A 489603-nucleotide genomic window follows, 5' to 3' on the forward strand; every position below is an offset into this window, starting at 1 on the left:
AATTGGAGGGTAAATTCCTGCCAAAAGGGGGTTTTTAGCCTCCCGGAGGAGCGATGTCCTTGTTTTTAAGGAAGATAATAAAATCCTTCCATGTGAGCTAATTACCCACTTGAATCTGATTCCGGGAGCTGGGATTCAGTAGCGCCCCCCTCCTGTTAGCATCGTACCATCCAAGTGAGACTCCAGAGCGACGGGAACGCTCGATTCTTCCCGGTGCTGACTCATAATTGCTTACACACACACACACACACACACACACACACACACAGACGTGCTTTCCTATTATTCCGGGATGCTTCCGCACACACTGCCGCGTTTTCCCATTTTGCCGCATTAGCATACGCGCGGCAGCTAAGAGAGTTCTTGATGAAAGCGGTCTGATTAGAAGATGGCGGACGCGTGTGGAAGGAAGGCTGCGTTAATTCAGCTTTGAAGTGTTCCGTGTGATTGGGGCCCTTCCCGAACACTCACCCACGCGGTGGTGGGGGGGGGGGGAATAAAGGGGGGGTGCCGCTGTTTTACAGCTGGAACTTTTTAACTGTCCTCAACAAAATCGATGGGAAACAGCAAATCCGGGGACGTTTTAATCTGTGGTTTACAGCCGGCCGGAGCCGTTTTAGGAGCTGAATCATCTCAAGTGCTTTTAAAAATACATTTTAATTTATTGCTCCGGCTCTCCGTAGAGTCTCCGACTCCATTCCCATCAACTAAAACTGGCTCTTCTGGAACGTTCTCTCGTTTGGACCGCTGGGTTCTACCCTCAACGTGACCCTTTTTCCAAGATTGCTCCAATTCCAACTCTGGGAAGAATCCCGATTGTTCCATTTCAGGATGATGGAGGCCACAAAGCCCCGAGGAACCTTCCCGGGAGGTTTAAGCCCCGCCCACTGGGGGGCTGGCGAAAGCTTTCCCACACTCTCCTCTGCCCCCTACTGGCAGAATTCAGTGAGTCATTATGGGGCCAGAACTGATGTTGTTGTTCCTCATGGAGGAAGGTGAGATCCAGGAAGGCACCACTGGTCCCCCGAGCTGGATCTCTGGATCTTGAAGGTCAACCACGCGGATGGAGCCAGGTCAGGTTTGATGTGGGGAAGATAAAAACTGGGCGCTTGCGTCTGTAATTAGGACAGACCGGCGGGCTTCTTTAATAGCTTCCTCCGTATCTGAAGCTCTTCATCTCATAATGAGAGTTTCTGAGACGAGAATAAAGGTGCGTGTGATTCGGTAGAGGGCTGCAGACCAGCGCCGCCTCGGGACTCACTTCAAACGAGTCGGGAGCGTCAGCGGTACAGAAACTGCTTCTTTAAACCAGACGGAGGGCGGGGAAAAGGTTGGAGGCCTCGAGTTTAGCTCCGGTCCGATGTGGCATGGCGTGCGCCTTCAAAGGGCCCCGCACAGACAGGAGAATGCTGCTGGACTTACAGATAGCATTAGCATCCTGCAGCGTTAGCAACAGCCAGGCTAGCTGTCACATTCTACTGAGCCAGAAACATACCTCCGATCCCCTGACGCCTCAGTCTTAGCTAGCTGGCTCTTTCTGCCGCTAGCTGCCAGTGACCCCCGACTCTGACTACCTTCGTTATCATTTGGGTCATGTGACGCAGCTCTTCTTCCAGGAAGCCTCTAAGCTCTTTAGGGCCCTGACCCCCCCCCCCCGGTGGTTTTATGGGTCAGTTTAACATGTTTTAGCTTTACTGCCAACGTGGGAAACATCCAATTCTGATGGTACGAAGACGTTTGAGTCGACAATGGAGCTCCATCCAAAATGGCAGAGCAAAGGAGCGCCTGGAAGCTCCCCGTCACACAGACGCCGCTCCGGCCTCTCAACGAACATCTCACACACCAAACACGGCATCCATAATGCAACAGCAACACACTCCAATATTAATGTCAGATGAAATGAGGTAATTAACGATGGGGGAAGCTATTTTCAGCGCTTGTGTGCTAGCGGAGCGTCGCAGAATAATTCATGACAGAGAAAGAGAAAGAGAAAGAGATCCCGGCACTGGTGGGGGGGTGGGGGGGGGCGGACTGATGGCGTGACCGCGGGGTGACGGGGAAGCGGCGTTGGGTGTGTAAGGAACAACAAATGGTGACAAACGACGGCAAATTGTGGTGAAGCCCCCCGCTGAGCCGTGGGCTGCCCTGCTAGCTCCGGAGGGATGAAGACACCGAGGGGTTCTAGGCGCGGCGTGCATACGTGAACGCCGCGACAATGAGACGCTCGCAAAGGCGCCGCGGCGCTTTGATCCGGCGTCTCGCCGCGGAGGTTCCAGCCGCTGACAAAGGCGCCGTCTGATCAAAGTGATCAAAGCAGGCGGAGAAAGAGCTTCGACTTTTTCCACGCGGCGTCCGCGACAGTCCAGACGGGACGTTTACAGAACCGCCGACCACCAACGAGACAGGAAAATAGTCCCTTTAACGGGGAGAAACCCGGGCCGGGCTCATAAAGTCCTGGTTTCCCCTCAGGTGGACCACATTCACCTCCGCCTCCATCCAGAGGATATAAGTGATGTATTAGCTAATATTAGTCGCCCTTTTATTACTGGAACGGCGGCACGAGTGGATTCCATCTACAAAAGTGTCTCTTCCATTTAACCGGCTGGATAAGATAAAGGTTTTAATTTCCCCGGAGACCCGCCGTGCCAACTTTTGTTTTTCACGCCGCAGCAAAGAACGGTGCTCTGCACTTTCAAGAATTTTAGCGTTCTCTTTTCTTTTTTCCACGGGCAACGCTGCCTTTTGTTTCCTTTTTTCCCTCCGTCCTCCCGGAGCTCCGAATTTATTGGATTAATTATGCAAACGCTCAAATATCAACAGTGATCAGACCCGAGTGCTTCGGCTCTCTGGGCTCCTGGACGCCGCCGGGGGGCCGCCGCCCCCCCCCCCCCCCCGCCCTCCGGCACAGACGGGCCATTGTGAGCGGCGCACAGATGAGATTTGCACGCGTGTTAGCCTGGATTACACATGCCAGCTCTGGGAACCCGGACCCCAGCCGCCGCCCCCCTGGAACCCCCGGAACCTTTTGCCTTCTGCATCCCCAACAAGCCTCTCCGGCAGCGTCTTTGGCCCTCAGAACTTCTGTACCTCAGCGTCCTACCTGGCGCAGGTGCTACAGGGCTCCTCTGGAGTGAGTCATGTGATCCGAGACTAAAACCTCCCCGTGAGACGCAACGAAACAGCCCCCGATTGATTTCGAGTTCCTCCGTCGGTGTATTTATAGCCCGTTTATGGAATCGAGGATAAAGCGTCCGTATGCTACTCCATTTATTCACGTGCGCATTAGAGTAAATTGTCAGACGCTGTCTTCTTTAAGCAGCTAAACCCCACGGAGCTCCTCCGTTCAGCGGGATTATAAACGAGATAGGATTTAATATTGATCCTCGGCTGACCTCCTATGAAGCGCTCATCATTTTATGATGGTCTTCACGCTCAGCGGGTAATGAGATCACCGCGGGCCCCCTGACCTCCCCTCTGTCAGGCAACCATCAAGCCTGGTTCCGGATCACAGCTGGAAAGAGGTCCGTGACGAGTAGACGCGCCGTTACTGTGGAGGCGCCGGCTCAGGTGCGCGGGACCTGCAACGCGGGAGCTGCTCGTTCCACCAAGGTTTAAAAATGGGATTTTTGGATCCTCGTTCAGCTCCGCTGCGGTTTGACCCCCCAGAACCCGAACTGCGCGACGCCCGAGGCGGCGTGAGGCGCCAAAACCGCAGACGAACGCAGGAAAGAGCCTCTTACGTCGCCGGGAATCAGAAGACACGCTTTATTTGGGGCCGACCTTAAAAACGCTGCTGAAAATTCACTTTTTTATTTTATTTTTTTAAATCTTTTTTATTTTTTCTGCAGCACTTTGGCTCCGCGTGGAGCTTCAAAGAGCCAGACCGTGAAAATCCGCCTCATTTTACCTCAAACTGGAACCAAACCGGTTGATGAGCAAATTCTCTGCCGGCTCCGAGCAGAAACAAAAGTGCCCCCCTGCCCCCCCCCCCCCCCCCTCGTTTTTTTTTTTTTTTTTTTTTTTTTTAGCAAAGCAGGTTTATAAGTAAGCTACAGTCGCCCAAATGAGCCTCATAATTACCTGAATAAATTAGCGTTGTTGTTACAATAGGCTCCAATCAACGAGCGAGGCGGCTTTGAATTCATCTGTGGGGGTGGGAGGTGCGTGGGTGGGCGGGGGCGTTGATTCGGTGGATCCGAGGAGGTGGCGGGCCTGCAGAATGCAAATACTCAGAGTGGAGATGGAAGGAAAAGCTGCCTCCTGGAGGAGAGCACAGTGGCCTGGCGTGGCCTGGCCTGGCGTGGCCTGGCGTGGCCTGACCTGGCCTGGCCTGGCCTGGCCTGGCCTGGCCTGGCCTGGCGTGCACCCTTGATGCTGCAGGTCTGACTTAAAGAGTGGGGGGGGCTTCCTACCTGCTCTGTTAGAAGGTGTTGGACGGGAGCCACACCCTGACAATGACATCCAGAAGTCAAATTCTGAAGTCAGCAACAATAACGGCGCCACCATAAATCCCCCGGAGTTGGACGGAGACCAAGCGCGGTTCCTCGCCGCCACGTCCCCAACAAATACATTCCCGTAACCTCCAGTTAAATCTCTTAATAAATGACCGGCTGGGAGGAATCTTCCCATGCAGAATATCTAAAAGGCGAGTCGGGGAGCCTGATTTCATCTCCTCGCCTCTTTTTCGCCGGCCGATAACTCATCCATCATCCAGCAGCCGTTAACGACCATCTTCAGTCCAGCTAATTCCATCAGGAAGGAGGGAGCCGCCGCCGTTATCATCATTGTTATACTTTGGCTGCAGCTGCATGTTGGACCAATTAGCTCTATCTTTTTCAGATGACGCTGTCACTTTAAAACCGAGGCTAACGAGCAGCCGCAGAAGAGATTTAGACTTCCAACCGTGTAGATTAGCTGAAATCAAACACCATACGTGCAAATGCACATCATTTATTTGAATATTCGTGGGTTTTATGAACCCCTGCGTTCATTTCCTGGTTTCAGCTGCAGGGAGCTGTTGACTTAGGGTCATAAAATGTAGATTCATATCAGCTTTTTTGCTCCCATGTGGGTTTAACCACCATAAAAAGCTCCATTTTAATCCGATGCGTTGGGCTAATTAATAAATCAACTGACCCCACAAGGCCCAGGCTCCTTTCACATGACTGCGCTCTAAAACCTGTTACAAATATGTAAATTAGCTGCAGCACACTTTATTTTACACCGTAATGTAGAGAGCGACCGTGTAATTTTGCCACGTAAATTGTCCCAATGAAGGGATGACGTGGATGGAAGTGGGTCCGGGCTGCCGTATTCACGTGTGGTTTTAAATGGATCAGCTCAAATGGTCACGAAAACAGGACTTTCTTTCCATGCACGTGACTGTGTCCGCGTCAGGTATTTGTTGAATTGGGTTTAGGACGTTTGTGGGTCCCTCCAGTGCACCGCGGCTGTCCCACAGCCCGGCCAGCGCCCCCGTTTCTACTGTTACATAAAGTTAATCGTTGTCTCTTAACCACCTCCACCCCGCGTCTCCATGGCGACCAACTTCTCCACAATAATGGGTGTTCTGTGTATCTTTAAAATTTGATAACTTCGGTCTTTATCTGTATTTAGCATCCTGGGGCGGCTGAGATCCTCCGCCACCTCTATAGGCTGACAGGCGCTGAGTCAGCGCCTGGTCAGGATAACGATGCTGTGTTTCACGCCTCCGACCACGATGTCTCTCCACCATGGGAACTTCTAGCGTTACGCAGGATTTTACCCCAGTCAGGCCCAAATTCTTATACTGTGGTACTGCACAGAGCCGCACACCCAGTCAAAGGTAAACAATTGTCACAAATGATGAAACAGGAGATTAAAAAATACACAAATAACAATAGGTTGAACCTCACTCCAGGACCAGAAACCGGTTATTACAGTTACTGATATAAAAACCACGCAGGACTGAGGCCAGTCCACAAATAAACATAAACATATGCAACAGCATCCAATAAACACAATGCGTTTTAAAAATGTTTGTTTGTTTGTTTGTTTTTACCTTGTTGCTGCTATGAAGTCAAACTTCTGCGTATTTACATCCATCAAATTCGAATTTCTTAATCGCGGGGTTTGTTTGCTCCGACAACGCGGATGTATTTGTAAAATTAGCTGGATTACAAACTCTCGCAGGATCGCGCGAGAGTCTCGCTGGCGCGCACAGGACGCGACCGGGCGGGCTCACCCGTTACATCCGCGGAGAGAAAATACGCAAACTTCCATGTTCCTTCCTTCGAAAATGCGCAGTTTCACGAGACTTTGTGCTAAAGCAAATTCAACACAAATACCCAGTTTCTTGAAACACACCCGTCGGTCTTTTAGACCTAAAATATTAGGAAAGTTCCGTCCATTGCTGACCTAGCAGGCATGGTCCTGGTGGCAGTAATACCCTAAAGATACACATCATCATAATAATATTTAAAAGAAGACAAACAAAAATGAAGGAAACTCTTTTTTACAGTAAATGGAGGGACAACGAGGAGACTTTTCCCCTGGGAATGTTGGTGGCGTAGAGGCTAATGTAATGCCTATTTAGAAGGAGTTGTCAGGGTTTATCCTGCAACCCACCACTAGGGGTCGATAGAATCGGTGCCTTGAGCCAACCAGTGACTTTGCATCGGGGGTTAAGGTCGGGGGCTTCCAAACGCCGCGGCGAATGCACGAGTGTGTGTGTGTGTGTGTCCGCTCAAGCGCTTAACAAGTGCTCTTAAGTGCTTCAGTCATCGAGTTTTCTAACCTCTCGTTTTCACACCCTGGAGGTAATCCAGAGCGCCGCCATCGACCCCGTCAGTGGTGCGAGACGTGAGGCGTGAATGAAGGTCAAGACATGTGCGAGGGGACGTAAAGGTGTCCGTGCTGGTAACCGACACCAGACAGGGGAAACATGACACACATCTTCCCCAGCAGGTGAGACATCTTCAAGAAGCTCCAATGAGTCTGGACAACAACGTTACGCCAGGAAAGACTCCCTCCAACACAAATCATCAGATCTCGATCTCCTCGGAGCCGTAGATTTGCTTCGGGAACAGGAAAAAAACCCAGTTTGAATGTCGGTAAACTAGCCAACATTAGTCACCGCCGCATATCGGAGGATGCTCCAAACACGATTCCGTCCACCTCGTGACCCCGTTCTTTGCGTCCTGTTATCTCCTTTAAAATGTCAAGCACCCAAATGCGCCGATGGAGCCGTGAAAGCACTTCTGCGTGTCACCTCCTCGAGGCCCCGAGATTGAAATTTCCATTTTAGTTGGAGGAGCCAAACATCACAAGCTGAAACGGGAAACGGGAAAGGTTAGCGAGCCTTATCTGCAATTATGCAAAAGCAGCGTGGGGGGGGGGGCAGAGCCGGGGTCACCGGTACAAAGGGAGTCTGGAGCTGCTGGTTCTGTTGGATGCAGATGTGCATCCTACAGGAGGAAGAGTCCACCACAAATCACCCCTCCTCATCTCCTAAATTACGAATACCAGTAATTAAAGCTTAAATCCCCCCCAATCAAGAATTAATTGCTTTTTAAAAATGTGGTTTTAGGGGAGATACACAGAAGTAGCCTCAGACAGCATCGGGGTCCATCTCCAGCGCGCACGAGCCCAGCCCGCGCCTCCTGTCCTGCACCCATTGTGTCAACAGTCCCATTTTCAGACGGTTGTTTTTGGTTTTTCTTTCATCAAAGGGAGACAGAGAGGAACAAAGCGATGACGCGGTGGTGCACAGGTCACACGAGCACAAACCTGCTCCTTCATCTTTTAATAAACACCTGGGAATATAAATAACTCCAGTTTAAAAATAATTACTTTCATCTTCGATTGCCGCGCAGAATATTCAACACGAGAGCAATGCTGCCCCCTAGTGTCGGGGGGGTCCGGCGGCGCCGCGCATGTGAGACGCACTAATTAAATGTGATGATTTAGATTGTGCAGAGCTGGATTACCTCCAGGGCTGATGCTGAGTTACAGTGTGTGCTTTGTGCATTCTTTTTTCTACCCCACACTCAAATGGCTCTCTGCAGTAAACTCATATTGATTCTCTCAGAAGTGCCCCCCCCCCCACACACACACACACACACAAAGCCTTTCTTCTTCCTCCTCGTCAGACAGGCTGCAGTTCTAGCCTCCGCTGTCAGAGCTCTGAGCACGCTGCACTGCCCTGGGCTCCGCCAGCCGCCGGTACGACAGCGCTGTCAGAACCTGCAGAGACACACAGAAGGATGCAGCTTTGGAATGCAGAGGCTCGTCAAAGGCGGCGACTCGCGGGCGATTTGGGCTTTGGGTCGGTTTGCAGACAAAAGCGCACGCCTGATCGCGCACGCCCCTGCTCCTCAGAAGCAAGACCATACCGAAATAAGTGGATTTAATTGAGCACACATGGAATCACATGAGTCCTATGCACCACAATGGCAGGTTAGCTTAGCGCAGCTTGGCTAAAACCAGATCGCTTCGTCACAAAAGCCTAATTCCCGCCACCTTTTTTAAAAAAAACGTAACCTTTTTTGATTCACACTAATTTTGCATGATTTCTTGCACACATTCCGTACTCGGGGGTGCATTTCGCGTTCTGTCTTGGCCAGACGGTGGCGTATTTGAGTCCGAGCTAGCGGCGTCAGAATTGAAGTGAAATGGCTTCTCCGTTGATATTCAAACCGTCCCTAACCGGAAACTGGAGAGTGATTTATGCTGCCACAGATGCAACGTTTCAGAGCGTCAATCTTTAAACGAAGCTTAAGATCTGCTGAATGCGGCTTCGTATTTATCACGCCAACGTGGCGGCGGCATCGGTCTCCAAACATCATCCTTGGCGGGGATGAAAAATATCGATTCTCGTTCCGTAATTAATCATGCTACCAATCTTCTGTCAGCCCGTGGCCATCAATCCTCTAAGGAGCCGTGTTCTGCTCACCGTGATCATCAGGAGGAGGGCTAGCATCATGCCCAGCATAATGTACAAATTATTGGTCAATCCTCCAGCCCACAGCGGGCCCAGGATGGTGGCGAGGCCCCCCACCGAGCGCCTGACGCCCTGGCTGAAACCTGTGGGGGAGAACATCACAAAGAATCAAAGGGTGCTCTTTGGGGCGCCTTTTCTCCCACGTGTGCTGCGTCACCTTGGGTCTTTTCCGACGTGACTTTGGAGAAGAGGGACACCTGAGACACGGCCACAAACGGGAGCCCCAGCAGCTGGAGAAAGACCCCGATGACGAAGGCCGCCAGCTCCCATCCGTACCCACCTGGAGGAAGGACGGAGGAGAATCCTGACACATCGCTCCCATTAACCACGTTAATGCTGCAGCTTCTATTTCGGTGTCTGGATCTGAGCTGGATGGATCGAATCTGTGCCTCCTCTCTTCCGGGCCCCTCCCACAAAAACGGGCTGGCACCCAGATAGAGCCGTGTCCGCCGCCAAGCTGGCAGCGGCTGCCTTTTTTGTTCTCCGCAGCGTCTTTTGTGTCACGGCGCACTCGCCGAGATTGTTGGATGTCCCTGCGCCGGGCTGTAATCTCATAACCTTAATGCAATTGTGACGGCGAGGCAGGTATCTGCCGGGGCGCTTCGCCTCCTTTGTTGGGCTCGTTTTAACTCCAACAAATAGCAAACTGATGGAGGATATGCTTTAACAAATAGCATTTTTGTATAATCAGATTACTGTAATCTGATTATGTGTACTCAGGCACTCCCCGGCTGCAGCACCTGTCACTTGTAATCGGGGCAATAAATGCGACAAGCTGCACCAGACGCGGGCCAACACGAGAACACGGGATCCAGGTTTCCTCCAAAAGAGTCCTATCGGTTACAGCCGACGCGGCCTCGCGGGCCGGCCCGTAACCCGACACGGTCCGGAAGAGAGGACGCACGCATGCGCGTGTGTGTGTGTGTGTGTGTGTGTGTCGGGGGTGGGGGGGTTAACCTCGAGGGTTGCAGAGGAAGACGAGGCACCAGATGCAGGCGGTGCAACAGATGAGCAGGCCGGCGGCTAGCACGGCGCGGTCCGCTACCCTCCCGCTCAGCCAGCGCACAAAGAAGAAGCCCAGGATGACCTCCACCCCGCACAGGCTGTACATCAGGCTGTTGGCCAGCTCGCCGAAGCCGAAGAAGCGCTGCGTCATCGGAGTCACCATGGTCTGAGGTGGGGGGGGGGGGGAGTGATGAGGAGGTGGAGATTCTTATTAGAGCTGAAACCAAGGCTCCATCCATCCCAGATGAAAAGAATCGCTCCCTTTCTACATTAAAATGATAAAACGGTCAAATCCAGGTCAGCGCTGGGACTAAGCAGCCGCTGTGAGGGAAGAGGAAGAGGAGGGAGGCTCTTCATCCAGGGGACGCGGGGCGCCAATGTGAGCGCTCATTACATCAGTTTTACCTCCAGCATCTGCCAATATTTGATTCTTTTCTCAGTCTAACGGAGCGGTTCTTTCCAGGTGAGGATTTATGCAGCCCGGATCAAACTCCCAGCGTAATAGCGCCAAATGTTCGGGAACGCCGGCTGATGGATCTCAAGCGGCGGGCTGCTCTCACCTCCAGCGCCGTCTGATTGAAGAGAGTGATGAACTGAGCCGTGAGGAGAACCACCACCTCCTCTCTCAGGAACTCTGGGGGGGGAGACAGAGATAGATTCAGAGGAAAAGGCAGGAATCAGAGTGGGGAAATTTAAAAAGACAGCAACGCTGATAAAGATGCATCCCGGTCCAAGGCAGTTTGGACGGGGAGGGATCCAAACTCGGTGGTCACGGGGTCTAATATATCATGTCCAAAACACACGAGACGAGTGATTAAATCCAGATTTTGGTACCAAAACTCCCTCATGGTCTTGGAAGAGAGGATCAATGAGCTGGGCATGCTGCTAAATTTGGAAGTTTGTGCCAGATGGTTGCTGGAATGGTCTTATAGTACACTCTCAGATCCAAAAGCACTCATTTCCCTGCGAGCACTGATGTAACTGTTATTGATATTAACTATAGACGGTGTTTTAATCCACGCAGGGTTGATATTTAAACGGACTGTTGCATTTATTATCTCTCCATGGAGCCGGGGCGCTCGGAAATGAGCGGTTAAACCGGCGCACAGCAGAGCCGGCAGCGTGGCGATTACCTCCTGTGAGCATCCTACAACTCCCATGATGCATCTCTTGCATCAAATTCAGCTAAACGTGTCATTTCAGAGAGCTCAGGCTCCGCTCACAAAGGTTTGGAGGATCTAGGATACGAAAATAGCCGTTCGCGTTGGTTACCATCCACTGCAGGGTGGCAGCATTCGTATTATGGGATGTGTTGTTCTGATTACCACGCTGCAGAAGTAACCACAGCACAAACCGCACGCCGGCAGGTTAAATCATAATTATAGTGCGGCTGCAAATAGATTTGAGCTAATGTTTTTCGCTGCATTCTCTGGAACGCGAAAACTTCCATCTGAGGTCCGCTAAAACCTAAGGAATCGTAACTTCAAGGCTAAGAGATCTGGCTACATGCTTCAGCCGCGGGCATAAATTTAGCTTGGGCCTCGCCTCTCTCGCCCTCCTGCGTGTGTTGTTTGTAACGCGCAGCCGAAACCTCCGAAGGAAAAACTTGAAAGAAAGTGAAAGATCAGCCCGACGCGCGAAGATTCCTCCCTCACACATGAGAAGTAGAGGGAGATCAATAATTCAGCACAGCCAACACCAAACGCTGTACGAGCCCGGCGCCCCGGCTGTACGGGCCCGGCCGTTATTCCCGAGCTGGTGACTTTCCTCGGAACCAAAGGGAATCGATGAGGTGCGTGTTGGCCCGCCATCCCCGAGTCAGCCCCCGTCTCAGCCCCGAGTCAACCGCAGCAGGACAGTCGATGCAGAGGGAAGTCTGCCATCCATCCCTATACAGCCTCCTCAAAGAGTGAGAGGATCGATGCTAATGTTTGACAGGCACGCACGCATGCACGCGGGCGCCCAGGGCCGTGCACGCCACCAGTGCGCAGGAAGGGCGATCAATGCTGTCACCCAACGGCTCCTTGCCCCCCGGGTAAACTTGCTATGACACTAAGCCGATAAAACATACATGTGCACATAAAGCAGATACACGTGATCAATAGAGGAGCCGATCTGCCACGCCGACTTCCTGTCTGTGTGTGTGTGTGTGTGTGTGTGTGTGCGTCAACACTGTTAAACACCAAAGCCCCAACAGAAACCTGCATTTTTGAGAGAAAAGCCCAGAAGTAGCGTTGAAACCAGGACAGAACACTCATTTAGAGGCTCCTCCGTGACGTCTGACCCTGTTTTGTAGTTTTTCCTCATGATTCTACTTTAAAAAAATAAATTTAAAAAAGCCGAAACCTTTGTTATTAAGTAAACCAGCTCAGTTTTTCCAGTCGTGGCCCAAATTTCCCTCTAAACATCAACAAAAGATCAAATTCAGCTCATACTGCCTGAATAACATATTAGTACAGATGTTCTGTCTCTGGGGGGGGTCTCACCTCTGCTGGCGCTGAAGTTTCTGAAGGGGCTGGACGCCGCCGAGCCCCCGTGGACGCACCGCTCTCCCAGCGCCGCCGAGGTGTCGGCGGGGCCGCTGCTGCTGACGGCCCTGTAGGAGGGCGCGTTCTCCTCGTCTGACCCCATCAGAGGCACCTCTTCCTCCCGGGGCTCCTCCCGTTTCATCTCCAGCAGCACCCCCCCCCCCTCGGAGCCGATGGGCGGCACATCCCAGTACATGACCAGTACGATAAACTGGAGCAGCAGCCACAGCAGACACATAAAGATCTGAGAGCCCAGACAGGAAAGTCGGGTTATTGATGGATGACGGTTGGGGGGGAGTGGGGGGGGGGGGGGGGGGGGCAGAGGAATGAAGGGATGTGGGCTCTTAAACGATGCTGATAAATGGAAGCGTGCGTCCGCAGCTTTGGTCCAAGTTTGCTGTTTTATTCAGAACAAGGAAAATGGAAATAGATCGATATCTCTGCAGGCGTCCGTGTTGTACTTAGCAGAACAGGGAGCAGAAACGGGCTCCGACAGCCCCAGATGACGGAGTATCTGCATACGCTTTTACCCCGGGAGACGTGTACTTGTTCACCACAAACGGCCCCAGTTTGAAGTCGCACAGCCGCAGGAACAGGTTGAACGCCGGCCCTGGAGGGACGGGAGAGAGAGCTTTCAGAGAGGGAGCCGGATCCGGTTTCACTCCTGGCTGCTGCGGCCGCACATCAAACATCTCTGGGATCCAGAGATCCAGAGATCCAGAGATCCAGAGATCTGCCCGTGAAACTGACCCACCACCAGGCCGGCCTGTCTGCACGCCATCACGGCGGCGAAGATGCCGGCGCGCTCCTCGGGCCGCGTGCTGCGGGTCAGGAACCCAAAGATGGACGAGCCGGCTCCCGCTCCCACACCTGAGGTTGCAAAAGAGGAGCGCTGTGAGCCGGGTTAGCTCACGTGCGCGTGCGTGCACGTGCGCCTCACCTGCCACCAGACGACTGCCCAGCAGCAACCACTTGGAGTAGCCGACAAAATACATGAAGTTACCTGGAGACACACGCAAACGGGGGTCAGGCCATCGGGAATCCGAGGACGACATCTGCAACCGGCGTAGACAGCGGTCGCCTAGCAACAGGGTCGGCCGTGTCGCAACCCAAACAAAAGTCACACGGCGATATATCTGGTTGCTGAGCTGACTAATGAGAGCAACGGAATAAAGGGAAATAAGATCAGATGCTTCTTCAAGTTGACCTTTGACCCATCAGAACCTTGAGGAACAACTGCATATACATTATCAGTGACCATTCCGAGGGTCGCTTCCTGTCCCAGTCACATGATGGTCACATGATGGTCACATGATGGCTACACCGTTGGAACAGAGTCAGGGTCAAACACGACCTCCTGTCCTGGCAACTCACCGCCGATCTCAAACAGGTTGGAGAAAAGGACGATGGTCTTGGTCCTCCCGCTGCGGTCCGACCAGAACCCGAACAGCGGGCCGGTGAGGAGCCCGCTCAGGCTGAAGGCGGACAGACCCAGACCCAGGAAGTACGGCGGGGCCTCCAGGATCTGCAGGTACCTCCAGATGGTGGGCAGGATGACAGCTGGGGGACGAGGCGAGAGCGTGAGCGAGGGGCCCGTTTACCCAGACGGGAGCTCGGGAACGCCGCGGGAACGCCGCGGGAACGCCGGGCAGATCCGACTCTAATGAGATCATTAGAGGCGCGGTGACGAACTCACCGTACTCGATGCCGCTCAGGACGAAGATGAGTCCGATGGTGACAAACGTCAGAGTCCTCTTTCGGTGCTGATCCATCGTCTTCTCCGGGTTCTCCGGCTTCTCTCCCGGACGGACCGCCGGCTGCCTGTTTTCCTTCAGAAATGCTGCCTAATCAGATAACAGGAGACACTGTGAGTCCAATTACAGCCGCCGGCCTGGTTAATCACAGAAATTGGTCTCGCCATTGTACAAGGTCAGGATGAGACGGCGCTTGTGCGGAACGGCCTCCCATTAAAGGCACCGGCGCGGTCCAGACTGCACACCCAGCACTCCCAGGCCCGGTTCGGGTTACCAGGTGAGCCGAAGCAGCCTGAACGTCATCCATTTTTAATCCTGTTTACCCGGCCTCGGTGCAGCGATGGAGGCGCCGCCCCCGCTCCATCCATCACCGGCGGTAATAAAAACATAGAGGTAATGAAATGAAGCGGGATTGGATCCGGCCGCAGCCTTACAAGGGGAACGCGGGAATGATAAAAGGTTTGGGACGACAATCCCAGAACAAAAACCCAATATCGCAGCCCGGTGCCGTGGATGAACGAGGCGTCAGGCCGCTGTCAGTCTTATTGAACGAGGGGCCGCTGCCGTGTCCCCGCCCGGGGGCGTCTCGTATTAAACACAACTGTCACCGTGTTAACACCCCCATATGTTTTCTTTACCCAGCCACGCATGAATAATACAAAGACCCGGGATTATTTCAGCAGAGTCAGCACTTTCCTCCCCTGCAGCTCGGCAGGAGCAGGAAATGGTCCGGGGTGCGTTGTTTTTAGGTGGGGGGGGTTGTGAGTGACGGGGACGCGTGTTCAGAGTTGGATGCGAGTCATTAAAAAGGGATTTACTCGGGTGACACGACGCAGCTGAGGCTCCGCGGTCCGCAGAGAGGATATTAGCATCCTACCTGCCTCACCTGCGCGCGGTTCCCATGGCAACGTGCAGCAGGGCGGAAGGCGCTCGCACGCTCACCTTTGAGCCTCGGTAAACAACAGGGCGTTCCCAGGTGAGCGCGCCGCAATCTGGGCCAGTCACTCGGCCTTGGACCGCCATCGACCGGACCGGCTTCCAGACACAAGGTGGACAAGCGGGATCTGGACCGGGAGGGGGCAGGTAGAGGAGGGGCCATGTTCCTGAGCGCATCGACCCCCCGGAGGTCATTCAGCATCCCCGTTAACATCAACCTGCAGGGCGCGCGCAGGCGGCAGGGACGGTAAGAGGGGGGGATCGGGGGGGTACCGATGGCGCCGGTGGGGGGGCGTAATGGGGAAAACAGAGTTGGACCTCCAGCTCTGTGGAGAGACCCGGAGATTTTCCACCCAACAGAGTCCTGGAAGTGGCCTCGGAACCGAGTTCTAGCATGAATCTTGTATTAATCTTGAATTAGAATTGCAGTTTGATGATCAATTACTAATATTACAGATACTAAAGTTCATTTGTTAGCGATATTTGTGCAAATTTACAAGCTTCCTACGTGAATTTTAGGCCCCAGTCAAGGCTAAAAGTTCAGTATCATGAAATAGGTAATTGTAGAATGTAAAAACATTGAAATCGGAACTTTCTTTTTTTCCTCCTCGGAGTTTTTATTCCACCCATTTTCTCCCACATTTTCTTCACTGAGTAAATAGTTCTGATTTCATTACAGGACGAAAATACTTAATAACATCTATGAAATTGCTGGAGAGGAAAAACACGTCAAAAAATATAGAGGAATAAACAAACCAATTACATTTTGTTGATGCATCAAATCAAAAATCTCATTTTTTATCACCGTTGGATGTCATTTATGTGTGTGTGTGTGTGTGTGTGAGACACAGGGAGCTCTTTCAGGCAGGCTCCCCTCAGGAGCTGGACTGGAACCGAGGCCTGGATGCGGGCGGGGGGCAGCCATCCCGGGCCCAGCTGCTGGTGCCGAGCGTGGGGGAGGACCGAGCCATCCTGCTGGGCTTCAGCATGATGGCGTTCTCCGTGCTCATGCTGTTCCTGGTCGGCGTCACCACGGTCAAACCGTACCTGGGCAGGTACGGTGGTAAAGCTTTATTTTGAAAGGCTCAGCGAACGTCCCTGGAACGGAGACGAGTCCTCGTGCTGCTGCCAGCGGCTCCGAGAGATCTCTGGAAAACAAAGACCGACTGTTGATCCAGTCAATCTGGCAACCTGGCGCCGCCTTCTGCATGCTTCCACGTCTCTTCTGTAGATTTGTCCAGCTAACCAGGGAGGCGGGAAGTGTCAGGGTGTGTGCGCGGATGAGTTAGCGTCTCATTTAGGGGGGTTTGTTCCCGTCTTCGTAGGGTTCCCTGTTGTGAAATGAGATCTTTAGCACAGCAGATTCCTCAGAAGTTTTCCTCCTGTTTTCCAGCGACTGGGAGGAGGCCGGCTGCGTCCTGCTGAGGACGGAAATCCTGGAGGAGTGGGTGGACTGCAGGGGCGTGAGCACGGTGCCGTGTCTCAGGGTGACGGTGAACCTCACGGGCTCCAACCAGACGGCTCTCCTGCACTTGGATGAAGACCTGGTCCTCCGCGCTCTGGAGGTGCAGGTCCAGGGCACCAAAATTAACATCTTAAACACCGATTTCCTGATGTTTTCATGCGCCTCTCGTGTGCAAATGAGCAGTCGTGGTTAATGCAGCTGATGGAACCGGCCAAAACGAAGAAAAGGGAAATCGATCGCAGCATTTGGCAGCTATTGTGCGTTTGTGTCGCGCCAACAAAGCTAATGGAGGTTTAAAAAAAAAATAAGAAGAAGAATTTTCAGCAAAAGCTATTTGCCGCCACCACAGAGGGAGAAACTCAGCGTTCGATGGGCTCGGCTGATTTCTTTCTAAAGCACGTTTCTTGCTTTCAGTGTTTCTACATCCCCAAATGTCGGATGGGCAGAGCCGAGCTTCAAAAGGAGGTGGAGGAGGTGAAAAGCAGCCTGGACGCTCAGCTGGTGGCGCCGTCCTCGTGCTTCACCGACCACTCGCGGCACCCCCGGGACGCCATACTGAACAGGAAGTACACTCACAGCGAGGCTGCGCTGGCGCTGCTGTGGCCCGGACTGCTGCTGGGTGGCGGCGCTCTGCTGGTGGTCCTTGTTAAGCTGACGCAGTACTTGGCTCGCCTCTCCGCCGAGGCGTGCAGCGGGGCGGCGGGGGGCCGGCTGGAAGGGAAGCAGTACAGGCTGCTGAGGGGGTCCGGCACGCCGCCTCCATCCTGACGGCGCCACCTTCAGACAAGTGTCAAAACATCCCAGCTGCAATAAAAGTGATGCTCAGGTATATTTTTTTATTTAATAGTACAATAAATGCATACAGTTTATCAGACGGGAGGATGACGAGGATGTATGAAGAGAAGCCGACGAACATACAGGCTCTTTAAAAACATGCAGGGTAGTTTCCTTCCACCTTATTGTGCTTACAGACGTCCGCTCGGACAGACTGGGACGTCCCCGTCCTTTATCGCCCTCTCCCGTCATTCATATTGTTTCGACAACGAAGCGCCGTCTACTTCTGCGTGAGGATGGTGCGCGTTCATCTCTCTTTTGGTTAGCAGTTACATACGAGTTTGCTCACGTTTAAAAATACAAAAATATATTACCTCTGTAGTTATTCAAGGAAAGCGTTTCCACATATACTCGCAGTTATCCGCAGCGGTTGCCTTCATCGCGACTTTGTACCTCGCACAAGTAACAAGGTCAGTTCTGTACATGAAATTCAAGTAAACATCAGGTCAAACAAACAAAAAACAAACAAACGATATTCCAGGACCTCATGCATAAAAGAGTGTAAAAGAGGAGAAGGTCAAGTACAAAGGGCAATAGCGTCATTCTTCATTAAACTGAACAGGGGGGAGGGGGGGGGGGGTCCGGCCCGCCGCTCTGTAGCCCGTACAGAAGCACATGCATCTCAAAGGGATCCGCTTCATCTCAAAGGGATCGGTTTCAGACTCAAGGAACCGCCCGTTAGCGAAGGATTTGGTAAAGCTGGGACATTTATCGACCTCTCACGTCCGACCTGACGTTGCTGCACATGAGCAGCCACCACACGACACTTGGAAGGGTTACAGGGGGGTCGCTTGGGGGTTAACTTTCCGAACCGAATTGTCAGAATCGGGGAGCGTTTGGCAGAGGTGGACACGAGGAAACAGGCACAGAAGCTCGGCTGGGAGGACGAGGAGCGGCTCCAGCCCGGAGAGACGGGCTGAGCGTGCAGCTGTTGAATACAGTACATATAAGCATGGAAACTTGCATAGAGTAACAGCACACAGAGGGAACGCTGCACCAACTGCCCCCCCCCCCCAACTTCAGCGGCCCGTTACCGACAACTGACAGAATACTGATGGACCAAACAGAACAAACTGTGCAGCAAGTGCTCGGAGGAGAGACGAGACAGATGGGGTTTTTCCTTAAAGACGCGTGAATGCTGAGTAGTGCGGTTACACATGGAGAACTTTGGCTCAGTGGAAAATTAACTAAAGGAATATGTGCACTGGATGCATAGAGGTCTGTCGACACGCTGCTGTGCAGGGTTCAGTTCTCCGACTTGTCGTCGGCGCTGAACTGAGGGCACGTGGTTTGGAGGCTACAGATGAGCGTTAAATGCTAGCTAAGAGTTCTACGACTCAGTCCAGTAAGTGTTGGTGGGGGGGCGGGGGGCGCTATTGGAGCATCGGGGCTCCACGAGGCCGATCGCCGTCCCGTTCAGTCTCAGATGCTCCGCCTCCTGTGCGTCCGTTGGTTTAAAATAGGTAGTGGGAAAGCAGCAGGTGCACCCTGGGAGTTCATCGGGTGAATCCAGCAGCGCTCGCGTGATCCAGGTTCCCGTCTGGGTGCCGAGGGTTGAGGGACTGTGTCCGAAACGAAGGTATCCTCAGCGTGGTCAACGTGGAGGAAGCTGAAGTTGTCAGGTACATCGTAAATCCGAAGATCGGGCGGATGAGGAACGCTCCTTCGCGCCTGCTGAAGTGTGGACAAGAGGAGAAGTTGAACTGCCGTTAGAGCAGGAGCCCACGAGGACGTGGTCACCGGCTTCTTCCCACTTCTGTTTTGGTTCTCAGGTGGCAGCCGTCGACAGAAGCCGGCCTCGCTTTAGTTCATGGCGTGCTGGCGGATCGTGTGGAAGATCCAGTCCATTTTAGTAGTCCAGCCGCCGTGGTGAGCGTCGTTCATCTGCTTCATGAAGTAGTCCAGGGCCTCCTGCTCCGATTTGTCCAGGGCCAGAGTCTTTCTGATGTAGGCGATGTCATCGAAGGACTGCAGCTCGGGCATCCCGGAGCCCAGCATCATGGAGAAGAGGTTGATGAAGAGGTTGGCGTGCTGTCTGATTGCCAGGTACGCCTTATAACACATCTCCTGGAACCTGCGGGCGAAGGTGAGACGAGGCTCGTGATGGGCCGTGGATAAGACCTGCAAATCCTTGAAAACGCTGATGGAGCTGTATTTCCGTTACCTTTCAAACTCCCTCGTCTTGGTGCACTCCTGAGCTCCTTTACTAATAACAATCAGGAAGTCCTGCGTCAGCACGAAGGGCACCCGCTCCCTCTTGTACCCAAATTTCTTCTTTTTGTGGTCCAGAAAATGGCCAAAGTCGATATGGAACAGCTGAAAAAGAAAAAGGAGAGGACGTTTAACCAGGAACGAGGAGCATTCCATACATGGGGCCTACGGGACGCCCACCTGTCCGTCATCCTTGACCATGATGTTGCTGTTGTGTCTGTCCCCAATGCCCAGAATAAAAGTAGCGACGCAGTAGCCTGCGCAGGAGCGGGTGAACAGGTCTATGGCCTGGTCGTACCTGAATCCAACAGGAACGACGGGACGTTACAGCATAAACAAAAACAAGTCGTTCTTTTCGCATCAGCTCAGAAGACAAAACAATTTCAGCTTCCTCTCACATCTCTCCTTTGTTTTTATCCTTGAGCCACTGGTGTAACGTGTGGCTGTTGAACTGCAGCGCCCCCTTCAGGCCTCCTTTGCACTGGATCTGCATGATGGTGTGGGAGTTCCTCACCACCTCGATCAAGCCCACGCAGTCGCCGATGGACAGGCAGCCGTACGGCAGCATCCTGGGAGGGGACGCAGCAGAAACGTCAAGAGGGGCAGAGATAATCAGCATGCCGCTGACGGACTTGGCACCGGATGGCTCGCGGTGGCGAGCTAATCTGCATTCAGGTGTGCTGAGCAGAACATGAAAGCATCTGGAGCCTGTTAAAATGCACCTGCATGCTCGCTGTCACGATGAAGCGAGGGGCCTACCTGAGATCAAGGCCCTGGTTCTGCCAGATGTTCTCCATTATCCTAATTATCTGCAGCGTCAGCATGTCTTGTCTCAGATCTGCGGAGGCACGGGGAGACAAAGAGGCAGATGACAGTGAGGGGATTATTAGCCGCCGCGCTGTTCTTTGATCAGCTCCGTGATGCGTGAAAGAGCAAACCGTCAGTTTGGTCACAAACGCTAAAGCTAATTTACAGGAGCAGCCTTCTGCGCGGCGCGGCTGACATAACGCGACGCGTCCTTCCTGACGTGCGCAGCGTACGGGCGCCACAGTGCGTGCGCGGGCGCACCGAGTCGGGCGGCGGGGAGGAGAAGGAGAGAAGAATCTGGGGAAAACTCACCGTCACCATTTTTGAAAATGATTTCGTTGTTCTGGAAAAGCAGCTCTGACATCATATCTGGATTCTCCCAGTTCAGCCACAGAGGTCGCTTGGCGGATGACATCATCCTGCATTCTTCCAGGCTGAAACGAGCGATAGGGACACGCTCGGAAACAGGAAAACTAACGGAGGAATCTGCAACGCTTCCCCCCGAACGGACTCGGGGAAGGGATTTACTGAAAAATGTTAAAACAGCGGGTTCTGAACACTCAAACAAACGCTGCTATTGTGTCGAACGTCCTAAAGCCTCGGAGAAAGAGAGGGAAGCACGGGAGCAGCGGGAGGGAAAGCACAGTAAATGCCAGAGCAGATGAGAGCAGACGGGTGGGTGCGAGAGGGCTGATTTACCGGAGGTTGCCCAGCTGATGTGCTGGATTAAGTGGGGATGTGAAACTCTGCAGGGCATCCATGTAGTCGGGCCTTCGCATTTGCTCCACCAGGAACTTCATTTGAACCTTGAAACACACACATTTGTTTGAGCCACTCCGGTTTTCATCAAACACCACACCGCTGAATCTCTTTGGAGGGGAAAGAAAGCCTCTGAAAACCCAGCCGGGGCTCATTTTCATCAGGTTTAGTGTCACTTAAGGTTGTAATTACACAGTGAGGCAATTTAATGCAATTCGACTGTATTTACAATTAAGAGCGGCTAATTAAGGTTTTTATTGGAGAGCAGTTGTACTTTAGTTTAATACTCTTTAATAAGGAGAAGTGTTGCCTTCAGAGCTGTGTTAATTTAGTTCTGCAGCTCTAAAAAGGTTCAGCAACAGCAGCTTTGCACTAAAATCCCAATAAACAAAGTGATCGTTATGCTCAGAGTGTCTCACTGACATCATCGCAGCTCCCAGCAGCCTCATCTATTTCACTCTCAGCCTGCAGTGGCTCGTCTGTTACCTTCTGCGCCTCATCTTTCTTCTCCTGTTTGAGGAGATCAGTGAGATTGATGAGCTTCTCCATGGCCTCCACCTGCCTGCTCAGGTGCTTCAGATACATGCCACAGGCCCGGCAGTACGACTCCAGCAGCAGGCCGAAGCGCTGGCTCACCGTCTTGTTGTGCATCTCTGACCTGTCGACAGAAGCCGAGTGGCATCAACAGGAAATGCTTCGAACGGCTTTGAAAAAAAAAATAAAATAAAACCTCTCTGTGTCAATCGACTCACTTCAAATGCCAAAAGAAGAAATGTCCTATCCTCTGATTGGTTAACGCTCTTTTCAGAAGGAAGCGTGCGAGTGGGTTATCGAGGTACTGCTCGTATTTAAGAACCTGAGCGCACAAATTAAAAAAAAAAAACAGCAACTTGGGATCAAAAAACAGCAGCGCTGGAGATGAAGGTTCCCGTCAGTGGGACACGGACGCACCTGAACCAGCTGAATGAGGTACTGGGAGAGTTTGTCATCCGTTAGATATTTCTCAAGGCACTTTACAGCAAACTCTCGGATCATGGGGTCGGGGAAGTTACAGTCCAGCAGCTCCATGGCCTGTTCTGGCCTGATGGCGGGCCAGTCCTTCAGGAGGCAGTACATCTGGAACGGACAAAAGAGCCGCACGCTGAGCGACTGACCTCGTTTCCAGGGGGACTCCAGGTCGGGCTCGTGTTTCTCAGCGGGCAGGAACCCGAGCTTACCTGCGCGATCTCATCTCTGGAGTTCCATTTCACAGCGAGGAGGATCTTGGGAAGAATCTCTGGCATATTGAGGCAGTCTTGTCTAAAACAGTGAAAACGGTATTCTATTTTTTTTTCTGCTGCTGCATCATATGATGGTGGGAACTAAAACCCACCTGTGCCTCCACAGGAAGTCCTTCTCCTGCTCAGTGATCTCAGACAGCGGGTCTCTGGTGCACACCTGGCGGAGCTGGTCATTGTCAGCGTCGGTCACCGGGTTGTCGCGCGCTAATCTGCTGCTCTGATACCAAATATGAAGACGCAGAGATGAGGACTGCAGCTGTACTTAATAAGGGACACAAACGGGTTCCCCGTCTCTCACCAAACCGGTGTGGCAGTAGTTGAACCCCAGCTCTCTGGATATATTCCAGTTGGCGTGCTCTTCGATGATGGTCATGTCAGGGTACTTAACTGGGCAGCCGAAGTGTTCAAACTCCAGCTCCAGACATGGAGTTTCCTGTACATGTGGAGGGCGAAAGGGTCATTCAGGGTGAGTATGGTAATCAGAGAAATGTGCCTGTGTGTCAATGACTGATTAATCGGGACGATAAGAGGCTTGGCACAGAAATCTGTCACCATCTGCTTATAAACTGGGTCACGAGCTTGTTTTGACAGATCGGATTCAGCTTGGTCACGATAAATAAAAACATAAAATCAACAGTCTGTGTTTTCCTTAGCCACCTTGTTGGGGTTAGAGCCCGTGACGCCGATGGGGTTGAGCAGGTCTTCCAGGCCGTGAGGGACAGGCCACAGGTTGAGAGCCATTTTTCCTGCCACCAGCGTGTGGGTGTAGTCAAACATGTTGATGTTGCCCCAGGCCAGAGGACAGTGTTCCTGCACAGGAATGCCAGGGAAATCCAAGAGAAGGGCTGTTTATTCCGATCCAATCAATTACATAATCATAAAATCCAGGCCCAGGTGTTGTTGTTGAGCCTCGTGCATCCCCAGAGCTGCAGCACAGGAGCTATTTCACTCACGTCACCTCGTAAACCGCAGAAGTATTTACAGGACGGCAGAAGTGCGTGTGAAAAATTAACACAGCGGTTTCGGTAACCACCTTCCAAACAATAACAAAACAGCCACATAAATCTTAGATAAAGAGCGGCTGCATATTTCCGATAGCTCTCACACACTCCTCCCGGCGCTGCGTGGGAAAAGAGCTCACTGTGCCGCCTGTGACCAGGAACCACCAGAGCCTAAACCCAGTTTACTACTGACCTCTTTAGCTCCCTTCCTGCCTTTCACAGAGCAGATGGACAGGCAGAGCCGGGCGGCGCGAGGGATGTCTGGAATGTACATGTCGTAGCTGAGCCACTCGTTCCACCTGCAACGGAGACCGGAGACGTGAGCGGCGCCACTTCCTGCCGCCTCGCCCGGTGGATCCGCTGTGGAAGCTACCTGGGGTTGGAGCAGGGCACTCTTTGGGTGTTGACGTTGTCGCACAGCTGCTCTCCACCGTGGTAAATCCCAGTCCTCACGTAGATCTACAGCAGCCGAGCCGAGACAGGAGAGGATGAGGAACCCGACAAGAAGCAAGAAGTAACGACCCGACGGCGGCGAGCTGCATTCCTACCTTGTCGATGTCTCTGATGTTGACATTGACATAAGTGGCACAAAGAATCTTGATCCTCAGTGTTCCGTTGATCGTCCACAAGGCTTTGGTGGCCGTCTCGCCGTTCATGTAGGGCGTGGCTGTGGAGATCCTCCTGGCGTAGGACGGTATGGTGAAGATGTCCATGGGCAGCTGGGAATACAGGCTGTCTTTGGCCATCAGCATCAGGTTGGGCATGCGCCCCAGCATGATGCAGCTGCGGACATACTGAGGACAGACAGAGCAGAGTTTAGCACGCGTGTACAACCGAGTCGGCGCTTTTTCCTCCCCCGTTTCATTTCATCACAACAACAACAGGCACATTTATGATGGACGATGGCGAAGGATGAAGGAAATCTCTTCCGCTCGGAGCCCAAAGCCGCAGATGTTGCTGGTGTGAGATCTGATTACCTTGTACTGACTCAGAGGGTACTTCTCCAGTAAGTACTCATCACATCCGCACACTTTGAGGATGTACTTTCCCTGGTACTCCTGCACGCACATCTTCAGCTGTTCCTGGGACAGCAACATGCTGCGCGTCTTCTTGCGGATGGCTTCGGCGATCACCTGCTCCGGGACGTAATCGTGGTTGATCTTCAGGGTGTATTTCTGCTTGTCGTTGGTGGGCGACACAATGACCCATATGACCACAATGATTTGACCTGAGAAGAGGATAAACATCGAGTCAACAACGCGAGGGCGGGGATCCCGTCCTACCGGTACGCATGCACAGCTACCCGTGTCCCACCTTTGTCCAGCTTGTTGTAGATGTGCCTGGGAAGCTCCGGAGACGACTCCACGTTGGGAGGGTAGACGTACAGAGCTCTACTGTGGGGCCCGTTGCAATCTCTGAGATCCACCGCCTCTTTGCAAACATTTAAAATGTTGCGCCTGAAGTCCTGCACCTCTGGATCCTTCACCAGATCAAATTCGCATATCGGCATCCCGATGGCAAACCCTGGGAGACAAACCAGCGCACAATGACACCTAAAGAATGTTCTTGAACTTTAAATAATTCACTTTGCTTAGAAAGATCCTCATAATCGTTGCGTAACGTAGCAACGTCCATCACAGTATTATGTTAATCCCCCAATCACTGGAAGTGACATCGGGTCACGAGCGTCCTACCGATCTCTCTGTTGAGAATCTTCTCTTCCCTGTTGCCCACCGGCTCAATGACTTTGAGGAACGCCTGGAAGAGCCGCAGGTCGCACAACCTCCTCGTCTCGTCGTAAAACTCCTCCCGTTCTGCCTCTTGGGTGACGCTGACGAAGATGTAGGAGCTCTCCTCCTGCAGCAGATGGTAAAGAGGGTATTTCCTGGCCTCTTTGAAGAGCTCGTGCTTGACTGTGATCAACGTGGCCTCCCGGAGGCACTCCAACGTGAGAATCATGCCATTTGGCAGCAGGCACTCCACCAGGATGCTGGGGGGCATCAAGTGCATCCCCCATAGCTCTCCCGAGGATGGTCTGGGAGGCATGGTCCCACCAGAGAATCTGCTCTTATCACAGCCTGGGAAGTATCAGCTCGGAGATGTCAGCCCACTGTGGAAAACAGGAAGAAGAGCAGCGTGAGAAACGCTGACCTGTTTTCTGACATGTTTGACTAAATTAATGCCATTAAAATACACACAAGTTAACCAGAACTCTGAGAAGCAGCATTTCAATTCTAACATTGGAAACCTGCATCACAATATTGGTTCAACTCCACAGGACACGTCATTGCAGAGCAATAGAACATTACAAAAATGTAAAAGGGAACATATTCGTGTGTTTTTAAAGGCATCTGTAGACACGATCACCAACGTCCGGGAACGTCGATCAGAGGACTTAAACCGTCATGTAAACAAACTGCGGCGCTAAAATATCACGCTACCAACAGTTTAAAGCAGCCAACGCCGCAAACATTGGCCATTTATTGCGATCTTCACCACTCGTCCCGTAACTTTGGGTCAGGGAGTTCAAAAGGAGGTGTTGTGTCGGCACCAACAAGCTGACCATGCTAGCTAGCGCAGCTCACTGATCAATGTCAATAAATATACGAACGCCTCGCCCGATACTCCAGATAACACCGTTATAAGTTGCTACAGTAAACCGAGAAGAGCTTTTGGGTGAGGGACGTGGAATCTGGCCTCGCCGTCTAACGCCAACAAACCACAGAAACACGATGTATAAAGATACCTGAATCGTGTTAGCGGTTAGCCGCGCAGCTAATCAGCCAGCACTGTCATCCGCGGCGGCTAGCCGAGTACATTCCACCCGTGTCCGCTCGGGAAGTCCCAAGCAGCGGGGCTAGCTCCGCTGAGAGTCCATCCAGAAGATGCTTCTGCTGGGGAGGGGGTCAAGACAGACCCCGCGATGGTGGCGGAAAGGGGGCCTCTAGCACGCAGCGATGGTGTCACGGTGTCGTGGCGGAATTAGCCTCCAATACGCGCGGTTCTTCATCGTGCTGTCCCGAAAACAAACTACACGGCGGTAGCACGCTAGCCCGCCTCCGCTAGCGCTGTTAGCAGGCCGGCCCCATCATCGTAGACCGCCCTCCGACACACGCACACACACACACACACACACACAGGAATGCAGTTGTGTGTGTGTGTGTTTTACAGGAAACACGGACTTTCTCCGTTTTAGGCGAAATGACACGAAATAACTCCCAGCAGCACGTGGCTGTAATTTATTGCTCTGTCACGCGGAGCCAAAACTCTTCAGGAAGCTCATTATGGTGGAAATTTACTGCGACACGTGTTGTTCATTTTATTTATAGCACCATTTTGTTTTGTTCTTGTCATTTTGATGGATATTGGCTGATATTGATGCGGGCAGTCCTCTTCATCTGCGTGTGTTTGCATGGGTCTGACGTCACAAGCAAAACTCCCAGAATCACATTGAGTTTTATTCATGGGTCAGTCTCGACTTTGCTAACGGCGGTTGTTTATCACGGGGTTGTGGCCCCCATCCATAGAGGCTTCCTGTCTCCCCTGTTGGGGTGGTCACCTTATTCCTGGTCACCGGAGGTGCTGGTGTCGGTGCCAGTGGTCACTGGGCAAAAGGCCGGCGTGGACGGGTCACCGTGCAGCGTGGGGACACCCGCCATTGAGCGAAATACTCACAAGGAGGGGAAGTTTTGTAGTGAGTCTGCGGAATGTGGGAGGAGATGAGCGCGTCCAGAGAAAACCCACGCGTGACTCAATGTTCCGCACAGAAATGCCTCGTGAAGGGAGTTTAACCTCCCCGCGGGGCGGCGAAGCCCAAACAGATGGTTTTGAGGAAAACAGACTGGGATTCAGGAAAAGTCTGAGTCATTTCGACCGAACCGACACACATCATTGGGCTCATTCCTTTATTGCAGCCCACCACCAGGGGTGGTGCAGCCACTTCCTGTCAACGGCTGAGTCCCGCTGGCTTTTGGCGGAACGTTTCAGCCGTTCCGAACGTCTCAGCTGAAGCAGCAGAACCCGCCCCGTGTCCATGGCCGGGCCACCCTCCGCCCCGCGTTCACCTCTTAATCTTGTTAATCTCCTCGCACAGCCTGGAGAGATACTGCGTGAGCTTCACCATCATGATGATGAGGGCCCCCCCCGCCAGCATGCAGGAGGGCCACAGCAGCGAGTGGAAGAGCACGCCGTGGTCGTACAGGCGGGTCAGGAGGACCGTCTCCTGCTGCTCGCTGGGGTCGTAGTAGCAGGTGACCTGCGTGTTGACCTTCAGGCGCTCTGAGATGTTCATGATCACCACGTGCATGGCTGCGCTGTCCTTCTGGCACCGGGGCACGTAGAAGCACTGCGAGGACAGGAAGTGCATATAGGTGGGTTTCCTGTGTGTCTGCGCTCCAATATTGTAGCGTAATCCCGGTCGGAACAGCTCAATCCTTAATCCCACTAGTTTTAGTCATCAGGGTGACTCTCCCTCAGTTATAGACACTCTCTAAACATCACCTCTAGCTGTACTTGACAGGGAGGGAAAAGCAAATACAGCTGCACGACAGTCTCCAAATGTGGAGTTGGTCAACATCCACTGTCAACATTTGAGCCGGTTCAGCGATCCCCCCCCCCCGTACTCACTTCGGAGCTGCTGTCCTGCGTCTCCTCGTTGTGGGACAAGCGGCTGACTCGGCCCGTGTTGTTCAGGCTCACGTAGACCTGCAGGCAGGGGTACTTGGAGACTCTCCAGCAGTCGGAGCCGCAGCTGTAGGAGCAGTTCACGTCCGCCGTGACCGTGGCGTTGAGCACGACGCACACGCCCTCCTCCGTCCACACGCTGTGTGAACATTTTGAAAGAGAACCTGTTTAAGGACGCAAAGGCACTAAAGGAGCTCCGTGGCCGTCGTCTGGCTGCAGCTCCTGGAGGAGCTCGCGCCGGGCCCGTACCTCTCGGCGTAGGAGCGCAGGATCGTGATTCCCAGGACAAAGTAGAGCATGACGGAGGAGAGGATCATTCCCAGCCCCAGGAGGATGGCCCGGTCTTCACCCGGCTTCAGAGCAGTCACCGTTTTCTTCTTATCCAATAGGTCCACCTCACGGAACTTCTGGTAGATTGACCTTGATGCCGTGGGGGGAAAAGGAGCCATTGTTTATTTTTCCTACATTTCTCACCTGATCGACCCACAGATGCCCCCCCCCCCCGCCTTCCTGGGCCTGATTTAAACCCCTTTACCTCCTTTCACTCCCTCCACCGGAGCCTGCCGTGTTTTTGGCTCCTGCCACAAAGAACATTCTTCCCGATGATCCGCGTCCTCCCGTACTCGAAGGGGAACGGAGCGATCGCTGGAGAGACCTGGGAAATGTAGCCAGGTTAGCAGGGAAGCGGGAGAGCACGTTTGGAAAGTTTGGAAAGTCAATTCGCAAAAAATGCCAAATCATACTGTACCTCTGGTGCATGTTTTGGCTTTCAGAGCTCACACAAATACAACCAGGAGACAAAAAGTGTTACCCTTTAACCCTGCAACCCTACAGTTTCCCTTTATCTGGACATTCTGGTGCTCTGGGACAGGAGGCACCGGCGTTATAGAGGTCTCACAGGTAAACACGGCTATTTAAACACACCGAAACGCTACCAAGGGTACACGAGATGACAGATAGTCACGGATGAGAGGTGTCAATGCTGATGAGGCGCGTTTGTAAAACCAACCTGCTGCGTCCTCGACGCTTCTGCTGTCAACACAAAGTCATTGGCTCCTAGCAAGTGTGTTCCCTCTGCTGGACCCTGGGCCAAAACACAGCATTCAGCGGCTTTAGCGTAGCATTAGCCGCGATATGGGGGGGGTTAGCTGTCAAAGGTGAGAGATGCTCGTGGAAACGTGTATGTGCAGGTCAGGCAGCAACCAGGGCCTCCTATTGTGAAGCTGCTGCACTGTTTATAGATGTTTTAGTGCATTTATTAGCTAGCGCTAAATGCTGTGTGTGTGCTGTTGTGTGTATTTTCTCCACGGCAATGACTAATCAACAACTGATCATCTCCAGGGCTCTTCCACGACAGAGTCAGAGGCCGGCTGGTTTCGGTTAGCGGGGGACGACAACGTCAGCACAGCACAATGGAGGGGCAGCCAACAAGTTCCTCTCAGATGAGTAATTTCCTCATTGTCTCACTTTTCCAGCTGCCTGGGGAGGAATGTTGCAGCATCGGCGTGACAGAAGAAAAATGAAGGAAGTAGCGTTTGTTTTCTTGGAAACCGCACCGCTTGTTTTCACGCCCAAGCAGCGAAGAGTGACGTTTATGTGGATTTGTGGGCTCTTCTGCTGTTGTCGTGAAAGCTACAGCTTTTTAAAGAACGCGTGTTTTAGCTCTGGCTGGAACTCCAGTGGCCACAAATGGGAAGAAAGCATCATCCGTGAAATAACATCCACCTGAATCACCTTGTGTTCGAATGACTGAAACAGAAAACAGCTTCCAAATGCACCGAAATGTTCATTTTCACCCCCGACACTCGGACAATGGACCATAAACTGACTCCAGATTTCAATACTTACCGCAGATTTTTCTAATTGGTGGATTAAACAATCTGTCTGGACCGGACCGGTTGCCTTCACGGGTGTGTCAGAGGTTTGTGTTTCGTTCAGCTGCTTCTTGCCCAACTTGAGAGGCTAAAAATGTCCCTGGATGAATGATGAACCGGATCAGCTTCTTTCAAACTATCACACACACATTTATGAGGCCACACTGTGGCGGAGGGCCATGTTTAATGGTTATTACGGGTCAAAAAAGGTCAAGCCTCTGCTTTTTCTAACACTTCTTTGGAGCCCGGAGCACTAAATGTTTATTTAAAAGAAGAATTCTGCGTAACAGAAGCCTATTTACTTTTATTGTGTCCTCAAGAGGTGAAATTCTGTCTATTTCGCCGCCATTTTGGGTCACAGCGGAGGTTTTTTTGTCTTTAATTTGGAGAAAAGGTGCTCGCGGGAGGCTGCATCCTGCAGCTCTTCCCCTCCCAGACGTCCCAAAATAAACAGGTGTTTATGTTTATACGTGTCACGACGACAAAAGGACAGATCAAAGGTTCCCCGCGTGCTTTCCTGCAGGACGTCGTCCACAGTCCTGGCCTGCCATCAACACTCTCACTCATGCAGAATGTCTGCACGCTCCGTCCTTTGGGTGATCGCTTTCATCTCCGTCAGGTGTCCGGCAGTCACGTGGGTCCACGCGGGTTCAAAGCTTCTGAAGCGCGCCGCCACCGCCCGCAGCAAACCCGGTTGGGAGGCTCGCAGCCCTAAAAGCCACCGAATCATTGACGGCGAGCCAGGCGCTGCTGGTTAAAGCGATCCCGGGCGACCTGAACGTGACAACCGAACTGCAAATCCCGTCTAGATCGCTGCAAATGCGGTGATCTGTGCTATGACTGGATCGAGTCACATGACCTTTGCCCTTCCTGGAAAGAAGAGGCCGCCGCCGTGTCACCGGAACGTCCTGGCCGCTAATACACACAATTTGTGAAGTCTTACCTCTTGTCGCTCTGATAATCCCGACTTGGTTAAGAACTACAACTGTCACCAGTGGCTCTCCATTATGGTCTGGGCTCCCGGGAACAGCAGCTGGCCCCCTCTTATTTAAACTCAGAATGCCTCCCATGTCATGCAGGCCCGTGTTTGTAATACGAGTTCCCCGAACATTCCCGTCATTCTTAACACGAGTGGGACAATGCATCCGTGCCGGGCCCCCAAATAACTGGCTCCACCGTGGGCCTGTTGCTATGTTTGCCGGGGCCTCTGGCCCAGCAGGTGACGCCGGGCGGCCCCAGAGGCGTCTCCGCAGGCCGCCGCGTCCTGCCACAAGGTGTCTCTGCGCTCTCACAAACTGGCGGGGAACAAGCGGGGAATTGTCCGAGGGGACGATACAGATCAGATCGCACCGGTGGGGTAGAATCACGGGTTCGGATGGGAAGAGGCGCCCCCGCCTGATGCTTCCCGGCACTAGAACGTCCTCGACTCAAACTGTAGCCTCTTACAACTGGCAAGATAAAATCCCACCAGCTGTCCCGCTGTGACCCATCAGACAGTTTGGAATAGGGCAGAGACGGGTCGGTGGGCTCTGTTCGGATGCTGAGCCTCCCAGACGGGCTCCCTCCAGCTCGGCTGCGTGGCCAAATCACGGCGGCCCTGTTTTAAACACAGCAAAAGGGGACAGTGACAGGTGGAACTGCTTCCTTTTTTTAAAGAGTTGTGCCTAAACATAGCCAGGAAAATAGCGTCTTTCTTCAACTGCCACCTTTGGAGGTGAAAAACTGTTTCGGTGGTGGTGGGGGGGGGGATGAAAGACGATTCCGCTTCTTTATTTCTTGGGATCTAAAAATAGCTCATGCTGAGCAGGCAGTGAGGCCGCTGCAGTCTCCTCTCTGGCTCCTTTTTTCTGCGGCTCACTCTCTTGCCGATATAATCGTGTTAATGATGCACAAACGAGTAACAGCAGGTCAAGTTCAACTCCTAATTGTCCTGCAGACACGCACACACACACACGCACACACACATGCATTAACACGCTGCAGTGGAGAGAATCTACGAATCTCATTTTAATGGTTTTAATGGGGGAAATATTTGAACTGTGATTGCTCAGCCCTTATATAAAAATGACCTCCTTCTTAATAAAATGCTAATATTTACACCAACTGTAGCCGCGACGGAGATTTCTAGCGTTTCTTTTCTCTGGGCGTATTTTTCCACAGATAAGATCACTCATTTGTCAAATGTTTGCTTTAAAAAAAGATCCCGTGGTATTTTTAGTCACGGCTTGCATCTTTACGCCGTTGCCGTGGTGATCCCAGGCGGTAGCCCTCGCCTCGGATGCAGGCTTTCATTCCTTATTCTTTCTTAAGCTTCGCTACTCGATGCACCAAAATGCACACAAACATTTGGAGATGCGGCAGTCGTGTTGCTACGGCGACTGACGACGGCCTGTGCCCCCTTTTCTGTGGCTGTATCCAAGCAATTACACAACGCCAACAGGTCCAGCAGAGATTCACCAGCATCAGCACCGTTCTCAGGTCTGCAGGAACCTTCATCTGCAGATTCTAGTCCCCCACCCCCACAGAGGAGACATCCTTTATAGTACCACTTTCCATTTTAAGGTATAGTGCGTTTGAGTGATCCCAAAGGAAGAGGTGGGCCAATTCACAATATCGGCCCATTGTGTGAACCGCATCTTGTGTAAAAATTGGCACTGAAGACCAGGAATTTGCTTCACATTTCTTCATTGGCAGGCAAAACACGGTGCAGTGGGAGTGATGGAGCGCATGTTTCTGCTTCTGTTCTTCTGGCTCGAGGAGAAACAGGCGGTGCAGATCGGGGAAATCACCCGTGCGGGGACAAGCCGGAGCAGGACCCAGACCTCCTCTGCATGTTTTTACAGGTGGCATCAAAAGCCCATTGGCAGATAACAACCGGCGGCAAATGTATGATATCAGACGGGGAGGTCTCGGGTGCATTGTAAGCTTGCTGACAAAGGAGCAGATAAAGACTGGGATTATTGAGTTGGGGGGGATCAAACCGCTGAAATGCAGTAGTTTACAGCCTGCAGCAGCAGCTTCATCAAACTACACGAGCACCTTTATAGACACATGCAGCAGTATGAACCTGGCCCCTTCTCAATAGCTCATCTCCTCCCACCTTCTTTATCAAATCGCCAGCATTAGTAGTTGCTCTTTGGATTTCCTGTGTGTGTGGACAAATAATTAAGCCACGTTTTAAGTGCACGTGTACTCCCACTAGAGACAATTAGGCCAACGTTTTCCTGTACACAAATACCACCCCCCCCCCCCTCCTCTCCACAAAGGACTACTTGTGGCTGCTGTTTATACGGTGCAAAACGTCAGCATTTCATAAAGTGTCATCATCACCAGGCGGAGCAGAGCAGCCTTTTAATTAGGCCTGATTCTCATTGCATGCCTTTGACATGTAATAGGTTCAACGTGAATCTTCTTATCATCCTCGCCTCGGCTATTGGAGCGGTAAACATTGTATGGATTATGCATAAAGGCAGGAATTGTGCATAAACCCGATCGCGCTGATGACGTAAGCTTGTTGTTGACTTCCCCCGTCTGAATGACTGGGCTGGGGAGGGGGCGGGGCCGAGGAGGGGGCGGGGCCTCGCTAATCCACGGCCCCGTCTGACCGCGCAGGCGAAAAGGAGCTGCTGTGGGGGATGGGAGAGGACCCAGTTGTTATGACGGCTGCTTGGCCGCGGGACAAACTTCCTACGCCTCTGCGTTTTTTTCCCTCCGTCCCTTTTCATTGGTCGGTTGCAGCGCCGCAGCGAGGCCCGCTTTTAACGTGAAATCCGTCGACCCGTTCGCTGGATCGCCGCTCAAGGACGGCCCGTCTGCGCTCCCGAACCACGAGGAGTTGTTTGTTTCCTTTGGGAAAATAGGTTAGTGGACAGTTGGCTGGCGGCACGGTGTTAGCTTTGCTGCGTGGGTTTAAAGGGACCCGTTCGAGTAGATGCTTCTAATCTGGGCTTCCTATCGCCGAAATCAAGATGTGAGTCGCCGCCGTCACGAGGTAATCGTTACATTGAGCTGGCGGCTTGAAACAACAGTACTTACAGTCAGCTCACTTTCGCCTGGCGGGTCACACAGCACTGTCGAACGTCTGAAGCCGTTGCTGGCTTCTTAGCGCCTGGCTTTAGTTTAAAATTTATAACGCAATGATACTCAATTTATGTGCGAAATCGGCCATTCGTTTAGTCTTTTTTAAAACAGATAAGATGGTCTGATTTGAACTCGAGTGCCGCGGAAGGGATCGTCATTCGGGAGGTTTTGTCCAAGTAGGTACGAAATTATAGCAACACTGTCATTAGCTTAGCGTGCTACCGTTAGCCACCTAGCTAGCTAGCATGTTAGCGGGGTTTAACAAGCTCGCAGCGGACCGCCTCGTACTATACCAAATAAGCGGGCGATATGCCTTTACATTCACTCTTATAAACTGCTTAGAAGAACACCGATGTACGCAATTTTAATGCTAGCTTATGAACTTTTTGGCGACGTGCCCGAGCCGAAGTAGAATAAAGACATTTCCTGCCTCCTGGCATGTGTAGTCACCGCAAAGGCAAAACTAACGTGAACTCGCCTTTTAGCCAGTAAGCTAACATTATCCTGCTAATTACAACACCGGCTGAACACAGCACACCGTCAAAATAGCTCACTTTTCGGACATGTAAATAAGTACTGCAACACCAAATCTGCCATATTTCGGCACACTCCCCCATTTAAGTTGACATGACCCATGACGTGGACAATCCATATCAGTAGTTATGCGTTATCTCGGAATAGTAAATATTGCTACATTTAAGAGATAATCTATAGGACGTTGCTGGTGTTGATTGGATCTGGTCTATATTCGCAATGGGCCTTTCGGAGTTTCAGCCTCGTAAACTGGGGCTACTCCCGGTTATGTGCCCCATCCGGCATGTTGCTTTACACACACACACACACACACACACACACTGGAACACACTCCCATTCGGTCACTAGTGTGTGTGTGTGGGGCGGATGCTTTTACTTCCGAATGGAGCTTGCCAGGATATCGTGCTAGTTACCAACAGATTAGCACGGTGACATAATTTAAGTGAAACGAGGAGCAGCAGAAACGCCCAGGACCGATAGGGAAAGCCAGAATTCCCAGTGTGGCAAACAGGTGTTGGAGTTGGATCGCTGGCTGACGTTCCAGGCTGCAGAAATCACACATGCACGCTTTGCATTTTAAGGCGGGGGGAATAATGTGCGTTCTGAATCACCGGGGCTGTAGGTGACGCTAATGTGTGTAACACATGCTCTGGCCGTGCGCTTGACTTTTTACATTGCTGACCCAGTTTCTGCCTTGGTCAGGAGACGCCCCTTCTGTCCACGCTCCTTCCTCTGGCTGCCTTTCGCCCGCTCCGTGCCACAGTGCTGCAGAACCCAGCTGAATTAATTTGCCCCAGCGTCCACAAGATGACCCTTAGCACCGTCTACACGGTTAATATTGCAGTTGGGCTTTATGTACCTAGTGGTTGCCACGGCTCTGCAGAAGTCACTTTTAACAAAAGGAAACATTGCAACACCTCGGATCTATTTGCCCCCGGGGTTCTTGAACCTGCAGTGTTGAGCTTGAGTTAAATCGCGGAGCTCTTTGCTTTATTGTAGCTGGGAGGGGATCAGATATGGAGGCAGAAACCGGCTGTGGTCACCGGGCCCGATCGCAGCTGCCGGGCTGCAGCCACGGGCTCCACGTCGGTCCCACGACAGTTCAGCCGCTGCTTAAAGCCACACGGCTACACTAGGTCTCTGGGGAAACTACTGGGAATATTCACGAGGTAATCGGATGGATCGGCGTGGATTTAGGAGATCCCTGCCAGCGTCGCGCGGCTTCTGCAACTTTTCCGGTGGCTACGTCGCAATCCCCATAGTAAATATCACATTTATTTACCTGTAAATAGCATAAAAAAGACATTTGTCAGCTTATATGGGGGCTAAAAATATCCATACGCTCACCTGCTCCTGCGCAGGGAACAAAAAGCTGCGACTCTTTTTTTTTTCTTTTTAAAAGCATCTCGGGAACAGCGACGATAAATCCCACAAACGCCCGGAGATGCTGATATATGTAGGAAGTCGGAGGGAAGCGAACATTTCGAGTTGGGGCTGAATCCTACTGTGCTGCCGCGGCTCGGCTGGAGACTGAACATTCCTCTTTATTTCTGTCACAGAGGCTGCGGGTTCTCGCTGCGAGCCACGATGGTGCACATCTGAAGAGCTCCTGTCACATGGGTAACGTATAGAACTCGCTGCTAAAAACAATGTCCTCGGAAAAGGAGCGGAGCGGGCCGGGGCGGCGTGGTCGTGCTGACTCAGCGGGCTCCACTCTGTAATGAAGGCGTAGCTGAGGAACGGGAGGTTCTTGGCTGCTGGAGTCGGTCGTCCAGCCTCAGATTTGCCAGGACACATGTTGGTTCTCGTTGAGACAGTAGAGCGTCTATCCCCCGTCCAGACCTCATGTTTATTTCCACACTCTAATTTAAACAGCGAGGCTTCTGCGTGAATAAATATAGCGCTCGAATGTAAACACAGCGGGGGGTGTTTTCGCTGAGGTTTCAGGGCATCGATCGCAGGTATTTACGGCCCCGGAATTTCGTCCCGCTTCGAGGAAAGACCCGGTAATTATTTCCAGTTGTAGGTTAATGAATGGAAAGTGGTTCTCCGCCTGAAGCCTGGAACATTAAAGCTTCTGAAGTAGAGAGGAAAGAAGCGCCGTTGTCTCTAAAATGGCAGATCACAGCCTTTTCCCTCCTGAACCTGCCGGGTGTAGGTCAGGCAAGGTGAGAGGCTTCTCTACCGCTTCCTCTTCTCGGTTTTCTTTGGCGAGAGCGACACGCCGACCTGTCCCCCGCGCGTGAGCCGGCTCTTTTTATCTGCACGCCGCGACGCCTTTTACCACCGGTGAAATGTTAATGTGCTGGGAAGCCTGATCCCGGGTCTGTGGGGGGAACGGTGGGAATTCCTGCGGTAACCAGACTCTTTCCACAGGCTCCTATCCTGTGCCGACCCGATGGTTTAATCGCCAGGACTAAAAATGAGCATAAGCAGCGATGAGGTCAACTTCCTGGTTTATAGGTACCTGCAGGAGTCGGGTATGTCAGCGTTCTGCTGCAGTTCCAGTCATCCGGTAGAAGTGTATTCCCGCTGTGCTGATGAGCCGTGTTGCCACCAGGCTTCTCTCACTCGGCCTTCACCTTTGGCATAGAGAGCCACATCAGTCAGTCCAACATCAATGGAGCCCTGGTGCCTCCTGCTGCCCTCATCTCCATCATCCAGAAGGGCCTCCAGTACGTGGAGGCTGAAGTCAGCATCAATGAGGTCAGCCGCCTCCCGAAACCCTCTCTGCTAATTACGCTGACACCTCAGCGTCCGCTTCCTGTCCCGCCTCTCATTCCGCTTTGATTGACGGGCGTGTTCGTCTGCCCGCTGTCTCTCCAGGACGGGACCTTATTCGACGGCCGGCCCATCGAGTCGCTGTCTCTGATCGACGCCGTGATGCCGGATGTGGTGCAGACCAGGCAGCAGGCCTACCGAGACAAGCTGGCCCAGCAGCAGCAGCAGCAGCAGCAGCAGCAGCAGGCCACCGGCAGCAGCAGCAGCAGCAGCGGCAGCAGCACGGCGTCCCAGGGCAGCGCCAAGAACGGAGACGGCGCCGCCAACGGGGAGGAGAATGGATCCCACGCCTTAGCCAGTAAGCTAGCTCCCTGTTGTGTGCAGGGGCGGGCAGATTCGAGAAACAGACGATCAGATTAGATGGAATTTCCGAAGGCTTTTAAATGTTTACCACTGAAGAGTCATAGAAGCAGCCTTGAACGTCTTAAAGCCATGACCTTTCACCTTGTTGACCATGTGGGTGGGGCTACACGATGGCTCGATTAATTAGCGTCCGCTTTGTGCAGATCACCACTCCGACATGATGGAGGTGGACAGGGACGTGGAGATCCCTCAGAGCAAAGCCATGGTCCTGAGGGGCCACGAATCCGAGGTCTTCATCTGCGCCTGGAACCCAGTCAACGACCTCCTGGCTTCCGGGTCCGGAGACTCGACCGCACGCATTTGGAACCTGAGCGAGAACAGCACAGGTGGATCCACCCAGCTGGTGCTGAGGCACTGCATACGAGAGGGGGGCCAGGACGTACCCAGCAACAAAGACGTCACCTCACTGGACTGGAATGTGAGTGTTTGGACCCAGGCCGCGCGTTCCTCAGCTGTTTTTCTAATCGCAGCAGCGTGTGCAGGACAGGATAACCAGAGAGGGAAAATCTGTCTTTCAGAGTGAAGGAACCTTGCTAGCAACCGGCTCTTATGACGGGTTTGCCAGAATATGGACTAAAGATGGTATCTAGAGCTGATTCCTAAAGAGTTCCGTCGTGTTTCACTTGTATTCATCAGACCTTCTCTTGCAGGTAACTTGGCCAGTACTCTGGGCCAACATAAAGGTCCCATCTTTGCACTTAAGTGGAATAAGAAAGGAAACTTCATCCTCAGTGCTGGTGTAGACAAGGTATGCCGGTGGTGGTGGTGTGTTCAAGGGCACCTTTGACCTAAATGAAAGGGGACTTGTGTAGAAATGTTGTTGCATTGCGTTGAGACCATAACATCTGAATCATTGGCGCTCATCCTTCTCAACGGCGCCCTCTAGTGGCGCCACCGAGGAACACTTTTCAACACACCGCTGCCCGCGCAGGGCAACTTTTAATTTGTAATTTTATAGATTTAAAAAAAAAAAAATCTGCTTCTTTGACGCAGACTACCATTATTTGGGACGCCCACACGGGGGAGGCCAAGCAGCAGTTTCCGTTCCACTCAGGTGAGACTTTTCAGTAGAGATGTGAGGAAGGAAATGTGAGTGCGTGCAGCAGTCTTGAGGCTTTCGTCCCCGTCCCCCGACAGCTCCCGCCCTGGACGTGGACTGGCAGAGCAATAACACGTTCGCCTCCTGCAGCACAGACATGTGCATCCATGTTTGTAAGCTGGGCCAGGACAGACCCGTCAAGACCTTCCAGGGACACACGGTAAGGCGCCACACGCACGCGTTTTCAGCCCCGCCTCAGCTAAAACGCCCCTGCTGATGCCCCTGGGGGGGGTGACTTTGCAGAACGAGGTGAACGCCATCAAGTGGGATCCTACCGGCAGCTTGTTGGCCTCCTGTTCCGATGACATGACGCTGAAGGTGAGAAGAACGCGCCCAGGAAGAACCGGAAGGTTGTGACGTCTTTTGTGCTGAACCCCTATTGGCTGTTTGTGTGCGCGCCAGATCTGGAGTATGAAGCAGGACACGTGCGTCCACGACCTGCAGGCCCACAGTAAAGAGATCTACACCATCAAGTGGAGTCCCACGGGGCCGGGCACCAACAACCCCAGCGCGAGTCTCATGCTGGCCAGGTGAGGTGGCGTCGGCGCCGCTGCCGCCGCGATTCGGCTCGGAATCGGATCAAAACGAATCTCGGATGTCGTCCCGCTCTCCGCAGCGCGTCGTTTGACTCCACGGTGCGTCTGTGGGACGTGGAGCGCGGCGTGTGCATCCACACCCTGACCTGCCACCAGGAGCCCGTCTACAGCGTGGCCTTCAGCCCCGACGGCAGGCACCTCGCCAGCGGCTCCTTCGACAAGTGCGTCCACATCTGGAACACGCAGGTTGGTTCTTCCCGCCAGACTAAACGCGCACGTCACGAGCGGCAGATTCTAACCCGACATGCGTCGCGCGCCCCCTCAGACGGGCGCTTTAGTCCACAGCTACAGGGGGACGGGCGGGATCTTCGAGGTGTGTTGGAACGCGACAGGGGACAAAGTAGGAGCCAGTGCATCGGACGGATCGGTGAGTGGCGCCGCGGGCCGGTTCGGGCTGGGACGGCGTGAGCGGCTCCTTCAAACCCTCTTCTCTCTTTTCCAGGTTTGTGTTTTAGACCTGAGGAAATGACACTAGTGTGTTGGGGAGCCATGGACCGATTCTGAATGTGTACATAGCCAAAATGACTGACTGCCCCTGCCTGTCCACCACACTGCTGTAGCGCCCCCCAGTGGCCGTGGCCCGCCGTCACAGCCCCTCCCCATAGGTACACGCAAGGACCACACTTTTTGCCACACGTAGGAGGAAACCTGTCATTGTCGTCACACAGTACAGATGTGTTTGGACCCGTCTCGTACAAATCAGAACCGCTGGATCCTTCGACTTCTCTTTTTATCTTTGTACCCGAGATGGAAACAGTTTGGTTCTGCCGGCGTGTGCATATTGTTGGCATTTATTGTCCTGTGGACATTGTTTGTTTTTGAATTTGGAACTTTTGGGATTTTATATATTTCCAGGCAGGAAGTGGGGGGGGGGGGACCAGCAGACTGGGATATTTCTTCACTTACTCTCTGGCGCCCTCTAATGGTAAGGAAATGCAGTGACGTAGTCTAGAAGACAAAGAAGTTCATGACAGATTTTGACGTTTTTCTTAATTAGACCTAAGACGAAGTTTCTCGGCGGGTGACCTTTTATCCCCAGAAATGGCTTTTCAGGTGTGCACACTTCCAGATTCACCACATATCCTCAATGCTAAAAGCTAATCTGAACGGAGGATTAACCAGTCTAGGACACGACTGGAGAAGCTCGTCTGTGGGTCTTAGCGCAACTTCTGGGGTGTGACAAGGCCAGTGTTGCTTCATTTCTGCAAACAGCCAGGAAGCAGAACTATCGGTTCCTTAAATTAACGGCTCCAGCGCTGAATTATAATCCCAACGCATCTCTGGGCGCCCCGGTCCCGGCCGCTCCGACACCCTCGTTAACACGCTCGCATCGCATCGGCTAATTAACAACCCCGGAGGTCACATCGGCTACCAGTCCGGTGCGTGTGCTGCTCTCTCTCACACACACACACACACACACACACACACACACACACACACACACACCAGTGGCGTCCTGATTTCCACGAACCCACGCCCACCCACTCTGGGGAGTGAGCGCCCAAGCCTGTCTGCACCAGTAGGTGGCGCTGTTTGCAGAGGTTAAAGCGCCTGACCTGGTTTAACGCAGCGTCTGCACCCAAATATACGTATAGCTCTATATAAGATCTGTTGTGTACGCGGGGGGGGGATCTCCTCGTTGCTATTTGAAGATTCGTGGAACAGCTAATGTACATTAACGGGGGTCATGATGATAAACGGTCTTTGCTTTATAAAATACCATTAAACGGTCATAGGTTACATGAAAAACAGTCCTTCAAAAGGTGTTTTTTTCCTGCACTTTAGTCTAAAACGCTGACGCGAGGACGCGCGGTTTAAAATGTTACAGAATGAATCAATCGGTTGGGGTGGGAACGCGATCCGTCTGATCCGGAGCGAACTTCACGGCATTCCAGGTCTCATTTTTGATAATAAGAACTTGCTGCGGGACATTTCAGAGGCTTTGTTTGGAGGCGTTTTTGTACCGGAACCAAGGAGTCTTTTGGATTTTGCTTTAATGGGTTTGAAAACGCGGATGTCTATGACAGTGGAATGGTATTTTATAATGTTTTGTTTTTAGACGACGAGCTTTTTACACTGCATTTAAGCCTGTTTGCTTTTTTTTTCTCTCTCTGTTCCAATCAAAAGTACTAATGTCGATTCTATCTTTGCTATGTTGGAGAGCCCTCGAAGGTTTTGTACTTCTCCGAACTTTTGTAACTGATTTTATTTGTAGTTGCGTACAGGAAATGAACAAGAACTATAAAAAAAACAAAAAACACAAACAACCTGGATTTAATCGTTGTATTATAACAGAAAATGTAAATACAGTTTGCAGATTTTGTTTCCTTTTGTGTTGTCTTTGCCCTCACTTCCCTCGCTCACGCGGTTGCAGCCTTGTAATCTGACTGTTGTGACATCACTCAGATTTCAAGGTCTAGAATAAAATCTATTTTGATAATATCGGCATGTTTATTTCCCAGCGAGGCAGCGGCGGCGCCGGCGCTCGGGGCGGTACCGGGGGCGGCCACCAGGCGGCGCCTGTCGCCCGCAGCGCCCTTGTTGTCACTGTTGGCAGATTTTACACCACTGATAAAACGGGAGGAACCGTGTCAGCGGTGGCGTTCACGTGCACCCACGAGCGCGGAGTTAAAGATTGTGCTCAACCTTTGTGCTCAACCATGTGTGCAAAGGTCAACGTGGGAGAGTGTGGTCTTCAGAATAGTCAGCGAATTCTCTTATGTCCTGGCATCGCGGCGGCTCTCGGCGCCGCTCGGATGGCGTGAAGTGGGGTATTGTGCCGCCGCGGCTCCGACTACAAAGGAAACACGTTCCGAGATTGACATTGTGTGACTCTCGAAGCAGAAGAGGAAAGCGGAAGTTGTGTCTCTGCTCGTTGTGAGTTGCGTCACAGTCAGCAGACTTCCTCCCTCTTCCTGTATCGCACCTCCACCAGCCACAGACACCCCCCCCTCCCCTCCCTCACAGGGGTAGAAGAGGAGGGCAGGAGCAAAGAGAGGCAGCCGCCGCCAGCCGCGCACGGACGCCGGAACGCCCGGGCGAGGAGGATCGGAGATCAACCTGTTGCTGCCGGTGAGTTTCGGCGTTCTTGGGTTTCACATCTATTTATACAAGCGGCGACTCTGGGAGCACGCCGGCGGGGACGTGCTCGCCGGGTTTAGACACGGCTGAGGCGCTGGCATTAGTGCGCTCGGGGGGGGGGGGGGGTGGTCCGCGCCCAGAGGGGTTGTGGGGGGGGGTTCTGGTTAAAGTTCTGTCCGGTCTCCTGAACCTCAGGTTTTGCTTTGTGGTTCTAGCACCCGCTTGAGTGGAGGCAGCGGAGTCGGTAGTTACCAGGGAAACGGGGCCGCTCTGGGCCGGTGACCCCATCCGATGCTCCCGGGCCTCGGGCCCCCCCCGCCCCCCGGGCGGAAGTGGACTATTTTCTTGGCTCATTAGCGCTGAGCTATTTTGTTGGCGTCCTTTGTGTGCGGGCGTTTTCCACGGCCCTCAGCGGTTTCAGCCTGGACCTTAAACCCGTCCATTATGGGCCGGCACGCCGCGCCGCATTTGCTGCGTCGGCTGTTGCATTCAGCCGCCCCCTCGCTCTCGCCGGCCTTTGCAGCTAATGACGACAGGCGGGTCCGGGGACACCGCCGCACTGCGGGTCGTGGCCTTTTATTCGGGCGGCCTCGGGCGACGCGTGAGTGAGCGGACGAGTGGTTTCTTCTCCTTGCTCACCTAAAAGAACGGCGGTTAATTTTTAGCAACAGGAAGTGCTCGCAGACAGTTTTTGGGAAATGGCGTGGGTTTACCGTTTCAGCGTTTCCTCTTTCTGTAAAAAAGGAAGTGGACGTCTCACCTGCTCTTCCATGATTTGATGCCGTTTGTCCCCCCCCCCCGCAGCGGCGCTCCGGGACGGGTCCCCTGCTGATGGACGATGCCCCTCAGTGACCTTCAGCCCTGCCAATCCTAGCATGGGAAATCTGCCCCCTGCTGGTCTGAGGCACCGGAACGACGCCCCCCACCTCCCCCGACGTCACATCTGCTCCGCCGCCCTCGCCGCCCGATCACAGGTCCAGCGATGGTTCTGATGTTCCGCCGGATCCGTAAATACCAGTGCATGCAGCTGATGACCACCTGCCTGGTGGTGTCGGTCATGATGGTCTGCTGGGAGCAGCTGGATGACGGCGTGGTCAGCCGCGTCAAGTCCTACTCCTACCGCTACCTGGTCAACAGCTTCGCCGACGTCAACAGGAGCCTCACCGTCGCCCGCGAGGACGCCCGGGTCTTCAGCGGCTTCAGCTACCTGCTGGACCACCCGGACAAATGCGCGGACCAGGACGTCCTGCTCCTCCTCTTTGTCAAATCCTCCCCAGAGAACGCCGAGAGGAGGAGCGCCATCAGGTCCACCTGGGGGAACCAGAGCTACCTCCGGAGCGCGCTGGGAGCCACCGTCAAGGTGCTGTTCGCCTTGGGAGCGCCTCAACCTGAGGAGGCGCCGTCCTGGACCAGGAGGAGCCGGGCGGGCCTGCAGGAGCGGCTGGTCCGGGAGGACTTCCTGCACGGGGACCTGATCCAGCAGGACTTCCTGGACTCCTTCCACAACCTGACCCTGAAGCTCCTCCTGCAGTTCCACTGGACGCACCACCGCTGCGCCCACGCCCGCTTCCTGATGACGGCGGACGATGACATCTTCATCCACACGCCCAACCTGGTGCGCTACCTGCGGCACGCCAGCGGCGAGGGCGCCGCGGACCTGTGGGTCGGGAAGGTCCACAGAGCGGCGCCGCCCAACCGCAGCAAGCAAAGCAAGTACTACGTCTCCGAGGCCATGTACCCGTGGTCGACCTACCCGGACTACACGGCCGGGGCCGGATACGTGGTCTCGGGGGACGTGGCGGACCGCATCTACCACGCCAGCCTCACCCTGAACGCCTCGCTGTACATAGACGACGTGTTCATGGGCATCTGCGCCAACGCCGTGGGCGTGTCCCCGCAGGAGCATCCCTTCTTCTCCGGCGAGGGCAAAGCGCCGTCCCACCCCTGCATCTACGAGCGCATGGTGACCTCGCACGGCCACGTGGGGGACATCGGCGCCCTGTGGGCGGCGGCCACCCACCCGGGGGTGAAGGCGAGGACGTCGGGGCTCTGGGGGAGGCTGTACTGCGCCGCCGTGAAGGTGTCGCTGCTCTGTGTGCCGTACAACTACAACGCCTACCCCTGCAAGGCCGCCTTCCTGTAGGGGCGCCGCCGGCCCCAGCGGGTCATCGAGGTCAACCACGTTTGGCCTCGTTAGCTTGTTGTTGTCGTCTCACTTCTTTAAGAAAAAAAAAAAAATGTAGAGGATTTGATGCACAGAAATGTATTTTTAATGTGAAGAAAAGCCTTAAGAGGTGTAACCCCCCCCCACCCACCGAGGGGCGTGTTTGCAGCAGGTCTCGGCGTCGCTGACGTGAGCCAACGTTGGTCAGTGACGAGTCCTTAACTTATTGGCGTGTGTGAGGTGGGAGACGCGTGTTCACGTGTGTGTTCACGTGTGTGTTCACTTCTGTCACGTCGATCAAATAAAGTGGCTGAAAGCTGTTTCCTGTTCCGTGGATGTCGGATCGCCCCCCCAAAGTTCTGCAGAACGGACCCGGCCTCCGCTGAAAAGCACGTTGTGCTCATCTGCCGTTGCCATGACGACGGCGCCCTCCCCATCGCCTCGGCGGCGTGTTTGTCGATTAGATCAGAACTCTCGTTTTCACTCCTTTTGTTGCCGTTTTCTTCTCAGGGGTCGCGATCTTCACTCCTCGCCGCCGACCTTTCGGGGGACGCGCCCGCCCGTGTTTATTTACGGCTCCTGAGACGGGACGTGGCCTGGATTAGCTGTCCCACGGACAGCTGCTGCGTCTCCGGGGCGACGCAGTGAGGTCGACTGCACACCGAAGGGTGGAGAAGAGCACGAAAACACCTAGGAAAGGAAGGTTTACGATCAGGGCGCCGCAGTTACTGATCACTTCAGGAAGTGGGTTGTGTGCCAAGGGCGGCTTTAGTCTTATGATTAAAGTTTTTGATGACTTTGCATTTCAGAACTCTTGATGCGGCGCTACTGTAACGCTCGGCCCCATTTGTGCTGGAAACGGACAAAAAGGGCACGAAAATGTTTAAACATGGATGTATAAATCTTTCATTTTGAGGATAAAAATTGAATTCCAGAGCCATTTTGTTTGAATCTTAACGTCTGAAAACGTAAGAGGAAGAACCTATTTTGGAGGGGTGCAGTTCTGCAACTTCATCCTCACCGAGTTTGCATTTCCTCCTGCAGGCTTTGTTAAAAGCTTTCAATAGATGAAAGCCGCGCCTCTCTCGTTGCGGTCTGACGCGCTTCCACCCTGGCAGCACGCGACAGTTGGGGATTCGAACTTCTAAATGGGGCAAAATGCTCTCATTTCCTCCCACCGTCGACCGCAGTAACAGTCATCGCTGCGAAACACGCACGTCGACACAGAAAAGGGGACAGGTCGCGGCCTTCGTGTGGGCCACGGGGCCGGATGAGCCTTGCGGGTTCCACCGCCCCCGTTCAGAGGGCAAACGCGGAGGAGGTGGGCAACAGTTTCGGCCTCACTCGAGGCATCAAATGAGATATCAAAGTGCAATTCGTCGAATGTAGGCCACAGGTTGGTCGAGCTGCCGAGGAGGAAGAAGCGCTGCGGTTAGTTTCTAGCACCTTGCAAATGTTCCGAGGACCGCAGGCTGAACAGTAATGTCACCTCCCTGAAGAGTAAATCAAAGTGTTTTTGGCTTCATTTTCTTGTGATCGTCGTTTCTCTTAACCGGTTTCCACGCGGCGAGGTCTGACGGGTGACGTCTGAAGCAGCGGATGTTCAAACGGGCCAATCGGAGCTCTGCTGCCCCCTTGTGGCGCCGGCGCGGCATTACAGTTAAATGTCTGACTCCACTAAACGAGTTGTAGAATGTTTAAATTTATCAGACGGTGAACGCGCTTTATAGATGTATTATGTCTCGTGCTAATTAACCTCGACATGCGCTCGTGAATCAGACGATTTATCTGCATTTCCCGCCCCCCCCCCCATGAAGAACCTTCGACTGGGCTCTCCACACCTGGCTCTCCAGCAGGGGCCCCTCTCCCGGGGAAAAAGCGGTTGCACAGCCTCCTTACAGCGATTTCAATTTTATTAAGACATTCATACAACCTGGGGAGGAGTAAATCTGGTGGAAAAAAAAAGAAAACTCAACTCAAAGGGGTAAATATCAATAAACTCTGAGGGTAAAACCACATCTTGGCGGAAGATGGCCGCCCGGCGAGGAATTTGAGAGCCAGTGGGATTTTAAAAAAAAAAAAAAAGAAATATGGTACAATTAAATTAAAAGTCACAAAATATAACAAAAAGCAAGTGAATCTACAAGTTTAACATGACTAGTAAGCAGGCCCACAATACACCGTACATATGTTAGCATAACATAATTTGCAGACTTTATACAGCATTTATACCTTTTAGTCCACAAGTAAGTTACTAAATGGTGGAGGACATCAAACACACACACCTTAATTGAACATGGAAAGAAATACCTGATTAGGACCTTTACATTTACAGACCCCATGTCTTTGTATCTCCGACCAACAGGCTGTCAAGGTTCGAGTCTACGACAGTCCGAGAGGGACCAGCATAGAGCCGCCTCACTTTAATACATACCAAAATCTGATCCAAGGTTTAGCATTGAGAAGTTTTTTTTTCCCCCCTTTGAATAATATAAGCACAATGCAAGTGAACGATCGCTATCACTGTGTGTATTTTTTTCTTTTTTTTTCCTTTTTAAAAATCTCAGGGCTCAAATCAGGTCGGCCACATTCATTGGCATCTCCTCCACGGTTGTATTGTAAAACGTCTCGATGTCACGGAGAACCCTCCTGTCGTCCTCGGTGACGAAGTTGATAGCAACGCCTTTCCTGCCGAAACGACCGCCGCGGCCGATTCTGGGGACGAGGACGGGCGCGTTAGTCTCAAGGGGGAGGGAGAAACGGACCGGGAGCACTTGCAGCCTACCTGTGAATGTAGTTCTCTCGGTTTGTGGGGAGGTCATAGTTAATGACCAGGGACACCTGCTGGACATCAATCCCACGGGCCTGAAGACAAGACAGAACCCCAGTTAGGCGCCGGCCCCCCAGAACAGGCTGGTAATAAGTGTTGCTCGTTAATAAGTAACAGGCTCCCATTAGAGGGGAACCCATTGTGGAGAACGAGCCCTGATCTCCCAAAAAGGTCAGTCCGCTGGGTCACGTCAGGACGGCGGCAGGTCTGAAGACGTTTTTGGGTGGAAGGTCAGCACCGGGACTCACCAGGAGGTCAGTAGTGATCAGCACTCTGCTGGAGCCGGACCTGAACTCCCTCATGATCACGTCGCGCTCCTTCTGGTCCATGTCGCCGTGCTGCCAGCGGGGGAGAGATGAGTTCTGTGAGCGGGCGTCAAACAGGGAGGCGCAGAACACGAGAGCGGCGTCGAGGCGCCTACCAGAGCGGAGACGGTGAAGTCCCGCGCGTGCATCTTCTCCGTCAGCCAGTCGACTTTTCTCCTGGTGTTGAGGAAGATGACAGCCTGGGTGATGGTCAGCGTCTCGTACAGATCACACAGGGTGTCCAGCTTCCACTCCTGGAGACGGGAAAACAAGGCGTGTAAAGCAGAGGTCGAGGGGACCACGGTGGGAGTCATGTGACACAGGATCTTGAGGCAGAAGACACTGGACATTAAGAAAGAGGTCCCCCCAATGCCTCATCTTCAACCCTGTGCCTTTGTTCTCCTTCCCTGGTGTACCCGTGCTTACATGGCCACATGAGCTAAACCAGTGAGGTCCGGCTCCTGCAGTTCCAGCAGGGTGCTTTTGGAGAGAAGGCTTCCATTTCAAAACACACACACACACACACACACACACACCTCTCGTTCCACATTAATGTAGAACTGCTTGATACCCTCCAGGGTAAGCTCTTCTTTCTTCACCAGGATGCGAACAGGATCCCGCATGAACTTCTTGGTCACCTCCAACACTTCCGCTGGCATGGTGGCAGAGAGCAGAACCACCTGAGGGAAACAGGACAAGAAACAGGCGTCGATAAACAAAACAGACGGAGCGCTGCGCTAAATGTGGCACGGCACCTCGAGATGGACGCCAACGAACATTAAGAAAGAGGTTCGACGACATCTCGTGCTCGGTGCGGTGCGCGATCGTCTCCTTCCAGCCAACATTCTGCTAGCATGAACGTATGAAACAGGCCATCTGGACCACACGGTTATAGCAGACTTCTGTTCGTGTGGAAGGAGGACGGCGCCGCGAGGCCAAGGTCGAGTCCAAGACACTCACTTGGATGTTCGTGCTCAGTTTCTGGAAGATCTCGTAGATCTGATCTTTGAACCCTCGGCTCAACATCTCGTCGGCTTCATCCAGGACGAACATCTTGATCAGTTTCGAATCTGCAACGACAGGCCAGCCGCGTCATCCTCCACCCCCCAACCGCCTCCGCAGACCTTTACACCCCACCGACACTCACACAGATGCCCCCTGGTGAGCATGTCGAACACACGGCCCGGTGTGCCCACCACTATGTGTGGAGCCTCGGCCTGGAGTTTCTGTATTTCGTTACGAAGGTTGGTCCCGCCGATGCAGGCGTGGCACGCTGCCCCCATGTAGTCCCCCAGGGCGAGGATGACTTTCTGGATCTGCGGAGATGGAGGCAGGAGACTGAGGATGCGACTCAACCACATAAAAGGAGATTTACCACAAAAGGTTAAGTGATCAGTGAAGGTTATAGGCTCTCCATTGCAAGAGTCAGTCCCGAAAGATGGTGTGCCATCATATCACTCTCCTCATCGACGGCATTTGACTAGACCAACTTTTAAAGTCAACGTCGGTACTCAAATGCACCATTTATGCCTCCGACAGTGGCGCCATGGCATCAGGGTTACCTGCTGGGCCAGTTCTCTGGTGGGGGCCAACACCAGAGCCTGGGTCTCCTTCTGATCAATCTCCAGCTGCTGAAGGATTGAGATGGCAAACGTGGCCGTCTTGCCAGTGCCGGACTGGGCCTGGGCAATGACATCATAACCTAGTGGGAAATGAGGAGATCAAACCAAAATGCATCTCACATTTTAAACATAAAAGGCAAGAAAATGGCCTTAAAAATGGTGACAGATTAGAGTGATCAGTGGAAATTAAAGGTATCCCCATTGTTGGGTAAGTCCCGAAAGATGGTAAAGCATCACTTCACTCAAAACACAATCTAGTCAAGCTAGGGAGAGGACGTAAGCACGTACCTTTAATGCAAGGAATAATTGCCCTTTGCTGAATGGCAGAGGGCTTTTCAAAACCATATGCATATATTCCCCTGAGAAGACTCTCCTTCAGGTTCATGTCATCAAAATTGTCTGTAATTTCGGTCCAGTTGCTCTGAAATAAAGAACAATACGACCCAACCGGTCAGATATGCAAATTACAAACCCGAAATATACACCGGGCGATGAACGTACCTCGATGATACCATCAGGCTCCATTCCATCTGGCCCCCCATGGTCTTTTGAGCTGTAGGAGAGGGCAAATACCCCGTTAGCCGGCGGTAAATTTGACGTCAGAAGCGCCGTCATGGGGCCGTCGGTGGCCGCCCATGAGAGCGCCTCACTGGCGGCGAGCGCACGTGTCAAACGCCTCGAGCGGAGGGTTAAAACTACCTGCTTCGCCTCTTCCTGCCATTATATAACCCCGAATCGAGGGCACATCGACCGACACACTCGTCGCGATCCACGTTACCCCGGGAATAAGGAGCATTTTGGGGCCCACGTACACGTTCGGCAGCGCGTTCTCAACATGGAGTTCAGCTTCCCCCTATTAGCCAATATGTCCGACAATCAGGCCTGTGCCGCCACTCTTATAATAGAGCCGAGCTAGCATAGGCACGCCGGCACCCGCCGCTGAAAACCCGCTCCTTTCAGCAGAAATAAGCGTCCCCTAGAAGCGATATGCGTCTCGACGTGTATAAACCGGGCGATTTTAATGGAAAAATGGCCTTTAAGGGCGATTTAGACGCGCGATGACACGGTGCCAATCAGGTAGCTAACGGTCCTGACTAGGATAATGGCCGCGGCCTACTCGGCAGGACGAGTTCGTCACGAAATTCGGCCTCAAATCGCGCCTCAAATCGCCGTGACGGGTGTACAGACGCGGCCCGGCAGGGAATGGGTGAAAACGGGGAGGTTTGTGAGGTTTTTACCTGTTGTAATCAGCAGAATCGCTAGACATGATCCGTTCCCGACCTGAGCATGCGACTGGAAAGATCGTTGACTGTGATGCCTATTGCCTTTATGCGGCCGGACTCATTTCAATGTGGAACTCTGTGCCGTATTTGGGCCGCAATTTCCACTCAGTTGACCGGCGTGGTGTTTTAACGTGGTTATTTTTTTATTCACAACCGTATGTGTACAATTTTACCGTTCCATAACCGCTGAAAACGTTTAAAATTATTCAGCACTACATTTCTCAGCGGAGTAATGTTGCAGTAATTGATAGTACTTCGGTATCTACGGCGGCTCTGATAAATCAAAAAACAAAGGGCGAAATTACGCAAACGCATTTCAGGGTTCAAACGAGTTGGCGAATACAAATGGCTGGAATAAAAACGCTGGTAAATAATAATCTTCAGGCTGTTTAACACTTCCAAAATGCATTATAACATGGTGCTTAATCCACGTTGTCTTATATTACACATGGCTCTGTTCAGGTGTATTCACATAACATTGTTAATTAAAAAACACATGACTTAAATTATAAAAGTTACACTTTAACATGAACTGATTCAAGACTTTGAATTAACCTGAAGCTGTTTCTCAATATGCCGCACAACTGGTCTAACAACTTTATCTCATTTTAAAATGTGCTGCATTAAATAAGCATGATTCTAGTTAGCCTCCACTCCAGTGCAACACACAAAGGTTATTTAAACATGTTTATTGTTAAACTTCGTTGTGAAGCATTATAACAGTTAGGATGTTTCAATTTTTGGACACTAAAGCTCTACACTTTGCTTTGACTTTAATGCACAATAGTGTAATAGTTGGAGAAGAGTTCCTCCCCTGCTATAATGTCTCTGAGGGATACAAGGACAACGCAGCGCAGAGGAGCCTGCACCTCTTGCCTGAAGTTGACATTGGGCAGATACTGGCGGAGCTCAATGGGGAATTTATCCGGCACATCATACTCCTGGTAGCACACGTTAGCAGGACGCTCATTGGAGCAGTTGTTCACATACTGCCCAACAGCAAGTGGGTTCAGGGGGTCATTTGTGAGCCAGCTGACGTCAGACAGCATGAAGAACCCCACTCTGTCTCTGCCACTGCATGACCTGAAGACCATTTTGGAGATGCCCTTGTCGTTCCCATCAATCAGAACGCCATCAATACATCTGAACACAAAGGGGTTTCTGATGGACTGGAAGAAAATCGGTTCGTATGGCTGATAGACGGTGCCAGGGTACATGGCAACTATTGCCCCTTTGGGCACCAATCCTTTGGTGACAAACACCCCGGTCCCTGCAAAGGCTAAAGAACTTGGCTTCCGGTCAATGCAGAATCCCAGAGTTTGAAACATGGCATCATGCCCGCATATCAAGTCCCCCCTACAGTGATCCTCCTGACCTGTTAACCTTTTAAAGTTATTTTGAGCTCCCCGGGCGTCGCGGTGTTCAGCCCTGTCGAGCAGGACTCCGAAGAGCTGCAGCAGCGCCCGTGAAACCTCGGCATCCGGGGTGAGTTTGTCTTTGGAGCGTTCCGACACCTGCCGCAGAGTTTTCTCATTTTTGGACAGATTCAGTGCGATCCAGGGCACAAACCGATGTCTGTACGATTTCCATTTGTTGAGAAATCGATTTAACGTACTTCTAAACATCCAGACGGAAGTCTGGCAACAAAAAACGTGGAATAATCAAACCGCTTCCGTCATTTTACACCCAAACGACCATCGCCAGGTTCCTTCAAAATAAAAGTCAACGAACAAGTTCTAAAATTATGTGTCCGACCTCAAAGCGTTATTAAAAAAACAGAATGTTCTGATGATGTATTAGACTCTTTTTTTACACCCTGTTTCAACAACTTTGACGATATTGGCAGTGCAAGAGCAAGCAGCGCCTAAATGGGACTTTTATTTTCCATAAAGGGAAGCTAAAACCGGAAACACCTTTTCCGTGGCTTGTAAAAACTTTACAGGCGGTAGCTAGCTAGATGGGAGGAAACGTAGACGGGCAACAACAAATATGGTAAGATGTTTTTATTTTTATTGTTGAGCCTTGAGGATTAAGTAGCGCTTTTGAGTCACTAAGAGGGAGAGGGAAAATGTCGTGTGTACGGCCTTAGATTTATTTTGTCCTTGGCATGAAATACTACTACTAATACTTATCTTAGCCTGAGCTAACTAGCCGACTGTCAGACTAGTTAGCTCGCTAACATTTCTAACTCTGTTTGTCTCCAATGCGCTTGACAACACATTTATCCGTGCACCTTGCTACAGAGTAAGGTTTGTTCAGCTAAGGGTAGGTTATAGTTCATCTTAGTAAATGTAAATTCCAACAGTTTGGACCCAGTGTGCGCACAGCCTGTGTTGTCAGGTTAGCATTCATTGCTAGGAGTGGAATTGCTGTGAAATGGACGTGATATGACGTGTTTTTCTCAGTGGTGTAAAGTGTGTTGTTCAGTGTGGTGCATGTTTTGTATTTTCCAGAACAAGCTGAAGTCCTCACAGAAGGATAAAGTTCGTCAGTTCATGATTTTTACACAATCCAGTGAGAAGACTGCGTTGACCTGTCTGGCACAGAATGACTGGAAACTAGATGTTGCCACTGATAAGTTTTTCCAAAATCCCGAGCTCTATGTTCCTAATCTAAAGGGGGCTTTAGATAAGAAGAAGCTCGAGCAGCTCTACAACAGATATAGAGGTGTTTCTTGTGGCACATTGTTGTTGTTGTGGTCATTGTTTCCCTGTTTAACCAAGCTGATAACCATCTAATCTTTACCCACACGTTTAGATCCTCATGATGACAATAAGATTGGCATTGATGGGATCCAGCAGTTCTGTGATGACCTGACCTTGGACCCAGCCAGTTTAAGTGTCCTGCTTATAGCCTGGAAGTTCAGGGCAGCAACACAGTGTGAATTTTCCAAACAAGAGTTTATGGAGGGGATGGCAGCACAGGGGTGAGAATGTTTTTCCTGGGGGTTCATTTGGCCTGTGTGCCCTCTACATATGTGCGGTAATCCACTCAACAGTTTCAGTAGTCACTCTCTTATCTCTTGTTAGGTGTGATAGCATAGACAAGCTTAAAACTCAGCTGCCTAAGATGGAGCAAGAGCTAAAGGATCACGGGAAATTTAAGGACTTTTACCAGTTTACATTTAATTTTGCAAAGAATCCTGGCCAGAAAGGTTTGGGTGAGTATCTTTTCCTGGCTTTTCAGTGGCTTAAATGTTTGTTGTATGCTGACTATTTTCCCCTTTTGTATCTCCCAAGATTTAGACATGGCAATTGCATATTGGAATTTAATATTATCTGGGAGATTCAAGTTCCTGGATTTGTGGAACACATTTTTACTTGTAAGTTTGATCATTTCTTCCTAACCGTTGGTCTAGATTGTCAGAAAACTGGGACGTTGTTACTTCTCACTAAATTCCTTCAACATCCTTTGCAGGAACATCACAAAAAATCAATTCCTAAGGACACCTGGAACCTCTTATTAGACTTCAGCACAATGATCACAGATGACATGTCGAATTATGACGAAGAAGGTTTGTGCGTTCTGATGAAAGGTCTGTGAAGGCTCTTTATCCCTGTTACCGTTGTTACCTTTGTTTACCAGGAGCGTGGCCTGTCCTCATCGACGACTTTGTGGAGTTTGCGCGGCCTCACATCGGTACCAAAAGCACAGCAGTTTAACGGCCGCGTTCACAAAGGGATGGTCAAGGTGAAGGTTCTAGATAAACTGGGAATGAGTGAACGACACTGAGCTGAGAAATATGTTGCCTTTTCAATCCTCAGGACTGAAATATTTTACACAGCAGAGACTTTATATGTGCGTGCGTGTGTGTGTGTGTGAGCGCATGTGTGACTGCGAGTATTTACAGGTATAAAAAGGCATATATCTGTTGGTCAACTTGTGGTGGTTTAAACTTTTACCTGAAGTATTTGAGCTTCTGTGCGCGCCCGTAAGAGGAGCCGACGCACGAATCACCATTTTAGCAGATTGATCAACTTACGTCTGAATTGTAATCTAAACCATCAGGGCTCAGGAGGGCATGTTCTTTAAATAAATGATTTTAATACTCTTTTGTGCATTCCTGGTTTCTTGTAATACATTTGTGCATCAAGTCAGTATGAAATAATGATTGTAATTTTTAAGCATAATAGTGTTTGTTTGAATGCAAATGTTTAAAGTTAAGAATAAATGTTTCCGTTTGGTACAGTATCTAAAGCTTCCAGGCCTCTTTTTTTCTTGCTTTTTAATTTTGGGGGCTTTAGTATAAAATTTGCTTGTTATTATGGCTTTTTTTCCCTTTAGAAATAGGTTCTCTTGATTCCTGTTTCATGTTTTTCCTCATAACTGTGGTTTTGGCATTCATGTCCTCCAAACCAGTTATTTAATATCAACACATTCTTTAACTAATTCACTTAATCAGTGGTTAATAGAGGAATAATTGTTTTAGTAGAAAACTGTTTATTATGATAGAACTCTGTTTAAAAACGGCTTTTTTGCTAGAAAAATCCCGAACGGGCTAATTCAAAACTTGAACATGATAAAGTTATAATTTTGATGAATTTACAAATACTTTTCAGGTTTCTGGCTCATTTAACTGTTGTCGTCCATGTAATTTCATTTGTATGCTCAATATTTTAAGAAATCCTTTTTATAAATCTGTATCAATGCAGTGAACATTCTTTTCTGTTATTTCTTACATTAACATACAAGAGAATATGAGGTAAACAGGCCATAAAAATAACAAAACCTCTAATAAAAATAAAACCCTCCTTAAAAATGCTTTACTCAATACGCCCCTAAAGGTAGATAAACTTGATAAACTGTTTTTCTAAAAGATTAGATCGTTATTTGATCGATTTTGTATAAAATCTCCAGTTCTGCAACAGCACCAGCCTCGCGCTGCCTCCTCGCGGTGACCATGTGACACGGCACGTGCGGTTGCTAATGGAGACCGGGAGGCAACAACAAATAGACCAGAGCCGAGACTCAGCGAGAGAAAAGCCCCCATAATTCATCGGATTAAACATTTAGAACAACAATGAAGAACATTTCTGGGAAGATTCTGACGGAGTTGTGTTGGGACGATTCGTTCCACGTCCCGGAAGCGAACGCAGAAAACAAAACTTTGATTGAAGAGGTGCGTCCAAATGGTTGGGAATGAATTTTAGATGTGTGTGGAATGTCTCAGAGTTCCTGGATGAATGCTAGTCTAACTATGTGCAAACGATAAAACCCTCACAACTGAAGGTTAATGTGTGACAGAGATGGGTCCCTGAAAGAAACGTTATGACGTCACTGCTCCGTCCTGCAGATCCGTAAAGCAGAGCTGCAGTTGACCCAACTAAATAATGACCTGGAAAAGCATGAGGATGAACAGGACTATATGAATGGAATGCTCAAGAATCTTGGACAGGAGCTGAAAACCATCGACGTGAGTGCAGTTCATGATGTAGCTGCAAGTGGATTATTTTGCTTTTCTTGATTCTTGGTTTTGTTCTGCATCCAGGCTCTGGGACAGGCTAAAGAAAGAGAAGTGGAGTCGGTGAAACACCTCACAGCTCTGGAAGACAGAGAAATAGGTCACCTGACAGGGGAGAGTTCTAAAATCAATAAAGAGCAAAGATCTCTAGGAGACAGGAGAAGCACGCAGGAGGTTTGTGTGTAGCTCACAGAGGCAAAAAGAGAAAACTGGCTTCAAAAGTGTGTGAGTTATCCCTTGTCTGTATCTTCAGAACCAAATCTTCAGGGCCAGGCAGAAGCTAGATGAGTTCAGGAACCAGAAGAACTGGGATCGAGAGATCTTGGATGCCTTCCTAGAGGAGTCATCACGTCAAGAGGAGGACATCATGGTGATCATGAAGTATGCCCAGCAAGATGAGCAGAAGATCACGGTAAAAAAGAAAAGACAACACAGCCGCATAAAGTTGCCCATACCTCTGATTTCTGAGATAAACATTTAAATCTTCACTCACCAGGAGCTGTTTAAACTGTCTCTTTACAGTCGCTTACTCTGGCTATAGAGAAGAAGAATCTGGAGGCCAAACAGAAGCGGAAAGCACTCAATAAAGAATGGACGGAGACCCAATCTGTACAGGTGGTGTAAGAAAGCACTCATAATCTCAGTGTTGTGAACAGATGTATGAAAAGAGCCGATTGTCAGTAAATACCACAATCACTCAGCAATTTCCTTTGCTTCTCCTCTGAAGAGTCAGACCGAAGCGGCGTCTGTAAAAACACTGTTTTCCTTCCAGGCTGCGATGGATAAAATCACCGAGGAGGTACGCCAGACCATCCTGGAGACGAACCAGCTCACGCAGTGGTGGGAAAACATCGTCACGCAGATGAAGCAGCAGGATACTGACAGTCAGACCTGTGCCGCGGTAAACAAATGCCGTATATTCATCTGATACATCTGATTTTAGAACAAACCCAGGCTACAGGTGTTGCGCAATCCCTACTGTGAAGTCGCATTTGTGTTCTTTGTTCGAGCAGAAACTTGCGCAACACAGGCAGACCATCAGAGAAAGGAATTTCACCCTTGCGGAGGCTAAACATCTGCTGGACACGCTGTCGAAGAACAACAGGGAAACCGAACTGAGCCTGAGTAAAACCAGGCGGCAAGCTTTCCGGCTGCAGCAGGACGTGAAGGAGCAGGAGAAGAAGTGCAGCAGGCTGAAGGACGAGGTCAGGGCCACATCAGGAGCCTGGCGGAGGTTTTAGGTGTGGGGAGCGCTGAGGGACCGTTTCTGTCTTGTAGACGGAGAGTTGCAAAGCTACGCGGGACAGAGCGATCTCCGACGTGGAGGCCGGGAAGTCCAACATCTCCAGAATGAAGCGAGAGATGGAGGAGAACACTCAGAGGTGCGTCCAGTTCCACATCCCACCACCGTTAAGGCGCTCTGTGGTACACGAGCTCTGTCTGTTCGCAGGCTGGAGGACGTCGCCATCCATAACTTCGCCCTGGAGGAGAAACTCGAAGAGCTGACACAGAGCTCCCTCAACCAGGAAGACAGAGCCGCACGGATGGACCAGTTCCTCAATGAGGAGGAGCTGGCAATGAAGGTTGGCAGCCCAACAACGACAGCTTCCTGTCAAATAAAGACTTATTTTTCATCTTCAAATTACATGATGCCTTTTTTTTCTCTCCCCTCTGTTGTTCTTAGAGGTTAGAGGATCAGCTGCAGGAGCAGCAGGAGGAGCTTTTTTGCCACAAAGAAGAACTGAACACCCTCAGGACCCAGGAGAAGGATACTACAGCGCGGGTTTCAAGCAATAAAACGGAAATCACCAGGCTGGAGAAGCAGATGAGGAGCCTGGAGAACGAGCTATCTGCCCAGCGAAGCACCGTCGAAGGGCAGGTACGCTCCCACGGAACGATCTCACCACCGTCACCCCTGGGTGCTCCCACCTCTGTCATTTCACTGAACTTTCCAGGAGAACCAGCTCTCCAGCTTAGGACTGAAGCTCTCGCTGCTCAGAGGTGACGTACAGTCAGATGAAAAGCAAATATTAGAGGCCAAGATTGCCGAGCTGACCGGCGACGTGGAGGAGAAGAAGAAGTCAGCCGCCGCACTCAGCAGCATCCTGAAGGAGGCCGAGGTCGGTGTGGTCGCCACGGCAGCAAGGGTCTCTGTTGTCAGACAGTCAACACGTCCCGACCGTTTCACCGGCAGGATGAAATCCGGAGTCTGAGGAACAAGATGGAGAAGTCGGAGACCCGCAGAAGAGATCTGAGCAACACGGTGGAGGAGCTGATGCTGATCTGCGACACCAGCGAGAAGGAGCTGAACAAACTGGTCTGCGTGGAGCAGGTATCACACGGGTATCGTTCTGAATCAGTAGCAGTCAACAGTTTGAAAGCCCCGTGCTGAGCAGACACTGACCTCTCACGCTGGTCACCAGGACACCATGGTGGAGAACAACATCCTGAAGGTCGAGGTGAAGCGCGTCAGGGATCTGCTGTTCAGCCAGCTGGACAGGGTGTATTCTCTGGAGAAGAGGAAGCTGGACCTGCAGAGGACCATCAAGGAGAGGGAGGATGACATCATGATCTTCAGAAAAATGCTCAGCCAGCAGCTCAAAACCAGCGAGGAGGAAAGACAGAGACTCAGGTTTGTGTTTTTGTCGGGTTCTCGGAACATTATTGCAACATTTGCTGAATCTGACTGCAATCAATTGTGTCGTAGCCTGGAACTGAATGAGAAACTGACAGAGATCAAAGGGATGGAAAACTACCATGAGGTCATGATGAGCTCTACAGCGCCTCCTGGAGGGGAGCAGGACAGATCGCAGGCTTACTACATCACAGAGGTGTCAAGCTTGGACCTTAAACACAGAATTTAGATGAAAACTTCTCGACTCCTTGAGATTGAAGCCAAGTTTCTGACTAAAGTCCACTCGGCATATTTGTGTCTAACCATGAAAAGAAAAAGCGGATTTAAATCTGCTGAAACCTGCTGAATCTCTGCTCTTTCAACTTTTCATCAGGCCGCACAGGAGAGAGAGGAGCTCAGGCAGAAGGCGGATCTGCTGGACGCTAAAATCCACAAGATGGAGCAGGAAAACAAAGCCCTGCAGAACACCGGGCAGTTGATCAGCAGCTGCAACTCCGCATTTCGCAAATCCCTCCAACAAGTGGATGAATCCAGTAAGAGTGATCTGTTGATCAGGGCCCAAATCAGCCATCATCATCCCCAAGAGTCACACACTCCTCTATTTCCTTACTCAGTTTCAAGCACAAAGTAGGAGATATAATTCCACACAAAGACCATAAACTACAAATCCCAGAGTGCATTGCCACAGGGTTCAGCGTTTCTCATGCCCAGGGTTCATATAAGTGATGTCTCTCTTTTCTGGGAGCCGATCACAAAGTCATTCTCACCCTTTTCTTTTAGGTCCGGAGTCCCGAGGAGACGAGACAGTGGAAGAGCAGGTGAAGACGCTTGAGGAGATGTTGAATTATAAGAAAAGACAGATCCAAGAATTGCACCAGGACACAGAGGTCAGCCGAAGCAAAGTCCCCTCAAAGTCCTCATCTTTTATCAATATCACATTTCCTGTAATTAAGTGTGTGTGTGTGTGTGTGTGTGTGTGTGTGTGTGTGTGTGTGTGCCCCCTGCCTCCAGGATTTCAACAATCTATTGGAGAGTTCCCTGAAGAAAGAGCTGCAGGTGGAGGAAGATAAGACGGAGCACAAAAAGTCCTTCATCTTCAAGCTAAAGAAGGACCTTTCATCCCAGCAGGAGAAGATCAGCAGAACCACAAAGCAGGTCAGACATCAAACAAACGCTCACCGTAATGTTTTTCCCGCTCCTGTTTACCTTCACAGCCATGGTGGAGTATTTCTGCTTGTTTCCTGCCCTCCGCTTGCCCAGAAAGTGTGGTTAAATAGTATGAAACTGTGTAAAATATGCTCCTGGAGGCTTGTACATGTTAGCTTTAGGGGCCTCCTTCAACTGTTCCGAACTGTTCCAGTGCTCGAGGTTGTCCAGGGAGATCCACTCATCAGGCAGCGCTTGTGAGGGTTTGGACTCCGTGGCGCTGAGGCAGATGAAGGAATTCAGGAGGAGCAGGGACAGAATGTTGCACGAGGCCATGAAGGACAAACCTGACCTCAGATCCGCGTTCGAAAGTCACTACCTGGAGGTATGAAGAGCTGAGTGTGGGGGTTGATGATAGAAGTCCCAACGTTAACGTGTATTTGTTGGTTTCAGGCCAATCTGTCCTTTCCGTCTCTGCCCTCGACCCCCAGCAGCAAACGTAGTTCCCTGTTAAATTCCGCCCGCAGCTCCGCCTCTCTCAGGTCAGCCAGTTTATTTGAGCCCCCGTGTCATCGAAGTGTCGCTGCTGTCCTCCATCTTCTGCTGTGATCCCTCTCTCGGTCCTGAAGGTCCTCCCTCAGCAGCGCCGCCCGGGCCTCCGTGCACCCCTCCCTGGAGATGAAGACAGTGGAGCTTGGCCTGGAGCTGCCTGTGACTCCGCCCACCCCCAACATCTCTGGACGGTCCAGCTGTGTGAGCAGCAGCAGGAAGCTGAAGAGCCATTAATGCTGCTCATCCAAGACTCACCCCCTTCTCCCGCCGCTCCTCCAGCAGCTAAACGGGAGACCGGCAAAAGTGAAATATGAAATAAACTCGAATTGGTTTAAAACTGCAAAAGAATTAAAAAAATGTGGAGGAAGATTTGGTGCCTTGCGCGCGTTCTTTGCTCTAAAGGCACGTTTGCAAGTAAACAGGCGGTAAAAACCTGTTTTTAGAGGATGTTCTCCCCCAGGGGTGGCGCTCCTTCACACGGCTGTCTTGTCCCTCCAGGAGCTGGACGAAGACGCCATCGTCCCCGTCTTGAGACAGGTGAGTGAACCAGTCCTCCCAGTCTCCCCCACGGACACACAGAGATGACGGCTAGTCTGGTTTCAGGTGATCCAGCAGCTGCAGGTTCTGGTCATTATTTTTGTTGAATTTACGCTTCGCCGCTATTGGAAATCAAACAGGAACTTTCAGATCTTTCCTGACTGATTGGTGAATTCAGCCATTTTTTTAAAGGGAGGGTTTGGGACAAAAGCTTAAATTGGTGATTACAGGTGATCATTTCCAGGAAGTGTAAACCTCTGGGAGGGAAACAGGTTCTCCAGAATCCCCAGAGCTGTTCTCGGGAGGATAACGTTACAGGTGCTTGAGTGTTGGACCTGTTTCCAGGTCTTCCTCTCCCTGTGCTTCCTAAACTCACGGGCGTTCTCGGCGTTCTATTCACTGCTGGGTTGTTCCTCAAGGTCAAATTCAAGTCACGGTGCCAAAACAGCAATTTAAAAGTGACTTCCTGGTCAGCAGGAAACAGATCCTGTCCTGTCAGCACCCTTCTGCATCGTCATGGTTCCTCTGCTCAGGGTGGAGTGAGTCAGAACCGCCGTACGCCTGTAGACGCACGTCTTTATCAAGCCCAGAGACCTTCCCAGCAGGACAAGAGTGTTTCATTTTCCCAGGCCGCTGAGCCCTGTTGGCTGGTTCGTAACAAGGATTCAATCCAGAACCGAATCCGCGCTGTTCTTTTATCACACACACTCCACCCCTGCTGATCCGTGAAATGGGCAAAATTCCTGGCTGGATTTTTCCGATTATAGAGCTATGTGCTGAAGATGGATGGACCCCTGACAGCATCGAATCCATCCACCCAACATGGAAACATGATTTCAATAAAAAAATCATCTATCTGTGCACATCATAACTTAAAACTGTGTCTGTGAGAGGTTGTTTTCGGAATATTCTCAATTTTTCACAAAATAAAGCTGCTATAGGAGTCTCCCTCTAGTGGCCAACTTGTGGCACAGCAGGAAAGCGCCGTCTCTTCTATGACCTTGTAAAGGAAGCAGAAAATATATAAATAATCTCAAATAAATGTCTCCAAACAAGTTTCTGTCATTTCCTATCCGCGTTGTGGGGTCTCAGTGACTCGGTTGCTGGTTCAATCCCGGCTCCAGAAACATCCTGGAGTTCAGTAAACAGGTGATTTATAGCTTCTTGTTCGGCTCATGCGTGCAGTCCCACAGATGTCAGCGTGCTCTCACTGAGGAATAATTTAGTTCCGCACTAAAAATATGCGCGATTGTTCCATTTAAAGTGTTTCAAATCGGCGATGAAACCCATGGGAAAGTGCCTCGTATGCGTGGAACATATTAGCGGCGCCATCGGGGTAAATCGATGCGAGGACAGTGCGGAACGTCCACGCTCGTCCTCGTGACCTCCAGGTCCTCGTGACCCATGAGGACCTTTATAGTGCGGCGGGGCGAGGCCAGCGTTCAGAAGACGTCCAGACACTTGACCAGACCGGACTCATCTGAACCTTGGATATGGACCCGAGGCCCCTGCTCCTGGCCTGTGCCCTCGTTCTGGGGGCCGCGTTCAGGCCCTCGGAGGTGAACGATGTCTCGCAGTGCAAAGTCAAATGGTAACGTGGCCTTTTTTTTTTTACCTGTTAAAGTGTCAGGCGTTAAAGTGTGAAGTACAGGTGTAGAAGTCCCGGCTACAGTGTAGCTGCTGTTGCTGGGCGCCCCCCCACAACGGAGGAGACCCAAGGATCACAAGACTGATACTAAGTAATGTTTGGTTTCTTTGTGATGAGCTCAAATTTGCGTGAAATCCAGCGTGGAAAAAAAAGCCGAATTCCTGCTGAGTACGAGAGTTTCTGCACGGCGACCGTAGCTAATCTGCAATCTTGTGTAGGCTGTTTGGTATTTCATGCTCGGAGGTTTCTGAGAGGCTGGTGGGGCAGATCCAGGCCTGGCAGATCAAGGAGAGCTGTCAGGACGCAGGAGAGAGCTGCTCGTATGAGGTCAGACTGGAAATTGTGTTTAATTCTGTGACTGAGAGGCTGAATGGGGCTGAACCTGACGTGTGCTGCAGCTGGTGTCCACCTCTACGTACCTGGTAACGGCCACACACACGTCTCCGGTCACCAGGAAAGTGAGCAACCTCCAGTTCCTCCTGGAGCAGTCCACCGTCTGCAAGATGACCGTAAGTACCGCCCTCAGTCCGCCGTCACATGATCAAAGGTCAGGAGGGCGCCTGGTCCGCCGCTGAGACGTTTGATGTTCCCGCAGGGGGAGGCAGCGTCTGAGCTCACTAAACCTCCGGATGACAAGAACCCAAATTACTGCAGCCTCCAGAACCTGATAGACGGTGAATATCCCGATGCGTCCGGTTTATACGATCTGTTTTTTCTGATGATGGTTTTTTTGTTCAGGAAGTGACCTGAACAGTGCCGAAGGCTACAAACAGTTCAGCAACAAGTGGATCTGTCCTGGGTTTGACACCGCAAACTGCACCTTACCCCACAATGGCATCATATTTGTGTGAATACTTGGTATACTGTACATGTGTGACAGAACCGCTGAAATAAATACAAAAGTTGAACTCTGTCAGGTTGCATTAGACTTTAGAGCGTTGCATAAAGTTTCTACCTGCACACCCACTATTGTGTGTCTAATCTCAGAAATGTTGAGTCACATGGGTTTTATCACAAAAAAGTTCCTGGGTGTGAACATTCCATTGTATTTATTCAAAACCTGGAAAACCACAAAAAAGATTAAATGTAAAAAAAAAAAAAGAAGAAAAAAAGGCCAATCAGCGCCCTCTGCTGGACACCTTCTGAAAAAGGGTGAACGAGTTCATTTATTTTACACGACCTTTGAACTGCAGCCACATTACACTGAAAATAAGTCTTACAATTTCTTTTAATGTGTAAAACAAGTGTATCACGTATTCGGAGAGGACAAAAAAGATGAATGTCAGAATAAAGAGGACAAACACAGCAGCTTGAAGTGTCAATAGAAATATACAATTCAAGTAAGTCAAGATACATTTGTCAAAAACATCATAAAGTCAGCCAAAATTCCCAATTAAGACTGGATTTGTTCAGGCTCTGGTATGTTTTAGGCCTGGGAAAACATCAGTTCTGCCATCGCTTACAACAGCACGTGCCGGGGTCAGAGGTGAAGTTCAGAACCACGCTAATCCTGCAGGACCAGAACATAAGCGGGACAGATGAGGCATCTATTAAAGCTGAGGGGATGTTTTCACACTGGATGCTGGGTTTTCTTTTTTGTAAAATACTGATTTCACAGTGATTTGAGTGCTTTTAATGCTCATATAAAGTGCATTCCAAGGTATTTCCAGGAAAATGGGACCTGATCCCTTGAGACGAATCGTTTTAGATGATCTTTTTATAACTTGACCTGGTCAGTGTAATTCCCAAATGTCACCAGGCTGAGTTTCATCCTGCCTGTTTCATCAGGCGTTGTGTTCCTGCATCTGAGGCAGGAAGCTGTGGACTGCGGGCAGCTCAGCGCGTCTTACTGTCCCCTCCAGCTTCCGTCTCCACGTCCAATTCAGTCAGGCAGCAGTACAGAAGAATCTGGATGAATCTGGTGGCAAAGGCTGCAGGAGAACAGGAAGTTTTAAAGCGGTTCCTTTCATTTCTTTAATAAAACCACGCTGAAACGTGAATTCTGGGGCTCAAACCAACCATTTAGCTTCTGTATGAATCTGGGCCTCCTCTCCTGAGGCAGGTAAATGGCCACGTAGTAGACCGGCACCCCCGACAAAGCGATGCCGATTCCTATCAGGGAGTTTATGGTGTCTCCATACAGAGGGACGATGATTAAGAGCAGGCTGCACAGACAGTAGACGAAGGGGAAGAAGAGCGTCAGCTGTGGAGAGAAGACAAACACAAGCGTGGTCAGATAAACGTGTTCAGATAAACCCGTCAGTGCGCACCAGGCGAGTGCTGGAGCACCTTCAAGGGCCTGTGTCTGTCGGGCTGGGTGAAGCGCAGGTAGATGAGGCCGGCCACGGACAGTCCCACGTAGAGCCAGTAGCTGAAGCTGAAGTAGTTGATGAGCTGGAAGACGTCCTCCACACACAGGAAGATCAGACTCATCAGGCCCTGCAGCCACACAGCAGGACACAACTCACTGGTTCTGCTCCGCTCCATGACGATAACTGACATGCAAAGCGTAGCGAACCCCCCCGAACCACAGCGCTTGTCGCTGAGAATCAGCAGGTAGCGAATACGGCGGAACTGCTACGTGGGGCAGACGTCTGCAGGCGTGTCCGTCTGTCTGCCGCTCCCTCACAGAGCTGCGGACTCTCAGCTAACGGGGGTGGGGGGGGGGGGGGGAGTTAGTTACGCTCCGCGCTGCATAAACATGGCCCACGTTGAACAGCAGCGCCGGGACCGGCGTGTAACGCTCCAGGTGGATCAGGCTCAGGCTGTCGGGCAGGTGACCCTCTCTGGCTCCCACGAAAAACAGCCTGCAAGACGAAACGGTCGGGTCAGAGGCAGAGCGAGGGGAAGGCTAAGCTAAGCGCCGCTCATCAGTCCCTGGTTACCGCGAGGCCGCGATGATGGAGGCGTTGAGCCCTCCGTAGCAGGACATGGCCACGGAAACGGGGACGATCCAGCTGAAGGGGCCAAGGACCGCGTTCCCAAAGGTCTGCGGGGGGGGGGGGGGGGCACATGGATCACTGGGTTGCGCAACGTTCAGGCTGAGCGCGGGTATATTTAGCAGCAGCCGGACACCAATCTCTATCAAGTGACTGGAGGAGCCTCACCACAGCGACGGCATCGCTGGCCAGCAGAGACGGCGTGTCCAGGACCACGTAGTACGCCACGTTGGTCAGCAGGTAGATGATCGTCACGACGGGCATGGAGATGCCGATGGCCAGGGGCAGATTCCTACCGCAACAGTAAAAAGGTGACAAAGAAAATCACACACAGATCTGCGCGTGTGTGTGTGTGTCTGTGTGTGTGTGTTACCTCTCTGGAGTCTGGATCTCCTCGGTAACATAGTTGAGGGTGTCCCAGCCGGAGTAGGAGAACAGGGCTGAGTAGAGGGCCAGAGCGATGGCTCCGGGGTCCGAGGAGGAGCCCCTAAATGGGCTGTCAAAGTTCTTTGTTTCTCCTGCAAACAGAACCGTTTTAAGTCTCCCCGAGGGCTCGTCGGGCCTCCTCTCGTGCGCCTGCCTGTGATCTCACCGGATGACAGTTTCAGGAGTCCCACGGTGATGATGAGGAAGAGAGCCATCAGTTTGGCGTAGGTGAAGACGTCCTGAACCACGGTTCCCCACTTCACGTAGGCGCAGTTGATGAAGGTGAGCGCACCTGAAGAGACCAGAGGACCGAGGCGATGAAACAACCTCTGAATGCACAGTTAAGAATGAGGAACAGGCAGCACAGAAACAGAGGTTTTGGAAAGGAAGGTGGCTACAGAAATGGATCTGGGTCTGGGTCTTGGCTGCTCTCTGACCTGAATTCCAAACATCACTGTACAGTCGCACTGTGAACCACAACGGTATGTTTACAGGAAATTGACCAGCTAACTATAGCCGAGGACACACACATGGGAGCACGAGGCTGGGCCAGGAACATGCCCGGACCAGGCTGAAAACAGCAGAGGGTTTCTTACAGAGGCAGGCGGCGGCGATGAGCCGGACAGCCTCGTAGGGCGCCTGGCAGGTGGGGTAGAAGGCCTCCACCAGGTAGTTGGCGAAGGTGAGCGAGATGATGGCCTGGTTGGCCGGCTCGATCAGGAGGATGGACGTCCACAGCCGGATGAAGGCCAGGAAACCGCCGAAGGACTCCAGGATGTAGGCGTAGCTGCCTCCGGACTTGGTGATGGTGGTGCCCAGCTCGGCGTAGGACAAAGCGCCGAAGACCGAGAAGACGCCCCCGAAAGCCCAGATGAGCAGGGACAGTCCGTAAGAACCGGTGCACATGAGCACACCCTTGGGAGAGACAAAGATCCCAGAGCCAATCATGTTGCCCACGATGAGGCAGACGCCATTGATGAGCGAGATTTCTCTCCTCATCTGCATTTTCGCGCTCGGGTCACCTTGCGGGGCCTTCAGGTCCTGGTCCGACGAGGCCGGGGAACTCGGGCAGACGGCCTTTGACACGGCCGCCATCTTCTGCCTCAGATCCCCCATGAGACAGGCGCTGACGTCGACACGACGCTGGGAGGTCGAGTCCTCAAAGTCGAGCTTCTCTGGGTGCCGACGGACCGAGTGGTGAACGGGTGAATAAAGGAACTTACTTATGTGTTCGTCTGTGGCTCCGCGATCTCCTGACGTGCTGGGAGAACCAGCAGCACTCGTACGGCGTTGCAATCCCTCAACTACAACCACAATAAATGTTTTTCCAGTGCCAGCCCAGCTGCGATCTCACCCCCCCCCCACTCTGGACCCCCCGGGCTATTTTCAGAGACCAGCTCGTCCCTGCAACCAGAAAACCAACAACAACCAAGTCAACACACGGCTGCTGTGATTGGACGATGCACCAGATGACTTCATTTACCTCCTTTTCTTTAAATATTAAGGAATAGTGTAAAAATCCTCTTTATTAACTACTTTAGTACTTAAATGTTGGGTTTGGATACACTTGAAGGATATTTTGTCCTTTTCTCTGTTTAATTCTCTTCGTTTTGTCAAAAAAAAAAACATAATTGGACAGAAGAGGTTTACAAAACACAAAAAATACAATTTACTGAATCAGAATTTAACATAAAAAAACAAAACATTTTCTCAAATTATCCAGATAATCACAATGAAAGATTGTCAATAAATATGAAAAACAAAGATCACATCTTCATTTTTAATGGTCAAAGTTACAGTAAAAAAATAAAGAAAAGGGTCGTAAACAGAAACCAGTTTATTAATAATTTGATCCCGAATATGAAAAATGCTCCTGAAACCAGCAGCACAGCAACACATCCTGTAAAACGATAAACTGGTGTCACAAACATAGATTAAATTAAATTAGATCCCTATTTTTCCATAAGGCGGCTCTGTAATATACAACACACAATGATGTAACAATCACGTATAAAATATGTTGGACATATTTGAGCTATCAAAAGTTTTTACTCAACTCTGCTTCCACATGTTCACTGCTGACAAAAATAATTTAAAACAATTTTAAACCACATTATTCTCTATACAAAACGTGGAGACTGGGTACGCACGTATAAATTAAGGACCAATAAAAATGACCACGGCACGCACGGATGTCCCACGGTCCATGAACGCACGCTGGGTGAGCGCTACTGTTGTTTCTACGACTACTGCCACCGTTTGCCCTTCTGCACATCGCCGCCACGGTTGTTATCAGCAGGTATTAACAGTAATAACGGGAAGAAAGCATAAAAAATTAACCAAGGAGGAAACACGAGAACTTTTCTTTTCTGCACATCGCCGTCACGGTTGTTATCAGCAGGTATTAGTAACAGTAATAACGGGAATTAAGCATCAATAATTAACCGAGGAGGAAACACGAGAACCTTTCTTTTCTGGCTCTTGATGGAAAGCGCGACTAGTTTATAAATCTGAGCTTGTGTCCGAACGTAAAAGTTCTGGAAGCACTGAATAAAGTCGAGCGTTTAAAATGCTGACTTTTAACTTGCTGAGGGCGCGTCTCTGGTAATCGGAGTTCCCCTCTGCGTCGAGTGGTCATGTGACAATGGCAAAACCACAGCTGAGTGCAGAGGTGCAGCCGAGCGACGGCCAGTTAAAGATGATATAAATTATATAAATCGCTCCTTATTGGTTTTCCTGACAAAAACATGGAAACTTAGCAGAGCAGAGCAGACAGAAACCCTGAAATACGTCATTCAGAATGAAGAGAAAATAAATAAACGACCTCAACATCGTTCTGTCCAAAGCATCTAACCGGTGGGTTTTGTTTTGGCTGGTCACACGTTCCTGGTGATGTTGCAGGACAGGGACAGCGGCGGCGCGCTGGCGAGGGGGGCTGTGGGGGAGGCAATCTCCGTGGGATACGGCTTCAGGTTCATCTGCTTGTTGTCGTGCAGCTTCCGCACGACGATGCGGCAGAAGTCCTCGTTGTGCCTGTGACAGTGGTCCAGCAGCTGCCGCACCTTGGCCGTGCGCGTTTGCTGGTTCCTCACCAGCTCGTAGTCCTCTCTCATCAGCATGGAGCGGGCCAGCAGGGCGTCCAGGCTCTGGTTCAGGCAGGCCTCCGTCATCTGGGCCACGATCTCCTCGCGCTGCGTTGCAATCCACTCGGCAATGGGGCCTTGGCTGGGGGGGGAGTAGGCGCCTGAAAAGAGATCGTATCATCACCGCTGGAATCGTTGTGCCCGACCGGTGTGCGGTGCCCCACGGGGGCCAACCCTGGGGCTCATTTCGTTCTTCCTGTGCTAACTCTTGCCCCGATTGTTCAGTATGCTACCTTGTTGATGAGGCTGTGGCTTCAGCGGGACATTATCCTGTCTCGTTTCATAGTCGCAGTTGTTCGGACTGGTTTTCATCGGTATGTTCGGGTGCCAGGGACTGTAACCGTTTAGATTGTTGCCAGCACCTATGTCCTTTTCAGATTCGGGGATCCCCAGAGCAGAAGCCACGAGCGATGATGGAAGCCCGTCTGTGTAGGAGGGAGTCGGAGAGTTTATACATTCCGTCGTTATTAAGCTGTCATCTACAGAATGTATTACCATTTGAGGGTAAAGTCAGGGTGAGGGGGCCTGGCAGAGAAATGTCTGAACCAGAGCCTGAGCTGCTTTCCTGCGGGAGAACGCAGTTGTGATGTCACAAAAACAGGCATAAATGTACATCTGGATGCAATAGAATTGTTATGGTCACACTCACACTGACCGGCCCGAGACTGGGCCTCTCCTTCAGCCTGCCGAGTCCTTCTTCTCTCTGCTGACATTCTGACTGCACGGCACAGCAGCCCGATCTCCTCAGCAACTGCAACAGCACAAGACAGCAGGTCTGAATAAGCCAGAGTGCCTGATCACACCGACGCCATCGCCTTCACTATCAGCCCACATCGGCCGGTAGCTCGTTCATCTTCACTGGAAGCTTCACAGAACAAACAGGAAGAAACCTTGAAGAGAACCCATCTCTTAGGCACCCATAATGAGGCCAGGAAATGATCTCGTACCCTTACAAAATCAGCTTCAACTCAACTTTATTGATGCCCTTGGGATGACGCCTTCAGGGAAATTTAAAAATGAATAACGGACTGCTGCTACATCCACGCCAGTGCTACGTAAGAAAATACAGTTCACTTCTAGTCCAAAGAATCTCAGGCAAGGAAGGGCCAGCTGTTCCTGCAACCGTGGCAACAGCCTCATTTCTCGCTTTTAATATGTGACCCGTTTGAGAACTGGTCAAACTGGTCCGAGCGACAACCTCCCCACGTCCACGCAAACATCTCTAACACCGAAAAGAGGAAGCGCGTGAAGCAACATGAAGTCACACGTGAGCCTATTGGTGAGGTCACAATTATTACGTTTTGAAATTAGTCGTGTTTTAGGATGTGGTGACTATTAAAAGGCAGTGGCTAGTGAAGTACAGGGTTAAAGAAAGAAAAGTCACTTCCCCTTTTAAGAGGCAGCGTGATGGAATTCTGTTCATTTTCAGCAGCAGAAAACGACTTCTGCTCTGGGTGAAACGTGACCTCAGCACCGGAACCTGACTCACCTGTGACCTCTTGATCTCCAGCACAGCCTCCAGGAAGTCGATCTCATCATAGGCCCTCACCATGGGCTCCAGCTCCACCAAACACTCTGAAATGACAGTGAAGGCGTCACGACTTAACCGAGTTCAAGGGAAGAGCTTTCAAAATCCTGGCATGAAGTCGACACTTGAACGCGTCGCAACACGTCACCAACTCGTGCTTCAGTTGCGCAACATCCGAGGCAGCAAAAAAAACTGCCGTGTTTCGCAATATAAATGATCACACTTACTGAGGAAGGACGGCCGCTCGTCTGGATTGGACGTCCATCCGGTGGTCATCAGAGAAATGAGGGTGCTCCTACTGGGGATTTCAGCGGGCAGACTGTCCAGGCTGATCTCGGGACGCATCCCGCGCAGCACGCTGAACATGATCTGCATGGGGTTGGTCACCTCTGATGCAGCACACACACAAACACCAGCGTTACTCCAGACGAGCTGAATCCAAACAGAGCAGCGAGCGAGGAGAAAAAAAGAAAAGAAAAGAGAATTACCTTCAAATGGAATCTGCCTGGACAGGACTTCCCACATGATGATGGAAAAGCTGGGTTACCCAAAACACACAAACAGAAAGAAAGAGTTAAGGGGAAGGAGAAGTGACATCATGCTGTCCCGGTTCTCCCCCGCGGAGCCGAGGGACTGTACAACCAGAACTACCAGCTACAGAGAAAAGCCAAAACCTCAGCGCAGCGCCGGGGAGGTCAAGAGTTCTACATCAGTCCTCTCCGGCGGCCGTTGAGACGTGAAACCTGCTCTAGCGGGACTGAAGGGAATGAGGATTTGCTTTCCCTTCGTAAATAGTTTCTCTACCAGCTTTCAGTCCAGTTACCTTTCAGTTACCTTTTTACCATCACTCAAGGAGAACTCAGACATGCTGCGGGTGATACCACATCGCCATCGGCTTTAGAGGCTGAGAATCGACACTCTGAATCACTGTAAAGTGTCACGAGCACCTTTTTATTAGCCTGGGGACGCTCAGCTGACATAACAGAGAGTTTACTTACAACGGTTGTGCAAACCTGTCCGTCAAAGATCTTCTTCAGGCGTCCAGCTGTTTTTCTCAGTCACTGTTTAAAACACATCTCTGGAGCAGCGTCTCACCTGTACATGTCGTGTTTCACGTCTGCCCGATGGTTCTTGGAGGCATCGTATCTCTCCGGGGGCATGTAGATGACGGTTCCCCCCATTTCTGTGGGCTTGGAGCCCGAGCCCTTACTGACAGACAGCTGCCGCCACTTCGAGAGGCCGAAATCTGCGATCTGAACACACAAAATAATAATCAGCAGCCATAATTTGGACTTTTGGACATATTCATGTTCCTAAAGAAGGGGGCAAAGCTCATAAATGGAACATTCAATAAATCCTAATCTCCATATTTGAGCTAAAACAAGAGCTGAATATAAGAGTATGTTTGAGGGGTAAAACCATTTAAATCTATTTATTATTCATGTCCGGTTTGGGACAACAAGCTGTGTAACACATGACAAACAGCAACAGGCTCGTGCCTCCTTCATTTTACAGAGGTGCTCCTTCTTGTTCCTCTACATACCTTTACATGAAATTCCCCATCCAAGAGAATGTTCTGCGTCTTCAGATCATGATGGAGGAGGGGCGGGTTCATGTTGTGGAGAAAATTAACCCCCAGGGAAATCTCATACAGAATCCTGAGTCGCAAAGGCCAGCCGAGACTCGGGTAGACGTCTTTCTGCAGGAGGGGGGTGAAGGGAGAGTTTGGGAGTATTAACAACAACCTGGTCATTGTGTGCGGTGCGTTTACTTAAGGCTAGAGGCAGGGCACATACTGGGGCTTGTGTAGACACAAGACATGTACGGTAATCCCCGAACCAAAGACAAGGGGGGAATTCCCCTGATCTACGCTGCTAGAAAAAGGAGAAATAAATACTCCTGCTGATTACACTGGAATTCATGTCTCCAGTGACATCATCCCTCACTACCCTGGGCAGGTTAATGTCCTGCACGTGTCTCGCTGAACTCTTGAGCGGCGCAGCTTTTCCTTCCAACTCCGCTAAAGTTTCTCCGCTCGCTGTCATCATCGTTCGAACGATTTCAGTTTCGCTTTCCGCCCGACTGCACAAGCGGTGACGCAGCAGCAATATGTGCAAAGACGAGATCTGCAGGCTGTTTCAACACAGCAACAACACCTGTCACTCAGACGCTTCCTTTGGTTGAGCTTCGCACGTTACGGTTCAAATGGCGGGACAAAGTCAGAGGAAGCGCACGGGGCTTCCGCATGTAGCTACCTGGTGGAGCAGCAGGTCGAGGGAGCCATTGCTCATGTATTCTGTGACTATGCAGAAGAACTCGGGTTCGTTGCAGATGCCCAAGATCTGGATGATGTGGTTGAATCTGGCTTTGTGGAGCACCTCTGCCTCCTTCAGCAGACAGTTCCTCTCTCTGAAACGCAGACGGTTGGCAAGAGATCGGTTTCAACTGTGGCACATATGCAAAAACCATCAGTTTCACACTGTAGCTTCTGCAATTTGGAAACAATGGCACAAGAAAGGAATGCGCACAGGGAACTGTCATTCACAGCACTCACACCATCAATCATCGACAACAGGACTCATGGCGCCTCCTCGGCTGTATTTCTGCACTTAATGTGTCTCTGCATCTTCAAAATATGACGACACTTTTCAGGTTCCAGCCATCGATGACGCACATCTGGAGTCTGTCTTCATCTCACTTTGTCGGCTTAGATGCTCCTCCACACGGCATTCATCGCTTATCTTTGTGTCAGAACGTGGCTCGTCCCGTGTATCAGGTGTCACCAGCGCCGTCATTGACTGGTCTTCAGTTAGCGTGCCTCACATAACACACCCTTGACTGCTGATGTAGGACACAGATGTGCTCCTGTGCCAAAAGACCCAACACCAAACCTACATCTAACTATGCATATACATTCTGAGAAACAAATGGTTGCTCTGTACACCATAATATTACTATTATTATCATCACGGCTTTATCATGCGTATATACTGTAGATATAGGCATGTGTGTACTATTTGCATCTATTGCGTCTCTGTTAGTCGTACTGGCAAAAGTGTCTTCTAAAGACTAATACCCTTGCATTTGGGTCGTACAGGTCAACAAGTTTCCATATTTTCCTGCATATAGGTGCACGACGCTACTATAGTACTTTATGTTGCTCAAAGGGGGAGTAGGTCCTACTGTGGTGTCGACGCCAATTACCTTTCTCCGACGGGGCTGTCGAGTTTCAGACACTTGATGGCCACGGTGGTCCTCCAGTCGGAGTGCTGTGCCTTAAACACGGTGCCGAAGCCCCCTCTGCTCAGGTAGTACAGGTCTGTCAGCTTCTGGTAGGGAATCACCGGCAGGTTGCTGGTCAGGTTGCAAATGTTCACGCAGCCCATAGCCGCGGACGGCTCCATATCGGTTAATGAGCGCTTACGGGAAGTCTCTGGGGATTTATTCCTTCGGTTCACCAAGTGAAAGAGGAAGTGCCCTTTTCTGTAAACGCAGGGAGGAGCACGCGTCACACGCTGCTAGCAAGCTAAGCTACTGTTAATGTAGCACTGGCGACCGGCTGAAAAGTGCGATACAGAGTTACTGTACGCTCAATCGACGTCGCTTATTAATAAAAAATGTTCCATTAACACTACATTCCTTCCCGTTTATTCTAACCAGATGTCACGGGTCCCAGCGCCTGCTTTATAGCAGGTGGTTTGTTGTTGCTAGGACGACACACTTCCGGGTTTGTGAGACGTTCAAAGTCATGGGACTAAAATAAAAACCTAATGTATTTGGCGATGGGCCGGAATTTGCAAATATTTGATTCTTTAAAGTTTTACACGTCTATCTCTGATATACATACTGGGCGATGGCGGTGGTCAGGCCACAGCGATTGATTGTCATTACACCGTGATCTTAGCGCGTTCTCCAGTTTTCAACTTCCTGAACTAGTTTCCCTTTCAACACATACGAAGACCCCGAACATACTCTTTTTTTATACTCCCAGGAATTTCCCAAAAGTGGGATTTTCCCAATTTAAAAACACATTGTTTAAACTTATAAATATCCTATATCAAATGTTCCTAAACGTCAAATGCTGCACTGAACTCTTTATAATGTAAGGAAATTAATAACATCTAATTTGTGGGTGTTATCTAAAGAAGCAGTTATGAAAACAAACATTACTATATATTTTATTCCGAGTTGAGGTTGGGTAGAAAACTTTACAGGTTTCACAGATGGTTAACTTATACTGGGTATCAAAAGCCCCCTGGCTTGGGCCCCTTGAGGATCAAGGGATTACAGCGTCACTGGAATTCAGCCCGTATCAGCGACATGATTATTGGGGTGTATTTTCGCATCTGTCGCAGTTCGTGTTTTTTGACATTTTGACAGAAATACACATTTGCATTTTACTGTATTGTACATTTGTGGTGAAGTTTTCTATGAAGAAAACAAACTCAAAATCAAAATAGACTAGAAGAAAATAGAATAGAATCATAATACATATGAAAGGACATGGCTGCCTTCCACATGATAAATTGAAGCCAATAGCAGTGAGTTCTCAAGCCATCTCCCACATTATAAAAAGTGTGTGATTGTCTTGTAAAACATACCTTCAGTTTTTGATGAATCATCAAGATTGACAGACTCTGGAGTAGGTTAACTTTGAACTGGTTCATGTGGGCTGCTACACTGTATGTTCCAGTGTTGTATAAATGTTTAAAACTACTCAGACTTCACAAGGAGCACAATGACTACCTCATATGTTCCTGTGCCGTTCCCTACATGGAGCTGCAGGATTGGTACCAGGATGAAGTCCAATATTCCACTGGTGAGAGGAGCTGGACTTGTGAAAAGTGCAGGTCAGATCCCAGCAAATGACAGTAGGAGAACCAGAGGAGGTGTGCAGGATAGTACAACTACACTGGTGGAGAGTGAAGGCAGCGTTGGCCATAGCTGGACAGAGACACCACTTACCCTGAACCTGGTCGGCTATGAGATTCTGGAGAAGAGGTCAAAATTCACGGTATCGTTTTAGAATTATTTTTTATTTTCTGATTTCTTTATCATATCACTGATACACTTTGTAATTAAAGGCATGTTCGCCAGATTTTCAGGCTGAATGTCTCAGCCCAAACCTCAGTAACGTAATGTTTATGTCACACATAATTATGCGGAATTGTTGCATAATTTTGTACTGTTGCTGAGTTTTGACTTTTGGATTGTTTTACGAGTCCATGGAGAAGTCTGAAAAGTCTCTAAAGTGAAACCTTTATAATGTGTTTTTGGAGGTTTGTTTTTAAAGTGTTTTTGGAGGTTTGTTTTTAAAGTGTAGTTGATTAATGTAGGGTTTGCTCAAGGTTTCTGCTTTCCAACTGTTTTTTTCCTCAACGTGCTTCATCACCCCCTCCCCCCCGATTTATTGCTACAAGATTTTTGTTTGGTGTAAAATGGTTCTAAAACGCAATAATTCAATTAATATGGTGGGTCTTTACTTGGTGCCTGTCCTGTAGGTTTATAAGATTCTGGTAAAGGGGCATCAGAGTGACAGCTGGTTGATCTTCAGGAGATACAGCGACTTCTATAGACTCAGAAACGAGGTGAGATTAAAATAAATAAGGATTAAAATATGTGAATAGTGACAAGAACAATACATAAAGAGTTCTGTGTACGCAGTGCGTTCTTGATGTTTAATCATCATCAGAGCCTTTTAACCCTTCTCTTCCATGCTTGGCTGCAGCTCAAAAGGTTGTTCCCTAGCTTTGGCGTGACACTGCCTCCTAAACGTTTTATCAGAGATAACTACGAGAAGAGGTTTCTGGACGGGAGGCGGCTCGGGCTGCAGACTTTCCTGCAGAACCTGACATTGAACAAGGACATCGTCAGCAGGTGCGTGTCGCGGCGACAAGAACGTCCTCCTGCTGTTTATGAATTTGACCCTCATTTCCTTCCCAGTGAAGCTGTCAAAAACTTTCTGTGTGTGGTCGGTCGGCTGAGTCCCTTTGACAGTCTGGAGGACAGCAGGGTGAGCCTGCCTTCACAAAATAGGGCTTCAAGGCCTTAATAATCCTGTCAGGTGAGCTGATAAATGTTAATTACAGGCAGTTTGTGAGACTCTGGAGAAGAATAATCATCATCTTCGAATGGAACTGCTGGAGAACCAAAGAGAAATTGATACACTGAAAAGAATTCTGGAGGAGAAGGAAAACTATATCAGCTTCCTGGTGAAGAAATTCAGGTAAAGTCAAGTCTTTTGCGACAAAAGAAAAAAACAAACCGTTTTTGTCTTCCATATTAAATGTAACAATTTCTTTTGAAACAGACAGTCTTGCCCAGACACAACAAGGAAGTTTCACACATGTGAAAGGACCTAAGCACACACATGTGATTTTTTTGGACCTCTATAAAATATCATTCTAAAAATAATACAAATTTCTCCTTGCTCTTTATGACATTAAAGAATTTAATAATCTTTTATCTACTGTATGTATAACTGTAATTTGTTATAATCTGCATTAGAATAAGATATAAGAAAACCAGCTGCAGCCCATGCAGCTGTAGTTAGGTTCCTCCATAGGAGATGGAGCGCCCCCTGCTGTTCACCAACGGTGAACAGCCTGATTTAACATCAGCAAAACTGCTGATGTTAAATCAGGCCTGATCTCTCTATTTCGCGGAGCTCAGGCCTGAATATACCTCAAAAAATGAAGGAAATGATCCATTAAGTAGTTGGCAGACAAAGTCTGAAACTTTGAATAATGAGAACAACCATGTTCTAACATCTTTATCACATGTGGACTTCTGCTGGAATTAAATGATAATGATGCATTTAGCATGCATTAACATTAAATCCTGGGTATTAGATAAATCAGTAAAGAAACATTGAAAAAGCGTATAAAACAATTGCTAAAGGGGCTAGAGTCCAGAAACTGTCTGTCATCTTGGTAACATCTGAAAGCAATAAACTGACATTATTTTGCATCTTTTATCATCATTATTTTGCATCTTTTTGCAACTTTCATCTCCAATAGCTGGAAGCAATGATTTATGGACTATATCTCCACAGGGGTCTATGACCAAAAGAATAAGAGATAAGGATAAAGATAAAGAATATGTTCTTCATGCAACAGATGCTAATGCTGATTTTGTATCACTTTACCCATATTTTAAAACATCTTACTGGTGCATGTGTTTTTCATAACTAAGCACACATTTAGACCACTTGGACTGACCCAGCAGGAGACCTTGAGGTTCACCCAACACCCAGTCACCATACAATAAATGATTCTGGGTTCAAATCCCCACTGACTTCTGTAGGAGTGCCACAACATTTAGATATGGCAGAAATGACATGTGGGTCAAGCTCTGCCCCCGATGCCTACAGTCTACATGTCCTATCCTATGCCATGCTTTCCAACTTCAAAGTCCACGTGAGTCTGATTAAGAGGCTGATATCAATCATATGGAAGTTTGAGGTGAATATGAAGCACACCTGGTAGAGTTTATTCCATAGTTCTGTGCACAATTATCATTCCAAAACCATAAAATACGAAAACACTGTCTGAATCTATCAAGGGTGATGTGAGCGTTAACAAGCTAGTCCATTTGCACATTTGTTGTCATCAAACCACCACAAAGACTCACTGCGCTTACATGACACTCCATTCGTCAGTAATCGAATTATTTCCTCAATCGGACAATTCAAGTGCACATAAATGCTTTAGTCGGACTAATATCGATGCTCTCCGATTGACTAAGACATGCAGATAGTCCCACGGGAAATCGAATTACTCGGACGTGTATACCCCTTAATCGGAGTTCAACTAGACGACGCATGTGCGCATGCTGTAAAACCTGGGAAGAAATATATTCAAGAAATCTCTCTTTCTTCTCGTCTGCATTTTAAAATCAATATGTCAACGACGGATAGGGCGCATCGTATCCGCAAATAAGTAAAGTGTACATTACGCATAGCTGTACGAATATCCATATTAATTTTTTTTGTCGTTCAAAATGCCGATCTGCCACCTGATTCTATTACTTGACACAATAGCTCAACCGGAAAGGGGCTATATTAACCCACTGAAAAGACGCACATCGCCACCTAGTGTTGGATAGGAGGACCCTGTCAGTTAACCGACTTTCTCGGTTGCATGTAAACGGCCAAGGACTGAATTGACGAGGCGCCGACCGACCACACATAGGAAGTCGATCTTAAACAGTGCATGTACACGTCCTAAATGTGAACATCACAGTTACATTTGATGCCAGCTGCTGAAAGTTAAACTAAAATGTGAAGACTTTAAAGGAATTCCAGACTAAAAGTCTGATCAAAGAGGCAACCTTACAGATGTGGCGTACATGTAATTTATGCTTAAATGTTAGCATTGCCGTCATATGTTGTTAGCTTCTTCTTCTCTCAGCTTATTTTTAAAAAAAAAAAAAAAATCTTCTACAGACAGAAGTTGATGCAGGATTGGAACAGAAGAAGGAACCAAAACTAATGAGGCTCAGGTAGATGGCCTCAAGGGTGAAGCGCACGTCAGAGGACCAGGCAAAAATAACCAGATCAAAGGGAGATCTGTAAGCTAATTTAGACATTAAAGAAAAGAAAACCAACAATAAACAACATAAATAATCCCATCATGTCAAGCTCTGTCATGTAATCCAGATACCATGCCTGGGTTTGACCTGTGGAAAAAAGTGCATGACTAGTTTTAATCAGGTTGGAGGTCACACATGCGCTCAGTGGGGTTAAAAACATGCAGAGGTTAGCTCTTTACATGGCAACAAAAACTCTCATATTCACTGGCTTCAAAGAGAAACATGACCGGCTTTGTCAGAAGACGGAAACGTGTTTGTCAGATGTAACATGTGCATGGAGATCCAAAGGCCTCCTCTGCACTCCTGAAACACACCACCATCGGACCCTCTGCAGCCACAGACGAATGTGGATTTTAACTGAGCACCAAATAAATTAAGCTTGTAAATGACCAATCAATCAAATAGTAATATTACTACCTGACACTCTCACAGGGACCTTCATTTGTTTCATAAACACCTAAGAGAGAACTTTTCTAATCGAAACTTTGGTTTTCCAGATATAGAAAAGGCTAAATTGAACATTTCAAGAGCCTCACTGGTTTTAACTGGTCTAGGTTTTGGAGCATATGGATATGGCCGATTTCCCCGGATCTGCAGAGTATTACCATCACTCTGAGGACGTTCACAGGACTGAACTTCATTTTGACAGATGGGAGGATTAACCAGCAAGATAAATGAAGAACAAGGAAGGGTGACAGGTGAGATAACAAAGGGTGACACTGGGAGAACCCAGAGCTATAAACTACAATAATGCGCTAAAAAACTATCAATAGAAAAGGAAATAAAATCTGTTGCTGTTTAAAGGACACAAGAGCAAAGAAACGCACGACTGGGGAACGACTGTGTACAGCAATACACACAAAACAACAAAAAGGAAAATGTACTCTATTTTTTAAAGGTTAATTCAATTATAGACAGTATCAGACTGATTGCAGCCCTAAGGAGTCACATAAACAACAGCATTAGTTAAATTTGTTTGAAGAAGTTTGATGGAGAGATTCGACAAACAAGCGGCATACTCGCTGAATCCAAATGAATCCAGAAGTCTCCATTTCCAGAATTTAGACGTCTGCTTGAAGTCAGGCCTGTTGAACTCTCTGATACTCCCCAGCTTCCCGTTGGGTTTGGAAGGAGCACAGATTTTTCCTCTGGCTTAATCGTGAGTGTCAGAATAAATCTGTTTTTACTCACCATCAGAGGGAGCAGCCTTGCACGGGTCAGCGGCAATATGGTCTCTTGCAGTTAGGTCACCTTCAGTCCATCGTTGGGGTTTGTTGCCACATGCCGTCACTTCCTGCTCTGCGTGATCCTTCTGATCGCTTTGATCTGCCAGACGGGCTCTCCGTGTAATCACCTCACGTCGGTTTTTGGCCTTAAAGTTTGACCATAGAGCAAAGAGTTTAGAGTTTCTCTAAACTGTACAGATTGTTTGACAGTCACAGAAGTTGATGTTCTATAACCTGCTTCATCACTGTAATTCACGCTCATCCGCCTCTTCACCTGTTACCCCCCCCCCCCCCCCTTTATCATGTCCTTGTGTTGTTTCTGGGATGGCATAAACTTGCATGCGATTGCTTTCTTCCTCTTTGTGCCAGATGGGACAACATCAACAAGAGGCTGTGCAACATCAACATGTTGCTTTCATGACAACTGCTGATTGCTGCCAGACTGTGTTAGAGACAAATCTGGTGGATTTATGACAGAAGATGAGCTAAAGTTGTCATTTTCACCGAATCCCCGTCAAATCTGTAGCCTCATCGAATTGTAGTTCCGACTTGGATTTTCTCAACTCAATAAAAGTTTGGCACGTTCACATTTCCTACTGATCTGTTTGATCAGATTGATCAAAAAGGAAAGACTATAATCAAAGAATTAATAGCTAAAGGCAAGAATAAAGGCCAGAAAACACTATTTCCAGTAACCCCTCTTGACACAAATGTCAGATGACAGGTTTAAAATGTCTCTTTTAAAAGCTATGAAAGGGAAGCAGGAGCTGTGACAGAGACACAAAGAACCAATGTGGGTGCTTTGATGATGAAAGAGTGGAACTGGTGGAGAAGTAAACACACACAGCAAGACCATCAGACGGGAGACGATATATCCAAATAACGAAAAAAGAGGCCAGAACATTGAACTCTGATGTAAAAGACACGGAAAGGAAAAACAGAAGGATGGAAAATGGGAAGAGGCAAAGCAACAAGTGAAGAGTTTATACAACAGAGACCCAGGAGTAAAGTAGCAAATTACAGTTAACAGACCATCTGTGTCACAACAGTCATTTCACAAGGGCGTGTCCGTATGAGGGCAGTCAGACGCTAATTTGATCACAGATTTACAGTCGCGGGCTGAAGACACCTTTGCTTGGACGGATCCTGTCCATTCCTGACATACCTGGGAAACTGGAGCAGCCTAATGAAGCTCAGCGGTACCTTTATTGATTATGCCTCTGCTTTTGTTTGCATATGGAACTGTCCCGAAAGGCCTGTTTGTTTCCCTCGCTGGCAGCTATGCAGACGTCTGGAAACGGGCAGGACCAAATCTGTTTTGGATGCCCACTCAAACTGACAAGTCCAGTTACTTTCTCCTGGCTTGACATAGTTTGGGCATGACGAATTATTCTGCTCAGGCCTGGACAGTTTCTTTCCTGGGGCGATCTGTATGTCACACCAGCAGCAACCTGCTCAACAACAAATATTAACAAATTCAGTTTTTGTGCAGCTTAACGGCCACCTGTTGCTCAAACTTGGGCCATTCGTTTTGAAGTGGATTTGGCGCCTCCTAGTGTACACGGACAACACTTTACAGCCGCATGAAAGACTGGAAACACAAACGTAATTGTTGGCACGAGAAGGAAAGAAAATGTTCCACTCGGATGCTAAAGCTAAATTTATACATACATTCATACCTTACAAAAAAGACCTCTAAATTTAGAGGAAGCCTATGCTGTACTTCCCTTGACGCGTTCTCTGAAACTGTTGTCATGGGAACCGAGCAGCGTCACGTCGGGGCGGTGCGTCCTCGTTGCTTTGACTCGCGCGGCGCACACGCGCACACCTCCTGTTGAAGGCTGCTGGCAATATCGCTGGGAGACGCACCCATAGAGGAGACGCTCGTGAGTTATGGACCGTTTCTGTCGCTGCCTCGCGAGCCTCGTTCTAATTAATGGTGATTAATCTTGTCATTAGCAGATTTCCCGCCGGCGCCATGAGGAAGGCCACTGGTAAACACGTGCTGTGCTTCCTCCTGCTTTTCTTCCCGCTGTCCTGGGAGGAGGATGCAAAGAAAGATGCCAGAAAATCAGACAATAAAGGTAAAACTGTCACAAATGATTAAAATATTATTTTCGGCTTTATTATTATTTTTTTTTAAAAAATAAATAAGAACCTACAATGCATGTGCGAGTATACCGTGATAAAATGTCACTTGATGTTCATTGTTTTTGGTCTTTATTTATTGATTAAGAAGAAACGAAAGTAATTAAAGTTAATCAAAGAAGGGGTACAAATCCGTAGTTACCATTTAGTATACTATGAATTCCAAATATTGGGTACTGTAACTGATTGTGAAATCTCATGAAAGATTTAAATTCATGAATTAAATGTAATTTTCTTATGTATTAAATCTATTAATATATTAAAATTCTCAGTATTTTTAATCACTTTGGAGGTTCAGGTTATGACGTGAATAATGCTTTACCTTTCTTCTCTTCAGTCAGCAGTTGAAAGAATTGATTTAATATACAGTAGGTGTGATAACAGTCACGTATCTATTATTTATTAACGGTGAATGCTCCTCACACCTGTGAAGCACCTGGTTTGGGACGTTGCAGCCAGAACACACGTCCTCTATTTTCAGTGCTTTTCCTTCCTGTTGGTCCTTGTTGGCAGCTGGAGCCTAAACTTTGAAATCTGTGAAAATGCCATTTTAATGCAACTTTCATGGATCCCATTTATTTTGTGATTATTGTGCCTTTTCTATATGATTAAATAAGTGTGACTTTTTGAAAATTTGCCACAAATGGAGCCGGAGGAAGCGTTTAGCTGTTGCCTACCACAGTTATCTGGGCAGCAGAACCAGGTTTTGGTGATTTTTTATTTGAAACGGCTCAAATCTGGTTATTGTTGATTAGATCTAGTCCTAATCAGCGACAGATAACTGTTAAACTGAAAATATCACACCTCAAGTCTCATCAAATTAATTAAAGAACCACATGTTGACAGTTGTATATAGAGTATGTTGGACAAACTATTCTATTCTGTTAACAGATGCTTTTAAGATGCATTTTTCTGCTAATCAATTCTTCTGTTCCTGCTTAGTTTGCAGTTGTCTTGCATTCCACACCTGAACCAGATTAAAAATAGATCCACCCAATGCTCAGAAATACCTGTTTGCTCCCTACCATATATGGAATTCTCCTATACCTCTCGAACCCTTCTGTCCCGTTTCTGTCGGGATTTAACTCAACTGGACCCTCTGATGGGGTTTTTAGCTCCTCGTGCGAGCGGCCGTGCACATCTGCAAACTATAATACCCAATTTATCCTCTGATTGGGGTGGCAAAAAGGGTGGAAAAAATGTCTTTTTTATGTCTTTTTAGACACATTTAGTCATTTGTGTGACACAAATTTTTGGTCGTCTTCGACCAAAAACTTCGAGGTGCCGCGTTTGCGCCAACTTTGAGTTTTGCCGTCGCGTCTTGAGACGATCAAGATGGCAACAGCTGCGTGATCTAGATTTTTGAATGCTATTCCACCCAGAAAAGAGTCAGTGAGAGACATTATTTGTGCGTAATTTAAGAGAATCTCCTGAAAGTGAACCGGTGGAAGGATTTAAAGGAACGTATTCAGCTTCAGCACACCTCCATCCACTTTCTGTTCCTAATCGGGGTCACAGTGGGTGCTGGAGTCTCTCCCTGCATGGGGGAGCTGATGGGATCCACCTCAGCATACACGCACCCCTGGCACCATGTGGCACTTCAACAGTTTTCAAACAACAAAGTGTTTTTTAGGTGGAGAAGAAAAACAGGGACGACAGGCAACCCCCCCGCAGACAGGCTGAGAGCTGCTGATCGACCCTTCAGTTCAACTGCAGCTCCACCTGGTAGCGCCTGCACCTTCAGGATCACAGTTGTAGGATAAAGAAAAGATAAAAAGACACATTACAAAGGAAAATATGATGTATTTTCACTGTTATTGGATTATAAAAGCCAGTTGTAGTCCCGCTAGGTCGCGATGAAACATTGCAGACATCGAATGGAGAGTTTTGATAGGTAATTTATACTGTTGAAACACAAACATGTCATCCTGATTTAGCCTGTTTTCAGTATGGACATTCAGTCGGGTTGATTCATTCTTAGGGGAGGAAGTTGTTCTTATTACGCCGTCGTTCATGTGTTTGTTGGTTAAGCTCTTTGTGGTGCCGTGAATCCAGAGATGAAATCTCAGGATCGACGGTTGGCTGCATCAGCTCCCGCTGTCATGTTTTCCATCGTCCTCCTTATCTCGCAACGCTTGAGCCTCTCTGGTCTATCACACAGGCTGGGAAAGGTTATCGTCCCCCTGATCCGAGGGGCTCTGAGTGGGGTACCGTGTGACAGACAGAAGATCGGTGTGTGTTCTTGATTAATGTGGCTTTCGGGAGAAATCCCGAAAGCCACATTAATCCACATTTACAGTAAACGGAAATCCAGTTTGAAGCCAACCATCTGTGCTGATGTTTCTGAGAAACAAAAACCCTGCAGCCCTTTCAGACGCGTATCAAGGAAATGGAAGTGTCCGCCAACAAAAACAAATCCATCATATGGACGTGTCATATGTTGAATTGTGTTCATATGTAAACAATCATCCTCTTCTGTGTCCTACTGTAGTTTGTTGCCAAGGGAAAACAAGGGGACTATTTGCGAGGCGAAAGAATTATCTTCCACGAGAAAAACATATTCTTGTAAGTTTACCCTCACAGGATTCTACAATTGCATGTTTTCCCGTATAAAGGCTATGCTTGGGTGGGATTCAGCTCAGCACAGCGCACAGTGTGACTATGTCTATTGCACATTTGTTTGAATGTGTTTTAATGTGGATTTGGACAAAAACCAAAGCAGAAGAGAGAAAAGGAAAGGAAAGAAAAGATCCCTGAGGCTTAACTGCTTCCTGTGCCTTTTAGTTTGCAACTGCCCCCCCCCCCCCCCCTTCCCCTCTGTGAGCAGTTACATGTTTTCTGGATTTATAAAAAATATGAATACTGCTGTATCTGGGCCCACTTTACGTTGCAATACTCCGTGCATCCGCCAGAGAGTGCTGTTACGCCTGCGGTGACTGGTAGCCTCGAACGAGACATTTATTTATATAGTTTATAAAAACTAGTTTTCAAAAGAACTGCTGATCTCTGTACTGCTATTGTTTTATTAGTGCCTCATCCAGGAAACATCAGAAATAAAGCTCTAATTAGGTACCAACATTCAGAAATGAAGCAGAAATCAACCCTTGGTTGGCCTCTTATCACCTTCTTTGTCCAACAACCCCTCCTGTGAATGACCCATTGCAGTTTGAATGTAAGCTTTTCTGGATGATTTGTGTCCTGAGGCTCTTTCTTCTCTTTCTAATAGAAGAACAAGCTAAAAGTCTTGACCCCTATTCGCCGCTGCAGCCGCTTAATGGAGAGCTGCTCCCAGTACACGCCGTGCTGCGACCCCTGCGCCTCCTGCCACTGTCGCCTGTTCAACACTATCTGCAACTGCTGGAAAATGAGCTCCCTGTGCCTGAGGAAGACATAGACGACGCACAAATACACGCACGCTCGCACACACACACGCACCAACTCCTGTACTTGTAACCAGACGTTATCTGAGTTTTAGCACTTTCCAGCCTAACCTGTAAAAATATAACCTGAAGGGCGCCAGAAGTGAAGGGTTTCCATCAGAAACTGAGGAAAAAGGAGAGAAGCACAAACTTCCAAACACTCATAAATGTGCTAAGACAATCATATTTACATTATATTTCACTTGTTTCTTTTCCCTTTAGCGTTTATAGGCTTCTGCCACCCTAATCTTAGTTGAGCTTTATAGCAGGAATAGTACAACTAATAGATGTGTGTTGATACATATAGACAAAACTTTGCTGCTGTGTCTTACTATCTCCAAACACTAATTTCTATTTACGCCTCAATACCAGTTTTAACTGCTGAACTTACTTTTAATTTTGTATTTTTGCTATTAAATAAACATGCTGCAAGCTAATTTTGTCCGTTGTGTTTTTAGTCATTTCAAATCCAACAAAGACAGTCGGAGTAAATCAGAAGTCTGGTTCGAGGACTGAAGGCTGGGATTCTGACTCCTGAGTGCATCATACTCAGGGGTAACAAAGCAGTTGCTCGAGGCCAGCGAGAGGTGCAGATGGGGGTCTTACAGGTCGTTTCAAATAAACTTTTCCTTGCAGTCGATTCCTTCATCTGGAGGCAGTTTTAGTGGAATAAGCTAAATAAACAAATGCGTTTGTCTACAGCATGTTTGGAATCATTCTGTCATTCTGTGAGGGAATCTGTGGGGCCATGAAAGATTTAGTGTGTGCTGTCCTTGAGGTACGCATTCCTGCCTACAGCAGATGATGTATCTGCTGTCAGAGGCCACCTCATACTGAGATCACTCCCCGTGGGCAGTACGAGCCTTCATCATCACGGTGAACTCTTTCGGGAGCGATCCGAGCAATTCGCTCTATCCATCATGTGGGAAGCTTTATCCAGAGGAGCTGCCTGTGGCCAGCTGGGTTTGGCTTTAAGAACAGTAACAGTTACATGAAGTTATGTTCTGTTACAGGAGTCTAAACTCATTTTTGACGCCCAGGTAACGAGTTCTAGGAGTCAGGAGGACAAGAGGAAGTGAGTGACTAAAACATGACACCACCAGCTTTTGAGGATATTTATATTGTGTTTTTTACTCATAATAACAAATCTTTAAGCTGGACCGAACTATTTGCATCTGAGACGGTTTCATTCCTGCACAGTTGCACTCCGCCCACCCGGGATAGGATGTGGAAGATCGTCAGATGGGAAATTCACAAGTGCTGCTTTCGTCCAGGACGCCAGCGGCTGATTACGTAATCGACGGACCAGAGTCGTCGTGCTCCCGCTGCCAGTGGACGGCGGATAATGACCGAGCGTCAACAACCGTCTGTGTTTACGTCCTGCGGGATGACGAAGTGGATCGTGTCGTTGCGTCTCCCAAACGCTGCGATCCAAAGGCGTCTCCTCAGTGTCTGATGTCTCTGAACGCTCACCCCCCCACCCCCATTTCCATCACAACATTGCTAGCAATTTATCATACAGCACCAAAGTCTACTGAAGTGATAAAGTACAAAGAGAAAGTGGTATAAAAGTGTACATTTGCTTTTAGCAGCTAACAGGCCTGGAGGCCACCCAGTGCTCGCCGTCGCCGCGTCCTCAGAGTCTCACTGAAACCAAAGGAAAAGCAAAACCATAACTGCCGCCTCATCAGGATACTCGCGTGACACCTCTGCTTTATTTACACGCTCTAACTTACAGCACTTGGCGGGGAGCTCCAGCGGTACGTAGTTCTCTTGGCAGAGATGAACAAAAGCATGTGCTAATCTGCAGGGGGTTTTGGACGGGCTCGGCCCACACGCTGTCAAGAACTGGCCCGGATCCACCTGACAACACAAAGCCTTCCATGTAACTTCTGACAAATAATACTGCAGCTTTTGTCAGTTGTACTAAAAATACAAAGTGTCTTCCACAGCTAAGACGTTCCAGTTGGACACTTCTGTTTTTTGTTTTTTTTAAAAGCCGCCTTGATCTGTTGCGGGTTTCTCGGCACGATAACAGATATCGTATCTGGGCCTGGAGAAGCCCGGGGAGGTGAAGATTGTCTACCGGATTCAAACTCACACTGTCGATGGGGCAAAGCAAAGGGTGCTTTATTGCTCACCACTCTGAAACAGGAACTCAGCGGGGAATCGGGAGAAGAAAACAGAAAGCTGCAGCTGACGGGGGTTGTGGCTGCTTTGGGGAGCTGCTTCGCCACTTTCGTACAACCGGCTCCCTCCTGCAGAAGCAATAAAAGCAGCAGGTAGGAGGTGGAGACTTTAATGCCGGAACAAAATAGCAGTCATTTGGACCGATTTTATGGGGTATTTACCCCTCCTGCCACCCAGCTGTGCCAAAAACGGTCCTGATTTTCCGCTTGTGAACCATCAGGCAGCGGGGAATCGTTCCCAGCTTCGTTATCGTTGGTCCCAAACAGGCCGGCAGACCTGCCTGTGCAGATTAAAAACATCACGTGTCCGTCAAGCTGCACATTTGTACGGAAAAACTGTCTCACACGCAAAAACAACACATGTAAGTTATAAATCAACTGTATGAAGTCAAGATTTCTTAAATCTAAAGCAATTTCTATGTAACACCTACCATGTAACCAACCGTCTAGAGTGAAGCTGCACACCAGACGCAGCAGGTCACATGACACCGACACTCCATTCTGATTGGACAGCTGCATGACGTTGGCCCTGACTCGGACAGCCAGGCCTCTGCTGCCGTGAAAGGTGTGTGACACGGTGCTGTTGCAGTTGACCCTCACCTGGGAGACAAACGCTTTGTTTACGTTCAGCCGACGCCTAATGGAAATCTGCCGGAACCGGAAGGAGCACCTGTCCGTTTTTCTGAACGCTGACGGTGTCGTCGTTCAGTCCTATTAAAAGGAAGCTGTGGGAGTCGGCGTTGAGCAGCAGCGTGAACGACGGCTCGGCGCTGACGTCCTGGGCGAGCAGGAGGGGGCAGGAGCCCGGGAGCTCACGGAGGTGACCGTCAAAGGTGACGGCGAACTGATCGGCCACCAGAAGCGCCTGGTCTGTCGGAGAGAGAGACGAACTCTGAATGAAACCCTCCCCAGAAACACAGCGCGAGGAGAATAAAAGACGACAGTCTCACGCCTGAACGGGCTGTCCACCATCTTCCTTTTGAGGCGGTAGAATTCGGCCACGGGGCGGACGGCGGCCAGGGCCTGCAGGGGCCTCAGGAGCCACTCCTCCAGAAGGACCTCCATAAGTCCAGCCTGGGAGCCATCGGACCAGGGGAGGGCCGGGAGCGGCACCGATAGGACCACAGAGCACTCGCTGAAAAACCAAGTCAGAGACGTTTTCACTCCATTCATCGGCTCGTTTGGACAACAGAATTTCCATAAAAATCCCTCAGATCGGTTGGGAATGTGTCAAACCGCACTGTTGCCCCTTGTCTGAACTTTTTATTGGATTTCACGGAGGGTGGAGAGAGTTTTATTGCAGGCCAGAACCTGGGGGAGAGCTTGTAGACAGAAGCCAGTCTTTTCCGGACCCCCGACAGGGCCAGAGCCAGTCTGTTCTCCAGCCACTGGTACGTCCGCTGACCTGTCTGGATCACACATCGATGCGCACGTTTAAATATAAACGCAAAGAGACCGGGACACTCAGAAAACCCGCTACCTGCTCAGCGGGAGCGTTCACGCGTTCCTAATGTCATACCGCATCCAAGGCGCCGCCGAAGGCGCTGATGCTGGCCCGGGCCAGCGGCCTCAGCTGGGCGTTCCCCAGTAGATCGGGTATGACCTCCAGCAGCCAGCGCGTCCACATGGAAACGGCGTCCCTCCACAGCTCCTCCGGCTTCTGGCCCCTCACGTCCTGGTAGACACCCGCCAGAGTGGCCAAGGGCTCTGAGGACAGGACGAGACCAGCGTTCTCAATTCCATTACGGCGCTTTTTCACAACACGTTTTGCATAACGAGGTTTGAAATTCCAAGTGTAATATTAGATTCAGACACGGATCACTTGGAGGTGAGGAGCTTTTTTTCTGTGCAACAAATTTGATGTATATAATCGGATTAAGTCCAGACCGTCGTCTTTGAAGCGAAGCAGGAAAGAACAAGAGTAGACGGATTTGGACTCACTACGCAGTTCCTGTTGCCCCAGCAGAGACGTGCGTTGCAGCAGGTCGAGGAAGCGCGGAAGGGTTTCGGTTACGAGGCGATGCAGGGGAGCGTTCTGCCAGGGCAGGACCAGGCCGCCGCCCCGGCGCCCCAGGAAGCCCTCCAGACGCTGGGCGACACGCAGGGGCGCCGAGGTCAGAGCCTCCAGCAACGGCTGTCGAGCGGCTGGAGAGGAGGCGGTGGGAGAAGCAGAGGTCGGAGAAGGGACTTGTTTTGGGTTTTGGACGGGGGGGAAGCGGTTTCTACCTGCTGCCTGAGTTCAAGGAGGACGTCCTGGAGGGTTCGGAGTCTGTGCAGCAGCTTGTTCCCAACCTGTGAGCTGAACTGGTGAATCCGCGCCTGTGAGAACAGCGTTTAGAAGTTGAGCGCTGGTCGATATTCAGATGTGTTTGAAATGACCCCAACGACCTCTATAGCAGCGAGACCCTCCAGGCAGGCCTTCGCTCTGAGCGTGAGCCTCTGATCGGCTGATCCCAGGGACAAACCGCCCACCGCTTTGGGCAAACCGCCGCCGACTCGTTCCTGCACCTCCAGCGTCACACTGCCGTTTGCTGCCGTGCACGCCACCACGGTGAGGTCATCATCCAGACCTGGACCTGGACATCATACCCGTGCTTTAGCATCGGCGATGTTTGTGGTGCCGATGCACGTGGCGGTTCTTTACCGTTCCCGTAGCCCGCCGTGGAGCGGAGACATCGTCCCTCCAGCGTCCCGTTCATCCAGATCCTCTCTCTGTGGTCCAGACTGGCGTGCAGCAGGAGTCCAGAGCCCCGAGGCCAGGACACGGCGCTGGCCCCCACCTCCACACTCCAGTTGCCCATCCTAGACTTAAGAGTGTTACAAGCACCTGTGTTTGCAATTGTATACTTGTGAGGACCTTCTCGGTTATTTACTACTCACCAGCTTTGAAACTGGATCGTTTAATCAAAGAAAAAAAAAGAACATTTTTACTGCAAAATGTTATTTATACGTGAGTTCGTTGAGGCGCGCGAGACACTCAACAGACCCCCAGTTTCAAACATAATGGAACTCTGAGGCGCTCGGCTGGTGATGATATAAGAGCGGCAGTAAAAAGAAAACACTCGCAGATCTTTCCAAGACCCAAAATCTGCTGCAAAAACACATTGTTTAAAGGGATGTTTCTGATCTCTGACCCTCAGAACGCTGATCGTAGCCCTGGAGCTGTGCATTCTGACCTTTAGGACCTAAACGCCCTTAATTACAGATGCGTAGAGGCTTGATTTGGCAGCAGCAGCGGCTGCAGTCGTCCAGATCCCAATCCTGATACGTTTGGGAATTTCAGGTGATCCGAACTCACAGCCGGTCATATTCATACGCACCTGTCCTGTACTTTCCCCTGGATCCTGCTGAAAAAGACCAAAAGCTACAAAAATGAGCCATTGAGCCCACGAGTAATCAGAAAATAATGAATAATCAGAAAAAGGTCTTGAATGGGTCCGTAAAAACCCGCTGGGAGCCACTGGGAGGAGAAAGATGTTCTGGAGGAAAGTGCGGCGGCCCTTCCTGGAGCCTGCTGGCTGAGCTCTAATCCCTTTATTTCTTGGGTTTTCTATTCAACTGACGTTTTATTAGCCAAGGTTCGGCGCCACCGTGACCCCAAAACCCACTTGTGTGTGTGAGGGATTCAATTCTGGAGGTCAGAGGTCATTTCTTTTAACAGTATTAATGGACACACTGATGTTTGACCTCCATAAACAATTCTATAAAAAAAGACCTCCTCCAATCACAGGCCAGCTAATACAGAACAAATGTAGGGGCACTTTCCAAAACATGGGGTTGTTTAGCAGGAACGTTTCCAGAACTTCCCAGACCTGTTTGGGAAACATCCTTTAGCACTTGAACCGCTCTGCTTTCATTCAGTTCGAAGTATATTTTCCAAATCGAACTGGGCCAGGCCGGTCCTGTTGATGCAGTCTGCATTCCCACCACTAGCGGCCACCAAATCTCACACACTGGACCTTTAACACCCGTCTAGTCTGTGATTTGTGAGCAATAACAAAGATCTCAAGCTCGGAATGTGTTTGCCAGAAATGTCTTTTAACTTATTAATGAAGTCGTACTGCGGCTGATTTTACCATCATCGGTTTGTGTGACATCAGTCGGCAATGGTTGTTGGTTTACCTCCGAGAACAGAGACACGTTGGAGCCGCGGGGTGTAGCCGAGTCGGTCAGGACCAGGATAAAACTGGACAGCCGGGGACGTCCTGGCGTGGACAGGCGAGTCTGGGAGTAAAACACCTCCTCGCCGGAGTTCATTCTGTGTGATCCCGACCACAACAAAGCCTGAAACACACGCGCAGATGAGGGAGACGATGAGCCGTGGGAAAAAGGACGGGGACATCGTGTAAATCTGAGAACGCTTGAACGGTCGGACGCCCCAGCTACAAACTAAAGCGCATGTGGCTGACGTTAGCAGCCAGTCGGTGGGAGGCTGATGAAAGGAAGACAAATGAGGAATACAGGAGGATCCAGTTATCTCCAAGCCCCAAAGTCATATTTCTAATTCACTCAGCAGTGCGCCTGACTGCCATTCTTCATTTTGGGTCTTGAACTCGCAACCTCGCTTACTAGCAGCACGTCATGTGGCAATTCGAGGTGCCATAAATCATCTTACTGCTTCACACATGGTTACGATTTACAGCAAGTGGCAAATCCACACTGCATTTGAGGTATTCAGAGGAGGCCTGGACTCAAAGGATCAAAGAACCATTATACTAAAAATAGCACTTATAAATCCGCTGTGTAATTCCTCTATAATGCTACAGCATTACCCCAGCGTCTCTGCCAATTTTGGCTGAGGTGCTGCGAATTTCAGGGAGGGAAAATTCAACCATTTTTGGGGAAAAAGAAAGCTCAGCGTGAATGTTCCGTCCATTAACCCGAGGTCTGAATAACAAACCATTGTTAAAAAAAAAATGCTCAATGCATCTACAACCTGGTAATTTTTTAAAAAAAGGAAGAAAAATTCTTTACAGGTCTGCCTGCCATTATAAATCCAGAACAGAACATGAAAAAGCCTAAAAACAGAGTCTTTCCCAAACACTGATAGTCATGGACGACATCTGTGGATCTTGACAACCAAGGCCCGTTTCTGTACATAAGCTATAACATAAATTTTGCTACTAAGCCGGAGCCAAAATGCAAATGGAGGATCCACGATGGGCCCTCGCAAACACAGACCCAAGGATGACCTTCAACACGGTCACGATGCGTAGATCTGGTACATGAAGGTATGCTAGCAGCACAGTTCAAACGATGACAACAATTGGAAATTTATTACTCGGGATCTCTTGAACTGTACATCTACAATCCAGTGATTGTTGGGTCTGGTGCTCTGTATAATATCCTTTATCTAAACTTGGACCAGCTGACGGTTCAGTCAGGTGTGGAGCCTCAGGGCCATGCTTCCTCTCTATTTCCAGCAGCAGTACCCTTTCTATGCTATGCTATGCTATGCTAGTATGGGGCCATGAGGGTCATTTTAAAAATGAATGTGCTCACAGGATGCGGAGGGCAAATTCCCAAAAGTGCCGCGTGCTCCAGGCGGTCTCTGAGGTTGGTCTGGATCTTCACCAGGAGAGAGTGTGAGGGACAGGGTGCAGGCGACACCTTTTCCAAGCCCACAGAGAACTGAAGGTTGTGCATTTCCTGTTCAGCCCTCTGGAAACAACAGGCATCAGTCAGCATTTTGCTCCAAACGCCAACAACAACAACAACAGAGGGAGTCCCAGAGGTGAATACCTGGTACTTTAAGCCTTGCTTGATACTCTTGTGGTTCCATCGCAGCTCTGAATTTTGTGTGTATGAGTTTCCCTCCTGACTGACCGACACACAACCTTTAAGAGACGACACTTCCATCTGACACAAGAGGACAAGTATTTAGGATAACAATTGTATTCATGTGTCAATAATACACCAAAATACTTTTAAAATGCCGTGAATTATGGTTTTACAGATGCACAACTGTTAGATTAAAAATTAAACTCCACCAACCTGTGGCATTGAGAACAGAGCGCAAGCCTGCCCCCTGCTGGAGCTGTTCTGCCACTGTTTGTTCAGGGTTACGGACACGTTGACGAGGACCGTGTTTTTCCATGACAGATGGGTCTGCATGTACAGTGTAAAACATAAAAAAAATTCTAGCAAGACAGATGTTAATAATGCTATACAGATCGATCCATGGATGTACACGGACCATAAGAATGCATAACGATATTTGCCCATGGGTTTTTGAAAGGATAATAAAATGATTGCTGCAGTTTACCTGCTGGCTGCTGAAGTGGCCCCTCTGTGGCCGCTGTGACAGTGTGTGAAGAGACAACTGGCTGAGGGTGGAGGTGAAAGGCTGCCTCAGCTCCAGCTTGGTCTCGTTCATCTCCTCCCTTTGACTCCACCAGCTGAGTGCTTTGACCTTGTGGTGAGGTTAAATCAAGCTTCACAACAATGCTAATAAAACTTCTGAAGGGACAGTTTAGCCATAGGTTTGATATATTAAGACCTGCTCCTGCTGGCCGTGCCTCATCCAGCCCAGTGAAACGCTGTCCAGTCGGCCCCATAAAGACCTTTCCAGCAGTACTTCCACACTGGTCCGACGGGGAAGTGAACTTATCTGCACTGAAGTAATAAACAGGGTGATGTCAGAGATCTATACTCCAAAAAAAGTGAAGTTGTGACAGAGATGGGTGGTTTTGCGGGTTTACCCCGTAGGGTCTGATTCCCCATGTCCAGCGTTGGTGGCGCCGAGTAGAGACCAGACAAACTGAACTTCTGATTGCCCCACGCCGCTCCGTGTTGAACGTGGTAGCTCCAGTTCCCCGCGTCATACGCCGTCCTGACCGCCACAGTCCTGGGGAGGACCTTCACCTGCAGAGCACAGGCAGCAACACGGCTCTAGTTTGTATGTTCATTCAAGGTTTACAAGACCGTGATGGTCATAACAAGACATAAGTATGTAATAAATCTGTAACAGGTAGGGTCTACCCGTCCATCTGGAGGCATTCAGTGATATTAAATCTAACCCTAACTGAGAAGGGCAGTGATTTATTACTGCGTATAAATAAAGTATATCTAAAGTGTTTCATGTAATATCAAATAAACAGATGTTGCTTCTCATAAATACCTGTGGAAATGAGTGTCTGAATTCTACAGCCTGTCTGTATCCACCGTCTAGCGCCGCCAGTTCCCCCTGAGCCCACAGCTTCCTCTTCCTCCCCGACAACACCTCCACTAAAGCTGCCACGGCCGACCGGGACTGGTTCAGCTGGAGGGGAACGACAGTGGGTACAAACGAACTCGTGGGAACTCTCTTTGGAGGACGGGAACACACCTGCGAGGAGACGCTGAGCTGGGTCGGCAGGTAGAGCAGCACGGCGGGAATGTTCTGGGCCATCTTCACCATCAGGTCTTTGCTGTGGGGAAAAGGCCAGACGGGGTTTAAAACACGCTGATTTAAAAAGTCGTGGTCTGGTCGTGAGGCGGCGTGTGGCTGGCCTACCTGGTGGGAAGATGGTTCCCCTGGAGGATGAACGCCAGTGAGGTGCTGAGTTCAGGGTTCACGGCGACAGAGCACCTCAGCTGGGTGTCAGTCAGTCGTCCCCAGGCCTCCACCTACATCAGCACACAGATGTTAATGCACAGGAACATCCTCAAGGGAGACTTTCTGAGTGTGTTTCGGGTCACTTGTAAAGCAGGGCTAGCGTGCGAATGTAGGGTGTGTTTAAATGTGAGTCTGGCCTCCTTGGATCCCCCATATGCACCCCAACCCTGGATATCTCCCATCATCCGGACTCTCCAGGCGTGACAGTGAACATCTGCAGAGGCGCTCCTGAGAGGACCTGCAAAGAAGTCAAGGGAGACCCCTGCTGGTAGGTCTCAAGATTGCACATAGAAGGAGTCAAAACGCTCAATAAATTAAACCTAAAGACACATTTTTAACCCTTGTATTATGCTACGGGTCAATTTGACCCGTTTTGGTTTTTGTGTTGACCAAAGTACTGGTTATCTTTGGTTTTTCTTCATGAAATTTTGTGACTTTTCCTCATCTAGGGTCATGAATTGGTGTGTAAAATTTGGACACTGTGGTGTTTAGTGGAATGTCTGTGCAGAGTTTGAATATGAATATTATGTTGCGGGTCATTTTGACCCGGACACTTTTATGTGTGAGTAAGTAGCAGTAAATATCCAAAATAAACATGCCTTTTGATGTCCTTCTGATCTACATCAAAGAGTATTGTGCTGTGATGTACATTTAATTGTATTTTGACTGCCAGAGACCCAGGTGCATCGAGGAGGGACTTTCTCTCCCTTTTTCTTGTCACTTTTCTTATGCCATCTCTTTGACCAACACACCAAAAATGAGCTCCAGAACGTTTACAGCTGAAGAAGCTTTATCACAGATTTTGAACTCAAGACACTGATGCAGAGGAAGAGGTTTCAGAGACAGAGGATATTTCAGAGACCGAGGACAATGTAACTGATGATCCAGATTTTCAATTTTCTGATGATGAGGAGGATTCAGAGGACGAGCCTGCTGTTGTCTCTCCATTGGATGAAAGCCAAGGAATGCAGCAATCATCATCCGCAGAGGAGACATGGGCATCTAAAGATGGTAAAATAAAATGGTCAACATCACCACACCAAAGCCGAGGTAGACTGTCATCTTCCAATGTCATCAAAATGACTCCCGGTCCTACAAGATTTGCTGTCACACGAGTTGATGATATCATATCAACATTTCAGCTCTTCATATCCCCACCAATTGAGAAGATCATACTGGAAATGACCAACTTGGAGGGGAGGCGTGTATTTCAGGAGAAATGGAAGCCACTGGATCAGACTGACTTGCATGCTTACATCGGAATTCTGGTATTAGCTGGAATGTACAGGTCAAAGGGAGAAGCAACTTCAAGTCTATGGGATGAAGAGTATGGAAGGCCAATCTTTCGAGCAACAATGTCTCTGGAGACATTTCACATGATATCTCGTGTGATCCGATTTGACAACCGTGAAACCAGAGCTGGTCGTCGTGAAAGAGACAAACTAGCTGCAATTAGAGATGTATGGGATAAATGGGTTGAAATTCTACCTTTGTTGTACAATCCTGGTCCACATGTTACTGTAGATGAGCGCCTTGTTCCATTTAGGGGGCACTGTCCTTTCAGACAGTACATGCCCAGTAAGCCTGCCAAGTATGGCATCAAAATGTGGGCGGCCTGTGATGCAAAATCCAGCTATGCATGGAATATGCAAGTGTATACTGGAAAGCTACCTGGAGGAGCATCTGAGAAGAATCAGGGGATGCGTGTGGTGCTGGAGATGAGTGAAGGGTTGCAAGGTCATAACATCACATGTGACAACTTCTTTACATCCTACCGCCTTGGAGAAGAACTTCACAAGAAAAAGCTGACTATGTTGGGAACAGTCAGAAGAAATAAGCAAGAACTTCCCAGTGAAATTCTTAAGATGCAGGGCAGACCTCTGCATTCCTCAGTATTTGTTTTCACGGAGAAAGCAACAGTTGTTTCATACTGCCCAAAGAGAAACAAGAATGTTCTTGTAATGAGCACAATGCACACAGATGCATCTCTGAGCACAAGAGAAGACATGAAGAGACATGGAGAGCATTGAAATGTTGAATTTGGAAAATGTGAAAAAAGGGGCAAGTTAAATGGAAAAAAAAATTCATAGGGAAAAACTTGAACAAAATAGTTCCTAAATATAGTGTTGAAATTAAAATGTATTGTTATGTCTCTTTCTGAATGTTCATATATTCTAAAATAAAGTTGTTGTTGGTTTTAAACTGTTTTTTGTCTGTTTTGAATGGATTTACACAGTACGGGTCAAAATGACCCGCAACATAATTATTGTAATTTTTTTTCAACATAATACAAGGGTTAAGACATGTATAGAACATGTTCTTGTGTTGATTTTTTTCTTTTTATTTGAAATGCCAAAGTATTGAGGATTAAAGGTAAATAAGGGATTAAAAATGTAATATTTACAATGAACGGACCTTTGATTTGAGCGACCCAGGTGGTCGCCAGACTGGGCTGTGTCTGATTAGAAGGCGAGACGGAGAGCAGAAGCGAAAGTCGCCCATCGGGCGCGCTAACATTCAAGCCAGAGACGAGCAGACTGCGTCCATCTACGGCGACCTGAGCCTGGGACTGAAACTGAGCTAACATCCCCTGCACTGCGCACGTGACCTTTGACAAGAGGGGGGGTTGTAATAATTTAATAATAATTTACACATAAACCGAGATGATGTAAAGGAAACCTCGAGTTATGGGGTCACCTCGGCGCTGTGTGGAAGTCCTCTGTGGCGTAGCCAAGGCCAGCTGTGCCACATGGTTCCTCTCATCTCCTTGTTGACCTGGAGACATGTTAGCTTCAGTCTCACTCCCGCCTGTTGACCTCCAAACTCTGACTGCAAGGTCAAGGTCTTTCCCTCGGCAGAACCCAGCTCTACCTGCGCACACAGCTAAACGTAAGCAGCGGTGGGACCACGCGGCTCCTTCATTGAAGTCAAACCTCACACCTGAATGCTGTTGTTTGCAGGGATTCCCATTTTCTTCAGGTAGCTCACTGTGTGTTTAAACCGGCTCTTCAGCCTGAAGGTTTCAGGAATCTTTGTCACTGAGATTTCCTTATATATCTGCAGAACCATCAGAAAATGAACCCCGGTCGCGCCGGTATTGAAGGTTTTCGATCTGCCTCCCACCTTCTGGCTCCCTGCGGTGCCGTTGAACAGGTAGGAGTAGGAGCCGTTGCCGTGATTTGCTGAATTCACTCTTATTCCAGCCTGAGCAGGGAGACCCACCTTCCTCAGGAGAGGGACGGAGTGGCTCACGTTGAACCAGGCTTCGTTTATTTCCTAAAACACCAGCAGATAGGCTCAGCGAACGGCGAATATTGGGCGATTCTACAGCAAAACCAGATGGCTGTAGTCATTTTCCACACCTTGTTTCTCCTCAGAACCACTGATGTCTGCATTTCAGTATCATCTATCGCCACGGAGACTTGGGATTCAGCGAGAGCGGAAGAGACAGCCAAGAACCCGGAGGAGGTCACGCTGTCAGGAATGGCCCACTCCTAAGAGACAGGATCACTACGTCAGGCAGAAATGACGCTAACATGGCCGTGCGAACGGGTTTTTGGTTTTACCTGTATCACGGAGCAGTTGTTACGGTACACCAGTGACCCACGCAGGCCTCTCTGGGACTCCACAAGGCCCCTGCCTCGGACCGTGCAGCCCTCCATCTGAACCAGGGCCTCTGTTTCATAGCGCTGGTTCCCAGTCCTGGCGGTTAGCTTCACCCTGCTGTGCTGGGGAAGGATCTGGAGGGTGGGAAGACTGTGACTGAGCTCACATTCCAAACTCAGTTCCGGCCTGGCCTGTGCATGCAGCCTTAGGAGGACCTTTTTACCCTCCAGGTCAGAGTCTATCGAGGTCCTCCAGGCTCCACCTGGGTCCACAGAGACTGAACCATTTAGATGACCCTAGATTGGACAGAGCACCATTGTGATTATGGCCTGTGTCGGGTCTGTTTTGAAGTGGTTTCCTACTCACTATTGACAGAAAGATATACTGATATGATTGCTAATGCTTAGCCGTTGTTACCTGTAACACTGGGCACTTTGACTCGAGAGCCCAGAGCCACTGTGTCCCCCCATCTGATTCTGTGAACCTAGTGCTTCTAATGGAACACGTCCCGGCTTTAATAAACAGGGTCCCGACCCGCTCATCAGCTCCAGGAACTGTGGCCTGGATGGTGATCACCTGGGGCGCGCCTCTGCTACTTAGTCCAGGAAAAGAATGTGTGAGCGTCCCAGAGAGGTGGGGGGACCTGCTGGACTGGCTCAGCTCCAGGAGGAGTTCCTGGTTGTCTACCCTGAGAGAGCAAGTTATGGAACGGTGGGAGGGGATGGCTGACAGGTGACCATGAAGGGCGAGGGACACTGGGAGGATCGTCCCCTACAGTATATGGGAGACAACTGTTAGCATGGGAGGCTCTGGCTGCTCTCACTGCTAAGCTAAGGTATAATTATGAAAACCACAACACCAGAGGGCAGCTGTTATTAATATATCTCACCTGGAGAGCGGGGCAGTAGTTTGTCACATTTACAGTATAGAAAGAGGTCTCTCCTTCCCTGTGTGAAGATTTCGATAGTCCACAAATACCCCTGAAATGACAAGGTCCCAGCTCCACGCTAAGCTCTGCAGCAGGCAGATGTGCCGCTGAAACCTTCAGGATTATTGCTCCGTTGGTGGGAATTCCAAGAGTCGTTACTGCATCTATGGAGTGCTGTACAGAAGCTTCGAGATTGAGGCTTGGCTGACAGGACACGCGTAGATTGAGTTCTCCTTTCTGTTCCCCCTCAGCCTGGAGAGCAGCGCTGAGGCGCGTGGAGCAGCCGGAACGAGCGGCCGAGATGTTGGCTGAAGTCTGTGAGGGCAGCAGTGACTATGAGGAATCAGAAATGGAAAATCAGAATCACAAATTCTCCTTCATTGGTCATAAAACAACAGGAAGCACACAGAATCAGCCTCAGGATCAACAGAAAGACAAAAGTTATCTCCAAGATGAAGATGCCTCTTTTGCTTTCCTTCTGCTTGGAAACAAGTTTCCTCATGCTTGTTTCCCGTCTGACCTTCAGTAAGACACACTGCTGATGGGCTACAAGGTTCCAGGCTGTGGTCCTGTCCGCTCGGGTCCTCTGGTGAGTTGCCAGGATGTGCAAGTCGCATGCGTCACTCTCCACCTGCAGCTCAGCTTGGCTGGCTGTGGTCGCCAGGTGAACGGTCAGCTCCTCTGGCGCCCCCGAGGGGGCAAGGTTCTGCTGAAGCGCCACCCTCAAGCTGCCGAAAGGCTGCCAGGCGGCAGTGACGTTGACCTGAGCCAGGCGGGTGTTGACACAGACCCGAGCCGTGCCAGAAACGGATGCGTCGCTGAGCTGACCCGAACCCTGAAGGTCCAGTCTGTTTGGGATGACGGAGGCTACGGAGGCCCAGTGATGCTGGAGGGTGCAGCCAAAGTCTGCCTTTTGGCCCTTTAGCAGGGCAGAAAGTAGAATCTGAAGGGCGTCGAGTCCGTTTTCTAACCCCAACGACCCCTTAAGTCCATTTGCCCCTCTCTGACCTTGAATGGTTAAAGAGGTTTTCCGCTGTTCTCCCCCCTCGTCGCTGCTGTAATGCAACCACACCAGCCGCCCGACGCCTTTACATCGCGCTGACACTAAGAGAGTTGAACTGACTGAATTCAGCGTGACGCCGACATCTGCCCAGACGTCACACCAGCGTTCCAGCCTGAGTCGGCCTGTTATTTCTGCTTTACGCGATACGCCGCGAGTCCCGTAAGCTAGCAGCCCGTGCCAGCCATAAACCCCAGGCATCTCCAGCCTCAGCGCCATATTCAAGTCCATTACCCAAGAGCCCACGAGCAACCCGCCTCCGAGGCCCCACCGCTGAGGCCCAGGCCGGAGCAGGAGCCTGAGACTCCATTTATTGGGTATCCCCAGATGTGCCAGCATTGGAACAGCGGAATGAGTAAAGTTCACTCTGAGCTCTCTCTGCCCATTGGAGGTGCAACAGCCTTTAGCTTGGGCACTGAGGCCAGAGAGAGTCAGCGAGGCGCCGTAGCAGCGCCTGCTGTTCGGCCTGTGGGAGCGAAACACTCGTACCTCCAAAGGGTGACCTGCGAGGTTCCCGTAGCACTGAGCCGAGAGACGATCGGCGGCGGCGTCCCCTGTGCAGTTCAGCTGTCAAAACACACCCCGACGTTGGCAAACTTGTCTTTCAGATGAAACCCGTGAAGAAGAAACAACTTCTGGAAAACATACCTGCACGGACGTGGGAAGGACTCCCTGGAGCAGCCCCAGCTGTTGCCATAGTGACACTCCCAGCATAGCTGTGCCGTTTTTTGATCCCACCATGAAAAGGCCGTCAACCCTTCTGCTGTCTTCCATGGAAAGTGTCAAACCAGCTTCCAGCCCTTCAGTTTCCAGCTAACAGAGTGAGGAGAAGCACACAGAAATACAGCAAAACCACCATATTTATGGAATATTTATCCAATCAGAAACCAAAGCATGTGATTAATCCACACCTGGCAATGTGTTCTGGCTTGTATGGAGTTTGATATCCCTCTTTTCTGCAGGGCTTCGGCTTGATGCCGCAGCTTGAACCAGTACTCCCATCGTGCAATTGCCTGGGCCGCTTTGCCTCCGTTAAACTCGGCTCTCAGGCGTTCGCCGCCGGCCAGCAGTTCTGCCAGGGCGGACAGCTGGCCGACACCCCGGGCCCACCTCAGTTTCACGCTGTTGTCGGCAGGAACGCCTGCAGCCAAGACAGATGGACTGAGAGACGCCGCGGGGATCCGTTGCGCACGAGGCACGTGGACCGATGATTACCTGTGGCGTTGAGGAGGCGAGAGGAGTGAAACAGTCTGGTGTGGACCTCGCCCGTCCCCCAGTTCCCCACCTTCCTGCTCACGTTCACACACAAATGTTCCGACCCAAACCAGAGGCACAGCCAGTCGGCGCTCCCGTTGGATTTCCTTCTGGCGTCCGAGGAGACTGACGGATAATCGTGACGCCTCAGCTCCAGTCTGTACAGGGCCTCCATCACTCTGACTCGGATCTGTCCTGCAATGTCAAGACATAAAAACTCACCCCGGGTTCCGGCCCCTCCCCAGGTAAAGCGTGTCACGGTTTCATCGCTAAAGATCCGAAGCGTTACCATCCGTGAACATGTCAGACTGCTTCAGCGCCGCATCCAGTCCGAGGGCAGGGGGCAGGTGAGGGAAGGCAGCTAGGGAGTGCCTCAGGTCACCACGCACAGCCAACTGGAAACTGTGGCTGCTCTTCAGAGAACCTTGGACCTGGGCCAGCAGGGTTTCCTCTCCGTGTTGATAGAAGCCATGCAGAGAAACGCTGGGGCGACGGGGGAGGAGGTGAATTTCACTGCACGTCGGATGAGAATGAACTGATCAATTCTGAGCTCAAATATACACACTTTTCTGAGGACGTGTTGGCAGCCATGTTCAGATGCAGGTCAGAGGCGGAGGGCAGCAGGCTCTGGGATATGTTCACTGTCAGCCCGGCGGAGCTGTTGCCCCTCTGGAGGAAATGGAACGTGGAGGCGTCGAGCTTTACCCTGTCCATCCCATCAGCCCTCACCTGCACCGAGCTGCTCGCCTGACCAGCGGCGGCAGAAACGTCCGCGTTAGCCTTCACCTAAAGAGCCCAAAAGAACACAGCTAACAAAAATACCAAATGCATAAAGCATACTCAGAAGACACAATCAAAGACCCACCTCCAGTAATTTAGGAATTTTGGATTTAAAGGGATGTTTCAAGGAGGAATACAGACCAACTTTTCCTGGAGATCCATTGAGTTGCACAGAAATCTAGAAGAGGCGAGAATCACTTTGGAAACAAACGCACAGATAAAGCAGCCAATAGGTGAGAAAAGCAGAATCACCGACTCGGCATTCCTGGCGCTGGACTCGCAGTTTCCCTTTGGCCTGATAATTAAAGTCGCTGTTGTTTTTGGGGCTCCAGCACACATCTGCCTCCACCGCAGCGAAGGAGGGGAGCTGCAGCTGTAACAGTAATAACAACCAACCACAAGTCACACACCCTGTCCACTGCACCGTGCACGAGGTTAGGGAGGACTTTACCGTGAACCGGTGGGAAAAATTGCCTCTAACGTGGAGCTCACGCTGACCCGAGCGCCTGGAGTCCAGCAGAACTCGTCCGAAGACGTGGAGCATCTCTTTTTGGCCGACGTGTATCCGCCCTCTCACCTCTTTGTTGGTCTGGGAAGAACAGTTAAACGTGTGAACGCAGAGTGTTTTAGCTAGACTGGAGACCGTGAATATATTTGGACCTGGTTGCTGGTGAAAGTCACACAGATCTCTGAATCCGAAGGCACCGTGTCGGAGCCGAAGGGGTGAATCAGCGCAGAACAAACCTAAATATGAGCCCGGCAAATAGAAAACCCACCGACACTGAACAGAAGTTAAATAATCCAACTTTCTGTTTTATCCACGACGCTTTCGATGACTCACGAAAGGGCTCGGTGGGCGGTACCCCAGAGTGAGCACGTGGCTGATCTCTCTGTTGCCCTGGAAACGGGCCTTGGACTCCAGGATGTAGAGGCCTTTCAGGAGGTCCAAGGTGAAGGTCTCCCGCAGGAGGAGAGTGTGAGGGAAGGTCTGGAAGGGCTGTCTGTGTGGCACCAAAGTGAGCGGTGATCATCGTTACCAGACAGAGGAGATGCATCGGCGTTCGCGCAGACCTGAGTTGGAGCGTTGCCGATTTCTGATACATCCTGTCGTCCCTCCGCAGCACCTCGATCGCCCCCTCAAGCTCCAGCTCGGCGGTCGGACTCTTTGGCCTCTCGTGGGTTATCTTCAGCATCACTTGCCTCTTTGACAAACCCTTAGCAAATTTATTGCAGAGCAAATCAAAAACATATCACACCGGCGGGCCAGAACCCACCGACGGGCTGTCGCCGCTCACCTTGTCCACGTGGTTTAGAGCAGCGGAGAGGCTGAGGTTGTGTTTTCCATAGGCGGAGGCCACGTGTAGAGTGTGGCTCAGTTTAGAGTTCTCCAGAGAGATGTTTCCTCTCAGCGGCGGCGTCCACAGCGTGACCAAGGATGCGGAAGCTTTTACGTTTCGCTTCTCCGCGACGCCCCACCCTGCCGCCTGGAAGAGAGCAGGTGATGACCCCCCAACGTGATGACCTTTTAAACACAACTGCAGCAAGGAATGTAATGCTGTGTGAACGTACGGCCAATCACCCCCTCCCCTCCTCACCCTGATGTAGGTAACGGCTGGCGTGTAGATCTTCAGACGGGCCTCCTTCTCCCTGTCCCCGTCCACCAGGAAAGCCTCCAGGAGGAGGTGACGGACACTCAGCCATTTGCTGGCTGTCAGCTCCGACGTGAGCCTGAACGTGCGCTGCTGGAGCAGGCTGAGTTTGTGGGCGGTGTAGACGTGCAGCCACGGCGAGTCCATGTTAAACATACCTGCGGAAATTAGACACATTAGCCGGTTTTGAGTGTCTCACGACAATCCGGAAGGTTCCCCCGTCCCGCTGCTTTGTTCACCTTCCCATTTCTTCTGCGGGGAGTGTTTGTGGGGGCTTTTCCAGTGAATTCCAGCCACCAGCGGCATCAGGTCGTTGTAATTGATTTTGAGGTGAGTGCTACTCTCAGAGTTTGGCTGCCTGAGGTGGGAGTGCAGAAGCTGAGTCCTGTAGTTCAAATTCCTCTCTGGCACCTGGAGGTTGAACTGGAATAACGCAGCAAGATTTGAAAAAGCTTTCCTGAGCCATTCCGGTGAGCTGTAGTTGCCAGTGTTTACCTCGAGCGTGTAGCTGGTGTGGTTTTGCGTGGACTGGTTTTTGAAGGACTGGCTGAGAAAAAGCGTGCGCTTGTTGTTGATCTCGTCCCAGTGTTTGCCGTAGCTCACGTCCAGGGTGGATTTAATGTGGCTGTGGCTTTCCTCATGCCTCAGGTGGATCTGCAGGCAGTTGGAGAAAACCACAAAGTAACCAGGGGCAACAGGTTAGGACAGAGTGAACTAGCTTGTGTAGAATTTCTGTGACGCCTCGGGTCACCTTGTGGTTGACAGGAGCGGTGTTGGAGCAGTAGAATTCGTGATCTGCTCTCATGACATTGGTCAGGTTTGCATCCCTCTCACTCCTCACCCTCTGGGTGGTGTAACACTCCTGGAGCAGGTTCCGAGCATCACCTGCAGGGGAGTCAAAGGTCGTGGGAGCGATATACTGCATCACAGTGGAACATAAGAAACCTACAAGGGAAACTGTGAGTGCTGTGAGCTCAATAGTTGCCATGGCTAATTTATGCCCTCGTTTAGATAGACACACAGGAGTGGAGAAGAACTTCTAAGCACGAGTTATTTCAGGTTTAAAAGTGAATATTTCCTATTCTCAGAGACGGCAAAGCTAAACTGCAACAGGGTGATGGTTCCATCTGGTGGATAAATCGCGTAATAACACGTCATATATAATATACAAATTTCACAAAACAATACAATGATGCTCGGACACACGTGCTGACTGGAAACATTTAGTGTTAATGAGCCAGAATGTAGCCATCAGGCTAGAAATCCTCTGTTGGATGAGCTTCCCGTGTTTTTTTCTCACCTCCGAGGCCATATTTGAGCCTCAATGCAGAGTTCCACACTGAGCCTCTCTGCTCCATCAGTCCCAGCATCCTGGCACCGAGCATACCGGGCAGCAGGAGCTCTGTCTCCACCGAGTACTGCTTGCTGCTGCCATCACGCCTGCGCTCCAGGACCGCTGGAAAATTCAAACGCTGCACAGAAAGTGTTTGTTGATGAACTAAATGTGTTTGTGGGTTGCGTTGGTTAGATACCTGACAGCGAAGCCGTTTCACTGAACACGTTTTTCACGGTGGCGGCAAAACTGGTCTTCCTGCCCGGGCTGCGAGTGACGTTAACAGAGAGAATCATGGGATTTTCATCAGGAGCCATTTTGGCCTCAAAATGATAGCGCGTCCTCTGCTCAGCCGGGTGGTTCTGAGTGTCCACCAGACCCTGGAGAGAAGAACCTTTTTATTATTTTGATCTATTTCCTTAATATGGAAATCCAAATGAGGATTCACGGCACAGTCGGTAAATACCAGGATGTAATAGTGAACGCCATCGATCGACAGCTCCATCTTTCCCGACATGACGCTTCGGTCCTGCACAAGTTGCCCTGAGAGGAGAGCAAGGTTTCAGCTAAAACAGAAGTTGGCGGTTTTGTGACGGAGCTCCTTTGTGACGCACCTTGAATGAGGATGGTTTTCAGAGGATGAGTAATCCTCAGCAGCAGCCTGTTCGGGCTGAAATTTAGATCCAGAGACATGTCCCTGGGGATGGAGGACTGGGGAGTGGCCAAAAGGACGTGGAGGGAGGCCTCTCTGGGCAGCCAGCTGCCTCTCTGAAACATAAACGGAGAGATAAACTTGTCATTTTATTTTACTTCATAGACAAGATTACAGGCCCATATTTGTATTTCCAAGCACCTGAGCGAGGAGCGAATAGGCTGCCTCCAACACGTAGTAATGAAGGCCTCTGTCCAGCTTCAGCAGCCTCAGTGACACGCTAACTGGTCCTGGGGGAGGAAGTGAGAAATCCCCAGCAGAAAATGGGTAAGAGGTGTTGGAGCACAGCTGCCAGCCCACCATCTTAGACCCTGCAATAAAAAAGACAAAGCAACAATTTACTTTGTAGATAGAGAAAAGCTATTCTTTTTATAAGGCATGGGGACTTGCATGTTTTTGGTGTGCAGGTGGTCTTCTGCACTCGAGTCTTAGGGCCTCGGATCTCCTCCCTGTGGTCTCCGCTGAGCTGAAAGACTCTGGAGCTGGAGTAAGAATTACAACAACTCTAGTTTCATCATTCGCATGCTGCAGAAATGCTCATTCCTACTGTCTGTGACTCCTACAGAATTGAGTTACCTGATGGAGATGATGTCCATCACGTCCTCAGGTGTGTTCAGCGTCACCCTGAGATCCCGCCCCTCCTGCAGCTGAACACTGCCGTCTAGGCTGGTGGAGCTCCTCAGCTCAGAGACCCAGTCCACAGCAGCACAGCCCAAAGCACCATCAACCCCCATCCAGGCAGAGAGCCCCACGTGAGCGCTGGGAGGGAAAGACACCAGTTAGCCTTCAGTGGGCAGATGTGGATAAACATCTGATGTGGTGGCGCGGAGGTACTTCGGCTTGACGTATCCAGTCAGGGAGAAGTGAGACGTGTCTCTGTAGTTAACGTTGCCTTTCAGGCGCAGTGAAAAAAGGGAGGTCATGTTGATTCCCAGTTTGACAGGCAGACCAGACAGAGAAGGCAAAACCAGCTCCTCTGTCATCAGCGCCGCTCTGTGGTTCAGCTGAACCTCGTGACCCTGGAGGACAAAGAGGAACGATGGCTGACTGAAAAGGCCCAGATTACTGGCAGGCAGAACTGAAATACCTTTAGCAGCTTGACAGCGAGACCCGCAGCGCTGAGCGACAGCTGATCGATTTCTTTGTAGAGGTCTTCACATGTCAACACGCTGAGCTCATTCCCAAACACCTTCACACCTATCCAACACTTGGGCCTGTTGGCCTCCGTCCTCCTCCTCCCCAACAGCTGGAAAAGGCAAAGAAGAGTCTCTGCTGTAGACGACATTCTCCCTCTTTTTGATATCTAAAAACGTCAATCTTTATATTTTATACAATATCCTTAAATTGGCTATTCTCCATAGGTTCGAGGCCCAAATATTTTACACCAATTCAGGGAGATGCAGTGATTCTGGGAGCTCACCATGGCCTTGGCCTGGTCCAAAAAACTGCGGGCTCGGTTTAAACATGCCTCCTTTCCTTCTTTGTGGGCATCCTCTGTTCTTCTCCTCATTCTTCTGGGCTCTTTGCTTTGCGCAGCCTCGGTGTCACACTCGCGCTCCTCTTTGCCGAAAAAGGTCTTCACGAGGTGCTCGGCGTTTTCCACGTGAACGTCCACCTTGGCCGGGAGACAACGTGCTGTGACGCAATCTCAAAAAGAACGTGTTTTCAAGTAAACGTTGATGTCGAACTCACTTCCAGAAGATTGTAAGCTCTGCCGTGAAAATACACCGTCAGGTTCGCGGTGGCCGACCTCGGTAGGAAGGACTTAGGTGAAAAAACCAGAGAGGTTTCTACATTTGCAAGGCCCATGCCTGAAAAAAGACAAAATATGTGGATGCACACGATTATTTATGTGATCAGAATCAAAGGGTAGTTTGTGTCGCGTTGTTACCCGATGATACGGTGTAATCAGCATAGGAGGAGTATTTAAGAAACTCGGCTTCAAAGTCTCGACTGACAATATCGTCAGGCAGGGACTCAATCAGGGTCTGCTTCATGGGGTCTTCACTCCTCAGAAGATTGGTCAGGTGGCTCCAAACATATGAGCCCACTGGAGAAGCAGGAGAGTAATTCATCAAATCATGAGAAATAAATGTCTGTATTTGCAGCTAGCTTAGAAAAATATCATGTGTGCGAATTGGGTGATAACAGTGGCACAAGAACGGACCCCTGAGCCTCACCACGCCCAAGCTGTGCTTCCTGGGAACAACACGGCACCAATACAAAGTCTCCACTGACCAATACAGTGGTCTCTTTTGCCAACATACAGTATATCTGAGGTTTGGAGCCCAAATGAATGCAGAAGCTTTAACTGACGACACCTTGGCTGGACGTCTCGCTCTTCAGAGTCATCTTCACCGCTTCAAACACGTCCTGAGCGGGGCATCGCATGAGCTGCTGGTATGCAGCGATTCTGACCTCGGGATCCTCCAGGGAGGAGCGATACAGCTGCAACAGCACAGCTCTCTGAGGGAAGGAAACTGCTGTCAGCGACTGATGCTGGACTGACACTCACCTCTTCCCCTTTGATATTAGTGTCACAGAGGCTTCTGTGATACGGAGACTGCCGGGTCTGTTTGGACTTACGTCGACCGAGCAGGGATAACGCCTGAGGGCGTAGATGGCAGCGAGCCTCAGCTCCAGCAGCGATGACTGACTGAGCATAAAGTGCTCCAGCAGAGGAACAAAGACTGGAGCGGCGAGGCCAAGGTTTCCCACTGATTTAAGGGCATAAACGAGCTGCCAGGAGTCAAAATATGCACATATTAGCATATATTTGCACGATTGTTATTAGCTTCAGGTTGGAGCACCTACAGTTTGGACCTTTGCGGGGTTTTCTCCCTTGGTTCCTCCTTTCAGGATCTCCTCGAGCCTGTTTATGAAGGTCTGTACCTGAGGAAGTTCACCACAGGAGGTCCGCGACCTTTGGCACAGCTGATACACCAATGATGATCCGGATAACAGCGCCTTGGACTGCACCTCTGGGACCTCCAGCAAGACCTAAGAGATTCGATTGCGTTATGAGCTCGAAAGGACGGATCACATTTTTGACAGAATGATCCGGGCGGATTTTTAAAAGGAATTTTGCGATTAAGACGATCCTACGTTAATGGAGTCGATGATCTGTGGGGTCGGGCGAGGGACGAGGGCTATGGTGGTGAGAAAAGCCTGAGCCTGCCCCTCCTCCAGCTCTTTGTTCCTCATAAGGTCAGACAGCAGCACAACGCAGCTCTCAGACCCACAGGCTGGTAATGCATCCAACAAAGGCTGCCTGTTGGAACACTTAAGTCAACACTGGCATTGTGGGAGACAGTCGCCTCAATAATCAGTATTTACAGGTCAGTACAGAAAATACCAACCAGTCATTTCGGCACTTGAAGGAAGCTTCTTCCCAAAGTGTCCTGAGTTGGGGGAGACTCAAATCTCTGAGCTGGAACACCAGTTGAAGGAATTCTTGTGATACCTGGGAGCAGCCCATACACACATACGGACAGTTTTTATTGCCACACAGTCAGAATTGAGGATCTGGGTCCGGCTAGAATGTGCTGGAACGGACCATCTTTGGGTCTGAGGTGAGACTACACAGTGTCCTGATAGTTTGGCTGATGTCCTGCAGCGCTGATGTTCTGTCTTGTGTCTGCCTCGCAGCCCCCTCCTCCTCAAACCGCAGGTCCGTCCGCACGCCGCCACCGACGGAATCTGCGGGAGGGTTGACAGGATCGGGGATTAGTCTATATCCAGTGATCACCAACGGTTTATTCTACTCCTCACCTTGGCTCGGAGGAGTCGCCGGTTGGGCTCTGAGCAGCAGCAGAGAGGACACCGTCTGGGTCCTCATCACTCCCGCAGTTTTGGACCATGTTGTCATGGAAACGGCTTCAGTACAGTTGACCTCTTGCATTAGTGTAGAGTCGTGCTTCTGCAGACAGTGGAGCTCAGACTGCACTGACTAAATACAGGAGGAAATAAAACTGGTGTCACAAAAGCAAAAAGATTCAGGGAACGACATTTCTAAAGGAGGACGAGGGGCCAGCTCACTGTATCTTCAGTTATTAACACAGAATGGGGCCAAAAGTTTGCCAGCCTGGCCCGTTGGCACTCTGTTAGATCCCTGCTCTTCAGGAGGACAGGTCCTTGTCTGACGTACCTGCTCGTGCATGTCCCATAAATGTCAGTCTGGGGGAAAGGCAGAGGCGGTTAATCACGCTGTGACTAGGCAGTAAGATTATGTTAAGCACGTTTGGCACTGGCCTCATTTTCACACTTTATTCTGAAAGCTCCGCAAAATCAAAGTGAGGCGTTTTTGCAATCCTGGAAAAACAGCCCTCAACAAGCCTCACCTCCTGTACTAATTCCTGTTTGGAAGCCGTGCGGGAGGTCTGGAACATGCTCAGTAGAGCCCTTTTCATGTTGAGGGCCCACACCTGCTCCCCCTCCTGGAGACAGAGAGCCGTGACCTTTCCCCCCTGGAGGGAGAACTTGAGGCGCGCTCTTTCCAACGACTCCCTGGGAAACAAAAACACCAGATGAGCACCCCCCCCGAGACCCGGGTGCACAGACAAGCAGGAGCATCTGAACAGAGTATCACATTCATAAGACGAATCAGCGAAAAAATTCCAAAACGATCCAGAATTACACGGCTGCAGGTCGTATAGAAATGGCTATGTAGCAGGTATGCGTGCATTCATTAAAACTTTACCCTTGGAAAACACATTAAAGTGTAATAAAAAAAATACAACCCTACCTCAACTTCTTCAATCCCTGCACAGAGTGTTCCCTCTGATGGGAAAGTCGCTTTATCTGTGGATTCCTAATCTGATGGGAAAAAACTTGAGATTTTGCACACTTGTGTGTTGTTAAGAAAGACTTTTATCACATTTTTACCAACCTGCATCATGAGGTGACATTTGGACACCACCTCGATATCAACCACACAGTCTAAAGCGAGTCCATTCCTGCCAGTGCCGGAGCCCTGGAAGGCTGTGCTGATTGTCGTGCTGTACCTGTACGTATACCTCACTCCTCTCTGGTAGGGCAAGTCAGGGGTTAAAAACCCTATTAATGTGAAATTATACCAATTATAAACACAGCTACAGGAGAATCTTCACTGTACAGCATTGCATTGTAGTCATCCATCAATATGCATCTCAGAAGCAGAAAAATGGATTCTCACCAGAACACGTCGCGTCACAGAGGTTCGGTTCTGTTTGAAGGCAATCGCCATCTGCATAGAAAGCCCCCACCCAAAAAACACACAACTATTTGGAAGTAATTTCACAAGAACCTGAAAGAAAACCAGCCCAACGGCCGCAGTGTGACATCATTACAGCTGGGTATAGTTCTGCTTTCACTGAAACCAAAATAACTCAACAAGAACAATAACAAGTGACAACAAAAGCCATAAAACTCACCGCTTAACAGAAGAAAAATGAGTGCAACGGGGAGACAATTGAGCGGCGACATGGAAATAGCCATGGCAACCCAGAGTCACTGCAGATCCGGCTTCCTAAAGACCTCCACATGGAAGCTAGATGAAAACCAAGCAGTGTTCACGGCTTTCTGAATGACCACGTTTGTAAGGGAGCTTCCACAGGGTCTCATAGTGCTCGCTGCGACCAATCAGGAAATACCTTCCTGGCTGAAGCTACAAACACTCACTCAGCCAATCACTTCAGGCAGAATTTGGCTGCAGAAAAAAAGAGTTCTCGGCCCCACTGCTAACTTGGACATGCATAAGACTTAACCTACGTGTGATTGAAGACACAAATAAATAAATAGGCTCCCTGCATGGTGCATAACTGTTTAAAGCTCTTTGTAAGCACCATGTGAGTACAGAGGCGAGAGAGTGAAGAGTTTATTAATCAATAAACCTCATAACCAAACGTCCGCTCTAATTTATTATGTATTAATAACTGGTTCATAAAAGAGAACTATAATTAAAGGTGGGGGTATAAGTGCGGTGGCCCCTGTGTATTGTGGAGGAAAGTTCATGTATAAAATGCGGGAGGCTGGGAGCTCTTTAGAAAACCTAAAAATATCGATTATTAAAGTTGCTGGGACTCAGTCGTGTATCCTCCGGTTGACTAGACGCCCCTTCCATCCAGTTCCTTCCCCCATCATTACCCAGGCTGCCACCCACTTTCCACGATGCACCCGCGGCTGTGGTCCACGCCCGTGCTGCGACATCAGCCACCGAGGGACACTTCACGGTCAGGGGGAAAATCGTTTTCTAGACACTCCGTGAAAACGCCGTTAACACTTGACAGTTAACTATCAAATGGGGCATCAAATATTTGGAAAATCGTGTTTGGATACCATAATTCATTCAAATATGTCATATAATCAAAAGTTTACGAATTCTTTGAGTGCCTGTGAGCTAATGAAGCATTATGCGTGTTTGAGAACACGTTTTTACACGTATGTTTACATTAATTTTTATAAATGACAGGTTGAGGTATGTTTCTATGTTGACTGTGTCCTTTTATTACGCAATAACAAAACGTTACCAACCATAAGAAGATGCGTGTTGTTAACGTTTAGATAAGAGGGGATTTAACCGAGGGATGTGAACGCGTCTTCAGTCAGAACCAGGGGGCGTAGGTTTGACCGGCTTCTCTCCGGCTCAGACACAATGAACCATCAGAAGAAGAGAGCCACGCATGTCGCTTTAGAAGCAGAACCGCGGTTTTAATCCTTTATTTTTCTCAGTCGTGCCTTTTCTCTGACGTCCTGAGCCGCTCCCAAGTACCGATACACTGCATGGCGGTAACAAGACCCAAGTGGAATCGGTTGTTTCGTCGAGTTTGATGAAAACGAGGTCGGGACCAGACTGCTAGCCCCGCCTGCTGGACCTTTTTTTTTTCTCCTCCTTATTTTTAAGACAACGAAACACGACAGATAAAAATGTCGTTGACTGCTTCGTCTGATTACTTCGCGGCCGAATGCCTGGTTTCATTTTCCAGCGGCCCTGTGCTACACAGACCCACCCCGGTCGTCCCCGCCAGCCAGCCGGCCACCGTGGGCCTGCTCCCCGGGGAGCCCGACGGCTCCAGCGAGGACAGGGAAGTGCGGGAGACGCTGAGGCTGGAGGGGGCCAACATGATTGCAGTGGCCGGTATCCTCACCGACCTGCACGGTAAGTTCCGCCCCATGTCGGCCTACTCGGAGAGCAGCAACTCCTCGTGTGGCGGGGAGAGCGGCTACACCACGTTGTCCGACCCGACCACACCAACCATGACCCCTTCCGCCACCCCGGTCCCCGGACAGCAGCTGAGAGGGGGAGGAGGCGTGGGGCCCCCGCACTCCCCGGTGAAGCGACACCAGTGCACTTTTGACGGATGCGACAGAGTTTACGGGAAATCCTCGCACCTGAAGGCGCACATTCGGACTCACACAGGTACGCAGACGAGCCGATCACATGTCCCGAACCTCGGTCTGGTCGGGGACACGCACGCCCGTAGCGTGGCCTCAAGATCAGGCAAATTCGGGGGGGGGGGCGCTTTGTGGTTTTCCTCATTTACTAAGACCTCGTTACCAAACGTGGGCAGACAAAGAGGAGAACTCCTTTTCGGAGTCTGACAAAGAAGTAAACTAACAAAAGAACTGGGCTGGACGTTAAAACCGGTGACGAAGGTCTTCCTCCTGCCCGCATTTGCATATGAAATGAACGTAAGACGAAACCTTAACGTGGAAGGCAGAGAGTTCATCACCGGTCCAGTTGATGGCAGCAGCAAGTGCTCGGTGGTGTCCTGATGGTTCCGGGCACCGACGTGCGCGTAAAACGATCGATTATTTCGCGTAAAAGGGCGCGTTTTGGTGACTTTGGTGCGCCTGTTCCGACCTGACATGTGCTGCAAGTTGGGCCGAACAAAGGCGTTTTTAAATATCCATGCTTGTTTTTTGGGGTTTATTTCTTGAGAATAAGTGGGACTGACGTGTTGGGGGCGGGGGGGGGGGGGGTGGTCACGAAGCAGGCGCAGAGGGATTAGGGACAGGAAACGGCTGTAAGAAAGTTCGGTGGGAACGCCCAGAAAGAGGAGCGTGGACTGGCTTTGTGATCTCGAAAATGGCACCGAGCATCCCACTCGTTTAGCCCGGGTAAACCCGGGTTCCCCGCGGGAGATTAAGGCTAGTGGTAGCTCAGGGAGGCTAATCTGGCCCATCTGCAGCCTACATGTGCGCTGACGCGATATGATTATTTTTTAACTAGGAATGGAAATTTGTGCCACCGGATTGGACCAAAGCCGTAGAGTGTTTTTCTAATAATTAAACTGCCCCTTTGGGGTTGATTAGATATTCTAATTTTTAAAATAAGAACATTAAAAGTGTTCTTTAAACGCAGCTTGGTGGCTGTTGCTGAATCTGTGAGTAATAATTGGGGTGCTTAAATGGTCACGTGGTGATAAAATGTGTCCGTTCCGCAGGTGAGAGGCCCTTCCCCTGCACCTGGCCCGACTGTGAGAAGAAGTTCGCCCGCTCCGACGAGCTCGCCCGCCACACCCGCACCCACACGGGGGAGAAGCGCTTCCTGTGCCCCCTGTGCGACAAGCGCTTCATGCGGAGCGACCACCTGATCAAGCACGCCCGCCGCCACCCCGACTTCCAGCCGTCCATGCTGGCGCGCGGCAGGGGCGCGCCCTCCTCCGCCGCGGCGCCCGCCCGTTAGCGCGGGTTCCGTGTGAGGCGCGGATGGCTGGGGGGGGGACGCCGGAGGGTCGCCGTGGTTTCAAGCTAACCAGCAACAATCAGATCTGCTTAGTAGGGTTTAGCGTTACTGTGTTGTGATTTAAAAAAAGAAAAAATGCACATAACACATGATTACACAAGCTATCACAACCAACTGGGCGTGGGCCGGGAGCGCTCGGCTTTCTTCCCACACCGACGGGTCACGTGACCACTATCCTCCCCTCGCTGTATCAAGGGTCGGGTCCAGATCTTCGGGGCCCGGGGGGCCCGCTCCGGTCCGCTCCATCATGATTAAACAGCCAGGAGCTGCTTTTAGACACGGACACACCTCACTCCAGACTGAAGCGCATTTACCACGAGGGAGGGGGGGGGGCGCCCGCGCCTCGCCGCTGTGTATTTGCATTTTCAATTTCCTGTTTCATGACATATCGAATTCTGAAACCTTTTTTTTTAAAAAAAACACATCAATTCACGCGCTGTATTTTTTTTCTTTTGGAGTCTTCTGGGATCAAAGCGGGACACGTTACGGTACTTCATCACATTGATGGAAATTCTGGGGGACTGACACAAAAGCGTCTTGCTGGTCGACCCGGGCGCCAGTTATCGGGCTTTAATGGGAACCGGCGGGTTGATGCAGGTCGCCTTTCGTACGGCACAGCAGAGAATACTTTTGTCTTTTTAGATCATGAATATTTTTGTCTACGAAGCTCTTAAATTCACTCAGGATTCGATCGGATTGGAATCATCGCTCGGATTGGAATTGTTCAATCAATCCCAACCCTAACCCCCCCCCAACCGGAGTTCGTCTTAAACTGAAACACCTCTACAAACAGCAGGGATATTTCCTATATTCTGTTTTTACTCAAGCGGAGTTTTACCGGCTGATGTTTTTCTTTTGTCTTTTTATAGATTGTTGTGCTCATTGTTGTTTTTTTTTCACAAATAGCACAAAAATTGTGGTTTTAGGTAGCGAGGCGGCGCCGAGAAGTCGCCGTTGCATAGCTTCCCTTTCCCTTTAGCTTTGCAGACTCCGTATAAAAGTCTTAGCGGTGACACATTCCTTGATTTTTAATCGTTAGTTGAGGCAATATTGTCTATTTTTTTCTTTGTATATCAGACATAATTATAGATTTAATAGTAATTTTGCCAGAAACTGGATCAAACTTCACTGTAGGAGAGGTTTTTTTTTTGCATGTCACCCATAAATCTGGATCATCCAGGACATGACACATAATACACCGTAGTATTATGTCTAATACTAATGCAAATGTATATAAGCTTCAAGCTTTTAATATAGAGAACTGGTAATGCTACTAGCAGCAGAACTAATACACACGATGAAGTTTAGTCCTTATATTAGGGGTGAGAGTGTATGCTTGCCTGCGATTGCTGTTGGTATGTGATCTTTATTAATGAGAGAACTGGGAAAAGAGTGCGCCATGGTATCAATAATATTGGTGATCTGGAGAGATGGTGCTGGCTTCAGTGGTCACCACAACTCAGCCCTGGTGATAAGAGCGGCCCGGCCCGACTGGTGAGACCCCGGCGCCTCACTTTTCCACCATTAAACTGTTGAGCGCTGTGTGAAACGCTGCGTATTCGGCCTCTTTTTATGTGTTATCATGGTCTGGTGTTGCCCCTGTGAGGAAAAGTGATGCTAACGGGCACCTGGGGCGTCGCTCGGCTGTTAATTAGTGGAAAAATGGTCTTGGTGTTAAAAAATATTCTGAGAACTGGCACCCGATTGGTTCCAAATGCCAAAAATGGCGCAAGCTAATCAAGCTAATCAGACTTGGTTTTAGATATCTAGAGGCTTGAATCCACAGCGTCCAGGCGCATTTCTAGGGTCTTTTAAAACTATTTCCTGTTTCCACACTGTCCAGCTAACAGACGGGTTCCTTTTTCTCAGAGAACAACACTTCAGGAATATCTGAAAGCCTTAAATGTCATAACTACTTTGCACCATGTTTACAGTTGGATCATTGTATAGGTTTATATATATATCATGACCGATACTCATTATGCAATACCGCACTTTTTTCCGTACAGGTGTGTTTGGCTGGATGGTGTAACGGCTTACACTGTTTCTGGGCTCCTATGAGCGAGCACTGTGGAACTTTGCTAGTATTTTAATAGCCATTGGTTTTTAAAACTGCCTTTATGTCCAAGTGCTCTAGAAAACGTCATAAGATAACATGAGTAGACCCCCCCCCCCCCCCTTATTATGTTGTGTTGAGGATTTTTCTTTTTTTGGAATTGTTGTTTTCCCCTTGGAACTTGTTCCTGCATTCATCTCCTTCGCATCCGAATCAAAGAGGACCGCCGCCGCTGTCAAGCCATCTACCGCTTCACTGTCGATTCTTATTTTAATCAGAGCCGAGAGTTTTTGGGACGTTTGTACACGGATCTGTTGACAGTTTTGGGTCGCTGCTGGCAGCGGCCTCAGACAAGGACTGGACACGCAACACGGACAGTTTTCTCTGCTGGAGCTCCTCACAGGAGGGATTCTGCTCTGACCGGGTCTCAAAGCTATAAAACCACCAGAACATACCTCACTTTTTCTCCAAAATCCATCCAGTTTCTTTCAGGAATGTCTGTAATGCCACTAAACCTCGGAAAACCCATCTATCAGCAACCTGTCTGTCTGTTCCTCCTGTCTTGTACAGCATCACCGTTCCTTGTGTAGCAGGTTTTCCCGTTTCTCTGCCTCGGGTTTCTGTCCTGACAGACCACAGATGACAGCTGGTTTAATCCGTCGGACTCTTGTCACCTCACTGCAGAATAGATTATTCAGAGCTCAGTCGAAATCTCTTGTTCATATCACTGAATGTGGCTTGATGACAAATGAGCGTTGTTCACGTTGGAGTTAAATTAGTAACAATACGAAAATTTCTCTCATCACCACACTAATTCAGATATGCACATTGTACAGGAATGGGTGTTTTAAATCGATGCCTAATTTTTACATTAATTTTTTTTTTAAATCAAAGATTTAGTAAAGAAAGAACCCTGGAACTAATTGATTGCTACAATGAGCTGTTTTAATATTTATATTCTCAGGTGTCTTCGATTTTGAGCATTGGAGTTGCGATATTTCCTAAGTACACAAGTTTTTATTTCTTGTTATGCCGATTAATTTATTCCAAAATAATGTATCATTTGCGTGGTATAATTATTCTTTTCATAACTCGTTTTGTGATATGGAACAATACTAATATTGAATGGTTCCATTGTTTGCTTGACATGAACATACCAGTGCTTTTTAAAAAATAAAATACTCAAGCTGAGCTCTTCTCTGGTCTCTGGTGTCCTACAGTCACAAATAGGCCAGTTGTTAGTGTTTTAAAGGAGTAGTTCACCCAGAGTATGAAGTCAACAAGTCAAAATGTTTCCATAAAGCTGTGCTCTGTGTCTACCTTTTAACCTTTAAAATAGATTAATAATTAGTTGGCTCAGTTCAAATGCGAGTCATTAATTGGAGTCAAAGCAGATCAAATTCTAAGATGATGTTCCCGCTGTAATCCACCAGGTGGCGGCATAATGCAGCATAGAAAATTTATTCCATTTATTTATTAATGTCGAATATTTGTCCCAGGCGCGGATTGGCAAGAAGCTTTTGGTGCTCCCCCCACCCCCCAGTATATTCCATTTCATGCCATTTGAATTTCGCTTAACTGTATTCATCATCTAAGTTCTTCAAAATCACAATTTGATCAAAAATGTTTTAATGCAACTGCCCTATATACGTTAAGGCGAGTATAAAAGGATTTCAGATATGTTCTAAAACCCGGACACAATTATGCGCGCACCTTTCCACCCGGAAGGTTGATGATGTTACACAAAACTTAAAATTAAACCCAGACGTGCGGTGATAGAAGCGTCGCTGGTAACAAATTAGTTGCCTGCTTCTTTTTTCTCCCTCTCACTTATCGCGCAAGAAACAGTTTGACAACGTCATCAAAATGTGCGAAATGTCAGGTAAAGACGCGAAGCCGCTACGGGGAAACTGGATGCTACAACATCCGATGGTGAGTGAGGACATCGGTGCTTCACTCAGTTTCCGGTGCTCCCTTATTTAATACACATGCTTTTACCGTGTTTTAGTATCAGCTGATGAAGAGTTTGGAGGTTGAGGACAGCGAGCAACTACACGCAGCGTTCCTTGTGTACATGGACCTTAAAGAGGGTGAATTTGACAATACGTTATGGGAACATGATTGATGTGGCGAATGGAATCAGTGATTTTGGCTATCAGGTATTTAACGAAGCCATAAAATCTCTTTCTATCTTCCTGCAGTGCGTCAGTGGACAGATGTGTCCTGTGTCAAACACCCCGAGCTGCAGGTTGTTCTGCTGGAAGGGAAGGAGAAGGAAGAAACCCCCACCCAATCAATTCTTCCACTGCCTTCTCATCGATCGTTGAGCCACAAAAGGTAAGAAGTAACTGCGAAGGTTCATGAACAACTCAAGTTAACAGTGAGGTGAGAACATCGGACAAAAACGGTAACACAACGGGAGAAAAGACTTGGTCAATCAAATGTGCTGACGTTGTGGTTTTGTCTGGGGTGCAGCATACGTCAGGTGTTGGACAGAGGCTTCCCTGTGCTGCTGTGTGCAGTAGCTTCTGACTCCACCCTGGTCTACCAGAGGATGACTGATGGGCTGGTGACACCTGATCCCCCTGCAGGACCCTTTCAGGATGTGGGGCGCCGGCAACATCGGAAAAGAAAGCAGCAGCGTTGAGTGATGGCAGCGTGGACCCGCCCTGGCATTTACCACGGGCAAACCCATGATCTGAGACCGTGTTACCAAAAAACATCAATAGTAGCTCGTCTATAGCTATACCACGAGTGCTTATAATGTGTGTATGTAACTCCATCTCCAGAGGAAACCCAGGTTACTCAGCTGGTGGAATCAACAAAGAAAATGTGTTGAGATAGTGTAGAAGCTAACGGGGTTCTGAGCTTGTGCTAACCTCAGAAAACACCCTTAAAATCTGATGACAGCTCTTTGCTGCCATATTTGTTTTCATGTGTGGGTGTGATGTGATGCTCATCCACCTAAAACGTATTTGAATGTGTACTTTTATATTTTCGATGCCTTAACGGATGTATATAATGGAAGTTATAGAAAACTGAATTTGAGTTTGACCAGTTGTGCGGCACATTATTAAGGAAGCGCCGTGTTCTTGGATTTTTAAGCAACATACTGAAAACATGTTTTATTCTAGAAAAGCAAAATACAATCAACATAGGACACGACATAATACCTGTGAGTGAAACACAAAATGGCAATTTTGTATGTGGTTTTGGACTCCACCCTGTGTGAGTGTCGTGTTAATGATGCAGCAATGTGTTATTGAGAGGAAGAATCTGAATGCATGAGACAAAATAATACAACACTTCCGCCCTGAGCCTTATTAAACATAAACACTCGACAGCACAGCAGGAACGTACAGACAAACACACCAATGTACTGTAAAAAAGAGGTCCGTGCTGCAGGTTGGAATGCAGGAATCATCCAAACCCTTGACTTGGTAGAGAGAGATGAAATAGTCAAAACTGTTGAGAGCAGCAGCTACAAAATTCCTTGTTGCCTCTGCTCCTGGGAAATTGCACGTGCAGCAATTTCACTGAGAACACAGAAGTGGCGCCGGCTCCCAGATGTCCGTTATCGGTAATGGCATCAATAAAGGAGGAACCTTTAAAAACACACTAAGACGTGGTCGAGGAGGGCAACAAGGTGCTTAGTTCGTCCCCAGACACTGCGACACTTGGTACGGTCCACTGGTAACACTGGCCTGACAGTACTCTCCTATAACGATGGATGAGGTCATGGTGCTATGTCATGTCGTCCTCTTCCGAGCAGTAGTCTCTGCCCTAAAAAACACAGATAAACCGTGAGATACAGTTTACAAGACATCAGTAAACCCATCACACGATGGTAAATTCCTTATTTATGTGATATTACTGCAAAAACACCTTCAATTGCATAATATTGCAACAGGAAGTTACAGGTGTTTTGCAATAACTGTGGCAAGTTCCAGGAGGAACTCGACTAATTTTCACAACAAACAAATACGTAGAGTTCAGTAAAAGGTCGCACAAGCCGAGACAGCAATAACTGTAGAAGATCAGCACAAATAAATGAGGGCTATCAGCTAAATGCTCCAGTCCTGTGTTCTTTGACCCCCATGAAAGTGTGATCCAACACTTTAAACCCAAAATAAGGGCAATAATTCAGCAGCTTCGTTGCACCTGGATATTTCATAGACTAATAGATGCAACCTTCATTAGTTCCCAAAAACAAACACAATGCACTGTTCTCTTCAGACTACACCTATTCCATTATATGACCCCCCCAAAACCTTGATTATTATGAATAGTTAAAGCATGTTGAAAATAGCTTTACTGAAACAGGAGTTAATGCGCCATTTGTTGGTGGCTATTTTTAGCAGCAGCTCAGCTCACACTTGGTGCAATAGTGAGTTATTCAGGCAGCAAACAGGGCTTTTCGTCACTGTCACAGTGACGCTGCTGTGTCCTGAACATAATGTCGTGCAGACATCATTGCGTGTAACAACGACAGTCAGGGTTGTGTTTTAAAGGGCAAGATGCACAGGAGAGAGTCTGATTATGTTGCTCGGAAAAATCCATTGTTTTAATACTGGCAATCTGGAAAAAGGAACTTAATATTCCTTCATTAGTGAATAGAACAAGTTGCTTTTTTGAGCCAGCTCACAGTCTTGCTGGATAAGACAGGTTCTGCCTGTTTTGAGTTATCGTGACATTGTTTGTTGTGTCCTCACTTGCCACAGATTTGCTGGAGTGACGGGATTATCCTCCAAGCGAGTGTTTTGCGTTAAACATGAAGCTCCGGTGTCATTTCTTACTTTCTCGATTTTCTCGTCCAGCATCCTGAAGAACTCTTGCTGACTCTCAGAGGAGTGGATGCTCCTGTGCGCATAAGATGCAGCGGAGCAGATCAGAGACGAGGAGAGGAAACCATGCTGAGCAGCTTTAAAAATGACACAACTTACAGAATCTTCCCGTTGGAACCGGCCTCATCTAAGGGTTGGTCTTTACCGAGCAGTGCACTTTTTTCCTGCAGGAGAAACCAAAGTCAAAATCCACCTCCTGATTATGTAAAAAGCCATCAGAGGTGCAAGAGAGGCGCGCACCGTGCTGTCGGAGCCGTCCACTCCTCCCTCGTCGGTGCTGAGGTACTTGACTTTCTCCACTACTTTCATCCTGTACTCATCTGTGACAGAGCGAGAGAGGAGCGCACCTGTTAGTGCACGAGCAGCAGCGCACCTCACTCTGAGGTCAACCCGCTCTCGTCCTCTCTGATCAGAGCAGCTCTTCTGCTTTACTGAGAGTTCAGTACTCAGAAAAGCCGAGTGGCCTCCGTCTGGCCAGCACCTCTCAAACCAGCATGTTCAGATGAGGGGAATACACCTGCTAACCCCGCCAGAGGCTGCAGAACAGATATGACTCAGGTGGAGCCGCTGCAGCAGCTGCCACCATGATATGGAAGTTTGGGTCGACAGTTTATCATCACCCATGTTAACGTCCCGTTTTGCTGCCAGTTTCTTTTATCTGGATGCTCTAAAATGTACCAAAAAGCAGCTTTAAAATGTGAAACATAAATTTAAAAGAGAGGCACAAAATATCCACAGATCCAATCTGCTCTTAAATTACATTTTGATGGTATATTTTACTACCTCGGGGGTTGGAAGTCAGTCTTTCTGTTTGATAATAGAATCATTATTGGTAAGTTATTAACTTATTAACCATACAGGACAAGGAAAATGTGAAGAGTGTAAGCACACGAACCAGAAAGGAGGTCCCCATTGCTGTGAGCTTTATTCTGCCCCCCCTCCTCGCTGTTGGGCACGGCAGACACCTGCTTCGCAGAGGTGCATCCCATCTTCTCCTGCTCCTCCTCAGCAGTTCTGCTCCTCACTCCTGAACATTACTGGCAAACCTGGAAGCCCAGAGAGTCGAAAGCACAGTTCCGTGTGTGCATATCAGCTAGAAAGTTGCCAGGCTCAGATTACACAAAGCTTTGTGCACGTTTCCTCTCTTACAAATGAATCCAAAATAAACAATCAGTCCCGTTAGAATGGAGGCAGCGACGTAGTGATGGTTTTAGCAGAGGATATCCAATGAATATCAGCTTATGGACGACTATTTATTCATAATCAATTAGTCATGAAGTGCCCCACCCGACAGTTATATTCTCGTAAAGACAATAAAATAGACGCGTTAGTCAGGAACACACTCAAAAGTGCGCACGCCGGTGCCAGCTGCACCTCGACGACAATAAGGCCTTTCAAGCTGTTAGGGATGCCACTGTGCCAAGCAGCCCAGTCGTTATTACAGAATGGGGGTTTTCTGTGGTTCTCAGAGGATTAATCTATGGCTGCGCTCTGGCGCTCCATCGTGAAATCGCCATCCAACAGCACCCGCAGCAGCACGGATACGCCAGAATAAACACGTTTAAATTATGTGAACTGGTAGCAATTGGCTTGCACGTCTGGAAGATGTCAAGTAAATGATCCCCAGATTGCAGGAACCGTGCAAAACGACCAGCTGCGCCGCATCTACACCCGCCGTCGGGTTGTGCATTTAAAGGTACAAGCTGCAGTCAACAAACTGTGCATTTATCCGATCAATACGAGAGGTTGCACGCAAATATGCATTAAATGGCAAAATTAAACGCGAGAAAAGTGCAGCCGGTTCACATTGTAGCGTGATATCGCGTACCCGAGGACAAAACAAACGACTGTGAAATCTACAGAATTTGATAGAGTTACCTAGCAGGTTTGTCCATGTTATGGCTTGATCCTCTGGTTGTATTTCAGGTTGGATTCACCCCAGACGGAGGACCCAGACAGACCGACTGCAGCTGCAGCCCCCGTTCGGATAAAGCATCAGTGTGGGAGATGCAGTTAGTCCGTCTGCCAGCTGTCTGGGCAGACTGATGGGGCTGGCGTTCACCTCTTCCTTTAAACTCTTGAACAAAATAGTCACACCATAAAAAATAAAGAAATAGCGCGGTTGGAGCGAATTTCGAAAAGCGTTTGAAAATTACAGTGATTATGTTTCGAGCATACAAAATTTATTCGAAATTTGCTTTTACTCAGTTTCCGCCCGGAAGTATTTCGCTGGTGCACCTCCAACCTGGATCCGCCCACTTCATCCGGTCCGCAATTGACAACAAAAATATACAAAGTTTTAGAGGTTGACAGACTTTGTTAAAGTTGCCAAAACTGCCGTCTTCTCATCATGATTTTATTAACGATGATCGCTCGTGTGGCGGACGGTCTGCCGCTCGCTGCGTCCATACAGGAGGATGAGCAGGTATCAATGAAAGCTAGCTTTCATCAAAAGCTACGGTATAATTACTCGCATATGTTTTGTCTAACGAAAGAAAACACAATGATTTGGGTTTTCTTCTATTTTAATGACGGTAGCTATTAGTTTTAAAAGAACAATTGAGTTGAACATTGAATGTAAATTTTGCATGCTTACCACCGTGTAAACTAGCTTATATATCATAAGTATATGTAAAAACTGTTAACTTTATCAGTAAAAAAAATACACGGCAGAATAATTGTTATAATAAATCCGAGGTTTTTTTAAACGTCCTAAAGCTTTTAGAACTTAAATCTTTATTTCTCTTGACGTCACGATGCTTGACCTAACGAAACCTTTTTATTATAATTGACCACTTGTCTTAATGGTTCTAAGTCGGGGAGAGATCTCCAGCAGTACCAAAGCCAAGCTAAGCAGCTCTTCCGGAAATTGAATGCTCAGAGTCCGGACCGCTGCACTCTGGAGGCCGGTGACGTCAACTTTCAGTAAGTCCATAAATTACTATTTACTGTGTCCCCCTAATGACAATTCTGTAATTTTTTTTTGCTTTTTTAAAATACTTTAGCTATATGATTGCACAAGGCGTTTGTTACCTGCTCCTCTCCGAGGCTTCATTTCCCAAAAAGATGGCTTTTGCATACCTGGAAGACCTCCACACAGAATTCTTTGACCAGTATGGGAGAAGGGTGCCAACAGTGACGAGGCCATATTCTTTCATTGAGTTTGGTAAGACTGATAGTGACATGCTTGTGTGTTCAGAAATGGTTCAACACTTCTCCGGATATAACCTCGCACTGTTTCAGACACATACATCCAGAAAAACAAGAAGGCGTACATCGACAGCAGAGCCAGACGGAACCTGGGCAGCATCAACACGGAGCTGCAGGATGTTCAGAGGATAATGGTGGCAAATATTGAGGAGGTTCTGCAAAGGGGAGAAGCCCTTTCTAGTGAGTTCAAGAGTAAATGTTGCCACATCGTTTTCTGTATCAAATCACGGTTTGCACCTTTTTGCCCTCAGCTCTCGACACAAAAGCCAGCAATCTCTCTACCCTGTCCAAGAAGTATCGCAGCGACGCCAAATACCTCAACACCCGCTCCACGTATGCGAAGGTGGCTGCTGTCGCCGTGGTCTTCATCACCCTCATCATCTATGTGCGTTTCTGGTGGCTCTGATGGGACCTTTCATAGTTGAGACGCCAGATTGCCTTAAAAAGGTCAAATTCCAGCTGATTGTTGAAACGTTTCATTTGTGCCGTCTACTGTATAAGCAGAGCCACACGGCTGTGGTGGGATGTGAGCTGGCAAATATCTCCTTAACTGCTAGAGTCGTAAGAGAATGGTGGTGGTGAACCGATCCTTACACACTGGTATTCATGCATGAATGTGAAGAAAATGCTACACATGTAAAGACTTTTTGTTGAAAATTTTGAGTCAAAATGTTTACTTCTGAAAGGTTACACTGTCTAAATATAATGCTGAAGCTACTAAATCTATTAATAAACTTCATTGCTCTATTTATGAGAAACACTGATCATCTTTGTTGTACATCCACGCTTATATACATCACACAAACACAACTATGGAACACCACAAGGAGAGCTGGTTAAAGTGACTTCAGAAGAACAGTTCTTAGCTCAGAGGAACCAGTCTCTCCTTCCCAAAGTAAAGCAGTGATGTTTTTCACCAGGGATTCAAGTCTCGGTCTCTTGTTGTTGAACAGTTCCATCTTTTTGTCCTCCAGGAGAATCAACCAATGCGATTGTTCTTATTCCACAAGGTCAAAGTCATCCCTCTAAATAGGGTGACGGGGAAGAAAATAACGTCTTTGTTAGCCCAACAACAAATGATGTGTAACGCAGATGAAAAATCAAACCCAGAACTCACCTCATCATTATAATTCAGGACATGCTGTCTAATCTTGGAAGAATCTACCCAGGTGACAAAATCCTCCATATTTCTAAAGAAACCACAGGAGAGAAAACACAAATAATAAATTATCCTTTTGACAATTCTCATATTCTTGTCTTAAAACTGGTTAGAACGTACTAAAGAGGAGGCACTGACCTTGTGACTAAAAACGCTGGGTCTGTGACAATCTCTGGGCCGACACGCACATCTGAGTCCAAGTAAAGGACAGAACTATAATGTATGGATCTATATCTAGTTAACGTCTCTCCTGCAGTAAAAATGATCCACTTTTTTAACACTGTAGAACCAGTCAAATGAAATGTCAATTTTATGGATTGATGCAATGAAGGATACGGCCCTGCTCGATGAAGGTGATGGCTGCCTTCAGGTTTTGGGCCATACGAAGGCTGAGCATGATGCTGGGCAGCCTCCTCCTGCAGGAAGCATTAATGGGAAGCTCAGGACATTTACAGTAGACCTGAGACAAGGTCACAGCTATTAACCAAGGAAATGACAAATGACGTACCTGCAGAACGAAGACGCTGTGACTTTCTGTGTCAGGGACAGATTCTGTTTGGTGGGGATGAGTCCAGCACTGTAACTAAAGGCAAAAATGTCTTCCATGAATGTAACCACACCAAGTGTAAATGGTTAAACTAAACAACAGACACTGTCAATGCAGAATATTTCAGTTAGTTCTCATAAATCAACCAACAGCGTTTCACTGCTTTGGCACACAGTTACTTCTATCAATAAACGGCAGCATTCCATGTGATTAAAACTAAGAAAAATGAGAGAATCTCACAGTTTTTCCAGTAGTCGATGTGAGCTCTGAGCTCTGAATCCATCTTTCTCATCCAGGTCCCTGATTTTCTGGGCCAAATCTCTAATGTTGCGACTAAGCTTGTTGTACCTCAATCACAGAGCAGCATAAACAGTGTTATTGTTCAGTATACGAAATATCAAGGAAGTATGTCACGGCGAGCAAATTCATGTTACTAAAATAACACTGTAAAAACTCCACCGGGTGTCACCACAACACTAACAACACAGGCACCGATGCTTACTTCGTATAATCCTCCCGCTTCTCGATGTGGAATCTGCGCAACACTTTGACTTCATGCAGATTATTGTCAACCTCCCAGTTAATGAAGTCGACTTTCTTCAGCAGCTTCTGCTCATGATACTTTAATTTACGCACCATTTTGCTCTGACAACATCGAGAGGCTGAAACACAGGAAGCACGTGTCACTCTTCTTCTGCGGCCCAATTAGGTGTAGCACTACGTCGCTGCTTCCTACAGCGCCACCTAACGCATTCGCGAATATTTCAAAATATCAATTAAATTAACAATCAATTGTTTTATGAATATAAGAATGGCGACCATTTTCGCTGCCATCCCATTTCTACGCCTGATACACATGATGTACATTAAATGTGCCTTAAATTCTAAAACATCTCAGTGGAGTTTGGTGAAAATTTGTCTTCAGATGAACATATCAGTCTAACTTTCCGGGTTATAGCGATGTTCTAAAGGGTTTTATTTGCTTATTTTAATTTCCTGCTGTTTATTTCCTGGTGCTCCATTGGGATTGCATATTTTCTCGGAAATAGCGTGCCCCTTTGGTTTGTCCAGCAGGTGTCAGTCACTATGCCCTTGTAATATGCAGTAGTCCGTGTATTTTAAAGTTACCCGGCTACTAATAAGACACCATCCCTCCCCTGCCGTGGCCAAGCAGACTCAGTTACCGGCTCGCAACTCTGTGGAAGATTCTTTCCCCCTCGTTTTCGTGCGTGCGTGTCTTGGGCTTGTAAATGCGACTGTATGAAATAGTGCTATTTTGCAGATGGAAAGCTTTTCTGCTGGGGGGTGACACTATACTAGGCGAAGTATTTACCTTTCCGATCGAGAAAGTTTATTTGTTTTTCTTCCTGCAACGTATTTGAGGAGTTACGGCATCAGTTCATCCGCAAGAGCGATCTGGGAGGGGTGGGACATCTAATGCAGGTAACGCTTTTAACTTTTAGGTGGGTTACGATCGCGTAATGGGACACACTCAATGATCTTCCGGATCATGTTTAATATTTATTCTAAAAACAAATTAATATATTTTTTTGTTTGTTTTTTGAGTGAAGCCAAGTTATTTCTTGCTTTCACCAGAACTCTCTCACTGACAAGTATCCGAGTTTCACCATTGAGAAACTGTGAAAACGAAACTAGAGTTCTGAGATAAAGTGTGAGAGCCCGGCAGGATTATTACAGGGGAGACGCTGGGGCTTTGTTACATAATACCTTTACTTACCTTAAGTTAAAAAAAAATAAAAAAATGTGGTAACTTGCAGGAGGCTTCTTCTTACTGAAGAATTTATTTTATTTCAGGAACTCGAACAGGTAGCATTAATTTCAGTCAGCACACAGGTATAACTCACTTCCGCTCAAGTTTCTTCTACACAAGAAATTTCCCGAACAGTAAACAACACGTTGTCCCACCTAGTGGCCTGGAAGGCATTTAACATCAATAAACAGGTTTACCACACCCTTCCCCCCTTAAGTGCTTTCTACACCCTTCAATAGAACATTATGAACTTTTTTTTTTCTTAATCCAATTTAAAGTCCTTCAAGTAACTGGGCAACTTGATTTCCCTTCTTGAATGTCGCCTCAGTGGAGTTGGGGTTGTGACAGTTCTTTGTTCTGTCTCAGAACTTCCTACAGCTTCAGTAGTTGCAGGCTCCTCCAACTTCTCCTCACTGAGTACCACCTCCTCAGCTTCCAGCCAGGCTTCACTTCCTTGATCCGTCTGACTGAGTGTCATAGAGGCCGTCTGTGGAAGGTTGTTGCGTTCTTCTGGTCTCCGGTGGTGGTGTGTGAATCTGATCCACATGTCTCCTCACCACTCTCCCATCACCTAGCATCACTTTGTATGACACTGGTCCTGTCACTGACTCAATGAGTCCTGGGATCCACTTTGGTCCGAAACTGAAGTTCTGGATCAGCACTGAGTCTCCTGTTTTGAACCAGCGTTCCTTCGCCTTTTTGTTGTGATCTTTTGTCTGTTGTTCTTGTTTTTTTTCACTTTTCTGCTTAGATTTGGGTGAATCGAGTCCAGGGTGCAACGAAGCTTCCTCCCAAGAAGTAGCTCTGCAGGTGATAACCCAGTAGTGGTGTGAGGAGTCACTCTGTAGCTAAATAATACTCTGGCTACTTTAGCTGTCAGTGTTCCCTCGGGGCATTTTTTCATCATTCTCTTGAAAGTTTGTACAGCCCTCTCTGCTAACCCATTACTGGCAGCATGATAGGGTGCAGAGGTCACATGACGAATACCATTTTTTTTCAAAAATTCTTTGAATTCTATACTGGTGAAACAAGTGCCATTATCAGACACTATCAATTCCGGCAGTCCATGGTTACTAAAGCTGGTACGCAGGCACTCAATTGTGGTGGTTGATGTTGCAGAGTTCACGGGATACACATCCATCCATTTGGAATGTGCATCAATGAGCACAAAAAAACATCTTCTCCATAAACGGTCCAGCATAACAATGAATGCGGCTCCAGGGTTTGTCTGGCCAGTCCCACGGGTGTAATGGGGCAGGTGCAGGGACGTTGCGGTATTCTAGACAGGTCATGCAGCTCTTAACAGTATCCTCCACCTCTTTGTCCAGCTTTGGCACCACACATAACTCCTCGCCAATGCTTTCATTCGGGACACTCCTGGGTGGCACTGATGAAGCTGTCTCATGACATTTTCCTGTCCTGCTTTTGGCACAACCACCCTTGAACCCCATAGCACACATCCATCTTTGATGCTGAGTTCATATTTTCTCACCTCATAGGGGCCAAACTCCTCCCTTTTTTCTTTTGATGACCAGCCGTTTTGTACCATCTCCCGCACTCTTGAAAGTACTGGATCTGCGTCTGTCCATGCTTTCACTTGGTCAGCTGTCACCAGTGTGATGTCAGAGCTCTCCAACATGAGAACCCTCTCTTCCCGCTCCTCCTCTGTTACCTCTGGTAAAGGAAGGCGACTTAAGGCATCTGCATTACAGTGATACCTTCCTTCTTTATACACTATTGTGTATTCGTAGGCTCTCAAGGTTACCGCCCACCTCTGTATTCTGGGTGAAGCCATTTGTGGCACAGCTCGCATCTCACTGAAGAGTCCCAACAAAGGCTTGTGATCTGTCACAATAGTGAATTTCCTTCCATAAATGTACTTGTGGAATCTCTTTATTCCAAACATCACAGCTAGTCCTTCCTTGTCCAGCCGGGAATATTTTTTTTCTGCTGGGTTAAGTGTTCTTGAGGTGAATCCAATGGGTCTCTCGGTTCCGTCCGGCAATAAATGCGACAACACAGCACCTACTCCATAAGGTGATGCGTCACATGACAATACAAGGTCCTTTTCTGGGTCATAGTGCACAAGAACCTCGGCAGACTGCATCAATTCCTTTGACTTGTCAAAAGCAGCTTGTTGAGCATCACCCCAATGCCACCTTGTCTCCTCTTGTAACAGTTTGTGTACTGGTGCAAGTACAGTTGAGAGATTGGGCAGAAACTTGTTATAATAGTTTAACAGTCCCAGGTACGCCTCAACTCTGTTACATTTGAAGGTGTGGGTGCCTCTTTGATTGCTTGTACCTTCTCATGTACTGGGTGCAGTCCTGTCGCGTCCACCTTATGACCTAGGAACATCACTTCCTCATTCATGAACAGGCACTTGCTTCTTTTGAGTCTGAGACCTGCTTCTTGTAGCCGTTTCAACACCCTAGCCAGTGTCTGCAGGTGCTCCCGGTCGTCTTCCCTGTGAGGAGGATGTCATCCAAAAAAATGGTCACATGAGGGATGCCCTGTAACAGTCCCTCCATTGTCCGTTGAAATATTGCTGGGCTTGATGAAACCCCAAAAGGTAGCACCCTGTAGGTGAATAACCCCTTGTGAGTATTTATGGTCACATACTTCTTTGCTTCTTCGTCAAGGAAATCTGGTGGTATGCATGACTGAGATCCAATTTTGAGAATTTCTGTCCACCTGACAGTGTGGCAAACAGATCCTCATTTTGGGAATTGGGTACTGCTCCAACTTTGAGATCTGGTTTACCGTCAGTTTATAATCTCCACATAGCCTTACTGTATCATCAGGTTTCAACACGGGAACCACTGGAGTAGCCCACTCTGAATGTTTCACAGGTTCTATGATTTTCTGTGCAAGGAGTCTGTCAAGCTCCGCCTCTACTCTTCCTCTCATGGCATATGGTACAGGTCGGGCTTTAAAAAACCTGGGGGCTGCTTCCTTGTCTACATATATTTTCGCTGGGGGGCCTTTAAATCTTCCAAGTTCATCTTTAAACACTTCTCCATACTCCCCCTACCTCATCCAACGTCTCTTCTGCCACATTGTGGATTTGGGTTTCGGGTCTCATCTGGACTTCCTCTGCAGTCTCTACCCGGACGTGATGGACCTGGGGTGTTTCTCTCCACTGTAAACCTAGCCTCCTAATCCAGTACCTGCCTACCAAACTGGGGCCTGCACCTCCTACCACAACCACAGGTAAGTCTAGGGCTCGCCCTTGGTTCTGCACCTTAACTACAGCGGCTCCTAAGACTTTTACCTTGTGCCCTGTATATGTTTTGAGCCTGACTCGACATGGGCATAACTTTGGTGTTCCTTTTCCCCTGAGAGTTTTGAAAACTGAGTAGTTAACTACTGTAACACCACAACCTGAATCCATTTCAAACTGTGTGTCTGTCCCATTTACTGTCAAAGTCTCTATAAATGGAGCTTCTGCTGGTATGTCAAGTTCGTCCAATTTGTACAATGTGTACATGACTTCCTCTGAGTCTATGTTTATTTTCTCCTTCCCCCTGGCTGACATAATTTGCTCCCTGAGCTCTCCCCTGTTTGCCTGTCTGCACTCCACCTCCTTTGGCCCTCAAGTTCTTTGCTGAGCCCTTAAACCTACACACTTTTTGAATGTGGCCAACTTTCCCACACTTGTGACAGGTTTCCTTAATAAATCTACAGTCCCCAGCCATGTGCTGGTCACTACCACACCTGTAGCAAACTTTACGCTGGTTCTGCTGGGTATATGGGGTCTGCTTTGAATACACCTTATGCACCGCCTGGGGTGCCCTCATGTGTACTGGGGCACGAACTCCGGAGACTGCAAGTCCTTCACATCTTTGCACGCCGTCTCAATGGCCTGCGCCAACTTCAGCGCCTTGTCGAAGGTCAAATCCGGCTCCGAAAGCAGTCTGCGCTGTATACGATCATCCACGATGCCACAAACCAGCCTATCCCGGATCATTTCCGACAGCTTGTCCCCGTAGTTGCAGTCTTGAGCCAGTTTCCTCAGCACAGCAACAAACTCCATAACTGTCTCCCCCTGCTTCCTGTATCTGGAGTTAAACTTACAACGTTGCACAATCTCGCTCGGTTTTGGGTTGAAATGATCCTTCAACAACTTCACCAGTTCATCAAAAGTCTTGTCACCCGGTTTGGCGGGGCTGACTAAGTTCCTCATGAGACTGTAAGTCTGACTGCCCACTGCACTCAGCAAAATATCTTTACGTCTACCTGCATCGTCGATCCCATTAGCTCTGAAAAAATGGTGGAGTACTTCACAATATTCTTCCCACTTCTGGATTGACCATCAAAGGAGCGGTGCTTCCAATCATAGCCGCCATGTTCTTTTTCCAACAGCCACAGAGTCCGGTCTGCAAGGTTTACTTAGCCACTCAGCAGCCGCTTTCATTCCTCTGTATCCATCCGAGGCATCTGTGGTGACTTTATCCTCGTCGCCATTTATGTGGTAACTTGCAGGAGGCTTCTTCTTACTGAAGAATTTATTTTATTTCAGGAACTCGAACAGGTAGCATTAATTTCAGTCAGCACACAGGTATAACTCACTTCCGCTCAAGTTTCTTACACAAGAAATTTCCCGAACAGTAACACAACACGTTGTCCCACCTAGTGGCCTGGAAGGCATTTAACATCAATAAACAGGTTTACCACACAAAAAATAAAAAAAGGGGGCGGGAACTAAAGGTTTTTGCACCTTGATCTGGGTTTATAGCAGTGGCGGTGTTGTTTTGGCCTAAACTGCTTTACAACGATGCTGTCAGTTAAACTGGTTCAGAAACCCACTTTTGCTACAGAATGTTTGCACCAATGATCTGTTGTGTTATATTAGTATTAGTGTTATATTTATCCACGCCTTTGGATAGAAACAACATAAAATGTTTGATGAATCTGGAAGGAAAGATTGAGGAACTGCAAGTATGGTAATTACCAGTTCCAATAAACACAAACCTTTGAACAGTTATTAATGGAATCTGGGGTTTTTTTAACTCAAAAGCACAAAATACTATAATAACCTGACAACATTCACTGGCCGTCTTTTCTTTTTAAACTTTCATCCCTGCATTGCCGTTGTGATCACGTTTTTGTTGTTTTTTTTTAAATGAGATGAGCTAAATTGCAACTCTTATGGATAATTGTTGCACACATTTTACGTTTACAAGAAGTGTTATTATATTGTTATATATTATTTGCTAATATATAATATTGGTCCTTGGGGGTCTGCAGCGGCTGGAGGAGGCTATTTTTCTTGGCCTTGTTGGATACTGGCCGGGTGTTTTGCGCCACCTACAGGATGGGAATGTTTTAGCTCGTTAAAAGTAAAAATGATTACGGTTGGTTTAACGACTGAACTCACGTTATCTGATAAAGACAAAATGTGTAAATCCAGTTATCAACGATCCAATAATACATATCGCACATCAGTAATATTAATATTCTGATGTTCTGCCATCTTTTGACTTGGCATTGTATACCCATAATCGCTCTCGCTGGGCCATGCCTACATTTTATTGAAGCGTCACACCTTGGATTAAAATAGAACCTGCTGTTTTGGTTTCCCAGCATTCCTTTACAGTAACTGAAGAACAATTTTTTTTTTTTTAAAACAGGTTGATTACTATCTCCTATTCAAGTTTTGATTCCACCTCACCTTCATACTTCTGTTGCTCCTCTGCTCAGTTGCCACACATTACACACAACGTTGCGTTCTGGCCTGGTAAATATTTGCTTATACTTTATGTAAATAGTTGTTCCTTGTGTTCGTTTCCTCTAGCTGTGGTGTCCGAGTGGGTTCCTGGAGATGTCATTGATGGGTTAGAACCTAGATAACAGAAACTAGGTGAACGACCCGACCAACGACCCTGCTAACGACTCTCAGGTGACCACCCAGATCATTAGCATGCAAATGGTCCACAGGGGCTATATTTTCAAGCTCTCTCCCCAGCGATTTCAGAACTGAAGAAGCCTTGTGGATAGAAGGCGAAACGTCTTCAAGAGAAGAAACCCAGTCCAGTTGACAGAGAAAACTACCTTGGAAACCTAGATAAACTAAGAAAAAGATGTAAAAGAAAGGATTCAAGTCCTGGTTGCCCTTGTAAAGTTGTCAGTGTGACTGGTTCTGTTCCATGGCTCCTCAAGTCGTTATCACACAACAACTTTAAAGTAACTGCTTTTTCACAGGTCACTAGAAGGACAGTAGCTTTGAACCTTATCTGGTTTAAGTGTCCAGGATGAGTTGTAACCTTGTAATTTGATATTGGGGCCAAAGGTTCTCGCAAATGCTGCTCACTGAAAGTAAAAGAGAGCAGTGTTCCTAAAATTTGCCTAAGGAGGGGGAGGGGGAGTTGGTTGGTCGTGTGGGAGCGGGATTGTGTACATATGACCCTCAGACATAAGGAGGTTTGTGTGTTAAACCCAAAGATAGATTTTTTCTGTGAATACTGCTCTGGCCTTCGTGGTTGCAGAGCAATCCTTTTTTTCTTGACAGCGGAGTACTTCTACCACAGAGTTTAACTGGAAACCCCTGATCAGCCGGCAGTGAGTTAAAAGAAATGTACAGTACAAAGAAAAAGAAGGCAAGACAAAGCTGCACCTGGCATTAAAGCTTTAATTACCTTGCAGATAAAGGAGACTCTTGTTTGCTAAAAGGCGTGTGAGCCATAATTATCTAGTGATCTGTCAAGGGTGTTTCATGCAGGCACGGACTGTTAAAGACAAGTGTCGCTCCGGTGGAGATACTCCACCGTACATGTAGATACCAGGAGTGGAGTGACTCCTGGTATCTACATGTACATATCCACATCTTTTACAATGATATTCAACTTCAAAATAGCTCCGGAAACCGTGTCTTCGGGATGAATGTGTCATTTCTAATGAGCCTTCTGTTTACTCTACACTACAGCAGGGCTAAAGGGTTAAATTCTCTCTCACTCATACTCTCAATGTTTTAATCATTTTCCCAGTGATTGACTCACGCACGAAATGATTAACTTTCCACCTGTAACAGAGAGGGAAAATGTGCAGGTAAATAACAGGCTGCTCTCCTCTTTATGCGGTTTAATAATAAAAATAGAAGCTAATTGTGAGACAGCCGAAATTGTCTTGATGGAAAATAGACGGCAAAGTTTAATGTTTCTGAATGATTTGGTAGTCTGGCCCCCCCCCGATCTCTTTCCTTTGACCATCTTTTATCGCTTTATCCTTTTCCTCATGCCCCTCCTGAAGATCCTCCTGAAGACCGCCTCCATCATGCCGCCGGCCTCCTCGCACTCGTACATGATCAAGTACATGTCTCTCGGGGTGTTGGTGCTGCAGACCACTTCGCTGGTGCTCACCATGCGTTACTCGCGCACCCTGATTGAAGACAGCCCCCGTTACCTGGCGTCGTCCGCCGTTGTGTCCGCCGAGGTCCTTAAAATCGTGATCTGCACTCTCCTTGTTTTCACGGAGAACGGTAAGCAACATGTCAGAGAGGGGTGATGTAGGTCCACATTCAGTCTCCTCTAATATACTCCAGTGTTCCTGTGGGCAGACTGGGTGCCCTTTGTCCCTCTGCTCTTTCTGTGGGTGGTCCTGTGGCTAAGTTACCAACAACAGGCTCTCTGTCAGGTTTCAGCGTGCGGGCCATGTACCAACTGCTGAGGGAGGAGATTGTGAAGAGGCCTGGAGAAACCATGAAGTTGGCCATTCCTGCAGGCATCTACACGCTGCAGAACAATCTGCTCTATGTTGCCTTGTCCAACCTGGACGCAGCCACCTATCAGGTACAAGAAATGGGTTCAGGTTCAATCGGGCGGGGGGGCTTACGTGGGCATTTCTCCCAAAAAGAATAACCCACAACAGGATTAAATAGGAATTTAAGCTGAGACCTACCCCTAAACTCTTAGTCCAATTTATCTGTTCTGGTCTAGAAACACTTTAGCACCAATGAGGGGGATACACTCAATATTTATACATACTTTTGAGATGAGTGCATTGCTGTGGAATGAAAAGCCTACAAAGGCTCGTTTAATCTGATTTGTGGTTATCGTACTGTAAGTACAGCTCTTAATTGCAGTGCTGAAGCAGATGCCCATATATGCTCAAACACAGATAGATAAGCTCCTTCATTAAATCCAGGCACGCTTTAATCCTCAGTCAAACGTTTTAGGACCGTCTAACATCCGGTTCGCTGTAAAAGCTTTTTAGTTTGCTGCCTTCTGCTCTGATGCTGTGGTGATATCTGTGGTTCCCCACCCCCCCACATGCAGGTCACGTACCAACTGAAAATTCTCACCACAGCTTTGTTTTCTGTCTCCATGCTGGGGAAAAAGTTGAGTTTCCACCAGTGGCTCTCACTGCTTGTCTTAATAACTGGAATCACTCTTGTGCAGGTATGACGTTTTAACCAATGTCTGTGGTCTGTTTTCATCCATAATGTCACTATCACCACTGAATTTAGCATCATTCACGATACAGTGCGTCTGTGTAACCCCCGCAGTGGCCCTCAGTGGTTAATAACGGTACCGAGCGACAGGTCCTGACTGCAAACTCTCAGTTTGTGGGACTGATGGCCGTCCTGATGGCCTGTGTCTCCAGTGGCTTTGCAGGTGTTTACTTTGAGAAAATCCTTAAGGAGACAAGACAAAGCATATGGGTCCGTAATATACAGCTGGGTGAGCAAGACCTCTGTATATTTAATGGGGGTGGAAAGATGTGTAACACATGTATATCCGTGTTTGGTTTGTGTTCGTGTTTACAGTGGATTATGGCCATCAGTTATCTTACACTCTATTTACCTATAATTGGAAGTAATGTGCGTTCTGTCATATGTGTCATCCTTAAAGGAGGTTCCACATTCTACCAGACAATTTGCACACCGTGTGACTGCTTTTTCTTGTATTCTGAGTGAAAACATCAAACATTTTGCTAATTTTCAATCGATTTGGTTTAATCTTGACATACAGTGACCTCTAGCGGCAGATGTTTGTAATTAATCCTAATCCATTAAACGTTATTCTGCTTCTTAACGGGGCATTTAGAGTCTCCCTCCTCTTTGCAGGTCTGTTTGGCTTCGTGCTTGGCTTTGCTGGAATGATCATTCATGATGGACCACTTTTGAAACAGTCGGGGATGTTTCAGGGATATAACACCATCACCTGCATTGTTGTTGTGCTGCAGGTTTTTAAATGATTCTCTCATTTGTTTTGGCTGTATTTTGTGTTCATTGAGCTGTAAAACACAGTGTTCTCTCTCCGCAGGCTCTGGGTGGCTTGGTGGTAGCCATGGTCATTAAATATGCCGACAACATCCTCAAAGGCTTTGCCACCTCTCTGTCCATCATCATTTCTGCCCTCATTTCATATTTAGTGTTGGACGACTTTAGCCCCACTAGGTAGGTGTAATTCCTGATTTTCGTCTTATTAAATAAAGCATTCCTACTTTACTGCTGACACACCTGGCCTGCCTGCCTGGTCTCTGTAAGTCTAGTCACTAAGTCTCTATTGTCTGATTTGTTTTAACAGCTTCGCTGTTCTTCTGTCAGGGTATTTTTTGCAGGGACACTCTTGGTTATCCTTTCCACATTTCTTTATGGATATGAGGGTAAACCTGCCAGCAGCGGAGTCGCCAGTGTATGAACTGGAACCTCACAAAGACGGACTGAGCAGGACTGTGATGACTGGCCAAGAATGGGTTTGGGAGGTGGAAGCAATAAAGCACGTTGCTGTCAAAAATACACTGCAGCTGGAGGAAAGAAATGGAAGGAGGAGAAGCCAATTTGCACAATTTTTGCAGTCCAGCTTTATCTTAAAAACTGTAGAGCTTCAAGCTACAGTAAAACGCGTGGGAATGCTGCGGTCAAACGTGACTCAAAGGCAATTTACGAAGAGAATTCATGTAATTTGCAGCAGGAATGGACGTCTTTCTGTCAGATAACATGGAGAGTAGCCATGGCGACGAGCAGAACCAACTGTAAGACCAACAGGACATAGAAGCTGTAATTAAGCTGGAAAACACAGGTGGCTCTGATGAAACTGTTGGATATATTTAACCAGCTCCTTACTCGGTAATCAACAGGGATGCCTCCTCTGTGCCAAACTGCTGCCAGATTCAGGTGCTGCCAGCGTGTGACGGTGATCTCAGAAAATACACTATCAAACATGCAGCAGCCTTATAGGGTTTGTTAAGATGTAGCCTTGTTGGGTTATTTATTGGTCATTGTGGTTTTTTGTTGTTTGTTTCCAAACATGGAAATAACATAAAATGTCTATTTGGAGTCTCTTCATCTGTGAATGGGGGTGAGCGCCTCCTGTTTTGCCTCTACAGTAGCTGAAACACTCCTTTTTATACCTAAAAGCATTTTTAAAACATCTGTGTACATTCAAACTGCACATTTAAGACCTGTATGTCTATTTTCTGTTTACTCAAAGATCCACTTTCATAGGAGACACGGCTGCATTAACCTTGCAGAACATGTCATGGGTAATGGGTAACTAATTTTACTGTTATTTAAATGCAAATATAAGGTCTTTTTTTATAAGAACAAATCAGATGTATAAATGAATTCTTTATTACAGCCTTTGGTAGTTTTTTAATACTTCAAAGTGAAACAAATGAATTAGATCTCTGTGTATGTGTGAATGAGACACACCCATGAATATTTGGAGCTTTTTTTTTTGATGGTGCCCTCAAAAACATCAGACTGGTCTCTATGGAAACGGATGGCTAAATGAAGTGCAATGCCACAATAAGCAGGCCACTTAAGTGGACAAAAGCTTCAGCTCTGAACATCCTTGTCTGTTTTATATGTCAAGGGTGTGTTTTATTCTGGGGTCCCTGCAGGACATTTAGAGGAAAATGAACCAAAACAACACGTTTGTCAAACATATTTTATCAGGATTGTCAGCCACAGCCAACCTTTGCATAGTCGTGGAATTTATGACCTGGAGAGAAGCACAGATGGAGGATGAGTCATGTGACCTGTGCGTGGCGTCGCTGGCAGCCACTTGGACTGAGCCCAGGATGAGGAAGCGGACAGAGCTCCACATGGGCACGGACCTTTCTGCAAAGCATCTGATCGAAGCGGCTAATTGATCCTCCGCTATCTAATACTGGTTCAACTATATGATAGTCCTTCGTGGTTCTCACCACCATATTGCCACTGCAACATTTATATGCTGTGTGTTTTTGCCAATAGAAAAATAGCACAGTAACGTGCTAAGTGTCAGTATTTAGACAGAGGAAACACCAATTGCTGAATATCAATGAATCCTTTTAAAATGCATAGCTTGATTTAAAATTTGCTGTGTGGCACTGTGTCAGTAGGATAACCATTATTATAATTATTGTAGCTCTGGCTCAATAATTTCTGACAGTGGAGGAAATAAAGAACACGTCTGTATTGGTAAAACCCGAGTGAAAGAGCAGACTTGTGTTTCTTCCAGACTTTTATGCAAGGTGGGTGCTCTCAATACAATCGGATGCATGAATTAAATTAGAAAGACTCAGTAATATCTCCCTTAAACATCCTTAAACTCTGCTTTGCTGGGGGGACAAAAAAGGTCTTTGCAAATTTGACCATTATGCATGTTTTTTTTTTTGTGCTGATCTTTCGTTTTAAAATGTCTTCGGATATCAAGTAATACAAAACAAATGCTATTCATAAACTTCTCAAAGGTTTTTATGTATCTCTCTCATGCAATGAGATCTATAAGAATGAAGGATACAGTTCTCCTCGTGGTTTTAATACTTCTGTGTGATAGGATTTTTTTTTAAAAAAACCTTCCTTCTGGGGTAAAAAGCAGGCAGAAACAAGTCTCAGCACAAACGAGGGCCTTGATACCATTTTCTTGAAGACATTCTGTTACCAAATCGATCCAGGAAATAATATCCACTCTGGTTTTATTGGTCCGTTTAGAACGTTTCAGGCATTAGCATCCTGGAAACCACAGAGTCTCTCTCTCTCTCATTTGGCTTCAGAACCTCTTTTAGTTACTCTGCAGGAGGGATAAACGACCGTTTTCAGCCATTCCTTCTTATTTGGGTGGGATGACCACAAGCGGCGCTCCTCTCCGCGGCCTCCACATCAGAACCTGCGCGTCATTGGCGTTGGGACGGCCCAGCGCGTTGGGAGGGATGGGTTCCTGATAGTTGAGGATGTGCGGTTGCTCCTGGTAGGGAGGACCTGAAAGGGAGGCTCGAGAGCCCAGAGGCATGTCTGGGTCCACTGCGATGTCCACCCTCATCCGCCAGCGCACAGTCTGCAACACGATACGCTCCTGGAGGAGCGGAGAGCGTGGCGTCACGTTAGTGTGGAAGCACCAGAACTGAGCGTCATGGCCTCTCCAGACCAACATTTTCTATTCTGGATCAGCGATAAAAGGATAATATTGCCATAGTAAACAGGACAGGCACCTCCTGACTGTTGCGCTGCCTCCAGACAAGACACCACAGACTTTATTCAATGTGTAACTTAACACCAGATGAGAACGTGCAGGAGGAGATGATTACATCACTCCATCGCTGTGCTAAACCCGAACAGCGACTGTTCCTCATTTAAACTGGGCTAAATGTATAAATATATTCCTGAGTGCAGACTTGGGGAGGGGTGAATAACACTGGTAACTATTAAAATGCCAGACTGTGGAGCGATTTTGCCCTACCTTTGTGACAGAGTTCATGGCCACCAGCCAGGTGATGAAGCTCTGGTCCCTGGTGATGTGGGTCAGCATAGGTGTGTTGCTGTTGCTGATGGGCACCGCCCAAGTCACACTCGGGTAGAAGTTGTCATTCATGCTGACTGTCAGGCGCGATGGTTTGGAAGTGGGCCCAGTGAGGGTGACCGTCTCTGTCGTGTTTCCGTACCAGGGATAGCTGACGCCGTCTGAGTCGCTGATGGCCTTGACCCGACCCTCGCGGAGCTCTGGTAGCTCCCAGCTGGACCTGTGGTAGTGGACAGAGGACAAAAGTGACAGGATGACGTTCGCATTTGAAGGTAAAAGCAAACACCCACAGTGTTTATTTGTGAAAGAACGATTTAAACTTACATTCCAATATCGCCATATGTGTTGTAGAACTCCATTTGGGTGCAGGCCTGGATCCAGCCCACCACCCAGGTTTCGTTGCGTGGCACTGGTGGCATGACGACCCCTGCGGAGGCTCTGAAGTAAGGCGTCTTGTAACGCAGCACAATCGGTGAGTTCTCCTCGATGATGGTGGGACACTGGTCAATGGAGGCCGACACCTCATAAACCACAATGTTCTCCCGCCTGATGCGGGGCTTGCATGCGATGCTCTGTATACAGCCCATGGTGCAGGCCACCAGCAAAATGAGAAAAACCAGAGAAGAAGGGAGAAAATGATACCTAGCCAATATGCACATCGGTCCCCTTGGGGTTCCACCCTTGCTTGAAGAGCAGATTTATTCTTTTAAATGCACATCGCTGGCGGAGGAGGGGGGGCAGGACTCTCAAAAGTAACCATTAAGCAAACGTGACAACATCCTTCATATTTTCAGAATGGAGGTGAGGGCGCAGTGGCGACTGGGGGGAAGTATCACAGATTTCTGCAGCGTCCTCCCCCCGGTCTGCCTGCTGACTGCCGCACTGCCCTTGGCCGCTCGTCCCCAGAAACTGCAATTCGGCCTCCCCTGGGCTGATGCTTCTGCTCCTCCGTTCGTTCGGAGGGTCCCCCGCTCCCTGTCGAGTCCACGCGTCCAGCTGCACGTCGGTGCGCCTTGATCCTGCTGCCCTGCCCCCGACTCGGTGCTGTCATGTCAAGTGGCGACAGGGCAGCCAGGTGTGTTAGAGGAGGCTGGATGCCTTTTGTTAGATCGGCTTAGCTATATAAGCCCTACATTCGCGTCAAAAGGCAAAAACGAGCTCCTCATCACCCTGACCTACATGAAACGAGGCTCCGCCGAACGAGCTAGAATCCGTCTTAATACAATGCCAAGTATCGCCGTTATAACCGTCTGCTTTAATGTTTTCCTCGCCGTGCGCTTCCATTCGGTCGGATGCATGAATGGTGCATCATGAATGGAGCCAGCGAGGCAGCAGGAATATGCAGAGAACCGTCACTATACCCAGCGGCTTCATCGTCTCTCGGCTCCATCGTTTTATTTCCCCGAGCTGGTAAGCATCGCGGTCCAGAGAGCATCCTTTCCGATGAAGCCGAGTTTGGTATGGAGGTACGGATGCTGAAGAGACTGGGGAGGGGCGTCACCCGACCCCTGCATTGGAAGGGGGGGCGGGGGGAGTGCATGTGGGCGGACTCACATAGTGGCGTCACTCTCGCGTATATTCCCATTGGTCGCTGAAAGACATGGGCGGGGTCTTAGTCTGACGTCACTCTTGTATTGAATCCCATTGGTCGCCGAAGTCAATAGTGGGAGTGGTGTCGTTGCATTTGCTCCCGACCGATCCGGAACCACATCCACTGAGCCGCGTAGTCGGGTTTTTTTTTTTTTGTTGTTGCCTTCACCCCGTTGAATTACGTCCGGATCTGCCAGCCTTGGTTTATGATCAGTCGTTTGGTCGGCAACGTTTCTCAGAAGCTGCCGAGCTTGTTCCACCGAGTGTCGCTGATGATGAAGCCGCAGGTTGTGTTCGTGCTGGGCGGGCCTGGCGCCGGCAAGGGAACCCAGTGCTCCAAAATCGTGGAGGTAAGACGGATGGGGAAAGACGGGACAATGAAAACTACAAGTTTTGACGGTTATTTTCTCACGTTCTTTGATGTTTGCATCTTTATAGGGCAAATTATAATGCTCTTGTCGTTTAATATAGTGCCATTTACAACTTAATGTGACTATTACATCGACTTCCGGTTGTCCTCTAAAATTAACCTGTTAGCCGGCTTGCTAGTTAGCAAGACATGATAAACGTGTACAGATAGAAAAGAATCTGCTGTCATATACGAGACAAATTCCTTTATTCTTATATTTTGCTACTTATTTTGATTAAATTGAACTCAAATGCCCACGACAAAAGTAAAGTATCAGGCAAGGTTTTTCTGATAGCATTTATTTCTCTGCCTGCTTTTAAATAATAACCAGAACATCGGATGATATTGTCCTGTCTATATTTAACAATTCTTTACCGATCGAGCACATTAAAATGATAAAACGTAATTATGGGACGTTAAGTGAAATATCAGAATGAAACTTAGGATACAATTAATGACCGCCTTCATCCAGACCAAACAGATCTAATCAAACTTGTTGGCATTTGCTCCAGCAGCTGCCTACATTTATCATTTAGGTTATGTAATATATCCAGTCTGGAGACTACTTGTCACTTCAGCATGAACTTTGAACAAATACTAATTATGCCAGCATATTTTTCTTCTTCAATATGTTATATGTCTGCATTTATAAATGTCCTCGAACTCATGAATTACCAGACCATGGTGAGGAAAACATGCTACCATCCCACTGCCAGTTATTTTTAGTCTTTTAGAATAACGGTATAAATGAAAGTTGACACAGGAGTCTGAGGATATTGCTTTTAAGAGAATTTTATGAATATTCTCCTAATCTTTAATGAACTGTAGCTGTACTCTGGGCTGATCGGGGTTATTTGACTTGTGTGTTTGACTAAGACGTTTCCTTACTGCCTCCGTTCACGGATCTTACTGGGTGTTGCCTCACATGCTTCAAGCTTTGAGGTAGGTTGGGACTGAATGATGGGTATTCATAGCGTTTCATTTCATTCAGCCCAGGGAGTGACTTTTTTGGGCTGTGACTAAGAATAATTTGTGCTTTCCGTTAGGGCGGCCTGTGTTAGTCAGGATAAACATGGAAGTAAACATGGAACTCTTTTGTTTGCCTTGCATGGAATTGTGCTCATATTGTTATTTTGTTTGTTATGTCAGAAATACAGTTTTACACATTTGTCTGCTGGAGATTTGCTGAGAGAAGAGCGAGCCAGAGAGGGCTCAGAGTATGGAGGGCTCATCGCCACGTACATCAAAGAGGGGAAAATTGTCCCCGTGGAAATCACAATCAGTTTACTCAAAAAGGTACGCACCAACTACACCCTCTAAAATCTCTGAATATGACATCATTCTTAAAGAAAGTCAGTGTTCAGAGGAAGTTACAGGCTGCACTTCTGAGGGAATTTAGTCAACTTCCAAATGACGGGTGGCTTTGAAGTAAACGACACCAGCATGTTTCATGTCTCAATCGTGTGTGTTGTGAGGCCATGGAAGACACCATGAAGAAAGATGAGCAAAAGTTTCGTTTCCTCATCGACGGATTCCCTCGCAATGAGGACAACCTTCAGGGCTGGAAGAAGGCCATGGACGACAACGCAGATGTCAAGTTTGTGCTCTTCTTTGACTGCAGCAACGAGGTGCGTTCCGGAGGCTCCTGAAAGGCTGCGTTGGACCCATGCCTTATGTTTGTGTTCTTTGTGTGTTTTTAAACATACTAAGACCTTCTTTGTCTGCAGGTTTGCATTAATAGATGTCTAGAAAGAGGGAAAAACAGCGGCCGCACGGACGACAACAGAGAAAGCTTGAATAAAAGGTGCAGTCCTGCAGCACAGACACAGCAGCAGTTTTCATGTGCGGTCCTATTGCTTTCTGACCCATTTAGCTGACTGCAGGATACCTGCTAGTCTGCTTTTGACCTAATTTGTGTCTTGTTGGGGTCCCCCGAGTGGTCTGACCTCAATGGCAGTACTTGTTTTCCTCTACTATTGTGTTTAATTGATGCAGGATCCAGACCTACCTGCAGTCTACAAGACCAATCATTGACCTATATGAGAAACAGGGCAAAGTGCGCACCATCGATGCCTCTCGTTCTGTTGAAGAGGTGAGTACATGTTCACACATGTTGTCATTGTTATTATTAGCTAGCAGGTTTTGCTTTAAAAGACACGTCATCCTTTTCTAGTTATCTTCACACTGAAGTGTAATCATGAACACTACGTAAGGAGACATGAATTCACACAGGGAATTTAAAAATAAGTCAATATATCTAATAAGAATAAGGCTGCATTCAATAGTTAATGATAGTTAATAGTTATTTTTGATGCCATAATGGGATTCAAAGTCAGTTCTCTTTAAACATCCAGGGCAAAAACAAAGATAGGAGCTCAGAGCAAAGTACAGGGTTGTGTCTAATAATTAACTTGAACTAATGGAGGAGAGAGTGAAATGTGCACGTTCATAATCAAAATTTGTGGGGAAAAGGTCAATTGGAGTTTTATTTCATTTATTTGCTGGGCCTGAGAGAGCTTCAAGGACATGCATCTGAGAAGATAAGTGCAACCAAATGAATGGTTGCATTCATCTGTTACGCCCTGTGTTCCGAGGCTCTTGACTCGATCTCTCAGCCTGGGCTAATAACTTGATATAGGTCATGTTTGAGATGGAGTCTGTGCTGTTTGCTCACACTTTCTTGGTCCCGTTTCAGGTGTTTGGTGACGTCAAAGCCATCCTCGACAAAGAAGGTTGATCCTCCGCAGCTGCAAAATACTCTTATTGACATTTTATTCGATTTACATTCTTTTACCAATGCAAGTATAAGTTAATATGTCCATTCGTGTGACTTTTTACTTTGATTTATCTTTTGTAAATGCTGCACTGTGTGCGCGAGCGTGTGCGTGTACATTATGTATTGTATGACTAAGAAGCGGGCTTGCTCTGCTGTTGGCTCCTTCAGAAGATGTCGCAGCACCTCTGTCGTCATCATTGTGGGACTCCGCATAGGAACAAAACGGATCATTAGTGGGATGAAGGCACTTCTGAGGCAGGAGATTTCTGTCAAAGCCACGCTATAAACTCAAGGGAAGCAGCTGTGTCAGCTTGATGACCATTGTGGAAGGCGCTACACAGGCATACTGGGTTTCTTCTGTGTCTGCACATTACTGGGTATGTTTATCCGAAAGGCTGTTTCATCCACAAATGTCAGGACCCCTGCCTCATCACCGCTGTTAGAGCAAAACATTAAGACAAACTGAATATTCTGTATAACCTGTACTGTATATCACTGAAGGAATCATAAAACAAGTAAATCAATCTGCCTATTTCATTTCTTGTGGTAAACAAACTGAACCGTAATCCAACGCTCAGATCGATTTATTTGAACGCGTTGCCTGCACTGGTCGGTAGGGGGCGCCATTAAAGCGGAAATGAATTTGCTGGTAACTAGTCAGTGATTATATTTCCTGCTGGATAATTATAGATTTTCAAATGTAAAAATTTGAATTTTAGAGAGTTTTAGAAGGATAATTGACTAAAATGTTTAGTCCTGATTTAAGTCGTTTCTCTTGTATTTGAGGATATGTGTTTAATCTTTAAATCCATGGTTAGTGACACCAATAATAAAAAAATAAAGCGGCGCGTTGTGTTACATAATGTACCTTTTTTATTTTCATGTCACAGACCGTATATTAAAGATATATTTCACCTGCGGTAACAAAGACATTTGATTACATTTAATTAATATTCCTGAGCATTTTTTTTCTTTAGCTTGAGGCTCGGTGTACCTGTACATATTATATACACAGCAGATTAGCAACGAGCAGCACCAAACATGCACATATCACAAAAGCAGTGATAACCATCGTGTTGAAAACATGTCATCTTTATGTAAGGCACATTTACTGTAATATACCAGGTCAATAAAATCTTTCTGGGGACCCTGGGTCGCGTTAGAAATTAAAAATAAATTTCTTTTCCATGTATAACACCAAAAGATATAAAGCGTACCACAAAAGCCTAAAAAGGCAAAGTCTTTGCCGATGTTCTGCCAGCAGATGGAAACCTCACGTTAGCGTGACTGAAAATAGCAGAAACCACTTTGCTTCACATCCGTAAATGTCCGAAGCACAACTGTAACAGTGACTCATCTCAGAAGGTGAAACACATTCAGTTATTTGCAAAGAAAAAGCAAATATTCTTTACATTCAATAATAAACATTCACAGCCATAGCACTTTCTACAATATTTAAATACCAAAATGCTTACAAGCACTGTGCATTATATACAAACATAGAAATAGCATATTTATACATCTTGTTCATGAAAAATTCTGATTTTCCACAGTAGGTTTGCAGCCTCAGCAGGAGCTGGCCAGGCCTGTGGTGACGTCACCGACGCTCCTGCGATACTGAGCCTTGGTGTTGGTGACGGCGCCGTGCTTCTGACGGAGGTGCAGCCGCAGCTGACTCTTGTGTCGGAAGTGCAGGTCACATTTTTCACACTAGGGAAAAGAAAGAAACACGAATGAGGCGCTTCGTACTCAGGGATGGCTCCATCTTTAGGAGGCGGCCGCGCCCGACCGGGCCGACGGGGAAGCTTACATGGTAGGGCTTCTCTCCTGTGTGAATGCGCATGTGGCTCTTGAGCGTCTGGAGGTGGCGGAAGTGCGTCCCGCAGATCTCGCAGGGATATGGCTTCTCTCCAGTGTGGATTAACACATGGGCGCGAAGATGGGCCACCTGGAGTAAAAGGACACAGCCAGTTGGTAACTGTGCGCCGGGGCACCTGCCAAAACCCGCGAAGCCTCATCCTACCTGGACGAATCTGGAGCCGCACGTCTCGCACTTGTACGGCTTTTCTCCCGAATGGATGCGGGTGTGAGTCTTGAGATTGGCCGGTCGGTTAAACTGGGCGCCGCAGATGTTGCAGTGGTAAGGCTTCGCACCTGGAGTTTTAACATCAGGAGGCAGCGCTTTCAGAATCCAGATCCGTAAGGTCCATGTCGGGTTGTTATAGCAACAGTAATCTCACCTGTGTGGACAGTCTTGTGGCTGGCTAAATTGCCCTTGTAGCGGAAGGTGGCCTGGCAGTAGTCACACTTGTAGGGCTTGTCCCCGTGCACCTGGATGGTGTGGTCCTTGGGAGAGTCCTCCTCTATGAACTTGGAGTCGCACCCATTGCAGAAGAAAGTGTTGTTTTCTGTAGGAAAGTTGCACTAAATCAGTGTAAACCTGTACTTAATGAAAATCTCTGCATGAAAAAAAGGGGGAAATCCTTGACAACTGGATAAGTTGTCGTCAAAATGAGAAAGGAAAGGGGAGAAAGTGGTCTATTGCCTGTCTGCTTACCACAGCCGGAGGGGGGGAAGTCCGAGTGCAGCTTGGCGGCATCGTCTCTGCTGCATGAGTCAGTAGACACGTGACCCACATTCACGCACGGAGGGCTTTCGCAACCACACGAGGAGCATCTGTTGTTGCTGCAAACGCAGGAACACTCACTGGGTTGATGCGAGCCCTTGTTTTTGTCCGTCTATAGTTCACAGATGTCAAGGTGAGCAAAGGTTTTTACCTGATGCCACAGCTGTCGGCACTCGGAGACTTTAGGCTTTCTGGTCTGTGCTCGCTGGCTCCCTCATCTGGACGGACCTCACCATGTCCACCTGTTGCGTAAGTCCTGCAGGGGCTCTGCGAAGGGGACATGGCTGAGGCTTTGACGCTGCCCCCGTGAGCCTCCATTTCATTCTCATCAGAAGATTGGTTCATAATGATCAGCTTGTACTTCTTCCAGTTGCGCACTTTGAAATCCTTGAGACAGTCTGAAGAGTGTTTGGTGCTGAGGGCCGCATTTCTGCTGCTGTTGGACTCAGTGGGCGAGTTGGGCTGGCAGTCAGATCTCAGGGGACTTTGGGGGCTACAAATGACACCTTTAATCAAGTATGGGGACATTCTCGGGCAGCTGCTCTGTGGATGCTGGATACCGTCTTCCACCGTGGGAGTGCCAGACCTCTCAAGGCTCTCTTGGGCTCCTGATTGGATAATAGGGGCGGTGTAACAGGGGTGACATGATGACACTCGGTGGGGGTTGATAGGGTCCTGACTGTGAGCCACACTGGTGCATGGTACCTGAGAGCATCGCTTTGAGGAGAAGTTCAGCCCTCTGTGGGTGTCACCAAATTTAGGAGACTCGTCCAGGTGCCCATATGGGGCTTGGGTGTCACCGTAGATGTGATATGAACCAGAGGTGTTGATGCCCCTGAAGACATTAGGTACATATTTTCTGCACTCCTGCAGGGGAAGTGATGATGCCATGTGGTTGCTTTGGCCCAAAGCAGGAATCTTGTCGACCAGATATAATGAGCTGGGCTGCACCTCTTCCACATTTGCAAACAGATGCCTGCAAAACACGCAAATAACACGTTAAGGTTGTTCCGCTTTAACCTGGATCTCAAAGCTCTTTCTGTTTCCTTTACCTGGACTTGATGAACCTCTGACAGGTGTCGACCACATGTTCCATCTGAAGGAAGATGGCCGTGTTCATGATGGCCAGGACCAAGTTGTCCTTAAGGTTAAGATAAGATGAGTACATGAAGTCCAGCAGGATGGATAAACCCTTCGGATCTACTTTAGGGTCCAAGCTGATGGCACTAAGATTTTTGTTCTCGGGCTCCATGAACACTGAATAAAAGAAGCCACTGCAAGAAAACCAGGATGAGGTTCAAGCTTCAGCTCTGTCAGTGCAGGAACAGGTATTCAAATGTCGGGTCGGGTCTTGTGGTACCTGCAGGCCACCAAAATGGCCTTGTGAGCTGGGAAGCACTGGCCCTCCACCTGTATGGTGACGTCGGTCAGCATGTTCCTGCTGCGGAGCCGGTTGAAGTTGAGCAGGATGTCGCCCGGGTGGCGCGTGAATTGAATACAGCCATTTGTCGTCGTGGCCATTCTGTCAACCTGGGCAGAGGCAGGAGCCACAACGGGAGTCATTCTGGTTACTAGCGGTGGTAAATAGACAGACGGATGAACATGCTGTAGGAAATACTGGCACTAAAACAGGCACGTTAATAATGCTAAATAATAACAGATGCATGATCACAAACAATACCCTCACCGGTGATACCTTCTTCCATGGAGAGATGGATCCTATATCTCTAATTACAATGAACATAGAGGTATTGCTAATGTTGATGTTCTCTGTATTTGTGGGATCTACTGTCCCAGGGAGAGGGATCCCTCATCTGTGGCTCTCCATCAGGTCTCGTCTCTAAAAGACTTTTAAAAAAAGTAGTTTTCCTGACCCAGGTCGAGGGACTAAGTACAGATGGTGTCACAACTGTCCAGATTGTAAAGCCCTCCGGGGCAAACTGTGCTTGTGAGTTTGATCACAAATTTACATAAATTTGATATGACGTCACGCTGGTGCACTGGGATAATAATCTGACTTAATAACGCAGTGCTAAATCTGTTTTAGTACATCACAAGTCTTGATTATGTACCAATAGTTTACATGAGTGTCCACAGCAAAATAAGCTTTACTTCCTCTGAACAGAAGGGGGCGCCATTGAAAAATAAGGGAAAGTAGATTTATGAAAACCTTGATCCACATGTGTCTTATTTCTGGTTGTAACGGATCACAGTGGCTTTTATACCAAACAGCTGCAAATATTTACGTCGGTGTTACATAAGATGCGTTTAAACATTTACAGCCCCGAGCCTCTACGCAGATCGGGAAGTCCAAATGCACAGAAAACTCAAAATGAAACCGGACAAATGAGACACAACAACCCACGAATGAAATTCTATCGTTGTCCTCCGTCTCGCAGCCTGCAAACGTGCTTGACGTTGAGCACATTCCATCCTGGTTGCGCAGATTAAGTTGCCAGTACACACATGCACACGCAGTGGTTTCCTGTTCTTATTTAACCCATTAGAAAAATCCCCTCTCCTAAACTGACACTGATGGGGAAACTTTTTAACATTCATTTCGGCACGACGTGAGTTCAAGGAGTGGTTCCCTATTGCTGCATAACTTTGGCTAAAAAACCCCGAGGAGGCCAAAATAAGACTCTTTAAAACGTAAAAAAAGAGAATAGGACGTAAACGGCGTCTCTTTCATGTTGCGCTATTGTTTCCAGAATGACTCGTTGGAACGTCTCAATCCTCTGTGACCGCTTCTGTCCGGGTTTAAAATATTGTTTGTCGACAAAATAGGACGCGCTCGACCAAAAGCCAGACCGACCGAGCCTGTTGCGCCACTTTTTTCTGCGCCACGGTTTCGAGATCAGCCAGCGCGACTACCGCATCAATAACCATTAGAAAATGCAAATAAAGCTCAAAACGGCCGAAGGCTGAAGTCTGACAGCTCCCGAAGCAGGCGAACAAATAAACACACGTCCTGTCTAAAACACAAGGAGCTGTCAGAAGAATTAGATACTTTTAAATCTGTCACTCTGGTTTCTAGATAGAGACGTAAATAACTAAATAAACCAGTCCTGGATGTGATTCTATAGGAGCATCATCAGCACACTCCTGACCTAATGGTGAGGGGGGGAAAAGAAAGGAAAAAAAGTCACCTTGTAAAAGTTTCCTCGAAACTCAGCACATCACCAGTTCTCAGAATCCAGTTCTAAGAAACACAACAGCTCAATTCTCGGAATTTAACCACAGGGCTGTACCATTACGGCCGGTGGGGGGGTGTGCGGCTTGCGACAAACGGTTCCTCGGCCGCTTCTGTGGAGTTTTGTTTATTATAACACTTTAATATGTCACAAATGAATCAACATTATAATGCGGCTGCCGGACCCGTGCGGAATACCTATGAATCTTTCCGCATACTTCTCTCCCCCCCATGAGCTTTCTTCCACCCCGGTGGTTGAGTCCAAGTGCAAGGTCAGCTGACCAAGTTATAAATACCGTGGGGAATATGAGCGCCGAGCACGCTGCGGCTCAAGTTTGAGAGGCGAAAAGTCATCCAAATTCTCTTGAAAAGACCAGCAGCCTCTGAAACCAGGCAGTACTTTAATCATTCCTTCTGCGACAGCGCCTGAATGTTTAAACTGTCCCGTACTGATTATTTCCGGCTCCGCTAAGCGTGCGCAGCGTTCTCATCTCCCCAGAATCAATGTGTCTTCCCATCACTTCCACTTCTGCTTCCAGCATATCAGTAATCAATGAAGGAGGCAGCGAATCAGGAACTCGCTGTTGATTCAAATGTAAAATTTTACTTTGCTTTGCACGTTGAAAGATAATTAGGATCAGCCTCACCCCTCCATCCTCAGCTGACCCTGCATGAGGCCTGGACGTGGACGCTGTTCCACAACATGACCCAGGCACATGGCTGCCTGACAGGGGGCAAAGGTCGCGTCCTTAAAGAGGAGTTGTGCAAAAGCAGCTCGGGCCTCGGCGGACGTGGCTGCTTGGAGGAGGTGAAGGAACCAGTTCAACTCGGTTCGTGCACTTGAAGTTGGAAATCAAGCGCGCTGACGATACCGAGCTGTTTTGCACATGAGAAACAGCAGATGGAATTCTTTCAGAATTTAAAAAAAAAAGAAAAAAAAGATCTGATGTTTGTGAGCCTGCAGATATTTGCATCGCCCCCCCCCCCCCCTGCGGGAATAACCACAAATAGATGTTTGCGATCGGTGGCGCACGTCTGCTGGGTGGAATTTCCTCCTCCACGTGCACCGTTCGCTTCAGCTTTCTTCAAAACATTTGCACTGGACCGAGGTCAGGAATTTCATTTGGAGCCGCCGGACCGAGAGCGCCGTCCTTCTCCTCGAGGGCGCCCATCGGGCTTCAGCTGTGTTTCGGCGAGGGTTTTATTTTATTTTATTTTTCCTCCCGTTTCAAAAGTTCTATTTCGGTCTGTCCTCAAGACATTTGTCCCCCAGGCTTGGCCTCATGATGAGTAGCGATCCAGGCTGCGAACAGCAGGTCTCTGGGGACGGTTCAGAGAGACCGTCTCGGTGTGTGTCATTGGTTCAAGTCAAAACTGGGGGGGCATTTTTAATCCCCGACCCGTTGACCTCCCACCTTCCTCTGACTCATATTCCAGCCTCAACCAGGCTAAAAGACTTGATTCTGCAGATGTGTCTGAGCTAGCATGTGCGGGATCCGATTGAGCCCTGCAGCCGCTCTGCCCCGTCCGTGCAGCTGGGGCTTACCTAAATTTGACTTTGGAAACCTGCCTAATCCGCCGCAGAGACAGCTGAAAAGAAGAGGAACCGACCATTTCATAATCACCCGTGAGTTGTGTCACAACAGCAAAGGCAGTCAAGCGTTAACACGCTTCCAGCTCGCTTCTCTGGGGAGGCGTCTGCATGAATCTTTTCGAAATGCTTTTTTTGGCCGCGATATACGTGAAGACAGTAAAAAAGAACACCGCAAGGACAAAAACAAGAGCGCGGTTTGACTCGAAAGCAGCGTCAGGCGGGTTCGGCTGCGAGCACACTCGCTCGAGCTCACCACAAAACCCTCCAGAGATGAAGTGATAGCAGCTCGCCAAGTTGCGCTGTAGACATTTAAATGACTGAAGCCGACCAGCGCCACCACTGCAGCGGAGCCGCGTGCAAATCTGACATGATGCGCCACTGGATTTGACCTGAAAACGAGCCTTAAATTCTGTTGCTCAGCCATTAAAAGTAATAGAAAGGAGCAGCTCCGGGCAGCGATGACATCAAAGCCAACGCTCCCGGAATCCAGGAGTGACACGTGAATGTTTTCAGCGTGCATGTTGAGGAAATACTAACGGGCACAGCCTTCTCGCGTAAGGTGCGTCCAGCAGGAAGTGACACGCTGTTCCACGTGTCTTTCACGTGTTTTGAACTTTCTCGGGTTTCAGGTCTCCTGCTTTGATTTCACGGCCGCTCTTTGATCTTTCCTGGATACAGCATTGTCAGGAAACCATAACCTAAATGGACCAAAGCTTCTTTTTTGGGGGGGTGGGGTGGCGTTTGAAGTAAGGTCGACGCCGCCTGCACAGAATGCAGAGTCAACACGGACATGTGTTGCAACACTTTACCTCTCGCTGGATGTTATCTGTGGAAAAGTACCAGAGTACGTCAGGTCACCATGGCAGATTCCCCTGTTGTTTTATGGCAAAACCCCCGGGGAGGAGGACAGGGGGAGGGGGCCAGGGGGCAGGTTCAGCACAAAAACAAGAGGGCTGTACGTGCGCGCGAGGGAAAGTGAGCGAGAAAGTGAGGTTTAGAATTAAATGTCTCTCCAGCTCGTCTCCCTCTCGACCGTCAAAATGGTTTATAATGTAACCCCCCATGACTGGGGGGGGGTTCTATTTCCAAAAGGGATCAGTCGCTCAGTCCCCATTCCCCAGCACTCTTTCAATCACTGACATTTCATGTGTTTGTGTGTGTGTGTGTGTGTGTGTCTTCAGAGCTCAAATGACTGAATGTGGAAGGTGGCTAAAGACATTAAATAAGCCTAGGGAACATAGTGTACGCAGAGCTAATGCTATTAGGTGTCTATCTGAGCTAATTTGGCGTAAACACCACTGATTAGTGTGCATTACATAACAGGGGCCCAAGATCTTCTTATTTTCGGAAGCCAGGGAAACGGCGCATTCCGGATTTCTATACATTTCAACGCCAAACCGTCACCATATGTGATGCATAAAGCCACGCGCTACATCTGTGTAATTAAAGGACGCACAAGCCGAGCTCGCAGCGTTCCGAGGCTGCAAACGCTTCCCCTGTCGCCCTCTTATATCAAAAATTCACAATCTACTTCAGTTCAACGGCCAATCAGTACAATGCCCCGTCCTTCCATCCAGAACTTCTGCGTAATCCTGCTAACAAACGCACCGACCCGCTGAGAGGGGGTGAAAGAATTCTCGGGGAAGAATTTCTTTACGTTTAAGCTTTAAATATGACACAGGAGGAAACTTGACTTGTTTTGTGCAGCACAGAATTGGTTGAACCTGATCAGTGTTGCGTCAGAGCTGCTCCCGCGGGATAAAATCCCATTTGCTTTACAACGGTAATAGATCATTTATTAAGTGAGAAACACCACAGTTTTATTTGGAGTGCAAGCTAGCGTAGCATTGGCACTGCAATCAATCTCGCTCTTGCCTCGGGACGGCTGTTTTAAACTCTGATCCCAGCGACAACATCTCCTCTCATTGTGGCTTTTAGGAAGCGACCATTGGTTTAACCAGAAGGGGAGCATTCCTCACATGCATGCAGGCTCATCTCTGCAGAAACACGTGTTGGCTTTGATCGGATGTCTCCGGGAGATCATCCTGGGCAAAATGCTAACGACGGGCATGAAGGTGGTCTCCTCGCTCCCCCTGGCGCCTCTCACTGTGCAACCCGAGACCCTGCTCCAGATGGGCTTCCTTGAGCCCAGCTGGTGCCCACCGGCGCCCTCTCTCCATATTTCTCGGTGTTCGGCGCAGGAAAGACAAACTGACACGCTGTCCTGTTACGAGAGAACGTTTATGGGTTCCAAACGAGCATCTGCCCTCAAACAAAGGAAGGTTAGAGAACCGAGCGCTCAGGTATTTAAGAACTTGGCGGTCGTCGAGGCCGAGCCAGAACCAGGTGAGCATTTTCAGGCGAGCGATATTAACGAGCAGCACATGCACGCTGCACTCTACAGGGCTGTGTGTGAGATTCAAGTGCCCCCCCACCCACCCACCGCCTCTCAGTCTGACACTTGTAATATATGAGTGTTTCAGGAATGCAGGAGCAACATGGAAAAAAGGGAGTGTCAATGGGAGCAGATGTTATGTTTTTAATCATCCATACGGCTTTTGAAGCGCCCTCCTCTGCTTTTTGACCTTTTTAAACATGTTTTTGAGACAAACGCACAGTAGTTTATATTTATCCGGTCTGCAACAGCTGCCTGCGAGAGCTTCCAGGAATTCGCCGACTGTCAGCTAAATTTCTGTCTGAAATTGTTTTAATCACACCAAATTAAATACACACCCAGGCAGATTCTCTCAGATGTGTAATCTGTAACTGCAAACACAAGTCAGCAAGCCACAGGCTGTTTGCTCATCACTGGGTTAATACGGTTGAGATTTGGGAAGTTCACATCGTGATGCAGCAAAACTTGGGTCTAGGTCTCAAGTAATTCCCAAATAAAAAAGTACAAATGTACGAGCGCGAAAGCATAAACGCGTTGCTCAGTTTTCAACAGGGTTCCCTCCCACCCGAGGGGTCCTGGGTTTGAATCCCACTCTGGGAGTTTGGACGTCACATTCGGATCAGGTTTCACTGTGCAAAGGTGTGTTTGTTTAATGCTGGAGGCTGTGAGTGTGTAAGATTTTATGGTGTGTTTTCCTTAGTGTTTATGTTCCACCTGCAGGACAATATCAGCATTTTGACATATGGGTGAGGATTTATTGATGAATACAAGCCAAAAGGAACAAAAACCTTGTTGTGTCACATCATATTTGCCAAGAGGAGGCAGATTTATGGTGTAAAAGCTCCTTTTTCCACGCTCTCTCGTACAGCGCCCGCACAACGAGCCCTTCTTTTTTAAACGTAACTTTAATAGCCGCCCGCTGTGCTCCTAAATAAAATACGCTCTGTTTGCCTCGTGTCAACTGTGGCTCGCATTCCCACCATTCAAGGTCAGTGCAGAGGTGGTGGAGCCAGTTTGGGGACCGTGACGTGAAGGTGCAACTGCGTGGGATATGCAGCGTTGTTTACACCCGGAGTTCCTGACGGCGGATTTCTCCTAGAGACAGAGGTGGAAGAGAGGCGGAGCGGGACTCAAACCCAGCACTGACGGAAGGAAGAGCCAATGGGGCCTGCGCAGTTTCAGCACAGGCGCATTTTCAGGCCGGGGTCAAAGGATAGAATTCCAGGTCATCCCTTTGGTTTCACAGGGCTCCAGGGTAACCTGATCCGGGGGCAAACAAGTTCCTCACCGGAGGTGTGAAAGAGGGTAGTGCAACGTGAGACTAATCATCGTGGGTTATTTGGGTAACAGCCAGCCAGACGCACCATCTCGCATTTGACACCTGCGGGCGACTGGCTGTTTGTCATCATCCCCTGACTGGATTACATCGCTCCGAGGAGCAGGGGAAACGTAATGGGATCCAAACTGACGCAAGCCGGTGTCGGTAATCCACGCTGGAACCTAGCGTAGCGGCTGTTCCCGTGCTGGTGTCTCCAGGAAACAAGGCCCTTGTTTGTGTGTTCACATCCCATTTGTGGAGAGAGGGGCCGCTTTGTGTTGCCACCAGGTTGCAAACTGGTCGGAATCGTACGGGTGTTTTTTATAAAGGCAACCTGTCCGACAGCCAGATGTCCGACGGCGCGCTAACCTGAGATCAAAGGAGATCAAAGCCGTTCTAACTCGAATCACCCCTTGATCTAACTGTGGGTGCATAAAAGCGTCAGTTCCCCACGTCGAGGATCCACTGGGGATATTGGGGAGTGTAGGTAACAACACTGTAATTAACTCTTGACCACGTCGTCTAATGTCCCAGAAGGTCACAGCTGCCCCGGGTTGAGTCTCCCCGACACCCCTAATTAAATTACTTGACCACTAAAAAAGAGCTTTTGTCCTCAACCCCCCCAATGGTTCCATCCCAGCTACAGACGTCTTATCGCCATGGCTTCGACACTGGTCACGACCACGAAGCAGCAAGCGTTCCAATTTTCTCATTAATGCTCATCAATGCTGTTTAGTGACCTGTGGCCCAAGGCAAAGACTGGGCTTAGCACCCGAAGCTCTCCAGGGTCCATAATCGGTGCCGGGAAGCGAACATTGAGCTGTTTACTCCCTTAAAGGACGACCTTTAGTATTCAACTCAGAGTCTCTGTGAGATGCAAAGTCGAAAATTGACAACACTGGAACCAAAGTTGGACGGCGCTGGACGGGAGATAAATCCCCGTCTCCTCCTTCCTCTGTCGAGATGATCATCTTGACTCAATTATTTTTTAATTTTTCCAAAGCACTGCCTGAATGCAGATCCTTCTTAAATTTGAAAGAACGCCATTATTAGATTTACGGAATCTGGAAGGCGTTATCGGGCCAGCGTGAAGCTACGGCCCTCAGCCTTTCCTCGACACATGAACACGAGGGAGCGCTTTAGACACAGATCTGAGGTGCTCATGGGCACTGCGGCAATGTTTCCCAGCGCTGATAAACCAATTACAGCCATTACAGAGACGTGAGGTGTATGAGCGGTGGTGTCCTGGAGGCAGAGCCAGATTAAAATAGTCCAGCAGCGTCCTGCCATCGTCTGCCTGGACCTCTCTGTCCTCTCGCCGAGGCTCACATGGTCCTCGTAAAGTGAATCAAACTGGAAAATTGCATAAACTTCGAGAGAAGACGCGATTAGTTTTGCGTGACTGCCTCAGATGGCTTTGTCTGCGGCAATTAAATTTAGATTGCAGTCACTGACGTTATTGAATTATTGTTCCTTTATTGGCACAGCGCGACCTGATTCCAACATGTTTCCTGTTTTCCCAGCAGATATAAAAGGCTGTATCTTCTTCAATAATAGTATTTTGTCCTTATTTCACCCCAGAAGGACGACTTGCTGCCTCGTTCTAATCATTTATTTTGGTTTCATTCCTTGTTTATATATTGTTGATATCAGCTGTGATATAGATCTGAATGCTGGAGAGTCAGTTATGAAAAGAGATCAGATTTTACACCCTGAATGTGCACCATGCACACACACACACACACACACACACACACGCACACACACACACACACACGCACGCACACGCACACACACACACACACACACACACACACACACACACACACACACACATCCTCGTATTTCTATAGGGACACGACCTGTTACCTTGACTCCATCCCTAAAACTAACCTAATCCCATTTGTAACCTCAACCTTAAAACAATTGATTTTACCTTCAAAGATGTGGGGACAACCATGACACCCCCCCCAACACACACACACACACACACACACACACCAAAATGTCCTCAATTTGCTAGCAGAATGAGTATTCTGGTGCTTTGTTTGTACAACCCCCCCATCTGTCATTATCAGCAGGAATCACCATGTGTCTGAGCCTTTATCTCTATCTACTCCATCTGACAGATAAGGAGAAAATTGTGCTCCGTGTTTTCAATTCTAAGCGTGCACGCTTCTTAACCCTTCTAAATATTTGCCTGTTAGTCTTGGAAAGGGCAGCAGCTGGCCTGGGGTCAGCCTTTGACATTGACAGAGAGGGTGACGCTGAGCCTGCGCTGGCCCGTTTCTCTCCTTTCCCCTCTGATCCCCCCCGATCGGCCTCAGTTTACCCATGGGCGCGAGCTCCAGCGGTCCATCTCCACTCGGTCCCAGCTGCCGTTCTCCTCATAAATCTAAATTCCGTCCTTCCCGGCGACTGAGCCTCCGTCACCTGCGTGCTGCTCTGCTGCCTCAGCACGTCCTGCTAAAACATTAACGTTAAATGACCCAAACTAAAGCGAAAGACTCAAAAGCCACTCAACCAGCTGGACGCGTCCAGGTGGGCGCCACCCTTTCTGCCTCTAAAGCCTTTTTCGCGTCACCGTGGAAACAAGCCTGGCAACCTTTAATAAAACTTGCTAAGATGAAACAGCGTGCTAATTGAATGCGCCAACATACCATAAACTGTGCATCAAACTCATATTCCCCTTGTTTTTCATCACAACTTTGACGACCGTGAGGCAACAACACACCACAACACACCGGGACATAAAAGATCAGCTAAGATCAACAACCTGCTGCGGTCACATGTTTCGTGTGGACTAAATTAATCACATAAGGAATCAACAACTACTTCTTTCATGCCCAAACGGCTCCGCGTATTTTACGTGTCCCGGGGTGAGATCTGGGATGTGTCACATGCTTACAGCGGCAGGCGGTTTTAGGATCACACAAAGTACACAACAAGTTCAACGACAAGCTGCGTTAGCAACGCGGGCGGGGGGCAGAGATACATGCGATTCATTTCTGTTGATCATGCAGAAAATGTAGACATCTGGGTGGAGAAATGAATTTCACATGACGGCCCGATGAAGATAAATTCCTCTGCAGGGTTCAGGCCTGTGCGGCCTGAGTTCTTCCCACCCGGAAAACTCTACAAGTGCTGGGAGGTCTCGGCATTTTTCGAAAAACACGGCAAAGGAAATATTTGTTGAAGGTCGTAAATTGAGCCCTCGCTTGGAATTAGTTCTGGTCGGCGGCGTCGTAAAGATCTGTCGGCCCCGCGGCCAAATGTGGAACATTTCGTTGTCTCTGGGAGGACAAAAGTGTTGCCGTTCCCATAAAACCGGAGCAGGAGCAGCGAGTCGCACGGCCAAACCCACATTTTCAGGCTTCTGACCCAGGAGAACTTATAAAACCTTCTTAAACATCTTAATCAAACATTTATCAGGTGTTGGAGGGACTTTCAGTCACAAACCGCTGTATTGGTGAGGGGTGGGGTGGGGGGGTCGTCGTCATGGTGACCGTTTCTGCTGCTTTTGCACTTTGATAGAATTAAGTGTTTTAAATGGATCCGGCTTTCCAGTAGTTCTGGATCAGAAGGGAAGAGGAACGGAGCCAGAACGTCACGGCTGCCAGAGTCTTTGTGCATCAACGCACCGCAGCCACAGTTTGACCCCCAGGGGATTCCCCCCCCCCCCCCCGCCCTTTCCATTTAAATTCAAGATTAGATTTTCTTAACTTCCTTAATCTTAAGATATTTCTCTCTTAATCAGGGCGGAATTGCACCACCACCCTAATAAAAAGAAAAAAAAAAGGAAAAACTATTCATTGTTTTTTGCATTCTTTCCCCCCAGCCTTTGAAATCCATCCCAGGCCTTCTACTCTGACATCATGATAGGTGGGTCGCTAACATTCTTCTCAACATTTCAGCCCTTCAGGAGATCGAAAATAAATGTTTCTCAACCAAACTGCTGCCAGGAGGACACAGAGATGAACACCGTGATTTTAACTGCTCCCCACACAGCTTATACGGAGACCCCGGTTCCCAAGGAGACCCTCGTCTGTGTGGACGGTGACGTAGGTTTTGGAGGGGAGGGGTGTCATCTTGGCTCTGACCCATCCGATAACGACCTGTGCTGATTCCACAAGGGTTTGCGAGGCTCACATGACGACGCAGACATGCTAACGTGGAAGCGGCAGCAGACACTGGGACTTCCTGTCATGCCGAATATGGAACCTCAAAGTCAGGCTGATCTCATTAGTTAAGCTTCAGGGATTATCTGGTGTTCTGGTCCCCCAGCGTGAGCGTGTCTTCATGTAACCCATCTGAATCAATCTGACTTTGATTCAGATGCTCGATATTGACCACTCGGTGGTCCTTTTACTCCCATGAGCGGAGGGAAGAAGCAGAAAAAACAGGGAGTGGGTCAGGGTTAGGGCACAGCTTCCTCTCAAGGTCCTCTGATCTGAAAGAGAGCTGGCATATGAAACACATGGCAACATGGCAGAGTCGAACCGGGTGAGAGGTCACGTCTGATCCCAGAGAAATCGCGGCCGTAATCAGATCTGCAAAGCAAGGATTTGTTCGATTTTAGTTTTTCAAAGCGCTACTGCTTCAATGATCGGATGGGTGCAAAATATCAGAAATATTATAGAAAAATACTAAAACTAAATGTGACAGCTATAAGAAAAAATGGCAGTGATTACACTGGATTATTTTTATTTGTAGATTAAAACTAAGTTTAGAAAACCAAAAGCCAAAGGCTTATGTCTTAAAAAGGTCATTGCATCCTAACCCGATAATAAAATATTATTTTAGAAAGGTGCGCTGACAAATTTAAGATACCTTTTAAAGATTCTTTAAAAACAAACAAACAAACAAACAAACCAACCAACAAACAAAACAACTATACAAAATCCGGGAAGATAAATTATTCAGTTTTTTAAAACCGTACATACTGACCTCTAGTGGCGGAAATACAAACTGCAAGACATTAGCGCGTCAAACACTGTTTAACATGTAGTTATAGTGATCATATACTCTTACATGGGGGGGATTTTAATATAGTAAATAATTAGAAATACTAATACTAATATATTTATCCCATCATTTACTGTGGGTAAACTCTGTTAACTGTAACCATAATTAATGAATGTGTAAAATAAATCATTTATAAAACTCAAATGAAGCTGATAGATGAACCATATGTATTTTGAGCACGCATACACAGTTATTTATGTGGGTTTTTAAAAGACATTTGTGACAAACTCTGAATGCAGCACACTATTTTCTGGAACGTAACATGTAACAGGAGAGTGATGGGAATCCCGTTAATGCTGCCAAATCTTCAGGATGTCACAATATCGCTTTCTAAGCATGCTGAAGGTTGTGTCGGGGCCTGGGGAGACAACACTAATCCGCTTCCAGTGTTGCCTTATCTTAATCCTTATTCTAGCACAGTTTGTCTGCTTTGTCTCTCCCTGCAGAATTTTCCATACACAAGAGGCTACATTTAAAAAGTAAAACAAGTTTTGGCTTTAACTCTTTCCTGAGTTAATTTTCTGGCCTTTTATTTGACATTTGTTCACTGACTTTGTAAAAAGTCAGGTCTGATTCAGAACCTGAAGGATGTGAAGATTCCCATCATTTTAATGGACTTTGGTGTGGAGTAATTAACCTTATAAACTCACTTAACCTTTCGGATTCATAATCTTGTAATCTCAGTTTCCACCTGTCAGTGACATCAGAAGTCAAGTGATCGTTGACAGTTACTGCCAGAAGAAAAAATAAATATAACCCAAACAGTAGAAATGTCGCCCTCTGGCGGCGGTGCAGCGTCACTGTTATTAAACGCCTGAGTCGATCGAATATTTCACAAAAATCCCATTTTAAATGATCAGCAATTTCTCGTTTGAATTTTTTTGTTTGATATAATTTCCCAGTAATTTCTGATTTCAGCTTTATGGATCCGTCATCCGTTTTCATAGTGCAATGACAACCGCTTTGATTTATTTGGTTTTTGTACATTATGAAAACAAACGTCAATGATCGCAACAATCAAATATAAATGGATGCATTTTAAAAAAGACAAAAAGCGATTTTTTTCCCTTTAACTTTTCCTGATAACTCTAAAGATTAAAACCTGTGGTAAAACATCTATTCTGTTTCATGACATCATTTCTTTTTTCATTCATTCAGTTTACCTTTGGCATTGTACCGATGACCTGTGGCACAAATTTTACACTAGAATAGGCTGATAAAGTAGTTTTTCCCCTATTTGTAGTTTCTACACCAGCGTGTAAGATTCTCTTGCCCCAATCTTACCGCTAGATGGCGCAATAATCGCTTTTACCTGCTGCGTTTGTTGTTCTTGCCTTTAGCAAAATAACTAAAAACGTTCTAAACAGATTTAAATTAAATTTCCATTATACAATGATAAGGGGCCAAGGAAGATCTGCTTGAATTTTGGTGACGTTCCAGATTCCGAAGGGATCTTCCAAAGATCACAGGTCTTAAAGCATAAAGCGACATACTGTATTACGTAAGTTCCTATTAGCTCACAATATGTGGGGAAATGACCTGCTTGTTTTTAGATCGTACTAAAGGAAGACAGCTCACCATGTCTCCATCCTGTCATCATTATAATCTGGCCATCCTCTCACTGAGACTAGCCCTCGAATACAAGATGAGCCAGACAAACTCATGGAAGGAATTCCAATTAATTGGAGTATTCGTTTTGGGTTTAAGTCACCAAATGCTGGAGTTACTGTTTTGGGGCCATTATGTTGCAAGTGAGGGGAAATTCTTCGCAGTCTTGTTTCCAGGGAGTCAGAAGAGCGGACATGTCGGGACAGGAGTCTTTGGGCTGTGGAAACTTGGTTTATCTTCCCCTGAGGCTGACTTCATACCTGGATGTTGTTAAATTAAGCTGGACAGGTAAAAAAAAAACCCCACCAAATTCCCGATTTAAGCAGATGAATTTTATTAACTCAGAAAACTTAAAACACACCAAACATATCAGCAGAGTTGCAAATAAAAGCAAATAAACATGTACACCATCGATTTAACGCTCCTCTCCAAGTACAGCCTGGAGGGGGGAGGCACTCCCTCAGACGTAATCCTTGCCCTGCGGGCCCGAGGAGCGGGTTGGTGGGTAACGTGGAGATTTCTGGGAGCCCTTTTTGGGGCAGCTGCAGCACAGGAAGCCCCCTCCTATTAGAGTGAGACAGGCCGCCCCCCACCCAACATACAGAGCACTTCCAAACTCATACCTGTTGGAAAAAGGGTCACATTAAAATCATCAAAGCTGAGTGATGTCATAATAAAGGGCCGTGCGTCGGGCCAGTGTCTCCATGTGCACCCCGGTGCTGTCAGGAGAAGAACCCACCTGGAGTTGGTGGGCGTAAACGGGTCGTAGAATTCCTTCGCGATCCTGTGACCGTACCAAGACGTTCCCACTAAAGCGAGCAGACCTGGGAAACCAAACGCTCGTGTTATCGTGCCGCGCAGGTTAAAAGGTGCAGGAATTTCATCATTTCTTCATCTCTCGGCTAAAGAACAAGCCAAGTCCTGCACGAGAGGCTGACCAGCGATGATGAAGATGACCCCTCCAGCCAGGGCCACTTTGTCCTTCTGCTCCGGTTCCTCTGCCATGAAGGTGGTGCACCTCATGCCCACCATCTCCACCAGGAGACAGATGACGCTCAGCAGGACGGACGCCAGCATCAGCCCCCGAGTTCCCTGAACGATGCCTGGAGATGAAGACGCAGACGGTGACCCCAGCCCCCACCTCCAGTTAAATCAACTGACTCTTGCCAGCTAATTTATCAATCAAACAAGCTCGTTTGGCTTCTGCTTTTGTGTTTCTGCTCAGAAAGAGCGGGTGGAATTTGAGCGGCGTGTCCCAGCACGCAGACAGAGCTCAGGGTGGGAGATAAGGCCACCGTCTGAGCTCTTGAACAAGCAGAAAATCAACTTAAATAAAGCTTTTATGTGGTCCTGAACACTATTTTACACCCTCATATTAACATTTCCAAAGTTCCTGTCTTTTTTCAATGAGACTCAACACAAAAGCTGCTTTCTGCTCCAATATGATATCAGTGGTTGGTATTTTTTTCTGTACTAAAGCTATAAATGAACAGAAATAGTGAAATATCACCTGGCAGCTGGAGGAGCGAGTCGTAAACTTTACACTGAATTTGACCCGTGCTCTGCGAGACGCAGCTCTTCCACAGGCCCTCGTACATCGCCTGAGCTGTGATGATGTTGTCTCCTGCATAGGACGACGCTTTCCACTCCACCATGATGGTAGAAGCGATGGTTCCGATCAGCCCCAGGAAGGCTAAACTGAAGCCCAGGAGCTGAATGCCTGCGTTGGCCATCGCTGGAAATGTCCCAGATATAGTGCAGATGATGGTGTTGGGGGTTGGAAGGATATTCTGGGTGCAGTTCCTGTTCAGATCTATCCCCAAACGGTGGGTCTTACCTGTGCATCATCAGCCTGCCCTGGAGGACAGGGAGGGTCCTGGAATTCCAGGACATGTGGGCGGAGAAGGATGCCATCTAGTGGACACAATAGCCAGGTGCAGTTTAAACACAGCTATTTCTTTATTATTTCTTTTTCTTTGAATGTGTCTGATTATTATTATTTTGTATAAAATGTGCCATTTAGAGGCAGAATTTTAGTAGTTATATATATTTATGAAGTACTTTCACCTTTCAAGCAAATGTTTCCCTGAAAGTTCTGATTTATAGGAACAAATAAAACGACTATATTCTGATCTGGGGGCTGATTTTTATTTTAGTTTTGGTTTAAATGACTTGTCTGTTTTTTCAGAGTGGGAAGGGGAAATCACGGCAGCAGCTGGCCACTGACCAAAGGTTCCGTCTTGCCTAATTCACTGGTGTGTTTGCACTTTTTGTCAGCTGGCCTGCTGCATCAGTGAGAAGGGAATCGCTGCGGGACTGAGGTGAGTTGTACTCAACATTCCAAATGCAATAACATAACTTTGAGGCTTCCCTCTGGGCTGAAACCTTCCCGTCTGTTCTTCTTTCCTCCTGTCTGGATAGTGAAAATGCTGAAACCTCCGGGGCTGGCTCTGCTCCTGCTGCTCTTCGTCTGTCAGGAGGCAAACACGGACGCTCAGATCTCTTGTCCCTACAGATGCCATTGTTTTACTCCCGCTCAGGTCCTGTGTGGAGACGGAGGAATATCATATTTACCCAGAAATGTGTCCAGGAAAGTCAAGGAGTTTATACTAATGTCGTCAGACCTGCAGTATCTGTTTTCCCACACTTTAGCAGAGAGCCCCCAGCTCACTAAGCTCGTCTTTCTCAACAATGCTCTTCGGAGTGTTCACTCGCAGGCCTTTGAGCATCTGGCGGAGCTGCGGGAGCTGGAAGTCAGCGGCAGCCCCCGGCTGGACAATTTATTTCCAGGCACTTTTGAAAAGCTGGGAAATTTGACTAGACTTATGCTGAACTACAACGGATTTAAGAGCACGGCTGCGGGCACGTTTGACTCTCTGAAACAGCTGGAAACCCTGGAAATGAGGGGAAACATCATCTCAGATCTGCCGCCGTTTCTTTTTGGGAACCTCCATAACTTGCTTGTCCTGGATTTGTCCCTCAATAAGCTGAAAGGAGTGAAGAGGGAGACGTTTTCTGGGCTTGGAAGACTGGAAATACTGAAAATCAACAACAACTTGCTTAGCAACCTCACCGCTGACACGTTTCACAATGTCTCTATGCTGACGGAGCTTCATCTGGAGGGGAACAAGATATCGGAACTCCCTGATGACATCTTCTTTGTGCTGACCGAACTGAAGGTGCTGAACCTCAGAGGGAACCTTCTTACAACCTTCAGTGATAAAGCCTTTGGTTTTAATGCTTCAAACTTGAAGGAGCTGAACCTAAAAGGCAACGCGCTGAGAGAACTGCACTCTCTAAGAAGTTTGTCATCTATTTCTGACTTCATCCTGGCGTCGAACCAACTCTCCACACTTCCGGAAGACATTTTCTGGAACATGACAGTCCTGGAGAATCTGGATTTGTCTGAAAACCAGCTCAGGTCTCTGCCTGGGACAATATTTACCGGTCTATTGGGCATGAGGACAATCCATCTCAACCAGAACCACCTGAGTGAGCTGGACGCCAAAATGTTTGAGGACCAGGCTCTAGTTGAACAGCTCTATCTCTCTGACAACAAGCTGGAGACCCTACCAGCGGGGGTCTTTGACCCCTTCACCATCCAGATCACAGTCCGGCTGCACGGGAACCCCTGGAGATGTGACTGCCACATGTGGAACCTGCATGAGTGGGTGCTGAGTAACAGCCAGGACATAGAGATGCTGGACAGGATGCTGTGCGAGAGCCCCGGCTTTCTGAGGAGGCGGCCGGTCGCCTCCATCCAGAGGGACCAGCTGGTCTGCAGCTTGTCTAACGGGTTTGGAGGCTGCGGCCAGGAAATTCACAATAACACCGTGGTCATCAAGTGCAAAGTGGATAAATGCTCGCAAATGACGGTGAAGGTGCAGTTTCAGGAGGACGACGGCAGCGTCATGGAGCACGTTTTGCAGCCTGAGCTTTCAAGCTGCAGGAATGAGACAACGGTCGGACGGCCTGCTCACTAGTTCTCATCAGCAGACTTTGTCCAGAGCGCAAATATGCCCTCATTCACCTGGCCTGCCTCCATACAAAGTCAGATTATCAATTCACTACAGTAAACAAGCCACTAACTCAACAGCTGAGCGATAGCGCAGCTGGACAAATCTTCCCCGGGGTTCATAGTTCAGCTGAGTGGTTGTTGTTGGTGCTGTATCTTGCATTTCCAGAACTTTCTGATTTTGCTCTTTCAGAGGTTTTGGAAGGTTTGGTTTCAGTTTTGAAACACAACATGTTGAAGATCTTCATGAATTGTTTGAATCAACTGTCATATTCGCTTCGAAATGTCCCATAATTCCCAGTCAATAAGAACTTTCAATAAATCAATAAATTTGCAAAAGAGACGTCAAAGCAGTGCCAGAGAAATTGTGAGATATTGGAATGCATGGATGATGTGGGGAGGGTACTATGAAAATGGAATATCATATAATAAAAGTGTGTGTGTCAGGGTGTTCGTGCTGGGGCCGTTCTGGTGCACAGACAGGATGGAAGTTGTGAACTCTCCTGTCAACCCGGGGTTTTAAAAGTCCTCCTCGGATCACTTGACTGCTCCTAAACAGTGGCGGGGATGATAAAGAGGGAGGGAGGAGGGAAGGCTTGACACAACAAGGCACACAGATGGCTACACCTTGAATACAGCACCCTAACCCGAGGTTAATAAGGGTCAAAGGGCAGGGGGTCCATTGGGTCCTCTGTCCAAGTCTGTCCCAATTCACATGACAAAAAAATCAGGGCTGTCTAAAGTTTGGAGGAATGGCCCTTGAGGAGGTAATCCTCACTTGACCAAAACTAAAGGGTAAAGTAGGTAGTTTAAAGTGTGGGTGGGGAGGGGGGGGGGGTGTATGGAGAGACTTTAATAGGATAAGATGTATAAAAGAGAAAATATGGCAAAATAACTGTTTAAGGAAATTTTAGTTGTAGTTTTTCTCTTTATCATAGTTTAAAGGTCCTTGTGCACAAACGAGTCATCGTTATGGCCCTGCAGAACCACCAAAAGAGAAAAAAGCTAATTAGCATACGGCTAGGCGATTTGATAAAGCACTTGAAACGTAGAGTTCAGAGTAACCAGAGCTAACCACAAATTTGTCTTCGATCTGACTCAGTCTAAAGGTTCAAAGCGCTCTGTGAGTTTGAGTTGTGCTTAGTGCTAAAATACGAGCCAACATCCATCACTGTCACTAAGGCTCCATGCCCAGCAAGCAGCCGCAGGGTGCCAGAACAGCTCTGGTGCGGGCTGAAAAGCACCTCTTAACCCCCACGCTTGTAACTCATCTCTGCCCTCCTTGGTGGGCAGTCAGTGCTGGACGCACAGCAGCTCTCCGAGGGGTGCAGACATTATCTGGTAAGACAAAAAAAAGGTCCAATACAACACAAAGCACTGGGGACAGGAGCAGGAGGGGAAGGAGAAGGGGGGGTTGTCCCCCACTATTCCCACAGTGTTTAGACTGGACCAGTTTGGAAGGCGGCGCTGAGGGCAGGGCAGAGGTTTTGGGACAAGGAGTAAAGGTCATCTAAGAGTGAGTGCGCGAGGAAGGAATTTAAAAGATATTGATCCGAACGTGTAAAATAGCTCTGGAAGCGCGTGACATCATCCAGAATGTCTCTATCATTAACGCTGACGATATCCGTCGCCGCGCTCGCCATCACACTCACTGACGCGATTACCAGATCAATTAGATCGCATCTGGGAGCCCGTGACAGGTCGACGCACATCCTCCGTGACACAGTGACCTGGACACCTCAGGGACAAAAATAGGCCGTTTTGCACATTCAAAACGTGAGTCTTGCTGACAAACAAGGGTCAATATTTTCCCCTCAGTGCACACAGATGCCCCTCAGTGGACGCTAAATAGGTGTTGCTGACCAAATTAAGAACAGCTGACCTGATGCGGCGTGTTAAGTGGATGGAGAGATGTCACCAGAATGGCAATCCTATAGCATAGTGGTGCACGGGCTTTTGTCCTGCTCGTCCCTATTGGTGGATAACAAGAGGCTATAAGCTCCTTATCATCACATTACAATTATGGAGAATGAATCAGGATCTATGGCTCTCATGCAGCTCGCCTTTGTGCGCGAAGGACCGCAGCAAAACCTGGAGATTTGTTGAAAGTAATTGAAAACTCCCCCCACACTTCATGGCGCAGCAGCAGAAGTAATTCACGAAGAGGCCATTGTTTCACCATGGGAGCAGCTCGACTGTTCCCGGCGAGATGAATATGAGTGAAACGCGGCGTCGGGCAAATATGAGAGGAAACACTCTGCCGACAATGCTGCAAATCACCACAATCAGTGGTGATTGTCTGGGTTTCATTCGTTTCCAGGAAGGGTAGCAGATGAATGCAAGGAGGAATTGGAACATAACTCACAAGGACTCCTGCAAGAGTCGTTTTTGTCAGTGTGATGGTGATGATGGTGATGATGATGGTGATGATGATGGTGATGATGGAAGCTTGTTTCAAATCAACAATCACAGTCATGTTGCAGCCAGTTGACGCACAAGAAAACACCCATAAAGGGCAGCCAGTGATCACTTATGATGGAGTGGTGGAAGAGAAAGGAAGGAAAAGTGGGATTGGAACCAATGATGAACGTTAGTCCACCCTAATGTTGTGGGACCAGCAGTGGCTGCACCTCCCATCATCCCATCACCTCCCATCGTTGCAATTAGTGGGTTGCAAAGTCGTAAATTTACCGCTTCCAGTGTCACGGTGTCACTGATTCCAAATTCTCCCCGCGGATGCTTTGACTTCCTCCGGCACGTTGTGGAGTTTTACCAAAAACAAGCAGCTAAATCAAAAAGGGGCGAATCGAAGCGGCGGGACAAGGGGCATTGTCCATTCACCATTGATATCGAGGGCATAATCCATTCATTAGCCTTGATGTGAACCAGCGCTGACTTCAGGACCCCCGTCAAGCGCCATAACAACCCTAAAGACAATACTGCGTAAGTTCACCCGCGGCGGAGGAGGCAAAGGCGTTTTCCGGTGAATGTTGGGGGGGTTTACGGGTAAGCGGGGACTCTGTCAGTGTCACTGTGTTTGTTGGGAGGGGAAGGCCATCAATCAGAAGCTTGCTGTTTACTACTGGCTGCTTTACACCGTTTGGGAAAGTCCTGCATCAGAGTGGGGTTCCTGTAGGGGAGGGGCAGAAAGGGGGGATTCCACAGAACCAGTGCGGTACTCAGCACAAATTGCCTCAAGATGTCACCTTTTGGGGCTCCACCATTAAACCCACTCCACGCGCTCCGTCACCTATAGGTGCGGTTACGGAACGAGCCGTCAGCACTTCACGGCTCCTCTAGTCTGAGGAGAACAGCCTGGCCTGAGGAGTTCTCAGCCTTTAAGACCAGGACCTCTGGGATCGGGCAACAATAAGCCTTCTTCAGCTAGCATGGACCCCCGCCCACCCTCCTTGCCTCCTCCTCCTTCTCACAACCATTAAACCTCTTCCTGGATAAACAAGGGGAAGGTCCTTTATGAAGATGGAGAGGGCCACAAAGAGAGGAGCCATTGAACCACTGAGGGGCCTGGCTTTGTTTTTATGTTTGGGAGGGTCTTCTCAAAGGATGCTCTGATAGGAGGGGGAGCTTTATTTTTGTCTTTAAGTCCTACTTACTGCCAGTCTTCTCCCAGCTGGGCCAAAACAGGGATGTAAACTTAATTGACTGTATCATTTGCGCACCCAAAGGGGTTTGCAAAAGTTATCAAGGGGGGGGGGGGGGGGGGGGGTCTTCTGCATTTACGCAGATTTTGATTTTGCAGCAGATAAATAAAAGACCAAGGAGACCCTGGAAACAAAGTTGCCAGCGACACATTTATTTCCAGTTTAATCTCAGATTCCATGAATGTCAATCAGGAACAACGCAGCAGTCCGGGGGCTGTTGAGCCTGCTGGAGGTGCCCCAGTTTGACGCCATCAAAGGGAGGCCCGGTCTTCTGGTGACGACCTGCCAGGTCTGTTGACGGGTTGCAGGACTCAAAGCATCACGCTGTCGGGGCTGCGCTTGTCTGTGGATTGCGAAAGCGGGGCACCTGTGACCTCTGGTCACGCTCTGCTCGCGTCCCGCTGTGTGAGCACCACGCTCAGGACACACGCTGAGACCGTCAGCCCCTCAACCGCCCGTTAAATGGACAATGACCGGGACGACTCTGCAACCGCCGCCAGTAAACTAGGGTGAAAATACACCTTCAGGTCATCAATCACTCTTATCTGCTCTGTCTTATCCCTAAGATTTGTGATCACCGCCCGGATCCTGTCTGTCGTCTGTCCCGGTTCATTCAGGACGTGGACGTGGACCGAGGAGCCGTTGTTCTAAATACTGTGAGGTTTGATCACTAATCCTGCAGTCGTGTGAAAGTGTCCTCCAACTCCAAACGTGAATGCGTGTGACTGGATGCGAAGGGCAGGTCGTGAACACCAGCGCTGCACAAATGAGAGGGTGAAAGGGTGAAAGCAAGGGTGCTCGAGTGTGGCGGGTCATGCAGGGGGGTGGTGGTGGTGTGTGTGTGTGTGTGTGTGGGGGGGGGGGTGGATGTGTTAATTAGGCACATAAGTATTTTAGACCAAGTCCCTGAACCTGCCTGCTTTAGCGAAACAAGAAGAAATCTACTACTTCTTGAAGACATCATATGAGGGTTCTACTGAACAGGCAACACTTGAAATCAACTCAGAAGAATTAGTCAATGATTAACAAAAAATGCATGTAAATCAGAGTGTTTGGGGTATCCAAGCCGCTTGAAACGGTGTTTAATAAGTATTTTTATGAGATACGCATTCCTACAGTCTTGGATACCTTCTGATTTTGACATTTACTGTGCAGAACTCAGAGCATCAGTTCGCTCCCCTTATATTGCTTTGTGGTTACTATAGGGGGCATTCCAGGACATTCCAGGACATTCCAGGACAGGTCTGTAAAACTCTAACCAATAACAGAGACACCATCGCAGTTAGAGTTGTAGTTAAGGTCATAAAAAACATTTTATTAGAGTAAAAAATACAGTGCTTTTCCATTCCCCCCCCAGATTTTCAAACGTCCTGGGTAAATATATGACAGGGTCAGGAGGGAAAGCCACAATAAGCACAAAAGAATCTCCTAATGAATCTCCACATAGGCAAACATTTACAGAATGTACAAAAAAAAAGCCGCGACAGTCCTCCAGGTGATCTCTTACCACGGCCTCCACACAGAATCTAAGGTGACCGGTGGTGCCGCAGGTGACAGGTGATGACCGCTCTGTGCACCCAGCGGCGTCACAGCTGCGCTGGGAACAATGAAGGCAAACTGTCCGTCTGGCGTCGGCACAACCTGGAAGCCGGCGTAAAGCTTCATCGCCTCTGCGGTAAAGTGCACCTCCGAGCCGGTTTTGCAGGGCATCCGTGCAGCGGAAGCTGCCGGCATCTGTGTGCCCGTTTGTCCCAGTCCAGATGTGCCTGGATGCGGTGTGCAGAAGGTGATGGTGTTGATCTGGGTCACGCAGGATGCCAAATGACTCAGGAGGCGAGTCCTGACCTCTGAGTGCACCCCTTCACACGTGGACAGGAAACGGGTGACTTCCCCGACGCACTCGCTGAATCCGGCTCTGTATTTACCCAGGAACGACGGGTCTGTGGTCACGGCAGCTGAGGAGGAATGAGCACATTTAAAATGACAATACAGATGAATATTCTATGGTTATAAACTCGGATTTGATGACAATTGCTTCAAAAGTAGGGAGGAAGCACATCCCTGGCACTCACCAGTCAGCTGAAGTCTCTGAAGGTTCCTGAGGTGCTTCACTGTCATCTCCAGAATGTCTGCCTTTTCCAGTTTAGAGTGTCTGGAGCTCTGAACAGGCACACGTATTATAATCTAATTTCGTTTATAGATAAATCATATGGTTACGGTTATATCCTTACATCTTTCTTCAGAGCTTCCATGATGAGGGTCTTCAGCTGGCCCAGGCTCTCGTTGATGCGCGCACGTCTCCGCTTTTCCATAATTGGTTTGGAAGACTTTTAATTTAAAAAACAAACAAAAAAACAAATCAGCTGAACTTTGCTTTAAATGAGTAAAAGCGGAATAATAGCAGTGCATTCGTTTAAAAAGGTTACCTTTCTGTTTTCTGACAGAGCGCGGTGTTTCTCCGGCGTGGACTCTCCAGAACTTGCCGGTGTGGCAGCCACGGCGGAGGGAGACGATCTTTCAAAAGTACCGGCTGGCATCGTTTTGGTTTAAAATAGTCCAGAAGCGAGACTTGACCAGAAGCCGAACACTTTAAACACTTTAAACACTTTAAACACTTAAAACACTTGAAAGCGGTGAAATTCCTCCGCAGAGCAGAAACGCCTTGACTCCTTCTCTGAGCGCAGCTCGTCGCTCGCGCCTCCGTTTTATCCGCGCAGCTGTGGCTGCACGCGAGCGGCTCGTGTGGGACTCTCAGGATGTCTTCTGTCCAATCGGCACGCGGGACAGCGCACCGGAGCGCGAGGGGGGGCTTGTTTGAGCTCGCGCCTTGATTGGTTACGTGTCTGGATGCTGCCGATGATTTTACGCACAGAATAACTTCACAATTAAAGTTTCAGCTAAGCGTTAATGAATCGATAGTGTGTTTAAAGAATTATAAATAAACAAGTGGAAATTTAAATTGATGTAATGATTCCAAAATCATTTTAATAAAACTGAGTTTTGTCCAAATATGCTGAACACGCGCTAGTCGAAATGAGTAATAATTTCTAATCTACACTAGAAAACATGTTAAAAAAAAAAACCCGACACACTTTGCACTACTTCTATCTTTGAGAGGACTTTCGCAAACATAACGCATTCTCCAGCTCCTATCCCTAACTAACCAACTAACCCTAACCTAACTCTTACCTCAACCTTAAAACCCTCAAACAGTCGTTTTGAAGTTGTGAGGACCAGCCAAAATGTCTACATTTCTATAAAAATGGAATATTGCTATTAGAATGCACTGTAGTACTTAATATGTAGCAAGTACAAGAACAAACACACACACACACACACACACACTCTCTCTCTCTCTCTCACACACACACACACACACGCACACACACACACACACAACACACACACACACACACACACCACACACACACACACTCTCTCTCTCTCTCTCACACACACACACACACACACACACACACACACACACACACACCTTTTTAAGGGTCAGTGAGTGGCTCCGTGTTTTATCTGAACACACAATCCCCTGACACACTCCAGAGCTGGTGTCCAGCCAAGAGAAGATAATCTGAAGCGCTCACCGCTGGCCGTCACCGCCGTGAACTCTGACATCTCCTTCACTGCAAGAGTTCTTTCAGCTCTACTACTGGGCAACTTATACTGTGCTTTAAATTAGGCTGTCAGCAACCTGCTTGCCTGAATCTGCTTCTATGCTAATATTTCTGAAGGAAAAACCTGAGTAATTTCTGCTATTTGTAGAGAAAAGACCACTACATGTTCTAAATAATATTTAGAATTTAAAGCGGATGGTCGTGCATATATATACTTTAAATATCAGCTTGATGCCAAATAATTTTATGACTCATTATCTTTTCCTTAATTTACTTTGATTTGTTCATCATTTTTATTGTTATTCAGGACCTTCAGACTATCAAGCATCAATGAGGTGACCTGATCTCGCTCTGATGTATTTATTAGCAGATATCTTTTTCATCATAAGATGGCTCTATCCTCCCTGATGGACTTCAAATGCCCCCTGTAAAGCTCTTAAATCCTCAGAGGTGAAATGACCCCAAAAGACAGGTCAGTATCCTCTCCTCATCATCCCATCTGTGCGAGGAAGACTTCAAGCACCACTGAGGTCCACTCAGACATGAAGCCACGAACGGTTTTATCCTCATAGAGTTCAGAAAGCTGAAGAATTGCACTGTTTTATGGAAACAGACATTCTTTTTGGTCCAGTTGAAATATTTCCAAACCGCAGACTCTTTGACTCTTCTCCTCATTTAAAGCCTTCAGTTAATCTTCTAACTGGAAGTTTTAACAAGAGTTTTTTAAATAGGCTGAAGTTATGCTCTGGACAGATGAGAGGCTTTTATGAGGAGAGGCCACGCTGCAATAAATTACAACCTATCGGCGCTGTTTTCACTAAAGCGCTGCCACAAACAAGGCTTTATTGTAGACCTGGCCATGCAGACATGAGCTTTACTGCACAGCCCTGATCCGTATCACTGTGGGAACCTCCAGCCAGAGCACGCCTTAGCCAGCTATCAGGGTCCAGCACAGGACCGATTAGCAGAAGAAACATAGGATGCAACCACGATCACATTTCCTACTGATCTAACTATGGGAACCACATTTGTGTACTGATGCTCAATGCAAACCTGGAGGAAAGTCAATGCTAGTCTCAATGCATCATGAGGCAGGAGATCAAATGTCAGTTTTAAAAGTTCTGATAAATTTCATATTTGATATTTTGATATTATGAATGATTTGTCATTGCAGATGTTGAAGCATTCTAAGAATGAGGCTCTACAGCATACAGATTTATTCCTCTGATCGATGAGTGAAGTTTAGAATGTTTAACATTTAATAGAATATTTAATTATAATAAGCAAGTCATTGAAGAAGTGCAATAGCTTCAGGTTTTAAATTCATCTCAGAACAACCTGAAGTGTTCTTTGAATTGGAAATGTTCAGGAAGCAATATGGGAACTGTGATGGAAGGCAGTTCTAAGCTTGATGTAAGATCTTTAATCATGATTCCTGATGATTTCAAAGACAGCGACCAACATTATGTATATTTTCATTATGCTGTATTTGTTATACTTGGTCTTACAGGGAAGCGTGACTTACGTGACCCTTCCTCGGTATAAAAGAATGACCTGCAAGTCTGATTTTTAGGTTCTATTTGATACGCTTGTCTGCATCGGTTAGAAAAGTCACCGTCACCCTCACTACACCTTCTCCTCCGACAAACGGGCAGTGAAATGGTCATCATCATCAAAGTTCCCTTTCAACTGTTGGTATGAAAACATCTCAGGCTGGGGGGGGGGTATGGACAGAGAGGATCACTTAAACATCTCATCCAGAGCTCTGCTCGCTCTCTGTCCCTCTGCCTGCCTTTGAATCCACCCTTAAAGAGAAAGTGTTGGTGGGGGGGGGGGCCTCCCATAGCAACTCCCAGCCCCCAACTCTGCCGCCTTTTGTCCCCCTCCCGAACAGCAGTTTCTGCTCCAGGAGCCTTAGACAAGGCCTCCATTAATTGCGGGTCTGTGTGGAATACATGCGGGACAATGGGCCCAACAGAGTGTCCGGCCTCCAGACAAGGCTGGAAACAAGTGGTACAGGAATCCGTCAGAATAGACTCGTCCTGGCTGATGTCACTGAATACATTTACCTACCTCAGAGCACATTCACTCTGCGCTTTGTTTTATTTGGACAAAAAAAAGGAGAAGGCGTAGGGGGAGGTAGTGGTATCAATGGAAAAGAGAAGCTGAGGGGGGGGGGGGGGCTTAAGGATGGGAAATAACTGGTTGTCATGGTGATGCACAGAATCAAAATTATGGTTGAATTTGGCAACGGCAGCGATGTAAAAAGGGTAGAGGGCATTCGAATAAATCCTGCTTAGGAGAAGCAAAGGTTGAGGGAGAAATTTGGCTTTTCCGGACTGTTTACGTGGTAACGGATCAAGGGATTAGCGGACTCATCCCGGCTCGTGTTTGTCAACAACCTGAGGAGTCAGTGCAGAGAGAGGATGCCTCGACTATGGCATTCTGCCATCTGTCACCCAACTTAGAGTTGTTTTTTTTGTTTTTTTTCTCCAGCATTTAGATCTTCAACTCGGAGGCAATGAGACCAAAGCTGTATTGAACCCCGGGTCTGCCCGCTTGAAAAGAAAACCCAGTCGACGCCTTATCCCTCGTCAAATTGAAAAACGCTTTTAGAGATCGCAAGAGAGGCCTCACATTTAATTTTTAAAACCCAGACATGAAAGTGTTCCCAAACCACATTCAGCAGTGGAAACTCTTTAAAGCACTAGTTAGCATGTAGATTATATGCATTTCAGAGCATTGTCAAAGTATCTAAGTGTATTTACATGTTAATATGGTCAGGGACACTATCGTCCTCAAAAGGTGTTTGGGGGAGGCTAGTTAACTGTGTATTTTCTCCCCGTGCACCATGGGAATTTGATTTCTTTGTGCAATCAAGGTTCAAACACATTCCTGTAAAGCCATGGATGTTATATGCGTTAATTCCCTGCAGCCAAACAACCTATGAACCTGTTGTTACAGGCTGTTACCTTAACTCGGGGCTTAAACTAGATCCTTTGTCCCTGCACAGCAGCACCGAGCTGCGAATCTTCAAAAAGAGCGCCGCTCACGCACTGCCGTGCGGGTTCTTTCCCTTTCCATGCTCAGTTCATATCCATGAGTGTGTTTGCACTGGGATTTATGAATGTGAAGATGTTCCATTCTTGCCACTCAAGATGACTCACAAGACCAGCGTTTTGGCCACTTACCCAGTGAAAGCAGCCTGGGGGATGCCCTTTCAGCACTCAAGGACCTCTGGCTGAGTCTCCTTCACATCGGAGATCAGCCTCACTTGGGGAAAAAAGTCCCTAGTATTTACAGGGGGAGCTGTCCTGAAGGATACCGCGCTCCTTGTCCCAGGGCCTCTCTGCTTCACCTGCTGGCTTAGCGCTCATCACTTATGCACATAATCCCTGGTTAGTGCATGTGATCCACCAGCCCGGGCCCAGGCCTCTGGCCCCCGAACCTCCCCGGCTCACATGCTTGCTGGGTGGCTCCTGGGTGGCCATGGCAACTCTCATCTTCTCATGACAGTTAGGCTTCAGTCATGGCGCTAAGTCCCTCTTCAGTCTGTGTGTCTCTTTTCTGTCTGTCATCTTAAGACCTCCTCTGTTTGTGTGTTTCTCTATCTACAGCTTTCTGCCTCTTTTCTCTCGGTTTAACTGTTTCCATGCTGAGCCGAGAAAGCGGCTATAGATCGGCACATGCGGCGGCCTCGAACTGCACTGCTCTACATTTGAAGACGGGATTCTCCATCGCTGCAGACTGTGGACCCACTGAAGACCTGACCTCATTTTTATTGTCGGGCTGATCTGTAAACCGAGATTGTAAGATACACTTGCTCTTTTCAGAGTGATCACTGAAGGCTTCTGAGAGCAGATCGTCTTACCTTCGACGCAAACCCCACAGCGTCGACCATTAGTTCGTTTAAAGCGCTGAATACTGCACCGGCCCCTCTAGAGAGAGGCAACCCAGCCGTGTAGCTCAGCCCCACACTAACAAGTGTCACAGTGATCCGGGCCTTCCTCCCCCTGTGTGAACGCCATGTGAGAGGCGGCTCCATCCATGCCCCCGCCACCTCCGCACAAGGCCCTCCATTGACTTCTAACCTGTTGAGGGACCACGGGAGACAAAGAGGCATAGGGCGGGGCCCATCCCTCCGACAAGCCTGTGAACAAACGTTAACATGGCTGCAACTGTCCACCCCCTGAATCACTGAATTTATTGACCAACCACAGAGCCCATTCACGCCTGGAAGGACTGATAAAGGATGGGAGACATGGATGCCGTGAAGGTCCATGGAAGGAGAACCATGCTTAGGGGACAGAAGGGAGGAGAAAGCCTTTGTGACCGTCTGGTGGGTCGGGGACCTTTTGCAAGACTTGGGCGTCTTTGTGTCAGTTGGTAAAATGAGGGCGACCGTAAGTGAGCATCAGGCCAGCCTTGTGTCCTGACTATTAATCAAGATGAGGGCCTGACGAGCAATCCAGACACTCCGAGAAATATGCAGAAAGCACCTGAAACGAGCGATCTCGGTGGAGAAAGTGCGGTCGTTACAGTCCGAAATTTATTCCGAGCTGGTCCGGACTCTCTATTCCTGGATAAAGAACCACTAAATAAAGCCCGTGTGCTCGGGGTCAGTTCTTGAAAGTACACAAGAGAAACAAAAAAACAAAAAAATCCTTAAAAGAAACAAGAGACGGAGTCCAAAATGTCTGAAAACGCACACGTCTGATTGCAAGCTTGAGAAAATCTTTTGGCGTAAGTAGCTAGCTGTGAGGAAGAAAGGCTGTGTGTTTTAGCTTCTTTATGTCTTTCCGCCATTCTCCATCTGTTGCTCTCGCTGTACAAAAGGATACAGCAGAGTGTACACAAAAACCCATATTGCTTTGTGAAGAGGCAACACTATCCACAAATTACATGGCAAACAGATCGAGAGTCCGACATCTCAGCTCTGCAAACATCGCTGTTTACCGAAAAGATGATCCGTGGAAGTCAGGGGAGACACACATGAATTCATGATGCCACCTCATCCTCATCATGAATATTCCAGAAAAGGCTCTTCCCTGATCTGTGGGAGATTCCTTTCTTTCTGGTACAAGCGAGGAGCCCCCTCTCTTATTCACCATCCCCTCTAAATCCATCTATTCAGTGCCTATAGGCCCTGATCTCCACATGAAATGATACCCCTCTTTCTCCTCCACTCTCGCCCCTTTAAGCACCCATATGCCAGGCAGCGAGGAGGCTGGGAAAGCCCATAATTGATCAGTAAGTCTTAGCTGAAAAAGTGTGACCAAGGTCAGCCCCCCACGACGCATGCAAGAGTGGCTTAATATAGATTTATTGAGAAATGTAATGGGAGTTCTGCAAACAGGCTGAAACACTTTTGCACAACTGTAGGACTGTAAGTACACTTAAAAATCAACATCTCCCTTTTATTGTCAGTGATGATTTCACACCACAAATTTCCTTTTTCTGCTAATTTGACAGTGAGAACTATAAAACTTACATCAAAATCAGCTGCTATTAATTAAAGGTGTATAAAGAGGTCACCATTTGCCTTGAACACCTTAATTGTGTTAAATAGTATAATCCATTTCCCTTCCAAAGAGAACAGCCAAAAAAAGGCATTTGGAGAAAAAGAATGATTTTTTAAAAAAGGCATCCTGGGGACACTTTCCCACAGGACTCCTCGTTAAGGTTTTAAAAACATTAACCAAGGTTTTCAGCTTCTGCCTTTCTAGGAAGAATCTCAGCATTAAGGCGGACAAAAATAAGGCAACTGATTATTTTCTTGGAAAAGAAAAACACCGTCGGCTGCCATCGTGGAAACCCTCAAAAGAGGCAGTTCTGTCCTGAGTGTGTGTTTTTGGACTTTAGACGCCCAGGCGGTTGTATGCTTGTATTCACGAGGAAAACGCCTGGAGTCGGAATAAGAGCCGCGAACCAGTTGCACTGGCAGCATTCTGGTGAACTAACGCAGTTAGTATGAATGCAGTAAGAGCCCCAGATGTCAGTTTAACGATTCATTTCAAGTCAATCATTAGTGCTATCTTCAAAAGTACTGGGATTAGCATGCTGATCACATTGGCCTGGTTTGTTGTTGATTGTAATTCCACGTGCTGCCTTCAGAGGCAATATCGAGTCACTTTAGGTTAGGTTAGGAAGACTTTTGAATTAGTTGCATAAAGATGCAGCGCGCCCACGTAAAACAGCACTTAAAGAGAATGAGCCCCACTTTCCTCTAAAGGCACAAAAAGGTAGCATGAAAATACCATTTGTAATATCTGTTATAATCTCTCACTCATTCATATGAGGAGGCTGATGTTTCCTGATTTTGATTGCTGGAATTGAGCTAAATATGCTGGAATGTAAACTGTGAAACGGCAGAGACGAATTGAGTTTGAGAAGCATTGCATCACGGAACCTGCAACCGCATCTTCTTGTTGCTCAGGAACCTTCGAGCCGACTGTTTAGGATCCAAACGCTGCGTCTGTTCTGATGAAGCCAATCACATGGTGGCTTTACGGCGGTCTGTCGTGGGCTCAGGGTAAATCGACAGGCTGGTCTTCAGCTCTCTGCATTACCGTGCTTGTCAGCCCTGTTGGAGGTGAGGGAGGGCTCGGTGGCGTAGGTGACGGAGGAGGGGCTGGGTGGCCAATCAGCATCATCCAGCATCTTAAGTGCAAGGCTCCGGTAGCGCGCCCTCGGGGGCTTGCCCCTTCGGCAGAAAATGAAGGAGAGTAGTGAAGATGCCCAGCGGTTATTGGCTTCCTGGGAAGGGATGACACAAAACTGTTTAAGGTACTTAAGTAGCAGTCGAACGGTGAGGATGGAGCCTTTAGATTTGGATCAACTAATGATCTTCTCATCAAGAAGACTCAATCATAGAAAAGCTTCAAGTAAAACCTTGAGGAGAGTCCTGATCAATCAGGAGCATAAAAAGAAGTCATAACAACAAAGCTCAATCAATTTGCTGTAGCAGAAGCTTTAAAGACAAAAAAGAGACAGTTTCCAAACCTGCGGTGGATCAGAAGGTCGGGGCTCGGGGGGGTGCTTTACCCCTTTATTGCCCCTGAAAACTAGCCGCCACAAGCAGATGTCAACGATCACAATCTATGAGAGATTTCCGCTTTTTAGTGGAAAATTAAGAATCAGCCAATCACAAATGTTGTTTCAACTACAAAGTTGTGCATCATGGATTTGATTGATTAGTAGGGGATCAAAGATTTCTGATAAAGAGACGAGTCGTGTGCTGGAGAGGATGGCTGGAAATCATACCTCCAATAGGAAAGAGACGGCCGCGTTCGCCGCGATAATGATGGCCAGTGTCACGCGCCAGTCGTGAGGAACACACACGATCTGAGAGGAGGCAGAGCCGCAGGAATGAACGCAACACCGCACAAACTCAACAGTGCTTCCAAGTTTACCTCCAGGAAGTTGTCGATGGCGGGGACAGGATGCAGCATGATGGCGAAAAGAAACGCATACAGAGCGACGCAGGACAGCAGGAACGGCCCTTCGGGAAAACACGACGAAACAGAGATGGGAGGAGAGGAGGGGAAAAAAGTCACTCAAGGATCAAAGACTACAGACGGACGGAGGGAGAATCGAGGGAGGGCCTCACAGTTCTTGTAGCTGGGCTGTCTAAAGGGCTTTCCTTTGGAGAAAATGACGGCAACAGCCAGATACTGGAAGGATGAGACGTAGAAGAGACTGGTGTTCTCGTAGTTCTTGATGTTTTTGGGGCTCGTTGTGTTATCGACGTGGGAGAAATTGGAGCTGAACGCATTACAGGCACTGCAGGGCAAAGAGAGCCAAGTCAATCTATGCTACAAGCCATGGAGCCGGTGCCACATGTGCAAACGTTCCCATTGACTCAGCGTTCAGTGGTGTCACTCACTCAGACTGAGGGGTCCATATCTCATACCAGCTCTGCTGTTGCACCAAGAGGAAGGCTAGGACCTGGAAGCCCAGGCAGGCGATGATCTGGGTTAGAACCGAGCAGAGCAGAGGGCCAGAGATAAGGCTGGACGGAGGCCGGCGCCACACCAGCTCCTCCCACGCCGGGTTCAGGCTCACTGAAGACGGGAAGAAACCACGGCAGCACTTAAAATCGGACCTCTTTATCTAATCGATGTTGAATATTTCTCTCGGCATTACTCGTGAAGGCAATGATGAGAATGATGGCCATGTCAATGAAGAGGAACTGGAAGTCTCCGAGGTTGCTGAGAATCTGTTATTGGAAAAGAGATAAAAACGGTTTAACATTTAAAAAAACAAACAAACACAAATAAACCCCAAAACGGCAACTTTTATCCTTTGTGAGGCACTTTGTGCTACCTAGTGTATGAAAAGTGCCATATAAATAAAGATTGAATTGAATTGAATTGAACTTTTCCCCATCGGGCAGGATAACTGAAAGCCAGCTGTAGTGTTTGTGTTAAGTGTGTGTTGCCGCGCGTGCTCACCCAGTAGAGCAGCGTGACGCTGATGTACTGGATGATGCTGTACAGAGCCATGAACTTGAACACACAGAAGGATGTAATGAGAGCAGCCCGGCCTTCCCTGTGAAATCAAAAAGGTCACACTCAATCTTCTAAGTCCAGATGAGCCTCACGGGTGAGCACTGGAGGTCGTGCCAATAAGTGAGATGAGTGTCACGATTAGGAGTCCATATTCTTAGGGGGAAGAGGCGTATTGATGATTAAAATGTCCCTAAACTCGGATAAAGAGGCTGAGAAGCTCCTGGTGGTGTGGGGTCTCTAACCAGGGCGCAATCTGTGGTGTGACCTTTCCCACCAAATAAAACTGAGTCAGACCTCCCTCCAACTGATTCGACTGCCTCGCTACCTGATGAGCGTGGGGACACAGGAGATGTTTGGCGTGGTGGAGGTGAAGGGTGACGCCACGGAGGCCTCCAGCTCTGACAGAGAGATCCCGCTGTGCGCGCGCTTCAAAGCCTGAGACGGACGACAACACAAGAGTGGGGAAAAAGCACTCGACAGGATTCAGCAAGGAGAAATGAACAGTCAGTTAGCTTCCAGATCTTTTTCATTTCACCCAGGGGAATGGGGGGGATCTGCGCGCACTAACTGAAGGTGACCTGCACTTACTCCGCAATCGTTGGCGCCGTCGCCACACATTCCTACGATGTAGCTGCAGAGTCAGATGGACAGAGTCAGATCTGAATTTCACATGAGAGAACCTTAAGGAACAGAGGGGAAAACAAATAAATCACTCACTCGATGCCCTGCATTACTTCCACCAGCTGGGTCTTCTGGTCCGGGGTCATCCGAGCAAACACGGCTGCTCTCAGCAGAAGCTGAGGCGCCCCCGTGTGGAGAGAAAGAGTTACAGCATCAGTGAGGACGTTCACTCATGTTGGCTTCATACAAGTAAAGATAGAAAAGGATTTTTCCAGTGTATTGACTGGGGATTAGGACCGAATCTTAAAGTGTGCCTATGCGTTGGCGGTGGAGTCTGCACCTTCTGCAGGAGCTGAGGGAAGTGTTCGGTGATCACGGCAAAGGCTTTGCCACTCACAGCGAAGTGAAAACTCGGCTCCTGCTTGTCAAACAGGCCTTCATCGACGTGTACAGCAACCATCTGTAAGGTAAAGGTCAGTCAGACGTTGCCTCTTGACCTTTAGGACTATTTGAAAAGCTGTTATCCACACGCCTCAAGTCGGATAAGATTTTTAAGTTCTACCTCCTCTATGTGAGATGCAGTTACATTTCTAGAACGTCTACATCGTAACACACGCGCATTTTTTTTCTGTTGCAAAAAACTGATGGTAGCTTAATGATGCGTACATTGTAGTTTTACGAGACTATATTTAACCTGAAGCACAAAGACAGCAAACATGTCTGAACATGCAGGGCAGCTCAGTCTGCACCTGAGGGTTCGAGTTAGATGTTCCTCACCTGTGCTCACAGTCAGCCTGTGACTACATGCACTTTGTATCTATCTCATCTATCTCTGTCTCACCTGATCGATGACGTCTCGGGGGTTTTCAGTGTAACGCCACGTGATGCTGGCGGGCTGGAAATCCCTGGGAGGAACCGCGTCCACAATGATGACCCTCTCGTGCGTTTGGACCATCCCGCAGTCCCGAGCCACTGAGATGGCCGTCAGCATGTTGTCACCTAAGAAAGGATTTTTTTTTAAAAATCAGAAGGGGAGCAAGATTAGCACAGACAGCATGAATACACCGGTCACTGGTGCAGGGTTCTAACCCCAAAAGATCTGCAGCACGAAACTTCACCACCACAAGAAAAAAAGAAAAGACTTTTTTACCCGTCACCATCAAAGTGCGGATGTTAGCTTGCCGCAGCTGGTATAAAACACCAGCAGTCTCCTCCTTTATTTTGTTCTGCATGATGATCAAACCAAGGAACTCCATGTTGGTTTCTATCACATCCCTGGAAGCACAGAGGCAGAAAACGAGCCGTGGGTCAGAGACACATCTGTGAGATTGTTACTGATAAGCCCCTGCAAAGTGGATCACAGACGGTGAGGATTTAGACGACGGGCACGGCAGCAAAACAGGGAAACCTTTTGAACACGACGACTGCGGCGTTTCAGAGTATTTATTGTAGCTCATTAGACCAGCAGGGCCTGGGCTGCAGACAGCTCATCTGAGTCTGCCTGGTGGGGAGATTTCTCCCTCTGGTTTGTTGTCGAGACTCCAGCAAACAGCTGAACAGCTGTTTACAGGCTACTTCTTTAAAGCTTTAACTGTCACGGGAGCAATATGATCAACCATCTGGAATTTATCTCCTTTATAAATGAGTGGGAATTCTGGTGGACTGTTGCTTTAAATTCTGTGCTTAGCTGCATGTGCGCATTGTTGAACGGTTACCTGCTGAGGGTCTGGATTCTGTGCCAAGAGAGTTTAGACTCCAGCTGTCGATGGGCCAGAGCAATAACCCTGAAGCCCTGTCTGGTGTAGCTCTCCAGGGTTTCAGGGAAACTCTGCGGCACTGAAGAGAAGGTCATGTGCGTATTTGTTAAAGACAGCCAATAATGACAGCAAATGCTCGAGGAGACGGGCTGAGAGTCACACCTGTGTGCTGTTTACAGAGGCTGGCGATGACCTCTGGCGCTCCCTTCAAATAAGCATCCATGTGTTTTTCCCCCAACTTCCTGACCACCACGCTCATCCTCTGCAGGGCTGAGGAGAAAGGGAATTGACGCACGATCCCGATTTCCCCGGTCTGAAAATAAAAAGGAAACGCTTTAATAATGGAACCGATTATCTTGTCATGGTTTCTTTGAGATTACTGAGCAACCACAGCTTGCTATGTTATGAGTTGCAGGTCTCAGCTAGGAGGACCTCTTCCCTTCATCTCAGCTAACACTGACTAGCATTAGCTACTAACTAGCCACTAACTGTAACTTTAAATTAGAGCACAGATTAGCAAAGTGTCGCAAAAATCTGGATAAATGAATAAAAAAGGGCAACTTACAATAAGTTCTGACAGTTCCTGTGGAGGAAAAGAGGGCTTCTTATAAAAATAAGCATATAATAAGCATTTCCAATCAAAAACCTCAGAAATGTGATTTATGAGCAAATGGCACAGAGCGATGGTACCATGTTCTGATCCAGTGAATTTTTCTGATTGGCTTCAGGGCTGGAGTTTTTTGGAGGTCGTACAACTGTGGGCATGATGGGGTTATGAAGGGAGGTCTCCTCCTCTGTGGGCTCCTCTAGGACCTAAAAACAAAACAGTAAAGATGCTTACTGATCTAAAGAAGTGCCTCTGCTTAATCTACAGGTAAAGCTCACCCAGCCTGTGGCGTTGAACATCTTGAGGTCTAAGGGGTCTCCAGACAGCTCACCCTCTATTTTGGTCAGCGAGTGACAGCTGGCCATGCAGGCCACAAATGTAGAGTTAACCAAGTTTTCCCCGGTAACATCAAACTCTGGAGGCGAGAAACTGCAATAACAAAAGGAGGGGCCAACAAAGGCGATGACGGTCGATTGGTTTATGAATCTGAGGACAGACCGACTGTCAAGACTTCTTATCATCTGCAGGGGGAAAAAAATAGAAACATGTCTTTATTTATTTCTTTATTACCTCCCAGACGCAGCTCTGTGGACACCCCATAGGTCCAGGCCGTCCTCAGTCAGGGTCCCAGTCTGACGGAGCAGATAAACAGTGCACGTGAAGAACGTACACACCCAGGTTTTCTTCACTTTGTGGAACACTGACTGGAGCCAAAGCTGCTCTACCTTGTCGAAACAGACCAGGTTCAGCTGACCGCACATGTTGATCCTCTGAGGACTGATGCAAAAGATGCCGACGCGCTTCAGACGCCGCTGCGCGTACACGATGCCGACCGTCATGGCCGCCGGTAAGGCCGGGGGCACGGTGATGGTGATGATGTCCAGAGATTCAATAATGATGGTTTGAGCAGGCACCTGGAGAACATGGAGGAGGAACCACAACATGACCACAGCGGGCCGGATTCGGACCTTTTCCCTCTTTCCTTCTCTCCTACCTTGCTCATGATGCTGAGGACAATAGTGTAGATGAAGCCGATGGCTGCCACCCCCACCAGACACAACAGGAACAAATAAGCATCGCGGTAGAGCTTGAAATCTGTGGGTTTGGGGTGGAGGATGGAGCGCACCAGCTGGCCTTTCTCCGTGCTGAAGCCTGCGGGAGCACACGAGCGCTTCCGTTGAGACCAGAACTCATCAAATTAGCACGCTGCTCCGCTTTTCTCCCGCTCACCTGTTCTGACCACGACGGCTTTCACCAGTTCGCCAGAGTAGAAGCGGGTCTGGATCACCAGAGTGCCGCAGAACAGGGTGTGTCGCTTGTGCTCCTCTTTGTCGTAGCTCTGCGCCCCCTCCTCGCCCGCACTGGGCAAACTGGTCTTGGTCACTGGCACGCTCTCTCCTGGAGATGGAAGCAGGACGCTTTCTGATGGCTATTACTAAAAGCTGCATAACGCGCGTTTTGGACGCTAAACCACAGGAGCAAAAGCCGTTAGCAGGCTCAGAACTATTCCTTTCTGCAGGGGGAGGTGTATGGGAACACAACCTGTCAGCATGCTCTCATTCACGATACAGGTCCCCTGGACGAGCACGGCGTCGCAGGGCATCACCATGCCGTTGGCCGGGATGGCGATGACGTCGCCGGGCACGAGCTCTGTGGACATGGCCTGTTCCATTTCTGCGGAAACGAACGGCCAGCGCAGGAAACGCAGAGATCAGGTCTCTGCACTGATGCTGCCTGGGACTCTGTGAAGCCTACCTTGGTTTCCTCTGCACACCGAGACCCGGAGCACGCTGTGGGCCGCCACCATGTCGCGCAGCATCACATATTGCTGGAGCGAGAGCAACGGCGTTCACGTCGACAGAAATGCTACGAGAGGCAACGGGAACCCGGCGAACCCACCTTTTTGATCGTGTACAGCGAGGTAGCGATCGAGATGACGGACATGAAAACTATTGCTGAGGCGTAGTAGTAATAGTCCTCAGCACTCCACAGAATAACACTGAAGAACTGGAAGATGTAGAAAGGATTTAATACCTGATGGAGGGAAAAGGAGACACGCCGGGCTTTAGAAAGACAGCAGTAATCACCGTGAACCTAAGGTGTTGTGCAAAAACTCACTTCTTTTATCAGAAGTTTGAAAAGAGACGGCACTCTGACGGCGATCTCGTTCTCCCCGAAAAACAAAGCCCTGAGTAGTTTGAAAGGGTTTACAACTTTAATATGAGCACGCGGCAGGAAGACGATAAACCACAGGGGTACCTGTAGGCCTGCAGTGTTCTGGCCAGTCCGGAGCTGTGGTCGGAGTGGATGCTGGCACAGCTCACCTTCACATCCTCCAAACCTCTGAGAGATGCACAAGCACTCAGTTCCACTGCAGCCACTTAAAGCAGGACAAGCAGATATGAACAAATCCACCAATTAAAGCCATCAGGAATCTTACTTGTAGAATTCAAAGTTCTGTATCTCATCGTTCCAGTAGTATTTAGTGCTGTGGTGGTTGAAGTAGAGGATCTGGGGTGGGGGGGGGTTAAGAAATGGATTAGGCATGTATCATTTTTAATTGCTGCTATAACCAGTTTAAGGCTGCGGTACCTGGACAGGCTGCCTCTCTCCAGATTTCCTGCCGTGCTCCTGGATGCTGCCGTCTCTGTTTGGCAGCTGAGCCACGAGCTGCGGATCCACGTTCTCGAAAGGCGTCTTCCCCGGGGCCGAGATCACGCGCAGCCTGGCCCGGAACCACTGTCGAAACTCATCCTGCGTGAAGTTTCCTGAGAGTAATTACACTGGCGCCGGCTTCAGCCTTTCTGTCGCCACTGTGTCCCTACCGTGGTTCTGAGCAGGAGTGTGTGCGCTTCCCTCAGCGAGGTGGGCGTGCAGGTGCCCTTCACGCCCCACTCGGGCAGCCAGTAGAGCAGCAGCAGCAGGAGACCCCCGGAGCAGACGGCACCTACACCCACCAGGACGATCTTCCACAGACAGAGCTGGTAGCCCCACACCTCCTGCACAGGGAGACACGCGCGTTCATACGCCCGGCGGCTGCAGGTTTCCATGATTGTGTCGAACATCAAGGATCTGGAGTCACACACACCATCTCGTCCTCCAGGCCCTGGTTAATAATCTTCCCCTGCCTCATCTTCATTTTGCCAGAGGTGCAACAACTGTGGCGAGAAGGAGAAATCCACCTTTATTTGGACGCCGGTGCCGGCAGGTCGTAAAAGTGAAAATTCCAGCCTCAGTCTGGGTGGCGATTATTAAAGGATTGGGTTTTATGACCTCTGGAGCAGCAATGTACTAAACAAGATAAAAGGTAAACGAGTGAGCCATTCATGAGACACACACATGGAAAAGGATCTACTTCAATGCTGAAGATGTAATTTATCCTAAAAGAAAGATGATTGTTTTATGATTTAGCTAAGGTTAGAGCACAATTCTAATGTGCATTGTGCACAGAGCATAAACACGGCACTTGTTTTGCATTATCAATTTACTAGGTTGTTTTTTTTACAATGTTAAAGATAATTGGTGTTGTAACAGTGGAGCGCAGAAGCAGCAGCAGGGGACCTTTGCACCTTGTTTGTCACACCTACAGCAACGTCGGATTCACAATTAAATCGGCACCGTTGTTGATTTGAATACTTTTATTACGTTCTAAGTTCTGAGCACCGTCATCGCCACGATCTATGAAGGCTGAAAGGCACCGTCGTGTTGTGGCAGCGCCTGTGGAACAAGTAGAATTTAAATTCCCCGAAGCCGCTTTGCTTTCAAGAAAGCCAGGATTTTGTCGTAACAGCTTTAAAGGAAAATATGTAAAAGTTCTGGTGCAAGACCAAAACTCAGAGCAGTCCATGAGTAATGGACAAGAACCCCAACACTCTTCCAAAACTTTCCAGGGTCAACCAAAAGAAAAACAAACGTATTAACAGCGACAAATGTTGCAGATGTGTAGAACCCGTTTCCTTTTGCAATCAACCGTGGTTATCTAAAGTTAGTTTAATCGACCTGTTTGCAGTTTTGGGACCATTTGAAGTTGGAAAACAAGAGAAGAGACAACCGTGCTTGCAAGACGAGCTCGATCTACAGCCTTTCCAAGCTATTGCGACACATTCCAAACGTATGTATAGACATTCCTGGCTCGGCTCTTTTCACGGGACGGTAAAGAACTCTCAGGTTCGGCTGTGATCAACGTAAACTGTGCGCAGGTTTAAGGGCGCATTCAGGCGTATGGACTCACCGAGCGTCCTCTCCCCTCAGCGCATCAGACATGGCACATCCTGGTGCATAAACCCCGGCTCTGAAACTTTGTCGGGACTTTTTCTGCCCCTCTGGTCCCAGCGACGATCTCCAGCGTGCGTCTGCAGCTCTGACGCGCCAACACAACAGAGATCCACGCTGCGCGCTGCCGGGACCGTCCCAAACCGGTCCATTCCGAAGGAAGTGGGGAAACAGGATGTGAGGTCATTGTAGGACATCACGTTTGGGCTCGATAGGCGAAAGTTAAAGCAAAATCCGCCAACTTCGGCTGCGCGTCTAAGGGGGGTTTTATCCGCAGGCGTGAGGGGCGTCGTGACTCTTTTCTAGTCGGTCCTTCCATTCAAACGCCTGGTTCTGTCTCGTTTCAGGTCAGTGCAGAACATTTGGCATCTTGGCTGAGACTTTAGAAAGTCCTGAGATGAACTTTTGGGGAAGTTCGTGCGGAGGAGATAGAAAAACCCGCTTGTTTTAATGGGAAATGTCGTAAATCTGGTGGAAATCTCGATGCCAGCTCAAATTACAGGTGTGAAAAGATTTGGTTTGTTTAAACATCTTACAGTTGCAGACTTGTGAACTTGCATTTATCTGGAACTTTTTCTTCCACAGACCCCCAGTGTCAGCTTATAAAAAAAATTAATAAGCTGCAAACCTGGGTGTTGCTCCAGGCCACAACAGGGGACAGGTGAGAAAAGCTGCACCTCCTCCAGATGAGCAGCTGGACTTTGACCCCTCCCTTTTCAACTGCGTCTGGATCGGGTTCTGAAGGCCCTCGTGGCATTTTCATGCGGAAATGTGCTCCCTTGCTCATGAGAGGAACACTGCAAAACTTATCCTGCAGGTTTTTGTTGTTGAGCTTCACTCCCAGATGGTTCAGGCTCAGTATGTTGGACCATCGCTACACAGCTTTAGTAACTTCAGACACTTTATTTGTTCATGAATCATTATGTTTCCTTCAGGAACAACAGCGTGCTCCATCTCCTAAACCTGGGACGACACGTGACGCTTCACGTCTATACTAGTTTATACTCCTTTATTTGTTGTTTGCAGTTCAATGTACAAAGTTTGCATAAAAGTATAGATGTCACACACTGAGACCAGGATAAAAGTCCAGTTCCCTGCTGCAGAGCGATGGACTGTAACAGGGGGGGAAAAAAAAAGAGTAAATGTGTGTTTTTATATGCACGTGCCAAATATAAACGTCCAGTCTACCTCCGACTGCTCGCCTGGAAACCAGTGCCCCTCTCTGGTGCAGGCTGGGGGCACCGTTGGCCCCGCGGCTACAACGCAGCATCTGCTCCCTCTGAGCGACTAGTGTCGCATGCTGGTGGCGTCACATCCACCGTCAGATCTAATCGAGATAAATGCCTTAATATTGACACCAAAACACTAAAACTATACAAGTGTAAAGACGGGAGGAAAAATGTCCTCAACTACATGTACTGTGAGACCGGTAAACCCAAACACCACCTGTTGTGTTCTGATCTGCAGCAGCTGAGCGGTTCCTCTCTACCTTGGCCCTTGCATATGCCACAGACACATTGCACCCGTCTATCTGACAGTCCTCCATGGCTTTTTTGGCCTCTTTGCACACTTCGTCACTCTCAAAGTCCACAAAGCCAAACCTGACCAGAGAAAAGAAAAGTTGTACTTCAAACCCAGGAGAAACTCAACATCGTGGGAGGGAAACAAGCATCACTTTAGACCACCCACCTTTTGGAAGCGCTTGTCTTTTTATTAACAATAACTCGTGCGCTGACCGCCCCGTCGAAAGCATTTTTTAGAGTCTCCGCTGTTGTCTTTTCATCCAGACCCGTTACTATCAGCGTTTTTGTCAGTTCTAGAGGGAGGAAAAAGAAAAAACAGCCATCGTTGTTTTTAAATCACCACAGCTCAAAAGGTTCATCGCAGCGAACTCGGGTGTGCTGGTACTGGTCCAGGGTGGCAGTCGTGGTTGGGCAGTCACACCAAGGGTCGGGGGGGGGTGTTTACATTTGATCATTGAGGGTTAGGGATCATATAACTTAAGGTTATAGGTTGCTCCTTGTGTCTTGGGAGTACAAAAGGGCTCCTATTTGACAGGAAAGTGATCCAGGGGTTTCTTCCTGATCATCAGTCTAAGTCTTGAGCATATTTTGGGTGGGTCCGCTACAGCAGGTGAGCGCTACAACGCACCTTCTCCTAAATCTGCCTTCTGTGTCCGGCAGAATTCAGCTCGGATCTCCCTCTTTCTGAGCTTCTTGTTTTGGGCCGACTCTAAGGCCTTTTGTGCATCGGCCACAGTTGCAAACTCGATGAAGGCGAACCTGCAGCAGGAACAGATGTTTAATTAAAAGAAGCCTTAAAGGTGTCACCACGGCGAGGTGGCCAGGAGGCCGCTCTTACCCTGTTTTTTTGCCGTTCACCTCCGGAAGGGCAATGCTAACAGCTTTCTTAAAGACTGTTTTGAGGGTTGCTTCTTTCACTCTGTAAGGTAAATTGCTCACAAATAAAGTGTTGTTTGGTGAGGCCGGAGCTATGAAAAAAAGAACACGAGATTAAAGATTTTAAAGGTTTAAAGTATCATTTTTTAACAACTGGTTTTAAAAAAGATAAACATACCTTTTGCCTTCTTTTCACCTTTTGTTTCTGTGCCTTTGGACCCGTTTTCTTTTCCAACAAACTTCAAAATCAAAACTTTGCCTTGGATCTTTATTTCTGGCTTTTTTCGCATTATTTTCTTGACAGTGCTCGGTTTTTTAAACTCCAAAAAAGCAGTACTGTCGAGAGCAGAAGGAAACTATTTCACTATAGAACCCTCCAAATAAAATATCATCAAATTTGTAGGGAACGCTTGAAAACTCACCCTTTTTTGGGACCATCAGTTCCACCGGGGAACCTAACATCCACAGCCTTGAAGAGTTTCAAAAGATCTTCTTTTGTTGTGTCGTACGGAATGTTCTTCAGATACAAACATTTGCTGTTCGTGATCGCTATTAACAGGGAAAAGTCGTGAGTTAGCAGTCCTCACATATTTTCCGTGCATGTGTAATAAACCTAACAGTCACGTCAATACCTTTTTTCTCCTCTGCTGAAAGTTGCGCTTTTTCTGCACTTTTAATCTTTGCTTTCTCAACCTTTATGGGTTTATCAAGCATCATCTCTCCATTTAGCTTCAGTGCTTTGGTCATGTCCATCTCCGACACCAAATCTACGTGCGCGTGCTTTCTACAAAGAACATAAGCTGTTAGCTCACTGCACATTTGAGTTGCAACAACATCCAAATTAAGTGAAATGTAAGTAGCTAAAACTTCAAATTGTGCCAGTTAGCCGCACCATAAGTTAAAGACACACCAAACTGAAATATTTTGCTCCAACACTGGCCTGGTGAGAGTTCCACATACTTACTTTGAGCGATCTAATCTGATGCTTTGAAACAGAAGACTTTGTGCTGTGAAGAATTGTGCTAATGCATTGAAGAGTTCTTCAGCTTTTTTGTGGTTGTTTAGGTTCCCAACAAAAACACAAAAACCTAAAACACGATGTTAGAAAGGTGGGTTAAAACGACAGAAAACGATACCAGTCCAGGCATTATGTGTCTCCGTACCATCATTAATGAGCTTGAGCTTCTTTGCTGGGGAGTCCTCGGTCGTAGAACAAGCCGCTCGTTTCTTTTTTCCTGCAACAGATACAACTAAATAGTGTGTAGTGATTCCTGCTTCTTCTACCTCTCAATGCAACATAAATAAAGATAAATCTATGTTACCATCTCTCATCTTTGGGGTGCCATTTTTAGGCTCCGCATCCTCTTTCTGTGTGTCGAACGTTACAGTTACTTTTGATTTACGTCCAGTTACTTCAATGACAGAATCCACCTGAGGATCTAGAAAAGGTTTTTATTGCACGGCTCAGAATTAGACATTACTATGAGACATAATAGTATAAAGTATTAATATGAAAGACGATTACAATTTGTAATACCTGTGTTCAAGCTGTCTTCCTCCGCCACTGTATTATTGGAAGAAACTTTCCGACCCTTTCGTCGTTTTGATGACTGAAAAAGAAACAGTTTGCAAAACAATTAGGACTCCGGTCAAATGAAGAAAGCTGAACCTCAAAAACAAAATTATTTTAGTCTATAAAGTAAAAATTCATATCGCTTGGAACGTAGCGGCTAGCCTACCAGTTCGATTGCGGCTATCTGATTAACCAGCAGTCAGTGTAAAATACCTTTTATGCACTTAAGTTTAGTTGATTATAAAGGCAATACTCACCGCTAACTTTGTCATTTTCTGTAAAATCGCGGACAAGTACAGGTAATAACAGTTAAACACGTGCGAACTGAGCTGAAAATCGCGTTCCCAACGCCACTGCGCATGCGTGTGACGTAACTACGGATGGTCGCAAGGTTTAAGCCGCGTCACAATCGGTTACTTTCAACTTGGGTTATGTACGCGCTGGTGTAAGGATTTTAATGTCTTGGACGCGTGTGATAAATAATGGACAATAGTGGATTTCAAAGACACTGTAAAACAGGCTTTTAAAGTTCAGGGGTAATAACCATCAATTTTCTATCACCTAGCTAAGCGGCTAATTAGCTTGCTTATCTCTTGAGGCGTTTCCGAAACCACATAGCTGAAGGACTCTACTTGTTCATACTGTACTAGCAAAAGAGAAAAAAAAACAACTTAAAGAACTTTTTAAACCCCGAAGGGATTTGTGTTTCCCTGCCGCGCCAGGATCGCGGCGTAATCACAAGTTCCCCGTCACTGGACTTGGTCAAATCCACGGTCCGAAGGTCCAGTGACTGGCTCACCACCTCCACCCACCTCCACAGATAAATGCAGACAGTAAACAAGACCAGCGTGAGCTGACCATGGAGAACACGGGACCCATTTGAGGAACACCGGGAGCAGAACTTACACAGATGGGCAGCCATAAGAACGGTTTTCAGAAGGAAGGTTTCATTTTGTCTGTTGACATCGGCACGACCTCGATCAGATGTCATGTCTATGACAAGGTGGCAAGTATCCGAGGCTCATGCACAACCAAGGTATTAATATCCAGCTCAGATTCTAATTAGACACGCAGCTTTCTCCGTGCGACAAGTGCATGAGTGCTACTGTCACATTCCCCCAGGTTAAAATTCTGTATCCACAAGTGGGATACGTGGAGATGAACCCAGATGCAATATGGAAAGGGTTTATCAGAGTGGTCAAAGGAGCTGTGCAAGGTAGGGTTGCAACATTTGCTGTTGTTTGCCATCTACAAACATAGATTAAATCGATCATTATCACAAAGTTAAAGATTTCTCAGAGTATGAATATGAAAGAAACTAACGTTTATAGGTTAGGCCTATAGGTATTATTTTGCCTTATCTAAATGTTCTTTTGTGCATTGATAACATCAGTCTTCTAATATTTTAAATGAATATATGTACCTATACCCTGGTCACTGTCTTTGTGATGAAGATGCAGGCATACAGATGCACCAGATCGAGGCTCTCGGGATTTCTACTCAAAGAGGCACCTTCACAACATGGGATAGGTGAGCACATTACTTATATATTTGTCACTGCAGCACAACCATGCCATCTGCATGCCACTATATTTTAAGGTTATCATCTTCCCACCCGCTCTCACAGGAAAACGGGGGTCCCGTTCCATAACCTCATTAGCTGGCAGGATCAGAGGGCTGCAGAATTAGTGAAGGCCTGGAACAGGTCCTGTACTTTGAAGGTAAGTTTTCAAGTATGTTCCCTTTCCTACGAAGAGCTTGAACTAAAGATGAGTCAGATTAGTGATTATTTGTGCCGGATGTCGTCCCTGCTTCCGAACATCAGGTAATTCACGGTGTGATGAAGTTCGTCTACTTCCTGAGCAGACAGAAACGATGTCTGGCAGCAAGTCTCATCGTCTTCAGCACTCAGCACGTCACCATGCGCCTCATCTGGGTTTTAACACACTACAAGCAGGTAGGTGCAAAACAGAAAAGGAAATCCTAAGATAACAGAGTCTGACATCGGGACGCCACTCAAATAAGAGTGTTTATGTATTGAAATCTATCAGCGAGAAGGACAAACCAGCCTTCTTTGGCCAGCTTTTTGATAGGAAAACTGGGTTTTCAGCTTTCTCGTGTTTCTTTTCTCTTTCAGGTTTGTCAGGCTGTGTCTGAGGGCAACTGCTGCTTTGGAACAATAGATACCTGGCTCCTTTTTAAACTTACCAAAGGTGTGTTTGGCATGCGAAACTCATCTAAATGAGGGACTTTAAGACTAATGCCCTTTTAACCTTTCAGTTTATTTCAACTTTTAATTATCTGTCTCTACATCTATTTTAAGGACGCCTTCATGCGACAGACTACTCTAACGCCAGTTCAACGGGTATTTTTGACTCCTATCAGGTTGGCTGCATTTCGTGTTATTCACCCTTTTATAATTCCATTTGTTTAGTGTGTTTCTTCCTCATATCAATGCAACTGTTTCCACAGATGTGTTGGAGTCAGTTTCTCTGCTCTATGGTGTCTTTACCCCTCTCCATTTTCCCCAAAGTAGAAGACACAGGGTGAGTTTAATACTTCACTTTCCACGATCTGCGAGTTGGGTCACTGTCACAAAAGTGGCTCTTTGTCGACCCGGTGTCGATCCTATGCTGCACTGCCAACACAGCACCTGTTCCGTAAACACAGCAGGAGTAGTTGGGATTAAAGTCCAACCCCTCGTCCAAACCGCGGGTCGGTTTGAGTTCACATATTCAGGTGCAGGTTCGAATTGTTACAGGACGTGTAAGATTTTAAGCTTAGCTTATGTTGAAAGCAGCCGTGAATCATGAATGACGATATACAGCCAGTCCTTAATGAACTATAATCAACTAGCGACATAAGAAAACAACACAAAGCGACTCCGACTTTTATGACAACGCTCATTTGCAATATGAAGCTCGATGTAACCAGAAGTCAGTGACTAAATTGCGGCAGTGTTTATCGTTCATCTCTGATGACCTGCAGTTGTACTTTAATCAGATTGTACATGATTTTATCTATGCTCTGGTTTCTTCCTCATGTTGCAACAGCTGTGAATTTGGTTGCACGGACCCGTCCATCTTTGGAGTCCCCATTCCCATCATGTCGCTGGTAGGTTCTCCACATCCGCGGCAGTTGTAAACATATGCAATTTCTAAACTCGGATTGTGTTTATGGCAGCATTTACATGTGTAAAGTGCACGTTGGGTATGTTAGTGAACCAGTGGCGCCGAGCACTGGGTGGTAAATTGATAGAAGGTTGAAATTAAAGCACCGTCTTTGTGAAGTTGTCACTCTTATTGGGGCCGATTGTTGAAATGAACTATGGTAAATGATTGTGCTTTTGTGTTAGATGGCAGACCAGCAGGCGGCCATGTTCGGAGAGTGTTGCTTCAACCCCGGGGATGTCAAAATCACCATGGGAACAGGGACCTTCATGGACATCAACACTGGGTGCAAACCACACACTTCAGTAGCAGGTATGGCAGAACGCTGGCAGGTATCCTGCAGATTCCTTCTCCAGGGACGTGTGACGAGCGATGCCCCCCCCCCCCCCCCGTAGGTCTTTATCCTTTGGTGGGGTGGAAGATCGGCTCAGAGGTGGTTTACCTGGCAGAGGGGAACGCTGCGGACACGGGCACCGCCATCAACTGGGCGCAGAAGTTGGGTGAGAGCAGCTTTTTTTTTATTGTTTGCAGGCAGTGGGTTCTAATAAAAAGTCATCTTGTGAGACCACGGCGACAGGTTCAACGGGGTTTGGTGTGTGGTGTTGTTGCAGAGCTCTTCACGGATGTTCAGGACACCAGCGCCATGGCCTACAGCGTTCCCGACTCAGACGGCGTGTGTTTTGTCCCGTCCTTCAGCGGCCTGCAGGTACTGTTGGATGCACGGTGGATGCATTTGGTGTTTCTGTGTTTAATCCTGTCAAAGTCGGATTTTTAATAATTAGAACGACATAATCACGCTTCAGCATGTTCTGCCATAAGAAGGTGCCACGATTGAGAGTGAACAGTTCTCTGTCGACTTGGTTCACTTTTAAACACAAGTGTGATTGTGCACAATCAAATATTGTCGAAGGCATGCAAATTTTGTTTCAAACTATTGTTGTTGTCGGTTGACTTTACTTTGCGTAACATGTGTCTCCTCTTTTATCACTGCCTCCATTGTGATTCGACCTTTTTGTAAGTGTGTCCTGGATGTTTGTGTATGTGGAGTTCTGTGTTTACAAAGTCAGTTTAATCGAATGTCAGCGGCCTAGCGTGATTTTTACTTTCTAATAGGATGTTTGTTTATTTATTATTATTATTATTATTGAGCCATAGTGTAAAAATGTTTCTATATTTAGGCTCCTCTGAATGATCCCGAAGCCTGTGCCTCCTTCATGGGCCTTAAACCCACCACCACTAAGTGTCACCTGGTCCGTGCTATCCTGGAGTCCGTCAGCTTTAGGTCAGCCTTCTTGAGTCCTCTTTTTAGGCCTTTTAGGCCACACATATATATATTTATTGACTGTGCATTGTTTTTGTCTATCTTTGCAGAAATATGCAGCTGTATGACACGATGCACAGAGAAACAAACATTCCCATCACCAAGATCAGGTAAGATTAACATTCCTGCTTACAGACAGTTTCAGAAGGAAAACTAGAGGGGTTCATGCCATCTAGACTATATTCTTGTATATCAGTGAGACCGGTCAGGATCCTTCTGGTTCACCCCCCTGCTGTAGAGTAGTTATCATTATCTCAACCATTGATAGCTGACAGAGCAATATCTGATTGTAAGGTGTGGACGTCGGCCAGGAAACTGGGTGTAACAACCATTTCTTACTGTGTACCCATCTCTGCTAATGCAGCTTAAGTCATACTGTCAGTGCATTATGGGTGTGTGTTTCCCTGATGGTATTACACGGAAGCGGGTCGCATGATATTTAAGTGCTGTGTGTGTGTGTGTGTGTGTGTGTGTGTGTGTGTGTGTGTGTGTGTGTGTGTGTGTGTGTGTGTGTGTGTGTGTGTGTGTGTGTGTGTGTGTGTTTGGTTTCCCTTGTCTCAGGGTGGACGGCGGCGTTTCGGCCAATAATTTTGTCATGCAGCTGACGGCGGATTTGTTCGGAAGAAAGTTGTCAAGGATGCAGCACCACGAGATGTCCTGCCTGGGGGCCGCTTTCGTCGCTGGCCTGGGAGTCGGTAGGCGCCCACAGGCTCACGCACAGCACGTGCACTCTACAGTGCTGCCCAGACAATAATAGTCATTGTCAAAGGCGTTAATTTTAAGCTTGTAAAAACAAACCTTTCTCCAAAAGATTATTGTCGTTTCTCTGGGATTATGTTATTTTCTGTTAAGTCCGTAACAAGAAGTTTTATTTAAGTCTTAAATGGACATAGTTTATACCAAACTATATTTAGGAGGGGTAATAAAGTGCATTTTATCAAAAAGCGCCGTGCACGGCACAATCCTTGCAGTGCGGAGATGAAATAAAAGCTGCTGAGTCACGCTCGGGCTCGTCGCTTTCCCTCTAAAATAGGACTCTGCGGAGACAGTCGCATTTGATCAGAAGTATTAATTCTATTCTTGTCCCTGGCAGCAGGATCAAATTAAAATACTGCTCTTTATTATATAAGCTGCTTTTCCTGCTTTATCACCGCGTCTGATCGGGTCGAGCAGAAAATTCCTCAACATCCTGTACAGTAACTGGCTTTAATGGCGGAACAATGGTCTCCAGCTTCTGTAATGCAAGCACGTGCTTGAGAGCCATTACTTCAGAGTGGATCAATAGCTGTTTGTTGTTCAGCTCGTGCATTTATGGGCGCAGAATGCATCTGCTCGTTATTTTAGACGTCTCGTTTTACCGCTGTTGTGTCTAATAATGTGTTTTCAACAGGGTTCTGGAGGAGCAGGGAGGAGCTGAAGAAGCTGCACAGCACCGACGATGTCTTCGTGCCCCGGGGATCGCCAAAGGCGGGTGCTCGCATCCCAAATGGGGAATACATTCCAGTCTTCCAGAGCTGGGAGAGGGCTCTCCGGCGCTCCATGAACTGGTATGGCAAGACCTAACGCTTGGAGGGAGAGCTGGAAGGTCTGGAGCAGGACGTGAGAGTAGATGTTCCTGAAAGAGTCGTCTAACAACAGTACAGCAAACATAATATTTCCCAAACATGCAGCAGCATGGTTGCAACTAATCTATACGTTTATTGGTTGGTTTTTTTTCATAAGGAAGACAACAACAAACATTTGAAGGATCTCAGTCCGACGTGTTTGCTTCAATCAGAAATAACTTAAACGCATTCGCTCAGGCAGAGTGGAAAGAGCACTTCAGTGTGGCTAATGGAAGTAATTTTCTGCACATTTGAGCGTCGTTATATTAGTAGTTGTCCAAATTGTGTTTTGTAAAGATGTGATATTGCCAAAGTAATTCTCGTAATAGGACTGAGTATTTCAAGGAAACATCAAGACCTTCCAGGGAGAAGACGTGACTTTTATAACTGAGGGCTCTATACACATCTGAGGGCTCTATACACATCTGCTTTGGTATCAAAGCAGATGTGTGACCGGTGTCTTAAACGCAAACCCAGCCGTTTGCACCAGTAATGCCCTATCGACCATAACACCTCAACTTTGACCATTATTATTGTGATTTTACCTCTTCTCTTTTTACTTCGCAGCCTTATGACATTAACCCTTCACGCCCCTTTGAGCTACCAAGCCAACGGTGCCTTTTACACCCTGCTACGCCTCATCCAACTAGCGTTACAGTTATGTGTTTTTCCACACGGGGGCGCTAATTACCACGTGTACATAATGTTTCAGAGTCTAGGAACTTTTAACATGGGCAAAAAGATCTCAGGCACTGTTCATATTTTTTAACAAGTTAAACACGCTGGTTTCTATTGTGAATTTTCTGCTCTCTGCGGCCCCTTTCAGGGTGAACTGACCTGTTAATGTGCTCCTGACTTTATTTAAATGTGACTGGAACAAAAACACGATGGTGCGTTTGCTCTCGCTGAGGAAGTGGCTTGTAGCACATCATTTAAAAAAAAATTAAATTCAGCTTATGTTTTAATCCTTTCTCAGTGGAGTATTGAACTTAACCCAATTCAGAAACACAACCCACATGTTTCCATTTTGATGATGTGTTTTTAGTCCCATTGTTGGTGTGTTGATGCCATATGACGTTTGGAGGCTTTGTGGACTTGAACTGATGACGAATGCACAATAAATAATGTGAGATTTTACATGTGCTGTATTTGCTGGACGTTACATGCGTGTATACCTCGTTCGATGTCTTCCTGTGTAAATTAAAGGCTGTGCGATGCAAAAATTAACACCTCAGATTGAGAGAAGCCTCCATTTCTGACACTTGGAGTGGCAGATGTCCTCCCAAGCTGTTGGGAGGAATCACGGCGATCAGAACCCCCCAGAAAGATGATTAAACGACGACTGCTGATTGAACCTGTCCCTGAGAAAGTCGGTGAACACAAAGGATTTTTACCTTCACCGACTCTGGACCAATGTCTTGTGCCTGAGGGAATTATCACAAACACAGGCTGTCGGAGAGAGATTGCTTCCCATTGATGTGACCAGCCTCACTGGGAGGGTTGCTATGGCAGCTTGTGGATGGAGTGACTGAGAACAAATGGGGTGTGTTTTCCTGGTGCTGGTATGGGGAAGAGGGCGCTAATTGAGTGCACAGAAAAGGGGATTTTCCTAAACAATGGGAGGATTGTGCCCTTTGTCCGAGGACGAGCAGATATACAGTAAGATTTGCGTGGATAGGAGCTCTACAGCCCCCCCCCCCCCCTCCCGTCAGCCCCCCCCTGCACCGAAGCAGCACTTCTCCCGACCCGCCTGTCATTTCCAGCTATTTCGGTCCGGCGTGGAGCGCCGGTGGGCTCGGCCCGCAGCGGACAGGGAGCCGGGGCAGCGCGCGGGTCGGTGCCGCCGGCTCTCACGGTAATCACGGGACGCGTGTGCGCGCTGGTGCCGTGCTGGTTGCTGCATTGTGCGCTGCGACCGATCCCGCATTGCAACAAAATCAATCTGACAGCAGGAACTGGGTGAAATGCGTCCACTACTCCAGATCCTCTGCCCCCATAAGAGCCGAACCATTATATAACTCCACTCTTTCTTTTTGGCCCCTCTGACACGCTGGGATTGTGCGCGGTGGATTGCCAAGAGGCTGCACGCTTTTCCCCCATTTTTCTTGTTTCTCCCGTCGCTGTCTCGGCCTCTCCCCTGCTGACTAAGCCCTTTTCTTTCACTCCAGTTCATTTTAGTAATTGGCACGGCGAGTGTACCGGTAAAGCACCGACTTTGATACGGATGACAAAAATGGAGGATTTTTTTTTTAAACAGCTGTTTTGAGAAACACAACATAAAACAAGTCCTCGTAAAAGTATCATTCTACAATAACTCAGGCATACCTGTTTACACACTGCTCCCCCCCCCCCCCCCCCCCGCCTGTATCTGTGACTCACACACTAGTTCCAGTAGTGCTCGATCGCCATAGCAACAAGAATTGGCTGGTGCTCCAAATATCTATGCTCAACCAGTCAGTTACAAATAACATCCTCATTGTGTGTGTGTGTGTGTGTGCGTGTGTGTGTGTGTGTGTGTGTGTGTGTGTGTGTGTGTGTGCGTGAGAGAGAGATTACATTGCCATCGATATACACTCCAGCCTATAGGCTCTGGTGACACACAACCAGCACATATATAGAGCAACAACCTCGAAGCTTCAGGAAGACAGAAATCCTAAAATTTCCTTTATTTACTGTGCAGTGGAAGGAAGGAACTTCAGGGACTTCATTCCTGGTTCAGGTGTCCTATAAACATTTTCCAGTGGTGGTTACTACATGGTCTCAGCACACATTAAATATCTGCATCCATCCATCCTTTTCCTGCCTGATCAGGGTCATGGCGGGTGCTGGTGCATCCCAGCAGTCACCAGTGAAGGTCCCCAGTCCGTCCACTCACGGAGGCAATTTCAGGTCTTTAATCATCTTTTTTTTTTCGACGGTGGGAGGAAACCAGACCTTGAGAGACCCACCCCAGTGAAGTTAAATGTATGCACTGCAGATGGGGGGTCTATTTATCTCGCGAAGCCATTTTCGGGTCCAATTTTCGGCCCTGATCGATGATCGTGATGCGTGGAAGCATCCTCTCCCCCCTCAGCGAGCGCACAATCCCGCTTCCTTTTCACACCTTTTCATACAAATGCCCCCCCCCCCCCCTTTTTTTTTTTTTTGCATAAATGAATAGAACAGCATTCGCTCTATGAAGTTTCGATCTCGGAGCCACTCTGATGGCGCTGAAGATCGCGCGTGGACGTGTCTCCCCACCCACGCACCCAGATTTCTCTTTTTGCGCGTTTCCGCGCGTCTCTCCGTCGTCTTCATCCATTCGGTCGCACTGCATCAGCTGCCACGACCGGGCCCGTGCGCACGTCACCGTCCCCCCCCCTCCTCCTCACCTTCCTCATCTCGTTTTGTTCTCTCTCTCCCTTCTTCTCTCTCTCTCTCTCTCTCTCTCCCCCTCCACCGCCCACTCCGCTCACCGCCGCCTCGTCGGCTTCTTCGCCTCGCCACATCACATCCGCTGCCCTTTTTTTCCTGCGGTTTTTTGGGGGGGATAGAAGACGCCGCTAATTTCCGTAGATCCCGATCAGGAAAAAAAAAAAGAAAGAAGATAAAATCATCATGGCGAGCACCGAGGACAAACCCGCCAACAAGGAGAACACGTCCAGTTGGAAGGATTCCATCTACAACCCGAGGACCGGGGAGGTGCTGGGTCGCACGGCCAGCAGCTGGGGTAAGGAGCCCCCCATTATTCAGCAGTGTCTTAGGAGATGCTTTGACATTCACGGCTCTTCCACCTAATCTTACCCCCCCTCCCATTCCACATATAAGATGAGATCTCGAATGGAGCCTGCTGTGTGCTCCTGTGCATGGGTGGATGTGAGTGATTGCCCTATAGATGCTGCATTAGCCATGATGGGCCTACATGAAGGTGTAGAGGAGAAGCCTTGAGACGGATGATGCTATCAGAGGTGTGCACCAGTTTCTCTCTGCTGCTTTATAGCGGCTGTCCGCAGCAGAGATTTGATGGCTGTTAATTGATATTAATGATTAAAATGAATAATTGGGATTCACAGTGGGGACTAATAATGCCCCCCCTCCCTTCCTGTTACCTAATCATAGCTGAGGTGTGAGCTCCAGCATTCCTGAGCTCTGTCCATTGCTGATCATTTTATGTAATGATTCCCCCCCCAGTTTATTTCCAGCATGAGGTAGTAACACACCACCCTCCCTCCAGCAGCGGGCTCCTCCTATAGGCTAGTGCGGGCTGCGAGGCTGCCTGGGCCCCTGTGCTGCTGTGCAGTGGGATGCTCCATTGCAGTTGCATGGCCGCCCACATTAGCATGCCTGTCAAGGTCAAATGGGATTCCCTCTCTCTTCTTTCTCTTGCTTTTCACGCACATGGCAGGTGCATTGTGGGATACTGCTGGAGAGGAATGAAGGGAAGGGGGGGTGCACGGCAGCAGGCGCCGGGGTCCATCCCTTTTTTTCCCCCCGCGAGTGTGAGCTTAGAGGGCATCTGAGCGGCGTAGCCGAGATGGTGCCGAACCATTTTGATTCTGACGCTTCTCCAGCTGCCTGCCCGCCCTCGGCTCCGCACACACCGGCCTTCAGAGGCTTTCGGCGTCGCGGCGCCTCGGTCCTGTTTGGAGACGGGCGCCGTAGCGCTGAGCGTCGCCTCCTCCTTCATCCAAAATGGTTTCTCCAGCCATGACAGCTCCCTGCAGAGGAACTCGGGAGGCATTTGTCTGACCTCTGGGGTTATGTAATTCAACCAGGGCCCTTCTGTCCTTCATCTCTCCACTCTGCTCCTCTGAATCCCTCCAGCTCTCATCCTCTTGTTCTACCTGGTTTTCTACTGTTTCCTGGCGGGCATGTTCGCTCTGACCATGTGGGTGTTGCTCCTCACCCTGGACGACGACGCGCCGAGGTACAGGGATCGCATCCCCTCCCCAGGTGAGTCCCCCCCCAACATGCAACAGCCTCTCTTTTGAGCGTGCGTGCCGAGATGCCGTGGCCACGGTTTGGCGCGCCGAGGCCCGTTTTTGTGACGGATCGACCCGTCTCCAAGCCTCTCCCCATATGGTCGTGGTCGCGCTTTGGGTCGAACCATCAGGAGACGGTTGCGTCCCTCAAGTTTGACCTCTTTTGCAGGATTGGTGATACGTCCAAATTTCCCAGAGATCTACTACAACAAAACCGACCCCCGCAACTATGCGGACTACATCCAAAAGCTGGAGAACTTCCTGCAGAGTAAGGCTCCTTCAGCACGTGCCGTGCAGTATTCCCCCCCCCCCACACACACACCTTCTGATTAATGTGTATCCCCGCCTCTGTCTGTCAGAATACAATGAAACGCAGCAGCAGAAGAACAAGAACTGTTTAGAAGGACAGCACTTCATGCAGGAAAACGACAACAAGACGAAGGAAGTCTGTCGCTTCAGGAGAGACGTCCTGAGCCTCTGCTCCGGCCTGTCCGACACCAACTTCGGCTATTCTGAGGGGAAACCTTGCGTGCTGCTGAAAATGAACCGGGTAAAACCCGTTTTTAGTCCGCCGTCCCTCCCTGTCGTCTTCGCTAACCTCCCCTGCTTGTGTCGCCTCGCAGATCATCGGCCTGATGCCCCGTGGGAACCCCTACATCAACTGCACGATAAAGGTGAACAGGCCCGCCGACGGCCCCCCTCACACCTGTTGCTTGTTTTGTTCTTCTTTTTTGTTCTTTCATAAGTTCCTTTGATCTCGCTTTCATTTCTTCCCTATATATATTTTTTTGTTTGTGTCTGATTTCCTTCTGCATGCTGTCACCGACGGCTTTAGGGTAAGGTAATACGTAAATTATGAGGATAAGGCCGTAGGAACAGCCCCCTCCTGATATCCCTTCACTGCTGCTTTCGACATATTTTAATGGTTCGTGTCATTTAAATGTCTTCACTAACCGGCCAGGAATTCCCCCGAATTTTCCCTTTGTTTAGTGTTTGGTCTTGTGAGCTTTTGAAAGCCTTCCGTGATGATCTCGATGGTGGTATTGGCACTAACTCGCGGCTCTTCTTGACAGAGAGAGATCCCCGTACAGATACAGTATTTCCCCAGCGAGGCCAACTTCGATAAGATGTACTTCCCCTACTATGGCAAGAAAGCCCATGTAAGTATTTATCCTCATGTCAGCTGGCGCCGCCCGTGGCGAGGTGATATTGACAAACGCCCGTCATCTCCCCGATGCAGAACGACTACCTGCAGCCCCTGGTGGCCGTGAAGCTGCTGCTGGGGAAGGAGGACTACAACAAGGAGCTGCCGGTGGAGTGCCGGGTAGAGGGCTCGGACCTGCGCAACAACGACGAGCGGGATAAGTACCTGGGCCGCGTCACCTTCAGGATCAAGGTGGTCGAGTAGAACGTAAAAAAGAAACAACAGTAAAAAAGGAAACCCAATGCAGAGGCTGCCAATTTTTAGGGATTTATGTTTGAAAACATGTAACACACAGGAAGGAAGCGTCAAATAGGTCTCAAAGGTGGTGCAGGTGCGAGGCGGATGTGCAGGTGAGCCACTCAGATACGGAACGTTGCCTTGGTGACATTTATGACCCTTCTTTCCTCCAAGAGTCTCCACCATCTCCCCCAACAAAACGCCGGCCCTGCTCCATTCCTTAACCCACCCGTCGCACTCTCTCTCCCCCTCCTGCTACTTTATTTGTATCTCCTCAAAATTGATCACGACGGGGTGACGTTTCGCCATTTCGGAGACGCGACTTTTTTAAAATTAATTTTCAAACGGGGATTTTTTTTGGGGGGGGACCAAAACACCTTCCTGCTGTCAGGGGGAGAACGCTGTTCTCGTCTTTATGGGAGAAACAAATGTATGAATGGCAACCGGCGTTGAGAGGATTTTTATCTCGCTGTATAGTGCAACTGAGATAGCGGAACATTCCTGACATGACAGCCAGCGTGTTTGAATTATTCCGTTACAAAGACTTCATAGGAACATACCTTGATAATCAAGTATAGCCACTGTATCCCTGTATATGAAATACCGATGAAAAAAAGTCCCTTTCTACATATAAATACATTGTGATCCTGAACATATTTAGAGAATTATAGATAGATCTTGCGTTGTGGTTTTTGCGTGGCCACAGCCCAGTCTCGTGCCGTCTGTCCGTCTGTCTGTCTGCATGTGCGTCTGTCTGTCTGCCCGTCTTCCTGTTTACTCACCTCTCTACTGCAATAGCCAACATCGAGGGTGACGCCCTGCCGGGGACCAGGGCAGACGTCTCGTTCCGCCTCACGAAAGGGTGTAAATGACGGCAGCTGAGGCGAAACACACCCACACACACACACACATACAAAGGAAACACACACAAAAAGAAGGTACAATGTAAAAAGAAAAGGAGAAAAAAAAACGCTTTACGGTGGAGAGGCGTTGCAAAAATAAAACGTTCACTGTAACTATGTACTGTATATCTTTACGTGATCTGTATATCTATCTGGGTCTCAAAGATTGTTTGTTAGTTTTCTCTCTTCTTCAGCCTGTTGATCTGATTGTCTGCTGATCTATTACTCTTCAATGTATATATATACAAACACTATCAACCATATTTACTTAACTCACATTGTATTTTTGTCACAAAACACAATGTCTGTGCACTGTAAAGAAATAATTTAAGCAAAGATTTACAGGAAATTATCTTATTCAAAGCTATGTTTACACAGTCTTAAAAGGACCCCATATTTGAAAGAACAACTAGTAACATCTCTTCAGGGTGCCTTAAGACCTGATTTGAATTGTGGAATAAAAGTGATTTTGAAGAAAAAAAAATTAGCAACATTTCTCCTCATTTTTTTCCGAATCAACTAATTGCAAATGGATAAAATGTGGGCCTTGGGCTTGTAATTGTTAATTACGGCTCTTAACACATTTGTGCTTCAGCGTCATTTAAAATTGGAAGAAAAGCTCTGCTGTTCCATTCATCAACCAAAATCTGATATTTCTGACATCTGACAAACAACCTGTACCATTTATTATCAGAAAAATAAAACAAACAAACAAACAAAATGGATGTGGCCTTATCATCACGTGTTGTAATAGCGCGTTTTCGTCACTAGAGAAAGCAATAAACAGCGAGTGTGTTGACCACTGCCGTTCCACTGTTAAAGATGCACAATTAAAGGACAAGGCTATTCTAACCTTAATTAATTAAATAATGAATAATTAAAGTCACGGCCAGCGGTTGTTATCATGTCTTGAAATTGGCCGAGGGATGTTTTTGCCACGGCTGCAGTGGCGCTGGTGGCCCCCTGGTGGATTGAATTGATTCGGCATAGATCTGACGTCACTGGGGACAGTCCTCTGCTTAACTGGCCCGCAGTTATAGAAAACAAACCCTAATGATGGTTACAAGAAACAGTTTCACTACTGCAAAAAAAAAAAAATTCAGTCATAAATACTGATATTAAATTCATCACCCTGAGCTGGCATAATTTAGGGATATTACAGCTGAAAACCTGCTGCTTTCTGATGTATTATTTAGTTGAAAGTGTGGGTGATTGCATCCGTAACAACACCCAGAGAGACAGAGAGGAGACAGATGACGTCAGCTCAGAGTCTTAAAAAGCCTCAGGCTGGCAGCAGATGGTGACAGAGGCAAAATTCCTACATAGATGACCAAGAAGGGATTTTTATTTATTTCCAGATGAGCGCTGTCGCTGCACTTCCCTGCTCTGTTGCATTACTCAGAAGGGGATTTGCAGGCTATTTAAGCCACGGAGGCACCAGGATAACGCTGGTTATCGCCTTACGAGCTAAGGGTTGAACTCACCAATTTGCGGCGGCCTGCAGGGCAGCCTGGCTGTAGTCAGCATCTGCCAGGGCTTCATGCAGCTGATATTTTTAGGTTTTACTCCATTCCTCTGTTATATATAGGGAATCTGAGGCCTTCTCTTGGCGCACACGTTCATAAAAACAGCACAGACAATCATTCAAAAGACATCAATTCAATTTATTCAATTGATTCCAAATCCAAGGAAGTCTCTGCTTTACATCATATTCTATAATAGACTTTGATTTCATATTTATATTTACATGTATCGTATCATTTATATCGTCATATATTTATTTACTGTAAAAACTCAACTCTGCCCAACATTTGGGGATAAATACCCTGAGACGAGATCAACAAATATAGTTAATTGTTTCTATTCTGACCTTAACGAACACAACATTGGATGTTCTATTTTTTCCTGCTGCGATTCCCACTGTTAAAGTGAGAGTGTTCTGAGGCCGTGGAGCTCCGGTCGCAGCCTTTAACTGCCCTAGTAGCCCCCAGCGCCCCGCTAAGCTGAACATTGTAGCACCAACGCTGGAGGATCTCAGATGAAGAGGTGTTGAGGGTTGGTTTCTTCTTTTTTCCCTATATTCCTTCAAAACTCTCCTAATATTTGTTTCTTTTTCTTTTTTTCTCTAACTGTGCATAGACATACGTTTCATTATATACAATAAATACAACTGCCCTTCGTAGCTGGTTGTAAAACAGGGGGATCAGCTGGTATTTTTTTTGAGCTTGAAAAGGGTTCTACGGTATCAAGAATGTGGTCCAATGATGCGTAAAGGGCATCGGATTTTACATTTGAAACTGGGAGACGCTCGAAAACAGTTTGAACATGTGAGGGGTCACTGCAAATACTTTACATTTCCTCAATAGAATAAATAAAATGGCCCCAAACGGCCATTCTGATTCAAAGCTGCAAAGCTACGCTACTACACACAACGTTGTGTTCACCCAAAGCTGGGAATCAGTGAGACGACGCTCCAAATACACCCGCCCCCTTTTCCTGATCCGTGCCTCGAAAGCAGTAATTATTATTCTACCGTGAGCCGCCGCAGAGGAAAAGTGGCGGCGCTTTGCCCTCAACACCGATGCTCGTGTTCCATCTCTCACGTGATGCCGCTGAGAAAAGTAACGACTATTACTGATGGGTGAACCGGGCCTCTCACAGCACTATACACGTGCCGGACTTCTTCCCGTCGTCAGGATCTCCTCCGCCCTCTTTCCTGTTGGGGTCGTTCAGCTCGTCGAACAGTCCTGTGTCGATCATCTCCTGTTGCCAAGCGATGGCCACGGCGCCCGTGCTGAAGTCCTTGAAGAATTTATCATCCTTGGCGTCAAACTCGATGCCCTTGATCTCGGAGAATTCGGCAATGTCGCCCGTGTCTTTGGCGTAGACCACGTTGGGCTTGGGCGTCCACGGGGGGTCCACCAAGCCGGCCTCCAGACGGGGGAAGCTGATGCTCTTGAACCACTCGTGTTTTCTGGGGTCCTCCAGGTTGTTCCTGTAAATGACAAGAACAGACGTCTGAATCAGCATTTCGGCTTTTAAATTCAAAAAAAGCCGCAGAGGCGAGGAAGCGCCTCACTTCATGCCCAGGCGTTCCTCGATTTTCTTCTTGAGGAACTGCTGGATGATGTCCTTGGTGACGGCATCGAAGAACTTGTGCTCCCACTTGGGCTCCTCGTTGAGAATGCGGCGCTGCACCTCCTCCTTCTCAACCTTCTCCTTCTTGCTCTCGGGGCCCTTGAAGGGCGTGTAGCCGGCCACCATCTCGTAGATGCTGCAGCCCAGGGCCCACCAGTCCACCGATGTCCTGTACGGGGTCTTGCTCAGGAGCTCAGGGGCCATGTACGCTCCAGTACCAGCCTGGAGAAGGGAAGAGGAGTCAGGTGTTAATGTTGACGCTGTGGGATTGCATCTCTGTCGCAGTCAGGTTCTGGAAGAGACGTGCAGCTACATGAACTTTATCAGCTTATAGCAGGTTCCAACAGCAGGAGGGGGGTCTGGGTGGGGGTGGGGGGTGGGGGTGGGGGGCAGGACGTTAAAACTGAGGCTCCACTGAGAAAACTTGCACTTACATGTAAGATCCTATCTATATTTGCTGACTTCCGTCTCCTGTCAAGGGTTTCACCCTTACCCCAACCCACCTACAGCGAGGAGCTTAATCCTAATGCTAAGCCTGCTCCCTGTCAGGAGTCATGTGTGTCCAAGCGGAGTTGTGCAGCTCCTTATATAAAGGCAGCAAAACTTGAATAGAGCACTCCTCTTCATCTCAGATCTGTCCTTTGTTCCCCCTCAAATAAAAACAAGAACTTTTAAAATACATCCCGGCGCCTGAAAATCCCTTTTTTTCTGCTAGGAAGCATCGCTGAGTGTTTTCCTCGAAACATATCTCAGTCACGGTGGGGGGGGGGCTTGTTTGCAAACTCTCTCTTGACATGTTCAACATGCATTTTTACCTGGATATGTCAATCTAATCAGGGACAGACTTGTGTAATTCCCGCTAAGACGATTAAGGACCCAAAGCCAGCCTTGTCTGCAGAAGGTTAGCCCAGTCGTTTGGGCTGGATGAGGAGCATCAGAGTGCTGGATAATGAGCTTACAGGACTTTCATAGAACTAAGAGCTTACTTTCTGCTACTCTAAGTAAGTCCAGAAACAGTCCTGCAGTTGGGTTATTACGCCCCCCCGTCCCCGTAACAGATTCCACAACCAATATTCAGACCGCCTTGGTTTAACTGTAGAGACTCTTCCCTGCTCTCTTAGTGCGCTTTTAATTTGCAGGGAAATCTGTGGCTGTGCGTGCACGTGTGCCGCCAACAGTAACTCTAACCAGGACGACGTGGTGTTCATCCAGCTCCCCGGGTAACTTTGCTCAATGAATGTCCTCCCGTCCAGAATATTGGTCTATAATTGGCCCAGCTATAATCTGACTGCCAAAGGAAGAAAGGCGTTATATAATGGCCTCCAGCGCTATCATCACACAGACCTTTTAAGCACCCCAGTAATCCTTGTCCGGATTTGCGGTAAAAACAACCGACGCAAGATTTACACCTCCTCCTAGGTCCTAGGTGACAGTTTTTAGCTTCATCATCGGTGATTCCATTACTGTTTTTAACATGAGTAGGTGAGCTCTTAACACCAAGTGGCTGCTTGACGGAATGATTAGCAAGCTAACATGTTAGCGTGCACTTGATAGCGGGTCAGGTGTAAACCCCGGCAGGCGTCCACATCTACTCACCATCTGAGTGACGGTCTTCCCTGGTGCGATCTCAATCGCCAGACCCAAATCTGAAAGTCGACACTGGCCCTGGCTGTCGAGCAGCACGTTTTCCGGCTTCATGTCGCGGTACACTATGTCCATTTCATGCAGATGCAGGATGCCAGTGGTGATCTGCGCTGTGTAATGGACGACACGCTTCATCTCAATGCCCTTATCCACACCCTTGCCATCGTAGCCTATGTTGTAAATGTGGTACTTGAGGTCTCCCCCATTCATCAGGGTCATGACAAGGCACAGGCTGTCCTTGGTGTGATACGCATAGGCCAGGTTGACCAGGAACAGGCTGTTGACCTTCTCCAGGATCTTCTTCTCTAGCAGAGCCATCTTTTCACCGCCCTTCTTCTTTAGTCGTTTTTTACAGAGTTTCTTGCAGGCGTACATCTGCCCGGTGTTCTTCACCTGAACGGCGCATACCTGGATGGAGACAGGCAGTCAGAGGAGGCTGGGGGGTGGGGGGCAGAGGACTTCATTGCAAATTGAAAAGTCAGTGTACTGAATGTTCTGATCAGTCACCAAAACGCCCTTTTATTTTATAAAACAATTTTGACCTGTCCCCATTTAGCATTTTTGCTCTATATGTGCTAATTCAGTGAATCTTTGTTCTTGTCATCTACATTATTGCATATAAAGTCAGATTAGGAGAGGGAGTCCCTCTGGGGTCAATGTTTGGCCCTCTGAAAATGCATAAACGACGCTATCAGAGCTCCCCCACAGATGCATGTTTTTCATCGTGTATCTTATAATACGAACTGGTGAACGCTGCTGTGTTTAGAGAACCAAATCTACAACTTCCTCTAACCTGCACATCTGGATCTCACTGAGGCAATAAAGGTCAGTAATTTCTCTTCTCTAACACGGAGATATGCTTCCTCCTCCTGTATTTGTTGGCAAAAATCCAAATCGTATCTCTGCGTGCCATGAACTTCACGCCGACCTTCAGGAGAGCTAAATCCTCAGGATTACAGCCTCATCTCAAGCGAGCAACCACAGCTCTGTAGTTTTTCCCTAATTACAGAATTCTATCAAACATGGATGTACACTGTGCCATAGTTGCATCTGATTGCTCACCTCTCCAAAGCCTCCTTTGCCCAAAGTCCTGAACTCATAGAAGTATTTGTCACTGATGGGCTGCTTCTCGTATTCTTTCCACTGGAGGAATTTATCAAAGAAGGGGCTCGTCTGGAATTCTGTGAAGGGTTTGTCCTTCAGAAACTCTCTCACGCCGTCCTGGACTTTCCCTTTCATCACCTCCTCAAAGTTGCCCTCCGTCACACCCTTGCATTTTTCAGCCGCTTCCCCGCTGAGGAAGCTCAGGAACTTCTTGGAATCGGCCTTGCAGTAGGTTTGCATGATGTTCTGGCAGGCCTTGGTTTTAGCTGCCTGCTCAGCCAAATCCCAGTCGTACAGGTCGTCCAGGAAATCGGCGGCGACCTTGTACTCGGCCTTGGTGGCCAGAAAGTCACGGAAAAACTTTTTCCCGATGGGCTGCCTTTCACAAATGGAAGTGAAGTCCTTTTCGATAGCCGTCCGCGCCGCTGCGCACTGGTCAGGCTTGGGGAGGGACAAGCTGCGGCGGCGCTTCTTCATCTCCTTGTCATCACCCCCCTGCGCTTTCAGGTAGGCCGTGTTGGCCACCAGGTTGTCCAGTCCCCCCATGTCACACATGTTGGCGGCTGTGTGTGCTCTCTCCCCGCTAAGTGACTGGGCTCTTCAGTGTCTCGCCACTGGCGCAGCGTCCTGGGTCTCTCGGGAGGTGCGGTTGGCGGCGGGGCCGGTGTGCAAATGAGCGGCTTCACCCTGCCTACCTGCAAACCTAAGACACACTGACACACCCAGTAATTACTCATTTAGAATTAAATACCAGGGAGGGATTTTGGCTTAAGGATCTTTCTGCAGTCTATTCAAGGATGCTGTGCACAGAAAGGGAATCATAAGCGGGCTCTGCCCTAAGAGGCTTTGTAGCCCTCTATATCTGCAATAGTCTATAGTCCAACAGTGGTCCAGCGGGCTCCAGGAGATCCACGCGGGGGCGGGGGGGAAGGGGGACGTAGGGCCATGCAGCTGAAAAGGAAGATGTATCTGCTGGACTGAAACAGCTGAAAAGTCCACCATGAGACATATCCAGCTGCAGCCTCCCCTTCATCTTTCCTCCTCCTCCTCTCATTAAAGCAATTCTGCAGCCCTGACTCGGGATCAGTTCAACCTCATCCATCTTGCGCCCCAGCCAAGGACAGCCACTCAAACACATCCATCGTGCACGCCGGTGGCGTTCAAAAAGTGACTTTTAAGGCCTTTGCTGTGTAATCTAACAGGTGCATTCTGCAGTTTCTGTGTCTACAATCGTTTGTTGTGAAATGAATCCAAATACTGCAGCCAGACTGACATTTCAGCGCCGCTGAACTGGCAGGGGAACATTCTGCATGTTATTTTTTTTAAAAATATTTATCGTGCACTCGGCCATGCAGGTATTGCATCCATGGCTGTTTGTTGATTTTGCTGCCGTCCTGTCACCTGAACTGGGGCCCAGCAGCAACGCTGACGCACAGGTATGCTGACGTCAGCTCACTCAGGAGGGTAAAACTCCCATAATATTAGCTAATCCTGCCTGAAATGGTCTCTAGCCCCCCGCCCGATAAACGGCTTTGCACACTCATGAACAGAAAGGGTCCGAGAGAGATAACAGGGCTTCAAAAAGAGAGAGTCAGAATCCTCATTGACAGCAAAAGGATCCGTTTGGAAGAATTTTTAAAATGTGCTCTCTGTGTGTCTACACATGATTCCTAAGATGTGAGGAGGGAGTAGTCTTGCCAGATAAAGCACTTAATCCTCCTGAGTGGATGAAAAGAGGCCGCGGGTTTCATCTTTAACCGGGTCAGAGAAGGCAAAGAGCAAAACCTACCTGACAGGTCACCAACTGGCTTCACATTTACCCTGAAACATCTCTGTCCAGGACCCAGGACTCATTAAAAAATCTGTCCAGGCACCGATATGAGCGCGTGTTGTGTTTAAGGAACCATTTTAAGGGTTTTCTGCTGCCTGATGAGGGCCTCTTTTAGACCTGTAGATGGTCCTGTGATAGTCCTGCTGGTCTATGAGAGGTGTTCTCCGGTGGCCTGAGGAGGATTAACCTCCCGAGACTAAAGGTTAAGACATGTGCGCACGATCTTACGTGGTCTGGCTGCATCTTTTTACATTTGTAACTTTAGTCCAAAAATACACAAACCTTACAAAATGGGTCATCCATTCTGGTTTAAATCCAGACTTATATTAACATATTATATTAACAAGTTCTGGACCTGAGTCCATTCAAACCACATTTAAATGTTTTATAAAGAGGTTTTTATTGTCAGATAAAGAGGGAAGTTCTGATTCTTGCAATTGGAAAGTGGTGGGAGACGATTTACACTTCACATCAAGACTTTGACTCAATTTCAACTTTACACTTCATTTCTAGATAATGTTGGCTGCGTCAGACACTCGTCTGTAACGATTCCCCAGTTCGAACTCGGCTATTTTCATAAATCCGGAACACAAAGCAGAGATTAAAGAATTCCAAGCCAAGAATTAGTGTTGAGTGTTCCTTTAAGGAGTGCGACCACGAGCACAGGTGTCTGCTCCTCTCTCTGGACTAATCCACGCGCTTTCACAAGATCACTATAATAAGACCACGGACTTAAAGTTGGAGCTGGGATATTCATACTGGTCACGCTTATGCCTTAAATCTTAAAGGTGTTGGGTGGGCCAGGGAGGAGCGAGGAGACTTTTAAAAATCTGCCATGAGATTTAGTGTAGGAAGACTGACAACTTAAATAAAAATGGACTTGTTTTAATTGTGGATCTTTTTTTCCCTGCCCAAATGAATAAAGGTGTTAATGGGAGACGTGTGCACATCTGGTGTGGGGGGCTGAACGAAGATAACAGTGGGACTTGGAGACAAAAATAAATACATTTATAAACCAAACTCTCAAACCTCAAATCTCAGATTAAGAAGTATTAGCTTAAAAATAATGTCATTAAATGCTTTCTTATCCTGACCCCTGCCTGAACCTTACACCCCTCCATCCTGGTTACACGCTTCTGCTGCAGAGTTCATTTGATATCACTTTATTCAAGACATGAAACAGTTTTATCTGCACTCCACAACGGCTGATCTATAGCGACGAGCTAATATTCTAGTGATCAATGGAACGTTGTCATCTATTTTTAGTGATCCAGTTGGCAGAGGCACGCCACCCCGCGGTTGATCCAGTGTTTCTGTGGCTTGTCAGAAGGTAACTCAATGGACATGACGTAGTTGGTGGAGTGGCCAGTGGTGGACAGGGTCCCCCTGCGAGCACTGGTCTTGTAAACAGGACAAACATAAATGTCCTCGTGTTTAAACTGGGCCATTTCTCCCGGTCTGAGCTTCATGATGGGCAGTGGGTCGAAGAGGATTTTGGGAAGTGACTCTCCAATAACCATGTTCTCTCTGTCCCAGCGTGCCCCCTCCATGAACAGACCCGTAACGTAGGCCCCGTCCTCCGGCTTTTCATCCATGCTGCTCTCTTCTTTGGTCACCTGCAACAAAATAGTGAGTGAATATCATCCAGCTCTTGCTAAATGACTCACCCAAGCCTGAAAGCTAGCAGAGCGTGTCAGTAGTGCGCACCTCAAATTCAAAGCCGAGCCAGTCGATGGGGATGTGGTACTTCCTGGCAAAATTCTGGGCCACTCCAGTGAGGAAGGACTGGGGAAAGTAGAATCCAGAAATCCAGAAGACGGTGGGTGCATCATTATCTATCCATTTCTGTGAAAAGATTGTAGAGTCAATCATACAAACACAGATGTGTGGTTATCGCAGTCTACAGGAGACGTAACACATCATAGATTCTTACTTGGAGGAAGTCCAGCCTGGCAAAGAGGTCGGCCACATAGCTTCCAAAAGGCTTGAGAGAGGGGTAAGACTTGGCTGCCCATATAGTGGGTATTTTGCCCACGAGCATGCTATTATAGACATCTTCAAGTTCTGAAGACATAACAATCTGACCCCTCAAAGCTTTGCAGATGTTCACCATGCTGACACGCACCACGATAATAAGTCTGTTGAGGGAAGAGAAAAAGAAAATGACTGTAAATCTTATCTGATTAAAAGAATAAGCCACTCATCGGTCCAAGTTTTCATTACCTGTTAAAACGAATGATTTCTTGCCTCAAAACCGTATTCATGGACTCTTCATACTTGACTGGATATTTTTCCACCACTGCCTGAAGGTCAAAATTTTGAGGAAGTTTGGACAGGATGTCCTCTGCAAGCTCCTCTACGACTTGCTGCGAAGCAAACAAGCACAAAGTGACTGAACACGTTCCCTCTGGGACCACGCGGAGACAGTTCTACAGACACTGTTGCCAACTCCAACCTGAGGAGACTTCCCGCCGCCCGAAGTCTGTCTGGGAAGCGTGAGCAGGACTCCGTTCAGGAGCTGATTGGTCTCCTGGTTGTCCTTCGTGATGTCGGCGTTGCTGTGAAGTCCGAACACGCATGGATCGGCGCATATCGGAAGCGACCGAAGGTATTTAACATATTCCTGAAATAAAAAGAACAATAATAGGATAAAGTGACGTTCTCCTTATATATATATGCTGACCCAGCGCTGTGATAGTACATTTGGAAGGAGGCATTGGCTGGGAAGAAGCTACTTTGGGACTACCTGATGTGGGCTGTGAGCTGGGACATAATACAGGCCTCCCTCACACAGCTCGTAGCAGTCCTTTTCAACCAGGTCTCGACTGTAGAAGATGGACAGCAGCGACATCAGCAGACGCCTGTCCTTATCATCTGTCACCCTCCCACCATAGTTGCACTCGCCTGAAGAGAGATTAAAATGGAAATCACTCCAGAACACGTTGAGCCGCTTATCTAACAAGCAACGTAAACTCGGAATATTCGTTTCATGATGCAAAAACAATGAAAACGCCTCTGCTGGGTTTTGTTTTTTTACCTGTGAGGTAGGTAAGGGCCTCCAGCTGAACCTCTTCATAATCATCCAGAAACATCTGTATCTGCCTCATACTGATCTTCAAGTCTGACTCATTAAATTCATAGGGGATATTCCAGCCTGGCAAAAACAAAATCCCAAACGACTATAAAGTTCCAGTACAGTGTATACTACAGTAATCATCAGTGTAAACGTGGTGGTTCTCACCTAGTGGTCCAAAGTTCCTTCTTTCTTGCACTAAAGCGTGGAAAAAAGACAGCCCGAAGAGGAATTTCTGCCAATAAACCGGTTTAGTGCAGCACTCAAAGAAGTCGGGGTCAGAGATGGGGTGGCTGACATAAGAGCTCAGCAGGTTTGCTCTCAGTCCTTTGGGGGGCTCGTTGGTCATTTTCAACCCGTTCTGCAAAATACTGACTGGGAAATGTGGGGACGGATAACTGGTTAACCACAACCTGCAGTGGGGGGAGAACAGGCGGGTTAACTCTTGTTGGTTAATAGGAACGTCTCGTCAAAGTGATCATTTGCTGCAGTGGTTACCTGAAGCTGCGGTGGGTGTTCCCTGGGACGATGGTCTCCTCGCAGATCCTCTCCAGAGCGGGCATCCAGCTGGTGGCCAAGTGGCAGTTCTGTAGCACCACCCAGGTCCCCTTCCTGATTGCTTTGTCAATCATGTCCGACGCTATTGGTCCTTGACCTTGTCCCAGAGAAATGGTTTGGGTCTTGTTGCCACCCATGTTCAGATCATCAGCAAACTTTAACAGGCCTGGAGTTAAAATAATACATAAGTGAATAAACACACGCCCAACTCAACAATAAATGCATCCACATACATTGAAAATTGCGATTCATCACCTGCGGTTGGATCTGTTCCCGGCGACAACACAAAGATGAGGGGCGAGCAGCAGTTGGAGTCGTTGTACGTCCCAGCCAGGTCAAAGTTGGGCGGTTCAATGTACGCCTGTCCCTTATTGGTCACCACAAAATCCTGCACCGCTGGGATGAGTTTATCTGGCCTGAAGCAGCGGATCACTACCATTCTGTCCATCCCCTCGAGCTTGCTCCACTCATCAGGTAGGATCTCCTCGTGGGGCTTTCCAGAATCATAGAAGAGCTTCCACTTGGCGATGTTGTCTTGGACGTGCTGGAACAAGCCGCTGAGGTTCGGAAGGTTGGACGCCCGGACAATTTCAGACCAGGATTTAATGGAAAGCCACTCTGGAGCAGGGTTGGGGTAGGGGTTATCTAAGGCTATTCCGCCCGTCAGGAGGAAACGCCAGACTTGCTCATCGATCTGACCCTTGCCCTGCATGATGCCGACAGTGAGCAGCAGGGAGAACAGCAGCTTGTCCTTCTCAAAGAGGGAACGACACACGTTTTTGTAGATGCTGAGGGTGAAGTGATCCACGATGTTGAAGAGTCTCTGGTCCAGGTCGTCGCTCGGCTCGCTGTTGGCAATAGAGTTCACGTAGAGGTTGACGAACCAGGTCAAGGAGTACTGGTACATTGGCTCGATGTTGGCCAGCTCCGAAATACAGAAGAACAGAATGGCGGAGTGCTCGGCCACGGGACGGTAACCCATTCGAGTGTCATCGATCTCTTCCTCGGTCACGCTGGCGATTTTCTGCTTCTCCGAGATCTCGATGGAGAGGGTTTTAGAGGACGACAATATTTCGATGGCGGTTTCATTCTCCAGGATGCTGCCCTCAGAAGAGGAGAGGACGTGCAAGATGCGGTCCTCGATTTCCTTCAGTTGCTTGTTGTTGTCAGCGCTCTCTAAGATGAGCTGATGCTTTTTCTCTTCCAACTCGGGCTTCTCTTTAGCTGCCACGATCCCCAGCAGCTGATCCTGCAAACCTTGCGGCGTGATCATGAAGTTCAAAAGACAGACTTTGACAGCCACCTCTGGAAGGTAGTGAGGGTTTCTCAGCCGTGTGGTCATGTAAAAGAAAAAGTTCCGGTTGTATTCCACAATATTGTCCCCGATCTTCATGTATTCTGTACCCTGTTGTTTGAAAGTCAGCTTCATCAACACGGGTTCAATCACTGGGTCGAGTTCCTCGCCAACGTTCTCTAAGAGGACGGGCGTTCCAGCCGGGATGCAGTTCTCCAGCTTCCTCACATAATCGGCATCGGTTAGTTTGATAGTGACCAGATGGTTGGACTTCTCCATGTTTTTGATCCACCGGTTGGCTTGACCTTGAGGGTCAATCATCAGGGGCCACCGGCGGGAGTTAAACACAGTGATTCCATTGTCTGTGGAGTAGGAGTCCACTGGCAGACCAGCAATCTGCCACGACCTGATGGCCACCTGGTTACCCAAAGTGGAGCTCAGGGTGAAGTCACCGGAACAGGGGATTTCCTTTCTCTGGCACTCAGTATGCCACAGCTCCTGGCACTCCGTACGGTAATCGACTGGAAATGCCCCGAGGTAAGAGACAGTTCCAGAGCAGAGGAGGATGTCGCCTGTCAGGTTGTCGTACCTGAAGAAAAGATATAATTAATAAAATACAGATGCTCCGCAACAACCTTTAAGCAAATCTAGGCAGACTTCACTCCAATTACCTGATCTGCAGCTGCTTGGCAGCATCCGTCCACCTGTGCTTCTCTCCGCCCAGTCCTCCGATCAACTTCTCTGCCCTGATCAGCTTCTGAGAACACCATTCAATGTTGTTCTCCAGCTCTTGCTTCTTGTTATTCATGGCAGTCAAATCATCGTTCAGGACTTGGAGTTTGTCTTCAACCTCTTTCAATTCACCTCTTTTAACATCCAACATTTTCATCTGGGCAGCGAGTTCGTCCTCGGCCATCTTCAGCCTCTCCTTCTTGGGGGCCACCACCTTGGCGACCCTATCGTACACCTCCATTGCTCGCACCCAGCTACAAAGACCCTCACAAGCCGACGAGACTTTTGTAATAATGGAGGGCTGAAAGTCGGGGTTGTTTATATAGTTATCTCTAATTTTCTTCATGTATGGGGGGGGGATGTTGTCTTTGTCATAGGTTTTGAGGCTGTCCAAAAGCTTCAGGTCTCCAAGAAGTTTCTTTGATGGGCCCCAGTAGTCTTCGACCATCTTACCTGCAAATCATATATGATAATGTCATTCAAGTCTGAGTAGATCGGGCCTCTCGCTTAATCTACTCTAATGACAGCGATGACCCCTCAAATCCTTAAAACACATTGTGTGTAAAAAGAACTGAATTTCCCCCTTGTGGGATTAATAAAGTCTCTTTTGAGGCTGTGATCTTACCAGATCCTTTAGCATCTTGCTTTCTCTCTGGTTTGATGCCTTTCATGATGCAGATGGACTCCAAGACCAGTTTGACTAGTGCTGGAGGGTTCTGCATAGACTTTAACAGCGTAATGTCTGAGGGTTTTAAGGTGTCCAGGGCGGATAAGGCAGCCTCCAACGCAGGCATAGCTTCTGCCAGGTCTCCCTCACAGTCATCCTGCAAGAGAAATCATTTATGTATTTCTCATTTAACATTTCTTAAAGCCAGACACCAGGTTGTTTTGTGGTGAAAATACCAAGACATCCGTACCTTGATGAGTTGGGCAGCAGCTGCTGCTTCGTTAGCGACCTTCTCGTCGGCGGACACCAGTTCTTTCTTAGCATCCACGTCCACCGTTTCAGCCTCTATCATCACCATCATTTTGTCTGTCTCAGCTGAGGTCTGGATGAGCTCCGGCTGCAAGGCTGTAAGCTCTTCCTGCATCACTGATACCTGTAGACAAGAAAAGAATGTTATTACAAAAAAAGATGAAAGTAAACAATATTTTGTGTAATATTCTGTGTAATGCTGTCCGGAGTGATGCGTCACCTGAGAGGTAGCAAACTCAAGTTTCTCCAGACCAACCACGTAACGCTCTTTTGCCAAAGCCACTTCATTCCTCTTAACATTGAGGAGTGACTTAAAGGTGAGGATAAGCTCCAGGTAGGAGGTTGGTGTCACATAGTTGTGTCTTCTTAATCTGGAGTAGTACCTTTCAGACATATCTCTGGCCGTGGTTTGAAATGTTTTGCACATCTCCACCACCCTGTTGTGACACAGAACAATACGTCAACAATGTCCTGAAAATCCATCAATCCATGTATCCACCTGTCTCTCCTTACTCCAGTCTGACGCGATCGTCCATTTCCACTTCCTCTAGAAACTTGTGGGCCACCATCTCCAAAGCATCATTTGGCCAGGCATGAAACCAATCAATAGTGCAGCAATTGATAAGGGAGGGGAACATCCTGAGGCGGTTCCTGAATGCATCACCAATTGGACTCATGGCTTTGGAAACAACAATTTAGGTTAGAAAACAAAACTGGGTGGAAAATGTGATGAACGTATCTGTAGGAGCGCCTACCCAACACAATATGAAGGTTCATCTTCACCCGGTCAATGAAGAAGTTGTACATTGACAGTGGGGTGGCGTCGATATTTTTGCACTCTATTCTGGCAATCTCCTGCATTTTCTCTATGACTTCACCCCGTTCGTCCGCAGGAAAAATGTTGGGCACGTCGCCAGTGTTGAGCAGCATGTTGATATCTTCTACCATGGCCTCGTCCTTAATCTGACTGTCAGTGAACAGGAACACCATGCTTTTCCCTTCAACGCCCGATTTAGTCATGAGGGTCTTCAGATCTTCCCGCCAGTCTGCCATGCTGTAATTCTTGGTCAACTCAATATGGAATAGGGTGTAATCAGTGATGAAAGTTGCTAGCTTGGCGGCGCTCTGACGCCCTGAACCACCAATGCCCACGAGCAAGAGGTGGCCGTTGTCTTGTTTCAGCACACGGCAAATGCGGGAGACGTGTTCAATGCAATACTTGCACATCACAAGAGGCATCGGTGCCTTGCTTGTGCTGTTGTACTCGTCCAGGTATTGCTCCATTGCAGATTGCAAAGACGACAGGTCTGTAATCTCGTCGTACGCCCTAATGTCGGCATCGGGATTGGAGTAGTCTCCAAAAAACAAGCTATGGATGTCTTCGTTCTCCACCTGTCCGTCTGGGTTAAGATGGCCAAGGAGCTAAATGAAAAAAAATCAGTGCAGTTAAACACAAGACGGAGGTTTTTGAGACCTAATAAACTGAGTCCAATGACAATAAGCTTACGAAACTAAGGTTTTATAACCAAATGAAATCATAAGCCTCAGATTTCTTATTTCTTATCGCGAGACTGCAAAAAATCTGCGTGATAGACAAATCATCATATCAAATCAACATAAGCCGTAACAAAATTCGGCTTTAGATGTTGCCGCTTGCGTTTACCTCGTCCATACTCTTCTGAAAGAAGGTTCTGGTTCTCTCCTTGACGATATCAAAGAAAGCCTCCTTGTCTTTGTCTTCGATGAACCTGTCAGAAAACACGCGGTAGACCTCGTGGACCCAGAGGCGAATCAGCTTGTCTCCCTCCTGTTTTAAGGGGCAAACGTGCATAAGGAGAAGATCTAGCAGCCCAGGACAAACGTCGTAAACATTTAAAGATCAACTCTACAAATACCTGCAAATGTGTGTGTGGCGCGAGAAGCGCGCCGCGGATCACTCGAGCGAAATCCCGCAGGTTAAAAATGTAATGGGACTTGGATGGGGTTGGAAGGAAGTGGTCTATGGAATCCTTATAGACTGCCATGGTGGCTTGGACCATGCTTTGCCCCAGACTGGATACAGGAGAAAACACATTAACCCTTTCTTATGATGACAATTAATGTATGATATATTACACAGGACATTTGACAATCCACCTGGAAAAAGACATGTCGAAGCCCTTGCTGAAGTGCCAATCAGTGATGGAGCAGAATATCTTGGTCAGCGTTTGATCATCGAAGGAATTGATGGAGATGACGTTCAAGTGACGAGTGAAGCGACCTGACATTGCAAACAGTTTATTAAATACAGCGGTGCTTTTGATTAAAAGAAAGACATGATGACTTTAGCAGTACCTGTAATATCATTCTTTCCACCTCCAGGAGGCCCCATGGCAGATATAAACAGCACGTCGATTATGTTCAATTTGGAGGTGTCCTTCTTGTCATACCAGTGACGGTGATCAATCCACTGTCTCAACAGCTCAATTGGGGGTTGAGCACCATACACCTCTTTAGCCGGCATGTTAAGATCATCTATATAATCGAGAACCGTAGCATTCAAACGGCAGTCAAGTATTTTTCTATGTGCGTGCTCATCCTGCTGTGTTAGCATCCACTTACCAACATAAATAATACACTTCTTTCCAACAGGGGGCCCAAATACACCCTTTCTCCTTCTGTCCAGTTTGGCCATGATGATGTCTTGAATCTGTGTCGATGCGGTTCGTGCTGAGAAGTCGATACAGTTTGGAGTGTACTTGTCTTTAGGAAGCTTTACTAAGAAGCTTTTATTGATGACAGATTTTCCTGTGCCAGTGGGTCCCACAAAAAGCATTGGAACCTCCTGCTCCAAATAGGTATGCAAGAAAAACTTCTGACGTGCAGTCTCCATGGTTGGGATAATGAGATCTCCCACCTGATGAAGATATAACAAGTCTTAAAAAAGTGCAACTATTCCAGCATCATTGTTCCTACAAAACACACTTACATTGGCCCCATCTGCAATTTTGCTTTCTTCATTACTGATGGATTCAGTCCAATTATTCCACTCTCCTGATTCAGTCAGGTAGTAGTAGTCATAAACAGTGCCTGCACAAAAGTAGGTAAAATTAGCCACTACAAGTAACAAATAAATTGCAAGTATATCTATATTTATGAGGGCTCGCCACCTTTCTCAGGGAATACGTGGCTCCTATTAATTGTGATGTCCTTGGGCACTGGGTACTGAGGGTTTTTGCCTCCGATGAGAGCACGAAAGAATTCATCAAATTTGGCGCGATAATGGCCAGCGATAGTCCCACCCAGACTCCAGACGGCCGCAAACAAGAATAGAGACTTTAGCCACTCGGTGACTTCTTCGTCATGGGAACTTGTTGAAGTGATGTCATCTACATCTAGGAAAGAATGTAACAAAAAACATAAATATATGTATTCTGGTAGCTGTCGAGGTAAAAAAAAAAAAAGAAAGATCCCCACTTACTTATGAGACAGGTATACAACTTCATTAGGCTGGAAGTCAAGTGAATGGGGGAGGTTTTAATAACAAAGCGACACTGGCCCTCTACGAAATCTAAACAGGGCTGAACTAGCCAGTCAAACATGCCCTTAATCTGTGTTAGAAAATACAAAAGACAAAAATGCATGTTAAATCCAGCACATGCAGTGTGTGGGTAAAAAGGTATTTTGAAAAGCCACAAGTAATCCCACCATTTCTTTCTGTTTGCCCCTTAGAGTAGCAGGCAGGGTCTTGATGTAAGAATCTCGGAGCGGATGCCAGCCAAGCTGCAGTGGCTCCATGTAGATCATCCCACACCTTTGGAAAGTTCAATACATTCAACCATAGTTCCTCTACTGCTCAATTGCTGCTCCAGGCTTTGTAGCTTACCTGCTGACTGTAGCTGGAGAAGCTTGTTCTAGGTCAGCTGTTTCAAAAATCAAGCTCATTTTTGAGCTCATCTGAATGATCTCACCGCTCATCAGACAAAGCTAGCACACAAGGGAGGAACATGATTTTTTTTTAAATGTCATAAATTTACCATACATTTTAACTCAATAGCACAGACTACAATAATCCTGTGGCTGGCAAGAGGAAATCCTACAAAAAACAAACAAACCAAAAAAAAAACAGAGGCGCCTTTACCTTTTTGTTATCATCTAAAACGGTATTCATGTTCTCAATCCAGACTGCATCAATGGGGCCATCAAAGATAATCCACTGACGATTCTCTGACGTAGAGAGGGCCTGATTTCTAAAGGAGGTTGCGAGTACGCCATCGGACCACTCGTAGCTCACTGGATCAAAGGAGCCATACAGCTGACCCATAGGAATGGCCTTGGGATTAATGACGCAGTAATTCACTGCAAACTCCTCTATTAGCTTTTCTGAAATATGACAAGATGACAAATATTGGTATTAAAAAAGACACATCGTTTTTACAGTGAAGCTGAACAACAATGGCATTTAAATAGTAAAATGCATACCCTTAGAAAGGTCAGTAAGGGCCGCCGAAAGAACTTTATATGCGCAGGTTTTTCCTCCTTGAGGGTCTCCGACGATCATGAAACCGTGACGTACCAACATCATCTCGTACACCTACACAAAGCAGAATATGAGCTCCAGTCGGTTCCAACAGTCTGCAGCACCTTAGAAAGTGTTCCTCAATAACAACCTGAATAATTTTGCCAATGAACCAGGGGACGGACTGAAGATTGAGCTTGGCGATATTATTATTAATAGCCTTGAGGAGGAGATCATAGTCTGGTTTTGGAAGGGACACTCCGGGAAATAAATCCGAGATTATACCCTGTTGGAATTAGAGTTACCAAGAGTTTGTTCAGAATCCTGACGTACCAAATGAAAAGTGATTTGGTTTCTTTAGCTATGTCACCTCGAACAATGGAACATCCTGTGGCAGAAACTTGGCCATGTTGACATCCATCAGGGCTCTAAGCAACAGCACGCTTTCATTCTCATTTGGGTACTTGAGCCTTAGGTTTCCTGCTGCAGTCAGCACAGACTTGACAGCTCGCATACCATAGTCATAGTGGTGCTGAGAAGACAGCTGCTCGGAGCACAAACGGTACGTAGCCACGATTTTCTGGGCCAGACTGTTGGGATTGAAAAAACTTGGTGTGAGTGATACTGAACGGCAGTCAGAGCCAAAAGCCAAACCTGGGATTTACAGACATTTCATCAAGGCAACGTTCACACATACGGTACCTGCGCGATTCAATAAAGCCCATGGAGTATAATGAGATTTCTCCGATGAGACAATAGTCTGGCACCATCATAGCCACCGTACGGAAAAGAGCCTAGAACCAGATATCATCGATCAGTCATCCAATTCTAGTCTCATTCTGACTTTACAAATTCTTTCCATCATTATATTGTAACTGAAAGGTCCTGGAGCGGTAGTTATGGCACTGGCACCATGACCATGTGACCTTTCATAGATGGGGTAGTACTTACCTTCAGGTTGTCTGGGAGCTCAGCTCTCCCAGCATAACCAGGATTCATGGTGATGAAAACAGAGCAGGTCGGGTTGAGAGACAATTCTGTCCCCTCAAACAAGAAGGTCTTCAGATTGCGACCAATGGCCCGCTGTATACACAGGACCTGCTGGGCCACCACGGACAGCACCTCCACCTGTAGCACACGCCATGTTGTATCAAAACCAGTCATCCAGATCAAACACATGCAATCACTGTTTATACAAGCACAGAATTTGTGCAAAGGATACTAATTTTACTTATAATATGAAATAGATGGACAAATTATGGGAGTAGACACGAAAAGAGGAAAGTGCCAAATAATTTGCTCACCTCAATACGGTTGAACTCGTCAAAGCATGCCCAAGCCCCGGACTGAGCCAGACCTTTGAAGAACTTACTCATGGCCTTGTAGTCCAGGCCATCAGAGCAGTTAAACACCACACACTACAAACAAACCCATGATTAGTGATTTTCACAAAAACGCAATTCAAAGAGTTGTTTTTATGCCTTAAAATGGGCACCTGTTTAGCCAAAGCCTTTGCCAGATCTTTAGTGGTTTCAGTCTTTCCAGTACCAGCAGGACCCTCCGGAGCCCCTCCCAAAGTCAACTTCAGGGCTCCCATCAGAGTTCTAGTGCAGCACAAAATAATTGGGTCAAAGGACAGTTTTAAAGCCGATAGATGGAATGTTGGAATTGAATGGTTACCTGTAGCATCGGTCAGTAAGTGGTGTGATCACCAGACGGGGTGAATTGCCCAGATATTCATAACCGTACTTCAAGGTGGTAGTGATCATTCGTAACATTACATCGTCGTCCCTCCAGAAATATTGCAGTTGTGAAAGCCATTTAAAGTCATTTAATGAGCAGACGCCCTCCTCTGACAGCTGTGCAACCACATCGCGAGCTGGGAGAGGACAGAAATGGATTTACTAGGGTGACAAGTCATATTCTTTTTTACAGTATAACACTTCTTAGTTGTACAACTGTACGATGCCGGGTGATAGTAGTCGTCATTGTGAAAATGCGGGCTACATTACCATGAACGTCTATCACGATGAGAGCGCCGATGGTCATCCTTGCACCTGCTGGCAAATTTCCACGGACCACCTGGACAATATCAGCAATCTGATTGTTGCATTTTTCCACATAGGCCTTGGAAATGGGAGTCGACATAAATCCATCAGTCATTAATCTTTGCGCCTAATTCTGGTAGTTAAAAGAAACAGTAAAAACAAAATAGCGCACAGGCAGAGAGTTGGCCTGGATGGCCTCCGATACTTCCGTGGTCCAAAATACAGAGGAGGCGCAAATGACAACTTGCCCGGGCCACAGCAACACCCACTCCTTCCTCGGCACCTAAACACAAATATCACACAATACAGTTTGATTTTTACATAGTTTGTCTACAACAAAAAGAAGAGCCCAGTCCTAAATATTTGATATTACTGCAGAAGATAACTCATAGACATTCTTAAAAGAAATGATATCTAGATGCTATATCAGTACATTGTCCATAAAATATTCCAGAATTGTTTCAAAGTATCTACTGACAATTCCAGTGAAAAGTGTTGGAAACATTATAAATAGCTTGTGTTGTGTACCTCTGTATAGTTAAGCAATCCCTGATGGATGACATGGCGAACGCTGCTCAACATCAACTTCTCCACCTGCAGAAGCCATTTCTCCACCATACCCTTAAAGACACGATCGACTATGTCAACCACTCTGTAAATTTGCTCAGCACAAAAGATGTTGTTAACAATAAAGTCGGTAAATCTGTGTTCTGTGACGTACCTTAGAATCAGCGGGATAGATGTTTTCTATGAAGGGCATCGTCTCTTTCTCCGAGCTGATCATCCCTGTGATCGCCATCTCCTCAGTGAACTCCAGTTTGGCAATGCCCTCAAAGCACTTCTTGAGGTGGGGCTGCACACAGAGTGGGTCTTTGGTCTGCGACAGGATTTGCAGCAGCTCGTCGTTGGACAAGAAAAAGAACCTAGAGATTGAAAGGAGATGCGATAAGGCGTTTGTTGATGGCCTTAGAAAACTTAGACATGATTATTACATTGAATCATACTCTCGTATGACTTCAGTTAATCATAAACACCTTGGAAAATAGAGACGCTTCTTCTCCAGGTAGATGTTCAGACCCTTGTGGATTTCCTCTAAAAGTTCATTAGACTCCAGCAGCCGTTCTAGCATCCTGGGCTGGTTTGTGACAACCAGCACGCGTGTATCGATTACCTGAAGCAAACAAACGTCACGACGGGACAAATTTCGGAGTAATTACAGAAGACCACCATGTGTATCCAGAGGGATCCTACCGCTTCAGCCATGATGTTCTTCCAGTAGCCGTCCACGATGCCAAACTTGCCTCCCTCCACAGGCATCTGGGCAATGATGTCCTCAGAGCTAAAGATGGGCTCCAGGTAGAGCCAAGTCAGTTGGCACTTAATCAACGCGTCTAGGATATCCTGTATGGACACCAGCCGTTCCTCCCATTGCTAGAGAAAAGATGATAATACCAAAATTTAGAAAAGCATTGTGGCTCCAATATTCACCGGACTTCAGAGGAATACGGCAAACTTGAGATTCTGCACGAAAAATCAATTAAAAATAATCGCAAAGAACACAAAAAAGTTATTCAGTTTAAAGTTAGCTTAAAAAAAAACAGTCATCCGTAGTTTTGGTTTCTGTGCTTTCATCCATTCTTGTGGGAATCAAGAGTGTTTGTGTTTTGTCAAGTCCTACCTTGCATTCTGTTTCAATTGGCTTAATGAAAGGAGAACTTCGCATTGTCTGGACTTTAATGATGTGGTCATCAAGCAGAACCTGGATATCGTCCACAGCCGACACCGTGCTGGTATCCTAAAACGCACCACGGATGCATAAAACAGGAGGTGGGACGGGTGAGTGTATGCTGACGATACGTGTGCTGTTTGGAAAAGGTAACAGCCATGCGTCTGTCTTACCGTGTCTCTGTACTGAGTGAAAGTGAAGCGGAGATCAGCCCATTCCTCCATCATCTTGTTCATGTTCCTCTCCAGCGTGTATTCTTTACTGGCCAGAGCTCCAATCTCTTCCAATCTATTGCAAAGTTAAACAAGAGTTTCACTACCATGTCTTCAGCCTTGCAAATGTATACTTAACAAAAAAATCAAGATCCTTTTTCCCCTCTTAATTTTTCATTCTAAATATGTCGTTTTTCTAATATTTTAGGCGTACTTGTGAGAATAATCCGAAAGTCCCGCTTCCAACATGTCACTGAGCGAACACTTGTCGCCTGGTTTGAGTTCAGTGCCCACGATGCTGCTGATCTGCATGTTAAAAAAGCAAATCACATCAGATGGACAGGACAGAGTGGACATCATATCTACTATAAGACAGAATGAAAACCCTGTCGGCTGACCTGCTGCCAGTGGCGCTCTTTGAGTCCTGGGTTACTGATGGTTGAGAGGACGGGCATGTGCAGCTTGAATTGTTCTACCTTGGCCCGAAAGCTTTTGGCCACGAGTTGAGGCCCAGGCAGGTTAGAGAAAGTCCTGCCCAGCTTGTGCAGGGTTTTCCACATGACGTCCAAGTCATCGTTGATGGCCTCGGAAGCCAGATTTTTGAAAGGACCTGCGGGTTAAATGATGGGGGGGGGTTGTATGTGAGAAAGGTTGAGCTTTGAAAACCTCGTCGCAACATGAAAAGGATAAAGCGTATACATCTACCTTGCATCCAGACGTCTGACATGTTATTAAAGGTCAGTGCCGTGGTCCAGAGTTGTTCATGTGGCATCTTGTCGGCGATCAGGGTTTGGATCATTGGGAAACTGGTTTTCCCCTTTTCCAGCAAACTCTGCTCATTGTTGATGTCCTAAGGTAAATAGTTCCCCCCCCACAAAACAATGAATCCTTGATACAGGTCAACATATACGGCGTTACAAGGAGCGCTTCTACCCCCACGCAGGGGGATGAATGTCACCTCTATCTCTTCGAGATATTCCTTCAGTTTGAGATTGATTTCATTGATCGTTCCCACGTTTATGTTCAACTCCTCAATGCTTATCAGCTCCTTCTTCTCCATCGACTCTATGAGTTTGCTCAACGTCTGCATGTTCTCATTAAGGTCCGCTATCCTGAGGGAGTGAAATAGCAGGTGTCAAGGTTAGGAAAGCACTAGCTGGGGTTCCGGATGAATACAGAGCAGCTGGCGAGCTGACGATAAGGGACAATCTGAACTAAAAGTGGGGCGTTGATCAATAAATGCAAAGTTAGTGGACATCATTCCAACAAACACAATGCAGAAGGGTTAATATTTGCTTACCGTTGTTTAATATGTTCTTCAGTTTGTTCTCTGGTGATGACTAAACGAACCTTATTTTCTTCAAGCTTCTTCAAGATCTTTTTCGGCCACGCAAACACACAAGCGTTTAACTTTACATCATCCACTTGAGGAAAGGAGAGATGGAAAGCAAAAACTTCCTCAGTGCTCATTTGGTATTTAAATGTTTGTAAGTGGATGTAAAGTGAAATGTTGGACATACAGGATAGAATTGCACAATCCATCAAGAAGCGGAGTCGGAATATCGCTATCTTAATTTCATCTATTAACTTGAAAATAGTGTCTTCAGTGGTCTTGACTATGAACTTGTCGAGTGTCACCAGTTGCTTTGTATTTTCTGGGATGCTGCTGATGGTCTCGGTGATCTCGTCATACTTTCGACAGATCCTGGACAAGAAAAGCAGACATTCAGCGATACTAACACTTAAACCAGGTCTGCTGTTGCTCCATGAAATCTCGTTACCCTTCGTTTAGGGCTCGGTTTTCTTCCGTTTGGAAGGTGATCAACGTGTTCTTCAGGCCCTCTGCACGGTCCCGCAGCTCAATATTCAGCTTGCCAGCATTCAGACAAAACATGGAGAGGGGCACTAACGTCTGTAAATAAGCAATCTGCTGGCACAGCTCATTGAACGGCTTGATGTTCTAGGAGAAGGATACAAAGATCTCAGCAAACAAATCAGAGAAACGTTCCAAGTTGAAAAAAGGCTTTGGAGCAAAGGTAAAATACCACAGTGAATTCTTCCATTGAGTGCGTCTCGCTCAGAAATGTAGATATTTGCTCATTTGCTGTGAGGTCTATTAAACCACTGTATTTTTCATAGACATCCAAATACCTAAAAATGAGGCAGAATACATAGGAATCGTTTAACAAAGTCCCTGCAGCTGATTCAAGTTAAACTAAAAATAGCTGGTTGAGGATGAATCAAATAAAGGGCTAAACCAAAAACGCTCTCCATTAGCCAACACCAGTCTAATCACCCCAGTTCTTACCTCATAGGCCCCTCGGTGCTTTTGTTGAAAACATCTTTGGTTTTTTTAATCAGTTCTCTGACAACCACCTCACTGTGATGGACAGTGCGGATGGACAAGTTCTCAATGTCCTCATACAAGATACATTCCACCTGTACGAGTGAAACCAAAATGGCTCTAGTGACCGGCTCGAGTGAAATAGAAAGAACAATAATTGCAATCAATTATACTTTGGGAATGTTCTCCGATGCATTGATGATTTCCATGAACGATCTGTTAATAACCTCCCAACATTCCTTGAAACTGGGACTGAATTCAATGTGAGGTTCCTTCACTTCCAACTCAACCAGCAGCATCTGAGGTTTGATGATGTCGCCGCCTTCCTGCAGGACAGGGGGCAACAGCAGCAGTTTAAAGCCCATCCTCTTACTTTCTCAACACTGCTTCCATGTTAAGAACAAGCTAAAGTGTTTATTCAGACCTTATACTTGCAGATGAAATCGAATAAGTCATTCAGTGAGTCTAGGACCAGCGTTCGGAGCTGCAGTGACATGAGAGATGACACCCAGCTAAAGAACTCCAGGACGTATATGGGAGCCTCTGCTGTCTGTGGTATGCACTGACGCCAACTGCTGCTATATTTCTCGAGGAGAGCCGCACACTGAGGTACCCACCTAAAATTCAAGATAATCATCTTTAAATTCCACCAGATCAATTTTAATCTCTATAATAGTTGCATTATAACCATTTTTACAACCAACCACAAGTAAAATACAGGTGCTGATTTAAAGTGTCTAACTCACTTGTTGACCAGTTCCTCTCTTGTGGCTTGGCACTGTCTCCGGACAAATGCCTCGAAATGTGAGGGGATGAGGGGGAGGCCCTCAGATGAAAAGTCACTGACATTGACAAATCTCAAGGATGAGAATCTAAAAAAACATATCAATTTGTTATTTATCCTATTACGTAATACCAATTGAGAGTCCAGTCTATGCGAGTCTATGATCTCTCTCAAAAACTGAATTCCACTGAATAAAAAGAAAAGAGGTGGGATGAACTGTAAAAAAATACTGATTTCATCCTGGCAGATTTTTTTTTTTTACATTACCTTTTTAGCCAAATGTTCTGCAGGACGATCGTCATTGCAGAAACGGCAAAGAGGTGATTTTTTATCCACGCGCAACTCTCCTTGTACCCAGATTCCCAAGGCACGGGTGCACGGATGACTCTTTTGGGAAAGGGCGTGGGGACATTGTAAACAGCCAGTCGCCTGCGTTCAGAAGGGTCCAGCAGGACATAGTCAACTAAAAGAAGAACAAAATCCAGGAAGTCGAACGTAATGATGAAATAGAACAAAAGGGCGCCAACCCCTTTGGCATTTCTCATACCTATGCTCTTTCTGAAGCTGAAGTAATAATAGTCTACGACCTTGGCCTCCAAACTTTGCTTGATGAACTGAAGCTGCTGGTTACTTTCAATGTCAGGAGGCAAGAGGCGCCGGATGTTCATCATTTGTTGGCGCGTGGGTGGGGGCAGTTCGGAGATGGGGATAATCTGTTTGATGTAATGCATGTACCTCTGTGCAAACAAAGCCAAAGGTCAAACCAGGATCCTGCAGGCCAACTGAAAGTTCATGGCAAACTGCTTACTCACCTCCCGGTCTTTATTACTGGGTTCAGTCTGCATTTTTCTCTGTTTTTCTTCCCGGGCTTTCATCTTACGCAGTTGCTCCTCAGGAGTCATGGGCGGACTGCTCATAGCGGCTCTTCTTCCTGCTTGGCTTCGCCTTAAAAACAAAGCACAAATTGCTACAAACCCCCCCACAATATTCATCTTAAAATTCTCCTGTGACAGTCCAATGACCTCATCCTTGGTGAAACCATTTGCTGCTGTTCAGATGGGACGCTAGCCATCCGAGAAGGTGTGCGTCGTCTCGGCATTTCAGTTTTAATCTCCTGGGCCACCAATCGGTAGTTTTTACCAATGTAATCGGCGGGACTCCTGCTGGTAAACAGCTCGATGTAAGGAGCTAAACACTGGCCAGAACTGAGCTGCAGGATGTGTGGGTAGAGAGTGTGCTGCGAGACTCTCTGAAGGAAACCGACAGGAAAAGCAGTCTCATTCCAAATTCATCATATGTGAATGTATTGGATCTCTATAGCGCAGCGTCACAGCAAATACCTGATACAGCTCTGAGGGCAGACACGTGCTACAGATGGACTCATCCTCGATCTGGAGATGTTCAAACAGAATAGAAATAATTGCTGGGAAGAACATTATTGCTGACACGGGCAGATCATTTTATTATTTCATCAAGGTATCTGAGGGGCCCAAACCCTCTAATCCGTAATGGCTATGCAGAGACTGATACTCGTACCTCACTGTCGCTGCTGGAGTCGTCATAACTCTGCAGAGGATTAGAAGAAACAATATTAGGGTTTGCTGCTCAACTCCCCTACCCTGACACCTGTGCATCCTGCTACGCGCAGCATGACTGACACATTTTGTGCACCTCGCAGTTCTTCCGGAGGTGCAGAGACTCAAGAGCCCGGCTCTCAGTAACTTACCGCATCGTATTCTGTGTCTCTTTCCATAGTTGCGGACCGAAATTGCTTTATCGATACTCTTAATAAACACGGCTAATTGTTGTATAACGTATGTAATATAGTTTGTTGCTACTGATGAAAGCTCATTTAAACTTTTGCCATTGACAGATTAAATAGTGAAGCTCCTTTGACCTTTGATCATTGAAAAGATTGAAGGGCAGCATTGAAGAGGACGATGTGGTGATGCTTCAGCCAGGCTGTGGTTGGGCAGGGACGCATGATTCAAGCCAGGTTAGCCAAGTTATTCTGGAGAACTCATTGCCTCCTGCTCTGGCATTGTCCACCCACCTCTACTGGTGTTTCCAGGAGGAGAATGCTCCATGCCACACAGCTAGGATGTTCAAGGTATGGATGAAGGACCACCAGATCAAAGTCGGCCCGTTTTCAAGACCTAAACCTCACTGAAAACTTCTGGCCTCCATATATGTTCACGACCCCCACCTCATACGCACAAAAACCTACGACACAGCCCAAATTAACGCCGGTGCGGCAGCCACACAGGTACCTCTCCCCCGGGAGGATTGGTGACCCTGACGTGATCCAATGTGGCATGAAGAAGAAGAAGACTCCACACAGGTTTTTCTCTGTATTTCTTTATTGAACAACAAATTCGAATGAATGAATGCTAATATTGCACCAAAAATATATGAGCGAGCAAAACGCCCCCAAGCCATAATCACCTGGGTGAGAGGTACCTGCCTGCCCACTACACAGGTACATTATGAGATGACCTGGTTTTTTCCTTCTATTTTAACACTATCCTAGTGTTTATCTGTGTATCCTGCTACACGCAGCAGGAAATAAAAAGATTGACATTTTGTGGGCACCTTGCAGTTCGTACAAAGGTGCAGAGTATACATCATGTTCTGTACTTTCCATAGTTGCAGCGTGGCTGAGGTTTAACAATACTAGTACAAAGGGGGTAGTTATAGTACAATATAAGTGGTCGCAATATAGTATTTTGATTTGGATCAAAGATAATTTGACTAATGAATGATTAAATAGTCCTTTGAGGGCCGGTTAAAGCAACGTTGAATGAGTTCACAGCCATGACTGATCATCCCTGAGATGAATAAGTTAATATTATTATTCCCTGTCAAACACATCAATAATTAGATTTAGAATTGTGGTGACCCAGTTTTGGTGACCCCCCCCCCCCCACACACACACACACACACACGACGATCACACCGTCCTTGACATGAACCCTTGGAGCCCACTGAGGCCTGGGGGCCACAAACCATCCAGATCCACCCTGTCCAGAAGCTTTTCCTCAGCCATCAGGCAAACTGAGTCACTCCAGACAAAATCATGTCTTTTTAAAGAGTGAAATCAAACATCAGAGATTTTAATCATCTTACTTTGTTCGTTTATGTCAACCCGAATCTTCAGGTCTCGAGTTCCACTCCATCACCTCCGCATCACCTTGACATAATCATAGAAAAGGTTTAATTCAGTGTGGTTAAATACTATATAGCGCTAACACTTAATAGTTTCATTAAAAAGAATAATGACGGGTAAGACAGTGCCGGTGTGAGTTTTAGCGGGTAATTTTCAAGTTAGCGTCTAATGGTGTTATCACTCGTTAACAGCTAGCAAAAAGCCCTGCTCATGAGCAAACATCTTTTATTCATTGTCACGATAAACTTGACGATACTTACTTGTATAATAAAAGCGTAATAAATCTTTTTAGATGGACCATCCATCTCTGGTAGAAGAGACGCCATGTTTGCGTTGCCATGGAAACAATGATACGCGCAAGGTTAATCAGTACTTTAAGTACCACTTGTTCTAATGAGCCACGCAAAATATAACGTGGCTTTCAGTCACGTCACATTACGGTTAAATGAAATTAAGCTTGCACACAATTCCGCACTGTAGTTAAAAATCCTTTAATTTATTTATACATATATTTATATATGTACACGTTTACTTACCTACTCTTGTAACGACAGTAAACACATCATCAAATTTATTGTTAGTCATTGGTGATACGACAGAGACCCAACAATCGCCCAGACGACCCAGTAATGAAATACTCCCTAAACAAGTCTGTTTCCCAACTTATTTTAAAGAGACTAATATTTATCCTCATGCCTTTTAGTCCAAAAACTTTTTAAATTAAAAAAAAAAAGGCAAAAGAGAAGACAGCAATAAGAACATAACGGATTTGTATCCAGAGGTTGTGATTTTTCTGGGCTGAATCAGTGAATATTGGTATTCCCTGTCAACAGAAGTCACCATGTCAATGAAGACAACCCAGTTTTGGTCTCACCCACAAACCCCAAGGTTGGAACAAGCTGTCATAATATTCATAAAACACAGTGAATATCTAAAACCTGCTTCTTTGAAATCTTCAACCAACAGATGAGAATATATATATATATAATTTTTTTTACAGGTAAGGTACGGATACTGTAGAAGGGCAAAGTACAAAATACCCAGTTTCAAGCTTCCACTTGCGCCTGCTTCACCATTTGTGCTCTAGTCTAATAGACCAGTGTGGCCCTTTACCTTGAGATCAAAAACATCTAATGTCGTTGCGGCCCCCTCAATTCACTTTTGGTTTCATATTGAATGTCATACAGTTCTAACATATGAAAGGTTGAGTTAAAGTCAAGGATAAATGCTCTGTCCATCACCCATTCTAGTTGGAAGCTGTGGTTTGCTGAATGTTGCTAACGAACCTTTTACCATACAGCCAGCAGATAGCAATTATGCAACGAGAACAAAAAAAGTATCCCTTTTAAATATGAAATGTCTGCATCAAAACATGTGGAACCCTGTAAATAGTCTTAAATTGTATTTCGAACATTTGTAATAGGGGCTTTCCCCCCTGTAAAGTGTGTGTACTAACCTTTCTTAACTCAGTCCTTGTTATATTTACCATGTACTTAATTGTGATTACAAAGGATGATATGCACAGCTTACACTTATAAACAAAAAATAAAAAGCATATGTATTGTATATATAGTCCAAACTGTACATTTTTCCTCTAACAGTCTTCAGTTTAGTCCTTTGTATTCCTTCATAGTTGTGTAAACGGTTTATGAAAGAAACAGGTCTCTCTTTTTAAAATGTACTGCCTCTAATTGCATGAGAGGAACAAGTGAATATGTGCGGCATGCTGCCCTCTGGCGGCCAGGAGTGGGAGATGTGCTACAGGAAAGGGTTGGTAGATGAACCCCCTGAAGGGAAAGAGCCAGCAGGAGCTCCAGCCTGAAAAGAGGGACACAACACAAGAGTGCAGTAACTTTTTATATGATCAGCTGCATTTTTACAAAAATAAAAAAGGTTTCTAATGGATTATAGAATGGTGCAATTTTGAAGATTTAACACTATGTGGCTTAACTCTGAAGCTATACTTACCTTTCAGGAAAAAAACAAAACACCATATGCTTACCATAAAGGGATTATTGGACATGCTGGGGCCAGCCATTGGCTGCCCAAAGGGCGTCATGGAGGGCTTGTTCTGACCGAAGACTGAGAATGCAGGGCCTTGGGGTTAAACAGAAAATGTTAAAAGGATAGCTGCCCTAAACACACATTATGTTGATATTGTCAGGAGTAGTGCACAAAGCAACACCAACGGCATCACGCTGATATAGAACACATGCACAGCGCAACGGTGTTCAGTTTTCAGGAAAATCCCGCTTCGCAAAAGGTCCAGATTAATTGACCGTGCGTGGCGGCGATTGAGGCGAATCATACATAACGACCACGTTTCACCTGTTGGCTGCGTAACTGCGCTTGATAACCCACCAAAAGAGTTACATTGAAAGAAAGAAACATTCAGAAGGAGGAGAAAGTAAATAACCAAAACTCGAGCATAATACTTTGCATTCGGGTTCTTGTGGTAACATTCAGAGTTCAAGATGGTTCATTTGCTGCTGCAGAGTTGCACAAAAAGGAATTCTACAACCTTGAGCTCTAAATGCAACCTATTTTCACGGGCAGTAGTTGCGCCTCAGCCTTTGAATTTGTGTCTGCGGATTTAAATAGAAGTTTCAAATGCAGAAGGCCAATGAGGATATTTCCAAAATGCTGACTGACAGACAAGTACTGCACAAGTAAACAGACCACAAGGACAGAAATATAAGGGAGGCCACTAACCATTAGACTGAGGGTGGTACGCCCCAGGTTGAGAATAAGGGATGGGGGCTTGGCCAGGGAATTGTTGCTGGAAGTTTCCGCTGAAACTGGTCGGGAGGCAGTAGGAAGACGCATTCCCAAAGCCAGCAGGCATGCTCATAGAGCCAGTGCCAAAAGAGGCTACAAGACACAGGCAGTGTGTGCATACACACAAACATACACACAGGGAGGAGTAAATTCTAGACACTTTGGCAAATCAAAAACTACTTGGCAATGTAACTGGGCTACCTCAAAAGAAAAACAGTAAAAAGGTCGATATGCAATAAGAATTCGCACCCACCTGCGGTTGGAGCTCTGCCATTGGTCTGAAAGGGGTTAGTAGCCATTTCTGGGGCAACGGTTGCAGCAACAAAGGGATTTGTGGATGGAACAGCTAAATAAAATGCAGGAGTGGCTTTAAATCATCAGGAGCTGTGGAAAATGTCTAATGAAGTGTTGTATAAGTTACCTCCAAAGCCAGGCTGCATGCTGGGTAACACAGGAGGATTCTGAGCTGGTGATGAGCCAAGTACGGGTCCAAATAGGTTTCTGTGGGGAAAACTCTGATTAACTGCCTTCATTCAGTGTGATAATAAACACAAATGAACCTGAAGCCACACAATTAAAAACTTTAGTGCTAATATTTGTGTCTCACCCCTGGACGCTGCTGCCTGTGGAGACTGTGATACTGAGCTCATTGTCTAACTCGGCCAGGGCAGCGTAGCGGTCCTGTGAGTGACTTCCTATCTGGGACTGTGTGGGGACGGCACCGGAGACCGACGGGATTGGCACACTTCCCCCTTAGAAGAGAAGAGCGGGATAGACGTCCATTACAAACGAATTTCGAGTCAAATCTGACCTCTGCATGGACCCTTCTCTTAGGAAGGGTGGATGCTGCTCCGCAGAGTTGGGTTAACGCTGAGCAGACCCAAAGCTTGGTCAGGGAAGCTCAGTGGAAAAATGAAATAACACAAGTGTTTTTGATAGCAGGTGGCAGAAGATCTTTAGGGCAAAAGAAAGGACTCCTAACAGGAAGGTCGTAAATCAGGATTTGAACTCAAAAACGTCTTGATGTGAACGGGTTCTCCACTGAGCCACAAAGATCGTCAATATATTCACGTAAACACAAAGAAATTCTCCTTAATTCATGAAATCCAGTGTAGATGCGTCATTAAGGTTGTTTTTTTTTTAAACAGTCATTTACACCCTTTTTTAAGTAAATCCCCTAAAAGACTTTAATAGAGGCTTCTAAACACTGTCAACAGTTTTAAGGATGAAAACGTTTAAAACACTTTTGTCATTTTGCAACCAGCAGCAACAACAACAGACAGACAGACAGACAGACAGACAGACAGACAGACAGACAGACAGACAGACAGACAGACAGACAGACAGACAGACAAGCCCTGAATAGTTCACATAAAAAAACGATAAGAGAGGATGACAGCATGGAAGAAAGGCAATGGAAGGATAGAGGGTACCTGATGACAAGGACTTTGAGGGGGGTGACGTGTTCAAATGGGATGGAATTGAAGTGTTTCCAAATGCATCAAAGTTGGCAAAGTTGGCATTTGAATTAACCTGATGTGCTGCAGTCATACAAAAAAAAAGAATGGACAGATGAAAAAAATGCAGCGGGGGTGATGACAAACCAAAGGACAAATGTTGCTAAAGGGGTTTAATCTGCATCAGTGTGAGAATGTGACATTTGGGGGGGGGAATCACCTGACTGATTGGGAAAATGTGCAAAATTGGCAAAGTTGGCAGAGTTGGAAGTATGAGTGGGGGGAGCAGCAAAGATGTCTCCTCCAAGGTCGGACAGCAAGTCAAATTTCTTCTCCTGAGTGTTGCCGTGAGGCTGGGAACGAGGTAACCCTGGAGACTGGGCGACAGGAAAAACAGAGGGTGAAAAGGGCGGCTTTAACGGAATTAGAAAAGAAAATATTAACGGTTTACTGGCAAATGCCTTACCTGGCGCAGTGGAGTTTTACTGAGCTGCAGGACCTTGAGAGGTTGAACTTCTGGGGTACTGCCCGTGCTGCTGGCCGAGGATCCGGACACAGAGACCTGGACTGCCCTCGCCTGGTCCGGTGGAACATACCTTCACATGACAATAACTTAGTCATTAAAGAACAGGAGAGACTGGTAACCCTTTGGTTTATTGCACTCGTGCAAAAAACAAACAATATTACCATCTTTTCTTTTCATATTTTTCCTGTAGAAACTCTTTAACTTTTTGTGGCTCTCGGAAATCTGGAACAACTGATGTCCTGTCATCATAGAGGCCCAACCAGATGTGTTTACAGACCTGGAGGGGGGTGAGAGGGGAAGTAAGGAGAATGGGAGAGAGGGAGTTTGGTATGGGGGAGGTGGTAAAGCCAGGAGAGGTGGGAGAAAGTCAGTGATGGGGGGAAGGGATGACCGAAAGTGGGTGGTGGTTATGGCGGAGCAGGGAGAAGAATGCACATAAAATGACAGGTAAACAAATAAACAGAAGTTGCAGAGACAGATCTGAACTGCTGTGAAGCTGCAGTCTACCTCGTTGCTGTGTTTCTGTAGGAACTCGATTTCCTGAGCTGTGAATGTGGTCATGGAGATAGACTTGACTCTGTGTGGGGGATTTAGTCCTCGTCTGTGGGAGGTGGAGGTATATGTTAGTTCAAAAACACAAAAAGCAACACTGATGAAGTTATATAAAGGAGCAAAAGCCCCTGTACACGCTGTAGGACTCCAGACTGTGTCAAGACTTCTAAAAAATATCAGCGCTCTATTAACCTGCACTCTAAAGCCACATTTACATTTTAATAATTCAAAGCAATTACAAGAATAATCTTTTATTGCCACTATAAAATTTATCTGACGTGTAACAAAACAGAGGCTATAGTGCTTACAGCCAGCGGTCTTAATTATTTGATCAAATGAAACTGCAGTAAAATCAATTTGCTTTAGATACTAAGGCCAAAAGCTGAGCCATGGCTCTCTTCAGACACACACGTAAACCATGTGTAAATGGTGAAAGACACGAAGAACACCCATCATATACACGTACGCAGGGTTCGCTTCCAGATCTGGATCTGGACCTGGTCCTTGCTTGTTGCACGACTGCTTCCCAGTTGTCCTCAGGGATGCTTCAAACACACAGCTAAAACTTAAATATAGAACTGCACATGTGACCAGACCGGTTCTAATCTTTTACACATCACTAGCACCATGTTAGACCTCATTTTTCTTTCTGAATATCTTTCTTTTGTAGCAGAACATCCAGAATGACGCTTGACTCATCAGCTCCCCGGGTTGCTCGTGTCTGATAAAGGAGGATTTGAGAGCCTTTATCTTGTTGTAACTACATGAGACGACAGGATGGATAAGGGCTGGACACAGCCAAGTAACAACACCATCGCTGAAAATGGCATTTAAATGATGTTGTTGGTCCTGAGGGGACCGAAGAAAACACCCCTCCTGCCTCAACCCCAGCAGCAGAAACCACATTTCTGGCCCGCAGGCGCATCAATTCAACGGGAAGTTTTCTGTCATCACAGCCTTTTAGACTGAAATCTCATGGGATTTTGCACAACGACAAAGAGGAAGGAATTGAAATTTGTTCTTGGGTCACTGTGTGTCTCTAATTTGCATTTACAGTTACATGACAGCGTGATACGGTGAAGGCCAAACCCAAAGCTGACTCCAGCATCACGTAGAGATGACAGACCTGCAGCCGGCTGCAGGCTTTACAAAAGCATCTGAAGGTTGAGAACATCCTTTCAGCAGCGAATCTCGGCGTAAAAAATAAATGCTGACAGCAGCAGTCTTTTCAATAGTGATTCACATCACACAAGACCAAAAGCTGGGATGAAATAAAACGACCAAAGCTTCTTCGTTCAGCACAGTTTTGGGTCTGTGGGCTTGCGGCACCTGCGGAGAGCAAACGCAGGCCACGCAGGACCGTGCACGCCAGAATTCCACGGGCAACTCTTTTCTGACGTGGCTTGAATCTGGCGAGCTGCCTGCGCCACCTTCATGAGTTCATAAGGGCTTTGAGGAAGGAAAAGTGATTTCGACAGTCGGTATCCAGGGACGACCCACTGCCCCAGTTCGTCACAAAACTATTTCCCAAGTTGAGACCCGCCCTGCTCCGAGTCATCTAAATGGATGAGTGTATTTGCGCATACCTCATTATGTTCAAATAAAACTCCGACTAGAGGTGGATCCCCCATGACGTGCTGTTTCTGAACAAGCTGCTCAAATATTTAACTGTTAGGTATCAGAACCTCACCTTTGGAATGCTAACAAGACCACACAGGCGCTCAGCCCGAGACCACCCCTCTCATTATTTTAAATACCTCCTAACCACAATCGAACAATTAGGGAAACCACCAAAACCGGCGAGGCTGCCGGGCCGATCCACCCCTTCTTTGACAGAACTGCAGATAACAACGTTAAATATCCCGATTTCAAGGCTAGCTAACAGGCTAACGGTACCGCCAAGTATGTGGCGGAGCTAACAAAGTCAGCACGTTCAGTTCACCCACGTCCTCCCGCAACCAATAAACATTCAAAAAGAAACTCACAAGATCCCAGAACAGGTGGTACAGACGAAGGAACCCACTGTCATGTTGACATAGGTCGGGCCGCGTTGGTCGCAGTCGAAGCATTTCCTATTCGCGGGAAGGCTAGTCATTTCCCGGAGCATCTTCAAATGAGTCTCCTCTTGCTTTCGCTTCGCACTCGTTGCCATTGTGAAAACAGCGGACTGGTACGACAGGGAGACGAGCTAAGTCAAAAGAGCCGGGGCAGGGAGGGTGTCCTCGGTGTAAACTTGTCGTGAACGCGCTAGTGCGGCCGGGTAGACACCTTGCTCTAGCTGTGAGGTCTAGCACGCAGACTGGGGCGATTGACAAACTACTTCTTCTACGAGGAGAAAGTGAGTTGCGGTTTGACCTCAATAACAGACACGCCGCCGTTAGGCTCGGAGTGGTACTGCATCTCGAAATAAAATATAGCGTCTCTCTATGTAACTTTTGGAAGGTCTTGGGATGATTGTGCAACAGAAACAACATTTATTGTTTTTACGATGAAAACGGCATCTTCATAAACTTAAAGGACCACTGCAAACAAAAGTCAGATGGCACAATCTTTTTTATATAACAAATAAATATATATATATAACAATATAAAGCAAAACAGAACAGATTATAATGAAATCATTTTCTAGATCCTTTTTTTGCTTCTTGTTTTAGAATCAGAGTCTTTGGCCACTGCTGGCACCCGTAACACCACAGGTGCACCTTGAATATCACATGATGAGACGTTCCCTGTCTCCAGTTCTGGCTTGGGGGCATTCCTGACAGTAATCACACTGTTCTCTTTCAATACCCCCCTCTGCCTGCTCTCCTTTCCCTGCTGGCTATGCAGGAAACTGCTGGACAACACTAAAGGACTCTTCTGTGAACGACATTGTTACAGAGAAGAGAATGAATAATTGTATTGCATGTTGGGGGGTGGTGTCCTTGAAAGATGATCATTTTGACTTCTGGTGAAGAGGGAGCAGAAGGCACCTAGAAAACAGGGGTCCTCTGAAGTTGCTTCCGCTAACGGTAAAAATGGACAATTATTTGTGCGAGGAAAAACCAGATTTTCTTTCAGGGAACAGAAAACATAAAATTAGCTCTTGGTAAAAATCCCAGAACATGATAAGCCATTTTTGTCACTTTTTTTACTGATAGAAGTGCAAACAGGGATGAATGCTTCCAACTTCAATGGTGTTGAAAATAGAGGCAGCCTTATTTTGGCTTTGGTCTCTTTCCGTTGCTTCTGAGTGAGTCTGCGGCTTCTGTGGTCTAAAAGGAATGAAAGATAAATCATCATATTAACAAGTACAGATACTGGCAATTCTAATTTCACAGTAAACATTTGTACGATTTTAAATACAATTCAATAAAGCTCCAAAATGAAATAAGATTCAAAATATCTTGAATAAAGTGATTGCTACTCACACCACTCCTCTTTCTTGTAATTCTAAAGAAATCCTCCATGCGGGTCTGCCTGCACTGCTCTGACGACTGCTGCTTTGCTCTCTCCTCTCGCTTACTTTCCCGTGCCTGATGGAACTTCGTCAGCCGTTGACGGACCCTGCCCTCGCTACAAATACACCATGAACACAGGCAGAACAGCTTCTGAGACCTGGAGGCAACCTGAGGGGCCTGAGCACGCACCTTATATGTGTGGTGCGACAGAGGAACTCAACCAGGGCTTCTTCGTCTGGCTCGGTCCAGGTGAGTTCTGCTGGTTCAGTTCGTGGGGCATCCAGGAATATCTTCCGGGCTTCTTTGTACTTCCAGAAAAGCGGCACTGGGTGGGTCTGATGCAGAAACTAGTCACTCAGAAGCTTTTTAAAAGAAATTTAGTCAAAGAAAGAAATCACAAGTACCTTCCTGTTGACATGTAAAATCACATTCTCAATGGTGCGATGCTTCTGGATCAGCGTCAGAGCCCTCTTTGGACCCAGGCCGCATATCTTTTCACAGTAGTCACAGCCCAGCAAAATACACAGGTCAACAAACTATGGGAGAAAATTGCAAGAAAGAGAAAACAGGTGACTCTTTTTGCAGTCATTTTCAGAGAACCTGAAGTGAACCTTACCTCCTGGTGATTAATCTGAAGCCTCTCCAACAGTTTGGATAGAGAATATTCAATGATTTCACTGTCAATAAGAATGACAATAAGAAAACATAATAAAAGAAACCATCTTAGAATGAACTGCATCGTTTGACAGAACACAGTACAAATTGCTTGCACATCCCTACAATGAGAAGCAATTTTCCATGTTCCATATACTGTAGACCCAGGAACAGCATACGGCTTTGTCTGGTTTGACAGGTTACAGCCGTGCTTCCAATCTACTCCTGTACTTGTATTACTCACTATTGTGTTTGTGCGGTGGGTGACATCATATCTAATTCACGAGTTCAGGTTTAACAGTAACGTTAAGATGATGGCCGACGCGTCTCTACTTCCTCCCATTGTGAACAGAAATAATTTGCAGGTGCTACTGAGACGTCGACCTCTGGGTTGACATGGCTGTCTTCACCGCTGTTATGGAGTAACCTTCAGTTCTTCATATTAAATGACAGGTTAAGTGGATGTCCATTACCCGTCCTTCTTGGAGTTAAGTTGGCGAATGAGAATACTGGCTCCAAATGGCAGCGTGTCCATGTCCTCTGATGCCACAGCATCTACAGTTCCCTCTTTCACCAGCCAGGCACACAGTGCCTCGGCGTCCCCTGGAGCCTAACGCATAGAACAAAGATATAAATCTACACGCAAAATAAAACAAGGCACAGATTAAACGAGTTGTAGGTTATACCTGAATGACAGGGACACCAATTAACTTTAGGAGCTGGAGACAGTCTCTGGTGCTGGATGATGCTGCAAGGATCAGAAGGAGCAGATAGAGATGGAAAAGGAGAAGAGTGAGGAGAAGAACTAGATTGGTTTTGCATACAACTGTGCGTTAGATCCAACATAAAATGACATAGCGAATCCTTTGTCAAAAATAAAGACCATAAATTAATCTGGGCATGTATAGCTTTAGTTTTGAATCTTCAAGATGTATTTAAGTGAGTACCTGTGCCTGTGCGATTGGGAGACCTCCAACCAGCTGACTCGGCGCGCTTTTCAAGCTGCAGGCAAAATGGTGGCTTCATTCAGCTTAATTAGTTCATGTCATTAACAGGCTACAGTTCTAGAGTGCTATTTCTGGCCTTTACTAACCACGGCTCTCTTCTCTCCAGGAGGTCGCCCATCAAACACAAAGACTGGCTTAATGTCATGTTCCAGGAAGGTGAGAGCACGAAAAAAGACACCGATCAGAGGGCTGGACAGAAGAAACACAGGAGGTCCCATACAAATGCAGTGACTATGAGGTGGTAATTGTGGGGATTCAATCCTTGCAACACAAACAATATTTTATGTCATTTAAATTTTAGTTGTTTCTCATTTTTAAAGGACTACTGGGATGCTATGCATTCTAGATGTTTGGATTTGTATACTAGGATAAATGGAGGTTGAGCGCAAAGTTAATGGGATACACAACACTTTGCTGTGACAGAGGGGGTCATTTGTGCAGAGGAACTCACCTGAGGGAAGGTGTTGCTGCCCGGAACTGGTTCACCACAATCGATGTATCCAGTGCGATTGCTTTTCCTGTGGACGACCACGGTCGACCAACAAAACAATGCTTATTATTCTTACTAATTCCACTTTTATAGGTTCAGTCTAAACCCTTATTGGTAATTACGAGTTTTACACACTATCCTTTTTCATAGTTTAACATTGCTGTTGGTGGTTTGGTACCCGGAAGTCCATTCAAAGGGTGAATTGAAAATGGTACCGGTACTGATTAACATTCGTTGTATCTTAGATGAATATATATATATATATATATTTTAGATCAATTAAGTCCAAATACCAATTTTGCAGACTGGCATGAACTGTTTCACCAGTACGCTGCTTACCTCGGCAATGACAGAGGAAACGTTCTCACATTGCTGTGGTTCGTTTTATTTTGGTAGCAAAAATGAAACCCAGCAATAGTGCTCAATTTAGATGAGTAGTGTGAACGAAAACGTTAAATTTAGGCAAACAGGCAAGTTAGCTTCGTTTGCTAAGGTTAGCGATTGTTAACGATTGCTGCAAATTCACATGCACTGCATAAATTATTACCGGTGTAGTCGCTTATATCTTTGTAAGACACAGCATCCCGAGCATCAGAACGGATCAGATCTGCTAATTTAGTGATCCCCATCGTTAGAAGAGACAGTGTCCTTAGAGGAAATTATGAGTCCAGGAACAAGGAAGCCCGTCTCCAAAGTTGACCAGCAAAATGATCTCCTTCTAGGCTGCACACCAACTAAAGTAGCAGTAGGGGTCAGTATGTTGTACACGGTTCAGGAGGAAAGCAACATTCATTTGTCCGTTTATTACAGCACAGATATATACAAACAATGGGTTTATGACGTCCAAAGAAATAAAATACCTGTATTCAAACTCCAGCCTCTCATCATACACAGAGGGACAAATATAACAGCAACATTATGGTGATGGCTGAATTGAGTTTCAGACATGTTAACAGGTCAGAGATAATTGTACCTTAGTTATTGTTTGCTGAAGCCAAATGCTTATGCATCAAACACAAAACATACCACGTTTCCACAAGTGTTGTTTGTACATAATGATATTTTCTCCCCTAAAATGCTGAATTCAAAGAATATTCAAGGCAAATATGGCAACTTCAAACTGTCTTTATAATGGTCATTTTCACAACACAGGAGTGAGGCTTGGTCCTGGAACCAAACACATGTATGATGGGTTTCAGCTTATCAATCTAATCTTGTCTCTATATAGCTACAAAGTTTCCTTTTTAAGCCGTTTATCCCTAGAAACAAAACTTACAATACAAGTCACGGTAGCAAATAAATCAATACAGGTATGCAGTGCATTACAATTTATGATACATGCGTTACACTAGTCGCCATATGGATTTATCTTTACCACGTTTAGTTTGTCCAAGAAAATGACAGAACCTCAGTGCAAGTGTAGACAAAGGTTTAAATACAAACATAAGAGACACAGACTTAACATCATATACTGTCACCATTATCTGTTTCATGTCATATAATGTTATGCTGCGTCCTTGCAAACTTCAAGGTTATTTACATATTACATAGGCTTTTTTTAAATTTTTTATTTCTGATGGCTTCACATCTCCACTGGAAATGTGAAAACACTGCCTATGATTTAAAAGGCGTATTGATCAGCCTTCACAGCTTGTGAAATAGCGATTTTGAGACATAAGGGGGGAGGGGGTTGTGGAGGGGTAGCCAGTGTTCTGAACAGCATGAGTGGGTGCAGCTTTAAGGTAGAAATTGCTTTGGCTTCCAGTGTTTTTGGAGGCTCAGTCCATTTTACCGGCGCAACCAGATCCAGGTGTTTATGAGCCAGAACGCAACAGTAGCAGAATACATGAACATCTCACGCTTGGAGCGCTCTTTGTTTTCTTCCTCTAGAAGCTGCAGACGCCGGTTCAACTTTACAATCTGAGGGATGACACACACATCATTTTGTAGTCTAATGTGATGAATTCCAGTGGAGAACTGGCCGAGATCTTCTGATTTACAGCCAGAGACTTTAGATTTTACCTGTCGTCGTAGTGAAGATGCGTCCAACAAGCCCATCTCGTCAGTGTTTGCATCTAAGGCCAGGTCTAGATACGTCCTGTGTGGAACATGGCCAAGAGAACTGAATGGGTACAAGACCAACAATTAAAAGTTTTTGCCTATTTTCCACCGCAACATTCAGTAGAAACTCGACGAGCCTTGTGGTTTTTCCACTGCAGGATTCAGTACCACGGTAGAAATACATACCATACATGTCCAATGTGAATTAGTGAATTTAAGATTCATCAGTTAGTTCCCGTGACTGGACAGTACAGTGAAAGTCTGTTCCACTGCTGTCATTCTTCAGCCTCTTTGGAAAGCAACCTCGTGACTCGCGGCCACACATATTCAGCATTGTTCCTTTTGTGAGACCATACACAATGCAGGTGATTTTGCATATGTTGCATCACAGAGATTTCCCAACAATTTCCCTCTAACAATGTTATTTTCAGTGGAAAAAGCATTCGCTTAATCATGAAACAGGGAGAGATAAGCAAGCAAAGGCAACTGGGTGATGGAAAAGAAACATTTCGTGAGACTCTGAGTGTCACGAAATGTTTCCGCAGAGTTCAGAGAGCAGTGACTGCACAACAGCAACCGAAGTTGATTTTAAACAAATATGCTTTGGTCTGGTCCAGGAAGAGACATTAAAATGTGATTAATGTCATGAAAAAAGATTTTGTGAATATGAACAAATTGAAAATTTCCAGGCGCTAGGAAGAGAAATCACCTGCGGTGGCTGTTATCCAGCACTTCAAGGACCTGCTGGTACGCTCTCCGTGTTGTTGACTGTACATAAGACAGGAAACCCGCTGCCGTGAACAGGTTGACGCCTGCATCCTCGGGGGAAGAAAGAGGGGGACACAAGCGGACCGGGGGTGCAGAAGGGGAAGGGGTTATACTGACAGAGGGGAGAAACAGTTGAAAAAAATGTTTAAGTATCTCAAAGCCCACTAAAAGACGGGAATGAGAGATAGAAATTCACAGTGGAAAAGCGGCAGGAGGGTTACCACAGGTATCTCACGTGTGGCTTTTGTACTGACCTCAGGTCACCTCGGAGCTGACTGGTTGATCGGGCAGGTGTGTTCTCGCTCGCACTGCGTTCCCGTCGAGACCGGGCTTGAAGCTGGGCCTGTGAACATTAACACAACGTGGTTTGGCTCCATTTCAACAAACACATACAGAAGGAGCTAACGGAATAAAGTCAATGCTCATATTGACCATTTGGAAGTTTTGTGACATCCACTTTACTCTTATTAAAACAGGACCCTTACAGTTTGGCTGAGTTTGCCTTGTGAAGAGTGTTGTTCCATTTCAAGAGAGTCCAATGGCTGTTCTGATAGTGTAAGAACACGTGGAGGCGTCTTCATATTTATGAGGTCAACAGAAGAGACCGACTGAATTAAGTCCAGGTCTCGAGGATGAGAAAACTGAGGGTCTCCATCGTCACCTGGAGAGAATAACATAATGTGAAGTCACCTTTTGATTTCTGCTTTAAACGGAATCTTCCCTGTTCAGTTACCATGCATGTAGGGGGTGGATATTTTTGTACCCTTACCTGCTACAACTATCCTCTCCGGTACCTGCATCAGAGCTGTGTGAATGGGAAGGGGCTGGTCAAGTGTTAATGGTCCGGTTTGCTTATCAGAGGCCACCATGAGGGTCTCGGGAACCCTCATGCGCTGGCTGATACCCTCTGTGTACTCCAACTCATACTGGATGCGGTTCATCTCTGCCACCTCTGCAGATGGGGTGAAGTTTGGCCCACTCATCTAGTCTGTAGACACATCAAATGAGAAAAGATGGAACAATCACTTGAAATTCCACAGATAAACGTGTGACCTCTGCTTTACTGCAGTTCTAACATTAACTTCTCATGACAGATGGCATCGAAAGGTTGTGTCCTAACACAATAATAATGGTGGTCCATTTCGTTTTCTGGCATAAATCAAAGGGGATGCATGGGAAGTTAAATCAGAAAGACTGACCCTACTACAGAGGATGCATGATAATATATATAGAGCTAGTCTTTAGTGACAAATGGCGTCAATGTCACTCAATAGAAAGCCACATGAAACCGTGTCTACAAAGCAGATTAGCTGTAATTACGGTAACCGATTACCGATTCTAACGCACATTACCTGATGCTAAATATATATGGTACTTTTTAAACAACGGGGGGAAATATAAACAGCTAAACAATTCGTTGACAGCTAACCATCCGTGGCTAATCACGGATAGCCATCGCTACACTACGTCATGCTGCTTAATCAGCCGCGAAAACCTACCGTTATGCGTCGAACAACAGGATTTTAAATATCGGATACCAAAATGTCGCCCGTTTTTAACATTGACAGCATCAACCGAAACAAACGAAAAGCGAAACGAACACCAACTCGAGCTAATGGACGCGCCAAGCGGCTACTGTGCAAAACTCTGGGCGTGTGTCCGCTGGGGCGGTACAGAAGAATCACACAGGCAGTTCCACCGAGCCGCACCAGCGGGCAGCACTGACGTTTAAAACGAACGCACACAGTTGTGGCAATTAATACAATGCATTTTCCTTCCTCGTAGCGTTTGCGTTATTGTTACAATTCAAACAAAAACGAATACATGTTTCATTTGCATACTCAGGGCAATTTTACCTATAGTTTCAGTCGTATAATCTTTCTGACTCCCACCGCTTGTTGCTGCTCATGGATACACAGGGGATACTAGAGTCTATCTATCCCATCATACACCGGGCGAGAGGCAGCATTTTGGTCCAGGCCAACCCTACAACGAGACTTCGCTCACAAATTCACACAAGGGGGAATTAGAGTTCCACCTTAACCTTAAAATGCATTAAATCCTACAACCTATATAAATGTGTATAGACAAGTAACAACTTACACAGTCTAGAATGGAATGTTGTATGGCACTGTGGCACTATTTCAAATATTTGTGATACGCATAACTGGATGGCAAATTAAATTGCACAATGCTTTTGATGCAATAAAGTGAATGTCTTTCAAGATTATTTCTTCAAACAGCTCTTGCTCACATAGGTACCGCCTCAACAATAAACCTAATAACAGTATTTGAACTACAACCCCCAGAATTCCACACGGATCACAAACAACGCGCATGCGTTCTAAGGATGGGCCATTATTTTGTCCTCCTCAAGCTTCAAATGAACAACAGGCTAAACGTGCCTTGAAATGAATTAAATATTGATCCACGAAAGGAACCTTTTTTTCCTCCTGGTCACCACCTCCGACACAAATGGGGTCCCTCGGTCAATAGCTCGTTGTCTCTCCCGGCTCTTCAGTTCTTCGTTGGACTTGGAGGCCGAAAACAGTGCGCGGAGTGACAGCCCCGTTAAAGGCAGATTGGGTGTTTATCTCGTTGGCTAACATAGCTAGCTTCCTAAACAGCTAAGAGGGAAGGAAGAAAGGAGACCATTTGAAAAGAGGGGAAGGAGAGAGCTGTGGCTGTCCCTGTCCCGTCCAACCTGCACGGGGGATGGCACACCTTCGAGACATGCAAAATCAGGTAGATGAATTCTCTTTTCAATAACTGTCACCTCCTTTATTGTTTGCTAAGGCTAGACGAATCCCACTGGCTGTCAGGTTTTCCATGAATAAATGGGTGGGGGTCTGACATTCATTCAGTTGCTAAAACTAAAACTAGCGATTTCCTCTGACGGGAAGGAAATGTTGCCAAGGCTATAGCGAAACCGGCACAGCATTTTATTCAGAACCTGGATTTTAGTGAATTATGTAGTGGTGTTATAACCCTCCTTTGTTTTAGAACTGCAGGTGCATGACAATATGCTCTGTGCAATGACTGGTTTCACTCGGATTATCATTGTTTCCCGTTGAAAGGAGTCAGTAAACCACTGAACTGCAAAACATCTTAATTTACATGATGATGCGGCTCATGGTTTGCATGTAATCTGAAGAAACCATGAACTCATGCATGCATTTCATTCTTTTCTTTGTTCAAATGTGGCCAGAACACCCGGTTGGACCCCGAGGAGTACTTCACCAAACAGGAGCGGATTGGAAAGGGTTCCTTTGGGGAGGTTTACAAAGGCATCAACAACCGCACAAAAGAGGTGGTGGCTATAAAAATTATAGATCTGGAGGAAGCAGAGGATGAGATAGAAGACATTCAGCAGGAGATTACAGTTCTGAGCCAATGTGATAGCCCCTTTGTCACCAAGTATTATGGATCATACCTTAAGGTGAGATGATAACACTACGAGTAGAAAGTCCATAGTCCCAAGGCAAACTGAATTTCCAAGTCCTAATATTCAAATCCATTTCTCAGGGAACAAAACTGTGGATTATCATGGAGTATTTGGGTGGAGGGTCTGCTCTAGATCTGGTGAGAATCCGTATATTACAAAGTTTTCTATGCATACCCTGCTGATTTATCTTCCTCGTACCTTCATGTTTGCCTGCCTTTCCCTGCTGTAGCTCCGTCCAGGACCTCTTGAAGAAACTTACATAGCTACTATACTGAGGGAAATACTGAAAGGTTTAGAGTACCTTCACTCTGAGCGGAAGATTCACAGAGATATCAAAGGTAACAAGCAACGTGTTTTCAGGAAACGTTAAAAACACATTTGCAGTTATCACTTCTTCAATGCATTATGAGTATCTGACATCCATCCCATAGTTTACATATTTACCTGTCGGCAGTATACAAGAGCTGACCTTTAACCCACTAAACCTTGATCCACGCCTCCTATGGGGCTGTGAAAGTGATGCCTGTAAAATCACAGCCATAATAAATCTGCATAATAAAATACGCTGCTGGCATATCACAGCATCTGTGAGCTACCAACATATGTAGAGGCTAAAGGTGCCTGGGTGTGTGTGTGTGTGTGTGTGTTACTGAGAAGCAACACTTGATGTGATTTGGTATCACAACATCGGAGGCACACGACATGACGGCGGTTTCCTTGCAACACTCGTGTTCCAGTGTTTTAAAGTCATTTTCCGTCTCTCGTCCAGCTGCCAACGTGCTGTTGTCAGAGCAGGGTGATGTGAAGCTAGCCGATTTTGGAGTGGCGGGACAGCTGACGGATACTCAGATTAAAAGGAACACGTTCGTAGGAACGCCTTTCTGGATGGCTCCAGAGGTCATCAAACAGTCGGCGTATGACTTCAAGGTGAGTTTGTGGGCTGGAGGAGGAAAGAGATCATGCTAATAATTAATATTCTGACAATAGCGTCTGTGTGTGGATCATCTCACTTATGTTTATCGCTCCCCACAGGCTGATATATGGTCCCTTGGAATTACGGCCATTGAGCTAGCTAAAGGAGAACCACCCAACTCGGACCTACACCCTATGAGGGTCCTTTTCCTCATCCCTAAAAACACTCCCCCCACACTTGAGGGGCCTTACAGCAAGCCTTTCAAAGAGTTTATAGAGGCTTGTTTAAATAAAGACCCTCGTTTTGTGAGTACTATTCCTGCAGTAATGTAGCTGGAGGGGATCAGGGTTGCTCTTTGTTTAGATTAAGATGAAAAATAATCCAGATCTTTACCATAGATTGGGCCAGTTGTCTTGTAGTTAATTGGACTCAACCTTTTGTTTCTTAATTGTTTAAATTCATCCACAACTGATTCCAAATGCGGGAGCGATGACATCATAATGGGCCGTCTGCTCTGTCCGTCTGTCCGGAACGTGTCCACAGAGGCCAACAGCCAAAGAACTTCTCAAGCACAAGTTCATCACCCGATACACCAAGAAGACGGCCTACCTGACGGAGCTGATCGACCGCTACCGCCGCTGGAAGTCCGAGGGCCACGGGGAGGAATCCAGCTCCGATGACTCGGATATGTGAGTTCGCCGCCATTGCCCGAACATTTTATCGGGACTCGTTGAACGCTCATGGCGTTCTTCTCTGCTCGCTTGCCTCAGGGACGCTGACGGCGACGTAGACACGTGTCCGATGTGGACCTTCCCCACAGTTAGACCCACATCAATGAACAAGCTACAGAAGGGCTACACTCACACCGATTCAGAGGTGGGACACCTGTCAGTTACACACACACGCACACACACACACGTTTGTTTTGGATTCCTCTAAGAGCTTTTTTCCCTGTTTAGTCAGGAGATTCGGTCAAAAGACAACCCAAGTCTCAATCTTTGTCTGCCTTGGTCACGCCCATTTTCAGAGAGGTAGGAGGGATTCCGGCAGTTCCGCTTTAGCTTGTTAAATCTTTTGTTTTAATCAAACCACTTTCAGGATCACCTCAGTGGGATTTCGGTGCTTGACTTTCAAAGGAAAGCAACTTTATATGTGATGTTCTAACTCTTGTAGCTGAAGGAGAAGCGGCGAGCGAGCGGAGGAGGAGTAGGAGCCATCGAGGAGCTGGAAAACGCCTTTAATCTGGCCGAGGAGTCCTGTCCAGGCATCTCTGACCGCCTCGTCACGCACATGATGGAGAGAGTGTGCAGGTGATGCTCCCACTGGCCGCTCGGTCCCTCCGTCTCGGGCTATTCCCCAAATTAACTGCTCTGATTTTGTTTTTGCAGGTTTTCTTTAAACGGTAACACCACGCCATCCTCGCAGTGAAGCCCCAGCTGGTTGTGTTGTAACTCTGCCCTGTCGTCGTTTCACCCCCCCCCCCCCCATCCTTGTATCTTTGTACCCTCCCCATTCCTGCTCCCAGGAGATCTTTTAATTAGTTGTAATTAAATATTTTTACAGTTTTTGTTTCAGAGCAGAGAGTATTTAAGACAAAAGCCATGACAGTTAGAACATTGTTCATACCTGTTAGACTGAGAAGACAAAAACAGCTATAATAAAGGAATGGAAAACTAGTCTGATTTTACTTTTTATTTCAATATCTTCCTTCATCAAAGTGGCAAAACAAATAAACAATTCTGATACAGTTTAATAAAGCTTTTTATTACAATATAAGCATCAAAAACAATATTTGGTACATTGATATTGAATAGAAACGTCACAAAGAGGAATGTCAAGAACTCACATCTCGGCTGGTGAGGGAAATCTGGGCTACGCGGAAACCGCACGGAAAACCGTCGTCATGGAAACCGCAAAGGAGTCTGCAGTCGGGACTGACGCAGTTTCCTAACTCGTTATATATCAATAAAAACATAACCGGTAACGATCCGACATCGTTTTAACTGGAGGAGGCGAGTTGTTGCATCAGCACCAGATGAAGGCGGAGTCACGGTTCTCTTTAACGTAACGTCCGCGTGAGATTATAACTAATCCGAGAGATGCACTAATGGAGCCTGGGACAAAAGGGGAGAAAATGATCATCCCACCACTGCACTGGGGAGCACAAAACACCCGGGGTTTCAGTTCACTTCCACAGCTGCATGCAGACGAGCTAATGAACACCAACCGGACCCCATTAGACAGGAAGCTTGCGTTTCACTTCATAAACCAGAGGAGGCGAACCCACTCCCTCTTGACAACACTGAGACGTAACGGCGGCGTGAAGGCGTGTCTTACCGGAGACGTTTCACAAGTAAAATCAGTCAACGCTAGCGGCAACGCTTTGGTTTTTTTTTTTTTTTCTTCCCTTTCTCAAAAGCAAAAACAGTGTGAGAAACTAAAGGTAACAGCTTCCCGGTAAATGAGGATTACAGCAATGTCTTCATATAGAGGCCATGCTCCACTTCATTTGAGTAACTGGAAAAGGTTTAACAAAAACATGAGGAAATAGCACTGTGTAAATATAACACTGTTAGAATATACTATCACATATGTATTTAATTAAAAAAAAGGTTCCAGGTCCTCTGTGAGATTGGAACAAAAATAGTGGCAACAGTAAAATTGAACCAGATGGTCGGCTCTGCCTTCAACCGTCTCCCTGGTCAAACCGTCACAGATTCCTACAGTGGAGAGTTAGAGGAATTACGGCGTCGGAGATGTGCGGCGCAGCGAGCGTGGCTGCGGCTCGTCTTCTGCCCCTACCTTTCGTTCACATGTGAGAGCCATCCCCCTCTCCTTCCCCCTGCCGTTGCATCTGGGCCTGCATCTTGGCAATCATCTCCTGCATCCTTCTCAACTGTGCAGCGCAGAACAACAAACAGGTCAGGGAAATTGCACTCGCACACAACGCTCTTAATGTACGCAACTACATCAGGTCACGCTGGGATTAAGATGAGATTAAGATGAGATTCCAGACCATTTGTGTCTGTACATCAAATATGATATTACATTGGTCAGGCAGTTTAGCTTAGCATAGCACAAAACACTGAATGCATAAAAAAAACCTAAATAAAGTCTTAATATACTGATAATATAATAAATCACCTCAGCCTCCTTCTCCTGCAGGATCATATCTTTGTCCTTTTCCTCCGGCTCCGGCCCCTTTCTGCATCCATAACACAGCTAATTAACTGTTGCTAAGTGCTAGAAATCTAACCATTATATGATTTTTAATCAATTTAAAAAGAGTCATTAGGTTATATGCAGCCAGAGATGCAAAGTTGGTGCCAATTAAGGTCAGAAGGGCGTGTCTGCCTGCATGCCTGAGTGTGAGCAACGTGAATTAAACTTGGAAAACAGCACATTGAAAAGTGAAATGAGGGTCAGTGGAATATTCAGGTGTTTGCAGGAGGGGAGGGGAAAAGGCACGCAGGAGTAAAGTAGGTGTCTACAACAACCAGCTATAGAGATGAAAGCATTAGGAATGGAGAGAGAGCCAGTGAGGGAGTTAGGGGAACAGCATAACCTCCCCCGGATAAATTTAAAAACGGTACCTCCAAAGATCCACTCACGGGATTGGAACAAATCAAGACCAGACAACCATCGTTTGACAGATGGTGAGACAGTGAAAGCACTCCCGCCAGCCAGGGTGGGCTTTAGGAGACAGTCTACAAGAGACTCTTTGGTCTAGAATGAGGTTTACATGATGATAATATCCACACTATGTTACATGACATGGAAATCTTGAGGAAACCAGGCTAACAGCTAACCAGGAAAAGCTACAGCCCACAGCATTCAGTAAAGAATGCTGTCTTCCACATGCATGATGATGAATTCATCTACTTCTACATGAGTCTACTTCACTGACATATCGTGCTGAACCAGAAACAGGCATTCGGGATTCTAGAGAAATTAAACCGCCGTGGTCCAAAACAACGCATCCTGCCCTCGTCCCTCATCGTGTTGGTCTTCATCATATCAGTGATTCTAATCTTAGAGGGGGCCGGTCAGGTGGGGGAGGTGCAGAGAAGCGAGCAAGCAGAAGTACGTACACAGGAGAGAGAGGCAGAATGTAACCGTGGGAGGACAACCTGCCGCCCCGCTTGAGACGTTCCGATCGGAAGTTCTCGTAGTGGAGGTCCTGAGTCACTTCCTGCAGGTCCTGCATGTGAGTTCTGAGGAGTTGGGGAAATGAAACGCAATCAGGCATGCGTCAAGAACCGACGCCATCCTCCAAATCTATCCGTCTTTGCGGCCTGTCCCTGCCGCTCCCCGTCACTCACATCAGCATGGTCCGCAGCTTCAGGAAGTCATTGTGCTCCGGGTTCTCCACCTCTACTACTCCCCAGGGGTACAGGCGGCCCCTCACCTTCTTCCCCTTGGCCTCAATCTGCTGGTTGGATCCCACCACTGCAAATGGGATACTGGCCTGGGAAAAAAGAAAGATTGAGACCCCTCAAAATAACGTAGTTGAGCAGCCGACTCCAGTAATCAATGACAATCCCTTCTAACTCCAATGGAGAGCCTTCACAGAACTTGGGGGAGGCTTACCTTCAGGATCCTCGTCTGCTCTTTGAAATCTTCATCCTCATCCGACTCGGCATCGGGAAGGTGGTAAATTTTGATTCCATGTTCATCGATCTCATCCAGAATCTAAGCAGGAGGGCGAGCGGACAATAGTCACCTTTGAAAACCCATACGGCTCCGGTTCCTCCGACAGAGACACGTTCTTTGTTCTGAAACCGCAGCTAATCTTCTCATTCTGGCACCACGGGATTTCCAGGCCGAAGAAGCTGCGGCCGTAACCATCAACACATGACAGCTGCTGCTTTTTTGGGGAACAATGAGCGACTGTTGCTCTTACCCTGCGCTTGAGCCTCTCCCGCTCTCTGAGGGTGAGCGTGTCTGCTTTGGCGATGACAGGAACCACATTGACCTTATTGTGAATAGCCTTCATGAACTGAACGTCCAGGGGTTTCAGGCTGGGCGGACAGGAAACAGAGGAGAGGAATGAGCAGGAATAAAAGCTGGTAAAAACAGGCAGCAAGCGCTGCGCGGCTCACCCGTGCCCGAGGGGGGAGATGAAATAGAAGCAGCAGTGGACCCGGTTGTCCACGATGTGTCTGCGGTTAAGGCCGCTCTCGTCGTGGAGGTAGCGCTCAAACTGGTCGTCGATGTAGCTGATGATGGTGCTGAAACTGGGCGAGAAAAAGAGGAAGACATCAGGCTCCGCTGAGGCGAAATTCCCATCCGATGAGGAGGAAAGGGCGGTTGGCACCAGTCTTGGCTGTTGATGGCGTCTCCATATCCTGGCGTGTCCACCACGGTGAGGCGAAGCTTCACCCCCCGCTCCTCGATCTCCACCGTCGACGCTTCGATCTGGACGGTTCGCTCAATCTTTTCTGTTAAGACGTGAATCAAAAGCAGGTTTGAACAAAAAAAACAAAGAAACAGCCGTTTCTTGGCTTTAACTAACGGCGGCGGATGGTTCACCTGCTGCTCCGGGGATGATTCTCTCAGGATAAAGATCAGTGAGGAAGAGGCTGTTGATCAGGGTGGATTTCCCAAGTCCAGATTCACCTTTTAGCAGCACAGGAAATAAAACGTCAACCGAGCGCCAGAATTCTAATGGCAATAAACCAGAAGTCAATGGGCAATTTCTCATTTCCTTCCTGATGGCAGAAGGGAGCTGCTGCACCACAGATTCATATCAAAAGGTGTTTGTTTTTACAGTAGACTGGAGAAAAGCAACATTTTCGAAGGCCTTGGCCACTGTGTGAATTATTCCCCGAGGGCTCGATGGCTGCATTCCACTCCGGTTTATTTTAAAGGATGAGCAGAGCAAAGGGAAGCGTCTACCCTCCCCCTCCAACAGCGAGCAGCGAGGTCACGTCGTTCACATCGTGAGTTTACAGCTGCTGCAGCCGACACCGGCTCTTAGATAACATCTGGCACGTCAAAAAGCATCGGTGCACGCTTAAAACACACCTACAGAAAACGAGATCGTCCGTGGTGGTGCTATTTATGAGGATCCACACTGGGGACACCATCGTCTAATAAAACCCACCTCCTTATAAGAACAAAACCGTCATACTCACCCACCACCATCAACGTGAACTCAAATCCTTTCTTCACCGATTTGCGGTGAACCTGATTTGGGAGGTTGGCAAATCCAACATAACCCGGGGTCTCGGGGTTGGAAAACTGCCCCTGCTATCGGAAAAAGCAGAAAAAAAGCTTAAATACGCGGATAACAGGACGGAGAAAACCTGAGCTGGAATCACAACGGAGCCCAGATGAGCAGTGGGGACTTTTCTGAGGACTGTCCGCAAAATTCCTTCCACCCAGCTCCCCAGAGTTTATGACCCGCTCGGAACAGGCGGACAACATTCATCTGCAACTGTAGCAATGGGACTAAAAAAAGCAACACTTTTATTTATTTGGCCCATTTTGTACTGGTATTCCCGGCCAAGGCAAAGATTATGACTTATATTCTGTGTTTGAGCTTTGCCTCGGGGCCTTTTAGCAGCCACAAAGTCAAGAATGAACAGCCCAGCAAACAGCAAGGGTAATAACAGTGTCTCCAGAAACAACGTTGTAAAGTGTCTCCACCATTCGACTGCTTCAACACTCACCTTTGCTTTGTCACCGTGAGACATCCTCTATCCTGGTTAAACCTGTACAAATCAAAGCAGTCCAGCATAAAATAAGTGCTTTTTACCCACCCAATCACATCTGCAGATCTGCTTTAAAGGCGTCTCTGGAAGGAAAATGGCTCATGCATTCAGTTGCTTGCTGTGTGGGACCCAGGAAGTCTGGTTAAAGTTTGACAATGCTCGAGAGCAGTGCTTCGCCACAAACACTCACTTCCTGCTATGAGATGAACCAAGTCACAGCTGCCTCCTCCATCAACATCTTGATGGGAGAATGAGATGCTAACTATGATCTTTGACTGTGCATTTAACGAGCATAACCTGGACAGTGATACAACACATATTTGCCAGCTCTATAAAACCGTGAATCTCATTTATTTATTTATTGCACGACTTGACGACCACTGAGCTACAACAATTGCTAGCCTTAGCCAATTTTCCAAAAAAAAGGGGGAAGCAACATAAAACTAATTGGCGACTATTTCAAGAATGACAACCACCAAATAAGGATGAAATAAGCCGATGCCGACACGAAGACTAGGTTTTCGCAACTAATTAGAGACAATTTAGCGCCATTTACAAGGCTAACAGCCGATGCTAGCTGTTCAGTGGGCTGGGACATGACAAGCTTTAACTAGCTAAGTAGCTTCCGCCACAGGATGTTCTCACAAATAGCTCATGTTTGCGTCCTCGGTGCGGCAAATAAGGCAACGCGGAATCGATGGCGGCGATTAAACGGGCGGGTTGGAGAGAAACGTTACCTGCTGGGCGAGCCGCAGATAAAGAGACGGAGCCGCTGATGAGAACCGGACTTGGCGGACACCTCGAATTCTTCAAATTCCGGTGCAGCGGCTTCCTTTAGCTGACGGACCACAATGCACCGGGCGAGAGCCGCGCCGCAACACATGTCTGCTGCATGCGTGAACTGATGCACGCAACAGTGACATGACGCTTGGAATCCAAATTATTTTCAGCGACGTTTTCCCCGACTGCCTGGAAACCGGTGCCCTTCCCATATATAGTCATTCCCACCCGATTTTCCCATCCAGAGGAGCCGTTGTGCATCAGCGGCAACTGTGATTTGGCCCGTTCGGTCAAAAGAAGCCATCCAAAAAAAAGAAAAGAGCCAATAAACAAAAATGCAATTTCCACGGGCATTTAAGAAAATAAAGCGATCCACCAATCGTTGCAAGTTACTAATGCCGTATACTGTAGAAAAGCTAACAAATGGATGCTGCTATAATAGGACTTATAGGGAATGGTTCCAGAGAGAGTCTGATTAAATTGTTATTCATCTCTGTATGTTTAAAACGGACATGTATATCATAATACCCTTAAGAGCGCATTGATAACATAAGAATAAACAGTTTATTGGGTTCCATGTTGCGCTGTTATGCATCTAATTTGCCTGTAGGGGGCAGTGTAATATAAGGTAAAAGTGGCGTTTGTCACAGTTTTCTTCAAATTTAAATAATATAACATTTGGCCGTCACTTATTAGCAAATATCAATTTGAAGATTGATTTTGACTCCTGGATGAGTAGAATAATGTTAAATTTCAGCTTTGCGCCTTACAATGACACACCTGGTTCTGGTTGAAACAGACACATGAACCAAGAAAAGACAGGTATGTGATGCAGAGCAAGTCTAACGCCAGTGGGTTCTGGGAAGAACCGGGCTGGTGACCAGGAGGAAATGACCACCACAGCTGCCCTCTTTCCATAACAGCAGCGATATGGGTATTCTTTGTGTTTGTGCGATATTCAATTATTCAGTCTGCATCTTTAGACCGAAAGAGTGGAGAGAAATTGCAGGTTTCTTACGATCACAGTGAATCTTCCAGACTGGCTGCTGCGTAAATTAAAACCCAAGCTCCCAATACACGAGGGCTTTTGAGGGACACTCTAAAAACAAGGAGAACTGGTTCAGATTTATTCAAAGCCCCCGTATCCCACTAAAATATGAACCCTGGATCCAGTAAAGGGCCCTCGGGCAGCCGGAAATGTCTGACAGATTTCATGTGAGCCCTGATCTGCAGGCATCTGTCAGAGAGTTGACTGATGAGCTATCTGAAGTCCCTCCTGCAGCGGATCACTTTTCGGGGTCGTTGCATATCAGGACTGCAACAGAAGGACCTCAGCAGCGACTCCAGGGGGAGTATTGGGAGGATTACTCTGAAAGGTTATGCTGACATGCAGCAGCAGCTCCAGGTACCGGATCCCCCTGGCTGTGGAGAGCCAGAGGATCTATGCTATATTGGTGCAATTTCAACAGAACCAGAGCAGATTTCCCCTGAAAACTGGCAAAAGTTCTTCGCCGTGTGACCTTTTATAGTTGTTTTGATTTGCTAGTTTGTGTTTCAGGTTGAGAATTCATCAGGTTCAGTTTTTTTTTACTTTTTTTTGCCAAACACTGACAGATGTAACAGAGTCCCTGTTGAATATCTGGCTTTTTTAAAAAAAAAATGCTTTATAAATAAATGCGAAAGTTCTTCTATTTGTGGAAAACATAAAAGGGATTTTGTCTCCTTTCTTGGAAGGGTTTTGAATTAAAAAGTTTTGCTGGTGCATTTTTATGATTTTTAGAAGAAAATAAAAGTCACCGAGTGCCGTGTTGTTCATGCTTCAGCTGTTCTCCATTATTTTGCACACACTCTTGACTGACAAGTGCTGATGCCTCCTGCTTAATCCTCAGCTAAAAGCATTTTCATTTAGTCATGATTCCCCTCTTACCGGAAAGGGCAAATTCAATTTATTCTACGTTATCTCTGATGACTGAGGATCAGATTTGTAGCTAAACCGTAAACAAGCATTCCTCATGCCTCATCAATATGCGTTGGTTTAATTTAAAACTTGTACAAGCCTATTTGACATGAATGATAACACACAGTCTCCATTTAAATCCCACCTTCTTCTCTCTGTGCGTATCAGGCGATAAGCAGTTTTTCATGTATCCCAGAAGCAGTAAAAATGCTTCTTCTCTGATATTTTGATATGTTTTGCTTTGGCTGGAACTCATTAACGCTCCAGAATGAACTCGTATCATAGTGGCTGCTAATTAATTTTCAGTAATTCCTGAAACGGATTGGAACACCTGCTCAGCTCCCAGTTTTCACTCTGCTCCTGACACCTCAATCTTGCGGCTCGGTTGCTGGGAAACCACCACAACATGCTCCGATCATCATCATCCTCTTCTCCTCATTGTTGTGATATTGGCTGTGTTCGGGCCCTGCGTGCATGTTTGTGGTGGGGGATTAAGTTGTCCTTCAGCTCAACTCCATCAAAATGACTGCTTATGCCGTGGCCTACATTTGAAAGTCCGGCTGAGATCGGAATCGAGTCAATAATACTGCTGCACTTTGCTTTGATCCCCGTGTTTAGTGACAGCAGCAAACATGCAGAGGGTGTGCTGACCTGCAGGTCAGTCCAGCATCATTCACATATGAATAAGAATCAGATGATATTATTGCTTCAGTGTGACAAAAGCTTGGTTTGTTCATCAAACCTGTGCAAATTCTGAAAAACTAAACCTTTCCCCACCTGTTTTCCACAAACCATATTTATTCATATTGTGTTTGTGAGGATTTTCAGATGTATTCCTGGTGGACATTTGGACCTATTTTATAGTGTTTTCTTTAAAAAAGAAAAAAAATGTTGTTTTGGTTATATTCTACTTTCTTAAAGTCAAAAACATTGTGAGGGGGAACAAACAAATTCCATTCTGATGACTTTTACTCCAGTCGACTGTACTATTCGCCCCGCCCACCATCGATTGCAGCCAATAGGGCTGCGGATGAGGGGGAGTGGGCGGAGCTTGGGCCGCGGAGAGGCGGGCGGAAGCGTCGCAGCATCGCTCCAACAAGAGACTCCTGGGCTTTGTTTGGTGGATGTGCGTGAGCACCATCACCTCCTTCAGACATGTGGACGGATATTAGGACGGTGCTACTTTTTCACTCGCTCGTCCTGAGGCTCCATTTCATGACAGGTAACTCGGAGCGTGCGTGTTGGTGGATGGAAGGAAAATAAAATACAACCGTGCTAAATGTGTGTATGCGCGCGCGTGTGCGTGTGTGTGTGAGAGAAAGACAGAGACGGGCTGCTGCAAAGAGCCCACCCAGTGCGTGGGCTTTTGTTCATAATAGTAAATGCAGAATCTATTAAACAATCTTAAATGAATATGTGAGCGCTTGGGTGCTGCGTGATAGCAGCGTGGGTGAAGAATCTGCGAGGCAGTCATGTGTTCCCCTGCTGTGAGCATCCATACTGCATCAGAGGAGCTGGAGTAGTCCAGACTGCATCTTTGTCCTCATGTTGACATGGATTGTAGTGGAAAAATAACAGTAGCAATAATCCTAATCACACTTTAAAGTAGTCCATTAGCAGAAAGCAAACACAGACTGTGACCCTCTCTGTGCCTCCGTCAATTGACCCAAATTAATGCTGAATATTAATCAGGCGCTTATTCATTCATTTGCAAATGGCAGTTGAACAACACTCTTCAATGCATCAGCCACATTGTTGCCGATCCGCGTGGAGGCTGATCCCCTTTTCCTTTATCCCCCGTTCTCTTCTCTCCAGCGACGGATGAGTGTGAGGATGGACAGTTTCAGTGCAACAACAGGAGGTGCATCCCCACCATCTGGAGGTGCGACGATGACGACGACTGCTCGGACAACAGCGACGAAGAGAACTGTCGTAAGTGTCCACGTGGGCGAGGCGTCAAAACGAGGCGTCCACGCCAACAACAGCGTGGATCATTGAGATGTTTTGCATGAGAAATTGGGCAGAAGCTAATTGCCCATTAACTGCCTCTTCCTGACTGGAATGGGTACTAATGTTGCTTTCCATCCAAGATTTCCCTCCTAGTCTACTCATAGGTTTTTTTATCCAGCTAAAACTACACGGGAAGCCCAGAGGTACGCTTGAAAGGGAAGGCGGACTGGTCAGAACCATTTTCCTGTCATCTTTGAATAAAATGTCCAGCGAAGAGACAGTTTGCATGCTGCATCAGTTTAGCGGGCACTGACAGGTATCTTGGAAGTGGCTTTGAGCAGAAATAATGGAATTCCACTTTTCCTCCTGACTGCAAGCCAGTGGCCTACATTCTAGAAGAATGCTCGAGCTGGGAACCAGTGAAGTTGTGCCAGCGTGAATCTCAGCTCCGCTTGTTTGCCATGTTGCCGTGTTCTTTTTTTGTGCGCCTGGGTTAATTGTGGCTCCGGAGGAATTCCCGCACCTCCTGGAACATGCGTGTTTCGTCTTCTTTTTTCAATCCTCATATCACTCTGCCTTTTGTTCGCCTCTTTCTCATAACAACGCCCACACACGGACCTGTTGTATCCAGCTCCCAGCTCCTCTCCTCGTCGTTCTGGAGGAGTTTAATGCATCTCCTGTCCTGCTGGATTGTCTGTATGATCATCTCTCTTCCTTTGTGAGATCATTTTTGTCGCACGTTCAGGTTCACGCTGTCTCGTCGTGGCCTAGTATTCGTGAGCGTGGTTGTCTTTACCGCGGCGTATGTGTCTGCGCTGTTGTTGGCGTGACTCGTTGCCCTGACGACATTAAATAATATTTTTTATTCTGCCTTGGCCTCTGAGGCAGAAGCAGGAGGCGTTATGCTCTGAAGTGTAAAGCTGTACATGGTGGCAGAGTGCTGCAAGGATTTAGCTTGTAGTTAATTCCTACTCTCTCGTTGACTCAAATTGAGTTCCTGAGTGGTTCAGTGGGCAGGCTGGCCTTTTTTCTATATTGTATTTGTTCACAATCTATCATTTCTCAACAAGGATCCGGCGCCTGAATGTGTCCAGCAGAGCGTGGGGCTGATATATGCTGACAGCAGGAAAACCTTAGCAGTGGCTGCGTATTTGGGTGCACGTTATTCCCAAACCCGGCTCACAGAGCAGGTGGCGAGCTCGAACCCGCTCCCGTCGTCACCATCCCCCCGCCCGTCCACCCCCGCGCTCTCTCATCCCCATCCCCCCATCGTATAAACCTCCGCCCCCCACTGACCACTCACCCGCTGCACCCATATATTCATGCATGCATTAATGTGCTCGTGAGCGTGCGTGGGTGCTGGCTAAGCACGCTTAAACAGAGGCTAATGATGATCTCTGCGTGTTTTCTTTTCTTGTACCCAGAAAGTGAAGGGTGTGTGTTTTGTGTGTCAGCTGTGGAGCGTCTCTGTAACGGCGGCGGGAACAAAAGAAGCGAGCTTTGAATTCTGAGATTTGTGCCAGTTCTGACATGACAACTGCCGCCGTTTAATCCTCAATCTGATTATACCAGCATATCGTCCTGATTCCATCTCGCTGCCTTCCAAGCTCAGAATCGCCTCCGTTGCCTCTGCGTCTTCATTATCTGCTGGTACGGTCGCGATCTCTTTCATCCCCGCTCATGAATTTAACATGTTTACCTGCGGGGAGGCGTCGCCACGGCAGCCTCAAAGTGTCGATTTTCTCCCACTGACGTGCAACAAAGGCGAGTACCCAGGAAACACAACTACTGGTGGTCCTGCCTTAAATCCTGGGGTCAGAGGTCATTCTTTATTCCAAAGGACTGGAACACAAGTGGACTCCGTACGTTTAAGACTATCCGTCCACACCTTTTTGACGAGATTACAGTCGAGGACATGAAGTCGTCTTTCAGGCATCAGGTTCACTACGTTGAGTCATATTGAAACATTTGTAGCTATTAAAGTCAATCACCTGCTTCATTTTACAGTCTCTGGTTCTGAAGACTGAAATCCTCTTTGGAACCAATTCTGCTATAAATAGACAAACTCGCTCCAAATCTTTTTTATATCACTGGATTCTTATGTAATGGGCACAGAATGAAGCATTAACGTAAGGCTGAAGTGAAACAAATGTGGCGGATCTGAATTAGCAGCAGAAAATGAGTAAACTATGAAATGTGCAGGTTCGTTTTCCTTCATTGCGTCGATCAACTGGTCCGTTGTATTGTCTCCTGCATGGGTGGCATGCATTTGTTCTGGTCTGCAGAACATATTTAATAAGAAATGAAACGACCGGCGCTTCCAGCCATCACCTGCAGACACAGATTCTGCTGCTGGCTGCAGAATCAATCAAAAAAATGTTCCCTCATCGATCCAGTGACCTGTACGGAAGACACATGGCAGCATTCTGAGCTCTTGCTTTACATTGCATGTGATCATGTGATCACGGACTTGCACTTTTAATCCAGAAAATTCCTGACATTTTCATCTTTACACACGTAGTTCTGAGGACTTTGTCACGCTCTTGTCTTTAAATAGTCAGACGCGATTGCAGAGCTTTGCGTTCTAAAGAGTTCCTCTCTGCTGTTGAGGAGGTGAAGTCGTCTGGCTCAGCCTTGCCTACCTGCTGAGATCACTGGGCCCTGACTGTTAATCAGAGAGGATTCCGGAAGAGAGACGCAGTGGTTCTTCCCCCACTTATCAGTTCTGAACAGGTTGGGTTTTTTGGAGGGTGGGGGGGGGGGGGGGTTTGCAAGCGTTCCTTTTCCTCCCACGGCCTCTGCTTCACGTCTGGGTTGAGTGAAGGGTTTCATTTGACAGCGGGGACGCGAAGGGCTGTCGATGGCGTGAGATAAAAATGGCGAGTGAGGCTAACTGAAGTGGCAGAACGATCCATTGGGGGAGGAGGTATCAGACTCTCATGTGGCTGCTGAGAACCAGCTACAGTCAGGAAGCGGCTCTGCTCCCAGAAATGCTTTCCTTTAGCTTTATGTTCAGTTTTAATTTAGATAAAGGCTTAATTGGCGTCCCACCTTTAATAGCCTGGACTCGATTTACAAAAGAAATGAAGTGATTCAGATTTATTTGTAGCCTTTCTGCAGATTTTGTTTTTAGCATTTATCAAAAGCAAAAGGGTTGAGCATTAAATGCCAACTGCTTTGAGAGTTCTTGTAAATATTAACCCTTTAAAGATGAGTAGAATTGATTTTTTTTTACAGTGTGTGCCAAATTCTCTATTTCGCACCTTTGAGAATAACACTGAAAATGATTAAATACTCATCAATATACACACGGCAGAGCAGACATTGATATTCTGTTTAATCTTTTCATTCGGGAGGAATAAATCTGGTAAAGGCTGATGAGAACATGTTTCCGATGCTTCGCCTTATTGACTCCAGTCGCTTCATCAGGCAGCGGCTGGAATCCTTCTCCCAGAATGCAGCTGTTGCTGTGGGCATTTGTTGACATCGGCCATCTGGAAGTGGCGCCCCCGCTGCTGTGACACATTTGCTGTCGGTTTTAACATGTGGGCACGCTCATCGCTGCCTTCGCTGGCTCTTTCGCCGGCCCTACTGGCCCACTGCCCCGTGTCTGCGTCTGAAAGCCAGCCTGCCCCAAAGTGATCATTAAGAAGTCTGCAGTTGAGCTATTATCTCAGATTAGTGTGTCACTAAGCAGAGATGCAGAGGGGAGGGGGGGGTTAATGTTTGGATATAGAACGTCTCTCAGCCTCGGCCTCTTTTGTCACATATTTAGCAACTGTTCCAGTTAATTTTGGGACTCTGGTCACTTTAAAGAAAGGTGCCCTTCACTGACAAACGACTGGGGTGGATTTCAAAAGCAGCTGTTTCTCAGGGGGCAGTGTCAGCAGTGCATCTTATCTCATGGAAAATGACATTTCACTTTATTATCTGAGGCTCCGCCGTGGCGGCCCGGTATTGACGGCGACCTCAGCCGGAGCGTCCCCTGAATGCTGAGCTACGGCACCGGCGCGGCGCCTTTCCTTCACCTAGATGCGAACACTTTCATTTCCATTCTCGGCCCATTAGCGGGCGGCCCTGCCTCCTTTCATGTCCTCTTTGAGGACATTTGAGGCTGTTAATTGATCATCACAAAACGGTTCAACACTGCAAGAAAGTACTTTCAAGTGCCCCAAACTAGGGAGGCTGCAGCGCGTCTTTTAATGACTTCTGGAGTCAAAACGCATATCAAGATACTCATTTTGGTGGAAAAAAGCCCCTCTGTGCGACTGAACAGGCTGATTTGTGTGTGTTTGTGTGTGACGCACTCATCGCAGGCGCACAGCGGACGCACGCAGCTGAAACCAGAGCAACGGCTGTGCGGAGGTGATTTAAAATGATGAGTGAACGTCTGTGACACATCCTCCGAAGCGCCGAGTCCCTTTCCTTTCCACCGGTGATTCACTCTCTCCAGATGAGTTATGATCACAACCTTGGCTGGCGGGAGTCAAAGTGGCGTCCGCTTTGTCCGGCTCTACGGTGACTCACATCATCGCCACCATCACGACGCTGAAGCTTCGCGTGCAGGCCGCCGCGGCCTTTAAATCATTCCACCCGCTCTGGCGCCTGTCATTGCCCCGCGCACACAAATAAAAGAGAGGGATCTACCGCTGTTGGGCTGCCAACAAACCACGGAAGCCACACGGTTCCCTACGGGACTCTCGCTTCGTTCCCAGCGCAGCTTCCTGTCCCAAGTCTGAAGTAGGAACCGCTTTAGGAGCGGTGCGAGAGGGATCAGGTGTTTTTAAACAGAGGCGGCACCAAAGCAAAGGGCCTGATTGCCTGACTCGCTGCCTCCGTACGTATGGATTTGGGGTTAATGGAAGGGGTTGTGCACGCTGCTCGCCTGGCACACATTAGAAATGCCATTTGCTCGGCACGCGTCAGATGTAAGAGCGGTGCTACATTAACATATGTAATTATGCTCTCCCTTTAAACCCACAGCTCCAAGAGACGTCTCGTCCCCTTTGTGTCTCCTTTGCTTACGTCTCAAAAGGCTGAGATGTTTAATTGTATGCAGGCTCGAATGCGGCGCTGTTCCATCGTCATTAAAGAACACTTATGAGCCTGTTCCTCCCTGGGTTTGCGTGCATGCACGTGTCCACACTTTTATGCGCAACGTGGAAGGAAATAAGCCGAGTAGACCCGTTGCACAGGTTCAAGGAGAGGAGGTTAGGAAAGGAGGTGAAACAACTGAGTTGTGTTTTTGAAGCCCGTGTGGTGGTAAGTGTGATTATCAGTATAAATATATCGAATGAATACGATTTAGACTCCTTAAATAGGCTCCACCCACAAACAATAAATATACATAAATATGGCGGGAGGAAAAAGTACATTAAAGAATCCTCATTTAAATGGTGGATCAAGACAAAATGTGATATAAACACGGTTTCCTTGCTTTCCTTCGTTATACTAACATGACTTTCTCAGTCTCTCCTGATTAATTACCTTCAGAACACTCAAGGTTTGATCATATTTCACTTGCAAGTGCGGAGTGACTTAGGCTGTATTCTGAAAATCAAGTTTATTCCATTTTGCTTTATTTACAGTAAAGTCCGAGGGGCCAGTTTATCTACCCCTCAGATGTGGTCGAGAAGAAAAATAATAGAACAGTGAAATCAATTCAAACTATGCTGCTGGCGGTGGAATGAATTCTTCCATTTTAAATTGAAACCACCTTCTTCCAGCCGTTTTTCATCATGATTTGGCAAAACTGGTTCGTCATATTTTGCTTTTTGGCTATAATATCTAAACTTTAGGCCAAAGAGTCTGCAGTTAGACAGTAGAGGAGTGTTTCATGTTTCTGATGATGAAAACATGTGTGGACCTTTGTCAGGTTCTCCTCCAGTAATTGGAAGGCTCCGAAATGGGGACATATTTGAACTTTTAACCTCGATTTTCATCATTTAAAAGAAATTTTAGCTGCAGTAATGAGCCCAAATGCTGATCTTATTCATATGCTTCTACCTGGATTCAGGTGAAACAAGAGAAAAAAGCTCTTTCCCTTTGTGAAGGATGCTCTCTGTGCAGCGTCCACAACACCGACGGACGGTTTTTTGAGCTTCTGTCCGCCAATACGCAGCCACGCGTTCAAATACAGCAGAAATGAAACGGCGACTCTTCAACGTTTAACCTGCCAGAACGAGGAGGGCGGTCCGGTGCGTGGGGCTTCATTTCCATTTAGAAGATCGACTGTTATATAACACCTCAAATAGACCATTTGTCTTTCTTTCTTCTCATTTTTCCAATACGCCTTATATTCAAAATCCCATCACAGGTCATCTGATGTTGCTGTGTACCTACATAACATTTTATAAAATCCTCGTCCCAAACCCTCCGACGGGCTTTACGGGACCCACAGATACGTGTGAAGGATATCTGACAGTGACAGGATCTATCGTGGCAGGCGTCGTTGTCCGATGGAGTGCTGGAGAGCGAGGAAAAATAAAAGCAGGGAATAAAGAGGCCGTCTCCATGGAGCCAGGGAGGGTGCTCTGTGTGTGTGTGTGTGTGTGGGGAGGGGGGTAGCAGGGCTGAAGTGCAGTGTAATTGATTTGAAAGTGGTTGTTTTGCACTCTTAGTCTTGTGATGCTGATCAGATATACGGCAAGACAGATCATTAAAAAAACATCCATTGTGTTTACTAGAGCAAGGTCAAAAGGTCAGACCCCTCTCTGCCTTCAGAGAAACGCCTTCTGGAGGGCGCAAAGCAAACCGGCCCCCTAACAAGGTGAACCAGAACGTAGACGGCAGCCTTTTATTTGAATGGAGAACGATCATCCACGCAGGAGGCTGAACCGCTGGAGAACATCTGCTTGTTCCTATCCGGCGTGTTTTTGTGAGGCCCATTGTTCCTATGTGTGTTTAAACTTGGCCGGGTTGTCGTTTTGGCACATCGGCGATATCCCTGACATCTGAGTAGGATTATGGGTGTATTACAGCACCGCTGCTACAAACGCTGCCACAGCCAGGATGGCAGAAACAGATGCTCCACGTCTGGTTCAGCCCTGGAGCTTTGACACTGTGTCAGACATCCATCAGGCCCGGAGATGATTAGCATCTTTAAACACAGCATTTGGTCAGCAGTTTCATTTAAAAAAAATCTCTGTTGAATTATCTGGTGTTCTAAGTGGGATGCCTGCCACACGGCCGAGTACGAAGCCCCTAAGCATTCCCCTTGTCGTTGCTTGGCTCTGCTCTCAATGCTACAAGCTAGGTCTTCCATTTGTGGGCTGCAGTGGACGAGTGCCTGGCTGTACTGAGATTACTGTCATTTTCCATTAGCTCTTCAAAGATCTATTCTTTGCATCCATTTTACAGCCCCACAGTCTACTTTGAATCTCAACAGCACATACATTGTTGCAAAAAAACAACAACCCCAGAATAGAAACCTTAATTAATTTACCTACTGCAACAAGAAGCTGTTATTGCATCTGAATGCAGCAGCCTATTTTACGCCCGTAATCGCTTGATATCATGATCTTTTGTTGCCAAGGGCTTTTGTCTAGAAGCTTTGGAAATTTGTGTAGTGTAAATGTCTTAAAGTGCCTCTCAGTGAGTTTACAAGGCCTGAATCCAGCCCTTAAATAGTTAAATTACGAGGTCACTGCTTTAAAGGCAAACTCAAAGTTTGCTCTGTCGGTATATTTGACAGAGCGGCGCCACTGTCACATTCTTAGAATCAGTACAGCTTAAGTAAGACTCGGGGAACGGATGGCTTCACTCCTCTTCTGTTGGTTCGTGGGGCCACGCTGGATGTGCAGCAAGTGTACCGTGCTGCTAATAGAACCGTCTGAGCTGCACATGCATGAGCGGAGCCGTAATGGCGAGCTGCTGCGTCACCTTTAACATTTTTCTCAAACGAGAGCGACGGCATCGGTGTGATATTCAGCGCGTGCAGACGTATGGACCTGCAACAAAGGACGCGGGAGCTCTGTGTGTTATGACAGGGATCAGCGGTGGTTGGATATGAATATTTATTATTAATGTGGAGGCTTTACAAGTTCTGGTGAGTAAATAGCCAGGCTTCGCAGAGCCTTCCGACCCACGGGCCAGCGGGTGTGTTTACAGACCTTCTCGCTGGGCCATCAGTGTCTGTCTGTCTCTCTTCTGTCGGGAATCTGGCTCGTTTTCCCTGGATACTCGTAGGAGACACAACAACGAAGCAGCAGAGCTGAAGAGCGGGGCAGCAGAACAGCAGAACCCTCGCCGACACGGGGCGGGCGCGGTCGAGGGTGGTGTTTGTGTGCTGCTGGCGGGGTTTTGTTCAAAGGTTCAAATCTGACTTTGTCTTAATTACGCATCCTCGTTGCTGAAGGCGGGTTTTCTCGAACAAGGGATTTGACCCCGGGCGTTATTACAGTTATGCTAATTTTTGTCTGTAGTGCGAGTTTAAAGGCGCTCTCTCAGGGTCTTCTCACAGTAATTTGGATGCGTTAGTCTCTGGGCCACAGAGAGGCTCTCTGAAAATGTTGTCTGCAGTCGGCATTCTGTCGCTTATTAGCGGAGCGAGGCCTTCGCAGGGAGGAGAGAAGCGGGGAAAGGGGGAGGGATGAAAGCGTAGCTGGGGCTCATTCTGCAGGGTGAAAGGCTAATCTTGCAATTCCCATTACAGTGCCTCGGTTAGCAGAGAGACAATAATCCAGGGTGGCACACATTTATACTGTAGGCTCTCCTCATGCACTCTGCTGCCAAGGACTCCCCATCGAAGTTCCCCGAAAGATATATTCTTAAATCCAGACTTACGGCAACCTGGAAATGTGTAATAGAGGGCTGCTATTAGCTGTGCTGTTTCCTGTCTTGTGCTGTTATAGCCTAAAGTCTGCACGTCCATTCAGACTCAGATTACCAAATCTTCATGTCGCGTGATGCCGAGTTGCTAATTTAAACACAATCTACAGATAAAGATGCCTTTTATATGAATTCTATCATTGTAATAAGCGCACCAAACCCACTATTAAATATTCTTTCTGCGAGCAGATGTTCAGATGAAGTGTTTGTTTTTCAGGAAGGGTTAGGGAGTGAAATGTCTGCAGCTGAATGATGCTCACGCTCGGAGGGGTCGGGAACTCGATACTACAGCTGCTTGAGCTGCAAATTATGTCACCAGTGTCGGTGCCACTGTAAATTACCTTCTGCGATCTGAATTATAAATGGATCGTATTTGGGTTGGCTATGAAAACATTTAGTTCTTCATGTGCGTGATTGTAAGATGTGCTGAAAAGGCTGGAGGAGCTTTTGATTCACCTCAGCTGCCCGTCCCACAAGGGCAGAGGAGGTTTTTGACAGAATGCTAAGTGACCTAGTAACACTTTGGTGGAGTAATGTTATAATGTATAGATCTTGGGCACCATTCTCCATAACAACAAACCAGAAATCTATTGACTTACTGGAGTAAATTAAGTAAATTAGTATAACAATGATGCTGTAGTGGAATATTTGTGACTAAAAGCTCACACAAGTTGTCACTGCAAGCATCTGGGAATGCTAAGGCTAATGCTAACGCTAGCTTGCCTGGTGTGATCGAGTCCCCCGCGTAAACACTTTGACCCTTCATATTTGTAAGATATTACCTGCAAGTTTTGCAGCACGAAGTGCTTAATTCATAATGTAGGAAAGTTATGAACCTTCTCAAACTTAAACTGACAGACGTGGGCGCCGCTCTTAGATTTAGCCCTCGCTGAAGTGAGTGAACGCGTTCCTTCCTGGAGCCATAATTACTTCTGACAGATGGATAATGACTGAATGAATACCGACTGTCCAAGTGAAGGGGGCTATCACTTCAAGATTCTCCTCATTAATTTCCCATTCACCTGATCCTCCTGCAGCACCGAGTCCAATATCAGAGTCAAATTTGGCCACAGATTGCCGAGACACTGCATTAAAAACCATTTTGCGTCTATTTGCCCAGTTTCACAGCCAGTAAAAAGCCACACCACTCACATTGCGCCCCGTACTTTCGCCCTCTTGAATCTACGTTTTATCGTTCATCTTTCAAGCAGACGATTCATCAGAAAGCTGGATTCTTCCTCCAGAGAGCGACCGTCAGCTTTTGATCCGCAAACAAGGATTGTAGAACCCAGATGCTGGAAATCATTAGATGTTTGAGCTCAACATTGGAGTTAAACACTTCCTCATCTGTCTCTGTTCTCAGCCCCCAGGTGAGATTTTAAAGCAGCTGGGAGCTGATAGGCACTACTTTTGTGCATTTAAGCCATTCGGAATCATTAAAGCATAAAACCCTGAGAGTCCGATCGATCCGGCTCTGGAGAATAAGCCTGCTGGATGGCTGTGACTGTGGAGAACCGGACAACCACATGAAGGCGGCGCCGCTCTCTGAAGAACCTGTTCCTTCCCTTCACCGGCTCCTCTGCGGCCCTGAACAGGCTTGCAGACCGTGATCGGGCCTGGAAGCAGGAGCAGCGCGCAGTAATCTGCAGTGAAGCATGCTGGGAAGGCTCAGCTGAGGAGGCGTCAGCTGTTTCAAGATGTCTGTTTTTTTTGGTTGTTTTGTTTTCTAGGCCAGGGAGGCTTCATCACCAAGAGCCGCGGGCCAGGTGACAGCCCGGATCGACTACCTTGTTTCCAGCGCAGCTCAATGTCGTTCTTTATCGTCGGGCAGCATCGGCTCTTTAGAAAGTGCCTCAGCGTGTGTGAGCGCGGCATATTTGTTTTATAGTAGATGAAGAGTCGTGAGGCTTTCAGGAGCCCCCAGCGACCGATCGATCTCTGACCGCTTATTCGTTATTGCGGTCATGTTTTTGTTTAGCCTGGGATGTTCCTGCAGCACCATAATCCACCCCCTCTCCCCTAATTATTGTGCTTGGACCACACTTTTGAGGACTATTTCAGGGAAAATGGGACGTTTTCTTCATCTGTAGAGCAGGATTCGTTTCATTCGTTTCCTTTTGCTCTGCTCATTTGTGCTTTAAAAGTAGGAGTCCAGCTCTGCCTACACAGGTGAAGGACGCATTGTTCAACCCTCGTTGTCGATTAACGACAAAACAACAGGCTGCGAACACCCACCACTCCCTCTAAAATGACCTGCCGTAATTAAATTCCTCTTCCAGGTTGCTTTATTTGGCCTGCTGCAGGTTTCTGAATGAAATGCTGGTTGATTTGATGAACGTCCCCCATGCTGCTCTGCTCCCTCCAGCTCGCTTCCCGTCATCTGAGTCTGGAGGCGTTCCTCTCATGTCTTGCACATCACAGTGATGTGTGACTTACAAACCGCGTTCTGTCATCTCCGGGGATTGAACCCGCTCCCCTGCATGCTGGAATTCATCCGTGGAAGACCCCAGAGAGCAGATCGAGCATCTTCAACTAAAACCAGATGGTGGCTTACAAGAACTGTTTCCTTCCATGTTCTGTGATGTTTTCGGCTGAAATGGTTCTGATATTACATTCACGTCGTGGAAATTATATCAATGGCTGAATTGTGCAACTATTGGGGAAAAGATATAGGAATATTCCGTTCCCAGCTAAAGTAAGCTGCATCCAAGCCTGGTCTTCTTCTAGGTGCCTCGGAGAACTGGTCTTATCTCTTCAGAGACACTTAATAACAGAACCCGGTAAGCTCCGTTGTTCCCTCAGAAGTAGCAAAGGGAAGATTCAGACATCTTTTTAATGGGATGGGCAGCTTAAAACACCACCCAGAGGCATTTCTGTCAATATTCATCTGAAGTTGATTAAATGAAATCGAGGAAATGGCAAAACCAAGGTGATTTCGTGTGAGTCAGTGTCATGTGGTGAGCACGCGTGAGTGTAGCGTTGACATATGGCTGCACCAACAATGTCCTGGGAAAGAGGAGCAGTGACAGAAGGTCAGACACATGGAGCATCATGTGACGGAAGGCAGGAATATCTGTGTGTGTGTGTGTGTGTGGGTGTGTCTATGCTGAATATGTGTTTACCTGTTTGTAATTGTGTCCGCAGTTGGAAACAATGCACCAAAGACTGCGTCATGACTTGTATTGCTTTCATAGATGCTCACAAATCCCCCCCCTCCTCCGTCTGATATGACTTCCAGGTAAATCTTCTGGGCTTTAGCCAAGCTGGAGCGCCCTGTCTTCGGGATAAATCACTGTCCGTTTGCTAGAAGGAGCTTTGTAGCGAGTATATCTCACCTCTGAGATACTCTGAGGCGCCGGTGCGACCTGGCGGAGGGAGAGGAAATGTGCCTTTTTTAGTAGGCTGAGCTATAATTAGCATCGCGTGTCGGTTTGGTCGGAACAAGGTCAGAAGAAACGCTGAGCAGCAAACGTTCCGCATCATGTCCTGAAATTTGTCTGCATTAAGATGCAGGTTTTTTTGAGACGTATCAAGTTTGTTTTGATAATGAAACAGCAAAATTGGGATCACTGCCGGATCGACTTAGCTGTCCGGATTAAGTAAAACGCTCTGGTGTCACGGCTTTCTGATTGGCTTAATTTGTTCTTATGAGCAAAATAATCAAAAAAACAGGCAGATAGATTAAATCCAAACATTCACTGCTGCAGCTGTGCTTTCTTATAAATCAGTAGTCTCTGCACTGAGTGAGAGCTCAGCCCCCTTTGGCTTATTGTCCCTCTGTGGGCTCCAGCAGGCACTGACTGATGGACAGATGTCTCTCATTGACAGATTACAGGCTGACATCAACGGGGGAAATATCCATGCGTCTGCATCGTTAAAGAGACGCGACAAATTAGATTGATAGCCATCAAAAGCAGCTTCCACGATGACGTCACCTTTTCATGCATGGCACCCCATTCGTTCCGGAGGGCTCGGACAGTTTCACGCTGGTCTGAGCCAACGGGAAACATTGTGTTTCCTGCTTGGACGAGCCTCCCCTGTGTCTCACTGTGCTAATGAGGCCATTTGTCTTCCGATGCCCAGGAGAATCCGCTTATCACCGCACAACCTATTAAGCCTTCCGAGGCCTCCGAACAGAAAGTGCTGTCATTCATATCCTCCCAGGATGAAAAAAACACTTGTGTGTGTGTGTGTGTGTGTGTGTGGTGTGTGTGTGTGTGTGTGTGTGTGTGTGTGTGACTGAGCAATCACGGTTGACAGGAAATCCAGCAGCTTCACTGATTCACCTGATTGGGTTTCATGTCGTTAATTCGTGTTGGTGAGAGATCCCTGACGCGTCCCCGCGTGTGTCCGGCCACCAGGAAACATTCGGGAATGCTGTCACGCTAAGCTGTCAAACGGAGCTGGCGGCAAACCAAAACGGTCGGAAAGTGATGTCGAAGGCGGAATTTGTCCAAATCAGCAGCTTTGGTTTGGTTTTGATTTAAGGTTGGGCTGTTTTTTTTTGCTCTGAGCGGAGTTCAAGGAAGCTTTCGCCTCAAGCGGGACAAGGATTGACAGAAAGAGCGCTTAGCAGCTCCGGGAAAAACGATTCACCAGGATCCACTGCAGCTTCCCTCTCTGGGAAAAAGATGGCTTCCTCGCGTCAGTCGGACAGGTCAGGAACGGGGCAGCGTCTGCCACAATCATCCACACAAGTGCTGCTAAAGGAAATATGAAGAGGAGAATCAGCGGCGGGATTCCGACAACACAGGCCTCGGAGGAGCCGACTCCAGGTGGGGTTGTCGGAGCGTGGAGCCCCTCCAGGAGCCGTAAACACGGCTGGGTGAGCCTCCCCCGATGTCCCCTCAATCTGTCTGAGTCACTCCTCATTTGTAAAGCTCATGTTTTCTTTTGTTAGATGTTTCAGATGTTAGATGTTTCGGCTTCGCTGCCGCCATCTTTGACAGGATTCCCCGGCGTTTCCATAAACCATCGTCCTGTTCCTCATCTCTTCCTCCTGACAGCTCTCTCCATTCAATCTACAGATCAACCTTCTCATTCTGCTGTTCACCTTCAGCCATCACCCCCCCCATCGAGGCTAACATTTTAAGCCCCATCTAATTAAAACAGAAAGTCAATCGGAGCAGATGGCGTAAGCTGGCCTAGGTAATTGTTGCCAAGTGAACCGTGGCCCCCGTGGACATCAGCTGAAATGGCGACGACTTTAGCGAGTGGTGCTACGTCTGACCTGGGAAGGCCACATCCGGATCTACTGGATCCTCCGTTCACTCGTTCAGTCCTCAGCTCCCCCACCTTCTTCTGGGAGCCAGATTAATTAAAACGAGAATCTTCAGAGCGCTCCAGCATTTGGAGGATGTTATGAGTCCAATTATTCCGTTGCCTTCAAACTTGATGTCTTGCCTGGGGGACCCTCGGCGTGTCTCCTTCCACCGCCACCCGACCCCCCACAAATGACACACAGGCTTTTGCAGATATCGTGTGGCATTCGCGGTTGTGTGTGCCGCAGGAAATTTAAGTTGCGCCGCAGAACGCTTTCCCATTTGTTGTGTAATAACAGGAAAAATGGAGGCGAGGCCAGCTGCAATGGCTCCAGGTCACCGTAAAGGTGAATAAATTTAAGTTAATTACCTTTATTTGAAGTTTAAAGGTGGGTGATTGTGGTTACAGGCTGGAAATTAGTTTAATGCCAAACACCGACATCTAAATTATATATTATTATTTTTAGTTAACTCTGTTTATTTAGTGTCAGGGTGAGCCATCAGGGCTTTTCTTCACCCCTCTTGCTACAGCAGATTCTTGTGAAGAGCACAAGTAGATGAGATTTCGAATTAAGGGGGAGCTATTCCCAGTCTGAGGATTGGCTCCGTAACTATTCAGGGTTTCACTAAAGAAGATGGTTTCTGTCTCCTGCTGCCGTAAGGAGAGTGTTCCCTCTGCAGATAAAGGCTTTGCAGCGCGTGTTTGAGGAAGCCCTCAGTAGTGTTGATATCTCCGCCAGGCACCTGCAGCTACCCTCAAAAACACAACCCTCAATGTTTATGTTTGCTGAATGGGGCTTTTCTGCAGCACTGGCGGATTTTACTTGTTTTACAACATGAAAGTTGATGAAAGAAACTAAAACTAAGAACACCGCTCACGCTCAGGCTTATAGATGGCGTTGGAAGCGGAGTTGGAGGAAGAGGAAGAGGTGGAAAAGTAGGAGCAGACTTGGATTAGCGACGGGATCGCTGCTGGTTCCTCGCAGGCTCCCGGCTAGGATTAGACGCACTGCACATCTGGAAACGCTGTATCTAATTTGCACCAAGATGGGGCGAGTTGAGGAGTGGTTGCAGCTGAGTGGGGAGGCCAGAGAGCTGGGCTCAGGGCCGCTAAACCTCTGATGTATTAAACCATCCTGCAGGTTCTCCCAGAACAGGTCGGGGCAAATTGAATGATTCCGTCTTGCAACTTTGCGACTGCGCTTTTAAAATCTGCTTATTCCTGTGTTCAACTTTGCAAGCCTGAGCCGTGACGAGCTCGGGGCCGTTACATTACGTTTGGATCACTGCCTTTTTTTTTTTTCCCTCTCCACGCTACCACCTCAACAGACTTCTTCCAGACATGTTATTGGATTTCACTTGACATATTTATCAGCCCGTGGCCTCGCCGGCTTGTAGCTCTCTGTTGAAAATAAGTTTAGGACGTAAAAGGTTTAACCTTCCTGAACCCGCCGTGTTCAGCACTCTGAATCCGTTTCACCGCTCTGAGATGAGAAACCTGCAGGAGAGATTAGAGTTCTGGAGGGGAGGGGAGGCCTGAACAATGAATGAGCATCCAGAAATTGGAAAAGTGGAGACAATTAGTGAAAGATATTAGCAGAATTGAGCACAGGAGAAGGCGGCGTAGGAACAATGCAAGCGATGATGAGCCTGATCTCCTCTGATGGGAGAGATGATTGCCGGGAGTCAGATCATTGTCATGAGATTTCTGCCCCGCCGTTTCAGCGTCTAGCTTCCGTCGACTGGTTCTTATTAAAGAGTGTGCCATAAACAGCCAGATTCTATCAATGGGGGATCACATAACATCCAAATTTCCAACAAACCTGGTCTTTAATAATCTAATTACATATTAAATTTAATAAATTTAGAAATCCTCTTCCTCCTTTAAGTCTTAATTAAAAGAAAAAGAGATTAAATAGATAAGAAAGACTCTTCCAGTGTGTGATGCGCAAGGATCTCTGGGCCTGATTTGCCTATTTGAGCTTCAGTGGAGGCTGGATTTGATGACTTTGTTTCTTCTGAAATGCTGCGCGGCGCCCTTAAACTCAATCAGCTCCATGTTCTGTGTATCCAACCACATGATTGAAGATAATTCCAGCCTCGATCCCCTTGAACGCTGCCATCTCCATCAAGAACGAGAATCCGCGCTTGCGCGTTCCAAACTGAGCCGACGCGTCTGTGCACATGTGTCAGCGGCGCTGATGTGGAACCGGGATGACAGCTCTCTTAAATAGCTTAAACGGCGGAAAGTGGACATTGCTTTAAAAGGAACGATCGCTGCCTTGGCAAAAAGATGCATCAGGAGCCACACAGCTAATGTCACAGATCGCTCTGAGCCTGCTGCCAGGGTGGCCTCGACTGTGCCAGAACTGTGTGTAAACCACTTCAGACCACTTTGCTCTGCTGGCTACACATATGCGCTGTAGCCCTACGGCCTTTAACCTGCCCTCTTCTTCCCCTCTCTGTTCCTCCATTCCAGCCAAGAAGACGTGCGCCCCTGCCGAGTTCGCCTGCTTGAACGGACAGTGTGTTCCGGGACGCTGGCGGTGCGACGGGGAGCCGGAATGTCCCGACGGCTCTGACGAAGCAGCAGAGACCTGCAGTGAGTGGACCTGAACTGTATTTTCTGCTGTTTCTGACGAGTCTCCTATAGAACTCGTGCTCAGGTCGCTGATTTCCTTTGTTATTCAGGCTGCAGCTGCTGTTAAAGCAGCTCACAGGCTTCCGCTCACCCACGCTCAGCAGCATTTAATGCCGTCTGAGGGAGCCTGTGTAATAGCTTTATTACCTCTCTGATGATGTTTGGCGTGCTCGCTGTTAGCTCGCACCAGTCTAGCACCCCCACGCACACAAAGCCTGATGGGCTTTAGGTGAGTCGATGTCTCAGCCGTAAATCAGAGACTCGGAACGTGTGGGTGGCCAGAGCCTGTTGTTGTTTTCTTTTTTTCATAATTGCTTTTCATTTTCGATTGCTTCTCATTGGGGGGTTTTTAGAGCTGCTCGTTTAAAAGTCCTTCGAGCTGCAGGAGGAGGCTTTACATCACCACTGCAACACATGTCAATAATATTAACTATAATATTAATTGCTGCGCCTTTAAGAAAATGATGCTATTTTGCTGAAATGTTTTGGTTTCTTCTAATCAGCTGTGATCAAGAGTCCTTTTTCACTTTCGCAAACCTTTAAAACTCAAAAAACTGAAGAGAGAATTTAAAATTCACATGTGTCTTCCTAACCCACATGCAAGAACTCACCTTAGAGTTGTTCTTTTATCCCAGAGGGACAAAAGAAGGATGCTGTGGCCTTGACATGTCCAAAACCCAAGCAAATGACCAGAACTCGCCATTATAACCAGATTGAACCAGACGTGTCCACTCATTGATGATCTCTAAGTGCTTCTGAGGTGGAACTAAAATGCATCAAGTAGAGCGTAAAATATACCAAATCACGTGATAGCTGCAAATTATGGAAGACTGCCACGTGAGACGCAGCAGCAGCGACGCTACTGCACGGAAATGCAGGAATTCCATGATATTGCAGCTCCTTTTCTGTTTGAGATGGGGTTGAATCATAATAATGACACAAGAGAAGGAAGGAAGAAACCCTGCTGAATGGACATTTTGGGGGGGGGGGTGGTAGAGAACAGTCGGGCCACAGTAACCGGCCGACACCAGCGAATCTCACACGGTCTCATTAGCCTACTGGCAAATAACCTGTCAGCCGCTCGGCCAGATTACAGAGCGTTAATGAGAAGTGTACATCTGTCAGGGAAACCATGCGATGCGCCTCCACCGCTCCGCCCGGAAGTCACATGATGGCCGCCCGCAAACGGGAGAAAGGGAGAAGCACAATGGCCTTACAGGGGGTAATTACAGAACGCACCTTAATGCATCACGCTCCACTTCCTGTGGTTCAAATCCGGGCTGAGAAAAACCATCCCGAGTCTCCCGTACCTCCAGCTCGCCACGGCGGGTGTGCAGCGCACCCTCGTGCGTGCAAAACCCCGCTCGACGCCGCAGACATCTGTGCCACATTCTGGCTCACTGAGTGGATTCCCAATTACACGCTGGAGTAGCGTTACATTGCCACATTAAGAATTCAAATGTGGGCCACATTGAGAGAGTAACTCTGAAAAATGAATGAGCCCGTGGAGAAGCGCAGCAAAGTGCCAAAGCTCATAGTTTAGATTCAGGTGTAATCAAGGAGGAAGTGGGCCACCACAGCCAGCTGTGCCGCGTCGGTGGCATCTCGGTTTAGTTTTTTCTCTTATTGACGTTTCCTGACGGGAACGCGGCCGAGCTCCAATGCAGCCGCCCTCTCCTCCCCAATTCATCAGCGGGACACGGGGAAAGCTTCCATAATTTAAGGACGTCACTCTTCAAACCGATGCAACTTGTCACTCTAAATCGGCCGGTTTTGGTTGTCAGTTTAGTCTTTTAAAGGTTGAACCGAACCCCTCTTTCTATAAAGCAGATGCTGAGCTTTGTGGGGGAGTTTATTTTCTTGCTTTCTTTCTATGCTTTCATTCACTTTGTAATGGAAGATATTTCCTTAGAAATGTGTTTGGATTCCACTGACTGGATGCTGCACAACTGTGTGGCTTCTTTCCCTTTTCTTTCTTGTGGAAATGTGTCTTCTGAGAGTTAATGTTAGCGGGTAAACGCGAGTGGCTTGTTTGTCGCCGCCACAATAAAAGGTGAACAAATGTGTCGTGCATAAATTAGCACAAATGTAGAAACAAAAATATTTATTAAATTGACTGAGTCAGTGATTTGACTTTACCTTTATCACCTATTAATTTAATCTGAATTAGGGCTGTAGAAAGTGCTATTATTGCATGCATTCTCCTATCCCTGTTCTGTAATAACATGATAATAGACTTATTTCAGGGGCCTCTGTCCCTGCTCTCAAGCAGACGTGCGCGTCGCCTCCACAGAACCTATAGAGAATAAAGCTTTCGTGCTCAGGAACACCGAACAACCTTTTAAATGTTTAACAGTATGACAACAGGACTGAAACGACCGAAGGATGGTTCACCAGTGCAAAAGCTCCATTATTCAGAGCAGAGTGATCTATTGGGGGTTTACATGGATGAGATTTAAATGATTCAGGACGATGATGCTGCGTTTAGGTGAGTTTAGGCAGGTAAAGCCCTGTTTCATCGCCTCCCCGACGGATGAAAGTGCTGCTACGTTCATTCATTGAAATCCCATTTTCAGGCAACAGGCTCTCAGCAACAGTAACAAGGTTCATTCTGATCAAATGACCCGACTAAAGCTGTCGCTTCGAGCGACGCCTCGGGTTTCTGGAGAGTGATGAAAGCCAAACTGATCTGCCGAAACATCGTGATGGACAAGAACCCTCATTCTTCACCCAGGTGGTAAACAGCAGCCAGGCAGTCAGGGAGTAACCGGCTGCCATTCTCTGTTCACCGTGCTTCTAAAAATACATTTAAAAAGTATATTTTTTTAAAAGAGAGACCCAGGTTCTTTGATGTATAGATCAAAGAATGTTCTTTAATGCAAGTGTCACTTCAGACAACAGGAAAGACCGTCCAAAATGAAAGCAATTTAAAGATGAATGAAAGATGTTCCTCATATTAGAGGGAACGTGTCAACAGAAAACAGTAACGTGGTGAACGAACACAGAAGCACTTTTATTAAAACTTGCTTGCTGATGGCAAGATGAAAAACTCCGGCAGGAACAACTGGACCTCTCTTTATTGTGATGATGGCGATGGAGCCACTGGGACGATGGTCCTGTGATGACTAATGAGGACTGTGGGGGGTTCGCAGGAACCTCAATCTATAGTCAGGTTCTACCGATCAGGAACAACAAGATAGAGAAATAAATGAAATGTCCACCAGTTATTGTTGCTGACAAGAACGTAAGATTTCATTAAGATGCAGACGAAACAGGGACGCTCACTTCTGGGTGCATCCAGTATGGAAAATTAGGATCCTGCAGACTTGTTTCAGGGGACAACAGGATCCAGGATAGACACCAGTCAGAGGACAGAAAAACAACACAAACACGATGGAGACAACATGAACCTGGGTCAGTGAAGTCAATCTGAGGGACGGGGACAATTCAGAGACAGCTGAGACAACCAGACCACTGTAAAAAAAGACTTGGTAAACATCTGTGGGACAAATGTCCAGCAGCTGGAAACAGAACAGAAGCCAGCAGAAAGAAAAAATATGATAGATCAGAAGGACAGTAGGACAAGTGGCCAGCTGGAGGACAAGAATCAGCAGCTGGACAAGCATTGCTGAAGTCAACCCGGTTATGAGACAGGACGAGAAGAGAGACCTGACCTTGAAGAGACAGAGTTCAGCCACAAAGGAGGAAGATCTGCTGCAACAGGGACAAAACGTCACAAAGAGCAGGAGATGCAAACGCGGCGTCGCCAGCTGCTGCAGCAAAACTGGAGGATGTTTGTGGACGACTGAGGAAGAACAGGGACAAACGACCCCCTTGATTATCCTCGGCAAAGCCTCAAAGAAGGAGCAAAGGCGGAAAAAGAAGCAGAACCAAATGTGCAGAAGAAAAGGAACAGTTGTTTCATCAAGATGGCCCAAAGACTCCAGTTATCCACGAAGAAGAAAACAGGAAGATTTTCCCTGGATAAATCAAGTTGTTTTTTTTAGAATAAAGGAATTCATTGTTTCTCTCTCTGTATTGACAGACCTGCCCTCACCTCCGGAACTAATGAGATAAATTTCACAACACTTTCACAAGTCTTCTACATTCCCAGATAAAACTCAAATTTGACACTTAATTCAGTTGTAATTAATGTTGAGGCTCATCCCTTCAAAGTGTAACTTAATGATCTCCCAGAGAAAAGTATTTTAACTCCAAAGGCAGCTGTGTTTACTTTTCCAATTGCTCACAAAATCCAACCAATCAATGAGTAGCGCTCTTCTTCGGTGGTATAACGACCCAAAACCAAGCGCCCCCTTGTGGACCAACTACAGTACTGTCAGATAACCTCACACATTATGTCACACAATATAAATATTACAATCCCAAATTCCTTGGAAGACTATGCCTGACTCTTAAAAATGCCTTAATTTTCCTCCATATGAAGAAAGATGTGAGTTCAGATTGGTTTTATGTAGATTGATATTTAATTTCCACCATTTAATAATATATATATATATATTAAACGTATACAAATTTGACCCTTGGTTTTGGGAGAGTTGGTGTTCATATTTAGGAGGCTTTATTTTAAACATGGTGTTTAAAGGACAGGACAGTCTGCCCTTAATTCACTAGTGAATCTGGATTCTGCTCCAGTCCGCCGGCCTTTGCTCATCCTTCATCTCTTTCCGCTTGGTATGGATGGCTTCGATTTAGCTTTAGGATAAAACCAAAACAAAACAAAAGGTCACGCAGCAGTCCGCCTCTTGGTTCTCTTTCATTCTCTGTCCTGGTGTGCATCTCAAATATGATGGATCTTTCTTTGACTCTCTAAAGGTGCCTGTCGTCGTCTCCTTTCTGCATTCTCCCGCCGTGTTCTTTTAAATACATCTAGACAGCGTGTAAGTTCCTCTCTCTCAGGTTCCTCCTCCTCGTCGGGTTCATCCCTGAGAAGTGCCTGTGCATGAGTTTTGAGAGGTTTATCACTTGTGATCGCTCTTTGACACACGATTTATCTCCGTCCTGAGTTGATCCAGGATCACATCTGAAAACTATTTCAGTGACTTGCGTCATTAAAGAACGATGCCATTCTTAATTTGAAGATTAAAAGCTTGTTTCTGTCTTTACATTTCCTCAAACGGGAACCAAATTGATAAACTATCAGGTCACAGAGGTTAATATGTTGTTCATGCGGTTGTCTCACCCCTTTAGTGTCACTGGACATCAAAGATTTTAGTGGAAACTTAAAACTGAACCAAGCTGGATGAAATAAATCTATGAACCTTTTTGCCTATTTCTGCCCCGAGTCCACATTTTTTTCAGTGTGTTCCAAAACCCCAAGGTGACTTTTTGGTCTATTTAAACATTTTGGTGGACATAAATGACCTGATGCAGCCTGAATATTCAGGGCGACGACTTGGGCTGAGATCAGGGTTAAGATGAGTCCATGTACTGTCCACGCAGGTGATGGACGCATCAGCTCTATTCTCTCTGCCTGTCCTTCCTCCTGCTGCGGCAATAGTCTCACATGGTTGGAAATCACAACCTGGAACCCCAACATCTAATGGTCTGCTGCATCATCATTATCCGCGCATACATTATTCATCACCGCCGTTCCTCTGGGATGTCCGCCTGCAGTAGGACCACTGAGATTCCACAACAGTTTTAGAACAATTCCGTGTTTATCGTCAGATTGTTTTCCCATCCCCAACCATGTAAGGGAAGAAGGAAGGAATTTTGTTGCATAGCAATCTAAAATCAGGGGTTCCTTTGATCATCAGCCTGTAATGAGCCTCCTTCCATCAAGGCCTGGCCTCCATCTTTGATGTCCTTCATCTTCACGGTGTCAACAGTGCAGCAAAATTCAAAGTGACGACAGCAGGAACTGGTGTGGACTACATGCTGTCTGAAGCTGGTGCAGCCTACTCATTCAGCCCCACCCCCACCCTGGCGGGGGGGTGGGTCAAACGTGGGCGCTAATATGGTCGAGTATCCAAATACAAATTACAATGATTGCAGAGCTATATCGAGGCAAAATAAGCACCTGTTTCTGGCCCTGTTATCATTAATAAATATATCCATATAAATATATTAGAGGTTGAACAAAAATCTGCTGCTCATTGAATTAACGCCATCTGAAAGGAGAGGAGAGGTAAAAATAAAGGGGCTGCTTGAGATGATCAGTGTGCGGTAAATAGCTGCGCTCGCTTAAGAACCAGGGCTCGGTCCACTGGGTCCCTGTCTGGTCCAATTACACACGACAACCAGCACCTAACATCCTTAGCAACAGCGTCGCAGATTCTCTTATAACCTCATAAATAATCGCGATTACAGCGTGTTTGCGTTCAGGCTGCGCTGCTGCAGCGACGGGCACGTGGAAAAAAGAGGTTTCTCAGTCCAAAATCAAAGCAGATCCTCAAAGTGGATCCTTTAGTTTCACAACATCAACCCTTCTCTGCGAGTCGGTAACTGTTATCGTAGCATCACCCGCTAGCAGCTCAGAAAGCTGATATGTTGCAGAAGAGATCTAAAAGTTGTGGCTGATCTGATCCTGAACGCTTGTTAGTCACTTTACTGCCCAGTCTGATCATCATCGATCGCTTTAATCAGTTGTGATCTCTTCTATCCGGGGTGGCTGCAAAGGAATTGCAGATGTTTCCCAGATACTGTTTGTTCAACAGGGGGGAAAGAAGTCAGACGGATCAATTGTAAGAAAATCATTTGTAAGCCTAAGGAGGGTGTGAAGCTTCACATCCTTTCGGTGCACACATGAGCATTAGTTGGCTGACAGATGGTGTTGGGGGGGTGATGATGCCCTCAAACGTCCAAAGATGGAGAATATTCCATCCGATCGACCGAAATGATTGCATGAAAATGCTATAAATGATTCACCAGGTCGGGTCACCCTTTGATCCCCTTCCAGGACGCTTTAGGCTGCACTGTAAGCAAACATGTATAATTGACAGCGGGCTTCCTAATGGAAGCAGCGTAATCTGGATCAATCCCACCTCATGCCAAAGAGAACAGATTGGCGGGGACGGGAGGGGGGGCTTTTTCTTTACAGCCGACTGTGCATTTGCAGTATTTCATGATCTTTCCGCGTGTCTCTTTAGAGGCGGGTAAGACGGTAAAATCAATTGGCTAGAGTGGTGGAGATTAGATGAGTTGGGGGCACCAGGGAAATCAGCTCCAGCGGTGCTTTAGAGATGCTTTTTTTTGTGGCCGCGACCATTAAAAGCGCCGCTTATAATCTCTTTTATTCTCGTTCCCGCAGGCATACAGACGTGTCCCCCCGAGAAATTCGACTGCGGGGGATCCACCAACAAGTGTGTGTCGTTGTCATGGCGATGCGATGGGGAGAAAGACTGCGAGAACGGGGCGGACGAGGAGGACTGCGCATCCGGTGAGTCTGTCGGCGGGGCTGAAATCCAGCCGTGGCGGAAGGAGGGAATGACACGAGCTGATGGGAGGCACCCGTGGGACGTGAATTCTCCCCTCTAGCGTCGCCGTTCTGACGCCAGGCGCCATCAAGAGGCAGGAGACATTAAAGACGCAGCCGGAGTCGCCGTGTAATTGCGGGCCTTTGAAGTGAGGTTTGAGTTGGAAAATCAGCCTCCTGCTTCCTGCTTATGCGTATCGCAAATATCCGACGTGCTTGATCTGCGATTTCTGTCACCGCGTTTCGGACTTCGAGGGTTTAGCCTCGTGGCGCCACCTCCCACCCAGCCACCTCAGCCTTGCACCTCACCCCCCCCCCCCCCATCCCCCACCCCCCCGCTCCCTACAGGGACGATCGCTGCCCTACTTCTGAGGCACTGTGAAGAATCAGCTTCTTCTTCTTCTTCTCCTCTCCCCCGTTGCCTCTTCACATCAAGAAAAGCTGATTGAGGCAACAGAGCTGCAGTGGATGCGTGCGGGGGGTGGGGGTGGGGGGGGGCATATCCCCATTAACCTATGTAAATGGCAGCCACTTTTACAGGCATCAGCTCCCTGGTTACTTGATTGTGTGGTCGCTCCGGCTGTGATTGGTTCGTGTCCCGGACACATACGGCGGCGCTAACAGTGCACAGGAGTCGGACCTCCCGTCTGTGGACGACACGCGAAATCAGCGTCAAATTTGCACCAAGGACACAGAAGCAAATCAGAGCAGCACTGGAAGCGACGGTTGTTTGAGAGTAACGCAGCGCCTGAAATCCTGAAACGCTGCAGGATAGTGGAAGCCAAGAAGCGGCTGTAGTGAGAAGAATCCGTGTCCAGGTTGTCTCCCGTCCCCCTCCCCCTGTTTTGTCTTTTGTCTCCTGTCTTCCACCTGTGCTTGGTTGTATCCCCGCCTGGTCTTTCGGGTATTTAAACCCTCGTCCTTTCCCTCGCGGCTGGGATTGCAGAGATGGGTTACAGGACAAAACTGTTGGGTCATGCTGGGTTTGCTTGAACTAGCGTCCATTAGACGCTTCATTTGTTCTATTTTGAGGTTATTCCCATCAGACCGGCCTGCAAAGGGACAGTCAGTCTCTCTCTCACACACACTTGTGCAAGTGGAAGTGATTCCATTGACTTTAGATCTAATGCCCTCGTGGCGTGGATGGCTTTTTGGTGCACTCTCCATTGGGATCCATTCTAGCCTGCGTTAATCCTTTTCTCATTCTAATGTCTGTATTGACGTGGCGGCTTTAAGCCTCTCAGCTGTGACACGGGGGCAGGCAGCAGGCTGCCACCCACTCAGGCGGAGCACAGACTCCAGCCAGAGGGAACTGCTGCGACCCGGAGGTGGACTCTGGGGCGCCGCTTTAACAGCATTTGCATGCAGACGAGGGGACAACCTGTGTGAATGCAAACCAGATGAATGTGCGTTAATTCTCCTGAGCGGCAGACCGAAGGCTTTATCGTTCACATTTACAGTCAGGCAGCGAGAGGAGGGCAACGTGGAGTAAATAACCAGTTTATCTGTTCATTACAGCATCGCTGCTGGCACTGGGGCAGCTGGAGAAATGGCTTTGGAGGAGCATTAAGTTGCTGTATGTTTAGGTTTGGGGGGGTGAACGGAGCCTCGTAAAATAATGCAGCAGGAGACCTGAGAATCAGCGTCACTGTTGTCTTTTCTCCTGCCTGCTGGCAAAGCAAGAAGCTGGGAAGAGAGGCTGCGAATGTAGCTGGGAATCAAAGGTTGGGCGTGTTTAATTCAAAAGATTAAAGCATAAATCAACTGCAGGCTGAATGTGGGGAAATAAACAGAAAATCCCTCATGCTCCCAACACAGGCTCCAGATTTCAGAGGCAATGAGAGCGGAAGTGATTGATACTCCTGCATGACTCCAATTAGCAGGACGAAGTTTAGCGCAAAAATACGGGAAACTGAAGCACATTAATGGCTTCTATTTTAGATATTTAATAAGGTTAATGCTCTGCCAGCAGCGACCCTTCCCTTCCGCCTTATAATGGAAAAGCTTCACTCGCATCTGGGTTGTTGTTTTTTTTCCATCTGCAGCATATTTTTGCACAATAACAACACAATGTCGTACTCAGCTGTTGAGCTGGGAGAGCTCTCTTAACTCAAGGCTGCTTATGGCCACTCGCTCCTGGCGTGAGCAGCAAAACCTACAAGCTGAAGACAAAAAGCAAAAAGCAAAAGCACTTTTACTCGCATTTACCCAAACATGATTTTAATTTAGCCTCCCAAAACTGACAGATCTTGGGAGAACCCGCTCAGCCCCAGCGCGCTGTGTGATTAGTAGAAGTTAACTGAGCGCACAGCCTGCCGCGGCAAAAGTAAATCTTGCAGAGGCATCCTGTTAATTGAGTCCTCCATGTGGTGAATTATGCATTCTGTGGAATCTACTCTCACTGCAGAGAGCTTTTCCTTATTAGCGTTACTTTAGGAGAGGCTGTACAGCACCGTTTAACTGTCGCGTTGCATCTTTTTAGCGGCATCGTCGTCCCAGTTCAGGCTGCTCAGATGTTTTACTCTGAGCCTGGTTGGCGTGGATTATTAAATTCATTTGACCCCTCCCTCCTCATGTCACTGTTAATTGCTGGACCAAGCAGTGAGTTTCCTGAGGTCAGTGAAAGCACCATACTGGAGACAGTTGCACCTTACTGGGGGGTCACGTCTGTTACCAGCCAGTAAGAGAGATGTGAAGGAGGTGGGTGCCCTGGCCTCTAGTTCCATGTTACCAGGGTGTCCGTTTGGGAGCGACACACCCGACTTCCGCCTGTGCGTCGCTGCTGTGATACAGAGCAGAAACATGTAGGAATATTTCCCTTATTCCCTGTCAGTCAGACACTGTCTCACATGTTTTTACAGATATTATGCAGCACATCCATCACATAAATTAATATGTGTGTTTTTAGGTTAAATAAAAAATAGATATAAGGTACATTAGATGAGTAAAGTGCTGTCTCTCTCTGTGATTTATTTATATTTTATACTGTCTTGTGGAATGTTTTATCTATCAGACTATCAGAGACTATCAGAGTTGCTCAGAAGCCTGAAGATTCTCTCACTCCGTCTTTCCTCAGCGACATTCCTAATATTCGGCTCCTGTGTAATCACAACTATGTCTCTTGAATCTCTTTAATTATTTAGAGCCAAATTAGCATGACATCAGGAGAGCATCAGAACAAGGGCCATAGTTACATCAGGATCAGATGGGGCTTGGTTAATATTCATAAACGTGAGCCGGATGCTTGGGGCGTTGCTGCGGATGTCAGTACGTCAATGTTTGACTTTTTAAGTGAAAAGAGGCAAATGACCGCAAGAATGACGGCAATTCAGATCCTCTTGCAGGATTTTCTTTGTTTGTTTGTTTGCTTATTTGCTTGCTTGTTTGTTTGTAGGCGGCATTTATGTCCGATAAATCCTTTAATCCAAAAAGTTGTTTTGCACTTGGTTTCCACCCTAAACATTTCCACCCGCACCTCTGATCAACTCATCAAAGCCGGGCAGTCACATAAAAGCCCTCACATGCCGACCACTTGGAGATTTTGGGAGATAAGCAAGCAGGGCAGAATTCCAGTAAGGTGGAATTCACACTGACACTCGTGACCTTTGTTCAGGACACGCGGAGCACTTTTAAAGCTTCCGAGGGAAAACGTTGCCTCTTACTATTTTAGTCTTTAAAGAGCATGTGAAATATAGGTTGATCCTGCGTAAAGCAGCGTAGAAGCTGTAGACGTTTCTCCTGGAGGTTACAGACTGTCCTTAGCAACAGCAATCCTCCGCTATAACCAGCAGAACCACTGAAGCTCCCTGTGGTTTGGGTACATATCACATTCTGCTGCTGTGGGATCGCGGTGGGCACCGAGACCCTCTTCCCAGCCTGAGCGCGTTTTGGTCAGACGTGATTTAGACAGAAAAATAAGCTGGGAGAGAAGCTGAAAAGGTTTTACTCAAGCCTTGAGTTTGGGACTGTGGTGAGGAGAGGTAAACGTTCCCTTCCTGGTCGGAAACTTTTTCACGCGGCGAGAAATCGAGCCTTTGCCGGACGGTGTGTTGGGTTTTGAAATAAAGTGTTTGGGATTTTTAGATGGGAAGCTCATTTACTCCTCTCACGTTGCAAGCGCAGCACGTCCATCACACAGCATTTATGTGTCTACAGCAATCAACATGATTACGCGGCTAAGTGCCAAAACGACTGAGACGAGCATCGACAGCTCGCCCCGACATGCCGTCGTTTATGCCATGTTGGTTTTGCAGTGAAGGCCGGGATTGGATTTTTATCCTAGCAGAGTTTTGTTAATTAGCAGTCGCTGGTGACGATGGCTGGGGAAAGTGTCTGAACCACCACCAGCATGGAAATGTTGATTAATATACGGCGTTAGCCTTTAGCACTATTTGATGTCGTTGTTATCTGTGCAATGTGGATCCCGCCCAGCTCTCCTATGTGGGATGGTTTTAAAGTTGCAGGAATATGATGCAGTGCTGGAAAGAGGCAAAACCACATTTTTGATACTTGATGACTCATTTTTGATACATCTATCAACATTTGTCATTAATTATGCCACATAGAGTCATGAGTAACAGCGAAATCTTGTGCAATTAACCAAAGGAAGTTGTCCTCCAGATGCCAAAGCCTGCCCCAGTGGTGAGTTCATGTGCGGCAACCGGAAGTGCTTGGCCTCCACCTACGTGTGCGACAGCGATGACGACTGTGGGGACGGCAGCGACGAGCTCAAGTGCGCCTCCCCGCTCACCTGCGGGCCGGACCACCTCCGCTGCAACACCTCGGAGTGCGTGCCGCTCATGTGGAGCTGCGACGGAGACCCCGACTGCTCTGACAGCTCCGACGAGGGGCCGGAGCGCTGCGGCGGCGACGGGGCGCCGTACCTGCTGAACAGACGGGCCAACTGCTCAGCCGGGGAGTTTCGCTGTGCCAACGGCGAATGCGTGAGGCTGACGTGGAAGTGCGACGGCGATCCAGACTGCAAGGACAAGTCTGACGAGTCCGACTGTCGTAAGTATCCTTGAATGACAGGAAAAGCAGTTTTATATGAATCGCTTGTGGTTTTTATTTATTGCCCGCTGTCCTCAGGTGCACCCCGGGCCCCCCACGCCCCCCCTTCCCCCGGGGGTTTGGTGTAACAGATGATTGTGGCCCTTAACCCGAGCTATTCCCTTTAAGCAATAGTTAAATATCATCTGCATATCGCTGCACCTTCACAGCTGCTTGTGTTGCTTCATGGCAACATAAAGTATTGTTTTTGTCTTTAATAAACCGATTTTGGTGCATTTTTGACTGTTTAGTAACCAGGTCGCTGCGTATCCTGGGGACAGAGGAAGCCGATGTGGAGCTGATGTTTTTCTTCCCCTCCTCAGGAGCTCCTTTGCTGTGTAACACGTTTTCCAATCTGCTGGAGCGGGATGTGTTATTTGTAAAGGCGCCGGAGAATGTGTTTCTGTTGATAAATAGCATTTGAAGATGGGACCTTGCGATAAAGCAGGTTTTCCTATTAGCTCCTCGTGGACGGGAGCGCCCTGAAGCTCCTTCCTGGCTAAGCTCGGGATGTGTAGCCCAGATAGTCTCACCGTACATTATCAAGATGTGCGACACACAAATCCCAACACCTTTTGCTCTCCCCGGCGTGATACAAGCGAGTGATTGATGGTTTGTTAGCCGGCCGGATGTGTCCGTTAAGCGAGCGGCCTGAGGGCAGCTAGAGGGGCGACCTTGAGGGTGCTTTTCATGCTCTACCTTCAGCACCTTTGCTGTCTTCACATCGTTAGTATGTAAAGACCACTGTGCCGTACAAATCGAATTTTCCACAAGCTATTCATATGATTATATAAGGTGCACGTGTACCAGGATGGAAGCAAATCTCTAGATCCATCTAAACGATACAGAGAAATTGTATAAAGGATGCACACCTTGTGCCCCTTGTGTCGTGCGTTTGCGTGCACACGCGCCTGCACACGCCTGAGCGCCAGCCTTTCCATAAATCACACCTCCGCTCATTTACATTCCATATATTGCTTTTTAGTGTGTCTTTGGGGGGAGTTATTTGAGCATACTTGAGCCCGTTGATGAAAAGCTCCTCGTTGCTCTGGATGTTAATAAAATCTGCTTCGAGCAGCCAACATCTCCGCAATATTGGAAATCATTCATCACGCGCCTTCAGGTCGACCGCGTCTGTCCGAGCACCTGTAAAGAAAAACAAGCACTGACGAACGACTGCTTTCCAGTGTTTGTCTTCCCTCAGGTATTACTAAAGAATGGAAAATAGAAGGACTGAGGAAGCAAAGGGAACTCGGGATGTGGCGTTTTATGGACCCCAGGAAGCTCTTAAAGGGATTAAAAGGGATTTACGGGCCCATTTTCAGATGTTCAGGTAAAGTCGTGCTCTTGTGTGTCTTCCAGCCCTGCTGACCTGCCGCCCAGACGAGTTCCAGTGCGGCGACGGCTCCTGCATCCACGGAACCAAACAGTGTAACAAGGTCCACGATTGCGTCGACCACAGCGACGAGTCCGGCTGCGTCAATGGTGAGTGTGAGACCCGGCTGAGATCACCTCAGTCGTCAGCCAGGCTGCCGGATCGGGGGTTTGCGATTGGAGGGGTTGGTGTGCGCTTGGTTTTAGGCCTTGTTTGGGGCCCCTTAAGCTCCTTAGCGGCCCTCATGTCGTCCTTTCTGAGAAGGTTTTTGTGACCTTTGTCCTGCTGGGATTATTGTTGTCTGGGTGGACCGTTGCCATGGGGTTTGGTTTGTGCTGTGAAGGTGCTTTTACATTGTTGGTACAGAATGGAAACGCGGTGCGGCTGCCAAAAGCTTTTTTAAAATCTCATCTGCTATATAGTTCATTTTTTTTCTTGTTTTTTTTTCCGCCCGTTTTGTCATCGGGCAACAGGGTTTGTGGAGTTTGGGTCGCTTCGCTGCATAAAGATGATAGCAAGCTGAGCAGGTTTTGAAGGACTTGTCTGAACTAATTGCTGCCTGTTTTTACAATCTTTCTGCTGGCTTTGATGCAAAATTTACCAGCAAAAGAGGAAATCGGACTGTGAAACATTTCAGTCCTTTAAATTTAATTTTTAATTGCACAAAGCCCCCCCGATGGTATTAATGTCTTCTTGCGGTTTGTTTGAAGCGAGCCTTCAGTAATTTGGTGAATCACTCGAGACATTCCTCCGGACTCCAGCTCCCTTCAAATGCACGGCAATTAATTTGGAGTAGTCCTGCTGTCGCCCATACAAATGCTCCCGTCTCTCCTTTCCTTGCCGCAGCCACCAGATGTGAGGGACCCCTGAAGTTCCTGTGCAAGAACGGAGAGTGCATCGACAGCTCCAAGGTCTGCGACTCTGTCAAGGACTGTAAAGACCGGTCGGACGAGCCCAAGAAGGAGTGCGGTAAGAGCCCAGGCTTGTGCCCCTCTTAGCCTGTTTCACTCACCAAGTCTTGTAAAAACATCCCCTGCACAAAAAAGAGACATCACCCTTCAAGACACGTCAAGGAAAGCAGACAGTCTCATAAAGGCGAAAGCTTCAGAAGCCGTTATTCTGTCAGGGTGTGTTCCCGCGCCCGCCCTTCCTGTATCGCCCCGCCGCTCTCCTCCAGCCCCGCTCTTGTCCTCGGCTCATTAAAAACCTGTCTACCTGCGTGCCGCTGAGCGCTCTGCTCCCTCAACCGTTTACCCGCAAGATGCTCCTCTCAGACGGAACACGCGCACCTACGCGCCAACGCCGGGGCTGATGGCGTTCGCCAGCGTCGCTCTTTGAACAGAGGAACATAAAGAGAATGCGTTTTTTACTCCGAGTGCAGGGGAATGTTTTCCTCCGTCTCCCATCTCCTTATTAATAATAGCACATTACCACAGCACTGAGTCACATCTGCACACATCGTTAACACAACTTCAGCTCATGCTCTGGTGCGTAATGGGTTACCATGACGGCGGGGATGGCGATGACGGGGGAAAGATGTCACGTTTGCTTACAGATTAAGGAGACACATGACCTCTAAAGTCCCAGCTGTCCTTGAAAGCAGACTGGAAAGAGCTTTTGCCACACAAGGCCTCTCCTGGGGCTCCCAGCACCTCTTCCAGATGTAATGCAGCTGCTGTCTGCAGCTCAGAACGGAGATGGAAGGGCTGAGTTGGGAGTTCACGTGAGTGGCAGGTTATTGTCAGCCTTCCAGCTGAATCAGAGAGGGGAATTTCATGTTGGCAGTGGCAGCACTCAGAGCCTTCTGGCACTTACACAAAGCAAACAAGAAAAAGTGTCTTTGGAGAGTCAACTTTTAATCCCACTTCCCTTTTGGTGCAATAAATAATGAATAAAATGGTGTAGCTGTGTTTGAATGTCCCAGTAAAAAGCATTAAATATGAGTTTAATCATCCTGGGTTAGCAGGGATTGCTGCGGCAACTATTTTGGGTCGAACACACCGTTGCCAAGAACATAATTGAGAGGTTTTTGTGCCCAAATGAATGAGATAGAGACGGCAGGGAGATTTGAATTTGAAGATGGATTCAGCCGGGTCTCGCTCAAAACAGCCGAGAATTCTAAACGTTGAAGAAAAACTGTCGACAAGGTAAAAACAAGTAAATCCTGAGAGAAAAGCGCCGCCCCGCGTGTATTTTTAAAGCCTTGCCATTAAAACTGATGGGGCTGATGCGCGCCGGCAGATCGCCCTGCGTCCGTCGGTAAAGAACGCCGCCTGTTTGCGAACAACCGCGTTTGATAGACGGTTGTGTTTTTCCCTTTATCCTCCCTTTTCCATATTTTCAGTCAGCAGCCTCGACTGTTCTCGTGTAAAAACCGAGCTGCTGCTTTTTCCCAGATTACCTTCTGTTCTAACTTCAAACATTTCTTTTGTTGTAATTTGAAAAAAAGCATAAGAAAATGTGTAATTCAGTGAAATGGATTATGGTTGCATATTGCTATTAGGAGTAATCTTGAGTGGGCCTAGTTCTGAGATCTTTTCTTCCGAGTTAAAGGTACCCATGAAGCCCACTTCAGCTGTTATTGAAGATCTGTATTGTGCTGCTGCGGCTTTGAGCTATTTTTGAGAAAGCGGTTTTATTTTCACATCTTTCTTTATTCCACTTCCATACGGACTATCCTTCATCATCTGAAATCTGGTTTGATATTTTAATAGGACGGTCAATACGCCCGATCTTCCTCTCTCGTTGGCAGCGTTTGACTTTTTTCTCCCTGTGTGTCCCAGGGCTGAATGAGTGTATGATCAACAACGGCGGCTGCTCTCATGTGTGCATGGACCGGCCAATCGGCTTTGAGTGCCAGTGTCCCCCTGGCTACCGGCTCCTGGACAGAAAGACTTGTGGGGGTAAATAAAAATCGATTAGGAAGATGGAGCTGTGTGTGTGTGTGGGTGTGTGTGCGCTGCTCTCTGCTTTATGGCTGTCTGTTTTTGTTTAATGTGCCCAGTCTCTTACTCCCAGAGGGGAACTGGCATTGTCATAACACCCTCCCCCTTCCTGCCCTTCTTCGCCCTTCGAACGCTAACGTTTCCTCATCACATCCGAGGAAAAAATTCTCCAGGAAGTCCGCCGGGACGCGTCCTGTCCCCCTTCTTCCCTGCCATTTAAGGCCCTTGTACATGTTCACTCGTCCGTGCTGTCGGCTTTTCTCAGGGTCATGAGTGTGAATTAGTCCGTGTCCGTGTGTGTCGGGTCATCGGTGTTCTCTCGCCGCCCTGCAGACATCGACGAGTGTGAAAACCCCGACGCCTGTAGCCAGATCTGCATCAACTACAAAGGGGACTTTAAATGCGAATGCTATGAAGGCTATGAGATGGACCCCGTCACCAAGACCTGCAAGGCGGAGGGTGAGTCTGAAGCCTGGGGCGTCCAAGGTTGGGGTTCTGAGCCTGGAAATTTCAGCTTTTTCCACCCTTAAAGCCAAAAATTGCCTCCTGATTGGACAGTTTCATGAGACTGATATGTTCAACCATGCAGAGCACCTAATTTGGCGCAGCAGCTCTTGGGGATCCCTGACTGAATCGCTGTGGAGGCCAATTATACCAAATTCAATCTGGCATCATGTCAGTGTTTGTGTGACAACAGTTAAACTCTTTGGAACAAAGTGAACTGCACTTTTCTTTGACCTTCAAGTGCAGCCAGGAGCTACAGCTCAAAGTTTAGTTTAGATTACATAGCCTTTCAAGAAACCTTTAAATGCCTTGAAATGCCTTGAGAACGACTTGAATGGCATTTGTGAGTAGTGGAGGAGCAAGATGCCATTTTTTTTTCCAGAAGAAAGTGATTATATCGCTGTCAATTAAAGTGAGCTAATATTAGTGCACATTTATGTGTTTGTATTTCCCTGGTCTGTCTGTCTTCAAAGTGCATGACTGCACATCTTCTCTCCCATCCGTTTATCCCAGGAGACAACTGTGTCAAAAGTGTCAAAAGTGTCAAACTCGCCATCGCCGTCAATGTTTTCAAGCACCAGGGGACAGTTTGTGTGTTTTTCTGTAGAGGAGATGGAAATATTGTCACTGTCCTAGCTAGCCTTTGCGATTTGGACCCGAAGAGAGAGCAATGTTGTCAAGGGAACGTGCCTGGGGTGGGGTGAGTGCAGTGAAGATGGTCAAAAGGCGAGAAAGTCGTTAAAAACTGTGCCTCTGGAGATAACTGCAGCTGTCGGAATAAAGAGATCAAGCTTAATATAGATGTTCACTTGACAGAGGTGGACTGCTAGCGTGAGAGCTAAAGTCCTCCCTGCAGGCACACGCTGTTTATGTGTCTCTACCCACATTTCTTCACGGAATTATAAGGAATTAATGCATGGTAATGTAACCCCCCCACCCCTTCTGTTCCGTTTAGAATCTAGTTAAAATGCATCCTGAGTGTCCTTATCACAAGTGGACAGCTCTAAAAATAGGTGTGAATGCAGCTAAAATGAAACAAGGTCACACTGCCAGGTAGATGCACGAGCCTGAAGCTGTCTCTGCTAATAAAAGGCCACTAAACTTGTTAGAATAAGATTTTCTTTTCTATTTTTCTGTCAAAATCTGATATCATCACGCCAGAGATTACTTTCCCATTTTGTTGCTTTCCTGTCTTTGTTAGTGCACGATATTAATTGTTCTCTGATTAAGCGCTGCTTGTTTGACCCAGTTTCAAAATTTTCTGTTTTTCCCTTCAAATTTAGCATAAATGCCCAGACATAAATTGCTCCAATTATGGATGTTGTCTCGTTTGGCTGCCCACTTCTATCTTGAGCTTTTGTGGACCACAAAAAAAGGCAAATAGAGACTCAGCTTTGTGGTTTTGTGTAGTATAGAATCTTCTTCTGTGGCGTTACTTCGAGAAAGGAGATGAGCTCTGTGCTAATGAGAAAAAGGAGCTTCTGCAGCTTTGTCTCCAGGGCTCCAGAATAGATGGAGGTATCACTTATTATTATTATGCTTAATGTGATAGTAATAGTCCTAATAACAGCGGTTAGCAATGAAAGTAATACGCTGCATGACCACGAGGCAAACGCTTAAATCAGTTTGGGATCACGAACATTTGCATTGTTGCAATTTCCCTGCTGATAAAATCAGGTAGGATTATCATCTCTCTAGGGAACTGGTAGGCTTAGATTACTCTGCTAACTCTTCACCAAGTAGCCAGCGGCGGTGGGATGGGCCTGTGTTACATTCGGTTAAATAATGGATCTTTTTGCATTGGGCCGATCTGGAAACTGTAGCTGACTCACATCCACAGTTCTCCTGTTAAATCCCGTCTGCTTCCACTGCAGGGAAAAGCCCTTACTTGCTCTTCACCAACCGGCACGAGATCCGACGCATCGACCTGGTGAAGCGGGACTACAGCCAGGTGGTGTCCACGCAGAAGAACGCCGTCGCTCTGGACCTGGACGTAGCCAACAACCGCGTCTTCTGGTGCGATCGTTTCCACCGGAAAATCTACAGGTAAAAAGTGATCCTCTGCCTCCTCTTATGAACCCAGGCTCAGGTTTGCTCCCCTTTTAGCTTCATTCCACACAACCAACTTGATTTTCTCCCTGGAGTGTTGTCTAATTGGAGCAAAGCCTTCTTTTTATAAGCTGATCTTAGCGGAAAGGATGTCCCTGGAAGCCCAAATTAAAATTCCCATTTGGGAGCAGTGACGCTTGGCCCTCACCTCGCAGCCAGTGGGGAACCCATGAGTGGGACCTTGTCTAATCTATTAAGTGGTCCCCTCAGAAGGACACTAACCCTAGGATGAACCTGCTCAGGGTGCCTCAAGGCTGCCGCTCACATTCTCATCCCTCTGCATCCTCGTTAAGCTACAGCGGACAGTCGTACCGTCGCATGTTCTGATTGATCCGTTGGATGCTCGGGTAGTCAAGGTTTATCTGGGGGGGGCTTTTACACCCTAATGTCTGTGGGATAATGTTTCAGGATACAGATGCATGTTTGTAGAATGCATATATCGATCCCCCTCCCCTTTCCCCGTCACGCTATCGAGTAGACTGAGATTCCCGTGTTCTCTCCCCCCCCCCCCCCGCAGTGCCTTCATCCACGAGGCCAGCGACCCCTCCCAACAGGTGCCGCTGCTGGAGTCACACCTTCACACCCCCGTGGGTCTGGCCCTGGACTGGCTCCAGCACAACCTCTACTGGACCGACTCCGGAGACAAGTCCATCTCCGTGGCCTCGGCGGACGCCACCAAGAGGCGGGTCCTCATCAGCACGGATCTGAGCGAACCTCGCAGCATCGCGCTGGATCCCCACCACGGGTGAGGGAGACGAGGCGTCCACACGGGGGTCCGGAGGGGGAAACCCTCGAAGCCGGGAGTTTCTATCACTTTTTAAATATGTGGGATGGATATTCATCAAAGTTGATTCCGTCTCTCCATTTCCCATTCTTAGCACAACAGTGTGATACACAGCAGAAATCCCAGTGAGTTTGAACAGGCAGGAATGCCCCCACAGTGAAATAATTCCAGCCTGCGGAAATTGAATAATAGTAATCCTCTTTTGGGTCTCTGCCGTACGATAAACACAGGAGAGCTGTTGTTGCTTTATGTGGGAATCCTGAGTTAGACGCCTGTGACCTATTTAGCGTGCTGACTCAGTATTTTTCTACATAAACTCCGTCCTAGATGATCGCTCTTAATCCCTCATGCCTTATAGAATTTATGCCAGCATGTGCTGCTGCAGCCTTAGTGCCCCACGGTGCCGACAGAGGGGAATCTCGTGGCTGGAAGCAGACGAAATTACTAGATATGGGTACTTCACATAGACGTAGGAGTGGGGGTGTTAGTGCTTGTGTACTTCTCTCTGCACAGAACAAGATAGATCATCTCTCTTATTTTTCCTTGTCCATAACAGCTTTATGTACTGGTCAGACTGGGGCACGCGGGCCAAGATAGAGAAGGCCGGCATGAATGGAGTGGATCGACAGGTGCTGGTGGCCGATAGCATCGAGTGGCCCAACGGGATCACTCTGGGTGAGCTTCTCCTTACTGCTGTAACTAATCAAATGTCAAAAGTGACTGATATTTCAAGGTTAAATGTGAAATTATGAGAGGGGAAACGTTAAAGGTTAGCATTTGAAGTGCTTTAAAAGTTATCGATCCGTCCGGCAAAATGCAGCGGTGAGAATCTGACATTTTAAAAGTTAATCAATCCCAGCTAAAGGGATTTGTTGGACAGAATTAAGAAGTCCCCACCTCAAAGACCAATCAATATGTGCTCAATCTCCGTGCACGTGCCCGTGTGTGTTCCTCAGACGTTGCCAACCGCCGTCTCTACTGGGTGGATTCCAAGCTGCACCTCATCGCCAGCGTGGACCTGAACGGAGCTCACCGCAGGACGCACATGTCCTCCGGCGAGACGCTGGGACACCCCTACGCCCTGGCTGTCTTTGAGGTCCGAGCGCCACCGATTTCATCCTCCCACCCACATCCCATCATATCTCATCTCCCCCAGCCTGCAGCGCGCCCGTAGGTCCGAGTGTAACCACTGTAAAATCCAGTTGACTGCGGCGCTCCGTCTGCGTGTGCCTGCGAATTCTCTCGCAGGCTTGTGCAGCGGAGCGCGCTAACACACACACACACACACACACACACACACACACACACACACACTCGTGCGCTTGGTCATCAGCCAGTGTCTGTAAAGTGCTGAAATTTGAATCTGGTCGTGCGCAGCCTCGTTATTTCAGGGTGTTCACTTTGTAGTGACCGGTTTGATGTGGGGATTATGGTTCTGACCCGAGTGGGCCGTTCCCTGATGGGACTCCTCTCAGAGGGAAGTGGTCTCAGCGGGAGCAGAGACAGGCGCTGGGTTTCAATCAGGGCAGTTAGGGCGTCCCCATCTGCCCCCATCTGCCCCCATCTGCCCCCATAAACAGTAACTTTTAGAGTTCATCTTCATCTGCTCAAGATTGTTCAGGCTATTTAGTGTTTGTATTTAGGAATTCCACCATGCCACCATTTCAGGAGGTTTTGCATTTTGGAATGCTTTTGAACGGGAATGTCGGAACCCAGTCCGCAACGGCCATAATCCAGCCGGGTTTTCTGTGGAAACCCAGGTGAAGGAGTGAGGTAGGTTGGAAAACCCGGTTGATTCGCGGTCCTCAGGGATGGGATTCCGACGCCCCTGTTAGAATATTACAGAAGCTTCGGGATGAAAAAATCACAGCCTTCCAAAATACCTCAACAAAGTTATTAATAGAAAACATGCTTAAGAACCCCCCCTCCCTAATATTTATATTTTATTTCCTAGGTTTTCTTTTTCTGAGTGCACTCCTGTTTCCGTCTGGCCTGCTGGCAGCTCGCAGGAATGATGATAAATGTTCTCAGCCGTAACAAACGGTCCATCTCGGGCTCCTCTGCCCTCCTGTGACTAAACGCTCACCTTCTTCTGGATGTTGAACTCGTCTGTTATTGAGCGGCTCCGGTGGTTCCAGGTCAAAGTGCCGCCTCCCTCTGCTCCGCTGCTCCAACACAAGCAGAGGCGCACACGCAGTGCACAATATGCTGCCGATATCTTGGTTTCCAAGGCAACCACATCTTCATTCATAGAAACTGACCCCAACGATGGCACCTTTAGTGTCCTTGACTGCTGGAGACGAGCGCTCGCTGCTTTAGGTCTTACTATCCCAGAGAAAGAACCAGGCTCTGCGGATCAACTGGTTCCTGAGTATTTGGAGTCATTTTAATCGTGATTTCATTATCGTTAAGCCTCTCTAAAAGCGTTCCCTTCATGGTTTCAGTCAGTAACGATGCTCAAATTCTCACCATTATAATGGCGCTGGCGGTGTCTTACGCGCGTAACCATAGCAACAGCACACAGACCCAGTTCAAGCCATTGTTTGCAATTTATCGTAGCAATGAATTGGAAGCATCTTAAGTGACTCACCAGCTCGACACCGCGGGATACTGCCTAAAAAAAACCCCTTTCAGATTCAACTTGAACAGCATTTAAAGCTAGTTTACAGACTGTGGGGAGTCATTCAAAGGCGGGGAAAGAAAAGTCCAGTAAGACAGCACCTGTCTGTGGGTTGCAGGATCGGATCTACTGGACAGACAGAGACAGAGCGGCGGTCTTCATGGCCAACAGGCTGAGCGGTCAGGACATCCACACCCTGGCCGAGAACCTCAACGACCCCCACGACATTGTTGTCTTCCATCAGCTCCGACAGCCTCAAGGTGCGTGTTGGTGCTTGAACCCTTGAAGGTTTTGGACCTCAGACACCAGGTTTGAAACCTCCACAACCCCTTTGAGTTGAGTTTGGTGGCTCCTCTCTCTCTCTCTCTCTCTCTCTCTCTCTCTCTCTCTCTCTCTCTCTCTCTCACTCTCTCTCTCTCTCTCACTGTTTCTCTACCTGTTCTTCCCTCCAAGTGCGTCAGCAGAGTCTGCTTATGTTTAAATCTTTCCCAGTTTGCATCCCAAAAGGACACAGTGGACTTGAACCCGGGGGCTGTGCTGGCAGAGTTTTTCAGAGTTGCCACATTAAATTCTCTCGAGGCTTTGAGCCGGTGTTGATGCAGCAGCAGTGTTCACAGTGGGGGACAGGAAAATGTGGCTTCTTTTCCATGTCTGTCTGTCCGTCTGAGCGATACTGGAACCATAACCAGTAACTAGCTCCACACGTGTCACCTTGTGTAGGGCCGGACAGCTGTAATCTGGGCAGCATGGCTAACGGAGGCTGCGAGTACTTGTGCCTCAAGGCTCCACAGATTACGGAACATTCACCCAAGTACACCTGCGCCTGCCCCAATGGACAGGACCTGGGCCCGGATATGAGGGGCTGCGTGCCAGGTGAGCATGTTTATCAGCTTGAAAATGAACTTGACGCAGCTGAAACTGATTCGTTCACCCTCCGTCCTCTCCTCGCCCGTCCTGCCTGAATGACAGCGCCGACGAACGGCACCGCGCCGACGTCCCCGTTACCTGCTGCGCTTACTCCCAAAACCAGGGCAAACGTCCCCGACAACGTGGCACCCCCCTCGGGTCAGGCATCGCAGGCTGACGCCACCTCCCACCTGACCACGGCGCCCTCTGGTGCCCCGGAGGTCCTCACACCCCTGTCCACCCCGAAGCCCGTGTCGTCACAGGAGTCCAAGGCGCTGGGCTCCACCGCCACCACGACGGTGGTCTCCACCACGCCTGGAGGCGACAGCAGCGTCTCCCAGCACTGTGAGTGAGCCGTACATGCAGAGTCGATCCCGTTTAATGAGCTGCACCGCTGCTATAAAGGGAGCACATTTTACATTCTAGGGCCAGGAATTTGTGGCCAAAATGTCTGACACAGCAAAACTTCCTCGTCAACTTCTTTCCTTTCGTTGCCAAGCAGCACATCCAAAAGTCCGACCAGTGCTCGTAATGTACCATAACAGCCTCACCTTTGCCCTAATGATGCCAATAAAGCACTGCGCCTCCGGGCCCTAACAGCCTCTCCAGGCTGACTTTAACAGGAGTGATGGATTTTCGCCTTGGAAATGTCACCTTTCCATCTATAAAAGTGCTGTTATGTGATGATGGGCTGTGCCTGTAAGGATGTATGTAATGGTGGCCGCATGTGAATAACACTAATACGGGAAGTAGGCGAGGTGCTGCCTGCGTGGATTAAGTCGAGAAGGTCGGGAACAGCGTGAAGGTCGTTGTTTTCCTTTTTTCCGAGGCTCTTTTCACTTTATGTGAAAGCGCTCGGCGGTGCACACGTGCTCTTCCGCTCTCTGCCTCCACTGATTTATTTCTCACACGTTTCCCCCCTCTATTTCTCACTCATCCTCCCTCACGCTGTGCTCTAATCTGACTCCTGACTTCTCTCTCTCTCTCTCTCTCTCACGCTTCAGCTGGGAGCGAGCATTTCCTCCTGGGCGAGAATCTGACGGTGGCCGTGTTGGGAGTGGTCATCCCCATTGGTAAGTCATCTGCAGTCTTCCCGTCTGTCTGTCCGTCCGTGGTGAAGGCTGGCGGGGCTGCTGTCCACCTTGTTTTCCATCCACTCTGAACCTCAGGACCTCCCCCTCCCACCCACTGACCGCCACATTCATCACCTGTCTTACATTAAGTCGTTGTGTTGGGCTCCAGTGTAGACAATATTGCCTTGGAGGCGCCTGATAAAGGACAACTAATAATTTAACAAGTGATAAATGAAAGTGACGCCTCCCTGGGTGGGTTATGGACCACCTGCTGGTCCAACCACCCACCTTCCACCACAAATTATCCTGCTCCCCTAAAGCATTGCATCCCTGTGTGGGCTTGAACCATCAACCTTTTGGCTGAATGTGTTATCCAATTGCTCCTCAAAGACTGTGGATGTTAGCTGAGCTAACATTAGCCCAGGGGTATCTGAGTCTCTTCAGGTGGATTTATTTATTTATTTGCCATTTTGGCAGGATATTCTTCTTTTTTTCTGTCTTCTGTATCTAAATTAAAAGTAGCACAGTTACAAAATGCTGAAGTCAAATCAAGGGAAAGCCAAACTGAGATGGAACACATGCCAATAGATTGGGAAAGCTTTACTGGTTTACTTTAATAAAGCAATTTAATAAACACATTTTGCCCTCGGTCACCCACATTCTTACGTGCCGGCCGCTGATGTGGTCCCGCATATTAAATTTACAGGCTGTGGCGGCCTTTTTCTGACCTTGTGTTTATCTGAGCCACCCACACACAGCCACCCTGCCACTGCCCCCCTGACCCCCTCCGTCCCCTGCGTGCTCCTTCTCCTCCTCTCTGTGCCTCTCATTTCACGCCGTGGACTCGTTCTGCCTCATTAACGCTGCCCCTTCCCCGTGTCCCTGCCGCTGTGTGTTAAACGCATGCAGTTCCTATCGTTGCCACAGTGGTGTTCGGCCTGGTCTGCGCTGGCGTCTACCTGGTCTGGCGCAACTGGAGGCGCAACTCCACCAAGAGCATGAACTTCGACAACCCTGTGTACCGCAAGACCACGGGCGAGGGCGAGGAGGACGAGATCCACATCGGACGGACCGACGGGATGGGCCACCACGCACATCACCACCCGTACCCACAGGGCGTCAACGTGGGAGTTGTGGGTGCCAGCGGGGGCACCTGCCCGCAGTTCATCGCCCTGCCACTAGGGGGCAGCATGCCTGACCCGGGAACTCATTGGTACACCGAACAGCCGATGCTTTCCTCTGCCAAGTGAGCCCCCGCGGCTCAGGACGCGACGTGCAGGGACGTCACAGGTGACTCAAACTGTTGGTACAAGCGACATATCATCAAGTGTTTCGAGCAGCCACTCCACATTCTGTGCCAATTTCCATTCTAGAAGTTATTTAATACATTTTTCTGTGCTGGATTTATTTTCTGGTATGCAGACAGATTTAACTTCAGAATTATTCATGTAATATAATGTTTCCTCAGCACTGACCTTTATGGGGGGTGGGGGAGGGGGGGTAAGGGTCTGAACTGTGAGTTTTATGTCTTGTGAGAGATTCTTGACTTATTAATTTGGACTTTGTGCTATTCCTGGTGGAGCGCCGCGAATCCTCTTTATTCTTGCGTTTGTGGGACAATCTGTAGAAATTTTACATCGGAACCGTTCAGAAAGTTTGCCGCTGAAGCTTTTTTGGGGGGACTAGATTATATTTTTAGTTTTCCCCTTTGGAAGCAACAGGTTTTCAGATGGACTTGAGGAGTGTTCCGACCTTTTCCAACCAGCAGAGACGCTTTCTGTCTTTACTGTGACTCGTTTTTATGTTCAACGATCTGTGAAAAGCAATAGACTGCAGCTTTTAGTCGGGCTGCGCCGTTCCAAACATCCTCCAGCGCGGAGAATTTTATTTGAACATCCACTTTTGACTGTGATAAATGTGCACATAAACACACGCAGGGCAGACAGAAAACGCACGCTGTTCTCCCGAGGACAGCGCACAGTCGTCACCCCCCCCCAAAAACCCCCACAAACAGCATGTATAATTGCTCACCAGCTGACAATGCAGCCGTTCGTCGTTCCAGGCAAAACACACTCGAGCATGTGCACGCACACACACTCCCTAAACCAAGCTGGGCTCCGAGGCCTCTGTTATAAGGCCCACGTCTGGGTGGGTAAAGGCCAGGGGAGGTGGGGGGGGCAGCGTGACGACAAAGGCCCGCCGTGTGATTTAATCCTGATGAAATGAGGCTGAGACCAAATTTTCCGATCAGCGAAGGCGCCGGCTCCGTCCTGTCGACGCCGTCTGGCCGTTCATAGACCTCAGAGGTGAGCGTGTTTGAGTGTGACGCACGTGAGTCCAGGCGTTTGTTCCACAGCCATATTTGAACTGTTCCGTACGCTCTTTGTTGCACAACCCTCTTCGAATGCCTTCTGTGTCGCGTGTTGCATGGAAAGAAACATTGTAAGGTGTGTGTGTGTGTGTGTGTGTGTGTGTGTGTGTGTGTGTGTGTGTGTGGTGTGTGTGTGTGTGTGTGTGTGTGAGAGAGAGAGAGAGAGAAGAAGCTTTGAGGGTGCTCTAAAATTCATTGGCCTGTAAATATGTTTTCATAAGGTTTTTTGATAATGTAAACAATAATGTAAAAGAGATGTATATAAGATTTTAGATAAAATGTGGACAGCTATATTAATTTATTTGTATTAACGGAGAGCACCGCATCCCCTGATTGTAAAAAAAAAAAAAAAAAAAATCCAAATCATACACTAAAGTGGTCTGTGCTGTTTCTTGCTGTGCATCGTTCAGATCCCTTTTGTGTGTGTGTGTGTGTGTGTGTTGTGTGTGTGTGTGTTCTCCCCATTTTTCTTCATTGTTCTCCCTTCTGGAAACGAGCTCCCTCATCCTTACAGCACTTCCCGACTCCGTTACTGAGATGGTTTCTGTGCCTTTTTGTTTTTCTTCTTGTGTTTTCTCGCTAAAATGGACGGGAATCGGCCCGTCGCCACAAACTTGTTAAACACACGACTGGCTCCACTTATTGATTTTCTGTAACGGATTTCTTTTGAATATCTCTATATATTGCTATATAAAATATGACTGAAAATCCTCTTCCGTTTCATTTTCCTGGCGGAAGCTCACACACACACACACACACACACACACACACACACACACACACCACACACACACACACACGTGCTGCTTAAAGAGAATATTTTGGTGTCAGTGAAGATCTTTCTGGAGCAATGAAAACATTATTAGCACCTCACATATCAGGAAAAGGAAGAGAGGGATCATAAAAAGGGTGACGCAGAGGTAAATAAGCAGACTTTCATCACTCAAACTAAAGATTCTCTGATTTCTGAGCCAGGCGGCTGATTAATGAGCTGTTTCCCTCAGCTTTTATCAGAGCATTTGGAAGCCAGTAAATTAGGACGTGTTGGTCCTGCAGCTCCAGCCAACAGGACGGCACGTAGGGGACCCGCAAGACAAAAGGAGAACGAGCCCAACTTTTTACTAATATCAGAACGAACGCACGCTTTTGACGAATGTGTGTGAGCTTTTTAGAACAAAAAAACAATAAAATAAAACAATAAAAAGCAAAAATAAGCTTTTGAAATAAATGTGTTATAAGTTTACTGCACGTGTTTGTGATTGGTCCCTCAGAAAGATCATCCCAGCCAACCTGACCGGGGACAAACGCTTCAACAAAAGGCTGGTGTCCCAAATGAGTTTCGATAAGTTCGAGTTCATGCCTTTGACCAAGGTTTTTGAATTTTTCTGCACTGGAACAGGAAACAAGCCTCTCTTACACATCTCTGAGAGTCCAGTCTGGACAGCCGATTCATGTGCAGCCGGAAGACACCTGCAGACAAATCCAGGCCATTATGCTTATTACAGCCAAGCCCTTCAAATCCCTTCTTGTACTTTGTTGTGTTTGTATTTCCAGCACCTAATAAGTGTGAAAGATGTTCATGGGTGAGAGGAAGAAGATCACTGAAGGTGTGTTCAGGTGATGTTATTATTCACCCCTCTGAACACGCAACAGAAAAATATCTCCATACCAGCCAGTCTTTTTTTTCCTGAGATCTGTCTATTCGCTCAGGGCCGTTACAGCAGCAGGAAAATCAGTGAACCATGCTGGCAAAAATCCCCCTCAGCCAATGAGGTGGCGGCGCTCTGTTGGCCAAAAAACCGACAATCTTGCCATTTTCTCGTCCAATCCATTTTGTCCTCCCTCACCAGTATAATCTCAAATCCTTGAGGACAGTCCAAAGCTCTGTCCCTCACCGTCTCCCTGTGGGAGGTTGGGAGAACAAGGCCTAGAACGCCTTCGCTGTAATGTCGGAATAGAACATTCCAGGCACCGTACCCCCAGACTCCAGGTGACTCTTGCCCAGGGAATTATCACAATTTAGTTCAGGTATCATTTTTGTAATCGCCTGTGACACTTGAAAGGGATTACCTCTAATTGGTTGGTCATGCTTCTTTAGGAATATCAGATTTATGCTGTATTGATTCCAGCAGACATGTTTTGTGTTTGATTGAGCCGTCAGACCTGAGCGCCGAATGGAGAAATTCTGCCCCCTGTCGGACACAGTGGTCACTACAGTAACAACGTTGAATACATGGTAAATGTCAAGTTTGTTGGTACTTTATTAACAACAATGTACACATTAGTACAGAAATGTCAACTTATCATGCAGAACTGGGCAAGAATTTAACACATTTTACTGTTAAATAACTGCTCTGAATAAGGAAACTCTGTATTTTCTCTTCAACACACCTGGGATAAAGGGACATTTGACGAGCACACACCTTTTAGGAATGCGAAACACATCCTAAACAGTAATCATATAACAATAAATATTTTTACATGGCGTATGGGCATATGTTTACATTGTGTGTACAGTAAGCTAGGCTATTAACTGGGTGTGCAAATATTAACTTTGAGCACAAAAAAAAACATTGAATCAGCAATCCTGATATTTGCACCAGAGGTCATGACCTTGATGTTAATACAGGTCGTCGGACTCAAAGGCTGCGTTCGTGCCTATGCGCAGAATGAAACAACACCATGGTAGAATCAGCTCAATGCATGCACACACTGAACAAAAGTTGCTTTTTTTAAAAGTGCAGTTTTTGAGGGCTACAACGCCCGGACTTTGGCGTGGGCCTGCAGCAGGGTGGCTGTGTCTGTGTGGGAGCCTTGCATGGCGATGGCGAGTGCAGTTCGACCACGCTGCAGGAAAATAAAGAAGAAACACAACCCTCCCTTATTAGCACATTTTTGTGATGAATACACCTGGACTTGAGGTCATGTGGCGTCAGTTTAGCGCAACACTGGCACTGTCGATGGTGTTTACCTGAGAAATTTAGCACATAAGACTGAACCTTGCTGTCGCCGATATTATAAAAAGGTGGAGAATTAAGCCTCCGAGAGGGCACCTGTTCACAAAGCTGCATCGCAGAGGGTGTTTTGAGTGAACATGCTGCAGTTTCATCCAGACTTAATGAATTAGTCAATCGTATCTAAGATGGTGTCGGGGAGAAACATTTGGAGACTGGGCGCCCAGAAGGATACATTAGCATCTTTGCCTCTCCTTTTTTCCCTCCTTCCTCCAGACCTGCAGATAAGGTGCTGTTATCGGATTAACTCAAGGCGGCCCTGGGAGAGTTGTTTTACTGTAGCCCTGGTTAATCCAAGGAGCAGTCTATTCATCAGCATTCGCACCGTCAGTCCAACCACGTCTGCAGTCTCCCAGTCAAAGCTTGGTTCAACTAAGGGGCATTCCTTTGTGTTAATTTCAGTTTCCTGTTCCTCTGGAGTCTTCTGTGTTTATACGCTAAACGTATTCCCATTTAATTGAGATGTTCACCCGACTCACCCATAAGTCACTGTTTTTGCTTGGTCAGCAGGTTGGGGGATAATGATTGTCTCACCTTGTCTGTGAGGGAAAGGTCACACTGGCTTCTCTCCAGCAGCAGCCTTGCGACGTGTGTGTGGCCCCTCTCTGAAGCAAACATCAGGGCTGTGGTTCCCTGGTTGTCTTGGATGTTAGCGTCCGCCCCGTAGCTCAGCAGCAGGCGGACCATCACCACCCGCCCGTGTCGCACCGCCAAGTGCAGAACCGTCTGACCAGTCTGAGGGAGGGCGACGCACAACACATGCATTGATGCTTTGATCTTTACCGGTGTTACCTTCGTTGTGACGGCAGGCCGCGTTCTACCTGCTTGGAGCGATTGTGAATGTTCCCCATCTCCATCAGCTTGCGGACCACCTCCATGCCACCTGGGCCATCGGGCGCCGTCAGGGCGGCAAGCATGACGGCCGTATAGCCGGCATTGTTCTGAAGGTTAACGTCACATGCGCCTGAAAGGGTCAAAGTAGAACTTCAGCATTTGTCAGAACTCCTCTCTGGAGAGCAGAGCTCAGCCTCACCTGTGTCCAGCAGCAGGCCCACGATGCTGTAGTTGCAGTGAGACACGCTGTAATGCAGCACTGTGTTGCCGTTGTCGTCGGCGAGGTTGACCAGGAACGCCAGGAGCGTGGGCGTGGACTTCCTCACTTCCCTCAGGTACGCGGCCAAGTCGCCGACCGTGGAGGTCTCCTCGGCGGCCACGCTGAACCAGCGCTGGAACAACACGATCAGGGCCTTCCTCTTGAAGAAAGACAACGTTTCAAGCTCACGTTCCGGTTTGCTGTCGGAGCGCCAGGCGCCACGCGGGGATGTGGACGTAAACGGCAGCCTACCATTTCGTTGTTAGGATTGTCCATGTTGTCCATGTGATCGTTGAGGAACTGACAGGCGGTCATGAAATCTGAACTCACGATCTCCCTGAAAGGACAACGCGTGCGTGAGGGGAACTAACAGACCTCGGAGACCCTGATGTTTGCCGAGGCCCCTCTCACCTGCCTCTGGAGGGGCATCCAGACGCAGAGCTGCCCTCCATCTGCTCCCTGGAGGGGTGTGGCTTCAGCTTGGCTGTCTTCTCCGGACCGTCAGCTTTCTCGGGTTTGGCGCCGCCATCTGTCCGCTGTGGTCCTGCCCCCCCTGATCTGATCTGCCCCTGCGCCTCCTCCCCACTCCTGTTTGCCTCCACCTGGGCGGCTGCCATCGCCCCGGGGCCGACGCTGCTCTCTCTCTCCTCGCTCTGGTGCCCACGGTACTGGCCCACAGCATTTTTGCTTAGATTTAAAAAAAAAAAAAAAGAGCGTATATAAAACATGACAGAGATTTTTGGAGGACATTTCTGATGTATTATTCATATTCGGTGCAGGATTATTCCATCAGTGTTAAAAATTCCTTCCTTTTAAAATCAAAATGGGAACATTCCCTCGATGACGCAAAAAGATCCTTCGCTCATACTTGTGGGGACGTCGCCACTTTTTTTTTTACACGGGACTCAACAATTTCCCCTGCTAGACTTCAGAGGGTGTGGTGTTGGTCTCTCCCCTCTGAAATATCAGGTTTTTTCCCTCAGTTGGATACAAATCGGGATTAAATACCATCAAAAACACGTTTCAGGCAACAACCACAGGTCTGAGGAGTTCTGACAGGGGAGAGTCATTTACTAACCCGTCATTATCGCCCCCGGAATGTCGGTGTTTCGATGACCGGGCACGTCCATCTGTCATCGCGGCGAATATGGAAGACAAGCAGAGAATGTGGGATGAAATGCTAAAAGTCTGGCTGCAAACAAAGAAACAAACGTGGGGTTTTACACACTACGCTAGCTCCGGGCTAACCCTAAAGGAAACGAGGACCAAACCACAAAAACATATTTTCACATCTCTGCGGCGCTGATATGATAACGAACATGCCGGGCTGCTAGTTTTGAAGACATATAACGTTTCATGAAAGAAATTCAAATGAGGAGCCAAAGTCCACACGAGCTCGGTCTAATTCCTGTGTTGATGCAGCTGTTGAGTTGTGGCAGTTGCTGGTAGCTACGACAACGTCGCCTCCATTTTACACATGGCTTTGCACCGACGGACGCTTAATTTGATTAAAATTGTGTAGAAGTTAAAGCTAAAAATAGAACAAGGTATCATTCAGATGGTGTAGAAGCAGCTTTGTGGTCTTTACACTCCTAATATACTGACAGTCATAACATTGTTGTCAGTCATCTTGTTGGAGGCCTACAGGGATTTGGGAATACTGCGATTACAGAAAAGTAGTTTGTGAAATAAGAGTTAAAAACCTCCTCAAAACTGCTGTTTACCTCTGAGTTGAGGCTCCTCGCCGTCGCTGTGCTGGGTGTAATAGGAGGTAATGATGTCAACGAGGCCCATCATCTCCTGCTGCAGACTCCTCACTTTAGGGTTTCCCGACGGAATGTTAGCACACAAACACTCCCACTGCTGGTCCAGGAGCCTCTTGAGCTTCCTGATGTGGTGGACGACCGTTGCTCCTGCACCCTCTCCGTGTCCGGCACTCTTTCCCACAGATCTCACCACTGCCTGGTCTCCAACCTGCTCTATCACCACTCTCTCCGCCTGAACCCATGTCCCAGGTTTCCTGACAAGGTCTTCAATCTTGACGCCAGGCTCTCTGCTCTCCTTCTGTTCTCTAAGCTGCGCTAAGGCCCTCTGGAGCTCCAGGTCAGTCTCGTGGAGCTTCTGTTCCAGAGCAGCTACTTTAGCCTGCAGAGATGTTACGGTCAGCAGCTCATCGAGATCCGTACTAGTCCTCCACTCGTGTGTTGCAGTTGAGTCTCCTTGGCTGATATTGTGGTTTCTGTCATAAAGGGATGTGGTTCCATTGACAGATTGGGATGGGAGCCCCGGCTGGAGCCTTTGCCTTTCCTCCTGAAGGATGCAGATCTGTGCCTTGAGCTCTGGAATCACCCTGATCTCCATCTCCAGCTCCCTCACTCGTTCCAGAGCTTCCCTCAACCGCCTCAACAGCACGGAGCCTTCGTGGGACTGTCTGCTGTCCGGGGAATGGAAGACATCTTCGCAGGAGACATTCCTTCCTTCGAGGTGATCCCTGGAGCCCCGGAGGCTGCTGGGGTCATCGCTGGATTCTGAACTCTGTCTCAGCAGCACCGTGAGAGGCAGGCTGGAGGCGCGGAGGAGATTGGGTCTGATGTGCTCGCCCAGAGGCTGCTCGTCAAACTCTCTGATTCTGGCCTCCATCTCACTCAGTGTTCTCAGTCCAGTTGGAGAAAGGTGGGACCTGTGACCATTGGACCAGGAAGCGTAGCCATGAGGGCTAGCCTCCAACTGTCGAGATCCCAGAGCTCCAGTAGATCCCCACCCGCTGGCGGTGAAGTGCCGGGGAAGAGTGCTGGCTCTGGGGCCCTTGCTTCGCCGATGAATGGGGATTCTTCTGATCGTGTTTCCTTTCTCAATATCATCTACATATTTTAGGAAGTCCAGATCAAGATGGAAACCATACGGGGTCTCCACTGAATATGGGGGTTTCCCCTTAACCCCATTGTCTTTTGTTTTCAGAGGTAAGGTACTTCCTGGAGATCAAAAATCAAGAAATCAGTGTTTGATCAAAGGAAATATCTTGAGAAATTTTGTTCTTTACCTTTTAGCCCCTCCATCATATCCCTGTCTTTGACTTTACAAACAGACTCTTCTCTTTAATGTCTGCGGGGGGGGGGGAGCAAAAGCAAATCATATCAGAAGCGTCCATAAAACACCAAAACGGCAGAAGAGATGATCTCATCCTTTTCCTTAATTTCAGATGAAAAAGAGCTTCTTGCTTGAGGTTTCACTCTGGAATTTCTCATGAGAGATTAAGCATTAATATACGAGCACTCGGATCATCCTGGACTAACTCACACAACACAACATGACACAGTTGTGTTTGCGTTCCTTTTCTTCTGCAGCTCTGTTTTTCTCACACTCTTGCTGCTTCATTGCTTCCAGGCATCGGGCTGCTATTATTCAACGGCGGCGGGCCTGATTTTCACTTGATTACAGCCTTGACATGAACGGGAGCTGGAAATAGCCTGAAAGTTTTTGGTCCGGCAGAATCGGCCAGCCGAGCAAAATAAACTCCCACAGACACGAGAACAGACGTTCATTGTTGTGACCCGCTCTTTCCCCTCTTTATGCCGCCTGTTACATCTGCAGTCTGCATTCCAAATCTTTGTTTACAGAAGTTGCTCTTTTTCCTTTCCCAGGTGCTCTTAGAGAATCTTTCCAGCACCTCTTGTCGCAGTGTGTGACTGTTGCACGGTAGACCTGCGTTTCTCCTGACCACCAGCGGCTGCGACGGCGCCCACCCCCCCAAACAATCTTAGCTATGCAGTAAACAGGCAAGTGCCACAAAGTTTCCCCCACTGAGCACTTTGGCCTCCATCATTAACACACTGTCTGATAAAGGAAGACAACAAATGAGCAGATTTTGCACATCTGATGCAACTCTTGTTGCCATTTGAGGGTGTGAAAATGTTAGAATCACACGCTGTTCACATGGATTACACAACGAAGACTGGTGCATCGTTTCTCTTTCTATTTTCATTCCCATTTCGTATCAGCGTATTTTTGTGACTACAAAAACCCCAAAGCTCTCAGACTGAAAGGGAGGGATGCAAACAGCCATTGTGAAGGTCTATAATTTGAACAAGTGTCTGTGGACGTTCAATCAAAACTCAATTCCAGGCATCGACTTTAAATGTTCATGTTGCTGTGTAGATGAAAGGTGTGATGTTATCCTGGTGTTGTAGCTCCTGATGATTGCTTAAAAGGGTTCAGGTGGGTGTTAGGTGTCACCTTAGCCTCCATGTGAGGACCGAGTGTTACTCAACGCAAAGACTGCGAAGTCATTTGAGCATTTTTATTGTGGATGATTCATGTGCAGACCCAGCGTGGGAAATCTCAGCAATGTGGAGAAATAAACTCTAATGTTGCTTTCAAACCGATACGTAACATAGGATGTTGGGCCATTATATTGACATGAACCTGACAAGTTTAGCCTACAGGTGTGTCAAGAGAGGAGAGGCTGCCACGTGTTTAGGTTGCAGTTTAAAAGGAAGTGATTCGTTGGACTTTCACAGAGAATATAAATGCAATGAAATATCTGCAGCAGCAGTCGTGCAGCCCGAGGATCCATTTACTGTTGATCTCTGAGAGCACCTGTTGCTGTCCCCGTTTAAATCAGAGAATCCAACCTGCTGATGGGAAGATGCCAAAGGCCATATGATGTATAAGAGTACCAGCAGGGATTTGGAAACTGCTGAATCAAGTTTGCCTGAGACACCTTCTCAGTTTCTGGAAACGTGATTCCGATCAGAAATTCTCAGGCTTCGGAACGCAAGCGAACCTTTAAACAGAAGTATAGACGCGCTTGTGATCTTACCACAGAGGAAACAATATAGCGGTCGTAGAGGTGTGGTGATTCCCAAGAGTGGTTGCATAACTGTCTCTACATTTCCATGGCATAGGTTTTAATTGTGCATACCTCTAGCAGTAGGCCCGCCCCACAGGAAACCCACGGAATTGGACCTAAAGTGTTTGCTTTTCCCTAAACAGGCCCCAGCAAAATGGCGCAACACAACAGTACTTCTGCCTAAAAATCAAGCTTTCTGCGTATCCAACCTAACCCTCGTGTCATATTTCAGCTCCGCAGTTGTCGCGGCTTCTGAAGAGTCTTCCATTTGATTTCTTTTTATCTTGGCGTTTGGCTTTCGCGTCCAGCTTCACACAGACTTCCTGCATGGGCACTAACCCCCCACTGTAATCACGGCATCTCCATCCATTGCATTCTTCGCCAAAACCACAACATTAAATGTGAACTTATGACACTAGAATAAGAGCAACTTCCCAGCAAAGCAATGAAAAAGTGTGGTAAGATGTAAAAATGGAGATCATTCCAGATTCCAAATTTAAGTCTTAGCAGCCTGGAATAAATATTTATAGTTTCCAGAACACAAGATGATATTTTTGCTGCGCACCAGGATGAAGAAATGCTCGCTGGTGTGTCTCTGTGTACAGTGTGATTCTGCATATTTCCATGTTTTATCTGGAAAGAATCACTCTTCACATGGCTCCAACCCTCGTCTGCTGTTCTACATTGTTTTAGAAATGAGATCCTCCTCTATCTGCCTTTCTGTGTGAAACATTTCAAGAGGCTGTGAGCCTGTGAAGACTCCCGCGGTCTTGGTCCAAGTTTGCACCGACGGTCTTTGTTTTGGGACTTTGGGACCAGGGAGGCTGCCCTGGGCAAAATCCAACAGTAACGGCGTCCGAGGTGCGCCGTGGCGTCTAAGCCTCATTGTGTGGTGGGTTGTGTGGAGCCACGGCTCTCGGAATGAAACAGCTGCCAGGGGGCTTCATACAAGGAAGAAAGCTCTGGTATGTTAACACAGCAAGGTTAAAATAGAAAGTCTGTGTGGGAGAGGGAATGTGGGGGGTGGGGGGGGGGGGGGGGGGGGGGGGGGGGTGGCATGCACTCGCTCAGCCGCGACAAAAAGTAAATCAAATGTATTTAATTTATGCCCTATTAGAATTCAGTACAGGCTGTGTAATTTGCAAAAACACTTAAAAGTCGTCGGTCTCGGATCAAAGACTTCCAAGGTCAGCGTGAAGCATCTTGTTTCATTAGCTGTGTAATCAAACAGGTGTCAGCAGACCGAGCATGGCGTGATGAATATTAAACCGGAGCTTACCTTGTGACATGTGTTCAACAGTTCCTTCCTCTGGGTCTTGCTGATGTGAGGGTGTGTTCGTCACTAACTTCTGCTCCGGCCTCAGTTCAGCCTCCCCGTCCGCCTCCGGGGAGGGCAGGGTGCTGCGTGCTGCCGCTGTTTGGCAGACGCCAATGTGCAGCAGCCTGGGCCATAACAGAAGCTGTGTGCAATGGTGTGTTCAAGAGAGGAAGGGGAAGGGGGGGCAGGGAGGGGCCAAGCCACCGTGCCTTCCCACCGTGCCTCCTCCGAGTCAACCACACGGACAAGCCTGACACACCTACATTTTTCAGGCAGGCAGAAGGAGTCTAGATGACTGGTGACGTCTCCTCCAGGACGCCGATGCCGAGCTGAAACATGGAGCGTCTGCCGTCCATAATGGCCTCACCTCGGTGGTCGTGCGGTGGCTCACAGACCACCCATCCTCGCAGGGCACGTAACTCTACCCAGCGTTATGTGGCCTCTGCTTGGTGCCATCCGGGGGGTCAATTCTCTAAGAGCATACTTGTCATTCTTCACGGATCCCCTTTCCAACTTTAGAGCCTTCCCGCCACTGTCAGAAAGTCCCGGTGTAAGAAATGACCTTTACTTTGACCTTCGGAAGGATCTATAGATGAATGAAATTTGAATAGGTTTGGAGACAACATCCTTAATTCCCCATTTTCCTCATGCTGATGCTTCCTTTCTGACTTTTTTCCCCCCAGAGAAACTGTTTCCTCGTCTCGTAGAGCCCCAAAGATCGCATCCCACTTGCGAGCAAAATAAGCCGGGCAACCGTTACAGGAGAGTGTGGCATGACAGCGAGTCCTGGGGGGAAAAAAGAGAAAGTTATCTTCTGACCCAACATAAATGGAAAAGGAATTAGTCAGATTTGGTCAGAAATGCTCCTTTTCCATTACCCAAGCCGACAAATGGCTCTGAGAGGGATTGTGGTTTTTCCCGAGGAAGAGAGAGAAACTCCTCCATGAATCAAATGACAGCTGACCACTTTAGGCAGTTCAGAAAAGGCAAAAACGCATAGGAAATTTTGTACGTTGAAATATAGAATACTCCAAGTCCCTCCGACCACAAGGTGCTGATTACTAACTCGTGCACACAAAGAGACTTCGGCCTCCAGAGTGAAATGCATGAGCCATCAGTCTTGTCAGCTGCAGGGTATTAATTTTCCACTCAGTTGACTGTTATTACTTGTGGAAGCTGCCTCCTACTGGAAAGTGTAGCTGGAAGCAAGTTAAATACTGCCAAGAGGCAGTTTCCCCCTTTTTAGCAAAATCATGTGATTTTTTTTTTTTTTGGTGCAGATTAATTTTTATTCAATCTTTCTTGAAGATTTTGGGGATATTTATTTCCAGAGAGCACCCGCAAGCTGCAGCACTGCAACGTTTCTCAGTGCTTCAGTTGGAGCTGTAACGGCGGACATCCCCTTCCTACACAGGTCAGTTACGCAAGTGTGGCATACGAAGGCAGGTAGTGCAAATACAAACAGTTCGAGTGGTCTCGTAACAGTGACCTATGAATCAAGAACACCCCTCCCAAAAGAAAGAGCCTAAAAAGGATTTTTGGTAAGTAATTGGCTATGGCTCACATTCAACACAGGGGAGAGAACAATAAATATGGATTTAATTCCAGGAGGAAGATCACAAAAGGTCTCTTGGCATCAATAAGATGTACAAGAACATGAACAGTTGCTCTGGGTCGTGAAATAAAGCTGTTATGTTATAGCAGCATCCAAAATGATTGTAAACTGGGAAATCAATACCAGTTATACTGCAACAGTTTTGGCCTGAAGGACTAAAACTGAAACTATGAATGTGTCTTGGAAGACAGATTGGCGGTCCTTGTAGCGCGGCTGGTTAATCCACCTGTAGTGCAGCAGTGCGATGGCGCATCTCTGGACGTTTGCGTCCCGGGTTTCATTTTGACTGGAGTTTTTGTGCTCTTCCCATACTGTCAAGGGGGTTTCTCCAGGGTGTGCCTGTGAATGTTATTTGTCCTGTGATAAACTGGTGACCTGTCCGGGGGTTTTCCTCTCTGTTGCCTGGTTACTGCTGGGATAACTCAAGCCACCCCTCTGACCCTCAGGGAAAAGCATATAGAAGGTGTATGGCTGGCTGGCTGGCTGGCTGGCTGGCTGCTGGCTGGCTGGCTGGCTGGCTGGCTGGCTGGCTGGCTGGCTGGATGGGTGGATGGATGGATGGATGGATGGATGGATGGATGGATGGATGGATGGATCTTGATCTCATAGCCCTGTGGCCTACAAATAACTTCAAATACATTCTCCAATTGCTATTTACAATTAGCTCATTTATTACCGTACAACAAAACCCCCACTTTTTTGTGAATGATGTGATTCCTTATAGTCCAACAACATAGAAAAGGGCCTTGGGCTGACTCATGGGTAACAAACCTTAAAATAAGAGCGTTATTCACAGGCAAAGAGTGAAAATATATTTATTTGTGCCCTAAATACTACACCTCAGCACTCTCACAGGTAACAATCTTCCCCGCTATTTGTCCGTCACACATGCCCCCTTGTACCTGAATTGTAAACATGAGCTCTGGTGTATGAAGCCAGCTAATCGGAGAGCCTGGCTATCTGCTGTCAGGGCTATGGGCTGATTTTCCTGTGTACACATTTAAAGGACTCACTCTAATATGGGAAGTTAATATTTGGCAGGGAAGAACAGGGTTTACATCTGGGGTTTATCATAAAAACTGCTCCTCTGGAGCTACTGGATTTGCTCTTTATTTGCTCGATCATTTATTCAAGTGAGGTCATTTTGCCTTTTATGAATAGAGTCAACAGAAGCAGAGAGCAGCACTTCTTTGTTGTTGTTACAGCTGTGCATGAATAAAGCAGAGTTCATTTGTTTAGGAGAACTGGTTAATGATTGATCTGCTTCCTCACAGTATATAAAGGCAAGAGTTGTCCCTCAGCGGGTCTTTGTTTTGGTTCCCCCCTCCCCAGTATCACACAGCTGGAGAATCTGAACGCTAAAATGAAAATCGCACACGTTCTCCTTCTGGTTCTCCTCTCTGCTGGTGTTCCCGCCCTCTGTGAGCCGAAGGAGCAGCCCGGTGTCCAGCCTGTGGCGCCGACTCAAGCCCCTCGCTCTCGCTTTGCTGCTTTAGACGATGTGCGTCTCCTGGGCAACGGCCTCCTCCAGTTGGGACAGAGCCTGCGGGAGTTTGTGCAGAAGACCAAAGGGCAGATAAACGATATCTTCCAGAAGCTCAGCATCTTCGACCGCTCCTTCAACCAGCTGTCGGTGCTCACCAACGAAATAAAAGAGGAGGAGGAGGAGCTGAAGAAGACCACTGTGGTTCTGAAGGCCAGCAACGACGAGATCAAGGGCCTGTCCGTCCAGATCGTCTCCAAAGTGGACAGCATCCTGCAGGAGAAGAGCAGCCTCCACGACAAGCTGGAAGGCCTGGAGGAGAAGCTGAGCAGCCTGTCAAACGGTCTGGTGCCAAGACAACAAGCAGCAGAGATCAGCAGTCTGAGGGTAGGCCGCCTGGTTTTAGGGAGCAAACCTGCTCCTGCACTCACGATTGTAGCTTTGATGGCAGAATTCTGTTTCAGCACTAATAATCACACAGGAGGACATTTAAATACAATGAGAGACACCAACAGCATAAATACTGTTTACCCTAATTATTCTTAAGTATGCAGCGGATTAATTCTCCCTTTATTTTTCTGCTCGAGGACACCGTCACGTTTAATCCTACCAATAAAGGTTTTGTGATTCCCACCCAGGAGGTGATCCACTCTCAGGAGACCAGCATCAGAGAGCTGCTGAGAGCTGTGACGGACCAGAGCGACCAGCTCAACCTCCAGCGGATGAAGATCAAGACTCTCGAGGAGAAGGTAAACTGGAGCGAGGGTCAGTGTCCATTCTGGATGTTTGAAGGCAACAGTAGGAGAGGCGAGCTCCCATTTTATGAGGGAGGGAGTATTTTTTCAACGCTTGTCTTGGTGTTTGCACGACTGTCTCTGCTTTCCCAGCTTTCAAGGAAGCCCCAGGAGACCATCGAGAAGATCCCTGAAGTATTCAGCTCTGAGATGCCGATGCTGTCCGCTCATCAACCCCCACACTTGACCAGCACCAGCGAGCTGATGAGTAAGACAGATCATGCAAATGATTTCAGTCGCGCATCCGTCTCCGCCGCGTAATCGGCGTTTCCTGCCGATGACCCGGTAACCTTTGGGTGATAAATGACTGATCCCTTTACAGTTGCTACTCCAGGTGTTTTCAAGTCTACCATTAAATTGACGGTGCTTTTCTTTCTTAGGAGACCTGCCATCAGACTGCAGCCAACTGTTCGACAGAGGGGCGCGAGTTAGCAACGTCTACTCCATCCAGCCGCACGGCTCCGAGCCCTTCATGGTCTTTTGCGACATGAGCAAAGGTAGGAGGCCGCCTCGCGGATGACATCCCGTCCATCTCTATGAATTCCAATTCTGAACCGCACACGTGAAGTTATGTAACCAGCAGCCTGAGGATGGTAAAAATAAAACCCACAATGAAGCCTATTTACGGCGCTGCAGTGCAATAAATAGCTGAGCATCGTTGTGATTACATCGTCATCCAGTGATTTAAAAGAAGTCTTGTCTTCTTGTTGTCTTTTAGGCCACGGAGAAACAGTCATTCAGAGACGGATGGATGGGTTGATTAACTTTGATCAGACGTGGGAGACTTATGAAAATGGGTTCGGAGCTCTTCAGGGTGAGAGGACTGCATGTTCCCTTCCTGTTTACTGAAAATGTCCAAAGTCATTATTATCACGTCAGCACTCTAATCACCCATGTTGACTGTGTACGTCCCGTCTCTGTCCCTGTCTTTGGCAGAGGAGTTCTGGCTGGGCCTCAGGAACATCCGCTCTTTATTGGTCCGGGGCAACTCTGTCCTCCACGTCCAGCTGGAAGACTGGAAACAGGGCCGGCACTCCAGCGAATACACCTTCTACCTCCACGGTCCTGAGGAGGACTACGCCATTGATCTCAGGCTTCTGTCCGGGGACCTGCCAGACCCCATGGGCAACCTGACCGGCATGGCGTTCTCCACCAAGGACAGGGATAGTGACCAACAGCGGGACTCCGACTGTGCCCATGGTTACACAGGTGCAGCAGCTCTACCTGCCGCCCGCGTCTCTTTAATTTGAGGCAAAGATCAAGTAGAAGTAGATGGAAACATGCTACCAAACTGTTTTATTTCAGGTGGTTGGTGGTTCAATGCCTGTGGAGATGCCTTCCTGAACGGAAAGTACTTCCAAATGAGGCCAAAGGGGCGAACGGAGCGTAGGAAGGGAATCCAGTGGCGATCCGGGCCAAAAGCGTTCACCTCCCTGATGTCCACTCAGATCTCCGTCCGCCAGATGGCTCCCCCCAGCAGCGTCTCCTCCACTTCCTCTCAGACGGAAGTTTTTCACTGATCCATCTGTCTCTAAACTCTTCCTCCGGGCGTCCTTTGGTCCTAACATGTGCATTACTGTGTAATAACTCTCCTCAACACGTAACTCGAAAATATCCAGGCTTTCATCCATCGTCTTGCTGCGTTTTAATAGCTATGGAGGGAAAAGTTCACCACAAATCTATGCATGAGCAGTTTTTATGTTGAGTCACATTGACTTTCAGACCGTTCTCAGTTAGGTCACCTGGTGTTAATGGGTTAAAATTAATAACACAATCACCTGTACTTTATACATTTCAAGCTTTTTATATGTTGGTAAAACCTTGTTGAGGACTTCTAGTGATGCCAATATTGTTTTTTTTCTGCAAACGTAAATACAAAGAGAGGGGGGAAAATGCTGTTTGTTTCTTTTTATCATTGTGGGCACACATGACGTGTTTGAGCCAACAGACATCTGGCCACCCTTGAACTGGATCTTTGTTCTGATGCCAAAGTCTCATGAATGAATAACAAGTGTGCCTTCGTCGTTGCCACACACTGAAACTCTCACAATATTGGAGTTGCCTCTTCTGGTAAAGCAACTCTTTTGTGCCCTGTCGTTAAGAGGATGAACACTGGATAAACCACAGGGGGCGCTGTTGCTCCCTCTCGCCGCTCTAATTTGATTCTGCCGGTTTATAATTAGATTTGACAAATTAAAGTTGTTTTGTAAGTCGATCCTACAAACACATATTCAGTTTGCACTTCTAATCGATGTCTAATTGCCCCGCTAATGCTCAATTTACACTCTGAGTTGCAAGAAAGGGCAAATATCCGTTCCAAAAATAGCGCTAAGTTCATCTGCGATGAGGGACGCCATCCGCATCACTGCTCAGCGCACAGCTGCAGATATTTACTGGTAGAGTCCTGTACGCTTCCAGCCGGACACACCCACACGCCCACGCTGGACACTGGGCCGCGCAGCCCCGTGACAGTGATCTCCCTGCACATGTGTGAAGGAGGATCCTCTGTGACTACCCCCCCTCCTTCCCCAGCACCACTCTCTCTCAAACACACACACACACACACACAGTTGAAAGGTTATTTTGGGCCTCGGAAGTTCCACCGTAATACTGGTTAGAAATAATCGCAGGAGTCGGGATCTTAACCTCCCGTTCTGGGGGTTTCCTTTCAAACTCCTCCCTGGCTTTCTGCACTAGGTGGTTCATGAAACAATGGACTCCGGTCCCCTGCAGGTGGTGAGCGTACCCACGGCCCCTTACCCCGACCAGAGACCCGGCACCAGCGGCCTGAGGAAGAAGGTCTGTGTCTTCCAGACCAGAAGGAACTACCTGCACAACTTTGTCCAGAGTGTTTTCTCTTCCATCGACCTGCGTGACCGCCAGGGATCCACAATGGTGGTGGGGGGAGACGGACGCTTCTTCAACCAAACAGCTATTGAAGTCATTGTGCAGATGGCAGCTGCCAACGGGGTCAGTGTCACCGTGACTGTGCGACTGTTTGTTTGTGTGTGCATGCTGGTTGTGTGGGTGCGTGTGTGTATCAGTGTCACCTTTCCCCACCAACTACTGACAACCTTTCAGCTCGCTGGTCTTATGGCTCACTTTTTGCTACCTCTAAGCTTTTAAAACGTGGCGCTGTGCTCCAGAAGAAACGTTGCTCGGAGTCAAATAATCATGGAGGTAAAGGTGTAAAATAAATATTCTGTCTTTTATTACAGATACAACAAGCAGAAAACATCTCCTATTATATTACAAAAACTCTTATTACTGACAAAAAAACAAGGACAAATTGCCTATAAAACTATTATTTGACTTCCAAGTGGGGGGGGGGGGGGCAGTGATAAGTTAAAAATATACCTGAACAGGCCACTGATCTGTGCAACTGTTGTTCAATAAAAGCTCCAAGTTGGTTTCTGGAAGATGCGCCAAACTTGACACCCCCCCCCCCCCCTATTAAACACAAGCACGCCTGCCAACTCTCAGACGCACCTGCGTGACATTTCCTCAGGTGGGTCGCCTGATCATCGGACACCATGGGATAATGTCCACGCCGGCCATCTCCTGTGTGATCAGGAAATACAAAGCCATCGGTGGGATCATCCTCACTGCCAGTCACAACCCCGGCGGCCCGGAGGGGGACTTTGGCATCAAGTTCAACACTGCAAATGGAGGTACGGTAACCAGAGAGGAGAGGGAACGCGGGGGCGAGAGCCAAGTGAGAAAATACTGTTAGAAGAGAGGGCAGATAGAAGGCTGCTCTCCTTCAGATGGGAGGATGAGATCAGACACAACGGGTAAAACTCACTAAACGAGCCGAATGTTGGGCTGTAAATATTACATGCACCTCTCATGTGGTATAAGTGTGTACTCACATGAAATAGACCTGCGACGCGCTGTAGCGTTTACAGGATGTCTGCATTCTGACTGGTTGATGATGAGCTGCTCTCACGCGCAGGTCCAGCCCAGGAGGCCGTCACGAACAAGATCTTTCAGATCAGCCGGAGTATTGAAGAGTTCGCCATCTGCCCCGGACTGCATGTGGATCTGACCACCCTCGGGAGGCAAACCTTTGATCTGGAGAACAAGTTCAAGCCCTTCACAGGTGAGATGCAGCAGTGTAAGGCTGGGTGTGTTAACGTGAACACTATGTTTCTCCTCAGTGGAGATCGTGGACTCTGTGGACTCCTACGCTAACTTGGTGAGGAACATCTTCGACTTTGCTGCTCTGAAGGAGCTGCTGTCTGGTGAAAACCACATCAGTATAAGAATAGACGCCATGCACGGAGGTGAGGCCCCATACACGCACACGCAGAGGTCACAAATAACACATTCAGATGTTTGTGCAAGTCTTCTCGGTCCGTTAAATTATCTAAAAGAAGATTAAGAACCTTAATGGAACATTCAGGCTCAATTCCAACGAAACTTGCCCAAATGTGCTCGAGTCAAGTCTTTAGCATAGCTGCCACCTTGTCTCCGAGACTCCACTTGTGCACCTTTGCCTGATGGTGCCCGGGGGAGCGGTTGACAGCTTTGCACTTAATATCTACGGCTCAAGTTCATCTTTGTCTCCTCAGCAGTCTGTTCTGGTGTCCTCCACAGTGGCGGGCCCGTATGTGAGGAGAATATTCTGCGAGGAGCTGGGCTGTCCTGCCAATTCCGCCATCAACTGTGTCCCGCTGGAGGATTTTGGAGGTCAACACCCCGATCCTAACCTCACTTACGCTGCAGATCTGGTTGACAGCATGAAAGATGGGAAATATGATTTTGGTGCCGCCTTTGATGGCGATGGGGTTTGTGTGTTGATACTTTCTACTTAGTTTCCTTCTCGTGGTGACATGTATGAGGACACCCACTCAGAAGTGATGGAAAACATCCACGTGTGTCTGTCGGCCTTATAGGACCGCAGCATGATCCTCGGGAAGCACGGCTTCTTCGTCAATCCATGCGACTCTGTCGCTGTCATCGCTGACAACATCTTCTGCATCCCGTATTTCCAGCAAACAGGGGTGAGGGGCTTCGCTCGCAGCATGCCCACGAGTGCAGCGATAGACAGGTAAAAATGCAGCCTTGCCTTCACTGGAGGGACAAACAAGAGAACAAACAAGCCACTCACTTTGCATCTTACACCCATTTCAGCTTTGTGCAAATGAATGTTTAAACAGCGGGGAGACATGCATAAGTAGGTGCTTGTTTCCAAAACTTGAGTGAGAATAGAATGCTTTTTGTTTCCCGCAGAGTAGCAAAGGCAACAAAAATAGAGCTCTATGAAACTCCCACTGGGTGGAAGTTCTTTGGGAACCTAATGGATGCAGGCAAATTGTCTCTGTGTGGCGAGGAAAGCTTTGGCACAGGTACGGTGCTCGAGTTGAGCTGCATCTCACTTCCTGCCTTTGTTCATTTTTGAATATTTTGTGTTACTGTGTTTTGGTTTGGTTTTTTGGTCCATGCCTGAATTGAGTACATCTCTATACCAGGTGGCGACCACATTCGTGAGAAGGATGGACTTTGGGCGGTGCTGGCGTGGCTTTCCGTGCTGGCCGCCAGAAGGCAAAGTGTGGAGGATATTCTGAAGGACCACTGGCTAAAATATGGAAGAAACTACTTTACCAGGTAAAAGGTGCACACTGCTGCATTTACCTATTTGTTTATATCAGTCAGTCAAAAGAGACAGCAAATTTCATGTTAATCAGGACAATTAAAAATAGTTTTTGTCTCGAAGAAATGTGTCTATTTTATCAGGTGAGTATAGACGGAAACGATATTGAAATAAGAATATAAACTCAGAGCACGACTGGCATCTAGTGGACGATATTTGTCATTACATATTACTTCATAGCCGTATCAAATAATTAGAATTTACACGATATCGCGGTGATCACCTAATTTTCTTTGTTGTATTATATTTTTTACAGTATATACCATATAGAAAATGAATTAAAATTATACAATAAAGATAAAACTATTTTCTTTCTTACTAAAAGCATACAAACATAATTTCTGAAAATACTTACCAAAACAATAGAATAAATAAAATGTTAAAGCGACAATTGTAGTTTAAATGGCTATTTTTTTCCCTTCTTCCCAGATATGATTATGAAAATGTGGACGTTGATGTAGCCTGCTGGATGATGGCAGATTTGGAGAGTGTGATCTGTGAGAAGTCTTTCATAAAGCAGAGGTTTGCCGTGGAAGACAAAATCTTCCAGGTTGAAAAGGCAGACAGCTTTGAGTACACAGACCCAGTGGACAGCAGCATTACAAGGCACCAGGTACCTGACACCCACTGAGCCGAGCATCCCCAGACTCCATGGGGCGTAACACAGTCTCTCCTGGACTTTTCCTCCTCCAGGGTCTGCGTATCATCTTCTCTGGTGGTTCTCGAGTTATCTACAGACTCAGTGGGACAGACAGTGAAGGGGTGACAGTTCGGATCTACATAGACAGTTATGAGAAGGAGGAAATCTTTGCAGACACACAGGTGAGGTATCAAAACTGGAATTAAAGCAGAATGTTTCCATCACAACAGGTGTTAAAGTCCTAAAGGAAAGCGTATCTGCATTTACAGCAAATACATGAGAGACCTAAAGCATGCATGTGCTTGAGGGTCTGACTGTCTCATCTGCTTGGGACAGGTGGTGCTGGCACCTCTGGCAACCATTGCTCTGAAAATCTCCCAGCTGCATCAGAGGACAGGTCGAAGAGGCCCATCGGTCATCACGTGATTCCTCCCCCGTGTTGCTCAATCATTGCTGACATAATGTCCCGCCCACTTGTTTGTTTGTTGTTCTTTTTTCCCTCCATGTTTTTGTATTAACTGAGCTGTAATTCCATGTGTGGCTGCATCAAAAAGCTGTAGGTTGCATCTAAGCTCAAGTGTTTTTCGGCGTTCTCTCTTCACCACATTAAACTTAATGCTTTCTACTTGAGTGGAGCTCGTGTGTCTCTATCAAACACATCGAAGGAAGAGCCCGTTTCCCTGCACAATCTCTCTTTCTCTCTCTCTAACACACACACGCACACACATCTGTCATTCTGAAGATTAAAATGTGCTGGAGGAGACAATGTGAATGCTTTCCTCCGACATTTTTCACTGATATGCTCCTAATGAATTCCATCTCTACGGCAGCAGCATTTGCCAACAGCGCTGTGATCATTCATGCTCTTTGAAGACCTGTGTCTTTAGCTTGTTTCATCTCCTCTCAGTCTGGGCAGGGACCTGTTTTTCACAGCCAAGAAATTACAGCAACGCACTTAATCCCAAGGAAGTTCTAAGGTGAACTGAACCATTACATATTAAAGGAATATATAGAGAGTGTAATCATCTAGACCAGAAAAGTTAATGACTTAATAAAAAATTAAACACACTAATTATCATTATTCATTAGGGAGATTCATTAATGCTTATGTATGTGGGCAGAAGAAACAGTTTTGCACTGTTAATCGCTACAGTTTGGTAAAGTAGTTCAGTAGTCAACAAAGGATTTCAGAGCATAAAATAATACAACGTTAGAAATTTTGGTATTTTAATAATTTAATGTCGTAATTATTTACAATGGGAGATCCTTAATTTGTTTCAATTTAAAATAGATTGAAAATAAATAGAAAACGGGGGAAATGGGGGATAACGCAGAACAAATTTAGGGTGAACTGTCCCTTTAGGTTTTGCGCAAGCGCAGTGGTGACTCTGCCTTCAGACTGTCACGTGACCGCAAAGAAAAAACCCAGATGAAGGAAGCAGGAAGTTGGTTTCCCAAGGAGGAGATCCTGGACACATAAACAAAGCACAAAGACGCGAAAAAAAGTCAAACAACGTGAAGCAATTCAGAGCAATGGCTGGCATCAAAGGTATCCTCATTTGTGTGTTACTTTATCCGTTGTCACTTTACACCGTTTGTTGCTAACTTCAGCAATATGAAAACTTTGTATTGCCCTTTTTTTTTTCTTCGATTTGCTAAAAAAAAAAAGCTGCATCATTTCGAAAGTTAGTGAGACAACGCTGTTGATGTGGATTTCACTCAAATATCAGTGTTTGACGTAAGCTGCGAGGGTTGTTGGTTTCGAACCTGCGACCGTTTTTACTTTTGCTTTCGAAGCAAATTAGTTTGTTGGCACATTTGTCTGATGGCAGGCGCCGTACAGCCGTTGTGCGTTGGCAATGGAGATGGAAAGGATTATAGTTAAAGTGATGTTCTGTCTGTCCTTCAGCTTTGGTCGGCCTGTCCTTCAGTGGTGCCATTGGACTCACGTTCCTCCTTCTGGGTTGTGCACTGGAGCAGTATGGGTGCGTTCTCTAACAATCGACCAAGTGTTTGCGTAATCTGCTGACAGGCTCGGCTTAAAATCGATTTCTACGCTTAATAAATAAGTAATAAAAAAAAAGAATTGTTAACTTGTTTGAATTTCAGGCTCATTACATCTTTATATTACAACAAGACCAACAGAAGTGAAAAAGAAGCAATTTTACTGAAGCATCTCTACTAAAATGTACATCAAGGGTTTAAAGTTTCCCATTCTGTTTTCCAGGGTATACTGGCCACTATTTGTCCTGATTTTCTATGTTCTGAGCCCCATTCCGACCTTCATATCCAGACGCCTCAGTGATGGTGACTCTTCCAGCAATGCATGCAGAGAGCTGGCCTACTTCCTAACAACTGGCATTGTGGTGTCATCTTTCGGGCTACCTATTGTGCTAGCCCGCACAGCAACGGTAGGTTGACTGTGCCCACGTTAAATTAAAAGGATTCAGTGTGACTCCTGTGGGTTTTTTTACAGATTCAGTGGGGTGCTTGTGGTCTGGTGATGACAGGAAATGCCGTCATCTTCCTCACAATCTTTGGCTTCTTCGTCGTGTTTGGAGGAGGAGATGAGTTCAGCTGGGAACAGTGGTAGAGTTGGTGTAGACAGCGGACAGCTGGAAAGAGAAATGGACAGATGGATGGGTGGGTGGGTGGGTGGGTGGGTAGGTGGATACTTACACAGGCAGGCTGAAAGGCATGTGTGTTTGCCACTCTAATGGATGATACTCATGTTTTTAGGTAGTAAAGCATCGGGGTTTGTGGGCATACTTTGCACCAATTACAACAAACAACAGAATATGTTTCCTATTAATGTGCCTTATAAATGTCATGACAAAGACACTCTCCAACTCAGCCCCTACATTTTCCTCCTTGTCGCAGCTGCCAGCTTATTCATTATACTTTCATTAGTCTATAACATAAAGGGATCCTAAAGAATAATGTAACAATTCACACCGCATTGCTCACTGCATCTGCTTTTTTTTGTTTGGGGGGAGACTGTTTAGCTGAAGTGTGAAACAAGGCAATTTATTAATCCCTGTTATCTAAATAGTGCGTTGAGAAAGGCTCTTTCGATGGAGATGGATCGTGTGTCATGACCCACCTGTGAAGCCTTGCTTGGTTTTTTCTGGTGCAACCGTTTATGTTCTCACCAAAGATGATATGATAGTGTGCAGATTGTGAGATTTGAACCTCCTGCAGCAGTTTAAGCTTTAAAATCCAACAGCTTCTCTTCAGTTCTAGTAAAAACAGCCACCTGACCACATTTTATATCCCTGCATACAACAAGATTTTCTACTGACAATATTTTGATCTCTACATTATTCATAAGTGCCTTTTCGTTGCAGTGTAAATTTGAAACGATAAAGAAATCTTTGTAATCCTTGTTTATATTACTTACTCTATTTAAATTCCTGTAACTATAATTTTCTGTGTTTTTTATGTTTAGTCCGCTTCATACAGACATCACATAAATTTCTTATTTAATTTCTGATTTCTAAATTCTCAATCGCTTTACAAGAAAAACCATTTACTGTATGACTGACATGTTAAATAAACTTTGTTCTCCTTACTGTTGCCTCTAACGAGCAATTAAAGACTTTCTACATTTTGTTTTCTCCAATATTGATTAAATCCGAGTCAATAAACCGATTTAAGGGCTAATCTTCCTATGATGAGGTATGTACTTGTGCAATGCTCACTTAAATGGGCCGTAAAGTATCTTCCTACCTACGCTCTTTTTGAATGATGATGGTTTAACTTAAAGACCTCCCTAGAAATTAAAAATAAGGGGTTAAAAGAATCTGCAGAAGTATGTTCAAACCCTGATGGGAAGAAATCCACATGTGACCAGCTGCTAAATAATGTAGATATTTTGCAACATTCATAAAGCAGCGTGTAAAGGCTCAGCAGCAGCGTTTCTCTCTGAAACGATCTTGAATACTGCGTTTCCCTGCAACACGCTGCATGTCAAGCACCTGAACGCCATCAGCATTATCCCATATCTGAATTTGCTGATGCTGCCGTGCACGACGTTGGTCCCTATTCATCCTTTATTCGCGCTGGGGATGCAGAAAAGCTAATTTGCATGTTAACTATATCAGCAATCAACACCAGTTCTGAAAATGAATGTTTTTCTGTGCCGGACATCTGCGTTCGCCACCTCCAGTAAATGTCTTCACCTCACCTTGTGACGATTACCCTCCTCACCCCAACTCAAAACCAGCCATTTGAACACTTTCCTTAAGTATTTTTTGTCATGTCCACAGTTCTTAGTCAAGCTGTTGATTCTTTTTCCAGGTGTGACAAATAAACCCACAAACCTAAGCAAGAGAATATGCAGACTCAAGGTGATGTTGTCAGTGTGAGGTATCGAAACATCTTTGTCAGCATGCAGCAACTGTAGGATTTTAATGACTACAAAGGTCAATAGTGTTAGAGATGGTCCTGTAAATTAAACTGGTGTCATTAGTAGTGTTGCAAACCACGTCTCTGTTGTACAGACATTGAAGAGAACAGAAATATCAAGGTAAGGATGGAGATGAAGAAAAAGAGAAAGAGCCCAGGGACACTCATTCATCTCCGTTCCAGGACAGCTGTTGCCTGGCAACAACGAGGCATCAGAACTATTCCGAAAGACTGCTTTAAATACTACAGAATGTAGAGCATATTGCAACAGTGATAAACTGTAGTGTTCAGCAACACAAGGCTCGCTGAAGCCCTTCCACAATCATGCGTTTGCACAACATGGGAAGATTATCAGCAGCATGTGCATGTGTGACAACAGATTTCATCCTAATTCATATTTATGAATGACTGAAATCTTCCAATTCACAAAACATATCCCACAACACTGCCAAGCTAGCCGAGAAAGGTGGAAATAACCAGGAAGTCTGAAAGGAGGAACATCATTTTCTGTGCTTGGATATAAGAAACTAGAAACTATTTCCTGGACGTAAACCTTACTTTCCCTTTGATACATAATTAAACAATTACTTGATATTTGATAATGCCGAGAACAAGTATTTTACCTCACAACTCGGGGACTAAGTGTGCGCCCCTTATATATACTATGATGTGGAGGGGGCGGGGCTAACAGACCCCCGTTGGTACGCGGAGGGATTTGCGTCGCCGGTGCCGAAGCCAATCGATGGCGGCTCCGGGTCGGGAGAGGGATCGAGCGCGAACGGAACAAACGGAGCCTGATAAAAAGGGGCAGCGCGGCAGAGGGACCGCAGACGGCTCCCGGAAACCTCCACCGCAGCCGGGTCCAGGGCAGCCGCCACTCCCACGGTAAGAGCGACGTGCGTCCTAAATTCGGTTGAGTTTGGGATGCATGCGCTGCATTTAAAGTTGATAACGTGCGAAATGTAGTTCGACCGCGGGGGCTATTGTGGACAGACGTTTGTAGAATTCTGCGGAAAAACTCCGGTGTTCATCTGCAGACCTTGACAGCATCTTTGCTTCACATATTCTGCTGTTATTATTGCGTGTCTGCTTTAATCTTTTTCAAGGGATTAATATTCTGCTCCGCGTCCAGCCCACACGAATGTTTGGGGGCACTTTAAGGTCAATCAGTGCAACATTCCACCCCGAAGATATTTAACTAAAATTCCCAACGGCTGTTACAGTGGAATTACTGAATCCCTGCAGAAATACGACGTCGGTGGCGTGAAATGGAGTGTGTGTTGAAAGTTGTCCCATAAAAGCACATTAAGTGATCAATCTCCGTCCCTTTAGCAGTGACGTCTGGAATTAAAGGTCAGCTCAGAATTAAAGCAGTTAAATGGCTCTAATTAGGCTTTTGCAATAAACATCGATATTGTCAAGTTAATGTTCCCGCAGAGGACAGCTTTTATTCATCCATGATGACAAATACACTGTATGGGGCCAATTTTGGCATATGTCCACAGTTTGACCCTTAACAGTAACACTACTGTAGTTTTCAGGAGTTAAATCGTCATTTTATGTTAGAAATGAGGAATGCATTTGCATTTAAAAATTTGATAAACCGGAGCCACTCTACCTCTTCCTTTTTTAGAACATTTCATTTTTTTCTTGTTCGCTCTCATAAAACACCCACTGTTGTTACAAATGCATCAAACTATGCGGCGTTTTAATACTGTTTCAGACCCCTGCTATGAGCTGTGCATCATTTTGACACGCGCAGACGTTGGCGTAGCGGTAGTATGGCTGGTATGTGGCTCCAGCCTTTCTGCCTGTCTGCTCATGAGCTGGGTCCACTCTTCTGATGGTCTCGGTGCTGAAACAACAGTACGTACTGTACAAAAGGCTGCCAGACGGGTGACTCATTTAGCGGCTGACTGCTGACTCTGCCGTCCCGTTCCTGAACATCGATTTCATTCATTTATTTTCAACTTTAGATGAATTCATATTTTGTCCTAAAGTCTTTCAAAAGTGTCAAATAAATGCCGAGCGTGTGTGTGTGGTTTATGAGCTGGGTTAGGGCAGTTTGATTAACCACTGCGGTTACCTTCGGGATTTTTGCGCCATCATTATTCTTTTTAGTCTTTCGGGGTGGCCACCTCTGAATACGGGTTCAAAGTCAACGTTAACTGTAACTACATGTTTTTTTCCTGCATTTCAGAGAGTAGTTTAGCTAAAATCAGGGGACAAAACGGCAGAATAGAGTAGCTGTTCCAAAATGAAGCCTGCAAAGGTCACAAAGATAAACTGAGCGTCAGAGCCATATTATTTGTCCATACAACTCCTTTAATGATTAATTATTTAATTGGGTGTGTTGCATCCTCCCTGTTTGTTGCGCGTGTTTACAAGTGGTGGTGCAAATGGAAAGTCTTTATTAGAGTAAACAAACGTTATTGTATGTAAGGTAGGGTGGCAACAATTCTGTCATTTATTTCTCATAGAGCAGTCACAAAAAATGTATAATTATCCTCTGGAAAACGGAGGAATTGCTCTGGGAAACAGTTTATCCGTGTTTGTGTGATGGGCTGCAGAACACAACCGGAGGCAGCCTTGTTCGTTCCAGACGCGTGCGTACATCCCCGGAGCCTGCATGGGTTCGTTCGCCTCGGACTCACAGGTGTTGGATTAAACCGGCCCCGGTTTTCTATCCGAAGGATCGGCAGCCATGTTGCCTGCGAGGTTGCCAGTTTGTGACGCTCGCTCAGGTCGGCTCCTGCCTCTGCCAAACCTTCTGCTTCCTCTTTACTTTCCAAGTCATTAGTCACGATTCACCCTAGAAGCTCGAGGCTCCGTCTAATGGAAGGATGTTGAATGAAGTGACTCGAACATGACAGGGGTTGGCACTTCCTTCCCAGCTCCAGTTGGACTCGGACTCGTCCAAAGCCGCGCTGGCCGTGAGTCCCTGCTTGCCGGCTCTTTCTGCTCCGAGGGTAAACACTGAGGTCCCAGAGTGAGCACAGTTGCACCAGGCTGAAAGCCCTGGAAAGTTGACCCCGATCACCTCCTCCTCCTCAGGAATGGATCGGTATTAAACTGCAGTTTAATGCCGATCCATCTGAAACACTATAGAAACCCTGACTTTTTAAATACACACTCTGTCTTGGTTGGGTTTTTTTAATTTAATTTTCTGGCGGCAGTGAACAGTTTGAGCATCCCTCCAGACTTGAATACTGCTGTGACCGGTTTTTATTATCTTATAAGGCCACTCCAACATTAATCCAGAAGATACTTGTCAGTGGTGAAAGAGGTCAGTGTGTTCCCCTTCGCCGTGCCATCAACTTTTAGCTGCAGTAAATCAGTGTTTTGTCTCTCTGGCCCCCTGCTGGGTCGGATATTTCGGGACATGACAAGTGCTGTTGTGATCTAGGTATAAGTGTTTTTAAGATGTTACGGCACCGGACGACTTGGTGCTTCAGCAGCTAATTCTGTGGAGGTCTAGCTACTTAACGCCCAACGTTGGCTCTCTTTTCTTCTGCTTCACTAAGAATTCAATAAGTATTATAAAGAAACGAGTTCATTTGAGATGCTCTTGTAATTTGTTTTTTCTATGTCATTACGTCTATGATTTACTCATGTCGGGTTACATCTTCTGTAAACAGGTTTTTATTTTCACACTGCTGCAGGACCGGAGGGGTAAATAAACTGGGTGCACCTTTGTTTAAATTAGGAAGGCAAAACAGACAAAGAGGACGTGCCCTTTCGTCAGCATTTGTTCTGTCTTCCTGTGACTGTTCACTTCTGCTTTTCAGCGGGAGAGAATCTTCCACACAGAATAATGTTAGAGTGAGGGGACGGGATCACAGCCTGGTAAGACTTTTATGTATTTAAACACTAAATTGGATTTTAGATACAACGCACTGTTCTTTTTGGAGTCATCCTCGGTAGTTGAAAGCAACGTTAACGTGGGATTTATGGAGCCGCCTTTTGTTTGGGCCTTGTAAAAGCTCCTCGTATGAAGGTCGCCAATGATTTTGGATGAATGACAGCTTCTGACTCACATCCACAGCTCTCCCCCCTGTTGCCATTGTTGCCTTGCGGCTTTGTGTGCATCTGATGTCAAATATGCGTAACAATGTAAGCGGAGTCATCGATGTCGATCGTGAGCGCATTGACATTTAGCCGAATAATCACTCTTGTGAGAACATTAGGACTGTTAGCCTGGCTGCGAAAGGGCAATTTATGGTAGCGTAACCTTAATATTCTTTTATCAATCCATTTCTTCCCCTCTTGTGGCTCAGTGAGGGTTGACCAGACTCATGAGTTCAGAAGAAAACAAACAAACCACGTGAAATGTGATATTCCCTCAATGATTTCTCATTTCTCATTTCCTTAAAGTGATACTTTTAAAAGGCAGATTAACATTTTATGAACCTCTTCAGTTATGATCTGTTAATCTTCTGACTCCGATCTTCTGTTAATCCGTTGGAGGGAGTGACGCGTCTTCGAGGACTTGACACGTCTTTTTAATCCCAGAATAACTCGAGGCGATCCCCTCTCCCGATTTGACTTTTAAATCAAGCGTTATAAAATCTGGTTTAGCTTGAGATGCTCCTCACTACAGTGGCAATATTTTTACGCGACACAATCATCCCCGGTGTTCTGAAAAACCCAACCAGCTCTCCACAATCATCATCTCAAGCGCCGCCTCATGACTGTGCATTCAGTAGTGCCCCTCACGTCAACAGGCAATTATTTGCAGAGGTGCGGTGGTGAACAAGGAGGCAGCCTGTTGCTGGGGTTACCAGGATAGCAGGGGGTTACTTCACGCTCAAAATCGGAGACAGGAGTTGGTTTCTGAATTCAGTGGTTATTATCCAATGACATCTTTGTTCAGAGCGGGTGCACTCTTGGTTTTTGTGTCCAAATTCCCCCCCCAGGGTCCTCAGGCCAGAACAACAGAGGTTTGTTCTTCCCCGCAAACTGCCTCACGGACCAATCGTTCTAGGAAAAAGTGTGTAGTTCTTTTAAAACTATGGGAAATGTGGCTTTACAACTTGACTTGGTGAGAAACCGTCTGCATGTGCTCTTGTGCTCTGTGGCAGCGCGAGAGAGCCCTATTACATGCTACCAGTGGAAGTGCCTGTTGTGTTGGTAGAACATCTCTCTTTCCTTTGTCCTTATCAGGCTTTGTTTGCCCACTGACTTGCTACAATGCTGCAAAGTAATTTATGAACCACAAAAGCAACTCTAAAAAGTGGTCTGGCAACTCCCCAATCTGCAGGTTATAAAATATGTCTCGCCCTGGTTTATTGATCCTCTTGGTCGTGGTGCAGAGTCCCGTAAGGACACGCTGGCTTTCTGGACCTTTCCCCCTAATGAGCGGTGTCATTGTGGGATCACGCCCATTACTGTCTTTCAGCTGCTCTTCCAGCTGAAATTTCATCTGGATTTTACAGATCTTTTCATATGCGGTGAGGGACAATGCAGACACACACGCCCACAATTACCTGGACACAGATGGCTTCTGGGAGGACGGCCTGTGGGACCTGGCCTTGATCTTTGGTTGCTTGGGCCGTTGCTGGAAGGTATTTGTGGTCCGACAGGGTTCATTAGTCTTCAGAAAACGGGAGCCGTGTTACCACGGGAGGTGTATGTGGTCTGCTGGGACGTTTAGTTGCTTGATATGTGTCAACACGATACGTACCAGAACCAAAAGCCCCCCGGCAGAATGCAGCCTTATTATAGGAAGACTGGTTTTCATATCAGCCCTGATCCACAAGCATCAGGTACATCGATGCATCCTCATGCATCATTTAGTTTATTCTGATCATCTGCAGCAACACAGTAACCTCAGTAACTATGTATTATTTCAGAGCTCCAAAAACAAATTCAGGGTGTTTGGTCTCTGGGATGCTGCTCACCTTGTTACCAGGAAGTGCCATGAAATTCTGCCCTTGGTGACATAGCAGGCCTCTACGGAAAATATTGACTGACTCATTATCCTGTTCAGTAGCTTAGTAGCACCTGGCTGAGATTTGCCATTACGGTACTGTTCCCCACAGTTTCGACTAGTCCTCACAGGACTGAATAATTACATTTAATATTATGAATCCTGAGACTAGCATGATGGATTTAGCAGGTTTTTTAACACATGCGGGCTTGCTGTGCATCTTCCATCCTAGTTCATGTAATGCCTGTATTTTTGGACAATGTTACGTAATGCCAGAGCGTAGACTGCTGCGCGGAGAAACGCATCCCCATGACAGCGCTGGCACAGGTCTGAAAGGATCGAAGAGTAACTTCTTGACCGGCATATTTGATCACTTTGCCACGTCTCTCCGCTTCCCCCTGCAGGGATACTGCTGAGGCTGGCCAGAGCGGCGGGAGTAGAACGGAGATCAGTGTTTTCCGAGAGAGGATCTGAGCCGGAGAATCCGGTTTGAACATCCCTCAGGATGAAGAGAAGCAGCAGCGCACAGACGGTCACACCAGCCGACGTAAGTATGGATTTTTCTGAAGCGCCCGCGTCCGTCCGGGCTCTCCGGACACCGGGAATTCAGAAATTCCCCATCTCGCCTCAGAAGTTTGCAGGCTAACTCGCAGCGAATGCAAATTCTGTGACACTCGCCTCCAACAAGAAGAAGTGAGCTGTAGCGCAAGTACACGGCGGCAACGTGCTGCAGTCTGTCCGCGGCGGTCAGTGACTCATAAACAGATGACGGTACTGTACACAACAGATCGCCATCCGGCAGGACGCGCTGCGGCGAGCGGGCTGGTGCGTGTCGGAACAAAGATGAGAGGGAGAGGAAGGCGGACGTAAACAGAATGGAGAAAATATTGAGAAAGAACTGGGGGAGTACGGATTGGAACAGGGCGAAAGGGAGCAGGAAGAGGAGGGGAGGCGTTGGAAGAGAGTTCGCACTGGGAGGCTTTTAGGACTTTGAGTGAATGGAAACATTGACAAGAGGAGGAAGGATGGATCTGACAGAGAGGCCCATCTGTTTCTCGGCCACGCCGCCAGCGTTCATGACGGGGCAGCCATGCCACATCATTCACTCTGACTCCGTCCAACAGTGTCCATCCTGGAGGCTACAGCCTGCTCTGACCGCGCACCCCCCCCCCAGGAATTAACACAATAATTAGCTGCTCGCTCATAATCTACGCTCAATCTTCATTTTATTAACTTGTTTAATCGCCTCAGATTTTAACGTCAAGAAAATAGTTTACTTCCCTTTATTGAAGGGGGAAGTGTGTGTGCATCCTATAAATATCACCAGACATGCTACATTGGGTCCATCCAGGACAGCTAGTCATTCTTTACGCAGCCTTCACATATTTCCAGTGAGTTATTCACATGTGACATGGTTGGTTGTAAAGACGTGAACACGCTTGATGAATGAAGATGCCAGATAACAAAGAATGGCCTCCTGATGTAGCTGCTACTCCCTGATGAGCTCATTGTCCTAACCTGTGATTTATAGATCCAGGATTTGAGGAACTTTAAGTGATTTGATTGATGATTAAAACATTTTCAGCTCCCAAGCGTCCACCTTCCACCTAGCAAAGCAATAAAAGCTCTAAACCTTTTAAATCATCCTCCTCTGATGTTTTTGGACGAGTCCCAGTGAAAACTGGCCCTGTTCTGCTTCAGTTGACACAGCGGTTATAGAACATTTCCGACCTATTGCTCTATCTTTCATTACTTCCCTCCTTTTATGACCCAATCTCGGCGCATCTGAGGGTCATCCGTTTGAAAACGGATCTTTGATCTTCCGGCCGTCGGCTTTGATCCGGGTCATTCATACACGCGAGGCCATATTTCTCGCTCTTAATGATATTTGACCCGCGGACATGGAATCGATGCAGAACTACAGTTACATGTCCGGATGTCAGATTCAATCAATACAGAATGAATGAATAATTTGGCAGCAGATTCTGAAATCGACAAGAATCTCTTTAGGCCTCTGCCTCCACTCACGCGGCCACATTCTCCAAACAGATTTATGTTTCGGCAGATTTAATTTTCTCCCCTTTATGCAGTGACAGAAAAACGGTCTCCTTAAAGAGAGAAGCAATAAATCCAGGCGATTGCATTTCCTAGAAGGAGCTGAGGAGCCGGCAGAGCTGGTTTTTTTTGTTTGTTTTTTAGCTTGTGTGACCTCAACATGGCACCTAAGTGTTAGAGTTTTCTTTGTTAACTGCATCCTAGATTCCTGGGATCCTGTAGCTCGTTCCCAGGAATTCCTGCCACTTTGTGCTCTTCCCATCTCCCACATTCATTTGGAGGCCGTCGCATTTTAAAATTTAGCACAGGGCTCGTGTGGAGGGCGGCTCTGGCAGCCCACCTCACAGCTCATCCTTCCAGCGAAGGACTCGTTCCTCCACGCCGGAACTTTATTACTCAAGCAGATGCTTTCAACTTTCAATTTATATCTAGTTCTGCCAAATGAAATATCTTCTTGGCGGCTCTGGGCCATAGAACTCGATAAAGCTTTGATATTTGATTTTGTTTTTCGCTGCCTACTGAGGAGAGCTTCTTTTTAGGATGGATGGATGGATGGATGGATGGATGGATGGATAGATAGAAATGACCTGGAAAAGTTTATTTCTTCCTCTGCCTTCTGCTTTTTACTCCCTCTTCTTTCTTCCACAGCAGCATCGATCGCTCTGCTCAAGGCCGCTCTGGCATTTTCAGAATGTGTCGCTCTTTGTTCCCTCAGGAGAATAAGGAGGCGTCTCTGTGCTCCGGCAGCACCCTGGGGGCCGAGCTCTGCATCGTCCACAGGAGGTTCTCCGGCAACCTGCAGCTGCCTCCATTGTCATGGCGACAGGCAGAGAAGGAGAGGGACAGGGTCAGGTCGCTGACGCCGGAAGACGACCCGGTGGGCCACACCAGACCCACCAGCCTGCCCATTGTCACCCTGCCGCGCATCGACATCACAAAAGCCGACCCGGACAGGTGAGACCAGCGTCACCCAGCGGAAACTTCAGCTGTGATGGTGCTAGGTTTAGAACCAGGGATGCTTCTGGGGTCTTTTTAGGACGTTGTTCACCCAGACATCAGGGTTGAACACTTTGCCCCAGAGTAATTTAGTTTATTGAGTCTGAGCACATTAATGCAGACAGGATGGACGAGAGGTTTTTACCTGGCTGTCATTTTCCATCACTGCGCGTCCATTTGGATCATGTGGGCCCCGTCTCTTTGAACCTCCGTGACTCAGACCACCAGACTAGAGATGATTACAGGCTTTCTTCCAGCATCCACTGCCTCATACGTCAGTTGCCTTCATTTCTGCCTTTTCATCTCTGCTTTTTAAAGGCATGGGTAGCATTTATCTGGATTAAAGGTCAGGAGATAAAAAAAACAAAACACGATAAGCATCTCCCTTTCAAAATCAGGGTCTGACTGAGAAGTTTTTGTGATGTTTGTGAAGAGAATATTGGGGATACTTTCACTGACTTGCACTAATTTAGCAGTGTTTAGCGTGAATTGCCAAAATGACCTTAATCCAGGTTTTATAAATCTAAAAAAAGGGCTTCCGGATTATTTTAATAGTTGAATAAACATTGTTGGTAACAGATAATGCCATAAAGTACTTTAGAATGTTTGTTTTTAAGCTGCTGTTATTGAAAGAGGTGGTTTATTCCACCTGCCGTTACACACTTTTCCCCACATCACATCATTAGTTTATCATTTTGGAGGGTTTAGAACATATATTTTCTGTTTTTTTTACCCATTTGTGGCAGCTGCAGGAAGCTGTTTCTAATCAGATGACATGGGAAGCTCTGGCTCCTCTCATGCTAGCAGATCTGACCCAGTCAACGTCGGGGTCACTTTCAGCCTGACGCAAATCCCCGAACAATCCTCCTCCTCTTAATTTATCAAAGGGTGTCTCGTCCGAGCCGAAACACTGACGCTATATTAGGTCATTACGAGAGAACAGGGTCGTCTGAGGGCCCCAGCGAATCATTTCTTCCCTTTGAAATGAAAAATTAATGTCTCCCATATTTAATGGTAATATGTCAAGGTTGTTTTTGGGAACACTGTCTAACAGGCACACAGGCCTTAAGAGTCCCGCTAGACTCTACCATCAGTTAATCACTGCCGCTCTTTAATGAGGGTACTGGGAGTGTTGGAGCCGATCCCAGCGGACGCAAGGCAGAAAAACACCATTAAAGCTTTGCCCCTTGCCCACCACAACTACCACTGATAATAATCAAGATATTATCTAGAGTTCAAACATACTTTTTTTACATTGTGCTTCCTCCTGTGTGTGTTCACAAAGAAGCAGCAGCCACAAGCAGCACATTTCTATCACTAGTCAGTGGCCAATTAATGAAAATGAGTTCCTTGGCTTGAGTGGATGTGATCTAGGAGACATTTATATTAGCATGTTGTAAGTTTCAGTGCTGGGAACTGATTCAAACGTGGTCTCTCCTCCTTAATACCCCACTTTTCACTGCAAACTCCAGTGCTTATGTTATTATAGAGCTGATAGGTAGTGGAGTGGAGGGTGGGGTGGGATGATGAACACACCCACTAATCTGCAGCTTTAATATCAAGGGGTGGGTGGACAGACGGTCTGATAAACAGAGCAGAGACTCCTGTCCTGATCTGGCTGTTGACGTTTGCCAAGCTCCTGTCAGTCCAGCACACGGGCCGCCACCACGAGGACGCAGGCTGTGTGTGTATGTGTGTGTGTGTGTGTGTGTGTGTGTGTGTGTGTGTGTGTGTGTGTGTGTGCGTTTTGCTGCCCAATGAGGACGGGTGGGAAGAATGCCACGGCGGTCCCCCAGGTGCAGAGCTGGGCATTTCGACTTCAGCGAGGACGTGGTCACCGGAGCTCGCCTGGCAGCTCCAGGGTGATTCATCTCTTTTACTTCTCTTTAAAGTTCCGCTGTTGACCTGGAGCGTTTCTGGGATGTTGCGTTACGTCCAGATGTTTGGGAATCGCCCCTGAAGCCGGTGGGAAAACGCGTGGAGTCTCACGGCTGCAAGCGCTCAGAAGGAAAGCAGAAAGTGCTCCTACGGTGGTCCCCTGCCCACGTCAGATTAAGGGATTAGATCGCCGTCCATAAAGCCACCAGTCAGGACTCTGGGTTTGAAGTCGGGATTTGGATGACGCCAAGAGCGCGCTGGATGACGTCTGACGGTCCCGCCGCGTGCGTAGCCGGAGTCGGCATGTTTCAGGTTAATCTGGCAGAGGTGTGGGCCGGAGTGGGTCTCAGTGGGATCTGAGCCACATGTTGCAGAAATTACTGAGGCTTACGGAGCAAAGAGTCTGTCACTGATGGGAGAGGTTGTTGGAAAGGAGCCATGTGAGTTGAAGCAGTAGTTTATGGGCTGTTTTGTCACTTATGGACTTCTTTTGCTCTTACAGGAAGTTTATTAGCAGCTATTCACACATGCCTAATCTATGAATACCTTTTATCTTCTCTGTTATTTAGGATTTTTGACACTTCCCCATCTAAACTTTGTCTGACCTCGTTATCTGGTTACACAATGGCTTGTCCTGTCCTTCTGTCCTCTTTCTCCATGGTAACAAATGGATTCCAGAACACGTGTGCTGTAGCAGACGTGCTGGACCTGCAATTTTTAGGCTTTATTTAATTAGCAGAGCTGCCTTCTGCTTCCTCCGGCCAGTGAAGAGCATTGGGAAAATGTCCGTCTCTTCTTTATTCTCTGAATTATTTGATCTGAGATGGGTTGGAGTTTTGAATCGGGATATTAATGTAAATGTTTATAATGAACCTGGAGATATGTGCCTGTGCTCCTGATGAGTGGGCCCTTGCTGGTCAGACACAGACCAGACCTGTCTCTGACCAGCTCACCATACTTATTTAATGAGTGCAACAGTCCGGATAAATGGGTGATTTTAAGCTTCAAGCGACCCTCTATTTCCTGTATTGAGACGTAACCGTGCATGTGGCAGTATTTAATGATGGTTAATTAACTCATCTAATTGTCTGGTTTACTGTCCACAGACATGATTCTGTTCCTGATTACTGACTTATTTCCCTCCTTTATCTTAGCTTTGAAGGTGAGAATGGCCCATCGTCCTGCTGCAGCCCCTCTGACCCGCAGGCCTCCCCGGGTTCTGGCCTCGCTCTGCATCCCAATCAGGCGGCCCACGGCCAGCGGCGGGAATCCTTCCTGTACCGGTCTGACAGCGACTACGAACTCTCCCCCAAGTCCTTATCGCGAAACTCGTCTATTGTTGGGGAGTTGTGAGTACATTTGATCATTAACGGAGCCTTTGGTTGGGCAGGTTTCATTCAGTTTAAAAGTTTCCGTGTTTATTTATCCTGTTTCAGGCACGGCGAGGAACTGATTGTGACTCCATTCGCGCAGGTAAGAGCTTAAAATAGGACGTGAATGTGTTTTTATGAATGATTTTATGGGATGGCGTGGTTTCATAGTTACGATTTTCTGCCCCTCAGTGGCCACTCATGGGTATGACAGGTAGTTTACCGTAAATTAACGCTCGCTAAAAGCAATTCAAAATATTCCTTTGGTGGTGGGGAAAGTCTGTGTATTGTATGGGGAGCAGTGTTGCACGGAGAGGGGAATTTATTAAAATTTTAATTAATTGAAGGTACAAGTAAGTAGTAAATATTAAATAAATTCTGCGCTTTTTACTTTAATCCTTTCAGTCATCCATGTTTTGCCTGTTTTTTTTAAAGGTCCTGGCAAGCCTTCGAATCGTCCGGAATAATTTCACCACTTTGACAAATGTACAGTGTACCTCCTTTAAGTAAGTATTCCATATTTTTTTGATATTTGTGTCTATCTGTTTCTGTGCGTTTCAGACAAAGCAGCTTTTAATTATCACAGATTTGTGCTTTTAAAAATTCGTTCATAGCGCAGTATATTACACCAAGTGTCCACATGGGGGCGCTAACGCCACAGAAATATTTCAATATGAAGGCAGAGTTGAAAACAAAGCTCCGATAGTTGATTTAACTCTGCTAATCTTAAGATGGTTTGCAGCTGCATGAATACATAAACCTGAAACTGGAATATTTGGTATATTTTTTAAGATGTCACCCTCTCTGTAGAGCACAGGTCAGTAATCGTGGGTCATTTGTTACACTTCAGGATGCTTCACGTGTTTTTGTCGTTGCAGAAAGTCTCCTGCCGCGAACCAGCCCCCTGTCACAAAAGTCTGCCTGTCAGGTGAGTCATGGCGTGAGTTCTCCCCCACATAAAGGTGGAAACGCGCAAAAGGAAATTGACACTAAGGCTTGACTTAAACATTAAAGGATAATAACAATCCTGATGATAATTTTCATGCGGAAAATCCAGAGGAGGTGAATTTCCCATGCAGCCATCAGCATCATTTATAACTAACGATGAATGGCAGTGGCTCTTAGTCCTATTGAGCCTATTGTCCTGACCTATTGAGCCTTATCATTAAACACGCAGCAGAGACGGGGATTACCGACTGGAGGCTTTGATCAATGCCTGATTAGATGGTGAGAACCACAGTTACGTTCAACGTGTCACACGTAGATCAGGTTCATTTGAAGGAGGGAAAGTTTGGGTGAAAGAAGGGGTGGAGCGAACTGGGACTATTAGTTCCTGCTGCACTGGTTCTTCAGGCCTGATTGACGTCAGCCGGCCCGCACACAGGAGCCCTCCACTTCCTATCAGCACAGATGGGCTCCGAGGAGCGTCCCACAGCAGGAAAAAATACAACACAACCGCGATTATTGTTGTCCTTCCTCCTCCAGACTTCTCACAGGCCTTGACCTTCTCCGAGTTAATCTCTGACAAGGGATCGCTGTGGAGATAGACTGAGAAAATGGAGAACAAAACAAAGTTGTTTTAAAGCTCGCTGACGCATTCTTGGGTTCTGATACGTCTTGTTCGATGGACACGCAGCGCACCTGCTACAAAATAATAGTTATTGTTCAAATTCTTCAAATGGAGACTAACAATTAACAATATGACGAGGAAAGATGCCCTCATATCCTGTCTCATACTGCTCACTTTCGTCATGAATTTGTCCGGAAAAGGAGAACAGATTTTTCCTGTTTTTGCTTCTGTGCTTTGCAGTGAGGCAACATCCCCAGCTTTGAGTGCCATCTATGTCTTTCAGGGCATCGGCTTCGCTTTAGGTGGTGAAAAATGAGCAGAGTGAAACCTTATAAGGTGAAATTAAATCGGGTGGAAGTGGAGAAACAATAGGATTCCTGTGAGAAGATGACAAGGTTAAAACGGGAGATAGAGCGGGTTCAAGAACGAGCACGGGCTTTGTGGGATTCTTTCCCAGGCAGCGAGATGGAAAAGAACAAAACCCCAGCAAAGGTCAGAGAGGGAGAGAGACGTCACGGCCGTCGAGCCTTCTAATCAGAGGAGATAGAAAAAATGCCAGATTTGATGGAATAAACAGAAGGGGCAGGAACGTGACCGCGGTCGCTGGATAAAGTGCAGAACAAACAGAAAACTGGGGAGTGCGCGAGAGATCAGCGCCGCTCCACATGCGTCACTCCAAGGCTGTTTACCATCGTACTCCAGTAGCGTGAGCGGATTGTAGTTTCCCTCGTGTGAGTTGGAGTTTACGCCTCACAAACTGACTTGGCAGCATCACATGCAGCCCAACAAAGAGCTCAGTCTTTCCCGTAGAATTCCGATTATAAGCTTTGCTCTGCGCTACGCATGATAAACACCAGTTTTCAGTAGAGCGGCCGATTGTCGTGACGTCTTTGACCGTCAGCGATCGGATACAAATTGGACGCGGTTGTCGTCAAGGGAAGTTTGTCGCAGATGCTGCGGCGTCTGCTTTTCCACATTTGGCAGAGACTTGCTGTGAAGCGTCATCGTGCTCTGGTTTCCTTTCAGAGGAGAAAATGCTTTTTTTTAATGGCATCATGCTGGTTTTGATACAATTAAGACCAAATATGAGATTAAATTAACTGAATTTGTTTGTTTTTTACCTTAATCCCAAGGAACCACATTGTTTCGTGGCCACAACCACTTCCCACCAGCACCTTTACCCACCTCGAAATAGCCACTCTGTAAACAAGAATAAAATACAGATTTTAGTCAGAGGTTTGAGAAAACCCCCAAAAAAGCCTCCAATATTATTTCCCCCGAGCGTGAAACAGGCACGTGAATTTGTGTTTAAACTATCCTGGGTGTGCCTCTTTAAACAGCAACTTGCACTCATTTATCTCTTTGTCTCTACGCAAACATCCTGAATAGAGCTGCAAAAGGCTCACATATTACATTACATCTTAATCATCGATAATCTGCCTTTTGAAAGCCGCTGCAGCCTCTTTTCAGACCAGGACAGAGATCATACAGCCTCCCCCCTCCCTGTAGGGCTGCTGGTGCAGAACTACAGCAGCTTAATCAGTGTTAGCTTCCCCGTAATAATTAGCATTTATCAGCTTGGTAAATTATGTTGGGGAAAAAGAAAAGAAGTCGGATGAGATTCCTTCTCTTAGTTGAAATTCTCAATAAGCGTGCGCTTATGTGTGTAGATAGCCCGAGGCTCAGCCCCCCCCCCCCCCAGAGCAAATCTGTGCAGTCACTTTCTGTCTGCTCCGCTCCAGCGTGCAGCACTTACTCAGCTTTACAGCAGGACTCCATGCCAGGTTTTCCAGGCTCACGGCCAGGGGAGAGGATCCGGACTGGAGGCACGCAGCCTGGTTAAGTATTTGAATTATGTCATTGACGTCAGCACAGTCATAAACCTCGCTGCGGCCCATCCCTCCAGCTGTCCCGCGCCAACACGGTGTCGCGGTAGATTGTGAAGTAGCTGTCAAACAGGCCCTGATGATGATGACTGTGTGTGTGTGTGTGTGTGTGTGTGTGTGACACATCTTTGTTGGAGCCCATTGTTTTGATAAGTCAGAGGAAAGGAAGTGTTGAGGAGACCAGATCAGCGTGACAGGTGTTTGTGTGAGGAGTCAAAGGATGATTGTGTGGTTTCAGTGCGTCTGGGCCGGGTCTAAATCTGATGTTCTACAAAGGATTACAGAAGATACTGCTGTCCAAATGTTATACGACGCCCCTTTATTGGTGTAGGTAATGGGTAAACAAGACACTTATCTGTAATTAGGAAACATTTTCTCAGGATTGCATGAGATTACGTTGCACTTAAGGCATACATTCAAAGCCATAAAGTAATTATCCTTAAAGTTTATGATCTTTCTGTGTACAGAAATTAATAATGGAAGCCCGGGAATTTTGACATCTCCAGTTAATGAAACACAAAGCGAACGCACCGACACCCTGGGTGAGTAATGACGTGCGCAGAGGTGATCCAGAGGTGATTCACTGCTCAGCCTCTGCCTCGCCTCCACAACTCAGACACAAAGACCGGTGGGCTTTGTGCGCGACGTGCCGGGGTGAGAGGAGGAATGCATGTTTGCGTACGTGCAGATGGCTCAGAGCTGTTTACACGTTAACCGACGCTGACCGGGGTGTTTTTTCGTTGCCCAACACTTTTCTCTGAAATGTCAACTCGAGCACATTCACAGCGTGAAGCACATAACACAGGTACAAAAACACATATTCTTCTGAGGACTCTGAGTCCTAAAATGAGGAGTTTCGCCTACCTTTAAAATCTGTGAACTATTCATTTTTATGATATCAAACACAAGCTAATAATTAGCTAGTTTAGCAAAAATGCTATCAAGTCGGTGCTTCTTTTTCTGTAGCATCATTAAAATCTTCAGCAAAGGCTGTGTTATTAGCAATATTGTTCAGAAAATGCTAAGTAATTAAATGATAATAACTAAAGACAACATATCCATTGTGCCTCCTGTCTGTAGTTAATCAGGTGGTTTAAGCTCATCAGGCTTCAGCCAGACAGTCAGGAAACGGTTTTATTTTATTCATTGGGAGGGGGGGGGCAGATTGGGAGCACAGAGAAGGGCAGTGTGAGGTGGATGTGAGCGGAAGGTGTGTTGGGCAGGAACGGTGGGTGGGTGTTTGAGCCGAACTCAAACTGGGCTCTCACAGAGCCCAGTTTGTCACTGCAGCAGAGGGAACTGGTGGGAATGGCGGTGGGGGGGGGGGCAGTCGGGGTCTGTCTGCACACTGAGGCCTGTTGTGTGCCCAGAAGCTTCCAGCATATGGCCGAAGCATTAGAACTCACCAAAGAAAGAAAAAAAAATCCACTTCCACAAAAAAAAAAGACCCTGGAAAAGTACCTCGCTCTCGGTCTGGGTCTTTAAGGCTCAAACGTGCGTCACGCCACCTTTGACTAGTAACGTTGTGAAACGCCTGTCAGCTCGGTTCACTCGCTGTATTCATAATGAACCAGAGGTGATGATTGATTCACCAGCTCCCGGCGCGTTAGCCCGCGAGCATACCTTGACCCGAGGCGGGGCGAGGAAGCGCGGCTGCAGGTGGAGCTGCCGCCTCCTCTCGGGCAACACAACCCATTATACAAGGCAGCTGCCACCTTTTAAAATGACCCGATTCCCGGCGGTGCAGGCCAATCCTTTGATGTTTCCTCACTTCCCCAGTAAAAACGTCCAACTTCTCCACATGTCCTCTTTGAGGGGAACGGGGGCAGGATGTGGCTGCGCTTTTTTGGCAGACTCGCCCTCCCTCACGGCTCAGGACGGTCGCAATTTGCCTTGCGTGCGCATTTCTTTGATTTCTGTTCTGTGTCACCGACTTTTTTACTGCGCTTGGACGCCGCACAGTTCCTGTGCATAGTTTGGACCTCAGAACTCGGAGTCCAAGGGTTCTTTGAATCCTCCAGCCGGCAGTTGAAGGGGGGAAAAAGAGAAGTCTGACCTGGCTGAACGCGGTGCCAACAGTCGCACTCGTGTAACGTGAGGAGCTGGTGGGCCGACTTCTAAAAACCACAGCCGAGCCGAAACCAGGCGCCCAACGTGCCGTCCTCCAACTGTTTTGATAGCTTTGGACGGTGGGAGGTTTCCTCAAATCACATTTATTGTTCAAGACTTGTGTGAAGGTCTTTGATAAACGCCAGCGGCTCAGCATCTGCACGCCATCACCGCTCTTTGAAGCGACTTAATCCAACATATTGACGTAAATTGGAGAGCGGCGGGCCGGCTGTCCCGCCGTGCTGAGCATATGGGCTAAATGCCTTCCATGTGTGGAGGCCTGTAAAGCAGAGATCTGCCTTTTCCACAGAAAAAAGGGAGGCGGGGAGCTTCAGACGCGTGCTGCGTCCGCTCCCTCTGGACTGAATCACCGGTCTCACAGTAAATCAGAGCGTGATCCTTCCTGATAGGTTTCGTTATCACCACGCATTTATGTGAAACTACATCTGTTCCTGCCAAACCTGAGTCACCGTTGCTAATGACGACTTCGTAGAATGACGGCTACAAGTTTCCTCAGCGGTTGCTCCAACTATTGGTAATTCCCCTCCGTGTTTTGAGTGAGTTGTGGGCCAGAGAGGAAGCGCCTGGGTTTGCTTTGGCACGCCGGGAGAGCTCAGCCTGCCTCCCCGATTCAAGCGGCTCAAAGTTTGCCTCATTTTCGTTGTGCAAACACAGTTTGGTGTCGGGCAGAACGTTTTTCTTCTCTCTCCCCCGATGGAGGTGGGGGATGATCGCTTGTAGGATGGTAGCTTAGCCAGCCGCTAATGCAGATCAGCCCATCCAGAGTGGTCTGCACGCTGCAGGGACGGAGCTGGTGAGACTGACAGACGTTTGCTGCAGTCACTAAATGGTTTTCCTCTTAATTCCCACATTCTCCCCTTTCTCCTTTTCCGTTCTCTTCTGTGGATGTGCCACATCAGATATCCTGGAGTATGATACTCCCCATCTCCCCCCTCCTTAGGCCGCGTGTTTCTGTGTACATTTACACGCGCATGCATGGTATTTCGAGGTGGGGATCGACAGCAGGAGGCAGCAGACCGCCTAGTATGTGCACCACCGCCGCTGAGACGGGGATAAGCACGGCAGAGAGCGCCCCGAGAGAGGGCGGGGGAACCGGACAGGGTGGGAGGGGGTTTGAGGAGCGCACCAGAGCAAAGTGAAAGAGGGGCCAGCGATTGAAAGAGGCTACAGAGGGCGAGTCTGCCAACAGCAACTTTAGCCACACTGTCTTCCCCGGAGTCTCTCGGGTGGTGGGGGAGAGTAAAAAGATGAAAGAGCTCTACGTGCACACTCCCTCCTCTTCCTCTGTCTCTCCCAGTTGTCCAGTGAGCGCTTCTACCATGAGATCGAGCCACCCCGGGACCCTTGGATCTCCGCGCATAGTGTCGCCGGGCTCTGCCGTGTCCATGGACCCTCTGGGGCCTGATTACGTGTCCATGTGTCTATTGGCAGATGAATCCTACCAGAAGCTGGCTATGGAGACCATGGAGGAGCTCGACTGGTGTCTGGATCAGCTGGAGACGATCCAGACCTACCGCTCAGTCAGCGACATGGCCTCCAACAAGGTAAGAGCTCCCAGTCCCACCCAGGTGTCCAGACAGGAGCCTTTGGAAGCATCTGTTAAAGATCTGATCCACACGGACGCGTTTGTCCAACATGTTGGTGTGTTTTTGTTAACCAGTAAAAGGAAGAGTCACAAAAATATCAATGTGGGCGAGTTTCTTTATTGTAAACTGCTAAATTGATGTAAACTAGCTGGCATTTGTAGCTGAACAGTATCGGGTTATGTTTTCTCTCTCATACCTACAAAAAAATTAAAAATATATACTTGATGTCAAAAAAAGAAATTAATATAAGATAAAATACAAGATTTATGCCAAATACTATAGTATAATGTAATATAAAAGGCCAGATGTGGTGCTTTCAAGCCTGTGTTAAATGTGCCCATTTATTTCCTTCTATCTTCATTTCTGGCTAAATTCCTACGATCTGTGAGTGACGTTCCTGTCACTGTTTCATTATTCTCGTTGATACATTTCTAGCAATCGCCTTCGATTCTAATCAACTGATGTGACAAGTGGGCTAAAACCGGGACGACACAAAGCCGCTATTTAAAACTAATTACTTCCTCCACATCAATGTTTTTCTGCGTATTTCAGCCTGACCGCATGGCTACAGTGCACCCCCACGCACGGCGCTGGAGACTCTGTGGCGGCGTCAAATTATAAACACCCAGGGTGGCGTCCTCTTCTGGGTGTATTCTCCAGTGTGGTCTAGAAAGGCTGGAGATGGGGAGGGCTGTTGTCAGACTGTGACGGCTGACCGTGAGCGTGACGGCAGCTTCCTGTGGTCTTATTTCCTCTGCCCCTTTCTTGCCCCCTTCCCTCTGCTCCTCAGTCACCAGATGACAATAGCAGCACGCCGGCCGTGCAGCCGGGCCGAGACTTTTACGGACGCGGACGTCAGCGGGGCTGTCGAGACAATGAGCTCAAGGCCCTGCAGGCGCACATGAGCAGCGCCGCCTGCCCGGCACATTGTCTGCTGTGAGTCAGAGTCCTCCCAGCATGACCCAGTAGCAGCGCTAGCATTGTTGACCACAGCTCAACAGCAGAGGTCATCGCTTTATGATGTTACAGATTGTCCGTGCGCTCCGTTGTGCAATCCCACAGGGATGGACCGTTTAGTGGTCGGCTGATTACAAAAAGTCTGAATCAGTTTCGTGACGCTGCCGTGAATGGAGCACGGGCTGACGTCGGCTCCTTCAAAGGTTACGACACGCTGCTGGACAAAGTGGCCATTTTGGGGTATAGTGGAACCCAACACCAGGGTGTCTCCGGGTTTCAGCCACCAAGGGCGCGCAGGTGTACCAGGGACTACCAGGACCACACAGCCTGCTGACCGCCGGGCTGCTCGCTGTGACCTCAGAGCGGGGAGCAGCTTCCCTGCCCCTCACTATCCTTAGCCTCACCACGCTTCCATGCCGACGCTCATGACGGCCTTGGGCAAACACCGCCATCTGCATCCAGTTAGAGCATAGCGCTTTGCGGGTTAGCGTGCGAGCGAGCCCCCTCCAGCAGGAAACTTTAACTCACGTGTGGTCACTTTAGCTTTGGGAAGCCGCCGTTTTCGGTGGGGAAGGAACTGCAAAATTATTGAAACAGATGTAGCGGCGGGCGCGTCGCTATAGCAGGTAATGGAGATTAAATTATAGCTGTGATCCAGTTAGACTGAAAGGCCAAGGTAGGCGTTGTTATGGTAATAAATTGTAATCATCATGGAAAACAACCCAAAATGAGGAAGACATGGAATTTCTTAGAAGAGTTTCTTTATCCTTCCTTACTTCTGGTCAGCACCTTCCAGGAAAGGTTGCTGTCTTTTACCAAATTTTGTAAACCCACTTGGCGCGGTGTTGACAGTGTAAACAACCAAAGCACGCGGACAGTAGCTGCGTTGGATCACTTTGGACTTTGCCTGATTGCGCAGCATTGCGTGAGCCTCGCGGAGAGCCATCGAGCTCTTCCAGAGCGGCTCCGTTTCTGGCTCTTCTGCGTCGCTTAAATGTGAAAATCTGGGTCAGTTTCTCCCAAAGCTGACATAAACACAAGTATTTATTTTCCCTCTACACATTAGTGAGGCCTGGACGCCTGTTCCACATTTTACCTGGCAGTTTTCACTGATTAACTCCAGTATGTTGACTGTAGTCGGGCTTTGAAGCTGACTGTATACCAGTAAGTGACCTCAGTGAATAACTTTATCGAAAAAGGGGAAGTAGGTGGGGAAACGTGCACGGGCCTGTGTTGGAAGGAGGAGTCACAGAACTGTTGAAAGTCTATAGGCCAGTTCATCAAGTCTGCTGGGTCATTATATGTTTCCTGTCTGACTCAAGTTCAGAAAGAATAGAGAGAAGAGGAAGAGTCTCAGACAGGCTGTTGTTGCTCCTACAGTGTTTCTTCGTCCTCGTGCTTTTTTTGTTTTAAATGACAATGGGATTATGTTGCTCTGAAAAGCAGACGGAAAGTTTTGGGATGCTAACAAGTTGGAAAAAAGTAAGTGAGAGTTGCTGTTATCAGTTTGTATTAGTTGCTTTGTCTTAAGAAAATTGCAGAAAAATTTAAAACGTGCTTGTTTTGTGCACGCACAGGAACAAAAACCGGTTAAAAAAAACCCGAAATCCAATTTGTAGTCTTTATATCGGCAGCTCAAGTTTTAAAGTTGTTTGAACACGGCAGGAACTGGCATCTGCCTCGATTCATCAGATTCTGAGAACTAACCACAAGCGGTGACATAGGTGGTGACATTTCTGTAGGTTACTTAAACCACGACTTTTGTTCTGACTCAGTGCTCTGCTAACGTAAAAGGATGTATGATTTCACAGCAGCATTGAGAAATCGGAGCGCACGCTGCGCGCCTGAGCTGAACTAAATGACCTCTTGTGACTCCCATGCCGATCTACGGCTTTTTCATTTCCTAGAGGTCACACCGTTCCACTGTTTTTGGCCCCTTGAGCGGATCAATTACAAGTTCCCTTTGAGCTGAATAAACCCGTTTTTATATTCCGAGCTCAAGGTCCCCACCCCCCCTCTCTTCACAAGCGCTCTTTAATTTTTATAGACTGCCTCTGGCTTTCTAGGCTGCGAGTGCAGCCAAGTCTTTGAAAGTGGTATTCAGGTTTTGCATTCAAGTCGATGTTAGCTAGCTGTCTGCGTGACAGCTATTATCCAGCTGCTGAGACCAGAGCGTCTGGTTCGGCGCAGAGGAGAAGGGCCTCTTTGTAGGAAACAAAAAGAGCGCATTTCTGCTTTTCTTGGAGATGTTAAAGGTGAAATCAAGGAAAATGAGTGAAAGCCGGAGTGGTGTCTGCGTTCAGCTCAGCTGCTGCAGCTTCTGCTGCGGGGCAGGTTGTTTAAAGCGGGGACCACCATGAGCTCACCACGTGACTCTGTTGCCATGGCGTTCAGGTTGTCGTGCAATTGGTGGTCTTCCGGTGAGCAGCGGAGTGAAAACTTCCTCGTTTTTCCCCTTCGTCCCACCTTTGGGGTAAAAAAGGAAAACTGCTGCACTGAAATAAAGAATGATAGTTTTTTTTTTTTAATTTTATGCAATCATGAAGTGAATTAGGAGCAGCGGCTTACGCGGCGTCCGGAACACCCCTTGTCGTCAGTACGGGGGATTCAATTACCGTCTTATTCCGGCGATAACGACGGCGGCGCTGTGAAGCGTTGCATTGCGCAGTATGCGTTGAATCTGTTCTGCATTACTGAGCAGGGGGAGCACATCAGGAAGGGAGGGGGCTGTGTGGAAAAGCAGTGCGGAGAATATGAGGGAAATGTCTGGGAAGAGAGAAGGATGTCGGGGGGATTCTCCCATTTTCTGCAGTGCTGTGCTCTGAAGGTGGGACACAGAGAGAGAGAGAGACTCCATGAGTCTGGCTGCCACAGGGGACTACAGCTAAAGCGCCCCCCTCCCCTCCGCCTTTCTCCAACCTTCCTTTCTCCGTCTGTCTTTACAGGCTGCCCTTCCTCCTCGCCTTACTCAATCTGGGAACGAAAAGGCTGGATTTCCCCTGTTAAATTACGGGATAATATTCAAATGGCGGCAGGAAGCGAAAGAGATTAAGAAAGACAGACGGGGGCAGCAAGCGCCGGAGGAAAGGAAAGGGAATATTGATCGCATCTGGGGGAATTCCAGCACTCTCTGGAGCGCCATCATGGGAAACTGAAGGCATGTGGAGATGCGTTCGGCCAGGGACGTAGGGGTCGGCCAAAGCCCCCCTCCAAAGAGCTCGGTCGGATTGTTTTTGCCGTAGTCCGCCGTCGGAGGTGGAGGAGAGCGCGAGGCTTTGAGCTTCAGGTGGTCGGGCTGAGCTCAGCCTTGGGGGTCCACTCAGAGAGGAGCGCACAGGGCTTCTGCTGGGGAGCGCCAAGGGCTCGATACAGCTCATCACCATGCCTGAAGCCAATTACCTGTTCTCTGTGTCCTGGGGATACATCAAGGTGTGTCCCACAGTAGAGCTGGAATACCTGAGGTTGTGTGTGTGTGTGTGTGTGTGTGTGTGTGTGTTGTGCCTGTATTGTGTTATATGTCCGGTATCCTGTGTTAGGAAACCAGGCAGCCAAGCGGTCCCAGGAGACATAAACACAGACTTTATTGCCAAAAGAAAATATCCCGGAAAACCCTGGTTAAAACAGGAAAAGCTTAATCGAAATGAAAAAAGACGTATTCCGTATATCTAACGTTCTGACCTGAAGGTGTTTTTCTCTGTTTATGCTCACAGTTCAAGAGGATGCTGAACCGAGAGCTGAGCCACCTATCGGAGATGAGTCGCTCCGGCAACCAAGTGTCGGAGTACATCTCTAACACTTTCCTAGGTGAGCACTGCAGCACAATTCCGTACGGATAACTCACACACTGGCACGGAGAACACATTGTAGGGACCCAGAGATGTGCGCTCCACCACTCAGGAACCAGTCTGATCTGGTCTAGAGGAGAGAGAGTTCCCCCAGAGGAGGGGGGGGGGGGGGGACAGGGACGACGTGTGAGAATCTGCCTTTAGATTCACTTAGACGCTTTGTTATTCACCGGGAGGACGGCAGCCCAGCTGCATCATGTGACTCACAGCCAGCAAACAGCCTGTCTGCCCTGCAGCTGCTCCAGCCAACCACCTTAAAATCACACAGTCAGCGAATCAGTCCTGTGCACACACGTTCTGTGCGTGACGGCAAACACACTTCCGCCGCAAACTGACACGTTTTCAAAGGTAAAGGAGGAGGTGAGAAAGCTGCTGCACGGCGGAGCGGAACCAGGCTTCCTGGTGGTGTCATCTGCATTGCAGCTCTCACATCTCAGGTGAAGTGAGACCATTTTCTTCCTGTCTGCTGTGTAGGCAGCATCTTGCTCCCCCCCCCCACCCCCCCACCACCGCGCGGTGCTCTGTCTAATGCACAAACACAGGCATGGAGGAGAGCAAAACACGAGTCGAGTGTCAGCTGACCAGGGCAGCACATGCAGCAGCACCCGCGCCAGCATGTTTTCAGGTCCTTCCCTGACCCATTGAGATTTCCCTGGATTGTTGTGACGATGCACTTTCCCATAACGCACGGGCTGCTGAAGGACATCTCCTCAAACCTCCTTAGGTGCTCTTAAAGCAGCAGAAAAAGCACCTGTCTCTGTTTTTTTAATAATGTGTCACCATTTGTAACTCAAGCGCTGCTCGCTAATTAAATAACCGCCAGCGCGGCAGTAATATGCTGTCACCTCGGTGTGAGAGGTCAACTATTTCCTCCTGTTTTCAATTGGCGCATTAGCACCACCAGCCCACCCTCTCGTCCGGTCTGGAGAGCGCCGTTAAACATTATTTACCTCATTGTTTTGATTCTCTACTTTCTACAGATAAACAGAATGAACTGGAGGTTCCGTGTCCGGTTCCCAAGTCGAGGGATAGAAAGAGGAGGCAGGGCCAGCAGCAGCAGCAGCAGCAGCAGCAGCAGGGTGGGATGATGACGCAGATCAGCGGAGTGAGGAAGGTCAGCCACACGTCGGGAGGATCCGGCAACCGTTTCGGGGTCAAGACAGACCAGGAGGAACTGCTGTCAAAGGTAAACTGGCCAGATTACGTGTCGGAGAGATTTTAAAGGAATATAAACGTGCAGCTTGCTGATAACTTGACCATCTGGTTCTGACCTGTTACAGGACCTAGAGGACATCAACAAATGGGGCCTGAATATCTTCAGAGTGGCCGAGCACTCGCACAACCGACCGCTCACCTGCGTCATGTACACCATCTTCCAGGTCAGTTTAATGCCTCTTTATCCGCGTTGGGCAGGAAAATTCTCAAAAGAAAAGTGTGAAAAACGTTAATTTGCACCAGGCAGGAATAGAAGGCAGCCTGTTCTCTGTATTCTGAGTGAAATTCAGCCGCCGGGAACATCTGCTGAAGGAGCATTAGCCGCTCGACAGTAATTGATTTCTAGCGTGACTCATCCTGGCATCCCCTGCTCATTTCCAGGCTTATTTCAGTCAAATGTGTCACATGCAGGTTCAGAGCTGATTTATTCCAAACGGGCCCCCGTCCTGCCGCTCATTGTCTTGTTTTTCTCCTTTCCCTCCTGTCCTGTGCGTCGCACGCAGGAGCGAGACCTGATGAGGACGTTCAAAATTCCAGCGGACACCTTTGTGACGTTCATGCTGACCCTGGAGAGCCACTATCACTCGGACGTGGCCTACCACAACAGCCTGCACGCTGCCGACGTCGCCCAGTCCACCCACATCCTTCTGTCCACGCCCGCGCTGGATGTAAGTCAAAGCGGATTTCCCCAGCTTTTCAAAAGCAGATCTGATGGACGGAGCTTTTGATTATTTATTTACTTACTTCATTATGACTCATCGTGTTTTTCCAAGCTATTCATTGTGGTTTAATGGGGCCATGTGACATCACGAGCACCAATACTGGCGTGCTTGTGAAACCGCCAGCCCGAGACGATGACGAACGCAAACCAATACCTTACCTTGTATGGCAGGTTTAGCCATTATGAAACGTGTCTTCATTCTTCCTCAAGGCCGTCTTCACTGATCTGGAGATCTTGGCTGCCATTTTCGCTGCGGCGATTCATGACGTGGACCACCCGGGAGTGTCCAACCAGTTCCTCATCAACACCAGTAAGTCTGCTCTTTTATTTAGCCTTCAGATTCAGGGAGGTTCCCGCAGGAAACCACCTCGGTTGGTGTTTGGGGACAGCGGTAACCAGAGTGACGTGACCTGGGTTCATCGAGCCTGATGTCCCCCTGTCATTTCTCTCCGCTTTAGACTCCGAGTTGGCTCTGATGTACAACGATGAGTCAGTGCTGGAAAACCACCACCTCGCCGTGGGCTTCAAACTGCTGCAGGAAGACAACTGCGACATCTTCCAGAACCTCACCAAGAAGCAGAGGCAGACGCTGCGCAGGATGGTGATAGACATGGTGAGGGCGGCACGTCCGCTCGCTCGGAGTCTTCTCGGAGTCCTGCCCCTGCGTCTTACCTGGGCTCCTCTTCTTCCCAGGTGTTGGCTACCGACATGTCCAAACACATGAGCCTCCTGGCTGATCTGAAGACCATGGTGGAGACCAAGAAGGTGACCAGCTCAGGCGTCCTGCTGCTGGACAACTACACAGACAGGATGCAGGTGAGAAGCCCCGCTATAAGTCACATAAGTATGGAAACCAGTTATGTAATTTTGAGGCTGCAAATCTGGGACATTAGCTTATGTAACATGTTCTGCTACATCTTGAGTTGAGTCATGACTATTAAATCTCTGGCGCTGACATCGTCTGTGCATTAAGTGTCTTTACACAACCCTCCTCACCTTCATGTCCTGCGGAACAGCCGTCCGTCTGCTGGTGTCAAAGCCTCCTTTATTTAAAATAAGTCTCCCCCCTCCCTCCTGCCTCCCTGCAGGTTTTGCGTAACATGGTCCACTGTGCCGACCTCAGCAACCCCACCAAGCCTCTGGATCTGTACCGGCAGTGGACGGACAGGATCATGGACGAGTTCTTCCACCAGGGAGACCGAGAGAGGGAGAGGGGGATGGAGATCAGCCCCATGTGCGACAAACACACGGCCTCAGTCGAGAGGACACAGGTAGGGAGGACGGGCGTGGCGTTCCGGGCGTGGCGTTCCGGGCGTGGCGAGCAAAATGTCGTTTTTGGGGGGTTTTTCCTGACGTTTTTGTGTCTCGCCGTCCAGGTCGGCTTCATCGACTACATCGTCCACCCCCTGTGGGAGACGTGGGCGGACCTGGTCCACCCCGACGCACAGGACATCCTGGACACGCTGGAGGACAACAGGAACTGGTACCAGAGCATGATCCCCCAGAGCCCCTCCCCCCCGTTCTACGCCAGCGACGACGAGGGACGGAGACCCGAGGAGGTGGAGGGGGGACCGGCGCCGAGCAAGTTTCAGTTTGAACTGACGCTGGACGACCAGGATGGACATGGGGAGAGCGGCCTGATGGAGACCGGCGACGCCGATCCTCCCTCTAATCCGGACGCGGTGGATCCGGCGAGCCGCGAGGCCTCCCCAGCAGAGACATAGCCGGAGCGGCGTCCGCGGGGCGCAGCTGGCCGTTTGCTGTTATGAATTCTTTTAATTGCAGTCGAGCAATCCTGCAATCTGGCTCCCGGGAGCCGCTTGGTGAGGAAGGCCTGAAAAGTGGGGCACCCCTGCACACAAGGCTCGGAAACCCTGTGACAGTTTGTTTTTGAGCCTCTTGGAGCGGCGCCGAGTGAGCTGCTCCTCAGAGGCGGGACTGCTTTCAGACTGCAGCGGCGGCGCTGCCGTTCACAGGTGGAGAGGGTGATGCGTATCCACGTACCGCGACTGGTTAAAAACCCCAAACTTGCACTTCAGGACAATGTTTTTTGGGGTTTTTTTTGTTTCCGTTTTAACCTTGGTATCGTCTTCAGATTTGAGCGCGATCGGCCAAAATGTCCGATACAAACTGCTGGTCTTGCAAAAAGATGATGTTTTTTTTTTTTTAGTCTTCTAAAAAGTGTGTGCCTTTTTTAAAGAACCGTGTCCTTTTTTTGTAATTGTTTTAATAATTTATTGAACACGTTTCAGCTGGTAAATGTGTCGTTTTTTTTACAAACAAAGGCACATTTGTCTCACTTAGTCTTCCGAATGTTCGGGCAATAGTATAAGCTTCCAGTGGATGTATTTGTAAAATCAGTTGACTTCCCAGCACAATTTGCACTTTGCGGCGCAGGACGAAACGCATCAGTAACGTCGAGAGAGGAACAAAAAAAAAAAAAAACCAAGTCAACATTTAAACCAAAAGACTGATTTTTATGTTTTACTCTCCAGATTCTCCACAATTCCAAATCCAAACATTAAACACCCAAAGATCCTGTAGAGGAAGCACTTTTCCCACTGCCACGCAGGAAAAGTGACACTTTAAGAGTCACAAACTTCCAGCCTGAAGCCAAACGGATCTCCGTAGCAACGCTAACGGCAACAGATCTGCGAAATGTCAGCAGGTCATAAAAGGAGCGCCTCACCTCCGGCCCTGCTGAGCTCCTCTGCTCCTGCGGATCTGCTCCCTCCTTTAGTTTTTTCCCCGTTGGCTGACACGTCTTTTTTTCCCGACTCGGGTCGACTGTGAGACCGTGCACATTTGAAACGGAATAATTGTATTTCTTTTACACAGCACTTTGACGATGCCGACGGCTCCGCAACAGGTTGCCGAGCTGTCCCACACTACCTTAAAGGTACCGAGTTGTAACGCGCAACCTCCAGAAATGCGTGTGTGCGATGACGTGTGCGTGCGTGCACGTGCGCGCGCGCGTGAGTAATCAGAGTTGCACAATATTGTTGCACCCAGCTGTGTTCGTTCTGACCCTTCAGCTGTTTGTAACAGTGTATTTATTATCTTACTCTTGGTTCTAATAATATTGATATTTGATTGTTAATATTAATATTGTATATTTCCTATTATTTATATGCTACCACACAAAACACGGTTTGACAGGACTTGTCTGGTGGTTTTGAACTGTCGTATTTCACAGGCTGTTTTGCTAAACGCACCATGAAAGCAGGTGGTTCCAGTGTTTTAAGATCTGAAGCCTCCAGAGGGATGAAGAGCTTTTGGGGGGTTTTTCTTGCTGTTACTGGTGAAATATGAAGGCTGGACATTTGCTGCAGTATATTGTGTACGGTGACGGGTCATTGTACAGCTTTTTGGAATTCTAGTTGATTGTTCCAAATATACTTTTTCAGTGTTTTCCTTACAATATATGGAAAAATGGTGTATGTTGTGCTCAACATGTTTTCTATCGGATTATTAAAACGGGCATGTAATACAGAATTTCTCTGCTTATGTCTGGTTTTTGCTATGTTTGGTTTTGTTTTTTCCCTCAGCTTTGAGTGACACAAGTCGCCATGCCAACGGGATTTTTCACCGTGTGGACTTGGGCCTCGTCAGCTAGTTTTACGCCGCCAACAAACGGGGCTGTGCGTTCAGGTGCACGGCTCCCTGCAGCTTCAGTAGATTTGTAAATGCCACGAAAATGACGACAACAACAACGCAAACGACAATCACCTCTAAGTCTCTTGAGGTTAGCGACCGCTGGCTGCTGGCCAGACATGTAAACAGGAAGTATGCAGCGATAACGATGCTATGCACAACCGCTCTCCCATGGCTATAAGCATCGTGGCCCAAACAGATTAGGATGAAGAAGCATGAAGAAAAGATTAGTTTCATTGATAGAGAAGACTCAAATTTGAGCTTTTAAATTTATTTTCGCCTTTCAATAGTGATAATTGTGTTTATCTGATCTACAAATTAGCTGAAAATGGCCCAGTAAAGTAGATAATCATCAGTTTAGACCGGCAGAGAGGAAAATTCCAAAAATACTGACCTTAAACACGTCAAATATCCTCTAAATCACAGGTTTGTGTTGGGACATTACATCATGTTTACGTTGCAAATGTCTGGATGATAGGAGAGCTGAAGCGCCTCCTATAGGGCAGAAATGAGCCGTGTGTTTATGGTAAACAGGGGCAGGAGAGAGGCGGCGTTTTCCATGGAGGCGCACGCTGCCCTGGAAATGTGCACAATCTTTGTTTAAAAAAACCGACCACAGCGGCGGGTTGATGACGTCAGCCGGTTGAAGGCAGGGTTGCGACAGTGCCGCCGCCTGCATCCATTTCGCAGCCCTCCCCCTCCCCCTCCCCCTCCCCCGCCCCTGCACCAGCCTGGCCCTGACAGAGCCCACGGCCTGGGGCCAAGGCGACAGAGAGGAAGACAACCACTTCCAGCAAAACAAACCTGCTCCCTCCGTGTCCACTTTGTCAAAACAAATGGCTTCCTGGACTCCCTCTTGGCCAGCTGCTGTTTGTTTTAATTTGGGTCATCAGTTGGGACCAGGCTCCACCTGACAGTCAATGAGGGCAACGCGGATAAAACCCGGGGCCAAACGTGTCCGAACGTCAGGGGACGGCATAAATGGCCGCGGGGGACTCCTGAACGTGGACACGCTTCGGATGAGACCTCCGTCTCCTCCGCAGTCTCGTCTTCCGCGTGTGTGTTCGTGTCTCTGGAGTTGGAGTTTAAAACGCAGGTTCTGGGACAATAACAGGATGCGTCCTTCCCACAAAATGTCACAAATCATCTGGTTATCACACATGGCGGCAGCAGAGATATGCTATTGTTCCTCTAGGCGAGGAAAATCCTCACCCAGCATGCAACTGTCTCATCTGTGGACGCGCGGGTTATATAATCCCTCCAGTTAGCAAACCCAGAAAATGGTTCCCTGACACTTACTTGAGGTGAAATGAGGCCATAAATGCGAACGGTCACATGAAGCTGCGCTGTCTTTATGATAAGAACGAGCCGTTTTAAATGTTGCCTTGGCCAGGCTGTGGCGAGACCACATCCATCCATCAGGATGCGTTTAAGGACACAGCACCACATTAACATTTGCACCGATGCCGTCGGGCTTCCTTTCTTTTTTTCTTTTTTACCCAGCATGCAGTGTCTGGATCCGTGAAGGGAACATCCTTGCGGTGGTACACAAGAGAACGCTGTCATCCGTCTCCCTTGGGTTCGCTCATGCATATTTAAAGATGACACAGGCTAAAACACGTGCCCGCCAACACGCACTCCAGAGGACCAAGAGAGGGAGGTGGAGGGAGAGAGCGATGGAAGAGCGAACCCTCTTTCTGTCCTTAACCTTAACGAGAACTGCTGTAATTAACCAGAAACCACAACCCAGCTGTGACGTCCTCGTGCCCGTCGCAGACGCAGAAACATAAAAATGGAATATTTACATGTTGAAAACGTGGAATAAGCAGGTGAATCCTAACAGAGCTCCATTATTCTCCCCCATCTCCCCCTCCTCTCCCTTCTGCCCCCCCCCCCCCCAGGATGACCTTTGTTTTCCTGCACACCCTCCTCCGTAATGAGCTCATTAGCTGCCTCAGTGGTTCCTGGAGTCTCGTCTTTTACGCAGATTCATCCCAGAAAACCGTTTTTTTAACGTTTATCTCCCGATAATTCGGAACCTGCCCGTGACCCTGAGGCCGTAAGATCAATACGCGCCCTCGTTTGACTTCGAGACCACATGACTCTGTTGGGGGGGCCTGGGAGGAGGGTTAGAGAGACGGATGAGGGGTGGGAGTGGGAGGAGCCACATAGGTGACAGGTGCTGGTAGAGACCAGGTCTGAGAGGACCAGATGGAACGGAACCAAAACCCGAGAGGACACAAAACTGAGCGAGAGCAGAGCGCCGCACGAGCGAGGACTTCACCTGCTTTTTATTCTTTTATAGCATCACGAACGTTTTTCTTCCAAACTAAAATCCCACGCTGATGCCAGTATGATTCGCATCACAGTGATGATTTATTGTCGGGTTCTCGTTAACTCGCACCGCCGGTTCCTGTCACCACCATGAAATGTAAACACCACGCCGCTCGTGTTTACATGGAAAAATACTGTTGTTGCTTCTCAAACACGCCGAGGGGCCCATTGTTGTTTTGTTGTGAGTTCCCGTAAGGACCTGACACAGGACTGTAAAGCGCCCCCAGGCTTCCTCTCTGCCCACTCAAACAGGCCTGATAAGGCTTCGGTGTTTCCCCCTCCACCCCCGCCGCAGCGGGCAGGCAGCCGCCCGACACACCCGTAGACGCCGGCTTCCGCTTCGGCCCCGGGGCCCTCCAACGTGGGCCCGGCTGCACGTTGCTCCAAGGCCGCGTGGATCTGATTGCAGATGCCGATAAGTGAAGCTTTTATGACCTGGCTGTAGAAACAAAGAGAGAGAGAGATGCCGACCAGATAGCCTGTTGAGTTGTTGTGACGTCTGGGTGCATATGTGACACAAGCGTGTGGAATGTGCACGGTCGGTAAATATACCTGTAGCTTAAGTACTGGGAAATGAATCATATCCTGCACCTCTCCAGTAAAACTCTGGAGAAACTGTCGGCCACCAGGAAACAGCTCACCCCTACGTTCTATTATGTAAATGTTGAATATATTAGTTTTATTTTGTAATGTAAAATATAGAGTTGGGACTAGTTTAGATCCACTTAATGAATGATTAGATGGGATTTAACGCAAACAAATGTATTATGATGTATCTGAACCTGAAATGAAACATTAGAGGTGCAGCATTCCGCTGGACAGCTGATGACATCTGAGCTGCATCTTTATCAGAAACAGATTTATTTAAAGCAGCGTATCAGAGACCATCTATAAACAATGTCTGTAGTTTACTCCAGGTCTGCAGCGGGCCTACGTGCAGATCCGAGTGGCACCATGGATGCCATAGCTCAGCTTCACTCTACCATGTCTGCCAGCCTCATTACAGACCTCTGAGGGATGCTTTTCTTCTCTCTCTCTCTCTCTCTCTTCTCAGTGTTCCAGAGGTCAAATAAAGAGTTGAACAAGTGCTTCATTTACATAGTGCCCTGTTTTGATAGCAGCATGGGATGTCACTCTAGGCAAATAGATCTTTTAGTGACTGTTGCTTTGAGCAGCAGCCAGGACTTTGACTCTGCTGACATGCAACTATTGACTAATGTCACCCAGATTAATATGAGCTTGACTGGTTCACGTGCAGAAACTTTCAGGTTCTCTTGACACGTGTGCAATTTGCCTTTGGGTTTGTCTGTTTACTAATCTTCTATGCTGACCTTAATTGGTAAATCGGATTTATTTTCTAGTCTCCCTGTTTATTTTAGGTTGATTTATACTGGGTTTATTGTCAATCACAACAAATACAAGTGCAAAATATTTGGGATCCAAAATGCAACTCATGTGTGTGGATTGTTTTGACTTGCTCTTATTCAAAGTCCATGATAATTTATAAGGATTATTTGCTGCGGGGGAAACAACTGTGCACGCTCTGCAAGCACAGGAAGTCATAAATCAAACATTGAATAGGGAATTTGTGTGGCTTACAGTATTTTTGAGGTTGACATTCAATTGGTACTGTAGTCACACCTCTTTCCTGTACATGCTCATTAGCATGCCTTTTGGGATAGCAAATCCAAAAGTGGCCAAAACGAGTACGTTTGCGTGCAAGCGATGGTCAAATCTAGTCGTCAAACAGGGACATCTAGCGGCCACGTAGAGGAGTTACAGCATAGTAACTGAGGTTGCAGTTGCCAAATGTCGCCGGCTGGTGTCGCTGTTTTGCAGCACACTGTGTGGACTGCACAGGCAGCAGAAGTCAACCAAAGAATTTCTGTGCCGCCAGCTGATTCGGTCGCCATCTTTGTCGCGAAGATAAACAACACCAGTGAGACGCGTTGGCATTTAGGGTGCACCGCTTTCGTTTGAAGAAAAAAAAGAGGCCATTTCGGTCCGGACGCTGACACTTTTGATCGGGTGATGACAGCCAGCTTGGTCAGCTGAGCCGCCGCGTCCGTCCGGTAAGAGAGCATCGCTGTCCGTCGAGTATCTGTGTCGTCAGCTGATAGTACCTCGCTTTTAAATGGACTATCACGATGCCATGGCAACAGTGCGGCTGTCATTACCGCATTATGGACGATTTGGGGTTTTGGGGGGAGGTACGCTAGCGAGAGAATGCAAATGGGGGGAGCTCCTTTAACCGTGCAGCAGGGATCTAGACACAATGTCTTCGGTACTATGCTAACCAGGCCGTTCTCTGCGCGTCCTCTGCACGGTTTGGACCTCTGACAGCGGGTTCTGTTTCGGATAATCTCATTTCCCCACAGAGATGGGGATCCAGAGTGCACGTCCTCGCCGTGGGGGAGCGGAGGTTTAGAGGGGCGTGGAGGGCAGCCGGACGGCCTCGCTGCTCGACTGCCCCGAAAAGATGGACCAAGACTACGAGAGACGGCTGCTGAGGCAGATTAACCACCAGAACCTCCCGGCAGAGCCCCGCCTGGCAAAGGTCAGAGATGGATGACCCCAGAAAAGGGCATTCCTCGCCCCTGTGTAACGACTGCATGCACCAGTTAGTCTCCAGTAGGGTAACATTAATCTGATAGAGCTTTCCTGTCTGATTACTTCATGCTGTACTGAATCCCAAATAGTGCATTTTACTGCTCTTTCTATTTTTATTTCATTAATTTAGAAGCTTTGACATTGCAATCTGCATTTTTCTTTTAAAAAAAAAAGTACCGGTACATCTCCTATATGGCCTGGGCGACCCGAACATTTTATAAACTAGCATATTTATTTTTAAAGATAAGTAAGTATAAACGCCATCAACTCTCCCTCTAACAGTGCGTCAGTGCTGCCTGCAGTCCCGTCAGTGTCAAATCGGGGGACCGCTTCATTCCCACCCGTGCGGGGAGCAACTGGAGCATCAACTTCCACTACGCCAACGTGAGCAGCCGCTCCGTCCGTCTCCTCCGTCGGCAGCGACGCTCGTCTCCTAAACACTGACTCTCTCGTGTGCCACGCAGGAAAACTGTCGCTCCCCCGATCAGAGCCATAAAGCGAAGGACGCCAGTTCAGACTCCAGCAAAGGTCAGAACTTTACGCAAGAACTGACCAACGCAGCGTTGGGATAAAGACACCCATAGATGTCATCACCTTTCAGACGCCGTGGCCTACGCTGCCCTGCTGAGGAACGAGCTGCTGGGGGCGGGCATCGAATCTGTCCCGGACCCTCACACTGACGAGCGGCGGCACGCGGTCCTCTCCCAAGACTCTCGCAGCCTTTTCAGGGTACGAGTCGGAGCCAAAGCGCTCGCCGAGGTCACCGAATGATAAGAGATGACAAAATGTGGCCGTAACTCTGCTTCCCCTGCAGTACACTGTCCACGCTAAGGGAGTGCCTTTCGATAGCGATCGCGACGTCTCGCCCTACTCCCTCTCTCCTCTTAGCAACAAGAGGTAGGAGACGCCCCCGCCTGTTCCACTCTCAAACGGCCCCTTCGCTATGACCTCACTTCCTCTTTCTGTAGTCATAAGCTGCTACGCTCGCCTCGGAAACCGGCTCGTAAGATCTCGAAGATCCCGTTCAAAGTGCTGGACGCCCCGGAGTTGCAGGACGACTTCTACCTCAACCTGGTGGACTGGTCGGCGGGCAACCTGCTGAGCGTGGGCCTGGGAGCCTGCGTCTACCTGTGGAGTGCCTGCACCAGCCAGGTGAGGCTGACGCTTGTGGTCGAGCGTCTGCAGCGAGATCTGCTCCAGTAAAACCAATCCCAACCCTTCGCCGCAGGTGACGAGGTTGTGCGACCTGTCCGTGGACGGGGACTCTGTGACGTCGGTGTGTTGGAACGAGAGGGTGAGAGTGCCTCCGCAGGGGGGGGGGGGGGGTTCTGATGTCGCCGCGCCGTCGTGAACGAACCCACAGTGTTTTAACTGCAGCCCCGGTTTCACCAGGGGGGTCTCGTCGCCGTTGGAACCCACAAGGGCTACGTCCAGATCTGGGACGCCGCCGGAGGGAGGAAGCTGACCACTCTGGAGGGTCACTCCGCACGTGTCGGTCAGTCACGTCCTCTGTGGTTACCTAGGAAACAGCTAATCACAAGTGCAAATTCTGGGCAGCCAGTAATAATATTGAGCTCTGGAAGTGAAACGTGAGCCCTCGTGTCCAAGGTGCCCTGGCCTGGAATGGAGAGCAGCTGTCGTCGGGCAGTCGGGATCGAGTAATCCTGCAGAGGGACATCAGAACCCCCCCGACCGCCGAGAGGAGGCTCCAAGGTCACAGGCAAGAGGTGTGCGGTCTGAAGTGGTCACCTGACCACCAGCACCTGGCGTCCGGAGGCAACGACAACAAGGTCATCCCATTCAAATCTGCCCCCCCTCCCATGATGGGAGAAAGCATGTTCACGCCTGTTGATCCCCACAGCTGCTGGTGTGGAACAGCTCCAGCCTCCTCCCCGTGCAGCAGTACAGCGACCACCTGGCGGCGGTGAAGGCCATCGCCTGGTCTCCGCACCAGCACGGGCTGCTGGCGTCAGGGGGCGGCACCGCCGACCGGTGCCTTCGCTTCTGGAACACGCTGACGGGTCAGGCGCTGCAGAGCACCGACACGGGCTCTCAGGTCTGCAACCTGGCCTGGTCCAAACACGCCAACGAGCTGGTGAGGGGACGCCGAGACTCAGCGTAACAATACGATTTGCATCCGAAATGTTTTCTTTTTTCTGCACAACTGTGGCTTCACATGTTTTCTGTCCACAGGTGAGCACTCACGGCTACTCCCAGAACCAGATCCTTGTGTGGAAGTATCCATCGCTCACTCAGGTGGCCAAATTAACTGGTCACTCCTACAGAGTTCTGTATCTGGTGAGACACCCTAGAACAGGGGTGGGCAAACATTTTGATTCGTGGGCCACAATGGGTTCTAACATTTGACAAAGGGGCCGGACCAGGAGCAGATGGATGGATGGAGTGCTTTGGTAACCTCACCTCATTGGAGAAAAAATACACATCTTGGGATATGGAGAAAACATGTGCTTTAATTTCAAATGAAAATGAAGAGAAGCATTACAACAAAATATCTGACTTTGGAATGAGTCTTAAAACACTTAAAATCAAATGAATAAAATGTGCCTTTTTAAAAAAAATTAATAACCATTTCTATTTTAAAGCACTGAAAGTTCTGTTATCCTTCAGGATATCACCATCACTCTCCTCCTGACTGTCTTTTTTCTAGTGGGAAAACACCAGAATTGCAGTGAAAATTTAACATTAACAAGGTTTATTCATTTAATTTTTCAAGTTTGGCGGGCCGGATTAAAACGTTTAACGGGCCGCGTGTGGCCCCCGGGCCTTGGTTTGCCCATGCCTGCCCTAGAACAACAATCTTCTGTTGTCATAGCCGCAGCATTTAGCATCCTAGCATAGCATAATGGGCTGTTTTAACATTTTCCATAAACCCGCAGCACGTTTGACGTCCACTTCCTGCTACTCAGACACCATCGATCCTCTTTTTTGTGCCCAGGCTGTGTCTCCAGATGGGGAGGCCATCGTCACGGGAGCCGGCGACGAGACGCTGCGTTTCTGGAACGTCTTCAGTAAGACACGCTGCACCAAGGTGGGGTCGCCCTGTCAGTCTTTGGGCGTCCGAGCGAAACGCGATTCAAATGTTACGACTCGTCCCGTTTGTCCGCAGGAATCCAAGTCCGTGCTGAACCTGTTCACCAGGATACGGTAGTGAGCGGCCCGGCTCAGGACTGGTTCTGGAGCCCGCTGCAAATGCCCCAACTGCCACTTTGACAGCTCTTTCAACGGGATTTCAACTGCCATCCTTCACTAGTTACAGGACAGATGGGGTCTTTTTGTCCGTTGTGATCCAGATTGTTTTATTACGTATTAGCAGAATTATACACGTGCAAGAGTTCTGAGCTAAGTCCCGTCACGACGTCGCGTTTTTAACAAGCCCTCCTTTGGGGATAGAGAGAAGGCCGACTCGGATGGGGTGGGGGTTTCTATATTTTGATAATGTGGCGTTCAAGAGTAGCTTATGACTGAACGGAACCAATAAATAATAAGACGCACTTGCTAAAACAGCTGAGAGCTTTTCATCATGTTTTGAAGTGAAATGTTGTACGTTCACACCCGGAGCAGAAGAAAAGACACTTTATTCCTTCCTGCTTCCTTTGGAAGGTACGAAGGTCTTTTATTAAATCATGTTGCACAGAGGACCCATTCCTCCAAATAAAGGCACACCTGATGTGTTGTTTTTGCTCTTCAGTGCAAATATATCCGTCTCTAACCGGGAATGAAGCGTAAAAAAGGCCTAATATCCCGACCCCTGCAGGCCGCGGCACAGCAAAGAGAACTCTTTCACAATCTCCTTCACACGCCGCTTGTTGGTTTGCTCCCTGGAACAGAAAAAGATTAAATTAGCCGCGAAATTGGCAACATTTCTCGGATTCTTCAGGAATTTTCAGAACTTAATCAGAGTTTGCAGCTTGTGTTTTCAGTTGTGTTCCGCTTCGCCGTCACCTGAGAAGCTGCTGGCTGAACGTGTGCTTCTGCTCCGTGGAGACCTGAGCGGAGGGAAATCCCGGCGTCTGCAGCGTCTCTCCCAACCACTGGGATAACAGAGCCGGGCAGTGCCTGTTCAGACCCAGCAGCACCTCGGAGAAATGCTCCATCAGGCTGCGGGGGGCGCCGCCTCCGACCGCCTGAGACAGCAGATAGGAGACAGGGGGGGAGTCTGTGCGGCGTCACCGTCTACGAGTGTCGCGATTGGTTGATGTCAATCACCTGCAGGACGGTCTCTGTCAGGAGCTTCCCATCAGCCTGCAGCACCTCGGCCAGCAGAGGCACGTCCTTCCACCGGGGCAACAGCTCCGCCTGCAGGGATGAATATTGAACAGGTGGAACGAGGGCTGGGAAAACTATGAGCTGCTCTCATATCGACTCACAAAGAAGAGACTGGCAGCTTTCACCGTCGGCGTCTCTGGAAACTTGAGGGAAATAACACCTGGAAGAAAGACGGCAGCAAACATTTTGATTGATTTGTTTTACAAAAAGCAAACTCTTCCGTCTAACGAGGCAGGATAAATGTTAACACGAGGTTTTCTTTCTCCACAAACCTCCCAAACTCACCGGAGTGAAACAGGGCTTTAAGGTCGACGCGGTCTGGCGCGTACAGATTAGGTTTCCTCTTCAGAATCTACAGGAGAGAAGAAATGAGGCGTGTTGCAGACGTGCACGTGGCTGGACGAGTTCGACCCACCTGGGCGTGAAGGTGCATAAAGGATTCTGCAATGTCAGGATGATCCCGCGGTCCTGCCAGATCAATAAAAGATCAGAAAAAAGACCCAGCAAACTGGAGGCAGAGTCTTTGGGCGCGTTATCACCTCGCTGGAACATAGCCAGCGTGGAGGACGTCAGCACCTCGGTCAGGCTCTGGATGTCGGAGATGTGCTGCTCCTCCCCGGCAAATATGTGAATTATCTGATCAGAACAGAGAAAACTCCCTCTCAGACAATTTCTGATTGTGTGTGTGTGTGTGTGTGTGAGGGGGGGCGGTCTACCTGCCGGGCCAGGTCAAGAGTCGAGGCCTGAGGGCAGCTGCTGTAGATCTGACCGAGCATCCCGCTCAGCTGGGCCACCACGGGCCCAAAGTCCTGCAAGAGGGTTCGGACGGACTTATCGAACACTGTGCACACCGCCTGGTGGGGAGAGGGGGAGGGAGGGGAGCTGGCGGTTAAATACAGCATCCAGAGCAGAAACATCTGAACTCGCCGCCCTCCCGCTGTACCTCGACCACCTCCGAGTCCTCAAGCCACCTGCTGAGGAGGGTCTGGATCAAGGGGAACACTTGCTGCAGCACAACGACCACCTGAAAGCAAATCATTTACACGGATATTCCACATGTCCCCCGCCAAGCGGGAAGCGTCCCTGCTGCACCTACTGGATTCTGTGTGCACTGGGAGGGGGCGGCGGTCTGGCAGGACGCTCCCTCAAAAGTGTCCGCTTGTCTGGTGACGTCCAGAGTGGTGAAGAGGCTGGACAGCATCCCCAGGATGTGGACGATGGACTGTTTATTGGTGGGATTAGGCTGTCGAAAGGAGTCGAGGTGAGAGTGAGGAGTCAATGCTCAAAGGTTGTTGGTGCGTGTCCCCTGTTACCTCCTCTGTGCTCAGAGTATCCAGCTGCTGGACGTGAGGAGATATGAGCGAGTGGAGTCTGACCAGGACCTGGTCTTCTGGCAGGGCGGAGAGGAGGAAACCAAGAGCCTGCATCAGCCACATGCACTGGCTGCTCTGCACACGCACGGGAACAGCACGCATCATACATGACAGCGGTCGCATCCGTGTGGACCCACGTCTCATCCTCCTAATTGTCTGCTCACCTTATGGACCTCTTTCGCCAGTGCATCCTGCAGAGGGAAGTGAGGGTGAATTCATCCCGGTTGCCATGATGATGGTTAAATAGATGCGGACAAATCTGACCTGCGACGCGCCGAGGATGTCGTGGGCGTAGGAGCCGAGGTCGTATTTGCATTCCCTGCAGATCCTCTTCAGGGTGGACACGCTGGACACGGACAGCTCTGCCTTCATCAGGCCCTCGAGCACCATGGGTAATATTCCAGCCAGCATGACAGGGTGGTCGGCAAGCCACTCGGCCAACGATCCTGGAGGGGACGGCGGTGAGTTACAAGTCAAGGTTAGGTAGTATCAGACGTCCGTTAATAGTTCTGGAGGCCGGGTACCGATGGTGTACATGACGGTATCGGCCAGCATGACGTTGCTGATGTTGATTCTGGGGATCAGACCGATGAGACCTGGAATAACATCCGAGTAGTTCACATCTATGGTCTCGGCTATGGACTGAAAGCCGAATAACAGCGCTTCTGTGTCCTAGAGATGATGAACAACATGATGAGACGTTAGGCGAAACCGTGCGGGGCTCCGTCCTGGACTGGGATCAACCAGACTGCGTGGAAACAGCCTTATTTGTTGTTGAATAACCTCATTGATTTTCACGCGTTACACAGGGGTCAATAGGCAAAGACGTTACCTGCCACACCGCTGACAGCTGGGGGTCCATGAGCTGCCGCCCGAGTCTGTCGTACAGGTTACTGAGCAGCTCCGCGCCCAGCATTTCGTACACGTACATTAAAGTGTCGGAAATGTCCACTCTGAAAGGCAGAACACACAGAAACTTCACGCAAAAGTCCTGGACCAGGTTTTTCTTCCCGTGTTTCTGTCCTCGCCTGTATATTCTGAACTGCTCCTTGTCATCAGAAGACCAGGAGGAGTAATCCCCCTCAGGGGGGTAGTGAGATTTATACAGAAGCACGTCCACCAGCTGGAAGTAAACGGGCCGGTAGACCTGCAGGTAAACCGCCTGCTTCTCCTCCTCGAATGACAGGATGTCATCCTGAAGGTCCAAAAATCAGAAGGTTTGGTCAGTGAAGCGGAAAGGGATGTGCATTGATCCCAAACACCTTTCGGACCTGTAGGGTGTACCAGAAGGTGAGGGTCAGAGAGCTGGTGGTCTCGTTGACCGGGTAGTGTCCGGGGACGGCCGTGCAGAACAGAATCATGTTAACCAAAGCCAGAAACTCTTGCCAGTGTTCCACCTGTTCCAACAGAACCCTTAAACACAAGCACAATCACAGATCACTGAGGCTACGTACCATCTGCCTGTCTGTCTGTCTGCCTGCCTGTCTGCCTGCCTGGCTGTCTGTCTGTGCGTACCTGGAGTGGGTTTCCCCCATGGCAACGGCGATACGACAGATCCCGTGAGAGGTTTCCATGTCGTTGTCCTGCACCGCCTTCTTCAGCTGATCGTGGAGTCCCAGCACCAGAGGCACCAAGTTCACCAGAGCCTCGGTATATCTGCTCACACAGGTTCTTATTCACACACAGGTAAACCGACACGGAATCGATCCCGTGTTTGTCCTCACCTCTGGCAGTCAGGCTGCGAGATGGCGGTGACTATCGTCTCCACGGCGGTGTCGAACAGCTCCGGCTTCGACAGGGCGCCGAAGCAGTCCTGGACCAGCTCGTGACTCTCCCCTAAAGGCACATCCACGCCCACCCAGCTGGAAAGGCAGCGGAGCACCTTCTCCTTCACCTGAATGGAGGAGTCCTGGCTTTGGAGAAGCTGACGCAGCATGGAACACACCACACCCCACTCCCCGGCCAGAGCCTCCCTCAGCTGGCTGCGGCGAGGCTGAGCCAACCGGCTGCTCTGGAACTCCTCTGGAAGGACAGTGAGGAGCTCCAACAGAGCAAGGCAGTGCAACTGGGGGTCCTGAGCGGCCCCTGAACCACCTTCACACTCGGGCTCTTGAGGCTGGAAGGCCCTCACCATATCTGCCACGGGCTGAGACCAAACCTGCGGGATCAGGTTGAGCGCCATAGCGGCCAAGGCTACACACAGTCTGGTCAGCACCATTTTGGGCCCTGAGGAGAAGCGAAGGATGTGGGCGAGCAGCTGCATCCTCAGGCTCTCGTGCTGGTCTGTGGGAAGGCTGCTCCAGTGATGCAAGATGTTGATGTGGAGGGTGGTGGCGCCGAAAAACTGCACCTCCGGGAGCTGCAAGGGGACAAAAAGGGCATTTTCTTAATGGATTTGAACAAAGGATAACTAACGTTGAATGATGCTTCCAGCAGGGGCGGGGGTAAATAGGGTCAGTGGTACCAGCTACATGGTGGCTACAAGCAGGAGGCACCAGAAGCTGACAAAGGGCCCTTTTCAGCATGTCCCAGTGCACAAGCCAACCCCGGCAACAACAGACCTTGTCAGGGCCGAGCAGCGCCCAGCAGAACTGCCAGGCCCGTGCAGACGCCTGGGCCCGGTTCAGCCACTTCTGGGCGAAGGTCTTGTGTTCCATGTCTGGGTCAAAGTACAGCTGGTAGAGAGCCTGGGCGGAGGAGAGGGAATCCAGTCAGATTATGTTGGTTGTAAAAAAGGACAATCGGCATGTCCACATTTTCATTCCATCAAGTGCAGCCGCCTTTAAAATGAGTCAAACGGGGATTTATAATCACCAGTGGCACAAAAGCAGATATTTGAATAATGTAAAGACTATGTGTTGCCATAGCAACTAATCCGGAGCGCACGGTGTTAGTTATTATTAGGACAGCATATGCTTATAGTGGGTGTCAGGTTACGCACGCATCATTTTTGCTCTCACGTTTGGGCCAAACTGCATCGTTTTACCGTGTTAACAGCGCAAAGAACTTTCTCAACTTTCCCGACGTTTCGAGGGGGCATAACAGCAGCTCCATGACAGCAACAGGAACTCACCGACTCCAGATTCTCCACCGTGAACTCCAACTCTACCGGGCCGTCCCCCGGATGGGCTGGAGGCTCCATCTGCGTAAATGCGCGGTTTGTAGGTATCCGTCAGAGCCGAACCGGTGCGGAGGAGCAGCAGACTGTCCTCTAAAGTGAGTGAAGGCAAGCAGAGGACGCGGTGGGTCCTTCAGCTGTCCATACAGTAGACATGTGGGCAGTGCTCGCAGGCGTAACGACACACTGACCTCTGCGGGGGGGGCTGAAAAGTTATTGTCTGATATTGACACCGACGCCTACTCACTCCCAGCTCCTTAAACGCTGCTGCAGGGTTGGATTTGAGTGGCGCAGCGTGTTAGCGACCGCCAGGTTGAGCGCTCCACAAACGGCGCCCCTGACGCACGCGGCTGCGCGTCTGACGCACCGACTTCTGATTGGCGCAACGCGGCAACAGCTGCTGCCCGCCCGTGCTCTTTCGGAGGAATGGATGCGGAAATTTTCAGACCAAAAACACGCACGGTGAATCACAGGAAGCGCGCAGCGAATCTGGAGTTTTGTTAGAGCCAAAAAAAATAAAAAAGACAAAGACAAAGAAAGATGGTCTCCCGTGCGCGCCCCCACGCGGCCCCACCCCTGCTCCTGTTCTGCCCCACTCCCTCCGGATATTTTTAGCGCCGATGATGTGCGCTGTCAGCTCACGTAACGGAAACAACATCAGAGCCACAGAGCAGATCCGCCGTTCAGATCCGTTTGATGCTTTTCTGTCATTTTGAAGCCGACAGTGAGATGATATTGGAAATTCGCCTGCTCCTTGGTTTGCTTGCGGTTCTCACCGGCTCGTCGCAAATAAGAGGTAAGATGCGGAGATCTCTCTTCTGGTGCGCTCGGCAGATCGCCAAAACAAAGGGATCTTATGAGCACATCTGATCTTTGTTAAATAAGTTCATTTATTAACTTAAATCCGACGATCAACGTGTGCGACGATTATTTTGGTTTTTTTTTTTTTTAGCAACGGTCTTTTTTCCTACATCCCCGATTATTTACACTTAAAATTGTCATTTTTATTGATTTTTTTTCCACCCAACAAAATCAATAAACACTCAGAGCTGATGTCAATCTTCTATCCACACGTTTTCCTGCAAAATGATACTGAGCCAAAACGAATTGATCACAATTTCAGGATACTCCAATCGGATAATTACATAATTTTCAATCATTTTTTAAATAAAAACCCCACATATTTGTGCACAGGCATCTGAATATTTCAATATCTCGGTTGTAGATTCTTTAGAATTAACAAACAAAACTCAGCACTTTGTGATGAAGGTGCGTGTTGATTTCTCCACAGGTCAGACCAGTCCTCCATCGCCCGCTCTCACCCTGGCCGCCCTGCAGAGTCACGCTGGAGGATCACCAGCTCCTCGCTCTAATGCTTCCTGGCCTGAGGCTTCAGAGCAGACGCATCACCCCGCACTCAGGAATGAAACCTCGCCTGGAGCCGCCTCCATTACCAAAGAGACTCCTGAGTCAGAGAGAAATGCCGCTTCCAGCTCCGCGACCACGACCTCTGCAGCGGTTCCCCCTCCACCCACAAACATCATGAGCGCGCTGCCCGGCCCCCAGACGTCCTCAGGTACCCGAAACATCCACGCACCTGCCGTTTATAACGACTAAAACTGGATATTGAACCATCGTCCATCTTCGTCCTCGCTTAATTTCTTAAAATAGACTTCTGGCATCGCCCAAAGCTGTTTTCAAACACAGCTCCATTGCCGGCAGTGTTTCCCGCGACACCCCCCCCCCCCCCCACACACACACACACACCTTGCCCACATGACTGTGCTGAGAATAAACGTCGTAGTCGGCTGATATATTAATTCACCTTCCACTGACGTCACGTTGCCTCATTCAGCGGCTCCTTTTCCAACGGCTGCCTCATTAATCAGAGCAGCGCATTACCAGATTTAGAACATTTATTCCTGACAATCAGCTATTTAAAGATCTAATTTATTCTATATAATGTTAATAGATGCGTGTGAATGAAAACAGAGTCATTGATTGGACAGTTTTTATAAAAGAAAATAAATAGAAGAGTGCAACAAAAAGACAAAAAACACAGACAAGAAACTTAAAAACAACCTGATGAATGTGCTGTAGGAGCTTTCCTGGGCCACAAGCATCGTGCAAACCCTTGCATCATGCAAATGAAGCAAGTCTGATGTTATAGAACACACCCTCGTCCATCCTCAGCTGCCCTTCAACAGAAATATCAAAGATTCTTCTCATGCTGGCAGAAAACGTGTGATAATCCTCATTTTAATCTTAATGAAGAGCGAGTTTGGAGGTGTTTTTTTTGCTGGTTTCTTGCCGGTGTAGCTTGGATAAATGGGATGAAAAGCCCAAAACCTTCTTACTGATGTGCTGTGCGTGTCTGGAGGGCCGGATCCTCGATTTGACCCCTCGCTTCTCCCCATTGCAGCTTCTGCAGACGCCCTTTCATCCACGCTGACATTAGAGCCATCCACTCCTCCACAGCTGACCCCAGACCCCCTCGCCACCTTCTCATCTCCGCCTGTGCACACGGAGCAGGACGCGCACGTCACAACCTCCGCCATCCTGTCGCAGCCTGGATTACCGACCACGGTCCCATCGCAGCCGACCACCACCGAGGGTCCTCTGACCTCGGCAACAGGTCGAGGCCCCGCGGGTCCGACACACCGGGAGGCCCCGGCTCAGCTCAATGTAGGAGATGAAGGTGAGAAAACCCGGTCAGATTAGACCTCCTGCTAGCTGGGATTCAATGAAATCACCGCTTTCTTGATTTGTAGACATCAAACCACGCTACCGCTCGAGTTCCCCTCTGGACCCCCTGCTGGCTGGGCTGCTGTCAGTGTTCATTGTCACCACAGCTATCGTCTTCATCACCCTCTTCTTCAGGTTCCGCCAGCGCACCAACCATCCAGAGTTCCATCGGCTGCAGGATTTACCCATGGTGGGTTGATAATAAAGGGATTTTTATTTGGCTCAAATACGAACCTATTTAAACACCCGTTGTTAACGCCGAAATGTTGCGTTTCCCCTCGATTCCAGGATGATCTGATGGAGGACACGCCGCTCTCCAGATACACCTACTGAGAGAAACATCCTGGCCGTCCAAACTCAAAGAAGACCAATGGGGAATCGGAAAAAGCTCCCTGTAAAACCATCTCCTGGATTTTGGCTGTGAAATAGCTCCATTAGAAAATTAAACATTCTTTAACTTTAGGCCCTTTTTGGTTTCAGGAGATTCGTAGTGTTGCTGTTGATCTCCCGGTGAGGTGACGTTAACTTTGCACCTTTGGCTCGTCCTCCTGGATGCACCGCACTTTAGAAATCTGAGCTCACAGTGCCCCCTAGGGGCGAAGTTAGGTCATGTAGATCAAGGTCATGTGAAGTCTTGTAGTGTATCTTCTAAACTCAGGTTAACCAGAGAAAAATAGGAACTCGCCTAAAATTATTCAGATACATTTAAATCTGCAGGATGACCAAATGCTGAAGTGCACTTTCACAGTGAATTGCCAGTTTGTCTTAAACTGAGAGGCGGCAGGACACGCATACGCATTACCAACAAGTGATTTTTCAGTTTCGTAGCTTATGCAGACACTTCTCTCACTATTAAATTGTTCTAATTTTAACAGGATGTAGTGTTATATGTGGTGTTGCACCTTCCGGACAGAAAACACCTGAATTTTTGCTATTTTATGATCACTTTACCAAGGCACAGCAGGAGCTTTTTACACCTAATGCACACTTAAAGATTAAACGCTGTAAAAAAAATGCTTCTGTATATTGTGATACGTCTGTGGGTGGTAGTGGCACAAGCTGGAGTATCGTAATTGTGCTGGAACCACCCCTACTTTTATCGTTAGATTTTCCAATAATGTGCTGTTAAGCTTGAGGATTTCCTGTTTTGTTTTGTTTTTTTTAAATAAAATCTTATCTTTAACCAGTGTAATGGAGTGTTTCACGCATTCATTATTGAGGGCGTTGTTTCTTGAACATTCCCTTGCTAGTTCTGCAAAGCACCTGTCCAGACAGGTGATGTGGACTTTGCACGATTACCTTCCTGATAACAGACACTCCCTTAAATACACAAACCGTCCATTAAAGGACCGGGATGGTAACTTTAGCTGGTACGAGGAGCAAAGATATGTCTGGAAACGAAGGACAAAGAGGATCCTTTTCGATTCGTTTATTGATATAAAACCCGACTTTTCAGAAAAACAAATAAAGCGTTAAGTGCTAGCGTGTCCAACGGCATGAACCAGGTAGTATCTTCATTTGGTAGAGTCAACATTAAAGGCTCATGTCACAAACATTTGCTCATTTCTGAAATATCTCACTTAAAGTAGTCTAGTGTTCAAGGGCAGACTTGAAAAAACAAACTGACATGTCTTTTACATGCTAGGTGTGCCGGCCAGTGGACAAACCAGTCACTGGAGAGGCCTTTCCGTTCTTGACTAACCAGTCAGGTCACTTGATAATTTGAGTTTTTACTGACTTGACCTAGAAATTTGGTCAGAGGTTAATGTCAGCAATGTGAAAATGTTGTGGAGAGCGAATTTAAGGCAAATCTTTGGAAAGTTTGTCTTCAGAATCACGCTTTAATTGGACGGAATTGACCCATCCGTGGACAAGGAAAGCCAAGCAGCTGGCGCCCAAAGTTAGCTGTGGTCAGCATCAGCCCGATCAAGGCCAGGTTCCCGAATCTTCCCCGTTTTCTTTTTTCCGGGTCTGAAAGGTGTGGATCAATTGTAAAAATCTGAACGTGCAAACAAAGCCGTGAGCATCATCTCACCTCCTGTGGAGTAGCCATGGGCAAACACCTCTCTGCCAATGATCCACACCAAGCCAAGTCCGCTGGCGGCACGCTTTGGTTACCCAAAAAGGAACACAGAAGATCGGGATTAATTCCCAAGTACGCTGGAGGTATTACAAAATAACAACTACTTACAGGACAATTCAGACCACCAATAGCAAGGCAGAAGAGATAGATGGGGTAGATCTCCAGGCTGGAGAGGATAAACATGTTCAATCTTTCAACCTCAGGATTTCTGAGAATATGAAGCATTGTTTTTGCAGAAACATACGTCTGTTGGTGCGCACGCTGGATGCAGTTGAAAATTGGCCCGGTCTCGGGATCATCGCTGTACATCTGAGGGTACTGTAAAACAATTGAAAATAAAAATGTTATCATCCAAAGAGCCAGAAAAATAGTGTGATGGAGCCACTTGATCATGTGGATTTGGAAGCTATTGACACCAGCCCAAGAAAAATACATCACATCACCTATTAACAAAATAAGATGTATGGATGGCCTCTATTTATGCTGTAACATGAAATTTTTCCACCTTTTCCAATAAACGTATCGTGTTAGACAAATTTCTTCAAATTCGACTTCTACGGAAGTCAAATGTATATTTTGTAGTAATGTTCGCTAACAGTAAATATATAATAGAGAAGAAGAATGAAGTATTCTTCTTCTGCTATGTTACGTGAACACTCGACACAGCGCCACTAGTGGTGTAAATTGGAACTACACCCCAAAGATTAAAACCACTCTATATCAAGGAAATAATTAGTCGTAAATGAATAGTATTACCCAAACATATCTAAAATTAAAAAAAAAAAAAAAAAAAAAAGGTGAGGCACCTTCAAAGACGTTTATACATTGAACACAAAGGAACATTATGGAACTAAGATGTCCCGTAGGGGGACACATGTTTTTTCCTAACCTTGTAATTTGGCTTCATGCATACTTAACAACAATCTCAACATAATCGCTACCAAATCTTAAGGTGTGCATGGCGATCAAAACATTCAGGGCGTCTAGTAACAGAAGTATCGCCCCGTCTAAAGGCGTGATGCAGAACTTTATAGAGTCGTTTTTAGCCATGCCCCTCGTCCCGCTGATTTTTCTTGGTTTCGTTTTCAGCTCCAATCCTACACATAACGCGTGGATATTTGTAAACCACTTATATTACACCTTTATTTTCTTCAAAAATGAGAATTAGGTGGTCTTTTGTCGTTGATGTGGTTTTCTGAGCTGGCTGAAAGACGCCACGGAATGCCCAGGCGCAGAATGGAAATGAAAATGAAAATGGACAGAATGAACATTTATGTTTATTTGCTGCTCACCGGCACTTTAAACTTCTTGCGGGCTTTGGCAACTTTAACGGCCAGATGTCCGATCATGACCATACTGGCAACGCCAGTCAGGACCACGTATCCATACTCCTTGGACAGCACAACCATCGTGACGCTAGAAAGAAGTCGAATAAATAAATAAAAATGGTGCATTTGGACGCAGTTGAGCCCATTTAAATTAATATCTAAGCCTGCTTGTTTCGCGGCCCATGATGACCGCAGAGCAAAATAATCCAATTACATGCCTAATTTGCCTGCAAATGACCTTAACATAAAATGAGCATTTCTTACAACTGGATGCACAATATTTTAGACCTGCGTGCACCCATTCACTATGTTAAATATTTCATACATCGACCAGGTAATCTCCCAAAAAACAAACCAGAAACCCCCCCCGACTAAACCTCTATGGCCGCCCTTAAACAGGAACGATCATTTAAAGGTTCCAGCACAGTTTGAGTTAGGTTGTGGCGCAGGTCAGATCATTTCACATGCAATGAAAATTCAGAAGATTGGACCGTACCTGGAGCTGCAGAGGAAAGCTGCTCTTTAAAAGTTAGACAAGGTGACAAAGACGCTGCAGCGCCTTCCTGTTTCCGCACCCTTACGTAAGACACGCAGCGTGGGCGTGAACGGGGGACGCGCACGCCAATAAAGACTATCGGTCAGAAAATGATTTACTCGATCGATTTATTGATTGATTAGTAACCTACTAGATGTTATCGGGATGCCCGTTTGTCCCCACTAAATTGAAGCTGCACTTATCAGCTCCATCCGCGGCGACCTTTTCTCGGAAAAATAGTCCCCGACCTAGACAGCTGGGGGATGTTCTTAAACGCAAACAAAGCTACGTTTTTTTTAAAAGGACACTGCGAAAAAGAAAAGGCTAGCATATGACAATGGTAAATAAAGCATTTATGTGTGTATTTTCAAGTAAATTGACTTTCCAAACTGCAACTGGTGTCATTTTAATTATGATTAGTGAGTTGGAGCCTGCACCTGGTTTAATAAGTCACCATTAAATTGACCTTTGACCCCAGGGCACTAAATTTGAATCAGGTCATCCGTGGTTCAAGCTGCTCTTGGACAGCATGAAAAGTCCTCTTTGAGGATGATGACTGCACATCTGCACATTTAACTTCATTTGAGTTTGATAGAATATTGAATCTCTGTGGTCACACTGGCCAAAACTCTCAGCAAACAAAACAAAACAAACACTTTAACCTTCTGAGGCCATCGGGCTACATTCTTAGAGTTTACTCCTGCCTTTCCCATTCCTGCCTTTCCCGTTCCTGCCTTTCCTCCTGCAGGAACCTGGTCCTGCGAAACCTCACTGCAAAACAGACACAGCTGCTGACAGGCCTGGAAACCGGGCCTGGGTCTCCAGTGTCAAATAACTGGTCATGTGGAGGTCAACAGACGCCGTGTCTGCCACACGAGCTGCAGACACGGGCCTGAAATCTCAATCAAATCAGATGCCGCTGCACTTTAGTGGAAATTGTGTGTAACCAATATTAGATTAGCCACAGCCTGAAGACCCGACCCACCCAGATGGGCCTTTTCTCTTAAGCCACTGAGTCTCAAAAACAAATAAACACTTTTGACCTTTTCGTTTTGATTTCATTTCACAAAAGAAGCCCGACGAGGTAGAATGACACAGCAAAAAAAAAGGAGTGCCACGAGAAGCTGAGTAAACATCAACCGTTGAGCAATACTAAATCTGCTTCTGGTGGCTTCATGTTTGGAGCTCATTTTCTCATTGATGCTAATAAAAAATGCTCTTCAGTTTCACATTTAAGCACTTTTAAATGTAATGTTTTAGACAGGAATTCAGAATTTTCGTTCTTATTAGAGTATGTAAGAATTAAAATATATCCGAGTTGTTTCTGAGGCGAATATCGGTCCAAAAAGTGCTAAAACAATGGCGCGTATTCACCACTAGAGGTCCTCATAAAGTCGCTGAATATCCGACACTAAACAGCTGTGTGGATTAGTTCAGTCCGCCGGGGGGCAAGTGTGAAAGAGCACTTGGATGCACATGATTACAGGCCTCTTGATCTATTTTAACACCCAGGAGTACAAACGAAGGAGTAGAAAAAAACAAAAAAACCTTTCGAAGTTTTCTGGGACGTGCGTGCGCAGGAGTTGCGCGGTAGGTTGTTGACTGATGTCGACCCAGGGTGGGTTTTTTTTATTCCTCCCTGGTGTGTCAGCAGCATATCTGTCCTCCTCCTCCATCATGTCGAGTCTGATTCAGCATTTCAACACCTACACGCAGAACCAGGAATAGACTCGGGGCTCCTGCTGACACTGGAGAGGAGAGAGAAACAACTGCTGCCTGGGCAGGACCACCTTGTCCCATCACATCTCGTCCCATCCTTGAGCTGTGGGGGTCGGGGGCCCTGGGAGGGACGTGACGGGGTGGTGTCACACCTTGTTTTTCCAAAACCTCGTGTGATCCGATGTCATACGGTACGATGGTGTCAGGTGCATGCCTTTTGTTCTGCACACACACACACACACACACGAATCATTAACTTCATCCATGTGTTGACATCACAAGTGGCCCGTTCGCATGTCAATAAAGGCACTGTTTACGTTTCCCTCTTCCTCCACAGCCCAGTGAGTCTTCACTCGCTCCAAAGCCCCAAACCGGTCCTCAACACCCCCACCCTCCGCGCAGCTCAGCGCGCGCTTCACTCATTTGCGTCTAGTTTCGGAAGCCAGGCGGAGAGAAACGCGCCGCTGCCCAAACGGATCCATTTTAAATGATCCGTCCTCCACTAACTGTGTGAGTAATTTGATCCCGCATGGATGCGCGGTTGCCAAGTGGACGCGGTGGATGCGCGCACAATCCGGAGCCAGCGACAGGATGAACTGAGACATTACGCTCGAGAGGTTGCCCGGGGCGGGCGTTGGGACTGACCTTTGTGGGAAACGTTTGAGGGAAAAGGAGCTGATCAATGAAGGATGTGAGCGCGCCGGAATCTTTCCCAACGGGGTGGATGAAGCCCTCGGTGGTGTCATGCGTCTTGCCCCGCAGCCAAGCGCGCAACCCTTGCAGCTCCTAGTCGCGCTTCTCCTCACCGCGGGGGCGAACGCTTCCCCGGTCCTGTCGTCGGGGTGCCCGGACAGGTGCGTGTGCGACGATCAGCTGGTGGTTCAATGCGCCGGGCAGCATCTGACCACGTTTCCGGTCAACTTGCCTCTGGCCACGCGGCAGCTGATCATCTCCAACAACCGCATCGCGGAGCTGCCGCCGCTGGCGCTCAACTACCTCTCCGACCTGGTGTACCTGGACTGCAGCAACAACTCCCTGACAGAGATCTCCGAGTCCACCTTTGGGAATCTGCGGAAGCTGGCCTACCTGGATCTCTCCTTCAACACCCTGAGTCGCATCGAGGACAGGACCTTTGGCCCCCTGGCCAGTCTGGTCATGCTCAGGATGACCGACAACCCGGGACTCTCGGAAATTCACCCGGACGCCTTCGCGGAAAACTCGGCCCTTCAGGTGTTGGATGTGAGTCGGAACAATCTGACGGTCCTGAACATCACCTCTCTGATGGCGCTGCCGGCTCTGCGCTCAGTGGGGCTCAGCGGGAACCCCTGGAGCTGCGAGTGCGACAACGAAGACCTGTGTCTGTGGATCCACCTGGAGGGCTTCAAGTTCCAAGGTTTCTATCATTGATTTGATTACGAGCTGACAATGAATCGCCTTAATAATGAGACCTAGAGACTCACTGCTAAATAGCACCAGCAGTGTGAACCCCTGATATTTTGCCTAATTGCTTCAAATTAACTACCCGCATGTGATAAAAGATTCATTATTATAGATTATAGGCAGCATTATTTATGAATGTGAAACCAGACAACTAGTTTTGGATGATAAAGCTCTGTCATGCATTTGGATTATATATGTAATAGTCTTGTACACATCATACATCACAAATATAATATAATACCAACCTAATTGGGTCATTACTGTTACCATCGTTCCGGCATGACATCATCCAGTGTTTAGTGAACTATTAATATGAGATTTAATTGTTATTGGACAGCATCCGCTGGTACAAATAAAGAAAAAAAGAAACAGTTGCATTTCAGAGAGCAGCAGCGACAGTGAAGGTCTCCCCTCAGAAGCCACGATCAGCTCCTGCTGGAGTTCCCTGTTGCTCCCGCACATCTGCGCATAAACCACGCGGCATAAACCACGCGGCATATGCTGAGTTCACCTCTGTCTCAGCCTTCGCGGGGGAGGGGGCGCAGGTGACAGCAGCCGAGTGTGACCGCATTAAGCCACCAAATAAGAGAGGCAGAAGGAGGATCAGAGGAAGGGGCGCCTTTGGACTTCCCCTCTCACCACCGGGGCGTTCCTAAATTCCCTTCAGCTGTTCGGCGGGAATAACAACCAAGTTGTTTGTGGCTACCTTGCTGCCAATATGGCGGGCGGATGGCAGCTGATGCATCAGATATTGGGTTGATAGATGCTGCAGATATTCAGCAAACTTTATTACCAGGATGTGTCTATAGTCAAAAGGGCAGCTGCTATTTATAGTGTGAAAATCCAGCCATAATTCCAACGCCGTAGTGATACCCAGGCACCTCGCCTTTCCTCACGCGTGCTCATGCGTGCACGTATGACAAAATGCAGTCCACCCTGCTCCCTGCGCAGCTTAAAGCGCCTCCAAACGAGTAGCTGTCCCATTTTGGAGCTGCCTATCGCCTTGAGTCAAGCTTAAACTGGAGCGAAGCCCTTTCCAGCGACAGCTGCTAGCAAGGGAGACGGCGGACGTATAGATCCACAATACCACTTTGATTGGATGTAGGCGCCCTCACGTTCCGCCCATTTCGGGAAGTGCACGTGGAGATGAATATATAAATATAACATTATTGAATTATGGACGCATATATGTGCACACGGAGAGGCAGCTCGAGGAAGGGCAGCAGAAGGGCAACGTCGTGCTGCAGCTGCGTTCCCTGGTTCCACAGCCTTGCTCCTGCCTTCGCTGGGATCCACCTGGTTCCTGCAACGCGACTTGCTTGTCTCCTCAGCTTAGGGAACGCATCACTGGTGGGGGAGCGAGGAGGCACGCGGGAGGAACCAACAGATTCTCCTCCGTCTCGCCTCCCTGGCCAGATTAGCACTTGCTTCGCTGTTATATAAGAAAAGCATCTCGAAATAGAGCAGAGTCGGGGTGAGGGAAGGAGGGAGGGGAAAGCCCTCTTCTTTGATGCAGTCCCTTTTGGGGGGGGGGTTGAAGCCAGAAGGGTTTTCCTTCCTAGCTGTCAGGCACAGGCAGTCAGGGACGCCTGCGCTTGCACACAGACATGAGTGGGCTCTACAGAGACAGAGAATTGGGGCTTGCGCACGTACGTGAAAAGGGGCCGTGCACGTGTGCACTTGTATGAACGTGTGTCTTTGTGGAGCACAACACGAGAGCAGCCTTTCAGAGGATCAGTGCGCAGGATTTGAAATCTCGCTGGTGGAGCTTAGAGAAACCGACTCTCCTGTTCTTCAACCCCACACTGGCTTTCAGATCCTCCCCGAGCCACGGAGGATCCCCCCCGAGGGCAAAAACAGAGACTCATGCAGAGAGGAAACAATTCTGCTGAAACCGACCTGTCAGGTGATGCAGCCGGAGGTCAAGTCCCGCCAAGGTGGGATCATGGAAGTGTTGCTGGAAAGTGGTCGGGTTCAAAGGTTTAGGGCTCCTGAAGGCACCGTGGGGGGGACATAAAGCTCTTAAAGAAAGCAGAAGGCCGTTAAAACCAAGGCTGGAAAACTTTGGTTGGGTCTGTAAAGGAGGCCATGTTGTTGTTCTGCATCCTTTTAGTCTCCGTAGCGTTTGGGCAGAGGAGTGGAGTTTCAAGATGACGTGATCTGAAGCTTCACGCAGACAGACACAAAGGCCCAAGTCAGTTTCTAATCTTGCGGTGAAGCAGCGTTCTGAATAATTCATGCGTTTTTATGTAATTCAATTCTGCAGCGAGGCTCCCGACGCACTCGCAGTTTTAACCACTGTGGCGATAATGGCTGCTCGATCCTGATCCTGCATATTTCAGCAGTTTAAGCTCACGAAGGTTCCTCGCCGTGGAGGAAACATCCCCGCTAAGCTTCTTCCCACATCAAAGGATCGTTTACATTTCATGAAAATTACATCATGTTTGCACAGTGACACGCGTGAGTTTCTTATTTACAAAACACGTGTGGTTAAAACTCTTTTTCTGTGTGACCCGGTGACAGACGAGGGCCAGACGGTGTGCGGCTCCCCGGCCGACATGCAGGGCCGCCGCCTGGGTGAGGTGGGCATCCAGCTGCGGACGTTGTGCCACCAGACCCTGGGCTCCTTGGACTACCTCTTCTTCGTCGTCATCGGCTTCGTCATCTTCGCCGCCGGCACGGTGTCGGCCTGGATGATGGGCGTCGTCATGGTGCTCTACGAGCGCTACATCAAAAAGAAAGACGAGAACCTGGACGCGGACGAGGAGGAGGAGGACGGCGCCGAGACAGGACGCTCTTCCCGGGCCAGGAGTGACCATGGCAACGGGGATTTGAAAATGTCACATACAGTTTAAATGATTTAGACCCACTCTGCACACCATCGGATTCTCGCAGTGCCTCCTGTCATTTTCCAGAACCGTCTGCAGCCTGATGACACTTCAGCCATAATGAGTCCGTTTGAGAGCTCTGCTTGGAGAGAGAAGTGAGCGGGTTCCACAGAGATGAACACTTCTGTGGGTTTTTTGTTCTTTTCGCTGTAGTTTCAGATGATGTCATGGGCATCCAAGCTGCCATCGTGGAGGTCCGCTGTCCCTGGGTAAAGCCAGCATCTACTGATTTAGCTCCCCATCTGTTACGCAGGGTGACAAGGAAGCCTCAGCAGCTCCAGCAGAACCTCCGCCTGCTCCTCAAGAGCTTCCACTCCTGAGCCAGAGTTCACGTTAGCGTGATGACAGGTGACAGCGAGGTGGCTAACACAGGGATGTTGTTGTGAAGTGCTTAACTAAGCACACCCACACCTATGATTTAGATTAATTGGTGAGCTTCCTGAGCCCAACCAGCTGTTTCCTAGCTGCCAGTTGCCCAGGAAGACATAGAATATGAGATGTTAGCTAGCATGTTGTCCTTTTGGGTATGCATCAATCCTACTTCAACAGTCCTGTCATTCCTGCCCAGAGGACCTCCACGATGGCAACGTACACATCAAATGACCAACAAAAGTGCTGCGGTCTCATATGAGGCTGCTTTATAAACACGTCTTCATCTTACAGCTTTGATGTCTTCAGAAACAAAAGTGCATCACTCAGTGTTTGTGGAAGTTTGAGCCTGCGAAGGCTGTTTGGCATCAGGTGCCGCTGCTTTGCACGTCAACAACAGTGTGATAATCGATTTCATCTCCGTCCTCTCTCTGAGTGATTTGCTCCATTTGTTCCCGTTGTACTGTTGCTGCTCCTAAAGGCACAACAAGCTCTGCACATTCTCTGTTGGTCCAAACCCCCCCCAAAAAACCCAACAGGATTTACTGCAGCAGACTAAATTATGGAAGACATTATGGTACATCTTTACTTTGCATCACTACAGAAGATTATAGCTGCAATCATAAAACAAATCAACATTAGTAGCAATTTTACAGCCACACATAAGAGAGTCCAGACCTGCTCGGTGTGGGAATGGACTCATTTTATGTTCAGTTCACTCTGACATTGACTGTTAATATGAGAAAAGAACATGCTGGAATATCAAATTCACCAAACTAGCGGCTCCAAAACGCCCCATGTGTGTCTGAGAGAGAGAGAAACTGTGTTTTACTGGTATCGTCTGATTAAGGAAAGAGAAAAGTAAAACAATGTCAATGGAAAGACAATCTAAACATCCTTATTCCCCAGAATAAATACATATATTACAGGAAGTGAAAGGCACAGGCGTAGCAATGGTGCTAATACAGCCGGCTCGTTTTCAGCGTTATACAAGAGAGTTTTGGACACTTGAATAATTAGCCAACGTTAATATTTATATCTGTCCAAACAGGTTTCATCTCATCTATTGTGATAAATGCCTGTTCTACCAACTCCGGTGGGAATAGTTTCAGCTGAATCAAGTGATTTCTTTCATAAAACTCTGGTGAAGGTTAATGAGGCGAGATTTACTGATTTAAACTGGGCCGAAGTTCTGCAACATTTACAGGTTTTTCCAGTAGACAACTGGTCCAAAATGCAAATAACTAAGAATAGAGACCGATTCTGACTGCCTCCGTGTAATCGTGGTGGTGTATTTTTGGGTTGCAGACCACCGACACGTCTCTTTCACACTACTGTATAAAGCCTGCTTGGGTTCCTCCTAAATTCCTGATTGGCCAGCGTGACTCCAGCTTATCGACGTACCAAAGCGTATAATAATAATAATAATAATAATAATAATAATAATAATAATATAATAATAATAATAATAATAATAATAATAATAATAATAACGCACACCAGCGTCTTCAAACTGGAGCATCTAGCATGGCACTGAATGCTGGGATGCCTGGGAATACATCAGGGTGGAATATCTGCTCGGCTTCCTAACAGACTAATGCGCACGTCTGTTGAGGTCCGCGCAGTGAGCTGTCACACATCTACATGCGTGTGTGTGTCTCAGCTGCGAGTGTGTGTTACATTCTCCCGATTAGACCACGCGAAGCCGTGGAAGGGCCTGGAAATAGCAGAGCCGCTACGCTAATTGATGTCAGCACGGTGACGCGGGCAGGCCGTTAACCACGTGTTTAACTTTCCATACGTTCCTCCGCTATTCTGGAGCCCAGCTGATCCTTCAAAGCCTCTCTTTCGTTTTTTGGAGGTGTTTTTTTTTGCTGGGATGGAGGGAGTTCAGACAACGTAAGCTGCTCTCCGAGGACACACAAAAAGCAGAAGAATTGAGTCGTTATTCTGTGCTTTTTACACCCCCAGACTGCAAAAGTCCCCGCGCACACATGCATATGCATAACACCCGCCGATACAAAAAAAACCCCTCTGTTCTGCGGTTCATCTCCATCTCAAATCGTCTCCGAGAACACTGTGCTCCACTTAAGATTACCACTGATGCTACATCCTCAGAACAGAACGCTCTGAATTTAGAGAAACGCCTCTGAAATCTGAAATTTCATGAGGAACTAGCTTGTATTTTTGATGAGACGGTGGATGAGACTATTTATTTATACTGTTATTATAACTGCCATGGTTGTCCTAGCCTAGCATTAAAACTAAAAAAGGTACTTGATAGCAATTTGTATTCTTTTTGACAGCACATGGATAAAGATGCAAGTCCCTGAAGCTTGTTTGTCCTTAAATTTTGTTCGACCTGAATGACAGTCTGGGAGAGCTGCGGAGCATTAAATGTTCATTAAACCTTTGGAGTTTCGGGAAAAGTTTGTACATTGATTTCTGATGGGGGCAGAGTTTGAGCTAAGCTAATTAGCGTGGGGCCCTTCTTGTGTGCTAGCTTCTGTGGTCCAGGGAACATGTGGGTCTGCAGCAGATGAGCGACGTGGCATCAAGAGTGGCTCTAACTGGCCCCAACAGCCTCCTGGCGCGTCTGCTCACAGAAACACGCGGAACGGGGTGGGAATTCTTTAGCCACAGAGCGGCGGAGGTCAGAGATGAAGGAGATATTTCCGGAGAGTGGTGGTTCAAGCATTCCATTTCTTTCAACAAACTTTCATCATTGCTCGTCACCACGTGGAGGGCAAATCGCCGTCAGATGAATGCTAACACGCCGGGGCGGGGGGAACTTTATTAAGTGATATGAATTCCAAGTGTTAGTGAGGAGATTACTGTAAATATCCGTATTGTTCCCACAGAGCTTCCTCATCAGCATCACGGCACGGTTCTATCAATCCCTCCCGCATCATCAGCTCGTATTCTCGTCTCTTATTACGTCTCATGAAAGCAGCTATTGATTGACGGTGGCGTAAACTCCGCCTGTCAGCTTGGCAGAGAGGAGGCGAGCACGCCGCCGTTACACATCCGCGCACAGGCTCAAGGGCCTGACAGCTCTGTATCCTTCCCCAGCCGCAGAAAGGTCATTTGAGAGGAGACGTTGTGTCCTCTTCTGCGTCACAGCTCCGCCTGGAGAAGGACGCGGCGCTTTGTCTCGTCGCCCGTCTCTCTCAACGCGCTCTCGCTTTCCATGTGTTTTAACGCTTAACCGGGGTCTAATTAACATCTGAGGCAAGAGGAGGCCTCACGGGGATGCGCAAGTGTCATCGTGCATGTGTGCACATGCTTGGAGATGAGCTGCCCTGCATACGAGTGTGTCCCAGACTGGTTCCCTGTTAGCTAAGCCAGTGGAGCCGGCTGCAAAATTGAGATAAAAAGATACAAAGAGGCTCGTAGGCTATTTAAAATGACATATTCACAGACGTCTCATGTCCAGCCGGTCGTCAGGCCGAACTTGCCTTATTAAAGGATATTGTGAAGCGCGGGTTTTATTTTTGGACCCGTCAGTTTGGCGACAGACATCCACGCCGCCGCCGCGTCACTGAACTGGACCGAGTCCTTATTTACAGCGATGATGGGAGAGGTTGATAAGTGTGAAGGAAATTGGACCACAGGCAGCTTTAGCTTAGCTAAGAGGCTAAAGAGGGAGAGTTCATTTACACGTTCGAAATTCCCTCATGAGACCTTTTTTTTTTCCAAAAATAATTTTTGGTGTAAGTTTGGGAACTTTCAGCAGGGGGCTACAGAGCTGACAAGCTCCATGGCAACAGGCTATGGTGACTGGGAGCACTGGGAAAAACAGCTACTGGGAGCAGCAGCTACTGGGAAAAACAGCTACTGGGAGCAGCAGCTACTGGGAAAAACAGCTACTGGGAGCAGCGACCACTGGGAAAAACAGCTACTGGGAGCAGTGACCACTGGGAAAAACAGCTACTGGGAGCAGCGACCAATGGGAAAAACAGCTACTGGGAGCAGTGACCACTGGGAAAAACAGCTACTGGGAGCAGCGACCAATGGGAAAAACAGCTACTGGGAGCAGTGACCACTGGGAAAAACAGCTACTGGGAGCAGCGACCAATGGGAAAAACAGCTACTGGGAGCAGCGGCCAATGGGAAAAACAGCTACTGGGAGCAGCGACCAATGGGAAAAACAGCTACTGGGAGCAGTGACCACTGGGAAAAACAGCTACTGGGAGCAGCGGATACTGGTCACCAAGTACAGGAGGAGCTGAGAAAGAGAAGTTTGTTCCGCTAACCTGTTACATTTCTCCTATTTTCTCACGACACAGCGGAACAGCACATTCACTAAAGGACACTTGACCTTGCTGACCTTGGTGCTCAGGCTGCCACTGAGTAATAATCGAGGGGGGGGGGACATTAGACACTGACCGAACCACCGAGGGGAAAATAAAAAGATGACGAACCTGCTTGAATCACCAGCACACGAGGCCACGTCTCACTTGAAAGATTTGGACAGATAAGTCGAGAGGATTCGACACTTAGAAGCCGAACGTGGTGGCACAAGTCAAATTTAAAGGCAATGTTGCTAATCCACATTTCAAAAGGAATTATTAATAGGCCCACTAAGAATAGACGCTGTCGATGCCTGCGAGCGGCCCTGACTTCAAGCTGTGTTACATAAAACGTAATGAATTCAGCCTCTGCGTTACCAGGGAGAAAAGCTGGGCTGCTTCATTATGAGGATGTGTTGCAGAGGTCAGGCATTTTATTATTTCATGCTTGATCCTATATGTTTCAAATCATCACACAACAAAGTATTTTACACAAATGGCGCTTAAAGGTCCAACGAGCCTAAAGCTACAGTACCGAAGCACCATCTAGTGACAGCTTTTAATTATCGTGCCATAAAAAAGGACCTTTATTGACACAATCCAGCTCCTATCCCAGCTATCTCATCTCCAGGACATTAAATCAAATGTGGTGCGTTTGTTCAAGAGTTTCGGGGCTCCGGTTGTCTGCTGAAGGTCCTTGAACGACTCTGGTGTTCATCTAGCATACGCAGGATGCTGTCTGCTAGTCCTTTAGTGTCAGGGTGTGTGTCTGGGCCTGCAGATAAAGACTTGAGAAGCTCAGCCACACCCTCCGTCTCCAGCATGATGCAGTAGTGCGACGCTGCAATACAGACAATTCACATTTAGAGATGGCTCCCAGTCTGGGAAAGGAGTTGATGGTGAGCAAGGGAAAACGGTATTTGATCGCTTATTCTGCCTCTTACTGTTGTGACTGCAGACCAGGTGTATGGCCCAGACTGCCCATAGCTGCACCCCCGGAGGTTGAGAGGACTGAAGCAGAGGGCAAAATGGCTGGAATGACCTGAAACATCAACAGCGTGTTGAGATTTCTAGATTTTAAATAGCATTTTGGTGCGAGCTTGTTTGTGTGTGGCTGATAAAATGAGTAAAACCAGTAAAACCAAACTCCTTCCCTCATTTCTCACCTGTAAGAGACCATTTCTCTCCCGATCGGGGTCCAGGTTGGAATTGCGGCATGCTGCGAGGGCAGGAGGGCATGAAAATAAACCAAAGGTGAACCAGTCTGGACCTGCCTAAAAAGAAACACACACACGCACGCACCAGCTGTCCCAGTATGGTGCTGAGGAGCTCGTCACTCAGGGTCCAGGCTTGTGGTCTGGAGGCGAGCTGGGCCAGAATCCCCCCTGCAAAGTAACGCACCTCCATGTCCAACTGAGTGTCCTGCAGCAGACTCAGGACGTGTTCCAGGAGGTCCTCATCCAGCAGGTCTGGCTGTAACTCTTGAACCTCTGCTAAATTGTTCTGCAGTAACATGTGACATCACAGCTGAGGGGCTTTCAGACACCTCAACACCCTTTAACTGTGCACGGGATGTTTCCACACGGACACAGAACTCACCAGGAGGCCCAGAATTTTCTGCTGGATCGAAGGTTCGCCGTAATACGACTGTAAAAACACAAAAACGTGCCACCGTGAGGGAAAATGTGCTATTCCGAGTTGCGTTCGTCAGCCTGCTCCCGCACCTCCAGGACCTCCTGGTACAGCTCCAGGCCCCGGCACTCGATGAAACTGCGCCCGGCGCTGGGCATCTCATCCGTCAGGTTCCACAGAGCCGTCAGGGCGAACTTGAGAGAGGAGTCCAGCGCCCCCACCATGGCTTTCTGCTGCACAATCGCCAGCAGCTGCTGTGAAACAGAGGAGCGAGGATGAGGAGGGAGCAGCCGCCGATGAGGTAAACGCAGAGAGGCTGTTTAGGCGCTAATAAACACCAGCAGACACAACCTAAACTACAATAATTGAAGTGCAGAGAGGCCTGATTGCATACACAGAGAAATATGGATGTGAGTGAATTATGGAGTAATAATAAACAGAGATGTGCGAGTGGAAAAATGGGCTGACGAGTAAATGAGGAGGTAATGGAAAGAAACTGGGACCGGGGGGGAGAAAAAGAGCCGCCAATGCTCTCCAATATATCATGTGCTGAGCAGACCTCGTGTAAATTGGAAACTAAATATTGTGAAAGCGGTAACGCACCTTCATGATGGAGACGTCGCCGCTGAACTGAGCGGTCTCCTCCGCCGACAGCTGCGCATGAATCACACACAGATCATTTCTTCGCACAACTCTCACGCTTTCGCTCACAGTCGGGGACTACGTGGCCGCACAGAGAAACTAACGCCCCGGCAGTGCAGAGCGGGCCCCGAAGCACGGTAAAATAGAGGAAAGAAGTGAGCGGTGACCTTTGACACCAGCAGGCAGATGACGGCAACGGCCATCCTCTGGAGGGTGGCGTCTTCGTGACTGCTGAGCCAGTTAATCACGAGTGTGGCTGCAGAGTACCTGAATGGTGACCACAGTTGGAAGGAAGGCGTCACACAAAGGCACCAAGGATGGTGAACTCAAAATAGAGGGTTCATGTGTGTGATTTGGATCTAGAGTGAGTCTTTGGAATTGTGCTTCAGGAGAATGGATGGAATCATGAGAGAATGATGGAAGATGATGATCTCGCCTCATTTGTAAGATTGGAAATGGGGAAAAAGCAAACTGACTTGTCAAAGGGAACTTCCTGAAGGATGTGTTCACTACAGAGCGCCAGCAGACAGTTCTTCTGCACCTGGAAAGGCAGAAGCAGAAATAAAGAGGGGAATTTCAGTGTGTGAAAGCCGCCTGAAGGTGGCGGAATAGGAGCTAAAACAGATGCTCCAAACAGGAGAGCAGCATCTGCTGGCAGAAGCACCACCGGTGGCTGACCTGCTGGTGGTTGGGGAAGGTCTTCATGGCGTGCAGCAGCTGGGCGACGGCGGCGCCCAGCAGGCTCAGTGGCATGGCCTCGGCCAGGTCCTGAGTGGTCAGGCTGAACACGCAGGCGGTGGCGATCACGTGGACATGGAGGGAAGAGCGGTGGCTCTGCATGGCAGCCAGAACCAGCTAGAGAGCGTTTAGAACCCAAGGACAGGTTTGTTTATTTTACTATCATTCCAGATTCTTACGATGCGGTCTCATTATCATACTTGTGGCCCGCTATTTAAAACGCATCGTACTGGACGTAAGAAGGTAATGGCTGACATCTGTGAGAGGAGGGGTACAAAAGAGTTGTTGGGGGGTAAAAAGGACGTGAGCATTTAGAAGATCACAGAGGTTCCTAATAAACCCCCCAGGTTAAGAAAGTTCGCATGGAAAACATTAAAGAGAGAAGGTCAACAGGAAAATTACCAGGTCTGATTTGAAGCATAAATTGTGGCTTCCTGACCCACTTCCTCCCCGGTTCCCTTGTGCAAGGAAGCGACATTTTAGGCTTCAAGACAGCGTTTCAGAAATTAAAAAAATCCACGTTACGGCCACTTCTGGGGAGCGAAGGCAGAAACGGGACGGCCGTTGGGATAAATCACCTTCAGGATGTCCGGCCTCGGTTTGTCAGTGTCGGCGATCAGATTGTAGAGATGGACCAGGGCCTCTCGTACGAAGCACTGGCGGTCTCGGTAGCGTCGCAGGGCCTCACACACCTGGTCCTCATTAGCTGCTCCAGTTACCTGATGGTGCGCGGATCAGTACAGGAAATGCAATGAGCATATTTAGCATACGCATATACAACCCGAGCCTCAAGTCACCGAGACTTACCTTCAAGTTTTTCTTTGTGCTCAGGATGTCGCAGGTGCTGGTTCCGGTGGCCAGCAGGCCCAAGAAGACCAGCCCGCCCCTCGTCTCAACAAACGTCCTCACCGCCGCCTCAGAGATCTTCTTCTGTCCGGAGATATCTAAAGAAACCAGCGACGGCAGCAGATCGGGACCCCCCTCCAGAAGCTGCCGCACGGCCTCGTTCACGTCTTCTCCGCTGCCGTCGTCCTCGGCGACGTGGTCCTCTGAAAAGTCGAGATGCCTGAGAGCGTCGAGCTGACGGAGGACAAACGTCAACCCCGACGGCGGCATGTGGAGGCGCTGCAGGCGGTGGGCGATCAGGTGCCTCAGGGTGTTCTTGCAGTCCAGGAGGGGGCTGAGATTTGAGACACCACTGCAGGAGATATCCAGACTCTCGAGGTGGGGAAGAGAGCAAACATCTGCCAGGGCTGCGTCGGACAGGTCTGTGTTGGCCAGCTTAAGGGTCCTTAAGCCCCGCAGCGAGCTGAATCCAACCCGAGTCCCCGCGTCTTCCACCAGGGACTCCCAGTCCAGACGTAGCCCATCAAGGGACAACCTCTGCAGGCTGGATCGGCACTCCGGGTTGGAGGCCAGGCCTGAAACAATGGCAGCCCCAGTGAGGCCTCCAGAGGCCCAGGAAGCGTCTAGTTCCTGGAGCCGATGAGGGCAGAGAGCCAGCAGAAAGGCGTTTGGAGACAGTGGACAGCGGCGGACGGTGGCCCGACGCAGGCGAAGTGTTCCGCCGTCTCGGAAAATCCCAACAGTTGTGTCATTCAGTAGTCCTTGTGGGGAGAGGCAAACAGAGGGACGTTGATGGAAAAGTAGCATCAGTTTAGCCACATTTCTGTTTGTGGAGTAGTTTTCCCACCAGTTCAACCTGGCACAAACCACTGAGCTAATAAATCACAGGGTGCTAGATTATGGTCTTCTCCACTGTAGTTTATAGCTAACCGTGTGTGGTGGGAGAGCCTGACCAACTTTATGTCATAAGTAATTCAGACATGTTGCGGTTTGCCTTTGCTGGACTCTTCTACAGGGTTCTCAGCACTCTGTGGCCACAGACTGCCCTCGCCCCCGATGTGAGCCTTTTCTGTTCTCCTGACCCACCTTTAGCTGCCATCGTATGCATTAGCTGGTCGGCCACCTCCTGTGGGAACACAGGGGCCCAGCTGAAGCACATGGAGCCGTCTGTTCGGCCCCTGCACAGGGCCGGGAGGCTGCAGCAGACCCGAGACAAGCAGAGATCACACAGAGTCTGCGGGCCCTCGCACTCCTGCAACGCAGAAGAGAGAATAGAATAGATCCGGATCAAATGACATCAGCACGGTGCTGACTTCTGCCAGGCTTCTCCTTCTGACGGCTGCGCGCTTGACACAGGATCTCCAGCCTCGCTGTCTAATTTTATCCGCTCAGGCACAAGCGGAGGCTTAAATCAGCTAATCCGGCCGCTCGGCGCACGAGCGCGACTGCAAAATTAACGGAATTCTGCGTTATTTCACAGCGACAGTGTTCGCAGAAACGATCATTTCAAAAAGAAAACCCAACCTAAATCGAGAAAGGGAAAAAACGACAACACGGACCGACGTCACAGGGTCAGACTCACCATGATGAGATGTGTCAGAAAATAAACCAATAAACAAACAAAGTTGACAGGGCGTTCAGGATGTCCGGTTACGTCATTCTGCATAAGAGGCTCGTAATGTTTCTCAAAATTCGAATATTGTCGGTGTTGTGGACCGTCTCCGGTGTCACCAGTCGGTCACACACGCACGCTTCCTATTGGCCCGTGCTCGTGACGTCATCTTACACGTGGGTATGTGTGTTTATTCCCGTTATCTTCAATTGTTTGTTTATTTATCTTGTGCCAAGCCGTTTTTCTTCCTTTTCATATTTTAAATGGAGTATTAATGAATATTTATTCAGGCTTTTGTTTTAGTTTTGTTTTACTATAAAGTTGTCAGGTTTAAAATTAAAGTTGGACGAGTTCTCAGTCTGTCCATCAGGCCTGAAACTGAGTCTGCTCTGATGTCATTTTTTTAAATGGTGGAACAGATGAAAAGAAACAACCTAATGAGCCTCAAAAGCTAATCAGAATTATTTATGCGTACAGTTGATGTGAGACAGGCAGAGGTTTTGTCAAGCTGACTGAGGACTGCTGTATACATCTCACTCCAAACACCATAAAACCCTCAAAAAAGGATAAACAAAGCTCACATGCACATGCACGCATGCAGCACATCCTTGCTTACACATGAATGATCTGTCTAGATTACTCACAAATCTCTCCACCCACACGCTGAGGGATTTCTCCCCACATAGAGAAGGCCCGCGCATCAAAGGCCCGGCTTCCTCCTCAGTCCAAAACACTCAGCCGAGGGGCGTTCATTGTGCTGCACATCCCCTCCGCATATTGTCCTCATAACCAAATAAACACAGCTGCCGATAGCTCTAGGAGACGCACGCATCCCTTAAACCGAGGAGAGAGCAGACCGTGTGGAGCTACCGAATCGATCAGTCAGCAGATGAGCAGATAGGAAGCAGCACATCGAGCAGGATGACACGCAAGGCTGGATGAACGGTGGGGGGATTGTAGAACCTTGCCAATTCAGATTGTGGACTTTTTGACACTCACTCCTCACTGGGACGCCCAGGCGTTCTTACTCTGAACTTTTTTTTGTTTGTGGTGAAACCTTAGATTTCTTCCCGAGCTCCACGTGACATCAGAGGAAGAAGGCAGGGCCAAGCCTCCTCTCTCCAAAGTCCCATCGTCGGCCTCCCTCTCCTCTGTGTGTGAGCTCCCCTCTGCCATTCACCTCGTGGGCCGAGTCTGCTTGTGCCACCGCTGCGAGCAGGACCAGTGGACTCGGTGAGAGACGGGAGAGAAGCACAGGAGAATGGACAGCATGAACCTAGAGAGAAGACACAACTGAGACACCAAGCTGGGACTGACTCGCGCCTCCTGGTCCACCCACACAGGTATTTTACTTCACAAAACATCCTGAATGCAGCAAAATGCATCGTGAAATACTGAAATGGTGTATTGTGGTGTATTTGAACATTAAATCTGCAAGAATCCGACCTCACATACCATAGTGAGTCTGGTCAGCAAAGCTGCAAAGCTGCGAGTCGTCGGCTGGATTTTGAGATGTTCAGAGACTTCCATGATTCAACAGGGACATGTGGGCTGTGATGGCTGACTTAATGAAGACCAGCGAGCTGGGAGTGACAGAGAAACTTGGCGGCGGTAGCCGTCATTCGCGGCTCTACCCGAGGAGCCTCTATGAAAACATTGTCACTTCTCTCGGGTCAGCGCCTGCGAGCTTCACATTGTGAGGTTAGAGACTTGCAGACGAGCCAGTTGCTGAGACTGAGCTATTGTGTGATCACGGAAAGATGGGGGAAAATTCCCCTCTGGATAATAATAATAAGCGGCTGACTGTGCCAAGGTGTTTCTGAGCACTGACACGTGGCCCGTTTTCCTAGAAATGCCTTTTTCCTTTGCCCCCAACTGGATCAGGCACTTCTTTCAATCACTAAGCTGCCGTGTCTTCAGAAACCTGATGCTCCTGTATGTTTCCATAAAGGGGAAGCATGATGCATTCATGCAACAAAAAGATTTTAAAAAAGAACTCTTGTTCTCATGCAGCAGCTTGATTTTAGGTAATTCTGAGAGATTTGTCCCACTAATTATGGTCAGGACTCTTCAGAGCAGCTAGACGTCAGAAGACCACAAAAATGATCTTGTCTCTTCCTACGGTTGATTTCATTCTCCTTCGCTGGCTTCAGAAAATCTGTGAAATGCTGTGAAGTGGAGCCTGTCAGATGTATTCAAATAAAATTGCCTCCTCATTCTCCATATCCACCAGACAGCCCCTGACTGAGCCTGGCGTGCCAGAATAATGCCAAAGTTGATTGGTCTTTTAGTAAAGTTCCAGATCCGATCATCATGGCTGAATAAGAACCATTATTCACTTTGTATACACCTTGGAACCCAAGATCCATTTGGTCTGCCGTCAAAACCGATTAACGTACGCTTTCTCTTCCAAAAGACTGTAAATACAGTGGAAACAAGGATTCCTCTGCCCCTGCTGATATCCAGATCACCACACGGATTTCATCCTCAGCACAATCATGACATTCGTTCCAACTATGTTGTTTTCATTCTGGGCTTTAGGTTGATTTAAAAGGTATGGGACGGCTCTCTACGAGCTCCAGAGGCTGGTAAACCTCACGCCCAGACACCTGATACAGATGTGTCAGCAGCTGTAATGACAGAGGGTGCTTTGAAACTATGAGTTATGATAGCGGATCTGCGGTGGGTGGGTGGGTGCCACCGTGCGCGATGCACCACAGGCATAGCAGCAATCACCTCTCACCGGTGGCAGGGCTGTCTGCAGCCGTGTGTGGAACCAGCCGCGCCTCTGCCACAGAGCGTCAGCTTTCACTTTAATGCCGGCTTCATTTTCACTTTTACGCTGACTCGGTGATTGAGCTGGACTCTGTTGAGCCTCGGCTCCCCTGGATCGCTCCAACAGATGCTCCCGGACGCTTTCACGCTTGTGTGCCAAGTGGGTTCATATTAGATGGTATTAAATTAGAGCAGAAAAGAAAACATGCGGCTGGAAACTGGACAGAAAGTAGAAAAATGTGCGGTGCCGAATGGGAAACGTTTTCATACGCGTTTGGAGCAAATTGATGATGATATCATGGCTGTTTTTTTTTTCTTTCTCACCCTTGGAAAGTTGCTCAAAAGTCACAAATTAGGTATAAAACTAAGATCAGCTAATTAAGTTTCTTCAGCGGGAATCAAATAAATGTGAGATGAGCATGAATGCTCCCTTGTTTGGGAGTTGAAACCATACAAGAATCACAACCCTTGTTCTGTTCTATTAATAGATCCGTCGTTTTGGAGCGATAAAGACAATAGGAACCATGGGGATAAGAGCATGGAGTATATTTGTTCTGGTCGCTCTGTCCTTCTGGGGCAACAGTCAAGCTCTGACCAAGAACACCCTCCTCTCCCGCATCCGAAGAGCTCCAGAGGCAAGTGGGGAAACCAGAAAGTGCTCCTACACCTTCCTGGTCCCTGAGCAGAAGATCACAGGGCCCATCTGTGCCGCGCGTGGTCAGGTCCCCGACAAGGACCGGGTGACGCGCCTGGATGTGGCTGCGGTCCGCGACCTCCTGTCGAAGCAGCGCAGGGAAATGGAAACTCTGAAACTGGTGGTGGATGTAGATGGGAACATGGTGAATGAAATGAAGCTTTTAAGGAAGGAGAGCAGGAACATGAACTCCAGGGTGACGCAGCTCTACATGCAGCTGCTGCACGAGATCATCAGGAAGCGGGACAACTCGCTGGAGCTCGCTCAGCTGGAGACGCGCGTTCTCAACGCCACTACGGAGTCTCTGCGCTTGGCCTCCAGGTACAGGGAACTGGAGGCTAAATACGCCGCCTTGTCTGCAATAGTCAACAACCAGTCGGTCGTGATTGGGATGCTGGAGGAGCGCTGCATGCAGGTATACAGTCAGAGGTATGAGCAGCCACCCGTGGGACCTCCACTTGTGCAGGTGGTGCCCGAGAACATTCCCGTGCATGTGCCACGCTTCACTAACGAGATCCAGAGGGACAACACTCGAGGGTTTGCCCGCGACAGGGGGTCTCGCTCGGGGCCATCGCCCACCACTGGCAGCCTGGAAGTACAGAAACCTCCACAGAGCAACTTCAGCGCAGAAGGTGAGTGAACAGAAAGTATCCAGGTGTCCTTCAACCCGGCAACACACACATCCGCTGTGTGGGTGCAGAACGGCCATGGTTAAAACCATATTTTCAGAGGTTAAGGATTTGCAGCTTCAGCTGGAACACCTGGGAGACAAAGTCCAGGAAGCAAAGCAAAAACCGACCAGGCTGCGTTTGCTCATCAACATACATTCTCCATGCTTTAGAACGACCTCCTCCAAGAATAACAAGGTGTGCGTTTCACTACAGCGGTGTATGAAAATTTACAAGGTTGTTCCATTTGCTCTGAGGCACGGACAGAACTCGGGCTGAAATGATGATGATGATGGCTCCTGCAGAGCGAGCATCAGCCTTTAAACAAACATTTGCTGTTTGGTTAAAAAAATACTAAAAATACTGTCATTAGAACAGGACAGGTATTTTATTAAAGTAACCAATTTTCCTTAATTCTCCTCTGCTGCCCTTGGAAGACCAACTTCAACTTTGTGGACCTTTCCTGGAATTCCTTTTAGCGCTGGCTGTACAGTTGGCTACAGGTCACCTAGAGCCTTGACCTTGATGTGAAATGGAGCTAAACTGCTGCTTAAACACTGAAAATATGCATGTTTCCCCTCTCATCTGAAAGGCTTCTTCAGTCCATGAAGTGCCCTAAAGTCTAAGCTCTTAGTCGCTAATGCACATGCATCCAGGATGTTTAATAAATCAGAATACCGCTGCTGACAGGCGTACATATGCTGGTCTATATATAAACCATAATTAGGAGAGAAGAAGCTCTGTTGGTGTCTCCTCCAGCCTTGTCCGTCTGAACCGCAGTGGCTCTGTGAATTGACAATATCCTGCTACATTTATAGGAAAGGCGCTTTCCTAAGGCAGTGAGTGGCAGCCTGTCACTGCATATTTTCCGCTCTCTTACCACCCATCTCTCTTTCTTATTATTCTTTCCATCAGGCCCGTTTAGAGACTGCCTCGCCGCGCAGGACGCCGGCCACGCCACCAGCGGCATGTACCTCATCAAACCAGATGAAAGCGAGAGGCCCCTGCAGGTGTGGTGCGAGCAGGGGATAGACGGTGGGGGCTGGACCGTCATCCAGACCAGAAGAGACGGATCCGTTAACTTCTTTAGAAACTGGGAGAACTACAAGGTGATGACAGTGACCTTTGACCCGCACTGTCTGTCTAGCTGTCTTTGGCACCGTAGCAACAACAACAGGGACGCGATTACGCACCTCATCCACCATCTGGGTCCTTTTGGACTCCATCCCTGGCCATGATCCTGTTTTTATTGCTGTAAAATATAACACCCTGTCAGCGCCAGTGTTTGTCTAAGACTGTGGTTTGAGATTTCCATTATGAAAGGAGAGACAGCCCAGTATATGTTCAGCAGCTCAGCCTGCAGGGGATCCTCTCCAAAACCTCCCCGTGCCTCCTCCGGCCTCACACACTCGCCGTGCGGACCTTCTGGTGGCGGCTCCGAGGGACCGATGGGGTTTGTTTCTCTCCTGGCAGCCTCGTCAGCCATCCGGTGTTCCATGAAGCTTGCCCAGGCTTGCTCTAAATTGCCATCTCCAAAGTTGATTTGCGTCTGCGCATAAACGGCCGCTAAATGAAACCGTACATCGTTCATCATCTCCTGGATCCCTCCGTTAATCCTCATTCCCAAACCCCAACCGTCTCCACGGCCAGATGCGAAGCCTTCGTGGTTCTTGCTCACGAGCTCTGGGGGCTGCGGCGCCGTTAGCTGCAATCCAAGAAATCTGTGGGGTTTTGAGGACCGAGGAGATTTTCCCTGCATGGGCCCTTCGCAGTGGATGTTTTTAGAAGACTTTTCAAACACAGTGTGACTTTCCTTTCGCCGCATTGTTTGAAGTTTCCAAGTTTACCGCAAAACATCATCAGAAGGAATTTCTTATTTGTTTCCCGTTACAACAGGAGGGTTTGCACCCATAAACAGTTCTCATGTTTCTAAACTGCTCAGGCAACCACATGAAAAACCAATGTGCGCAGTTTTCTCTTGTTCTTTTGTGTAACCTCTCTTTTTAACCCCCCTTTGACTCAGAGTGGCTTTGGCAACGTGGATGGGGAGTACTGGCTCGGCCTGGAGGGCATCTACAAGCTGGGGAGGCAGGGGGACTACAAGCTGCTGGTGGAGCTGGAGGACTGGATGAACAAGAAAGTCTACGCTCAGTACAGCAGCTTCCATCTGGAGCCCGAGAGCGAGGGCTTCCGGCTGCGACTGGGGACCTACCAGGGCAACGCCGGGGACTCGCTCAGCAGCCACAACGGCAAGCAGTTCACCACCCTGGATCGAGACAAGGACGCCTTCATAGGTACCCGAACACGCGCCATCTTCAGATATTCTGAAGCTCCTGTGACCTGTACAGACACGTAATCGTCACCCGATTCCCGTTTCAGGCAACTGCGCCCATTTCCACAAAGGAGGCTGGTGGTACAACGCTTGCGGCCAGTCCAACCTGAATGGCGTGTGGTACGCGGGAGGCGTATACCGCAGCAAATTCCAGGATGGGATTTTCTGGGCCGACTACGGCGGCGGCTTCTACTCCATGAAGGGTGTCAGAGTGCTCATCAGGCCAATAGACTGAAGAGATACTGAATCCAGGCTGGTCCAGGGGCACCTATGGAGGCCGGAGCAAAGCTGACCCTCATTCTAGATTGTGACTAAACGTACGAGCAAGCGGTGATTCATCACAGAACTACAGCAGCGCCGATCGGAGAAGGACTCAAAGTTGGAAGTTCCCCCCACAGTTGCACCAAATGGAGTTTGGGAACGTATTTTTTTTTAAAAGTATCAACCAAAAATGAGCATCAACAATGCACGTTGGAGCCGCCTCATCTTCACCGCTCTCGTGTTCATTCTTATAACAACATAAATGTATAAAACAAACTTTAATGGTTTTTAACTTGAGCTGGAAAACACATTGAGTTAAGGCCGCTAATGCATATTTTCTAATTTTGTATACTTTGACCTCGGTACTGTACGTCGAAATAGACTGACCCAGAGCAGAAATGATAATTTATATATACAATTAACTTATCATAACAGTAAAAGGGGCCAGGTGTCCCTGTGGGGAGGGTAAATGATCCTACAGAGAGTAGAAGTCATTTCCTCCATCATATTTATGACAATCATTGTCAAAGTGGGCTTGCACATTTTAAAATTGCTCTCATGCGTGTATGTTTTCCTCGTTTGGTCGTTGATTACATTTCAGCACGACATCGAGATTCACGAGAGATTGTTTGAGGTTAAAAACAGCAAAAAAGAAAACGTGAGATTGAATTTCTTTTTAGTTCTGAGCGGTTTTCGAGTGGCAGAAATATGCTGACTAAGTGTGCGGACAGTCACTCAGGCAGCCGGGCAGACAACGAGAAACACATTACTGGAAAAGCCAGACGGGATGGAGGGGGAGGAGGGAGCAGGATGAACTTCGGATGGAGCTGTTCCAAATTTCCGAACCCCCCCCCCGCCCCTTTCCCTTTTAGAGAAATTTACATTCTTTCCATGCAAAAGCTCCTCAGCCCCATGTTTTTCATTAAAATATACCTAATTGACGGTCACGCTTGCCTGCCCTCTGTAATGGTCAGCATGGAGGGAAAAGTGGCGACTTTTGGGGGATACAGGCTTAGATGTGGTGGGTTTGCTCAAACAATGCAACAGACTTCTGGTGTCTGAAACTCAAATAAAACCTTCAAACTCACATTTTTCTTTAGTACTTAGTGTCCACAAGGGCTCTCACACGCATGAAGCAATAAAAAAAAGTCAGCATCCTTGTTAAATCCCATTTATGAACACATGGCGTCTTAACTTTTATGTTTTTCTTTAAATCCGGCACTTTTATGACAGCACCACCCGCCTGTCACCAGCCTGCTGCATCTGACGCTGCGAGCCTCACCAGCAATCACCGCAAGAGCTCCAGGCCTTCCAGGCCTTCCAGGAACTCCAGCACCCACACTGAACCTTCACATTTCCCAGCACAGCGTCGCACTTGTACGGATATTTGTGATTAGCCCACAAACGACTGGTTTCTGCACCATTCGAGTAGGTGACATCGACGGCAGAGCTGGACGGACCACACAGGCCTTAAAATACACAGGGAGCACACTGAGGATGCCCGAGCGCCGCCGGGGTTCGGTCCCCTGGGCGCCGCTGTGGGTTTCCAGGAGTCAAAGCCTCCTTTGTTGCACGGCGGAGCTGAGAGTCACCGACAGGGATTAGTCGAAGTGGAGCTGACTCAACTGCTGTTTGGTGAAAGACATCCGCTGTTTGGGCGAGTGTCCGTGAGAGTGACTCATTAGCCGAATCAACCAGCCAATTAACGGGCAGGATGTGGAGACGTTTTCTTTGAAAATAAGCACCGTGATTAAACTCTGCCCCAAATGTGACAGTTGCAGGAGTCTGTAGCTAAGCCCGTTGCTCGGTGCCCTTTTGATTTAAAGCCCAGCAGACACTTGTTTAACATGGATCTTCATTTAGAGGGTCTGGGGAGACTCGGCCCCCAGCTCCACTTTCCACTATTCCCTTATTAGTCGCAACCATACAAGTCAAGTGTTGAGATTGTGCAATAAGATTTATTTTAAGGAGTTTAGCGATAGGAAAAATGTCGGCGCGCTCCAACTCGTATTTAGGGGAAAAACAAACAAGGGGACGTTTGAGAAATGTGCTCATATTCTCTCCAGATATTGAACTTGCGGCGACCACATAGTCAAGAGGAGCAGCTGGCATGAAAAAGGTTGTTTATTTTATCAAGTAATGCTTTTTTGTGAGAATGCTGGGGAAGCAGAGTCATCAGTAACGGTCAGCAGATTTAAACGTGATACACGATTTCACAGCGTGATTAATGCGGGGGGGGGGGGGGCTGTTTGAGGCTCCCCGTCTGCCTGGTGAGACAGCGCCAGAGGAGACATCTTCCCGGCTGCTCGAATGTTCCTAAACAGTGAAAAAACAAAAACTAAACCTCCATCCTCATGAGAGACAAACGCCGACAGATGGAACCGCAGGAATGTTTTACATCGGAGCTCTGAAGCAACACTTACATCAGCAACACCAATACTTTCACCGTCTAATAAAAAGTAGAAAAGATACAAAAAAAAGGAAACACACAGGATTTTGTCTATGTTCTTTGGGGGGAAAAATTATGTCGCAAACGGAATGAAGCCCAAAACTGAAATCAAGCTGGATCCAAGAGCCAGCCCTGAATGTGCTCTCAGTGTGATTAGCCCCATTTTTCTGCCCTTTCTGAACTTTGGAATGTGAGACAGGAAATTTTCTGTCTGATCTCTTCATTTAGAAGTGGTAGCCCTTTCAGTTTGTGCGTTCTGGAGGAGCTGGATGGGGGTTGGGATGGTCACTTGTTGGAAACTGATTTGGAAAACTTCACTGAGATCGTTAAAAGTATTATGTGTGCATTTATTAAATAACATGGAAAAAAGCTCATTTTAGCTGTGAAGTTGATCATTGGAGCTGACTGAGAACCCACTCTGGGCCATGTATAGAGCTCTGCTTCAAAATAAACAATAAAAAAAATAAAAACATTGTGTAATTTTTCATTTTGAACCTGTGATATACGTAAATGAAACCAGCACAACAAATGTGAAGTCATAGAGGGCATATTAGGTAAATATCAGCTCATGTCATGTTAAGCAGAACATGAATAAAAATGACTGAAAAAATTAAAAATAAACAACTACATGTACTGCACTACACACACACACACACACACACACACACACACACACCTACAGGGGTGCTTTGGTGCTTTTACCTATCTATGTACGTTTGTTAATGAACACGTAAACTATAGGGTATTTGACCTTTCGTGGTTTGTAAATACCGGATAGTTTAATTAAAATGCTCCCGTTTTGATGATTATTAAACCCCAAAACGACTTGAGCATGAGCGACGTGCCAAACACGTGAGGTACTGCGCCATCTAGCGGTGGTAAAAAAAGAAGTCATAGAAAGAGACCTCCGTGTCGCAGAGTGATGGCGTCACGTCGATACTTTTCAGACGGCGCCATGGCGGCTCATGCTAGCGAGCTTGAGATTGCAAAGAAAAATTTAACTGATGCTATCGGTGATAATGTCAAGCAGTGAGTTATATATGTGCTTTGTCTTTCTGGCGTTTTAATTTCTCTTTCTTCTTTTGTTGGTGGAGGCACAGAGTGTTTTTCTATTAGTTGGTGCTAATCGTCAGCCTGTCAACATTTGCTAATGTTTGTAGCATTTAGTTTTAGCATTCATTTATTCTTGTTTTGTTTTTTTTAAACTGCTGCAACATTTACTGCATCTAAAAGCAGATGTAGTCATAATGCCACACATTTTGATACTAATAAGTTAACCATGTTAACATGATTACAGATCGTTCGTGCGTGTTGCAAGTGCATGACAAATGATGTCATCTTTGTGGTTTGTCTTCATTCAGTTACTGGGCAAATTTGAAACTTTGGTTCAAACAAAAGATCAGCAAAGAGGAGTTTGACATCGAAGCTCGTCGCCTATTGTCTCAGGAAAACGGTCAGTACCCATAAATAAATGAAAAAGCTGAAAGCAAGCATCTTATTTAATTTACTCCTTTCTTTCTCTTCAGTTCACGTCCATAATGATTTTCTGCTGGCCATTTTAACACGCTGCCAGATCATCGTTTCCACACCAGGTATATTGTTAAACTTGTTTATTTCTGTATTTTTATGCTGCCTTACAACCATTTCTAACCATATAGATATGCATCCCGGACAGAAATGCAGTATATTATTATTCTTGTAATGTGTTTGTGTAATAATTTTGATGTTAAATGTTTAATTAAAAAGATGTTTTAGATCTCCATTATTAATTCTTTTACAATGTTGTATATATGCACCTTTTTTGTGCTCTAGATGGCACAGGGCAAGGGGGTCCAGCTTCAAAGCCTGGCAAACCAAAAGGGAAGAAGAAATGTTCTTCTAGACAGAAATTTGATGTAAGAATGTGTTCTTAGACTTTTCTACAGAGGCTTTATTTCTCAAATGAGCATCCTCTATCAAACCCGGTATAAAGGTGGCACAAAGTGCATAATTTGAATATTTTTATGCCTCCTCCAGCATCGTTTCCAGCCTCAGAATCCTTTAAGTGCAGCTCAGCCTTTTAGCCCACGGGAGGTGGGAGGTGAGGAAGAAGAGTTGCGTCTTAGTGCCCACACTTTACTCCTACCCACGCGGGGCCAGCTGGAGGCCCGGATGATGGTGACGGCCTTTGAGTTGGGCCTGGATAACATCACGGATGACGCTGTCAGCACCATGGTCCATGCTGTTGAGGTTTGTAGCATCTATACTCAAAGTGCTGCTAATTTGCATAATTTTGCCTGTGAAAATATCGGTATCATTTCCTACTTTGACTGATACTGTTTACAAGAAGGCGTTGAACTTTTTATGGTTCGAGTTAACAATTTCATCGTTATTATTCTGTGGGTCTGTTACAGCATCATTTGAAAGATGTCCTGACTTCTGTAATCACCCGGAGGAAGGCGTATCGGTTACGAGACGGTCACTTCCCGTACGCCTTTGGCAGCGACGTTACACCCCAGCCGTATCTAAAGAACAGCCTCGCCGCCTACCACAGCGTTATCGAGTGGTAAGGGTGACGGTTCCTCTGATTCCCACTTGTAGGCACAGTAACGGTTTAGTTTTCACTTTTGTTCGAGGCGATCTTCCTCCTTACTCCCTATGCTGATGTCATTCTTCGATTTCTCCAGTCCACCTCCAAGCGCTTCTCTCCCTGCTGGTCCGCCACCTCAGATTTTCCCCGATGAAGCCGAGCAACAAGCTGTTCACTTATTGGCGTGTTCCGCCGACAAGCTCCCGGCTCCCCTCCCTCCGATAAGCATGTTTGATCTCCTGGAGGCCTTACAGGTGTGTGACAATTGCTGCAGGCAATAGGCAAACATCACATTTGAATGTAGCTTTAGCTCTAGCTCGTGCTAAAATAAACACAACGATGAACGTGACTTTCCTAGTCTGTGTTCTCTGAACTTTGACCTGAACAAAACAGAAAACAGACATTAAATTTGTGCTGAGACGTGACTGCAGCACCAGTATTTTTTTTAATCATTTTACTTTGTATAATCATTTTACTTTGTAATCAGGAGCCGTATTCGCTCAACTATCTGAGGTCTGCATGGTCCCATATCTGTCTCTGTGTGATGCAGGTTCACCACGGCGTGATGCCTTCCCACACGATGTACGCCTTGAACATGGAGCGCATCCTGTGTCGGATTTGGCACCCGAGCCACGAAGAACTGGAGCAGGACCGCGTGCACCGACAGCGCATCGCTGCGAAAGACGGCGTGCTCGTCAGCTGAGACTGTCCAAGTTAGGACTGAATATTAACCGTAGAGACTTTTATGGCCAACAGTCCGCGCGGCACGACTCAGTTCCTTCTTCTTCTTTTTTTTAACTGTCTGGAAAAATGTCTTTGCCGTTGCACATAAAGATAAAACATGGAGGATGAAACAAAGCCGACACATACCGAGGTGGTGGGTGTCCGGCCGCCTGTCAAACTGTTATATTTCCAGTCATTTGGCAGCCTAAAATGATGGGGAGATGTAGATCTGTGCATTAGGCCGTATTGGCCTGTCTAAGTGCTAAGTCTGATTTCAGACACTCTTGCAGTCCACACGGTGTAAAGACGAGTGTCACACAAGTGTTCCCATAAGCTGTTCGCTGGAGTTTAAATTTCTCAGAGCTCCCAAATATGTGGTCGTAAAACATTTGTGTTTAGTCGAAGCGTATAAAGAAACACCAGTTTTATGCGAGGGGCTCGTTTAATGTACATTACAGGCATTTATGTCGGGAATAAATATTTTTATACAGGACTCTGGCAGTACTTGTGATGATTCTTCCAATAAAGTGGGGTTTTTTTGTGTGTGTGTGTGGCTGAGCGCGCCGTTGATGCGCGTAAACAGAGCTGATCCATTAGGAGTCACCGGCTGGAGCGGGACGGCGATGACTCATGCGTACACACCCGTCCCGGCGCGCACTCGGGACCCCTTTCGCCATATTTGGCTGCGTGCGCCTCATTTCCGACACCTCTCTGTCCAATAGGCGGGCGCGCCGCACACGCACGCACCCGCGTACACGCCGCACCGATGAGTCAATATCCCGTCTGTCCCAGTTCTTCAATAACAAACAATACGCGCTGGAAGACCGCATCCAAGAAACGCTCCATCACTTCGTGTCCAACTTTTTTTTATTATTTCTTTTTGTATGTACAATTCCGAAGTGCTCAAAAATACAGCGTACAAATATTAGTGTTGTTTCAGGTCTAACATGGATTACACTATCACAAGCTTGTAGGAAGGTTAGGGGATAGAAAGTAAGGCAGTTTCTGTCAGTAAACGCTACACACGCCGAGAAAAGTCGCTGCGTAAAAAAAGGTGTGAGGGGAGTTTGGGTTAGTGTTGCTCTGGACATGCTGCAGGTTGCTCTGTGTTTGCTACTGTGTCGGTAAAAGGTCGTCTGATCCAAACAGGCTCTATAAATTACCTGACGTTGTGTATTATTATCAATATTATTATTATCATTAATACAGGCGGTTTTGCATTGACCCCTGAACATGCGCGCCACAGCCTGAGTGGATAATTCGGTGGATACCCCTCCTCCCTCCCTCCCTCCCCCCCTCCCCCATAGTCTGCATGGCTGAAAGAGCCAGTTTTAAGATGCATTTGGTCCCAAAGTATTGTCCCTTGGTAGTCTAGAACGCTTGGAGCTGCTGCGTCAAAATGAGCTGACAGCCACTGTTCACGTGGTCCATGACTTTTTGTTTGAGCAGAGCCAGCTCGTCCCGGAGGACGTTGGCGGAGGAAACCAACTCCGTGTTTTGGCTCTTAAGGTTTTTGACCCTGTCCTCTAACCGGGCGATTCTTTCCAGCTTCCTTTTCCGGCATTTGGACGCGGCCACCCTGTTCCTCATGCGCTTCCGCTCGGCTTTGATGCGCTCTTGGTCCTCCATGTCGATGGGGGAGAGCGGCGGGGTGTCGCCGGACATCTCGGGCACCGTCTGCGGCTCCTCCTTGAAGGCGTGTAGCCGCTGGTGCTGCGCTGCCGCCACCTGGGGCTCCATGTGGTTGTGGGGCGGTTGCGGGTAACTCATAAGCGGGTGCCTGTCGCCGGCAGGCGCGGACGCGGAGCCCACTGGCCGGTTGAAAGATCCCAGATTTGTGTACTCTGGAGGGTCGCTGCGCACGGAGCAGCTGTTGGGAATCCTGCCGATCTCCGCGGCTGCACCTCCGGGGGCCATGCTGTTGCCTGCCCCGGCCTGCGCGTCCGGGTGGACGGCTGTGTCCTGCTGTTGGTAGTGCATCTCCGCCAGCGCTCTGGCGAAGCCCTCGGCGAAGCCTTCCTGCTCGTCGGAGATGTTCTTGGGACAGATGAACTGTGTGGGAGTGGGAGTCGTCAGCCCGGTGCACGACTGGATGATCAGCCTTTCCAGTTCGGGCGAGGCCAACTTCAGCAAACCGACATCGGGCGACGTGAGGATATCCAGCGCCTTTGAGCTCAGCTGGGGTTTAAAGTTTTTTGGGTCATTCAGATTCAGAGTCATGGACTGTTTGAGAGTTTTGGGGTTGAAACCGTACACCGTCGCCCCGTCGTGCTGAGAGTTGGAAGCGTTCACGGCTTCGTCGTAGAAAGTCGCTTCCATTTTTTTGGACATGAAGTTTCGACCGCGTCGAGGAAAACCCGTTACCGTTGTAAAAGTCCAAAATGGGTCCGATACATATGCTCCGTGGATCCCTGGTCCTGGTTGTGGAGCTCGTCTATTGTCAAAGTTCAACTCACTTGACAACTTCGCGTCCGGAGAAAACTTTTGTTTCTTCTCACCTCTCGACACACAACAACAAAAAAACGTAGTTCCCCCGCGCCGGTCCTCTTTGTTTTCACTCTTGAATCATCTATTCTCATCCCCGCAAACCCAAACTCCGAATACGGATAATTCTTTCTATTACTTCCAACGTGGAGACGAACTTTATCCACCTCTAAGCTGCTGCTCTACTGAAAATAACAATGATGTCATTTCTACCGCCTCTGATTGGCTGGGGGCGCTGGGTGGGCGGGCTTAGGTCTAATAACATGCAGGTTGCTCTGACAACTGGCCATGTCCCCGCCCCCCCGCGATGGTTTATGGGATTAGGTAATGCGAAGAGTGGAGCAATGTACTCCAGGATTACGTATTCTTTTTGAATTTTTAGTTACCCGCTCATTTATTAGTTACCCATCCCGGTTTAACGATCGGCGTTGTAAAGAAAAGAACGTCTAATAAATCGCGATTAAAATTCTAAGAAATGTTGGGTCACATGAGGTGCAATAGGCGTTAATAGCGAAATGTAATGCAGCAAAGGTGGTTGTTTTGGGTCACGCATGGATCGAACACACACTTCTCATCAATACTACATAACAACCAAAACGTTATGTGAATGGCTTTATAAAAACAATGTTTTCGAAAAATTAGAGTTCATCATTTAATAGAGTCCCATAATTTCAGTTTCAGAATGAAATTATAACTGTTTAACCACGTGTAATCAAGATTATTATTGTCTTATCACTGTATTCTTCCAGTATAACGTGGTTTCTTCTCTTGATTGCAGTTCTTAGGTAAAATAAGAGACTGAAGAACAGAGGTGTGCACTTACCAAATCACATTATTGTTGCTACTTACATTTCCTTAATAATATATTTTCACTTCCTCCATTCTCAAATCAAATTGCTTAATCTGGTTAAAGATTTCAGAAGAATCATTTCATGCACACTGGTGTGTTTCCCTCTTGATCTCGCCAACCTCCCTTAGTGTGTGACGGCCACGCATCCGTGGTGAGAGCCACTCGCCCAGGTCCTAAATGTGAAACGTTACTCTGCATCTGTGCCCGGAGGCTCCACGCAGACACACTCCGAATTGACTCCTCTCACAAATTGCATTATTCAGCATGTCCTCCTCAAGCCTGCGATAAATAAGTCAACAGCCTCAGACAGCCAGAGTGAACCACCAGCTGCCAAACCCAAACTTGAAAGGACACAACGAGCAGCTCCATTTATGTAGTATTTGGATTTCTTCCTCTCTGCTTTTTTTCAGGCTCCTTCTGTCAGCACACCTGAAAGCCCCGCTGAGCAATATTTTCCAATCAAAGCTGCTGCTCTCCAGCCACACTTCCTGTTTCTCTGTTAGCTTTCCCCCTCCACCACCCTGGCGGAGGTGCTTTTTCAGATAACAGCGTTCTTTCCTCCTCTCTGTCCAGCCCAGCTGTTTCCACTGCACGTGGTTCAACCAGCAGACAATCCTGGCAACCTCCTGTAACACCACAGTTGTTCTTGTACAGAGGTGGAACAACGCACATGCGTGGAAACGATGCTGTTATTTGAGATTTTCGTTGAACATGGACACACAAACTGAACCCCGTGAGAGCTTTCTTGCACGGCCCGTCCAGTGTTTGTTGAACACCATCTGTTTCTTCCTGTCCTGCTGCTTGGTGTGCTCCATCTCCGCAGACCTTTCCTGGTCCAAACACACCAATACACAGCTGTTGATCTCTAAGAAAACACGGCAATAAGGAAACTCAGCAGGCTGAAGTCTAGACAAAAGTTTGATGTGTCCCATGTTGCTGGGAGATTAAAAGATTTTGACATTATGTCCAGGAAAAGAGACAGACTCAATCTTTCAATGAGTTCATCAGACTATGGTTAAACACCAAGACCTAAATATTGCCTGAAAATAAATAAATAAATAAAATCTCTCTATACACACACACACACACACACACACACACACACACACACACACACACCACACACACACACACACACACACCACACACACACACACAATATTTTTAAATTTTACGTATAAATACATATGATCTCCCTCTCAATGCAGAAGCTAATACAAAAGGCCTTTGCAAAATGAATCCCTTTGGATAGCTAGTTTGACATAAAAGTCTAAAGTCTAAAGTCAGCTAGGCAAAGAGTTCTGTGCTATTTAATCTAAAATGCCTACATGGATTAAAGCATATGGTCATTAATAATAATAATCTCAGTCATACGTTTGCATTTTGGGAAACAAACACAACTTTACGGCTATCGAGAGTAACATAATGCTGTAAACAAATACATGATTGACATGTTAAGTACAACTTTATCGGGTAATTTTCAAAAACCTTCAAAAGATGCCAAGAAAGTCGGGTGTGAATGTGCGCTCTGATAAAGTCTGCGACTTCGTCCTTTTTGGCTGCTTTCGCTTTCCGTCGCAGGCATCTCCTTTAGCTCAAAGTCCGTCGAGAACAGTGTAAAAGTGATTTTTGCTGCACAAAATAAGAATTTTTATCCGTGGGGGGCTTACTTCTGAGGAAGCGCTCTCCTTACTTTATGTACCCGATCGCGTAGGTGGCGTAATTTTGTATTAAATCATGACATTTGTGTCGTTGCACTGAGGTGTTCCTGCTGCTGTAAGATCAGAAAAAACATTGGTCTTTGGTCATGGAGTTTATCTGTGTTAATAATTATTAGCTGTTTTATTTCCTCTTTCCAGATCGGTATGGGAGAAGTTTACTATGTTGGAGTGGATGTGGGCACCGCCAGCGTGAGGGCAGCCCTGGTGAGCAGATCAGGACAGCTGAAGAGCATTGCACAGGAGCCCATCAGCATATGGGAGCCACAGGCTGACCACTATGTCCAGTCCTCCACTGAGATCTGGGAGAAGTGCTGCACGGTTGTCAAGGTGAGGCCAAATCACAAGTGTAAAGATGCACAAAAACGCCACAGATCTCACAGTTTGTAAATCCCTCGCTACGTTTCTTGGGGGAAAAAACTCCCAAAACAATAAAAGTGCAGGTTTTTACATAGTCAACCTTAAAATGATCCATTGGAGAATGAAATGTACATTACATTGTAAGCACAGGTGAAAATGTTTAACATCTGCTCCATGGTTACAGTGGATGCTGTTGATTTATAACACAAATAAGACCCAGTCAATGAATCACTTAATATAACGAGTGAAATAATTTAATGTCAAAACATATTATCTTCCTGTAAATCTGACCGTACTTTGCTTTTTTGTCTGTGTTCTCTGTCCTTCAGAGGGTCGTGCGAGGTGTGGATAGGAGTCGGGTACGAGGCGTCGGCTTTGACGCTACTTGTTCGCTAGTGGTGCTGGACCAGAGTTTCCAGCCTGTGTCTGTCACTCAAGACGGTAAAAAGAAATAGAAATATTCCTATACAAGCATGATCAAGCTGTTTTCCTAAAATGTTTGGGTGATAACAGTGAGCTGTGATAGATTTTAGTTGGTATTTTGAAACCACGAAACCTTCCAGATGACGAGTATCGCATGTTTTGGTGGATTGTAATCGGAGCCTTTATTGATTCTGAGGGTAACACCCCCTGGTCTGCAGCAGGTCAAGGCTCGGGGTCGGATCCGGAGCGGTAGCCTAGGAGTTACTGGACGGAAAATCAGAATAAACGGAATAATCGGGAAAGCTGGTTCACTATTATCCACTCATATGTGTTGTGCTGATGCTCTGTGGTGGCAGGTGACAGACACAAGAACGTGGTGATGTGGATGGACCACCGTGCTGAAGGGCAGGCCGCTCGCATCACACAAACGAGCCACGGGGTCCTGAACAGGGTCGGGGGGGTCATGTCACCAGAGCTGCAGCCCCCTAAACTGCTGTGGCTCAAAGAGGTGAGAGGTGAGCGAGGTCACGGCGGCTCCACTGCTCTCTGTCTGCTTCATTTTCACTATTGATTTAGCAGCACCGGCCTGATTTGACCTCGCTCTCCAGAACAGATCCGACAGGGATTTTCCGGTGCTTTTACGACATGCATGGACATCCTCACCTCTCATTTGTTTTTCTTTTTCGTTAGAATTTGAAAGAGAGCTGCTGGAACACAGCTGCGCACTTTTTTGACCTTCCAGACTTCCTGTCTTGGAAAGCAACTGGCTCTCTGACACGGTGGGCCTTGTTTACGTTGTCCTTGGACCAAATATAGGCTTTAAAGAAAGAACAGGGTCGTCCTCTTCCGCACAGCCCGTTCACTAAATGGAACTAACTGTATCTCTGACATTGTGCTGCACTTTATAAGATCAGTCACAGTCGGCAATGTTTCACAGGTCTTTATGCACCCTGGTGTGTAAGTGGACCTACTGCCCTCCAGAGGGATGGGATCCTAGTTTTTGGATTAGCATTGGACTCGAGGATCTAGTTGAAAACAACTTTTCCAAAATAGGTAATAGGTGTATCAAGCTTGTGCAGATCTTCCAAGGTCATAGACGCGACCCCTGAAGCTCCTCACCTTGAAATAAAACCGCGTTTTCTGCGGTCCAGGCAGCGTGACGTGTCCTCCAGGGACCCCTGTGGGGGACGGCCTCACCCAGGAGGCCGCGGCAGGTCTGGGTCTGAACGTGGGAACCGCCGTCGGCGCTTCACTCATCGACGCTCATGCCGGAGGCCTCGGTAAGACACCAGAAACCCGTTTATTTTACCTGTCAAACATTTATCTGCCAACAATCTGCTCAAATAGTAACAGTGGAACAGTTTTCTTTTATTAAATCCCAAATGTAGCTATGATGAGCTCATTTTTAAACAATAAACACCGATACAGCTAAGGCAGGCTTTCGTATTAAGCTTTACTTATACTTCAATCCTGCCGAGGCTCTGTAAGTCCGACAGAAAGCGGTTTTCCGGCACGGCTCACTGTAACCACGAGTGCTGCGTTTGCCCGGAGGCAGCGGCAGAGCTCTGGTCTGATTCAGAAATCCTGAGCATCTGGTTTTGTTCTGGGAGACAAACTGCTCATGAACTCTGGTCTCTGACCCCAGGCTGTAACCTCTTCTGGGCCCACACTGTTGAACCTATCAGAGGTTAAAGCACGTCGACGTTTTAGTTGTCATGCGTGTCAGGGTGATGTGCCCCCCCCCCCATACTCATGCTGAAATGTTCACTTTTAACTCAAACCAGCTTTACAAACATTATTCCTGATTGCTTTTGACTGTCACTGCTGGGCCAGGGAGCCTTTTATCTTCCGGAAAATACAGATTATTGTGATTAATATCTGCATTTTTTTTTGGTCTTTGCAGGAGTTCTAGGGGCAGATGTGAAAGGGTTTAATCTGCCTTGTGAGGACCAGCCCATCACTGCACGCATGGCAATGATCTGTGGGACGTCTACCTGCCACATGGCTGTGAGTGGCCTGCATATGATATATAAATGTGGAATTCCATCGGCTTTCTCTTGACCTTTTCACACTTTCGTGAGACATTTTTGAGGGGAGACTGTGAGACTCGCTGTGCGCGTGTGCGTAAGCCGTGCCCATCATGCTACGCCAGTAATAAGACTTTATTAATGTCACACTTTTGTGACATTAGTCCTGGATTACTATTAAATACATTCCTCTTTTGCTCCAGATTAGCCAGCAGCCGCTCTTTGTACCAGGAGTGTGGGGTCCCTGCCTGTCTGCCATGGTACCTGGCATGTGGCTCAACGAGGGAGGCCAGAGCGCCACAGGAAGGCTGGTGTGTGTTCCAAAAGCATGCTTCTTTTCACCTCTTTCATGAAACGCTCACACGTCCCAGATTTACTTGGTTGCTCCAAGTCGAAGGGCAAAATTAGCTCACGGGCTGAACAGGCTTCTGCATAAGAAAACTTGTGATGCGTGTAGGCACTCCCACAACAATGGGTGGTCTTCTGGGGAGCTCCTCCCACCCCTGGATTAGGGCATCACTCGGCTCCTCCACGGTCCACATTGTGATGTGGCAGCTGTTGATGCCTGATGTCCCAGAGGCGCCCAGTTGTACTCAGGTCTTGGGAACTTGCAGAACTGGTCAACAGCATCGATGTTTTTGTCAGCCGAAAGCTGCTAACCCACTCCAGTCACATGAGAGGGGGTCATGTCACGCTAACGTAGGAACCCAGGCCCAATGCACCAGCATAGGATCTGAGGGTCTCATCTGGGTACCTGAGAGCACTCAGGATCCCTCTAGTTGACACACTGATCCAGAGACGTGCACTTTTGTGACCCTTTTCCGGGTTCTTTTTTGGGTTTCTGGCAGTGCTGCTCCTTGCACGCAGGCTGCAGGCAGCATTCCTCAGTCAGGGAACTGCTACTGAGTTTTGCATTTTGAATGAAACAATCTCCAGGTTCTGTGTTTACTCACTTCACAAGCCTCCTGTGATCTGTGTACTTGTGTTGCTGCCTCTCGTGTGCCAGATAGATCACATGGTGCAGAACCACCCCGCCCATAACCAAGTCCAGGCTCAAGCACAGCAGAGGTGGGTGGATTCGATCAATAATGACCTTCTTAACAAATTATTAGCACAAAGTCGATCCTGTGTGATGCTCAAGTTCACGTATGGCTCTTTATACTCTGTTAGCAGCGGTTTTATGGACATTTAAACTCACACAACAGAACAAGTTTCTACATTTCTTCCTGAATTTAAAAGGAGCTCAACTTTTCCATGTTCCATCTAGATTTCCCTTCCCGGGCGACCACACCTACAGCTACCTGAACAACCACCTGCGCTCCATGGCCGGCTCCCTCTCTGCTGTGGACCTGCTGGGTTCCAGTCTGCACGTGTGGCCCGACTTCCACGGAAACAGGTCGCCCCTGGCCGACCCCACCTTGAAGGGCATGGTGAGCCAAGATCAGCCCAAGCTTTGTTGCTTTGTGAACCTTCACATTCAGATCTTCTCTTCGGTCTAAACTCAAGCACGACAGAGCAAAAACAGACATTTCGATCATTTTCTTTCTAAAGATCCTTCTGTCGGTTTAATGTGGGCTCCACATTCTGCTTGTAGGTGACGGGATTATCGCTGTCTCAGAGTTTGGATGACTTGGCGTTGCTCTACCTGGCCACCGTACAAGCCTTGGCTGTGAGTCACTGTTTCACTCGTTACACAGCGGAAGGTGACCTCAGGCGACCTCAGACAGTCGCCGCAGTCGCTACGCTTGCCTCTCGTGACCGGATTCGTCTCCTTTCTTCTGCTCTGGATTCAGCTCGGCACTCTTCACATTCTGGAGGCGATGAGAGAGGCGGGTCACGACATCAGAACTCTCTTCTTCTGTGGCGGTTTGAGCAAAAATCCCCTGTTTGTCCAGATCCACGCCAACGCTACAGGTAGGAAATAACATGAATCGCCACCTGGTTGTTATTCATGCCAACAGAGTTAATTAAATTCATTCATTTGGTGATTATTCCTACCAAACTCTTCCCGTCGTCAGCTGTTCCAATGCTTTTCCCTCACAGGGCTGCCTGTGGTGCTGCCCGACCAGACGGAGGCTGTGTTGCTGGGCGCAGCGGTTCTGGGTGCATGCGGGTCGCAGGACTACAGCAGCATACAGGTGAATGACACAAAAAGTCCATCCTTCCTGCATTTCTTCACCTCTTACTCATCTCAGTGTTCCGAGGTGCGCTGGGAGTCGGTGGGGTTTTATTGTCCACAAAAAGACACCTGGGAGCTGTTCACCAGCAATTCCAGAAAGGTTCTGATACATGATGCGTCACCCATGCTTATACCCCCCCCCACCTGTCCATACACCAGCCACTCACATTGCATACAGAAGATTTCAGTTTTTACCCCCTGCTTCTTCATCTTGCCCAAACCTTTTGCACCTTTTAGAATCCACAACCACGATGATGTCACCCTAGCAGCTTCACCCTATGACATCATCCATGAGATCATCCTCCTGCCCACTGTTACGCCGTTAAACTACTCTTCTCAGACCCCTGCAGGCCTGTTGTCCTGTCGACACGCCACTGGACCGTCATTCTATAATTCATCTAATGCAGTATCAAAATCTGGGTCCACCTAAAATGACGGGCTTGGTGGAAAAGGAGAGACGATTAGAGAGGAGGTGGTGGCCCCAGACACCAGGAGAAGGGCTAGTACGCCAGCAGTGGTGGAGGGGGCCGGTAGAGGAACTGGAGGGCCCAAACCCTTCTGCCCAAACCTTTAGAAACAGACTCCCTGAAGGTTGCGTAAGAGCCTGAGATCTCCGACCGGGCCCAGTGTGCACACAAACAGGAACCGGTTAGGGTTTTCATGCCATTCTCTAGTCTCTCCACTTTCAGGGCACATACCTTTAGAGTAATTACTGTTTACAGGCTGAGAAACCTTCATAAAAAGTAATAATTATAAAGCCGCTTAAAAGCCAGGAGTTCACACTAATGTCGTTAATTAAGCGAAGCAAAACCTCGATGCGTGTTTGAAGAAGATCTCCCGTTCATCTGCTGCAACATATTAACTACTTTGCAGACCAAAAGTCCTCTTGCGCCATCCAATAAACCTGACCTCAAAAGCTTTTAAAGGGAGCCAAACGCGGTCCAGGTCGTCGCCGACTCGACGTCTCCATCTGCTGGTTTCAGCCACGGCCGGTTTGTCCACAACTTGTGTTCAATTTAAGGAAAACTTAAACCTCATCCTTGGGTATCTCAGCACCAGAGCTCGACACACAAGAACACGGCAAGCCCTTAAGCCAGATGTACTAAAAATAAGGCATTATTGTTGGGCCGGGGCTGCACCTGTCAGGCCATTCTCAGCGTAACATAACAGGCCGTTGTGTCTGATCCTCAGAGGTGCCTGCAGCCCACTGGCTGGATTTTCCCGGTTTTGACAGCAGAGGGGCCCCACGCTGCATTAGTCATAAACTCAGTTGCCCCCCCCCCCAAAAAAAATGGTGCTCTCACCTCGCGTTGACGCCGTAACTGGGTCAGACCGAATGTGCACGGCATGATTCATTGAGCGATGCTTCTCTCTCGCTCTCTTTGATGCAGGAGGCCATGGAGAAAATGGCTAAAGTGGGAAAAGTTGTTCATCCTGAGGGGGAACTCCAGAGGTGAGAGAAAGTCTGTCTCCTTTGTGCACCAGGGGTCGTCCTGGTGGGGTCCATGGCATGAACTGGTCTCCATTATGGCAGGGAAACCCTTCAAGGTGTTCTCAAATGGAAACCTCCGCGTGCTTCACGTTTTTTTCGCTCCCGTTTTGCGCTTTTTCCAGCTTCTATGAGAGGAAATACAAGGTGTTCCTGCGGATGCTTGCCCACCAGAGGGAGTACCAGGACCTCATGAACCCCAGATGACGTCACCAGTGGGGGACGACTGATGAGGAGAAGAACAAAGAACCCTAAATCTTGGACTGGAGTTTGAGCCGTGTAATTCACCGGAATTGAAAGAAGCCCTCTTGGCTGCTCAATGTCGGGATTATTTTATGACAAATCACAGAATACCTCATGGATAGTTGCATCTTTTAATGGGTGAAAACAGCTACAGCAGCATGAAGGGGACGGTGCACGATGGGGAATGTAGCAATTTCCCCATCAAGTATTGAAACCATCAAAAATGTTTCTAATAAACAGCTGAAAGCTAAAACTGTCTGCACTCTCCCTCACGCCACACGTGTACTCCTGTTTTTCCATTTCTTCCTGTTGACGCGTCCGCCACCCTCACGCCGAGGAATCTGTTGTTACATATTCCCTGGATCAGGGTTGATAAGCCCTCCATTGATGCTGCCGACCCATGGAGGAGGAGGGGGGGGACGCCAAATCCTCCACAGCTGAGTGAATATCCGTCCCTCATTCCCAACCGTGTTTCCAAAAGTCATTTCATTACTGCACTTTTAAAGGCTTTTATTGTCCCGCACAGGTTAAAACGGCACATTTATATTCCAAAACATTTTTAACCGGGATAAAACCATGCTTTCTTGATCGCACACATCTTTTTGTAGAAAATAGGTCAGAGAATTAAATATTTAGAGGTGTTTAATATTTAAATTTTCTGAGTAAAAGGCACACTGACTTGATTGTCTTGCTTGGATGACATCTAAAGGCTCTTGGGCGCCATCTACGATCACTGCTGGGGTGTGTAGCGCAGGTACTTCCTGCCCGAGGGCAGGTCTTTGGTGTAGATGCCTTCAGGGAACATGGCGGATGCTTCCTCCTCGGACATGCTCGGAGGAACCATGACGCAGTCTCCAGGCTGGGAGCAGACAGATGTTAGGGGGGGGGGAATCAAAGCCGGGTGCTAGTTGGGTAAAACCGAAGCCTTTCGAAGGTGGGACGTACCTTCCAGTCTGCTGGGGTGGCCACTCGCTTGCTGGCTGTGAGCTGCAGAGAGTCCACCGCTCGTAAGATCTCGTCAAAGTTGCGGCCGGTGGTGGCGGGATAGAGCAGCGACAGCTTCAGCCTTTTGTCGGGGCCAATAATGAACACCTAAACACACAGCAGGGATGGATTAGGTGCAGCTTTTAGCGGCGTGGAACTCTGCAAGGAATCCCTAAAAACCAAAGCTGGGGTTTCATTTTGGGGCACTTGCACAGCGGGCTGTGAGCGGCATGCCGTCCTTGTCCTTCTCATCGGGGTCCAGCATGCCCAGGGCCACTGCCAGCTCCCGTCTGCTGTCCGCTATGATGGGAAAGGGCAGCTCGCAGCTCTCGCTCTCGTCACAGTTGTACGCCAGGATGTCCTGGTTAGCATAGAGATGTTTTAGCCCCAATATGCTCAGTCTAATTTTACACGGATGCGCCTGCAGGTTTACAGCGCCTTTATATTTAGATGCAGCTACGTCACCTTGGTCCAGCCGCGGTGCTCCTCCACGCCGTCGATGGAGAGGGCGATCATTTTGACCTGCCGTTTGCTGAACTCGCCGCCCAGTCTCGCTGCTCGGCCCAACTCTGTGGTGCAGACAGGAGTGTAGTCTCTGGGGTGGGAGAACAGGATCCCCCACCTACAATAGAGAGAATAAGGGAGGCTGCGTCTCAGGTCAGACGGAGGTTTCATGCTGACACATTTAAAATAAAAAGGGGACAAACTCGTTATAGTTGTGGTTGAGAGTGGGCGAAGCGCTTTGAGTTTCACACAAAGCTGACAGGATGTAGCCAGCTTGTGCCGAATCAAAAATGAGGACACTCACTGAGGTCAGCAGGTTTTGTCTGGTTTTTTGATCTAAACCGACTTCTAAATGGTAATGCTCGTAAACATGGCCACAAGTTCTTCTTTTTCTTAAAGCTAGCCTCATCTACAGATGTGGTAACACTTTAACCCGAGTAAAATTCGGGTGTCTTTCACTTTCTCAACATTTTAAAATCAGAGTGAAGCTTTATGGCGGGGGCCAAGTCTGCCGGGGCAACGGCCCCGCTCCCTTCATGCTGCTGTCTGCTCCGCCCCTGCTTTTAATCAACTCTTCTTCCTGACTTTAGGCGTCTTTTAACACCGAGTAACGGTAGATCATATTATCATTCTGCGCGTCAGGCTCCGCTTTAGCGCGCTTGCTCAGACTAACAATAGCTGCCCAAAGTTCCAAAGCAGACTGCAGCTCGGTGCATCTATCTTGGCACCGGTTTCAGGAATCTTAACCAATGAACCCCCCCCCCCCAAAAAAAAACGCAACTTACGAATCGCCGAGAAATTCGTGAAACCTGATTGTGCCAGTTGTGGTTTCAGCCTCGAAGTCAGGAAACACTTGTCCGAGCAGCAGCCCCGGCATCTTCAGCGCGACCGTGAGAGGTTCTGCAGCGGCTTCAGACAGAAAAGACGCGGAAGTTTCCCTCTGAATGTGCAGATCATGTCTCCAGATATCAGCCGTCACCGTGTGCCGCTCCAATTCTGCGCCTGCGTGCTGCGTTATGATCGATTGAAGTTCTCTGAACTGCCGCGGAACGGCCAGTTCATCATGCTGTTGACTGGAAATTGAGTTTTATTGCAGTGGGTGATTTACATGTTACACGCTAATAATTGCCCTACTATTTTAAGATGCTGCAACCACGTGACCAGAGGAGTCCAGTTCTGAACCGGTGACCCCGGGACTCCAGTGTGCAGGATGAGAAGCAAACGGCCACAGCAGGATTAAAGAGTTTTGAGAGTGAAGAAGAAGAAGACCGAGTGGATTAAAAAAGGGGGACTGTGAACACTTTGACAGGAAGACATGTCCTCACCAACGTCGCGGAGGAGCAGCTGCCGTGGAGGTGGGTGCGGAACCCGCGCATCGTTATCAGACTGCAGCGTCCGTCGCCGGAGCTCCAGCTGTAGTTATTTCTCCTCCGGAGGTCAAAATGAAGAGTTTCCCGTCAGTCTCAGTCAGCCCATATTCACCATCACTCTCCGGTTTCTGTTGGCGATCGATCTGTGGCTGTCCAAGCGGCTCGGAGTGTGCGCCTGCGAGGACTCGCCGTGGGGCGGGATTCGGCCTCTGGTGCGCCTGGTGGAGTTCTCCGGCCATGTCGTCCCGTGGCTCATCGGCACCGTGTACACGCTGCTGCGCGGAGGGAGCGCAGAGGAGCAGGAGGTCATGCTGAATCTGGCACTGGGTGAGTTATGGACAAAAGTGTGACTTTCAACACCGCCGTGGTTCCAGAAAGCTGCACTGCTTTTAGATTCCAGTATTAACAGTCATCATCTTAAATCAGCAGCAGATGATTCATATAAACCGGTTTAAGGATTTAAACAGATAATTCCCAACACTTTTACGCATTTGGCGACACACGTTCTCCAAATTTATTTTATTTATTTTTAACATAACGCATTTAGGGGATTGTGTGTGTGTGTGTGTGTGTGTGTGTGTGTGTGTGTGTGTGTGTGTGTGTGTGTACAATCACAACTTAAAAGCTTAAAATCCCAAACTGCAGTTTTCACACTGTCTTGAAGATCTAAACTTCTTTAATCGGTGCCTAAGTGTTGCGCACGACTCCAGTCACCTCTTTGAACACCCCAAACACGAATGTTTGCGTTCCGTAAAAGAAACTGATGCCAAACTCCTAGAAATAAAATGAATAATACTCGGGGGAAATTCTCAAACGACGCCCGTGGAAGGGCTGGTATCCGTGTGCGCGCCCCACCGTGCCAAGGCGGCGGCGGTGGCGACGCAACAGCGATGGAAAGTTTTTTCCTCGCCACTGAGACGCGCACGCGTCGTGGCCGACGCTTTATTTGCACGTGCAGATTATGTGCGATGACAGACGGTCGCTCCGATCCACCGGATCGTTCCGGCCCGGAATAGCTGAGCTATTCCTGTCCAATAGGTTGTGGAAATGCTGAGGACGCATTGTAATAAAAACGGATTCCTGGTTCCGATCGGAGGCAATAGGAGGTGTGAACACCCTCTGAAGGTTGCCAGATGTTTTATTTTAAGGTTTTCCAATGAGTTCTTATCGATCGTGACCTTTCTCGGTGTTGTAAATTCTGAGTTCGAGCTGCTCCTGTGATCAACTGCAACCGCCTCTGTTTCCCTCTCACAGCTCTGCTGCTGGACCTGCTCTTGGTCAGAGTCGTGAAGACCGCGGTCAAACGCCGCAGACCTGCTCAGAACCGCTCCGACATCTTCTCCACCTTCTTCGTGGAGCGTTACTCCTTCCCCTCGGGCCACGCCACGCGGGCGGCGCTTTGCGCCCGGTTCCTCCTGGCCCGGCTGGTGGACACGGCCTCCATGAGGGTCCTGGTGGTGGGCTGGGCCTCTCTGGTGAGCCTCTCCCGGCTGCTGCTGGCCAGGCAGTATGTGACTGATGTGGGCTTTGGTCTGGTCATGGGTTACTGCCAGTACAGCCTCGTGGAAAGGTTATGGGTGACCCGGGACTGCCTGCAGGACCTGCTGCTGCTGCGACTGAGCGAGAGACTCAACAGGGCGTACAGTGGACTCTGGATGGCCGATTTTAAACACTGACTGTTGGAAGCGTGGGTGGGGAATATTTGTTGAGTGTGTGTGCCATTTTGAAATTCCCTGCTGCTCCAAGAGGCGACGCTCCCTTCACTTTTCCTTTATCTTTACTTGTTCTACGTTATTATTTGGGAATCCATTGAACTGGGTGGCTCAGACGGTCCCATGCAGCTTGTTTGGAAACTAATATTAATGCATGAGCACCAACTTACGAACCAAAACTGATTTTAACAGGAGAATAAACAACAGTTCTATCCATTATCTGTGCATCACATTGGTGGCGGACGATGGAACGTTCAAGCAGGATGATGCTGCCACACAGTTATCTGGGAAAAGCAGCTTTTGTGCAAGTATGTGGTGGTGCAAAGTCCACTGTGGCTTTCTGATGACCTGCCTTTAATGTATTTGTGTGACACTGGTGGGGGGGGGGGTCAGATCCCACTCACCCAAGTTTCCATCAGCTGCTGCTGCTGAGTCTCCTGACTGTCATTATAATACTTCCCATCTCCTGTTACAATGTCATTAAACTATGCTGCTGGCCACCGTGAACAGTCTAAGCTGATCCATGCAGTGAAGACCTGGATGTATTTTTTACCTTTAAAGCGATAAACCAAAAAGCAAGCGAGCCCTTTTAATTTGAGTGACTGGGGCGGTAGGGGCGTTACAGGGTGGCTTCTTTGTTTTGGTCCTAGAAAATAATCTTGTGATGAGTTGAGTCTTCTCAAACTCTCACCTGATATTAAAAGGATGAGCTTTTTCACCCTGAAAGCGCCAACAGATTGGATGGACGCACGGTGCAGGTGTTATCGGGCACCACTAGAGGGCGCCGCGCAACCAGCCACCAGTTTAAACGTGGAGGTTTTACTGGTTTTATTTGAAGGAGTCGGGAACACAATTATAGATTTATGAAGCAGCAACAAGAACGGAAGGACAACAAAGTCTATCAAATGATTTGTGTTGTGTAACTACAGACGTTGGGACTTTTTCCATGATGTGGAGTGTTTACATATATAATGATGCTTAGTCCTAATTGGGGAGGAAACCAGAGGTCATAGAGAGACACAATAGGGAAAGTGTTGTCACTTTTATTTGTTATTATTAATGATGTGCAGAAACCAGAAAGCATGTAGTAATAAAAAGGTTTTATTGAGAGTTTAAATAAAAAGAAAATGTACTGAGTTTTTTTATTTTTTTTAAACTGATTCAAATCACTGAAATCAACACAGACTCCATCTGTTAATGGGTTTATAATACATCTTTTCTGCAAGCATAATGTATCTTATTTACAACAGCGATCAAGAAAAAAACCTTTAATGATACATAAGAGGCAACTACAGTGAATCACAACGTGTATTTTATGTTCTCGTTCAGTTCAGTCTTATACGCCGAGCGTTTAGCTGCTTCTGTGGGCGGCGCTGCCCAGCGTGACGTCATAGGTGACCATGTGGAAGTTGTCCCAGGCGTACAGCTTCCTCTCGGCGTGGTTGTAGTCCACCATGCTGTTGTAATGGTACTTGTTCTTAAAGGGCACAGAAATGGCCCGCCCCAGCCTGGACGCCGTGTCGAACATGTAGTTGATGGTGGTGTTGGCTGCGGTGTAGCTGGCGACCGTGTACAGGCGTCCACATATCATGAACGCGTTGGCCACGGTGCTCTTCCGGATTTTGGTGTCCCAGGTCTTCTTCACCTCCAGGCTCTCGGGGTCCAGCTGCGAGATCACGATGGCGCCCCGCGCTTTGCTGGTGCTGTAAATGACCCACAGACCCTGTTCGTCCACGGCCAGGTCGATGTCGGTGTAGCCACCCCAGGAGTAGGGGTGCTGCCCGTGGAAACCGGCGTGGGGCAGGTCCAGACGGGCCGCCAGGCTCTCAGAGGCCAGGTCGTAACGTATCAGGGTGCGGCTGCGCTTGCGCTGGTAGTAGAGGGAGCCGCGGTAAACGGTGGCCCCCGTGCTCTCTAAGGGCTCGGGCAGGACCAGGACCTTCATGGGGAAGCCCTGGGCGAACTGATCCAAGTCTTTATATGCGAACAGCTGGAGGACTTCCTTCCCCACGGCGTCGACCCGCCACACGGTCTCGTTAGAGTACGGAGAGCTCCGGGGCTCTGGATCCTTCAGCCACACTCCGTACTTGCCTGTGATGCTGTCAGCCTTCTGGTGCATCACAGGATCCCCCACCGACACCAGTTCTCCGCAGCCTGGACCGAGACAAGAGATTCAAACTCGCGTCTTTACGCGTTGATCGGATGCCCCGGTTTGAATAAAAGCCCAACTTTACCGGTAAAGGTCTGATTTCCATCGGGAAGGAGATGGGAGGCTGGAACCTCCGTCACTTCAGCCTTCATTTCCTGGTAGGCGCCATTTCCAGAATTATATTCAGGGTCTAGGAAAATCCAAAATGACACAACAATTCTAAAAACAAAGGTTACAGAGGAGGATAGCTTCACTTCAACGCTACTCATTGATCGCATCCACCCAAAGTTAAGTGCTGTATCAAGTTCCCAGGGAAGGCAGCAGGTCCTCTCCAGAACCTGGCCCTCTTTTCCTGCTCCTGGATCGCACGCTTATAAACCGACAGGCATGAGCGCCAAAGCCGTAAAGAAAGATTCTGCGTTGTAAATTCCAACCTGCTGCCTCAACCCTGGAGGGCTCACTGACACCCGGCCTGCTGACCTGCACGGACCCCCCCTCCTTCCTTTTTAAGCTTTTTTTAGTTTTTAAATCCTCAAATCTAGAATGATATTTTCCTCCTAACATGTAGCTTCTCAGTGATGCACGTACCTCTGGCCGGCCTGTCTTGGAGCTGACTTCCCCCTGAGGTGTGCGTCTGAGGACAGGGCTTCCGCCTGAGGCTCTCCGCTTCCCTCACCTGCTCGTCCAGCCTCCTCTGCAGCTCCAGCACTTGCACGTTCAGACCCTCCTTCTCCTGCTCCAGCTGGTTCCTCTCCAGCGTGACCTGGGTGTACGCCTCCTGCAGGACCTCCTCGCCAGTGGCCTCCGCCGCGGCGCCGGAGCTCCCTTCCACTCCCGCCAACAGCCGGCCGACCAGGGCTTCCAGCAGAGTGAGCCTGGAGAGGACTCCATCCAGCTCCACTTTCACGCCGCCTCCAGAGCAGCTGGCCTCCACCGGGCCGCTCACGGTGAAGGTGTACTGGCATTGGCCAGCCTGGTCGCCGGGGCGACGGGGAGAGGGTCTCTGCTGCTCGCTCTGAGACAAACAGGACAGGCACAGGATCAACACCTGGATCCACATTCTGCAGGTGGAGTCAGGTTTGGAAGAAAGATGCAGCTGTTTGTGGGAGATAGCGAAGGTAGCGAAGGTAGCGTCTCTGCTCGGCTCTCTGGGGCTGGCTGGCTGTCCCTGGTCAGCGGAGGTCACCGTCTGCATCCCAGCAATGTCGAGAGTAGGATATTTATACAGTTTAACTGCTGCGGGAGTGGGAGGGGATGAGGAGGGAGATAGCCGGGGGCTGTGCTGCGCGAGCAACAGCGCCACATGTTTTTGCAAAGCAGGCTGAAAGTGACAAATCGCTGTGGAAAATTACACAATTTGATGTTTGTTTCAGGGCTTTTTTTTGGGGCGAATTCTTTCATTGGGTCGCAGCGGTGGGTGCGTGTCCACGGGTTGTTTTGACTGGGCCGCCTCCCTTTATGTGTCTACCTGCAGCGCTGTTTACTTCCTCCGTCACTATTAAAGCAGGTGATTAACCGTAAATGCTGGGTGTGGGGTGCAATTTGGATGCCAGCCTTGGACCAGTCGAGCTACAAGAACATTCTGGTTCCCCTCCGAGCAGCTGAGAGCCCACTGCAGGACAGGAAGTCTGACACAGGAGCGGGATGGGGGGGGCAAATCTTTACCCATTTGATGACTGCAGTGTTTACTTTCTCTACATTTGCGTGCACGTGAGGGTGTGTGGGATTCATCTATGGATCCCCTGACGCAGTGACTCAGCATGAGTCCGACCAGGAACGGTGACTAACGGAGGAATGCACGCTTACACGGCAGCATAGCTGCCACCGTCGAAATACCCAGGTTTGCTCCATCCAGGGGGGGCCTGTTGTCTGCGGTTTGGTGGTGACAGGATGTAGAGTCGGGTTTTGTTTTCGGAACGCTTCATTTTTACAGGATGAAAATGAGCTGGAGGGTGCAAATCTTTCAAAAAGCCACCAGGCTTCGGGCAAAACCGACGGTTCTGGGCTGCAAATCAAATCACCGGCGGACGTTTTGTGATTCGTGCCGGTGCGTTCAAAAGCCCCATCCTGGAGGTGTTTTATTTTTATTTGACTGGGCTCTCCGCTGTCCATAAATCTGTTTTAGTCTGAAAAGTCGTCCCGCAGACTCACCTGCGAGCCAGCTGTCTCCACGTGACGTGCCAGGCCTCCTCACGTGGAGACAGCGAACGCATCGCCGCCAACAGCTGCAGACGCTGCCTCGGCGGGTAGGAAGGCTGCACGGGTCGACCTTTTACCACTTCCTCTAACGAGGACTACCGGGCCAGTCCGCCCAGTACGGCAACTTTAATGCACATCTGTGTTTACTCGCGCAGGATGGAGCTGCTGCCCAGTTAGCTTGAAGCTTTTACAGCTCGTGGAAACTATTCTACAATATATATATTTTTTACCACCAATGTGTGTTCTTATGTAACGTTACGACAACCCAGAGACGAGAACGACCTCTTCCAGTTTAATTTCCTTTTCCTGCCTTATCACGTGCACGGCGTGAAGGCACGCAGCCATCACGGCAGGAATTACAGATTTGTTTAAAGTCTATGTTCTAAAGTTTGGACAGCTAGTCGTAACTGATTTTACATTTATGTAATTTCTCTTTTAATCAACATGGAAATATTAATCACAGGCCAATTACAGTTAAATCACATTAGTCTTTAATAAGAAGGATTCCCCTCAAATGGGAAGATCAGTAATATAAAAACAAGGGGCGAAACCTTGATGTCGCTGTTATTCCAGCCGCTTTGGCAGTTATTCCAAAGTGAAGCCCATCGGAGGTGCGGAGTTCTCGGCTGTGGAGAATTTCCACTATTTAATATGCAACAGGGACTTTTAGGGCTGCTTTTCTTTCAATGGGAATCGCATGAGGTTACGCAACAGGAACTAAGGAGGCCTGCTGGGGACATCAGAGGCGGCGATGAGAGCAGCGGACGAGCGGGGCAGCGCGTCTTCCGAGGGGGAAGCTTGTTGTTTTGGCCGCGGCTTTTACGGGCTGGTCGGTGATTTCAGGGCTTTTATGGAGACGTTTGGCTGGAACCAGCGGCCGCTGCTCTCACCAGACTCAATTAGACGGTGAAATCAGGGCTTCCCGGAGGCCGCTGCAGGGTGGGTGCGAACTTTCTTTGGCCCGGCAGACGCACATTTTACAGGTGTTGGATGTTGCGTAAGGCGCGTGTACATGGTTGCCACATGACTTGTTGACGGGCAGCGATGGAACATTACAACATAAGTGTTGAGTCATGGCCGGGATGGGTTGGATCAGCTATTAGTTCTAAAAGTCTGGCAGGTTTAGCCATCAACATGGAAACTCTACGCCAGAAAATGAAAGCTGCAGTGATTTTTAGGTTTAAAAGTACCTTTTTGGGTACAGCCTGTCCCAGTGCTGATGCAGCTGGTTAAATTCAAACACTGAAGGTTCTCCAACCGTGCGGGTCAGAGGGGATCAAACGTACCTGTGAGCGACAGAATGAAGACGTTTGTGTGATTTATAGCGCGGCGTCGACGGCGAAGCACGATAATGAGACGCTGCTCGGTAAATGGGCCTGAGTCAGGTGTTTCTGGGAACGGCATTAAAAGTGGCCCGCTGTCTGCTGCGAGGGTATAATCACCGAGATCGCACGCCAGCGCGCACGCCAGCGCGGCCTCGCGGCAGCACGGTGGGTGTTGTCTGCTCTCGGACAGGTGTGCGACCGGAGGGTCTCATTACTGATGCAGACATGGCACCACAGGCCCCGGGGGAATCTGAAGCCACGGATGCGACGCGGTCCTGCTGTTGTTTGCTTCCCTTCCTCTGAGGCGTCGGCGCCTCCAGACAGCGAGCGGGCAGATCGACCGGCTAGACTTTGTCCTCCGGCAGCTTGAACTCAGTTTCCCCAGAGTTTGATGCGAAGTCGCGTTACCGGAAAAACAGACCTGATGGTCGTAACAGAGCAGGCGAATGAATCAGACTCATCCGCAGGCATTTCCTCCACGCCGATAAATCCAAGACAATGTTGAAAGACAAGAACGGGCGCGCTCATGCTAGCTGCACGCTAGCATATACAGCCTTCTTCTACAGATGAGTGAGACCTCAAATGAAAGCCATCACTCTCTTTTTTTTAGCTGAAATATCACAAATGACCTCTGACCTCCCTTAACTCTCGTCAGTCCAAGATGGCAGCTAACGTTTACTGATTAGCATCAGCTGATCGTCTCGAAGATCACCAGTCAACCGTTGGGATAAGAGTGAATTATGTCCTTGAGTACGGATGGGAATCACCCACGGAGAACAGACCGGTCTCCCTCTTTTGTGACATTACCTCATCTAAACACACAGTGTAAAACTGAAGGAATTCCTGCCTTTATAATCCCAGTAATATCTCTGAGTGTAAGTATGGGTTTACTCAGATTCCACCGCTTCTAATACGCACATTTAACAGAAAATTCCTCCTTTTCTACAACATTTCTGTGTACATGCGTGTGTGCGTGTGTGTTACGTCTGCCCCCTTTAAAGGTGCGTTACGTAATGGAGGCATTCTTATTGATGACAGTTTAACAGGGGGGCCCTGGCCCTGAAAGACAAACCAGCCAAATAAAATGCTAAAAAGAAGGAAACCTGAGCAAATGTGAGTCTGCTCAGGACCAGTGATGCCATAAAAACAGGCCCAACTGAAAGCACTAAACCTGTTTTCCTCTTGAAACAACAATAGGTGGTTTATTCCTCTGCCGTCCTCCTCACAGGTCTGGTCATCTCGTTTTAGTACCAACTGAGTGACAGTCAACTAAATTCTTTCCACACGTGCGTTTAGATTTAAGACCAGATCCGTTTTTATAGTCCGATGAAGGTTCCGCTTTGTAGAAGGGAAAATAATGACGCAGCTTCTGACAGCACATCGTGTTCTGGCACCTCTGGACAGAACGGGCGAAGGTCACTCGGTTGGCAAGGGCGGCATCTTGACTGTCCAAACCCAGGGTTGCTATGAATCATGGGTAACTGAGTCCTCTGGGCCAATGGCTAAAGAGAGCAACATGGCAGCTCTCCCTGTCCTTGCCTTGACCCCAAAAGAAAAACCTGTTTTCCACTGGCATTCCAGCACGTGCACACACATGCACAGATGCACTCACGCACAAATTGTCCTGACAAACACAACATTTGCAATCATATATTGCAGATATGTGATCATTATAAAATTCTGCCTATTCAAGACTCTCTGAGTTTTTTTACTGAACAGTTTAGTTTGAATATGAACCAGAAGAAAATTTTGTATAGTTATGACCACAAAAACATGTATTTTCTATGTGTTTTCCTCATATATCCTCTCACAGATGCACATTTACTGATGAAGGAATTGCTTTGTTGTAGTTTAGCAAGTATAAAACAATATATGGCAAAACAGCTACAGTATAAGTTTGGTGTATAGTGCATTTTTATTTTAATCTTGATTAAATGTTTAGTAATTGTTTGCCTATATGGTGAAGTTTTGGGAATTTTAACAGAATTGCTGAAACTGTGAATGGTTTTATTGGGCCTTTCTGCCGTTAAACGGTTCTAGAGCAAACAACCCTGTGACGTGAATACTTGCTGGCAGTCTTCATTAAAAACTGGAAGCTGAGATGTTTCCCCCTGAGATGTGCAGGCGAGGGGCGACTTTAGAATGTTTCCCCCTTTAAACCACTTTAACTACTGACCTAATAAAGACATTTCAGGAATTCCTTGAGGACACTGATCAACCTTGAGGCCCCAAATCAGGGGCTTCACGAGGTGGCTGCCGAGGTCCACAAAAGCGTACCGTCCTTAAAACTGAAAACCAGGACCCAGGATACCTCAGGAAAGCAGATCCTTGGGAGGGCATGAAAGGTATGCACCCTAGCTCGCACCTTCCTCCATCAGAGGACTCCAGACAGGGTCGCCGGGGCTGCTGGCACCTCACTGCACTGGCAAATATCATCACAGTATCTTTAGTGAGGTCGAGTCTCGATTCAAGTAAAGGGGAAAGCTGCGTGGATGTTTCACTGCTGCCATCTAGCGGTCACCCGGTCTTCCTGCAACATGCCCGGGGAGAACTGGAAAGGGCAGACGTTAAGATTTTAACTACGGGCAGAGGGAGTGATGTCAGCACAACACTGTTTTATCCCGAATGTCTGTTTTTTTTATTTAATTTAGAGCTGCCTTCGTTTCCAGACGGGGAGGTTCGGCAGCCGGGCCTGCTGCGACAGACCTCACGCTTGTCCGCGCGGTCAAATCAAATCATCCGGATGTCAAAACCCGCGATGTTGTGTCGATAACGTGTCAGCACCGTGCCTGGAACCGGAGAAGACGCAAGCGGCGGCGGCGGCAGCTGCTTTCTGCCCCACTGCAGCCATCTCCACCTCGGCTCTGCAGCCGTGCCGCATGAGTCACGACGGCAGCGATGGCACGAGATGTAAACAGGAGGCGGGCTCAGGTAAACCTAACTTGCACCTCAGGAGCCAATGAGGCGCCGCGTTCCTTCGACCCCCCGTCCTGCACCGCGACCAGCCATTGGTCGGCCGCCGCGTCCATACGGTGTCAGAGCGGTGCGCAGCTCCGCAATCACACCGCGGAACGAAGGAGAGGGCGAGAAATGATTAATCTGTCAATGGTAAATTTGGGTTCGGGATGAGGCCGCGCTGACATTCGCCCTTCCACAAAAGAGAGACGATGCACGCGGGCGAGCGCGCGTGAGTCCGAGTGAGAGCGCGAGCGCAGGTGATGCTTGTGTAACCGTCCCGGGTCCCGCCGCTCGTCTTTGCCGCCTGATCCGCGCGGTCGTTTCAGCACCGGACAGCGACCGCGACCGTCGGGCTCTGACGCCACCGAGGGATTCCTGACACGGGGGTAGGCTGCCGCCCGCACCGCAGTCCTGCACACTCGGGTTACCCTGCAGCGGGCTTTTTTCCCCCCCCCCTTTTGATTGTTTAATATTATTGTGCGAGTGGGCGCGTGTGTGCGCGCACGCAGCGGGCGAAGCCTGGTTTAACCGTGCTCGGCGCCGCGGTTGGAGCGTTTGGGGCGCAGAGGTTTGTTCTGTGTGATTCATTGAGTGTCCTTGAAGGTCCAGGCTTCGTGCGGCTGGTTGTGTTGGATGTGCGTTTGTGAGGTTGGGGGTGGGGGGGGGGGGGGTGATGGTGATTGTGGTAAGCAACTGCGCAATTGTCTGTCCCTGTCTGTTCACATCGCGCTTTCCTGCGTCTCTCTCCTCTTGCTCCCGCAGTCTCTCCGACCCTCGCTTGGCTCCGGGCGATGCGCGGCTAGATGACTTCACTCCACCAACAAGCACCGCGGTATCCTGGACTAATATAGCAGCGCCACAACCCTCCCACCCTCTCTCTTTCTCTCTCTCTCTCTCTCTCTCTCTCTCTCTCTCTCTCCGTCGCTCAATCTCTCTCTCCATTCGCTGATCCCAAGTCCCTCTGACTAAAGGCACCATGGGAAACCGTGGCATGGAAGATCTAATCCCGCTGGTCAACAAGCTGCAGGATGCCTTCAGTTCCATCGGCCAGGCCTGCAACCTGGACCTGCCGCAGATCGCGGTGGTCGGCGGCCAGAGCGCAGGGAAAAGCTCCGTGCTGGAGAACTTTGTGGGCAGGTAAAAGTGACCACCACAAATAGGATAATCCCCTCTCCCGTCGACCTTGGCGATGACATAAGAGGCCTACGGGGCCGACCTCTGTGCAGAGTTCAAACCACCTCAGCCGCTGTTGCTGCCCACGATGAGAAGTTTAGGCCCCCGAACAGGAGATATGTGGGTCAGAGCAGCACCAGTGGGACCCCAGCGCTGGCCCAGCACCACCAGCAGCCCCAGAAACACCCGCCACTTTTCAGCTCAGTCAGGGGCGTTTGGACCAGAAATAGGGCAGTGAGGGCTCCCACTCCTGTTTCAGACGCTAATAAGGCGAAATTAAGAGATGCCGCTAATGAATTTACAGGAATCTCTGTCTCGTTACGGCTGCTACACATTAAATACTGATTTAACAGGAGTAGTAAAGGTCAGTCTGTCATTGAGACCGTTAACAGCCTGTGATGTTCATCGGGATCGCGTCACAGTCCCGAAGACGAGAGCAGGACATTCCCGTCCCTTCGTCTCTCATAATTCCCTCCGGCAGTACGACTGGGACGTGGAAACGCTGCGGAACACGAGCGCGAGCCATCGTCTTGTGCTCAGCCGGCCTGGAAGAGACAGACCTCCTTCTCTTGCAGCCTCCACGTACATGTGTGGTGCTCCAGATGGATGCATAGATTTTGTTCTGCTGCAGCCTCGTTGATGCCCACGTTGCTAAGTAACGGTCCATCTGTCCAGCACAGCCTCTGAGTGGACAAGGAGCCCGACTGTCTTTTTAAAAAAAAAGACATCCCACTTCAGGGAGTTCCACGGGTCAATGTATGTTGATGAGGTTCTTCTGAGCAGACTGTGTGTGTGTGTGTGTGTGTGTGTGTGTGTGGTGTGTGTGTGTGTGTGTGTGTGTGTGTGTGTGTGTGTGTGTGTGTGTGTGTGGGGAAGTGGACGCTGTCCTGCTGTTGACCTGGACACATCATCCCACATCAGTCAGAGCAGCAGCGGCTTCAGGAGCCCGTTTCAAAATGGCTCCTGTCAGCTGACGGCCTCGAGTGACATTTAAACCTCAGGAGCCGTCCACGCCGCTGGAATCTGTTCAAGTCTTCCCTGAAGTTGCCCTGAAACGTCGCCCTGTTTGTAAAGCGTGCACGGCACGCGCGCGCGCACGGTTTAACAGATGTGCTTTGTCTGTTTTGAAGGGATTTTCTGCCCCGCGGGTCTGGCATCGTCACCCGCAGGCCTCTGGTTCTTCAGCTTATCAACTCTGCTGCAGGTGGATGCGCACATTTGCACGCCCACACATCATCACCATCATCATCATCACCATCATCATCATCACCCCCTCCAAATTTGAAATGCTTTGTTAGCCGTCGCTAATCCCGCCTTTCCGTTTTTTCTGCACAGAATGGGCCGAATTCCTCCACTGCAAAGGGAAGAAATTCACGGACTTCGACGAGGTGCGCCAAGAGATCGAGGCGGAGACGGACCGCGTCACCGGCGCCAACAAGGGCATCTCTCCCGTCCCCATCAACCTCCGGGTGTTCTCCCCCCACGGTCAGTTCTCGCCAGTCGACAACGGCCGCGGTGTTTTCCCTTAAAGTAACCCACCTCCTCCTTGTTACTCAAATTTAAAAGAAGCCCAGTTTTTTCCACCATCTGTGGTTCTTTTCCGGTTGAAGGCGGCTGGAACCGGAACTGTGAATTGTTTGGCAGAACGTGTACTAGTTTATTTGGATTTTAAAGACACCATCTGAAGGATTACAGCCCACTGATGGTTAGGTACTGAGAGAATTATGAGAGCTAATGCTACTGGGGTTTTTTGGGGGGGATTCTAGTATTTTAAAACATAAAAACGAAGTTTTTTTTACGTTTGACTTGTAAAATGAACAGTTATTTAAACCTGAAAGGGTGTTTATGATAACGCTAATCACTCCATGGTCATTTATAATAGATTTTATGGCTAACGTGGAGTCAAGAGGTTCTAATTTTAGAGTTTTCTCTCCCTTGAGAGTACCAAAGGGGGCCCAAGTCTGCAGAAAAACAAGCGATCAGAGTAAAATCTGCCAATGGACGCCTCAGCCAGGGCGTCGGTCCGGTCGTCCCCTCTGACATCGAGCTCCGTCCACTGTTGCAGTGCTCAACTTGACTCTCATTGACCTGCCGGGTATCACCAAGGTGCCGGTGGGGGACCAGCCCGCAGACATCGAGCAGCAGATCAGAGACATGATCATGCAGTTCATCACCAGGGAGAGCTGTCTGATCCTGGCCGTCACTCCCGCCAACACTGACCTGGCCAATTCGGACGCTCTCAAACTGGCCAAGGACGTGGACCCGCAGGGTAAGAAAAGACCAGCTGGTGTCCACATCTACACCAAGCTAACGTTTCTAGCAGTCCTGCATGTGACCAAATGTGACCATTAATGCTAAAACACTGGTCAATACCTGGGTAATTTGCAGTTTTGGCCATTTCTGAGGGAAATATCAGATCTAAATACTGGGAGCGGACTGAGCAGACCTGAACAAGTCATCCTAGCCTAGCCGCGAGGATGCTGCTCAGCTTCTGACCTTGTCCTGCGACATTTTTGGCAACATGATATCCCAGCAGGGAAAATTAATCATCGGAGATAAAGACCCCCTGCAGAGCTTCCAGAGAAGGGACCATAACATGCTTCAAACACCTCCAGTATCACACCCTCTTTATACTGGTCCACAGCCTTCTGTTTCAATTGACTGTATTTAAAATAATGTGATCATTTCCCCTCTTTTCTAGGTATGAGGACTATCGGAGTGATTACCAAACTGGACCTGATGGATGAGGGCACAGACGCCCGAGATGTTCTGGAGAACAAGCTGCTGCCCCTGCGGAGAGGTGGGATGGCTCTATTTCCTCGGTTACTCTTCCATTTCTCTTCCTCGCCGCTGATTTTGGTGAAATTTTGCTCAGGTTACATCGGGGTGGTGAATCGCAGCCAGAAGGACATCGATGGTAAGAAGGACATCAAAGCTGCTCTGGAGGCCGAGAGGAAGTTCTTCCTGTCCCACCCGTCGTACCGCCACCTGGCTGAGAAAATGGGCACGCCGCGGCTCCAGAAAGTGCTCAATGAGGTGACCTTGGACAATTCTGGTTCAGGAGGGGGCCTGGGCTGGTAGGAGGGGGGGAGGTGCCAGCGCCCTTGCTTATTTCAATCTTTAACTGGCGTTTTCCTCCCATAGCAACTGACCAACCACATCCGGGACACCCTGCCCGGGTTCCGCAGCAAGCTGCAGTCCCAGCTGTTGGCTCTGGACAAGGAGGCAGAGGAATACCGGGGATACCGACCCGATGACCCGTCCCGCAAAACCAAGCAGCTGCTGCAGTCAGTCTGCGCGTTTTCTCATGGTTTTCGTCCACAGCAGAGATCCCCCCCCCCCCCCCCCCCACCCCCCCACCCCCCCAGCTCAGATGCCACCGCTGACCTCTTCTCTCTTTGTTTAAGGATGGTGCAGCAGTTCTCTGTAGACTTTGAGAAGCGGATCGAGGGCTCCGGAGACCAGGTGGACACGGTGGAGTTGTCCGGGGGAGCCAAGATCAACCGCATCTTTCACGAGCGTTTCCCCTTTGAACTGGTCAAGGTGATCTACTGGATCTACAGTCGTCTTTTTGCCCCTTTCAGATTGGTGTCATGTTCTTTACTCTAATTATGCTGTATTCTGCTCATCACCAGGACCATGAAATCAGTCCTTTGAAGACAAATATATATAAATATGTCCCCTTTTTCACGTAGATCTCTTATATTTGATGCAACACAGAGAATACTAATGACAATATCTGTAAACTATTCCCATAATCACAGTTATTTTCTGTCTTTTATCCTCGCTATAAATGGAATTTCCCCTTTGTTATCAGCCAGTTCTTGTTTTCTCAGCTCCTCTGATGCGCTCTAGAGTAGCTTCATGCACCATCTCCTCTATTATCTGCGTGCGCTCACACTCGCTGGCTGTGGGAAAACGGCTCTTTATGTTCTTGGCCGTTCTCCTCTTGCGGCGTCGCCTTTGGCAGTTTCTCAACGGCGTCTCCTCTCCGTTGTGCTCAGATGGAGTGTGACGAGAAGGAGATGCGCCGCGAGATCAGCTACGCCATCAAGAACATCCACGGAATCAGGTAGAAAGATGCCGACACTGACGCACACGACAGAAGGAGATCATGAGGGAACCGCTTCTTAAAAATTCTTCAGCTTGACCTTTTGACCTCCCGATCCTCTGCTCACCTTCGGGAGGACACCGCTCCAGCTCTCCTCCTCTTCGATCCAGCATCCATTAAAGCCCTTTTGGTGCCGTTTGTTTATGCTCCAGAATCCTTTTTAAAGACGGGCGAATCGTGAAAAGGAGACAAAAATACAGATTTGATTTAGGTCTGCAATAAAATAGTGACGTGATGTTGAGATTTATGGAGCAGGGAGGAGCGTGAGGCCTCTGCGCGTTGCTATATTGACCTGGCTGCGGTCAGGCCACCATAACATAAAACATAATTCATCTCCCAAAGAAAAGGAATTCTTTTAAAACCCAACTTCATTCCAGTCTAAACTGTCGCCCCCCAAAATAGCAAACGTTACATCCAGGCCACATTTCTGAGATTAAACAAAAGATTTCATGTAGAGCTGCTGTTTACCTGTTTCCTGCCTGCTGCCAGGACCGGACTCTTCACCCCAGACATGGCCTTCGAAGCCATTGTGAAGAAGCAGGTCATAAAGCTGAAGGAGCCCTGCGTCAAGTGCGTGGACATGGTCATCCAGGAGCTCATCAACACTGTGCGCCAGTGCTCCAACAAGGTTAGCCAAACGCTGTTTACGCTGAGCTTTCCGAAGAAACCGGAGCTTCGGTGGGAGATAAGGGAAAAGAAAGGCCTGGGTTTGTTCTTCTCACAAAGATCTGCGATGCGTTTTCAGCTGGAATGCTTCCCCAGGCTGCGTGAGGAGACCGAGAGGATCGTGACCTCGCACATCAGGGACAGGGAGAATCGAGCCAAGGACCAGGTACGCTTTGGGAAGCGTGGAAAGCGTTTCCCAAATAACAAATGATGGGAACACGATAGGAAAAAGAAGCTAAGGTGGGAAGGATTGAAATTAAAGCAACACAAAGCTTCAAAATAAAGCAGCAGCTGTATATATTATTTACACAGCTAACATAAACAGACAAACACAAATTGAACATATAGCAATGAATTAAACCACAAATGTTAGAGAAAAACAACAGAAATGATAGCTCGTCCGCTTAGCGCCATGCTAACAGAGCCCCAGCCAAGAAGAACTAATGACTCTGTCCTAAACGAACCCAGATTACTCTGTCTCAGCTGGTGAATAACCACAATTGCTTCCCTTTAAACGTTCCGTCTTGCAGGTTCTGCTGCTGATAGACATCCAGCTTTCTTACATCAACACCAACCACGAAGACTTCATTGGCTTCGCCAAGTAAACACTCTATTAACTTGTCTCTGCTCTGATGAATTATTCATGATTAAGGACGCCAGGCTTTGCAGAAAGTAAATGTTTGGACAACCCATAACCCTGTCATGCTGTTCTCCACTGCCACCCCCACCCCCAACCCCCCCTTCTTATTGCACAATAGCGCACAGCAGAGAAGCAGTCAGACCAATAAGAGCCAGAGTTCAGCAGGAAATCAGGTGAGCATTTGTCACTTCCTGTTGCGTCTTACACTCACAGCATAAACATGAAGCGGGGGGGAAGATGGCGACCCCCACCCAGAAACATGACGGCCGCCGTAGATATATATGTTTTTAAAAAGAGAGCCGACCACTGAAATGAACGCATCGCACTTTGACTTCAGCAAATCTGTTGCACATGTTTTTTGGTCACGCCCACTGTAGTGTTGTGTTGTTATTGTGTTCATATTAGCGTGCATGCTAATACAGGCACTGGTACAATGCTTTTGTTTGCTCCTTTGGGTTTCATGAGTATAATTCGGTCAAGAAAACCCCCAAAAAACACACTTTGGGTTCTGTTTTTTGATGCCACCATCATCTTTGTTGAGACGTTTCCTTTTGTTTGAACCCCTCCCTGTGTCATCAAGGTGCCACTTTGCATTTCATCCCCATCCCTTAGCGAGATTCTCAGCCGCACTCGTGTGCGTGTGTGTTGGTGAGTATGGCTCATTGCGGGTTTTGATTTGCAAATGTCACGTGTGCCTGCAGTAACACCTCCGCCCATCGCGGGGCGCTCTTCTGCTTCAGAACCTGTCGCTGTCTCGTTTGACAGCTCAATCAGGGCGAGGGCGTCTTTTTAAGAGTTGCTCCGGGAGAAGTTGCCCTTTTGTTTCTAAATGCCCCGCGTTCCTTCCTGTTGCAGGCCTCTTCTCCTCCCGCCTCAGGCCTGATTGTAAGACTTTCCTACCTGATTCTCTACTCTCTAACACCCCCTCCACCCACCGAGGTCCACAGACTACAAGGGGTTGCCAGTTTAGCTGCTGTTTCCTGTTTGAAACTCTAAGATGAATCAAGTATTTTCAAAATCCTGCCAGAAAACAGCAGGAGAAAGGTTTCACAATGATTCGGGGTAACCTCCTTAGTGAGTCTTAGGCGGTGCAAGGTTGACAGTAATCTAACCCATTAATCACTTGGCACTGCACCCACGGGCACTTGTGGGCTCAATACAACTAACTCCAGCACACACACATGCCTCTCCCTAATGCGATTGAAGCACGTAACACAGTTGTCACTTAACAAGCTAACACGGGCCTCTTCCTCTTGGCATGACACCGCACCCACACGCCGCCACGCGCCGGTCGTCCGAGTCAGGTCACCGCGTCGCCTGACTTCACAGGCTTTCACTTACAAGCTTCTCGCCTTCGGAGCTTCATTTTACTCTCGCGCCTTTGCCTCGCGTGTGCGCGCAGCTTCTAACCATCTGACCCTCGCTCAGGTCATTCGCAAAGGCTGGCTGACCATCAACAACATCAGCATCATGAAGGGAGGAGCCAAGGAGTACTGGTTCGTGCTGACTGCTGAGAGCCTGTCCTGGTTCAAGGATGACGAGGTGGGTTGAATTCTCTGTAGTTCTGCGTGTGTTTTAGTGGAGAACGGCTTAAACCTCCACCCAAACCCGACTGTTGTGCTCGCTGGATGGGCCCATCAAACAGAAGAAGCGTCCCTCTTTTGAAATGACACATCAGACCTCTTTTTCTTTCATCCAACCTTTTATTGACTTTAGTTCATATCACAACACACCAGAAATACACAGACCCGCAGAGCAAAGCGACACTACCCCCCCCCCCCCCGGCGCAGCATTTGGCCGGTCCTGCTGGCGTTCTCGATGGGCTGATGTCTATCTGCCTGTCTGTGCCTGCTGTACAGGTTGGAGGATATTCTGCACAGCAAGTGGAGATAGGCAGACACACTGCAACTCCTCCAGCCAGCCGCTGCCGCGCCGGCGTCGCTTCGGCATCTCTGCAGCCCCACAGAGTCCAATTTGAAGCGATAACGGCGTTTTTTTTAAAGAAAAAAAAACCCAACTTTATTATTCACAGGCGTTAGCGCCGCGTCAGAAAGAGCTACATACTGTGGTTGCGTCCTTGCGTTTTCCTTTGTCTCCAAGTTTCTCTCATCCCCCCCCTCTTTCTTCTCTCCCCACCTCTTTCCACTGGGAGTATAGGCATTTGTCTCTGCAAATTTGGAACAGCCCCAATCTTGACCAAATGTTCGCTCTCAGACACCCAAAATACACGCCACACTCAGACGCCACCCGGGCCTGCAGGCATTGGCTCGCCATTTGATACTCTACTGTGGTAATATCGGAAATTATAGACTTTGAGGTTTCGCCTTGTATATTTCTGTTTTACACTCTGTGAACTATCTTCCACACGTGTGTGTGTGTGTGTGTGTGTGTGTGTGCGCGCACAGACGCACGTTCACACACCCTCCTCCCTCTCTTGGTGCGGTTGGCAGTTACTTTGGAACTCCTCGCATTCCTGGCAGGAAAATCACAAGTTTTTAATCCAAACATCAACCTCCGATGTTTTGGCAGAGAAAAACCCCTCTATTAAAAATCAACACCCCACGCCCATGTCAGCGCCTTGGCCTTCCCCTCAGCAGCCAGCTGCCCTTTTGGGACAGAGTCGGGGTTTGATCCCTCACATGCAGGGAAATGGTGAAGGAAAAAAAAAAAAGGGTGCAAAGTTTTTAGCTGAAAATGTGACACAAAGAGGAAAAGTGAAGCCCTTCTGCACGGGAGAGATGTTTGTGCAGTCGTCCCGGTGCCCTCTGCTTCCAGCCTTCCATTATGGCCACCCACTGAAATAACTTCACTGGTGGTGTCTGGCTGGATTTTCTAACTCGGCTTGATTGATTGGTCTGTGTTAGATGCTTTGCAGCCACACTCGCTCCACCCCCTTCCAGAGGTCCACATCTTCATCAGAGTACCAGGCTAGCAGCCTCATTCATGCCATAAATTACACCACTTCACCTTTGTCTACTGGCCCCGGGCGGCTTTCCTCACTCTGGCTGAAAAATTTAGATTCTCTGGAGATTTTTTTTTTTCTTTTCTGGTGTGTGTGGGCGGGTGAAGCAAGTTGTCAAATCAACAGTTAGCGTTAATTGAAAACCGGTGACGTGTGTTTATTCCGACGAGGAGAGGGAAAGGAGCGGTGGGTGTTAGAGCGTCCTCGAGACAAACGCAGGCGAAATGAGAACTCGTACCGATTAAAAAAAAAAAAAAAAAGAGCAAACAGTGAGGAGGAAGGAACAGCTGCACATTTTCAGAGACCTGAAATGCCAGGACGGCGACAGAGAAAGAGCGGTACAGAAAGAGACTGACAGATGAGGGTCCGTGCCCAGTCTAACCAATGTGCAGACTACTGTACACCAGTATGACAATGAACAGGTAGTCTGAACACTGGGTGGACGGAGCAGGGTTGAAGAGCCAGGCCTTGTGTGCTGCTTTCTGCCATTCCAGATGCTCCTCGCTCTGCCCTCCCTTCGCCCCCTCTCCATTTTGGTCGCCAGGATCCCTTCTACTGAAAAATCGCCCCAAAAAACGGCTCTTCATCCTTCTGCGCTGCTCTCTGCGCGCCTCGTCTCTCGCCGTGTTTATTTGTTGTGGTCGGCGGCTGGGCCCCCGGGTCCCCGCGAGGTCCATCTCGGTCGGCGCCGGCCACGAAGAGTATCCAGCCTTGACGTGGCATATTCGCTCAGATGACCGGGACGGACTGGCTGCGCGTCCAGGGAGGGGAATATTACGAAAAAAGAGGGAAAGAGAGAGACAGAGGGAGTGAGGGAAGGAGAGGAAGAGGGAGGGGACACGCGTGACCATATTTGGGCTGTGGTGACCCCTTGGGAATTACAACACAGCAGAGTTTGCAGAGTTTTCACAGTCGCCCTAAACTCACCAATCCTTACCTGTGGCCATTCGCCACTGCTCACGGGGGCCTTCAGACGAGGGCTTCCTCCTGCAAATCTTTCGCAAATCCAGTTTTGCGTGGCTTCTCCTTCCTCCTCTTCTGCCCGCCGTCTCTTTAACGTCTCCCTCCTTCCCCGCTTCGCTGTGTGCTGCTAAGCACTACCAGATGTTGAGTTTTAACGCCAGGCTGTCATTTAATCTCTCTCTCTCTCCCTCCTTTCAAAAAAAAAAAAAAATCAGGCAGGAAGTGGGCCCCTCTGGAATGGAAAGAAAAAATATTGAGAAAATATAGAGGGGGAGGGATAAAAGAGCAAAGACGGATAGTTGGGAGAGATGCGGGCCAGGATGGAGTGTGAAATGACAGGCGGCGTTATCAGGGCCGCTTTGAGGGCGCCGCCGCTGCTTCTGCCTCCGAGGATGAGCGTTGTTTTTGGAGCGGCGGCGGACGGATCCTCCATCTTTACCACAGCCGGAGGGTTTACTCAGCCTTTAGCTACAGCGGCTCCCCCTAACAAAACGCACCATGAACAACGACTGTGCCTTGACCCACACTGTAATGTCTTCCACATGTGTTCCCCCCCCTCTACACCCCCCCCCCCCACCCGCCTCCCACTCTCACGTCTCCCCCATTCTTCCTCCCTCCTGTCAGTGTCACCCTTTTTCTCTTTTGCTCGCCACATACTCTCCTTTAGAAAAAAAAAAAAAGGTTGCAAAACTCCATTTCACCTTTCGCTCGCGCGCCCGCGCCGTGCGCGACTGTCCGGCGTCCTTGTAAAGGAGAAAATTACAAACAGGGCGAAAGGAGTGAGTCACAGCGGCGCTCCTAATTCAGACATTCTGTTTCCCTCGCTCACAGGAGAAGGAGAAGAAGTACATGCTCCCCCTGGACAACCTGAAGGTCCGCGATGTGGAAAAGAGCTTCATGTCCAGCAAGCACATATTCTGCATTTTTAACACAGAATCCAGGTTGGTCGGAAGTTTTTTAAAAAGAATCGGACAAAATATATGTTGGCGCAGGGAGGAAAAGATGGGACGTAGAAACTCACACTCCTTTTTTTGTAAATACCCTTTGTGTACTGGGCAAAAACCACCGAACGTGTCGTTGATGGAGGACCGGGACGAACTGAAGTTTACATTTTATTTGAATCAGTGTTAAATGTTTTTTTTTTTCTTCAAATCATCCCCTTTAGTCATTGGTGAAGAATGTCCTGTAAAAAACTTTTATGGTAATTCAGTTTCTTCATCCACTTGAAAGATGGCTTGACTCAACACACACACACACACACACACACACGCACACGCACACACACACACACACACACACACACACACACACACACACACACACACACGGACAAAGTTAAACAACAAAATTTCCCACATGGAAGGAAGCACATAACCTAATCCTGTCAATACTTCCAGATGTCATCGTTTTGAGTGTGTGTGTGTGTGTGTGTGTGTGTGTGTGTGTGTGTGTGCATTTTAAAACATTCCTGCCTGGTAACATCAAGCCCCAAACGTGTATTTGATTAAAACCTCACCTCCACCGCACTGATTTGTTTGCGTGGAGGTCGGTGGGTTTCTACGAATGTCTGTTGTCCTCTGTGATCTTCAGGAACGTGTACAAGGATAATCGCACCCTGGAGCTGGCCTGTGACTCTCAGGATGATGTAGACAGCTGGAAGTCATCTCTCCTTCGTGCCGGGGTCTATCCCGAGAAGACCGTCACAGTTAGTAAACTCATTTGTTCTGTGTACATTCGGTGTGTCACTGGAAATTACACCATCTGGGTCCACATCTTTAGACAAAACAGTTTTAAAATCAGAACCTGTATGTTGTTGGGCAGCGTGAAGTTCTTTTTGGTAACTGTTATGCACCCGCGTCTGCAGGTTGAGAGCGAGAGCACCACCACTGCGGATAACTTCTCCATGGACCCTCAACTGGAGCGCAAAGTGGAGACAATCCGCAACCTGGTGGACTCCTACATGGCTATTGTCAACAAGTGCATCCGGGACTTAATGCCCAAGACCATCATGCATCTCATGATCAACAATGTAAACAACCATGACGCCGATGTTCATTATTGCAGCTGTTCAAACACGTTCATTAGCCCGCATTTCCTCTTTTGACCACCAGGTGAAGGAGTTCATCAACGCGGAGCTCTTGGCCCAGCTGTACTCTGCAGGTGACCAGAATTCCCTGATGGACGAGTCCCAGGAGCAGGCCCAGAGGAGGGACGAGGTGCTGAGGACCCATCAGGCCCTAAAGGAGGCGCTGGCTATCATCGGTGACATCTCCACCACCACCGTCACCGTTCCCGTGCCTCCGCCTGTGGACACCTCGTGGGTAGGAGGCAGCGGTCGCAGGTAAATGTGCTGCAATCACTTCAATCCTTCATATCATCTGTAAATCCTCTCACAGTCAGCACTGACATCACTGCCTCTTCCCAGGTCTCCCCCACCCAGCCCCACGGCCCCGAGGAGGATGTCCTCAGGCCAGCGCCCAGCTCCCCGAGGGGCCCCGCCGCCACCAAACCGCCCAGGACCCCTGGGGCCCTTCAACAACACTGCTGACAGCCCTCAGGCTCCCAGCCGTCCCAACAGGGCCCCTCCTAGCATCCCTAGGTAAAAACATCCCACTTAAATGTCACAATCATCTGCATAAAATGGCGAGTTAACGTATCCTTTTGTCGTTCTCCTCTCTCTCTCACGCTTTTATTTACTCTCCATCCCAAGCCGGCGACCCCCGCCATCTCCCACACGACAGGTCCCACCATAAGGATCTATCAAGGAGCTCCTCATATCCTCACCCTCTCCAGCCCTCCTCTCTTAGCCATGGCTGTCCTGTCCTGGTCTTTCCTCATTGCAGCCCCATCACCTCCTCCTCCCCCACTGACCCTCCCTTTCCTGCCAGGCGACGATGCTCCTATATCCATGTACAGTATTGTCTTGTGGTGTATGTGTACGTGCGCTCGTTGCTCGCCCGTGGTCCAGGTTTGCTTTAGCAGATCCACTACCCGGCATCTGTCCCTGGAACCCGCACCGCAATAACCCCTCGGTCACCCACATCTGCTGCTTCTACCTGAAAATACACTCAGTCGTATTGACCTACTCATTCCAAAATGCAGCATGGCACATGAGCTGCTTTTATTGCATGGGAGTGTGTGAATGTACAGTGCGTGTGCGTATATGTATGTGTATGGGGGTGGGACTAATTGCCTATATGTAGGCCGAGTTTAATTTAGTATTGTACTATTAATTTATTGTAAAATACCCCATTAAGTGTTAATGATCAGCTTGGTGTTCTCTTATAGGAACAGAAGTTGAACTCTAGTGTGTGCGCGTGCGTGTGTGTGTGTGTTGGGCTGTGGTTCCTCGTGTGTGTGAGAGAGACCACGCGTGCATGTGCTGTCCGTCTGCACGTTTGTTGCTGTTTTCGGTTGTGTTTGTTTTCACGGTCCGAGCTGTCACAGAATCACAGAACCACCATCGGTTAATGTTGGACTGTTGTGAGTTGTTCCTGTGTTGTGGTAGCAGCCGTACTGTACACACATAGCAAGGCCGAGGAGCGTCTTCTGGAAGCCGCCTCAATACCGCATTTAACCTGGTCATAGGTGTCCACCTGTGCTGTATAAATGGTCCAGTCGTGACCCTTGCAGCCTCAAGCTCTGAGCCAGCCGCTGACTGCTGACAGGGAACCTTGCGGCTCGGCTGAAAACGGACGCAGCGGTTCCCTCGTTTGCGAAGGAGAACATGCATTTACATGTTTCCATTTAGCCTTTTTCTCAGGTTTGAAACATGCAACTCCATGCACATCCCAAACGGGCCCTCTGCCTCTCTTCTTCTGCTCCTCTCACCTCCTACTTCCTCTCCTCAGTCAGCCTGGAGGCGTCAGTCAGCGTCTGTGTCAGAGCTTAAGGTGCTGTCATCAATGTTCAAGTGCTTCTGTCAGTTTGTTATTGTGTATATGGGCCTAACCTGTGTTCTGATGTATATAGGTAATGACTAAGGAGATACTGTACCTGTGGACTATAGAAATCATCAAGGATCCTAGCTCTTTAACTGTTCTTTGTGTCTCTATTCACTAAATGCTCTCTTCTCTAATTTAGACTGCCTTATTGGCATGAATTCTATATTGCCAAAGCTAAATGTTGAAAGAGAATCAGAAAGTTGAAAGAAAAAAAAAAGAAGCGGCTGAATACCGAGAACAAAATGGTTCCTGTGATGTTCCCGTTGTAGTGAGATGGCATTATTTAGCAGAGAGCATCATGTTAAGCTGGGAAATTGCATCAGTTTGTTATTTTCTGTGTCTGTATTGCTCCTGAATAAATTTCCTCCTTTAATTGTCTGGCCTCTTTTTAAAATTATTATTATTGTCGATCATTGACGCAGCCTGGTTTGCAGATTTCTCAATGGAGCGGCAAAACATTTTTTTCTTTCTGCATATTCTGAAACTGCTGTTCTACTGTAACTTACACATATTGTGGGGAAGTCTATTTAAAATGACAACATGCAAAAACAAATGACATAATCATTTAAACAATGTCTATTACCAGGCATTAAATGGAATGTGGTGAATTTTCTCCTCTCTAGACAAAATTAAGCATTTACCGTACATGTGACATTTCTTTTTAATTTGCCAAATGTTGCTGGAAATATATTCACACAAATAATTCCCCCGATCAACCACATGGTGGAAGGAGAAGCGGGGTTTGACCTTTGTCACAGGCAGCCATGTGGCATTTAGGTGACTCATGGGGCCACGTGGTGTGCCACGACGGGCCACCTGTGTTCGTCATTGTACATTTTAATCTTATTTTTTCGGATTCATTAAGCCTTGACCTGAGTGAAATGTCGTCTGTCATTAGGCAAAGGAATTACTGAAGGTTGTACACGGTCAATGTCTCCCTCTAGTGACTAATATAAAGTACTTTTACTTCTAAAATGATGAATATTGAGGAATAAAAGCAGGCGAATGCCCGGGTGTAATTAGCGCCAGATGTATTGGAGTTTATTTTCCCACTTTGTATATATGGACGACAGACAGACAGACAGACAGATAGATAGCTAGATCTCTCTCAGTCCATGATCATTAAAACCATACGATCAGTTCACAAGTTTTTGCTATTTTCCTGACTGAAAGACAAATAATCATACTGCAATATTCGACGACTAACTCCGACCACCCGGGCCAACCCGTTATACATAAAACGAGCGCTCCTCGCCCCGCCCCTCTGGGTTTGAACTGCGCAACAGCGTCTCTGGCCGCTGATTGGTCCGCTGAGCACCGACACGGTGACAGTGGCAGGTTGCGTGGGGGACCGGGGCTAGCATACCTCAGTGAGGAACTGCGACATTTGTCTGGCTCCGCAAGAAACTACAGGTGGAATTCATCCATCGCCGTTTATTAGACTCTTCCGCCATTAGGATAAAAGGCGATTCTGGGTACGGAAATGATGTCCGTTCCGGCAGGAGAGGGATGAAGATGACCCCGCTGTTATGGCGAGTTGTGTCAGTGTGGCTAAGTGTTGCTGTAGTCTTTTGGTAAGTAAATTTAAATCCCCCCGAGTAAAAACACATGTCTTTACAGAGACACAGACAGTCGTGGACGGTGTAAGGTAACAAACATAATTACCACGGCAACCAACGCTAGGCAACTAGGTTATCGTCGGAATTAGCATGTTAGCTTGCTAGCATCGATAGACTCCTGTGATGTGGCACCAGTGACTTGTGACTGGTGGTGCTGGAGCCAAGTGATAGCATGTTAGCTGAAGCTAATAAGTAAACAAACCGTGCAAAGTTTAATAGCCATTCAAGACGACTTGCTTCTCATGTGATTGCACAGTTTAAGGTTTCTCGACCATAAGATGTACCTGTCTGCGCTGTGCTGCAAACTGGAACCGGAGGATTGATGGCTGAAGCAGCACCTTTGGCACACGGAAGTTTAAAAGTGCTGAGTCTTAATATCAGAGCTAACCAGGTTTGGTTCATCTGCTCCTGACAGGATTAAAGAGCTCTCAGATCATCAGTCACGTCACTCGTCTGGGAGGCTGCAGAGATTATGTGGGATGATCATAAGCTGTAGTCTTTATGTTGATGGTTAGGAAAACAACCATATTGGGGGATTGGAGAAGGGGACATGATGTAATGGGGAATTAAGATGTACAGCAGGTCGGTGATGTTGAGCTGACCCACATTCATCTGCTCGGAGTGAAAGCAGCCACGGTGGAATTGGTTTTCTAACTGCATTGTGCGAGCAGCAACATTTGATACGGCAGTAATAAATATAGCAGCGCAATCATGTGAGATTCCTGTCACAGATGTTGGAAAAAACCCACACCGCACTTGCTCCCGATACAAGCCTCAGTTTGGAAGTGTGTGTGGGATTTCAATAAAATCTCTTTAGTTGTGCAAATCAATTGGACAAACATCCCCATTTCCAAGGCCTTGACCCAGAATCCTGGAATGTTGACAGTTTGCAGTCATCCTTGGAATGTGGCCTAGACTGGAACCGGACGTAGTCCTCCTGCCAGGATCCACTTATTACATCAATCTCTGGAATATACAACACATCCTAAAGCAAATGTCTTTGGCCTGCAAACTAGTAGCCTATATTTTACAGCAGGGTTGTCAGTATTTCCTAGGTATGATTCACGTTGAGCAATCCAGAAGATTGTGAGGAGCGTATCTCGACAACCTTCTGTATCTCTGCAGGCAGATAAGATAAACTGGGTCACCGGCTTTAACACTGTCACGCTGTAATCAAACACTCCGTACGCTTGGAGTGTTGATGCATTAATAAATGGAGTGACGGACTGCCTGTGTCTCATAGGTGCCTTAGTTGCTATGCTGGTTGCACAGCCTCTCACCAGGAGGCCCACAGGACCCAGGCCTCACAGGACATCGATCCACAGGAGGAGTCATGGGAAAAGGTTTGTTATCCGCATCACCAGTTTACCACCGTCGGTCCTTTTCATTGGTGATTTGATTTGTTGATTCTGTGACGTACGTGTTGTCGACGCTCGTGATAACTGTGCGTTTACATGTGTGTAGGCTGAAGAAAGCTGGGCGTCACCTGCCCTACAGGCCTCGGACGATAATCATTTGATAGCAGAGGATCAGCAAAGAGAGGAGCAAGCAACACAGGAGGAGGAGGAGGAGGAGGATGAAGAACCCTCTTTAAAGGTGGATCCCAGCTACATCACTAACAGCTGTTTAGTGATTGTCCCTGTAATATGTTTAAGGCCTTTTGTCATCGTGCCGTCCGACTAACCTTTCCCTCCAAAGCTCTGATATCTCTCCTCTCTCCATCAGGTTCTTGGAGTGGAGGAGAGTGTTGATAATGCACAGTTAGAGACGGACGGAGGACCTTTGCAACCTGAGCCAGAACCAGAACAGATCTTAGAAGATCCTCCTCCACAGCAGGACTCGCCGTCCCGCTCCCCTTCTCATCTACGTGTCTCTGCTGATGCTCAAGACAACCTCAACAGCTTTGACCCGCAGCCTGACACCCCAAACAGGTGACCTGTCCTCCGTTTAATCTGCTCACTTTCTGCTCCAAACACTAGAAAACATTTTAATCCTCCTTAAAACCTCCTCTAGATATTAAATACTTGTTTTTATTTCAGCCTTTCCGACGAGGAGTCTGATGCCTCCGGAGCTGAGATCAATGATTCCGACCCCCCTCCTGCGAACTGTGAAGAGGAAAACCCATATGACCGCGACAGGTGGGACTAGAGTTAAAATTCTCTGCTTGGCTTTTGTCTTGAACATGAGTGAAAATGCTCCCTCTTGCTCCCAAAGCAGCCCTCCAATTGTTCTGGAGAACACTTCCAACGTCCACACTGCGGGGACTAAAAGCCAGCCCGACCCTCCCCCGAGCTCTCCGGCCGCTCCCAGCTCGCAGCACAGAGACGCCAACACGTCCCACAACGTACAGCCCCACATGGCGTGAGCGGTCTCCCCCGAAGGAGCCCCCCCAGCGCTGACTTTCCTCCTTGTGTCTGACAGGACTTGAGCTCCCCCGTTGCCTCAGACTCCGATCCCACCGTGAGCTGCAAAGACCCCGAGGACATCCCCACCTTTGATGAGTGGAAGCGGAAGATGATGGAGGTGGAAAAAGAAAAGAGTGAGTGGCATTGACAGCTGCGGTAGCAGGCGCGGCGGAGGGAAAGGTTCGTTCCCGTGGAGAACGGGACGACCGTCATACACGGGGGGGATGCGGTGTTCACACACGGTTCCACGGGAAGAGGCGTTGCTGACATCATCACGCCAATAATGCGTGCAGACACTCAAGCTTCAAGGTCAGATCTGAGCAGTGGGAACAGGCCCTAAAGCATCAAAGATGACACCCTTAGTGTAGGGAGGGCTCACACTTTAAATCTTCAAGTCAATTAGCACATTCCCGTCAGAGTTCTTTCCTGGGAGATTTAGCAGCTTTCCCGTGTGTGCTGGGGTGTCTAAGATACCCATCTGCACCAGGCAGGGTCACGGATCCAGAACCACCCGTGCAGGCGTGCGCTACACTGATGAACCCAAGCTGTTGCACTATTAATGGTCATCTTTCTGTTCCCCCTCTTCAGCTCAGGCTGTACATACGGCCAACAGCGGGGCCTCGCACGTGGGGAAGAAGGTCCAGAAGAACTTCAACAACTATGCTTCAGTAGAGTGCGGAGCCAAGATTCTTGGTTCTAACCCAGAAGCAAAGGTACTGCACGTTCCCAAAGATAATCCACGCGAATGGGGAATTTGCAGGGTGGCCAAATATGGACTGATAGTTCCTTTAATCCCTGCAGAGCACTTCAGCCATTTTGATGGAGAACATGGACATGTACATGCTGAACCCCTGTAGCAACAAAATCTGGTCCGTTTCCGTTTTTTCACTGATGCAACCTGAAACCTTCTGGAAGAGAATTCTCATTTCTTTGTTTTCCTTCCTGGTCCTCTCTCAGGTTCATCATCGAGCTCTGTGAGCCCGTCCAGGTGAAGCAGCTGGACATTGCTAACTTTGAGCTGTTCTCCTCCACACCCAAAGACTTTATCGTCTCCATCAGTGACAGGTGAGCCCCCTAGTCACCGGACGTGTTTATTATCGCGTAATAAGATGGAAATATGCGCTGAACCGTACGTGTGCTTGAGCAGATATCCAACCAACAAGTGGCAGAAGCTGGGCACCTTTCACGCCAGGGATGAACGCACAGTCCAGAGCTTCCCTTTAGATGAACACCTCTATGCTAAATATGTGAAGGTGAGCACAGCAGGTCTTCACTTTCCCCTTTTTTACATTAGAAGCGTCTCTGTTTGGTGCGAAACAAGTGCAGAAGCTTCTTTAAAGCAGCACTTGTTTCGTACCTACACCCTGGAAGCGGTTCCGGCCCGTTAGCGCTCTGTTCTTCCCAGCATAAAGAGCTTGTAGTGTTTTATTTAAGCAAAGGACGGCCACGCTGTCCTGTTTTGACTGCATGTGTATATTACTTTAATTTTGTTCCTCTTCTTCCTGTCTCTCTTCTGCTTCAGATGTTCGCCAAGTACATAAAGGTTAGCCTGCTTTTCCTTTAGAGGTCTGTGTCCAAGTGAGATAAATGGCGAGGGGGAGGAATGTGTGTGTGTGTGTGTGTGTGTGTGTGTGTGTGTGTGTGTGGTGTGTGTGTGTGTGTGTGTGTGTGTGTGTGTGTGTGTGTGTGTGTGTGTGTGTGTGTGTGTGTGTGTGTTTTGGGTCTCTTGTTCTATTGATGCAGTATTCTGAAAGCTAACTCTCTGCTTCCTGCTATGTTTCACTGATGTAACATCTGATTGATTGTTTTATGTTCGGAATTGACGTCCAGGTTTTGTCATTTAAACAACGATCGTGCGTCTAAGTCTGCAGTTCCTCCTTCTCATGTGTGTTGTCATGGTTTCAATCAGTCCGATCCACAATTTCACAACCACAAGTGGTGATTGGCTGGTGATTGTAACAGCATTTTGTTCCAGAATAACTGTTCTTTGCTTTGACTTTCTTTCTTTAGGTGGAGCTTCTGTCCCATTTTGGGTCCGAACATTTCTGTCCCCTCAGCCTCATAAGGTCTGTGACTCTGGACAGATTTGTGTTTTTACTTCATTCTCCATAGTTCTCATTCTTGCAGTGTAGTAACAACAGGAATCCAGCAAAGATTCCATGTTTACCTGATGGGAACTTGTTATATAACCTATCCATTCTGGCTGGCGTGGAGCTGATTACGCCATGTTCTGGCGTGTGTCCAGCTCACCCCTGTTCACCCTCACCCATCTTTTGTGGGAATGAATGCACGTGTTGCCACGTGGCCGATCCCTGCCGGTGGAGACGTTTGAGCTGTTGCTGCGGCTCTTTTTGAATGCAAATTGTGGAACTGAGCCGGATCAGAAAGGAGCGTTTAACACGTTAGGAGAGGCACTCTCACACATGGGTGTTTTATATTCCACAGGGTGTTTGGCACCAGTATGGTGGAGGAGTATGAGGAGATCGCTGATCCTCCAGAGAGACCAGACGATCTGGATGATGACTTTGGTAAGAATCGCCACCATCTGCATCAGAATCATGAGGCAGGCCGGGCCAGCCTGTTTGAGTCTGTGGCCCTGTTCTCTACAGATTATCCTCCAGGATATACACCTGAAGCCAAGTTATCAAAGAATCTGATTGGTTCCGCTAAAGGTGGGTTCACCGGCCCCGACGACGAGCGCGGTTGGATCATTTGATCCGCTCTGACTGTTAACTGGCCCCTCTGGTGTCCGTCCTCTCTTTAAGATGCCATTTTGAACATGGTCAACAACATTGCCGTCAACGTTCTCGGGGGAGGGGCGGAGATGCAGGGTATGACCAACAAAGTGACGACATTCCCACCTCTTTTCCCTTTTAGTGCAAGTCATGAAAATTGAAGAGTTTTTCTCCCCGATTTCTTTGCAGGCAACGTCTCATCACACGACGTAAACGCGACTGAGCCGTCACCAAAAGAACCTGCTGCCCAGAACCCACCTGATGACGTTCCTACAGTGTAAGCACGCTGAGAGGAGCGCTGTTAAAAGAGAAGCATTTGCACGTCCTCTCTTGATATTCTGCTGTTGATCTCCCTCTGTAGTCCTGAGTCTGAAGTGGAAACCAGTTTACCAGATCCTAGCATCCCTACCACCATAGCCCCCTCTTCAGAGACTCCTACCACCCATAGGAGCGATCTTGAGGCCCCCCACGTGGAGGAAGAACCTGCCCTTCCTTCAGAGAAAGATGAGGAACAGCCAATCAGCTCAACAATCACTCTTTTGGAAAAGGAAGAAGAGTCGGACGAAGAGAAAGGGAAAGGGAAGTGGCGTTATGTCAAGCATCAACCGGGAATCCCAAACCACTGTTCAGCACTTCCTCCACTTTCCTCCCGCTGCTGCTGCAACGCTTCGCTCCAGGAGTATCTCCATCAGCGCTGTTCAGCATCACTGTCCAAAAAGAGAAAGTGCCAAGCCGTGCGGCAGAAACAGACAATCCCATCTATTGAAACACCTGCTTGGCAGCGACCCCTGTTCCCCTCTGGCTGGCATGAGCCTCAACAGCCTCACAGTGAGGAACATCAGCCCCGTGAAACAGAACAAGCGGCTGAACCGGAGCCAGAGAGCAGCGCCAGCCCCTCAGAAGCACCGCAGCCTCCAGAGAACACTGCAGCGTCTCACAAAGACTCCATTTTGGAACTTCCCCTGCTGGAGCCCAGTCAATCCTCAAACCTGCCCAAACACAGTGTCCCCGACTCATCCTCTGCCAAGCCTACTCCTGGTGTAGAGACTCCGCTGCTGTCTTCGGGGGAACCAGAAAAAAACCAGGATGCGCCGGCTGAGGAGAGGCACATCGAGCCCTCGGTCTCTCCCAGTGGGTCCAGTCACGCGCACCCCGCTGTCACGGTGGACGAGTCCTCGGTGGTTTCAGCGGAAGAGACATTTAAAACTGTCGTTTCTCAGCCTGACGTGAACACCCCAGATAGAACAGATCAAATTCTCAGTCCCACCGCCTCCCCTTTTTATCCTGACCTGCCTATTTTCCAAGAAGCTGATAGTGTTTCCACCGAAGGACCCGGCCTTGTTCCAGATCTGGGCTCAGAACCGGAGCCCTCTAGTGGCCACCCAGTTATTACAGACACCAAAACTGAGGAGGCCCCCGACGACGCCTCCGTAGCCGCCTCCTCTGCCGCGGCGCCTCCTGTCTCGCCTGCCCCACCTGCCTCACCGTCCCTCTCAGACATCTATGCAGACCCCCCCAATGGCACGGAGCAGAACGGGAACCAGGTGCACGGCTCTAGCCAGAAGGAGTCCGTGTTCATGAGGCTCAACAATCGCATCAAGGCCCTGGAGATGAACATGTCGCTCAGTGGTCGCTATCTAGAGCAGCTAAGTCAGAGGTGAGCCCCCCCCCCCCTCCCCTGAAAACTGATACTCAGGCGTTACCTTTCCTTCTCTAAATTGTAGATATCGAAAGCAAATGGAAGAGATGCAGAAGGCTTTCAACAAAACGGTCATCAAGCTCCAGAACACCTCCAGAATAGCAGAGGAACAGGTGAGCAGAGCGCGCCTTTCAGACGGCGGCTCAAAATAGCCCGCACGGTCGCTCACGTGACTCGTGTTTGTCATTTCTCTCCCACAGGATCAGCGACAGACCGAGTCCATCCAGCTGCTCCAGGGTCAGCTGGAGAACATGACCAGGCTGGTTCTGAACCTGTCTGATCGAGTCAGTCAGCTACAGGTTGAGGTAGAGACAAACGCTCCTGGCACAAATCTGTCATCTCCAGTCAGGATGATGGTTATCCCCCCCCCCGATCATATCATATATTTAGCCTGTGCCCATGACATCACGAGGACGCTCTGCTATGATGCGCGTGTGGCTCGAGCTACTAGAAAGGTCTGATTTGTGATTGCGCACGTGACCCTGATCAAGCGCTGTTAACGTTGGTCTGTCCCAGGTGTCGGAGCGGCAGACCTACTTGGTGCTGTCGCTGGTGCTCTGCTTCTGTGTCGGCCTGCTGCTGTGTGCCAACCACTGCCGCATCACCGCCGCTCCTCCGAGCACAGAACCAGAACCTCCTGTAGGCAAGAGCTACTCCTACTGCTGTCCTGAAAGGTAGGAGGCTTCAAATGGACTGGTACTGCCAGTGAGTGCCTTAAATGGCTGCTTCTCATAAAGCCACTATATTGATGCTATTAATCATCAAGAACATTGCAGCTGGGATCTTAAGCGCTCCGGCAGACATGAGTCATTTCTTAATAACGGCGCTACATGCAGTCGTTAACCTCGGCCATTATTGTTTCCTTAATAGACAGTTCTCATCCTGCGACGAGCCGGGCTTGAAGAGGAGCGCATCCTACCCGCTCATCCACTCGGAGTCATTCCAGTTAGCCACGACTGAAGGCGAGCACGCTAATCGGCGCTATGCTAATCAGGCGCTTGAAGCGGAGTCCTGGGATGCTGTACTGATAATGGTCTTTTCGCCTCACAGGCCCAGAAATGCTGCACACGGAGGACACGCAGAGTCTGTGCACGGCCAACAGAAAGGTGCAATCAGGGGTTATTATCTTCATCAATGCTCACGAGCTGCGGCCTATTTATGGTGGCTAACATGTCTCCTTAATATTGTCCCTCACACAGAAAAGGCGCCGTAAGATGAAACCCACGGAGAAAGTGGAGACGTTGCGGCCGTCTTTTCACGCGGCTCCAAAACTGTGCAACGGAGGGTCTCTGTGCAACGGAGTACCCGTCACCTCAATCCCCGCACCCCTGACCAAAAGGTTACTTCCCCCCGTGTTCAGAGACTCGCCGTCAGAGGGCAGCTCAGAGGGGTCTTCCCACTCGGACGACCCCTCCTTCTGTGGCATCGCCACATCCTGCAGCAGGATCTGCGACTCGGTGCCTCCGCCCAAGAGCCGGACTGAGAAGCGGGCGTCCAGACGCAGGCGTCCTAAGCCCGGATGTGCCGTGATTGACTTTCTGCAAGCTCCAAAGAAGGACAAGGGGAAACTGCTGCAGATCTCCACCATAGAGGACATCATGAAGAGGACCAGGGAGCAAAGCTCCGGCACGTTCGGGGTCAACGTCGCCCTCTCGGGTCCTGTTTGACATTCAGGGGGGGTCCCGCCTCGGCTCCTTCCGAAAGCAGATGGTTATTATTTATTTCTGAAGAGATGAAGCTCCAACGTAGGACGAGCCCGTCGGCCTCCCTCTCCCGTTTGTTTCTTCTGCTCGTCCGTCACAGGTTGTCATTTGCTAAAACAGCTGATGTTGTATTGCGAAATTCTAAAATAATCCCAACAGAGCACTTTGGTCCGTAGGTACGGGGGCAGGAACAAGACAAATTAAAATAATCCAGACAATCTGGCCACATCTGTTGAATGTCTTTTTCTCCTTTTGGCTTCTTGCACATCCCCCCCCCCCTCTCTCATTTGATAGACAAGGCTGAAATGATGCAATACTTTAATGGAAGCCTTCTCAAGTGTAAACACTCCTAATCTGTCGTGAGGACAGAGTTTCTCTGCAGACCTTCACATCCTTGCACAGCAACGCAAATCAGACTCTGTACTGTACTTGAAAAATTAGGAGTCATTTAGCTAATTGCATCAAATAGCTGGGGCCAGTCACGGAAAATCAGTCTTCAAAAATAAATGTTGGTTCACAGACACTTGTGGAATTCATTAATTAAGATGATTTAAAGGCACGGACCACTGGGGGAGAGGCCTCTCGTGTAGCGGTTCCTGTCGGCTCCACCAGGGGGCAGTGCGACCATTAATGCTTGTTGATCCGCAGCCATTATTTTCCATGTGGTGACTCATTAGACGGGATGGAGGTAAATAAGTTCACGGGCTGTGAATCACGCGCTCGTTTGCTTCTTCCACCACCGAGGAAGTAACAAATAATCAGACTGACCTCCATCTTTAAAGGGCTTTTTCCTGTGAATGTAGGATGTGTTTGTGCAACAGCATCAATGCTGTGGTTGTGCTGCTTTTTTCTCATTCTTTTTCCCCCGAGTGGAGGGGTTGGGGGGTTGGGGTTGGGGGGGCTGGATTTGTTCCATTACCCTGGCTCAGGCCATCTTCTGTTCTCAGTGCCTGCTGTGGTCAGTCACGGTCAGAGTGATGGTGGATGTGAGAAATTAGGTTAAAACCTCTTTATTCGCCCGACCCGGCTGGGTTAGGAGACTTTGAGAGATAAGCGTGCCTGATGCTCTTTTTCCACCCCTGTCATTCTGCTAACAGAAATCTTTCTCTTTGCCCGTACCTCATTCCAAAGATTATCTGTAAATGTACTGCTGCAATCCTCTTTTCCCCGCGCTCTCTCTCTTTATCTGCGCTCTCTTATGGGCTGAATATTCTCCCTGGGCCTGTATGTTTTCATGCCAGTGTACAGGTGTCTCCTCTGCTCGCTGCTCTCTCAAGCGTGATTCCTGACAAGCTCTTGACTCCTGGCAGAAATGATCTCCCACCGCTCTCAATAATAAGCTGACGGGCACTCAACCTATTTCGATTTGTGTCGGGTTTGCACGTGGCCGGGATTACGTCCCCTGGAAACAGATAAGGGGAGGCGAAGCTGCATCGCCTGGAATTCAAGTGCTGCATTATCTGTGTACAGATTGTGTATTCTTCCACGAACTGGCTGCGCTGATGTAATCTGGCTGTCAAAATCTGTTTTTCTTTTTCCTTCTTCCCTTCTCTCTCCTCTTGTCTCTCACGCTAACCTATAAAGCAGAGATTTTTCCACTGGCAAAATGGCCTCTCGAGTGCTGATTCGCCGGCGTTTAAACCTGCAGCGCGCCGTCTCCTGAGCGTCTTAAAGAAAAATAGGCCCCGATGAGGTCGTCAGCTTTGTTCGGGACAGAAGCATAAATGTAGAAGCTCACGCGTGACTTGCTGCACAGTAGGATTTGGTGCCCCCTGGTGGCGAGAAGTTCCCGCGATGGAGTCCACGAGTGGTTCCGGTCCAGAGGGCTGTTACACTGTAAAATGATGACGGCGGATGGGTGAAATTAATGAGCACCGACGTTGAGATTCAGGTCCTTCGGACATGGTCAAGCCAGGTTTTAGCGCCGTAAAGGAGGACCTCGTTAATATTTATATGAAGGTCTCGGCGCTAAATGAATGAAAACGCTAATTAATATGCTGCGTTTAAATAGACACTAAAAATCTATGGATAGTGATCTGATCAGGGACCCGGTTTCCAGTCAGAGTGGCCGCTGTGAGCAATAAAACCCGGGGGACGTTGGAACCCTGCAGGCAGCAGAGAACATCCCAGCTCACCGAGCCTGTGTGGGTCATCAGCAGCGGGGTTAAACGCTCTCATTAGCCGAGCAGCGCCCCCTAAAGGTCTCCTCCTGAATCACCTCCGTGCGTCAATTAAGCCATTTAACTCTTCACCTTTTCTGTAAACCTGCACGCTCGTGAGGACAACGACAGAACACGCGCTGCACACGCGCGCCAGTGTGTGTGCATGCGCGTAAAGCTCATTAAGTGGCCTTCCTCTTCGGGTCTCCGCAAAGGTTGAACGCCTCCTCCTTTTTCCCTCATTAGTTTGCTTTTTGCTCTCTTCCAGCTCTTGTCTTGTCTTGTTTCTGTGTGTGTGTGTGTGTGTGTGGGGGGGGGGGGGGGTGCAGGATCCCACCAGTGTGCGGGTACTTGCGATTGGAGGAGAATAATCCTCTGGGTGCTTCGCTTTCTTAGATTTCTGCGGGGCGGGGGCCCTTCTTTGATGTTCTGTGGATATCATTTGAGACCGCATTAAACACGGCTTTGCGGGTCTGTCACAGATCTGCCCCCCCCCTCCGCCGGGCCCGTTTCATGTCTCTTACTGCTCATTTCCTTCTCCGTCCCATTTCCTTTTCCCTCCCGCCGTCGCCACCGGACGCCACAATAAACGCTCGTAGTTGGGATTTGGGGGCCGTTGCGTCGTCGTCATGCCTGAGCCGATGTGGCGTCTTGACAGGGGCCGTTTAGCGCGCGGGACCGCGAAGATGTTGGCAGCCACTTGGAATCAAATCGGCCGCGCACGCTCCGACTCTCCCCCCGCGTGTGCGGGGTCGAAGCAGCCATTCAAAAAAGCCGCAACAGACGTGCCACATTTGATCAGCCCCGGGCTGCAGATGCATATACATGAATAAGAGCACCCCCCCGGGGAGCCTTCTGCCTGATGTTGCGCGCGCTCCTCTCCCGTGCGCGTCTCTGTCCTCTGAGATTTGCTGCCTGATGCGTCACGGAAACGCGTTCGAGGCTCGTTTCAGACCGAATCCCGGGACGTGTGAGGGGTAATAATGTCCTAGTCCCTCCCGCGCAACCCCTCCGCGTTGACAGGGACGCACAGTATTGAGTGCGCGTCGGCGGGGTCACGCAAAGCCCGCACGGTCGCGGCGCAGATGAGATGTGACATGTTGACTAAATACAGCAGCTTTCAGCCCCGCAGGAAAGAGTGATCGTGCGTGTAGCCTAACCTTTCTCCTGCTGATGAATGAGTCACAACCCAGATGCCAGAGGTAACCTTCCGCGAGCCCTTACGCTCGTTTTTAATTCTCTTCAACTCCTTTTCCCCCCCTAAAATACACCGGGAAGACGGGCACCAAGCTCAGCAGCGCACCGCACAACCCGCATGCAGCTAACATGGAATGTTAATGGCGGCAGTTGGTGTCATTTATGAATAATTGGTGGACGATTAGAATAAAACACGGCGGTGGGGGCGCGTGAAATGGTGGATAATGGCAGCGCGGTCATGAAATAAAAATGCTTTTTCTCATCTGAACGACGCCCCATTGGTGCCCTCTTCGACCTATTCTAATAACAGTTTTATGATCCGCGCCCACAGGACGTTGCTGAACTTTGACCCGTGGTTTGGCCCCCATGGTGAATATGGTAAATATGGCTCTGGAGATTCCGATATCCTGGAGCCCTTTTTGATACCCCTGCTGATATGCCCCACCAGCACAAGTTGCCTCAGGTCAGTGGTAATTGTAATATTAGTGTTTTGGTGCATCCGGATCGGCCACTAGGTGGCGTTTAATACGCTCGTGCTTTGTAGCGACCACCAACTTTAGCTATGGACGGTTTGAAGGCCACTCGGACTCTGCAGCGACCTTAAGGTCAGCCCACCCCTCCCCTCATGCTTCAGCTGTCGCCATGGTTACGCATGGGAAGAGATGGGGGTCCTTTAGCAGATGTGGTGATTATGATGATGGCGGTGGCGGCGTTGTTGCTTGTCACAGCTTCTCCCCAGGGGCCTCGGCTTTTTGCATCGGGCCCAGAATCTTCCCCCGACCTCTGTCACCTCCCCTGGGGAGGCGCGTGTCAGGTGAGAAAGCAGGGGGCGGGGGCCAGGTCGACTGCACGCCTGTGCTCACCCTGTGAGCAAGGTTATATTTGGCCGTCCCCTTCAACTCCGGCGTGGGGAGGATGAATCAGTCAAACAGGTGCTTTTAATCTGAAGGTTTCCGTGCTCTTATTTTGAAAAACCCTGTGGCGTAAACGCCTCCTCGGTGTTTTCACGTCCCACAATGCATCTGCGGTGGAACTTTAAGCCATCACGTCTGCAAATGTCTGCTGATAAGTCTGTTAAAAACCCTTTTTTTCTTATATTGACAGTCGAATAGATTTTAATCCTCCGTCCTTTGGAATTTCCACAGTCTGGTTGAAAGCTGATTAAAGACGACAATAATTACATCTCGCTGTTGCAAATCCGATTCTTTTAGTCAACCTGAGTGATCGCCGCAATCTTTTATACGCATATTTGAACTCCCCCAGAGTCATTCAGAAGGAGTCCTCCGCTGCTTCTGCCATAATTCGTCTTTCAGGACTTTCAGATACCAACAAAAGTCTCTCTGAAAGACAAAAAAAGGAATCCATCCTAAACTTCCTGCTGCCAAAAGTGATTAATTGAGCATCCTGCCTTCGGGCGTGTGTGTGTGTCTGTGTGTGTCTGTGTGTGTGTGCGTGTGTGTGTGTGTGTGTGTGTGTGTGTGTGGAGGGTGAATCACGACCAGAATTATTTTGGTTGTGCACTAATCAATGTGCGCTGACTGATCCGCCGCTGACGTGGTTGCTGTGTCACCGTATGTGCTGTTAGCAACAACACGGCATCGGTTGCCCCACAGTGAAGCACCCCCCCACACACACACACACACACACACACACACACACCCTGCAAGCAATTTAATTCCTTCGGAGTTACTTTGTGCTACAGCCCGCTCCATCCACTGGAGAGCCCTGACATCATTAATCCATTAAAATTTAAATTCCAGAGGATTTTTAGCCCTCCTGCTCCCAGATTAGCAGTTCAGTGCGTTTCTGTGTCAGTTCACTGGGTCGAAATTAATTTCTCGACTAATTTAGTAATTGCACGCCAAAGCTTTCAGGAGCATGTGGAGGCTGAGCTGCTGCTACTGTGCTGCTGCTAACATGCTGCTGCTAACATGCTGCTGCTACTGTGCTGCTGCTAACATGCTGCTGCTACTGTGCTGCTGCTAACATGCTGCTGCTAACATGCTGCTGCTACTGTGCTGCTGCTACTGTGCTGCTGCTAACATGCTGCTGCTAACATGCTGCTGCTACTGTGCTGCTGCTAACATGCTGCTGCTAACATGCTGCTGCTACTGTGCTGCTGCTAACATGCTGCTGCTACTGTGCCGCTGCTACTGAGCCGCTGTTACTGTGCCGCTGCTACTGTGCCGCTGCTACTGTGCCGCTGCTACTGTGCCGCTGCTACTGTGCCACTGCTACTGTGCCGCTGCTACTGTGCCGCTGCTACCGTGCCGCTGCTACCGTGCCGCTGCTAACATGCTGCTGCTACTGTGCTGCTGCTAACATGCTGCTGCTACTGTGCTGCTGCTACCGTGCCGCTGCTACCGTGCCGCTGCTACCGTGCTGCTGCAGGCGGGCTGCTTTGGGACCACGGCGCAGGTAGCTGTGCCGCATTTCCAGCAGAACAAGTCTCTCTCTGCCGGAGGGATCAGATGCTGTGACCTCTGCATCTGAATCAGGACTCAGACGCTGAAACGTGATCATTTGCAGAAGCTTTTAACCACTTTCTGAGAAACGCCTCCTCTAACGGGGACTCTGTTACACAGGATAAGTGCTTGATTCACTGCTGCAGCCTGCTCTGCCATTACGGATAAGCTCTCCTGACACCCTGATGCAGGGGGCCGCTCCTTTTATACGCTGCTGTGTGCGTGTGTGTGCGTGTGTGTGTGTGTGTGTGTGTGTGTGTGTGTGTAGCTGAATGCAGATCTGCTCTTATTTCTGTGGGTGGTGTGGGCTGTAATGAAGGATGGTGGGGGGTGATGTGATGGTGAGCATGCTTGGTAATGACTCTCTCTTGCTCGCTCTCTCTCTCTCTCTCTCTCTCTCCATCAGCAGTGTGAATCACAGCCCCCCCACACACACACACACACACCTCCCCAGAGCTCAGACACACACTCACTGATGGCAGTTTTTGCGCTGGCACAGGACGTCTGGACAGTGTCAACGTTAATCAGGCGCCACGTCGGACATCCTCTCCTCTCGGTGCGACGTGCACGGAGCCCCGGGAGACGCACCCCGCCCCCCCCTCCACACACACACACACACACCCCCCCCCTCACAACTGAGCGCGTCTCCCTCTTCTCGTGGTTCCACCTGAGAGACAAACGTGGCAGCCTTTGAACAGCGCGTTGCCGCGGTTGTGACACCTGCTGGGATTCCGGTAAATTACCAGTTCGGAGCGAAGGAGTAATAGCAGTGTTGTTCCCATGACGCCGGTCCTCCTCCCTCCCTCGCACACAAGGTGATCACGCACGCGCACGTGCGCGCCCGAGGTGCTGTGATAATGGTGTGTCTTGCAAACCCAGTCATCACGTGTCACTTCTGACAGTCACGGCTCGCCTCCCCCCGTTTACGTACACGCGCCCCGTGTGATTGTACGAGCGGCGTGTGTGTGTGTGTGTGTGTGTGTGTAGGTGTGTGTGTGTGTGTGTGTGTGTGTGTGACAGGTTGCTGTGTGCATCTCGTTTTCCTGCCACATGAGCAGCACAGCTGAAAAACGCACTTTATTCCCAGATTTAAGGATATCGGAACATCCCGGAAGCAGATTCGAGCAATCAGCTGTTGATCCTTGGTGCTGGGGGGTTGGTGGTGGTGGTGGTGGGGGGGGTGTTGACTTCCTTCGCTGGCGTTCGTGCAGCTGGCCGGACCGCCGTCCTCCCTCCCATCATCCCTAATCCTCCCACTGCAGCTGTAAACACAATGGCTAATCCCATCAGGACTCGATTGTGTGCGGAAATAAAGACACACGTTGAGCTGGGGGGGGGGGTTGGTGGTGGTGGTGGTGGGGGGGGGAGGTTGCTTCCCTTCACCTGCCTGTATGTTGCTGCTTAAACTGGCTCCAACCAGAACAAAAGGGTTAAAACAAGAAAAGGTGTCTTTTGTTTTCGTGGATACACAATTGACGCCAAAGGCAAACTGATGGGTTTGCTAAGGTGAGCGCCAAGACGGGGGTGGGGGGGGGGGGCGCGCGTGTGTGTGTGTGTGTGTGTGTGTGGGGGGGATCTTCTTGCTTTTGCGGTGTTTATGCTCCAATCCCATCGGGACTTGGAAGCCTTGGACGTGGAACTCAAAACAAAAATAAAGGACTTTGCTAACGCTCTGGTCCTGCTGCAATCCAATGCATATGGGGGGGGTGCGAGCTCACCATGACCATCCCGCCGCAGCCTCCGTCCACGCTCCCGCTTGAGTTCTGTGCACCGGCTCCTATAATGACCCGTCCAACCAGGGGGGACAATTATCTCCTTAATGCGTCTGATCTGGCGGCGGGGGGGCCGGCGCCGCCGCGTTAGGCCGCAGCGGACTACAGAGGCACAGAAGAAGATCAAACCTAAAACATGAGCTCTGCCCCCCCCATGTGGGATTTTGGTTTTCCCCTCTCTGTTTTTGTTGTAACCCCCCCGGACTCCTACTTAACACTTGAAGGCGGCGATGGCCTGAAGGATGCGCAGCCAGCACCTTTGGTCGGGGGGGGGGGGGCGTCGGAGGGGGGGGGCGTCGGAGGGGGGGGGGGCAGATGCATTGAATTTTAATCAGAAAGAGAATATTGAATTTGTGGAATTCTTCAAAATGTGCCTTTCAAACAAAATGCTCCCAATCCCCTTTGATATGGAAAGCTGCTGCTCCGCCCTCCTTCATGAATTAAATTATTTTTCCTGCCTGTACAGCCCGAGCAATATGACCCTCATTACATGGGGGGGGGGCTCCTTGTCTCTTTATTTTCCCTTCATTTTATCTCTCTCTGCTGTACAATGATGCTGGGGGGGGGGGGGGGGGGGGCAGGTTAGGAGGAGGTCCGGAGAGACGGAATATCAACCAGTAAAATACAGCAATGAAGCCGGTGTGACATAAAATGGGAGCAGGTTGTTTGACCTTTGACCTTGGTTCCGCTGCGCCAAAGGTCGCCGTGACGTTGGCGAGACCTCCCAGGTGTTGTGGCGGTTTGCTGAGGCGGCGGCGTGAAACCGCGCTGGTCAAAGCGTGTGGCGAGCGCTTAATTAGCCCAACGGTCCACACGGAGATGGGAGGCGAAGCTCGGGAACGCCTCGGTGTGTGTCCCCGGGATCCCGAATGTTGCGCAACGCAAGGGACCGCTTACGTAAGGGATCAATATAGTCGCCCCCCCCCCCCCCCACTGAAGCCTGCACACATGCTAATGTTGGTGTCTGAAGTTTACGGCTAATTGTGACTCAGGAGAGGCGTCTGGCATCCTCCGCTGCTCCGGCTACGGAAGCGGAAACGCCGTTGCCACACACGGCGTCCGGCTCATATCAGGATCGGTGCTGGTGGATTTCGGCGGCTCCCTCGCCCTCCCGTTCCGAGATTTGTTTTCTCTTCCGCCGTCTGCCCCCCCCCTCCCCCACCCCAGGCTTCTCTTCTCCTGCCCCAGAGATTTTCATGCACATCAGAGTTTGTTAGCAGGTGTTTGGGAAGAAATCTCCGGCGTTCCGGAGGGAGCTGCCCAGAGTTTGATCATGTGCCTGCAGAGATGAAACTTGCGTCTGATGCGGCGCCGGCGGGCCGCAAACGCAAAACATCTGCCGCGCGAGCGAGAACAAAGAAAGCCTAACAGTAGCTCCTCTCTGTCGGGGGGGGGGCAGGGAGGGGGGCGGGGCTAGCAGCTACGAGCTACGGCGGCGCTAACGGGCAACATGACGAGGAATTGGCGCGCTGTTGCGTAACATTCAGAGGAATCACGGCAACAAGCAGCAGGACGTCCAAGAGCATCAGGTCGCGTCCCACGACGCACGTGCACGTGCACGTGCATCCATAAACCCTCCTTGGATCCTCGGTGGAGGTGGTGCATTGTGGGAAATGATTATTCCGGTCCAAGCGGGGAGACATCCTCCCGCCCTCCAGCAGCACCTGTGTCTGAAAGGCCCAACGACACCTGTCAGAACCAGAACCAGGACCTGACTGTTCTGCCCCCCCCTCCTCCTCCTCCTCTTCCTCCTCCTCTTCCTCCTTTTCTCACTCTTGAATGATTCCCTTGGCAAAACGGCGCCTTTCCTCTGTTTTGCCATGTCTGGCACCATTTTTGCCTGCTTTCCCTCCTCCTCCCCCTCCTCCTCCTCTTTCTCTCCCTCCTCCTCTTCCTCCCCCTCCTCCTCCTCTTCCTCCCCCTCCTCCTCTTCCTCCCCCTCCTCCTCCTCTTTCTCTCCCTCCTCCTCTCCCTCCTCCTCTTCCTCCCCCTCCTCCTCCTCTTCCTCCCCCTCCTCCTCTTCCTCCCCCTCCTCCTCCTCTTTCTCCCCCTCCTCCTCTTCCTCCTCCTCCTCCTCCTCCTCCTCCTCCTCCCCCTCCTCCTCTTCCTCCCCCTCCTCCTCCTCTTTCTCTCCTCCTCCTCCTCCTCTTCCTCTTCCCCCTCCTCCTCCTCCTCCTCTTCCTCCCCCTCCTCCTCCTCTTCCTCCCCCTCCTCCTCTTTCTCCTCTTCCTCCCCCTCCTCCTCTTTCTCTCCCTCCTCCTCCTCTTCCTCTTCCCCCTCCTCCTCCTCCTCCTCTTCCTCCTCCTCCTCCTCCTCCTCCTCCTCTTCCTCCCCCTCCTCCTCTCAGCTGCTCCGGGATCTCTCCTGACCGTTTGACATCAGAATCTCGTCTCCTCGCCGTCGCCCTGCCCCCCCCCCAGCTTGACCATGCAATATTAAAGTCAGAGGGGACGAAGCTCCCGTTTTCAATGAGAGCGTGCTGTGTGTGTGTGTGTGTGTGTGTGGTGTGTGTGCGTGTGTGTGTGTGTGTGTGTGTGTGTGTGTGTGTGTTGGGGGCAGAGCGAGATGAATGCACTTTGACTAAATCCCCCCTTTAGCCACTGATTATTATTCAAAACGTCCAAAGCTCTGCTGCGGCGGCGGACGTTGGAGATGCATTTGCAGGCGGTCGGTCGCCCCCGGCGACAAGAGGTTGTGAGCACAGGCGGACATTTTTAATTTTGACGGGCGTCGCCTGGAATGAAGCCGAGTGGTCCGGAGCCAGCGCCAAACGCTGGGAGATCTGGACGAGTGAGCCGGTGTCGGTGCTGCGGGACAGTTTAGGGAACAAATGATACAGGCCGACCTATCCTGGCAGGGACACACACACACACACACACACACACACACACACACACACACACGCACACACACACACACACACACACACACCTCTGCAGAGCTGCCAGCCAGCGAGGCCACATGTGCAATTAACACGGGACAGATGGTCGAAGTTACATTAAATCAACGCTGGGAGTGAAACGATGGACAGGGAAGTCCCCCCCATCCAGGAGGCTGGCCCCCGCTCCACCGCTGATAATGGCTCAGTCTGACATGTTTGATCAGGTGACCCCCCCCCCCCCACACACACACACACACACACACACACAGGTGGGTCGACGTGGCCCACAAGTCACATGATGCTCATTTATTATGCCTGAAACACGCCTTTAGCTGAGGCAGGTCGTGGTGTGTGTGTGTGTGTGTGTGTGTGTGTGCGTGTGTGTGTGAGCGTGTGGGTGGGGGGGGTACTTGGTTGGATGATAATGGGGGGGATTTGCATTGGCAGCAGCTGATGTGTTTGTTCTGGAAAATTGGTTGAGATTAAGGTTCATGGTCATGTCTGTAGCAGATAATACTGTTATGAGGGAAACATCAGGTTCTGTGTGTGTGTGTGTGTGTGTGGTGTGTGTGTGTGTGTGTGTGTGTGTGTTCCTATATTTGTTTAAATTGATTAATCTCTGGTAATCCCACCTTCTGAGGTTAATATGCATAGCAATAGAAAAAACTGATTCCTGATCCTGATTAAATCAAAATTCCCAGTCACATGTTGCTCCTTCGTCTCGGCGTCGAAGATCCGAAGCATCCGGATGAGGTGTGAAACAGGATCCGGCACCAGATTTTCCACATGTAGCGCAGATGCTAATTAGCACTCGCGAAAACAAACAAACATAAAAATTGCTCTTCAGGTTTCACGGTTTGACTCTGAACATCGGGAAAAATCCCCTGGAACATCGTTTAACGCCGCTCCAAACTGGAGTTGGGGAGATTAGAGGAATTTAAACAAACTCGGCACTTTATTCCGGCGGATTTCTGCCACGTTTGAGCCGATATCTCGAACCAGTCGAGCCAAAAAGCGACGACACTCACGGATTCGCTTCACGTGCCATAAAAAAGCCGTCAGAGGTCATAAAGTGGCTCCTTATTAGCTGCAGATTTTAATATTCCAGTTTAAAGTCAGCGGAATATTTACATCCCGCTCAGCCGCTGCCTGTTCGATGAAGCGTTGCCGTGACGACCTTCCTTTGGGTCCTCAACGAACTATTAATTAGAGGCGGTCGAGCTCGTGAGTCAGCTGACGCGACTGTGGGGGGCCTTCAGGCCGGATCGAGATCACTTCCTGCCGCACCTGCAGCCACACAGGAAGTGGCCCTGCTAGCATCCTCACAGCCACACAGGAAGTGGCCCTGCTAGCATCCATGCTAATGACCTGCTCAGACCCCCCCCGACCTTCCCTCGCCCCCGCTCCTGTCCCGTCTCATTGGTATTCAGGGGGGGTCGTCCGCCCCCGTGTGTGACTCGGTAGAGCAGGTGTCGGCTGCTGCGGCCCAGACAACGATAGCCCGCTGATAAGCCGCCGCGCCCGGACTGATGGACGGGCGGCGGCGCCGCCTTCTCCCAAAGATCGCAATCGCGCGTTGCTCAGCTGCCGCTCCGCCGTGATGGAAGGACGCGTCACGCAGGGAGCGAGACTTGCAAATTTCCACCGCCGGCTCGGCTCCCCGCCGGATAACGCAAATGGCTTTTTTGACTTTGAGCTGCGCGCGCTCGGGCGGCGTCCGTATCGGTGGCATCTTAATAACGTTTAAAACAGGTGGACGCCATCCATCTGTCCGTTCTCCCCGCCTCTCGGCGTCCTTGCTCACGGAACGAGCCGCCGGGCCCGGAAATGAAGAAGAAGAATCCCATTATTATCTCAGGAAGCTGGGAGAACACGGCGTAGCTATGAGCTCGGTCGCCTAGTGGCCGGAACCGGTACTGCAGGCTCGGAAACTGGATTAGACAATAATCCAGACGATCTTTTCTGCCACATTGTTGAGTCGTCAACCGAGACAAATCTGATCCTGTTGCGGGTTTATTTTACTCACCTGCTACCTTTAAGCCTCCTCACACTCTTATCTTCCAACAGATGTCGGGTTTGTGAGCGGATCCCACAGCCCGGAGCCACATTCCCGGAGCGAACGCCGCTGCCTGTGCTGATATTGCGCCGCCCGATACCGCGGCGATTATCTCCTGTAATCTTTAATAACGCCCTGGTGAGGAAGACGGAGTGCAATAATCCGTGTCTGCAGCCCTGGTTCAACAAGGTAATGGGGGGGGGGGGGGGCGTTAGCCTCGAGATTCCCGTTAGCGGTTTGGCAACGGTCCGTCTCGTTTGAGGATCACGTAACGAGAGATTATTGGAAGAACTAATGAGAGAACCAAGAACACGAGTACGGACCTGTGTAGACACTCTTCAGCTGTCGCTGGCCGAAGTGAAATGCATTGTGGGATACGCAGCTGTCCGACGCTTACTCCAGAATTCCTTGGGAATGGCCTTTGACTGGTCCTGGAAAACCTGGAGAAAAAAAGCGTCTCGAGAAAAGGACAAAATGTCCGTTTGCGGGCGGCGACGTTGGGATTATTTATTTTCCCTTCTGGAAATTGTGGTTAAAAATTTGGATCCGACTCCCGTGATTGATGGTGGGAAAACTTGGCAGCGGGAAGCAGTGATTCCGACTCCCTGGGCGGGAATAAAAACGAACAAACAATCGGAGCCATTAGCCTGACGCTTTTGTTGGGTTTGCGGGGCGACATTTGCTGCCGGATGGTTTTCAGCCACGCTGGCAGCCGCCTTGTCCCCCCCCCAATAACGGATGTAGATGAGCGGGGGCCGTGGCGGCGGATCCTGGAAGGTTATTGATGTTGACAGCGCTCCTTCTCCCACTGAGCCCCGGAGGAGGATCACACAACCTGCCACTCAGATTGATTCCTCCCCTGACGGCGCAAGTTAGGAGGAAGAGGAGAAGGTAATGAAGAGAGGGTAGAGGGCCTGGGGGGGTGGGGGGGGGGTGATGATCCCGCTGTTGGGGGGGGGGGGGGTGATGATCCCGCTGTTGGGGGGGGGGGGGGGTGATCGTGATCCCGTTGATGCTCACGCACAGAGCAGAAGTTCTACTGGGCGGATGTGCTGAGCCTGTCTTTGATGTGAGAGGATCACGCATCAAAGCCGGTCGAGATCACCTACGTGAAGTCGTGCACGTTGTTGCCGTGTTCGTTACACGCGCGGGAGGCAGCGGCGACGCGACCGGTCTTTGCCCCCCCCCCCCCCGTGGTGGCGCGGGGCTTCATCCGGACCACAAAGGCCTCCCACCTCTTTGATGCGCACGGTGATTTGTCCCCGCACCCGTGCACGGCGTCGTGTAACAGGCCGTGTCCGTGCACGGCCGCGTGCACATAATGGGAGGAAACGTAATCTAATTTCTACTTTCATTTACAGGACAGATTGTTCAAATGGAGTAATAACTACCCCCCCCCCCCCCACCTCTCATTGTCTCCCCCTGTCCCTCACCCGTGCCCCCCCCATCTCCCCCGCCCCCATTTTGGCCCTATTCATTCCTGCATTCGAAACCCGGCGAACGAGAACAAGTGAACAAATGAATGTTTCATGAAAGCTTTTATGATGAGAAAATGCAAATGAGGATGAGTGAATGAATGAATGTTTAATGAACGCTTGTTAAATGAAAAGGACTTATTAACCACAGCGCTGACTTAGCGGCGCCGCGGCGCGGCGTGGGCCCGGGCGACGCATCGCATTATATGTTGGCGTGGAGGTGACGACACGTTTAGGCGAGCCAGCAGCGAAACCAGTAGCTCTTAGCTTAGCTGGACCTAGCGGCCCACACAGGAGGGGGGGGGGGGGGTGGTGCTTCGTAACTGGTCACAACACCTTCATCATCATCTGGAGCTAGCTGGTTAGCGTGCTCCTGGGTCGTTGCTATCATTTTAAACATGGCGCCCACCCCGCTCGTGCCCAACGGGAGGCGCCGGGTTACCGCCGATGCGAGCGCCTTCTCCCGCCGCCCGTCTGCGACACCCCGCTTTCCCCCTCTGGGGTCCGTTCCGCGCACGCCGTTTACCACCGTCAAGTAAGCAGAAATGAAAATGCAGCGTCGGCACTTTGGAACGCCGGCTGTTTTTTTTGGGGGGGGGGATTTTTTTTAAACATTTACTTTTTCTTTGTTTTAAATATGTCAATTTTTGAACGTGAAGGCTTCTCTGGGCAACTTTACATTTGTCCTTCAGTTCAGAGAGGCTAATCTACGGCGCGGCGGCGCGGCCTGTGAGCTAATCCCTCCGCCAAATTAAACCTTTCAGCTCTAAATGGGACCATATTTTCCCAACAACTGTCATTATCCCTCATATTAGCTTAACGGCGAGCGGCCGCGCTGTCTCCTGTTTGACCTTCCCCGCCCACGCTAACGCCGCCGCATATGCTCTCGCCGTCTCGCCTCCGTCCCCTCCCCGCTGAAATGGGGCTCAACAAAAATATTGTCCGACTGCCTGGAAACCCGAGGAGAGGAAGCCGGGCGAGCGTGTCGCTAATCGCTAATTTGGGCTCCAAAACAACAACCAAAAAAAAAGAAGTGACGGAGCGATCAAAGCCTTTTAAAACGGGGAGGACTCGAGCTCTGTCGGGGGACCTTCCTCACCCAAACGCACCTCTCCTCCTCTCCCTCTTCCAGCCTCCCTCCCTCATCCCTCCGCTCACTAGCCTCCGCAATCCCCCCCCTTTTTTTTCCCCGGCTGCTTCCTCAAAGCGCATGCAAATGTCTAAATCTGTGTGAGACGGAGGAAGAAGGCGAGCTTTGTTAGCAAAGTCTAAATTGGGTCGCCTGTGCGCAAATCCACTGATCTCTTCCCGACGAAGGAGGGGAAACGTGCGCGTTTGTCTCGCTCATGGGCGACGGGCGAAGGAGCGACTCTCACACCGACCCGCCAGAGGTTTTCGTGGGAAACGGGAGTCGGATTAAACCGTTGACCTGTGGCCACCTGGAATCTGGCGCCGAATGGCTTGTTTTGAAGTTTTGACAGTTTTCCGGAGTGGAAAAAGCTTTTTACATCAGCTTTTGTTATATTTACAGTTCTCACGGCTGCTCCACGCTAACAATGCTAACAATTAAAACCAAGTCTGTCATGCCTTTATTATTACCATTGTTATTAATATTATTATTATTACTATTATAATTATACTACAGGGAGAGAGGCTTGGCTTATGTTTGCTTATTGTTAGAAGTTTAAATGAGAAAATGGCCGCAAAAGACGCAGTTCTAGCGTTGTAGCGCAAATGCTAGCACTGCTAACTACTTCCCGTTGAGGCAAAATCCTCTCGATATCCAGTTTATCCCACTAACTTCTGATTTAGTCATTAACTGTTGGCTCTTTTCCCATGCTGGACTCATCTTAAGTGTCCGTCTTTAACTCTTTAATCTCCTCTCACCTCTTTTCTTATTCGTGTCTGACCTCTTTTCCTGCTTTATATAATAAAAGCTCCCCACATTCCTCTGGAGGAGCTGTTGAAGCTGAAAACTGAGTCAAAAAGTCTGAGCAGACTGTAAAAAATCGTCATCTATTCCTCCAAGTTCGCTGTGAGAGCCCCTTAATGTGATAATCACACGACGCTTAATCACACAGGCGCGCAACATCCCAGAGATTAAAAGACGGAGTCGTTCCTCCGCTCGCCCAGATCTCCCTCCAACCTCTACGGGAGGCGCGTTACAACCAAAATAAATCTGTCTGCGCCGCCATCAAACGGAATACCGCCTTCGACCACGACTCCACTCGAGCTTTCCTCATCGAATAAATCAGGCAGGAGCTTCTCTCTTCTTCTGTGGTCATGTCACATCGAGTCCAGCGAAGAACCAGTGGAAGCGTGTTAGCGTGTTAGCGTGTTAGCGTGTTTCATCTGTTTTCAGCCTGTTCTGTGGTGGTGGTGGGGGGGGGGGGGGAGTGCAGCAGCTCATCCAGGCTGTGAATGTAGGTCAGGCGGTAACGAGGTCTGTCGGTCCGGCTCACCTGGCACACGCGGTCAGTCTCCGGGACGTCCAGCTGATCTGGGAGCAGCTGCAGCGACGAGCGCAGCAGCAACAGAGGTCACGTTTCCATGGGCGTCGCTACAATCCAGCACACTAATAAATCCAGAGGGGGGGAAATGAACCAGCAACCCTTAACGACCAGAGAACAGTTCCACACACTATCGCGTCCTTTAGCAGCAGTTAGCCGTTAGCATAAACCCGTCATTCCACAGCTGCCTTATGGTTTGAGCGTGTTAGCGCTCCGCGTGCACCGTGGGGGGTGAAAAACAACGGCAATAGTTCGACAAAGGTCGGCCTCTGAATGTCGTGACATCGTTCTTGAGAGGTAAACGTGCCTTGGCGGGTGGGGGGGTGGGGGGGGCTCGTCCTTCTCAGTCCACCTGAGCTTTCACCTGTGAAAAATTGAATTAGCGGCTAGCACGTTGAGCCGCTCGCGCTAGTTTACGAGGAACGACCGCCCCCCTCCCGACCTCCCCCCTCTCTGACAGATGCGGTGCTGCTCCGCCTCAGTCCTGTACCTGCCGGCGAGGCTCTGCGGCGGCTCTGTGTGTTAAAGCCGGAGCGATGCTCTAATCTGCCATTAAGACAGGGGGAGAGAGGCTTACTGGTGTTTCCCTTACAAATCCACTTCCAGAAAACCCCGCTAGAGATGCTGCGCTGAATCCCAACGGATTAGCGACGGGGCTACACCGACGGGAAGGATGGAGGCGAGGAGAGCGGGATACGGGGGGGGGGGGGGGGTGATGTAGGAGAGCGGCGTTTGAAAAAGGTTAATAATAGACGGCTACAAGTGTGAGCTCTCGTGTCGCTTTTGTGTGCACATCCACGGAAATGTACAAAAGAGGGAAGTGAAAAGGAAAATGACACACGGAGGCAGGAGGTGTAAGAGCAGGAGAACGAGGACGAGAGGGAGGGAGAGGGAGGGAGAGGGAGTGGGGCTGTGTGGGTGAGTTGTAGAACCCCGGGTCGTGCGCGGCGGCGTTTAATATCTTGTATCTACACGGCGTTTACTTAGCATTTCGTGCAAATATCAGATACTGACGGCACCTCTGCGTCTTAACCCCGTTCAGCCTGTTCAAACACGTAGGCCGTGTCGGCTTCCCGTGCACGGAATATCGTTAGGAAATATCGCAGGAGAAGGCGGAGAAAGCGGTGGCTCTGCGACGACTCCTCGTGCACCGTTTGATGCTCGTTTGATATGGGGGGTGTTAGCTAGTCTCTCACCTGACGTCCTTGCTGTGTAGCGTAGCAGCACGCGCGCTACATTAGCCATGAGGACACCTTTCTGAAGGCCGTCCATCTGTGGTGGGATCACCGAGGGGACAGCACCAGGGTCTGGGATGGAGCGGTCCTGGCAAACAGATGGCTCTGCTCCTGCATGTCAAGGCTGCGGCCATCCCCCCCCCCCCCACACACACACTTTTGGCACGCACCCGCTCCTCGCTCAGCCCATCTGTGGACCGTCCTCGGGGGACGTGGACGCGGCCCACCTGGGTGGACCGAGTGTCCAGTTTGAACACACAGAACAAAACCCGCCCACATCCATTCAGGGAGCTCCTCTTATCAAGGTAAGTGAAAAGGTTTCCTTTTTTTTTTTTTTCCCTTCTTCGCCTCCGTCAAACGCTCGGATTTCAGTGGGCAGTTGCCATGGTGACGCCAAAGTAAGCAACCACCTGTGGGCTGGCGTCTGATGTGAAGGAGGAGAAGGCGAGACGAGACGAATCAAACGAGTGACCCGGAACATCCTAAAATAAACCCAGCACTTCACACGCGCTCGCACAGACGGACAGGGGACGTGTGGATTCGGCGGGCGGGAATCGCCGCGGCGACGGTTTCCTCGGCGGATCCCGACCCGGGTCAGAGAAGACCAAAGCGCCTCCTCCCCGCAGCCTCGCCTCCTGCTGGACATCAATCTTCCGGAGCTGCTGTCTCGGCAAAGAGCAGATTTTGATTCCTCCGCTGAGCAGAACTCAACCCCTTGACCTCCTTCCCCCTCAAAGTCCCGGCAGTTGCCATGGTTACGGCAAAGCGCAGGGCGGCAACGCCGGCTGCCCTGCGGGAAGCAGGACTTTGTAGGAGCCCTTCTAAAAAGTGCAATTGACTCATTTCCTGTTGAAACACATCACCTTTTTATTTGTGGCCTCCTGCACGTGTGTGTGTGTGTGTGTGTGTGTGTGTGTGTGTGTGTGTGGTGTGTGTGTGTGTGTGTGTGTGTGTGTGTGTCCAAACATGCGTGTGAACTTGGTGCCAGTGGGCTCCCTCGTGCCAGCGCTGGTGAGGCAGAGCCACGTGTCGGCCGCGCAGCTGCGCACGGGCGGCTCTCATTGGTGGAGGCTAACGAGCGGGAGGGCACGGCTGCGTGCACGCCGGCGCGCTCGGAGTACACGCAGGTGCCTCCCCGTGCGGGGCCGGGCCACCTTCTCAGGTGACCTGTAACACTCCCCCGGCCCACCACCAGGGGGCAGTCAAGAGACATTTCCGCTAGCTGGCGCGTCGAATGACGGGCGTTGGACGCGTTTTTCTGTCCCCGCGGCCGTGAACAAGGCGCAGAGCGTCTGTGCCCCGCCCCCCCCGATGGGACGCCATGCCTGTCCCTGAATGCGGGCGCCCCCCCGGTCATGCAGAACTACGTCTTTGTGCTAAATTGCTGAGTATCTATGTAGGACAGTAACGTGTCGCGGTTGTTGTTGACACTGCTGATTTACATTAGAAAGGCCCGGAACAATGGGCGGTCCCACGGTGCCGATCCAATAGCCGGTGGGGTGGGGGGGGGGTAACACCGTCCTCATTGTCGGTCTCGCCCAGGGAACGCACAATTAACAGATTAGCCGACAGGAGGGGCGGCGAAGAAGACTGAGGACCGGCAGCACCTGCTGTTTGGATCAGAAAGGACCTCAGTGTGTGGGGACAGGAGCCTCACACGACCTGGGGGGGAGCCGCCCTGGGGGGGCGGCCAACCCGTGGGGAGCCGCCCTGGGGGGGAGCCGACCCGGGGGGGAGCCGAGCGGGCCTGACGTGGGCACGGGCGGTTTCCCGCCACTCCTCTGGGTTCGTTTTTGGAGAAGAGCCACATGTGGAGGGAGGGAGATGAAAGGAGGGGGGGGCGTATCCGTTTTACCTCGGCTGCACTCGGAGGGCATTTTCCATGCTGCATTGCTACAGGAGTCTCTGCCCCCCCCCCCCCCCGGAGACTCGAGGAGGCCCTTGACTGTGACTCTGCTAACAGGGCGCCATCGCCGCCGGATCGGACGCCGTTTGAAGATCCTCCATCACTTGTTTGGCTGGGAAAGTTTCTGCTGTGATTAGAGCTCACATTGTTTTTTTTTTGGGGGGGGGGGGTTCTGCGCGGCGTTCTAATGGGATGCGTCGCAGGAACGCCCCCTGCGGAACAAAGCGAAACTGGGTCAGAGCCTCAAAATATCAGAAGAGGAGTCTTATTATCGTTTCCACCGTTGTCGGGCTCCACGTTCCGCCAGACGCCAACTCCCTAAAGAAAAAGGTTGGCATATTTTTGGGATGGGGGGGGGCGTTGAGCAAGCCGCGCGTCAAAGAAACCGCCGCCCGCCGCCGCCGTGCAACGTTCGCCGCCAAACCAGTCGTTGGATGTCTCGGAGCAGCAGCCTGGGCTCAGCTAAACTCCCAAATCTCCGGGGAAACTTCCGGGTCGGCCCTGAAACCCGGGAAGCCGCCCGTCTGCACGTGCCCCCCCCAGACCGGCTCGGCGCCGGGAGCCTCGACGTCCTGTTTTCCATAAAACAGCGGCGAACGTGCGCGAGGACGCGCTTGTTTGCGGCTGCCCCAAATCCAACATGGCAGCGAGTCGCAGCACGCCGGCGAGCATTTGCATTAAAGCAAGCGAACGCACCACCAACCCCCCCCCCCCCCCCCCCCCCCCCCCCTCACTTCAACAGAAGTTGTGTTCTTCGGTTCTCCGGGTGGTCCAGGGACTCCGGTTGGAGCGTCCTGCCTTTCCTGTCCTCCGGTCTCCTCCCTCGGATGCACCGCCGCCGGGACGCCATTTCTCCTTTTCTCATTTGCTTCTCGGGATATTATGCGGTTTGATGTGCGCACTCGCCCACGCGTGCGCACACACACACACACACACACTGCGGAGGGACTCAACCCCCCATCATAAACGTACACAAGCGCACCTCTTCCACGAGGCGCCGTAAGTACCCCGATTGTGTTCTGGCCTCGTTTTCTCCAGGGCGGCGGCGAGCCCTTTTTTTTCCCGCTCGCGCTCGGAATGAAATCCAATTATTTCTGTAGTGGCTCCTCGACGCGTCCTCCGCTTTGAAGGAGCGCACGAGCTGCAGTCGCCGCCGTCGGACCCGGCGAATCGGTGACACGCGGCGGTTCAAACCTGCAACCGAGACGGATGCAGAGTGTGTGTGTGTGTGTGTGTGTGTGTTGTGTGTGTGTGTGTGTGTGTGTGTGTGTGTGCGGGGGGTCCACAGAAGTGTGTGAACTCCTGTCAAACTTTGTTAGTCCGCTAACTGTGTCAGATGCGGCGAGGAACGACTGATTATTTGCATATTTTAATTAAATAGCTGGAATTTAGAATGAATCGCTTCCTAAATTTATGGGCTAATTATACGGTGTTTGTCCTTGACTTGGCAGCATCACACGCCCCTGAATAAATCCATCGGCGGCGTGCGGTGACAGACAAAGTTACGCTGACGCCTGCAAACTTTGTTTCCTCCACACACCCCTCAATTAGCCTCTTCAACTCGCCGTTCTGACACAATAATTCGCGTACTGTCACCCGGCCTTTGTCGCCGGGGCCTTTGTGACGGCTCCTGGAGACGTGTGGGTGGGGGGGAAACGCGGTGACACCCTGGACCCCCGCCGTGCTGTAGATCCACATTTGTAGTCCGGTTTTCCTGATCCCTACACACTCTGCGTGCGCTTAAGCTGCATCGTGAGGACATTGTTGCTGGTCCACACGACCTCTGACTAACATGATGGTCCTCACAAAGATAGAACAAATGTGTGTGTGAGCGAGAGGGGGCCATTTTTGACCTCGATAGCTTGACTCACTGATCAAAATTAGCTTTAAATGAAGCCATTAGCCCAGAACAATGTAGCACAAACAAACAAAACGGTAATCATCCTGCGTCGGTAAACGTGTACAGACGCAATGTTACACTTCTCATTAAGAGTTTGGCAGATGGATGAAAATCCGTTGCCTTTTCCCTCCCAAATCAAAAACTGGCCCCCGCCTGGGCCCATCTGCTCCGCTTCCTGTCCTTGTGATTAAATATCCGGGCTAATAAAGCGTCGATCCCCGCGCTTGATCATCAAACGCACCTTTTCATGTCGCAATCAGACGCCGCCTGCCAGGAGGTGATTTCGACGGTCTCCTTCTCCTTTGCGTCCGTTTTGGAGACTCCTCGCGCGCCGTCGTGGCTTCGCCGAGGCAGCCAGTCTGGCTACGTGGGGTTAGTTAGGGGCAGAAGACGTATCGGAGGGCAAAACGACGCTAAACGTGGCCTCCGAAACCCCGGTGGAGGTTTGTCTGCATTAATCCTCTGCTGGCCTTTGGGTCACGTGTTCCATTATGAGGTGGAGGTGAGCGTGTGTGTGTGTGTGTGTGTGTGTGTGTGTGTGTGTGTGTGTGTGTGTGTGTGTGTGTGTGTGTGTGTGTGTGTGGCAGGAGAGGAAGCTACTTAAAGCAGTATTAATGGATTTCTTTTGGTCACTTGAGGCCGATGGAGCGGCTGTAAACACAACATTGACCACAGAAAGGTCATTTGGCAAATGTATTAAGGGGGCAGCTGGTAGCATTCGTTTAGAGTCACGTTTGTAGCGCGTCTGCGACTTTTATTCGTGTGTGTGTGTGTGTGTGTGTGTGTGAGCCTCGTACGTGCACGTTTCCCTCACACTCCCACGCCCGCCCGGTGCCTCAACGCGTTCTGATCCAGGAGAGGTTTCATCTGTTTCGTCATGTGCTGTTCTGTTCTGCCTTTTGCTGTTTTTGCATCATCAATAAAGGGCTTTTCTGTTCTGTGCTATAAAAATAAAAAAGGTTTGGGGGCGGGGCGGCGGGGAGAGGACGGCGCCACTCCGGCGGACTGGCCAGGCAGGGTCAAAGGTCGCGTGTCATGGATTGATACCAGTCCTCTGCGAATCGCTAACACAGCGCTGTAACGATATGATTAGTCTTGATTAAACATCCAAGTGTGTATACCCAGTGGGAGCACGGGTCAATACCCAGATGTTGCCCCCCCCCCCCCCACACACACACACACACACACACACTTGAATGTGGTGGAGACAATGCTAACTTATGGGTCAGAACACCAGCGCGAGCTAGCGTGTTTCCTCCCACTGAGGTTTGCTGAGCAGGCAAAGTTGCCAACCTGTCAATGTTACCAGCAACTGCTTATTGGAGGGCTTTCTGCCCAAAGATTTGCCCAGAGGTGGGGAGGGGGGGGTGGTTGGGGGTGGGGGCGGCTGACCACGGCTCCTCCGGGAGATGAGGCATCATTGCCAGGCAGCATTGGGGAATTTTGACTGCGGTAATCTGTGGATTGAACGGAGATTAACCACCACGTGAGGTGATGACTCTCCTCTTTGTCTCTTTTGTGTGGCTGGGGATCTGCTCGCCTTATCTTATCGCTCTGCCTCACGTCTCGGGGGCAGTTCCTCGCCGTTATCAGCGTGGCTCCATCTACATGGAAATCAAAGCCTTCGCTGTGGAATACGATTAGGGAGGGGGAGAAAAGTCTAATCTCCCCCCGACGTGATTCACGCTAATGACGGGCCGCCCGCGGGACGCAAACAACTTCCTGGTTTGAGCGCGAAGGTGGCTGGATGGCAAACGAGGTGGCGTAAGAACGATGTGTTCGTGCGGAACTCGAGCGTTTCATCTGCGAGGCTTCGTTTTGTCTGCGGGCCTTGGAAATGAGGATTAGGTCTCGCTTCACAGAACCCAGCTGCCTGACACTGACCTCCTTTGTTTTTTAATGACCAAAGAGTAGTGCGTGTGTGTGTGTGTGTGTGTGTGTGTGTGGTGTGTGTGTGTGTGTGTGTGTTCAGAATAGTAGGGGTGGCCGCTAAAGGGAGGGAGGGTTATGGAGGGGATTAGAACCCACACAGCAACCCCTCCATCTGAGTAAACAAAGTACATGTTACTGTACACTGTGTGTGTGTGTGTGTGGTGTGTGTGTGTGTGTGTGTGTGTGTGGATGTAAAATGCCACTGTTGGTGACACCAGACAGAAAGAAGAAGACTGAATCCATCTGTGAAAGCAGCGGGATTAAGCTGCGCTCAAGCCAAGAGCTAGATGTCAATCAACCGCCAAGTGTGTGTGTAAGGGTGTGTGTATTGCTGCCAAAATCTGTGTGTGTGTGTGTGTGTGTGTGTGTGTGTGTGTGTGAGAGGACTGTACTCCCACAAAACACGCACGTTTTCATCTGGCGGCGGGGGGAGGGGAAGGGGGGCCCCAACTCTGTTGTTTTCATGTGTAATCTGCAGAACGGAGCGAAGCCATTCATGCATCAATCACCAAAGTGCAACAAAACACGGCGACAAAATGAGAAAAGCAATTTTATTTCGACTATTTTGCACCAAATCCAGACCCACTCGTGACTGACAGTAACGGCGACACAGTGAGGACACATTTGAGCTCCTCTGGGGGTGCGAAGGCCCACGTTTAGTCCAGCTATCCACAGTTAAAACGCGTTGTCGCGGATTCGGACTGACCACTAGGTGGCGCCATGTCTAATAACGGGGGGGGGGGTCCAGTCTGAAGCTACCTGCCACCAGACAGAAAGGTCAAGGCCATTCCTGTAGTTGAGCGAGGGAGACGGGGGCTTGACCCGGATCTAGGAACCCCCTATTGAAGTTTGGGGGGGGGGGGGGGCTTTCACAACCACGTGTCTGGTACCAG

General features: G+C 48.4%; 61 protein-coding genes, 4 long non-coding RNA genes, 3 other non-coding genes and 1 pseudogene across 113 annotated transcripts; 33 read left to right on the top strand and 36 right to left on the bottom strand.

The window, feature by feature from the left end:
• Positions 1-2032: 2032 nt before the first annotated feature.
• Positions 2033-5143, top strand: LOC130539229 (uncharacterized). Its single transcript, XR_008954066.1, has 2 exons — positions 2033-2200; positions 2233-5143. It is a non-coding gene; the product is annotated as an uncharacterized LOC130539229 (long non-coding RNA).
• Positions 5144-7751: 2608 nt separating this feature from the next.
• LOC130539228 (major facilitator superfamily domain-containing protein 8-like) lies at positions 7752-14869 on the bottom strand. The gene is made up of 12 exons (XM_057057434.1): positions 14440-14869; positions 14210-14357; positions 13888-14073; positions 13454-13516; positions 13264-13383; positions 13044-13123; positions 12472-12757; positions 10546-10619; positions 9938-10151; positions 9138-9260; positions 8933-9063; positions 7752-8223 (listed from the first exon to the last, which is right to left on the bottom strand). The coding sequence occupies exons 1-12, from the start codon at positions 14572-14574 to the stop codon at positions 8143-8145; spliced, it is 1641 nt and encodes a 546-aa protein (XP_056913414.1). The 5' UTR covers positions 14575-14869; the 3' UTR covers positions 7752-8142.
• A 207-nt stretch (positions 14870-15076) lies between these two features.
• On the top strand, positions 15077-17497 carry kcnmb3 (potassium calcium-activated channel subfamily M regulatory beta subunit 3). The gene is made up of 4 exons (XM_057057614.1): positions 15077-15450; positions 16055-16258; positions 16597-16768; positions 17083-17497. Exons 1-4 carry the CDS (start codon positions 15365-15367, stop codon positions 17434-17436), a joined length of 816 nt encoding a protein of 271 aa, XP_056913594.1. The 5' UTR covers positions 15077-15364; the 3' UTR covers positions 17437-17497.
• LOC130539331 (phosphatidylinositol 4,5-bisphosphate 3-kinase catalytic subunit alpha isoform) lies at positions 17491-26621 on the bottom strand. The gene is made up of 21 exons (XM_057057599.1): positions 26307-26621; positions 25255-25670; positions 24875-25084; positions 24538-24788; positions 24109-24354; positions 23934-24019; positions 23754-23859; positions 23217-23369; positions 22858-22992; positions 22652-22776; positions 22497-22578; positions 22231-22395; positions 22032-22135; positions 21766-21937; positions 21220-21326; positions 20833-20954; positions 20473-20551; positions 20112-20282; positions 19894-20011; positions 19667-19818; positions 17491-19576 (listed from the first exon to the last, which is right to left on the bottom strand). Exons 2-21 carry the CDS (start codon positions 25604-25606, stop codon positions 19306-19308), a joined length of 3207 nt encoding a protein of 1068 aa, XP_056913579.1. The 5' UTR covers positions 25607-25670; positions 26307-26621; the 3' UTR covers positions 17491-19305.
• Positions 26622-26776: 155 nt separating this feature from the next.
• kcnmb2 (potassium large conductance calcium-activated channel, subfamily M, beta member 2) lies at positions 26777-30460 on the bottom strand. Of its 4 annotated transcripts, XM_057057611.1 has the most exons (6): positions 30092-30231; positions 29253-29327; positions 28779-28898; positions 28493-28663; positions 28187-28382; positions 26777-27905 (listed from the first exon to the last, which is right to left on the bottom strand). In XM_057057611.1, exons 3-6 carry the CDS (start codon positions 28835-28837, stop codon positions 27621-27623), a joined length of 711 nt encoding a protein of 236 aa, XP_056913591.1. In that variant the 5' UTR covers positions 28838-28898; positions 29253-29327; positions 30092-30231; the 3' UTR covers positions 26777-27620. The 4 variants fall into 4 exon arrangements, with proteins under 4 accessions (XP_056913591.1, XP_056913592.1, XP_056913590.1 ...); XM_057057612.1 differs by lacking the exon at positions 29253-29327 and having other exon boundaries at positions 30092-30460; XM_057057610.1 differs by lacking the exons at positions 29253-29327; positions 30092-30231 and adding an exon at positions 28992-29243.
• A 3284-nt stretch (positions 30461-33744) lies between these two features.
• Positions 33745-42010, top strand: tbl1xr1b (TBL1X/Y related 1b). Of its 5 annotated transcripts, none has more exons than XM_057057604.1 (15): positions 33745-33977; positions 36291-36351; positions 37108-37211; positions 37292-37437; positions 37558-37810; positions 38019-38293; positions 38394-38457; positions 38526-38623; positions 38869-38929; positions 39013-39134; positions 39218-39292; positions 39377-39504; positions 39591-39756; positions 39836-39937; positions 40013-42010. In XM_057057604.1, exons 3-15 carry the CDS (start codon positions 37154-37156, stop codon positions 40037-40039), a joined length of 1575 nt encoding a protein of 524 aa, XP_056913584.1. In that variant the 5' UTR covers positions 33745-33977; positions 36291-36351; positions 37108-37153; the 3' UTR covers positions 40040-42010. The 5 variants fall into 5 exon arrangements, with proteins under 5 accessions (XP_056913584.1, XP_056913585.1, XP_056913586.1 ...); XM_057057605.1 differs by having other exon boundaries at positions 33749-34108; XM_057057606.1 differs by lacking the exon at positions 33745-33977 and adding an exon at positions 33997-34087.
• Positions 42011-42319: 309 nt separating this feature from the next.
• Positions 42320-45135, top strand: b3gnt5b (UDP-GlcNAc:betaGal beta-1,3-N-acetylglucosaminyltransferase 5b). Its single transcript, XM_057057608.1, has 2 exons — positions 42320-42642; positions 43456-45135. Exon 2 carries the CDS (start codon positions 43634-43636, stop codon positions 44792-44794), a length of 1161 nt encoding a protein of 386 aa, XP_056913588.1. The 5' UTR covers positions 42320-42642; positions 43456-43633; the 3' UTR covers positions 44795-45135.
• A 1575-nt stretch (positions 45136-46710) lies between these two features.
• On the bottom strand, positions 46711-50980 carry eif4a2 (eukaryotic translation initiation factor 4A, isoform 2). The gene is made up of 11 exons (XM_057057607.1): positions 50811-50980; positions 50074-50125; positions 49861-49993; positions 49513-49652; positions 49098-49266; positions 48911-49020; positions 48487-48630; positions 48067-48204; positions 47894-47983; positions 47601-47680; positions 46711-47530 (listed from the first exon to the last, which is right to left on the bottom strand). The coding sequence occupies exons 1-11, from the start codon at positions 50837-50839 to the stop codon at positions 47386-47388; spliced, it is 1230 nt and encodes a 409-aa protein (XP_056913587.1). The 5' UTR covers positions 50840-50980; the 3' UTR covers positions 46711-47385.
• LOC130539626 (small nucleolar RNA SNORA81) lies at positions 48261-48446 on the bottom strand. Its single transcript, XR_008954183.1, has one exon. It is a non-coding gene; the product is annotated as a small nucleolar RNA SNORA81 (small nucleolar RNA).
• Positions 49337-49410, bottom strand: LOC130539621 (small nucleolar RNA SNORD2). The gene has a single exon (XR_008954178.1). It is a non-coding gene; the product is annotated as a small nucleolar RNA SNORD2 (small nucleolar RNA).
• LOC130539622 (small nucleolar RNA SNORD2) lies at positions 49743-49816 on the bottom strand. The gene has a single exon (XR_008954179.1). It is a non-coding gene; the product is annotated as a small nucleolar RNA SNORD2 (small nucleolar RNA).
• A 546-nt stretch (positions 50981-51526) lies between the features above and the next one.
• Positions 51527-52615, bottom strand: setd9 (SET domain containing 9). The gene has a single exon (XM_057057613.1). It carries the CDS (start codon positions 52478-52480, stop codon positions 51629-51631), a length of 852 nt encoding a protein of 283 aa, XP_056913593.1. The 5' UTR covers positions 52481-52615; the 3' UTR covers positions 51527-51628.
• Positions 52616-52743: 128 nt separating this feature from the next.
• dcun1d1 (DCN1, defective in cullin neddylation 1, domain containing 1 (S. cerevisiae)) lies at positions 52744-55046 on the top strand. Its single transcript, XM_057057615.1, has 7 exons — positions 52744-52847; positions 53309-53522; positions 53613-53781; positions 53885-54015; positions 54095-54177; positions 54273-54369; positions 54441-55046. The coding sequence occupies exons 1-7, from the start codon at positions 52845-52847 to the stop codon at positions 54515-54517; spliced, it is 774 nt and encodes a 257-aa protein (XP_056913595.1). The 5' UTR covers positions 52744-52844; the 3' UTR covers positions 54518-55046.
• On the bottom strand, positions 54880-60855 carry LOC130539340 (uncharacterized). Its single transcript, XR_008954088.1, has 4 exons — positions 60131-60855; positions 58721-58847; positions 56810-58525; positions 54880-56650 (listed from the first exon to the last, which is right to left on the bottom strand). It is a non-coding gene; the product is annotated as an uncharacterized LOC130539340 (long non-coding RNA).
• On the top strand, positions 55782-61018 carry ccdc39 (coiled-coil domain containing 39). The gene is made up of 20 exons (XM_057057600.1): positions 55782-55974; positions 56149-56268; positions 56344-56490; positions 56570-56728; positions 56839-56931; positions 57089-57217; positions 57330-57521; positions 57595-57698; positions 57767-57899; positions 58001-58195; positions 58272-58436; positions 58511-58648; positions 58740-58948; positions 59024-59147; positions 59325-59484; positions 59732-59838; positions 59963-60106; positions 60312-60482; positions 60551-60639; positions 60727-61018. The coding sequence occupies exons 1-20, from the start codon at positions 55876-55878 to the stop codon at positions 60881-60883; spliced, it is 2835 nt and encodes a 944-aa protein (XP_056913580.1). The 5' UTR covers positions 55782-55875; the 3' UTR covers positions 60884-61018.
• Positions 61019-62619: 1601 nt separating this feature from the next.
• wu:fc46h12 (uncharacterized protein LOC568958 homolog) lies at positions 62620-63794 on the top strand. The gene is made up of 5 exons (XM_057056744.1): positions 62620-62777; positions 63053-63161; positions 63233-63343; positions 63430-63508; positions 63573-63794. Exons 1-5 carry the CDS (start codon positions 62680-62682, stop codon positions 63683-63685), a joined length of 510 nt encoding a protein of 169 aa, XP_056912724.1. The 5' UTR covers positions 62620-62679; the 3' UTR covers positions 63686-63794.
• A 169-nt stretch (positions 63795-63963) lies between these two features.
• Positions 63964-67568, bottom strand: LOC130538820 (Y+L amino acid transporter 2-like). 2 transcript variants are annotated; one of them, XM_057056743.1, is made up of 10 exons: positions 67222-67568; positions 66796-67114; positions 66366-66491; positions 66147-66291; positions 65942-66065; positions 65720-65823; positions 65545-65641; positions 65124-65273; positions 64854-65037; positions 63964-64765 (listed from the first exon to the last, which is right to left on the bottom strand). In XM_057056743.1, the coding sequence occupies exons 2-10, from the start codon at positions 67103-67105 to the stop codon at positions 64671-64673; spliced, it is 1335 nt and encodes a 444-aa protein (XP_056912723.1). In that variant the 5' UTR covers positions 67106-67114; positions 67222-67568; the 3' UTR covers positions 63964-64670. The 2 variants fall into 2 exon arrangements, with proteins under 2 accessions (XP_056912723.1, XP_056912722.1); XM_057056742.1 differs by having other exon boundaries at positions 66796-67568.
• A 397-nt stretch (positions 67569-67965) lies between these two features.
• LOC130538819 (receptor-interacting serine/threonine-protein kinase 2-like) lies at positions 67966-74588 on the bottom strand. 2 transcript variants are annotated; one of them, XM_057056741.1, is made up of 12 exons: positions 74075-74215; positions 73425-73735; positions 73126-73279; positions 72414-72569; positions 71966-72123; positions 71359-71408; positions 71098-71259; positions 70832-70917; positions 69992-70093; positions 69838-69907; positions 69576-69767; positions 67966-69443 (listed from the first exon to the last, which is right to left on the bottom strand). In XM_057056741.1, exons 2-12 carry the CDS (start codon positions 73427-73429, stop codon positions 69076-69078), a joined length of 1503 nt encoding a protein of 500 aa, XP_056912721.1. In that variant the 5' UTR covers positions 73430-73735; positions 74075-74215; the 3' UTR covers positions 67966-69075. The 2 variants fall into 2 exon arrangements, with proteins under 2 accessions (XP_056912721.1, XP_056912720.1); XM_057056740.1 differs by lacking the exon at positions 73425-73735 and having other exon boundaries at positions 74075-74588.
• A 923-nt stretch (positions 74589-75511) lies between these two features.
• LOC130539395 (sorting nexin-16-like) lies at positions 75512-77308 on the top strand. Its single transcript, XM_057057707.1, has 6 exons — positions 75512-75884; positions 76381-76458; positions 76599-76747; positions 76814-76883; positions 76960-77096; positions 77181-77308. The coding sequence occupies exons 1-6, from the start codon at positions 75609-75611 to the stop codon at positions 77230-77232; spliced, it is 762 nt and encodes a 253-aa protein (XP_056913687.1). The 5' UTR covers positions 75512-75608; the 3' UTR covers positions 77233-77308.
• A 5139-nt stretch (positions 77309-82447) lies between these two features.
• Positions 82448-86692, top strand: asip2b (agouti signaling protein, nonagouti homolog (mouse) 2b). Of its 2 annotated transcripts, none has more exons than XM_057057488.1 (4): positions 82448-82574; positions 82651-82772; positions 85328-85401; positions 86063-86692. In XM_057057488.1, exons 2-4 carry the CDS (start codon positions 82667-82669, stop codon positions 86228-86230), a joined length of 348 nt encoding a protein of 115 aa, XP_056913468.1. In that variant the 5' UTR covers positions 82448-82574; positions 82651-82666; the 3' UTR covers positions 86231-86692. The 2 variants fall into 2 exon arrangements, with proteins under 2 accessions (XP_056913468.1, XP_056913469.1); XM_057057489.1 differs by having other exon boundaries at positions 82460-82574; positions 82648-82772.
• Positions 86693-87356: 664 nt separating this feature from the next.
• Positions 87357-90555, bottom strand: LOC130539236 (apolipophorin-like). Its single transcript, XM_057057445.1, has 10 exons — positions 90386-90555; positions 89964-90151; positions 89756-89853; positions 89395-89579; positions 89115-89314; positions 88876-89044; positions 88607-88725; positions 88397-88513; positions 87992-88118; positions 87357-87902 (listed from the first exon to the last, which is right to left on the bottom strand). Exons 2-10 carry the CDS (start codon positions 90069-90071, stop codon positions 87892-87894), a joined length of 1134 nt encoding a protein of 377 aa, XP_056913425.1. The 5' UTR covers positions 90072-90151; positions 90386-90555; the 3' UTR covers positions 87357-87891.
• LOC130539234 (uncharacterized) lies at positions 90453-112983 on the bottom strand. Of its 3 annotated transcripts, XM_057057439.1 has the most exons (65): positions 112775-112978; positions 112537-112587; positions 112252-112418; positions 112108-112178; positions 111704-111869; positions 111402-111539; positions 111135-111312; positions 110920-111062; positions 110723-110826; positions 110469-110634; positions 110178-110363; positions 109950-110102; positions 109685-109829; positions 109255-109413; positions 109056-109174; positions 108784-108978; positions 108451-108609; positions 108198-108382; positions 107940-108122; positions 107754-107845; positions 107505-107674; positions 107266-107419; positions 107118-107194; positions 106851-107031; positions 106619-106774; positions 106070-106203; positions 105814-105972; positions 105558-105741; positions 105265-105476; positions 104965-105153; positions 104741-104883; positions 104511-104670; positions 104330-104413; positions 104121-104258; positions 103926-104042; positions 103755-103847; positions 103455-103675; positions 103179-103372; positions 102851-103084; positions 102547-102776; positions 102284-102448; positions 102125-102202; positions 100537-100908; positions 100065-100418; positions 99608-99943; positions 99404-99535; positions 99165-99317; positions 98982-99098; positions 98739-98912; positions 98457-98649; positions 96125-96279; positions 95940-96052; positions 95772-95853; positions 95565-95705; positions 95146-95308; positions 94944-95059; positions 94710-94856; positions 94439-94552; positions 94187-94303; positions 93947-94105; positions 92567-92728; positions 91089-91251; positions 90833-91020; positions 90671-90763; positions 90453-90589 (listed from the first exon to the last, which is right to left on the bottom strand). In XM_057057439.1, the coding sequence occupies exons 1-65, from the start codon at positions 112836-112838 to the stop codon at positions 90560-90562; spliced, it is 10071 nt and encodes a 3356-aa protein (XP_056913419.1). In that variant the 5' UTR covers positions 112839-112978; the 3' UTR covers positions 90453-90559. The 3 variants fall into 3 exon arrangements, with proteins under 3 accessions (XP_056913419.1, XP_056913420.1, XP_056913421.1); XM_057057440.1 differs by lacking the exons at positions 90453-90589; positions 90671-90763 and having other exon boundaries at positions 90862-91020; positions 91089-91246; positions 112775-112982; XM_057057441.1 differs by lacking the exons at positions 90453-90589; positions 90671-90763; positions 90833-91020; positions 91089-91251 and adding an exon at positions 91258-91791 and having other exon boundaries at positions 112775-112983.
• A 978-nt stretch (positions 112984-113961) lies between these two features.
• Positions 113962-119335, top strand: zgc:153115 (uncharacterized protein LOC768186 homolog). The gene is made up of 2 exons (XM_057057448.1): positions 113962-114759; positions 115787-119335. The coding sequence occupies exons 1-2, from the start codon at positions 114267-114269 to the stop codon at positions 116026-116028; spliced, it is 735 nt and encodes a 244-aa protein (XP_056913428.1). The 5' UTR covers positions 113962-114266; the 3' UTR covers positions 116029-119335.
• Positions 119336-119848: 513 nt separating this feature from the next.
• Positions 119849-121198, top strand: tsen15 (TSEN15 tRNA splicing endonuclease subunit). Its single transcript, XM_057057453.1, has 4 exons — positions 119849-120076; positions 120153-120234; positions 120346-120481; positions 120620-121198. The coding sequence occupies exons 1-4, from the start codon at positions 120011-120013 to the stop codon at positions 120789-120791; spliced, it is 456 nt and encodes a 151-aa protein (XP_056913433.1). The 5' UTR covers positions 119849-120010; the 3' UTR covers positions 120792-121198.
• Positions 121199-121254: 56 nt separating this feature from the next.
• Positions 121255-125037, bottom strand: zgc:55943 (uncharacterized protein LOC406337 homolog). Its single transcript, XM_057057454.1, has 6 exons — positions 124867-125037; positions 123884-124034; positions 123229-123308; positions 123088-123152; positions 122941-123004; positions 121255-121927 (listed from the first exon to the last, which is right to left on the bottom strand). The coding sequence occupies exons 2-6, from the start codon at positions 123975-123977 to the stop codon at positions 121889-121891; spliced, it is 342 nt and encodes a 113-aa protein (XP_056913434.1). The 5' UTR covers positions 123978-124034; positions 124867-125037; the 3' UTR covers positions 121255-121888.
• A 147-nt stretch (positions 125038-125184) lies between these two features.
• Positions 125185-126956, top strand: sec22ba (SEC22 homolog B, vesicle trafficking protein a). The gene is made up of 5 exons (XM_057057450.1): positions 125185-125413; positions 125804-125913; positions 125994-126154; positions 126232-126378; positions 126450-126956. The coding sequence occupies exons 1-5, from the start codon at positions 125339-125341 to the stop codon at positions 126602-126604; spliced, it is 648 nt and encodes a 215-aa protein (XP_056913430.1). The 5' UTR covers positions 125185-125338; the 3' UTR covers positions 126605-126956.
• On the bottom strand, positions 126843-128620 carry imp3 (IMP U3 small nucleolar ribonucleoprotein 3). The gene is made up of 7 exons (XM_057057452.1): positions 128407-128620; positions 128145-128252; positions 127866-127940; positions 127694-127773; positions 127496-127547; positions 127316-127388; positions 126843-127223 (listed from the first exon to the last, which is right to left on the bottom strand). The coding sequence occupies exons 1-7, from the start codon at positions 128541-128543 to the stop codon at positions 127197-127199; spliced, it is 552 nt and encodes a 183-aa protein (XP_056913432.1). The 5' UTR covers positions 128544-128620; the 3' UTR covers positions 126843-127196.
• A 426-nt stretch (positions 128621-129046) lies between these two features.
• slc35a3b (solute carrier family 35 member A3b) lies at positions 129047-140254 on the top strand. Its single transcript, XM_057057446.1, has 9 exons — positions 129047-129347; positions 135473-135577; positions 136924-137152; positions 137308-137462; positions 137949-138071; positions 138179-138353; positions 138740-138858; positions 138939-139072; positions 139223-140254. The coding sequence occupies exons 3-9, from the start codon at positions 136948-136950 to the stop codon at positions 139314-139316; spliced, it is 1005 nt and encodes a 334-aa protein (XP_056913426.1). The 5' UTR covers positions 129047-129347; positions 135473-135577; positions 136924-136947; the 3' UTR covers positions 139317-140254.
• On the bottom strand, positions 129697-132986 carry LOC130538971 (uncharacterized protein K02A2.6-like; annotated as a pseudogene).
• A 299-nt stretch (positions 140255-140553) lies between the features above and the next one.
• fam78ba (family with sequence similarity 78 member Ba) lies at positions 140554-143903 on the bottom strand. Its single transcript, XM_057057447.1, has 3 exons — positions 142725-143903; positions 142341-142620; positions 140554-141956 (listed from the first exon to the last, which is right to left on the bottom strand). The coding sequence occupies exons 1-3, from the start codon at positions 143057-143059 to the stop codon at positions 141714-141716; spliced, it is 858 nt and encodes a 285-aa protein (XP_056913427.1). The 5' UTR covers positions 143060-143903; the 3' UTR covers positions 140554-141713.
• Positions 143904-144082: 179 nt separating this feature from the next.
• Positions 144083-147699, top strand: cmpk (cytidylate kinase). The gene is made up of 6 exons (XM_057057449.1): positions 144083-144340; positions 145549-145695; positions 145875-146027; positions 146127-146203; positions 146395-146491; positions 147095-147699. Exons 1-6 carry the CDS (start codon positions 144197-144199, stop codon positions 147134-147136), a joined length of 660 nt encoding a protein of 219 aa, XP_056913429.1. The 5' UTR covers positions 144083-144196; the 3' UTR covers positions 147137-147699.
• Positions 147700-148025: 326 nt separating this feature from the next.
• Positions 148026-153103, bottom strand: bcl6ab (BCL6A transcription repressor b). 3 transcript variants are annotated; one of them, XM_057057444.1, is made up of 9 exons: positions 152951-153103; positions 151162-151331; positions 150854-151075; positions 149953-150777; positions 149733-149860; positions 149416-149583; positions 149199-149329; positions 148986-149123; positions 148026-148885 (listed from the first exon to the last, which is right to left on the bottom strand). In XM_057057444.1, exons 2-9 carry the CDS (start codon positions 151320-151322, stop codon positions 148742-148744), a joined length of 1917 nt encoding a protein of 638 aa, XP_056913424.1. In that variant the 5' UTR covers positions 151323-151331; positions 152951-153103; the 3' UTR covers positions 148026-148741. The 3 variants fall into 3 exon arrangements, with proteins under 3 accessions (XP_056913424.1, XP_056913423.1, XP_056913422.1); XM_057057443.1 differs by lacking the exon at positions 152951-153103 and adding an exon at positions 151489-152900; XM_057057442.1 differs by lacking the exon at positions 152951-153103 and adding an exon at positions 151489-151522 and having other exon boundaries at positions 151162-151372.
• A 12141-nt stretch (positions 153104-165244) lies between these two features.
• On the bottom strand, positions 165245-166778 carry cldn1 (claudin 1). Its single transcript, XM_057057424.1, has 4 exons — positions 166445-166778; positions 165873-166037; positions 165674-165758; positions 165245-165557 (listed from the first exon to the last, which is right to left on the bottom strand). The coding sequence occupies exons 1-4, from the start codon at positions 166665-166667 to the stop codon at positions 165395-165397; spliced, it is 636 nt and encodes a 211-aa protein (XP_056913404.1). The 5' UTR covers positions 166668-166778; the 3' UTR covers positions 165245-165394.
• Positions 166779-167112: 334 nt separating this feature from the next.
• zgc:153913 (carboxypeptidase N subunit 2) lies at positions 167113-169292 on the top strand. Its single transcript, XM_057057423.1, has 2 exons — positions 167113-167255; positions 167356-169292. Exon 2 carries the CDS (start codon positions 167361-167363, stop codon positions 168915-168917), a length of 1557 nt encoding a protein of 518 aa, XP_056913403.1. The 5' UTR covers positions 167113-167255; positions 167356-167360; the 3' UTR covers positions 168918-169292.
• Positions 169293-173893: 4601 nt separating this feature from the next.
• LOC130538692 (transcription factor HES-1-A-like) lies at positions 173894-175967 on the bottom strand. The gene is made up of 4 exons (XM_057056540.1): positions 175038-175967; positions 174843-174938; positions 174684-174771; positions 173894-174566 (listed from the first exon to the last, which is right to left on the bottom strand). Exons 1-4 carry the CDS (start codon positions 175146-175148, stop codon positions 174115-174117), a joined length of 747 nt encoding a protein of 248 aa, XP_056912520.1. The 5' UTR covers positions 175149-175967; the 3' UTR covers positions 173894-174114.
• Positions 175968-181554: 5587 nt separating this feature from the next.
• Positions 181555-192200, bottom strand: LOC130538530 (polyamine-transporting ATPase 13A3-like). 2 transcript variants are annotated; one of them, XM_057056197.1, is made up of 33 exons: positions 191967-192200; positions 190824-190893; positions 190561-190734; positions 190328-190489; positions 190176-190246; positions 189995-190078; positions 189854-189923; positions 189635-189769; positions 189491-189563; positions 189278-189409; positions 188966-189133; positions 188730-188887; positions 188461-188649; positions 188306-188367; positions 188014-188164; positions 187819-187941; positions 187694-187711; positions 187291-187441; positions 187087-187207; positions 186522-186646; positions 186213-186370; positions 185712-185831; positions 185468-185547; positions 185339-185381; positions 185076-185185; positions 184694-184790; positions 184386-184458; positions 184126-184303; positions 183850-184022; positions 183653-183741; positions 183504-183584; positions 183243-183338; positions 181555-182996 (listed from the first exon to the last, which is right to left on the bottom strand). In XM_057056197.1, exons 1-33 carry the CDS (start codon positions 191996-191998, stop codon positions 182793-182795), a joined length of 3771 nt encoding a protein of 1256 aa, XP_056912177.1. In that variant the 5' UTR covers positions 191999-192200; the 3' UTR covers positions 181555-182792. The 2 variants fall into 2 exon arrangements, with proteins under 2 accessions (XP_056912177.1, XP_056912178.1); XM_057056198.1 differs by lacking the exon at positions 183243-183338.
• Positions 192191-193038, top strand: LOC130538534 (uncharacterized). The gene is made up of 2 exons (XR_008953903.1): positions 192191-192509; positions 192593-193038. It is a non-coding gene; the product is annotated as an uncharacterized LOC130538534 (long non-coding RNA).
• LOC130538532 (nucleolin-like) lies at positions 193000-197013 on the bottom strand. Of its 2 annotated transcripts, none has more exons than XM_057056202.1 (14): positions 196886-197013; positions 195944-196016; positions 195729-195845; positions 195570-195641; positions 195371-195494; positions 195039-195190; positions 194829-194955; positions 194585-194742; positions 194369-194498; positions 194159-194289; positions 193697-193823; positions 193454-193608; positions 193196-193334; positions 193000-193119 (listed from the first exon to the last, which is right to left on the bottom strand). In XM_057056202.1, the coding sequence occupies exons 3-13, from the start codon at positions 195736-195738 to the stop codon at positions 193264-193266; spliced, it is 1257 nt and encodes a 418-aa protein (XP_056912182.1). In that variant the 5' UTR covers positions 195739-195845; positions 195944-196016; positions 196886-197013; the 3' UTR covers positions 193000-193119; positions 193196-193263. The 2 variants fall into 2 exon arrangements, with proteins under 2 accessions (XP_056912182.1, XP_056912180.1); XM_057056200.1 differs by lacking the exon at positions 196886-197013 and adding an exon at positions 196237-196449.
• On the top strand, positions 196737-203308 carry gk5 (glycerol kinase 5). The gene is made up of 16 exons (XM_057056199.1): positions 196737-197015; positions 197102-197195; positions 197434-197509; positions 197607-197700; positions 197805-197936; positions 198117-198192; positions 198303-198364; positions 198452-198525; positions 199033-199093; positions 199335-199461; positions 199545-199649; positions 199761-199855; positions 200328-200431; positions 200521-200580; positions 201032-201165; positions 201861-203308. The coding sequence occupies exons 1-16, from the start codon at positions 196890-196892 to the stop codon at positions 202031-202033; spliced, it is 1593 nt and encodes a 530-aa protein (XP_056912179.1). The 5' UTR covers positions 196737-196889; the 3' UTR covers positions 202034-203308.
• Positions 203309-205408: 2100 nt separating this feature from the next.
• On the top strand, positions 205409-209865 carry atp1b3a (ATPase Na+/K+ transporting subunit beta 3a). Its single transcript, XM_057056203.1, has 7 exons — positions 205409-205783; positions 206878-207006; positions 207205-207303; positions 207395-207585; positions 207659-207709; positions 208109-208195; positions 208276-209865. Exons 1-7 carry the CDS (start codon positions 205672-205674, stop codon positions 208441-208443), a joined length of 837 nt encoding a protein of 278 aa, XP_056912183.1. The 5' UTR covers positions 205409-205671; the 3' UTR covers positions 208444-209865.
• Positions 209866-211021: 1156 nt separating this feature from the next.
• Positions 211022-215972, bottom strand: grk7a (G protein-coupled receptor kinase 7a). The gene is made up of 4 exons (XM_057057496.1): positions 215223-215972; positions 214113-214568; positions 212458-212738; positions 211022-212373 (listed from the first exon to the last, which is right to left on the bottom strand). Exons 1-4 carry the CDS (start codon positions 215817-215819, stop codon positions 212034-212036), a joined length of 1674 nt encoding a protein of 557 aa, XP_056913476.1. The 5' UTR covers positions 215820-215972; the 3' UTR covers positions 211022-212033.
• A 1994-nt stretch (positions 215973-217966) lies between these two features.
• dnah3 (dynein axonemal heavy chain 3) lies at positions 217967-236960 on the bottom strand. Its single transcript, XM_057057218.1, has 60 exons — positions 236681-236960; positions 236363-236589; positions 236153-236285; positions 235888-236077; positions 235608-235803; positions 235303-235428; positions 234981-235173; positions 234730-234882; positions 234521-234651; positions 234258-234363; positions 233994-234172; positions 233733-233917; positions 233513-233636; positions 233171-233324; positions 232918-233062; positions 232611-232822; positions 232427-232518; positions 232174-232288; positions 231953-232069; positions 231526-231705; positions 231309-231445; positions 230996-231197; positions 230803-230895; positions 230447-230557; positions 230239-230353; positions 229907-230105; positions 229722-229830; positions 229531-229644; positions 229178-229354; positions 228929-229020; positions 228597-228816; positions 228378-228512; positions 228190-228301; positions 227849-228090; positions 227594-227694; positions 227416-227521; positions 227189-227318; positions 226878-227102; positions 226697-226797; positions 226330-226624; positions 226063-226242; positions 225865-225988; positions 225624-225780; positions 225392-225535; positions 224484-225150; positions 224242-224407; positions 223949-224165; positions 223670-223852; positions 223378-223576; positions 222692-223205; positions 220982-222609; positions 220667-220892; positions 220337-220581; positions 220133-220249; positions 219842-219999; positions 219551-219718; positions 219319-219461; positions 219029-219233; positions 218803-218940; positions 217967-218711 (listed from the first exon to the last, which is right to left on the bottom strand). Exons 1-60 carry the CDS (start codon positions 236774-236776, stop codon positions 218358-218360), a joined length of 12003 nt encoding a protein of 4000 aa, XP_056913198.1. The 5' UTR covers positions 236777-236960; the 3' UTR covers positions 217967-218357.
• A 2021-nt stretch (positions 236961-238981) lies between these two features.
• Positions 238982-246133, bottom strand: agfg1b (ArfGAP with FG repeats 1b). Of its 3 annotated transcripts, none has more exons than XM_057056962.1 (12): positions 245805-246133; positions 243775-243868; positions 243429-243544; positions 243208-243337; positions 242962-243118; positions 242718-242825; positions 241892-242036; positions 241706-241785; positions 241538-241630; positions 241219-241377; positions 240509-240603; positions 238982-240324 (listed from the first exon to the last, which is right to left on the bottom strand). In XM_057056962.1, exons 1-12 carry the CDS (start codon positions 245969-245971, stop codon positions 240265-240267), a joined length of 1404 nt encoding a protein of 467 aa, XP_056912942.1. In that variant the 5' UTR covers positions 245972-246133; the 3' UTR covers positions 238982-240264. The 3 variants fall into 3 exon arrangements, with proteins under 3 accessions (XP_056912942.1, XP_056912944.1, XP_056912943.1); XM_057056964.1 differs by lacking the exon at positions 245805-246133 and adding an exon at positions 244286-244441; XM_057056963.1 differs by lacking the exon at positions 242718-242825.
• A 221-nt stretch (positions 246134-246354) lies between these two features.
• zgc:110269 (probable flap endonuclease 1 homolog) lies at positions 246355-250166 on the bottom strand. 2 transcript variants are annotated; one of them, XM_057056976.1, is made up of 11 exons: positions 249958-250166; positions 249372-249438; positions 249007-249109; positions 248861-248915; positions 248600-248661; positions 248387-248523; positions 247876-247936; positions 247664-247795; positions 247449-247594; positions 247230-247374; positions 246355-247073 (listed from the first exon to the last, which is right to left on the bottom strand). In XM_057056976.1, the coding sequence occupies exons 1-11, from the start codon at positions 250037-250039 to the stop codon at positions 247017-247019; spliced, it is 1047 nt and encodes a 348-aa protein (XP_056912956.1). In that variant the 5' UTR covers positions 250040-250166; the 3' UTR covers positions 246355-247016. The 2 variants fall into 2 exon arrangements, with proteins under 2 accessions (XP_056912956.1, XP_056912955.1); XM_057056975.1 differs by having other exon boundaries at positions 249007-249181.
• A 32-nt stretch (positions 250167-250198) lies between these two features.
• On the bottom strand, positions 250199-254253 carry LOC130538935 (mitochondrial fission factor homolog B-like). Of its 5 annotated transcripts, none has more exons than XM_057056986.1 (7): positions 254096-254253; positions 253009-253227; positions 252725-252900; positions 252494-252582; positions 252181-252351; positions 251433-251532; positions 250199-251330 (listed from the first exon to the last, which is right to left on the bottom strand). In XM_057056986.1, exons 2-7 carry the CDS (start codon positions 253220-253222, stop codon positions 251199-251201), a joined length of 882 nt encoding a protein of 293 aa, XP_056912966.1. In that variant the 5' UTR covers positions 253223-253227; positions 254096-254253; the 3' UTR covers positions 250199-251198. The 5 variants fall into 5 exon arrangements, with proteins under 5 accessions (XP_056912966.1, XP_056912967.1, XP_056912965.1 ...); XM_057056987.1 differs by lacking the exon at positions 254096-254253 and adding an exon at positions 253739-253949 and having other exon boundaries at positions 251433-251508; XM_057056985.1 differs by lacking the exon at positions 254096-254253 and adding an exon at positions 253739-253949.
• A 308-nt stretch (positions 254254-254561) lies between these two features.
• stk25b (serine/threonine kinase 25b) lies at positions 254562-258273 on the top strand. 2 transcript variants are annotated; one of them, XM_057056968.1, is made up of 11 exons: positions 254564-254984; positions 255448-255678; positions 255765-255821; positions 255914-256022; positions 256454-256611; positions 256717-256902; positions 257141-257286; positions 257368-257473; positions 257557-257628; positions 257771-257907; positions 257986-258273. In XM_057056968.1, the coding sequence occupies exons 1-11, from the start codon at positions 254955-254957 to the stop codon at positions 258023-258025; spliced, it is 1272 nt and encodes a 423-aa protein (XP_056912948.1). In that variant the 5' UTR covers positions 254564-254954; the 3' UTR covers positions 258026-258273. The 2 variants fall into 2 exon arrangements, with proteins under 2 accessions (XP_056912949.1, XP_056912948.1); XM_057056969.1 differs by lacking the exon at positions 257557-257628 and having other exon boundaries at positions 254562-254984.
• Positions 258274-258340: 67 nt separating this feature from the next.
• Positions 258341-264257, bottom strand: septin2 (septin 2). Of its 2 annotated transcripts, none has more exons than XM_057056973.1 (13): positions 264051-264257; positions 263272-263313; positions 262735-262849; positions 262130-262216; positions 261915-262038; positions 261700-261834; positions 261501-261618; positions 261188-261289; positions 260920-261065; positions 260689-260811; positions 259742-259802; positions 259400-259493; positions 258341-259317 (listed from the first exon to the last, which is right to left on the bottom strand). In XM_057056973.1, the coding sequence occupies exons 2-12, from the start codon at positions 263293-263295 to the stop codon at positions 259407-259409; spliced, it is 1122 nt and encodes a 373-aa protein (XP_056912953.1). In that variant the 5' UTR covers positions 263296-263313; positions 264051-264257; the 3' UTR covers positions 258341-259317; positions 259400-259406. The 2 variants fall into 2 exon arrangements, with proteins under 2 accessions (XP_056912953.1, XP_056912954.1); XM_057056974.1 differs by having other exon boundaries at positions 260728-260811; positions 264051-264249.
• Positions 264258-267111: 2854 nt separating this feature from the next.
• On the top strand, positions 267112-312618 carry LOC130538894 (low-density lipoprotein receptor-related protein 8-like). Of its 3 annotated transcripts, XR_008953995.1 has the most exons (19): positions 267112-267272; positions 267866-267982; positions 284570-284692; positions 292005-292133; positions 296790-297179; positions 298581-298703; positions 299440-299562; positions 301377-301496; positions 301872-301997; positions 303917-304088; positions 304669-304896; positions 305492-305610; positions 305892-306031; positions 307674-307815; positions 308276-308428; positions 308525-308806; positions 309466-309534; positions 310444-312030; positions 312066-312618. XR_008953995.1 is itself a non-coding variant. In XM_057056879.1 (18 exons), exons 1-18 carry the CDS (start codon positions 267206-267208, stop codon positions 310782-310784), a joined length of 2964 nt encoding a protein of 987 aa, XP_056912859.1. In that variant the 5' UTR covers positions 267112-267205; the 3' UTR covers positions 310785-312618. The 3 variants fall into 3 exon arrangements, 2 of the variants coding, with proteins under 2 accessions (XP_056912859.1, XP_056912860.1); XM_057056879.1 differs by having other exon boundaries at positions 310444-312618; XM_057056880.1 differs by having other exon boundaries at positions 310462-312618.
• Positions 312619-314142: 1524 nt separating this feature from the next.
• Positions 314143-322326, bottom strand: LOC130538900 (KN motif and ankyrin repeat domain-containing protein 4-like). The gene is made up of 10 exons (XM_057056898.1): positions 322141-322326; positions 319053-319114; positions 317737-318984; positions 317091-317142; positions 316424-316699; positions 316265-316349; positions 315953-316172; positions 315741-315883; positions 315454-315654; positions 314143-314752 (listed from the first exon to the last, which is right to left on the bottom strand). The coding sequence occupies exons 2-10, from the start codon at positions 319069-319071 to the stop codon at positions 314660-314662; spliced, it is 2337 nt and encodes a 778-aa protein (XP_056912878.1). The 5' UTR covers positions 319072-319114; positions 322141-322326; the 3' UTR covers positions 314143-314659.
• Positions 321598-327967, top strand: LOC130538915 (angiopoietin-related protein 3-like). Of its 2 annotated transcripts, XM_057056950.1 has the most exons (9): positions 321598-321826; positions 323511-323593; positions 325127-325664; positions 325916-326026; positions 326165-326279; positions 326452-326568; positions 326790-326885; positions 327008-327280; positions 327377-327967. In XM_057056950.1, exons 3-9 carry the CDS (start codon positions 325158-325160, stop codon positions 327589-327591), a joined length of 1434 nt encoding a protein of 477 aa, XP_056912930.1. In that variant the 5' UTR covers positions 321598-321826; positions 323511-323593; positions 325127-325157; the 3' UTR covers positions 327592-327967. The 2 variants fall into 2 exon arrangements, with proteins under 2 accessions (XP_056912930.1, XP_056912928.1); XM_057056948.1 differs by lacking the exon at positions 323511-323593 and having other exon boundaries at positions 321607-321826.
• Positions 327968-328121: 154 nt separating this feature from the next.
• LOC130538909 (phosphoglucomutase-1-like) lies at positions 328122-332992 on the top strand. Of its 2 annotated transcripts, none has more exons than XM_057056923.1 (11): positions 328122-329041; positions 329580-329742; positions 330027-330173; positions 330232-330357; positions 330671-330861; positions 330970-331124; positions 331307-331422; positions 331546-331681; positions 332157-332340; positions 332421-332549; positions 332704-332992. In XM_057056923.1, the coding sequence occupies exons 1-11, from the start codon at positions 328784-328786 to the stop codon at positions 332791-332793; spliced, it is 1695 nt and encodes a 564-aa protein (XP_056912903.1). In that variant the 5' UTR covers positions 328122-328783; the 3' UTR covers positions 332794-332992. The 2 variants fall into 2 exon arrangements, with proteins under 2 accessions (XP_056912903.1, XP_056912904.1); XM_057056924.1 differs by having other exon boundaries at positions 332637-332770.
• A 736-nt stretch (positions 332993-333728) lies between these two features.
• On the top strand, positions 333729-335977 carry LOC130538941 (leptin receptor gene-related protein). Its single transcript, XM_057056996.1, has 4 exons — positions 333729-333916; positions 334277-334352; positions 334595-334778; positions 334844-335977. Exons 1-4 carry the CDS (start codon positions 333901-333903, stop codon positions 334958-334960), a joined length of 393 nt encoding a protein of 130 aa, XP_056912976.1. The 5' UTR covers positions 333729-333900; the 3' UTR covers positions 334961-335977.
• A 1527-nt stretch (positions 335978-337504) lies between these two features.
• LOC130538902 (cAMP-specific 3',5'-cyclic phosphodiesterase 4B-like) lies at positions 337505-366407 on the top strand. Of its 7 annotated transcripts, none has more exons than XM_057056902.1 (19): positions 337520-337659; positions 342210-342338; positions 343108-343250; positions 345474-345712; positions 348787-348981; positions 349069-349105; positions 349438-349508; positions 349881-349930; positions 352926-353000; positions 356020-356132; positions 360842-360935; positions 361957-362162; positions 362257-362355; positions 362695-362859; positions 363123-363222; positions 363371-363525; positions 363606-363728; positions 364001-364183; positions 364289-366407. In XM_057056902.1, exons 3-19 carry the CDS (start codon positions 343209-343211, stop codon positions 364634-364636), a joined length of 2295 nt encoding a protein of 764 aa, XP_056912882.1. In that variant the 5' UTR covers positions 337520-337659; positions 342210-342338; positions 343108-343208; the 3' UTR covers positions 364637-366407. The 7 variants fall into 7 exon arrangements, with proteins under 7 accessions (XP_056912881.1, XP_056912882.1, XP_056912880.1 ...); XM_057056900.1 differs by lacking the exon at positions 337520-337659 and adding an exon at positions 340503-340620; XM_057056901.1 differs by lacking the exon at positions 342210-342338 and having other exon boundaries at positions 337505-337659.
• Positions 366408-370744: 4337 nt separating this feature from the next.
• Positions 370745-375213, top strand: fzr1b (fizzy/cell division cycle 20 related 1b). 2 transcript variants are annotated; one of them, XM_057056951.1, is made up of 14 exons: positions 370745-370972; positions 371279-371457; positions 371793-371894; positions 371975-372038; positions 372112-372239; positions 372325-372407; positions 372479-372662; positions 372739-372804; positions 372903-373005; positions 373119-373300; positions 373372-373605; positions 373704-373829; positions 374467-374559; positions 374638-375213. In XM_057056951.1, the coding sequence occupies exons 2-14, from the start codon at positions 371380-371382 to the stop codon at positions 374677-374679; spliced, it is 1485 nt and encodes a 494-aa protein (XP_056912931.1). In that variant the 5' UTR covers positions 370745-370972; positions 371279-371379; the 3' UTR covers positions 374680-375213. The 2 variants fall into 2 exon arrangements, with proteins under 2 accessions (XP_056912931.1, XP_056912932.1); XM_057056952.1 differs by having other exon boundaries at positions 370746-370972; positions 373704-373808.
• On the bottom strand, positions 375120-380374 carry LOC130538895 (importin-13-like). Its single transcript, XM_057056881.1, has 21 exons — positions 380244-380374; positions 379732-379857; positions 378895-379529; positions 378686-378826; positions 378442-378583; positions 378199-378365; positions 378003-378123; positions 377695-377842; positions 377435-377616; positions 377335-377361; positions 377111-377245; positions 376894-377040; positions 376741-376821; positions 376514-376651; positions 376337-376433; positions 376213-376265; positions 376083-376149; positions 375899-375957; positions 375738-375827; positions 375474-375655; positions 375120-375349 (listed from the first exon to the last, which is right to left on the bottom strand). Exons 1-21 carry the CDS (start codon positions 380310-380312, stop codon positions 375265-375267), a joined length of 2892 nt encoding a protein of 963 aa, XP_056912861.1. The 5' UTR covers positions 380313-380374; the 3' UTR covers positions 375120-375264.
• A 529-nt stretch (positions 380375-380903) lies between these two features.
• LOC130538936 (mucin-2-like) lies at positions 380904-384225 on the top strand. The gene is made up of 5 exons (XM_057056990.1): positions 380904-381084; positions 381580-381864; positions 382711-382986; positions 383060-383223; positions 383322-384225. The coding sequence occupies exons 1-5, from the start codon at positions 380985-380987 to the stop codon at positions 383364-383366; spliced, it is 870 nt and encodes a 289-aa protein (XP_056912970.1). The 5' UTR covers positions 380904-380984; the 3' UTR covers positions 383367-384225.
• A 222-nt stretch (positions 384226-384447) lies between these two features.
• Positions 384448-387101, bottom strand: mgst3a (microsomal glutathione S-transferase 3a). Its single transcript, XM_057056995.1, has 6 exons — positions 386941-387101; positions 386409-386532; positions 385361-385434; positions 385225-385282; positions 385069-385141; positions 384448-385004 (listed from the first exon to the last, which is right to left on the bottom strand). The coding sequence occupies exons 2-6, from the start codon at positions 386523-386525 to the stop codon at positions 384868-384870; spliced, it is 459 nt and encodes a 152-aa protein (XP_056912975.1). The 5' UTR covers positions 386526-386532; positions 386941-387101; the 3' UTR covers positions 384448-384867.
• A 1357-nt stretch (positions 387102-388458) lies between these two features.
• LOC130538930 (leucine-rich repeat-containing protein 52) lies at positions 388459-395824 on the top strand. The gene is made up of 3 exons (XM_057056978.1): positions 388459-388889; positions 389036-390091; positions 392662-395824. Exons 2-3 carry the CDS (start codon positions 389443-389445, stop codon positions 392991-392993), a joined length of 981 nt encoding a protein of 326 aa, XP_056912958.1. The 5' UTR covers positions 388459-388889; positions 389036-389442; the 3' UTR covers positions 392994-395824.
• Positions 395825-398103: 2279 nt separating this feature from the next.
• LOC130538901 (protein zyg-11 homolog) lies at positions 398104-403227 on the bottom strand. Its single transcript, XM_057056899.1, has 14 exons — positions 403128-403227; positions 402632-402797; positions 401507-402306; positions 401278-401418; positions 400640-400816; positions 400438-400502; positions 400129-400228; positions 399923-399973; positions 399412-399573; positions 399287-399334; positions 398990-399190; positions 398854-398906; positions 398632-398729; positions 398104-398528 (listed from the first exon to the last, which is right to left on the bottom strand). The coding sequence occupies exons 1-14, from the start codon at positions 403209-403211 to the stop codon at positions 398347-398349; spliced, it is 2328 nt and encodes a 775-aa protein (XP_056912879.1). The 5' UTR covers positions 403212-403227; the 3' UTR covers positions 398104-398346.
• Positions 403228-403238: 11 nt separating this feature from the next.
• Positions 403239-411040, top strand: LOC130538918 (angiopoietin-related protein 1-like). Its single transcript, XM_057056959.1, has 6 exons — positions 403239-404102; positions 404220-404500; positions 406421-407258; positions 408210-408403; positions 409318-409588; positions 409674-411040. The coding sequence occupies exons 3-6, from the start codon at positions 406457-406459 to the stop codon at positions 409859-409861; spliced, it is 1455 nt and encodes a 484-aa protein (XP_056912939.1). The 5' UTR covers positions 403239-404102; positions 404220-404500; positions 406421-406456; the 3' UTR covers positions 409862-411040.
• A 2215-nt stretch (positions 411041-413255) lies between these two features.
• On the top strand, positions 413256-416121 carry tada1 (transcriptional adaptor 1). The gene is made up of 8 exons (XM_057056977.1): positions 413256-413365; positions 413698-413789; positions 413863-413928; positions 414149-414231; positions 414353-414565; positions 414730-414881; positions 415003-415159; positions 415456-416121. The coding sequence occupies exons 1-8, from the start codon at positions 413259-413261 to the stop codon at positions 415606-415608; spliced, it is 1023 nt and encodes a 340-aa protein (XP_056912957.1). The 5' UTR covers positions 413256-413258; the 3' UTR covers positions 415609-416121.
• A 356-nt stretch (positions 416122-416477) lies between these two features.
• LOC130538932 (transcription factor Jun-like) lies at positions 416478-418274 on the bottom strand. The gene has a single exon (XM_057056979.1). The coding sequence runs from the start codon at positions 417957-417959 to the stop codon at positions 417000-417002; it is 960 nt and encodes a 319-aa protein (XP_056912959.1). The 5' UTR covers positions 417960-418274; the 3' UTR covers positions 416478-416999.
• Positions 418275-418324: 50 nt separating this feature from the next.
• Positions 418325-430172, top strand: fggy (FGGY carbohydrate kinase domain containing). Of its 7 annotated transcripts, XM_057056930.1 has the most exons (16): positions 420150-420738; positions 420822-421010; positions 421370-421481; positions 421820-421971; positions 422154-422242; positions 422401-422516; positions 422615-422743; positions 423367-423470; positions 423694-423801; positions 424497-424558; positions 424758-424920; positions 425085-425159; positions 425284-425404; positions 425534-425628; positions 427061-427122; positions 427284-427654. In XM_057056930.1, exons 2-16 carry the CDS (start codon positions 420828-420830, stop codon positions 427363-427365), a joined length of 1653 nt encoding a protein of 550 aa, XP_056912910.1. In that variant the 5' UTR covers positions 420150-420738; positions 420822-420827; the 3' UTR covers positions 427366-427654. The 7 variants fall into 7 exon arrangements, with proteins under 7 accessions (XP_056912907.1, XP_056912912.1, XP_056912911.1 ...); XM_057056927.1 differs by lacking the exon at positions 420150-420738 and adding an exon at positions 418325-419618 and having other exon boundaries at positions 425085-425404; XM_057056932.1 differs by having other exon boundaries at positions 420141-420738; positions 424779-424920; positions 425085-425404.
• LOC130538938 (peroxiredoxin-6-like) lies at positions 427519-429997 on the bottom strand. The gene is made up of 5 exons (XM_057056993.1): positions 429675-429997; positions 428851-429007; positions 428597-428746; positions 428347-428493; positions 427519-428260 (listed from the first exon to the last, which is right to left on the bottom strand). The coding sequence occupies exons 1-5, from the start codon at positions 429764-429766 to the stop codon at positions 428132-428134; spliced, it is 675 nt and encodes a 224-aa protein (XP_056912973.1). The 5' UTR covers positions 429767-429997; the 3' UTR covers positions 427519-428131.
• Positions 430173-430204: 32 nt separating the features above from the next.
• Positions 430205-433107, top strand: LOC130538937 (polyisoprenoid diphosphate/phosphate phosphohydrolase PLPP6-like). The gene is made up of 2 exons (XM_057056991.1): positions 430205-430586; positions 431514-433107. The coding sequence occupies exons 1-2, from the start codon at positions 430205-430207 to the stop codon at positions 431933-431935; spliced, it is 804 nt and encodes a 267-aa protein (XP_056912971.1). The 3' UTR covers positions 431936-433107.
• On the bottom strand, positions 433057-435330 carry LOC130538914 (myocilin-like). The gene is made up of 3 exons (XM_057056947.1): positions 434709-435330; positions 434206-434310; positions 433057-434125 (listed from the first exon to the last, which is right to left on the bottom strand). The coding sequence occupies exons 1-3, from the start codon at positions 435313-435315 to the stop codon at positions 433323-433325; spliced, it is 1515 nt and encodes a 504-aa protein (XP_056912927.1). The 5' UTR covers positions 435316-435330; the 3' UTR covers positions 433057-433322.
• Positions 435331-440554: 5224 nt separating this feature from the next.
• dnm3b (dynamin 3b) lies at positions 440555-455434 on the top strand. Of its 2 annotated transcripts, none has more exons than XM_057056897.1 (21): positions 440555-440575; positions 441365-441739; positions 442906-442979; positions 443111-443260; positions 443841-444044; positions 444477-444575; positions 444651-444811; positions 444920-445062; positions 445183-445318; positions 445780-445847; positions 446376-446514; positions 446632-446718; positions 447083-447153; positions 447311-447365; positions 448621-448734; positions 451949-452058; positions 452708-452822; positions 452982-453146; positions 453229-453458; positions 453543-453716; positions 453828-455434. In XM_057056897.1, the coding sequence occupies exons 2-21, from the start codon at positions 441579-441581 to the stop codon at positions 453868-453870; spliced, it is 2499 nt and encodes an 832-aa protein (XP_056912877.1). In that variant the 5' UTR covers positions 440555-440575; positions 441365-441578; the 3' UTR covers positions 453871-455434. The 2 variants fall into 2 exon arrangements, with proteins under 2 accessions (XP_056912877.1, XP_056912875.1); XM_057056895.1 differs by lacking the exon at positions 440555-440575 and adding an exon at positions 440679-440988.
• LOC130538947 (uncharacterized) lies at positions 448876-451219 on the bottom strand. Its single transcript, XR_008954004.1, has 2 exons — positions 451092-451219; positions 448876-450905 (listed from the first exon to the last, which is right to left on the bottom strand). It is a non-coding gene; the product is annotated as an uncharacterized LOC130538947 (long non-coding RNA).
• Positions 455435-456345: 911 nt separating the features above from the next.
• On the top strand, positions 456346-466829 carry LOC130538889 (SUN domain-containing ossification factor-like). 3 transcript variants are annotated; one of them, XM_057056861.1, is made up of 24 exons: positions 456346-456635; positions 457924-458023; positions 458145-458276; positions 458406-458611; positions 458720-458818; positions 458895-459024; positions 459102-459219; positions 459674-459798; positions 459887-459954; positions 460043-460150; positions 460233-460338; positions 460608-460628; positions 461096-461151; positions 461531-461613; positions 461695-461757; positions 461851-461916; positions 462010-462097; positions 462182-463477; positions 463545-463632; positions 463720-463824; positions 464036-464193; positions 464390-464481; positions 464570-464625; positions 464719-466829. In XM_057056861.1, the coding sequence occupies exons 1-24, from the start codon at positions 456571-456573 to the stop codon at positions 465184-465186; spliced, it is 3897 nt and encodes a 1298-aa protein (XP_056912841.1). In that variant the 5' UTR covers positions 456346-456570; the 3' UTR covers positions 465187-466829. The 3 variants fall into 3 exon arrangements, with proteins under 3 accessions (XP_056912841.1, XP_056912842.1, XP_056912844.1); XM_057056862.1 differs by having other exon boundaries at positions 458898-459024; XM_057056864.1 differs by lacking the exon at positions 460608-460628.
• The last annotated feature ends 22774 nt before the right edge of the window (positions 466830-489603 follow it).

This window comes from Takifugu flavidus, chromosome 15 (genome assembly GCF_003711565.1).
Source record: "Takifugu flavidus isolate HTHZ2018 chromosome 15, ASM371156v2, whole genome shotgun sequence".
In the NCBI taxonomy this organism is placed as follows: domain Eukaryota; kingdom Metazoa; phylum Chordata; class Actinopteri; order Tetraodontiformes; family Tetraodontidae; genus Takifugu; species Takifugu flavidus.

Bases quoted from the DNA above. Each gene is read 5' to 3' on its own strand.
- LOC130539228 (XM_057057434.1), bottom strand. From the start codon at position 14,574: ATGGATGACGTTCAGGCTGCTTCGGCTCACCTGGTAACCCGAACCGGG. The intron at 12,758-13,043 runs GTAAAAGCGTAT...CTGGGCTCTCAG, and splicing joins ACAAGTACACGTCTCCCGGG to ATCTTTATGTGTCTGCTGTG. The intron at 10,152-10,545 runs GTGAGAGCAGCC...CCCCCACCTCAG, and splicing joins TCAATCAGACGGCGCTGGAG to ACCATGGTGACTCCGATGAC.
- kcnmb3 (XM_057057614.1), top strand. From the start codon at position 15,365: ATGTTCCTGAGCGCATCGACCCCCCGGAGGTCATTCAGCATCCCCGTT. The intron at 16,259-16,596 runs GTACGGTGGTAA...CCTGTTTTCCAG, and splicing joins GTCAAACCGTACCTGGGCAG to CGACTGGGAGGAGGCCGGCT. The intron at 16,769-17,082 runs GTGCAGGTCCAG...TCTTGCTTTCAG, and splicing joins TGGTCCTCCGCGCTCTGGAG to TGTTTCTACATCCCCAAATG.
- LOC130539331 (XM_057057599.1), bottom strand. From the start codon at position 25,606: ATGCCTCCCAGACCATCCTCGGGAGAGCTATGGGGGATGCACTTGATG. The intron at 21,938-22,031 runs GTGAGTCGATTG...TTCTGTCGACAG, and splicing joins TTCTTCTTTTGGCATTTGAA to GTCAGAGATGCACAACAAGA. The intron at 19,819-19,893 runs GTGGGCGTCCCG...TTTCTTTTTCAG, and splicing joins TGGTCAAGGATGACGGACAG to CTGTTCCATATCGACTTTGG.
- kcnmb2 (XM_057057609.1), bottom strand. From the start codon at position 29,002: ATGCACCAGAGGTACAGTATGATTTGGCATTTTTTGCGAATTGACTTT. The intron at 28,383-28,492 runs GTACGGGCCCGG...ATGTTCACACAG, and splicing joins CTGCGCTCCTACGCCGAGAG to CGTGTGGACGGAGGAGGGCG. The intron at 27,906-28,186 runs GTGAGTACGGGG...CTGTCCTCGCAG, and splicing joins CGCAGGACAGCAGCTCCGAA to TGCTTCTACGTGCCCCGGTG.
- tbl1xr1b (XM_057057604.1), top strand. From the start codon at position 37,154: ATGAGCATAAGCAGCGATGAGGTCAACTTCCTGGTTTATAGGTACCTG. The intron at 39,135-39,217 runs GTAAGGCGCCAC...GTGACTTTGCAG, and splicing joins AGACCTTCCAGGGACACACG to AACGAGGTGAACGCCATCAA. The intron at 39,293-39,376 runs GTGAGAAGAACG...TGTGCGCGCCAG, and splicing joins CCGATGACATGACGCTGAAG to ATCTGGAGTATGAAGCAGGA.
- b3gnt5b (XM_057057608.1), top strand. From the start codon at position 43,634: ATGGTTCTGATGTTCCGCCGGATCCGTAAATACCAGTGCATGCAGCTG.
- eif4a2 (XM_057057607.1), bottom strand. From the start codon at position 50,839: ATGTCTAGCGATTCTGCTGATTACAACAG. The intron at 49,267-49,512 runs GTAACCCTGATG...CCATCTCCGCAG, and splicing joins CCAGAGAACTGGCCCAGCAG to ATCCAGAAAGTCATCCTCGC. The intron at 49,021-49,097 runs GTGAGTGTCGGT...CTGTCGTTGCAG, and splicing joins GCTCACCAGGGGGCATCTGT to ATTCGAAACTGATCAAGATG.
- setd9 (XM_057057613.1), bottom strand. From the start codon at position 52,480: ATGTTTAGAAGTACGTTAAATCGATTTCTCAACAAATGGAAATCGTAC.
- dcun1d1 (XM_057057615.1), top strand. The intron at 54,016-54,094 runs GTGAGTATCTTT...GTATCTCCCAAG, and splicing joins TCCTGGCCAGAAAGGTTTGG to ATTTAGACATGGCAATTGCA. The intron at 54,370-54,440 runs GTTTGTGCGTTC...TTTGTTTACCAG, and splicing joins GTCGAATTATGACGAAGAAG to GAGCGTGGCCTGTCCTCATC.
- ccdc39 (XM_057057600.1), top strand. From the start codon at position 55,876: ATGAAGAACATTTCTGGGAAGATTCTGACGGAGTTGTGTTGGGACGAT. The intron at 56,932-57,088 runs GTGGTGTAAGAA...TTTTCCTTCCAG, and splicing joins CGGAGACCCAATCTGTACAG to GCTGCGATGGATAAAATCAC. The intron at 58,949-59,023 runs GTTTGTGTTTTT...ATTGTGTCGTAG, and splicing joins GAGGAAAGACAGAGACTCAG to CCTGGAACTGAATGAGAAAC.
- wu:fc46h12 (XM_057056744.1), top strand. From the start codon at position 62,680: ATGGACCCGAGGCCCCTGCTCCTGGCCTGTGCCCTCGTTCTGGGGGCC. The intron at 63,344-63,429 runs GTAAGTACCGCC...ATGTTCCCGCAG, and splicing joins CCACCGTCTGCAAGATGACC to GGGGAGGCAGCGTCTGAGCT. The intron at 63,509-63,572 runs GTGAATATCCCG...TTTTTTGTTCAG, and splicing joins CCTCCAGAACCTGATAGACG to GAAGTGACCTGAACAGTGCC.
- LOC130538820 (XM_057056742.1), bottom strand. From the start codon at position 67,315: ATGGGGGATCTGAGGCAGAAGATGGCGGCCGTGTCAAAGGCCGTCTGC. The intron at 65,038-65,123 runs GTGCTCCAGCAC...TTCTCTCCACAG, and splicing joins ACAGACACAGGCCCTTGAAG to CTGACGCTCTTCTTCCCCTT. The intron at 64,766-64,853 runs GTTGGTTTGAGC...GTTCTCCTGCAG, and splicing joins ATTCATACAGAAGCTAAATG to CCTTTGCCACCAGATTCATC.
- LOC130538819 (XM_057056740.1), bottom strand. From the start codon at position 74,274: ATGGAGCCGTCCGCGGCTATGGGCTGCGTGAACATTTGCAACCTGACC. The intron at 73,280-74,074 runs GTAATTGGCGTC...TCTGCGTTTCAG, and splicing joins GACAGCCCCGTCGGAGAAAG to AGAGAGGAACTGTCTGCTGA. The intron at 70,094-70,831 runs GTGAGTCAGGTT...GTGCTGTTGCAG, and splicing joins TGGAGATCAAGAGGTCACAG to TTGCTGAGGAGATCGGGCTG.
- LOC130539395 (XM_057057707.1), top strand. From the start codon at position 75,609: ATGACTACCTCATATGTTCCTGTGCCGTTCCCTACATGGAGCTGCAGG. The intron at 76,459-76,598 runs GTGAGATTAAAA...GCTTGGCTGCAG, and splicing joins TCTATAGACTCAGAAACGAG to CTCAAAAGGTTGTTCCCTAG. The intron at 76,884-76,959 runs GTGAGCCTGCCT...TGTTAATTACAG, and splicing joins ACAGTCTGGAGGACAGCAGG to GCAGTTTGTGAGACTCTGGA.
- asip2b (XM_057057488.1), top strand. From the start codon at position 82,667: ATGAGGAAGGCCACTGGTAAACACGTGCTGTGCTTCCTCCTGCTTTTC. The intron at 82,773-85,327 runs GTAAAACTGTCA...GTCCTACTGTAG, and splicing joins CAGAAAATCAGACAATAAAG to TTTGTTGCCAAGGGAAAACA. The intron at 85,402-86,062 runs GTAAGTTTACCC...TCTTTCTAATAG, and splicing joins CACGAGAAAAACATATTCTT to AAGAACAAGCTAAAAGTCTT.
- LOC130539236 (XM_057057445.1), bottom strand. From the start codon at position 90,071: ATGTGGACGCGCTGGCTGCTGGAGGTCATACCCGATCTACTGGGGAAC. The intron at 89,315-89,394 runs GTGAGACTGTCG...TCTCTCCGACAG, and splicing joins GGTGGACAGCCCGTTCAGGC to ACCAGGCGCTTCTGGTGGCC. The intron at 88,726-88,875 runs GTAGGTGTTACA...TAATCTGCACAG, and splicing joins TCTAGACGGTTGGTTACATG to GCAGGTCTGCCGGCCTGTTT.
- LOC130539234 (XM_057057439.1), bottom strand. From the start codon at position 112,838: ATGGCTATTTCCATGTCGCCGCTCAATTGTCTCCCCGTTGCACTCATT. The intron at 102,449-102,546 runs GTGTGGATTAAT...TCACTCTGTTAG, and splicing joins AAGCCAGAACACATTGCCAG to CTGGAAACTGAAGGGCTGGA. The intron at 91,021-91,088 runs GTAAAGAACCGC...TATGATGTCCAG, and splicing joins CACGGCGGGCTACGGGAACG to GTCCAGGTCTGGATGATGAC.
- zgc:153115 (XM_057057448.1), top strand. From the start codon at position 114,267: ATGTCGTTGACTGCTTCGTCTGATTACTTCGCGGCCGAATGCCTGGTT. The intron at 114,760-115,786 runs GTACGCAGACGA...TCCGTTCCGCAG, and splicing joins GCACATTCGGACTCACACAG to GTGAGAGGCCCTTCCCCTGC.
- tsen15 (XM_057057453.1), top strand. From the start codon at position 120,011: ATGTGCGAAATGTCAGGTAAAGACGCGAAGCCGCTACGGGGAAACTGG. The intron at 120,077-120,152 runs GTGAGTGAGGAC...ACCGTGTTTTAG, and splicing joins GGATGCTACAACATCCGATG to TATCAGCTGATGAAGAGTTT. The intron at 120,235-120,345 runs GTGAATTTGACA...ATCTTCCTGCAG, and splicing joins GTACATGGACCTTAAAGAGG to TGCGTCAGTGGACAGATGTG.
- zgc:55943 (XM_057057454.1), bottom strand. From the start codon at position 123,977: ATGGGATGCACCTCTGCGAAGCAGGTGTCTGCCGTGCCCAACAGCGAG. The intron at 123,309-123,883 runs GTTCGTGTGCTT...GCTCTGTCACAG, and splicing joins CAATGGGGACCTCCTTTCTG to ATGAGTACAGGATGAAAGTA. The intron at 121,928-122,940 runs GTAAGAAATGAC...TGTGTTTTTTAG, and splicing joins TGGACGAGAAAATCGAGAAA to GGCAGAGACTACTGCTCGGA.
- sec22ba (XM_057057450.1), top strand. From the start codon at position 125,339: ATGATTTTATTAACGATGATCGCTCGTGTGGCGGACGGTCTGCCGCTC. The intron at 125,414-125,803 runs GTATCAATGAAA...AATGGTTCTAAG, and splicing joins CCATACAGGAGGATGAGCAG to TCGGGGAGAGATCTCCAGCA. The intron at 125,914-125,993 runs GTAAGTCCATAA...AAAATACTTTAG, and splicing joins GCCGGTGACGTCAACTTTCA to CTATATGATTGCACAAGGCG.
- imp3 (XM_057057452.1), bottom strand. From the start codon at position 128,543: ATGGTGCGTAAATTAAAGTATCATGAGCAGAAGCTGCTGAAGAAAGTC. The intron at 127,774-127,865 runs GTACGTCATTTG...TGCTTCCTGCAG, and splicing joins ACAGCGTCTTCGTTCTGCAG to GAGGAGGCTGCCCAGCATCA. The intron at 127,389-127,495 runs GTCAGTGCCTCC...TGGTTTCTTTAG, and splicing joins CCAGCGTTTTTAGTCACAAG to AAATATGGAGGATTTTGTCA.
- slc35a3b (XM_057057446.1), top strand. From the start codon at position 136,948: ATGCCGCCGGCCTCCTCGCACTCGTACATGATCAAGTACATGTCTCTC. The intron at 137,153-137,307 runs GTAAGCAACATG...GCTCTCTGTCAG, and splicing joins CCTTGTTTTCACGGAGAACG to GTTTCAGCGTGCGGGCCATG. The intron at 139,073-139,222 runs GTAGGTGTAATT...TTCTTCTGTCAG, and splicing joins GACGACTTTAGCCCCACTAG to GGTATTTTTTGCAGGGACAC.
- fam78ba (XM_057057447.1), bottom strand. From the start codon at position 143,059: ATGTGCATATTGGCTAGGTATCATTTTCTCCCTTCTTCTCTGGTTTTT. The intron at 142,621-142,724 runs GTAAGTTTAAAT...CCACTACCACAG, and splicing joins ACATATGGCGATATTGGAAT to GTCCAGCTGGGAGCTACCAG. The intron at 141,957-142,340 runs GTAGGGCAAAAT...CCGCTCCTCCAG, and splicing joins CCATGAACTCTGTCACAAAG to GAGCGTATCGTGTTGCAGAC.
- cmpk (XM_057057449.1), top strand. From the start codon at position 144,197: ATGATCAGTCGTTTGGTCGGCAACGTTTCTCAGAAGCTGCCGAGCTTG. The intron at 145,696-145,874 runs GTACGCACCAAC...GTGTGTTGTGAG, and splicing joins CAATCAGTTTACTCAAAAAG to GCCATGGAAGACACCATGAA. The intron at 146,204-146,394 runs GTGCAGTCCTGC...TAATTGATGCAG, and splicing joins AGAGAAAGCTTGAATAAAAG to GATCCAGACCTACCTGCAGT.
- bcl6ab (XM_057057442.1), bottom strand. The intron at 151,076-151,161 runs GTACCACAAGAC...GTTTTCTTGCAG, and splicing joins GCCATTTTGGTGGCCTGCAG to TGGCTTCTTTTATTCAGTGT. The intron at 150,778-150,853 runs GTAAAGGAAACA...CGTGTTTTGCAG, and splicing joins CAGAGGTTCATCAAGTCCAG to GCATCTGTTTGCAAATGTGG.
- cldn1 (XM_057057424.1), bottom strand. From the start codon at position 166,667: ATGGCCAACGCAGGCATTCAGCTCCTGGGCTTCAGTTTAGCCTTCCTG. The intron at 165,759-165,872 runs GTCAGCCTCTCG...TTGGTTTCCCAG, and splicing joins GGTCATCTTCATCATCGCTG to GTCTGCTCGCTTTAGTGGGA. The intron at 165,558-165,673 runs GTGGGTTCTTCT...TTTTTCCAACAG, and splicing joins TTTACGCCCACCAACTCCAG to GTATGAGTTTGGAAGTGCTC.
- zgc:153913 (XM_057057423.1), top strand. From the start codon at position 167,361: ATGCTGAAACCTCCGGGGCTGGCTCTGCTCCTGCTGCTCTTCGTCTGT.
- LOC130538692 (XM_057056540.1), bottom strand. From the start codon at position 175,148: ATGCCAGCCGGTACTTTTGAAAGATCGTCTCCCTCCGCCGTGGCTGCC. The intron at 174,939-175,037 runs GTAACCTTTTTA...TTAAATTAAAAG, and splicing joins CTCTGTCAGAAAACAGAAAG to TCTTCCAAACCAATTATGGA. The intron at 174,567-174,683 runs GTGAGTGCCAGG...ATTCCTCCTCAG, and splicing joins TCAGAGACTTCAGCTGACTG to CTGCCGTGACCACAGACCCG.
- LOC130538530 (XM_057056197.1), bottom strand. From the start codon at position 191,998: ATGTCTGATGCGCTGAGGGGAGAGGACGCTCG. The intron at 189,410-189,490 runs GTAGGCTTCACA...TCGTTTCCGCAG, and splicing joins GGTGTGCAGAGGAAACCAAG to AAATGGAACAGGCCATGTCC. The intron at 183,742-183,849 runs GTGAGGCCCTCC...GTTTTCCCGAAG, and splicing joins ACAGCCCAGCTACAAGAACT to GGCCGTTCCTGCTGTCCTGC.
- LOC130538532 (XM_057056200.1), bottom strand. The intron at 194,743-194,828 runs GTGAGTTTTCAA...TGCTCTCGACAG, and splicing joins ACTGATGGTCCCAAAAAAGG to TACTGCTTTTTTGGAGTTTA. The intron at 194,290-194,368 runs GTAAGAGCGGCC...TTCCTGCTGCAG, and splicing joins GTGAACGGCAAAAAAACAGG to GTTCGCCTTCATCGAGTTTG.
- gk5 (XM_057056199.1), top strand. From the start codon at position 196,890: ATGGGCAGCCATAAGAACGGTTTTCAGAAGGAAGGTTTCATTTTGTCT. The intron at 198,193-198,302 runs GTGTGTTTGGCA...ATCTATTTTAAG, and splicing joins CCTTTTTAAACTTACCAAAG to GACGCCTTCATGCGACAGAC. The intron at 199,650-199,760 runs GTGAGAGCAGCT...GTGTTGTTGCAG, and splicing joins CAACTGGGCGCAGAAGTTGG to AGCTCTTCACGGATGTTCAG.
- atp1b3a (XM_057056203.1), top strand. From the start codon at position 205,672: ATGGCGAGCACCGAGGACAAACCCGCCAACAAGGAGAACACGTCCAGT. The intron at 207,007-207,204 runs GTGAGTCCCCCC...CCTCTTTTGCAG, and splicing joins GGATCGCATCCCCTCCCCAG to GATTGGTGATACGTCCAAAT. The intron at 207,304-207,394 runs GTAAGGCTCCTT...TCTGTCTGTCAG, and splicing joins GCTGGAGAACTTCCTGCAGA to AATACAATGAAACGCAGCAG.
- grk7a (XM_057057496.1), bottom strand. From the start codon at position 215,819: ATGTGTGACATGGGGGGACTGGACAACCTGGTGGCCAACACGGCCTAC. The intron at 212,739-214,112 runs GTGAGTAGATGT...TCCCTTCTCCAG, and splicing joins GGAAGACCGTCACTCAGATG to GCTGGTACTGGAGCGTACAT. The intron at 212,374-212,457 runs GTGAGGCGCTTC...TGTCATTTACAG, and splicing joins GAGGAACGCCTGGGCATGAA to GAACAACCTGGAGGACCCCA.
- dnah3 (XM_057057218.1), bottom strand. From the start codon at position 236,776: ATGTTCTTCCCAGCAATTATTTCTATTCTGTTTGAACATCTCCAGATC. The intron at 232,289-232,426 runs GTACGCCTAAAA...ACTTTGCAATAG, and splicing joins CTTTCGGATTATTCTCACAA to ATTGGAAGAGATTGGAGCTC. The intron at 227,695-227,848 runs GTAAAGGCGCCT...CTTGTGTGCTAG, and splicing joins TTTTAGATGATAACAAAAAG to CTTTGTCTGATGAGCGGTGA.
- agfg1b (XM_057056962.1), bottom strand. From the start codon at position 245,971: ATGGCAACGAGTGCGAAGCGAAAGCAAGAGGAGACTCATTTGAAGATG. The intron at 243,869-245,804 runs GTGAGTTTCTTT...CACCTCCCACAG, and splicing joins ACCACCTGTTCTGGGATCTT to ACGAGGACTAAATCCCCCAC. The intron at 241,631-241,705 runs GTAACTTATACA...CATTTTATTTAG, and splicing joins CATGCAGCCTGGCTTTGGAG to CTGTTCCATCCACAAATCCC.
- zgc:110269 (XM_057056975.1), bottom strand. From the start codon at position 250,039: ATGGGGATCACTAAATTAGCAGATCTGATCCGTTCTGATGCTCGGGAT. The intron at 249,182-249,371 runs GTGAGTTCCTCT...TTGTGTTGCAAG, and splicing joins GCAGCAACACCTTCCCTCAG to GATTGAATCCCCACAATTAC. The intron at 247,937-248,386 runs GTAATGGACATC...TCTTATTGACAG, and splicing joins CTTAACTCCAAGAAGGACGG to TGAAATCATTGAATATTCTC.
- LOC130538935 (XM_057056986.1), bottom strand. From the start codon at position 253,222: ATGAGTGGGCCAAACTTCACCCCATCTGCAGAGGTGGCAGAGATGAAC. The intron at 252,901-253,008 runs GTAAGGGTACAA...TATTCTCTCCAG, and splicing joins GGAGAGGATAGTTGTAGCAG to GTGACGATGGAGACCCTCAG. The intron at 252,352-252,493 runs GTCAGTACAAAA...CCCCTCTGTCAG, and splicing joins CAGCTCCGAGGTGACCTGAG to TATAACCCCTTCCCCTTCTG.
- stk25b (XM_057056968.1), top strand. From the start codon at position 254,955: ATGGCACACCTTCGAGACATGCAAAATCAG. The intron at 256,903-257,140 runs GTGAGTACTATT...ACGTGTCCACAG, and splicing joins TAAATAAAGACCCTCGTTTT to AGGCCAACAGCCAAAGAACT. The intron at 257,287-257,367 runs GTGAGTTCGCCG...CGCTTGCCTCAG, and splicing joins AGCTCCGATGACTCGGATAT to GGACGCTGACGGCGACGTAG.
- septin2 (XM_057056973.1), bottom strand. From the start codon at position 263,295: ATGTCTCACGGTGACAAAGCAAAG. The intron at 261,290-261,500 runs GTAAGAGCAACA...CCTCCTGCTTAG, and splicing joins GGGAGAGGCTCAAGCGCAGG to ATTCTGGATGAGATCGATGA. The intron at 259,803-260,688 runs GTACGTACTTCT...TTATGGATGCAG, and splicing joins ATTCTGCCTCTCTCTCCTGT to AAAGGGGCCGGAGCCGGAGG.
- LOC130538894 (XM_057056879.1), top strand. From the start codon at position 267,206: ATGTGGACGGATATTAGGACGGTGCTACTTTTTCACTCGCTCGTCCTG. The intron at 298,704-299,439 runs GTGAGTGTGAGA...TCCTTGCCGCAG, and splicing joins CGAGTCCGGCTGCGTCAATG to CCACCAGATGTGAGGGACCC. The intron at 305,611-305,891 runs GTGAGCTTCTCC...TGTGTTCCTCAG, and splicing joins GCCCAACGGGATCACTCTGG to ACGTTGCCAACCGCCGTCTC.
- LOC130538900 (XM_057056898.1), bottom strand. The intron at 317,143-317,736 runs GTAAACAGCAGT...CCGCGATGACAG, and splicing joins CGAGGAGCCTCAACTCAGAG to ATGGACGTGCCCGGTCATCG. The intron at 316,350-316,423 runs GTGAGAGGGGCC...TTGTCCTTTCAG, and splicing joins GGATGCCCCTCCAGAGGCAG to GGAGATCGTGAGTTCAGATT.
- LOC130538915 (XM_057056948.1), top strand. From the start codon at position 321,783: ATGAAACAGCTGCCAGGGGGCTTCATACAAGGAAGAAAGCTCTG. The intron at 321,827-325,126 runs GTATGTTAACAC...CCCCCTCCCCAG, and splicing joins ATACAAGGAAGAAAGCTCTG to TATCACACAGCTGGAGAATC. The intron at 326,569-326,789 runs GTAGGAGGCCGC...GTTGTCTTTTAG, and splicing joins CTTTTGCGACATGAGCAAAG to GCCACGGAGAAACAGTCATT.
- LOC130538909 (XM_057056923.1), top strand. From the start codon at position 328,784: ATGGACTCCGGTCCCCTGCAGGTGGTGAGCGTACCCACGGCCCCTTAC. The intron at 329,042-329,579 runs GTCAGTGTCACC...ACATTTCCTCAG, and splicing joins AGATGGCAGCTGCCAACGGG to GTGGGTCGCCTGATCATCGG. The intron at 332,550-332,703 runs GTGAGGTATCAA...TGCTTGGGACAG, and splicing joins AAATCTTTGCAGACACACAG to GTGGTGCTGGCACCTCTGGC.
- LOC130538941 (XM_057056996.1), top strand. The intron at 334,353-334,594 runs GTGCGTTCTCTA...TCTGTTTTCCAG, and splicing joins TGTGCACTGGAGCAGTATGG to GGTATACTGGCCACTATTTG. The intron at 334,779-334,843 runs GTAGGTTGACTG...GTTTTTTTACAG, and splicing joins TGCTAGCCCGCACAGCAACG to ATTCAGTGGGGTGCTTGTGG.
- LOC130538902 (XM_057056901.1), top strand. From the start codon at position 343,209: ATGAAGAGAAGCAGCAGCGCACAGACGGTCACACCAGCCGAC. The intron at 349,106-349,437 runs GTAAGAGCTTAA...TTTTTTTTAAAG, and splicing joins TTGTGACTCCATTCGCGCAG to GTCCTGGCAAGCCTTCGAAT. The intron at 363,729-364,000 runs GTGAGAAGCCCC...GCCTCCCTGCAG, and splicing joins ACTACACAGACAGGATGCAG to GTTTTGCGTAACATGGTCCA.
- fzr1b (XM_057056951.1), top strand. From the start codon at position 371,380: ATGGACCAAGACTACGAGAGACGGCTGCTGAGGCAGATTAACCACCAG. The intron at 372,408-372,478 runs GTAGGAGACGCC...CTCTTTCTGTAG, and splicing joins TCTCCTCTTAGCAACAAGAG to TCATAAGCTGCTACGCTCGC. The intron at 372,805-372,902 runs GTGAGAGTGCCT...CGGTTTCACCAG, and splicing joins CGGTGTGTTGGAACGAGAGG to GGGGGTCTCGTCGCCGTTGG.
- LOC130538895 (XM_057056881.1), bottom strand. From the start codon at position 380,312: ATGGAGCCTCCAGCCCATCCGGGGGACGGCCCGGTAGAGTTGGAGTTC. The intron at 378,827-378,894 runs GTGAGGACAAAC...CTGTGTGAGCAG, and splicing joins TCGCAGCCTGACTGCCAGAG to ATATACCGAGGCTCTGGTGA. The intron at 377,362-377,434 runs GTCAGATTTGTC...TTCCCTCTGCAG, and splicing joins ACATCCTCGGCGCGTCGCAG to GATGCACTGGCGAAAGAGGT.
- LOC130538936 (XM_057056990.1), top strand. From the start codon at position 380,985: ATGCTTTTCTGTCATTTTGAAGCCGACAGTGAGATGATATTGGAAATT. The intron at 381,085-381,579 runs GTAAGATGCGGA...ATTTCTCCACAG, and splicing joins CGGCTCGTCGCAAATAAGAG to GTCAGACCAGTCCTCCATCG. The intron at 381,865-382,710 runs GTACCCGAAACA...TCCCCATTGCAG, and splicing joins CGGCCCCCAGACGTCCTCAG to CTTCTGCAGACGCCCTTTCA.
- mgst3a (XM_057056995.1), bottom strand. From the start codon at position 386,525: ATGGTTGTGCTGTCCAAGGAGTATGGATACGTGGTCCTGACTGGCGTT. The intron at 385,435-386,408 runs GTGAGCAGCAAA...ATTGTTTTACAG, and splicing joins GCAAGAAGTTTAAAGTGCCG to TACCCTCAGATGTACAGCGA. The intron at 385,142-385,224 runs GTAAGTAGTTGT...GGGTAACCAAAG, and splicing joins TTGGTGGTCTGAATTGTCCT to CGTGCCGCCAGCGGACTTGG.
- LOC130538930 (XM_057056978.1), top strand. From the start codon at position 389,443: ATGCGTCTTGCCCCGCAGCCAAGCGCGCAACCCTTGCAGCTCCTAGTC. The intron at 390,092-392,661 runs GTTTCTATCATT...ACCCGGTGACAG, and splicing joins GGAGGGCTTCAAGTTCCAAG to ACGAGGGCCAGACGGTGTGC.
- LOC130538901 (XM_057056899.1), bottom strand. From the start codon at position 403,211: ATGCAGAATGACGTAACCGGACATCCTGAACGCCCTGTCAACTTTGTT. The intron at 402,798-403,127 runs GTGAGTCTGACC...TCTGCGTTGCAG, and splicing joins TTCTGACACATCTCATCATG to GAGTGCGAGGGCCCGCAGAC. The intron at 399,574-399,922 runs GTGCGTTACCGC...TCTGTTTCACAG, and splicing joins GCGACGTCTCCATCATGAAG to CAGCTGCTGGCGATTGTGCA.
- LOC130538918 (XM_057056959.1), top strand. From the start codon at position 406,457: ATGGGGATAAGAGCATGGAGTATATTTGTTCTGGTCGCTCTGTCCTTC. The intron at 407,259-408,209 runs GTGAGTGAACAG...TCTTTCCATCAG, and splicing joins GAGCAACTTCAGCGCAGAAG to GCCCGTTTAGAGACTGCCTC. The intron at 408,404-409,317 runs GTGATGACAGTG...CCTTTGACTCAG, and splicing joins GAAACTGGGAGAACTACAAG to AGTGGCTTTGGCAACGTGGA.
- tada1 (XM_057056977.1), top strand. From the start codon at position 413,259: ATGGCGTCACGTCGATACTTTTCAGACGGCGCCATGGCGGCTCATGCT. The intron at 414,882-415,002 runs GTAAGGGTGACG...CGATTTCTCCAG, and splicing joins TACCACAGCGTTATCGAGTG to TCCACCTCCAAGCGCTTCTC. The intron at 415,160-415,455 runs GTGTGTGACAAT...TGTGTGATGCAG, and splicing joins ATCTCCTGGAGGCCTTACAG to GTTCACCACGGCGTGATGCC.
- LOC130538932 (XM_057056979.1), bottom strand. From the start codon at position 417,959: ATGTCCAAAAAAATGGAAGCGACTTTCTACGACGAAGCCGTGAACGCT.
- fggy (XM_057056927.1), top strand. From the start codon at position 420,828: ATGGGAGAAGTTTACTATGTTGGAGTGGATGTGGGCACCGCCAGCGTG. The intron at 421,011-421,369 runs GTGAGGCCAAAT...TCTGTCCTTCAG, and splicing joins AGTGCTGCACGGTTGTCAAG to AGGGTCGTGCGAGGTGTGGA. The intron at 421,482-421,819 runs GTAAAAAGAAAT...CTGTGGTGGCAG, and splicing joins TGTGTCTGTCACTCAAGACG to GTGACAGACACAAGAACGTG.
- LOC130538938 (XM_057056993.1), bottom strand. From the start codon at position 429,766: ATGCCGGGGCTGCTGCTCGGACAAGTGTTTCCTGACTTCGAGGCTGAA. The intron at 429,008-429,674 runs GTAAGTTGCGTT...TCTCTATTGTAG, and splicing joins CACGAATTTCTCGGCGATTC to GTGGGGGATCCTGTTCTCCC. The intron at 428,494-428,596 runs GCAAGTGCCCCA...CTGTGTGTTTAG, and splicing joins TGCCGCTCACAGCCCGCTGT to GTGTTCATTATTGGCCCCGA.
- LOC130538937 (XM_057056991.1), top strand. From the start codon at position 430,205: ATGTCCTCACCAACGTCGCGGAGGAGCAGCTGCCGTGGAGGTGGGTGC. The intron at 430,587-431,513 runs GTGAGTTATGGA...TCCCTCTCACAG, and splicing joins CATGCTGAATCTGGCACTGG to CTCTGCTGCTGGACCTGCTC.
- LOC130538914 (XM_057056947.1), bottom strand. From the start codon at position 435,315: ATGCAGACGGTGACCTCCGCTGACCAGGGACAGCCAGCCAGCCCCAGA. The intron at 434,311-434,708 runs GTACGTGCATCA...GGATTTTCCTAG, and splicing joins CCAAGACAGGCCGGCCAGAG to ACCCTGAATATAATTCTGGA. The intron at 434,126-434,205 runs GTAAAGTTGGGC...GTCTCGGTCCAG, and splicing joins TGGAAATCAGACCTTTACCG to GCTGCGGAGAACTGGTGTCG.
- dnm3b (XM_057056897.1), top strand. From the start codon at position 441,579: ATGGGAAACCGTGGCATGGAAGATCTAATCCCGCTGGTCAACAAGCTG. The intron at 441,740-442,905 runs GTAAAAGTGACC...TCTGTTTTGAAG, and splicing joins CTGGAGAACTTTGTGGGCAG to GGATTTTCTGCCCCGCGGGT. The intron at 444,576-444,650 runs GTGGGATGGCTC...AATTTTGCTCAG, and splicing joins GCTGCTGCCCCTGCGGAGAG to GTTACATCGGGGTGGTGAAT.
- LOC130538889 (XM_057056861.1), top strand. From the start codon at position 456,571: ATGAAGATGACCCCGCTGTTATGGCGAGTTGTGTCAGTGTGGCTAAGT. The intron at 456,636-457,923 runs GTAAGTAAATTT...TGTGTCTCATAG, and splicing joins AGTGTTGCTGTAGTCTTTTG to GTGCCTTAGTTGCTATGCTG. The intron at 460,629-461,095 runs GTTAGCCTGCTT...TTCTTTCTTTAG, and splicing joins TGTTCGCCAAGTACATAAAG to GTGGAGCTTCTGTCCCATTT.